Source organism: Homo sapiens, chromosome 6 (assembly GCF_000001405.40).
Source record: "Homo sapiens chromosome 6, GRCh38.p14 Primary Assembly".
NCBI lineage: Eukaryota > Metazoa > Chordata > Mammalia > Primates > Hominidae > Homo > Homo sapiens.
The window spans coordinates 119,442,926-120,019,641 of record NC_000006.12 but is presented as its reverse complement, the minus strand read 5'-3'; the positions used below and the strand labels follow the sequence as shown (position 1 = coordinate 120,019,641).

The 576,716-nt window shown below is 36.5% G+C and overlaps 5 long non-coding RNA genes and 1 other non-coding gene across 6 annotated transcripts, besides 5 other annotated features; 2 read left to right on the top strand and 4 right to left on the bottom strand.

The window, feature by feature from the left end:
• Positions 1 to 4,384: 4,384 nt before the first annotated feature.
• Positions 4,385 to 4,463, bottom strand: MIR3144 (microRNA 3144). Its single transcript, NR_036098.1, has one exon. It is a non-coding gene; the product is annotated as a microRNA 3144 (primary transcript).
• Positions 4,464 to 135,513: 131,050 nt separating this feature from the next.
• On the bottom strand, positions 135,514 to 152,292 carry LOC124901390 (uncharacterized). The gene is made up of 2 exons (XR_007059730.1): positions 140,131 to 152,292; positions 135,514 to 139,070 (listed from the first exon to the last, which is right to left on the bottom strand). It is a non-coding gene; the product is annotated as an uncharacterized LOC124901390 (long non-coding RNA).
• A 22,265-nt stretch (positions 152,293 to 174,557) lies between these two features.
• LOC105377975 (uncharacterized) lies at positions 174,558 to 469,834 on the bottom strand. The gene is made up of 4 exons (NR_134600.1): positions 469,749 to 469,834; positions 469,247 to 469,412; positions 176,535 to 176,576; positions 174,558 to 175,075 (listed from the first exon to the last, which is right to left on the bottom strand). It is a non-coding gene; the product is annotated as an uncharacterized LOC105377975 (long non-coding RNA).
• Positions 188,268 to 188,807: an enhancer, noted in NCBI's record as "H3K27ac-H3K4me1 hESC enhancer chr6:120151981-120152520 (GRCh37/hg19 assembly coordinates)". NCBI's record gives its function as "activates a minimal SCP1, AML or CMV promoter by ChIP-STARR-seq in primed H9 embryonic stem cells {active_cell/tissue: H9 hESC(primed)}" and the evidence as "EXISTENCE:reporter gene assay evidence [ECO:0000049][PMID:30033119]".
• Positions 188,808 to 189,347: an enhancer, noted in NCBI's record as "NANOG-H3K27ac-H3K4me1 hESC enhancer chr6:120151441-120151980 (GRCh37/hg19 assembly coordinates)". NCBI's record gives its function as "activates a minimal SCP1, AML or CMV promoter by ChIP-STARR-seq in naive and primed H9 embryonic stem cells {active_cell/tissue: H9 hESC(naive and primed)}" and the evidence as "EXISTENCE:reporter gene assay evidence [ECO:0000049][PMID:30033119]".
• Positions 291,673 to 292,507: an enhancer, noted in NCBI's record as "H3K27ac hESC enhancer chr6:120048273-120049107 (GRCh37/hg19 assembly coordinates)". NCBI's record gives its function as "activates a minimal SCP1, AML or CMV promoter by ChIP-STARR-seq in primed H9 embryonic stem cells {active_cell/tissue: H9 hESC(primed)}" and the evidence as "EXISTENCE:reporter gene assay evidence [ECO:0000049][PMID:30033119]".
• LOC105377972 (uncharacterized) lies at positions 356,527 to 365,578 on the bottom strand. Its single transcript, XR_001743826.1, has 3 exons — positions 365,452 to 365,578; positions 361,625 to 361,796; positions 356,527 to 358,400 (listed from the first exon to the last, which is right to left on the bottom strand). It is a non-coding gene; the product is annotated as an uncharacterized LOC105377972 (long non-coding RNA).
• Positions 396,607 to 397,108: an enhancer, noted in NCBI's record as "NANOG hESC enhancer chr6:119943697-119944198 (GRCh37/hg19 assembly coordinates)". NCBI's record gives its function as "activates a minimal SCP1, AML or CMV promoter by ChIP-STARR-seq in naive H9 embryonic stem cells {active_cell/tissue: H9 hESC(naive)}" and the evidence as "EXISTENCE:reporter gene assay evidence [ECO:0000049][PMID:30033119]".
• Positions 469,835 to 514,418: 44,584 nt separating the features above from the next.
• Positions 514,419 to 542,423, top strand: LOC107986525 (uncharacterized). Its single transcript, XR_001743825.2, has 3 exons — positions 514,419 to 514,479; positions 524,804 to 524,902; positions 539,335 to 542,423. It is a non-coding gene; the product is annotated as an uncharacterized LOC107986525 (long non-coding RNA).
• Positions 528,340 to 567,095, top strand: LOC285762 (uncharacterized). Its single transcript, NR_046100.1, has 6 exons — positions 528,340 to 528,476; positions 547,186 to 547,219; positions 549,928 to 550,045; positions 562,458 to 562,724; positions 563,267 to 563,532; positions 564,449 to 567,095. It is a non-coding gene; the product is annotated as an uncharacterized LOC285762 (long non-coding RNA).
• Positions 559,950 to 560,009: an enhancer, noted in NCBI's record as "active region_25018". NCBI's record gives its function as "activates an Ori minimal core promoter by ATAC-STARR-seq in GM12878 lymphoblastoid cells {active_cell/tissue: GM12878}" and the evidence as "EXISTENCE:reporter gene assay evidence [ECO:0000049][PMID:35858748]".
• Positions 567,096 to 576,716: the final 9,621 nt, after the last annotated feature.

Here is a 576,716-nt window from a genome sequence, read left to right as displayed (position 1 = left end):
GTAATGTTGGCCTCATAAAATGATTTTAAAATTATTTCCTTTATATGGTCTTGTTCTGTGTCCCCACCCAAATCTCATCTTGAGTTGTACTCCCATAATTCCCATATATTGTGAGAGGGACCAGGTCGGGGGATAATTGAATCATGGTGGGGGGTGGTTCCCCCATACTGTTCTTGTCGTAGTGAATAAGTCTCACAAGATCTGATTGTTTTAAAAAGGGTTTCCTCATTTGCTTCTGTCTCAATCTCTCTTGCTGCTGCCATGTAAGAAGTGCCTTTTACCTTCCACTATGATTGTGAGGCCTTCCCAGCCACATGGAACTGTGAGTCCATTAAACCTATTTTTCTTCCCAGTCTCAGGTATGTCTTTATCAGCAGCATGAAAGTGGACTAATACAGTAAATTGGCACCAGAAATGTGGTGCTGCTGAAAATGTGGAAGCAACTTTGGAATTGGGTAACAGGCAGAGTTTGGAACAGTTTGGAGGGCTCAGAAGTCAGAAAAATGTGGGAAAGTTTGGAACTTCCTAGAGACTTGATAAATGGCTTTCACCAAAATGCTGATAATGATATGGACAATGAAATCAGGCTGAGATGGTCTCAGATGGAGATGAGGAACTTGTTGGGAACTGGAGCAAATGTGACTCTTGCTATGTTTTAGCAAAGAGAATGGCAGCATTTTGCCCCTGCCCTAGAGATTTGTGGAATTTTAAACTTGAGCGAGATGATTTAGGGTGTCTGGTAAAATAAATTTCTAAGCAGCAAAGCATTCAAAATATGACTTGGGTGCTGTTAAAGGCATTCAGTTTTAAAAGGGAAACAGAGCATAAAAGTTCAAAAAAATTTGCAGCCTGACAATGTGATAGAAAAGAAAATCCCATTTTCTGAGAGGAAATTCAACCTGGCTACAGAAATTTACGTAAGTAACAAGGAGCTGCATGTTAATCACCAAGACAATGGGGAAAATTTATCCAGGACATGGGAGACCTTCAGGGCAACCACCCCCATTACAGACCCAGAGGCCTAGGGAAAAAAAATGGTGTCATGGGCCAGGCCCAAGGTCCCACTGCTATGTGCAGTCTAGGGACTTGGTGCCATGTGTCCCAGATGCTCCATCCGTGACTAAAAGGGTCCAAGACACAGCTTAGACCATGACTTCAGAGGGTGCAAGCACCAAGCCTTGGCAGCTTCCATGTGGTGTTGGTCCTGAGCAAGCGCAAAAGTCAAAAATTAAGGTTTGCGAACCTCTGCCTAGATTTCAGAAGATGTACAGAAACGCCTGGATGTCCACGCAGAAGTTTGCTGCAGGGGTGGGACTCTCATAAAGAACCTCTGCTAGCGCAGTGCAGGAGGGAAATATGGGGTGGGCACCCCCACACAGAATCCCCACTGGGGCGCTGTCTAGTGGAGCTGTGAGAAGAGTGCACCATCCTCCAAGCTCCAGAATGGTAGTGCTACCAACAGCTTGCATCATGTGTCTGGAAAAGCCACAGACACTCAACACCTGCCAGTGAAAGCAGCTGGGAAAGAAGCTGTACCCTGCAAAGGCACAGGGGCGAAGCTGCCCAAGACCATGGGAACCCACCTCTTGTTATCAGTGTGACCCAGATGCGAGACATGGAGTCAAAGGAGGTCATTTTGGAGCTTTAAGATTTGACTGCCTTGCTGGATTTTGGACTTGCATGAGGCCTGTAGCCCCTTTGTTTTGGACAATTTCTTCCATTTGGAATTGCTGTATTTACCCAATGCCTGTAACCCCATTGTATCTAGGATGTAATTAACTTCCTTTTGATTTTACAGGCTCATAGGTGGAAGGGACTTGCCTTATTTTGGATAAGACTTTGGACTGTGGACTTTTTGAGTTAATGGTGAAAAGAGTTTTAAGACTTTGGGGCACTTGTTGAGAAAGCATGATTGGTTTTAAAATGTGAGGACATGAGATTTGGCAGGGGCTAGGGGTGGAACAATATGGTTTGTCTCTTTGTCCGCATCCAAATATCATCTTGAATATAGCCCCCATAATTCCCATGTGTTGTGGGAGGAAACTGGTGGGAGATAGTTGAATCACCGGGGTGGTTTCTCCCATCTTGTCTCATGGTAGTGAATAAGTCTCACGAGATCTGATGGTTTTACAAGGGATTTCCACTTTCACTTCTGTCTCATTTTCTCTTGCTGCTGCCATGTAAGAAGTGCCTTTTGCCTTCCACTATGATTCTGATGCCTCCCCAGCCACTTGGAACTGTGACTCCGTTAAAGCTATTTTTCTTCCCAGTCTCAGGTATGTCTTTATCAACAGCGTGAAAATTGACTAATACATTCCTCATCTTTAATGATCAGAAGCATTTGAGAAGGCTTGGCATTAATTCTTCTTTCAATTTTTGGTAGAGTTCATTAACGAAGCCATCATGCCTTAGGGTTTTCTTTGATGGAAAACTTTGTTGATTCAATGTCTTTATGTATTATTGGTCTGTTCAGGTTTACTCTTTCATGATTCCGTCTTGGTAGGATATTTGTGTCTAGAAAGTTACACATTACTTCTAGGTTATACAGTTTGTTGGTATATAATTGTTTCTAACAATCTTAGGATCTTTTGTATTTCTGTGGTATCAATTGTAATGTCTCCACCTTCATTTCTGATTTTTAAGTTTTCTCATTTTTCTTTACATATATATATTTTTATTATACTTTAAGTTCTAGGGTACATGTGCACAACGTGCAGCTTTGTTACATATGTATACATGTGTCATGTTGGTGTGCTGCACCCATTAACTCCTCATTTACATTAGGTATATCTCCTAATGCTATCCCTCCCTGCTCCCTCTATCCCACAACAGGCCCCAATGTGTGATGTTCCCCTTCCTGTGTCCAAGTGTTCTCATTGTTCAATTCCCACCTATGAGTGAGAACATGTGGTGTTTGGTTTTTTGTCCTTGCGATAAGTTTGCTGAGAATGATGGTTTCCAGCTTCATCCATGTCCCTACAAAGGACATGAACTCATCATTTTTTATGGCTGCATAGTATTCCACAGTGTATATGTGCCACATTTTCTTAATCCAGTCTATCATTGTTGGACATTTGGGTTGGTTCCAAGTCTTTGCTGTTGTGAGTAGTGCCACAATAAACATACGTGTGCATGTGTCTTTATAGCAGCATGATTTATAGTCCTTTGAGTATATACCCAGTAATGGGATGGCTGGGTCAAATGGTATTTCTAGTTCTAGATCCCTGAGGAATCGCCACACTGTCTTCCACAATGGTTGAACTAGTTTACAGTCCCACCAACAGTGTAAAAGTGTTCCTATTTCTCCACATCCTCTCCAGCAACTATTGTTTCCTGACTTTTTAATGATCGCCATTCTAACTGGTATGAGATCGTATCTCATTGTGGTTTTGATTTGCATTTCTCTGATGGCCAGTGATGATGAGCATTTTTTCATGTGTCTGTTGGCTGCATAAATGTCTTCTTTTGAGAAGTGTCTGTTCATATCCTTTGCCCACTTTTTGATGGGGTTGTTTGTTTTTTCTTGTAAATTTGAGTTCTTTATAGATTCTGGATATTAGCCCTTTGTCAGATGAGTAGATTGCAAAAATTTTCTCCCATTCTGTAGGTTACCTGTTCGCTCTGTCGGCAATTTCTTTTGCTATGCAGAAGCTCTTTAGTTTTAATAGATCCCATTTGTCAACTTTGGCTTTTGTTGCCATTGCTTTTGGTGTTTTAGACATGAAGTCCTTGCCCATAAGTTTTCTCATTTTTCTTAGTCTAGCTAAAGGTTTGTTGATTTTATTTTTTCAAAATAGCAACTCTTGGTTTCAGCAATCTTTTCTAATGTTTTCAAGTCTATTTTTTTATTTTTGCTCAGATTTTTATTATTTTCTTTCTTTTACTGACTTTGGTCTTAGTGTGCTCATTTTTCTAGTAACTTGAGAAATAATGTTAAGTTGTTAATAATGTTCTTTTTCTGACATAGGTATTTATTGATATAAACTTCTACCTTAAAAGAACTCCTTTTGCTGAATCCCATAAGTTTTGGCATGTTGTGTGTTCACTGTCTCAAGATATTTTTTAATTTCCCTTTTATTTTTCTCTTTGAATCGTTCATTGTTAAAGGTCACGACTTTTAAATTTCCATTTATTTGGAAATTTTATGAAATTTTTAAAATTATTTATAGTATCATACCATTGAGGTCAAAAAAGATATGTAGTATAATTTTAATATTTTTAAATTTGTTAAGGCCTGTTTTGTGGCCTACCCTGCAATCTATCCCAAAGAATGTTTCATGTGCCCTTAAGAACATGTATTCTGCTAATGTTGGATGAAATGTTCTATATCCATAAGTTATATATGTCTCCATTGATATGTATATATCCATTAAAAAATCAGTTAAACTACACTTTAAAGAGACCGAACAGGTATATAGGTAGCTGATATCTATATATCTCTTTGGTCCCCTTAAAGTGTAGTTTCAGTCTGATGTTTTCCTGTAGATTTTCTTTCTGAAGAATAACCATTTTTGGAAGCTGGATAGTGAAGTTTCCTTGTATTTTCTCCATTCATATATATTAATATTTGTTTTATATATTTAGGAGCTGTGATGTTGAGTACATTTGTATTTAGAATTGTTATGTCCTCTTGATAAGTTGACCTCATTATTATATAGTGACCTTCTTTGTCTTTTACAATTTTTGATGTAGTCTACCTTATCTAGTATAGATATTTCTGCTCTTTTGGTTTCCATTTGCATGAAATCTTTTTTCATTCCTTCACTTTCAGTCTATGTGTGTGATTAAAGGTGAGGCGAGAATTTTATAAGTAGTATAGAGTTGGGACTTTTTTGTATCTATTTATCTACTTTTTATTGGAGAATTTAATCCATTTACACTCAAGGTAATTATAGATTTACTACTGTCATTTTTTAATTGTTTTCTAAATGTTGTATAGATCCTTCGTTACTTTTTCTTGATGGCTTCCTTTTGGATTAGGTAATTTTCTCTAGTGATATGCTTCGATTCCTTACCTTTTATTTTTGCGTATTTACTATAGGCTTTTGTTTTGTGGTTAGCATGATGTTTACATAAAATATTGTATATTTAAAACAGGCTAATTTAAATTGATAACTTGACTTTGATTGCATTAAAACTTTTTACCGTCACATCTTATGTTTGACATCACAATTTATATGTTCTTCTATTGTGTATCCCTTAAAAATTATTATAGCCAGCTATTATTTTTAGTAGCTTTGTCTTTTAACATTCATATTAAGAATAAAAGCAGTTTATATACCATTACATTATTATAGTATTTTGAATTTGACTTCTTAGTTTTACCAGTCATTGTTATACTTTCATATTTTTTCATGTTGCTAATTTTCTTTCAGCTTATGGAATTCCCTTTATCATTTCTTGTACAACTGATCTGATGGTGATGAATGTGCTCAGCTTTTCTTTATCTAGAGAGTTACCACAAATGTGCCAATAACATACACTGGGTAAAAGACAGTCTCTTCAATAAACAGTGCTGGGAAAACTGGATATCCATATGCAGAAGAATAAAACTAGACCCCTATCTTTTGCCATGTACAAAAATAAAATCAAAGTTGATTAAAGACTTAAATCTAAAACTTCAAAGTATAAACTACCAGTAAACATTGGCAAAAATCTCCAAGACATTGGTATGGGCAAAAAATTCTTGAACAATGTCCCAGAAGCATAGGCAACCAAAACAGAAATAGACAAATGGGATCACATCAAGTTAAAAAGCTTCTGCACAGCAAAGAATACAATCAACAAAGTGAGTCAACTCACAGAATGGAAGAAAATATTTGCAAACTACCCCTGACAAGGGATTAATAACCGGAATATATAAAGATCTCAAGAAACTCTACAAGAAAAAAATCCAATAATCTGATCAATAAGCAAAGCCTTGAATAGACATTTTTCAAAACACATACAAGTGGCAAACAGGCATATGAAAAGGTGCTGAACATCATTGATCAGAGAAATGCAAATTAAAACTACAATGAGAAATATTTCACCACAGTTAAAATGGCTTATATCCAGAAGACAGGCAATAAATTTTGTCAAGGATGTGGAGAAAAGGGAACCCTTGTACACTATTAGTGGGAATGTAAATTTGCATAACTACTACAGAGAAAAGTCTGGAGGTTCCTCAAGAAACTAAAAATAGAGCTACCATATGATCCAGCAATCCCACTGCTGGGTATATACACAAAAGAAAGGAAATCAGTATATTGAAGAGGTAGCTGCACTCCTATGTTTGTTGCAGCAGTATTTACAATAGCTAAGATTTGGAAGCAACCTAAGTGTCTCTCAACAGATGAATGGATAAAGAAAATGTGGTACATAAACACAACGAGTACTATTCAGTCATAAGAAGAATGAGATCCTGTTATTTTCAACATGGATGGAACCGGAGATCATTGTGTTAAGTGAAATAAGCCAGGCACAGAAAGACAAACATCATATTTTCTCACTTATGTGTGGGAATTAAATATCAAAACAATTGAATTCATGGGCATAGGGAGTAGAAGGATGGTTGCCAGAGGCTGGGAGGCATAGTGGGTGGCTGGGCAAGTGTTGGGGATGGTTAATGGGTAAAAAAATAGTTAGAAAGAATAATACCTACTATTTGATAGCACAACAGGGTGACTATAGTCAGAAATAATTGTACATTTTTAAATAACTAAAAGGATATAATTGAATTGTTCTTAATACAAAGGATAGTAAGCTTGAGGGGATGGATACCCCCATTGTCCGTGATTTAATTATTTTACATTGCATGTCTGCATAAAACATCCATAAATATATACACCTACTATGTACCCACAAAAACAAACTAAAACTAGAAATACAAATGATACATATTAGATGCAGATACAAATTAGATACAGATGATCTAAATAAGATAATCAACAACTTTGGCCTAATTGATATTTATAGACCACTAAACCAGATAACTGCGGAACACACATTTCTTCCAGGTGTACATGCTATGTTAAAGACAGATCATATACCTAAATGATAATGTTATGTCACCAGAAACATTACTAGCTTGGATTGAGATGGAGGCAAAATAAAAAAGTTGTTGGTCTCCCAAAATTTTACAGACAGGAAACAGGCTGATAAAACTACTCAGCTGCAAATATGCACTCTCTTTCCAGAAAAAGGAAGAACACCTTCAAGGGCAGAATCTTGGGCTTAGGCATGGAGTCTCAAACGACAGAGAGTTAATCCTAGGCTTTGAAACATAATGGAATTTTTCTAGTTAGATTTCAAAATTTCTTGAAACTGATTATTCCTTTCTTCCGTTTTCTCCCTTTAGGAACAGTAATTCCTACAATTGTTATCCCATGTCTCTCTAACCACTGTATCTTGGAGGCAGATAACTTGTCTTCTACTTTCGGAAGTCCATAGAAGAGGAATTTTCCCCCAAGATGGATGATACCCAGAGTATTGTTACATATTTGTGTTGTTTTAAGATATCGAGTTTGTCATAATTTGTTACAGTAGTCACAGTAAGGTTATTCAATATGTAATTACATTTAGAAATCAATAATAGTAATATATCCACAAACCACAAAATATTGAAAAATTAAATATGCCTCTAAATAATTTACATGTGAAAGAAAAAACCCAATGGAAATTAGAAAATGTTTCAAACTGAATAATAGACATATAAAAACTTGTGTTATACAGCTAAAGAAATGTTTCAAGGGAAATTTTCAGCTTTAATGCTTGTATTTCAAAACAAGAAAACTCTGAACTCAATGATCTAAGGTTTCACCTTAAGAAGCTAAAAAAGAAAAAGACTAAAGTAAGTGCAAGTTACTTAAAGGAAAGAATAAATAAGTGAGCAGAAAATCAAATATAAAATAAACAATCAAGAAAATTATCAAAGCCAAAATCTGGCTAATAGAAAAGCTGAAGATAATGAAGAAATATTTTGAGATATTGATTAATAAAGGAAAAAAGTACAAGATACCAACATCAGAAATACAACAGGGCTTATCAATGTAGATGTTATCGTTGTGATATAACACAATGTATGCCAATGTATTTAGCAACATAGATAAGATGAACAAATTCCTTGAAAAGTACAACTTACCAAGAAAAAGTAGCACAATATAAAACAGTCTATCAGAATAGCCCTTTATAATTACATGTGTATATGCGTAGATAGATATATACAAAGAATGACAGAGAGACAGACAGACAGGAAGAGATAGAATATGAAGAACCTTTCCACAAAGAAAACCCAAGGCACAGATCACTTCACTTGTAAATGTTATCAGATATTTAAGAAAAAAAAACAGCAATCTGATACATATTATTTTAGAAATTGAGAGGATATAATTCCCATTTATTATAAAGCTTGCATAATCCTACTACAAAACTTGACAAAAATATAAAAATTGTAATATGTACTCATGTCCCTCATGAATAGAAACAAGAAAACTATTACTAAGATACAAGCAAATGAAAGTCAGCAATATATAAACAGATAGATAATGAGGAAAAGTTAGTGGATGTGCCAGGAATGCAAGATTGGTATAGCATTCAAAAATCTATTAATGCAAATCATTATTACAAAGGAATAAAGGAGAAAAACCATATGATTAATTCAAAAGATGCAAAGATTATATATAAAACAATATCGATTTATAATTTTAAAATTATCAGCAAATTGGTAAAGAACATTTAGAGAAAACAGCTGGCATCACATATGAAGGTAAACTATTGAATACTTTCCCACAATAATTGGTAAAAAAACAAGGATGCTCATTCTTACCCCTCCTACTCAATATCACGCTGTAGGTAAAAGCCATTGAAATAAGAAACAGAGACAAAATAAAAGTTAGAAATCTGAAATAAATGAAACCGTCTATTGGCACATAATTTTGTATGTAAAATTCCTGTGTAGTATAAAAACTACTAAGCATACATAAATTAAGTAATGCCACAGGGTACAATATTAATATACAGAAGTCATTGTATTTTTATATATACTGCCAGCAGAAATTGCAGAATAAAATTTTAAAATAAATTGATTTACAATAGGTTCCAAAGAACATGCTTAACAACAAGGGTAACAAATGATGTGCAATACCTATATTCCAAACACTACAAATTTTGATAAATGAGATTTAAAAGCTAAATAGGTGGATTGATTGGAAGTTTCAATATGGTTAAGATATCAATTCTGCAAAAAGTAATCTGCAGATTCAATGCAATCCCCCAAAAAAATTTGAAATAATTGACAAACTTTAACATAAAATGTCATCTGTTATTTTAAATTCAGGGGGTACATATGCAGGTTTGTTACATGGATATATTGCGTAATGCTAGGATTTGTGATACAAATGATCCCATTACGTATGTAGTGAGTATACTAGGCGATAGGTAGTTTTTCATCCCTTGCCTGCCTCCTTCTCTCCTATCTCTACTTGTCCCCAGTGTCTATTATTCCCATCTTTATGTCCATGTGCATCTAATGCTTACTTCCTACTTATGAGTGAAAATATGTGATATTTGGTTTTTTGTTCCTGAATCAAGTCATTTAGAATAATGGCCTCTGGTTGCATCCATGTTGCTGCAAAGGGACATGATTTTTATAGCTGTGTAGTATTCCATGGTAATATATACACACACACATAAATACATATATATGTGTGTGATATATATAGATCACATTTATCACAATGATATATATATCACATATATACACGGTGTATATATTATATATGTGAGATATATACATATATATCACATTTTCCTTATTCAATCAACTAATATTAATGACCAATTAATGGTCAACTGGGTTGATACCTCGTCTTTGCTATTGTGAATAGTGCTGGGTTGAACATACACGTGCAGGTATATCTTCGGTAGAACAATGTTCCTTTTGGTATATACCCACTAATGGGATTTCTGGGTCGAATTGTAGTTCTATTTTAAGCCCTTTGAGAAATCTCCAAACTGCTTCCAACAGTGGCTGAACTAATTTACATTCCCTAAATAACCAGAGAACAACTACAAAAGCATACAGTCCCATCAGAAATAAACGTTCCCTTTACTCTTCATCAACATCTGTTATTTTTGGCTTTTTTTTTTTTTTTTTTTTTTGAGACGAGTCTCCCTCTGTCGCCCAGGCTGTAGCGCACTGTCGCGATCTCGGCTCACTGCAAGCTCCGCCTCCCAGGTTCATGCCATTCTCCTGCCTCAGCCTCCCAAGTAGCTGGGACTACAGGCGCCCACCACCACGACCGGCTAATTTTTTTTTTTTATTTTTAGTAGAGACGGGTTTCACTGTGTTAGCCAGGATGGTCTCGATCTCCTGACCTCGTGATCCGCCCGTCTCAGCCTCCCAAAGTGCTGGGATTACAGGCGTGAGCCACTGTGCCTGGCCTATTTTTGGCTTTTTATCGTTGTGGTTTTGTTTTGCATTCCTCTGATTAATAATGTTAAGTATTTTTTCATATGTTTGTTGGCCATTTATATGTCTTCTTTTAAGTGTCTGTTCATGTGTGTTGCCCACTTTTCAATAGGTATGTTTTGCTTGTTGAATTGTTTAGGTTCCCTGTGGATTCTGGATATTAGACCTTCATAATAAGAGTCATCTATGACAAACCCACAACCAACAGCATACTTAACATAAGCCTGAAGCATTCTCCTTAAGAACTCTAACAAGACAATAATGCCTACTCTTACCACTGCTATTCAACATAGTATTGGAAGTCCTAGCCAGAGCAATCAGGCAAGATAAAGAAATAAAAGGCATCCAAACAGGAAAAGAAGTCAATTTATCTCTCTTCATTGATACTATGATTCTGTACATATTCAAATATTTTTACGAAATATATCAAAATTTAGATACAGAATATCAAAAGCAACATTAAATAACGATATTGGAAAATTTGTATTACCTGATTCCAAGACTTAGAAACTCTAGAAATAGAATATTTCTATTGTCATTTGATTTTTTTAAAGTCACCAAAGTTATCCAACGAGAAAAGAGAATTTCCACAAATGATGCAGAGAAAACAGTATACCCATGTGAAGAAAATGAGCCTTGACTCCTACCTCACATCACACAGAAAATTATTGCAAGATAGACTATAGTTCTAAACCTAATACATAAGGCTTTTAGAATAAAACCTTAAAGAATATTTTCACGAGTCAGAAATATATAAACATTTCTTAGAAATGCACAGAAAACAATAACTATGAAAGTAAAAAATTGATAAACTCATTAAAAATGCCTGGTCATAAAATGATATTAAATGAATAATTAAGTAACAGGGAGAAAATATTCCATAACATACATCCAAAAAAGCAATTGTGTAATATATAAAATATTTCTACAACTGAATAAAAAAGATTAATAATCCAGTAAAAAATTAACAAAATGGATAAAGATATACAAACAACCAATGATCACACGGAAAAAAAAGTACTCAAATTATTACTAGGGAAATGAAAATTATAATCACTACGAAATGCCACTACATTCCCACCAGAATACACAAAGTTAAAAAGACTGATAAAACTACATATTCTGGGGATTCTTGGGCAACTGAAACTCACACACATTGTTAGTGGAAAGATTTTAAAAGACAAATTTTTTGAAAATAAGTCTGCCAGTTTCTTATAAAATTAAACATGTGCCAGTGATGTGACCAACACTCCTACTTATAGATATTTTTCCAATAAAAATTAAAACATACATTCGCAAAAAAAGACTTGTACAAAAATGGTCAAAGAAGCTGTATTTATAGCAGCACAAACTTGAAACATTTCAAGTGTCCATGAATAGGAGTATATATAAATGCTGATATATTCATGCAATGGTCTATTTCTCAACATTAAAAGGAAATAGATTGCAAATGCACATATCAACATGAATTAATCTCAAGAAGATAAAAGAAGCTTGACACAAACAATTTTATATTGTATTATTACATACATATGAAATTATAGAACAAGCAAAATAATCTATTGTGCAAACAAGCCAGAACAATGATTGCCTCTGGGGGTATTGACAGTGCCAATACCAAGAAAGAGCATAAAGAAATTTTCTGTGATAATAGGAATGTTGTATATATTCATGGGAGTTTGGATTACACAGGTGTATTCATTTGTCGAAACTCTGTAAATATAAACAACATTCAGGCATTTCGTTGCATGTAAATATTACTCAAAAGGATAAAAACTAAAGTATTGAACTCTAGTTAATGATATGCATGCTGATTGCTGATGGTACTAAATGGTAATAAATGGTAAACAAATGGTAACTATATTAATATAGTTAATATAGTTACTTTGAGATACACAAAAATAATTGATGCATCAAAGGATGGATAAATTTATGGATAAATGGATACTTTTGCAACAAAAGGATCATAGTAGAATGTTAATGGTAGAATCTTGGGCATGGATATTTACAGTAAAATTCCCTCAGCTTTGCTGTGTATTTGAAAGTTTTCATAATAAAATGTTAGAAAATACTTGGAATATTATCTTCTCTGAAAATTCCCCTTTGCTTTTAAACAGTTAATACTCCCTTCTCTTGCCCCCAAACAGCTAATCTTCTCATTCCTCCCATAATAGGTTAATTTGACCTACTCTAGACCTTTGTATAAATGGAGTCATACAGTATGTATTTTATTGTGTCTAGCTTCTCTTACTCAATATGCTGATTTTCATTGGTGGGTAATAGTCCACTTTATTATATCACAGAATTATTAACTTATTGATAGTAATTTGCATTGTTCCAGTTTCTGATTATTATAAATATAATTCTGGCAGGGTAATGATTCCCCAGTATTTCTAATATACAGGAAGAATTGAAAACCACTGGACTATGTGATTATTAAGATTATTTCTCATTAGAAAACTTGGTATTATGGCTGTCATGGGAAGGATGAAAAAAAGATAATCAGCACTATAGTTATAGTTCTACTTCTGAGATACAGATGTCTCACAATCAATTAATACCTATCTAATTGGTGCTCACTTCCTAATTAGAACCAATTAAATTAAGCAAATAAACGGACTCAAAGTCCCATATGTGTCAGATTTTAATAGATTTTTAAAACATAGTTTGCTTAAAGTAAATGTGAGAAAAAATATGCCTAGTGTAAGGCTAATTACGTAAGTTTAACACTATAAAGGTGTTTCTAATAATTATAACCTTGTTTGTGTGAAGTAGGAATGCAGTCTACATAAACAGAGAGGGGTTTCTGGGCAGCATGATTAAAAGAGTTGGTTGGGAAAATTATTCTTTGTTTTAGTCTCAATTTTAGCCAGCTCTTTTATTTGAATAAAACTAATAATAAGCAAAATAAAGGCTACTCTCATGAGTTTGAGGAAACAAGTAAAATCACTACGACCAAATAAAAAAGCAGTTCTTATTGTGATGACATCCTGTCAGTGATTCTCTGAACTTATAATGATTGCTGTTTTTTTTTAAATCTCAGTATCAAAGTGAGTAACATTTGGAAGAACAGAATACTCTGTCACTATAAAAGACTGATTTTTTAAATTACCTAGACACAAAAAAATTAAATGAATCTTTAAAACAAAAGGTAAGTAAAAAACACATTCCCCTAAGTACTACATATAGTATAACGATAATATTTCATAAAGTTACAAGCAACTGTTAAATCAAATTTGGCCTGAGTCAGCCTACACCCCTTGAGCCCCTATGTAGAAAACTGCAACCTAATTGTATCAGTCCATTCTCACACTGCTGTAAAGATACTACCTGAGACTGGGTAATTTATAAAGGAAAGAGGTTTAATTTACTCACAGTTCCACATGGCTGGGGAGGCCGGAGGAAACTTGCAATCATGGCAGAAAGCGAAGAAGCAGCAAGAATCTCCTTCACAACGCGGTAGGAAACAGAAAAGCCCGTCGGGGACTGCTGTTTATAAAACCATCAGATCTCGTGAGAACTCACTATCACGAGAACAGCTTCGGGGAAACCACTCCCCAGGATCCAATCACCTCCCACAAGGTCCCTCCCTCCACAGGTGGGAATTATGGAGATAACAATTTGAGATGAGATTTGAGTGGGAACACAGCCAAACCATAAAGAAACTGAAACCTAATTTAGAAGTATAACAAACAGCCAAGTTTCATCCAATCACAAGCAGCTATGTTTCATCCAATCACAAGCAACCAGCTCGTTACACCACACTCAAAAGGCCAGATGCCTACTTGCAGCTAATCAGGTGGTTTCTGTAATTTGCGTCTGTATTTGGCCTGTTAAAGCGCACTCCTCATATTGCTGAGCAGAGCTCTCTAAACCTCTTCTGGTTCTCAGTACTGTTCAATTCATGGGTTGTTCTTTGCTCTAATAGATTCTGTTATATTTAATTTGTCTAAAGTTTTTTTTAAACATAACTACAACCAAAGAATATACATTTAAGGATGTATATTGGTAAATGACTATATAAAAACGAGAAGTAGTGTATTTAGAGTGCTGATTGCCTTGAGTAGCCAGAGGCAGGTGAATGGAATGGAGGGAGAAAATTAGAGATAATTGTCAAGTTCTAGTTTTCATTTATAGGAGTGACTTCATCATTGCTCAGTGCATTTTTAACAATAAATAAGTAAATAAATCTCTACTTAAACAAAAACAGAGTATGTGTGAACCAATGATGAGACTCTTTCATTAACCAAAAATTATAAATTATCCACTTGTGTATACCTGCACTTAAAAAAACCAAAAACTAAAAAACAAATCAAAGAATCAAAAACCTGTCACAGTACTTAAAATTCCTGATCAATGAGAGACCATGTAACCATATGTTGCTATGTTGCATATGGGAAAAAAATATTTCAAATGTCTCAAGCCAGAATTTTGAGAATGTTCTTTTGTAAAGAACTCACAACTCTGAAAGAACCTAACCATCACATACCTAGCCAGATCTTTTGCTTTAAAAGTGAAATCCTGCTGAACATGTAATAAGTTATGAAACACAATTACCTATTAAAGTGTAGAAATGGCCTAATAAAAAAGATAGGTAAGAGACTAACACCCCAAAAGAAAAATAGGCAAAAGTTATAAGTAAGGAAATCACAGTGTAAGAAAACTTATTAATGAATAAACATGGTGGTAAATACATAGTCTCATTCATAATATTTGCTTTAAAAACAAATAAATGCAACATTGAGATTTATCGTTTATAACTCAGATTTGAAAAGGTTTTAAAGACTGAGCACACCCACTGCTCAAAAAAATCTGTGGAAACCAGCACAATAAAATCTGCTGGTGAGAGTGTGAATTAAAGCTGCTTTTTGGGAAAGCAAGTTGGGGATATGTATCCAAAAATAAAATATGTATATCATTGGGGGAAAAGGTCAAAGCCTGCTGTTTCAATATAATTCTTTGTATTTTGAGGGTGCTAACATGTCAACCATGCACATTTCTTCCTTCACATTTATTGGTCATGACTTTATATGCATAGATCAGATGAGAATGTTCAATTTTTCCAGATAAGAATTCAAACAATAATGAAAAGTAAAGGCTACATTTTATAACATGATGTTTAGCTTACAAATAATACTCCATAGAATGTTAAAAAAGTGTGAGTGCCGCTGAATAAATAGGTAAATGTGGTTCATGGAAAGACAATGGTTTATTTTTATCCTCAGGTCAGTAGAATTTAATCAAGAGTCTGAACCAGTTTTGTACATTAATAAAGCCATCCACCAAAGGATGTTAGTTGTGAAGTATTTACACAGAGGAAAACAACTAAATAAAAATTTACCATCAATGCTTTTAGCTTAAGTGAGCTTTCAACTTGGAGGTCATGAAATGATTATCCTGTAAGAATAAAGTCTTCCATGATTAGTATATTGCTTATTACTCAAAGATAAATTTTCTAATTACAGCAGGATCCAAAGTAAATTTAAACCTTTTGCTGAGCTTAAAAGAATGGAAGGTCTTCTGAGTTGAAATAAATGAAAATTAATTACCTTAGTAAATATAAATAGGTGAATATGAATAGGTGACTTCATTCAGTTAAGGCAAAACAAACTCTTACCACAGTGATTCTGACATTGCAATTCCAATTGAAAAATAAGTAGTCAGTCCCCAGCTTTTAATTTTTTTCCCCAACACAAGCACACTGCCCTAACAGTGCTTCTAACTCACACTGAAGCTTATAAATACTTCTCAAATAGCTACATAATCTACATTAGAGAGGACAGTTCCCAAGTAAGAGAAGATGTTTGGAGGGTTAAAAACATTCTGCTGGAGTAAATAAAATGTATGTAAAGTAAGGTTAAAAGCAAGAGGGTTCCCAGATATATTAAGAAAAAAACACTTTAGAACATAGAAAATCTTCACAAGATTCTCCTCTGAAGAGACATGTAGAATAAGAATGAACCCTCAAGAGATACAAAGGAATAAAAATAATACAATAACCACAACAAAATTTGTGTTACTATGCTTCAAAATTTGCATCATTTTTAATACATTATCTTTTCTCATACTTACAGCAACCTTGTAAAATACATATTACTAAGCTTGTGTTATATTTGAGATAACAGAGAATTAGAAGGTATATTTCTTACCCAAGGCAACTGGTATACCTGGAGTGAGCAAGCCAATCCAAGATATTCATTTTTCATTTATCCTATTAGGTTCTGAGTTTCATGGACCTCATGGTACAATGTATACCCTTGTGTTCATTAGGCTGAAAACTTCTATATGCTTTAGTGACTTCACAGTCAATAGTATAGCATGATGCTTTTGTATCTGATTTGGCTCTGGTTCCTACTGAGACTTGATCTAGTTAATATCCTAGAAGAGGCTTCCCTATATTCTTATTATTCCTGTTAGGGTCCCGTTAAATTTATGCCCATCCCTGCCAACCACCACTACTACCCTTGGTTATTACGCAAACATTGTTCTGACATGTTCTGCTATAGCCTGAACAACTCTACCATCCTGCCATATCCACTGTTGGAATGCTAACTATTAACATCCAGATAGAATGTGAGTTGCCCATACTCTCTTGAACATTTTTCTTTGGATTTACATTAATCTCCAAATAAGCCATATCCAAATTCAAGCTAATGCATCTGTGTTTCCAAGACTTTTCATGTCCCAGTTTAGATAAAGATTCTATTTGCTTGAATATTTGAGTTGAGTCCCATGTAGTTTTGCAACTGAATAGCAAATAAGCTAATATTTATTGAGTGCTGACAATGTACTAGACATTGTACTTTTCATGTTTCTCTCATTCCATAAATACAAAATTCTATGTCTAGGCATTAAGTAGTATGCCCATTTTATAAATGAGAACACAGAGGCAAAAAGAGGTAAAGATTCTTGCTAAAAGACAATAGTTAAAGTCAGGATTTCAATCCAAGCATTCTGGTTTTTTAAGTCTGACCTGTAAACCCTGCATTATATTCCTTCACAGAGTGAAATTATGTGATTTTGACTAAAGCTATCAACAGTGAGGCTATTTCCTCAAGGGAAGAGTGTTCACCTCTACAATAATCATTGGATATTTCATCATTGGATATCATTGGATATTTTAAGAGTCAAAGGGTTGGATCAGGCAAAAAAAAAAAGAAGAAGAAAAAAAAGAAAAGTATGTTCCCCATTTAATTAACCTTGCCTTCTCCAGTCAATCCAAAGCAAAACCAAACATGGCAGTTTCTATCTGTTCTCTTGTGATTGCCTTGACCTTGCACTCATTATAAGATTAGAAGTGACAACAGCATTGTAGCGTCACTGGATGTCACCTTTCACTTCTTTGATCCAATCCATGTTCTTCTCATCACTACCTACCCATCCCTCAAAACCTAGCTCTGGTGTCACTGTCCCCAGGAAGCCTCACTTGAGCCCATAAACTTTCCTAAGTGCCTTTCTCATAAATGACTATGACTTCTATATTTTGGCATAGTCTGTTCTGCCTTGCCGTAAAATCAATGTGTGCCTCTCTGCTCTGAAACTGAGAGTTCTTTGGAATATTGCTCTGCTTGAGACTGTCACAGCACATAGTGTCTAATACTTTGCAAGAACATGAAAACCTCTAACCTCTGAATTTTTGTAGTTGGGCATTAAGTAGCTATGTTTATTGAGTATAATCCCCTTTATGAAACCAGAAATGTAAAAGCCTACAACTAGTAAATTCACAGTTACAATTATAGCTTTGATCTTGGAAAAATTACAATGTGCTCTAGTCCTCAATTTTCTCATCTGTAAAATGTGATCATTCATGGGACTCTTGTAAGAATTAAATAAGTTCCTTATAAGATATAAGCATTTATATAATAATTTCTATAATGTTATGATTTGTTTTTGAAAATTGAGCAAGAAGGAATATCATTTCTGGCTCTGGTTTGCAACAGCAACACTGGAAAAGATGAAGTAAACTATACTTTCTTTATTATTCTCCTCTATTCATTCTGAAACCAAGCCAGAATAAGTCAGTAGGAATTATGGAATAAAGAAGAAAAAGATGAAGGAGAAAAAATGACACAAAGACCTCTTCTCAGTTAAAGTGAGTAGGTTTTCCTATTTTTCAATAAATATTTTATTTCCTTATTCAAGTTTGATGTAGTGCTATGGTTTCATAATCTTAGGATTCATTTTGAACACTGTGAGAATCTGATTTGCAATACTTCAAAGATATCTTCCCCTTCTGTGACCATTTGCCACAAATTTTGCAATGATTTACAAGACAAGATGTTTTACTATCTTGTTGTGCCATTGAAACACAATTTGAACTACCAGAGGGGATCTCAAACATTCCCTAAGTCATAGAATGGAATTTTGGACACAGAACTTTCCCATAAACAAAAGAAGCCAAGTTATATGATGAGAGACATTTTTCTGAATTGTGAAAGAACCAGAAGTTAGTTGTCATGTCAAATAATTAATTTATTCATTAACTTCCCCTAATTTAAAATTCAATAATCTTGTTATCCCAAATAGGATCAGTTCTCATCAATTCATTTATTACAGAACAATTTAGATTTTCATTAGTTTAGAGCTACTTTTCTTCCCTTCTATCAACTTAAAATATTTTTTAAAATGGTGTGAATTGTTTAACGCTGATTCCATTGGCCAACAACAATATAACTTTCTTGAATAGACTATCAGAGAAAAGGTACAATGTATGGTTCAATGTCATTTTTCAATGAAATAAAGAGCTGAACTGAAAATAAGTAAAATAGATGTCAGACATGGTGGAGGCCAAGCAGATACTCTGGATGAAACGGAGAAGAAGACCCCTGTAGCTGCAGATTTGAGAACAAACCAGAAATGTTCATTTTCTTACATGCAAATCAAAATTTTTGGTTTGCAAACAGTTGGAAGGAGGTAAACAGTGTAAGGACAAAAACTTTCCTGGACTCATTTGGTCTTCCTCCTGAAATGCTAAGATTCTTGAAGGCAAGGAAAGTGTGGCGGTTCACTGTCATATTCCAAGTGCCTGGAACTATACCTGACATTTAATATATTCTCAAAACAATTTTAATAAATGCCAGATGCAAGAAAATGTGATAAACAAAATTACTTCAAATCAATACATAAAAAATAAAGAATTATATGTAAGGACAATATTAAGAGAGATTTATTTGAAAGGCAGTTTTGTGGAGAAGTTAATGTAGCAACCACCTGACTGGGCCTACTGTGAAGTGGGAAGAAATGATAGGGAAATAAGCCAAGTTAGTATTCAGTATTTGATGCCAGTGAATTAATGTATATGAAGTTTCACAGATAATCCCCTAAATCCTATACCGTAAGATAGCAATAATATGAATGATTAAGTACTATTGTATCATTCTGCAGCTACAAAAAATATATAAATCTTGCGATTATGGAAAAATTATAATAAGAAAATGGCTTACTTTAAATTTCTTTGACTAAAATAAACTTATGAATTCCATGCATGAGAATATCCCATGCTCTCTGATTTGCAGCAGCAGTTGAGCGAAAAGGGCTATTTATATGTGTATATAAACTTCAATTGCAAATATTTAAACCACAGATCTAAATAGTGCATAAGTATTTGCTATATTAATTGGATAATCAAGTAATTAATTAAATTACAATTATCTACCCGAGCTCTTCCTAAGTGTCCAGGACTCAAAAAAAAAAAAAAAAAAAAAAAAAAAAGGTATGGTCCTTCCCTTAAATCATAGGAAAATGTAACTCAGTGCTGTGGAAGAAGCCTGCTATTACCTCCCACAGAAGATCCATTTAAAGTAGTTGGGGAATTTATTAATATAATGCTAAAAGCAGAGTATTAAAAGATAAGTGAGAGTTAACCATATGAAAAGGGTAATTCAGACACAGGAAATATAATATGCAAAGTGTGAAGAGCCGGAGAAAGCACAGGAGCCCTGAGAAACTGCAAGAGATTTGATAGGGTCACCATCAAGAAGGGTTTTAACACGGTAAGTTTATCTCGAAACTACTGTTGAAGTCAATTGTGCTATAAGGATCAAAGTCATGGAGAGAAAAGTTAAAATTCAGATTAACTTTGACTTCATAGAAACTCTCTTTAGGATGATGTTGCATACTTCAAATAGATTAGGAGAAAGGAAATACATGTGTTCAAGCCACGTATGTTCTACATACACTCACAAATACAATCCACCAGATAAACACGTTTAAGTTTACTTGTTAAAAAAAAAAGAAGGAAAACTTTCTTAGTCACTAATGCACCCAATATGTTTGATATATTTATATTACATATAATAATATTTATATTTCAAGGTGAGGTGAAAACATTCATTCGAGATTGGAAAATGATGACCACATTGGTGGCTAAGTAATAAAAACAGTTTTGAGTTGACATTAACTGTGCAGATACTGGAGCTGGGATTTAATTGGGAAGTCATGATAACAGGAATAAATTTACCCTCTATACATGTGTTTTCTTCCATGTTTAGAGAAATAAGGTTCCTAGCTTATTAGCATGGACTCAATTGTTTCAAGGCCCCAGTCACTGGCAAAATAAATGATTGCCCCCTTTGTCATTATTAGTAAAGGGCACTAGAAAAGGTACAGGAATCATTTAATGAGCTTGGACTAAAATTTTGAAATTGTTTAATGTTTCTAAAGTTTAGTTTACCTGACTGCAATTGGTAATTCTTCTTAAACTTTATAATATAAATCTATCCATATGGAGCAATCTAGCTTATACAAATTCCTAACATATCTGAAAATTTATTCTTAATATTGACCATATTTTCATCAAAAACTATCTGGTAGAATCCATCTGCCCAGCCAGGAGTCCTACATCATCTGAAATCATTTTTAATATCTTCTTTTAGTGGAACATCTTTTTTTTAAAAAAGTAGCAATTTTTGTAATTCCCTTAAAGAGTATACTATATAATATGTAAAATGTTTCATTAGGCCTCTGAAAAGTGATATAAATACAGAGTATTTTGCAAAGCTGTGATTTTTTTCTCTTTAATGTTTTGGAAGTCCCAATGAGACTGTTTCCTACTTGCGTAACATGCCACATATGTAATATTTCTTACTTTGACTCTATTAACTTTTACTTAAAAACATGCCACAATATAGTTTCTTCTATTGTTGTTTGTTTTACACAGGTTTTTCTAAGTCATAAGTAATAGCTAATCATCAAATTAGAGCTTGAAAGAGAAACAAATCAACACGTTTCCTATTAATATGTCAACACTGAGGCTACAAGTTTACCGAAAGACATCGAATTGAAGTCAGAATATGCACATTACCAATGCCTTGTATCTTATTTACAAAATGACCTTATAACCACCTTGCAATTACTCTTCAATTCAGAAAAGCAGGCCATAACCATATAGGTTGAGTGGCATAACATGGAAGGAGTGAAAATCATACAATTCATACAATGTGTTTTTTCATGTAAATTACCTTACGCCAAATGCTGGTTATTAATATTGCGGAAATTCAAGAAGACAGCTGGAATAGCACAGGGAGAAACTCACAACAGCACAGTGCAATCTATCTAAGATAGGCTATATTTGCAATAGATAAACTAAATATAATCTGCTATAAAATAACATCTATTGTAGATAGGAGCATTATCAGAAAAGCTGTTGCATTCATATTATTCTAGAAAGATTCACAAAAACTAAAGGGATGTCAAATGCCTATAATTCTGCCCAAACCAGATTATCATACATTATAACTTTTAGGTACATAAATGAACATTTCCTTTAAAGTCAGGGAAATTCTTTAGTAACAGTAACTAATTTAGAATTGTCTAAATTTTTTGAATAAGAGTTCTAAAGATTACGAAAAACAAAAAGAGTGAAAAGTGGGAAGAATAAGGAGGATATCTCTATAACTTCTATGTTTTAACAAACTATTCCATCTACAAAACACATGACAATATGCCCAAGTAACTGATTAAAGAATAGTATCATGCCTACTTGACTTTTGTACCAGTAAAAAAAAAAGACAACATCATCTTTGGACGGTTCTCTGTAATAAATCAGTCTCTTCTCTCTTATTTATTCTGATTCACCAAGATAAACATATGAAGAAAACAGTATGAATAAAATGAATAAATGCATGAATAAAATGTTTTATTTAATTGGCCCCTTCAGTAGAGAATTTATAACATATTCAGATATGTTTCTATTCTGCTGAGACACACTAGTACTGTCTATAAGTTTTAAAGATTGTTATATTTTTATTGTGAAATTCAGTAGTTAAGATTTAAAAAAAATAGCAATCAACTAATTATAAGGAAAATAAAAGGCAAGGATTAAGCATACTTTTTTAAACACTCATTTCAAAACAATGATTGTAAACTATTTAAAAATATATTTAAAGTCCCTGTTCATATAACATTAGGAAAGCACATTTTATAACTTGAGTATAATTAAATTATTTCACTAAAAATTATTTTGAATATATGCTATTTCATATTAAAGGCTAGAAAAGGCAGCCAAAATGACAAATCCCTTATTATGGTCTACTTGTTAGCATAAACACATAAATGAAAACCATGTACAGATATCAAAGATTTGCTTTAACATTAGAGTGAGTAGTTTTCATAGCATTCAAAAAAAAAAAAAAAGAATGTGTTGTGAGTTACAAGTTCAGGCAAGGTGAAATGCAATAAAGTTATTTTCAAGATCCAAGGAAATCTGTAACACTTAAAGATTACTTTTTCACAAGGTGAGTAATTTCTGTTTGGTTTTTATAATTTCTCTAACACTTCAGAAGATGTGTAGGTCCATATTCCCTCATGGCCATTCTGATTTAGACACCTTGCAATTTTGAGCTCTCTCGTAGAAACACATATGCAAAGGACATACCTTAAAGCCTTGTTAGAATAAACTCATCTTATTTCAATCTGTAATGTCATCGAAAGGTTAATTTGAAAAGTGACTTCATTTTAATTGCTATAGCTATTAAGTCCAACTAAATGTTTAGGAGAGTTTGTCCTAGAACACCTAATTTATGAAAAATCTAAAATCTCAATTTAAAAATCAAACACAAGTAAAACTCAAACATATCTCTTGTTTTTCTCCACTCCACTTGTCATATTTAAAATTATTACAATTCCATTAACATCAAACAATCTCAGAGTGTATGAGGTAAAGTTTAAATGTCAGCTTCACTATTCCTCAATACATTCTTTTCTGTTCATCAGATAAAATATTTGAATAACCATCCAGGCCTTTTCTCTATGCAGTTTAGTAAATATTCTATACACATCATCATATGGATTTTTTAAACAAAAAAATCATACTATAAATATCTTTTGCAAATTAAAATCTGTATATATATTCCTTCATGGAACAAAAATTCATGAATATACTGCCACATTATCACAAATCTACTTCATTTTTTGTAAAGGGCACAGGATATTCCCTAAAGCAGATGTACCATGGTTCAATCAAACATTCTTCTACGGATGAACATGTTCATGGCTTTTAAAAATTTCTCTTGCCCAGGTGCAGTGGCTCACATCTCTAATCCCAGCATTTGGGAGGCAGAGGCGGGAGGATCACTTGAGATCAGGAGCTGGAGACCAGCCTGGCCAACTTGGTGAAACCCCGTCTCTATTAAAAATACAGAAATTAGCCAGGCGTGGTGACAGGCACCTGTAATCCCAACTACTCAGGAGGCTGAGGCAGGAGTTTCACTTGAAACCAGGAGGCAGAGGTTGCAGTGAGCTGAGATTGTGCCATTGCACTCCAGCCTGGGTGACAATAGTGAGACACTGTCTTTATTGAAAAAAAAAAAATTTCTTAAAATGTGTTACCCTGATACTCTTTTACAGATCATAGTTGGGCACATGTACAAACTTTTCTTTTGTTTGAATACTTTGAAAGGAATTTCTAATAAAAGGTTATGTCTATTTAAAATTTAGTTATGCATAAGTAGACCTCAAAAAATGATTTATTTTCCTGTCTTAATTTCCATTCATGTTCAATACTAAATATCATCCATCCTTTAATTTTTCCAATATAATATGTAACAAATAGTATTGATTGATGTAAAACAATTCCTTTTTCACTCATTTTCAATGAGTCTGAGCATTTTTCAGGTACTTATTGGCCATTTGTGTGGCCTACCATAAATTTTTCATTAAGATGCTCTGCATGCTTTGCTCTTACATTGTTTGGGGATTTTGTATAGAAAGGAATTCATATATAATGGATGATAATTTATTTATTTAATAAATATTCTACAGATATTTATTCCAAATCTGCATCTTATATTCCATCTTTTATATTTTACTATACTGATTTAAAATTTTATATTGCCAAATCCAAAGTTTACAGTTCTAAAAATTAAGTAATAAGCCTATATGTCTATCATTATAAAACTATTTTCTCATATTCCAATCAAGCACTGTCATATCTTTTCTATATTTAAGACACTTGAGCATCTTCAATTTTTGGTATAGGGTTAAGTTGGGGTTTAACATTATTTTTGATACAAATCAATAACTAACTTTTCAAAAAGCACTTATTTAATAGCTTGTATTTTCTCATCTTAGCCACTTTAAAATCTCAATTTTCTTTAGCGTGATTCGACCCCATCTTTATAATGTATTTACATTTCCTTCTCAATTGCATCCTTATTTGCACCTTAATTTATTTTCCAATCTTCCAGAATCAAAAGTTTCTCCCCAATTAAGTAGGACCAGTAGTGAGGGTGAAAAGCAGACACATACAAAATCCACTGTTTTAAATTCAATCTCTGGGATAAAATGTCAATGAATTTACATGTCCATAAAATCACGATGTACATTTACATTCAATTATATAAATGGAAGATATGTGAAATGGAAGATACGTGTAAAGTATGCCCAGTCACTATTGCTCTACAGACGAACTCTGAAAATAGCTATTGATATTTTCCAAAAAGTCAAAATTAATATTTGTCATTACAGGTTTTTAAACAACAAATTTTAAAAGGAAATGGGGAAAGCAAGCCAACAATCAATTCAATATGCTTGTGCATCCCACTGCTGTGAAGAAACAGTCATCATTCTGCAGCATGAGTAAACTCCTCATCCTGCTTCTACCAGAGGGCATTATTGGGCCCCGACAGTGAACATTAAAAGAAAGGCGGATTGCAGGCTAGAAAATTAACAAGAGGAAATGAGAGAGAAGGAAAACATTGTTCTAATCATTCTTTGAGTCCTTATAATTATGAAGTTAAATCATTCCTTGAGGGTTATTATGGTGATAGCTGTATAATGAAGAGGGGGCTGGCAGATTAGGATAAGATATGTTATTTCTAAGATTGTATATAAAGTAAATTTAGAAAAAAGCAGCAAGAAAGTTATTTGTTTTATAGAAAAACATCATTTTGATTTTAGTCAAGCAATTCAACAGTATTTCTTAAAAGGAAAGTGAAAACTTGAAGCCCTTTCCAAAGCAATGTAAAGCAGATACAGAGGATTGAACATGTTATTGTTTTGGTCATTGTTAGTGGAATTGAACTTTTGAAGATGCATTTTCCAGATGTTTGTTATTATTGTTGTTGTTATTATAATTAAAACAAACTGTCTTTGGCATTGCTGTTCATATTTAGAGCAGTTTAACCTTACTTTCAAATCCTACATTTATAGTTCCTATGATTAAGAAATTTAGTTATAAAAGAAATCTATTTACTCTTAAAATTAAGTTTGAGATCTTATCCAAATTCTGTGTGCTACCACCCCACTTCTTAAACTCATTTGCATAAATATATAAATAAATATCTATCATTATTTTTAAAAAATAAATGTTGAGGCAAAATTCACATAAGCACAAAACAAACCATTTTAGAGAGAATAATTCAGTGCATTTAGTACACTCTCAAGGCTCTGCAACCAACTTCAGTTCCAAAGCATTTCTATCACTGTAAAGTAACCCTTACCCACTAAGCAGTTTCTTCTCATTCCCCACTTCCCTTATTCCCTAGAAAACACCAGTCTACAATGTCTATATGGAACGATCTATTGTGAGTATTTTATGAATGGAATCATATACATGGGACATTTTGTGTCTAACTTCCTTCTTTGGCATAATATTTGGGGAGTTCATCCACAGTGTGGGTATATCAGTATTTCATTCACTTTTATATCAAAATAATATTCCATTGTATGTATATGCAGTGCCATAATTTGTTTATGTATTCATCTGTTGATGGAAATTTTGGCCGTTTTCACCTTTTGGCTATTATGGCTTATTCTGCTATGCACAGGCGTGTACATATACTTGTTTGAATACTCGTTTTCAAAATTCTTTTTGGTTTGTACCTAGGGATGGAATTGCAGAGTTATATGGGAATTCTATTTTTAACTTCTCGAAGAACCACAAAACTGTTTTCCACAGAGATTGAACTATTTCCATCAGCAATATATGAGGGTTCTAATTTTTCCACATTTTCATCAACACTTGTTATCCCCCCACCTTTTTTTAATTATATTCTTCCTAGTGGGTATGAAATGGTACCTCATTGTGGCTTTTCTCTCATTTTCTCTTGTTAGTTCTCTAGCCTACAGTTCACTTTAGCAAATTAGTCCTTTGCTCAATCATATAATAGGGGATCATTTATGTATAACTTCCTTTATTAGCATAATATTTAGGAGGTTCATCCACAATGTGGTGTATATCAGTATTTCATTCACTTTTATGTCCAAATAATATTCTGCCATAAAAAGAATAAAATTCTGTCATCCTTGGCAAAACAGATGAGATTGGAAAACATTATGTTAAGGGGAATAAGCCAGGCATGGGAAGATGAATACCACATGTTCTTACTCATATGTGGAAGCTAAAATTTGATCACATAGTGGTAGAGAGTAGAATGGTGGTTGCTAGAGGCTGCAAAGGGTAGGGAGGTAGGGAGAGCTTAGTTAACAGATGTAAAATTAAAGCTAGAAGTAGTAAGTTCTAGTGGTCTACAGCACTACATTCCAACATTTGAATTTTGGAAAGGCACATGCATGAAAACCATAGCAGCTATTAATAAAATGAGTATTCTAAGCATACTTTAAGTGGCATCATGAATCCAAAGTGCTTATTAATATATCAAGGGTGAGCCATTCCCTATATTCTATCTTTCCCCAAAGTTGCATTTCTATTATAATATTATCTGGAAACATTCTGGCTTCCAAGTTGATTCAGCGACTCTTCTGAAGAGTTTTGAAAATAACCTCTAATTTACCTGTTTTATTTTTCTTTATTAAACATTTAGTTACACATGCAAGCCCAAATAGCACAGAAATTGAAAGTTTTCACTTTTAGTTCGTCTATTTATTTATTCATCTAAAAATAGTTTAAATGTCTTATAGGGGCTAGGTACCATTTGAGGCATTTAGATTCAAAAAGAATCCAACACAATCCTATGCCTTAGGGAGCTCACAGTCTAAGGAGATAATCACACAAGTAAAATCACAGTTATGGTATTCTACATTAAGTGCTAAGATCACCATAAACTCAACACATTATAAAAGAAGAGAAAGAATAATAAATTAGATAGGAGGAGTTGTGAAAGTTTTCCAGATAGAAGGGGATCTTTAAATCTTGTAGAACAAATAAAGCAGGGTAGTAAAACTGAAATTCTTTCCATGCATATGATGCCTTTGTTGCCCAAGAATGTTTAATCGACTCTTTCTCATCAGCTACCACAACACATAACCTTTTATCCCAGCTCTTGTCCACCGTCCTGAGACTTCCATTGATGGCAGCCATAGTGCCACATTCTCATCCAGAACACAAGATGATAAAATTTGAACATCATCTAAAGGGTCACAGTTGTTCTTATTAATTAATTAACTGGAAGCTTCAAGAATACGCAGACGTCCACCAAAGTCGATGCTATCTTTTTAAAAAATTATGTAGTGTTTTGGCACTGATAACAAATGACAAATGGATATAAAGTTAAGGCTAACTGTAGATCCCTGGCAGTGATATATTAAGATAAAAAACAGCATGACCTAGACCAATTTCTCAAGGACAAATTTCAATTTAATAAAGCTAGTCAGTATTACCAAGAAAAATTAATTATTGGGTTATAATCTTAAAATTATGTATTTAATAGAAATTCAAATAGAAAATTTTCAGATTTATAGGCCATATTTTTGTCAATAAATTAAACATTGTTACTTTTTCCCATTTGATTCATACTGTGTTTTCATTTTTCTGTGTTATTTTCTAGAATTTGTTGACCTTCGTTTAATCAATGTGAACGGTATATCTATACATTTTCTCTCTGTGAAGAAGCATTTAGTTAAGAGAATAATGGGCATTTGCCTGCTTAAAAATTCACAGTGCTAATATGAGCGCGCACACACACACACACACACACACACACACACACACAAATGATTTCATCTCTTTGCTCCACCTGTCTATTGCAAAATCTAATTGTAACCATTAGCAGCCTTCAGAGTAAAAAAAATTTGTTTCTATACCATTAACTTTTTTGAAAACATTGAGTAACTAATACCTATAACTAGGCTTTGGGAATTCATGTACACTTGTGTTTTGTCTTACCTCAAATTAACGTTAGAAATGTATTCCTATTGCTTGGCCTGCAGCACTTCTAGGGATTATATTTGTTATTTTATATTATATTTGAGGTAGGAAAACTTCAGAGGCTTTCCTAATCACTACTAAAGTACTCTACAGAGTAAATTCAGTTGGAATAGGTATCTTTCTTGAAAGAAAAATTTACTCCACCCAGAAAACTGAAGCAAATTTGTATTAGTTTACATATTCACATTGTTTATTTTACATATTTCAAGCTGCCTCAGGCAATTACAATTGTTTAATAAAATTTAAAAGACTTGAGGTAGAAGATGAAATAAAAGAGAAATAGGACATAATGAATAATGTATATTTGTTTTTCTCATCTTCTTTAGAACCAAAAGGTAATAAATATATTAATTATGGCCTAAAAATTATATAATAGAAGCTTTATGGAGAAAAATTATTCTATTTTAGAAAAGCTGATATTTTACCCACCAATAAAATGGGAAAAAATGATATCTACCTAATAAATTATTTTTTGACCATTAAATGATAAGACGTGGGTAAACCACTTATACAAGGGTGTGTACATAGTATAAGTTCAAAATTAATAAATAATTTTAATTGAATAATTAAACTATAATTTTTTATAAAAATTGTGCCTGTTAATGTAAAAGGATTATTAGAATGATGCATAGACTACCAAGGTTTAAAGATAAAGAATAAAATATGAATGATTAAAATTCTCATTGAAGAAACTCACACTAAAAATCTTACAAAATAGATTGTGAAAAAGACATTAGACAGGCCGGGTGCGGTGGCTCACGCCTGTAATCCCAGCACTTTGGGAGGCCGAGGTGGGTGGATCACAAGGTCAGAAGTTCCAGACCAGCTTGGCCAATATGGTGAAACCTTGTCTCCACTAAAAATACAAAAATTTGCTGGACATGGTGGTGGGCGCCTGCGGTTCCAGCTACTCGGGAGGCTGAGGCAGGAGATGCACTTGAACCTGGGAGGCAGAGGTTGCAGTGAGCCAAGATTGTGCCACTGTACTCTAGCTTGGGTGACAGAGCAAGACTCCGTCTCAAAAAAAAGAAAAAAAAAAAAAGAAGAAAAAGACATTAGACATCTGAAAAAGTGAGCAGAAATGAGGCAAGTGAGTTTTAATAACAGAAAGGAAATAGTAATTTATTTATATTTTATTGGAAATAAAAGCTTGATCTTTGCAGTAAAAAATTAAGAAGGCATCTGTGCCTTTACCTGTGAGGGGATAAATATAATCTTAATGGTGGATGGCTACTGATGGCTTAGAATGCACAATGTAAGTGGATTGTATTTCAAATACATTGCTAAATTAGCCTGAATTAAAGATTATCAAGACTTTAGGCATTTCCTCTAGTAGTTAGGAGAAGAACTAGAAAAAGAATGAGGCATGGATAGAAAAGTCTCTCAAAATAAAGTAAAGCCTGGAAAGTATCAAGTAGAAGGTCTTAGAGCAAGGATATCAATATTTTGGGGGGACAGCAATCAACTTGAGGAAAGAGATGTCTAATGACATTCAAATGTACATTGCTGCCTGAACTATGAGATGCTCCAATGACCCATAACTCAGACCAGCAGGAAAACCTACTGCGCTACATTTTCTTTTTGCTGTTCTAACAAATTACCACAAATTTAGTGGATTAAAAAACACAAATTATTGTCTTACAGTTATGGAAGTTAAATGTCTGATACAAGTGTTGTGGGGCTCAAATGGTGGTTGTCAGCAAGGCTACCTTTTTCTGGAAGTTCTAGGGAAAGATTTCTTCTTGCTTCTACTTTTTCTAGACGCTACTGGCATTCTTTCTTCTCTTTTCTTTTCTTTTCTTTTTTTTTTTTTAGACAGAGTTTCACTCTTGTTGCCCAGTCTGGAGTGCAATGGCGCTATCTCACCTCACTGCAATGTCCACCTCTCAGGTTCAAGCAATTCTCCTGCCTCAGCCTATTGAATAGCTGGGATTACAGGTGTGCGCCACCACGCCCGGCTAATTTTTTGTATTTTTAGTACAGACAGGGTTTCACCTTGTTGGCCAGGCTGGTCTCGAACTCCTGACTGCATGTGATTCCTCCGCCTTGGCCTCCTAAGTGCTGGTATTACAGGTGTGAGCCACCACCTCCGGCTGCATTCTTTCACTTGTAGTTGCATTCTCCCAATCTCTGCTTCCATCGTCATATTGCCTTTCCTACTACTAATTCTAATCATTCCGCCTCTCTTACCAGGACTCTTGTGATTACACTGGACCCACCCTGATAACCTAACATATTTTCCTCATCCCCAGCTTCTTAATTTAATGACTTATGCAAAGTGGCTTTTACCATGTAAGGTAACACATCCATACGTGTCAGTAGTTAGAATGTGGATATCTTGGTGGCAGGAAGGAGACATTTTCTAATGTAACACACACATTAATAGCTTTGGGTTAAAAATAATGTGATGAAAAATAAGAACAATCTCCAAAATAGGAAAAGCAGTGTAAACAATAGACAGAAGAAAAAATTAAAATAAGAAGAAAGAAAATCAGTTGAAGCAAAAAAAAAAAACTGAAATAAAAAATGGAATCTATTAGAAAAGTTTAGATAGACTTCCAGGCATTTCAAGGACATCAGGATGATGGAAGGAAAAGACTATGATTTTTCCAATATGAGGGATTAAGGACAAAGCAATTTAAATTAAATGTTATGGAAAAGAGCAACACAAAAAGACAAGTAAATCCCAAATGATAGAATTTTGAGTTATATAAGGAAAGCAAATACTAGCAATAGCTGAAAAAATAAATGTTTCTCCAATATCATTTACAACACCTGAAAGATATTTGGGAATAGTCATAATTCAGTTCTCCCTAGGCTTTTTCTTAGGACATCCATAGAAACTGATAATATTTGCTTAGACACTGGGATAAAAATAATATGAGCTAGAAACGACAGGTCAAATATCACCACCCACCACATACCTGCCAGGTTGCCCTGAAGCCTAAAGTACCAATATCCTTACATTCTGAAATAGCTGTGTGAGGAGCTCCATAGACCCACTCCTCAGCAAAACAATCGTAACTGTTGAAAAATCATTCAAAATAAAAATAACAACAACAAAAGAGCAATTATAGCAATCATTTAAAGACTAGAAATTGTTCTAAGGGAAAATAGCAAATACAAAATCATTTATTCAAGAAAATTGACTAAATGTGAACAAGAACATCAAGAGTCTGCAGCAGTGAAGCCATGACCTACTCCTTCCTGCCAATACAACCTCAGCATGATGCAAGCTCCACTCTGGGTTGGTATGGCCAAGAAGATGGAGTTCACTCTCTCACCAGCCCTCAGCCAAAACTACTACAGTGCCACCAGAAAGGGGCACACTACCAGCATTGCTTATCTCTCTCCCTGAAACGGGAGGAATTCCTTTATCCCCCCATAGGGCTTGTGACAGGGGTGTGACTCACTTCTTCAGTGCCCCTCTGCTCAAACCCCTAGAGGGAGCATGCAGACTAGCAGGTCATGGGGAGCGTTTTCAGGCTCTGAACCCACAGGAGCACCTAGGGGTGAATGTTCACAGCTCTGGAAGCCCCAGTGGGCATGTGTTACACAGTGCTCTTTCAGTTTTGCCGTCTGCAGGTGGCTTATGTTAATCAGCTCAATTAGACCCTCTGTCTTATCAGAAGGACAGAGGACTTTCTGTATACCAGGTTTTTGCCTTGGTGTACCAGAAAAATCAGATCACATGTGGGCTTGGAGGATGGGTGCAAAGTTTTAATGAATGGCGGTAGCTCTCAGCGAGGTGGATGGGGAGGTCAGAAGGATGGAGTGGGAAGGTGATCTTCCCCTGGAGTCAGGCCGCCCAGCACCGGACTCTCCTCCTACCACCCCCAGCCAAATTTGATGTCCATTCACTGTGAATGGCCTGTTGGCATCTGCTGGTGCCTGTCGGTGTGCTCTTCCACTCTTCTGTTCTTCTTGACATCCAGCCACCTGTGTGTGTCCACTAGGGTCTTGGGGTTTGCATAGAAACAGGATGGAGGGTGTGGTGGGCCAGAGTGGTCTGGGAAAATGCCACATTTGGGTGTGAAAAAAGGAGTGCCTGTCCTCACTTAGGTCTGTGGGCACAGGCCCGAGGGTGGAACCCTGGCTGTGGACTGCGCCTTTCTTTACCCAGCACTTCCTTGCCCTCCCCACCACCCGCCTGCCCCATATTATCCCAACCTCTACTGTTGTGGAGAATAAATTCAGCTAAGTTTATCTGAGAAATTGAGGGTTCCTTTCTTCAACACAGTCCCCACTTGTGGGGTGAGGGGTCTTCTCCAGGCACAGCACACTGAGAATACTGGAGCTCTGACTGTTCTGGCTCAACTTACTTGCAGAATAGAAGACCCACACAGAGAGATGCAGCCAAGAAGACTAGGAACTAATGCCTCTGTCATAAAGCAGAAGTGTCACTCCCAAAGCAGTGAGCCTTTTTCCCCACCCCCAGCTCTGAAATAGTGACTCAGAGATTTTGCCCAGGGGTACAGGCAGGCCATAAAAACAAAGAACTCTAAGTTCTCTCCAAAGTAACTAAGTTTACTTGGAACAAAGTGTGGAGAAGTTTAAGTCTAAGGTGTCCTGTGGAGATTTTGGTGGTAAGCAATTAGGAGAAAGATGGCAGCCACATGAAGGCAATAAACTTAACTGTAGGCCAATAGTTTACTAAAGAAAACCAGGAAAAGAGATAACTAAGAAGAGCCCTCCTTGGATTAGAACAAAACACAAAGACTGACCTCAAAAACTACCCCTGCAAAGGAGCCCAAATTTAATTTGATCAGACTACAAAGCAATCTATGCCCCAAGGCATTATCAGAAAGAATAGAGCAACCAGCCAGCAATTAGAGGAGCCTAATAGCTGGACTTGATACAACCTGGGAATTAACCAAACTACAAGATTAAGGGCACAGTCTGCCAGGCTGTCAAATCTTCCCCAAACCTCTGACCCCTTCTGCAAAGAGTTAGGGTCTAAGCCTAAAGTTAGAAAGAAGAGTTTACACAAGACTATCCTCACTTATGACACTAACACTAAGTTTGGGGTGTTATGTACTGAACTGTGCTCCTCCAAAATTTATATGTTGTAGTCCTAACCACCAATGTGACTGTCTTTGGAGATAGGTCCTTTATGGAGGTAATTAAGGTTAAATGAGGTCATAGGGGTTCCTAATCCAATATGACTGGTGCCCTTATATGAAAAGGAAGAGACACCAGGGAAGTACAATCAGAGAGAAAATGCTGTGTGAGGTCACAGCAAGAAGATGGCCATCTGCAAGCCAAGGAGAGAAGCCTCAGGAGAGAAAACACCTTTGTCACCTTGATCTTGAACTTCCAGGTTCCAGAACTGTGAGAAAATAAATTTCATTTGTTTAAACAACTCAGTCTGTGATATTTTGTTATGGCATCCCTAGCAAACTAATATAGGGGGATTCTCAAAAGTACACTCAGTTTCAATTTTTCACTGTAAAGACTCACAGAACATAAACATATAAATTATATAAAGTAATAGTTATAACAATATCATGCTTTGTGAAAAAATATATATGTAATATATGTAACTATAATAGCGCAAAACAAGGTAAGAAGAAATACAGCTATATAAGAGTAATGTTTCTATATATTACTGGAATTAAATTAGCATATATCTTAAGTAGATTCAATTAAATTAAAAGATATAAGGTAAATCTTAAAGCAACCAATAATAATAATTACTCAAAAATGGCCAGGCGCAGTGGCTCACGCCTGTAATCCAGCACTTTGGGAAGTCGAGGCGGGCAGATCACGAGGTCAGGAGATCAAGACCATCCTGGCTAACAAGGTGAAACCCTGTCTCTACTAGAAATACAAAAAATTAGCCGGGCGAGGTGGCAGGCGCCTGTAGTCCCAGCTACTTGGGAGGGTGACGCAGGAGAATGGCGTGAACCCAGGAGGCGGAGCTTGCAGTGAGCCAAGACTGCGCCACTGCACTCCAGCCTGGGCGACAGAGCGAGACTCCGTCTCAAAAATAATAATAATGATAATAATAATTACTCAAAAATGTTGGGAAAATTCTTAATTAAAACATTACACTAGAAAATATTCACAATGCAAAAAAAATAAAGAATGATTAGTAGAAGAAAAATAAAATGAGATATATAGAAAACAAAGAGTAATGGGTGGAGATAAATTCAACTCTATTGATAATAAAATTACATTTTAGTGGATTAAACAACCCAATCCAAAGCAGAGACTGTCAGACTGGATATTTAAAAAATTGGATTTGGCCGGGCACAGTGGCTCTTGCCTGTTATCCTAGCACTTTGGGAGGTGGAGGTGGGTGGATTGCCTGAGCTCAGGAGTTCGAGACCAGCCTGGGGTACATGGTGAAACCTCGTCTCTACTAAAACAAAAAATTAGCCAGGTGTGGCGGCATGTGCCTGTAATCCCAGCTACTCGGGAGGCTGAGACAGGAGAATCGCTTGAACCTGGTAGGCGGATGTTGCAGTGAGCCGAGATAGCACCACTGCACTCTAGCCTGGGCGTCAAAGCGAGACTGTCTCAAAAAAAAAAAAAAAAAAAGATGGAATTTGACTATTCTATCTTACAGGAGACACACTGTAGAATCAAAGATACAAACAGATTGAACATAAAAGGAAAGAGAAAAATATATCGTGCAACGGAAAACTTTATGAAAGCTAAAATGGCTACTCTAATGTCAGACAAAATAAACTTCAAACAAAAAAGATACTAGAGGAAAAATAGGAATTTATTATTGAAAAATGTTTAATCCATCATGAATATTTAATAATTATAATATATGCACATAGTAAAAGATTATATATCTATTGATATGTCATATCAATAGAATAAAGGACAAAAGCCAAATAATTATCTCAATAGATACAAACAAAAGTATTTTATAAAATCCAACATCATTTAATGATAAAAATCCACATCAAATTAGTCAATAGAAAATAACTTCTTCTATCTGATAAAGGCATCTACAAAAACCCACATGAATGCCATACACAATAGTGAAAAACTGAATGCTGGTCCCCTAAGATCAGAAACAAGGATGCCTGCTCTCGTTAGTTCTACTCAGCACTGTGCTAGAGGTTCTAGCCAGGGCAATTATTCAAGAAAACAAAATAAAAATCATCTAACCAGGAAGGGAAGAAGTAAATCTATTTTTATTCTCAGGTAACATGATCTTATATAGAGAATATCCTAATGAAGCCATTTAAAAGCTATTTTTGGAGATAAATTCAGCAATTTTGCAGGGTATAGAGCAATGTACATTAATTAATTGTACCCACCAAAAATGAAATTCAAGAAACAATACAATTTAAAGTAACATAAAAAAATACTTAAAAATCAATTTAGCAAAAGAAGTACAAGACATATACTTTGAAAACTACAGAATATTGCGGAATAAATTAAAGGAGACCTAAATAAAAAGAAAGAAATCCCATGTTTATGGATCAGGACATATTATTAAGATGACATTACCAATATTATTAAGATGACATTACCTTCCAAATTGATATATAAATTCAATGCAATTCCTATGAAAATCCAAATGGTGATCTTGCAGAAATGAAAAACTGATCATAAAAATTCGTATGAAATTTCAAAGGATCATGAAACGCCAAAGTAATACTGAAAAAAAGGAACAAAGTTTGACAATTTACATTTTCCCCATTTTAAAACTTACTACAAAGCTACACTAAGTAACATGTAAAGACAAACATATAGGTCAATTCAATAGAATTAGAGTTCAGAAGCAAACACTCAAATTTATGGTAAATTCATGTTCAACAAGTCCCCAGAAAATTCAGTGAGGGGTAGCGGAGGAGTGGTAATAGGCTTTTCAACAAATGGTGCTGGGACAACTGCATATTAAGATACCAAAAAAGGCCAGGTGCAGTGGCTGATGCCTGTAATCCCAGCACTTTGGATGCCAAGGCGGGCAGATCACCGGAGGTCAGGAGTTCCAGACCATCCTGGCCAATATGGTGAAACCCCATCTCTACTTAAAATACAAAATTAGCCGGGCGCAGTGGCACACACCTGTAATCCCAGCTACTCCAGAGGATGAGGTAGGAGAATCACTTGAACCTTGGAGGTGGAGGTTGCAGTGAGCTGAGATCACTCCACTGCACTCCAGCCTAGGTGACAGAGCGAAACGCCATCTTAATTAAGAAAAAAAAAAAAGATACAAAAAAAATAAAATTGGACCTCTTCCTCATATCACCTACAAAAATTAACTCAAAATAAATTTTAGACCTAAACACAAGAGCTAAAAGTAAAGAAATCTTAAAATATGTATGTATATGTGAGCAAATCTTTATGGCCTTTAGTTAGTCATAAACCTTAATAAAACACCCAAAAGTGACAAATGAAAAAGTAAATAAATTGGACTTCTCAAAATTAAAAACTGTGTTTCAAAGGATAGCATCAGGAAAATAAAAAGACAATACACAAAATGGAAAAAATGTTTTCAAGTCATGTATCAGATAAGAAACTTGTATTTAGAAAATTTAAGTAAATATTATTATATCTAGAATGTATAAAGAAATCTCAAACTCAATAATAAAAAGACAAATAAACAAATTTTAAAATAGGAAAAGTATTTAAATAGACATTTCCCCAAGGAAGATATACAAATGACCGATAAGCACATGAAAAGATGTTCAACATTATCGGACACTTTCAATGGCAAAAACAGCAATGTCTTTGTACCAATCCAATAAGTCAAAACCATAATAAGATGTCACTGCATACCCACTAGGATGGCTTTTATCAAAACAAAGAGATAATAAAAAATTATGTGTGGACATAAAAAAGTGTGGAAAAGAATGTGGAGAAATTTGAATCCTCATATACTCATTTTTGATGCGAATGTAACGTAGTGCAGCCACTTTGGAAAACAGTCTGACAATTTTTCAAAAGATTATACGCAGAGTTACCATATGACCTCAAGATTTCACTTCTAGGTATATTCCAAAGAGGAATAAAAATTTATGTTCACACAAAAATTGTACATGAATATTCATAAAAGCGGTATTCATAATATCGAAAATGTGGAAACAAACCTAAGGTTTATCAACAGAGAATGGATAAACAAAGTGTGGCATATTCATACAACGAAATTTTATTCAGCAATAACAATGTGTGAAGTATGGTACATACTAAGACATAAATGAAACTTACAAACATTATGTTAATGAAATAAGGTAGTCACAAAAGACTATATATCGTATGATTTCACTTTTAGGAAATGTCTGGAATAGGGAAATAATTAGAGATGCAAGAAGATTTGTGGTTGCCTAGGACTTGGAGTTGGGGGTTAAGAAAAAATGGGGAATGACTTCTGAAGAGTTCTCCATTTTTCTTAAATTTGACTTTGGTGATGGTTGCACAACTCTATGAATATACTAGAAACCATAGAATTGTACATTTTAGGTGGATTAATTATGGTATAGGAAGTATATCTCAAAGAAGCTGATATACATAGCATACGTATATACACACATATATTTATGAATGTATACTTACAAAGCCATGCATTCTTTAATGATGGGGATATGTTCTGATAAATACATTGTTAAATGATGTCATCATTAGGTGAACATCATAGTGTACTTACACAAACCTAGATGAGTTCACTTACTACATACCTGGGCTATATGGTATAGCCTATTGCTCCTAGGCTACAAACCCATACAGCATGTTACTGTATTGAATACTGCAGGCAATTGCCACATAGTAGTATTTATGTATCTAAACATATCTAAACATTAAAGAGGTTCAGTAAAGATATGGTATTATAATCTTATGAGACCACAGTCATATATGTGGTCCATGGTTGGCCAAAACATCATATGAGGAACATGACTGTATATGTGCCATACACAACGTTTTCATCAACATATGTATATGTGTATATATATATATATATATATATATATATATATATGTACACATATATATATATATATAAAATAGAAGAAATTATTGAGGAAGCTTTGTTATATATCTTTCTCCTGGAATCAGCTGGATCCAGTAAAAGTACAAATTGTTAGATATTATTAAAACAATCATACAAACTGAAGGGAAACATATTTTATTTTTTTTTATCATTACAACAAAAGCCTATGCCTGGCAAAGAAACTCTACTACATTCCAAAATGAAAAAAAAAACTTATATAAAGATTAATAAAGACATCTATATGATGAACGAGACTGGAAAATAGTCAGTATATCTTATAAGAAGAAAATGGAAAGATCTGAATCCTTACATTTAGAAAACAAACATTGGGGTAGATGCCACAGAATCCATGAATGCGTGAATGTTATATCTAAGGTCAACATAATACAAAGGAATGGTTTGTAAATCAATGAGATGATTTAAAAATAAATATAATGACATCTATTGAAATAATTAAGTGGAAAGAATTCATTAACCCCAAATATGATACCAGCAGAAAAAATTATTTTCTTCAAAAAGAGACAGTTAGTCCTTGATGTACTTGCAAAAATAGCGACCTCTAGAGTTTACTTTGGAGTGCCAACAAAGCTCTCCTCCACTGATAAAATCCAGCTGGATAAGTCAAGTTTCAGAATCAGAGAGGTAATTCTCATTTTGAAATGGATTAATCAAGCATAATATTAGATGGAATTTAAAGTCATGAAACTGGATGAGATCACCAAGGGAGTGTATATAGACAGATCAGTGTAATTAATAAAGTGTAAGTAGATGTAGGTAGTATATATGGAAAATAATCTGATAGACATAATCTATGATTTACCAAAATAATATATTTGAAGGGATAATTCCTAATATTGAGTTGATCACAAATCAAGTACAGTTCATGGTATTTCAGTTCAGGCTTAAGATATAGTTACTGGCAGCTCACTAGATGGAAAATGGAATGAGAGGCATTATATTAAAATTTAATTTCACAGCAAAGACTGAGAGATAAGATTCAAGATTGATACTTTGCAGGTTGGCCTCCCAAGAAGTTGGAAAACCCAAGCTTCTCTGACAATTGGCTACAGTATATCCCTGTAAAAAGGCAATCTGTTCTGGTTAACTGCAAGTCTTACACAACTCTGTCATGTCAGGGGAGGGTCTCTACTTCCCAATGTTGGTTGTTGAGATAGAAAATCTTGATTCCAGTTTCAAATATCGCACAGCTGAAACCACAAGTCTTGGACCCATGGCCTGGTATCATGCCAGAGGAAGAGCTAAAATGTATTCAACGAGATAGAGCAAAATTAAGACCAGTTTTCCTTTGGGAGGAAATGAGTAGATGGAATTATGAAGAGATATGAATTGCACTGGATACTTTTTAGCACATTTTAAATTTCATACACTGTGCCTGTATTACCTAGACAATTTTTTTCTAAAAGTGGATAAGTATCTACATTTTTGACAATGTAAAGCACTGACACCATCTTATGTTTAGATAAAGCAATGTTCTCATGAGATAAGAGTAACTTGAAACTTCAGTTTTCTCACTAATTAAGTACAAAGCAGTTAGCATACATTATTAATCTGCTTCTCTCCAATATCCTAGCTAGACACTTTCTCAAGTAACTTTATCCACTTCTTCTGATAGTTATAAAATCACAGTTTAAACTCTTCTTAGATTTATCTGGAAGCTTTCAGCCTGATGTGAAAAATGAAACCTTATTATGAAGTTAATTTTGTCCTTGCTGAGGCTGACTTTTCTGCTTGCTTTGGAGGCTCTGCACTTTTTAAAATATATAAATGAAATAAGCAATTATTTTAATTTTTCATATTACTTGTTGTTTTCATTTTATGGTATTTTTAATAGCTTATTTCAGTAATCTGCACAATGCTTTGATTCAACATTATAGTTTGAAAGATTCCATTTTCAAATTAGATGTAGGAAATCCAGTTATATTCACTATTTACAATAACACCTCCTCTATGCCTAGATACATAATGCGTACTAAGTGGTATTGCCCTTTTCTAAGATTCAGAAAGTAATCTTTTTTCTCTTTTCTTTTCAGTCAGTGAATCATTAATGCCTAATTCTAACAATTCTGAAAGGTAAATGGGCCTCAAGGTTTATAAATACAGGGCCACCAGTCTCTTGGCCAACCAACAGAGGGAGCCCACACTAGATATATGCACAGCAAATACTCCCAAATGTAAAAAGAAAGTGATAATATTCTGCCAATGGTATTTAAAACAGGTCTGGATGTATACTATAGTGTAAGGGAAGCCGGAATGTATTGCTCTACTATAGATGTAACATCACTGGCAACAGCAACCATAATCTAGGCACCATCATTCCTCCTTCAATATGTGCCAAATGCATAATACATTTTATCTCTTGAATCACTACAACACTTGTGAGGCAGGTACCATTATCATCCCTGTTCTGTTCTGAAAATAATCCTAAGCTCATATAGCCAGAAAATTTGGCAAAGCCAGTACTTAAATCCTAATAAGCTGTATGACCTCGGAGGATATGTTCTTAAGGACTGTACTAGGCAGCTTCCCAGCAAAGTGTAGGAATGAGGATATTCTTGTTTGGAATAGTTATCTGCACATGCCAATTTTGTAGATATACTTAAGACAGGGAGAGGTAATGGACACTCTTCCCGGTACCAGCAAAATGACAAATAGGTTTACACCACAGTTCTGCTGAGGTCAAAATTATCTCTGCAAGGCCATTATACTTCTTGCTCATCATAAACACAATTGTGGATTAAGAAAAAAACTATTCTGTGCTGTTTTGGTGTATTAGCTATGTGAACAGTCTGCTGAAGAACCCAAATGCATAGGATTTGTTTCCTCTTCAATGATCTTTGGCCTATCTATATCTTCAGCCATGAGCAAACAGCTACATATGAATTTTTATCAGATAATGTATTCGTATCCATAAGACATTTCTGCAACACTTTTATTGACATATTGACATATCTTGGCCTGATCCACATATTTACTCAGGAAAAAATATGTACAAATCTCTAAAATAAAATTGTCTAGGAAATAGCATTATTTATAAGCATAACTTGACAGCTCCATATTCACATCCCATTATGGTATCCATGGTGCAATATATTTTAAGATAGCCTTCATGTTTATCTTTACATTTACAAAACAAATGAAAATTCTGGGAGTTTACTGTGCAGAGAAGCTATGAATGTGTAATATTTCTGTTTCCGTGAAAGTTTCTCACCAGCCATATTTGACTATGGGATCTTATCTCCTTTGTGCCCTGTACTGAGTAAACTCCTCACCAAGACAGTTGATTGCTGAATTAAAATCTGAGGAGAGAAAGAAATAAATTTCTGCACTGTTTGTACAACAGTATATTCAGCAGTGTACTGTAAGACATTATGACTTAAAGTAATGCTGTAGAATGCTAGCAACAAAGAATTTAGAGCAGACTCAGAGGGAACTCATAATCATAAAGCCATCCTTAGACAAGGATAATAAAAATACAGTTACAGTAAACAGACTGAGTCTTCAATCACACTGAATAAATCATAAGGTAAAAAATGGAAAAAGCAAACTATAGACATCATTTGACCAGGGTAGAAAGAAATTATCAAACAATGAGGTAATAGAAATGTCACAACACTGGAGCCAGTGTTTATTACGACTTCTTTCAGTGCCATTCATTTCCCTCAAAGGTCAAAGAAACTTTGGAAATGATGAAACACCACTTTCATTTTCCTTTTTTTCCCTCCTTCCCCGGTTTTAAATTCTCTCTTAGGAGTCTTACCTGAGATATGGCTTCAATGTTACATTGTGTTGATGACAATAGCAGCCCTTGGTTTGGAGAGAAAAGCAAATATATTTTCTCTTGAAACCAAATATGACCCAAATATTCTTAAAAATAATCCTACCGTTGTTAGAAAAGGGAAAGAGGTTTCGATATACTGATAAATGGGTTTATAGAAATACTGAAGAATTGGCATAACAAACAAATAAGTCAAATAATTCTAATAATTCAAAGGCAGAAATTCCTATTGTTTAATCTTCGTGGAAGGTAGAAAATGAATTGCTGGGACACTGGCTTTGTTCAAAAATCATGGATGACATTTCCCAGGAAATCATAAAATCAGATTCCCTGAGCTTTGTGAAATCAAACAAGTGAATGTTTCTTATTTTAAGGAACCCCTATGCATTCAACCACTTCTCTAGGGTCCCATAGTAATAATAACTAATATAACACATGCACAATAATGAGAAAGTCTAGGAAAATTAGGTTTTGGGTCAAGAGTCAAATGTGATCAAACTGAACTGCCGATGTCTTGACTAAAAGGTGAAGGAATTAACTCAAGTTTCTCTTTTATAATTAAAGAATCTAAACTTTGACTTTAAAAAATTATTCATTTTGAGAGTATTTGATTAAATCTGTTTGGGATAATTACTTTATGACCTGGGTTAGACGTCTCAGAGGCCACTAAGAGGCATATAGAGCCAATAAATCTAGTAGGAGAGGTTAGATAAACAGCCAATTGCCAAGACCTACTGATACTAGTCTTGATCATTTGGTAGATTTTATTCACTTAACCAATTTTAAGTCTCACATAACTCTGGAGTCTACATCTGTCTACGTATTTCTTAGGCATAGGCTAAGCTGCTGTAAAAGAAACTCAAAAATACAGAAGCTCAAATTAGATAGTATTTTTTTTTCTTCACTCTCTCACAAAATAATCCGGAGGAAGAGAGCAGTCCAGGTTAGGAAGGCAAGTCTGCTCCATAAGAACGTCCAGAAACTCAGGTCATGGATAAAGACCCTGACATCCTTATTAAGAGCCTTTCTCACCTTTTCTTTCTAGGTCTAATGTCTTTGGCTAGTATAATCTTCATTTTCTAGATAATAAGGAGGCAGAAACAGAGAAGCAAATCAGCATTCATTTTAAGGCTGTGTGTTGACAATAGTACATATTTATTCTACTTGCATTCCATAGTCACAGGGCCATACTTAGGGGAAAAAGAAGCTGGAAACTTAAATTTGAAGTTATGCAACACCATACTTTACTAAAACTGTGTGGTGTGTGTGTGTCTGAGTGTTTGAAGAACTCCATTGCTCTAAAGAAAAAAAAGGGAAAAGTAATGAAAGAAAACAAAAAGCTTGTCTCTTCACATATTAAAATGCAAAGCTAACTCAATCAACATGCCTTAGAAGTGGATCTCATGTAACATTTTCCAATGGAGGACATTTCTAGGTGTCAATTGTGGTAAAAGAACTAAGTAGTACAATGTTTCATTCACGTAGTATTAATGAATCATATAAAAATTACAACAAAGAATATTTCAAGAACCATATTTTGCATCTGTTGATTCTATTGTATGTTCAAAATGTTGCCATGATTTTTTTGTCAATAAATGATTTTTGACAATTTTATTGTACTTTTTATTATTTCAGGTCTTTGCCAAATTAATAAAGTGGATAAAGATTGCTGGCTGTTAAGGTGATTTTATTTTAAATCTGAAAATTATAGGACAGTTTAATCTTAGTCCTTGAAGATAATGTAATGGAATGAATTATAGTTCCCAATTATGCTGTCTCCCTTAGGAAGATTATGCGCACTTATTTTCATGTGACTAGTAGTATATTTCTGTGGTTTAATTCTATTTTCCCACCTATTTACATCAGCGTAGTCACGTGATTTGTTTTAGCAAATAAAATTTGGGAAGAGTAGCCAGTATTCAATTTCTGAGCAAAAGCTTTATCAGCGATGGTATGGTTTTTCTGATTCTCTTGCCTTTTCTCTCTGCCTTAGCAGTAGCAAATCTTGGAAAGGGCCTGCGCCTTTAGCCTGGAACCCAGAATAGAAGGACACACAGAAGCAGAGCTGCTGTGGCTGTGCATAATGTCTAGTTTTATATGTCAATTTAACTGGGCAAAAGGCCATGGGGTGCCCAGACATTCGGTCAAACATTGCTCTGGGTGTGTCTGTGAGGGTGTGTCTGAATGAGATTAACACCTGAATTCATAGACTGAGTAATGCACATTGCCATCCCTAATGAGGGTGGGCCTCATCCTATCAGTTGAACATCTGAATGGAACAAAAAGACTGACTTTCTCAGGAGTAAGAGGGAATTCCTCCTGCTTGACTGCCTTTATGTGGATCACAGGCATTTCCCTGCTGTTAGACATGAACTGAAGCATCAGCTCTTCCTGGGTTTCAAGCCTGCAGGGCTTCAGACTACAACTGCATTATTCACTCTCCTGGGTCTCATACCTTCAGACTCAAACTGGAATTATGCTATTCTTGGGTCTACAGCTTGCCAACTACACATCTTGGGACTTCTCAGCCTTCATCCTTGCATGAGCCAATTCCTTATTTAAAAAATTCATATATATGTATACAAGTTCCTATTGGTTATGTTTCTCTGGAGAATTGACTGTATCTGATACAGTAGATGAGCAAAAAACTAACTTAAAATGTGTTAAACTATTGAAATATGAGCATCATTTATTACAATGGCAAAACTCATTAAAACGGGTTGATTTATAAGAGTTATCTATATGTACCACATACAAAACCTTTGTCAAAAAAATGTTGCAAGTATTTTCTCATACTGTAGCCTAATTTGTTTTTTAACTTTTTTTTTAAGTTATCTTAAAATAAAATATACAGGGGTATCTGTGCAGGTTTGTTACATAGGTAAATGTGTGTCATGGGGTTTTGTTGGACAGATTATTTCATCACCCAGGTATTAAGCCTATTACCTATTAGTTATTTTTCCTGATCCTCTTCCTCCTTTCACCCTCCACCCTCCTATAGGCCCCAGTTTCTGTTGTTCCTACGTGTCCATGTGTTCTCATCATTTAGCTCCCACTTACAAGTGAGAAGATGCAGTATTTGGTTTTCTGTTCCTGTGTTAGTTTGCTAAGTGTAATAGCCTCTAGGTCCATCCATGTCCCAGCAGACATGATCTCATTCTTTTTGTGGCTGCATAGTATTCCACGGTGTATATGTACAACACTTTGTTTATCCAATCTATCATTGATGGGCATTTAGGTTGATTCCATGTCTTTGCTATTGTGAATAGTGCTTCAGTGAACATACACATGCACGTGTCTTTATAATAGAATGATTTATATTCCTTTGGGTATATACCCAGTAATGGGATTGCTGAATCAAATGGTATTTCTATCTTTAGGTGTTTGAGGAATGGCCACATCGTCTTCCACAATAGTTGAACTAATCTCCACTCTTGCCAACAGTATATAAGTGTTTCTTTTTCTCTGCAATCTCACCAGCATCAATTATTTTTGACTTTTTAATAACAGCCATTCTGACTAGTGTGAGATATATCTCATTGTGGTTTTGATTTGCATTTCTCTAATGATCAATGATGTTGAGGATTTTTTCATATGATTGTTGGCCTCGTGTATGTCTTCTTTTGAAAAATGTCTGTTCATGTCCTTTCCTTTTAAAAAATAGAGATTTTAATTTTAATGAAATCTATATTACCTTTTTTATGGTTAGTGTTTTGGGTTCTAAAATATTTTACCTAGCCCTTTATACTTCTGTATATATGCATATATATACACACACACACATACATATGTTAATATGTGTGTTTGTGTGTGTGCATGTGTTTGCATTGAATCTACAATCTTGCCATTTGATCTCAATTTCTGCTGTAGTTTTTTTCTCTTTTCCTCTTTTACTAAGTTTTCATAGATTAACTGCCTATGCTATATATTTCATTTTTTTCTCTACTATTTGGTATTTAAAATACATCTTTAACTATCACAGTCTGCCCTAAAGTAACATTATATTACTTCATACATACTGAAGGACCCTTATGAGGGTACATCTCTCATTTTCATCTCTCACTTTGTATCATTCTTGATATCATTGACATATATTTTACTTCCACAAATATTATAAAGCCTAAGTTACTTTGCTAGTTTTTTTAATCAATTATATATTTTCTTATCTTAATAGACTTTATTTTTAGAGCAGTTTTTATTACATAGAAAAATTAAGTAGACAGTATAGAAAATTCCCATACACTCCCTGTTCCCACACATATTTAACCTCCCTGGCTATCAACATCCACCACCAGAGTGGTACATATGTTACAACTGATGAGCCTACATGAACATGTTGTTACCCAAAATCCATAGTTTACATTAGGGCTTATTTTTGGTGTTATACAATTTATGAGTTTTGAAAAATGCATAATGACATGGATCCATAATTATAATATACAGAATAGTTTCATGGCCATAAAAAAATTATGTGCTCCACCTATTCATCCGTCCATCACCCCTAATCCCTAGTAACCACTGATCTTTTTATTGTATCTGTCGTTTTGCATTTTCCAGAATGTTATATAGTTGGAATCATACAATATGTAGGTATTTCATATTACCTTCTTTTGCTTAGTTATATGCATTTAAGGCTCCTCCATGTCTTTTCATTGCTTCATAGCTCATTGCTTTTTAGTAATATTATTACTGAATACTATTTCCTTTTCAGGATGTAACACAGTGTATTTATTCATTCACCTACTGAAGGACATCTTGGTTGCTTTCAAGCTTTGGCAATTATGAACAAAGCTCCTGTAAATATCCATGTGCAGGTTTTTGTGTGAACACAAATTTTCAACTCCTTTGGGTAAATACCAGGGATCATGATTGCTAGATCATATGTTAAGACTATGTTTAGTCTTGTAAGAAACTGCCGATCTCTCTTCCGAAGTGGCTGTATCATTTTGGATTTCCAACAGCAGTAAATGAGACTTCTTGTTGCCCTACATCCTTGTCAGCATTTGTTCTCCTCAGTGTTTTCAATTTTGATCATTCTAATAGGTAGGCAGTAGCATCTTATTGTTGCTTTAATTTGGAATTTCCTAATAAAATGTGATGTTGAACGTCTATTCATATGCTTATTTGTCATCTCTAAGTCATCTTTGATGAGGTGTCTGTTCAAATTTTTTGCTCATTTTTAAATCAGGTATTAATAGTTTGTTTTGATACTGTTGAGCTTTAAGAGCTCTTTGCCTATTTTGGATAACAGTGTTTTATCAGATATATTTTTTGCAAATATTTTTCCTCAGTCTCTGGCTTGTCTTCTCATTCCTTTGACTGTCTTTTGAAGAGCAGAATTTTTTAATTTTACTGAAGCCCAAATTATCCATTATTTATCTCATAAATCATATCTTTGATATTGCATTCAAAAAGCCATTGCTATACTCAAATCATCTAGATTTTCTAGTTTTTAATTTTTCATTATATATTTAGGTCTATGATTCATTTTAAATTATTTTTTGTGAAAAATGGGAGTTCTATGTGTACATTCAGTTTCTTGCATGTGGGTGTCTCAATTATACTTTAGACAGTTTAAGGAGGTATAGTTTCCATATAATTTACTTACTTGAAGAATCAATTGTAAAAATTTTGACAAATAAAAATATTAAAATGCTCTGACCTCCAGAATATTCCTTACATCTATTTGCATCAATCCCTTACCCATTAACCCTGGACCCTGGCAACAACTGATTTCCTTTCTGTTTTAATGGTTTACCCTTTCTAAAATTTCATATAATTGGACTCATACAGTATATAGTCTATTATTATTGGATTATTTTACTTAGCATAAAGTTTTTGAGATTCATCCATGCTGTCATGTGTATCAGTAATTTGTTCCTTCTGAATACCAGTTTTTTATCATATATATTTTGGTATATTTTTATATAGGGAACAGAAGCACAAACCATAAACAGAAATAGATAAATTGGAACTCATTCAACTTAAAAAAAAACTTTTCTTCTAAAGTCATGGTTAGAATAATGAAATTGTAATACACAGCCTGGCATCTCTATTTACTGTATGCCCACTATACAGTAAATATTTCTGCATTTATCAGTTGATGGGCATTTCAGTTGTGTCCAGGTTTTTGATATTATGGATAAAACTGCTATAAAAATTCATGCAGTTTCAGTCTTTGTGTGGATATGTTTTCTGTCTCCTTGAATATAATAACCAAGAGTAGATTGACTAGATTATATGAAAAGTGTCTGGTTAGCTCTATAGGAACCTGCCAACCTATTTCCAAAGTAGCTGAACCATTTTGCATTTATATGAGGAATATTTCAGAGTTCCACTTGTCCCACTATCTCACTAACACCTATTCTTGTCAGTCTTTTAAACTGGGTTAGTATAGTAGGGATCTATGTTACCTCAGTGTGACTTATTTACATTTCCTCAGTGAATAATGATGCTAAGCACATTTTTATCTACTGATTTTCCACTTGATAATCTCTTACGAAGAGTCTGTTTAAATATACTGACTTTTTAATTGCATTGTCTTTTTCTTAATAAGTTACCATACACTTTATATTTCAGATACAAGTACTTCATAAAATAAATGTGATGCAAGTATATTTTTCCAGTCTGTGATTACAGGTTCATTATTCTAGCCATGACTTTAGAAGAAAAGTTTTTTTTAAGTTCAATGACTTTCAATTTAACTATTTTTGTTTATGGTTTATGTTTCTGTGCCGTATATTAAAAAATCATTCCCTCAAACAAAATCACAACGATTTGCTCGTTTTTTCCCCAAGAAATTTTGTAATATTAGCTCTTATATTTACATCTCTGATTCATTTCAAGATGACTTTTATATATGGAGTGAGGTAAAAGTGAAAAAATTGTTTTTATCATAAACAGAGTTTCAAGTATTATAGCATCATTTCTTGAAAAGACTACTTTTTTTTTTTTTTTTTTTTTTTTTGAGACAGAGTCTCACTCTGTCGCCCAGGTTGGAGTGTAGTGGCATGATCTCAGCTCACCACAAGCTCTGCCTCCTGGGTTCAGGCCATTCTCCTGCCTCAGCCTCCCAAGGAGCTGGGACCACAGGTGCCCACCACCATGCCCAGATAATCCCTTGCACCCCTACTAAAGACGGGATTTCACCGTGTTAGTCAGGATGGTCTCGATCTTGTGACCTTGTGATCCACCCGCCTCGGCCTCCCAAAATGCTGGGATTACAGGCGTGAGCCACTGCGCCCAGCGGAAAAGACTACCTTTTTCCTAGTATATCACCATGGCATTTTGTCCAAAATCAATTACCATTTGTTTGTTGGCCTTTTTCCTGAACTTTATTCTATTTCATTGATGTGTACGTCTATCTTTACACAAAAATCATGCATGTTACAGTTAGTCTTGAAGTCAGGTTGTGAAAGTCTTCCAAACACGTTCTTCTTTTCCAAGTTGGTTTGGCTATGTTAGGTTATTTGCATTTTCATGTAAATTCAGCTTGTCTATTTCTAACAAAATAGTCTGCTGGCATTTTTACTAGGAATGGCTTAAATCTATGGATCAATTTGGAAGACAATTTGCATCTTACTAGTTTTGAGTGTTCCAATCCATAAATATGAAATATCTATTTTGTTTTCTTTAATTTTCTGTTAGCAATATTTTGTAGTTTCAGTGTACAGTATTAAACATGTTTATGTTCATCTCTAAGTATTTCTTTCTTATCAATCTTATTGTAAATGACACAATTTTAATTTCTATTTATATACAGTAAATAATATAGATTTTTATACATTAATCACAAAAATATGATGTAACCAAACTCACATTAGTTCTAGTACCTTTTATTATAGATTGCTTCAGATACTCTTCATTATCATGTTATCTCCAATCTATATTTAATTTATTTATTTTCTTGCCTTACCTTATTGCACTGGCTGGAACTTACAGTAAAATGTTCACTACACCTGATAAGATTGAACATTATTGCCTGGATTTTGAACTTTGGGAAAAAGTATCCAACTTTCAGCATTTAGTATGATGTTGGTTAGGTTAGTTTGATCGAGTTTAAAAAATACATTGTTATTCATATTTTGTTAAGAGGTTTTATTATAGATAAATGTTGAAATCTGTCCAATATATGTTCTGCCTCCATTGAAATGATTATGTTACTTTGTTTAGTCTTTTGATGTGGTGAATTAAATTGACTAGAATTTTGAATTAGAAATTTGAATGTTGAACCAACTTTGCATTCCTGGAATAAACATTACTTGGTCATAATACATTATCCTTTTTTGTATTTTTTTGATATGCTAGTATTTTAATACAAATTATTGCATCTATATTTATGAAGGAAATTGGTTTCAGTAGTTTTTGTATGAAGTATCTTTGCCTGGTTTTGGCAATACAGTGATCCTAGCTATATATAATTTTTGCTTGTTGCTGTGTTGTTACCTACATACTTAGGCATCTACTTAGGTAGATAGAGTGCTTTATTTTAATGGAGCCTAATATCCCTCTTGCAGTCAAACCTCAAATGTACCACACAGATCAATATCATGTCTTTTTTTTGCTCCAGGATTGCATCTGAGATACCTTATTACATTTAGTCATCATTCCTCTTTACACTTCTCTTGGTTGTGGCAGTTTCTCAGACTTTATTGTCGGTGACCTTGACAGCTTTGAGGATTACTGGTCAAGCATTTTATAAAATGTCTCTCAGTTGATATTTGTCTGATATTTTACTCATGATTAGACTGGGGTTACAGGTTTTGTAGGAAAGACTACATTAGCAAATTACTATTTTTATCCCATAGTAACAAGGGTACATACTGTCAGCATGACTTTTCAGCGTGGTTGTTGATCTTAATCACTTGGCTGAAATTGGGTTTGTCAAGTTCCTGCACTGTAAAATTACTCTTATTTTTCTTCATTTTCAAACACTGTACTTTTTGGAAGGAAGTCACAATGTACAGCCCACACTTAAAAATCAAGGAATTATACACTCCCTTCCTGAGAGCAAAGTATCTACATAAACTATTTGAAATTTTTCTGCAAGAGGGATTTGTCTCTTCTCTCTCATTTACTTGTTTATTTAATCATTTATCTATATTCATATGACCTCATGGATATTTATCTTGTATTTGGGCCTTTAACCCAATACTACTCATTTTTTGCTGAAATTGTTCCAGCTTTGGCCATTTGGAGCTCTTTCTGTTAGTTCTTGCATTCTTTTAGCATATCCACCTAATTATTGGTTCGCTGCTTTTTACTTTCTTACTTTCTGACAGTATAAGATGCTCAAGTCTCATCTTGTATATTAACTGCCCAGTCATTCCTCCAAAAAGCCTTGTACTTGTTTTTTGTTTGTTTAGTTTAGTTTTTGAAATAGGGTCTCAATCTGTTACCCAGGCTGGAGAGCAGTGGTGCAATCTCAGCTTACTGCACCCTTTACCTCCTAGGTTCATGCGATCCCTTTACCTCCTAGGTTCATGCAATCCTCTTGCTGAGTAGCTGGGACCACAGCCACGCACCACCAAGCCTGGCTAATTTTTGTATCTTTTGGTAGACATGGGGTTTCATCATGTTGCCCAGGCTGGTCTGGAACTCCTGGCCTCAAGCCATCAGCCCACTTCTGCCTCCCAAAGTTCTGGAATTTCAGGAGTGAGCCACCACAACTCAATTGTATTTGTTTTTAAATGTAGCATTTGGCTGGGCACAGTGGCTCACGTCTGTAGTCCCAGCATGTTGGGAGGCCTAGGTGGGAGAGTTCAAGACTAGCCTGGGCAACATGACAAAACCCTATGTATACAAAAAATTAGCCTAGTGTGGTGGCACATGCCTGTGGTCCCAGCTACATGGGAGGTTGAGGTGGGAGGATCACCTGAGCACAGGAGTTTGAGGCTGCAGTGAGCCAAGATTGGGCACCACGCGCCACCCTGGTGACAGAGTGAGGCCCTGGCTCAAAAAAATAATAATAATAAAATAAATAAATATATAACTGTGGACCTACTATGAAAATCAACGTTTTATTTAATCAATTTGTTTACTTAAATGTTACGAAATGGAAAAAAGTTCCCTTGTCCTTCTTGCAGGGCATGCGACGGGGGTGTGGCTTCTTCAATGCCCCACTGCTCAAACCCCTAGGGGGCGCATGCAGACAAGCAGGGTGTGGGGCTCAGACCCCATGGTAGCATCTAGGGGTGAATGTTTACAGCTCCTGAGCCCCAGAGGGCGTGTGTTACAGGGCGCTCTTTTAGTTTTGCACTTTTTAGGCTGTTTGGGTTAGTCAGCTCAATTAGACCCCCTGCCTTACCACAAGGACAGAGGGCTTTCTGTATCCCAGGGTTTCTTGCGTTGGTATACTGGAAGAATCGAATCACACATGGGCTTGCGGAATGAATGCAAGGTTTTACTGAGCGGAAGTGCCTCTCAGCAGATGAGGGAGCCAGAAAGGAGATGGAATAGGAAGGTGGTTTTTCCCTGGAGTCTGGCTGCTCAAGGGCTGGGCTCTCTTCCCACGGCCCCAGCCAAACTCCACGTTCTTCCGCTAGTCAATTGCCTGCCTGCCAACCAGCATCTGTCGGTGTGCTCTTACGAGGTGCATTTCTCTCAATATCCACCCACTTGTGTCTCCTTCCGCTGGTGTGTTCCTCTTGACGTCCAGCCACTTGTGTGCGTGCCCACTAGGGTCTTGGGGTTCTTATAGGCACACAATGGGGGTGCGTGGTGGGCCAGGGCGGTCTTGGGAAATGCAACATTTGGGCAAGAAAACAGAAATGCCTGTCCTTATGTAGGTCCCTGAGCATAGGCCCGGGGATGGAGCCCTCACCAGGGATCTGCCATTCTCTACCCAGCACTTCCCTTCCCTGCTCCCGTATCATTACCATGTACAAGCTATTTTCCTGTTAGTTGTAAGGATATACAAAAATCAGAAGACACAAGTCCTTACAATAAAGATCCACAGTACAGTAATATAAACTACAGAGCATCATTTCATAATATAATGTTAAGTAAAATAAATTTTAAAAAATTTATTATATAACTTTTAAAATGTTATGTTGTTTCAAAGTTCACATTCATGCAGATTCTCTGCTTGGGTGAACTAAAGGCAGCTAAGGAATTTCAAAAATGACCCCCTTGTGAAAAATTGTTCACTTAGGATGCCAAACACCTTCCGATCTAAACTCTTTTTTGCTCCCCCAATTATTATTTAATATTTATCATCTCCTTATCTATTGCAAGTTTATGGCTTTGCCTCTTATTTTAACAAGTAAACAATTCTTTTACACGTATTATTTTTGAAGCTTTTCAGCATTCTGTACATATAAGAAGAATATTGGTACATCATAAGTGAACTTATAACATTTTCATAACATGATATGATACAGTAGTCATTGATAATTGCATTTAGAAATTTAAAATTCCATATTATGTACTACTCACACCAACAGGAAATTACAGTGTACATATTGAACAATTAATGAAAACACAATGCATTTCAAAATTGGTATCTCTATGGAAATGTTCTCCATGTAATATTTCATAAGCACAGTTCAGCGTCACTACATTTCCAAATTTATTTCACTTTTGGTTTTATTTTCTACTCTCTTCAGCATCTTGGTGTTTACTGAGTGAGACATATTCTGTGAGCTCTTTTGTCAACAAACCCAGTAAGTGTTATATTCACAGTAAGTATGTTCTAAGTATGCCTAACTATATTCTAAGTAAGTATGTCAAATTAAATCTAAGTACCTGAAATTTATCTTAAATAAATGATCTGCTATAGTTTCTTTTACATGCAAGCAATCAATAGATATTAAAGGGCTAAATAAGTCCACGATGATTTCAGAAGTCTAATGTTTATATACATAAAACTTAAAAACTACTCTATATTCCTCAAGTTAGTGTTATGAAAAAGTGAGATGCAACTTCTGTGTCTATTTGCAGAACAATCATAAATATTTTTCTCCCATTTGGGAGAAGTAAAATCCTTGGTTTCTACACCTGGAAGTCTTTTCTCTTACCATCGCTTTTTACCTTGCACGCAAACACTATTTATCCTTAAAAGGTGACTATCACCTCAAAATCATTTAAGAGGAATGTATTGTAGGATTTTTTACCTTGCCAACAAAGATGCTTTACTGGGCCATTTTCAATGTAATTTGGCTCTTGCATGAAAAAGACAGCCTCCTAAATTCAGACATGGCCAGATAAAAACCCTTTTATTCAACTCTACATTATGTATTTGTCATTAAAACTCAAATTCTGCAGCAGGGCTCTTCCACTAGTCCCTGACTAAGCCTTTCATCAAGGGTTTTTATTTATCACATTTTAGAATCTAGGTGAAGCTAGTCTGTCAATCTCTGCTCACACAAAGTACAATTAGACTCATTTTGGATTTCTTTTCTTACTTAGATTGGGATACTTCATACCTTGCCAAAAAAACTGTTATTTTCAGATCTGCATTCCTCACACCATTATAAACATTCAGCCAATGGTTATTCTCTTATTTGCGATATAATTTATACATAAATTTATTTCTGAGTGTCTTATTCTTGATTTGAAACACAAGCTGGCTTCCTGCTACTTTTTAAAAAAATTTTAATGTAGACAGAGCATTGTTTCTTAATGGAACCTAATATCCATCATGCAAACATACTAATAACCATGTAGAGTAATGTCAAAAACCATGCAATGTAGGCTTTTTTTAAAAGAAAATGAATTAGTGAATGTTTCAATTCAGTAGTACCATAAACTATCTGTACATTAGCTACTCTCTGTGAATATATCTCTCAATTTTGGAATCTGCATTAACATTTTCCATAAATCTTTGAGTGCACAAAAGTAATGATGTTTATTAAGTAATCTAGCAGGATCTCATGAAATAAAGAATAATACAGTGACTTGAAGAGATCCCAGAAGACCACTTTAACATCAAGAGTCTCTCACTAATGCAGTGAATAATTCCAAGGTAATTTCTCAGCTACTTCTTCCACAGTATGTGAAATGACCTTCCTACTAGACATGTATTCAATTATATGCCTCGAGATATTTCCAGTGGAAATTCAAAAATGAAAGAGTGAGATTAAGTGGTCATATTCTTATCCAAGGCCTACCTTTTCATTTTTAGATTAACAATAAGAATACATATGTAATCTACAATTCATAATTATCAATGCATTACAAAACTTCCATATGTCTAATAGACTATACCGTAATGCTGACATTCTAATGTTTTAAAGTCATCTAGAAAAACTTAAATTTAGAGGAGAAGAAATGAAAGCTATTAAATAGTTGGACAACAGGCGTTACAGAGGGAGCTTAATTGAATTGGAATTATTTAAACTACAGAATAATGGACTGCAAGGTGACTTACTGTTGAAAGAAGAAAGTATAATTATTAAGTGAATGCCAACTTGCTCTACATACAACAAGAGAAAAAAATCAATTAAATTTGCAAATTCTTCCTTTCATATAGCTCCCACCCCACCTCTGTTCCCATCTTTTCTGTGTAGACAAGTTACTTGAAATACAAATTGGGCAATGTCATTTTTGGGTATGTATGTCTAATCTTTTCAACACTATCATTAAAATGTTTGTCTTCCCTGTGAATACAAGATATCATGTGATAAGTTTATCATGATATGTTTAAAAAGAGAACAAGCTGGTCATTATAGTTATTAATCAAATAATGTCTGATGGTTTAAAATGAAAAAAGTAAAAAGATAACCATTTTAAAATATAGCAGGTTTTTTTATGCCAGGGTAGATTGAATATATTGTTTTAAACAACTCTAGAATATATTTTGTTTGTTTGTTTGATTGATTGCTTTTGCTTCCTATCTAATCCTGAAATTTCTGTCTGTTTTCATGAATTGTACAGTTCTCACTGACAACCTGTCAAAAAATTACTTGGACCCCAAAGCTTTCTTTTTGGTGTTGATTTATTTTAATAAAATCCACTAAATCTGGACATACAGACTCACAGCTCCTTCTCTAGTCTTCCCATCCTAGATTTTTGTGGAGTTTTAAAAACCATGCTATAATAGGCAGAATTCTAAGGTGGCTCCTAAGATTCACATCCCCCTGGTATACACATTCTGTGTAATTTCCTCCTGTTGAGAATGGGCACGATTGCGACATATTATATGGCAAAGAGATTTTGCAGAGTAAGGCAGCAAACCATTTGATTCTGATTTTATCAAAATACTATCATCTAGGTTGGCCTGACTTAATCAGACAGGAACCTTTAAAAATGGAGCCATTGAAAGCATGAATGAGATTTTCCTGTTGGCCTTGAAGACAAGAAGTCCTGTGATGTGGAGAGGCCAAAGATTAGGGAATTGTGTGGCTTCTAGGAGCTGAAAGCAGCCCCTGGCCAACAGCCAACAAGAACAGTGGGAACCTACAACCCTACAACTGCAAGGAACTAAATTCTGCCAAGCCCACGTGAATGTGGAAGAGAACCCTGAGCTCCAAAAAAGAATACGGCTTTACCAGCTGTTTAATTTCAGCCTTGTGAGACTCTGGGCAGAGGATCCAGTCTTGTCATTCCAGGACTACAGACCTACAGAATCGGGACATAATAAACGTGTTTTGTTTTAAGACACTAAGTTTGTTAGACTTTTGTGGGCATTTGTTGTATAAAAATACGCATGCCCAGATGAAATCTAGAAGAATAAAAGTATTTTTGCCCTTCACACTCTTACCTTTGAATTACAAAGCAATCATATATCTATACACACATGTGCACATACACACACATTTAATTAAGAAACAAATAAAATGACAGGAAAGAAGATTCTATTAACATCCCTTTTCTGTACTCCAAAATGACAGCTTTCCATGTCTCTTGTCAGTTGTTTCTTGTACATAAATAGCAGGGCAACTAAATCAAAAAGAGGTGTTTGGATGGAGAATAAAAAGAGGTATTTAAAAAATATGAATTCTAGAAAATCATAATAAAATACTACCTGTAAATTTGCCATGGAATCAACCACACCATATGTGTAGGCATAACTAGAGAAAACCTTAAATTGTAGCCAGTGTCACCTTTCCTGCCTGTTTCATTCCACAATGCTTAGAAGTAGCCTTACAATTTGCAAGCAGGCCTACCAAGTCCTGTGATTTCCATTGGACATAAACTGTGAGTTCTACAGTTAGTCATCTTTCAAGGTCCAAATTCCATTTCTATTATCTTTGCTTCTGAATAGTTGTTAGTGGGAAATAGGAAGAAAGAGTGATGACAAATATACTGCCTATGCTACGCCTGCAACACATTTTCCCTTTTTCCCGTAAGCCCAGTAAACCACCATGCCAATGATTTCACCCTCTGCTCTGCTCAATAAAGCACAGCTAAAACTAAGATTATTTGCTTTCCTCTTGCAAATGCACCCTAAAGTAATATCAAAATGTTTCACTAATAATTTTTCCTCTACACAATGTGAGACAGACATTTTTCTGCCATTTGATGCCAGTAATGGATTTACAAAGGCCACAACATCTAACGCAAAGTAGAACACCACACCGCACAAATGCCCATTCCACTTGAAGGTTTTCCATAAAAACTCTTTGACTCTTTGACTATGACGAATCTGAGCAAAATGTGCTGCCTTCAAATTCCTTTTCAAAATGTATTTTTTAAGATTTCTGCCAGATTCCCCTTAAACTACCCCTTACTTCTCTCTTTCGAATCACTTTTTTTTCTCATTCCAAGCATAAGGATGATGATGATGGGTAACTGGTGCTATTAAGTACCCTGCTGACCCAGTTGACTCTAATTAAATACCATCGTGTCAATCAGCAAGTATTTGGCCTTAGCTATAGTAATTATTGATGCTTGTATAAATGCTTAACCAGGATATTAATGTAGGAAGTTATTATGACAACTTTTGAGCAACAGATTGTTGCACTACTGACTGAAATATGTAAGGTAGGAAAATAGAGGTTCCTGATGACATTGTTACAGAAAAGCATTAGAAAGCACATAATGGTCACATAGAAAGACTATTAACATTCCTAGAGTGAATTCTGTGAAAGTGTGTCATATTCGTTCAATCCAAAAAGTGGAGGAAAGTCTCACAGCAGCTGAATTTCAAAGTAACAGCTTCCACATAAAGCATTTTGGTGTGGAAAAGTCCTGCATATATTCATCACTTACTCGTGTGCTGTAAAATGAATGCTTTCCTATTTCAAAATGGGTGGCAGTCTTACTAGAATTTTGGCAGAAATTCTGCTCTTTATAATAGCAGAAATTGTTTTCTGCTATTATAAACGACCTCTGCCTTATATCAGTTCTCTTAATGAGTAATGCGAAATGTCAAATGCCGAAAGAAAAAAAACCCACATTTATATATTGTTAGCTCAGCAATGAATTCAGACATATATGGCCAAAATATTATATCTTAAAGCTGTCTTACAAAAGCCAAACCAGACCTGCAGAATAGGAATTGAAATACCTGATTGCACATTCACACAGGCAATCAGCAAGCCAAAGAAAGAGAGTAAAAAAGACACTTCCTCATGTTCAGCAGTATTCTGTCTGTTTCCAGGGATGTGTTCCAGGCCTTAGGTCATGACAATCAAGCTGCCTGCCCTGTTCATATCACCTCATCTCTTTTAGTATTTAAGTCAAAAACACACCTGCCTAAGTGCCTAAAGCTTACTACTAAATGCCTGCACAATACGGCTAAATGGGCTGAATGCAACCCAACATAGAACCTTCCAAACACGTGCTTGAAATGCACTGAGAGAAGCATTTTTATGCAAAAATGACAGAAAATGTAATCGAAAAGAAAACCTCTAACAAAGCCATAGCCAGATGGTGTTCTTTATTGGGGGCCAGCTCAGATTTCTGAGCTTCTGAAAATGTCACAGCTATTGCTGCTCAATTCTAGAGTTACATCCTAAATTTGGGAAAAACCTTTCCCATGTGAATGTTATGATCCATTCACATTTGTCTTATAATTTAACATTTTGAAAATCCTTTCAATTTTTTGGTTGTACAAATAATACGTGTTCAAAAAAATGCATATTTCAGTAGAAAAATATGGAAGCAATATGAAAAAATATAAAAGTAAAAATTAAAAGTAAAATCTTACTGAAAATGCTATTGTTTTTACTTTGTAAGTTTTTCTATGCATTTAGACACATATAATACTGTTCAAAAATGAAGTTAAATTTTATAGAGATTTGCACATTTTTTGTTACATTAAAAGTTGTCTTGTAATCATCTTCCCATATCAAAAAACATACATTCAAATTGACATTTTAAATAGTTGGATAATATTTCACTTGAAGGTAATCTCATGGTATATTTAACTAGAACTATAGAACTATATAGATTGCTATCTCTAGCAATGCTACAATAAATATTCTTAAATATGTAACATTGTACTCTTATTAAAATGTTTCCTTAAAGCAAATTCCTGGAATTAGATTCACTGGGCCAAAGTGTACTTGTAAATCTAATAACACTTACTACCAATCATCCAAAAATTTTGTGCTCATTCAAAGATCCAAAGAAAGTATAAAAGTTCATACTGGCAAAAAGCCTCAGAAACATTGGGTACTTCCATATAGGCAGAAAGTGGAAACTATTGTGTTTTTTGTTTGTTTTTTAAAATTATGTATTACATTATAGTTTTAGACATTTAAGGAGTACAAAGTGATGTTATGATTTTTAATACCATGTGGAATGATTTAATCAAACCAATTAATATATGAATCACCTCAAATATTTTACATTTTTTGTGATGAGAACATTTCTAATTTACTCTTAGAGATATTAAAATGTATAGTACTAATTTTAGCTATATTCATCACTCTCTGCAACAGATCTCAAAAAAATAATCAAACTTATCCCTCCTAATTTAGGCTTTGTACTCATACTATCTCTCCATCCCCTCTCTTTCCCCAGCCTCTGATAATATTCCTACCATACCACTCTCTGCTTCTGTGAATTTAAATGTTTTAGATTCCACATATAAGTGAGAACATGTGGTATCTGTCTTTATGTGTTCAGCTTATTTCATTTAGGATAATGCTCCCCAATTCCATCCATGTTGTCCCAAGTAATAGAATTTCTCTATTTTTAAAGGCTGAATAACCTTTCATTGTTAATATACCTCACATTTTCTTTATCCATTCATCTGTTGACAGACACTTAGGTTGAATCTATAACTTAGCTATTGTGAATACTGCTTCAATGAACATGAGAGTGCAGATATCTCTGACATACTGATTTCAAATCTTTTGGTTAAATATCTAGAAGTGGGATTGCAGGATCATATAGAATTTCTTTTTTTAGTTTTTTGAGGAAGCTCCATGCTGTTTTCCATAATTACTGTATTAATTTACATTTCCACTAACAGTGTAAAGTGTTTCCTTTTCTCTACATCCTCACCAACATTTGTTTTCTTATTGTCTTTTTGATAATAGCCATTCTAACAGGTATGAGGCAATATCTTATTGTGGCTTTAATTTGCATCTCTCTAATGATTAGTGATATTGACCATTTTTTCATGTATCTGTTAGCCATTCATATTTCTTCTTTGAGAAATGTCTGTTCAGGTCTCTTCTTATGTCAGGTCATTTCTTAATTGGATTATTGGTTTTCTTTTTCTAGAGATGTTTGAGCTCCTTATTTATTTTGGATTTAATCTCTTATCAGACATATATGGCTTACAATTATATTTTCCTAAATCCATAGGTTATCGCTTCACTCTGTTAATTGTTTCTTTTGCTGTGTAGTGAAGCTTCCAATTTTGATGTAATCTCATTTGTCTATTTTTTAATTTTGTTGCCGGCATTTTTGGGGTCACATCTAAAATTCATTGCCCAGGCCATTGTTGTGTAGATTTTCTCCTAGGTTTCCTTCTAACAGTTTTACAGTTTTAGATATCATATTCCAGTCTTAAATACATTTTGAGTTGATTTTTGCATATGGTGTGAGATAAGGGTCCAATTTTATTATTTTGCATATGAATATCCAGTTTTCCCAACACTATTTATTGAAAAAAAAAAATCCTTTCTCTCTGTATATTCATAGCTCCTCTGTTGAAAATCAATTGACCATAGATGCGTGGGTTCATTTTTAGGTTTTCTGTCCTGTTCCATTGGCCTAGGTGTTCTGCCTTCTTTTTGTGAAAGTTCACTGTGGGGTCTTCTCCTTCCCTGAGCAGGGCTCTAGGTTAGTGTCTGAGGCTGGGCCTGGAAGCTGGTCATCTAGGGATGCAAGGCAATTAACTCTTCCCACCTCTGCTGGAAACAGCTAGCTCAGCTTTGTTGGGGAGGTATGCTGTTAGCTGGTACCTGTGATCATGCATCACCGCTGGCAGGGATAAGGAGCTATCACCAAAATCTGTGCAAGGGTCACTATAGGCTCTGCCTTCTTGCTTTGTTTCTGTCTAACCGCCCCATCCCCACCCCCACTAGGCAGTCTAGCCCTGCATTCCTACATTCTTTGTGAGATGACAACAGAGTAAGCTGTGAAGCATCTTGGAATTCTAGGGAAGCTGGAAGTCCACCTTCCTGTTCCTCTTTTCCCACTGTAGAAACTGTGGGCCCTAAGGAATCTTCTTTGTGGTGCTGTGCCGACTTGAGGTAGGGGAAGGGGCAATATGGTCAAAGCAAGGCCATTTGTCCATCCTTTCAATGTTAATTTTTATTCAGTTCTGTGGAACATGCAGGCCACTCAGACTTCTTCCCACATTTGAGGGTTTTCACCAAAGTATTTTTGTCCGTGGATAGTAGCTAGCTGATCTTTCTATGTGGGGGAGTGAAGCCCAGGGCCTCCTATATCACCATGTTGCTGATGTCAACAAAATCCTAAGCTATAATTTTTAGTTTTATATATTTAGCAATTAGATTGAAATTTGTACATGTTTTGACTTAATATAGGTGTATACTGACTGTTCATATCCTTTCATCTTTCTCTATTAGAGCATTTGTCTTTTACATATTGATTTATATGTAATTTTCATTATTGCCTTTCTGCTTGGCATATGTACTATATTTTTAGTTGTTTCTTTATATTTTCTTTTACCTTCTAGGAAGTTTTACTATATTCAACATAGTAGATTATATAGCTTTTTATAGTTTCTTGTGGAATTATTTGTAACTTCAAATCCTTCCATAATCCAAGTTTACGAAATTATAAATTCTGTTTTCTTCTAGTACTCATTTTGGTTAATCAGTTATTCCGACATCTTTTCTAGGGATTTGAGAGATCATATTTATTGTTTACTAAATGCATGTATTTATGTGAATGGGCTAATAGACTTTGGGGCTGATTTTCTTCCATGATTTTTAAATTACTATAGATTTATAGGAAGTTTTCTTAGCTGGCCAATTTTAATCCCTCTCCTTAATCTCATGTTTCAAAACATCTTCTAATAATGAAGAAGTCTAAAGATAGGGTTTTTCTTCTGCCTTTGTTGGTATCATGTAATATTTGCTTGGTCCACTGTAATGTAAAATCTCCATTTTGGGACTTGACATTGATTTTTCCTAGTATATAGTTGTAAACTTTTCAATTTGCATACATAGCATTTTATTCTTTAGTTTAGAATATTTCCACTCAATATGTATTAAATTATCCCATCTGTTTCATCTGTGCTGGTCTCTCCTTTCAGAAAAAGTTATTGTCAATATAGTATCTCTCTTCTCTGTTTATCATATACCTAATCTTCTTTCCACATTCTTTTTCAGGAACATTTCACAAATGCATCTTCTATATTCACATTCCAACTTTTTGAGAGTCTTAGGTTTCATATTGACTGCCTTTACTACTATGGTTTTTTTGTTTGTTTCCAACTATTTTTTCAAATTGAGCTTCACTTTATATGAGCACTTTACCCTTTCTCCAAGTTATTTTTGTTCTTAGGATTTACGTTCTTAATATCTAAATATCTAAATCTTCTTAAATACCATTAAGGAAGTTAGCTAACTTAATAATGAGCAAAAGCTCATTTTAACAGTTACATAGCTACATTTTTCTAGATATTCTTCTTTTAGTTTCCTGTAGAGATATTTTTCTTTAAAGACTATTCTTCTTGCTACTGAATTAGATATGGGTGCTCAACTACAAAATCACCGGGAAAAAACATCTCAGCAGTTGAAAATTCTGACTTCAAAGTAATCGTTCCCCCAAAAAGAAATAAAATTGGAAATGCTAAAGGTTGTGTTATGGGGTGGTTTATGAAAAAAAAAAAAAAAAGAAGTTAAATTCTACTTTGAAGACCAATACTAAGAAAGGCTTCTTTCCTCCATGAAAAGACTTGAAACACAAAAAAATTACAGCAAATGATAGACGGTTTGAATTTAGGGAGAAAAATCCTTACAATATTTATATACTGAGCATGACAGTGGCCAAATTATCCACTAATAAACCTGTCGCTCAAAATTTATAATATTATTTTAAAATTTTACCAAGAAAATATTGACTTCAGAGCATCTCTGCTATATAAATAAAATAGCTACAAGTTATATTTATAATTTGGTCCCCGCAAAAAGTAGAACATACATAACAAGATAGGAAAAACATTAATGAAAAAACCACACTAGTTGCCTAGGACAATACAACTGAACTTCAAAAGCTGTTGCCTCTTATTATTGGCTATTCAAAAAATTATAAAATGTAATAAGATACAAATTATTCTATACAAGTATATTAAGAGTCATAAAAACTTACATGAATTGACTCTGATTTAAAGTTTCATTTTTCTGAAAATGCATGATAAATAAAAACACAATGGAATTCTTAACTGAAAAAACTTTAAACCTAGATAATATGGCTTCCAGACCAATTTTGAGGATTATAAAGACAGCAAAATAAAGGACTTATTTATAACCCCTCATGCAGTCTAATTGAAGAAATGTTAGAATACTTAAAGAAGTAACTTAGACAGAAGTTTGACTTATGTTTTGGGAAAGATAAATTTAAGACCAATATCTAGATCTGAACGTAATCAAAATTCTTCTCCAGTAAAGACATTGTTTATACTGTGGCATTAGCATAAAATCACTTTTCCAAGAAAAGTTTGGTATATTGATTATTATAATGAAAGCAGAATCAAGTCCAGAATTTTAAAAATTGAATTTTTAGAAGTCGAAGATGTCCTCCACATATTTTATTGTTACATTTAGAAAGGATTAAATCTGCAGTCACTAATATTATGATAAATAAGTGAAGGACCTATGATGTGAAAATCATTTGTCTTTTAAACAAGAGAAAATTTAATCTTATTAAATGTATATTTATGTATATGTTTTATTTTATAATTAATTACAATGAAATACTTAAATTACAATTTATGTCTATGTACCTTTACTGTTTTATGCAAACAAAAAAATTGCAAACTAATTAGTGGGTCCAGTTATATTAGATAAGATCGTTTATGCTGTTATTCAAAATAAGTATTGCTGTGAAATTTTTTGCTGTTCATTTGTAACACTTCACTTGTGAAATTATGGTTTCCTCAATTTATTGAACCCCTGTAAATCTGTTATTTCTTACAGTCTACGGTTTCCTGGGCGCTTCAGTTCCTGCTTAAGTATTAAAATATGATGCAAGCCACTACACACCTATTAGAATAACAAAAATTCAGAACAGTGACACAAAATTCTGGCAAGGATGTGGAGTAACAGGAACCTTTATGCATTGCTGGTGGGAATGCAAAATTGTACGGTGGTGCTGGAAAGCAGTTTGGCAGTTTCTTACAAGACTAAACATACTCTTACCATACAATTCAACACTCGCACTACTTGATATCCACCTTATGTCCACACAGAAACTGCACATGGATGTTTATATCAGCTTTATTCATAATTGCTAACCAAGATGTCCTTTAGTGGGTGAATGGATAAATAAACTGTGTTACTCCATGACAATGGAATATTATTCAGCACTAAAAAGAAATGAGCTATCAAACCCTGAAAAGACTTTTAGAGGAAACTTCAATACATGTTACTAAGCAAAAGAAGCTAATATGAAAAGCCACATATTGTAGGATTCCAACTATAAAACATTCTGGAAAAGGCAAAACTATGGAGACAATAAAAAGATCAGTGGTTGCCAGAGATTATGAGCAATGAAGGAATGAGTAGATGAAGCATAAAAAATGTTTTATGGCAGTGAAATTATTCTGTACATTATAATAATGGATACATGTTATTGTACATTTGTCAGAGCCCATAAATTTATATATTGTGATACAATCCATTTTACATTTGTCCAAAACCATGGAGTGTACAACACCAAGAGTGAACCTTATGTAAATTATGGACTTTGGGTGATCATGATGTGTCAATGTAGGTCCCTAAAATGTAAAAAATGTGCCATTCTGGTGGGGGATATTGATAATAAGGGAGACTGTGCATGTGTGAAGGTAAGGGGGATATGGGAAATGTCTATTTCTTCTTTGCAATTTTGCTATGAAACTAAAACTCATCTAAACTCACTAAAGTCTGTAAAATAAAAATATGATGGAGAATAACAGATAGAAATAGTATGACACCACACAGATCAATATACAAAGGGTCGATAATGACACTTTTTGTCTTCAATTTTGTAGAATTTATGCATCTTTGAATTGGGGGACTGATTTTGTAGGAGACTGAAAGTTTTAGTCTACTTTTTCTGAAATAGGAAGTAAGATTGAACTAAAGTTTGGGAATGATTTTCTCAATCCAAAAATGTATTTCCTAATTATGTTATTTTTTCCTTAGCAATTATATTACCTTTAAATTTTATGCTATTTAGAAATTTTATCGTTTAATACATCTTCAAAAACCATTTTTTGAGAAGTTGGGAATGGTAGTGTATTAAAAACTATATTCCAAAAATTATTTTGAATTGGAAGTCCTGTTGCTTCACTATGAAACCATCAAACATTATTTGGCATATAGAGCAATGAGAGCATCCTCACCACACATGTGCATAACCTGAGGGTGAAAGTGGCTCAGTGGGTTACTCTAGGTCACACAGGTGGAACAATGTTGCGCTATCACTAGAGATCAGACAATATTCTTCATTATAACTGTTTCCAATTTTACAAATACGAAAATTATGATATGATTGAGATCCTCACTTGCAATAGTAATAATACATAGAAAGAAGACTGTAATGGTAAACTAATGTTAAAATTGAGTGATACTCTAAGATTCTCTAATCCTTCATTGTCAAGAAATTGACCAAAACATTCATTGAGTAATTAAGACTGAAATTTGAGATATATAGTCAAAACTTTCCATATGTGCCATGAAAGAAGAAAGAGAGTAAGCAAATGAATAGCTCTGGGAAGTAACATATAATAAATAGATAAAAATTATCCTTTCAGGTAAAAGTGGCAACAAGGTAGGCCGGGCGCGGTGGCTCACGCCTGTAATCCCAGCACTTTGGGAGGCCGAGGCGGGCGGATCACGAGGTCAGGAGATCGAGACCATCCCGGCTAAAACGGTGAAACCCCGTCTCTACTAAAAATACAAAAAATTAGCCGGGCGTAGTGGCGGGCGCCTGTAGTCCCAGCTACTTGGGAGGCTGAGGCAGGAGAATGGCGTGAACCCGGGAGGCGGAGCTTGCAGTGAGCCGAGATCCCGCCACTGCACTCCAGCCTGGGCGACAGAGCGAGACTCCGTATCAAAAAAAAAAAAAAAAACAAAGTGGCAACAAGGTGACACGTGCCAGATTCTGATACATTTTCTCTGAAGATTTAACCAACAAAAGTCAAATGCTGCAATAGCACCTTTGAGTAAGAATACCAGTCAACCTTTTGCCAAAGAAGTAAACTCAACTAACTAGTACTTATAACGTTAGATTAAGTAGCCAAGCCAGGTTGCAGTTTTCCCCTAATAAAAAGGAATGAAATAATCAGGAGGCAAGAAAAAACTAGGACAATCTCCGTCTATCTTAAATGTTTAGGGTATACACCGAAAATAAAGTTTATTCCATAATCATCACCAGGCTAGACTCTAAGAATCACATTTTAAAGCCACCAGTCACATACTAATATGAATTGTGTCCTCTGAAAATGTACATATTTAAGCCCTGACCCCAATATAATGGCATTTGGAGATGGGACCTGTGGGAGGTAATTAGTTTTAGATGAGGTCATGAGGGTGGGGCCCCCATGGTGGGATTAGTGACCTTATAAGAAAAGGAAGAGAAACCAGAGCTTTCTCTCAGCCATGTGAGAACACAGCAAGAAGGCAGCTATCTGTGAGCCAGGAAGAGGGCCCTCAGCAGGAACTGAATCAGCTGGCAAGTTTATGTAGGACTTCTTAGCCTCTATAACTGTAAGAAATAAATGTCTATTGCTTAACAGTCCTTTAAGCCATCTCAGGCCACCCAGTCTGTTATGTTCTTATAGAAGTCCAAACAGACTAATATACGTAGCTACTCTATCAGTTTCCCTTTTATATGATTTTAGATATTTGCTCATGCATCAGGCAGAAACAGAGAAATTAATATAGCATATGGCAGTGCTCACTAAAAGAATGTGTACCTTATGAAAAGAAACCAAGAAAACACTTCATGGAGTTCCTGTAGAAGGACTAAACACTTTGTAGATTCTCAAGAATGAAAATTATTTTATTCAGCCATTCTCAGTGGAGATGGGGTTGGGGTGGGGGTGGGACTGGAGAGAGGAATGGGAAGAAGTGATAGGATCTGCTGGATAGCTTTATTTAAATATTCAGCTGAAGGCAGAACCCAGATATATGTATTAGGAATAAAATTCTTAAGAGTGGAGCTGGAACAAGGGTTAGGTGAATTAGGCACTCACCCTGAGCACAAAATTTAAGGGGGGGCATATAAAGCTCAGTAATAAAGAGAGAATATTTTAGTAATATTTTTTAAATGCAAAAAATTCATGATGAGAAGAATATCAAAATTGTAAATAAAGCCAGGATGTGACCCTCATTTTATGACCCTGACTCACCTGCCACACCCTAATCCCAGTTCTTGTTCAAATAAAATGTTATTTGTAAAAGCAGGAGTCACACATGGCCATTACTTGACAATTTAATTTTTAAAATATTTTAAAATATATCACACCACTTAAACATAATTCAATGTATTCACATATATATGTTATTTACATATTTACATTTACCTATAAAATTTGTCTTGATTCCTGTTTTTTGGCACCCCTTCAATTTTGCACTGCAAAATTTGCTTTAATCTGGTTCCACATCTAGAGAGAAATAAAAAACTCTGCTTGCCTTTCTTGAGAATTAATTCTCAGAAACTTTTTTTAATGTAAGCAAGAAAGAGAAAAAAAATATTACTTCAGCAGAACAATGTAACATGAAAGCCTACAGTTACCAGAAACTGAACTATACACTATACACATCTTTACACTGAACTGTACGCTACACACATCTAAACTCACTTTGCCATGGTAAGAGTCTATCATCACCCAAGTACATGAAGAGGCTCTAAAAACAATTATAGCAACCTATTTTTAACAAATGCTCGATATAACACTTATCTTCTTTCACATATGAATAATTAAACTAGTCTGGAAACTATTAAAGAGCGTAGTGCAAAAAAAAGTAGCATTATTATTCCAGATGAGAACTAATCTCTTGAAAATTAGCATAAGAAATGAATATTTTTCAAATATCTGCCTCAAGTCTTCAAACAAGTCAGAAATAAATGCAATTATAAGCCAATATTAAAATATTATAAGTAGTCCAGATGAAGGCAGTTAGCTAATGTGAAAGGTAAAATAAAATAGCAAGATAAAAAATAATTTTAAGATCATGAAAATCTAGTAGGTTAATTAAAACCTACTGTAAAAATAATTTAAAGATCAGGCATTACCCAGAAAATTAACTTTTAATTTTTTAATGTCGTAAAATGACCAGCATCAATGTTCTTTCAAATTTCAGAAGAAAAAAAATAAAAGAACAAAGATATGGCAATGCTAAGAAGATTTAACAGATATAGAGAAAGGAGAAGAATTTTTTCTTTTTCAAATATAGAGATTCTAGCAGAAAAAAAAAATCCCAATAAATTAAGCTAAATCTATAAGCAAATTTATGGGAAATAAAATCTATCACAATTTAAAAACATGAACTAAACATGCAGCTCGAAAATAGTTCATAAGATCTAAAATAAATGAACACTTGGACACAGGAAGGGGAACATCACACACCAGGGCCTATCGTGGGGTCGGGGGAGGGGGGAGGGAAAGCATTAGGAGATATACCTAATGTAAATGACGAGTTAATGGGTGCAGCACACCAACATGGCACATGTATACATGTGTAACAAACCTGCACATTGTGCGCATGTACCCTAGAACTTAAAGTATAATTAAAAAAGAAAAAGAAAATGGAAGTATCTTGGCAAATTTTTACATTTTACATTTTAAGGAAAATTGTTTGTGTGTGTGTGTGTGTGTGTGTGTGTGTGTGTATATACACACATATATAATTTATATGTATGGAATTAAATCAGGCTAACAATTAGAAATGTGTAAGAGTTGCTTAAAGAATGCCGTGAACTCTTTACTGTGGAATGAAAGAAAATGTAAATAAAAGAAAGGTATATAGTTCTAAAGTGAAATATAAATATTATAATAGCAGAATTTTTTCCTAATATATGGACAATGAAATTTCCAGCAAAATCTCGAAGGAGATATTCTCAAATTGATCAAGTGATTTAAAATACCATAAGGAAGAATGAATACATTAAAATGGCTATGAAACTAATTTAAGAATAAAATAATAAACACCATTGTCAAATATTCCATATATTTAGAAGATTTAATGATATTTTATGTGATAAAAATTCAGATGAATGAAGAAATCAATTATAATAGGAAACAAATGTAAGGTATATGTTAAAGTTTAATATATAAAGGAATGAGAATTTTTATCTTAAGTATCAAATGATTTGTTAAAAGTCACTTAGAAAAATAGTTACTTTAAACAAATATATCAAGTATAATTGTATCTTTCAAGATATCTCCAGATCAATTTATTTAAAAAATTAAGAGTAAAGAGGATGAGAAAAATAGATAAAAATCAAATGACTAGACTTAAAATAGGATAATATAACTGTAAACCTATCAGAAAGGCAGGGAAAAAAATGAAGTCAAAGAACAGTGTCAAGAAGCTAAAAAACAAAGTACAAAAAGAAAAAACTTGCACAAAATAAAAAGGATCCCCTGTGCACAGAATTTCATCTCTTTCAACCATACAGGGAAAATTTTGAAAGCAAAACAAAAGAAAACAAAAAAACAACCAAAAAGAAAACCTGTAGAGTTTTTCTCCAGTGAAATCACGGAATCTTTTTGCGAAGAACTAGAAAGTCTCAGAGTCATTTGTCCCCACAGCAAAAGCTCTCCACGTTATGTAATTTAGGAAGATTCAGTCCAATGCACACTCCCCACACCTCAGCTTAGGGAAGCTAGCCTTAATGCCTTTAGCAATTAGGAAGTAATAAAATAAAATAAAATAAACTGGGCTATCTTATTTGTAAGTATGTTTCATAACAGAAGCATATAGGACTTAAGTTACTAATTAAACCTGTCATTGAAAACACAGACATTAAATATACATTAATATATATTTTTGTACTGTGTTACTCCCTCTGTACAGAACAGGAGAGCCGGAATGTTTTCCTCCGCCCCAAAATTTCGATAATGAATTTTGGTTTTTGGAAAATACATATGTAATAGAGAATTTGGGCTTATACTCTTACCTAGGAGCAATATTTCATATCATTCATTATCAAAAACCTGAACAGAATCTTTGCAATATCTTAAAGTAATTCTAAGATATTGGTAAAATGCTGGTATTCTGTTGTTGTCATATTTGTTTTACATTACCATATGCACTGTAATTCAATAACATCTTTTCCTAAATCTTTGTTGCCACTATCAGGTTTGATGGAGAAAGGCAAACTCAATAATAGTTCCACTACGTAATGGTTTATATCAGAAACACATTTTTGAATTCAGTATTTACAGTACATTACAGGAAAAATATTTTAGGAAATCATGTTCATTTAAGAAAAAAATGTCAGCATAGACAAATGAGCCAAATGAGTTTCCCGTATAAGGGCACATACCACATAACATTATTTCAAGTCAACGACAGATCACACATACAGTGGTATTCCCATAAGATTATAATGGAGCTGAAAAATTCCTATCATCTAGTAATGTAGTAGTTATAACAATGTAGGGCAACACATTATTTGCATGTTCATAGTGATGCTGGTCTAAACAAACCTATGTGCTGCCAGTTGTATAAAAGTATAACACGTATGGTTAAGTACAGTACATAATACTTGATAATGATAACAAATGATTGTTATTGGTTTCCGTATTTACTAAACTTTTTATCATTATTTTGGAGCATACTGCTTCATCTTGCTATAAAAATTTAAGTATAAAACAGCCTCACGCAGGTCCTTCAGGAGACATTTCAGAAGAAGGCACCGTTATCATAGGAGATGACAGCCCCATGCATGTTCTTGTTCCTGGAGACCTTCCAGGGGGACAAGAGGTGGATGTGGAAGACAGTGATATTGATGATCCTGACCCTGTGTAGAATCTAATGTGTGTGTTTTTACCTCAGTTTTTAACAAAAGAAGTGTAAAAAAAAAGTTAAAAATGAAAAAAGCTTATAGAATAAAATATAAGGAATACCTTTTTGTACAACTGTATAAATGTATTTATATTTTAAGCCAAATGGTATTACAAAAGAGTTTAAAAAATAAAAGTTTATAAAGTGAAAGAGTACAATAAGCTAAGATTAATTTATTTTAAAGAAAAAAATATTTTGAATTAATTTAATATAGCCTAAATGTACAGTGTTTATAAAGTCTACACTCATGTATAGTAATGTCCTTGGCCTTCATGTTCACACATCACTCAGTCACCCAAACCAACTTCCTGTCCTGCAAGTACCCTTCATGGTAAGTGCCCTATACAGGTGTATCATTTTTTATCTTTTATACCACATTTTTACTGTTCCTTTTTATGGTTAGATGTTTTTAGATATACAAATACTTACCATTGTGTTACAATTGCCTACAGTATTCAGTACAGTAACATGCTGTACAGGTTTATAGCCTAGAAGCCATGGGCTATACCATATAGTCTAGATGTGTAGTAGGCTACACCTTCTAGGTGTATGTAAGTAACACCCTATAATGTTTGTACAAGGACAAAATCACCTAATGATAGATTTCTCCAAATGTATCTGCACCATAAGTGACACATGACTGTATATTTATTTGCCAGGGCAATCAAATTGATTTATACACTTATATGAATGCATGTGCACACACTTGCAGAGAAATTATATTTGGAAGAATATTTTAACTATGTGGGATAATGTCAACCAAAAGGTCAGTTACGTAATTCAACATTTGCTGGGTGATCTGGGGTAAGAATTTTGCTGTGGATGATATGAATATGTTGATTTCTTTCAACAGCATAAAATTTTCTTTAACTCTATATCCTTGCCAAGCTAAATAATTTCTTATTGTGTGTCTCGTCAGCTCAGCAAAACCTTGAGCAGACTAAGGTTTTAGATCTAAAAACATACCAAATTCTCTTCGTTCATTTAGTCATCCAACAAATAGTTATTGAGAACCTTTGATGTTAGAGACACTTTTCAAAACTCTGGGATTGAAAATAAAACAAACAAACAAATGAAACAGAATACAAAAACAATATGCCCTGTCCTCATGGAATTTACTTTCCAAGCATATATGTGGGTTTGAGTGTGTTGGGAGGATGGGGGCAGAAAATAATTTATATGGACAATAAGATGTATAGCTGTGAAGAAAAAGAAAAGCAGAAAATCAATATAAGGTGTGGTTTAGCAGGTGGCAGGGATGGGGGATTCTGTGTTAAATACGCTGGCTAGAGAAGACACCACTGAGAAATAAACTGGGAAATATCCAAATGGAGTGAAAGATCCAGTCCTTCAACTCTTTGTGAGAGAATTTTGAAAGCAGAGGGAAGAGCAAGTACAATGGCTCTAAGGCACAGAGCTGTTGTACATGTGGCCCGTAAAATGTCCAAAATGGATAAAGCAAAGGGGAGAGCATTAGAAGATGAGGTCAAAGTAGTCTGTTGGGGGTGGGGGCTGAATGGCATTGACTTTGTTGTGTGTAAGTCATGGGAAGGACTTGGATTTACTCTGAAATATAAAGACTTTTAAAATTTTAAGAAGAATTTCAGTTTATTATATGTTCTGTTCTCAAACTTTTTTTGACAAAACTATTTCTGGAAAATAATGTAACGTAAAAACATAAATTCCATATCTGCAAAATGTTATCTTTTTAAAAAGTCTAACATTGATCACCAGTTAAGTATTATCTATAAATACACTAGTTAATTTTGATCAATTTGCTTTAAAGTTTTCTCAACGCTAAAGATTAAGTAATTTGGGGCCTGTCATGGCTACCATCTCCAAATATTATTTAAACATACAAAAAATGTCAGTGATGATAAGTAGATACATTTAAATGGTTGGCATTGGCCAGGCGTGGTGGCTCATGCCTGTAATCCCAGCACTTTGGGAGGCCAAGGCGGGCGGATCATGAGGTCAGGAGTTTGAGACCAGCCTGGCCAACATGGCAAAACCCCGGCTCTACTAAAAATACAAAAATTAGCCAGGTGTGGTGGCATGAGCCTGTAGTCCCAGCTACTTGGGAGACTGAGGCAGGAGAATCACTTGAACCAGGAGGCAGAGGCTGCAGTACGCCAGGACCACGTCATTGCACTCCAGCCTGGGTGACAGAGTGAGACTCCGTCTCGAAAAAATAAATAAATGAATAAATAAATAAAAATAAAAATAAATAAATAAATAGTTGGCATTATTTATAGCTGTGTTATCATCAGCTACAAAACACAATGCCACAAATGACTTATTTTTTTCTCCCAGCACAGCCTGTAAATTCTTAGCCAAATCTCCAGTGTTAGTTACATTTTCAATGTTTGTTTCTGTTGAGGACATATAATTTCTATTGCCTCCAATGGATACTCTTTTATAAAACTACCATCTGTAATAAAAATGCCATCTGGGCAATTTTGTAACGAATTCATAGTAACATATTATAACAACATAACTTATTTTATATGTATTCAAAAATTAAGCCTGTGGAAATTTTAGTTCATATTTTAGTTCATTAAGATTTTTATCACGAATCTTTCCATAGATTCATGATAAGCTTTGTTTTTAGTGTGTGTGTGTGTGTGTGTGTGTATGTGTATAGGCACCTTCCAACATTTTGTTAACAGTATAAATATGTAAAAAAAAATAGTTTAAGAAATAATTGTTCTTTTTGGAAACAAATTGTGCTTTTTCTCTTTCTTGTGAACACGTTGAAAGATACACAATTGAAGGATGTCTGTCTCCAACTGGAAAAAAAAATAGCGCAAGCATGATGATGCATAGCAACCGATACTTGGGTTTAGGGTCAGGAAGACCAAAGGGCACACAAAGGACAGTGGCAATCTGGAGCACGTATATCCCATCTAAAAGCAGAAGCAACTACTTACTTTCTGACAATTGTTTTCATTCATAAATGCAAGTTCAGTTTACCAACTCTTCCACTTTGCAAAAAAAGTAAGCAATCTATATTTTTAGATAAAATCTACCAATTGTAATATATCTGAATAATTATTTTCAAAACATTGTACAGGCTAGGCAAGCTATGTCTGCAAGAGGTGTTTAGGCTGTTAGTAACCACTTTGTGATGCTCTAAAAGTTACAGCATCCACCTGATAAGATTTACAAAAGGAGAGAATACAGATAATATGGGAAAAGGAATGTTCAAGGAAACAAAAAGGAAAATTTCACAGACATCAAAAACATATGATTTATATCCAAAAGGGCCTGCATTTTAGAAGCAAAGTAAGAAAAATAATAGCAAAAACAAATTCTACATTAAAAAACAGAACAAACATGTAGACAAAATACTAAACAGCTTCCAGAGAAAATTGGAGGATAAAAGATTACATGCAAAAAATTATAATCAGATGGACCACAGTGTTGTCATTGACAACACTGGAAACAAGAAGACAAAGAATAAAAGTGTAAAATTTTAACAGAAACAATTTTAAGCAAGAATTCAGAAGAAGCATTATTTTCAGATAAGTGGGTTAACAAACATTACCACAAATTGGCCAGGTGAGGTGGCTCACGCCTGTAATCCCAGCACTTTGGGAGGCTGAGGCAGGCGGATCGTGGTCAGGAGATCAAGACCATCCTGGCCAACATGGTGAAACCCCGTCTCTACTAAAAATACGAAAAATTAGCCAGGCGTAGTGGTGGGCACCTGTAGTCCCAGCTACTCGGGAGGCGGAGGCAGGAGAATTGCTTGCACCCACGAGGCAGAGGTTGCGGTGAGCTGAGATTGTGCCACTGCACTCCAGCCTAGATGACAGAGCAAGGCTCTGTCTCAAAAAACAAAAAAAAAAGAAAAGAAAAAAGAAACGTTACCACAAATTGATTAATTTAAAAGCAAAAAAAAGTGGACATTTTCAAACAAGAAAATAATTTGGATTATACAAAACTGATACAAAAATTAGTAAGGTGTTTTTGTTTTTCGTCTCTTTTGATTTGTTTTGTTTTTCCCGAGATGGCAAATCAGAGTTTTTTAGCATGTCTCAGCCACTTGGAAATAGCAAGACAGCACACAAAGGTCAACTCTCTGAGCTTTAATTCAAGAAGGAAGATGGAAACCTATCAGAATCGTGAAGGACACCCTAGATCCTCCTTTGTATGGTGTGTGGCTCATAAAAGTTAGTAAAGTTCGAGTATGTGAGAGGCAGAGAGCCTCCCTCTGTGACTCACCTTCCCACTGTGGATCCAACAACCCAGGCCAAGAGAGAGCACTTTATTTCTCCCAAACTCCAGACCTAACTTGGGGAAAGGTTTGGAGGCTCTGAGAGAGAAAGAAGTTACAGGCAATTTCCCAGACCTGGGACTGAGAGCAGGATCGCATTTTAAATCCAGGTGCATACAAAGTTATGGCAACTCAGAAGCATAGCTGTGCAGGCATTTTTGCCTTGGAGCAGAGATTGGAGCACTTGTTCTGGAGAAGCATAGAGGCTTCCACAGCCAGAATTATGTAAAGTACGTCAGCAGTAGGTACTGGAACTGTGCTCTCCTCAGTTACAGGCCTGGTGTGGGAGAAGAGTTGCTATGCTTGAAATTTCTTTTGGGAGATGAGACTTGCAGCCAGGACCAGTTTGATGCCTGGAACCGGTCTGCATGTGTCATTGCTAATTGCTGCAGCCTGCTTCCTGAGATTGTGTGGCTTCCTAGCCACACACCTAGGCATACCTCTGGGTGCTGGGTGACCACTCACTGGATTCTCCCCTGGCATTAGTGCTTGTGCCTGCCATCAGGGGAACTATAGGTGGGCCTGCCCAGTCTGTCTCTAACCATTCTGCCCCCTGCTGCCCTAGGATTTAGCAGGGAGCTCAGACCACTGTGAACTCCATGGTCAGCCCATTGCTTGGGACAACAGAGAGCGTCTTCCAGTAAACAAGGATGAATTATATACCCAGCCAGGTTATCCACAGCTGGCTGTTACCCATATGCACCATCTACTGGTTTGTAAGTCAAAGAACACAGCCCAGTATAAAACCTGCTGACAGAAGTGCATAGGGCTGTAGAAGCAAAGCCAAAATACCCAACCTAACATTTGCTACTTTCACACTCACTAGGAAGAAGGGGAAAGGGAAAGGGAAAGAAAAAAATGACATTATAAAGTGGCTCACACCTGTAATCTGAGCACTTTGTGAGGCTGAGGTTGGAGAATCTCTTGAGCCCGGGAGTTCAAGACCAGCCTGGGAAAAAGTAAAACGTTGCCTCTCCCCTGCTCCCCCCACCAAAAAATAGCCAGGTATGGTGGTGTGTACCTGTAGTCTCAGCTACTAGGGAAGCTGGGGTGGGAGGATCAGTTGAGCCAAAGATGTGGAGGATGTAGTAAGGCATAATCACACCACTGCATTCCAGCCTGGGTGACAGAGCAGAACTATGTCTAAAGGAGAGAGAGAGAAAGATTGAATTCTGCCCACATGAAAATAATTACAAAAATTAGAAGTGCCAGGATCTCCAGATAAGAAGGAACCAGGGCAAGAATTCTGGCACCATGAAAAATGAGAATGTAGTGACAACACTGAAGCATCACATTGACTCTCCACAATGGTCCCTAATGAAATTGGAAACTGAGAAATGACAGATAAAGAATTCAAAGCATAGATTGCAAGGAAGCTAAACAAGATCCAAGATAATGTTGAGAATCAACACAAAGAAACCTCTAAATCAATCCAGAAAATTAAGAAAGAGATATACATCTTAAAAAGAAATCAATCAGAGTTTCTGGAATTGAAAAAAAGTTACTTCAGGGATTTCAAAATATAATTGGAAGCTTTATCAAGACACTGGACCAAGAAAAAGAATTTTAGAACTTGAAGACCAGTCTTTTGAACTATTCCAGTCATACAAAAATGAACAAAGTCTTAAAGAAATATGGGATTGCATAAGCAACAAAACCTATGAATTCTTGGCATTTCTGAGAGAGAGAAAAAAGTAACAACCTGAATAACATATTGGAAGGAATAGCTCAAGAAAATCTCCCTAATCTTGCAAAAGAGTAGCTCAAGAAAATCTCCCTAATCTTGCAAAAGAGTAGACATCCACATACAAGAAATCCAGAGCACACCTGTTAGATGTTATGCAAAATAAACATGACCAAGGTATATAGTAGCCAGATATTCAAGGTCAATATTAATGAAAAAAATCTTAAAGGCAGCTAGAGAAAAAGATCAGATCACATAAAAAGGGAACTTCACAAAGCTAACAGCAGGCTCCTCAGCAGCAAACTTACAAGCTAGAAGAGGATAGGAGCCTATTTTAAGCATTCTCAAAGAAAAGAAATTCCAAAAAATAATTACATATCCCACAAAACTGAGCTGCATAAGGCAAAGGAGAAATAATTTTCCAGACAAGCCAACATTCAGGGAATTCATTACCACTAGATCAGCCTTAAAAGAGATTCTTAAGGGAGCTCTAAACATGGGAATGAAAGAATGATGACTGCTACCACAAAATCATACTTAATTTTAGAGCCCACAGACCGTAAAAAGCAACCACAAAGTAGAAACTACAAAGCAATCAGCTAACAACTTCAAAGTACAAAAACCTCATATTTCAATATTAACCTTGAATGTAAATTGTCCAAACACAGAGTTAAAAGGCACAGAGTTGCAAGTTGGATTAAACAAACAAACAAAAAAAACAAGACCCATCCATCTGCTGTCTTCAAGAGACCCTTCTCACAAGCAGCGACAACCATAGGCTCAAAGTAAAGGGTTGGAGAAAGATCTGTCAAGCAAAATGGAAAACAAATAAAGAGCAGTGGTCACTATTCTTACATCAGATAAAACAGACTTTAAACCAACAACAGTAAAAAAAGGACAAAGAAGTATTATTGTATAATAATAAAAGGTTGAATTCAACAGGAATCGTTAACTGTCTTCAATATATATGCACTCAACATTGGAGAACCGATTCATAAACCAATGACTTCTAGACTATGAAAAGACTTAGACAGCAACACAATAATACTGGTAGACTTCAATACTCTACTGGTTGCGTTAGACAGATCACTGAGACAGAAAGCTAAGAAAGAAATTCAGGACTTAAATTCCACTTGAACAATTGGACCTAATAGACATTTACACAATAATCCACCCATCAACCACAGAATAAACATTCTTCTCATTTGCACATGAAACATACTCCATGACTGACCACATGCTTAACCATAAAGCAAATCCTAATAAATTACAAAAAAATAAAATCATACAAACTATACTCTGAAACCACACTGGAATAAAAATACAAGTCAATACCAAGAAGATCTCTAAAAGCCACAAAATTATATGGAAATTGAACAATTTGCTTCTGAATGACTTTTGGGTAAGCAATAAAATTAAGGCAGAAATAAAATTATTTGAAATACATAAAAACAGAGAAACAACATGCCACAAGCTCTGGGATGCAGCAAAAGCAGTAAAGTTAATAGTGCTAAACACCTGCCTCAGAAAGTTAAAAAGATCTCAAATAAATGATCTAACATCACACCCAGAAAATCTAGAGAAATGAGAACAAATTAACCCAAAAGCTAGGAGAAGAAAAGAAATAACTAAAATCAGAGCATAACTGAATGAAATTGAGACCAAAAAAATTAATATAAAGCATCAATGAAACGAACAGTTAGATCTTCAAAAGGATAAACAAAACTGATAGACCATGAGCTAGATTAATAAAGAAGAGAAGAGAGTAGATCCAGATAAGGACAATCAGAAGTGACAAAGGTGACAAGACAACCCAATCCCACAGGAATCCAAAAGATTCTCAGAGACTTCTATGAACACCTCAATGCACACAAACTAGAAATTCTAGAGGAAATGGATACATTCCTGGAAATACACAATCTCCAAATATTGAATCAGGAAGAAATTGAAATCCTGAACAGACTAATATCTAGTTCCAAAATTTAATAAGTAATAAAAAACCTACCAACCAAAAACAAGAAAAAAGCAACAACAAATAAAACCTGGACAAGTTAGAATCACAGCTGAACAAAGAAGGGCTGATACCAATTCTATTGGAATTATTCTAAAAATTGAGGAGGAAGGACTATTCCCTAAGACATTCTATGAAGTCAGCATCACCCTGATACAAAAACCTGGCAAAGACACAATAAAAAAGAAAATTACAGACCAATATCCCTGATGAACATAGATGCAAAACTCCTCAACAAAATACAAAGTTCTTACCAGAGTAAATAGAGAAGAGAAAGAAATAAAAGGCATCCAGATAGAAAAAGAAGAAATGAAACTATCTCTCTTCACTATATATATAATTCTGTGCCTAGAAAACCCTAGAGATTCTGCCAAAAGACTCCTAGAACTGATAAACGACTTCAGTAAAGTTTCAGGATACAAACTCAATGTACAAAGATCACAAGGATATTTATACACCAATAATGTTCAAGCTGACAGCCAAATCAAGAACATAATCTCATTTACAATAGCCACACACAAAAAATAAAACACCTAGCAATACATATAACCAAAGAAGTGAAAGATCTCTACAAGAACTACAAAACACCCACATGAAAGAAATCAGAGATGACGTATATGGAAAAACATTCCATGTTCATGGAAGAATCAGTATCACTAAAATGGCAATACTGCCCAAAGTTCTCTACAGATTCAATGTTATTCCTATAAAACTGCTAACATCCTTTTCCACAGAATTAGGAAAGCTATTCTAAAATTCATATGGAACCAAAAAATCACTTGAATAGTCAAAGTAATCCTAAGCAAAAAGAGGAAAGCTGGAGCCATCACATTACCCAACTTGAAACTATACTGTAAGGCTACAGTAATCAAAACTGCATGATACTGGTACAAAAACAGACACATAGACTAAAGGAACAGAATAGAGAACCCAAAAATAAAGCCACACAACTACAGCCATCTTATCTTTGAAAAAGTCAAGAAAAATAAGGAATGGGGGAAATAGGTCCTATATAATAAATGCCATTGGGATAGCTTGCTATCTACATGCAGAAAAATGGAACTGGACCCCTATCTTTCACCGTACACAAAAATTAACTCAAGATAGATTAAAGATTTAAGCATAAAACTTCTATAAGAATCCTAGAGGAAAACCTAAGAAACACCATTCTGGATATCAACCTCGGGAAATAATTTATGACTTCATTCTCAAAAGCAATTGGAACAAAAATAAAAACTGACAAGTGATAGCTAATTAAACCAAAAAGCTTCTGCACAGCAAAATAAACTAGCAACAGATTAAACAAACAACCTACAGGATGGGAGAAAATATTCACAAACTATGCATCTGAAAAAGGTCTAATATCCAGCATCTATAAGGAACTTAAGTAATTTAAGAAGCAAACAACAACAACAACAACAACAACAAATAGCTCCATTAAAAAGTGGGCAAAAGATATAAACAGACACTCCTCAAAAGAAGACATACCAACAGTTAACAAGCTTATGAAAAAATGTTCAACATTACTAATCATCAGAAAAATACAAGTCAAAACCACAATGAGATGCCATCTCACATCAGTCAGAATGGCTATTACCAGAAAGTCAAAAAACAACGAGTGCTGAAGAGTCTGCAGAGAAAAGGGAATGCTGGTGGGAGTGTAAATTAGTTCAGCCACTGTGGAAAGCAGTCTGGAAATTCCTCAAAGAACTTAAAACAGAACTAACATCTGACCCAGCAATCCCATTACTGGGTATATATCCCCCAAAATAAATCATTCTACCAAAAAGACACACGTATGCCTGTGTTCATCGCAGGACTATTCACAATAGCAAACACATGGAATCAACCTAGGTGCCCATCTCAAATAAAAGTTGAAATGATTTTTTAAAAATAATTTGGTAAGGATTCTTTACTAAGAATTTATTGTGTAAGGGTTGAATGTAAAATGGAAAATTGGCCGGCTGCGGTGGCTCACGCCTGTAATCCCAGCACTTTGGGAGGCCGAGGCAGGTGGATCACGAGTTCAGGAGATCGAGACCATCCTGACCAACATGGTGAAACCCCGTCTCTACTAAAAATACAAAAATTAGCCTGGCATGGTTTCCTGCACCGGTAGTCCCAGCTACTCAAGGCGGCTGAGGCAGGAGAATTCCTTGAACCTGGGAGGCAGAGGTCGCAGTGAGCCAAGATCACGCCACTGCAATCCCCAGCCAGCCTGGGCAACAAAGCAAGACTCTGTCTCAAGGAAAAAAAAAAAAAGGAAAATTATTTTAATCACAATCTGGTGCTTAAATTACAAAGATCAATCTGAAATTGACAGAAACCAAGAGACTGTATAGTTCTTTGAACATTTGGGGAACCATGTAGACTAATTTTTCACAACACTGTCACCAAAACAAAGTTCAGCATGTCCATTAAACATCTGTGATTATCCAAATAGGTGAAGAAAATAGGATAACAGTTTTGAATAAGAAGGGAAAAAGTTGGTAGAGCAGAATAGAACCCTAAACCACAGTATAAGATGGAAATAGAAACAGATTTCGTTTCAGTAGACAAGGACACTGTTCAATAACAAGGTTGAGGTACTTGCCTATTAATTTCTTTAAAAATAAAAATATAATCCCTTTATCATCACACAGGGAAAATAAATTTCAGATTAAAGACGTACATAGAGCAAAACTCTATATACTGTAAGTATACTGGAATATCTTATCTGCCATTATGTTTATGAACCTAGAGTAGGGGAGGACTTCAGTTACAATACAGTGAGCGGAAAACAAGTACTCAAACAGACATTTGTATATGAATGTTCATGGCAGCAATATTCAAAATAGCCAGAAGGTGGAAATGAACCGAATTTCTATCAATAGATGAACAGATAAATAAAATGTGGTACACATAAACAATAGAAAATGAATTCAACCATAAGAGGATATGAAGTACCAATAAATGCTGCAATGTGGATGAACCTTGAAAACATTATGCTAAATGAAAGAAGCCATACACAAAAGGCAGGTATTGTATGATTCCATTTATATGAAATTCCTCTTCTTCTCCACACTTATTTACATGTAATGCAACTCAAATCAAACTTCCAGATTAATGATGTGATTATGTGTGTTTAGATTTTAAAAAATCATTGGTAATTCAGTGAAGGAAATATATTTTTAATGAAAGTAATGAGTAGTAGGAAAATTAGACACTTACCAACATTTTGGTATTCAGTATAAATAACTATAAATATTATAAATAGATACACAAGTCAATGAAAGAGCACAGAAAATCCAGTTATAACAATATAAGCAGTTTAAGCTAACAATTATTTAAAATGTGATAAAATGTGGTATTCAAAATTATTGAGGATTAGTTAACATAACATAAATAATGTTTTAAAGTATACTTTTGATGAATAGGGGGAAATGGGTCAAATTGTTAACTTTTTCTCTCAAAAGTTTTCTAGTAACTTTTAAGAGTTTAAGTACCAAAATAAAATCTATGAGAACCAAAAACAGTTTAGAAAAAAAATTATTTTATCTAAAAGAGGAAAGTTCTTTCTAGTTTGACACCAAAAGTAAGAACCATAAAGATACAGAACAATGAGAATAAAAAATATTGTGTTAGAACTTCTGTACTTCAAAATACCATTACATATTGAAACATACATTCAAAGAGTTACTAAATTTTATATGTGAAGAATTCTTTCAAATGAATAATAAAAACACCAATAAAAAAGTAAACAAAAGATATAACCTGACATTTATAAAAGAAACTCAAATAGCAAATGAACAGAAAAAATATTCAGCTCTATTTCAAAGCAAAAGTAAAAGAAAATCAAAATTAATATATGATGAATTATCTATCAAACTGGAAATATATGTTATGTTGGTATCAGAAAGAGTGACATCCTCAAAGTGTTTTGAACTGTTAGACTTTCTTAACATAAAAAAAATGGCAGTTCACATAAGAAACAAGAGTTGAATAGCACCTCAGGAACATATTTCTAAAAACTACATAAATATATATGATTATATATTCAATTTTACATATATTGCATATATATATGATATTACATATGCAAGGACTTTTCTTCAAGTATATTTAGCACACTCTAATTGATATTAACAAAATCTTGGAAACAAACTTAATGTCCAACATTTGGTAATTATTTAAGCATACTGTGGGATAGCCATATATTGCCATAATAAGCAGTTTAAGCTATTGAGTAAGAGCTTAAAATTAGGAAGTGTTTTTAATAGACTCTGAAATGGGTAGGGGAAGAGATTTCACAAGAGCGTGCACAATCTTTATAACAGAAACTGGTGTCATGATCTTCCAGATTTTTTTCCAGGATTCACTGAATATAAACTTCTCTTCTTTTTGAAGTAGCTTTATCACTTCTTTCTGCTATCTACCCCATTCCTCTAAGTCATTAATCTAGTGGGTTTTTAGAAACGGGATCTTCCTTTTTGTCTTTTCAGGCCTGTCTCTGGTCCTACCCTCCATGAGACATTTCATCTGTGCTCTGCCTGCAATTAGGTTAATAAATTTATGTATAAGATTAAATCATAAATAGTTCGATGCTGGTCAGAAGTCCAGCTACAGTCTACAAAGTTTTCAATAACAGACCTGATAACATAACTTTCATTTTTCAAATTCTTAGATTATTTCGCAATTTGTTCCAAACTCAAAGGGAGATAAGAATGTGATTGATTATTCACAAACATTGATAATATAAAGAATATATATATAAACCAAGAAGGTTAAAATAATTATAAATATTAATAGTTCTAGAGTGAGATTCTGAATGATTATATTTTCTTTTGTGATTTTTCTACATTCCACAAATTTTCTAATTATTATGTATTATGTGTATTAATTTATAAACAAATATTTTTAAAATAGAAGTAAATATTTATTAAATTTCTGAATAGAAGACTTTCTAACATTAAAAAAATGGGAAAGCAAGAAAGGAGAATATATATGCTTTTTAATTTTTATATATCCTTAAATATTCTGCGTGCTCAAAAATATAAGAATTAAAAGTCAAAATGAATTGGCAAAATGTTGTAATACAGGTCAGATTAGAGATTACATGTGTATTAAATGAAAATTCATTAACTCCTCAATATGTTAATTTAGTGTAATGGAACAAACTATCCTACAACAGAGGGTGCATGTGCAAGAAGTGGGCACACTTAGTATTAATCTCTGATATCTGAAGCATCTTAAAAGCACTATTAGGCAGGGGCCAGCCATGATATACTCATTGCCTTATATGTACAAACTTATCACAACTGTTTATATTGTTACCACTTTGAGTATAGGTACTATTTCTAGTTCATGTGTGGAATTTAATTAGTTTCACAGAGATTACATTCTGATTCTGCTTCAAAATGAAATGTCATTTTACACAGAAATGCTCAGAAACAAAACAGTCAGAGCATCAACTTGAAGTAAATACTTCAAGTTTCATACTTCATTGGAGGAATGAAATGCTCTGGTCCACACAGTCTCTCATCTTCCAGCAGGCTAGGCTGGGCTTGTTCACATGACAGGAGATGTTTAAAGTGACTAAAGAAACATGTCCAAGTTCTCTTGAGGACTAGGCTCCAAATTGGTACACTGCTACTTCTACCACATTTTTTTTAGTTCAAGCAAGTGACAAGGCCAATGCAGACACAAGGGGTGGTGAAGCAGGCCCCTTCCCTTGATAGAAGGGGCTGAAATGTCACACTGTAAGTAGTATGCATTTAGAAAGCAATGGAGAATTGGCTTTCTAATTGGCAATTAGAAAGCATGGTGGCTCATGCTTGTAATCCCAGCACTTTGGGAGGCTGAGGTGGGCAGATCACGAGGTCAGGAGTTCGAGACCAGCCTGGCCAACATAGTGAAACCCCGTCTCTACTAAAAATACAAAAATTAGCTGGGCGTGACGGCAGGCACCTGTAATCCCAGCTACTCAGGAGGCTGAGGCAGGAGAATCGCTTGAAGCCAGGAGGCAGAGTTTGTAGTGAGCCGAGATTGCACCACTGCACTCCAGCCTCGGCTACAGAGCTAGACTCCATCTTGGAAAAAAAAAAAAAAAAGAAAGAAAGAAAGAAAAAAGAAAACAATGGAGAATTAAGGCTACTTTTGCAAGAAATCTACTTAGTATCACGTACCACTATTACAAGAAAAATACTGGCAAATCACCCAAATAATTGAAAGCCATCTCAAAGCCCTGAGAATTTGGAGTGACTAAGTCATGTGATTCATGTATTGAACAGTCATGTGATCATTAAGTCATCAAACATTGATTTGTGAGAAACTTCTAAATTTGAACAGGAGCTGCATAACTTCTTCCAGTGGCATGTGATTCAACTGATGCAAATATGAGGCTGAAGTCTTATCAAATAAAAAAATTCTGCTAGAATCGACATGACTCAAAATTATGCTATCAATAATAAAGCTTCTAAAGGATTCAGATCATGAGAACAGGTTGCATGTTTTCTATTTCAAGTCAATAAGAGCTATTTCGATCAATATACAAATTTAAGTGATAAGAAAGCAATTTTTTCTGACTTAATTGGTATGGTTTTTTTTAGTAGTGCATAAAATTATCTTTCAATAAAAGATAAACTTCCTTGGGCATAAAACAGACTAACATCGTTTACATGTTTTAGCTGCTACTAATTATCATTATGGATATACTTATCACATATTCAAACCATAATAAGGGCTTTTAGTTGTAAGTATGAAATTAGATAGCCTACAGTCACATGACTATTTCATCTTAGACCATGAGTTCCTTAAGTTTACTGAATGTGAGAATCACCTGAAGAGCTTCTCTGGCATTAGGTTTTAGGATATGGGCACAGGGAGTAGAGTCTGGAATTCTACATTTAGAACAAGTTATCCAAATAGTGCTCGTGCATTAGTAACCACACTTGGGAAAATTTGTCCTAGATATTTTTTCTGTTAAATTTGCTCTTAAAGTAGGTAGGATATAATGCTTTAATTACAACCATTTGATAATAAGAGTGACAAACACTATTAATAGAAGGATTTCAATTCCTTCTACTCATTATCTTTTTTTAAAAAAAAAAGCATTTTAAAAATGTAAAAATACTATGAGGAAAAATATGCATGAACCTTAGACTTATTTTTCTATTTTTAGGAGGAATAGGGTTAAGGAAAGGTAAAAAGAAGTGCTTCAATTGTATGTTTTATTTCTTTTAAAAATTCTGTAGCAGACATTACAAAGTGTGTCAGCCTGGTGTGCAACTTCAGGGGAGCCACCTCATGGTAGTCTGTACAAATACCACCCTCACAAGTAAATATACCATGACCTATACAGTCATATGCAGAAACCCTAGAAAATGCTCTCTTTTCTGAAGATACCTGTGGTGTATGCAATGGTTTATATCATTCTCTAGATTTTTTAAATCTTACCTAATTTTTAAAAATTAGCAGGAACTACAGATTAGATCTTAAGTATTCTCACTACACACAAACACACAAGTGTTAATGATGTGAGGTGATAGATATGTTCATTAACCTGATTAATCACTTCACGACACACACATATATCACAACATTATGTTTTACACTTTAAATATATATAATTTGTATTTGTCTCACATCACAATAAAGCAGAAAAAAATTAGCCGTTACCAAAAACTCGTATTTATTAGGTAGAAATATAAGAAATAGCTAAGAATTAATCATTTAGGACTTACGACAGCATTTTTTATGCTGTTGTATATTCAACACAGTATATAATACAATGACAGAAAATTCACTCTAGCCAGTTAAGTTTCCTGATATTCCATATAATCAATATCTTCCTAATCTGAAACTTGAAACAAAACAAAAAAATTTTGCTCAAGAATCATCTAGTTGTATCTTATCTTCAACCTTGCACTTAACCTAATATCTAAACAAACATTATAATTGAAAACAAATACATTATTCAATTTGCATTCAGCACTGAAGACACATTTTTTTTACACAGAAAGCTGACAAGTATTGTTTGCCAGGAAATTGTGGGCCAGTATCTCAATGTTTTAGGCTTTATTGTTGTCCTTTAATTTCTTGCATATGTGCTATAGAGAACAGACGGTCAGCGTTTCTTAATGTCTGTGTATTATATTGTTAATGCTTTTGAGTTCTGATTATTTACACATTACAACTCTGTTTTTATATTATTTCCTCACTGTATGTCCTTTTAATATTTTCTTCTATATTTTCCCCCATTTGCTCCTTTTCCTAGCGCCTAGGAACTATGGCCTCTAGTCTCAGAGCACCCACTATAGCAATGTTTTGGAGGAGAACCTGATACTAGATAAAGTTTAGATTCTGGCTGGCCTGAGGCAGAACTGCTAGCTTCAGAGCCATTTCCAAAATGAAAAGTTATGCTGAAACAACAAATATTGAAGAAGGTTTAGACTGAGTCCCAAGATAATAGGAAAAAGCAAAAAGGAGAATCAAGGAATTCAATCCACCAGCGTGGAAATAACTAAACAGTTATTTTAAAATGGGGTAAATAAATCAAGCATGCGTGAGGGCAAAACATAGAGGAAAGAGATAGGGGAGAGTTAAGGAACTCATCCCAGTAGGATGAAAATCTTGAAGCAGTTATTTTTAAATGAGTTGAATAAAGTAGACATTGATGGGGTGAAAACAAAGATCTTAATGCAGCACACTCAGGGGTTGGATTGACCAGTAAGAGCCCCTGTTGGCCCCCACGCTCAGACCAACCACGCTCAGAGGATAGATTGACAAGTGGGAGCCCCTGTTGGTCCACCAAAAAAAAACCTTTTATTCACCTAGTTTGGATGAATTTAAGAAACAAGGACTTTGAATTATCTAGGTGATGATCCCAGAAGAAATCTCATCACTGCAAAGATTGAGTCCCCTACTGGAGACTCAACGCTTTGTGTAGATGAGTGGGTAAAATGCTGAGGGTATAGAGAAAACATGTTTCTGGGACTACTTGACATGGGACCCCCATGCACTGAGATACTAAACCCATTGTTGAAGCACTACCAGGGGCTACAATTGAATTTAGAGGATATAGAAATGCAAGGGTTGAGATATTATGGAGAAAAATTGGATGAATATTGGAATATTTGAGCAGACTTTATGTGAAGTGGTAGCATCTCCTCTACCTGAATATATCATAAGCTTGGGGTGATTACAGAAATAAATATATTATATCTGACAGGGGAACATGTTCCATACCCAGTATCACAAAACAGAATGCACATAAATTCACCCTTCAGGCCATATTAATTGAATATACAGTTATGGGTCACATAACAATGTTTCAGGTAACAATGGACTACCTATATGGCAATAGTCCCATAAGATTTTAGTGAAGCTGAAAAATTCTTATTTCCTAGGATTTACTATAATATACATTTTATCATTATTTTAGAGTATACTTCTTCTACTTATTAAAAAAAAGTAAACTTTCTAACAGCCTCAGGCAGGCTCTTCAGGAGGTATTTTAGAAGAAGGCATTGTTATCATAGGAGATGAGAGCTCCATGTGTGTTACTGCCTCTGAAGACCTTCCAGTGGGACAAGATGTGGAGATGGAAGACAGTGATATCAATGATCCTGACCCTCTGTAGGCCGAGGCTACATGTCTAACTTGTAACAACAACAAAAAAGTGTAAAAAGTAAAAATAAATAAAAATGTAAAAATAGAGAAAAGTTTATAGAATAAAACATAAAGAATATAACTTTTACAGTAGTACAATATGTTTTAAGCTGTTACAAGAGTCATAAAATTCGAAAAATTTAAATTTATTAAGCTAAAAAGTTATAGTAATCTAAGGTTAATGTATTATTGAACAATTAAAATATTTTAAAATAAATTTAGTGTTGCCTACGTATACAGTGTTTATAAAGTCTATAGCAGTGTATGGTAATGTCCTAGGCCTTCCCATCCACTCATTACTCACTCACTAACTCATCCAGAGCACCTCCTTGTCCTGCAAACTCCATTCATGCCACCAAGTGCCCTATACAGTTGTACCATTTTTTATCTTTTATACCACATTTTTATTGGAACTTTTTATGTTTAGATGTAATTAGATACACAAATTATTAGCATTGTATTACAGTTGCCTGCAGTATTCAATAGAGTAACATGCTGTACATGGTCACAACCTTGGAACAATACACTAGACCATATAGCCTAGGTGTGTAGTAGGCTATATCATCTAGTTTTGTGTGAGTACACTCTAAGATGTTTAAATAAGGATAAAATCGCCCAACAAAACATTTTCAAAATATATTTCTGCCTTTGAGTGATGCATGGCTGTACTAAATAAGAGCCAATAAGATTTTCAGAGCCCATACAAGTCATTAATTTTAAACAGCATAGAATAGAAGTTGGAATGCTGATACCAGCAAATTATCTGTACAGTAGTCTAAGGAAAACATAGATGGTGACTACTGCAAAATCCTATTAGCAGCACCTAGCCACAACTACTGGAATTTCAGGCCAGAAAATGTCAATGTAAGAGGCAATTAGTGGCTAAATATTGGCCTTTGATTGACACTGCCCTGTAGATGAAAGGCAAAAAATAATTTTGAAGACTGAATGCCTAAAATATATTGAGTGGTGTCAGATAAATGTTCTAATAAGAAGGGCAAATTCCAGAAGAGTTCTAAAAGACAAATGAAATGAATTATATAAGAAAATGCTACTAGAACAACACAAGAAGGTACTAACAAGCAGAGAGCGTCTTTTTTCCTAAGACTGTGGAACCCACCTGAATGGTAACCAGATCCTATTGCTACTTGACTGGTGACCACAAATAGCTCTTGGCTGACCAAAAAAGGAACTTCTTGGTTTAGAGATGGCAGTCTCAAGGTAAATGGACAACATCCTGTTTGGAAGGTTATAATTCTGACAGAAGAAGGTAGAAAAAATAAGCTTGATGGGATGAATTGAGTGGTTTGCCCCCTACATTTTTGTTTTGTCCAAAGTCTGGCCATAGGGTCAGGTAACAGGCCAATGAAAAAATAGCCTATTAAAGTGATACCAATATGGTGCATGGCCCTGTAGACATCACTATGTAATTTGAGGTGTTCATTACATTAAGCCATGTTGATGCCCATCAAAGGAGCCCCCTTCCAGAATGGAAAGGTGGTCAGAAATGATTAACAGATTTCCTGTTGTGCTTGACTGAGGTGGCCACCTGGGTCCATGAAATGAGGGGGAATAATGGAGGTACCACAACAACGCAGAGATGGACTGAATCTAGACATATTCTTTTTGTAGAATTTGCATTAGAATTGCACTCTAATGCGTAAAATGCCAAGAATAACTGTTCTGTTTAGCAACGAGTGATACAGAGACTGCAGATGGCTATGGGGAAGACTCCCTGGGAGGAATAAGGCCTTGCAATTAACTGGAAAGTTAGACTGATATCATTAGCTCCATGAGGCTACAAATGTGTCCTAATAAGAAGAAACACTTACTCTGGACTAAGATTTGCTTACCTGCTAGTAGATGCAAATATTGAGAGTACTACAAAAGAGCCAGAACAGAAGATATTGCACCAGTTTGGACCACCAAGTCACATTTTTACAGACTACAAAATACACTTTACATTGGCAACAATAATGGGCAGAGAAATGACATCCTTGGAAGAATGGTTTGACAGTGAATTAGAAAGAGCAATTGAAACATGGGTTGTTTCAGGAATGAAGGACTGGTTTACACATCTTCACTAATGTGTGCTTACATTCAACATGGGGAGGGAAGCAAGGGAGGGACCCCATTGGACAGATTCTTCCACTTTTATGTTGGACCCAAGGAACAGGGGGCAAGGGAGAATGCTGACATAACTATAAAATTTTCCCCATATCACCTCAACTTTTTAAATCTCCATATTACCTTATTTTTTTAACCTAATGCAGTGGTCCCAAAGCTTAAACTTCAATGGTAAGTGCCAGAGCTGGAATGATCCTTGCTGGAAGCAAGAAAGTGCAAATATAGCTTTAAACCTTAGTGTCACAGTTCCCAAGGTCCTGATGGGGTGAACCGTACTCACCCCATCTGGAAAAACTAGAGTTGATGGTGAACACAGCTGTATGTCTTAGTGGGTAAGATAGCCCACATATTCTGTACCCAGTCTGCCCTATATGGATGGGAGTGGGCTGACAGAGAGGCACTTACTACACTAGTATTGCTGCCTGCAGTCCAGCACAGTAGCTGATCCTAATGTACCTTCCAATAGGGTAAAATCTGACTTTAAGAGAAGGAGGAATAGTAGTTGAAGGTACATAAATGAACAAATGGATTATGCAATGAAGGAAACTCAATATAACATTAATGCCTTGAAAGAGACTCAGAGTAAGACATGATATGGTCTCTTAGCTCAATTATACCAGAAGCCTGAAAAGGTGAAGCCATATATTGCTGAGACCATTCCTGTTTTGAGAATTTGACAGTATCAAATGGAGGCCTGCAAACTGTAGTGGCCTTATTCTGGGAAATATTTTGGTCATATGATATGATGATGAACTAGACTAATTGCTAAAGACAGAACAGGACCCTACTTAAATGTCAACATCTTCTCAGATTACATCCACCATCCTATGACTTTGGATAACACTGCCGTTGTTAATAAAATTATAGTGCTGATATTGATGGTCCAGTTTAGACTATGGGTATAACATAAATAAAATAAATAAAAATAAAGCAGAGAAGGTAGGCAGTGCTGGTGCTGAGGAAGTACATAAGCATAATGATAAATAAAGTTGTCAGGAAAGGCCACATCAAGAATGTAACTTTGATATAAGAAACTAAAGAAAAAAGAGAAGGAGTTGTGCAGATGTCTTTGAGAAGACCATTTCAAGCCCAGAGTAAAGCAAGTGCACAGGTCCTGAGGTAGGAGCTTGACCTAGGCAGTTCAAGGACAGGGAGCCTGGGGAAGAGTTGTAGGAGATAAAAACAGAGAAAAGAAGAATGAAAAAATTCAAACTGTGTGTGATAATAGGCTGCTGTAATACTCTTGGCTTTTTCTCAGTATGAGAAGGGATTTGAACATGAAAGTGACAGGCTCTCACATCTCTTTAAAACATAATTTTGTTTGCCATCACCAAGAGTAAGAATGGAGGCTAGTTAGGGAGGTATTGCAATAATTCAAATGAGAAATATTGGTATTAGACTAGGGTTTGATAGCAAAGAAGTCTGTCATGAGTGGTTATACGGCAAAGGTGAACTGCCAAGATTTGCTGACAGAGATGATGTAGATGCAGGGAACAGAAAGAGGTCAAGGATGACTCTAAGGTATTTGGCCTAAGGAACTAGAAGGATGAAATTGCCAATCCCGAGGTGGTAGAGAACAGTCCTGTAGGAGAAGAAAAATTAGGGGATGGCAGTCTGGGCCCAGTTTTGGATGTATTAGATTTAAGAAACTTTTAAAGATATCCAAGTAGAGATGTTATTTAAGGAGTTGAATACATGAGACTGGGGTCAGGAAATAAATTCAGGCTTGAAAATGAAATGTGGGTGTATTCAGCATTGTTGCAGGAAGTCGGGGACCCTGATCCGAGAGACCGGCTGGAGCCGCGGCAGAGGAACATAAATTGTGAAGATTGCATGGATATTTATCAGTTTCCAAATAATACTTTTATAATTTCTTACACCTGCCTTTACTTCAATCTCTGAATATAAATTGTGAAGATTTCATTTTAATATGGACATTTATCAGTTCCCAAAATTAATACTTTTATAATTTCTTATGCCTGTCTTTAATCTCTTAATCCTGTTATCTTCCTAAACTGAGGAGGTATATCACCTCAGGACCACTATTGTGTTAACTGTACAAACTGATTATAAAACATGTGCATTTGAACAATATGAAATCAGTGCACCTTGAAAAAGAACAAAATAACAGCATTTTCAGGGAACAAGGGAAGACAACCATAAGGTCTGACTGCCTGTGGGGTTGAGCAAACTAGACCCATGTTTTTCTTCTTTCAGAGATCCTATAAATGGATGTGCAAGTATGAAAGATATTGCTAAATTCTTTTCCCAGCAAGGAATATTAATAATTAATACCCTGGGGAAGGAATCCATTCCTGGGGGGAGGTCTATAAATGGCCGCTCTGGGAGTGTCTGTCTTATGTGGTTGAGATAAGGACTGAAATACACCCTGGTCTCCCGCAGTACCCTCAGGCTTACTAGGATTGGGAAATTCCACCCTCGCAAATTTGAGGTCAGACCAGTTCTCTGCTCTTGAATCCTGTTTTCTGTTGTTTAAGATGTTTATCAAGACAATACCTGCACTGCTGAACATAGACCCTTATCAGTAACTCTTCTTTTGCCCTTTGCCTTGTGATCTTTGCTTTTGCCCTTTGCCTTGTGATCTTTGTTCTCCTTTTTGCCCTTTGAAGCATGTGATCTTGTGACCTCCACCCTCTTCTTGCACCCCCTCCCCTTTTGAAACCCTTAATAAAAACTGTTGGTTTTGTGGCTCAGGGGGGCATCACGGTCCTACCGATATGTGATGTCACCCCCAGAGGCCCAGGTGTAAAATTCCTCTCTTTGTACTCTTTCTCTTTATTTCTCAGCTGGCTGACACTTGTGGAAAATAGAAAGAACCTACATTGAAATATTGGGGGCTGGTTCCCCTGATACAGCATAGAGTTAATTTATAAGCAATGGAACTGGAAGAGATCACCAACAGACTTAGCGTAAATAGAAAAGAGATCCAGGGAGTGATGTCACCAAAATAGCAGAATAAAAGGTGACCCATTCATATCCCCCATGACAAGAATTCTGCATCCATCTGCAGTCAAAATTCTCTCTTTAGGAGCCTTCAGTGTATTGCTGGGAGAAGTGCACTCCTCTTAGCCAATGATCAAGTTCTTCGGCCTCCATTCTACAGCAGATCTCAAGGGAGACCAGCCCCAGTTCTGGTACGTCCTGCTGAAATCAGGGAACTATTCTGGCTCTGCAGGATCTTGTGGGGAGATGTAAAACCCTCTGAGCCAACAAGACCAGGCTTTCCAGACTCAGCCCCACAGTGGATCTTGGGGGTGCAAGTCTCAGCTCCAACCCTTCCCACTACAGTTGGGAAGCTTTCCCATTTGTGCTGAGACCTGCTGGGAGACACATGCCAGCCTGAGCTAACAAGAACAATCTATCCAGCTTCTTTCCCTCAACAAATCCTGAGTGGGCCTGTCTCAGCTCTGGACTCTCCTGCCACAGTTAAGGAACTATCTTATCTGTCCAAGAACATACACCTCTGGACTAAGATCAAGCTCTCCAGCCTCTGTCTCACAGCAGATTCTAGGGGAGTCCAGTCTCAACTTTAGCCACTACTGCTGCAGTTGGGGAACTAACATGTCTGTGTGGAAGTCTGTTGGAAGACACAAGCCCATCTGAAACAATGTGACAGGTCCACCAACCTCCATCCCACAGAATATCCCAATGTAGCTCAGTAACAGCTCTCGTCCCTTTTCTACAGTTTGTAACTATCCTATCTGTGCAGGAACTTTCAGGACAACATGAAATTCACTGAGCTAAGACCAGGCTCTCCAGCCTCTTTCCCACCACATATCCCAAGGGGGCCCAGTCTTAGCTCTAGCCCCTCTCACTGCTGTTGGGAACCCATCCTATCTGTGCAGAGACATTCTGTGAGGCATGTCTATGTGGACCATCAGGATAGATTTCTGAGCTGAAGTTTCTGGCCAGCATTCCCACATAGTACCCTCCTTGGGTTTTCCCCATGTTCATGAAGACAAGGAAGCCATTACAACCTTGGTATCTTCATGAGACTCACAGCAAGCCTGATTAGAACATCCTCTAGTGCTAATATGGCTGCAGTGGTCACCGGCTCAGGGAACACAATGGTCAGTTGCTTTAGAATCTCTGGGAAACCCTTTGAAGAAGAAAAAGTAAAAACAAAGCCAGACTCTGAAGACCAAAATAAATACCTAATCCTTCAATGAGTGGACATTGTTGCACTTTCACAAGCATCAGGAAGATCAGAAATACAACCTCTTCAAGCAAACAAAATAAGATACCAGAGATCAACCCTAAAGTAATGGAGATGTATAATCTCTTAGAAAAATAATTAAAAATATGTGTCTTAAGGAAGCCGAGCAAACTTCAAGAGAGCACAGAGAACCAATTCAAACATTTAACAGAGAAATTTAGCAGAGATAAATGATTTTTAAAAAATAAAACAGAAATTCTGGAGCAGAAAAATACCGTAAATGAAATGAAAAATACAATAGAGATCATCAATGGCAGAATAAATCAAATAGAAGAAAGAATCAGTGAGTTTAAAGGAGACTATTTGAAAATACAGACAGAAGAGAAAAAGTTTTTTTTAAAAAAGAATGCAAAGGAATAAGCAAAGTTTATGGGATCTATGAAACCCTATATGGCTAATATTTGGGTTATTGGAGTTAAAGAAAAAACTGAGTGAGGCAAAAGAGTACAAAGCTTATCCAAAGAAATAATAACCAAAATCTTTCTAAACCTGGAGAGAGATATAGATAATCTTTCCAGGTACAGGAAGTTAAAAGATCACCAATTATATTCAACCCAAATAAAAACATTTAATATTCTTATTAAATATTATAATCAAACTCTCAATGGTCAAAGATAAAGACAGGCTATAGAAAGAAGCAAGAGGAAAGAATTAAATAATATATAAGAAAGAGCAAATACAGCTGGAAGCAGACTTCTCAGCAGAAATCTTACAGGCCAAGAGGGAGTGAGATGATTTACAAAGATTAATGAAGGGAAGAAAATGCCAACCAAGAATAATGGGCTACTCAGAAAAGCTATTCTTCAGAAATGAAGGAGAGAAAAAAACACTCTCCAAGTCAAACAAAAGCTGAGGAAATTTATCACAGCCAGACCTGTCATACAGTAAATGCTAAAGGGAGTTCTTCCAACTGAAAGAAAAAATTACTAACATGATTATCATATGAATATTGTAATCATGGTGTTTCAATCACCTATAAGTTTAGTAAGAAGACTAAAAGACAAAACTATTAGCAATACTAAAAACTAAAACAATTTGATAAGAGATAGGCAATTTAAAAAATGAAAATCATGACATCAAAAATTCAAAATGTGAAGGAAGAAGGGAATTAATTTGTACAAAATTTTGGGGGAGAGGTTATTTGTTTCATTTTTATGCAATAAAAGTTAAGTTTGCTTCAGTTTTAAATGTGTTTTATAACTATATGATGTTTTTTAAGCTCATAGTAACCACAAAGCACAAACCAAGAATAGATACTCTAGAAATACAAATGAAGGAGTTAAAATATACCACCAAGAAAATATCTTAATCCCAGATGAAGACAGTAAGATAGGAAGAAAAGAAGTGAGAAGTTACAAAACAACTAGAAAACAAGTAATAAAATGGCAGTATAAGTCTTTACCTATCAATAATAACACTACATGTAAATGGGCTAAATCTCCACTTGAAAGACAGTGTGGCTAAATAAATAAAAAAGGGACTCACATGTATGCTGCCTACAAGAAACTTACTTTACTTATAAAGTCACACATAAACTGAAAGGGATGGAAAAAGATATTCCATGCAGAGAAACCAAGAAAACAAAATAAACAATAGTAGTTATACTTCTATTAGATAAAATGAATTTTTGGTTAGAAAATGTAAAAGGAGACAAATAAGGTTATTATCTATAATGATGAATGGGTCAATGAGGAAAGACATATAGCAATAGTAAATCTATATGTACCTAACACTGAGGCATTCAAATATATAAAACAAATATGAATAGATCTAAAGAGAGAGCAGGGCTGCAATATAAGAATAGTAGAGGACTTCAATAACTCACTTTCAGCAATCGACAGAACATCCAGGTAGAAAATCAACAAAGAAATAGTGGAGTTAAACTACACTCTAGACAAAATGGACCTAACAGATATTTACAGATTTCATCTAACTGCTGAAGAATAAACATTTATTGTTAGTACATGGAATATTCTTCAGAATAGGCCATAAATGAGGCCACAAAACATGTCTCAACAAATTTTTAAAAGTCAAAACTATATTAAGTATTATTTCTGACCATAATGAAATAATACTAAAAATAAGTAAGAAAATAAACTTTGGAAATTGTACAAATACATGGAAATTAAACAACATGCTGCCGAATGACCAATGGATCAATGAAATAATTAAGAAGAAAATGGAAAATGTCTTGAAACCAATAAAAATGGAAACACACCATAGCAGAATTTATGGCATACAGCAAAAGCAGTACTAAAAGAGAAGTTTATAACAATAAATGCCTACAGTAAAAAAATAGAAACACTCCAAATAAAAACTGAATGATGAACCTAAAGGAACTACAAAAACAAGAACAGACTAAACCCAAACCTAATACAAGGAAAGAAATAATAAAAGGCAGAGAAGAAATTGAAACAAAAAAATACAAAACATCAACAAAAAAAATTTGCTTTTTAAAAAACACAAAATTGACAAACCTTTAGCTACACTAAGAAAAAAAGAGAGAATACCCATATAAATAAAATCAGAGCTAAAAAGAAAACATTACAGCTGATATCACGGAAGTACAAAATATTGTAGAGAATATTATGAACCACTGTGCACCAATAAATTTAAAAATCTAGAAGAAATGGTTACATTCCTGGACATTTACAACCTACCAAGATTGAACCATGAAGAAATAGAAAACTTGAACAAATCAGTAATAAGTAGTGAGATTGAAGCAATAATAAAATGTCTCCCACTAAAGAGAAGCCCAGGACTTGATGGATTCACTGCTGAATTCTATTAAACATTTAAAGAATGAATGTCAATTATAATCGAACTCTTCAAAAGGAAATTGAAGAGGAAGGAATACTTCCAAACTCATTCTATAAGGCCAGCATTACCCTGATAGCAATACCAAAGACACAGAAAAAGAAAACTACTAGCTTACATGCCTGATGAACATAAATGCAAAAATACCCAACAAAATACTAGAAAATACAACTCAAAAACACTTTAAAAAGATAATTCACCAAGATCATGTGGGATTCATCACAGAAATGCAAGGATGGTTCAAAATACCCAATAAACATGATACATCACATCAACATAATCAAGGACAAACACCATACAATCATTCAAATAGATGCTGAAAAAGCATTTAATAAAATTCAACACTGTTTTATAATAAACACCCTCAACAAATTGAGCATTAAAAAAACCAGATACAAGCCAAATATATCAAGATTGCAACTAATATCATACTGAATGGGGAGAAATGGAAAGTCTTCTTACCAAGATCTGGAATAAGACAAGGATGTCAACATTTACCACTTTATTCAATACAGCATCGTAGTTCCTAGCAAGAGCAATTAGACAAGAGAATCTAACTTGGAAAGAGGGGAGAGGGAGGGAAGCAGACCAGGGCTGAAAAACTGCCTATCAGGTATTATCCTCACTACCTGGGTAATGGGATCATTCATATCCCAAATCTCGGCATCACTCAATATCCCCATGTAACAAACCTGCACGTGTACTCACTGTATCTAAAGTAAAGGTTGATTTTAAAAAATGTTTAAATTAAAGACTAAAACTTGAAAATGCCAAGCATTACTATAAAACTGATAGCTTCAAAGCAATTTTCAAAAGCTTAACTTTATGTGCTAATTATTCATTTAAATATTTGACAAAAATTCTCAAATACTGTTCAGATGTTCAGCATCATGCAAACAGAGCCATGATTAATACATCTCTATTTGAAATTTATTTTTTCTCTTTCTTGAGTTACTATTTTTTATTCAATTTCCTTTGAATATATTTAATTTTTTTATATTCTGGTTACATTTCTCCAGTGTTCTGATATCATTATTCTCTTTGAAAATTTTACTTTAAAAACTATTTTTAAGATGACTTTTTAGAGTCTTAAATGGAGACTTTGAGACAAGTACAGGAGAATTTTTTTGATTTTACCATTTTATTACCTCCTGAAACTTTGCTGTTATAAAACAAAGTACATTATTTATTTAAACTATATAAGGGTGACTTATGCCTCTTTATCATTAAAATGAAAAATTTTATTTCAAAATATCACAATGCAAAACACATTTCTGTAAAGTAGTCATTAAAATTTTTCTAAGCCTCAGAGGATGGATACTCTTAAATGTGTTCAGTTATTTCCATTCTAAACATTAAAAGTAATGACGAAAACCAAAATCACTTTTGCACCAATCTAATAACTAAGGACTCTTTCTCCCCAGCTTGCTTGGGCTTTCCCAGTATGCAAGTCCTCCCATACTAATACCAGCACAGTCCTTGGCACACCAGAATAGTTGGTCACTCATTCCCAAAATATCACCTCCTCTGAGTCTCTTTCCCCACTTGAATATACAATAATGGTTAAAAATGCTGGCTCTAGAAATAGAGGACCTGGGCTCAAATACTGGTTTCATCCCTTGTTTGTTAAAGGATTTCAGCTAATTATTTTACCATTAGGATTAAGTGGAAGATTGGTTATAAATGCCAAGCTGCAGGCCTGGCACAGGGTAGGTGATCAAGACATGTTACCTCTCTTTATTGTGGCTTACAGTGACAAAAATTCCTTTTCAAAAGGAAGTTATTGCTACTCCTACTCCTAAGACTTAAGCAAATAATGTTGACCAGCCAGTGAAAAAATAGAACATAAAAAATGTGGAATTAAAGTTAAATATGTGAAAGTATCCCTGTAGTAAAACCTGAATACATTAGTATCAAACGTTTTAAACTCTCCTTGGTAGTGTAAGGGCTGGGAATGAGAGGATATTGTGGGAACAGAAATTCCTTTTTATTTTATTCAAATTTTAGATTTGAGTTGGTCATATCAGGGTGTAATAGCTAATTAAGCCCTGGAATCCTAGAATCAAGTCATCTAATAAGCCATCTCATTTACATATGAGGAAACTGAAGTCGAGAGAGATTAACTTACTTTTTTAAAAGCATCCACACAGTTAGCAATAAAGGCACAACTTTAAGCTTTCCAGGGACAGTGGCCAGTCTTGCCTTCTTTATCTGCCCCCTCAGTGTCTTCAAGAGTTCCTGACACATAGTAGGCACCAAATAAATATCTGTTGACTGACTGACTCACTGACTGACCAGGATGAATGAATTAATGAATGAAAGTAAGAAACAAACTAGGAAAAACCTTGGATTTCTTCATTCTCATTTTATCCTTATTTTTCACTCAAAATTGATCTGGAGACTTTTTCTCAATATGCCTCTGCCTTGCTTCTCTCCAACCTTCTCCTGAAAACACAGAGGATACAGTGAAAATAAACACACTTAACAGAAGACAGGCTTTCTACTACAAACAGAGAGCAACGTTGAAGAATATATTTGAAAAAATGTTGATGGATAAAAGAAAAAATTCTCAAATAAGTTTGAGATCAATTGAGAAGAGGGAATCCCCGCTGTGTTGATTTACTTTACCAAATGTCTCATGTAGCTACTGGTTTCAGTCCATTTATCTAGTCCTTCATAGCTATGCTAGACTCAGACTTTTTCATAAAAAAAAAAAAAAAAAAAAAAACTCTCTCTACAAACCCCCTGCATGGTTTCCATGGTGTGAAAGGACTTATTAATGGAAAAGTAAATTCTGAAAGCAGTTCGGGGCACTGGATAGAAGCCTACGCTATGAGCCAAAAGCAGCTGTATTCCTCAGCATGCCTAAATATACCTATGTGGATTGAAAAAGTTGTCACTGAATTACTGCTCATGCAGAAGAGAGAAAATTAAATGGGAGACTATTTAAAGAAAATCACAGCTAATAGAAACATCAGATTTACAAAATGGCTTCCCTGCTTCAGAAATCCTTTAGTGTCTCTTGAGCCTTAAAGCACAGGCCTCCTAAAGGACTCGAGTATGTTTCAATTTCAATTTCTATACCCTTGCTGCTTTGTTGGAGGGATAGAGGAATAGTTATCTATAAGAGTTGTCACTTTTTCTGCCTATAAATTTTGACTCTAATTCCAGTTGTGTAAAGCTATGTAAACAGTAAAGTAGGATACAGATAGTTCTTGCCAATTGTCATAAAGAAGGAAGGAAAGCTTTATACTAAATCTGATATCTTACAGTAAGAAGATCAATGAGGGCTATTTTTTTTCTTTCAATTTCATAAAGCATCTGAAGACCTAACATGCTGAGCTTTCTCTCAGGATAAGTCATTGCCAAGATGAGTGTAACTAACTTACTTTTTTTTTCTCTGTCATCTTAATAGAATTTTAATAAAGAAATGATATTCTACCAAAAGGCATGCAAGTGCTTATGTCCAAAAATGCCCAAGAGCTTTGTGAATTACTTTAATGGCATACATATTTTCAGTAAGAACTACTGCTGAAGGTCAAGCCAGTCAATTGGAAACACAACTGATTTGCTTTAAAATTATAAAAAATTAGAGAAAGTGCTACTATAGCATACCCAGAAGAGTAGGCAAGGTGGATGAGTGGGGTCTGGTGACATAACATAGTAGTGGTGCATGCAGAATCTTTAGTCAGGTAACATATGTTCCAATTCCACCTCTAACACTTTCTGTCCATGTTAACTGGAACATGTGTTATAATCTCTTGGAGCTTCACTTTTCTTATAGAAATATTGTGAAGAATATACAAGGTAATGAATGTCACACAGTTAATATAGTTTTACCAAACAGAATACATTCAGTAAATGTTAAATATTGAGTTGATGGTAATAATGCTGCTGAGGTTGTCTTTTAGAGTTTAAATACTTAAATATATATCTTCTATTAGCCCTGAAAAATATATTGCCTGAAATTTTTAAATTAATGGGCTAAGTACTACAGATAACTATCAAAATATAAGTATTTGCCAGAATATCTCTGAAAGTCTCTGAATCAAAGATTCAAATAGACACAACCTGAGAAGTCACATCTGAAAAAAAAAAAAAAAAGATGAAGGTCAGTGGGATAGGTAGGAATTGGGAAGTCCCAGATGACTAGATTCTATCACACTATACCTGTTACATAAAAAGTCAGAGTGTGTGATGACAGAAAGAAAAATAGAGGAGCCAACCGAATACTATCCTGCTAAGAGTTTGGCCTAGAGGCTTCTCTGAATGCAGCTATTCATTACTAATGCTGTCAAGATCCAGTGATTCAGTAAACAAACTTCTACTGAGAGCATACTCTGTGCCAGGTACTATACTAAGTACTGAGAATAAGACATGCCTCAGTTCCCCGAGAATTCATCAGATATCAACATGAGTCTCCTCAGCTCCCATAAACTTTGGAAGGCTGAGTATGAAGAAGGCAATAAATAAAAGGAAAAGTTGTCCTAAAAATAAGGCCCAGGGGTGGGTGATGATTGGTCCCAGCATGAGTGCAGCTACGAGGAGGAAACAGGGATGCCCTAGCCCTTCTTACCAGCATACATTTTAATTGCCAATTTACTGGTCTATCTATTCCACTGGATTCTGAGCCCCCAGAGAGCCCAGTCTGTGCTTGATCATCAGGACTCTCAACCTATATGTATGTGGCTGTGAGAAAAGATTTGTAAAACTGAATCATTCTGTAACTTTCTTGGAATAGCTCAAGCTGATAAAACATGTTTAATTTTCTTAATTAGAATTGGAAGGGTCACAGGCTTTAAGATAACAATAGTCAGTAGTAGGATTGTGAAGAATGATATCAATAAAAAGGTGAGAATTAATAAATCTTTTGTCAAAATAAACTGAAAGAAATTTACGGTGAAGAAAGAATCAAGAGACCAATGAAATTTGAAAACGGAACTATTATCCTCTTGTAATTGAAAAATGAGAGTGTCTGTATAGGATGTGTGTTCTTATACAGGATGCAAAGAATTATAAAAGAACATGTTAGAACTTCTTTTGCACTGGTTGTGTAATTAAAACAAATGAGTTTCCATTCACACAAATTCTGCCCAAGTTATTTCAGAAGGTTCTATTTAGAAGAGAAATGGATATGTTAATGTTTTTCAAGCACTAAAAGATGTGAAATGAGCATGCATGCTTTCCCTAGTGATGATTGTTTTCTTAATAAAGAACCAAGGTTAAATTAAACAAAAGACAACAGAAGACACACATAGAAACGAGGAAAAAGAATTGAACAAACGGAAATTCTCATTTTGAAAATCATTTCGGTAGTATACTACCGTTTCAACACCAGCTTGCATACTAGTTAGTTCTTGACCAATACAAAGGAAAGAAAAAACAATCCTTCTCCTCCCCACCAGCTGAGATTACATTATGACTGTGTTCTTTTCTATTAATCTTCTTTCTAGAGACTTAGATTTCTGCAGAGATCTTATCCAAATGCAAAAGGGGACCTGGAAAGATCTGATACTTCTCAAGAAAGAATACCAAAAGAATATGCCAAAAGAAAAAAGCCACAGGATGTAAATTCCAAAAGCACAAACTAGACCTCTAAGGAATTAAAAGACATGGGGAATTTATTTGGATTAATCATACTAAAAGGCAAGTGTGTAGCTCATCTTACTTTTCTTTAACTCACCCAACAAATTAAAAGAAAAAAAATCTAGGCCAGACGCGGTGGCTCACGCCTGTAATCCCAGCACTTTGGGAAGCCAAGGTGGGCGGATCACGAGGTCAGGAGATCGTGACCATCCTGGCTAACAGGATGAAACTCTGTCTCTACTAAAAATACAGAAAAAAAGTTAGCTGGGCGTGGTGGCGAGCACCTGTAGTCCCAGCTACTCGGGAGGCTGAGGCAGGAGAATGGCGTGAACCCGGGAGGCAGAGCTTGCAGTGAGCCGAGATCACGCCACTGCACTCCAGCCTGGGTGAAAGAGTGAGACTCCTACTAAAAAAAAAAAAAAAGAAAAAAAAATCTAAACAACAAGCAACTGCAAGTTTCAATGATGTAGCACCCTAGGATATAGGGATTTTGGAGATACCAAAAATCATGAAATATGAAACATTTTACCATGCCACAAGAAATTTTACAGTATAGAAGGCAAGTTGCTGAAGGAAACTTAGATTAAGGCCTTGACCTGATCCATCATGGGAGCTTACATTATTTTTCATTTACTTCACTTTAGAGGCAAAGACTATATTTATCTATAATGGAGTGCTAACGAATGCAAATGTTGCAAGACCATAAAATAATGTTTTGCTCAGTCATCACAAGATAACTCCTGAAGGAGAAAGCAAATACAGAAGATAAATTAATTCTAGTTCAGGGAAACCTGCACTTTAGTACTTGCTTCATTCTTAAGAAATATGAAGCAAAAGAAATATGGTTGATATTGAAACATAAGGAATACAGGTTAGACAGCAGGAAAAACTCTCAAATCAGTTACCAAATTCTGAATTTGAAGCTGCTCTCCTGAGGAAGTATATTGTTTATTTATATATGATAATCATATTTTAACATGAGAATGATAAGATGCAAGCTGTTCCTTAGAATACTTGTTAAAAAACTATATAAATATTTGTATGAGTTGTGTTTTGGGTTTGTTTGTTTGTTATGAGTGGATATATATATATTTCAGAACATAATATGGAAAAGGGGTGATTTTTTTTAAGAATAGTAGACCTCCTTTCTCCTGGAGACCTATTGTATGGATATCTTATCAATTATTTTTACTTAAATGACATGACTACTATTTATAAGTTTTATTATACCTTAAAAACAGGAAAACCAAGGCTGACAAAATGTAAATAAATGGCTAAAAATTACATAGGAAGTAGCAGAACAGGAAGGTGAATCTGGCTTATGTTTCTCTCAAAAGCATACACTTATTCCCCCTGTGTTTTGCTGGGTTTTCCTTCTATATGATCCTTAAAGATATCTCAAGTCCTAGAATTACGTGTCATTTACTGTAATGGGGAACATGTATTTCTTTATTCCTATGAATCTTATTATTTCCATGCCATCCTTCTATAATCAAAGGAATAAGAACCACCTACTGTGGCAGTGGTCTAGATGAGAGATACCTCAGTCCTGAACTAAGGAAACAAGATGATAGGAGAGAGAATGGTCTAGATTTAGCAATTAATTGGAATATATGGGTCAGGAAAAGGGAATAGGAATAGTTGATGAAGAAACAGAAGCAAAAGCAGGAGGAGGTTCAAAGAAAAGGTAATCTTTGCAGTGCTGGACATGAATACTCGATAATGAGATATTTTGCTATATCAATAACTAAGTCAACAGGGATGGGGGCCAAAACAGTCTTTCCTTTCAGTTGTTCTTAATGACATACTGAGATACTAGTGAATTATTTCTGTGTACCAATATAAATGTTCAAGCCTGGGAAAAATATTTGACACTTAAAATTTGTTCTTTAAAAACAGTAATATATCCCACAATTGTGATTACATATATTAATCATAAAAATATTTCATAGCAGATTCTAAATTAATAAATGTACTGCAGCATTTAAAATGTGCCTCCCCCTTCCAGAAAAAACTGACATCGAATATTGAATACAAGCATACCTTTGAGATATTGGAGGTCCAGTTGCAGACCACCACAATAAAGCGAATATCACAATAAACAAAGTCATACAAATGTTTTTGTTTCCCAGTGCCTATAAAAGTTATATTAACGCCATACTGTAGTACACTGAGTGTGCAATAGCCTTATGTCTAAAAAAACAGTATACATACCTTAATTTCAAATACATTATTGCTAAAAAAAAATACTATAACCTGTGCCCTCAGCAAGTCATAATCTTTTTGCTGGTGGAGGGTTTTGCCTCAGTGTTGATGGCTGCTGACTGATCGGGGTGGTGGTTGCTGAAGGTTGGACTAGCTGTGGCAATTTCTTAAAATAAGACCATGAAGTTTACTGCATCAATTGACCCTTTTTTACAAAAGATTCTTCTGCAGTATGTAATATTGTTTGATAACATTTTAGACAGTACAACTTTTTGTCAAAATTGGAGTCAATTCTCTTAAACTCTGCCACTGCTTTATCAAGTAAGTTTAACGAATATTTTAAATTCTTTGTTATCATTTCAACAATCCACAGAATATTTGTCAGGAGTAGATTCCATCTCAATAAACCACTTTATTTGCTCATTTATAAGAAGCAACCCCCCATCCATTCAAGTTAGATCATGAGATTGCAGCAATTCAGGCTTATCTTCAGCCTCCACTTCTAATTCTAGTTCTCTTGCTATTTCCATTACATCTGCAGTTACTTTCTTCACAGAAGGAAGTACCTTTCAAGGTACCACCAAAGGAAGTACCCTTCAAAGGTACTTCCTTCATTGAAGGAATGACCCCTCAAAGTCATTCATGTGGGTTGGAATCAACTTCTAAACTTCTGTCAATATTGGTATTTTGGTATCCTCTCATGTATCACAAATGTTCTTAATGGCATCTAGAATGGTGAATGCGTTTCAGAAGATTTTCAATTTATTTTGCCTAGATCTATTAGAGGAATCACTATCTGTGACAGACATATACAGCCTTATGAAATGCATTTCTTTTTTTTTTTTTTTTTTTTTTCCAGACAGAGTCTCGCTCTGTCACCCAGGCTGGAGTGCAGTGACGCGGTCTCGGCTCACTGCAAGCTCCGCCTCCTGGGTTCATGCCATTCTCCAGCCTCAGCCTCCCAAGTAGCTGGACTACAGGTGCCTGCCACCAGAAATGCATTTCTTAAATAATACTTGTAAGTTGAAATTACTCCTTGATCCATGGGCTGCAGAATAATATTATGTCAGCAGGCATGATAAAAGCATTAATCTACTTGTACATCTCCATTAGAGCTCTTGGGTGACCAAGAACATTATCAATGAGCAGTAATATTTTGAAAGGAGTATTTTTTCTGAGGAGTAATTCTCAACAGTGGGATTAAAGTATTCATTAAACCATGGTATCAACAGAGGAACAACCATCCAGACTTTGTTCCATTTATAGAGCACAGGCAGAGTGGATTTAGCATAATTCTTGAGGGGCCTAGGATTTTTGGAATGGAAAATGAGCATGGTCTTCAACTTCAAGTTACCAGCTGCATTAACCCCTAACAAAAGAATCAGGCTGTACTTTGAAACTTTGAAGCCAGACATTGACTTCTCTTTAGCTATGAAAATTCTAGATGGCATCTTCTTCCAAAAGAAGTCTCTTTTGTGTACATTGCAAATCTGTTGTTTAGCATAGCCACCTTCATCAATGATCTTAGCCAGATATTCTGGATAACTTGCTGCAGCAACTCCATCAGCATTTGCTGCTTCACTTGAACTTTTATGTTATGAAGATGGCTTCTGTCCTTAAACCTCATGAACCAACCTCTGTTAATTCCCAACTTTTCTTCTGCAGCTTCCTCACCTCCCTCAGTCTTCATAAAATTGAAGAGAGCTACAGCATTGCTATGGATTAGGCTTTAGGTTAAGGGAATATTGTGGCTGTTTTGATTTTCTACTCAGACCACTAAAACTTTCTCCATCTCAGCAGTAAGGCTTAAGTTTTGTTTTCTTATCATTGGAGAAGCACTTTTAATTTTCCTTAAGAACTTTTTCTTTGCATACATAGTGTTGGCTAACTGTTTGCACAAGAGGCCTATCTTTCAGCCTATCTCAACTTTTGACATGCCTTCTTCACTAATCTTAATCATTTCTAGCTTTTGATTTAACATGAAAGATATGTGACTCTTCCTTTCACTTAAACACTTCGAGGCCATTGTAGGATTATTAATTGGCCCAATTTCAATATTGTTGTGTTTTAGGGAGTATTGAGGCCTGAGGAGAGGGAGAGAGACAGGAAAATGGCTGGCAGGTGGAACAGTCAGAACATGCATATTTATCAATTAAGTTCATTGTCTCATATGGGTATAGTTCAAGGTGCCCCAGAACAATTACAATAGTAACATCAAAGATCACTGATCACAGATCACCATAACAGATAAATAATAATAAAAGTTTGAAATATTGCAATACTTACCAAAACATGACACAGAAACAGAAAGTAAACATATGCTGTTGGAAAAATGGCACCGATAGACTTGGCTTTATGCAGGGTTGCCACAAACCTTCAATTTGTAAAAAAACACAGTATCGGCAAAGTGCAATAAAGTGAAGCGCAATTAAATGAGGTATATCTTTACTCCCTCTAAAAGAAAGAAAAAAACCTTGCTATTCACAACAGGGATAAATTACCTTTATTTCTACTAAGAAAGTTCCTGAATTTTAACTTCCCTGCTGCAGTCTGAAACTTCAAGTAACACCTAGTCTAAAAATGTAGTACACACAGTGACTACACTGCAATGCTTGTGAGAACTGAATATCCAACATCTAGACTTGGACGTAATACTTCATTTGTTAAATATAAAATTCTGTGCAATATGAATGTAGCGATATTATACAATGGAAAGCAATTTTAGGAAAATCTAGGACAGGTCACTGGCTTTAAAATTTAGCATAACCTAACTTCCACTCATTGGGAGTAAAATTGATATTATAGACTTTACTCTGTAGCCTCAAAAATATAATTCCCTCACTGCTATGATATTTCGGCTCTTGGCAATACATGCCATTAAAATGTCCAATGTCTGACTCTCTCTTTCCACAATCTTTTCTCTCAAATAAATGGTGTGAAACTTATGAATTAAGTGCTATTGTTTTAGTTGTGTCTGCCATGGGGTGATTTTCATCTGAAATGATTCAAGTAATGATTTCATACTTGACATGCAAAGGAGATATAAGCCTCTTTTTGTCTTACATTTCTTACTTCAATGAAGTGTCATGTAAAGCTAGATTTGACTAAAAATATGTACGCTGGTATTTTAAAATTGACATGTAATTTCCTATATGGTGGAAAAGAAAATATTTCTAGAAATGTGGTGGTAATAGCAGTTTCTAAATTAGCAGAGGTAGAAGGGTCTACTTGACTCTCAAATGATGAGAATTGTCATGAGAATTTACTTCATGGGCACCAATTAAAAAGCTTGATCAGACAATGTAAGGAAATATTTTGTTCTTCTCCAAAAAGGCATCTTTATGAAAGAGGATTGAGTAAACAGAGTGAAGTTTGCCCTAGAATTCCACAAGTTAAAACAGCTCTGTTCAAAAAATTCTGATGTTCACTTTCCAATCAAACACATTTGGATATATGGGAAAGATGGAGTGAGAATTGATAAACATTTTGTTCAAGGCTTCATTTCGAAGAAGGGAAATACCCATAAGATATTTGGGGGACTGCTTTTTCTTTAGAGTATAGCTTTTTTCTTTAGAGTATAGCTTTTTTCCCTCAGGGGCACAAATTACTTAATGATTACTAATTCTTTAAACAGACAGGAATGAATACTAATTTTGGATCAGATAATTCAATTGTAGAATAGTCAATTCTTCTAACTGCAAGGTCTGGTATTCAGACAAATTTCTGTGTATCTTTAGGCTCTAAGTCCAGAAACTGTCAGTGCATTAGAAGTGCCCTAGGAGGTACTGTACTCTTTTAAAATATATTTTAGTTAGAAAATTAAAGCGAGTGGCCGGGTGCAGTGCCTCACACTTGTGGTCCCAGCACTTTCAGAGGCCGAGGCGGGTGGATCACGAGGTCAAGAGATTGAGACCATCCTGGCCAACATGGTGAAACTCCGTCTCTCTAAAAATACAAAAATTAGCTGGGCATGGCGGCGCATGCCTGTAGTCCCAGCTACTCGGGAGGCTAAGACAGGGGAATCACTTGAACCCAGAAGGCGGAGTTTGCAAAAAAAAAAAAAAAAGAGAGAGAAGTAAAGAGAAATTCTATTGTAAGCATGCATTCTATAGCATAGTGATTTAGAGCATAGCCTCTATGATCAAAGGAACTGAATCTTTCCTTTAACTTGGAATGTTGAGCCTTGGGTGATTTACTTAACCACCAAAATACTATACTCGATGGCTTAGTTTCCTCCACTCTAAAATAAAGCTAGTAGCCATTCTTAGATTCTTGAGTTGCCATGAGGACTGACTGAAAACATCTAAAGCATTTCAAATAGTGTCTGGCACATAATACGTTCATCTTTACTTTAGCCTTTAAATAACAATGTGGAATAGAACATGTAACATTTGTTATCGAAAAGGATTTTTTTCTCTCTTTTTCTAGGATTGTCAATTCAAATCCCTGCAAAAGTCAGGCAGACAATTTGAATGAATTGTATTGTCCAGGTGGTATTTTTTAAAAGACACTTTTGCATATTAAACACATAGGGATATCATTCATTTCCACCAAAATATATTTCCCTATATTTCATGTGGCCCTCTCCAACTACCTGGTTTCCCACACTTCACCTCCCCATCTTTTACAGAGTACAAGGGAAAAACAATCAACAGTTACACACACTATGATGAAAGGGCAACAGATACTTGGTCTGAGTTTGAGAGAAGCTGGAGTGAGAAGAGAGAACTGGACTGAAGGGATGCTGAACTGACAACATGTCACTATGTCAAGGTAACAACCACTACACACCCCTAGGCACTTCATCCTCACATGAATATGAGTTTCCAGATCACTGGGCTTTTCAGAAGGCCAAATATGTAAGTTTTAGATAACTTACATGTTTCAAATAGATTTAAAAGAGCTTTGCAGACATTTGGTTAGACTGTGGCCAATACACAACCTTCATTCTGCATTGTGATGAGCATCTACAACAAATGTTATCGGGGGAAATTCAGCCAGATATCGGGTGAAATTCACCCCCGATATTTCACTTGGGTTCTTTTCTATTTTCCCTAAGTGTCGGCCGGTCTGAGAAATAAAGGGACAGAGTTCAAAAAGAGAGAAATTTTAAAGCTGGGTGTCCTGGGAAGACATCACATGTCGGCAGGTTCCATGATGCCCCCTGAGCCGCAAAACCAGCAAGTTTTTGTTAGTGATTTTCAAAAGGGGAGGGAGTGTATGAATAGGGTGTGGACCACAGAGATCACGTGCTTCACAAGGTAATAGAATATCACAAGGCAAATGGAGGCAGGGCGAGATCACAGGACCACAGGACTGGGGCGAAATTAAAATTGCTAATGGAGTTGCGAGCATGCATTGTCATTGATAATGTCTTATCAGGACACAGGGTTTGAGAGCAACAATGGTCTCACCAAAATTTATTAGGCGGGAATTTCCTCGTCCTAATAAGCCTGGGAGCACTACAGGAGACTGGGGCTTATTTCATCCCTACAGCTGTGACCATAAAAGATGGCCGCCCCTGAAGTGGCCATTTCAGAGGCCTACTCTCAGGGACGCATTCTCTTTCTCAGGGATGTTCCTTGCTGAGAAAAAGAATTCAGCAATATTTCTCCCATTTGCTTGTGAAAGAAGAGAAATATGGCTCTGTTCCACCCAGCTCACCGGCGGTCAGAGTTTAAGGTTATCTCTCTTGTTCCCTGAACATTGCTGTTATCCTGTTCTTTTTTCAAGGTGCCCAGATTTCATATTGTTCAAACACACATGCTCTACAAACAATTTGTGCAGTTAATGCAATCATCACAGGGTCCTGAGGCGACATACATCCTCCTCAGCTTACAAAGATGACAGGATTAAGAGATTAAAGACAGGCATAGGAAATCACAACAGTATTGATTGGGGAAGTGATGAGTGTCCATGAAATCTTCACAATTTATGTTCAGAGGTTGCAGTAAAGACAGGCGTTAGAAATTATAAAAGTATTAATTTGGGGAACTAATAAATGTCCATGAAGTCTTCACAATCCACGTTCTTCTGCCATGGCTTCAGCTGGTCCGTCCATTTGGGGTCCCTGACTTCCCACAGCAAAATGTAACATAGAATAATGATTTTTTGATTGCATTTACATATGTTTATTTTAAAAATTCCCTTTGTAACAAAACTCCTTTATGTACTTCACCTGAGTTTTTCTGAGTTTTATTTAACATTCCTTTCCACCACACATACACACATGCGCACATACATGTGCACACACACACCCCAAAACACAAATCTTATGAATATTGCATGTAGGTTTTATCAAATTTGTTGGAGAAAGTTTGTGTACATATGTATGTCTGTGTGTGTGATGTATAAACACACATATATTCATATTTTTCCTTTGTTATATTTTCATATTGTCTCAATTTATTACAGAAATTTCCAAATATGCAGAAAAGTGGAATAACACCATAAACACTCATGAGACCTTTACCTAGATATAATTTTTGTTATTCTACCATATTTGTTATATATTTTCATCTGAATCATTTGAAGTTGCGAACATTATGATTCTTCTTTCTTAAATATTGCAACATACATTTCCTCAAGATTTCTAAAACATTTGAGCATCAACTGTGCAAAGGAGTTCAAAATCATGAATATTTTTGTGTCTTTTTTATATTCCACTCAGCTGTGCATTAATTATGCATAAATTCATGTAATGAACATTATAAACTGTTTTCCATTTGTCTGATACTGTGCTATGTCTAAAGATAAAAGATTTAGCACTGACACTCAAAAAGCTCAGTGTGGGGGCAAAGACAAGCCTTTGTGTAGCAAGACAGGGGTCCTATGATCAAGGCAAGAAGTGGGCAGTGTGGGACACTAGGAGATCCCAGAAATCAGAGGTAAGGGTTAGAGGTCAAAGTCAAAGTTGAGTCTATATTGAGGAGTACTTTAGCTGAGACTTAAAAGATAACATGGAGATGGTCGAGCTAAGAACTTGGAATATCATATTTTAGACCCAGGCAGAACATGTGCCAAGGTTCTGAGGTAAAGATGATGTACCATGATGTAGTCAGGACACAGTTGTGGAAATCTTAGTGTAGCTGAATCATTTATAACATGCCAGGAAGCACCACAACTACTGCCTAGTCATTTTTATTTTGTATTTAGTTATGAATAATCATCATGGTCCAATGCAGAAAACATTCCAGATATGTTCAGCAGGAAAAGATTATAAACAGAATTAAGAACTCTCAAAATATTAGAACAGTTGAAGCAGCAAATCAAAGCCTGAGCCTCCAGGAATAACTCACAAAAATTATACAGAGTTACTAACCCTGGGGATGCTTCTGGAGCTAGATGGAATCATTAGCTGCACTGGCATGCCCCTGCCACAGGACTCCTAGGAGTCCATAGAATGGGCCCTAAATATTGCTGCAGGAAACCCACTGATTCCATAACCATATCGGCCAGGGAAAACAGTTAAATGCAGATCAAAAGATGCCCTTTGCTTCCTTTCCACTCTCTAATAATCACACAGATGAATCTAAGTGGTGAGAATATTTTGCCTCCAGAATCCCTGACACAGTGGAATCTGGGAAATGCAGCCTTCAGCTTTTCAATCTTTCCCACTCTAATGAGGACAGAATTGAATTTAAAGAGTCAATCTAGGGTATCTACTAAAGCTGTTCTGAGACTTTCAGCCTCACCTCATCTATCCAGTCTCTTTCTTAACTGATGCACCATTAAGACCACTGATGAAGTATTCAAAGGTACATATTATTGCCAAAAGTGTTTCCTTTTGCTTTTCTATTTAGTATAAATTACATTATATAATCTTGGCCTTTAAGGTACAGTCATGCAACAAACTTAACAGCTCAAACAGTTAACTTTTTGCCCAATAGCTTTAAATGTGTAATCTTTTATTTTGGAAAATGGTAAAACATAAACAGTGGGAATCAACTTACCATATCAGCCAAAATTTTAAGCTAAAACAAATACGTATCTACTGAAGTAGGTTTATTGACTGCTAGAACCATTACCACATCTACAAATGTGATTAATTGTAAACACCTACAAAACCAAATATTGCTCTTTAGGGTTCGGAGATCAGTGTTATATAACCATCAAGGCATATAACTGATAAGGATCCAATAATTGATAAGGACCTTAGAAGCTATATATTTCAAACCCTATCAAATACAATATTCTTACAACATCTGTTTCAAGTGGACATCCAACTTCTACTTGCATATTTTAAGAAATTATAAACTACTTGCTTACCTAGTTTATTTCAACTTTTACTAACCTATGGTAAAATGTCTCATAAATTCTAGCCTCCAGTCATAGTTCTATACTTTAGAGCCATTAAAATTAAGTCTACTTCCCCTTCTGAATTATGACCTTTTAATATTTAAACTCCACAGTCACATGCTCCCTAAATCTCCTCTTCCATAAGCTAAATAATCAGTTATCGTCAGTCATAGTTTCAGGCCATCATGACATCTTCCACTGACTTTTAGCTTGGTCTAGAAATGGTCAGATAATTGTGGAATGTAAAACGATTACATTTAGTGTAGCGAAAGCATGAACTATGATTTTGTAGGTAAATTCACACCATATGTTGCTTTGAATTAAGTTTACTATCAACTAAAAATTAGGTATTTTCCAGTGTACTTCTCTTAAGCCATACCTCTCCATTGTATACATTTTCAGTTATAGTATCTGAAACTACATCCCAGAGTTTTATTACTATCAGTATAGATTTGTTAAATTACATTCATCCTTAGCTTGATGATTTATAACTGCATGATCAAAGATAGATACTATACCTCCAATTCTTACATCTTATCTCAGCAATAAGAAATAAGAAAGATAAAGGGCAGAAGAGCAGTGGCAACAAATTTTACCTGTATATCATAGGTCAGAAATGTGTCAAATGTCCACCCTGAGTTGTAAAAGAGGCTAAAAATCAAACATTTAACTTCCGACCCTCTGTGATATGGAACAACAAGAAGTGAGATGGTAAAAAAAGGTTGATTATAAGCCAAACTACAATATCTGCCACAATATGCCATATATAAACTCATTTTGGCTCCTCCCATTGATCACAGCAACTTGTACTAAGTACTCATAATTCATCCTTTTAATTATTCATTCTAGAAACTTTTCTATGATTATAGCCATTCTCTAATGTTTATATGTTCTCTAATATTTATATATCTGTTTATATTATAATGTTATATTCTATGATTATAGCCATATATCTAATGTTTATAGATATATATTTTTTACTTCATTTGAAAGTATGAATAAGTTTCTGATGTCCAATCTTCCATTCCTCGTATCTTGCTCTATAATTTTTTCATCTTTTATGTTTGTTTTTCATCTATAAGTTTATAAGTTCCTTCAGGACACTAGAATGCAATTAATCTAGTTAAGAAAAGTCAAAGTCATTTACAGCAGTCATTTGCACATTTGCCTTCTCCTCAATAACTTGACTTCATTTCTCTATTATCAAAAAATTTTCTAGCCTTTTGAGTGTAAGGCTTATTCTCTCCAACAGAGAAATGCTGCAGGCAAATAAATGAGACTTATTTACTGTATTTCATTTTTAAAAAACATTTTTCACATCTAGCCCCAAACATCATGCCTGGGCCTGCCTTTCTCTTCTAAATCTAAACAGAAAAATTAATGTTCAAGACACTTCTAGAAAGAAGACATACAAGTGGCCAAAAAATGTAAAAAAATGCTCAGCATCACTGATCATCAAAGAGATGCAATTCAAAACCACAATGAGATATCAGTCAGAATGGGTATTACTAAGAAGTCAAAAAATAGCAAATGTTGGAGAAGTTGCAGAGAAAAAGGAACACTTATACACTGGTGGAAATGCAAATGAGTTCTGCTTTTGTAGAAAGCAGTTTGGAGATTTCTCAAAAAAACTAAAGACAGAATTACCATTCGACCCAGCAATCCCATTACTGAGTATATACCCAATGGGAAATACATATTTCTACCAAAAACACACCTGCACTCACATGTTTATCACAGCCCTATTCACGATAGCAAACTCGTGGTATCAACCTAGGTGCCTATCGATGATAGATTAGATAAAGCAAGTGTGGTACATACACACCATGGAATACATGCAGCCATAAAAAAGAACAAAATAATGTCCTTTGCAGCAACATGGATGTAGCTGGAGGCCGTTATTCTAAGCATATTAACACAGAAACAGAAAACCAAATACTGCTTGTTCTCACTTATAAGTGGAAGCTAAACACTGGGTACACAGACATAAAGATGGAAACAATTAGTACTGGGGATTCCAAAAGAGGGAAGGGAGAGAGAGAGGCAAGGCTTATAAAACTACTTATCGAGTACTATATTCACTACTGGAGTGACAGGATCCTTAGAAGCACAAACTTCAGCATCACACAATACACCCATGTAACAAACCTGCACAAGTACCCAGGGAATCTACAATTTTTAAAAAATGTTTTAAAAGAACAAACTCTGGAAATAAAAGAAAAAATCCTGTTCAAGTTACTTTCCTTTTGAAACATAAAATCATAATTTTCTCTGAATTTGTAGAAATGCCTTCCTAAAGTCTAAAAATCAAATCAGACTAACACATTTCCACTGCATCACAACTAGCATAGAGTGTAATAGTATTTAATTGCTTTCTCCACCTCCACAACAACATACATACAGAATTATATGCAAAGGACTATCAGTTCACATTATTTTCTAAACTCCCAAGTTAACAAATCATGAACACAGGAGATCATCATTGTAGATGAAGAGGTAATTGGTAGATTTCAGCCAACTGCACTTTTGTCATATTCATTTATTACAAAAGGTCAGTACAGTATATAGAGGTATGGAGATAAAATGGTTACAAAATAACAAAATTCTCTTAAGTCCCAGTGTGTTGACCTCAGGTTGAATGTAGTGGAATGTTCTAAATCTCATAATTTGAAACTGTGTGAAAGTCAATGGATGAAATGTCATGAATATATAAAGGTAAGTGCATTTCCTTTGTGCTCTCACTGTCCAGGGAACAGTCTGGAAAATGACAAAAGTGACTACCCATCCCTCCTGTGGTTAAAATCTTTGCTAAATATCATAATACGCATATTAGAAATAAACAAACAAAAAATCCTACATGAAGAAGGGTCTTTATAATTACCCTATTTAATGTCATTCACCTTGGAAAAAAAACACAAAACACCCCTACATGATTAATGAGCCTGAAAGTTTCAGCTTCATGAAAACAAGTTTGCTAACTCAATTTCTTTACATCAGTCTCAACAATTGGAATAAAAGAGGGCTCTACAATATGATGGTCTAGCAAAACTCAATTCTATAATTATGCAAAAATTTTTCAAAGTGCTGAAATATAAAAGTTTACAATCTATTATAGACACTGTATGAAATTATTCAGGCTCACACATGGGATACTGAAAACAATTTCATGTCTATTGCCTGACAGTTGAGGTCAATATCTCTGCATATATTTAGGGAGATGTTATGTTTATCACTCTTTCTATAACTTGTAAATAGACTGAAACCACATGGTGTAGGTGTACACTGGTACCCATTAAGATGGGGTGATTTATTTTTAAGTAATGAACTTCAGAATATTATGAAAAATTTTATTTATTCATAAGATATTGTGTAAACTATTTCGGAAAAAAAGCCTTGATTCTTGTTTATATATGCTCACCTTGAGAAAAAACACCAAAATCGTGATAGCATAAGATTTATGTATATGGAACACAAAATTAGTCCTAGTGAGTGAAGAATTTTTTTTATACTTACAAGGCTACTTTGTACACATAAGTTTGAGGAAATTGAACTACCTCAATAATATCAAATAACAATTTGGTGTGATCTTACAAATCTGATTTGGTTTTCTAACTCTGCTCAAATATAATTATAACTGCCTCAATATATTTTGTTCCTATACTTTAAGGCACAACATGTCAAATTCACAAGTCTTTTAGGATGGCACTGTTAGCCCCTTCTTAATGACAAAATTCCTGAACCTTAAAAATATAAGGCTCCTGAAAGAGGTCACCCATTTTATAAATGGCAAAACAATGATTCAAATCTCTAATCTGAATTAGGAGGTCACACTATATATATCATAGTACCTCAGCCACAGTGATAACTTAAATGAATGTTAGTACCTCATACGGTTCCATTATATACTTCTTGTATAATTATCTTATTATTTATTTATTTTTGTGTGTATCTATATTGTCGGCTAAGAAGTTAGACCTTTAGTGATACAGACAGTAACAGAATTCTTCTTTATTCTCTTCTGCACCAAGAACAATGCTGTGTACCCACTAGACACCTGATTAATGGATATATCTAAGAAAGTGATTGCTTCATTAAAATATAGCACATTGTGAAAACCCTTATTGTTTTTAATTTACTCTCAATTGGCTTGACTTAAGGAAAATAAGACACTTAGACTATAAAACAAGCTCTATTCTCACTGAGAGCAAATATGTAAGAAAAGTTAAAATCATAATCTCTATACATAGAAAGGTAAAGACAGAGAAATTTTAAATACCAAAGCTGTTATGAATAAAGTACATGGAAATAGAGAGAAGATATGATAAGAATTAAATTTAAGCTTAGTCCACTGGATATACGGCACTAAGAATTTCTGTGAAGTTATAGTATGTTTATTACAGTGTATAATATAATAGAAAAAAAAACAAAAGAAAAAATGACCCAAGTGCAGAACAGGATACTGTACGATAAATTGTGAACTAATTAAAAATGATGTAGTATAATTTTTTTTTATACGGAGTCTCACTCTGTCACCCAAACTGGAGTGCAGTGGTGCAATCTCGGCTCACTGCAACCTCCACTTCCCGGGTTCAGGCGATTTTTCTGCCTCAGCCTCCCATGTAGGAGGGACTACAGGTGCCATGTCCAGCTAATTTTTGTATTTTTAGTAAAGACAGAGTTTCCCCATGTTGGCCAGGCTGGTCTCAAACTCTCAGGTGACCCATCCGCCTTGGCCTCCCAAAGTGCTGGGATTACAGGTGTGAGCCACCGCACCTGGCTGTGTGCAGTATAAATTTTTAATGGCAGAAAATACCCATAACATATTAAATGAAAAGTCAGCTGCAAAACAATCTGTAAACCATGATCTCATTATGTATGTGCATGCACATGTGATTTTTTTGTATGTGTAACAGGATAGAAAATGGGAATCGTTCTGTATCAGTTCTGACTAAAGTTTCAAAACCATAAATAGCAAATAGTCCCACATTCTCAAGGCAGTCACAGAGGTGCAAAAGGAGTGACCAATATCAGTTTTTTGAACCTCAGATGAGTACTCATTTCATCTGAGTCCCAAGAACAACCAGCAGCAGTGTAGGAGTTTTATTGAACTGTCCTCCAGCATAGGGACTGGTAGAAGGTTCTTCCCCTTCTCCTCAAGCCTTTTATGAGGATGTTTTCAGGAAGACCACTCAGAAAGCTTGATGTGTGACTGAGAAATTCAAGGCACAGATTTGCACCTGAATAATTATAATGAGTCTAAAACTGGCCAAAGCAGTTTATCAGCATAGAGTAGAGGGCTGTATTTGAGACATAACAACAATCCCAGAGTGGGGCAAAGGTATATATTTCCTGTAAACCAGATCTGGGTCATATGAGAATGAGTTGGCCTGGGTTGCTGTGGGTCTTGCCATTATCAGGCATCTATTGTTGCATAACAAGTAACTACAAAATCAGTAGCACACAAAATAAGCAATTGTTCTCACACATCTGCAGGCCAGCTAGAGGTCAGTTTGGGGTCAGCTGGACAGTTCTGTCTTAAGCTGTGGACCAGGTGAAGTTGGCTCCTCGGTCAGTTCTGCTCCACCTAATTTCATTGTGAAGCTCAGGCTGAAGGGGAGGAGCTACCCAGTGATAGTATACGGAATTACTTTTCAGAACTATTTACTGTCCCCCCAGCTACCCTTACTTCCATTGAAAGATCTTCTGCCTCATTGGCATTGTTTTCTTTTCCTTTGGCCAGTGGGATGTTAATAGATCTGAAGCATCAGAGATTGAAAAACATTTGTGCCCTTGAGCTTACACCAGGACCTCTGTGACAGCCGTGAAAAGGACATCATATGGATGAGGTTGCTAATCTCAGAGGAGGGTGAGAGGACTGGAGAGCAAAATGAAGAAAGAGATGCAAAATTGCCTTCCTCATCTTTCCCAATGAAGATTTCCCATGGGAACCAAGTCCGAATTACAGAAGGAAAGAGGTTACAGTCAAAAAAGAAAATACGACATGACATTTCAGTTATGAAACTAATTACCTTGAGATAAATTTTCTTGTGAATACTTCTTATTATCTAAGAATTGACAGAAAGTCTGCTAAAGATTTTACTCAGGACCACAGGATTTTGAATAACCTGGTGTGGAAGTACGGGGGAGGGGGGAAGGGTGGGAAGTTTTCTGATTATATTGTAAGAGTCCTGTTTATTCTGTGAAATGTTTTTTTTTTCTCATGTGTGTATATATGTGTGTGTGTATAGGAGAGGAAGGAACTGAAAGTGAAATTTAACAGTAAAATTTAGCAGTTAACAGATTTCATTACATGCTTCATATAAACTAAATCCGTCATTATTTTTATTAACATAAAAAACTATAATTTTAAATTACACAGTTCAATAAAATTCCTATACCTATCTCTTTCTTCCCCCAACCAAAATAATAATAAAACATGTTCTAAGCTGTTTCGATATTTTTTAAGTGTGTAAAATTTTTGGAGAAAGAAAATGGTGCAGCAACATTGGCAATCAAACAATCTTCAGTGTTATCCCCTCATCCAGCAGCAGAAAACGTCTCAGTCCTCACTGTGGGGGCTGGCTTGCCTCCTTCTGATCTCTCTCTGTTGAGTAGTATTTGTAGAAACCAATTAGGCCTATGGGAAAGAAAAATACCTTTCCTACCAGCTCTAATTTCTACATTCCACAGGGGCCTTCTGAGACAAGTGCTTTTTACTGAGTCAAGGCATTAAACGCAGCAGATCACCCAGGAGAGGGGAAAAAATCAGCTTGGTTCTCCATTAACTGAAGTTGCTCTCTTTGATTAAGCCCATTGCTGCCATGCAGCTGTGGACAGGGCCTGGAATCAAGGAAACGGGTCATTTACCGAGAAAGGAGAAGAATCCAGAAGTTCTAGGGAAGAGCATTCCCTGAGAAACTAGCATGTGGTAGGGAGGCTCTCTGGTAGCAGGGGTTATTGGGAGGATGGAATGACCAGTGATAGATAGAATGGTAAAAAGGATAATAGGCCTTACTCAACAATTTCCCTCAGAATGTCCTACCAAAGAGAACGAAATGAGAAATGCTGTAATGTAGTGTGTAAATTAGACTGTACCTGAGAGGTTGGGAGTAGAGAGTTGAATCAATTTAGAATCTTCTGCGGTTAACCCTTAGGAAAGAGGAGATAAGTATATTTTGCAAAAAAGTAAGGTTCACCAATGGTGAAATATGACAACTAAAATTTGAAATGTCACCACGTCTCTCTCTCTCTAATACTTTCAGTGGCTAATGCCACTTGAGAAAAGTTAAAACAGAAAACATTGCTAGGACTGTGGCTAAAAAGACAGCATCAGATCTCAACCCAACACAGTTCCTTTTCAGTACTGTCTCTGCAAATCACATGTCCTATCTGCAAGTGAATGAGGACTGCTCAAGACAAACCCATTCAGAGTCTATTATACACTGCATTAACTTTTACCAGGTTATTAAAACAAATGCCTCATATCAGTACTGTATCCTGGCTAAGGCCATAAAGAGAAAAGAAATAAAACCTCTGACACTTTGACAAGAAACACATTCAAGTGAAGAACAGTATCAGAACAGGATTTCTTTCCTTAATTTGAGATTGAGATGATTATCTGGAAAAGTGGGTCATCATTTTTGAATGCTATAACCATTAGTTAAGTTTCCATACAGATTATAAATGTCTGTTCCTTGCTTTAGACTGACCTCCACGTATGTATCTTATGCCCTTTGTCACAAGGGAGAAATATTTTTTAAATCATATGTGCATAAACAGAAAGAACGGATTTTAAACCTCAATCGTGTGTATGTCATTACATTCATATGGAAAATATATTGCATACGTCATGTGTTGGACAAACAATAAACAATTAACATGGGCCCAGTGACACCTGTAATCCCAACACTTTGGGAGGCCAGCTCAGAAGGAGTGCATGAGCACTTGAGGACAGGAGTTCGAGACCAGCCTGGGCAATAAAGCAAGACCCTCGTGTCTACAAAAAAAAGAGTTACAAATTATAATAATAAGCTGGGTGCTGTTGTGTGCCCTTGTGAGTCCCAGATATTTGGGAAATTGAGATGAGAGGATCACTTGAGCCCAGGAGTTCAAGGCTGCAGTGAGCTATGATCACAGCACTACACTCCAGCCTGGGCAACAGAGCAAGACCTTGTCTCAGAACACACACACACACACACACACACACACACTCAAACTCAACATGTACTAATTGTTTTCTTGACCTTCCAAGTGCTTTCAAACCTAAACTTTCTAGACAGATATAGGAAACCTTTACAAAGATTACCACAAAGAATGATTTCTTTTTAATGGCAACTTAATTGACTATTCTGCATTTCTTCATGGGTTCTTATATCAAGGGAGAAAAGCCTGTTAGTTGTCGCCCTCACAGTGCCAACAGAGAAATAGCAAATGTTCTTGGTGTTAATGAGTGATTACTCATATGTCATCACTAGGATTAAAGGAATGCAGGCATTTTGCTGAGGGCTGAAAAGCACCAGGCTGGATTCTTGGTATACCTGCTGATGAGAAATCTCAGCCCTGGGCCTGAGTGTTTTCACAACTCAGCCTTCCATTCAGAGTTCCTGCAGCTCCTACACGGAGTCTCAGAAATCACAACTATAGACCTAGGTTTTTCCACCAGGAGCTATCTGAATGGCTAAAGCAAAAGGCAACAAATATGCCAGAATTTGGGCCTTCACCTGAATGCCCGCTGACGTTTTGGGCATCCAGTAGGAACCTTATTCACTGACTGAAACCCATCTAAATAATATATAGATAATACCAACTAAAGAATATATAGATAATAATAATACACAATACCAACACAGGAGATGTCCTGGCTTTTTTGTGTGTGTTTATATATGCTATTGCCTGTATCTTCAGAAGTCTCCAACTTCTGAGGATAGAGGCAATAGGACATATAAACAAACACATACTCTGTTTTATTAATAGTGTGTGTTTGCTTCTGGAAAGGAATATCAGAAACTTAATTGCCATTTAGGGGATCCGAGAACTATAAACCAAGTTAGGAAATGTGCCAACTATTTACAAAAATAAATAAATACCTGAAACTTCTGAAATTTCAAAATTTGATAAATAACTTTTAAAAAGTAGATATGTTGCTTATATTAGGAAAGTACCTAAATCTGGAAAAAAGTGCCTCAAAGATTTGTTGATGCCAGATAGGAAGGGAGAAGTAGCAAATCTTAGTATTTTAGGAAAAGAAGAGTCAGAGGCCAGGCCAGCAATGAACATAAACATCAGAGTGGCTTGCTTGTAATGAGAAGCACTCAAGCACATACTCAGTCACAGGAAAGCTACTGGAGTGGACAAGGATGAGTGGCCAGCAACCAAGTGGGCTCCAGTAACAGAAGAAGCTGTCTAAACATCAGCTACATAAAAGGAACTAGGTTTCAAGGCACTTTTATTTGACATTTTGAGTTATTTTCATGTATTAATAAATCTCCATATCTTGGAAGACACACTGTGACTGTGTCTTGCTTGAAGGTTTGAAGATGCATAGTTTAAACAATGAACTGTGCTTGTAGGAAATGGAAAAGTTAGAAGACAGCAGAGTATTTTTGTGACCTATTTCTGATTTCTGTGATGGTAGAATGTGGGTCTCCCCTTTTTCTGTGGCAACACAGAAAGAGGCTTTGCTGTGGACTTAATTGTACACGCTGTCCCCAAATTCAGATGTTGAAGCTCTAAACTTTAATGTGACTATATTTGGAGGTAGGACTTTTAGGAGATAATTGAGGTTAAATATGGTCATAAAGTGAGGTCTCAATCTAATAAAACTGGAGGAGGAGGAGGAAGAGAAGGACGAAGGACGAGGAGGAGGAGGAAGAGGAGGAGGAGGAGGGAGGAGAGACAGAGAGAGATCCCCCTCCACCACAACGAACAGAGAAGAAAGGCTGTGTGAGGACAGAGCAAAAAGGTAGCTATCTGTAATCCAGGAAAAGAGACCTCCCAAGGAACTGAATCATCTGGCACCTTGATCTGGGACTTCTAGCCTCCAAAACTCTGCAAAACTAAATTTCTGCTGCTTAAACCACCCAGTCAACAGTATTTTGTAATGACAGCCTAAGCAGAGTAATACAGGCTTCATTCTCCTTAGGTGGGAAGACAGGAAGTGACGGCAGGACGGAGGAATCCCTAAGCCACAGTGGAATGAGGAAGACATGAATAAGGCTATGCCTAAGGTAGAACTTCTGAGGACATGGACAAGGATTCATGAAAAGGAGAATATCGGCCAGGCACGGTGGCTCATGCCTGTAATCCCAGCACTTTGGGAGGCAGAGGCGGGCTGATCATGAGGTCAGGAGATCGAGACCATCCTGGCTAACACAGTGAAACTCCGTCTCTACTAAAAATACCAAAAATTAGCTGGGTGTGGTGGCGGGCACCTGTAGTCCCAGCTACTCGGGAGGCTGAGGCAGAAGAATGGCGTGAATCTGGGAGGCGGAGCTTGCAGTGAGCCGAGATTGCACCACTGCACTCCAGCCTGGGCGGCACAGCAAGACTCCATCTCAAAAAAAAAAAAAAAAAGAAAAGAAAAGAAAAGGAGAATATCACGATGCCATTTGGAACAGTTTAGGGTCACTGGCCATACCAAACTAGAAAGAAGGGGGAAAGGCTCTGAGTCGTCCCCTTCATCTCTCACTTCTCTAATTACAATCTATCTTCCTGCTCAATGCCCTTTTCATTCTCTCTGTATTCTCTTTCAATCTTTACTTTCTCATTTTTTGTTTTTTTTTCTTTTTTACCTGTTTCCATCATCCTTATCATTCTCTCCTCCATTTATTCGTATATGCCCAAATTAAGTAGACATTTTATATTATTTTGTTTGACCAATCAGGTAGTAACACTGACTTTATGGAATGAACTTTCCAGGACAAATGTAACACTTTTAATGTAAATTGTAGATGATTTACAGAGTAAAAGATGGAGATAGCAAAAGCTAATTTGGTCGTTCACTAGCACTGGTAGTCAATCCTATTTTACCCATTTCAACCAAGCTGAGTGAATTTCTGAGCATACAAATCTAATGACCTTTCCATAGTTAAAGTGCATAGAATATACTATGTGAAAGAGTATACGTATGTGTGAGATGGAGAGAAAGAAAAACAGAGCGAGAACAAAATCAGGTTTATATGAAATGGAATTAATAAAACCTTGTGCATAAATGGCATAACCAAAGCACCTAAGTGCATACTCCCCTTACCTCAGTCCTGCTGACACAGAAAGCATTGCACCTGTGCAATCAGATAAATGCTGAAGCAAATGAGCATGCAGTTCCAAACACAAAGTATTAATACTAGGAAACTTTATGTTCATTTTACCTCACTATTAAGATTTTACTTCACTTACCAAACACAAAGTTACTTTTGCAGCTCTTGGACCTGGCCTAGAAGTGACCTTTAAAGGCCACTGCAACCTTTAAATCCTTCTGCCCACACATATATTTATTTAACTATTCAAAGCTGAGATGGTTAACCAAGTTGACAAAAGGGCTTGGAAGTGTTGCTGCACCATAAAGGTTATCAGAAATATCAGTGTAGCTTGAACCAAATTAGCAGATCAGCATGCAAGCGGTTTTATAGGTATAGTTCAATGTATTCATCACAGCCATTCATACAATGTTATAAGAAGGCTAATGTAATGAGCTTTCAAGCAAATAATGTAGGGCATCAAAGATGCTACCCCAGATAGAAACTTGAAAGTCATGCCCAACTGCTTACTATGTCACATAACAACAATGTGTATGACAATGAGGCCACACTTCAGAATTCACAAAAAACTTTCAGACTTATACTCTCTCAACAACTTTTCACTAGGCAGAGTTGATATTGCTGTCTCTTATTTTATTATTTTATTTTATTTTGTTTTTTGTTTGTTTGTTTGTTTTGAGATGGAGTCTCATTTTGTTGCCCAGGCTGGAGTGCAGTGGTGCAATCTCAGCTCACTGCAACCACCGCCTCCCAGGTTCAAGTGATTCTTCTGCCTCAGCCTCCCAAGTAGCTGGGATTACAGGTGCCTGCCACCACACCTGGCTAATTTTTGTATTTTTAGTAGAGAGAGGGTTTCAGCATGTTGGCCAGGCTGGTCTTGAACTCCTAGCCTCAAATGATCCATCTACCTTGACCTCACAAAGTGCTAGGATTACAGAGGTGAGCCACCACACCCAGCCACTGTCCCTCGTTTTAAAGATTAAGAATGGATATTCAGGAGCATGTATCCAGCAAATACCAGAGAAAGATGCAGAGCCTAGTTGTGTCTTAGTCCATTTGTGCCACAGTAACAAAATAAAAAAAACCTAAAGATTAGGTAGTTAATAAATAATAGGTATTTATTTCTCACAGCTCTGGGGGCTGAGAAGACCAAGATTAAGGCACTGACAGGTTTGGTGTCTGGTGAGGATTACTCTGCTTCCAAAATGACACCTTATTGCTACATCCTCTGGGCTGACAAATGCTGTCCTCACATGGTGAACGGAACAGAAAGGAACACTTCCTCAAGCCCTTTTATAAGAGCTCTAAATCAGTACATAATGACTCCACTCTTTGAACTTAATCACCTCCCAAAGGCGCCACTGCTTAATAATCTATTAGGTTGGTGCAAAGGCGATTGTGATTTTTTAATGGTAAAAACCACAATCGCCTTTGCACCAACCTAATATATTGGTGATTAAGTTTGAACACATGAATTTTGAAGGAGATTCAGATCATAGAATTCTGCCCCCTCATTCCCAAAATTTATGTCTTTTTCACAGGCAAAATACATGTATCCCATCTCAGTAGCCCCAAAAATCTAAACTCTTTCCAACATTAACTTTAAAGTCTAAGTCCAAGTCTTATCTATATATAATCTAAATTAGATATGGGTAACACTCAAGGTATGATTCATCCTGAGGCAAATTGCCCTCCAGCTGTGAGCCTGAAGAAAACAAAAATATGTGCTTTCAAAATACAGTGGTGGGACAAGCATGGGGTAAATATTCCCATTCTAAAAAGGAGAAACAGAAAAGAAAAAAGGAGTAACATGTCCCAAGTCCAAAACCCGACAAGATAAACAACATTAAATCTTGAGGCATGAGAATAATTTTTTCTCCATGTCCTATTTCTGGATACAAAGGGGTCAGTGTTGGGTCCCCAAAGCTCCAGAGAGCTCTGCCCCCATGTCTTCACTGGGCATAAACCACACAACAGTTCTCAGGCATTGGAGTCAGGTGTTTTCAGGCTCTCCCAGACTGGTATTGCATGCTGCTGCCCCTATAGATCTGAGGTCTGGGAGGTGGCCCTGGGTCTACAGTTCCACTAACCATTGCCCTAGCAGGGCCTCTCTGTGGTGGCTCCAACTTCACTGCTCTGCTTGGCAATGACCTAGTAGGGTCTCTCTGTGGCAACCATACATGTGTAGCTATTCTCTGCCTGTGCCCCAAGTCTCTCTATGGAATCATTTGAAGTCTAGGTGGAGATAGCCATACCCTCACAGCTCTTGTACTCTGCACACTTGCAGAATTACTACCACACAGACACTGCCAATGCTTACTACTTATGCCCTTTAGAGGGCCAGTCCAAGCCACACGTGGGCCTGCATGAGCCATAGCTGAGGCAGCCAAGGATCACCCAGCCAGTTTATATGAAACAGAAACTTGAAACAGCCCTGAGCAGTGAGAACCAAGTTTCTACAGGCACCCTGGGCCCATCTCTTGAAACCATTCTGCCCTCAAGGACATAAGCACTCTGGGCCTGCAATGGGAATAACAGCCTTGAAAATCTCCCTAATGCCTTCAGGGTCATTCTTCCATTGTTCTGATGAATAGCATCTGGCTTCCTTCTATCCATACTAATCTTATCAGTCACTTGGCTATACTTTCGGTGTTCTATTCTAAACATAGCATTTCATTCTTTACAACCTGGCCAGGCTGAGAATTTTCCAGCTACTTCAGTTCTGCTTCCTTTTTGGTTATTAATTTCATCTTGAATACATTTCTCCCTTTTCACAGTCTACTATAAGCAGTCAAGAGAATCTGTGCAGCACCCTGAACACTTTGCAGAAATTTCTTCTGCAAAATCTTAGTTCATTGCTCTTAAATTCCACCTTTTACAAAACACAAGTACATAAACACAATTTATCCAAGTTCTTTGTCACTTTATAACAAGGATGGCCTTTCCTCTAGTTCCAATACCTTGTCCCTCACTTCCATTTAAGACCTCATCAGAATTGCCCTTTATCATCCATACTTCTATCAACATTCTGATCACAATCACCTAAGTAATCCCTAAGAAGATTCATGCTTTTCCTACCTCTATGATTCTGAGCCCTCAGCAGAATAACCCTTTGTAGTCTAGCCTCTATCCATTATCCAGTTCCAATGCCACTTCTACCTTTTCAGGTATTTGTTATAGCAACATCCCACTCTTGGTATCAATTTCTTTCACAGTCTAATTGTGCTGCTATAACAAAATACCTCAAACTGAGTAATCTATAAGTAATAGAAATGTATTTTTCACAGTTCTGGAGGCTGGGAAGTCTAAGATCTAGGAACTGAATGAATGGTTCAGTGTCTGGTGTTGTTCTCTGCTTCCAAGATGGTACCCTGTTGTTGCATGCTCTGGAGGGGATGAGTGCTATGTCCTCACATGGTGGAAGTAAGGAAAGGGAATGAACCTGCTCCTTCAAGTCCTTCTATAAGGGCCCTAATCCCCTCTTAATCGAATACCTTCCTGACTTAATCTTATTGCCTCACATCTTAATACTGTTACAGTGGTGATTAAATTTAAGTACCTGAATTTTGGGGAAAAATTCAAATCACAGCACCCAGTATCTTTCCACCTTCTCCAAACTCTGATCTAGATATGAACAAAACTTCACATTAAGTTGTACTCATTTAGACTTCTATGATCTTGAGTACTGATCATCTGAGGTGCTCTGGGATAAACAGAAAGTGGTACTTTCTTATTCAGCAGCAAGAAACCCCTCACTAAGTATTTTTGTTGAACTGAGTGAGCCTCAAACTCTTGGCCAGCTTCTTTGCAATACAGAGGAGAAAATTGATAGTAATGGCTATGGTTCAGTGTTATGTACAGCTGCAATATTTTGACTCACTGTATGTATAGTCCATAAGTACTAATATTCATATTTAACTAGCACTTAATTTTATATTTTATAGAGGAAACCAATTTTTTGAAAAACTGGGACCTGTCATTCAATTTTTTCTTTTCCCTGTATAAGAGAAGCCAGAGTATCTATTTGCTTAAGACTAATTTTAACACAGCATCAACAACATTGGTAGCATGTTACATTTAGAAAACAAAAATTTATTTAAACTATACATTTACATGAATATATCCAGATAAATATAAGAAATAAATTTTACTTTGTAATGATTATGTTTCTAATTTTTACAATTGAAATTGAAATAAACCTCTCTGCATTATGTTTCTCCTGTGGGAATATTATAATTATTAACAAACACTTTATTTTTTGCCCCTATGAAAAAGTATTTTATTCTTACTCAACTAATGTGTAAAAATGTTACTATCAGCAGGGCGCAGTGGCTCACACCTATAATCCTAGCACTTTGGGAGGCTGAGGCAGTTGGATCACGTGAGGTTGGGAATTCGAGACTGGCCTGGCCAACATGGTGAAACCCCATCTCTACTAAAAAGACAAAAAAAAAAATTAGCTGGGTGTGGTGGTGGGTGCCTGTAATCCCAGCTACTCAGGAGGCTGAGGCAGGAGAATTGCTTAAAGCTGGGAGGTGAAGGTTGCAGTGAGCCAAGACCACGCCATTGCACTCCAGCCTGGGCAACAAGAACAAAACTCTGTCTCAAAAAAAAAAAAAAATTACTATCAAAGAAAGCCTAGTGGTGTGTTCTACCTCCACAGATATTCAATGGTGTGGTAATATACAAAAGTGTGTCATCATAGATCATAACTTTCAAAAGGAGAGACTGGGTTCTAGTCTGTGCTATTTGATAAGCATATAGAGTCACTGAGAGCTACAGAAAGAAATTACTATTTGAAACATTCTAGGGAAAAAAATCTTCAGGTATAGTAAGCGTCTTTTAATATTGAGTACACTTCATAATGTACCAGAAAAAAAGCTGATATTTAACAAACATTGTATTTAATATCTGCTTCTGTAGGCCTGAAGCTTGGTCACATGTGTTTTTTATGGCTTACAGCTTCTGTACTAACTAACTCATAGTTGCAAACACATGCTGACCAATTTGATGATGTCCTAATGAAAATTTTGTTAGGAATTTTCTCCAACATTTCCCACTGAGATCAAATCACCATTGGACTTCCTTCCATACAGTATCTTCCATTTCATCCCATAATGTTCAACAGTGCTTTCCATTTTATTTAATTAATCCTACTGGGGACCATATTTATTGCTGCCACCTGAGAGAGGAGGTATGATGAGACAGGCTTTTGCAGTCATTCTTGGCTCAGAATCCTCCTTTCAACATTAGGAACATATGGGCAATGTTGGCTGCTTAAGATCACACCCATCTGCTCAGATGCTGAGAAATCTGCAGGGAAGCTACTTTCTTCCTTGCCTTAGGGTTTAAGTGTCATAAAGTGATAGGTGCATATGAACAAGTTGTAGGGCCTTTGACAACAATGCCTCCATTTCATCTAGATCAAAAAGGGGGCCCAAACTCTTCTTTCCTTGCTGCTCTTCAACACTTGCCAAAATATACTGGGAAAGGGAGCAAAAGTATGAGTGTTTTAGGCTGCCAGGAATAACAATGCTACAGGTACTTTGGAAACTTAGTTAAATCCTAAGGCTGACTGCAGGTGAAAATAAACACCTGATATGGAAAATCTGAAAACAGGCCAAAGATCCACTATGATCATTGTCATACTAAAAGGGCATATCTCTCAGGTGGGAATAACAGTGCATGGTTCATAGTTTTCTGTCCATACTAGGAAATTGTCATATCAAAGAGATAGTAAAGATATATTAATACATTGCCTTCTAAAAAAAATCAACAGCGTACCTAACATCCAGTCAATGAAAAAATAATGCCAAATAATTAGTAAATTTCCCATACATCCAATAAACAATTTAAATATGCAAACATATTTAACCAGAATATAATATGAATTAAACACTGCTAGACACAAAGAATGCATGACTGCACAATGACAGTCCCTTAAGCCAGCCCAAGGTATCACGTCTTGTCAACCCTGCCAGACTCACAAACCATCCAACATTCAAGGCAATCCTTGACACCTCTAACATCTACTCACCAATTCTTTTAACACTGACTTTCTACTATGAGTCCAGCACTGAACACAGATCTCTCTCCATATATGTATAACCTCATTTAACCTTCAGAGAGCTCTTTTTGCTTGATCATCTGTTCTTACTCAGAACTCATGACTACTTTTATTTACCTTTAATACATGCCTCAGTCCTCTCCAGATTTCACATCTGTGCTAATATTCATCCAGCAGAAAGGCAGGCAGAGACCTAAGCATAGACGTGCCTGACCAAAAGGTAAAGACACTCAAATCCATGCCAGAAGACACCAAAATGCAGATAACCCTGCTCTATGAAAATCCCTTCAAAGCATATACAATTATTCTATGCATTCTATATAAAGTTCAGATGAGCCACTGTGGGGGGTAGGGGGTTAGGGAGTAGAGGTGGCATATTGTGGGCAAATAAATAACTAAACTTGGTAGTAGTAGTACTGTTTATAATACGGTATTTTTTATTTTTAGATTCTATCTGGATGAAAAAAAGTGTTCTTAGGTTATCACAAAACAAAGCAATTTAGGTAACAGGTTTTCAACATTCGTATTTTTGTATTCTTGGGTGTCTAAATGTTATGTTGTGATGTTGCAGGGATGGTGGAAGATATTGATTGGATTATGGAGTTGACAAGGGTTATCTTCCACCTTCAACAAAATATATATATACAACAAATCAAATATCTGGATAATAACTCTTTCCTACTAGACTATGAGATCTCCTCTAAGAAAACAGCTAGTAAGGCATTTCAGTAGTCCAACAGTGAAAGCATGGAGCTCTGAACTAAAGCTGCTAACAGTGGGTGCAGAGAGCAGTTGACTGAGAGGAGATACATTACAGAGCAAAGTCAGTGAGACATAGTTATGGACTGGATGTGGAAGAAGAGAGAGAAAAGGATTCCAAAATTTGTACAGCTGGATAAATTGCTGACATTAATTGAGCTAGAGATTTTAAGAAAGAAAGTAGGTATAATAAAAAATATATATTGAGTTTTATTTGACTCAATAAATGTACATGTACATGAAACATGTACATGAAAACATCCACGGACAATACCAGTAAGATGAACTGGGCTGACATTCTGTGGAATATTGCTTTGTTCTGAAAGAGATAAAAGCATTTTCCTACCAGGCATTGGCCTGAGACCCATGTGTCTTCAAAACTGCAGCCTAGGAATAACACATGGGGCCTCCTAATTTGCCAGCAGACAGACCAGTACACCTAATTAGGCAGTTTTAAAGAGAGTCCATAAGCAATTAAGAGCCTATTTCTGTTTGCAGCAGTAACTTCCTGGCTTTCCTGCCAGTGGCCACTACAAAGACAACCACAGACATGAGAGCATTTCCCATTGTTTGCACATGTACACTATCATAGACAATGTGGAAGAATTTTGAAAGTCACAAATATGGTCTCATTTCATAAGAAGATGCCTTGCATGCAAGAAAAATTATGCGGATTTGTGGGGACTGATTACAAGGCAAGGTGAAAACAAATAGTATGAGCCACAAATCTTTCTTATGGGATCCTAGATACCTCTTTTTTAATGCCACTAATGCCCATATTTAACGCCTAATAACCAGAACTAATTTAACCAGTTAAAAATAATCTCCCTAATCTGGGAAGCCAAAAGTGCAAGTGGTGGTTTCATATTAGACAGAAGTGGTGGAGACAGCATGTGCTTCTTGAAGAACTAGTATATTTGATACCAAAATGACAAGCTCTATTTGATCAATATGGTCATGAATTTAAGAAGGAAGGAGTAATCAACAGTGCTCAATGCTATAGTTCTTCCTAACTGGAGATTTAAAATATTTCACTTAGATTTGAAAATTCTCCATGACCTTAACAAAAGTAGATCCAATACCATCACGAGGACTGAATTAGCTTGCAACATAAAGTAAAAAATAGAAGCAGCTCTTTCTTTTATCTTCGTATATTAATCCACTAGGGCTGCCATAACAAAATGCCACAGACTGAGTGACTTGAACAACATAAATTTATTTCTTACAGTCTGGATGCTGGGAGTCCAAGATCAAGATGTCAACAGACTTGGTTTCTCCTGAGGCCTCTCTCCTTGGCTTGCAGAAGGCCACCTTCTCACTGTGCCTTCACATGGCCTTTTTTTCTCTAAATGAACTTCCCTAATGTCTCTTCCTGTTCTATAAGGACACCAGTCCTATTGGATTAGGGCCCACCCTAATGGCGTTATTTAACCTTCATTACCTTTTCAAAGGCCCTATCTCCATACAGTCACATTGAGGGTTAGGGCTTCAACATATGAACTGGGGGGGTGTGTGTGGAAGAGGGGAGAACAACTTTGTCAGTAACAGTTCCCTTCCTTTCCTTTCCCTTTCTGAACAACTTAATCCAAAATCTTCTCATTAGGGTCAAGCAAGAAAGGCATCAGCCTAAGGATTGGGTGGGGTTAGACTGCAATGGGCTAGTGCAGTGTGTCAGAGCCTCTGTGGGGTGAGGATAGTGATGGGAAGATAGCTACAGTACACTAAGGGCATGAGGAACACCGAGGTTCAGAGTGTCAAGGTCAAGAAAGGGAAAGAGAACACCCATGTCAGGAATTAGGGAAGATGGCTGATCATGGGTTTAGTGGGCCCAGGCAAAGAGAAGAAGTGTTCTACCCCAGCACGGAGGCCCAGCACAAAGTGTCAGGGTACAGGCAAAAGAAGGAAAGTATCCACTCAGGAAGGGTGACAGCAGCCAGCACAGGATAAAGGAGGTCAAGCTGAGGTAAGAAGGGGACCCTGCTGGTGGAGGAAGTGCCTTGCATGGGATCTCAGAGCCCTATTGTGGTGAAAAGCACATGGTAGTGGTAGCCTGGCACAGATTTATCAGAGTCACTGTGAGTGGTGTTAAGGAGGTATCTTCATTCATTTTGTGGTGATATAACAGAATGCCACACACTGAGTAATTTATAAACAGTATAAGTTTATTTGGCTTAAAATTCTGAAGACTGGAAAGTCCAAGAGCATGGCACTGGCATATAGGGAGGGCCTTCATGCTGTGTCATCCCATAGCAGAAGATAGAAAGGCAACAGAGGGAAAGAACGAGAGGAAGGAGACCAGACTCATCCTTCTTCTCAAGAACCCATTCTCATTATATCAGCATTAATTCATTCATGAGGGAAGAGCCCTCATGACTTAATCACCTCATAAACATCCCACCTCTCAACACTATTGCATTGGGCATTAAGTTTCCAGCACATAATCTTTGCTATACCTTAGCAGAAGGATATTCTTGGGGGAAGAGGGCAGTGGCAGGAATGAGATCAGTTACATACAGGAAAATTCATCAAATAAGTAAAAATATTTAGAATAATGGGAGCCTGTTTTTCACTGTCAGAGAAGGGAGTTACAAATCTAGAAATAGAGAAAACTAGAATGAACTCTGTGGTGTTAGATTGGAATTGGAAATTTCAGTGTGAACTTATGGTTTCCAGTATATATGGAGAGAGTTATAAATATAGATGCAAGTGAGTGTGTGTGTGTGTGTGTTTGTGAACTTGCATATATTCCCTAGTCCTATCCATTGAGAGAGCCTGGAAGCAGTGTTGCATACATAGTCATGAGTGTAACCAGATTTTGCATACTAAAAAACATTTTCCTTTTAAAAGAACCAAGGTTCCTAGTAGAAATATTTGATTCCAGGCATGGGGCAAAAAAACTAAGAGTTGAGTCTGAATCTTCCGTTATGCCATAAAATAAGTATCAAAGAGTAAAGACATGTCAAGAGGACAAAGAAGCCAGCACAAAGGAGCTGGCCCTGGTCAAATCTTTGCCAATTTGAGTATCAGAATAGACAATAATAGTAATGGATTTTAATTTATTTAATAAAATAGAAAACCAGAGTTTATACAAACAGAAATAAAGAAATATGTAATGATATGGCTTGGATCTGTGTCCCCACCCAAATCTCCTGTCAAACTGTAATCCCCAGTGTTGGAGGTAGGGCCTGGTGGGTCTAGGGGTGGTTTCTCATGGTTTAACATCATTCTCCTTGATGGTGTTGTGGCAAAACAACGAGATTTGGTTGTTTAAAAGTGTGCAGCACCTCCCCACTCTCTCACGATCTTGCTCCAGCCATGTAAGATGCACTTGCTTCCTCTTTGCCTTCTGCCATGATTGTAAGTTTCCTGAGTTCTCCCCAGAAGCTGAGCAGACACCAGCATCATGCTTCCTGTATAGCCTGTGGAACCGTGAGCCAATTAAACTTTTTTTCTTTATAAATTACACAGACTCAGGTATTTCTTCATAGTAGTGCAAGAACAGACAAACACATGTAATCTAAAAATTTGGTAAGAAATGAGATATTTACATAGATTTAAATTACCACCCCCATGAAATATTTACTAATTGCAAAGGGACCAAGAGTAATTTACAGTGGAAAAGCCTGAAAGGTGGCATCTTAATTAAGTGATCATTGTGAGCATTATTAATAAAGGGACAAATTAATGTCATAAGCCACCTGACAGGATGCAATGAGCAGAACACAATATCACTCCTGGGATTGTCTTACCTATAATGTGTAATTTGAATCTACTCATGAGAAAATGCCAAATAAATTTGCAAAACAATTTATAAAATATTTGACCTGTACTTTTCAAAGATGCCACTGTAAGGAAAGTCTGGAAAGACTGAGGACTGGTTCCAGATTAAAGGAGGCTAACAAGACCTATAACTGAATGCAGTGTGTGATTCTGAACTGGTTCCTCTTGCAATGAGGGACATTTACGGGTGAAAATTAATTGGATCCTGAGAATTAGTTGTTAGTGTTGCTTCAGTGCTAATGTCCAGATTCTGATAACTGCTTTGCGGTCCAGTAGGAAAACGTCTTTGCTGGAGGAAAAACACACTAAAATATTCAGATTTGAGGGGGTAACCGGTTGGCAATTTTAAATGATTCGTGAAAACGTTTTTTTGCACTGTGTTTACGAAAAGTTTCTAAGTTTGAGGTTGTTGGAAAAACTTGAAGACAAAAAAAAAGACAGGGAATATATAATGTACCTGTATAGAAATCAGACAAGTGCGGAGAAAAGCAGGCCAAAGATTTACTGAAAAGGGGCATGAAGAAACTTCCAGGGATGATGGAAATGCTTTATATCTTGAATGGAGTAGTGGTTATTTAAGTGTATAAATTAGTCAAATCCCATCAAACTGTATACTTAAGATCTATGCACCATGCTGCATTATAGCTTAATGAAGTTAACAACCATATAAAAATGAGGCAGCATGTTCAGGCAATTCATCCAAACTGCTTGGTTTAGAAAAAGAAAAGAGAAATAAAGTATAGCTAGAGGCAGATCCAGAGTCAAAGAAAAAAGCTTTCCTTTTGTTTTTCTTTTGTTTTGTCTCTGGATGTGGCTCTGGAACATGTGACTGTATCATATGAATCATCTGTGCACGCTGAAGGAGAAAGCCAGTGCAGAAAGAGAGGCTGGAACTAGAGGAGAGAAAGAAGATCCAAAACAGAAAGAGGGCAGATGGCAGAGCAGAGTCCTGGAGGAGGCAGGAGAATAGGATTTGGTTGGAAGTGCACCTCACTATTGAGGCCAAATGAAAGGAGCTTTAGGATATGGTGGCTATAGGTAGCTGAGAATCTTCTCATTGAATATCCCTAATTATTTGTGAAGTAACTTTTGGGGTTATCTTTTGAATATGAAGAGTTAAAATGGCTAAGGGAGTTTTAAAAGGCGAAGCAAGCTTGAAATTGGAATACAGAAACCAGGATAAGGATCTGCCTAGGTATTCTAATAATGTAATGGGAATAGTGTGTCTTTCCTCATTAATCTAGACTTCAGCAAGAAGAAAAGGTAATTTCCTTAAATCTGTCCTTAGTCTGATTATGCAGCTTCAATCATCTTAATTCCTTAAATCCACCTTACAGAGCAGCAATTTGTTCAAATAAAAAGGCTCTGAAGGAAATAAAGCAACAGGCCTAAAAGAAATGCATCATGTCCTGACCCACTCAGCAACCTGCTCAATTTTACATGATTCATCTCTGAGTGAACATGATGATGATATACATTGTGTTCTCTTAGCCTAACAGTGTGAAGAGGTTGAGCAGGTGTAGAAATTACTCCTGAAAGGGCTAAGGGAGATAACTTTCATAATGGTTTATAGACTGTTTATATGTTTTTCTAGCTGGTAACAATTTTTTCTTTCAAAGCATTTTTTTTGTAACAAATGTATCAGGATGCTGTATATCCCATAGCCTTTCATTAACAGATTTACTAGTTTAATCAGGATTCGAAGTTCAAAAACTACATATTAAATAGAGAATCAGAATATTAACAGAGAACGCAGGTTTTTCCAAGACTATATCCTGTATCAGAAAAGGAGCTGGGCAGCCTAAGTTTTTAGCCTTCCTCCGAATGGCTCTCACCTCCTGAGAGGTTATGATATTCTCATTGCTCTTCTGGAACTTGGCTCAAATCCACTGGGCCTTTTGCTCAAGTAGTTCCCCTCCTGTAACAGCCGACAGTGTCAGTTAAATGGCTTGAGGACTCCATTTTGACCAAAATTGAGAATATCCTATGCAACTAGCATAGATTTATGATAATTCTAAACAAAATGATTGCTTCCTTTCTGAAACTGAACTGTAACAGTATTATTCAAAAAATGTATTTTCCCAATAGAAACAAACAAACAAAACTGGTGAGTTTATTTAACTTCATTACTGTTTTGAAGGAAATAATAAGAAAGCAGTGCTTTGTTTCTGATCTGTATTCAAGCAGCCTACTCAGTGATATCAGTGGAAAAGATGTTTATTAAGGTTGCATTAACAGCTAATTTAAGTAAGGAGAATTGAGTCCTTTCCTTTAGGTACAAATTTCCCCATAGGTGCAATTTATGAAATTGTTTTACTTCTGGGCTTTTTCATTTTTGTTGCATGATTTGGTTAAGTTGGAGAACATCAGGCAATCACTTTCTTATAGCCAGCTTGGAAACCAAACATTCTTGTTCTAATCTTTGAAAACACATGGAATTGAGAAAAACAGGTTTTTTTCAATATCACTGGATCCAAAATCTCACAGTGATATTCATCCTACAACCTTCAAACCATATGTGTCTCACAGAATATTTCATGATGCTCTCTGCTAAGTCACATTATGGAGTCAGACAACTTCCTTTGGATTGTGATATAACAGTTGACCTGGAAAATGGGAGATTTAAAACAGTCATCTCAACAGACACAGATGGACTCACACTAAGGCGAGTAGGAGGAATTCATGAAGCCAGCTGTCTGGAAATGAATGACTGACTCTCCTTGACTGATCTCTCCTTCAACCTAAAATAATACTCCTCAGATCATAACCTTTATATGGCTGTTTTGATAAATTTACTTTTAAATTTTACCATAAAAACTGTAATTATACATGACAGTAATTAGGCTGAATTCATCAGTGATGTCTCAGGACCCCTGATGATGAAGGAGGGAAAACTGATCTTCAGCTATTTAGGAGAGGCAATGTGTTATAACAAACAGAACACAAGATTTACAGCCAGACAGGGGTTCCATTCTCACCTTCACCTCTTACAAGCTGTAATATCTCAGGTCACTCATTTGTTCTATAAGGCCAGTGTGACTGGTACAGAGATGCTGTTGAGAATCAGTGACCTAGTACCTACAAAACAATTAGAATGTTGCAGTGCCCAGTAATTGGCAGTTATTATGCATTTATAACAGGCTTGATTCATCTTTTTATCACTTAGTACATGTTGTTGTGCCTTAGATACACAATAAATGAAAGATTAAATTGTTGATTTTTAGTGAGTTCCTGTTAATCAACTAAATTAAGTGATTTCATATTGAAAGCATTTATGGTAAATCCGTATGTTAAAAATAAATGTTTTAACCTGATTCACTCACAAAAAAAGCTGACAGAACTGAAACATTCCAAATACACTGCTACTAGTTGTTCTGATATCCTCAATGCAATTTCCAACCTTATTAAAAGGGTGGGAAGTTATGGAAGATAATCCTCTTTTGATTTTTCACTGGCTTCTATTGTGTTTAAGAGAAGGAATCATGGAGTCATAACATTTTAAAGCTAGGGGTAGGTCTTAGAAATCTCTAATTAACCCCTTCCTTTTATAGATGACTAAACTAAGGGCTAGGGAGACGTAGTGACTTGCACATGATCATATCAGCAGAGCCAAGATTAGAAATCAGGTCACAGAAATCTCAATGCAATTTTCTTTATTCTACATCATCCTGCATAAATCAAACCTATGCTGTAGTGATATGCTTTTGTGCTTTAGAAGAGAACTCTGTGGTGAGTTCTTATGGCACAAAAGGTATCTTAGATCAATGTAACTCAAAGTGAGACAGGAATCATACCTCATTCAGTCACCAGTTTTTAGGGGATTGATAATTTAACATCTCCTTTGTTCAGCTCCTTGGCATACAGTCTATAAATTATTCTAACATAAAATCTAGAGTCTTACAAATTATTGGTATTAAACACATGTTGTTTTTTTCCAAAGTAATGGTAAATGGTTCTCTAGAAAGAATAAACTATTCTTCAAAGCAAGTTTTGCTTTTTGAAGTGGTATGGAAACATTCAAATGCATTCTTCTCCTTCAAAGGCAGAATGATTTAGTCTCAGAACACTTAATAAATGGACGATCTTTGGAGGATACTCAATTGATTTGTGCCTAAGTTTGCTTCTCTGTTCATATTATGACACTAATAGTAGTTATATAGTTATTATATGAATTAGCTGAGATAATACATGTAAAGGACTTACAATGATAACATAAGAACTTAAAAAATATTAACTGCTACTATTATTGTTCTTGTTATCACTATTATTATTACCATCCTTTGTTAAAAACAGATGTTATTCACATTTAACAATATTAGATTTTATCCTTTTTCTTCCGTATACCTCATGAGTGTAGCTCTCCCACCTTAGGTCCTTCTCTTATCCGGTTAAATGGTGCCATGAAATTTTAATCACAGTCAACGCCTATGCTTTTTGCTACTGGGCTTCAAGGCTTCAAAAGAATGTGACAATTAATAAACATTCACATTTGCTTCAATAGAATCTTAATGTTTTGAGAGTCCTCTTACTCTTCTCCTCTTGCAGTTTTCCAAGTCTGCTAACTCCCCTTCATTTGGAAATCAAGGTGAACATAAGAAAGAAAAATTTGTTAGATATTTGAATAAAATCAGAAATAAATTTAATATAGGCTATTCCTAGGTATCTGTAGGAATATTATTTCAAGCTGCTTTAAATGACAGCATATAACTCCTTGATTGGCTGTAAGAAAAATAATAGAATCAGAAAGATCTTTTTTGCATTCTTCATCACCTCAGACAGGGCCTCAAATAAATAGATCTCTATAAATATTTTTGAATTAATAGATAAGAAATACCAAAATACAATGGCAAATTCAAGTGTCAGTCAAATATTTGCAGCTGTAGCATTTCTTCAGTACAGGGTTTTGTTTTCTTCTTTACACATCTTCATTGGTAAAATTTGAATGGATGAGACTTATTTTCTTGCCAAGACTTATAATGTGTATACTATTTGTCAATTGTAAGTGGACAATTAGTGGGTATTCATCATTCACATGCCTCAGTTGATTACACTGGAGGCAATGCTAAAGAAAGATCACCTTTCAATGTATTAACAACAGATTCAGGACACCGAAAAAACAATTCATTTCTCAAACACAGCACCTTCTTTCTCTTGATAAAGTATATTCTCCAAAGTTAGATCATTTTACAAAAAGCCTAAGGTCCTGACTATGATTACATTAAAGAACATGTGGTCACAGGACATATATTACCTGCCATTTTTAACTGTGTATGCTCATTTTATACTCAATTCTGCATTTTTATACCAAAACTGGAGTTAGTTGACTCTGTTCAACAGGCATTGCCTAAATTAGATTGCTAGACTAATATGCTTTTTTAAAAAAGACTAGTGAGTACTGTAAGATTTCAGGGCAAATATTCTCATTCTGAGTATAAAATATATTTGATTTAGGATGGATATAAATTAGGTTTGATTCCAGAAATACCAACAAAAAAATCCCCTAATTTATAAATATGTTTTAGGTGTAAAAATGGAATGAAAGCCATTTTTCAAAATTATAGATCTATAAAGTACATTGAATAAAGCCCATTTTAAAATAATATGTATAAACTAATACTGACTTCTCTTCTTCCCCTGGGACACAGGAAAAGAAATTTTAGACTTTCCTTGAAAGAAAATCATAGAATTTTCACTAACTCAAACTGAAAAAATAAGTCTCTTGGATCATTATTAAAAATGCTTAAAATCCATTGCCACAAAATACTTTCTCTGATAAACTCAGACCAATGTCTTCATTTTCCATTTACCTTAAGGCATCTGCCTTAAGACAATTTCCTAATGTAGTTGGACTGCAAAGTCTCAGAGTCTAAAAGCCTGAGAATCAGTAGCTCCAATGTCCAAGGGCAAGAGAAGATGAATGTCCCAGATCAAGAATAGAGAAAATAAATCTTCCTTTCCTTTCCCTTTTGTTCTATTAGTGTCCTCGATGAATTGTATGATGCGCACACACATTAGAGAAGGAAGATCTTCTTTTCTCAGTCCACTGGTTCAAATGCTAATCTCTTCTGAAAACACCCTCACAGACACACCCAGAAATAATCTTTTACCAGCTATCTGGCCATATCTTAGACAAGTCTAGCTGACACATAAAATTAACCATCACACCTTGGAAGGGAAGGCCAAACGCTAAATGGAATCCAAGAACAGCCAAATGAGGAAGGAGTCAACTATGATACATTATTCACCCTGAATAACAAGCTCTCACTAACTTCACGGCCTTCTCAAAGTTTCAAAATAATAATTAGTGATTGATAGTACCAACCCAGAAACTTTTGTCATACTTCATTACTACGTCTCTACAATCCCCTGAGAATTACAGATCAAATTTAAGAGAGTCAGTTCAGTATCACAGCATGAGGAATCCCAAGAGCAAATATTGTTTGCCAATTAAATAACAGAAGGAAGACGTCATCTTACTGTTTCTATCAGACATTTTCAGAAAACGCATGCGATTTTCAGGAAATCAAAAATAAAAGCAAGCATAAACAGAGTTAAATATGTCACTTCTAAATAAAACTGATCCTTGAAACTGATCCATAGCTGTTTCTTGATTCTTAAAATGATAGCATGACTGCTATTTGTCATGAAGTAGGGACAGATGTTTTTAGTCTAAATAAGGTAGGGAACAAACACATGCTACCTTTTTCAAAAGGTCAACAAAAGGCACAGATGAAATAATCACATTACAAATACCCATAATAAATAATAAAAATGTACATTTCTTGGAGTTAATAATTAAAGTAAAGGGAAATTTCTCTATTGACAACATGTAACTTATGTGAGACATAAGGCTCTTTTGATAGCAAGCTGGTCATGATGCACAAACCTCTGCACTGACTATGGGTACTGCTCTCTGTTATCAAACACTCAGCTCAGAAAAGCCACTGGCTGATGTGCACCTGTGAAATTGAGTCGCACCCAATTCAACCTCTCTGGACAGAATCAAACACTGAGAATGATGAGAAAGTTATGTGAATTTGTAAGAGATACACGTATGCTGTTGAAGTCTAATAGAAATATTTTAACCACTGGCCTGAATCCAATCTGCACAGTAATTTAATAGACTATCAACCACAAATGCAATCCATAAGGCAAGTGAATGGGTATGAAATGCAATTGGCAATTTTCTCGGAAAGGGATTGGTAGAATCAAACTAATCTATGTGAAAAAGGAAGCTGCCTGGCAATATCACATAGTCAGAATTTTGAATAAGAAAGTGTAACCAATCATATCCTTATAATGTATTGCTTTGGAAAAAAATTTGATCAACACCATAGAACCTAACAAATCTGGAAAAAAAATATTATTCTTAGTCATCAAGAATTGCTCTTTGATTCCAGAATATTTTATTTCATTAAATGTATAGAAATTCCATTGAAACAGAACTTGGAACCAGTGTTTTCTAAGAAACATGTAAGCATACATGCGTAAATGATTTTTTTCTTTCAAAGCAATTTATTGCAACTTGTATCATTTAGACACTATTTTAAAATCCCACCCTCAGAAAATATTTTCCGAGTTACTTAAGGAGCCATGCAAGGAAATTAATCTTATGACTTTATCATCATAATTGAGAGAACATAAATTTAGAAACTTGTGATTAGCTCCATTCTAACACTACTAAATAGAAACATGTAGACTAGGTATAAAAGTATTTTATAAGAGAAAAATATAAAAAATCTTTTGTAGAAGAAAGCCATGGGTTATTCTTCATAGAAAGATTTCACAACTACACTGAATTGCATTATTTCAACAACCTGGAATTGTCTAAAGAGACGAGTAAACTTCATGGTCTGAATGTCCTTTTCAGCTGAGGATTAGATTCTTTTGTATCACATATTTATTGTGTCATATATGTAGAACATAACACAAATATTACTCATCAGTTCACGGGTTAAATGCAGTATTCTCTGCCAACCATATTTCATGCATATAAATACTCGCTAGTGTACGTTTCCTCCAAGGATGCTCAGAATTTTTTTTCATGTGAAATAGAATAATGAAGAGATTTTGGTTATAAAAGAAAGCTAATTTTTGCATTAAAGACTAGACCACTAAGAAGACTAAATAAATTTGAAAATAACTCAAAAAATCCAATACCATATTTTATTCACTTATTGAAGCAACAAACAGGTATTGATAAATTATGTGACAGTATTCTAAGTATTCACATGCGGAAGTTAATAAAAGAGACAATGACCTCTGTCCTCATAGAGCCTGCATTATTATGTGGAAGACAAATATTAAACTAAGTTACACAAAGAAACATATAATTAAATGTTATATATTTACACACACATTAGAGAAGGAAGATCTTCTTTGACTTCTAAATTATACTTCTAATTAGATTTTGTTTATACTTATTTAGTTATACTTCTAAATTAGATTTTGGCTTGTTTAAATACTAAGTTAGGTTACAGTTTGCCACACAGCAACTCAAGGTACAGAGGCAACCTCAAGCCAAAGTGAAATTGATTTAACAATATATTAACAATGATGGCTCTTTTTCCTAAATGCAATTAGAAAATATTGAGGAATTTTAAATAAGGGAAGGACACAGCCAAACTTAATTCATAAAAAATTTGCTGTAGCCCTGAGAATAATGGGGATGGGGATGATGGTGTGTGGCATGAGGGGATGGACTATAGGGAGCCAAGAGGGGTTATGACACTATTGCACTTGGACTCTGGTGGTTTCAGTGGAGATGATGAGAAGGTTTGAAATCATCTTATGTGGTATTATAGTGTAAATTTAATGTCAACAATAAATTAATGTCAGTTGCTTTTTCCTGATTCCTGATAAAACTTGGCCATAACTTCACATAAAATAATTTAAACAAAACATTTTATTGTAATCATTTACAGAAAACAGAATAAGGCAGCTGCATTTATAAAACTAATCACATATTTACCTGCCATGAGAGCACACTAATCCCTAGAATATCTTCTGATAAATACAGATTAATGTCAGTTTTCTATTTTTATTAGTTCCCACTAGGTAGGATTAACTTCACAATTTACCAATTCATGATGAATTTACCTTTATGTAGTTAATCTATGTAATTATGTAGTTAATTTATGTAATCTAAAGGCTTAAGGGAATAGCAACAAAGAGAATATGCTTAGTCAGATAAAAGGTAAGTCAAAACAAATTATTTGCTCATAAGCAAATATACATAAATATGACAAAAAAAATCATTAAACAGGATTTCCAACTTGTTCTAAAGTACTTGTCCCTGAATGTGACTAGAGATCTGGACACATTAAACTGAAAACAGTTATGTGCAAATGCCCATATCAATAAAAGTTAAAAAGGTTTGAGCGATGTTAAAAACAGCCCTTGGGGTAAGCTAATTAGTAAACTAGAGGGTCTTAAAACTCTCAAGTGCTGCCTTTGAACTGAAGAAGACACCTACTAATGAAGTCCCCAGTGGAATCAAAGTTTAAATCTGGTAGTATGAGTATTTCTGTATCTGAATTTCAACTATGTTGATGCAGTAAAAGCAGTACGAAACGTTACTCAATAAGGAAAAGTAGGGTAAAAATGTTCACAGTACCATGAGCTGAAAGCATTTCATTTTTAATTCCTTGTTTATATAGAATGCATATTAAACAGTCATGAGCAACTAAAATATCTTACAAACAGGTTAAACACATTTAACAGGGAAGTTAAACAAATTTAACAGAGAAAGGTTAAATTTGGGGTTATAATGTATTTGGTTGGACTTATAATAACTGGTAGAGGCAGGGTAGATATTTGAGGGAGAACATAATGAATTAAATCCAAGTCTTTGACTCACTTACAAATTTAAAAAATAGGGAAGTAAAATTTGCTCTTTTAAGAAGCCTGGTACACTACAAATATCAGCCTTTATAACCAAACAATCTATTACTTCAAATAAAATATTTTAAAGCAGCATAATCAGAGCAGATATTTAATTTGAAAATCCATATGGACTATCTAATTGCCCTAATCTTGACAAGAGGAAAAGGATCGTTCCAATGGCTAACACTTTCTACTTATTACCAAGTGTATGATTTATTATACTTCATAGAAAAGTCATTTGCTATGAGAGTTGTGTTTTCTAATAAGCAGCCCACTATGATGTGTTACAGTGTTTTCCTCTTTCAGCAGGAGACTCTAGAGACACTGAGTAGGTTTCAGAGACAAGAAAACTTTGCAAACACCACTAACCTGAACGGACTCTCCAAAAGGGTCGTGACACACAGGAGCACAGGCATAACTTGCAAACAGCACGCCCTTTTCCTTCCCCGAGGACAGAAGGAAGATAGCATACCTCCATGTGTATAGTTTGGAGAAATCAGAAATAGATTAACAAGGCAGAAACAAATTAAAAGAAAAAAGAATGTTTCCACCAATACTGAACAAACTCAATTAAACTAGCTCAGTATGCTCAGCACAGCCTTATTGTACCCACACCTATCCCAGTCAGAGGATTTCCATGACCCTCTTCCAAACAGATTCAGAATTCTTCATCAAAACCTCACATCCTCCCCTCCACCACCCCTCCTTTTTTAACATTTTTCTTTGTAAAGGCAGAGAAGAGAAGGAAGAAAAAAAGAAAGGGATGGAGGAAATAAAATAACAAAACTTTCTTAGCCTGCTTGAGACCATCACCTCACTTTGGTACAGAACTCACAGGGACAACACTGCAGAGCTGCTAAGAAAGGAAAAAGCCCAGGAGAGCAATGAGTGATCAGTTTTCAGTCAGGCAGGCTTCTGAGAGTTGGGAAACAGCAATCATTACGTTATGTGTGCCTGCTGCTTGGTATACGTGCATCTTACATATTCATCTTGCCTCTATTCTTATCTTTCTGTGCTACCCAAAATAGAACTGTCTTTGTGGGTTTATTTTTGCTTTATTTATAAACTCCCTGTAGTGTTGCACTGGCACTCAACATTTTATTGTTGTTGTCATTTGGGATTTTAATATCCCTGATCTCGCTTATCAGTAGACATGTAGTAGTGTAATTCAGGAGCAGGAAGTTCCCTCTATCTCCTACTAACTAACATGTCTCCTGGCTAGTTATAACTTAAGTCCATAATTCTACCTGAAAATCAGAAAGTTATCTAGGTTCTAATGTTTTCATCGTTTAAAATGAAAATATCCCTAGCACCTTATGCTGAGCTATCCATCATTGACATTTCAATGTAAACTTGTTAAAGTGGATTGCAATCAATTTCTAACACTTTGCCTGTGCCATTTATACTGCAGAGATGAGTTTCATGGAGGTAACCAGAGGGGTCATATATAAACCAGACACACAGACCAGGAAGTGCTGGCATATATGGTGACTCCGGTAAACAAGAATCTTGTGGCGTGGGAACACACACAGACTCTGAGGGCAGAAAATGGTGGAGGGGACAGAAGAAAGGTAAACTTTATATGCTTCGCAATTTTGTCTCCAACTGGCCGTGGGTCCCATTGTATTTATTATTAAAACCTTCCTTTAACTCATCTTGTTCTTTTCCATTATGGCAGGTATTTCTTAAGGTCATAAGTTGGTTCTAACTGCAGATCTCTGATATTTTATCAGTGCTTAGAGAGTTGTTTAATCTTGGGCTGAAATGCAAACATTAATAAAAATAGTAGAATCATAGGGGAGGAAGAAGTTTTCAAACAACACTTTTTTCAGAATTGGTAGAATGAAGAAAAATGTTGACTAATGGTTCAAACACTGAAGGAGGATGAGGGGAAGAGAAGACAAACAAATGGGAGACGAGGGAAATAGCCGATGGGGTTGTATCAATCAAAAAGTAAGATAGTAAAAACAGTGTTTTGTTCTTGGATGAGAAATGATCCTCTAGCCAGGGTGGAGTTTAATGCAGTAGGGGGATACTAATACAGAGACAGACAGCAGAAAATGTAGAAACCACAGGGACAAAGCTATTGGATTTGAGAAAGAAAATAAATTTCTTGTATCTGTTTTCTCGAGTATGAGAAAGCTTTAGGCTATTCTTAAGGAAAGACGATAGGTAGAAAAAGAGAAGACAGGAAAAGAGCAGCCTTTAAATGTTGATTTAATCCTTTCCCTTCAAGAAAATGTTTAAAATTTTTCATTGATCTTGTTCTGAACAATTGCAGGTATTATGTTTGTTTGCTTGCTTTTGTTTTCTTCACATTCTCTAGGTCAGTTGCAAGAGTTAGTTTCAGACAGAGGCAAGGCTGCTGTTAATCTTAAAGCAGTCTATTTTACTTTTAGGAAAAGTAAAAATCTCATTTTCTTTCAGACAGGGTTGATTGTAACAGGAAAAGAAAAAATAGGATTGAAATATGTTTTGTTCTAGATGGTACTATATTGCAGTAGACAAATAAGATGTGAAACTAAAAGTTTGTCAGAAGAGGCATGAGGTAGATAGTCAGCAATTGTTAGTACACATTACCCCAAAGTGAGGAAACTTTACTGCACAAACCACACATTCAGTCCAACATTACTCTATTAGTCTATAGCATATTAAAAAAAATTTAAAGTATCTTCTGAATGTATATTTGTTTTCACTTATTATTTATCTAGCCCAAACCTATTATACAGGTTTGTTTTTCCTTAATAATTCATTATCTATCCATCTTTAGCCTTCAAAATGTAGGATACTTTCATTTCTCCTCTTTTCTCTTCATTTATTTCGCTCTGTCTCATTCTCTTGAGCTCCGTCTCTCTGCTTTTCATTTATTTAGCTCTGTCTCATTCTCTTGAGCTCTGTCTCTCTCCTTTTCATTTATCTAGCTCTGCCTCATTCTCTTGAATGCCAGAGAGCTGGAAAGTACAAGTGTGTTTTTTTCCTGCAAAGACTTTAAATCTAAACCCTTTTCAGCCTCAAGATAAACCATTCTCCTCAAAGTCATCCAACTCACTCTTTCCATCAGTAAATATCTCCAGGTCACTCATGAATGAAAAACTGATTACTCTTTGCCAGTGTTCCATGGAATCCACAATCTTCAGTGTTCGAATAGCACATTCTTCTCCTCCCTTGAGTCCTCGTCTATAATCATTTGTGAGTGAATTTATTACTTCAGGCTTCTTGTTTTGAACTCTTACCATTTTCTTTCCAATGTTGCCCAGCTTTTTTCCAAGATCCCCAAAGACCACTTTTTATTTTATTAATTTTTTTTCACAATGGACCTGTCTCCTAAGAGGATGCCTCAACCAAGTCTTTATTGCCAGGTGATTTTCCCTTCCAACATTTACGTGGATGTTATTTTCACTTCCTCTCAGGTAAATGTTACCTTGACCTTTAGAGTGAAGTGTAAGGTGTATGTGAATATGAGGTTTTCACAGGTTACACATCACCTTAGGACAATTCTGGGAGGGTGTTTTGAAAAAATCAGAGAATGAACTGTAAGAGGAGGAATATATTAGAAAATTACCACAAATCCAACAAAGGAAAAGGCTTACCTACACACTCAGGTGAATGAAGAAAAACATGCAGCTAAGAGAAACAAAGAAATTGATATAGGGAGGAAATGAATATATGCCAGGAAAAAGAGAGAAAATAGAAGAGAGAGAAAGTGAGAGAGAGGGAGAGAGAGAGAGAAAGAGAGAGGGAGAGAGATGCAAAGTTAAATAGACCTTTTTAGGAAAGTAGATTGTTAGAAAAGGGATAGAAACTATTGCTGAGGACCCTAAATAAAAAGATTCATATGAATCAAATACATTCTTCCAATGCCAGTGTATTTTTATTTAATCTGTTTCTGATTGTTCTCCCTTATTCATAAGTATTTTTCTAGGGGCATAATATTATTTTATTATTTACCAGTAGCCATTGTGGTAATTCATTGCTTCAACTAAACTATTTTATACATTGATTAAAATATTCTGGTACAACAAATAATGAAATAGGTAATATTTATTGCATAAAAACTCTCTGCTAGGCACTGCAATAAGCAATTTACATACCTTTTTTCATCTTATCCTTATAACATCCCTATGAAACAGATAGTAGCATTTTTATTCAACAACTGAGTCAACTGAAACTCAGAGAAGTTGAATAATTTATCCAAGGTAAAACAGCAATTAAGGAGAGAAGTGGGATTCAAACCCATGTGTATCTAGCACCAAAGTCCATCCTCCTCACTAAATGCTACTATAGGCTATCAACGAAGTTCTATTAGCTGGTATTAACATAATTTTGTGTAGCAAACCATTATGCTCAGGTTTAAATGGATATTGCAAGATAAATATTTCAAATCATATTACCTTATTTAAAAAATGTCTAATGATATATGTATGTTGTATAAATAATGCAAAATTCAACTTACTAAAATATTTACATATACGTATACATTAAATATATATATATTTACATATTATAATAGAACCTTGCTCATCAGGTTTTAGCCAGTGACCTAGTAAGGCTCTTTCTGATTTAGGTCCTATGTTTTCTGTCATTTATGTAAAATTAAACTTATCTAATTTTAACTGCACAATTGAATGAGTTTTGACAAATGTATACACTTATGTAACTATCACCAAATTCAACATTTTTATCACTGACGTTTTCCTCATGTTCCTTTATCATCAATTCTCACCCTACTCTGGCTCATTGATGTGCTTTCCATCACTATGTCTTTGCCCTTTCTATGGCTCACTACATGCCACTACAAGCTATTGACTAAGTTTCATTAGTTAAGTTTTATAGCTATGGCTTTCCAGCCATACTGTATGATTGATAGAAATATAAATTTACATAAGTGAATCATATAGTATGTAGTCTTCTGTGACTGTGTCATTCCTATAGATCCACATTGCTATCTAGTATTATTTCTCTTCAAATATGAATTAACTTTCTTTAGTCATTGTTCTTCGTAATAGAGATCTAATGGCAATATATTCTCTAACCTTTTTAATCTGAATTTATTATTCCATTTTTATTTTGAAGGATAGCTTCACTGGATATAGGTTGATTTTATTTTCCTTCTGCATTTTAAATACACTTTTCTAATGTCTTTGGGCTTTCATAATCTGATGAGAAGTCAAGCATGAATCTTACCTTTTTCCCTAATAGCTAATGTGTTATTTTTCTCTAGGTGCTTTCAAGATTTTCTACTTATTTTAGCTTTTAGCAATTTTTTTTCTTTTTCAGACAGAGTCACACTCTGTCACCAAGGCTGGAGAGCAGTGGTGCAATATTGGCTCACTGCAAACTCTGCCTTCCATGTTCAAGTGATTCTCTTGCCTGAGCCTCCTGAGTAGCTGGGATTATAGGTGTGTGCCACCACACCCAGCTAACTTTCGTATTTTTAGTAGAGGTGGAGTTTTGCCATGCTGGCCAGGCTGGTAGCGAACTCCCGGCCTCAAGTGATCTTCCCACCTCAGCTTCCAAAGTGCTGGGATTACAGGCATGGGCCACCATGCTTGGCTGCTTGTAGTAATTTGATGATGATGTGTCTGCAGGTTTATTTTTTTGTGTTTAACTTGCATGAAGTTCTTTGAACTTCTTGGATTAGTAGGTCAATGTTTTCCATCAAATTTGAACTGTCTTGCATCTTTTTTTTCCTTTTTTTTTTGCTTTTTTTTTCCTTTCTTGTCTCTCTTTTTAGGATTTAAATGATATATATGTTGTACCATTTCATATGACCACTTCATATTTTCCCACAGATCTTAAGATTCACTTTATTTTTCTTTATTCATTTTTCTATTTCTTCTTTAAATTTTATAGTTTCTATTGATCTATCTTCAAGCTCACCAATTCTTTCTTATGTCATCTGCAATCTGATGTTGAAACCATCAACTCATTTTTAAAATTTCATTAATTCTACTTTTCCACTCTAATTTATATGTTTTAGTTAATTGTCATTTCTCTATCCCATCTGTTTGTTCATTAAGGTCATATTTTTATTTAGTACTTTGAAAATATTTTCTTTTAATTCTTTTAAAATAATTATATGCTTTGAAGGCTCGATCTGCCTAATCCAATATCTAGGTTTTTTGGATTCAGTTTATATTGACTGCTTTTATTTTCCCGGTTATTTTTCACATATAGCTATTTTTTTGACACTTGATTTCTGGTTGAAAACCCAGATTCTGCAGATAATATATTGTAGTGACTCAAAATTTTATCATGTTCTCCTAAGAATTATCCTCTTCTGTTTCAGTAGACAGTTAATTTGTGTGGAATCAAATTGCAAATTCTGTTGCCACCCTCTAGTCTTCCACTCCACTTGCTCCACTCAACCACCCTCCAGATCTGGCAGTATGCAGCTGCTAATACGGATACTTTATTCTAATGCCTTCCCACTGGTGCGTTTTTTTCCTAGCTTTCTGTGGACCACCTCATGCCTGAAAAATTTGTCAGTAAGCTGAAGATTTAAGCAGATATGGGGCTTATGCTTCCTGTTTTCCCTTGCTTCCAGGGTATCTCTTAATTTTCAAGTGCTCTGTTGACTTTGGGCTGTGTACGCTGACACTTCAAACTTTCTGCTGACTGAACTGGGCATGGTTCAGGAATACAGCCAGTTATGAAAATTATCAAATTCAAAGATCTGATTCTGTGACACCCCATGTTTCAAGGATATATTTATCTCTGGTCTCTGGCTGATTTCCCATCATGCCTCCTGAGGGCTCCCCTATACTTAAGTTATTTAGCTTTCTGACAAATATGTGGACAGTTTATGTTCAGAAATTGGGTCTCCTTGCTTCTCATACTGTTCAGGATTTCTCCTATAAATTTTTAGTTGTTTTTCCAGTTTTGAACTTTGATCTCTGGCACATTTAGCCTGTTGCCAATTTAGACAGTTTTGCCCTGGGGGAGGATGACACACTCAAGTCAGGAAGCAACAGACTCAAACTTCTTACCCATTCCAGTTGTAGTTTTATGAGTTTAACTGTCTCCTAGCTTCTGGGGTCTTTTAAAATGCTTTCCACTGTCTTCATATAGTTGTTTTGTTTATTTTAAATGTTATTCAGTGTTATAGCTCTTAACTAGTGGATGTTCACATGACTATTTCACTCCCTTCCTTTCTGAGGTTCTACAATTATGCCTGGTAAAACCAAATCTGACAAGTCTTTCAAAATATTGATTTTAATTATTTGTGATACACCTTAATTTTGGTTAAAATATATTTTATCACATAAATCATCCTTACCATGTTCATCTTTCTTTGTATGACTATTATATGTCTTGGGTGTGATATCTTTTTTATAAATTTTGTCACTAACACGTTCTCTTCTAAATATAAAATCATAAAAATGACAATGTACCTGAAACAACCAATCACTGAAAATTTGTGTCTTGGATATCCTGTGTCAATATGCAACCAATGGTCCTGTACTAACCAAACTAAATGGGGTAGTAAAGTAAGGTAACTTATATCAATATAGGTATAACAGAAGTGTTGACCATAAAGAAGCCAAACTCTGTAAAATGTTTGAAGATATTTATTCTGAGCCAACTGTGAGGGCCATGACCCATGACACAGCCTCAAGAGATCCTGAGAACATGTGCCCAAGGTGGTGGGGTGACATCTTGGTTTTATACATTTTAGGGAAACATATCAATCAATACATGTGAAGTACACATGGGTTTGGACTGGAAAGGTGGGACATCTTTAAGCAGGGAGAGGGGAGTAATTTCAGATCATAGGTGAATTCAGAGATTTCCAAATTACCAAATGGTTAAGAGTTAAGTTTTGCCTAAAGTTGAAGTTAGCAGAAAGAAATTCTTGAGGTGACGATAAAGGGAGTTGTGCAAGCCAAGGTTCTTGTTATATAGAAACTTCCAGGTAGCAGGCTTCAAAGAGAACAGATAGTAAATGTATCTTATCAGACCTTAGAAGGTACCAGGCTCTTAGTTAATCTCTTCAGGATTGGGAGGGTCTGAAAGGGGGAGGATCTAGTTATCTTAATAGAGATTCTTTACATATGCAAAGAGCCATTTCAAAATATGGCAAAGGACTATATTCTAAGTAAAATATTCTGATTTTCTTCTTTATCTGTCATGTGATGTTATACTAGAGTCAGGTTGGAATTTGGCATCTTACTGCTACAAAAAGTCTGGTTTGTCAGTATTAAAATCTCTGTTTTAATGTTAATGTGGGTCAGTTGTGTCTAAAGTCTGAATCAGAGAGGGTATAATGAGGCATGTCTGATCCCTGCTTCCTTTCATGGCCTGAACTTGTTTTTCAGGTTTCTTGGGAATCCTCTTGGCTGAGATAGGGGTCCATTTAGTCAGTTTGGGGGCTTAGAGTTTTATTTCTGGTTTATAAAGGATTAATGAGACAATCTTGATTAAGAAAATATTCTGGAGTTAGAGGGCCAAAGTACTTACATATTGGCTTGTACAAGACGTTTTTCTATCTCTGATGTTATAAAAATGATCATTAGATCATAAGATCTCAGGAATAATACAGAGAAGGAGTTGTATTTATATTGGAGGTGCTTGCTGAGATTGAGTCCTGCTCTTACATAGGATAGTTACCAACTGGACTCAGGTTCACCCTCAAGCCACCTTTAAGACCAGAATGTGACAACCTCACTAACCTGGCCTCTACCATGTGTTACATCCAGTGAACACAGCAGCCTGCTTTGATCTTTTCCTGTGAAGTGTCTCATCCATAAGACCCTGCTGCAGGGCTAAAGGGGAGGGAGACAGGCTACATCTGGGACTTTTTTTTTTCTTATTCTGAGTGAAGTATAAATTGGCTTCTTGTTTTGTTTTAGGAGTTTAAATGTCAAGAGTGTTTAATTTGATCTGCTTTACATATGTTAAGAAGGAAATTAGGAAGTCTATTAAGGGCTGAGTGTCAAGAGTTTTCATTAGTGACTTGAGTGTATCTCAGTATCATTTTTTTAAATATTTGTAAGTTATTTTAGAGTTAAGAAATTTGTATTAATATGATAAAGTCAAAAAAAGATCAAATTGTAAGGATCCACAGCCTAAGGCACTACTGTCTTTGATCCTTTGAAAACACTTCAGCCAGGAGGAGGCTATCGGGCTTGGAAAGGAAATTAGGAAAATCAGAAAATGGTTAAATTGACTGAAGTTAAAAAAAGTTTATGGAGATATGGAAAAGAGATTTTTAGTGGTAACTGAATAAGGGGTATAAGTGACAAGAATCAATATTGGAGGAGCTGAGCTACAGTAAGGAAGGAGTTGTGAGGGAAGAGATTAGTGTGTTTCTGATTTTTATTTGCAAGGTAGAGAGAAGATAAGCAAACAGGGAAGTTGAGATTTGGGCAGCTTTGATGAGAAATGGGACTTTGAGGAAGAAGTATTTAGGTATTATACTACCTAATATACAATATAATTACCTACTCCAACTCTGAGTACCCCCAAAATACAGAATTTCTCTTTAGCTTCTTTAGAACAAACATCTTTTTTTTAATGCCACAACATGTTGCGATGACTTTTAAAGTCATGAAAAAAAAAGACTTAAAGCTGCACCTCTGATGAGCCAAGACTGCCACTTTCATCATGACAGTCAGGTTGCTGAATTTGACAGACAAGCCAGAGCAGGTACAAGTCATAATTGGATTACCCCAGTAAGATAAGAAGCAAACTATAAAAATTACTCTGACACTAGAAGAGTGCCTGATCTGTAACTGGATATATCAAATGGAATAGAGAGCCTTAGAACTATGTGAGATTGCCAGACTGTGAAAGTCTAAGAAAGCTCTCATGAGATTACAGGATAGAAATTAGTATTTAAGCCACATCTACACACACATAATTTATTGAAACATTTGAGTCTTTTCTATAAAAAAGAAGAGGTCTGTGGCAGGCACAATTGAATTGTTTTAGGGTCCTTTCCTGGACCCACAGGCTAAGATCTGATTCACTGGTGCTTGGAGACCTCAGAGGGCTGAAAAAATTCTTCCCTAAAGAAACTGGAGTAGTTTTCATAAATTAAATTCAAGGCTGGAAAAAGGAATGTGTTACTGAAATACTACAACAGTGACAATTCTAAGGTGCTGAAAATTAACAGAGATTAAAAGGGGTAATGATAGATAATGTAGGCTTTGCATTAAGAATAATTTCAGGATTCAGAGCTGTAGGCTTCCATATCCATGACTGAATGCCTGTTCGTCATAAAAAGAATGCAGAGCAAGACAGGGAGTTTACAGGATCAATTTATAAACATGTGTAAGAGAAGGGCAAGAAGTTTTCTGCACAGTGTTGAGATCCAGGGTCTTTAATAGCACATCACACAGTTGTACCAATGTATTAGATAATTCTCATGCTGCTATGAAGAAATACCTGAGATTGGGTAATTCAAAAAGAAAAGAGGTTTAACTGACTCACAGTTTTGCATGGCTGGGGGGTCCTCAAGAAACTTACAATCAGAGGGGAAGATACCTCTTTACTAGGTGGCAGGAGAGAGAGAGTGAGTGTCAGCAGGTGAGATGCCAGACATTTATAAAACAATCAGATCTCATGAGAATTCACCCGCTATCACAAGAACAACATGGGGGAAACCACCCCCATGATTCAATTACCTCCCACCAGTTCTCTTCCACGACACATGGGGATTATGGCGATTACAATTCAAGATGAGATTTGGGTGGGGACACAGCCAAACCATATCACCCAGAGGAGAGTTTGCAAAAGAGGAATGTCTGGATCAAGTCAGTACAAGATATATTTAAAGCCAAAAGTTTCCATTCAAACTTAAGACTTTTTTCCAGAATCGTAAGAGGCCACCTGTACCCTCAAGGCCAGTGAATGTAACTACAGAGGAGGAAAAGTAGGTTCCTGTGGCAGCCCTCAGGGATAAACGCAAATAGAAGGCTTCTGGATAGAGGTGTCAGGGCAGCCATGGGGGCCAGGAAAGCTGATATAGGAAAGAAAACATAAAAAGAAAGAATCCTTAAATGAACAGGTCCTCATGGACACGGATAGAAACATTTATTCACTTGCTATAAAGAGATTTTCAGAACCAACCTGGTGCCAGTGTATGGATTATGTCTCCTAACTTATATTCTATTCATAGGGATTGATGATTGATGGCGTCTCTGGCCATTTAGCACTACTAATTCCCTGAATCACATCAGAACCTAGATGTAGGAAAAGATACTTTAACAAACCTAAGTCATCTAAGAACTTTGGGAGGTAGCAACATCTATGTTTGTTTCACTTAATGGCAAGGTCAAACATTTGTTGGCATATAATACCTCAGAAAAAAAGTAATCAATGAAAACATCAATTATCCTCTCTGATTGCATAGAAACTGAGCACAATCAGTTTGAATCAGAAAGAACAAGGGCAAAAGCAACAGAAACACAAACGCACAAACCCAGTAGAAGGAATAGAACTTCAAAAGATTGAGATTTAGATGAAAAGGGATGCTGGGTGTCAAAGTATACATTATAGTCCTTTTTGATAAAGGGTAAATTATAACACAGTCAAAAACTTTATTAAAATGTAAGTCTTACACCTTTTCCCTCACCGTAACAACTTAGGAAATCTCTTTAGTTTCATACTGAGCTATTCAGCTCTAGGCCCTTTGTCGAGCTGGGCTGAACTGTGGAAAAGATAAAGATAGGGAGGTAGCAGGAGACATTAAGTTGAACTATACCGGAAAGGATATGGCAGTAACTGGAGAATACACCTGGAAAAAGGCAGAAAGGAGTAACCAGAGATTTCTGAAGGAGCTAGAGTTATATATTGAGTAGAGATTCATCATGGGTTGATTGGGAGAGGGATATTTTATTTTAGTTTTATTTATTTTCGCTTGGAGGACAGAAGGAAAACCATAATAGCAAATGAAGGTATTTCAGTTTCCATAAAGAGTAGAAATATGGGGAGATAGATATGACTCCTTCTCATCTTTCAATTCTCAAATGTGACCTGCCTTCACAGGTCTTTCCTGTTCATTCTGTCTAAAGAAACCACACCTCCCTCCAAGTACTCTCAGCCGTATCAATTGTTTATAAACTTCACAGTATTAGTTATCATAATCTATAATTAATCCTATTTATATATTTGCTTACTTATTGTCTGTCTTTCCCATGAAGATTTAAATTCCATAAAGTAAGAAGCCTTTTCTGTCTTGTTGACACTCTTCACAGCCATACTACAATTCTTATTTCACAGATTATATACAATAAATATTTCATAAATGAATGACCAATTGAAAAATTGACTGAATTAATTAGTGAATGGGTAGAAATTTTCTAAAAAATTCTGCTCTGTTATGTACAGTATAACCTTTTAAGTCTTGATTTGCTCCGATTACATTGGTATAAAGAAAACAAATAAATACAATCATGATTTACAATTAATCATACTCCTTCTATTTTGTAAGAAGAATCAGTCAACCCTCCAAGTTTAACAGAATAGGATAAAATCAAAGAGGAATACATCTACACTGACAAGACTGAGGATTACATATTACTGTCATTTTATAAAAGAAATAAATATGTACCTTAATTCATATTTGCTTTTTTGAAGAAAAGCTTTAGTTCCTTGATCAGCTTAGCAACTTGTTGCTCAGCAAAATTTCATCCCTTCAGATACAGTATGTAAGGGCATTTCGCAAATTAACCTTAGCCCATTGTCTCTATTATCATTAAAGGATGTAACTTATCCTCCCTATAGTCTTATACCTAACTCATATGTTAATCATTTTAATTGAGTTATTACCTTTGAATTCATGTAAGAAGGTCAACATTCTACTCTAATCACCTTTTCCACATAGAACTACATCTAAACAGAAAACTAAATACACATGATTGTACTTCCTTACTTTCTTATTTGTCAACTAATTTCATAATCCAATTAGGCAACCTTGCATCAAAGAACTTGAGTTTGTCTTTGAAGTAAATCCCTATTCCCTAGGATTGCCTATCACTGGTGTATTCTCAGTCATTACTTTGCTGATCTCTGACAACTCCCTTTCATATCCTTGACAAACAAAAATATCCATGATGATATTATGGCTTGCAAGCTTCCGATTATGAATTTATTTTACAGTCTTTCAAATGTATCTCCTTTCTTTATTCCAGTGTTAGTAACCAAGATCAAATCTTCAGTAAAATGTATCAGGACTACTGAAACACTATACTAATTGGTTTTCCTATTTCCAGGTCAGAAGCACTCAAACTATTCCAAGACCCTCTGGAGTGGAAGTCTCAAAACATTTTGGGTTGCTTGCTTCTTGGTAAAAAGAATCCAGTGTGTGTACTCACAACATATGTGCATTTATTTATTTATAAGTGATGTGCTTGTTTTATTTTACTAATGCATAATGTACATTTTTAAATATATAAAAAGAAACTTAAAAGGTGAAGTAAAAATAAATAGAAATTCCAATATTTTATTCCTGAAGCCCAGTGACTCATAGATGTCTGCCCCAGGATGGTGATTAGATGACTCAAAAGTCTGTAACTCCTTATATTTTATATGGGCACACACAGTATTCAAGTTATCTATGGCCTCTTAAGATCCAGTGACTATATCACACTGCCCCGATAGATTTTTCTAAAACATAGATCTTATATTGACACCTCCTTTCCAAAATTCTGCAACAGTTTGATAGATTACAGTCTCTCTTCTTTGGTTAGCAAACATAATTCTACAAAATCCAAGGCCAAATTTTGTAGTGTGAAATCTCCTAACAGGCTTGCCGACCAAATGGAAGACACCCTTTTCTCCAGCACACTGTTCACGCCACGCTTTTCTATTCTTTTGTGTCTACTTCTGTATGAAGCAAACTACCACTCATATTTAAGTAGTAATTCCAGCTACCATCTATTACTTAATTTGGGCTACACATGTTCATTATCTCATTAAGTACTCACAACATTGCAAGATAGGTATTTAAGTTTCAATTTAGAGAACAGACAGAAGAGTAAGCTATAAATCATAAATTGTATTTTACCAAATGTGACACATTTGTTGTTGTCGTTTTGTTTTTAGTTTTTGTTTTTGTTTGTGACAGGTCTTGCTCTTTCACCCAGGCTGGAGTGCAGTAAGTGACATGTTCACAGCTTACTGCAGCCTCAATCTCCTGGGCTCAAGCAATCCTCTTGCCTCAGCCTCCTGAGTAACTGAGACTACAGGCACACACCACTACACCCAGATATATTTTTTTATTTTTCATTTTTGGGGGGCAGCTATGTTGCCAAGGCTGATCTCGAACTTCTGGCCTCAAGCGATCCTCCCACTTCACCCTCTTGAAGTGCTGGGATTGCAGACATGAGCCACCATGCCCAGCCCAAATATTACATATTCGAATTCAAACCTAAGCCTGAGTAATTCAAACTTGAGTGTGTTACCACCACACTGACGTGCTTCCATACCTCAAGTTCCATCTCAATCGTAAAGCTTGTCTTGATACTCTAGCCCTACCCCCACTTCATTCCTCTCTAGGCAGCATAAGAAGTTATCTGTCCTGTTTTTTAATCTCTTTATTCATACTTATTTGAGTACTTTGTATGTGTGTCTGTGTCTTTTCTCCCACCTATTATAAACCACTAGAAATAAGTACTTTAAATTTTTCTGGCTTATCTATCTGGCATTTAACAAATATTCATAGATACTTTTAATAATATAATAAATTATTGTTTGATTGTGAATTGATTTACATTTTATTTTTAAACAATGGTCAGTGTCCTGATTTTCATATTTCTGTATCCAAGTTCTTATGACCAAGAGAAGCAGATGTTATCAATACTTGGGATCATTTCTCATCCAAAAGTAGTGACAGAGAATGAACTAAATATTTTCAAAAAACATTTAAAATCTACAAATTTCCTCAAAGTCAATGACAAAAGTAGAGAGTTGACATATGCTCTCATACTAATAATTCTGAAAATCTTCCTACTTCCAACATTTTACATGCTTTGGATAGATTGTAGAAAATGCATACCATAAATCATAGCAGAGGTTGTATTACTGTCTTACCTTTTTTTTTTTTTTTTTTTTTTTCAGACGGAGTCTCGCTCTGTCGCCTGGGCTGGAGTGCAGTGGTGCTATCTCGGCTCACTGCAAGCTCCGCCTCCTGGGTTCACACCATTCTCTTGCCTCAGCCTCCCAAGTAGCTGGGACTACAGGCGCCCGCCACCACGCCTGGCTAATTTTTTTGTATTTTTAGTAGAGATGGGGTTTTACCATGTTAGCCAGGATGGTCTCAATCTCCTGACCTCGTGATCTGCCCGCCTCGGCCTCCTGAAGTGCTGGGATGACAGGCTTGAGCCACCACGCCTGGCCTACTGTCGTACTTTTTTTAGGATTTTATTGGTTTATTTTATTTTAAGTTCCCGGGTACATGTGCAGGATGTGCAGGTTTGTTACACGGGTAAACACGTGCCATGGTGGTTTGCTGCACCTATCAACCCATCATCTAGGTATTAAGCCCAGCATGCATTAGCTATTTTTCCTGATGCTCTCCCTCCCCCAAGTCCCCCCACAACCAGGCCTAAATGTGTGTTGTTCCCCTTCCTGTGTCAATGAGTTCTCATTGTTCAGTTCCCACTCATAAGTGAGAACATGCGGTGTTTTAAGAATAGATAAACAGAAAAATCTGAATTGAAGCATATTCTGCAAAACAACTAACCTGGACTTTTTAAAAATATCAATGCCATGAAAGACACAAAACAGCTGGTAAACAATTCTAAATTAAAGTATACTAAAGAGAAATGGATAAATGTAATATGTGAGGGGAGGGAGCTACATTAATGAAACAATTAGTAAAAATTCCTAAATATCCTGAGGTCATCATTGAACTGTCTGATCAGTGATCTGAAATGTTTGTTCTTAGGTGAAATACACGTTAAAGTATGTTAGTTAATGAGTTTGGTAAGCTTCTGAAACTACTTTGTAAGTGGTTCTAAAAATAAGATAGGATAAATAGAAAAAAATGAGAGAAAGAAATAGTAAAGAAGGAAGGAAGGAAAGAAGAAAGGAAGGGAGGGGGGAAGGAGGAAGGCAACAAGGGAGAAATAAAGGAAAAAATGACATTTTTCGAGAAATATATAAAGCTAGTATGGTAAACTGTCAACAACTGATGAATCAAGGTAAGTGTACATGAGTTGTCACTGTACTATTATGGCAAATTTTATGTACGTGAAGATTTTTCAAAGTGAAACTGAAAGGATCAAAAGAGAAGGTGGTGTTAGTCATCCATATCACCCACAGGAGAAATTCAGTATTATAGTGTGCATTATGTGGTTTGAGCAGCATGGCCCCCCAGTGGGCTCTGTACGGTGAGTTAGCAGCAACATGCACTGGAAACTGAACAAAATCATCAGAGAGACAGGGTTATTTTATATTTAAGAGACAAACCTTGAAAAAGGTCCACCAAAATCAAACTTTTCTGACTTAGCATTGTTAATATTGAACTTAACTTTCCAACTGTAATTATTTAAGTTAATGGTTTTCTGCGCATATTACTGGTGTCCAATAATAAAGCAAAATCATTGGTGAAGAATGTGATGCTCATGCCATGTTTATGGCAGGAAAAACATGATTTAATTTTTTAAACTAGAAAATATTTAGTTTTTTTTTTAACTTTTTAAGTTCAGGGGTACATGTGCAGGTTTGTTACATAGGTAAACTTATGTCATGGGGATTTGTTGTACAGATTATTTCATCACCCAGATATTAAGCCTAGTGTCCATTAGTTGTTTTTCCTAATCCTCTCCTCCAACCTTTCCCTCCTCCAACCCTCCACCCTCTGAAAAGCCCCAGTGTGTGTTGTTCTCCTCCATGTGTCCATGCGGTTACATCATTTAGCTACCACTTCTAGGTGAGAACATGTAGCATTTGGTTTTCTGTTCCTGTGTTAGTTTGCTAAGGATAATAGCCTCCAGCTCCACCCATGTCCCTGGAAAGGGCATGATCTCATTCTTTTTATGGTTGCATAGTATTCTATGGTGTGCATGTACCATATTTTCTTTATCCAGTCTATCACTAATGGACATTTAGGTTGATTCCATATCTTTGCTATTGTGAACAGTGCTGCAATGAACATATGCATGCATACGTCTTTATAATAGAATTATTTATCCTTTGAGGAATTGCTGAGTCGAATGGTATTTCTGTCCTTAGGTCTCTGAGGAGTTGCTATATGTTAAATAAAAGGGATTGGAACAATTCAATTTTATACAAGATTCAAATGTAAGCTAACCTATTGGAAATATTTATTACTTACTTATTTAGAATTGCTTATTTTCTAGGCTTTGTAAAGAAAAAAAAATCCTGAAATCTATGCTGAAGTATTATAATTTGATCCATGCTGATTTTTGTACAATAACAAAAGCTAATAATAATTTAATAAACTTTCCATGCTTCTAGGATATTCTTGGCTATGGTTCCTCTAAATAGCAGACTTGAGTCCAAGAAGCCTACAACTTTCTTTTAAAAAATTATGCTTATTGATATGACCTTGAAAAAAAAAAAACTAACAGAATTAATCTTAACACAAGCTGGATTACACCTGGAGCCAAACTGATAAAACAACTGAGTAATATGGAGTGACTACAATGGATTAATGTTAATATGTTACTATCAGTGCATAATATCTAGGGCACATACTGTATGTACAGTATTTGGTTGTTCTAGCTTTGAGAGTAAAGCCTCCTTGAGAGTGAATAATCCACTGGTATATCATTAACATCTTTAACATCAGCTTGCTTATAGAGTTAGACATCTCCTTATTCTACCTTAGCTTCTTAAAATTCTGATTCAGTACAAATAGACTCTAGATAGCTATACCAAAGAAAAGAAATTAGAAAAGTTATATCTTTCACCAGAATCTAAATCATACATTTAATAAGCACAACTTGTACTAATAGGTAAGTAGCCAATAACACTGCCACCACTGCTTGAGGGAAAATTCAAATTCAGTCTAGACTGGTCCCACAGGTGATTAGCTAACAATATTAAGTGTGCTTATGGGTAAATTTAGTTACAAGTTTTACTCTATAATCTTGGAAACTATTTCTAGAGAAACATTCCATGAGAAATCTATCTTCCAATGATCTTCTAATGATAAAATTCTAGCAAAATATTGTAAATTGTGTCAGTTGAAACCACCTTAAAATAAATGACAAGACAAAGAATCTATTACATTTTTTCAGGATAATGGTTAAGACTAGTGTGGTCCTATAAAATATCTGAATCATCAGCAACACAAATATTATTTTATTATATATGCCTTAAAATTGTGAAACTATTTTTCTAAGATTACAAGTTAAATAGCTTTTTTGACTTCTAATAAAATTTGTATTATCCCCAGTTTAAAAAAAAGGCTTAAATTGAAAAATAATAGGATATTTATTTTGCAACATGCAGTTTTCTTAAAGATAAACATTCAACTGAAGGAAGAGGCCAAAAATACAAGGTTCTTTTTTTTTTCATTGCCATACCTATCAGCAATAAATCACCAGAAAAAAAAAATCTTCACATAAACGTGTATCTCAGCAGCCTACATGGCAAGATAATAAATAGCTATTTACTTACCTTTCAAAATTTGGAGTTTGTTGACCCCAAAAACATACCAATGAAATTACATTTGAATAATTAATTTTAGTAATCATGTGGCAATGCAGTGTAATCAGGATGAACTGATACTAATTTCAATTTTTTAGCAAAAAGGCTACAGGCTTCAGATCCAGACCCACTTGGACTGAAATCATGTCTACTAGCTTTGCAACTTGTAGTGACCTGGTCCCCTCCTGCTTCCGCATATCTTAGAGCTAACAGTGACAAGGATATTTTCACAACTCCCTAATGATGTAGGGGACTATAGCTGAGCTACAGCACACTTCTTCTGAGTAATGTGAGGACATAAAGAGATTTGATAAGACCTCATGCTCAGAAAATCTTTATGAAACTCTGCCCTGCTGAAAGTTAATTCAGCTTGATTATGCTCATTCTGGGACAGTACACTTGGCCTATTAATTTTTAGGTATACAAATAGTATTTTTCAGATATATAAAAGAACAAAGGAAGCTGTATTCATGATGTAGTGTAAGGAGCCAGAGAAGTTTTCCATTTCTCCTTCATTTTTAAATAAGCATGTGCAAGGCTGACTTCTCCATAATGAGATTAGTTTGAGAAATTGTTAAATGTTCTCATTTTCCTGCCAAAGAGCCCTCAGAAATTCACAGCTCATTAGAACCTTCAGAGTAGTTAATAAACAAAGCTTGATATTATTACCTAATTAAAATATATCTCATTTCAACATTTTATTGCTCACTATTAAGATTCTTCTGCTACAGAGGTTACATAAAAAATATTCTTCTTCTTTCTTTTAATTGCAAGTTTCACAGAGTAGTTCTTTTATACCAAAATACATAGAAATTACAGAAGGAAAGTCATGTCACCCAATCTAAGTTCATTTAAATAAGCTCTGAAACGATATTCTGAAAGCAAGTTTATCTAGGAAATCGACATCAGCATTTCTACTTTAATAGTTGTTTCCATCATATGCTACTGAGTCACAAATACCAATAAGAATTTAAATTTAAAATCCATCTATTAGGGCATTTTCTATATCCTTATAAATCTTTCACTAAAATATCTTGACATAGTGGAAGGAGCATTAGAAGGGGGACCTAGATGCTAGTCCTCATTCTGTCAGCTTCTACTAGTGCAACTCAGGAAAATCTACTCATTTACTTTGTAGCCCATTTTCTCTCTTTTAAAAAGTGGTTACAACAATACCTGCCTTGAACACCTCACATGATACTTACAAGGATAAAATGGATTGAACTCATATAAAATTTAATACAATTTTTTTATTTTACAGGCATTTCTTCTCATGGCTGTAAAGTGGTATAATGGGCCCTACTAGGACCCCTAGGAGAAAAGGTCCTAGTGTTTAAGTGAGAGTACATGCTTCAGGGAGGTCAAATAAGTGAAAACAGAAAAGTGTTTATTGAATTTGGTAAGTTTTTACCTTTATAAAAGAAGTTCAGTCTCAAGAATTAAAGTGGAGAGAGAGTCTATGAGCAAATATTCACCATGAATATATGAAAGTGATCTGGACAAGCCAAGTTATAGGATGGATGCTCTAATAGCATAAACATCAAAATAGAAAAAACTCTTCCATTAGAATGCAGGAGGGGGGAAGCATTGGGGAGCAAAGAGAATACTGCTCTTACTTCCAAGATGCATACACGTATGTTAGTAGAGACTACATGAGCAGCCTCAACGCGGGATTGCTCTAGGAGGTGTGTTATAGGTTCCATTTGAAGCAAAGAGGAGGAAAAAGAAGGATTTTCTCAACAGCCTAAGAATAGCGTAGAGATTATTTCTAATGAAAGGAAGAGATGAATGGGCAAATGAATTGGGGGAGAGGAAATAGTGGGTATAAGAGAGAAAAATAGATAACCTGAGTTTTGAGTACTGGTAATAAACAGTGGGCCGAAACAGTCTCAGAATTCTGAAGTGGATACTGTAGCTTTGAGGCTGTGACTGTGAGGCTGCAGATGCTTTCAGAGGCTTCGTGTTAAGAGAAGCCAGAAGCCCTGAAAGGGGAGTCCTTAATGACCCACACAGGATGAGGACCCATGTACTGCTGGGAATGTGTGAAACATGCACACAATTCTGACTCTGAGTTCCTCATTAAATATTAGTCAAAGGTTAAAAGGGTGCCCCTGAAGAACGCCAGTCAAAGGGATAGGGAATGTAGGATCAAGTTTTCTCAACACTCTAACAAAGTGGGCGACGTAGAAGTACTCAGTAGTCAAAAGAAGCCTGGCCTCCCAGTGGGTTAGCTGTGACCCAGAATTATGGAAATTTCTGCTTAGAAGAGCATATTGACCTGAGAAGATCATGGCTGATTTGTTTTTAAATATTGACATTTAATTATTTAAAGATTTTCTGACTTTTCAGTTCTAACAGTGCTCTTCTATAAATAGATAAAAGTGACAAAAGGAAAAAAGTACGAATATAAAATCATAAATTTCTTAGACTATTCATACTCTTTTCATAAGTTGAAACTCATCTTTAAACCAAGGCTTTATGTTATTGTTTTTTTTTACAAGTCCATGATAATATGATATTTGCCTAGAGCAATGTTCTCAATCCTGGGCAGGGAGTTTATATCAGAATTGCCTAGGGAGCTTTTTAAAATTACATCTTTTTTCTCTATCCTGAAAGTGTATTAAAATGGTACATGTCTGGTGGTGGGTGGGGGAAGACATTGCTAATGAGGAGCCTAGATTAAGCAGGCCATTGAAATTTATGTTGAAGAAATTCTCTGGGTGATTCTAATAATCTCCATCCTCATTCTCACCCCATCCCACCCCTAAAAACCACTAGCCTAAATGAAGTCAAATTCCTAAATGACAACCTTGCTCAAAGTCGGGGAAATCTGTGTAGTTAATGCAACCAGCAGAACACTAAGATTGCAGTTAGGAAAACCTACCCATGTCATAGTTCCAATTTCATAACTATTAGCCATACAATCCCAAACAAGTCATTTTTTGCATGTATAGCTTCATGGTACTCGGCTTTAAATTGATTGTTTTTAAGTAAACATTCTTTAAGATTCAACGATAGCATGAGATGGTTCCCTTTACTATTTTTTTCACCAATGATTTCATGTAAGTTCCTTCAGATAATCTCTGCGAAACTTGGTGATTTCTTCAGAACAAAAAATGATAATGTAAAGGACCTTTCTACAAAATAGCTCAAAACTTTCTCAAATATTAAGTAATTATGAGGAAATTTTTATTTAAGGGAGAAGCCAAACAACCCTGAATAATTTCCGAAGTGAAATCAACATCTGGGGCTCAAAGTCATGATTCTGCTTATTGAGCCTTAGATTATCTACCTGAAATTTGCACCCATGATTAAACCGGTACCGGAGTAATTCACATAATACCCTCTGCTTTTTTTTTTTTTTTTTTTAACATTTAAGTAGCCTTCAATTTTTCATGCAAAAGGGAAAGAGAAAATGTGTGAATAATCTAGAATCCTAATTATAACTACTAGCTCTATCTTCCTCCACTTAAAATGTATTGCTAAAAAGTAAAAGACTGCTCTGATCCTTGTTCTCTGTTCAAAATGCTAATGAAAGGTGAGGGTGTGATACACACAGGAGGAAGAAAAGGAATAAGGAATCAAATTCCACATAACAGTGTGTCTTAAGGACCTTCTTTTCTTTTCTTTTCTTTATTTTCTTCTTTTTTTGACATAGTATTGCTCTGTCACCCAGGCTGAAGTGCAATGGCACAATAATAGCTTGCTGCAGCCTCGATTTCTCCATCTCAAGCCATCCTCCCACCTCAGCCCCGTAAGTAGCTAGGACTACAGGCATACACCTCCACACCTGGCTAATTTTTTAAATTTTTTGTAGAGATGGGGTCTCATTATGTTGCCTAGGCTAGTCTCAAACTCTAGAGCTCAAACAATCCTTCCACTTAACCTCCCAAAGTGTTGGAATTACAGGCGTGAGCCACCATAACCAACTTAAAGACCTATTTTTACAACTGAAATTTAATGAATACGTGGTGTGCAAAATGTTTTCATTTGAATGAACCACAAAAGAAGTTTGTGTTTACTTTGATATCTGGAAACTAAAGTACACACTCTTAAAATGGGCAGTAATTCTAAATTCTACCTCAGGTACCTTACTACATGGTCAGAAACTATAGACTTACAGTCATTCAAAATATCTTTAGAACATCTATAACATTGTCTGCCAATTAAAAGACAAACTAAGATATACATTTGGCAATAGAGTGAAGCTTTAAAAAAATCTATTTTTTAATATTTTAAAAAACATTGAAGACTCTACTAAAACATGTCTATTTATATGGTTACTATTCTTAGACGTGAAAAAGAATAAATTTGAAACTGTATATTCATATTTGTATATATTAATATGTATACACACAGATACATTCTACATAAGAGAAAGCAACCATATATACTGTTTTATGTGTGGTTGAAGCTCCCAGGTGAAGGTGGTCTGAGGAGGATCAGAGATCCAGTACAGAACAACATGCCTCTAGTCAAATACTTGAAGGGAGAAGCTCTCAGGTATATCAGAGACATTGTTCTGTATGGCCTGAGAAATAAACCAATGAATGTGTTATACCTATGAGGAAATAAATTTTGACTCAAAAAATTATTTTAATTACAGAAATTAGAGCTCATCAAATGTGAAAAAATGGAATAGGACTGATTTCAAATTATTCTTACTTCTCTACCTATAAGGTTTGTGCTCGGTTTGAATTAATTTTATGATTAACAAAAAATAAATTTTTAAATAAATGTAATAATGGAATGAACTATCATGAAAAATGTTTCCTACTACCATCAGGATTTTACATAATAGGCTGAATGACTAATTGTAAAAAATCTGTAAAAGAAAAATGATTCTTGCTTGTCAAGAGGTAAGGTAAAAATGATTCTTGTTTGTCAGCTGGCCATCCTGCTTTGTCTGCCACTATGCTGATTTTAGCTCTGAAAGTTCCACATCCTTAGAAATCCCTCAGTCCTGGAAAAGCTCGAATTGTTGGCCACCCTACTTGAGTACATGGTTGAACTAGACAGCTAAAAGGCAATGGTCACATACAAATGAAGCTGGCCATGCCAGCTGTCACATAAGAACTGCCAACCAAAGTAGATGCAAAGAGTCATTACTGCCAAAAATTCCTGCTGTGCGGCAGCTAGGGGCCTGAAGGAATCAGAGAGCACTCCCCACACTGTAGCATTTGCCTTTAGATTTTACTGCTGCTTTTTTCCAGACAATTCAGTTCTGTTCAGCATTAATTGACATGGTCTATGAATTTAATCAAGACATTTCCCTGCTAAATCCCTCCAATGACTTCCCATTGCCCTTTGTATACAGTCCAATATCATTAGTAAGGCATCCAAGAAAGGCCTTCTATCATCTGGTCCCTGATTTCCTTTCCAGTCTCACCCACTGTCACATTGTTAGTTTGCTGTAATCCAGTAACCTTGATTATCTCTCCTTTCATCTGATATACTGCACCTTGTTATTCAGCATCTTTAATGATGCTATGTGGCCTCCACCCCCGATCTTTTGGCCTAGATAACTCCTTCCAGTTCTTCCTGTTGGCTCCACTTCATGGACATATCTCCTGACCTGTTCAAACCATAACAATAGTAAGTTCCCCTTTTCTGCTTACCTAGTATCTTGTTCATTCTCTTCGTAACATTTTGTTTTAATGGTAATAATTTTTCATATTAAATATATTTTAATTGTGTGTCTCCTTCGTTATACAGAAGAGTCTATGAAGGCGGGGATAATGTCTGTCTTATTCTTTGCTATATTCTGAGCACAAGCTGGGATGTTGAACCAACATGGTCACTATATTGTGGAGCTCAAGCTATACAGTGGTTGATCTAACATCACATGATACTAGAGCCAATTCAAAAAATCCAAGACATGTGGTTACTGAAGCTATGCGAAGCCTGTGATTTAGAATTAATAATTCTAACTCCTACTGCAACAAAATAAGATGTATTCCTGAAATCCCAGCCAAAATTCTTAATGCATATTCCCGGTGAGGTGGTGGTAATTAAGTGTCATAAGATTTAGTACTCTACTTCCTTTGGAAGTAACTTCTATTTGTTGGTCTGGGAACTCAACCACTCCTTTAATTATTGCATTCCCCAAGTCCCCTTCAATAAATACACAAAAGAACTTTGGGAGAATAACTCATCTGTAATTTGGAAATTGTCTATATAGTGTCCTCTGAATTCATCATGATTTATTATTTAATGTCATTATATAAGCATAAATTATTCCAATTTAAAGTAGAGGTCATTTGAAATATTTTTATGGTTATTAAGACTAGCAACAAATATCTCATTCTAAAAAGTGTAAGAAGCCAAATTGACTTCCTGTAAAATTCTATTTATAAGCTTTGAATGTTTAAAATTTTATGGTTTCAAATGTTTATGAAGTTGTTTCAAAATTTTTTTGCCTTAAACCATTTTTTCAATTTACTGATGATGTAGTTTATTAAAAACCCAATAATTGAATTTCACCAGAAGAGACTGTGAAATACTACAGTATATTTATTGTGAAGGCATAAAATAGTTTAAGTCCTTTCAGATAATACTGCCATATAGAAAATTATTTTTTATTATTGGAGAGTCTTAAAGTTATTTTTTTAAATGTGGTTATTAGGTCAAATATGACCATGGGAAATTCTGCATCTAATAAAGGCTTTAAAACCACATTTACTTAATAGAGATAAAGAATTTTACCTACTGAATTACACAGTCTCTAGTACTTGTTTGCACTTTTATTAATAAGCTATGCACTATGAGAACATTTTGTTGAAAGAAAAACAATACTGGATTATCTAAACAACCTTAACACAAATATGAATTTAAAGTCTCTTTTCAGGCCAGGCACGGTAGGTAGCTCATGCCTATAATCCCAGCACTTTGGGAGGCCGAAACAGGGATCACTGAAGGTCGGGAGTTTGAAACCAGCCTGGCCAACATGGTGAAACACTGACTCTACTAAAAACACAAAAGAAAAAAACAATTACCTGGGCCTGGTGGCATGTGTGTAATCTCAGCTACTCAGGAGGTGAGACAGGAGAATTGCTTGAACCTGGGAGGCAGAGGTTGCAGTGAGCTGAGATGGTGCCACTGCACTCTAGCCTGGGTGACAGAGCAAGACTCTGTCTCAAAAAAAATAAATAAACAAATAAAAAATAAAGTTTCTTTTCATAAAAAGTTAGTTCAAATTTTAGCCACATTTTTCTTCACTACCACTATATTATGTAATGTGGCTATCATTTTATAAATAAAAATGTATTAGGCCATCATAGTCATTTACTTGCCATAGGGACAAAAAAGAGAGAGAATCTATGACCCCACAAAGCTTACAGAATGAAATAAAATTACAGAAATGTCAACATATTAGATATTTGAGATTTGTTCTAAGGAGTTCTTGAGTACAAATAAGTAACCCAGCTATTTACCATAGCCTGAGGAAAGGGCAATTTCAGACCATTAAATACTTTCCACAGCTCAACCCAAATACAAACCTATCCCAGCAATGTCTGAGAATCCCAAACTGCTTTTCTCATATACTTCCCAAGATCCTAGAAAAGCCCTGACAAGAGCTTTTCTCCAAGTTCCACATCACCCTCCTAGCAGTGCAAAATGGAATTCAACTAGGAAGGGAAAGCTTTTGGCCTTCCTTTGTCTATCACTGTGCCTCTCCTCCCACTCATATTTTGTTGTCCATTCATACACTCACTTCTTCTACCAGACATTTATTCAGCAAACATGTACCTATTGTTTCCAAGGCAGCTTATAAGCATTGAAGACATAAGATAACACATGCTGTTTGTCCTTGGAGAACTTTCAATATAAAAGGGTCCACGGATAGGAAAGAGATAATTGCACCATATGAAAAGTGTTAAGACAGACTGTGGACAAGTGCCTAGCAAAGCAGAGAATGAGGTCCCCTCAGTCAAATTCAGGGAATTAGAGGATTTCTTAGGGGCTGTGATACTTTTACAGGGTTTTGAAAAATGAGTAGAAATTAAACAGAGGAAAATGAGGACAAAGGTGTTCTATGAATAGGAGTTAATATACACAACATCCAGGAGAAACAAAAGAGCATGCTGCTTTCAGAAAAATTTAAGTATTTGTTTATGTTAAGAGCAATGAAAATTTGGGGAAGACCGGTAGGAGACAAAACTAAAGAGACAGCAGGAGATTACAACGGGCCTGCATGCCAGGCTAAGGCATCTAAATATTACGATAAAAACTATGAAAATCAATTGGTTTTAAGCAGAGGAATGGCACAATCACAGTTAATTTTTGGAAAGATTACTCTGACAGCAGTGTGGAGAATGAACTAGAAGAGCTCCAAATAAACATTAGGAGACCTGTTAAGACAATTCTGCTATAATCCAGGCAAAAATAACAACAATCACAGTAACTAACATTTATGAAGCACACATTATATGCTGGATTCTATTCTTAATGATTTTATATGCATTAGCTTACTCAGTTCCACTACCACCCTACAAGTCAGGTCGTGTTCTTATTTTTACTTTAAATATTAGTCAACTTAAAAAAGTTCTTATCTTTACTTTAAATATTAGTCAACTTAAAAAAGATAAGTAACTTGTCAAGGCCCACATAATTAGTAAGCAGCTGAACTATGATTTGAACTTAGGTCTATCTAGCCTGGAATTTCATCACCATGCTCTAGGAATTAGTATCTGACCTTGAGGACTTGAGGAGTGAGACTAGAAATGTAATAAAAAAAAATATAGAAATATGAAAGATATATATGAATATGCATAATATATGAAACATATATGAATATATATGAAAGATATATATGTGAATATATATAATGTATGAAAGATACATGAATATATATGAAATATATAATGAAAAGATTTCTATAAAAGATATACAGATATATAATGAAAATATTTTATTACATATATGTAATGAAAGATATAGAAAGAAAGAGAGACAGAGGAAGAGAGATTGTTATATTATGAATAATTTAAATTCAGCTTAAATTTTGTAGCCCTGGAATGATTAAATATATCACAAAAATCAGTGAAATAGACTCCTCAGAAGCCTACTTACACGAAAAAATTGAGGAAATTCCTTAGAAAAAAAAGAGCCCACTTTGGAAATACAGAAATTCAAGGTGTAACTATGGCTGAAAGTGAACAAATCCAACACAGTAAGTGCTAATTGATTGGGAAACCAATTAGGTATTATTGATTGTTTATCTATTACTTAACTTTTCCTCTGGTCTATCCCTTAAGGATACATAGGGAAGCAATGTATCCTCCTCTCTTTCTTCATAGGACATACAAGTGCCAGGTATCCATCCCCTGGCTCCAGTGCAGTGCTGTGAGCAGAAGCATAGATGAGATAAGGGGTGGTGGTACAAATTCGCAGGAAGTGTGCTGGCCATAATGCCTGTGGGAGATGGCAGAAGATTATCAACGTCAGTAATAGGCAGTTATTCCCCAGCTAGAGGAAGATTATTTGGGCTCTGTCCAATTAGTTAGTGTAACATATTACAAAGTGAATCCAACAGAATAATCCCTAGGAACTGTAATCTCCTCATGCCTGGACCAACTGGTGAGTATAAAGGTGAGGAGAAAAGTTCATTTAGGCTCTAAAACTGTGTCTGATCTCTCAGGAAACCTAGCACGGACTGGTGCATAAAATGATTGGAAAATAATGACTGACAGCCTAGCCTGAGCAGCTAAGTCATCCCATATGTATAGGATGCAAGACATGGATAGTATCTTCTGCACATGCTACTTCTTCAAGTAAGTTCTCAGTGGTGAGTGGAGGTCTCACTGCTGGCTACAAGAGGTGTAGGTGATGTAAGTCAAAACTCTCCCTCCTGGAAATAATCTGTCATTACCAGTTGTGGGAGGTACATGAAATACTGCCAGGGTATTGATTTCCTTCTACTTCCCTAGTGTACCAGAAGGTGCCCCACATCTGTAGCCTGTCTCTGTGTCTGAGAGTCTGTCCCAGAAGAAATGGTGGAGCGGCCCAAGTCAAAAAACTTTTATATTTCTATTATTCCAAGTTGGGATTCTCAGGTATGGCACATAAAGAAATTTCAAGTATTTTACTAGAAAAAAAAATATAGCAGAGGTTCAACCTTAAGCCTAAGTTCTGTTTGTCCTAGGATTCAGCTGTATCTGGGCTTATTTGAAAGATAGGTTCTCCTAAGTCTGTCAAAGGTCTAATTAAATAAATAATCAGGAAACATTTTAACGAGAATTAATAACTTGAAAGACTTTGCTTATACAGCAATCATCAGGCATGCAGTGGCAATAATGAACTTTAACAGCAATCATGGTATCTCTAGTGTCCTAGACACCAAGCACCAGCATTCTTAGTACATTTTGTTTTGGGTTTCCACCATCTTAATGCAAATAACATGAACATCAGAAGTAGTAGAACATCAGAACATCAGTAGTAGGACATCAGAAGTAGAACATTTTTATAAGGCAGTAGCAGTGGCTCTGGGGGACTTCTGTAATATGATATTGCTGGCATAATTTACTATTAATGTCAGAAGCAATTGAAGATATAAGGAAAAGACGCCAGCTGACATCAGCAAAATAGCCACTATGGTTTGAATGTTTGTCCTCTCCCAAACTCACCTGAAATTTAATTGCCATTTGTAACAGTATTAAAAGGTAGTACCTTTAAGAGGTGATCAGGCCATGAGGCTTGGCCCTCATAAGTGGATTAATGCCATTATTGCATGGAGTGGATTTATTATCATGGGAATGGCTTTCTTATAAAAGAATGAATTCAGTCCCCTTTTATCTCTCTCTCTCTCTCTCTCACTTTGCCCTTTTGTCATGATGCTTTATGCCATGTTATGATGGAGCAAGAAGGCACTCACCTGATGCTGGCACCTTGATATTGGACTTACTGACCTCCAGAACTGTGGGACAAAAAAAATTCTGTTCATTATAAATCATCCAGTCTGTGGCATTCTGTTATAACAGCTCAAAATATACTAAGGCAACGATGGAACAGAAGTTTTCAGCTCCTATCCTCTCTTGGAAACATCAATTTAAAACAACTATTCATGCAAAAAAAATGCTTTTATAAGAGCTAAAGAATCCAGATGAGAAATTACAGCATCTGGATGGAAGACAGAAATTTTTAAAAATGAAGAATTGAAGAAGGTAGCAAGGATAGCTTTTCATTACCTATGTCACTCCTCCCCTAAGCCTGGGAAACAGAGAGGGAGGAGAGATACACTCTGTAGAGGGAAGGAGGGAGTAGAGTGAGCACACAACTTTGCCTCAGACCCTAGCACCAGACTTGCCCCAGTGGATCCTGGTGCAAGGCTGGCCTCTGTGGCCCCAGGTTCCAGGCTGGCCCCTGTGGACACAGAATCTAGGCCTGCCCTAGCATCGGGCCAACCCACAAGCCCAGCCTTTAAGCCAACCACAGGATAAGGCAGGCTCAAATGGAACCAGGCTCTAAGCCCACCCCATGGACCCAGGATCCACATGTTCCCCCATTGACCCAGATGCCAGGCCCACCCCAGTGAATGCCAGGACCAGGTCAACTGCCACAGACTCAGGACCAGATCCATTTCCAAAGACCCAGAATCCAGGTTCACCCCAACCCCAGGCTGGCAGCCCTAGACTGGGGTTCAAAGCCCACCTATGTGTCAGGTTGGCCCATGTGGACCCAGGCTTCAGGCCTGCTCTCACAGACCCACACACACGAACAACTGATCCGAGGACTACACTGGATGCCCTGCCTAGAATATCTAAGCAGATTGAGTGCTGAAGTGCTTTTCCTGTTAAAGCCAGTATGTAAAGACTGGAAGAGGTGTCTACTTCGAAAGGGCAATTCAAGGATCAAAAATAATCAGGGAAATATGACACCACCAAAGGAACAAAATAAAGCATCAATAACCAATCCCAAAGAAATGAAGATCTACAAATTGCCTGCCAAAGAAATTCAAAATTATTTTCTCAGTGAGCTACAAAAGATAGACAACTAAATAAAATCAGGAAATAAATAAATGAACAAATGAGAAGTTCAAAACAGAAACAGAAACCATTAAGAAGAACCTAACAGAAATTCTGGTGCTAAAGAATACATTGACAGCACTGAAAAATTCCACAGAGGGCTTCGACAGCAGATTCAATTAAACAGAAGAAAGAATCAGCAAGCTCAAATACAGGTTATTTAATGTACCCAGTCAGAGGAACAAAAATAAAAATGAGTGAAAAACATTGAAGAAAGGCTTATGGCTTTGAGACACCATCAAGAAAACTAGCACATGGATTATGGAAATTTCAGAAGGAACAGTGAAGGAGAAAGGCACAGAGAGCTTACTTAAAGACATAATGTCATCTTCCCAAATCTAGAGAGGAAACTGAACTCCTAGATCCATGAAGCCCAAAGAACCCCAAATAGACTGAATGTGTGAAGATCTTTATCAAAAAAAATTGTAATAAAATTCTTGGAAATCAAAGAAAAATAATTTTAAAAGCAGCAAGAGAAAAGCAATTCATCACATAAAAGGGAACTCAGCAGAAACCTTGTACACTAGGAGAGAGTGGGATAATATATCCAAAGTGCTGAAAGAAAAAAAATGGCCAATAAAAATTTATACCCAGTGAGTCTGATTTTCAGAAATACACAAGAAATAAGGACTTTTCCAGATAAACCAGAACCTGAGATAGTTTATTACCCCTAGACCTGCCTTACAGGAAACCTTAAAAGGAGTTTTATAAGTCCATACTACTACGATACTAAGACACTACTACTGGATCATATCATAGCTCTATTCTATTGTTTTCCAGAATCTACATACTGTTTCCCATAATGGTTGCAACAATTTACATTATCACCAATAGTATGCCAGTGTTCACTTCTCTCCACTTCCTTGCCAACAATTATCTTTCATCTTTTTGATAGTAGTCATTCTAACACATGTGAGGTGATAACTCACTGTAATTTTTAATTGCATTCCATGCTGATTAGTGATGTTAAGCATTTTTTCATATATCTGTTGGCTATTCTATATAATGTCTTTTGAGACGTGTCTATTTAGGTCCTTTCCCCATTTTAAAAAACTGGGTTTTTTGTTTTTTTTTTTTTTTGCTATCGAGTTTCTTAATATATTTTAGACGTTAACTCCTTATCCAATGATACTAAGCCCAGTCAGTGTAATCCCTACATAAATTCCAGTGCCTTTATTCACAGAAATAGAAAAATGACTCTAAAACTTATATAGAACCATAAAAGATCCCAAATGCAAACGTGAGCAAGTAGAACATAGCTGAGTGCATCACACTACTTGATTTCAAACTATCCTACAAAGCTATAGTGATCAAAAAAGTATGGTATTGGCATAAAAAATGACCTACAGACCAATGAAACATAACAGAACCCAGAAATAAGTCCATGCATTTATGGTAAATTTATCTTCAACAAAGTTGCCAAGGATATACAATGCAGAAAGGATAGTCTCTTCTATAAGTGTTGTTGGGAAAACCGGATCTTGTCCCTTGGAAGGATGATTTTCAATCATTATCTCACACTATATGCAAAAATCAACTCAAAATGAATCAAAGACCTGAAACTATAAATCTGCTAAAAAGAAAACAGCGTGAAAAACTATGCTACTTAATATGTGCAATGATTTTTTTGAATATGACTTCAAAAACACAGGCAACATAAGCAAAAATAGGCAAATAGGATAGCATCAAACTAAAAAGTTTTTGCATGGCAAAGGAGACAATAGAGTGAAAAAATGGCCTATAGAGTGGGAAAAAATATTTGCAAGATGTTAACATCTAAAATATATTAAGAAGCTCAACTCAATAGCAAGAAAACAAATAACCCAGTTTTTTAAATGGGCAAAGGACCTAAATAGATATTCTCAAAAGACATTATACAGAATAGTCAACAGATATATGGAAAAAAATGCTAACGTCACTAATCAGCACGGAATGCAAATCAAAAGCACAATGAGTTATCAGCTGACACCTGTTAAAATGACTACTATCAAAAAGATGAACAATAACTGTCGGCAAGGAAGTGGAGAAAAGGGAGCACTGGCATAACTATTAGTGGTAAGGTAAATTGGTACAACCATTATGGGAAAGAGTATATAGGTTCTTCAAAAAATTAAAATGGAGCTATGGTGTGATCCAGTAATCCCATTTTTAAGTATATATCCAAAGAAAATAACATTGGTATATTGAAGAGATATCTGCACTCACATGTGCATTGTAGCGTTCTTCACAATAGCCAAAATATGACATCAGCCTGTGTCCATTGACAGATGAATTTGGATAACAACATTATCCAGCCTTAAAGATAGAAGAAATCTTTTCATTTGCGACAATATGGATAAATCTGGAGGACCTTATGCTAAGAGAAATAAGCTAGGCACAAAAAGACAAACATCACATGATCCCACTTATATGTGGAATGTAAAAATCAAATTCATAAAAGCAGAGAGTAGAATGGTGTTTGCCAGGGGCTGGTGGGTGTGGGGATTGGAGAAATGTTGGTCAAAGGGTAGAAAGTTTCAGTTTTTCAGGATGAGTTAGTGCTGGAGATGTAATATAAATCATAGTGACTGTACTTAATAATACTGCATTGTATACTTGGAATTTCCTAAGGGAGTAGATCTTAAATGTTCTCAGCACACACACAAAAAAAAAACAACAACAAACAGTAACTACCTGAGATGATGGATATCTTAGTTAGCTTGTGGTAATCATTTAACAATGTAAATCAAAACATCATTTTATACCATGTAAATATATATAATTTTCATTTATCTATTAAACCTCAATTGCACTGAGGGGAATAAGAAGCTAATAACAGATTGATCTCAAAGGAGTGTCAAGTTCTTGAAATAACTGTGAGACACTCACTGGAAATACCAGGAAAAGTTCAGGAAGAACTTGAAGGAAACCAGAAATTTCCAAGATTAAATAGGTCCAGTGTCAAAGAAATAGTGTTTTATGATTTACTGTGTAGCCTTGAAAGGAGAAAATAACTGTTGGATAATTGTCTGAAATGACTCCAACTTTTTGACTTAGGTTGTAGGTAGATGGTGATGCTAGTCACCAAGGCAAAACACCTAATACAAAGGACAAATTTTGGGCAGGATAAGGAGGTATGGCTAGTTTGGGAGATGATAAACTTAGCTTTTAATTTGAGCACTGCACATTGTACAAATAGAGAATGTTCATTATGTAGCACATAATAGTCTCGATCTCAGAAGAGCAATCAGTAATTCCCAACAGAAAAAAACAAAAAGTGCTGATTAAACTTGGCTTTATGAGTTTATTGAATATGATGAGAACATTCCTTGGGAAGTGGTGGAAATGGAAGCCAGATTTTTATGTGCTGAGGTGTGACTGTTTGGTGAAGAACAGTAAACTACTATTTTTTTTTCCTTCTTTCATTTTTTTTTCAAAAATCTTAACTAAAAGAATAATGATAGGACACAGGAAAGGTCAAAAATATTTCTAGGTTGATTTATTACAAGTAGAATGAGGGAGAACTGGAAAGTGAAAACAAAACGCTATATACATAAATGGGTACTGACATCCGACAACTTGAATTTGGGGTAGAAATAAAGGGAATTTTCAAAGCTATGAGCCAAAATGCCAAGTCAATTTAGGCCACCCTCAGAGTGAGGCTGCTATGGTAGCACATTCCTCTTCCACATTTCAAGCCTCTTTGTGCCTCAATATTTATTCTTTCCAAGGAGAAATACACATTCCAGCAGACCTTCAAAGTAGAATGGCCCACATGCTTTGGTTGCTTAACAGAACTATGACACAGAGATTGAAAAAAGCTTTAGAGGTATTGTCTATCTTATATATCTAGATACTTTGTGATTCCTAGTTGAAAGAAAGCAAAAGAATAACAATCCTAAATATATGGCACATATTCACAAGAACAGTATATTGAAATACAGACATGGTAAACTCAGTGTAGCTGATGCTGCCAATGCTCCATCCCTTACCCCTCATCCCACTTGTGTGCTTTGGTAATGGTCACATAGAATTTTCAGCCCTCTGACAAGTTTACATCTCAAATGTATCACCTCTCTTATCATTCTGCTCAGCCACAAGTAGCCATTTTCTGGAGTTAATAAACCTGAAGCAACCTCCAAAGAAAGGAGATACTAACAAATATATCAATGCCTCAGCTTGCCAATCTTTGTAGACTGATTCTGAGTGTGTTGCATATGGTTTCTCAAAGTGTCCCTAGTAGGTTTCAGTCCCTGTTGCCCATGGGAGTAATCCACTTATTAAAGCACCTTTCATTGGTTTTTCTTTTTTCTCCATTTCAGTTTTTCCAATTCCTCACTTGGGCATGCTGGGATCTTCCAAATAAACTCCTTGCACACAAATACTTGCCTTAGGGTTTGTTTGGGGGGCAAACCCAAATTGAAAAACTGGGTAACTCATCATCTGGGGATCTAGCTTTAAGAAAACAATTAGAAATATTGTGCAGGGGGACAATGATAAACAAAGATTGGTCACTGTGGTTTTAGTCAGGTGACCCAATATTCCTCAAATCTATCAATGAAGTCCCATTAATATTGACATTTCAATCCAAATACCTAAACCATGCTAGCTCTGAGCTCTTCAAAAATACTTGTTTAAGTACAAAAGTAGAGCTTGCATTTGCCTCCCGATTACTCAGAGTTGTCACTGTGAGGTTTTTCTCTGACTTTATTGCTTGGCTGGCCTCCGTTGTCCTGAGCTGTGGGCCCTGCACTTTTTCCATCACCAGTGCTCACCAGTAATACTGCAGCTCCTTCTCAGTCCCCTCTTGAAGCCAGGAAACTAATGTCAATGTGGAGTTACATGGCAGATTTTGAGAGTATTACCTGGATATCAAAGAATTACCAATAGAGTCCTTCAGTTGAAACACACAGCACTTCCTCTCCTTTCCTTCAAAGCACACAGATCACAGAGCATCTGGATTGAAAAAGTTGTTGACACCAGCTCTCCCATTAAATCCAAAAACCATGAGGCCATGTTGCCGAGGCAGCTGAATTGCAAATACATATTAGACATTCAGTTTGATAGAGATACTCATTTCATTTCCAAGCCTAGTTTGTTGAGCAGGCTTTAGACATCCCCACACCTCCAATCTATCACACAAATCACAGATGTATTCATAGATACACACTTGCACACACATACAGATCTACACAACAAAAACCTAAACACACACGTACACACAAATACACACGCATACTCACACACAAACAGGCATGCACATATGCATATACATACATACATATATATAAACACGATTCAAGGGTGGTTTTTTTTTTTTTGGAGGGATGTTGTTGCCATCATGGTTTTCTACCCTTTATGAGATCCCTCAAAATTGAAAATTAGTGGATATAAATATTCCCCTTAAGTAAGGAATGTCACCTATCTTAAAGCTCCAGCCACATCTCAGCTTTGATACAGAGTTCCTGTTAAAATGAGAGGAAAAAAGAATAATAGAGAAAGAAAAGGAAGGGGGCAAAGCAAAAAAAATTTTAGATAAAAGAGAACTAGGAGAAGAGAGAGAAAAATTAAATGCCCCAAATATGGGAAATGGTTAAATAAAAATGGTTAAATAAACTATGAAATTATCCACTTTGCGAACTCTTAGGATATATTTAAATGATACCTATAAAGAGTTTATAGAGGCACATGAAATGGTTGTTATAATTTGAAATTTTAAATAAGAAACAAGATATAAAATATGGGATGATAACTACAATAAATAAAAGTCTGAAAAATAAACAGAAAGATACTAACAGTAATTTTCCCATTGTCTCTCAGTTATAGCAATACTATTCATTTTTCTAACTTTCTGATTTTTCTACAATTGTCAATTTTTAAATAAACTATATATAATTCATTATATAATATAAATATACATATGCAAGTGTGCACATATATACACTTGTGTGTGTATGTATGATGAACAAATGTATATATTAAACTTGGTTTGACAAAAGAGAAGGACTGGGGACTGACACTTTTTGGCTTCTAAGTCCTGGGTCAGCACCTTAATACAGTACACTGTTGGGAATTGTTCCTCTTTTTTTTTATGTATATATATTACTGCTGCTATTCAATCCAGATTTCCATTTCACTTAGAGATTCACTAAGAAAGATATGTAATCATGGCACACATGTAATATAAATGGGCTCCTTTTAATTCCTTTCTTCTTTCCCAGCATCACAGCCCTAGCAAAATAATAAAGCTAGGTCAAGAGCTATATTTTCAGGCTTTTAATGTGTTTCTCATATTTTACACTAAAAATGGTAAGTCAGAGGTGAGCAACAATTATGGGCTTTCTTACTAAGCAATACTGAGCAAAGGTCTCAAGGCACATGTTCAACCTACTTGTTTCTTTTGAAGTGGACAGGAATCTAGAGATAAGAAGTATCTGTACAGGTTAGAGAAGAAATTTTTCTGTAAAACCAGGAACAATTGGTTGTCATTTTGTATATTACCCTACAATCAGACTCTAGAGGACTTTGAGGTACACAGTACTCTCTTGAGATAATTTATACCAAACACAAAGGGTAAATCTCTACAGTACTTACTACAAGCAGCAAAAGGAAGCTCTAGAACAAGGAATTAAACACAGTGTTTGTTTCCAATCGCAGAAGAGGCCATGAGCACCATATGTGTGTCAGGCTTATCATCTGAACCAAAGAAAGGCCAATCCTTCACCTTTCTTATGACTCTTATAGGCTGCAATATTTCACTTGGCCATAAACAACTTAATATCTCGCACCTAGTAGTATTCAGTGACACAGAAAGGGAAAGAGAAAGGATGAAGAAAAGAGGAAAGAGAAATAATTTCCCAAGATACAAATTTAATATTCTTTCCAAAGCATAAGAGCAATTAAAATATATTTCTCTGTTGTAGTTGTAGGATGGATTTTCCTACATCATTGTTCAGACATCCTGGAAATAATATCAGACTTTGTAAAGAACACAGAATATTTTTATTTTTAATTAAGAGAACATTCCTTCTAAGGGGGTTTAAGAGCTATGAACACAGGCATCAGTAAAAGTACTTTGGCCTTCCTTGAGCTCTGATGTGTAGACTGCTCACATTTTCATCTGCTTTTGAGACCTATTTCTGTAACACTGAGGACAGATGGCATTTGTTTTTCCAAAGATCTCTCAATTTTTTCTTCTTATAGTTACTTCTTGATAAAACTTAAATGACAGAACTTTAAAGAAGTGATGTCACTCTTTTAAAGAAAGTAGCTATTTCACAATATAAAAATATTGTCCCCCAATTTACATTCTTCTATGACTCATATTTTGCTGCTTTCACTGTATACATAACTCAAAGCCAAGCTCATTTAAAGTTCACATTAAGGAAAACTTGTTTGCCAGGAAATATTTAATTGAATCACAATGCTGTGATAAATCATTTTAAATGAGTTACTGATAGTCACACCTTTTTTATAGCTTTTATTAGAACACTGAGAAATTCTGGTTACAGAAATGTATTGCATAGCACCTGAAAATATAACATACCCATGGATTAAAGAAAGGAAAATTTGTGAGGAAAAGATTGCTTTCAGTGCTTGCAAAATGAATGCTAGCTCAAGGCTGCCACATAAATTTTAAAAACCAGTATTTTTAAGTGGGCGGAATCCACAGAAGATCCATAAAATGTATTGACACAAAGGAACACAGAACTTATGGTTCAAACGAGAGAGATAAAAACTATAAGGAGGAAAGGGAATCACAGCGGGAAAAAAGAACACATGAGATGTTTAGAAATGCTCAAAATAAAGGAAGCCCATATTGCAAACTAAGAAGCTAGGATGTAATCCTAGGCACACTCCTCATTCAGTATTCGAATGGGTCTTATGACTGTTGCCTCAATTCTCTCTTTCCTAATCTTACTAAATTGCTTTTAATTATAGCCCTTAATAATTGACATGTCTGTCTCTTTAGGGTTAACAATCTCCATGTGATTATAAACACTCGTGAACTCCTAGTTGCTAGGAGTTAAATACCAAGCTATTTAATTCTTTGAATCATCTCTTCTAGAAGCAATTCTGGCAGTTCCTAACCACTATTATTGCACGTCTCTATATTTCTTCCATTTTGACTATAATTTCCTGGTAATAATATTCCTCCAAATAGAAGTATTATTTATGATTCCAACTGTGATCGTGTCTCAGAACTATGAACAGGCACAGCTCCCTTCTCCTTGGTAATGGGATGCTTCCATAGATGGTGCAAACCATAACAGTATTCCTGTGTGCCACCACATTTCAGCCACATTTCCAATTTGTTTTTCTTTATTACCATAGGTATTTTTGATGATATCATTTCCAGGTTATTTTTTTTCCTCTAAACGTCTTGTTTTTAATTATATTTCTGAGATATACGAGCCTCCTTTTATCCATACAGAATTCATCTTCTTGTTCTTTGTCCATATTTCTTTTGTCATGAAAATACCATGTTCAGATATGTTTGCACTTACCAGTGTTTGGGTCACTTTAATTTACAATAATATCCATGAAAGTCTTTATTTATTTTTAATTTCCATCCCTTATCACATCATTGAACCAAATTTTCTAATTCTGGAGGCTGTTTCTGACTATGTAACCCCATTTTGCCATATCTGTTTCATCTTGCACATTATTATAAAGGTTTTAAATGGTCTAAAACCCATCCTAAAACCCATTATAAAGGTTTAAATGGTCTAAACCCCATCCTAATGTCCATTTGAGAATTACTTTTTAAGACTACTTTGATGAATAAATGTAGTTAAACAGCAAATCAAGACATACAAAATACAAGGCTCATGAATTAGCATTTATGCTTTCTACCTGCAGGGAGAGTAATCACTATTTGGTAAGAAAGATGAATCTTTTAACTCAGGAAAAGTTTCACAAAGGAAGTGGAATTGTAAGAAGTCTGAAATAACCGATAACTTTTGGATATATTTATATGACATTGAAGAACTATTTTTAAAAAAATCACAAAGCAGTACAGAGAAAGGTTAATGTTTCTTCAAATGTGAAGTAAACAAACATGAAACTCACACAAATCCAAGTCCCATTCCAACTCTGCAGACAATTGGTTGTGGATCTTTGATGAGTTAACCTCTAAATTGTACTTTCTTCATGAGTAAAATGAGCATAATATACTCACCTTCACCTACAGAAAATAATGTAAATGAAGTAATTTATATAGTCCCTAACATATTTTAGCAAGGTATTATTTGTTCAATTAATACAGAAAAAAACATTCACTGTGTAGGACACCTGTATCATAATTGTTTGCTTTTACCTCTATGGTACACCAGGTCTACTAAGGTGAGTCACAGGTGGTTATTTCTATATTTTTCATTTGACTCATTACTTTATTGTCAAAAGTTGGTCTAATTTCAGCAGCCACAACTCTTAGAAGTAAAATTTTGGGAGAAAATGGCTTTTAGTTATGCTTGTAGTCTCTAATCTATACTATAGCACTTTATATCATATTCTAATTATATCTCATATAACGTCTTATTATATATCATATATTTTTACTGCCAAAATTCCTTAAGGTTCAAGTGTCATGTTTAAATTACTTCATCTACTTCCTATTGCAGAAGATTTTTATGTTACATGTATATCTCACGATAAGTATTTTTAATTGCTCACTTTTTAAATTTCAACTCTATGGCCCATCAAATCTTAATTATAACACCACTTGGTATAATCTTTTCTTATTCTTCTTATAAGAGATTAGCACAGAGGCACTAATTTGGCCTTCGAAATTAGTTGAATTCAAACCTTTGCTATTCTAATTTTATCCATGCCATCTTGGATAAATTAATTCATTTGTCTTAACCTATGGAGCGTGTGTGTGTGTGTGTGTGTGTGTGTGTGTGTGTGTGTGTATTCAGTCATATAACAAATGCTCATTAAATAGCACCTATATATATTCTTTTGTTTAAATTTTCCATCTGGGTTATCTCTGTTTAGAAAACAATTATCATTTGCTGATGACTTCTTATTCTTCACACTCCCTCTCACATCTACATATTTACTTTGATCCCACTGTCATCGCACATCTGGGCCCTCACCCTTAAATGTCCAAGTGCTGATGCCAATGAGCTCTCATCTGTTCTCTGGGCCTCTAGCCTCTTTCTCATCAAATCATATTCCTGCCAAGAGAAGGCCCTATAAAATATTTTGGACCATGTCACCCTCCTTAAAACATTCACTGGCTTCCCCTTGCCCAGGCCAAATTTTCCAAAATATATTTCACATAACACTGGTTCCACAAGACGCTTCTTAGAAATGAGGTTCTGAGGACACACCAGAAAACACAGTACACTCTATCCTCTACTTGAAAATTCACAGGTCATTGCGGGAGAGGATGAATAGGAGGCAAGACTAACTTGTGGCTCCCACTCAGCCAGACAGAGCAGCATGTGGAGACTCACATCATGAACTTCTGCGCCAATAACTACCTCAGGAACATACAAGGAAAGCTGAGAGAATCTACAGACCCTTTGAAAGAAGTGGAGTGCTGCTTCAGGCCCTGGGTGACAGCCAAAAAACCATGAATGCCCAAAGTGTGAAAGTGTGAGGAGGATCATCCACCCCTGAACACATACTCTCACTGGGGAACCTGAAGGTATAGATCACAGGAGGAGGGTTTTGACCTTACCTGGAACTGAGATAACTTCAGAGAGCTGAGCAAAATACAGGGGTAGAAGAAGCATCGAGAAGAGCCCTGTTGTCTCTCTCAGTCCCCAGGGAAGTCATTTCTGACTTTGTCTCACAGGAGTCCTTGGGGAGGGCTGCCAGAGGAATTGGGAAAAAAACACAGGGAGAAGGAAACTTCCAGCTGAACTTTGTAACAATTTTGACCAAGCATGAAGTTTCCTGGACAGAACCCAGAGGAAGGGGTGAATTGGGAGTGCAGACAAAGCACAGAAGCTGTGGCAGGCAGGGAGACATGAAACCTGGAAGCCCTGCTTGCTTTATCAGCTGGAAGGCTGGTAGACTGAGGAAAGCTCTCAGCCCTGCTCAGCCGCTGTCTGGAAACAAACTTGGTGCTGTTTCAGGGAGGGCCACGGTGGGAGTGAGAACAGCCCTTTGGGCTGTGCGGGAGCTGGGTGAGACCTGTAACTGCCAGTTTTCCCTCACTTTTCTGGCTACCTGCATGACGCAGCAGAGGTAGTCATAATCTCCCTGGGAACATAACTCCATTGGCCTAAGAACCACACCCCCATCCACCACAGCAGCCACAGCAAGCCCCACCCAAGGAGAGTCTGAGCTCAGACATGCCTAATCCTGCCCCCACCTGATGGTTTTTCTCTACCCACCCTGTGAGCCAAAGACAAAGGACATAATCTCTTGGGAGCTCTTGAGCCCCACCCACCACCTGATCCTCCCTATACTACCACAGCTAATGATCTCTTGAAAACACCACCTCCTGGTTGGAGGCAATCAACACAAAACTAGTGCAATAAACAAAACTACAACTACAGACCCTCACAGAGTCCACTTCACTTGCTTGCCACCTCCACCAGAGCAGGTGCTAGTATCCATGGCTGAGAGACCTGAAGACAGTTCACATCACAGGACTCTGTGCAGACACTCCCCAGTACCAGCCCAGAGCCTAGTAGCTCTGCAGGGTGGCTAGATCCAGAAGAGAAAAAAGAATCACTGCAGTTTGGCTCTCAGGAAGCCACATCCTGGGGGAAGGGGGAGAGAACCACATCAAGGGAATACCCCATGGGACAAAAGAATCTGAACACCAGCACCTGAGCCCCAGAGCCCCAGATCTTTCCTCTCACACGGTCTACCCAAATGGGAAGAAACTAGAAGAACAATTCTTGTAATATGACAAAACAAGGTTCTTTAACAGCCCCAAAGGATCAAAACTAGTTCACCAGCAATAGATCCAAATCAAGAAGAAATCTCTGAATTTCCAGAAAAACAATTCAGAAGGTTGATTATTAAGCTAATCAAGGAGGCACCAGAGAAAGGTGAAGTCCAACTTAATGAAATAAAAAATAATAATAATACAAGATGGCTGGGTGCATGGTTCAAGCCTGTAATCCCAGCACTTTGAGAGGCCAAGGTGGGCAGATCATGAGGTCAGGTGATCGAGACCATCCTGGCCAACATGGTGAAACTCCATCTCTACTAAAACTACAAAAATTAGCTGGGCATGGTGGTGCACGACTGCAATCCCAGCTACTCAGGAGGCTGAGCCAGGAGAACCCTGGAGGCAGAGGTTGCAGTGAGCGAAGATTGCACCACTGCATTCCAGCCTGGTGACAGAGCAAGAGACTCCATCTAAAAAAAAAAAAAAAGGAAAACAAGACATGAAGGGAAAAATCTTCAGTGAAATAGATAGCATAAAGGAAAAACAATCACAACTCTGGAAATGAAGGACACACTTAGAGAAATGCAAAATATACTGGAAAGCCTTCGCAATAGAATAGAACAAGTGGAAGAAAGAACTTCAGAGCTCAAAGACAAGGCCTTCAAATTAGCCCAGTCCAACAAAGACAAAGAAAAAAGAATATTAAAAAATGAACAAAGCATTCAAGAAGTTTGGGATTATGTTAAACGACCAAACCTAGGAAGAACTGGTATTCCTGGGGAAGAAGAGAAACATAAAAGTTTGGAAAACATATTTGAGGGAATAATCAAGGAAAATTTTCCTGTCCTTACTAGAAATCTAGACAATGAAATACAAGAAGCTCAAAGAACACCTGGGAGATTCATCGCCTAGGTACATAGTCATCAGGTTATCTAAAGTCAAGATGAAGAAAAGAATCTTAAGAGCTATGAGGCAAATGCCTCAGGTGACCTATAAAGGAAAACCTATCAGATTAACAGCAGATTTCTCAGCAGAAACCCTACAGGAGGCTAAAGGCACTATCTTTAGCCTCCTTAAACAAAGGAATTATTAGCCAAGAATTTTGTATCCAGTGAAATTAAGGTTCATAAATGAATGAAAGGTAGTCTTTTTCAGACAAACAAATGCTGAGAGAATTCGCCATTACCAAGTCTTCACTTTAAGAACTGCTAAAAGGAGCTTGAAATCTTGAAGCAAAGCCTTAAAATATACCAAAATAGAATCTCCTTACAGCATAAATCTCACAGGACATATATAACAGTAACACAATGAATAAAACACAAGGTATTCAGGCAACAAACAGCACAATGAATAGAAGAGTACTTCATATCTCAATACTAACATTGAATCTAAATGGCCTAAAAGCTCCGCATAAAAGATATAGAATGGCAGAATGAATAAGAATTTGCCAACCAGGTATCTGCTGTCTTTATGTCTTTATCTGCTGTGTTTCTGAGGACTCACATAAACTTAAAAACATAAAGTGGGGAAAGCACACCATACTCAACAAACGTTGTTGGGATAATTGGCAAGCCACATGCAGAACAATAAAAATGGATCCTCATCTCTCACCTTATACAAATATTAACTCAAGCTGAATCAAAGATAACATTGGAAAAATCCTTCTAGACATTGGGTTAGGCAAAGACTTCATGGCCAAGAACGCAAAAGCCAATGTAACAAAAACAAAGATAAATAGATGGGACTTAAACAAAAAAAAACTTCTACACAGCATAAGAAACAATCAGCAGAGCAAAAAGACAACCCACAGAGTGGGACAAAATCTTTGCAGTCTACACATTTGACAAAGGATTAATATTCAGAGTCTACAAGGAACTGAAACAAATCAGCAAGAAAATAAAAAAAAGTCCCATCAAAAAGTGAGCTAAGGACACGAATAGACAATTCTCAAAAGAAGATATAATAATGGCCAACAAACATATGAAAAAATGCTCAACATCACTAATGATAAGGGAAATGCAAATCAAAACCACAGTGAAATACCACTTTACTCCTGCAAGAATGGCCATAATCAAAAAATCAAAAAATAATAGATGTTGGTGTGAATGTGGTTAAAAGAGAACACTTTTACAGTGCTGGTGGGAATGTGAACTAGTACAACCACTGTGGAAAACAGTGTGGAGATTACTGAAAGAACTAAAAGTAGAACTACCATTTGATCCAGCAATCCCACTACTGGGTATCTACACAAAGGAAAAGAAGCCATTATGCGAAAAAGATACTTGTACACACATGTTTATAGCAGCATAATTCACAATTGCAAAAATATGGAACCAGCCCACATGCCCATCAATCAATGAGTAGATAAAGAAATTGTAGTATATATACCATGGAATACTACTCAGCCATAAAAGGGAATAAAATAATGGCATTTGCCACAACCTGGATGCAATTGGAGGCCATTATTCTAAGTGAAGTAGCTCATAAAAACATTGTATGTTTTTACTAATAAGTGGGAGCTAAGCTGTGAGGATGCAAAGGCATAAGAATAATACAATGGACTGTGGGGACTCAGGAGAAAGGGTGGGAGGGGGTTGAGGGATAAAAGACTACACAATGGATACAGTGTACACTGCTCAGGTGATGAGTGCACCAAACTCTCAGAAATCAAGGCTAAAGAACTTATTCATGTAATCAAACACTACCTGTTCTCAAAAAACCTATCGGAATAAAAAAAATTAATCAAAAAATAATTTTTTTAAAAGAAAGTGAACGACAACCTCAAAAATGGAAGAAAATATTTGCAAATTATATGCCTCATTACAGACTCATATCCAGATTTAAGAACACTCACAACTCAACCACTTAAAAAAAATACAAATACTGGACAAAGAATTTGAATAAACAGTTCTTCAAAGAAAATATAAAAATGGTCAATATGCATGACCATGGAAAGATGCTCAACATTATTAGCCATCAGTAAAATGCAAGTCAATACCACAGTAAGATACTTCTTCACACCCACAGGAATAGCTGTAATCAAATAGATAGATAATAACTATTCGTGAGAATGCAGAGAAATTGGAACCCTCACACATTACTGGTAGGAATGTAAAATAGTGCAGACACTTTGGAAAACACTTTGGCAATTCCTCGAAAAGTTACACATGACATTACCGTGTGACCTGACAATTTCACTCTTAAGTATATACTCAAGAGAACTGAAAACATTTATCCACACAAAAACTTGTACATAAATGTTCACAGCTGCATTACTCATAAGAGTCAAAAAATGAAAATAACCTAATGTTCACCAACCGATGAATGAATAAACAAAATGTGGTATATTCATACAATGGAATGTCAGTCACACATAAAAAGAAATGAAGTTCTGGTCTATGCTTACAACGTGGATGAACCTTGAAAACATTATACTAGTTGAAAGAAGTCAGACACAAAAAGCCACATATTGTATGCAGAGTGACTGCTATTGGATATGGGGTTTCTTTTTGGAATGATAACAATGTTCTGGAATTAGATAGTAGTGATGGTTGTACAACTGTGTGAATAGAATATGCTGAAAATCACTGAATGGTGCACTTTATGAATTTATGGTATGTAAATTGTATCTTAATAAAGCTGTTATTGAAAGAAAATTCACAAAGAATGTCAGTATATCAAAATCTCCAAAACTGTTAAATCCTTATCTTCCAGAAAATTTACTTCTGAATCTAATTTGGATTCCTGACAGGCTTGCTAAAGTTAAATTGTACAAAAAAGTCTTGACTCTCCTGCTCCCTTAAAACATACTCCTATCCTTACATCCCTACTCACCCAGTTGCTCATAACAAAACTTGGAGATCATTCTTGATTTTTCTCTTGATTCCTCTCCTACCACCCCCACCTCATCCAAGTCATCAAAAAAATATCAGTCCCATCTCACAAATACAAACTAAATATAGCCAATCACTTCTTGCAAAATACATCCTAAAATCATCATCACACTCTTGTGAAACTGTAACAGCCTTATAAAAGATCTCTCTACAATCACATTGATCTTCAAAAATCTATTCTCTAGAAAGCAGCTAGAATGACACTTTAAAAATGCAAGATACATCATGTTACTCCGCTGTATAAAATTATCCAATGAACATCTTATTCTGTCCATCATGGACTGGGGCCATACTAAATGGCCCACCATAAATAAAGAAATATAAAGCTTTTCCATAAAGGTAAAAAAGAAAAACATTTTAGACATTGTATGATGTCTTTACGATACAGGATTGAGATTTTTAGGGGAATAAAACAATTGCTTTCTCTCTGGAAGCACTTTATGAACAAGGAGATGAAACAATCATACTGGGTTGAGGAGACAAAGATCAGAGTTTGGAAATATAAAAGAGATTTATATTGTAGGGCAAATTTCCAGAAGACAGGGAGCAATACAGGAAAAAGGATACAAAAATCTGCCTAGGTTCGCTCTTAAGTATATTGATAAATATTAATTTGTGCTCACACATGATGAAATTAAATAAGACTGAGAAAACAATAACTGGAAACTGTAGGTTTAATTTCCAGAGCTCATATAAGGCTGGGAAATATTCACGCTCCCTTCAGCCAGAATAGAGTTCAAGTTAACTCCTAAAGTATGAAGCAGAGATACAGAAGTCCACAGCTTAGCAGTGGGACTGAACAATTCTTAGATAAAAGGCTATTTCAAATATATTCTAAATATCTTCAAAACTAAACTAAATAAATGAAAAAAATTATTTCCATATAACATTGTCTTCCAGAACAAAATTCAACACCCTTTAAAAGAAGAAAACAAAATCCAGCAATAGCAATGAAAAATTCACAGGTACAGCATCTAGTAAAATTACTAGATATAAAAAAGGCAGAAAAATATGAAAAATGAAATTCCTAACTACCAGTCAATAAACTCAGATCCAGCAATAAAAAAGACGATGAAATTAGGTGATGGAATCTAAAGGAAACCATGAATAAAATAAAGAGGGAAATGGAATATATTTTTTAAATCACATAGAATTTCTGGATATGAAACATAACTTCTGAAATGAAAAACTCAGTGAATGGGATTAATAGCCATTAAATATTGCAGAAACAAATATCAGTAAATTCAAATACCTAGTGAAGAAAACTTTTCAAAATAAAACATAAATAATAAATACTCAAAAAAGGAACCGAGTTTTTTGTGACCTGTGGGGGAAATTATAACTAGAAATTTGAAGTCCCAGGAGAGAAGGAAAAGGGAGATGCCAGGAAAAAAGTTTTGAAGAAATAATTGCTGAAATGTTCAAATTTTTACATCCCAGGTTTAAGGGATTAAATAAACCCCAAGCATAATGAACATAAAGAAAAGCACACCAACAGGCATCATAATTAAATTGCTGAAAACCAATAATAAAAAGAAACTCTTAAAAGGCAAAAGGCACAGTACATAAGAGGAACAAGGAAAGAGTGATTACATACTTCATGCACATACGCTCAGAAATGAAAACTAGAAGATAATGGAGTAATATCTTAAAAGGACTCAAAGGAAAAAAAATCTGTCAACCTAGAAGTCTATATCCAGTGAAAATATCATTTTAAAAATCAATTTTAAAAATCTTAAAAATCTTTTAGACAAAGAAATGCTGAGAAAAATTATTACTAGCAGATTTGCACTGTAAGGAATGATAAAGGAAGTTCTTCAGGCAGAAAAAAATATCAAGTAGAAATTTGTAACTATACAAGGGAATAAAAAGCACCAGAAGTGACCGGTATGTTGACTAATATAAAGTCTTTCTCGTTTTACAATTTTTTAAACTGGCAAAATTCTAATAAGGTTTGTCATTTAGTTATAGTATCATATAAATGTTACATACCCAGTCTTGAGAATTGCACCATGTCATGTTGAATGTTAACACTAGGAGAAGCTGGGAAATAAATATATAGGAAATCTCTACACTATTTTTTGCAACATTTCTGTTAGTCTAAAATTAGTTCAAAAACAAAAAGATAAATTTACTCTTTAAATAAAAAAAAATGACAATATATTGTAGGGTTTATAACATATGTAAAAGAAAATTTTTTCATAATACCATTTAAAGGACAGGAGCAGGAAATGGATCTGTGCTCTTTTAAGATTCTTAAGTTATATGTAAGTAGTACAATGTTATTTGAGGTAGACTGTGATAAGTTAAGACGCATATTGGAACCCTAGATCAATCCCTAAAATGTAAAATAAAACAAAAGCAAGAGCTAAAAACCAATAGTAAAGATAAAATAGAATACTAAAAAATAAAAAATAAAAAATTCATCAAAAAGAGAGTGCAAGCAAAGAGAAAAAGAACAGAAGGGACAAATAGAAATCAAATAACAATATAATAGATTTAAACTCAACGAATTCCATTAAATATAAAAGGTTCCAAGACTCCAAATAAAATGTAGAGAATGCCCATTTGGAGACAGAAGGGAGGAGGGAGAGAGGAGAAACAGATAGATCATACAGACATAGTATATAGTACATTAGCATTAATATGTATAGGTGAAGTCTATTACTCTAAATATAAAGACACATTTTAAAAGCTAAATGATGAAAAAAACACCGTGCAAAAACTAATCACAAAACAGCTGAATTAACTATATTACTATCAAACAAAATAGAGTTCAGATCAAGGACTATTACCAGTAATAGACATATTTAGAAATAATAAAGATGTCAATATATATAGTATATAGCCTCTCATCTTTACATTTCTCAGATGTGTTTATAACACTTGTCCTCTGTGGCCCACAAACAGCTTACAGAATCTCCAGGAGAGACAGACAGTCATGTCTGAATGAGACACGGCTTGAATGATACCATCCAGAAGTATGCTCTGTCTCACACCAATATATATATATGATAGGTACTGCTACCACATACTTCAAGAAAGACGTTGGTGTAGGCACTGAGCAAGTGAAGTATGTGGTAGATACTTCACTGCTACCACATACTTCACTTGCTCAATGCCTACACCAACTTTTTTGAATTTCCTTCCTACAGTACCCAGACCAGAACACTAAACAGCTGCATTACCATTAATTTGCATGTAGGATGCTAGACATGCCTTAAGCTCCTTGCTAGCCAGGGAAAAAGCAACAGCAGGTAGCAGCCATGAGTGGAGAGATGGGTTCTTCTCATAAGCAGAGACCTTTGATTCTTCAGGATGGTTCTGGTAGAAGTTCGGGCATTTGGTCCAACATTATAAAATATAAATTATCTCTGCGAGACAGCAACAGTTTTTTCTGATACAAAAATCATTTCTGTGATGAGGTTGGGTATTTGCCCTCACTGCTTTATGGTCCTAGTTTTGTATTATTCAAAATTGGTTTCCTAGAACAATCAAGGGTGTGTAACTAAATCATAACTTATAATTTATTCCTGTCTGCTTAACCTTACAATGAAGAATTCTAACCAATACTTGGAGTGTGCAGCATTCTCCAGAGACCACTCTTCCCATCATCACACAAAAAAAAAATCACCTACATTTGTATTTATGAGGTGAATGCACCTCCTCAAAACGGCTATTTCAGTCTTCCTTTACTCCTGAAAATTTTCCAGTGCATCTTCCACCTGTTTCTGCCTAGGTCTCTTCACCTACCCACGTGGGCTTCTTAGATAGGATCTAAGAGAATGCTAGGCTAGATGTCGCTCATCTAGACCATTATTGGCCCTTGGGAAATACTTACACAAACTTCATACTTAGTAATTCGTGGAAATGCAAGTTAAACAAATACAGTCAATACAATGTTTTTCTACAGTCAGAGAAAGGAACTCTAGACTTAGCCTCTCATCTTTACATTTCTCAGATGTGTTTATAACACTTGTCCTCTGTGGCCCTCAAACAGCTTACAGGATCTCCAGGAGAGACAGACAGTCATGTTTGAATGAGACACAGCTTGGATGATACCATCCAGAGGTATGCTCTGTCTCACACCAAGCTTTCTGATTGAAGCCCCTGGCATTTGAGGAGAGGAGAGGACGCAGCAAGCCCCTGCATCCTCATGAGGGGATACTCTCTAAACTCCAACTTTTTGCTAGCTTTTATAACCTCTTGTAAAGGCTATGTGTGGAGGGAGGATTAAGGTTGTCAAAACCAGTTCTGAGATAACGTATTTGCAAATCGTGCTAAGGTGGCCTAATATTTTAATTTGGGATATGGGAATATCTGCCATGTAATTATTTCATGCTCAGTCTTTGAGTGTAAGCAGAAAATTAGATGAAAGGCCATTCTATTTTACACAGTTCACCACGTTTTTTTTCCTATTCTACCTTTAAAAGTCTGCTTAGAATCCCTAAAATATCACACACATTGCCATATTTTCATCTCTGCTTATCCTCTTTCTATGCGCTTAAATCAACTCTTAGTTAATTTAAGGACCTCCTCTTTCTTCAAGACCCAGCTCACATGTTACCTCTTCCATGTTGACTATTCTAGTGTGTCACTTTGGGCTTCAGTGCCTATACCACTTACAAGGCTCTTAGACAATGACATATCACCCAAACACAGTACGAGTGTTTTATTTCCTCCTGTTGTACCCATGACAGACATCATTAGTCATTCTTGATACTCTTTCTGGCTAAGTCGTTGGGTAGAGTCTTTTTAACACAGCTCTCCAAACAACTATTATCAATCTATCACTGCTGAAGCATTATGTGAAACCTATTTCACATTCTTGAATTTTTAATAGACCTCTTATAGATATATCCCACAAAATTAGATTAAAATAAGCCAGAAGGTATATACAAATTCTTCTTATAGCCCCAGTAACAAAGACAAATTAGGCCTCAGTAATGTCTGATGCTTGTTACTACAATGGTTCTTAGCAGCAGTTGACTTTAGCTCTTGTTTTTCTGTTGTGTTTTCTATTAGTCTTTGAGGGCAAACACAGAAATTTAAATATATTTTTAATGCTCTAACCTTTACATTAGTGACTGATGATATTATAATTTCAAAACATTTTGTATGTTTGAAAAATTTCATAATAAAGAAAATGGCGAAGAATAGAATCCTAAGAAGGAAATAGCAGAAATTACTGTAATGGTGCATGAAACCACATGGAAGATCTACAACACACAGATAAGACACACATTTAAATAAAACAAACAGAAGCTCAGGTGCACTTCTCTAAACAGCACACTAGAAGCAGCATGTATCTAGAAAATGCAGAATGATATTCACAGGGGCAGAATTAAAATCCTATCCTTTCCTGATCCAATATCCCCATGATATAAATGATAAGTCTCCATGGTTAGGTCATCCAAAACTTAACTACCCTTGCTGAGGGTACTTATACTGATAACAAGTATCGAAGCTATAGAAATTCAATTAAAATGTCTTAGGAAACAAACATAAAGACTACCACTTTCTTGTTTAAGAATTATAATATCGCCTGTTTGATAGTGGGTTTCGTGTATGTTTCCTTCATATCCCAGCACCTAGCACAATGCTTTTTTAGGGGGCACCAAAAATGTACTTGTGACTATTTGTTGATCTGAGTTAATAAAAACATCGTTCCCTGATTATGTTAAATTATCATTTTTCATTAGGAACTTAAGGGGGGGCTTGTCATGGATACTTTTATGCATTTCTCCATCACTAGCCCTGAACAAGTCTTTATTAGTAGAATGAAAGGATTTGATGACAGCTTGATCTTCTTCAAGCTCTAATGTTTATGATTCTTTGAAAAATCTCCCTGTAAATAAACACATCAGCAAGCTTAGGTTCTCAATGAGAATTGAATAAGCCTTCTGTTCAGTTATCCTGAATGCTAAACATTCTTCTGCAAATATGGGAAGAATCACTTGATTTACTCATTCATGCATTCACTCAAAAATGTATTGATCACCTACTAAGTAAACTGCTAGTGTTGGGTGCTTTGTGGCAGCAAAAAGTATAAAAACCAAACACTGCATGTTCTCACTCATAGGTGGGAATTGAACAATGAGAACACATGGACACAGGAAGGGGAACATCACACACCGGGGACTGTCGTGGGGTGGGGGGAGGGGAGAGGGATAGCATTAGGAGATATACCTAATGCTAAATGACGAGTTAATGGGTGCAGCACACCAACATGGCACATGTATACATATGTAACAAACCTGCATGTTGTGCACATGTACCCTAAAACTTAAAGTATAATAATAAAAAAATTAATTAATTAATTAATTAAACTAAATTAAATAAAGAGTTAACACTCTTTATTTTCCTACCTCAGCCTCCCAAGTAGCTGGGAATACAGGTGCCCGCCACCACGCCTGGCTAATTTTTGTATTTTTAGTAGAGACGGGGTTTCACCATCTTGGCCAGGCTTGTCTTGAACTCCTGACCTAGTGATCCACCTGCCTAGGCCTCCCAAAGTGCTGGGATTACAGGCGTGAGCGACTGCGCCCTGCAGACAACTTAAACAGATAGTAACACTACAATGTATCATCCTCTTTGAGAAGCAGTCTATAGTACGTTTTTGATAACTTTCTGGGATTATAACTAATGACATTGTCTAAACTGTGCCCAAAAGTTTACATTTATTTTTTTCTTACAGCTTAATTATCCTCTGTGATCCACACTAAAGTATTTTGAAGAATGACAAAGCTCTCCAAGGGTCTTAATACAGGTACAATGCAACAAGTCACACACACACACACACGCACACACACAGAAAAAGTATGAACTATAACTCACTGGAAACTAATTTTTTAAAGCTAATTGAAGAAATGAAAAGCTGAGATTGTCTTAGACAATCTCTCCTTGGACTTTTGATAGCTACACTGACATTCTTCTTTAAATCCTACTGACCTTTTGGTTGTTTATATATACTTTGAACTTTCTCTCTCTCTGTTTTATTTTTGTTTACTTCCCTAGTTTTATCTCTATATTTTATGGATACCCAGTTTCAGTTCTTGGTCCCCAATCTGCTTTCTTAGCCTGCTGCTTCCTAAGACCCAGGTTAATAACTGATGAGTAATCCAGACATTAATTTTATGAGACCAGAGAAAACAGAACAGTCAGTATGGCTGGGGGAAATGGAGGTTACAGAGAAGTTCACAAGGGAGGATACAGATAGTGAGTATTTGAAGGGAGAATAGGATTTTTTAAAGTGCAATTAAAAGCTTAGTATAGTTCAGACATACAAAAGTGCATGAGCTAAGGCAGGCAGACAGTCTGATCAATGAGGTAAGTTAAAGGTTTGGGAGAGAACAATCTGCTGGAAGAATAAATTTGAGTATTTGAAAGATAAGTGATGAAAGCCAGAAGCAGCTTGATCCCAACCTGATTAACATAACCAAAGGTGGGCACATACTGGAAACTGCACAGGATGGCAAAATAGCCTGAGAATCCTTCCACTGTTACATGGGCCTCTCTTCAAATAGTAAAATAAGAGATGGTCAGTTGACTATTCTACCCAGTCCTTTCCAGAGCTCCAAGAAGTAGCAGGAAATCAGAAAAGACACCTCTTGAGAAAAACAGTCCACAAAACTGATATGTGAATTAAATTCAATACAAGGTTTTTGGGTAGCACTTCCTTTTCTTTGCTTAAAGGGCTTATTCAAACTATTTTCGCCTTTTGCCTATTTCTAAAGAACTCTCAATTGCTTAGTAAATGTTTTTGGCACAAACTGCCACCCTTCTTTTCTTTTATCTGTCCCACGCATACTGCACCTATTAATTTTGACATTCATTATAAGAATCATCCCACTACATCTCAGTTATGTGCATTAAAGCACAATGTATTTTCTCTATTACTCTTTCTTATGTTTCTATTTTATTAATGTACAAAACCTTGTTCAAGCTAGATTGTTTTCTTACCTTAATCCATTATTTAATTTTTTAGGTCAAAATTATTATTACTATTGGTGAATTATGCCTTGTAAATAAATTATATATAAATATATTACATGTCTGAATCACAGATGCATATTATAGTTAGTGTATCATATTACATATCTTCATGTTACTTAATGCTTCCTTTAAAATTTTTCTTTAATATTTAAAAGCCACTTAAAACATGCTGTTTGGCTTTTATAACATTAACACCAGTGTTAGTGAAAACTGTTTGTCTGAACTAATAAATAACCCTTCCCTGTTGGGGAAACAAAATATCTTCTTTATGCCTTTGAAAAATCATCAGTTTACTTGCTTCTTAAATCAGACTATTTGTTATGCAGGAAACCCATCGAAACACTAATGATACCTCTATCAATAAGAATTTCAGAAGCTACCAAGGAGCCACAGACCAATGAATCTTACTTTCATACCAGGAAAGCTGATTGAATTCATAATAAATGTAAATTCAGAGTATGCTGGAGCAGGCATAAACTTAAAAAGAGAAGTAACATGGCAAGAAATCAGGTCTGACTATCTCAAGATATAAAATAAGCATGTTAAAAACAAGTAAATGTGATTTATTTAGTTTAGAAAATATTTAACAACTAGACTTTGATCTTATTCTGAGTTCCTTTTTATCTCTGTATACTCAATGGTTATCTAGGCAATTAACATTTGTTGGGTGCCCAAAAGATGGTTGTAAAGTTGAGTAGACCACGTCAATAAAAATGTAATTTCAGCACATCAGGAATTTAGAGACATGATTGTTTGGTCATAGAAAGACAATTGAGTTTTAATGAGATATCAATGAGAAGAAAACAGTAGTTCTTCCAGATAATAGAGTTCAAACTATTGGCTCCGCAAGGGATCAGAATTTCATGAGTACTCACAATAAAACGGTATAAATACATTTCTTTGGTTTGCAGAAGATAGTAAAATATCACCCCAATAAAAACAATTTGCAAAACTATCATGCTCTGTGTGTGTGTGAAAAAATAAAATGGCAAGTGAGTTTCAATATGAGTAAAAAAACCATGTAAACCCATACAGTTAGTAATGAGCTATCCATTATGATCCAGTATTCATTAAATGCGTGACTTGTTGCACTGTACCTGTATTAAGACCCTTGGAGAGCTTTGTTATTCTTCAAAATACTTTAGTGTGGATCACAGAGGATAATTAAGCTGTAAGAAAAAAATAAATGTAAACTTTTGGGCACAGTTTAGACAATGTCATTAGTTACAATCCCAGAAAGTTATCAAAAATGTACTATAGACTGCTTCTCAAAGAGGTTGATACATTGTAGTGTTACTATCTGTTTAAATTGTTGGCCCCGTGAGGTAGCTCACGTCTGTAATCCCAGCACTTTGGGAGGCCTAGGCAGGTGGATCACTAGGTCAGGAGTTCAAGACAAGCCTGGCCAAGATGGTGAAACCCCGTCTCTACTAAAAACACAAATATTAGCCAGGCGTGTTGGCGGGCACCTGTATTCCCAGCTACTCGGGAGACTGAGGTAGGGAATTGCTTGAACCCAGGAGGCGGACGTTGCAGTGAGCCGAGATCGTGCCACTGCACTCCAGCCTGGGTGACAGAGTGAGACTTCGTCTCAAAAAAAAAAAAAAATTTCTTCAATAAAGTTATTAAAAACCAACAGAGAAAACATTTACTTTTATAGACATATGTAATGCATTTATTCCTGAAACAAAAGTCCAAGTGAACATAAGTGCCTAGTAATATCCGCACAAGGGTAGCATAGCAATCAGGGTTCTCTAGAGAAATAAAACCAATTGGCAATTGGATATATGTGTGTGTACACACACACACACACACACCCACACACACATTTATTTATTTTAAGGAATCTGTTCATGCAATTAAGGGGAATGGCATGTCCAAAATACACTAGGAAAGCTAGCAAGCTAGAAACTCAGGCTGAATTTCTATGCTTCAGTCTTGAAGTAGAATTCCTTTTTCTCCAGGAAATCTCAGTTTTTTCTCTTAAGGCCTTCAATTGATCAGAAGAGACCCACACACATTATGGAGGGTAATCTTCGTCATTTAAAGACAATTGATTGTAAATCTTAATGACATCTACAAACATCTTAACAGCAACATCTAGACAAGTGTTTGAAGTGTTTGACTAAACAACTGGGCATTATAGCCAACTGAGTTGACATATGAAATTAACCTTCCTAGGCAGCAAAGACAGTTTAGGTCTACTTTAGGAGAACAAACAAAAGGGGAGGAAGAGTTTTGGAAAGACAAAGTAATATGATCTGCAGTTTTGTGTCAGTTTATACATGATTTTACAGAACTTTATACATGTGATTTTGGGAAATTGCTACTATAAGAGGAATGTATCAAGTGGCCAAGAGATCCTAAAATACTGATTGGTGATGACACTAAAATCAGTAACTGTCAATCATCTTTGGTTTTACTACACAAAAGTAATTACAAAAATAACAGAATAGGTAAGAAACATTACTAGGAAAACTTACCATAAAGATGACATTTGTTCAAAGTGAGAATGAATGCATTGATATTACTAAGACCACTACGTTCTATTTTCTTCTAACAGCTGTGGCCAGAAGGAATAATTTTGTGTCCCTAATATACTTTATTAGGATCTCTTGGCAACAGGGGCTCTATCTGCTTTCCTATGCAAATCAGGGTTCTCACAACAGCCAAACTCCCTCTGCCAAAGGATTGGGGGTCTCAGCTCTATTGTCTATTACTGTTTCCATTATATTCATTTAACTTATTGATATTTGAAATTTTGATTCATTTTATTTTCTAAATCAGCTTTCAGTGGCACCAGAGTTCCTTTCTCCAGAGATTCAAGGAAATCTTAACTCAAACGCTGATTTACTGCTTGGATTTACAAGTTTGTGGGTTGTCCCTGCTTATGATAACTAATTTTCTACTATTAAGTACTTGCCAGAACCTCTTAGGTTCGCTTGCCTCCCAGTACTGTCCCCAAATGGCCTTATCTTTTCTATTGCTATCTACATGACCTCACGGCATAGCCAGTTGTCACTTATCTTATACCACCATCTATCTATCCCTCCCCACCAATTCCTTCATTGGTTGTTTCTTACAGAGCTTGCTACAGCTAAATGATACCCTGCCTAATATAAGCCAGGTGATTTGTCAATGCCCTGCACCATCTCCTATGCTTCATCAAAAGCAGATATTATGTTTTTCTTCATGGTGCTATGTGTCCAAAGGAACGGGTTTTCTGATTTTTGCTCTAGTCATTTATGTCAAACAAATAGTGGATAGTTCTACAAGGTCTTAACATGATTTCCCTCAACCATTCTGGAAATCGTATTATCAAACGCAGCCCAGGGGAAACAGCCTTTCACTCCCTGAAATCTGAGTCAGTCATGATCCAGTAATATATCCTTGGACAAGTGATCTAATTTTGCTGAGTCTAAATTTTTTAAAAAGAGATAATAATACTTCTGTGACGGATGCACAGTGTCATAGATCCACTGAACAAAATAATTGATTTAAAAAATATTTGACAAGCCTCTATCCTAGACACTATCCTAGGAGCTAAGGATAGAAGGTAAACGAAATAATTTCCCCATATTATGAATCTCACACGATGACAGAAGATAAACAAGTAAATAAAAAAGTCTGTGATGTTTGCATTAATAAGAGATTGTGATAAATGCTATGAAGGAAATAGTCACTTTCCTACAGCAGAGAAGCCTGTGAGTAGGAGGGGGTAATTCTTTCTTTTTTGAGACGGAGTCTTGCTCTGTCGCCCAGGCTGGAGTGCAGTGGCGCGATCTCGGCTCACTGCAAGCTCCGCCTCCCGGCTTCACGCCATTCTCCTGCCTCAGCCTCCCAAGTAGCTGGGACTACAGGCGCCTGCCACCACGCCTGGCTAATTTTTTAGATTGGTTGAGCAGGAACTACCTCTCAGAGGCAGTAATTTGTGGGCTCACAATTGAAAAAGAAAAGGCATTTAGGCATGTTGAGAGACCCAGGAAATAATATTGTAGGTAAAGAGAACAGAAGATTTAAAGTGGAAAGGAACTTGGAAAGAGACCCGCAAGGAGACAGTGGTCATGATGAGGTCTGATAGTAGGAGTCAGATCATATGGGAGTTTATAAGGATTCACAAAATCAATTAAACCATTTAATCAAGAATGCAATATGACACACTTTATATTTTTAAGAGATCATGCTGACAATTGCATGTGAAATGAAATGAAGGAAACATAGCAGGTCCAACTGGAAAGCAACATCAGTAGTCCAAGTGAAAAATCATGGTGGCAGTAAACGTAAGGGAGTAATCAATTTTGAGATATATTTTAATGAGTACAACAAGGACCAACCAGCATGATTGCACAGGTTGCATATGCACAAGGGGGCACATCTAGGAGGATACCACCAATATCATAAACATGAAAGTAGTAGATGTTTCCATCAACAAGAATTGCTGACAGGTTGAATGAAGAGGATAAATTAGAGAGTAGAACTAAGGAAGAGTTGCCTGTTTCTGGTGTAAAAACTGTGTAAAACATATTGTCTTTAATTATAACTGGGAAATTCATAAAGAAATTGTTTTTGGAGTGGGGGAAATATGAAATAACATTTGGATAAATTAAGCTTAGGATGACTGACATCCAAGGGAGAATGTCAAAGAGGTAGTTGAATATTTGAATCTACAAGTCAGAATGGAAACCAGGGTTTAAGATACACAAGTCAGAGTTATTAGTTATAGATTGTATTTCAAATTTGACATTAGACTTGGTCACTTAAGGAGAGGACAGAAAGAAGGAAGCCTATGGAGGCCCTGGAGCAACCAAACATTTAGAGATGAAGATAAGTGGAGGATACAATTAAAAAGACTGAAAAAGTGGCCAGATGAGAAGAACTTAGAAAGTAGCTTCAGGTGAAGGTAGTTTCAAGTAAAAGTACAGTTGTCCCTTGAACAACATGGGTTTGAACTGTGTGAATCCACTTATATTTGGATTTTCTTTTGCTTCTGCCACCCCTGAAACAGTAAGACCAACCCCTTCTCTTTCTCCTCCTCCTCAACCACATGAAGATGGTGAGGATGAAGACCTTTATGATGATCCACTTCCACTTCATGAATAGTAAATATATTTTTCTTCCTTAAGATTTTCTTAATAACGTTTTCTGTATTATAGCTTACTTTAAAGAATACAGTATATAAAATGTAAAACACACAGAACTTGTGTTAATCAACTGTGTATATTATGCACAGGCTTTTGGTCTGCAGTAGGGTATAGTAGTTAGGTTTTGGAGGAGTCAGAAGTTACGCATGGATTTTTTACTGCGCAAGGGATTGGTTCCCCTAACCCTTGCATTGTTCAAGGGTCAACTGTAGTTTCGGAGAGGCCCCAAAAGGAAAGTTTTTGCACAACAGTCAGCTGAGTTAAATGTCCCTAATCGAGTAAGATGAAGATAGTAGATTATCCTTTAGGTTTCAAAATATGACAATTTGTGATTGCCACACTACAGCAGTGGAGCAGTATGGGAAGAAGCCAAATTGGAGTGGGTTGAAGAGCAAACACAAAGAGGACTCGGGTATACAGCTTTGCCTTGGAAAACAGCAGAAAAATAGGATAGCAGCAAAGTGGAGGATGTGAAGTCAAAGAAGGGAGTTTGTAATTAAAATGGGAAATACTAGAGCATGAGAGTTCAAGTGAAAGAATTGGACCTTCATAGGAACAAGGACAATTTTTCAAATATAAATGAAGAAAATACGAGAGAGGATGGATGAAGATGCAGATAAGTTTGACTTAGAGATGGGAGAATGAAGCACTTGCCATCTGCATGTATTTAATTGATGAGGTATGAAGAAGGCTATCAGTTTACACTTCGGGGAGTACATAAGGTTCAGGAAGGTTAAGAGGAAAAGAAACATTTTTAAATAATTCTCTCAAAGAATGGAAAAGCAGATTTATCATGGAAACCTGAAAGTATTGCTGGGCATTATTAAGTGTTGTTCAGGTTTATGGTAATTAAAGTAAAACAGTTATTCCAGGTTGCTGATTTTTTTTTCCCCCAGAAGTTTCAGTTGTCCTGTTAAGGGCATGGAGAAGATAGAGTTGGAACAAACTACGTTAGATCTTTTACAAGTGCCTGTGACTGGAGAAGACAGGAGGAGAAAAGTTATTGAGAGTAGTCATAAGAGGCAATCCTAAAAATGAAATATGGAATCTAAATTAGATACAGAAGCAAGTGAGAGCAGGAGGGAGATGATGGTTCTCTGTAACTAGAATTTGCATGCGGCATCTTTCCAACAGATGATATTTTGAATTGGAATAGAAATACATATTAAATGGAGTCCAGACAGAAGGAGAAAAGAATGGAAGGAAACACAAAATCTGACAAAGCAGAGCAGAAGCTCCTGGTCCCCAAGCAGAAAGCAATATTCTGAGAGTAGGGGTGAGGAAGTAGCATGAGTACAGAGAGAAATGGAGGCAGAGCTTATTGTGGACAGTGATAAGAAAATTGGGTAGCACTGAGGGACAACTAAGACTGGAGTTCATCAGTTTAAGGTGGCATAAAATACTCAAAAGTGTGGTATTTTCTCAGGAAATATTCAGTATTCAAGATATTGGAATAAATAGGGCAATTTGATCCATTGTTGGTGATTTGTGGGGCAGATACAATGAAAAATCAAATGCTAAGAAAATATGTATTTCTATCATCATTCTTATTCTCATTACAGATTTTGACCACTTAAGAAGACCTTGACAGGCTACACGAAGGATCTCTTGCTTCCAACCGTATGTCATATTCGCCTCTTCTAGCTCTTCTCTCTGATCCTGCTTCTCCTAGCCATTGGGTTCAGTAAATACATTTCACAGTTGAAACAGCTCTGCCTAATTTTATTTTGGTTTGCAAAACTGGATGTTTTCTGGCAGAAAATAAAAATTTCAAAGTAGTCATACCTTTTTTTCAGCAGTTTAAATATAGACTTATAATGCAATATAATCATATTCTTTGAACAGTCATATGGCAGTTTCCTCACATGGTCGGAATCTAAAAACCATGTTCATCCACTACAATCTTGTTCACCAAATTCTGTAATAGCAGAATTAAAGGGCATCCCAGGTAGCCTAAAAGCTGTAGTTATAAAACAAAGAAAGTAAAGTGCTAATTTACACAGCAGGCAGTAAGCTCATGAAATGTATTCCTTTAACTGGTGGAACAACCCAAAAATACAACTTTCTATAAATTTTTGGATGATAAATTTATAATAGGTTATGAACAAAACTAATATATTTGATATATAACCCTAACTTTTCAGAAGTTGAAATTATGAAGAACAAAATCATTTTCTGCCCCTACAAAAATTTTCATACCTACCAAAGAAAAAGTCCTGAGCTAAAAAAAATCATAGGCCTGAAGAATTGGTTCAGTCCTCTCTCTTCTGATAATACTTTACATTAAAAATACATGCAGATAAATATACAACACAAATATTAGTCATACTATGGAAAATGCCACCACTTGATTTACTTGACACTCTCCTCTTTGAGCTAGCTTAAATTACATATGTAGTGTACTTAGACAAAAGACTCATATTTTAATTTTAATAAATTAAAATAAAATACAAATTCTTGACAACAGAATGCATTTTAGTGAACTTGGCATAGATAGGAACAAAGATTGTAATTGTGAAAGATTTTTTTTCACTCCTGAAAAAAATCATGTTATGTGGACTTTTAAAAAGAAAAAGAGAAGTAATGGGTACAAATATACTCTTAGAAGAAATAAGATCAGATGTTCAATAGATTGGTAAGATGACTATAGTTAACATTAATCAATTGTACATTTCATAATACCTAGAAAAGAATAATTTGAATGTCTCCAGCATAAAGATAAGTATTTAAGGTGATGCATATCCCAGTTACCTTGATTTAATAACAGTGTATCAAATTATCACATGTATCCCAAAATATATACATTTAATATATGTCAATAAAATTAAATAAAAGAAAAGAAAAAGAAAAAAGAAAAGAAAGAAGTGCATACTTGGAGAACACTGCTGGCAACAAATCAGAGTGGATGCGATTCCATATCCTACCTCAAACGAAGGGATCCTAGATATAATGCAACAAACAAAAGTTAATACATAGCCAAGACCAAATGGAATAAAGCACAACAAAAAAGTGTCATAAATTAAGAGGCAACTTCAACCCAGAGCCCTAAGGTATGAACAGGCCCCATAATGGTCTGTTGGCTTCCTGGAACCCTACACATGTGCAGCATACTGCAGCTAGAATCTAATGCCCATGCAGGAACAGAACATCACCTTAGGCTCTGAAAGCAAAAAACAAGAAAGCATATCTTTGCAAAAAAAAAGAATAAATAAAACAAATTTTTAATATAAAACGTAAGTCTCTGTAAAGGCTGTTTTTCTTAGCATCATCTTAAGATTCACCTTAATATATGCAATAACCAGCACCACTTTAAAAATTATTAATGATTGGATGTATAATACTTTGAATTCAATGAATACAAAATCCACATTCTTTTTAACTATATATAAAACATTTACATTTGTATTTTCCATATATATCAAAAAATAGAAAACTAAACTTGTTCACTAGTTTATTGCATTAAAAAACATAAAATTCCAAGTAATAAATTAAAAGATATGCAAAATCTCCACCCACAAAATATAAACTTATCAAGAGAAATTGATAAAAACTAAATAAATTAGAAATTCGTAGTATACATGTTCAGTGATTATATGACTCAACATAATAAACATGTCAAATATTTTCAAATATATCTATAGATTTAACAGAAAACCTATCAAAATATGAAGAGATTTGTTACAGGAAATTACAAGCTGTTTCTAAAATGTGTATGGAGATGCAAAGGCCAAAGAATAGCCAAGACAATCTTAAGAAAGAATAAAGTAAGATAATTTATCCTACTAGTTAATAAGAAAAACAATTTAAAAACTTTAGCAATTTAGAACTTTGGTACTGGAGTAAAGAAAGATAAATATACCAATGAAATAGAACAAAATGCAGAAAAAGTTCCCAATCCAGAGCCTTTCCAGTGTAGATGTGAGTTCTTCATTTATGGCAAAAATAGCTCCTCACTGCAATGTGTAAGGCACATCCTTCAATAAATGATGTTGAGTTGCTGGATTTACATATTAAAAAACTTGGTGGTTCTTTACACCACTAACATTAATTAATTCTGGGTAGGTTGTAGATGTAAATATGACAAGTAATATAGTGACACTTCTAAGTGATGAAGCTAGAGAACATTTTTATGACTTTGCAATAGATAAATATTTCTTAAACAGGACACAAAATGTACTAATTATAAAGGAAAAGACTACATTAAACTTAAAATTAAGAACTCCTAGCCGCTCTATTGAGTAACTATTATTTATTCCTTTACTTTCTTAATAAACTGGCTTTCACTTAAGAAAAAAACTCCTGTTCATCAAATTATAACATTGAGTGCAAAGACAAGCATCAAGATAGGACAGGATATTTGCAATACATATAATCAATAATATGCAATACATACAATAAATGTAGTATACAGGATACTATAAAGAACTTTTACAAATTAATAAGAAAAAATACAAGTAATGCAAACTTTAAAAGTAGGCAGGATACTTTAATAGGCGTATAATAAAAAGAATATTTGACTTGTGACTAAACAAATGTTGAAAAATACTATAAGTCACCAGTGAGTGGGAGAATGCAAGTTAAAGCCCCAATGAGCTAACACTACATATACCAATTCATCCAAAATTATAGACTGGCAATACCAAATGTTGTTAATAATTTGAAATAATGGGAATACCAATCACTGACAGTGGGAATTTAAATTAGTAAAAACACTCTGATAACCATTTAACAATGTCTAATGTATGTATTTTGCAATCACCTTTTTTTTTTTTTTTTTTTTTTTTTTTTTGAGAAGGAGTCTCTCTCTGTCACCCAGGCTGAAGTGCAGTGGTGTGATCTCGGCTCACTGAAACCTCTGCCTCCTGGGTTCAAGTGATTCTCCTGACTCAGCCTCCCGAGTAACTGGGATTACAGGTGTGTGCCACCACGCCCAGCTAATTTTTGTATTTTTAGTAGAGACAGGGTTTCACTGTGTTGGCCATGCTGATCTTGAACTCCAGACCTCAAGTGATCCACCCACCTTAGCTTCCCAAAGTGCTGGTGCAATCAACCATTTTTAGAGAAGCTTTAAGTTTACAGAAATATTGAGTAGAAATACAGGGAGATACTTGAGAAACTAAATTTTTTAGTTTCTTTGCTTGTCTTATATCATTAACTAAGTCCAATGTATATTGAATAGTAGTTATGATAATTGGCATATTTGTTCTGTTCTTAACTTTAATGGAATTATTTCTAACCTCATATCATCATTATATTTTCCATGAGTCTCTGATAGGTATACTTTACCTTAAGCCCATCTCTTATCAGACTAAGTGCATTTATTTTGCTAGAAATTTACATCAAATATTGTGTTCTATTTTCTTTTCAACTTTTTCCAGACTGACCATGAACTTTTCTTCTCAGTAAAATGTAATGCAGTACATCGCTGTCATAAATTTCCTGAATTGAATTATTTTTGCATTTATAAGATGTATATGCTATTAGCCATATGTTCTTTTTCAATATTGCTAAATTCTACTTACTAGTTTTTTTTAAAGTTTTGTATATGATTGTTAATGACATTAGCTTATAGTTTTCTTTTTTATTTTAGAAATCTCCTTCATTGTACCATAACAGCAAGCAATCTTGCTTTGCAAGAAACCGGTTTTCTCTCTGTAAACATCTTTTGGGTTTATTTTTATGCTTAATATTTTGACATTTTGCCACACTTTGTCAGAATCTGATTTTTTTCATTCGTTTTATTGCATGCTCAGTGAATCCTTTCACCAAAAGCAAAAAGTATCTTTCTCAGTCCTTTGAAACAATCTTTCATTACTCTTTTGGTTTTTTCTTTACCTTTGTTCTCTGCACCTTATTTATTAACAATACATGTTTGAACATCTTAATTTATTCTTTCTGTCTCAGTTTTACTCTGTGTTTCTAAACCTTTTGTCCTTCTGCATTGCATCCTGTGAAAATCTTTTTGTTATTTTCTAGTCTATCTTTAACCAAATTCATTCCATTTGGGGGGCATTTTTACATTTCAGCTATCATATTTAATTTCCAAGAATTTTCTGGATGCAAAGTCCTTCCAAATTTATCTAAAATTATTCAGTACACTTAATGTAAAATATTATCCTGTTTGCTACACTAACCCTGTTTCTCATTCCCTCTTTATTGATTTTGATGCCACCATTTCATGCTGTTGGTTTCAATCAAACCTTGGTGATTACTGAGTGCTTGCTCATCTTTGCGTGTAAGATTCCCCATGGACTTGTGTGGATACTGTTCTGCTCATTGTAGCCTGTCTGTGATGATTTTGGGAAAGGGACATGATTTACTGCACTTGAGTTTTGGTATTTTTTTCAGTCTGGGGGATAGTTTCTTTTCACTTATGCGGCTCAGTGGCTGTCCACTCTTGCTCATAACTTTCTGAATCTCATACAAACATTCATTGCTTTAGTCTCAGTGCAAATACCTTTGGTGCCTAAGGTTTAGCACAGGCATGGGAAAAAGGAAGAATCAACAACCCTAACTGTTTTAAACACCGTTCCACAGCTATTTATCATTACGATTCCTCCAGCATCCACTTCTGAGAAGGCCATTCCCCTAAAAGTAATCCTTCCTCTGGAGCAGTTTCCTCCAACAGGGACCTTTAGTCATTTTGTTCTTTTTTGCTATAACTCAGGCTAATTTATGCCTTTTGTGAATCCCTTAGAATATCTAATATAACTATGGAATCTATTTTATTTATTAGTGTATTGAAGTATTGGTATTTGTTTATAGATCTTTCTTTTCAGCTCAAGAAATTTGGAGCAGAAGTAAAAGAAGATAAATATACTCAGTCTCCTAGCTTGTTCCAAGTCTTACTAAATTTTTCATTATTGCATTGGTATGGACCTGATAGTTTTTCATTTTTCATTGACATCCAAGATGTATCCATATAATCTGTGTAATTAGCATTTGCTTATTACTGCCATTTCTTTTATTCTTTGATCTCATAGTCTGTCATCTGACTACTACGAATTAAGTGTACTTTAATAATCACGTACAATCTATCATTTGTAAGACTCTTATAAAGTATAAATAAAACTCATATTACTAAAAAAAAAGAAAAGCAGCTGTTGTTATTTTATTGTTACAGTTTCTTTCTAATTTGATCTTGAAGTCTCTCTGTCAAGAGTAGCCATAAGCCAAGATATTCACTCTCTAAGAGACCCCTGACAGGAGTAAAGTTAGGTTTGGCTCTATCAGTCAGATGACAAACAACGAGGAGAGAAAATCAAAATGTATATAAAAAAATATTACTTACATGTCCCAGAGATAAGAGTGCCAACAGGAGGCCTATGGGAAGTTCAGGTGACAGGGAGCTCAGCCAGCGAGTGGGGGTCAAGAGACAGAGAAAGAGAGAGACTCTGTGGGACTATGCCTTTATTACAGTCCTCCATGGGCATTATTCCTTAGGCTTTCCTGCGGGAGTTGTGGATTTGCTACTTTAAAGAAAACACGTGTGAGAGGGAACTTATTTACGTGACTCTGTTGTTGATCATTGGATTTTTATCGCGGTCAGCAGCTGTAGGTGTGCTGTGTTTTGAGTTAGTGGGAAGAGGAACAAGAGGGCTGTATCACAAACAACCCACAAAGGGAGGGGAGGTTTTAACTAGGCCAAAGGTGATGGGGTATGATTGGATTTCAAAAACTTATGTTAGGCCCAGAAATGGATGGGGAGGCAGCAACTATATTAAAAATACTTATGACAATAGCTTTCAAATCATTGAAAGAAGTAAAACATAAAATACCTAACTCTAATCAACATTAAAATGATCTGGCCAGGCGTGGTGGCTCTCACCTGTAATCCTAACACTTTGGGAGGCCTAGGCGGGTGCATTGCCTGAGCTCAGGAGTGCGAAACCAGCCTGGGCAACACGGTGAAACCCCATCTCTACTAAAAATACAAAAAAAAATGGCCGGGCGTGGCAGCGTGCGCCTGTAATCCCAGCTAGTTGGGAGGCTGAGGCAGAAGAATTGCTTGAACCTGGGAAGCAGAGGTTGCAGTGAGCCGAGATCGCACCACTGCACTCCAGCCTGGGCGGCAGAGCAAGACTCAGTCTCCAAAACAAACAAACAAAAAAAACACAAAATGATGCTTCTGTCAAAGAAGGTCACTTTAGAAGAACTATGTCACAGCCTTTGGAAAAGTTTCAGAATACTCTTGCTGGAATCTTGAGAACTGGAAATTCTCAAATACACACCTTTGTAGAGAGTTTACAATACATGGCGTGAAGTCATGCAGAATATGTGTTCTCAACATGTATGAGGAAAGTCATATTTCTCCATTTCAAATAACTTTAATAAAGAAGTTATATTTCCACGAAAACTACATTTTATTAAAATGTCATGGCAAATATTAAACCTATTACTTTTATGCTCTTTACCATCAAATACTGATACTCTGCTGAGTTATATAAAACTACACCATCATTCCAAAAGTTCAAGTTGAGTTTGTGGGTCTCCATTCTATTAAGAATATTAAGCAATGTGTAATAAATATACAAAACATGACATTGTAGATTATGCATGCTTTCCTAAGACAATAGATTATTTGTCATATGTAAATGTCTACATCAGGGTTCTAACGAGTTTATAAAATAAAATTGTGCATATAGTACAGATAATAGCAAATTATTAATATTTTTAGATTGATAATTATTTTAAATTTAAATTAAAAGTAGAGATCATTTGGAGGTGTCAAAACCAAACAAGTTTTAATTAAATGTAGATTTTCTTCTGAAAAAAATAATTTTCTCTCTCATTTGCAATACTTGAATGTATACCTAGGTAGTGGTTCTCTAACTTTTGTGCCTACAACACAGTTTTACATACTAGCTGTATCACCTGAGGAACATTACTTATCTTAAATAGTATAAGCTTCATATATCATTTCATGATAATTAAATGAGATAAAACATGCTGGCACATGGTAAGCATTCAATAAATGTTGGCTATATTTATTTCTATTTATTGTGATCATTAGTCCCCATTATTCTATCAAAGAATTCCATATTATAGAAAGGCCATTTCTTCTGAGATAAACATTACGAGTTGAGAATCATCATTGTTTAGTAAGATTTAAGGAGACAGTTAAAAACATGGAACACGATTGCTGAAGTACATCTTATGGCAATGGCATTAAAACACACACACACACACAATATTAACTCCTTTGGGTCATGAGTTGTGCTGAAGTAGTTCCAAGGACCCACCTGAAGATCTGTAAAGTTATGCCATCAGCAGCTTTATAATAAAGATATTGCCTCAGTCAGACACAGAACATTAAATTCTACCAGAGTTAACTAGTAATATGACTTTAAATTGGGGTCAGTAGGAGATGATCTGTCAAAGCTAAGAAAACTACAATAAGGGAAAGGTAAATGCACAATGCATAATTCAGACCAGAAGTAAACCATGCAGACACTGGGGTGGCAGGGTGGAGATGGGCAGAGATGTAGAGGTATCAGTACAAATGCTAAATATGCAAGATTACCAAAGGCCAAAATAAAACTCAGAGACAACTATAGCTGGTAGGAGAATGCATATCATACTCCTAGACCTGCATAAAGACTAAGGGAGGAGGATCACCTGACACACAGACTACTCTACACCAACATATATACTTTGACATTCATTAAAAACTAACAGATCATAGATAATGATTGGATTGAAAAAATAAAAGAGTAGATAATCTGAATATTCAAGTCAATATATTGCTTCTAATTTTAAAAAAGGAGGATGGGAAGTTCCAAAGCCTAGAATAGGGATAAATCAGTGCCTTGAACATAGTAGGTGCTCAAAATGAATGAATAATCAAAACAAGCAGTGGCAAAAGTGCTATAATCATTTCATAAGTATCTAATATATTACTATAGGAGTCTATACATTTCTACTATTTGAAATACAAATGTCAATTCTTTTTTCATTTTTTTTTTTAACAGAGTCTGGCCCTATTTGAGCTGTCGCTCTTTAACTCTGAATTTAAGCTGCCTCTTTTTTTTCTGTTTGGATCACACCATCATTGACTGTTTACTCTCTGGTATCTACAATATTTTGAAACTGCCTCTTTGTTACATTTCTTGAAGCATTTTTAACTATTTAATGTGCAGGCTCATCAGAATCTTCCTGTAATCTCTGTTCTGACAGCTGAGAACTGACATCCTAATTTCACTTAACTGCTTGCATCTAAATAACTATACTGATACTTTCTATAGCATTATTACTTACTATTGCTGCTACATTTCTAAGCACTTACTGCTTAATCTCACAGACTCCCTGGATGCTTACATAGTTTAGCTTTCCATTTGTTTTTCTTCCTTCAGTCATGATGGCCCTGCTTTGTTCCTGGTCAACTCCCTGATTCCCCGGTTTTAGAAGCAACACTGTGATACACTGTGTATTCAGCTGGGTGAGGATGCCTTTCGCACTCTCTTCCACGTCTGCCCAGTTGAATGTAACCCACTTTCCCAGACTCCTGGTCTCTCTCTAATTCAGTCTTCTGAGTGCTAAGTCCCAGAAACTTTTTGCCTTATTCTTTGCTTTATCTTCCTACCAATAGTCCATTTTTATGGAGACTGAAGAAATAGCTACTTTTTTTGCAAAATAGAGTATAATTACATGTAACTCCCTACCAGTTATAAGATTTCAACTTAATAATTTAACCAGATTAAAAAGCTCCAGTGTATATTTTCTTATTTCTTTGGGAAAAAAGAAGTCTACTTCTTAGTTTGCCTATCCACACATCATCCTACAAAGATCTGGAACAGCATCAGGATTAGTTTTTACTTGAAGTGTGTGTCTGTGTGTGTGAGTGTGTGTGTGTATGTGTGTGTGTGTACGTTAAGGACTTGCTTTTATTCCCTTAATTTTATGAACCTGGGCTTCGCATCATATATGAAAAAGATCTACTAGGGACCCTTACTCTTAGTTTACATTAATTTTTAGTCTTGCCTGTGCTTTGGAATAATCTAGAAAGATTTGGAGAAATAGCAATGCCCAAGCTTCATCCAGACCTATTATATCTGAATCTCTGATTATATCTGAATCTCTGAATGTGGGGCACCAGCTTCCGTGTTTTTCCAAAGGACCATATGTGCTGTAATATACAGCCAGAGTTAAGAACCACTACTTTAGTCTTTGTTTTCTGGCTTCTCTTCCTTCCCCCATTATATTCCCGATTACTGGCTCCAAAATCTTCCCTGTCTTCACACCACTTGACCTGACAGTTATCTTGGGTATATCTAATATCCAATGCATTGGGTAAGTGTAACTTCTTCTAGCACCCCTACGAGCAAGACCAACTTGCCACACTCTGATTTTTTCCAAAGAACATCAGACAGAAAGAAAAAATTAAGACGAAGGGAATAAATAGCCCAAGTAGAGGTGGATTGAAAATCATCACCAATCTTACTTTACTACTCTGTGTACTAGTGTTATCTGCTATTCTCTTAATTCCTCATTTTTATCCAGATAGCTGATGCCACACCCCTGCCCCCTACACCTGACCTCTAAAATGGCCTCACTCTCTTGTTCTGACGACAAATTATTTTTCTCTTTAGTTCAGCTAAGAACATTTTCCCCACTTTTTAAATTGTAACATCATTTAGAAAGTAATGGCAATAGAAAAGAAGGTCAACATATGAAAAATCAAAAATCTTAAAATGCAAAATACTAAAACACAAACCCTTAGCGAAAGATTGGCTTTAAGAATAGGCTCTACAACACACACGACCCAGTTCCCTTACCTGAGCTACAGCATGCATTATAGCCACCACTTAGCCTCCTCTGTGTGCCTGGCATCCTATCAGGAGCTCTAATCTTTATGACTTTACTGCAAAGTAGTTATTTCTCCAGTTTCACAGCTGAGAAAACACAGGTCATGGTCACATAGCTAAGAAGTAGCTGAGCCATGATACAAACTCAGGTCTCTAAAGCCAATTTGGTGTATGCTCCTTCCACTCCCGCACTTATGATAGACGGAGCAAGCTGCCCTTAAAGGTGAGATGAACTTGATTTGGATCTATTCCCAGGGTCATGAGTGCCATCCAGGATATACTATCTAATCTTCTCTTGTAGAACCTCCACCCGCACTCCACCCTCTCATCTCTATTTTTGTCTCTCCTGCTTTTCAGCTTCATAGTCACTTTAGTTCCTAGGACCAGTTCTAGTCCCAAGCTTTTTCTGATTATGAACTTATAATTATCTCCTTTTCTCCTCCTACAGGCCATCTGAAATTTATAATCATTATAGTTTCATAAGATCAAAATTGCATAACTATAGTCTCACTTATCACATGAGGGCAGAGCTAATCTTACACAATGCATTTAGCACATGTGAGGTCACTCCTGTATCATGCCTTTTTAAAAATAGAGCCTCACTGGTATTTTTAGATTTTAAAAAATCCTTATATTTATTCACCCAACTAGATTGCAAGATCCCTTGTAGGCAAGGGTTTGGGTCATATGCTTATGCTTCAGGTCTTTAATGCTAGCTGTATATAGAGACATAATAAAATGTGTTGTGTGAACTTAATCTACATTTTAGTAAAACGTCAGTCTCCAAGATATATCACAGCAAAAGGCAACATAACTCAAAATAAATAGCCCTGAATTAACTTTCAAAACCATAGTTTTTGAGTTCTCCTACTGAAGACAAAACTAGATAGCTACTAGATACGATGCAATTAGAAAACAACTCATCTGCCACACAGAACTCAGTTGCCAAGTGTAGTACAGCAAAAATGCCCTGCTGTGGCCACTCTCAAGAGAAAATAAAGAAAAATAAGTGTGAGGCCACCTCCTCTTTACAAGGTTGAGAATTCAATCTCAGAAATAAAACAAAGCTTAACAAAAGAAGATGAAGCAGAAGAAAGGTTGGCACGGACAAGTGAAGGAAATGCAGAGAGAAAATACACTGAGACTCCTTAATGTAGCACAACAATAGACACAAAATATGGGTGCTTTGAACAGAGCAAAGAAGGAAACTTACCGGAATGTTTGAGATGCAAGACACTGTAATGCTTGAATTCATCACTTTGTTTTCAAAGACAATGCCAGATCTAAATAGAGGGTTGGCTGTAGCTACGGAAATTCAAGGGAGCCTTTCTCATTCCCTTTGCTTATTGATAGCCAATCAAAAAGGTTGAAGAGAGACCAAGAAATGTGGAGTTTGTCAGCATAATGTACACAGTGATATATTGTGATGACAAGAAAATTGTGCACTTAGATGTCCAGGGAATGTATGCCTTATATCTCTCCAGCTCCTTATTCCCATTTGGGGCTTTCAATTACTTGAGAGTGAAAGACAGAGCAGCATCTCATTTTTTTTCCCAGGAACTTTCTCCTACAAAGGTCAAGTCGATAGAACCCAAGTCAGCTGGAGAAGTGCACAGGCTCTCCTCTGATTATAAGGCCTTAAATCCAACTCTAATTTTCCTTTGGCTCAAGAAGGAGCTGTTAACATAGAGCCCTTTGACAGGCAAAAACTCACTCTTTGTAAAAGTGCAGGCATGTAAGAATGCAAACAGACACAGACAAACACACACGCTGGGACTGTGCAATTAAGAGCAAGAGCTATCTTGTAGAAATACAACAGGAAGACTTGAGAGATACCGTGACAAAAATAGAAGACAAAATTGTGGGGGAAACAAGAATATAATTAATAAAACACAAAAATATATCGCAAATTCACCCTAATGTTCATTTTGAAAAATGTGAGGTTACCAGAGGTCTCTCCCCAGGTGACCGAGATGCTGGACATGGAATCAAGTAACTGAAATGACAATATATCCTTATTTGGTGGTGGTTGTTTCCTGTTGGGCGTGAAAACCTCTCACTCGGAAAAAAGCTGCTAAGAGCTTCAAAACAGAATTCAGGGTGGGAAAATAATAGCACAGGAAATTAAAGAAAAAAAAAGAATGCCTCTAAATCTGGTAGTTGCTTTTAAAAGTGGAAAATCATGGTATTTTGGATCTTATCAAGAACTTACATTACAAAAAATCAAGAATCTTATTTTAATAATTATCTTATACATTTATTGATTACCAAGATAGGAGACTCCATTAAAGAGGGAAAGTACTGTCCATGGTTTGCCTCTATAAAAGTACAATTTTGCAGGCTTGAGTACCTACGAGTGATCTTCAAGTGATCTTTCCTAAAAATATTTTACCTATACAGAGTGAGCTCATCATGATAACTTATTTTCCAGAGTTAACAAATTAGTTTGACCCATGTCAGGTGCCCTGGATGACCTACGAAACTGGGCTTGACTAAGATTTTAGGAAAAACCTATATATTTATTGTTTATTTTATTCATATTAACTGACTTACTCAACTATGTTACCTGGCTACAGAAATAAATGCAAATGGGTCAGTTGCATTGGCTCATGCCTGTAATTCCAGCAGTTTGGGAGGTCGAGGTGGGTGGATCACTTGAGCCTAAGAGTTCAAGACCAACCTGGGCAAAATGGGAAAACCTCATCTCTATGAAAAATACAAAAAATTAGCCAGGCATGGTGGAATGTACCTGTAGTCTGAGATACTCTGGAGGCTGAGATGGGAGGATTATGTAAGCTCAGGGTCGTCGAGGTTGCAGTGAGCCATGATCACACAACTGCAATCCAGCCTGGGAGAGAGAGTGAGACCCTGTCTTGGAAAGAAAAGAAAAGAAAAGAAAAGAAAAGAAAAGAAAAGAAAAGAAAAGAAAAGAAAAGAAAAGAAAAGAAAGAGAGAGAGAGAAAGAAAGAGAGAGAGAAAGAAAGAAAGAGAAAGAGAGAAAGAAGGAAGGAAGGAAGAAAGGAAGGAAAGAAAGAAGGAAGGAAGGAAAGAAAGAAAGAAAGAAAGAAAGAAAGAAAGAAAGAGAAAGAAAGAAAGAAAGAAAAAGAAAGAAAGAAAAGAAAGAAAGAGAGAGAGAGAGAGAAAGAAAGGAGGGAGGGAAGGAAGGAAGGAAGGAAGGAAGGAAGGAATGAAGGAAGGAAGGAAGGAAGGAAGGCAGGCAGGCAACTGTATTATGCCACAGACTGCAGGTGTATAGTTGTAACACTGCTTAATGTGAAATAAAAATAATGTTATTATTTATCAAAATAATAAGACCAAAAGTAGAAGATAATTTCCATTGCCATGCACAAAACCATAAAGGGTAGGTATATATCATCTTTAATATCAGGTCCATCTGTATATTTCTAAGCACTTGGCTGTTCAGATGATAAGATAATATTTAAAAAAATTAGTAAGCAGCCACTAAGAGGTTATTGTGATGATATGAGTAAAGGTAAAACTGGAATTAATATATTTAGATAATAAATTACTGATTCAAGTTATATTTAGTTAATAAATTAGTGACTCAAATGGGTTTCTGTTCATAATACAAACTTGAAATATTCAGAGTAATAGGGAAGGTTAGAAATAATCAAATGTAGCTCGTATCATTATGATACCAAGCTGCAAACATATAAAATGGTAGACAAAGAGGACATTGGGTAGTATACCAATTTTTATTTCAATTTAAACTCATAAACAATCTAGACCTTGAAATATTTAATTACTACTGCTGTCCTATTATTAGTGACTGGACTATATTCTATATATTATATGCATTGATGGAAGAAGATGGAGTTTAGGAGAACATGTTAATGACAAATTCTCAATATCCAATATAAAACTGCTAAAAACTTTTCTGACAAGTTGTGAAATCAAGCTCATATTTGCATTAATTTAACAGCTAACTGAAAGTGGTTAAGACATGAATGATGCATAAAAACATAAAAATGCTATAATTTTCTATTGATCATTGTATCATTTATTTGTCTAGAGAAAAATTATCAAATACAGTCAAAATCTTGAGGTTACTCTATTATATTCTTATTTTAGATTCGGGGGGTACATGTGCAGGTTTGTTATATGGGTATATTGCGTGATGCCGAGTTGTGGGCTTCTAATGATTCCACTGTCTAAATAGTGAACATAGTACCTGATTGGTAGTTTTCCAACCCTTTACTTCCTTCCCTTCTCTTGGAGTCCCTAGTGTCCATCGTTCCTATCTTTGTGTCTGCATTTAGCTCTTACTTATAAGTAAAAACATGGAATATTTAGTTTTCTGTTTCTGTGCTAATGTATTATACTTAGGATAATGGCTTCCAGCTGCATCCATGTTGCTACATAGGACATGATTCCATTGTTTTTTATGGCTACATATTCTTCCAAGGTGTATATGTACCACATTTTCTTTATCCAATCTACAGCTGATGGTCACCTGGGTTGATTCTGTCTTTTCTATTGCAAATAGTGCTGCAATGAACCTATGACTGCAGGTGTCTTTTGGTAGAATAATTTATTTTCCTTTGGGCACATACCCAGTAATGGTGTTGTTGAGTCAAATGGTAATTCTGTTTTTAGTTCTTTGAGAAATCTCCAAACTGCTTTCCACAGGGGCTAAACCAATTTCCATTCTCACCAACAGTGTGTAAGCATTCCCTTTTCTCCACAACCTCACCACCTGTTATTTTCTGACTTTCAGTCCTTTGTCAGATCCATAGTTTGCAAATATTTTCTCCCATTCTGTAAGTTGTCTGTTTACTCTGTTGATAGTTTCTTTTGCTGTGCAGTAGCTCCTTAGTTTAAGTCCCATTACTCTATTTTTTATTTTGTTGTATTTGTTTTGGGGGTCATCATCATAAACTGTTTGCCTAGGCCAACAGTTTATGAAGAAGAATATTTCCTAGGTTTTCTTAAAGCAAACTACAGCCTCAACATTATTCCTGTCAAATTACCAACTTCATTTTTCACAGAATTAGAAAAAAAAACTATTCCAAGATTCATATGAACTAAAAAGAAGCTAGAATAGCCAAGGGAATCCTAAGTAAAAAGAATAATGCCAGAGGTATCATATTACTTGACTTCAAACTATACTGCAAGGCTACAGTAACCAAAACAACATCATACTCATTCAAAAATAGACACATAGCCAATGGAATAGAATAGAGGCCACTGAAATAAAGCTGCACACCTACAATCAATTAATTACTGGCACAACTGCACAACAAGGAAATGATTTTCTGTGCAATAAATGGTGCAGGGAAAACTGGCTAAGCATATGCAGAAGAAGGAAACTGACCCTTACCTCTTACCATGTGCAAAAATTAACTCAAGATAGATTAAAGACATAAACGAGCTTATTTTTCTCTAATTTGGGTCTTTCACTTCTATTAGAGCCTGAAAGAATTAAAATAAGCACATTTAGTCATCTGGAATCTGCTACCAAATAATACATGTGCCCTCATTAGTGTTTGTGTTCACAGTCCAAGTGGCAGCAAGAAGCACTACTTGGGTTGAAGGCCAGTGATAAAATAGGTGCATCAATGCAAAAATTAGCATTTGCACCATTTGATGTCATAGCACAAGGTGGGAGAACATGATTAAATTGAATTTAACACTGACAATCTGCACCATGCACTTCTACAACCACAGCAATATTTTCAACAAAGTGACATCTTTAGGCTTCAGTCACCTTAAAATGAAGCGTTAGTGTTTATTGGTTTGGTACTCATATTAGGATTCTTTACTTATGATTTTCAAATTTCTTTAGTTTTATAGTTATATGAAAGTATAACCATAGGAGTTTATTAGGTTTGGTATGTCTCTACAAATTTAATATAATTGTAAATACAGTTTAAGGCAAAATCTTATTCAGCAATGGTGATTCATGAGAAATCCTTTCTTTGAGTGAAATTGTTTCATTTTTGAAGATTGAAACTCAAATCTGTGACTTCAGCAATGACGTGGGGAAAGCTGCTATGCAGTCATATCTGGAGCTTCAGAGCCAAGATAGAGTAGACAGGATGGGACCCCTCTGTTGCTGATGTCTTTCTGACTGTTTCAACTCAATCACAAAGTGTTTTTAATCTCAATGGTCTCTATATAGTGCAATGTTTGTGTGTTTGTGTGTGTGAGTGAATACACACGCTTGTGTTTCTGTAGTTTTTATAGTACCAAAATAAACCATATGAGAATTAAAGCATTTGTTCAACTTGTTGCTGGTATCAGGAAGACTAAAACAATATGACATCTATGTGTAAGGTTATAATTTTATATTTTAGAGCTAATTTATTTATTTCTGGATGATTTTTTTTTTGATAAAGAATGGCCAGGTGCACTAGGAATGAATCTTTTCTCTCTTAGTTTTCAGGGCAAGAGATTTTGAAAGAAGATGTGCCATCAGTGTGTTTTTAAACATCAGACTAAAAATAGCACTCATATGACCATAGGAATTTGGTAAAACTGGAAAAGAAAGATACTGAGCTCAACCGATCATGATGACAATGTTGGCCAACAGAAGTGTCAGCTGCTAAGGCCACTCTCAACTTTTACCGATTAATCGGAATCTGGCACAGTTCTCTAGGCCCTACTTTCATATGTAAATTTTTATTTTATATCACATACATCACATATCACATCACTTGACCTTCCAAATTTCTCAAATGACCATGTAACTTCCAAAGTAACTTCTTTCTTTCAATATCTACAAGCTCTTCAGCTCTTCATCCTTTGTGCAGGTACAGCAGTGTCTTCTGGGTTGTATTTTCTTCTTTATTTACAAAAGGAGCTCTACTGAAACATATGACTAGACATAATATCTCCTTAAATAGACATTAGCTAGACATCAAAACTGAAGTTCAAAGAAGGAAGAGAGACAGTAGGGGACCATGCACCCTGAAATTTTAAGTTCTACCTAACCAAGGTTCCAGTCCTTACTCAGCCATTAACCTGAATAATTTTAGGCTGCTCACTCAACCTCAATTTCAGTGGGAGCCATTGGAAATTGGACTAGGTAACCTCCAAGAGCCAAAAATCTATTGGATCTATTAGTTCTAAAGTCATAAGTAAAAAAAAAAAAAAAGGAAGAATCAATTAATGAAGTATACAATATATTTTATTGTGGTTCTTACTTTTTATAAGCTTCATGTTATGTTTTTTAAGTTTCTTATAATTTACAAAGATATGCCTACACAAGGTAAAAAATAAAATCACAGAAGTAAGCCTCCTGCATAGACTGCAGATTCAGTTCTCTCTATAGAGAGAAACAAGTTTTATATGTACTTCCACATATTTTTAATGCCTAATTTTAAACAAATTGGAAAATACTGTATATAGTATTCCAAAATTTATTATTTTCACTTCACAATCTATAATGGCCACTTTTCCATGTTATGGCACAAGGATAAATCTCATTTTTTGAAGGTTGAGTAATAATTCCATTTTATTAATAAAATACCACATTTGCCTTGTAATTTATTTGTACCTTCAACACAAATCAGGAAAAAAAAATTAACCAAGCTTTCACACTGAAGTACATAATAACATAAAACTAGCAACCACTAACAAATGATGTTGAATAGCCAATATCTGTCCAATATTTTATGCTTAAGATCCCAGCCCAAAAATCATTTGAAATTTTTGACTATACTCCTTATACAGATTATCCCAAAGATCATAAGATACATAATATTTGTATAAATCTTCAAAGGAGTGAAAGTATTTTAGTAATTTGAAAAAATTAAAAGATGTGCTAAATGATAAGGAATCTGAGTAGTTAACAATGGAAAAATAAATCTCCAAAGTTACAGGAGCACTTAAAGTAAAAGTTATACAATTGAAGATCTACTAAATAAGAACAGCAAGTTAAAGAAATAAAATTAAAACTTCTAAAGTGTTTTTTTTTTTCTGTTCTTTCAGTTAGATTTGCATGTGCATTTGACAACATGCTCATTTACTGTTGGTCCTGATATGGTGCAGGTTTTGAAGATGCATGAAGCACTGAGTTAATGCATTGAATTAAAACCTACAGGTATCTTGTATTTCAAGAAGCATAGGTATGTATAATTACCATGCCTGTCTGAAAAAAATTAAAGCCTAAGGCAAGAATTCACTTAAATTGTAAATGGCTCTGAGTGAAATCCCTTTAATAGCAAATTAAAATGTACACATAATATAATCTGAAATTATATGGTGTACCTATGCTATGCACTGCCACATAAATCATATGATTTAATTCCATAAAAAGCTGTATAAAGTGTTGTTATTTCTATTAATAGTGTTTTTGTTATATTCATTATTATTATCTAATGATTGTGTTATGGCTGGTATATATAAAACACTCTACAAATATTTATTGAAGAAAAATGAATAAATGCATGCATCTTTATTTTGTAAGTAAAGAAGCAGTCTTAGAGTGATTAAGCCAAGGAAATTTTGAGCAATTACACATTAACGAAATTAATAGGACACTATCCTCTCTTTATAATAACTCTCAGAAAATATGCTATTGCCCGTACTATTAACCTTTTTGAGAGAAAATTTGCACTTATTTCTGGAGCTTTTTTTATGGTCAATGATCTCAAAAACATTCAACAAACCCATTAAGTCCATCAGAATTTCAAGATTTGTCTCCAGTAGTTGCCAAAGATTGAAAGATGACACTCTAGCGAAGGTTGGTGACATTTCATAGATAAACCTGAAAAAGCTAGAATAAAGTTTAAATAAAGTTTTAAAGAGTTTAGTAACTTGATGACCAAGTATAAAAACAATGAAAGCAAACTATCTGAGTACTATATCAACAAAATTAATTATGGAAGGTATATTAGTGTTTTGAGAGCTCCCAGTAAAATTGGGGTTCCAGAACCAGGGAGACTAGCAACCCTCCCCTAATGGAAAATGGAGGGGAGCTGGGCATGGGTGTTTACAGTATGCCTCTCTTGGGATACTTTTTTCACCTGGCAAATGGCCTAACGGCTAGTTGTCCAACCACTACCATGGGGGCTTCCTTACACAGGAAACTTTATACTGACAGATGCCCTTGTGGCTCTTGTCTGACCCATGTCCAGTTTATGCCTGGCTCTGGGTGCTAGGGGTCTGGCCTTTTGTTCTCCCTGTTGTCAGGTTGGGAAATGGCCTGAAACAGTTCCTCATTCTTCAGATGGAAGGCGCAGATTTACTACACCACCACAATAGGAAACAACTTCAAAGATTTTTACTTAGAGATCCTGAGCATGGAGGGCATAATGAGATAATGAGTCAGAAGGGCAGTCCTCTGTCCCCAGGTCATGCAAGGCAAGAATAAAGAGTCAGGCAGAGAGAGAGACAGACAGAGAGAGAAGCCCATGGCAACTAACAGCATATAAAGAGGAATAGGGTGTGAGTCACTGTAAGTTCACAGGCAAATGCCTGAATGGTCTGTTTAAAAAAAGAGGAGGGAAAACTGAAGGCCTCCTAGGGAGAGATGTCTTTTAAGTTCTTATGTCTGGTCACAGGCTTGAATCACTTAGGTGTGGTGTAAAACTGGAAACTGCATCAAGAGTGGCTGAGCATTTCTTCCGGTATGAGCTCTGCTTCCAGTATGAGGCTGCCTCCTGTATTCAAAATAGATGCTGAAGCATCACAGTATTGCAAAAATTAACTACAACCAATTACTATAAATGTTAAGTTCAGAACATAATAAAGGCAAGACACGTATGAGGAATTAGAAATGCTCTTTTAACAATTTAGATTTCGATTTTCAATGTAAGCAATGATCAAATGGAACCATTGATACTTAAGTTTGATCAGATAGGGAAAGAAAAATATAGATAGCATGATAAAGAAAAATAAAGCTTTACCCAAGTGGAACTATTACAGAATTCTAAACCATATCTTGAGAGAGAAGATTGCTTTTGTTTTGAGAGATGCTGTTGATGTTAGTCATCATGTAATAAAAATGTAGCATGGTATAATAATGCTTGAGAAGAAAACATTCGTTCAATATATGTTTTGTGATAACGTGCTTTACTTTGATTATTCCCATAAGAGAGCAATGTAGGTATTATTATCCCCAGATCACAAATGAAGAAACCAATTGAATCAGAAGCATGAGAGTATGATTCTTGTGCAAGCCCTTCTAGTTATGAGCTCTGTGTCCCTGCGGAAATCTCATCTCTGAGCTTTTGTTTCTTCTCCAATAATACATAGATGATACTTGCCCTGATGAACTTCCAGAGTTGTTTGTGATGGCAATTAAATATGTCAAGCCTCTTAGGGAAACCGTTTAATCTCCTTATATCTCAGTTTCCATATTGGTAAAATTAGGATAATAATAATGCTTATCTCACAGAATCATTGTGAGTATTAAATGATGTAACACATAAAAAGTTCTTAGGACATGCTGGTCATATTAACTTCTTCTAGAGAGAGAAAACAGTATCTGCACATCTTTGCCAAATTTAACAGATGACTAAATAATGTGTGTATTTAATTCTGTCACTATCAGCAAACATTTCTTGAAAATCAACGCTTTGAAAAATACTATGCTAAATATTTCAGGGGATGCAAAGACGAATAGGTTAGAATCTCTGCACTTGGAGGATTCAGACTGCTGAGCGAAATAGACACATACATAACTGTAATGAAAGACAGGGTATGATATATTGAAAGTATCAAAGAGAAATTTCTACTACAATCTAGGTATGAAATAAATATTTTCTTGTCTTCATTTATTTGAGTCTGCTCAGCTCCTTGGTCCATGGTAACTGAAGGACAACATATATGGAGGTATTTTCACAATTGATGAACACAATAAAAATTTATACTGATATTCTGGGTCCTGTGACCCAATATGAAATGAAGATGTAGTATTTCTACTGAGAGTTCTAGTCACCAGGATGTCCTCTGGAAATTAATAGAACACAACTGGTCCATGAACTTGGAATTATTTTTCCCAGAGTGCAAATGGATTTGTGCTGATGCTTTTATGTTCTCTTACTTTTGCTACCCACGTTAATGACAGGTGCCTGTGCTTGGGAATCAGTCTTTAAGCATGGAACCAATCAAAGATAAAAGACATGTAAAGAGATTGAACTTGAAACCTCATTTCTCTAGGTTGTTACTATGCAATCAGTCTGTTGAATTCAGATGCCCAGACACCACACTTTTTCCTTTTTATATGTATGTTCAGGAGGAATTCATTCTAGGTCATTAAAGCTCAGATTGTATACTTCAGCTCTTCACCAAAAATTCAATTAAATCATCAGTAGCACCACTTTGATACCATCCCATTGACACTGCAAAAATCACTTTTTCCTAGATCTTTGTTGGAATTTTTCATTGATGGCTACTTGAAAAATAATTTGAGAATCTTCCCTAGACTTTTGCAATAACCTCTTCACTGGTCTCAGTTCTACAGTTTCTCTTAGTTTCAAATCCATTCTGGAAAATTTTTACTGTGTTCCTCAGCTATCAAAATACTTCCATTATGTTATCATTCAGTTACCAAAGGGCTAGGCAGGGTCAAATAAATGAAAGCAAGAAAATAGTTTATTCACACTGGAACGAGAGTAAGGATTTCTCTCTGATATTCCCATATATCACACTGTCTTTAATTATCATTATTTATATGTTTATTTCCCTTGGGAGACTGTAAGTCTTCAGAGTCTATTGATTCTCTCCTATTGATCTTTGCATATCCTAATGTGCAAGTATATTACAACCAAGATAAACAATTTTTAGTGATTATTACTGCTTTATTGAAAACACTCAAATTCCACAATATTTGTCCCACCTACATAAATTCCAATCTTAACTCCTAATATTCTCTCATATGTACCTTATGCTCAAGTGAATTCCAAACCTGAAGAGTTAGAAAGACAGAGACAAATTGTTTCATCTCCCAACATTCCACATTATTACTTTGTAGGCAGTGTTCAGAAGTCCTTAGTTTTGTTTGTTTGTTTGCTTGTTTTAAGACCGAGTCTCACCCTATCGCCCAGGCTAGAGTGTGCACTGGCACAATCTTGGCTCACTCCAACCTCTGCCGCCTGGGTTCAAGTGATTCTCCTGCCTCAGCCTCCTGAGTAGCTGGGATTACAGGCACCTGCCACCCAGCCCGGCTAATTTTTGTATTTTTAGTAGAGACGAGGTTTCACCATCTTGGCCAGGCTGGTCTTGTACTCCTCACCTTGTGATCCACCTGCCTCAGCCTCCCAAAGTGCTGTGATCACAGGCGTGAGCCACCACGCTCAGCCTGGAAGTATTTACTTTTAAACATGTAACATACATAATAATGTAATATAATATATATCATAAGTGGCCCATGTATTTCGAATTATTTTTCCCAGAGTGCAGATGGATTTGCACTGATTCTTTTGTTCTCCTCTTACCATTCTACCCAAGTTAAAGGCAGGCCTAAGCTTGCCTAAGGCCTAAGTCTTTAAGCATGGAAGCAAACAAAGATAAAAGACATGTAAAGAGATTAAGCCTCAAACTTCATTTGGTAAATACATATACACAAAGCTGATATTTCCAACTCTAGAATAAGTAAACTATTTTCTTCTCTTCTAGGCCACTCTGCCATTTCCTACACCCAAGTTTTTTAAAATTATTATCAACTTATAATGGTAAGTTCCTTCTCAGATCACTGCTTCTCAATGCTCGTCTGAAATAATATCACCTGCCTGAAGTTTTTCCTGATTTATTGCTTTTCTAATCATTTCCATGACATTTTGCTTGCATCTTCCTTTCGATACTTACTAGTCTGCCTTATAATATGGGCATCTATACACTTGTCATCTCCATCAACAAATATAACCTGCTTAAGCTTATATTGTCTTCAACTTTCTAAAAAACTGATACACTATTTTATATAGAGATGAGTAGCTCTAAGTAGATCATTTTTAAAGAAATTAGGTATTATGCCAACCTATACTTTTTAGTTACTTCAACTGTCCCTGTAATTCCCAAATTGGAGTTGGTTATCAAGTGCAAATGTGACCAGAATTGGTTCCTTCTGGTGGGCGCTTGGTCTGGCTGACTTCAAGAACAAAGCCGCGGACACTCACAGTGAGTGTTACAATTCTTAAAGATGGTGTGTCCGGAGTTTGTTCCTTCAGATGTTCAGATGTGCCTGGAATTTCTTCCTTCTTGCTGACTTCAGGAGTGAAGCCACAGACCTTTGCAGTGAGTGTTACAGCTCTTAAAGGTGGCGTGTCCGGAGTTGTTCGCTCCTCCCGGTGGGTTTGTGGTCTTGCTGGCTTCAGGAGTGAAGCTGCAGACCTTTGCAGTGAGCATTACTGCTCATAAAGGTAGTGCAGACCCAAATAGTAATCACCAGCAAGATTTATTGCAAAGAGTGAAGAGCAAAAGAACTAAGCTACCACGGTGAGGAAGGGGACCCAAACGGGTTAACACTGCTGGCTCAGGTGGCCAGCTTTTATTCCCTTATTTGGCCCCGCCCACATCCTGCTGATTTGGTTCATTTTACATAGTGCTGATTGGTCCATTTTACAGAGTGCTATTGGTCCATTTTTACAGAGTGCTGATTGGTGCATTTACAAACCTTTATCTAGACACAGAGCACTGATTGGTGTGTTTACAATCCTTTAGCTAGACAGAAGAGTTCTCCAAGTCCCCACCTGACCCAGAAGCCCAGCCGGCTTCACCTCTCACAAAGACACAGTTAACGTATCACATAAGAAACTTACCTGTCAAAAGATATTAGCCAGCACCCAAATTCACCTTAAATGTGCCTTTTTTCTAAAGCAAATGTATCTCACCACTAAATGCCAGCAAGCCTACTTGGTTACACTAGGCCACATAAAGTTGGGGATTCCTAATTATCAGCACAGCAGCATAAGGCTTTTACATAATAACTTAGTTTAACACAGCATCATTCCCCTGAACAGGGGAGTGATGGTAGCAGATAATGATAGAAAACAGTAGCTTTCAGCACTTCTGCTACTTGAGGAGGAGGTACTCATGGTCCCATGCACAAAGTCCAGGAGAAAAGATTCCTGGGCCAGCCCAAGCGGTAGTGCTTCAGGGCCTACAGAAAAGGGCAGCTTGCTTAATCACTGTTGATTATGACATCCATTCCTCATTCACTGCAACAGGAGAGATGAGTACTGAGGCCAAAGGGAGGCTATTCATGAACCTCTACTCCAACCCCTGATGTTGTAAACCAATCTCCCTGCTGCCCTGAATTCCTTATCACATTGGGTTCATCCTCCTCCTTACAGAATCCTGCTTTATACACCATTGTAGTTTTACACCTTTCTAAAATACAAACTATTGAAATCCCTTTTTCTTCCTTCCTGAAACCTAATTATCCCTTTTCCCCATCTTCCCAAATGTCTGTTTCCTGTGGCACAAATGACTTTTGTACAGCCATTAAGAACCCTATATTGTTCCAACTTAAGACTATCAGGAAACATACTGATGTCTTGAGGTACTCTAGAATCATGGGAGCATGCAATAAAATCTTCCAAACCTACGTCAAGAAAACAGACTTTTCCAAGGTTGAGAAAGTCTTTTCTTCACCCCCTAAAATAAAAACAGAACAAATCCTTCTTATATTATTGCAAAAATTTTTGTAGTTAACCCCTTCTCCCTCTTTACTGTTAACATTACTCCCACTCCTGGGAAGTGTCAGGAGCCTTTAGAGTCCATCAGAGCAGGTCTCTGAATCTTCATCCCCATACAGAGTTATTTGTCTGCTTGGGAATTTTTTGTATTAGGAGACCTAAATTAATTTTAAATTACGTTAAAGAACAGTGTTATATATTATAGGTTTATAAACAGGGGCATAGGTTTCTAATGTTTGAAAAACAGGACAATTTGACAATAGAGAAGAGCAATACAACAAGGTTAAAAACTGCAATCCAAATCTAGTTCAAAACTCATCGTGGTTGAAAGAGCATGAATGAAGAAAACGTACTGGCCACATGAGGCAAATCAAAGTTTTCTGGGAATTCATCAAGGAAATGTCTAATATTTTTCTAAATTACATCGTCTATTCTATACACTCCTACCTCCCATCTATCCTATATAAGCTTAATTTTGTTTAACTGGGCACAAGTGAACAATTTTATTTATAATATCAACTTGTCTTTAGATGTTTCTTAGAAATGATAGCATATAGTTGATCATTTTCAGGCTAAAATTTTGTGACGTAGCCAACTGTTTGCAGAAGAAAGCACACCCTTCCTCCAAAATTTTTTCACATAAAGAATGGACACTTAAACCCTATTTCCAAAAGTAAACAGAAGAAACCTAAACTTCAAAAATCTCATAGGTCAAGAACTGAGAATGTGGCTTAGGATTTAGATGATTTAAGGAATAATATGAGCTTTTCCTCTGCATCAATCTGTTCCATTAAATATTACCCTGGTAAAATCACTAAATGTAGGGCTCAGTTTCTACTTTGTAACATGGAGATTATATCATAATATATGCTAGACAGATTATAAAAAGTACATAAATAAAATATGGAAAGTAGTTTGTAAGTTGTAAGAGACTATACAGATAAGACAAATAGAGTCCCCCACCCCTCTAGACCTGGAGCAGTTGCCTCCTTTGACCTTGTGTTTCAGCTAGATATTAATTGTGATTGGAAAAAGGGCTTTCCCCTATTTTTGTTCCTGAAGGTACTCTGTTCGGTGTTACTTTCCTGAAAGTAAAATGTGTTAAATACATGTTGCAAGTAGGCATTGCTGTCTCTTTCTTCTTTAATTTTGTTTGCTTTAAACATTTGGTTTATGTCCTAAACTGTAAAATTATTTAGATAGAGACTCCAAAATCTATACAATGAAACCCACATAGCTCCACTAACTCCAACTTATGACCTAGACAAGTCTCATTGGTACTTTTTCTTTCTAAATTCAACACCACTAACACACACACACACACACACACACACGAAGCCAGTTAAGTCATGGTAGAGGGAACATAAATCAAGTAGTGCTTCTTTGCAAATGTACATAAGTACTTTAAGAGTGATAAATTTAAAACATCATATATATTAAAACCCAGGTTGGATTCCTAAGTCTACCATTTATTAACTTATACTATCTTGATTGAGTAGGATACCTACTTCTCAAATTTTGTTTTTATAGCCTGTAGGATAAAGAAAATAATATATTTTTTTCATGTAATCACAGTGCTTTAGAAGGATATTTGGGAAAGTACTTTATAAATTATAAAGCAGTCTAAAAATAGAAAGTATTGTTGCTACTATAACAATAATAAGTATTAATATCACTTATCAAAGGAACAAAGCCTGATTGATGCTGCAGTTCCATGCACCTGGTGTCCTGGATTCTGGGTGCTGTCCTGGATTCTGCATTAGGTCAACACTAGAACCAGCTCCTCCAGTCGAGACTGCAGTTACTAGCTGAGGAGCAGTTAACAGAATCAGCATTAGGCAAATAGTCCAAAGTCTCCGTTCACTGCAACCTCTTCCTCCTGGGTTCCAGTGATTCTCATGCCTCAGCCTCCGAGTAACCGGGACTACAGAACTGCACCACCACACCTGGCTAATTTTTGTATTTTTAGTAGAGACAGGGTTTCACCATGTTGGTCAGTCTGGTCTCAAACTCCTGACCTCAGGTGATTTGCCCTCCTCAGCCTCCCAAAGTTCTGCGATTATAGGCATGAGCCACCATGCCTGGCCTGGAAGATGGGATGTTATTGAAGGTAATGGCAGTTAAAGTGAACAGAAAGGAAAAGGATGGAAGAATTTCAGAAGCTAGAATTTCTGGAGTCCATGCCAGTTATTTACAAGACTCTACCAATGGCATGACATCCTGGGAAAGTCATACATTAAATGGCATATTGGGAATGTCAAATCACAGAATTAAAGGCTGTACAAGTTAGTCACTTAGCCCAACCTGAGTTACACAAAATGAAATCTCGGAATAGAGATGTGGAGATGGCTGGTCCGGAAACACAAAGCTGTGGTGGATCATACATTTGATCTTGAATTATTTTGAATTAAAATTGGAAATATTTAAATTGGAAATTACTTTAAAATGGAATGTTATATAAGTGAATTAGGCTTTCAGTGATACCATGATATGATTTGCTTTCTTTCTAGGTTTGTTTGTAGATGGTATCTCAGAATCCAGTTCCCCTCTCTTATCTCTCCAAATTATTCTTAAATACAGCAAGTTTCCAAATTTCCAAGCAGCATCAGAAGTATTACCACTTAGAAGGAGGAAATTCAAGATGTTTCTCTTATTTTACTATGGCATGAACCACTTAAAAAACTAAATAAAAATCCTATAACCTTTACCTCCAGTCTTACTATCAAAATATTTACTTATTATATTATCAAGATGACTCCTAAGAATTATGACATAATTATTAAGAGTGTTATTGAAAATATGTATACTCATCCTCTACATAATAAATATATGCAGATGCATTTAATGTAGATATTATTAACACAATGTAAATCAATAAAGGGTTTTTAGTATTTTTTAAATATAAATTTTTTATGATTTCAAAAATTTTGAAACTTCTGCACTACCACATGGATTTTAATAGTTTATTAAATGTTAACTGAGCAGTGGCACAGGAAGTAAGATAGCCATAAATATTAAGTTTTTACCCTAAATATATTCATACCTATAATACTAATAATATTGATGATAAACTTTTTATCATTTACTAACTACTTACTTTGTGTGTAAAGTGTTTTCACTTATTGTCATTTCTGTCCATTTGGGATTCTATTACAAATTTTTTTTTATCAACTTGGTAGCTTACACAATAAACATTTATTTCTCACAGTTCTGTGGTTGGGAGGTCCAAGATCAACATGCTGGCAAATTTGGTGCCTGGGGCACCAAAAAAGAATGGACACTTAAACCTTATTTTCTGCTTCCTTGTTCAAAGATGGTGACTTCTCACTGTGTCCTCACTTTGGGGGAAGGGGTGAGGGAGCTCCCTGTAATGTCTTTATCAGGGCAATAACCCTACTCATGAGCACTTCAATCTTATGATTCATTTACCTCCCAAATGTTTCATCCCCAATGCCATTATCTTAAGGGTTCGAATTTTAACGTGTGCCTGGAAGTGGAGACACACACATTCAATTTATAATAACTGAATTATTTATTCTTCATAAGAATATAAAAGAATTACCACTTTGGGAGGCTGAGGCGGGCAGGTCACCTAAGGTCTGGAGTTTGAGACCAGCCTGGCCAACATGGCGAAACCCCATCTCTACTAAAAATACAAAAATTAGCCAGGCATGCTGGCATACGCCTGTAATCCCAGCTACTCAGGAGGCCGAGGCAGGAGAATTGCATGAACCCGGGAGGCAGAGATTGCAGTGAGCCGAGATCCAGCCACTGAACTCCAGCCTGGGCAACAGAGTGAGACTCCATCTCAAAAAAAAAAAAGAATTAAGAATTACAAGAAAGTGTAGGCAGAGCCCCTATCAAGTTATGCCTGCAAGCCATTTCTTCTACCACTGGATTTTTCAGTTACATGAGTGAAAAAAAAAATTATCTTCTTCAAGTCCATCTGACTTAACTCCCATGTTACTGCCATTGAATAATCTAATGGAGGAAAAAAAACGTCACTGATGCTCCTGATGATTTTTTTGTCTAAACTCCAATAGACCCTTTGTATGGCAGTTTATACCCCAGAATACTATCAATCATATACTTTTTATTTCCACTAGAAGATTGTAAGTTCCTTAAGCAAAGAATTTATATCTTATTCTTTTCATATCTTTCAGTAGAGCTTTATCTTGTGTATGTTAGGTTAGTATGGTTGGCTCTGTGTTCCCACCCAAATCTCACCTTGAACTGTAACAATCCCCATATGTCAAGGGTGGGACCAGGTGGAGGTAACTGAATCATGGGAACAGTTTCCCCCATGCTGTTCTCGTGATAGTGAGTGAGTCTCATGAGATCTGATGGCTTTATAGGCATCTGGCATTTCCTCTGCTTGCACTCACTCCGTCCTGCTGCCCTGTGGAGAAGGTGCCTGCTTCTCCTTTGCCTTCTGCCATGATTGTAAGTTTCCTGAGGCCCCCCAGCACTGCGGAACTGTGAGTCAATTAAACCTCTTTCCTTTATAAATTCCACAGTCTCAGGCAGTTCTTTATAGCAGCATGAGTACGGACTCATATATGGGTGCTCAAGAAATGTTTCACCAATTACTAATTCATACAGTCACGTAAATGCTCCTTAGGTGAGAAGCTAAAAGAGTTATTTATTGTCGGCTGGGCATGGTGGCTTACGCCTGTAATCCCAGAACTTTGGGAGGCCGTGGTGGGTGGATCACGAGGTCAGGAGTTCCAGACCAGCATGGCCAACATGGTGAAGCCTGTCTCTACTAAAAAAATATTAAAAAATTAGCCGGGCGTGGTGGTGGGCGCCTGTGGTCCCAGCTACTCGGGAGGCTGAGGCAGAAGAATCCCTTGAATCTGGGTGGCGGAGGTTGCAGTGAGCCGAGATCACGCCACTGCACTCCAGCCTGGACGACAGAATGAGACTCCATCTCAAAAAAAAAATAAAAAAGAGTTATTTATTGTCTATTTATTTTTGTCTCTGATGCATTAAATCCTCTGATGATTCATGTTTGTCTACCAACTTCTCACCCCAAAAAAGTTCCAGTGTTGCACAGTTCCTTCTGAATCTGCATCCCTAGACAGGGTAACCAGGAAACGTGACAGCACCCAGGCAATCCAGTCACAAATCTCTGACAGGAGCTGCCCCTCTCTGCACAGCCAGAGACCCGAAAGGGAAACAAATACATCTAGTGCAACAAGTGTCCCGGAAACTCCAGGGTGCCATGACAGAGCCGCGGGAGCCACGTCTGACTAATGCTGATGGGAGAGCAGTCTCAGGGGTCAGGAAACCTCAACTTCAAACACCAAGAAAATGACAGCAGAAAACCTTGTATTAAAAGTAGAGAGGTCTCTAAAAAAAAAAAAAAAGAGAGAGAGAGGTGAAAGAAGTCAAACTTAAATGAACTCAAGTGTTACCTCTAAACTTAAAAAAAAAAAAACAACTCATCATTGACTTTTTAAAATAAATACGCATTGGTTTTTTTTCCATCCTTTCACCAACATAGACCAAGAATCACTTGTGATTTATCAATGAGGACGCATAGGAAAGGCACAGAAGGAAGCCATACATAGTCATGGTGTGCTTGCTCACCCGAGCACAGCTATTCGTTTTGGTGGCTGCCTTTCCCTTTGTTGTCAAAAAAGATTTAAAGGTCTAAAGAGCATATTGTAAACATTCTTTCTCTCTTTATAATGTCTAAATTTTTAGAGTGTAAACAAAACATATCAACTATCTCTCCCCACCCCCTGCAGATATGAACTATCTTTGGGTAAGTTGGCAGACTGACAAATTATAATACATAATTGAAAAAAATAGTAAGTTCCTACTATTTGTCCCCAACCACTCAGACATATAGTTGTTTTTAAAACACTCTTCCTGTCTTCAAGGATTTTATTCTAGTTAGAGTGATCCTCCCTGAAATAAGGGGACTCAAAGCTTGATAACTTTCATTCCCCACTTCACCCCTTCCCACTTCCAACACATACAATATTTAAAATCACAAATTATAACAAAACATATTTTGACCCTCATATTTATAATGGGTCAACATTTCAAGTAGGATTCTCCTTTTCCTTAGAGACCAGTAAAGCAGGAAATCAACATCCTGCCTCAGAACAGTCTTTTGCTGCAGCTTTTTGTCTAGTAGCATTCTTCTAAGTACTATTTAAGGGAGATCTTAATTAATAGATACATATACTGGATTAAATGGAACTGATGCCAGTGGAAAGTCTAGTCAATGATTGCCCATGTAACACTTACACAAACATTTCTACTTGAATGAATGAATGAATGAATGTAAGTTCAATGGAATCTTTAGAAATGAAAGTTAATGTGCTCCACTAAAAGAATCTGATGCAAATTAAGTGAGGTATTATGGAAGCTTACCTGTGAACACAAACAATTTCCTGTGACTCCATAGATATAGGAGGCAAACATTTTACTTCAGGAAGACAAAAGTGTTTGTTTTTTTTTAGACCTGTATAGACAATATCGAAAACTCCTTACAATAAGGAATGAAGTCAAATTAGAGAGACTAAAGAAAATGAGACAGTGGCAATTGGTGAAAGACCCAACATTTAAGGAAACTCACTAAAATTAGTTGCTGCATTTATCCAAACCCACTATTCAATAAATCCAAAACTTCTGATTCATTGACAGAACTAAAAAAAAGTTAAGAATAAATCCCTCTCCAATATTTCAGAGTATGTATTCATGGTACAGATGCAAAATATTACATTTCTGATATTTGACTTTCTTATTAATCCTCCTCTCCTATTTTCTTCCCTTAATTTGAGGGGAGAAGTTAATTTGGAGCATCTCAGTCATGACTTTTTTTTCATAGAGTTTATAAAGTTATAGCTTTTACTTTTGAAAAATACAGGCCCTTCTTCAGATTATGAAACTGATACACTGCCTACTCCACTAAGCAGACAATAACTACAGGACTTTATAATTGCTGGTGAACATTTTTTCTATAAGAGTTTTTTTTTTAATTCTTGTACCTTAAAGCTACAGAGTAAAGCAAATACTTCAGGTATCACAAACTGTTCTTACAAGTATTAATATGAGATACCATCCCACACAAGTCAGAATGGTTATTATTTATTTTTATTTATTTTACATTCAGTGGCACATGTGAAGGGTAGTTATATAGGTAAACTAGTGTCACAGGGGTTTGGTATACAGATTATTTCATCACCCAGCTAATAAACATAGTACCTGATAGGTATTTTTCTGATCCTCTCCTTCCCTCCCATCCTCCACCTTTAAGAAGGCTCCAGTGTCTGTTATTCTCCTCTTTGTGTCCATGTGTTCTCATTATTTAGCTTCCACTTATAACTAAGAACATGTAGTATTTGGTTTTCTGTTCCTGCATTAGTTTGCTAAGGATAATGCCTCCAATTCCATCCTTGTTGCTGCGAAGAACATAATCTTGCTCTTTTTTATGGCTACATAGTATTCCATGTTATATATGTACCACATTTTTTTAATACAGTCTATCATTGTTGGGTATTTAGGTTAATTCCATGTCTTTGCTATTTTGAATAGTGCTGCAGTGAACATACGTGTTTATGTGTCTTTATGTGTCTTCATGGTAAATTATGGTAGAACTATTTATATTCCTCTAGGTATATAATCAATAATGGGATTGATGGATCAAATGGTAATTCTGTTTTTAGTTCTTTGAGAAATTGCCACTGCTTTCCACAGTGGCTGAACTAATTTACAGTGAAATTTAAATTTAATTTACACTACAAAATCTGTAACTCTGATGGAATCTCCTTGTCAAATCATCAGGGGATGAGTGCCAATCATTTCTTCTCTCACATAAAAGAGATAAAATGAAAAGACTAATAATTTCTCCTTTAAACATATGCTTGAGTGTATTGTTTTATTTAAATTAACACTGAGGAACTTCAATTTCAAGATACAGGTATTAGATGAGGCTGGTCATTTTTTCTTCTGCTGCAGCAATTTTTTAAAAAGATAAATTATTTTAAAAATCATATTCTTATAGTCATTCCAGAACTGATGAAGCAAAAAGGACCAAACATACTAAAATCTCAGACAGAAAAACCTTCATCTGCCATTTCTTCCCTGAAGGCACTTGCCAAGATTAACATAAACAGATAATCAGGCTTTACATAGGCAGACAGACTCTAGTAGGGGAAGGAAATCAGCTAAGCTTTTCAGGCTATTTTTTTTTAAAACTTTATGCCCATAAATTTGATAAGTTTGCTTCAATGGTCAAAACTAATAGAAAAACAAATAGAGAATTTGAAGGCTATAAACCATTCTACCAAAATAAAACAAAAAAAAAAATCCAGTCTAAATGGCTTTATTGATGAATTCTACCAAACAGAAAAAAAAAATAGAGCTAAACTTATTAAATTATTTCAGAGAATATGGAAAGACAACAATTCCTAATAAGTTTTATGAGGCCAGCATAACTCTAAACACCAAAACACAAAAAGGGCTCTATAAGAAAGAATTATTGGCTACCATGTCTCCTAAACATTACTGCAAAAATCCTCAGCAAAATGTTGGCAAATAGAATTCAGTGATATATATATATATATTATTTTTTAAAAAAGACATTATGACCTAGAATACATTATAACATGGGAGTTTATTCTAGGAATAGAAGGTCAGTTTAACATTTAAGAAATCTATCAATGTAATTTGCCACATTAACTAAATGAATGAAAAACTCAGGATATTTTAAATAGGTGCAAAAAGTATTTGATAAAAATTTAAGTGCTATTTATAGCAAAAAAAATTTTACCCAACTGAGTATAAAAATTGTTTTAATCTGATAGAATATCTATAAAAAGTATTATACTAACAGAATATTTAATGGTGATCTATTCAACATTTATCCCCTGAGTTTAGGAATGAGAAAAACATGTTTACTATCACTAATTCCATTCAGTGTTGTACTGGAAGTACTAGTCAGTGGAAGAAGACAAGAAAATAAATGATAGAAATATTAGAAAGGAAGAAGAAAACATCTTTAATCCCAGATGACATAATTATACATTTAAAAACCCCAAAGGAAACTACAAAGAATTAAAATTGATAAGTGAATTTAGAAATGTCTCTGTGGTCAAATCAATACACAAAAAATAATCACTATTATAGTGGTAACAAAACATTCTTTCTTGAGAAAAAAATGTTAAATATCGTTTATATTACATTAAAAACATCTAATACCAACAAGTAAACTTAACAAAGATGTACCAAAATTATACACTTCAAACTACAAATAGTACTGAGATAAATTCTTGAAAAACTAGAGGTATGTGATGTTCATGGATAAGAAAACTAAATAAAGATATCAGTTTTCCCCAGATTGAATTACAGATTCAGTGCAATCCCAACTGTAACCTCAAACAAAATTCTGGCAGGATTTTTTCCTAAGGAAATTGAGAAGTTGATTTTTAAATTTATATGAAAAATATAGAATCTATCCAAGATATTCTTGAAAATAAGAACAATATTAAAGGAGGTTACCAAATTTTAAGAATTACCATAAATTACTATAAAGCTAATTATTACAATGTGTTATTGGTACTTAGACAAATAGACCAATATGATTTGTCATAAAGATGCTGCTGACATTTAACAAAGAAATAACCATCTTTTCAAAAATGCTGGAGACACTGTAAATCCATGTTCAAACAATGAGTACTGATCTGTATCTCATGCCATACGCAAAAACAAATTCTAGATTATTAATCTAAAAGACTTAATGACTTAAATATAAAAGAGAAAACAATAAAGCTTTTGGAATTAAAGGATTTGTTAAACAGAAAACTAAAGACTCTAATCATTTAAAAATTATACAGGGACTTCATTAAAATTAAGAATTGTTCATCAAAAGATCTATATTGAGGGCAAAAAGACAAGCACACAGTGGAAGAATATATTCACAAAGCATGTAAGTGACAAATGGTTTATGTCTACAGTATACTTAAAAACTTAAAAATTAATAAGAAAAGTTAAATAACCCAACTCTTAAAAGGAAAGGCTTCAAAAACTACCTCACAAATAAGGATATCCAAATAATCAGTAAAAGCATTAAAAGATGCTCAACATCATTATCCATTCATGAAATGAAAATTAATTAAAATCTAGACAAAACACATACCCAACAGAAAGACTAGAATTTTAAAAAATTCGTCAATACTAAGCTTTGGCCAAAATCTAGAGCAATGGCAATTCTCTGACATTGCCACTAATTATGTAAACTAGTAAAATTTGTACAAATACACTTTGGAAAAGTTTTGTCTATACCTACTAAAGTTAATCATATGCCTACTGCATAGCCCAGGCAACACACCTTTATGTATATATCCAATAAAAATGAATGCATACATCCTTCAAGAGACATGTACAAAAAGTACCTAAGAGCATTATTCATAAGAGCCAAAAACTGGAAACAACCTAAATGCCCATTAACAGGAGAATGAACAAATAATTATTGGATCAGCATGCAACGGAATACTACACTGTGATAAAAATAATAAATTCTTGATAGGCTTCATTTTGAACAATAGAAGCCATATCCAACAGTATACATACTCTTGAGAGAGGAGGAGGTAAATTGATTGGAAAGGTACAAAATATACACTTCTTGATATCTGAAAATATTTTGTATCTTTACCTCAGAGGTAAACATATGTATATATGTATATGCTATCTATACATACGTACATATTTAATTTCATAGAGCAGCATATTTAAAATGAGAGTACTACAGATATCTTATGTCTCCTTTTTTAAAAAATTAAGGAAATTTGGAGTAGTAATATACACATATATGATAGGTTAATTTAAGAATCTACATTTATTAAGAAAAAAATTAACACCAAAGATATTACTTAGGTCTACTTAAAAATGTAACTATGAATTCCTTTTTCTGGCTTTTTCTTTTATTGCCTAGTTCTATCTCATCACTATTCACAGCCATTTCACTAAATCTCTCCAGTTTTATCTGGACATAGTCCTCATTTTCTTCTCCTAAAATACTCATGAAGCTGGATGCCTACAGAGGTAGCGTACAAAACCAAACAGCAATCAATTTAAAACTCACTTTCGTCCGTCTCTCATCTTAAAGTAGTATTAGTGCCTGTTGTGCTCTGACTCTCCCATCCAGACTCTCCTTGAGACTCATTTTGGCTTAATCCAACTTTTGATTTTCTCTGATTCTACTCATTTCTCTGTCTTCTCTATGTCAGTAAATGACAACTCTCTTCTTTAGTTTGATAAGAAAAAACGTGAAGCCAAACCTAAATTTATCTTTTTCTTTCACATTCCACATCTAATGAGTAAACAAATAAATCATAACACTAATAATAGTAAATCCTGCAACTCTACCTTCAAAATGAGCAGAATCTGATCCCCTCTTACCATGTCCATCTCTACCACCTGGTCTAAGCTTCCACTCTCTCTCACTTGGATGATTGCAGTAGCCAACTAACTAGTACACCCTAACTAGTTTCCATTATTGCCTTCTCTAGTTTGCTAGCAACACAGAATCCTGACTGATCTTTCTAAAATATAAGTCAAATCATGACTTTCCTCTGCTCACATACTTCCAAGTACTTTCCATCTCCTTCTTGGAGTAAAAGTCAAGCCCTTTCAAGACCTTGCATAGTCTGTGCCCTTCCTTGATACTTTCTGACCTAACCTCCTATTGTTTCCTTCTGGAGGCTTTTCGTGCTGCCTCCTCACAATTATTCCCTCGGCCAGATGCACTTTTTTCTCCAGGTATCTGCAGGTCTTCACTTCACAGCTTTCAAGTCTCTACTCAAATTTCACCTTATCAAAGAGGGTTTCCTTGTTCATACTATGTAAAAGATCAAATAGTCCCCTTTTCCCTAAACAATTTTATTCCTTCTCACCTTGATTTCTTTTTCTGTATAGCACTTATCACTCTCTGATGACTTGCATATTTATTAGTGATTATTTATTTCCTGTCTTCCCATTGGAATGAAGGCTCTTTGAAGGTATGGGGGCATTTTGACTAGTTTATTTCTATATCAAACTGGCATGTTATGCTCAATACATGTATTTGTTAACCAAATTGACTAAATGGACAAACCAAAAAGCCCATTAAGAAATCCCCCCAAGAGAACATTTTTCTCCATAAGAGAAACTCTGGACTAAATTGGGTAAAACTATAGTGTATTATAGTAATTGAAAAGTGTGGTTCCCACAGGCATATTCGCTGACTCATTTTCAGTAGTTGTGTAGCCTTGCAAAGTTACTTTATCCACCTGTGCCTCATAGTACTCATCCACAAAATGAGAGATTAATGTGTATAACCATGTTTTGAAATAGCCCACGTAACAGGCTTTACGTAGTGCTTGACATATAGCAAGTTTTAGGTAAATGTTCTTTATTGATATTTTTAGTAGTAATATTTATAAGTGGCCATGAAAAATGGTGAATGTCAATCAGAGGGAAAATCTAGAAAAGAAGATATGGTTTGTGCTGACAATATGTTAAGCATTATAGAGGACAAAGAAGAATAAGACACAAATTCTACCCTCAAGATTCTTGAAGTTAAGTATTAGAAGTAAAATTTAAAATATAATGAGAACTATATAACTTTTGCCAGAATAAAAAGGTTCTTAATTCAGTCAAGACAGCTTACTGCTACTTGTGAGCACATAAGATCTTATTGTCTTCATCATTATAAACTGTAAATAATCCATTTACCAAAACATATAAAATTATAGTGAAGAAATATCAGAATCCCAAACAAAATCACAAGTCAAAGTAGCAACAACACAAATCCAGGGTATGTGCTATTATTATTTAAAAATTATAAGGCCTTTACACATATAAGATAGAGTTTAGTCCCAGATATCTTTAATACCTATAGATTTTTATTTTTGTCTCTGTTGTAACCCAAACATGAAAATAAAATTCTACAAAAATTGAGGTGAATTCATTCCAATAAACTTATACAGAAAAATGTGTTATATGCAGGCAAGTCTATGACATGCATAGATTGATCCCAGACCTCAGCATGACTGAAGGACTGAAGTCTGGGTCTGTTAGGAGCAATGTAGTTGGAAAAATGACCTTCCATTCACCCGGTCTTTGTATTAGGAATTATGTCCAACTGGTCAGTGGCAGTCACATAACCAGTTTCTACATTGTAGACAGTAAGGACTGAAGGGTTTCAGATTCTCTTACATTAGAAGAGCTGAACATCTCAAAGAATCCAGAAGGGGACCTCATCTTGATCAGTAATTGAAGTTGTTCAGAGAGAGCTGAAGGTAAGGCATGTTTGTCCCTCAAATTTGAGTATAGTAGTGTTTCCTCTTTTGCGTAGCTACCTCCATGCAATTAAATTCTTAAGCTCTTTGCTTACAATTTATAAAGAATTTTCTGTCCTTTACCTGCGTCAGAGCAATCACCTGAACTCTCCTAATAGCCGTGTATGTGGATGTGGAAGTGAAAATGTGCACAAAGGCTCCAAATCCTAATAGGCACAGATGAGAAAAACATTTGACCACCCAACTGAGGGAGCTGATTGTGGATGCCAAATATCCTTGGTAAGAGATATTTGAGATAGAAAAGACTTTGATGCCGGACATGAGAAAAGAGTTAACTCAAAAAAGCACTTCCTCTACCCTCACCAAGGGATTAAGAGACTTAGATTAAGGGTGAACACAGAACAAAGGAGAAAAATTACACACACAGTTTTCCTTCACTCCCTTGTAGCCAAATGTCAGAAGTACCTGCTTAGACCAGCCATGATCAAATTGAAAACGTATTTAATTGGGACATGAAACTGATAATCCCATTGGAAAGGAAATGTAAAAACTTTTTCCACTTGGTGTATTCCCTGTAAATGTTTCTATTAAATGAGTCAAGTGATATTAAAACGGAGTTTCATCATTCCAGAATAGTATATGGTTTCCAGTAGTACCTAACTGAAATGGTCTTGAGATCATTCCATGGTCCATAACAGGCTTCTGTGGGTTTGGCCCTTAATTTAGGGGAAGATGATCTTCTTACCAATGGCAATTCTTGGAAAGAAAAGGACTGACAGGATGGCTGGAGCCTCTCTAAAGACTATAAATCCTAGAGAAGGAATAATATTTTTTTAAACTTCCTCCTAGATTGCCTTAAAGTTTTGTCTTAGGCCATCATTTTAGAAACTGAGAAAAGGAGACTATCACCCCACCTCTACCACCAACTTGCCATTAAAAGAATTTTATTAAAATTTTAGGAAAAGTTCTACCTAAAATGGGTCAAGTCAAATTGGTCTTGATGAAAACAAAGTGGCACATCCTGAATGTTAATGAAAAAAACAGAGAATTGCAGGGTACAAGGTTGGAGGTGGTCTTAAACTCAAACATGCAGAGAGAGCCCTGAATGAAAAATTAGACAGAGCCCTCACCCAAAGCACATTGCTGCTGAACACAAAGTATCCTGTCCTCTGCTCCCTAGGAAGTCAGTAGCCCTTCAGGGCAGTGACACTAAAATGCAACCAGTTAATTTAAATCGACAATCTTAATTTTAAAATTAAGATTGTAAAACAAGTTTTTTGAAACAAAAAGTTGACAGACTTGTAGGAAAATATTTAAAGTAATCTGTTACTTAAAAGCAAATTGTCTTCTGTGTATTAGGTATACACATATAGAAATGAAAAATGGGAAAAACTGTGTGGGATATGATGAAGTTTCTCCTCCAATAGCCTGAACGATCCTTTATTCTTTAATTCATAGTACTGCCCCTTTTTCCCTTTTTCTCCTCTTTCTTTCTTTCTACCTTTGTTACATGCCCAGATATGCAACAGTACCAGGCATTATCAGCACCAGCTCACATTCCTTTCCCTATTTGGAAAGAAGACTAGCTCTCTAGCTCCTTGCAGACACCCCTTCCCCTTTCCCCTCTCTCCTTTACCTGCCCACCTTATCTAAAGAAAGTTCAAATGTTTAGCCAACCGGGACTAGTTTACATTGTGTGGCCTGACCCCAGCCAATGGGGAAAGGGCACAGGGGCAGGACTTGTGCCAGGAATAAAGGCTTTCATACCCCTTTGTTCAGGTGTGCTCTCATGGCGACTGGCCAAGGAGAAGCACCCTTCTGTGCAGAAGTAAAATTGCTTTGCTAAGAATCTTTTGTTTGAGTGTTCAATTTCCTTAGGATTTTGAGTGTTATTTCCAACAATTCTGGCGCCCAGTGTGGGGCAAATATTCTCCTTTGGGAAGGAGGTCTTTGGTCACCTTACCTAAGAGGGATTCATCCCACTGTCTAGTTATGGTGGCCCGGGGGTGAGGGGGATCAGGGCCCACCCGTTGTGATGAATAAATCTGGGTTCTCAGCAAAGCAGGGAAGAGAGGCTTGCAAGACCATAGCAATAAGAAACCAGGTAATTCTTGTGCAGAGAATAAGGTAGGAGACTTCACAAAGACGACAAAGTATTTCCCTGGTGGTCGGGATAATTTGATGGTTGACAGTGTGTAAATGGGACTAAGCATTATGGTTGTGTGGAGTGAGTGAATCTTCTCTGCAGTTTCATGCTGCCACCCATCAACTAGGGGCAGGAACAGTCAGAGTAGACAAAAAAAAAAGAAGAGTGCAAGGAGCCTCCAGAGGGGTGAGCTATAGGATATGCAGGAAACCCCTAACGGGAGGGGCTGAGCCTCTAGAAAGAGGAGTGGGGTAAGATACCTCTAACACAAGAGGTTGAACCCCCTCTTAAAGCCTCAGTAAGCCTCCAGAAAGGGGAGGTAAGACACCTCTAACACAAGAGGTTGAACCCCCTCTTAAAGCCTCAGTGAGCCTCCAGAAAGAGAGGGGGTAAGATACCTCTAACACAAGAGGTTGAACCCCCTCTTAAAGCCTCAGTGAGCCTCTAGAAAGAGGGGTGTAGACACCTCTAACAGGAGAGGTTGAAGCCCCCCCTAACCCCTAAGATGAGGAACATTCAAGTAAGACAGGAAAACTTTAAAGAGTCAAGAGAGTGATGAAAGTCCCTCTGATAGTCCACTGGGGCCTATGCTAAAGTATTGGAAAGATAATGAGAGAACCAGGTATCAACAAAAACAGCAGATGATAAAATATTGTTGTTTTATTTGGGTTTGAGAATCCATCTTAAACCCTCACTTTTCTGGCCAAAATTTAGGTCTAATGAGGAGCAGATTTGTCAGCTCTTAATCGAGCGTGTTAATGATAAGAGCCCTGTCTCCAAGGAAGAAATCGATTATGCCCTCTGTTGGCAGCAGGGACCTGTCCTTCTTCACCCTTTAGACTCCAGGAGGAGAAAGCCAGAAGCCAACCCCTCTGGAAGGAAAGAGTCCCCATGTCTAGACAACCCATACCCACTAACACCTGGGACCCTCTAGATCATCTTTCCCTGTTCAGTGCCCCCAGTCGCACCCCTCCGGCTCCCATTTCCGTTTCAGGTCCCTCCCCTGCTTGCGTCACTCTTCTGGTTGTCCCTGATCCCACTCCTCCGGTTTCTGTCCCTCCAGCTGCAGTTTCAGTTTACTCCCCAGCCATTTCAGGCCACCCCCTCACCTGTGTCACTTGCCCTCCAATGCTTATCAAACTAAAAACTCCTGAGGAAATTGTAAGGAGAAAGCAATACCCCATTCCTTTAGAGAGCAGAGTAGGGCTAAAAGCCTGTAATTGAAGGTCTCATTAAAGATAGGCTTCTTGAACCCTGCATGTCTCCTTACAATACCCCAATTCTGCCTGTCACAAAATCAGATAGGTCATATCGATTAGTGCAAGACCTTAAAGCTATTAATCAAATAGTCCAGACCTCTCACCCCATTGTTCCTAACCCTTACACCATTCTTAGCAAAATTCTGTGGTTTACAGTGATAGATTTAAAGGATGCCTTCTGGGCATGCCCCTTGGCTGAGGATAGCCAAGATGTATTTGCTTTTGAGTAAGAAGTCCCCCATTCAGGGTGGAGACAACAATATCGATGAACAGTCTTGCCCCAAAGGTTCACAGAATCCCCCAAACTCTATGGTCAGATTCTAGAACAAGTACTAGAGAAAGTCACAGTCCCTAAGCAAATATTCCTGCTTCAGTACATGGATGATCTTCTTATATTTAGTAAAGATGTAAAGGAAGTAGGTGACTTCTCTACACACATTCTCAATCACTTGCAATGTGAGGGGTTTCAGGTCTCAAAAAGGAAACTTCAGTATGTAGAACCTGAAGTTAAATTCTTAGGTTACCTAATCAGTGCATGTAAATGAAGAATAGGACCTGAAAGAGTGGAGGGAATTGTTTCCCTACCCCTGCCTCAAATTAAACAAGAACTCAGGAAATTTTTAGGACTAGTTAGATATTGCCATTTATGGATTGACTCATATGCATTAAAAAGTAAACTTTTTTATGAGGAACTTGCCCAGTGGAAGCCTGATCGTCTCTTGTGGACTTCTGAGGATATCCAGCAAATTGAGGAATTAAAAGAGATGCTCGTAACTGCCCCTGTTCTAACTCTACCCTCCATAGAAAAGCCATTTCACCTTTTTGTTAATGTAAATAACAAGGTAACTCTAGGAGTGCTTATCCAGGAGCATGGAGGCCGTCAACAGCCATGGCCTTCTCGTCAAAGGTCTTAGACCCAGTCACTCTATCCTACTGAAGAAAGATGATTTAATATTAACTACTGATAATTCACTTAATCCAGCAGGCTTCTTAACAGAGGATCCAAACCTAAAAAAAAGAGCACGCATGCTTAGATTTGATTGATTACCATATAAAAGTTAGGAGACTTAGGAGAAACTCCCTTCAAGACAGGGCAGCACTTATTCATAGATAGGTCCTCCCAGCTAATTGAAAGGAAAAGACATAATAGTTTTTCAGAAATTGATGGAGAAACGCTTGAAGAAGTAGAATCAGGAAGACTGCCTAATAGTTGGTCTGTCCAGACATGTGAATTGTTTGCACTCAGCCAAGCTTTAGAACATTTATAAAACCAAGAAGGAATTATCTATACTGACTCTAGTATGCCTTTAAGGTGGCAAACACATTTAGGAAAATTTGGACGGAGAGAGGTCTTATCATTAGTAGAAGCCAAGATTTAGTTCATAGAGAATTAATTGTTCGTGTCCTCAACAATCTCCAATTGCCAGAAGAGATAGCGAATGTACATGTCCCAAGGCATCAAAAGGACTTGTCTTTCACAAGTAAAGAAAATAATCTCACAGATCAGATAGCAAAGCAAGTTTCCATTTCTTCCAAAATGCTTGTTTTTCATTTAACCCCATGCCTTCCTTCTCTTACCGCAACCCCCATTTTCTCTCCCATTGAAAAAGGGAAGTTAATAAGAATAGGAGCTAAAAAAAACACAGAAAGGAAATAGATATTACTAGATCAAAAGGAGATGTTGTCAAAACCTCTCATTAAGGAGGTCTTGTCTGAATTACATCAAAGGACCCACTGGGGACCCCAAGCAATGTGCGATGCAGTTCTCCAGGTTTACGGGTGTATAGGAATTTACACCCTGGCCAAACAAGTTACGGATAGTCACCTCATATGTAAAAAGGCTAATAAGCAGATTCTGAGGAAATCACCCTTTGGAGGAAGGAATCCAGGGATGAGACCATCTCAAAGTGTTCAGATTGTTTATACTGAAATGCCCCCAATTAGTCATTTAAAATACTTATTAGTAATAATAGACCACTTTACCACTAGGTAGAGGCTATCCCATTCTCAAGTGCAACTGCCAATAATGTAGTTAAGGCATTAATTGAAAATATCGTACCCAGATTTGGACTAATAGAAAATATTGATTCAGATAATAGAACCCATTTCACTGCAAATGTCATTAAGAAGTTAGCCTAAGTATTAGATATAAATTAGGAGTACCACATCCCTTGGCATCCATCCTCCTCAGGAAGAGTAGAGCAGATGAATCAGACTCTAAAAAACTACTTAACTAAGTTAGTTGTAGAAACTTGATTGCCATGGACTAAATGTCTTCCCTTTTGCTTTGTTAAGAATCTGGACTGCCCCTCGGAGAGACATTGGCCTTTCCCCTTATGATATGCTCTACAGATTGCCCTACTTATATTCCACTGCTGACATCCCTACATTTTAAACAAAAGATCAGTTCCTCAAAAATTATGTACTTCGTCTATCCTCTACCTCCTCTTCCTTAAGACTAAAGGTCTCCTAGCACAGGCACCACCCCTGGAGTTTCCAGCACATTAGCATCAGCCTGGAGACCATGTCCTCCTCATCAAACGGTGAAAGGAAAGGAAACCCGAACCAGATTGGGAAGGACCCTACCTAGTGCTCCTAACTACTGAGACTGCAGTCCAGACAGCTGAAAGAGGACGGATTCATCACACCCGAGTCAAAAAGATGCCGCCACCTCCAGAATCATAGACTGTCACTGCAAGGCTCACCCCCACCAAACTAACTCTAAAAAGAGCCTAATAATCACTGTTTATTTTCTTTTTTCTTCTCAACAGAAGTTCTTCTTGTCGTCAATGTAGTTCAGGCCAGCCATCATTTAACCCTTCAGTTCAATGCCTGTCCAGTCATCCCGTGTGGAGATGAGCAAGCTTAAAGGAAGCTATCCCATGTTGATAACTATCTATGTCCATACCACAAAGAGTCAACTAAGTATGGAGCTTTAAAAAGTTCCTGTAGTGACTATGCAGATGTTTGGTGGACCACTAAGTACAAAGGGTGGGCAGCTAGGCCCCCTGTTTCAAATAAGTTACAAGGACTAAAACAAAAACTCCAACTAGTCCGTGGTCCCACCCCACCAAATTGTAAGCCATTGCACTGTAACCCCTTATTGCTGATTATAGATAATCCCAGACAATGGCCCAAGAGCCCTCTATATTTGAACGGTATAGGTTAGGAGCAGACGTTGCCAGACAATACCCTATAGGCACCTTCTCTCTAAAGTTAGTTAAACCACTAGTTAATAATAAAGAAATTCAGACCCAGAGTCTGAGAGACACATGGAACCCAACGCTCTCCCCAAGTATAGTGAGTCCAAAGTCCTCCTCCCATCTACAAAATGACCCAACCAAGGTAATGGTTGTGGAGGTAGAAAACTGAAGGCAAACCATAGCTGTAAAGACAGGATATCAAGATGCAAATGTTTGGCTGGAATAGATTAAATATTCCGTCTGCACTTTAAACAAAAGTGAATGCTACGTTTGTGCGCACAGTAGACCAGAGACCCAGACTGTCCCCTTTCCACTTGGATGGTCTTCCAGCCGACCAGGCATGAACCATATGGTAGCTCTCTTCCAAAACCCCTCAGCCTGAGGGAACAAATCATGCCAAGCTCTTTTTCTGCTGTTCCCTGAAGTTCAACACCCTGCAGGTCAGCCCCCGAGGGCCATCCAGCGTCCATCTCCCAATGCCAATTTACTTCGTGTCTCTCATGACAAGGAGAACTTGGCGTTCCTAGGACTTAACGGGATGCACTGAGCTTAGGCCCTTCCAAGCGCTTACCCATCAGTCTGCCCTTAGCCATCCTCGAGTGGATGTGTGGTGATATTGTGGTGGACCAATACTGGACACTCTGCCAAGTAACTGGAGCGGAATTTGTGCTCTGATTCAATTGGCCATCCCTTTCACCCTGGCATTTCACCAACCAGAAAGGATAAGAATCAAACATCGTCAAACAAGAGAGGCCTTCGTTGAGTCCTTTGATTCTCATGTTTATATAAATGCCATTGAAGTCCCACAAGGAGTGCCAAATGAATTTAAGGCTCAAAGTTGAATAACTGCCGGATTTGAATCCACATTCTTCTAGTGGTTAACTATAAATAAAAATGTGAATTAGATAAATTACATTTATTACAATCGGCAACAATGTATTAATTATACTAGAGTTGCTATTAAAAGGATAGGTAAACAATTAGGGCCTACCATTCAAATGGCCTAGGAAAATACCATAGCATTAGACATGATATTAGCAAAGGAAGGTAGAGTTTGTGTCATGATCAGGACCCAATGCTGTACCTATATCCCTAATAATACTGCTCCCGGCAGGACCATAACTAAAGCATTACAAGGTCTTACCGCCTTATCAAATGAGCTATCCAAAAATTCTGGACTAAACGATCCCTTCACAAATTTAATAGGAAATTGGTTCGGTAGATGGAAAAGACTTATGTCCTCAATCCTCATCTCTCTTGCCATGGGAATAAGGCTGCTTATTCTCGTAGGATGTTGCATCATACCCTGTGCCCAAGGACTAATACAAAAGCTCATTGAAACAGCTCTCACTAAAACCTCTTACCACCCTCCTTCCCCTTATCCAAATGAGCTTTTCCTGCTAGAAGACCAAGTAGAACAACGGAGCCAAATTATGCTAAAAAGGTTTGAAGAGAAAGAGCTATAAAAACAAAGAAGAAGGAGAAAGCTGTGAGATATGATAAGGTTTCTCTTCAAATAGCTGGATCAATCCTTTATTCTTTAATTCATAGTACCCCACTTTTTCTCTTTTTCTTCTCTTTGTTTCTTTCTACCTTTGTTACATGCCTAGACATGCCACAATACCAGGTGTTATCAGCACCAGCTCACATTCCTTTCCTTATTTGGAAAGAAGACGCTCTCTAGCTCCTTGCAAACATGGCTTCTCCTTTCTCCTCTCTCCTTTATGTGCCCACCTTATCTAAAGAAAGTTCAAATGTTTAGCCAACTGGGACTAGTTTAGATTGTGCAGCCTGACCCAATGGGGAAAGAGCACAGGGACAGGACTTGCATCAGGAATAAAGGTTCTTGTACCCCTTTGTACAGGTGTGCTCTCATGGCAACTGGCCAAGGAGAAGCACCCCTCTGCACAGAAGTAAAATTGCTTTGCTAAAATCCTTTGTTTGAGTGTCCAATTTCCTTAGGATTTTGAGTGTTATTTCCAACAACTGAAATTCTCTAATCAAATGAGGTAGGCAAAAGTTTTGTTGCCATTGCTGTTAGCTGTTAAATAAGAAAAGCAAAATAACTCACTGCAACATTAGGATAAAAATTGAATGAACAGGCCACTAAAAGATAAAGGGATATTTTCATAAAATCATTTTCCCACATTCAATCCCTACTGGATATTGATCAAAACACACCACTGACCATTAGTTTCCTAAAGATGCAATATTCCTGGATTCATTCACTAATTCTATTAAGATATACAAAAGAGGGGTGCAATTAAAATAACATAAAATATAATTCTATATTCAGGATGTGTAGGCACCAATACATTAAAGTATGTATTAGTCTGTGGGAATGCATTTTTGAAATAAAGCAGCAGGTTTTCTTTTCAGTAGATGCCTCTATCTACTGCTGAGTATATGATTTGAATCATCTTTCTCTATTTCTAACTGTGCAGATGTTGCAGAGTTACGCTGATTATCTTCCCTTCGAACTGGAATCTGAGCCACTTCATTGGCAAACCCTGTCATTCACAATAGTCTTTCATTTGTTACTAAGTGGTATGTGCCATCCAATCTTACATTTCACTAGAGAATCATGTAGCCCAGCCACCTTGTAATGTGCCCAGCCAATCCCTGTTTGTCAATCTTAGCTGTGACATTACTGAGGTTAAATATAATTTTTATTCATCCCTTTTGCTATGATTGCTACCATTTATTTTACCTAAAGAGGATATTCTAAACCTTTGCCACATTCCTCAACCATTTAATTCACCTTACCCTTTTCATTTTCTCAACATATTGTTTCAGCTTGTTCTTTCTTCTCTACCAGTTAACAGTATCACCATTAACCAGGTACCCACGCTAGACACTTCAGAATTTTCTTCAACTTCTCCAATTTCTCACTCCCTAACAATCACTCAAGTAGTATACACTCTACATCAAATCCTCATTGCTCTAATTCAATTCTTCAACAACCTTTTCTTGACATCTAACTTGTCCTCATAGCTCTAGTCTCTGTTTTTCCATCATCTTCCATTTTGCTTCCTTGAATTTTTTTCTAATCATGGATTATATAAAGACTTTTATTTACATAATACATGTAAGATTTAAAAGCCTCTTACTTCACCTTAGACTTCTCAACCTGTGAAATTCAACAGTCCAAATGTGAGTACAAATGATCACCAGGGCCAGATTCTAGTCTCCAAGGTAGACAGTAAGGCTGTTGTGAGGGAGGGGAATGGAGTTGAAATCATTATATCACATCTAGCTCCAAAATATTCATCTTAAATATAGTAGAAAGCATAGAGGAACTAAATATAATAAAGTTTATGAGGCTGAACCCCAAGTTGGGTTGGCTATAGGTCTAAAATTTATCCTACTATCAATCAACTCTACCAGGTTTTTATAAATATATTTTAGAGGAATTTTATGTTCAAATATGTATCGCCCAGTTTTCCCAGTTTTAATACTTCATCATAATCTTTGCTAGCATTTGTGTTTGTGTATGCAAAGATTATCTCTATGGGGTCAAATAATTAATAAATAAAACAAAATATCATCATGATATTTTTATTATGAATCAAGAATCTCAGAGTAATTAAAAAAAAATTCTGACCCTGATACTTCGGATTTAACCCAGCTTTGAACACCCAAAACATACCTTTTACAATCTGATCCTTTTAAGCTATTTTCTTATTCTTTTCCTCTTTTTATAAAGAATATTATTATTTATATTAAATTTATAAAATATACTTAAATTCATAAAAATTTAAAAATTGGACTTCTTACCATTTCTCAAACACTTCATAGAAATTTTCCATCTCTATTTGCTTATACTATTCTTTCTTCTTAGAATCTATGTTTACCCCAGCTGTGACTGACTAACATAATCTTACTTAACTACTAGAGCTTGCTATAATGTGGAACCTTTGCTGACAGGCTAGACATAATTAATTTCCCCATTCTAGGGCTACTAGGATATTTTGGTCATCCAGTAGTATGACATTTAGATTTAGACTGCAGACTCTATTAAACACAATGACTAGAGACTGTCCTTGAAATATTTTGAACCTGAAACAAACACTTCCTAGGTCTAGGGAGCCTCCTAAGTATTGGGAATTGGTACACATTACAATCCATGTTCTCTAAGATCAACCAGTATGCTAGGGTGAGCAACTATTTAAACAAGAGACTGCTGAAGTCCCCTGCCATGCTTTGAGAGCAAAAAAGAAGTAATGTCTGAAACTAAAAAAGACAAAGGAGTGAATACACTGATTCATCTGGGATAAAGCACATCATTTTGAAATAAAACCAAAAGGAAAAACATATATTTGCATACATAGCATATAACACATACTGTAATGTGTAATGTGTAATGTGTAAAATGTAACATATAATTTATAATATATAATTAAAACTATATTTACATATAATTATATATAACCTTATAAATATGTAATAAAACTCATCATATACAAATATAAGCTTAAATTGTGAAAATCCTTAAATTTTTAAAATTGTTGTTTTAATAAACCACATTTTATCATTGAAGCTTCTGAAACTCAACTGCTCAGGATCAGCAATGTGCCCAACATCAAATGTTTAATGATTGGTAGAGCCAGCACTGAAATCAGACCTTCTGACACTGAATTTTTAATGTTTCCTTCATCACACTACACTATCGCCAATGCAAAATATATGCCCATGAATCAGGCAATAAAACCGAAGAGATGTGGATCTATTTTCAAGAGTAGTCGAAGTATGATAGGCAGTTGTGGCAATTCAGTGCAAAGCCAGAAACAGCTTGGGCATTACATGACACCATGATTAAAGCACATGACTGATCCCTGACTAGGGAAATGTGCAAGGCTGAGATAATTGGTTTTCCCAGTTCTTCATCCACAACCAAGTAAAATTTACCAGTGGGCACTAAGCAGTAAAGAGATAGATCCTTTTCAGAAGGAGAAGCCGTTACTGAAGAATAGCTTATAATATAATGGAGGTTACCTCTAATATACAGAACACTAGAGTTCTGAAGTAAAAAATGATTTAGCTTGACACTTATGCTGAAAACTTGTTAAAAAAAAGAGGCTTGGAAGGCAACGACTGTTGGATAAAAATATATACACTTTTTCTGCTTCTTAGAAAAATCAGATATTATTGTAACATAAAACATAAATAAAATTTAAAACAGCACAAAAGCTGAAATTGTTCTGCAAAATATGGCTGATTTCAATCTTATTAGAGTTAGAATGGTTTTGCATCTATGCAAAATTTGACTAAGAAAAGATAAGATAAAAATTTCAGAGTGATTTTAAAAACAACAATATTCTGACACTTGTCACAATAATCATAACACATGTATGCAACTAATTTGTAAACTAAAATAATGAAAATAAGAGAATAAAGGCAAGATTACAACAATAAACTTCCAATTTAGGGAGCATTAATTGTACAGGAATAAATATAACAAAATATATAAATTAGGTGAAAAAATAGAAGGGAATAATTTTGGTGAATGTCAAATCTGCTGGAGTATTTCCAGACTATAAAAGCAGAAATGTCATACAAGTTTGGGGATACTTGTTTAGGTATTCTAAAATAAAGAGCTTGATCCCTACTTGGCTAGAAACAAACTAAAAATAAAGAATTCTGATAATTACTTTATCGACCTTTTTTTGTAAGGAAAATGGCATTATTCTATTTATCTGCATAGCAGCTCTAAATATTTTTAACCTATGAGAAATAATTTTAGCGTATAAGAAATAATTCAAGGTATATACCTCCTGGCTGAAAAGCATGGTCTTTAACTTCTGGAAGTCATATAATACCTCTGTTGAAGAAAACTCTGGGAGTTTTCAAGTTATGCATTTGGGAAATCTACTCCCTGCTCCAGGTAGACAATAGAGCAAGCCTCTGCTGCATCTTGAAATGAGCCCTGTGCTACCTCTTGGCCCTAGAATAGAATTTCTCTGTTCTCGAAAACCAAACACCACATGTTCTCACTTATAAGCGAGAAATGAACAATGAGAACACATGTACACATGGTGGGAAAAAACACACACTGGGGTCTGTCAAGGGGTTGGGGAAAGGAAGAGCATCAGGAAGAATAGCTAATGGATGCTGGGCTTAATAGCTAGGTGATGGGTTGATGTATGCAGCAAACCACCATGGCACACGTTTACCTATGTAACAAACCTGCACATCCTGCACATGTATCCTGGAACTTAAAATAAAAGTTGAAGGAAAAAAAAAAAGAATTGCCCTGTTCTGCAATAGGCTTCTAAGAACTATTCGTATTCAGTTTTATAAAGAAGAGACAGAATATGAAAGATAATGAGTCTAAGCATATACATTTATATATTTTAATATTTTACATGTCATGTACATTATGGCTAAATAAACTTATCTGCCCTCTCACACTTGTCACTTCTTGGCATACTCCATTCATTTTTGTGGCATAAAACATGTAGACAGCAACTCACTTACTACATAGCTATTTCGTTAAGGCACATTGCCAGCTGCAGGAGACAAACAATTATCAGGGTCAGTCACAGAGTAGATGGAGATAACAAGTACATTGAGACCCAAGAGGAAGTTGGCTAATTAAACTGGTATCTAACAAGCCATCTTCTATAAAAATCAAGACTTCCTGTTACCATACCAAATTGGTCCAAAAGTGTGTACTTTCTATGATAGACTTCTTTACTGAATTCAGTGCTTCCCTTAAATTACCTCTTGGATGGTTATTAGCACAACTTTGGAGCATCACATGGCAAAGGCAGAATAATGTAGTGGTTGGTTAAGAGGAGAAACTCTAGGGTAAAAATATCTTGCTTCAAAGCAGGACTCAAGCAGTCCAGTTTCTAACTAAAATATTGGTCAATACCTCTAACTCTGTTTCTTCTTTTTTTCATTTTAGTTTGTTTCCATCTCTGAGATAGGGAAAATAATATCTGTCTCCTAGGGTTAGTTTAACAATGCCTTTTTTTAAATCCATACAGAATGTTTAGCATCTTGCCTAAAATAAATGTTTAATAATTTGTTCTTTTTATTACTCTTGTTCACAAAAAGACTCTAGCTCTCAAGATATATTTGACCTAAAATCCATCATCATCACCAAATAGTAACTGAATGTCTATCATATGATAAGCACGCTATCAGCCTCCAGGTTTTATCAGACACTTCCACAACAAAGAAAAATCTGAATTTGGAAGGGATCAAAGTGGCTGACTAGACACAAGTGGTGTGTGTCTCCTCCACAGAGAAGAGCTAGAATAGTAAGTAGAAACATTCAGAACAGATCATCTAGGAGAGAATGCCTTGAATTCATCAAAGAGAAGGGAAGTACCAGAAGTAACTAAGTAGAGGATTCAAGGCATCTTGCCCAGGTGGGGACTGAATAGGAGCCAGGAGAGGCTCCTAGATGGGGGAAAACAATAAGAGAGAAATCCCTAAAGCTCTAAAACAGGCTTTAATGATCTAGGTCATGGGAGAAACCCTCTATCCACTGGATCCTCATCCCTGTTGTACAGAGCTGCCTGAAGTTTGCACAGAGCTGTTGCTCCAGAAAGGGAACCCACACAAAATCTCACAGGCATCCAAGCCTGGAGCAGCCTCAGCTGGGAGCCATTTTGAGAGCCCAGATACTGGGTACCTACACATAGGGCTACAACCACTGCACTGCTCCAAGGAGGGAGAGGGAGGGAGGGAGGCACACCCCCGGGAGGGTAATTGCTACCTTCTTACAAGCTGCCGTTCAGGCTGAGATACAAGTGGCCTGCACTCCTTACAGTTTCTTGCTCACACTTCTTGCCTAGATGATTCCCCACACCCTCTGGTTCCAGTCCTAAGGCATCATTTCAAGAGTTTAACAATGGAATGCACCCCACCTTCAGCCTGAGCTTAGACTGATGTGCTGCAGCCACTGCCCAGCCAAAAAAGGGTCGGGGAAACCAGGCCATCATACACATATTTAACATAAGCAATACCCACTGATTTGCAACAGACTGCTGTGAGACTGAGATGCCAGTGAACTGCACTCTCTACAGCTTCTTGTCCGTGCTGCTTGCCTGGGCAGTGCTCCACCCTCCCTGGATGCAGGCCCAAGGCATCATTTTGAGAGTACAATGCCAGGCTGTGCCCCACCCTCAGCCTGAATTTGGGCTGACACAGCTGTAGCCCCCACCTAGCCAGAGGGACAGGGAATCCAGGGCCTTCTATGCATACCCAGGACAATACCCAATGCCCTATTATGGGCTGCAGTGAGACCAAGACTTGAGTAGACCATACTCCCGACAGCTTCTTGCCCATGATACTATGTCAACCTGATAGAAGCCCTGCCCTCTCTGGTCACAAGCCCACAGTTGGCACCATTTTGAGAGTTTAGAGACACTGTCTGGCAACGTGGCAGTGGTAGCCACAGCAGGCACTTTGTTCTCAAGCCAGAGACTGAAGCACTTGCTCTGGAATGGAAGAAGAGCACCCACAGCCAGAATTGAGTGGTAAATGTGGAGAGTGTCCCAGCAGTAGGTGTCAGAATTAGGCTCTCTCCCACCACAAGACCAGAGCAGGAGGAAAGTAGCTGAGGCTGAGGTGTCTCCTGAGGGGCAAGAGTCGCAGCCAGGGATAACTTTGCAACCTGGAACCACTCTGGTTATGCCACTGCTGAGTGCCTCAGCCTGCTCCCTTGGTCAGTTGCAGGAGAGTGCCCCATCAGCCCTGATGAGTGGAAGGGAGGCGAACCCACTCCCCTGGAGATCTAACACTCAGTACAGTCAGCCCCTAAGGGAGAGGAAAGCATAACCCATCAAAGCCCACTTTGAGTCAAAGGAAACATGAACATATCTCCAGCCACTGAAGGCAGCAGCACCAAACCCTGGGAATAGACATAGAGAGGGTTAGCTCTTGCCCCCCACCCCAACCTTAGTACACTGTCATAGACTTAGCAGTGACTCTTCTTGTCGGGCCCAGAGAGGATGGGCCCACAACTGAGGCTTCTCCAGCTGTTCCATCCCAATTGAAGGCAAATGAATGCTGCAGTAGAGTGGTTTCTGCAATACTCTATTGCCTCTGCCCATGGTCCTACCTGCTAGCTCTTACTTATAAGCCACACCTACTGGACTGAAGCCTGAATGATATTGCCAAACAAAATTACATCACCACAACAAGCAACATCTGAGAGAGCCACTGTACAAAACTATTTGCAATCAAGTAGCCTTGGCACCTTAAAAGCACCCAGAATCTAAGCCACTTAATTGTACACAATATACATTGCAGTCATACCCCCAAAGGAAAAAAGAATAAAAACATCAAGAAGCCGCATCTAAACAATAACAAATTCAAAGAAGAAGACAAGAAGAAGAACAACAACAACAACAGCTACAGATGTCAGCTGTCTCAGATGAAAAGGAACCAGCACAAGAACTCCAGCAATACAAAAAGCCAGAGTGACTCATCACCTGCAAAGGATCCCACTAGCTCCCAAGCAATGAATCCTAACAAGAATGAAATATCTGAAAGGACAGTTGTAGAATTCAGAATATGGATTCAAAAGTAACTCAATGAGATCCAAGAGGAAGCTGAAATCCAACACAAGCCAGAAAAACAATCCAAGATTTGAAAGAAGACATATATTGAGAAAGAACCTAACAGAACTTTAAGAATGGAAATGGTCTAATTCTGTGAAGAAAGTCAATGGTAGCTTGAGGAGAATAGCATTGAATCTATAAATTACTTTGGGCAGTATGGCCATTTTCACGATATTATTAACACGAAATGTTAACATAGAATTCTTCCTATCCATGAGCATGAAATGTTTTTCCATTTGTTCATGTCCTCTCTTATTTCCCTGAGCAGTGGTTGGTAGTTCTTGTTGAAGAGGTCCTTCACATCCCTTGTAAGTTGGATTCCTAGGTATTTTATTCTCTTTATAGCAATTGTGAATGGAAGTTCACTCATGATTTGACTCTTTGTTTATTATTGGTGTACAGGAATGCTTGTGATTTTTGCACATTGATTTTGTATCCTGAAACTTTGCTGAAGCTGCTTATCAGCTTAAGGAGATTTGGGGCTGAGATGATGGGGTTTTCTAAATATACAATCATGTCATCTGCAAACAGAGACAATTTGACTTCCTCTCTTCCTATTTGAATGCCCTTTATTTCTTTCTCTTGCCTGATTGCCCTGGCCAGAACTTCTAATACTATGTTGAATAGGAGTGGTGAGAGAGGGCATCCTTGTCTTGTGCCGGTTTTCAAAGGGAATGCTTCCAGCTTTTGCCCATTCAGTATGATATTGGCTGTGGGTTTGTCATAAACAGCTCTTACTATTTTGAGATATGTTCCATCATTACCTAGTTTATTGAGAGTTTTTAGCATGAAGGGCTGTTGAATTTTGTCGAAGGCCTTTTCTGCATCTATTGAGATAATCATGTGGTTTTTGTTGTTGGTTCTGTTTATGTGATGGATTACGTTTTTTGATTTGCGTATGTTGAACCAGCCTTGCATCGCAGGGATGAAGCTGACTTCATCATGGGGATAAACTTTCTGATGTGCGGCTGGATTCAGTCTGCCAGTATTTTATTCAGGATTTTCACATTGATTTTCATCAGGGATATTGGCCTGAAATGTTCCTTTTTTGTTGTGTCTCTGCCAGGTTTTGGTATCAGGATGATGCTGGCCTCATAAAACGAGTTAGGAAGAATTCCCTCTTTTTCTATTGTTTGGAATAGTTTCCGAAGGAATAGTACCAGCTCCTCTTTTTACCTCTCGTAGAATTTGGCTATGAATCTGTCTGGTTCTGGGCTTTTTATGGTTGGTAGGCTATTAACTACTGCCTAAATTTCAGAACTTGTTATTGGTCTATTCAGGGATTCAAATTATTTATGGTTTAGACTTGGGAGGGTGTATGTGTCCAGGAATTTATCCATTTCATCTAGATTTTCTAGTTTATTTGCGTAGAGGTGTTTATAGTATTCTCTGATGGTAGTTTGTATTTCTGTGGGATCAGTGGTGATATCCCCTTTATCATTTTTTATTGTGTCTATTTGATTCTTCTATCTTTTCTTCTTTATTAGTCTGGCTAGAGGTCTATTGTGTTAATCTTTCCAAAAAATCAGCTCCTGGATTCATTGAGTTTTTGAAGGGTTTTTCATGTCTCTATCTCCTTCAGTTCTGCTCTGATCTTAGTTACTTCTTGTCTTCTGCTAGCTTTTGAATTTGTTTCCTCTTGCTTCTCTTTTAATTGTGATGTTAGCATGTCTATTTTAGATCTTTCCCACTTTCTCCTGTGGGCATTTAGCGCTATAAATTTTCCTATAAACACTGCTTTTTTTTTTTTTTTTTTCTAAACCATGCAGGACATAGGCATGGGCAAAGACTTCATAACTAAAACACCAAAAGCAAAGGCAACAAAAGCCAAAATTGACAAATGGGATCTAATTAAACTAAAGAGCTTGTGCACAGCAAAAGAAACTATCATCAGAGTGAATAGACAACCTACAGAATGGGAGATAATTTTTGCATTCTATCCATCTGACAAAGGGCTAATATCCAGAATCTACAAGAAACTTAAACAAATTTACAAGAAAAAAACAACCCCATCAAAAAGTGAATGAAGGATATGAACAGACACTTCTCGAAATAAGACATTTATGCAGCCAATAAACATATGAAAAAAAGCTCATCATCACTGGTCATTACAGAAATGCAAATCAAAATTACAATGAGATACCATCTCATTGTGCCAGTTAGAATGGCAATCATTAAAAAGTCAGGAAACTGGTCTGGGCACGGTGGCTCATGCCTGTAATCCCAGAACTTTGGGAGGCCGAGGCGGGCGGATCATGAGGTCAGGAGATCAAGACCATCCTGGCTAACACGGTGAAACCTCGTCTCTACTAAAAATGCAAAAAAAATTAGCTGGGTGTGGTGGCGGGCCCCTGTAGTCCCAGCTACTCGGAAGGCTGAGGCAGGAGAATGGCATGAACCTGGGAAGCGGAGCTTGCTGTGAGCCGAGATCGTGCTACTGCACTTCAGCCTGGGTGACAGAGCGAGACTCCATCTCAAATAAATAAATAAATAAATAAATAAATAAATAAATAAATAGTCAGGAAACAGCAGATGCTGGAGAGGATGTGGAGAAATAGGAATGCTTTTATACTGTTGGTGGGAGTGTAATTAGTTCAACCATTGTGGAAGACAGTGTGGTGATTCCTCAAGGATCTAGAACCAGAAATACAATTTGACCCAGCAATCTCATTACTGGGTATATACCCAAAGGATTATAAATCATTCTACTGGAAGACACATGCACATGTATATTTATTGCAGCCCTATTCACAAAAGCAGACTTGGAACCAACCCAAATGCCCATCAGTAATAGACTGGATAAAGAAAATGTGGCACATATACACCATGGAATACTATCCAGCCATAAAAATGGATGAGTTCATGTCCTTTGCAGGACACAGATAAAGCTGGAAACTATCATTCTCAGCAAACTAACACAGGAACAGAAAACCAAACACTGCATGTTCTCACTCAAAAGAGGGAGTTGAACAATGAGAACACATGGACACAGGGAGGGGAACATCACACACCAGGTTCTGTTGAGGGGTGGGAGGCTAAGGGAGGGATAGCATTAGGAGAAGTATCTAATGTAGATGACGGGTTGACGGGTGCAGCAAGCCACCATGGCACATTTATACCTATGTAACAAATCTGCACATTCTGCACATGTATCCCAGAACTTAAAGTATAATAATAAATAAATAAATAATAAAATAAAATAAAGAATTGAAACACCCACTGCAGACATTTCAAAATACAGTTGAAAGCATTAATAACACACTAGACCAAGCAGAATAAAGAATCTCAGAGCTCAAAGAAACAGTCCTTTGAATCAACCCAGACAGACAAAAATACAGAAAAAAGTATTTTATAAATGAACAGACTTCTAGAATATCAGATTATGTAAAGCCACCAAATCTGTGACTTATTGGAATTGCCAAGAAAGAAGAGAAAGTAAGCAACTTGGAAAACATATTTGAGGATATAATTCTGGAACATTTCCCCAAACTTGCTAGAGAAGTCAATATACAGATACAAGAAATCCAGAAAACTCATGGGAGATACTATGCAAGAAGACGATCCCCAGGGCAGATAATCATCAGACTATCCAAGGTCAACGCAAAAGGGAAAAATCTTAAAGGCAACTAGAGAAAAGGGTAATATTATCTACAAAGGGAAACCCATTAGACAAACAACAGACTTCTCAGCAGAAACCTTAGAAGGTAGAAGAGTCTGGGACCCATTTGCAGCATCACTGATGAAAAGAAATGCCGGCCAATAATTTCATATCCCACCAATCTAAACTTCATAAATGAAGGAGAAATAAAGTCTTTCGCAGACAAACAATTGCTGAAGAAATTCATCGTCACTAGACCAGTCCTACAAGAGAGGCTTAAGAGAATTCTAAACACCGAAATAAAAGAATGATACTTGCTACCACAAAAGCACATGCAAGCACATAGCCCACTGACCTTATAAAGAAACTACATAATTGAGACTACAGAGCAACTACCTAACAACATTATGACAGCAATAAAACCTCACATACCAATTTTAACCTTGAATGTAAATGGTCTAAATGCTCCACTAAGAAGAAATAGAGTGGCAAATTGGATAAAGAAAACAAGATCATTCCTTTTGCTGTCTTCAAGAGACACATCTAACACATAATGACACCCATAGGCTCAAAGTAAAGGGATGGAGAAAGATATGTCATGCAAAGGGAAAACAAAAAACAGCAGGGATGGCTATTCTTATATCAGGTAAAACATACTTTAAACCAACAACAGTAAAAAAGGGACAAATGGACATTACATAATGATGAAGGATTTCATTCAAAAAAAGATTTAACTATCCTAAATATTATGCTGGTGCAAAAGTAACTGTGGTTTTTGTCATTCCTTTAAAATGCATTGTTTAAAATACTGGGTACCTAGATATAGGGCTGCAGCCACTGCACTGCTCCAAGGAGGGAGAGGAAGGGAGAAAGGCACACTCCCAGGAGGGTAATTGCTGCCCTCTTGCAAGCTGCTATTGAGGCTGAGATGCAAGTGGCCTGCACTCCTCACAGTTTTCTGCTCATGCTGCTTGCCTAGGTGATGCCCCACCCTCTCTGGTCCCAGTCCCAAGGCATCATTTCAAGAGTTTAACACTGGAATGCAACTCACCTTCAGCCTGAGGTTGGACTGATGTGTTGCAGCCACTACTCAGCCAAAAAAGGGACAAGGAAACCACAAAGGGAAACATTGGAGCATCCAGATTTATGAAACAATTACTTCTAGATCTAAAATAAGACTTTGACAGCCACACAATAATAGTGTAGGACTTCAACATCCCACTGACAGCTTTAAATAGATCATCAAAGCAGAAAACTAAAAAATAAATTCTGGGCTTAAATTCAACATTCTACCAATCAGACCTAATCACATCTACAGAATACTTTATCCAACAACCACAGAATATACATTTTTCTCATATGCATGTGGCATGTACTTTAAGATTGACCATATGCTCAGTCATAAAGCAAGTCTCGATAAATTCATAATAATCAAAATCATACCAAGCATCTTCTCAAACTGCAATGAGGAACTCACAATACCAAACAAACATACAGAAACTAAACAACTTGCTTCTGAATGGCTTTTGTTGGGTAAATAACGAAATTAAGACAGAAATAAAAAAATTCTTTGAAACATATGGAAATGGAGATACAACATAGCAAAACCTGTGGGATATAGAAAAGAAGTGTTAAGAGGAAAGTTTACAGCACTAAACACCTAAATCAAGAAGACAGAAAGATCTCAAACTAACAACCTAACCTTACATCTGAAAGAACTAGAAAAAACAAACAACCCAAAGCTAGCAGGATAAAAGAAATAAGTAAAATCAGACCAGAGCTAAATAAAATTAAGACCTCCAAAAAACACATAAAGGAACAGAAAAATAAAAAGTTACTTTTTTGAAAGGATAAACGTGATTGATAAACCACTAGTTAGATTAGCAAAGGAAAAAAAGAGAAGATCCAAATGAGTACAAACAGAAAGGACAAAGGTGACATCACAACTGATCCCACAGAAGCACAAAAGTTCCTCAGAGACATCTCTATGCACACAAACTAGAAAATCTCAAGGAAATCAATACATTCCTGGAAACATACAACCTTCCAAGACTGAACCAAGAAGAAACAGAAATCCTGAACAAACCAATAATAAATAATAAAATTGAATCAGTAATTAAAAACCTACCAATCAAAAGAGCCTAGGACCAGATAGATTCATGGCTGAATTCTAGTAGACTTACAAAGCTGGTACCAATCCCACTGGAACGACTCCAAAAAATCAAGGAGGAGAAACTGTTTCCTAACTCATTCTCCAAAACCAGTATGATCCTCTTAACAAAATCTGGCAAAGACATACACCAAAAAAGTTAACTACAAGTCAATATCCCTGATAAATACAGACACAAAATCCTCAATAAAATACTAGCAAACTGAATCCAGTAGTTCATCAAAAATTTGATTCACCGCAATCACATGGGCTTTCTTTTGGGATGCAAGGATGGTTCAACTTACACATCAATAAATGTTATTCACTACATAAACCGAATTAGAAACAAAAACCATAGGATTGTCTCAATAGATGCAGAAAATGTGTTTGATAATATTCAATATCTCTTCATGATAAAAACTCTCAACAAGTTAGGCATCAAAGAAATATACCTCAAAATAAGGAATCATCTATGACAAAACCATAGCCATCATCAAATAATATATGGAATGGAAGTTGAAAACATTCCCCTGAAGAACTGGAACAATACAAGGATGTCCACTGTCACCACTCTCATCAGTCCTATGCAACATAGTACTGGAAGTCCTAGCACTGGAACAATACAAGGATGTCCACTGTCACCACTCTCATCAGTCCTATGCAACATAGTACTGGAAGTCCTAGCCAGAGCAATCAAGCAAGAGAAAGAAAGAAAAAGCATCCAAATAGGCAAAGAGGAAGGCAAATTATCTTTTTGCTGATTCTATACCTAGAAAACCCTAAAGAGTCTGCCAAAATCTCCTAGACCTAACAAACAACTTCAGCAAAGTCTCAGGATATAAAATCAATGTACAAAAATCAGTTTACCAATAACAATCAAGTTGAGAGTCAAATCAAGAACACAATCCCATTATAATGGCAACAAAAAATAAAATACCTAGGAATACATCCAACAAGGGAGATAAAATCTTGCTACAAGGAGAGCTATAGAACACTGCTGAAAAATATCATAAACAACACAAATAAGTGGAAAAGCATTCCATGCTCATGGATGGGAAGAAAAGCATCATTAAATTGTCCATACTGACAAAGAAAATCTATAGATACAATGCTACCAATATCGTATTTCACAGAACTAGAAAAAGCTATTCTAAAATTCATATTGAACCAACAAAGAGCCCAAATATCCAACCAATTCTGAAAAAAAAAGAATACAGTTGGAAGCATCATATTATTCAACTTCAATATACTACAAGGCCATAGTAACCAAAAACAGCATGTTACTGGTACAAAAATAGAGACATCAACCAATGGAACAGAATAGAGTCCCCAAAATAAAGCTGCACATCTACAATCAATTGATCATCAACAAAAGTAAACAATGGGAAGATAATAGCCTATTCAATAAATGGTGCTGAGAAAACTGGCTAACCATATGGGGAAGAGTAAATCTAGATGCCCACCTCTCACCTTATAAAAAAATTAACTGAAGATGGATTAAAGATTTAAATGTAAGACCTCAAGATATTAAAATCCGAGAAGAAAACCTAGAAAATACTCTTCCAGACATTGGCCTAGGCCAATAATTTATGACTAAGCTCTCAGAAGCAAATGCAACAGAACCAAAAATTGACAATTGAGACATAATTAAACTAAGGAGCTCCTGCACAGCAAAAGAAACTATTAACAGAGTAAACAGATGACCTACAGAATGGGAAAAAATATTCACAAACTATGCATCCAATATAGGACTAATATCCAGAATCTATAAGGAATTTAAATAAATAATCAACAACAAAACAAATAACTCCATTTTTTAAAATGGGCAAATAACATAAACAGACACTTCTCAAAGGAAGACATAAAAATGCCAACAAACGTGAAAAAAATGCTCAACGTCACTGATCATCAGAGAGATGCAAATCAAAACCACAAGGACTTACCATTTACAGCAGTTGGAATTGCTATTATTAACAGTCAGAAAATAACAGATGTTGGCAAGCTTGTGGAGAAAAGGGAACACTTGTACACTGTTGGTGCGAGTGCAAATTAGTTAAACCCTCGGGGAAAGCAGTTGGGAGATTCATCAAAGAAATACAAGCAAAATTACTATTTGACTCGGCATTCCCATTACTGGATATATATCCAAAGAAATTTATATTATGCTATCAAAAAGTCATCTGCACTTGTATGTTTATTGCAGCATGATTCACAATAACAAATACATGGAATCAACCCAGTTGCCCATGCCAGCAGCTAGTTGGATAAAGAAAATGTGGTACATATACACCATGGAATGCTACATAGCCATAAGAAGAATGAAATCATGTTCTTTGCTGCAACATAGATGCAACTGGAGGCGACTATTCTAAGCAAATTAACACAAGAGCAGAAAACCAAATGCCTCTTTTCCTCATTGAATAACTTTTATTTCCTTCTCCTGCCTGATTGCCCTGGCCAGAACTTCCAACAATATGTTGAATAGGAGTGGTGAGAGAGGGCATCCCTGTCTTGTGCCAGTCTTCAAAGGGAATGCTTCCAGTTTTTGCCCATTCAGTATGATATTGGCTGTGGGTTTGTCATAAATAGCTCTTATTATTTTGAGATACGTCCCATCAATACCTAATTTATTGAAACTTTTTAGCATGAAGGGCTGTTGAATTTTGTCAAAGGCCTTTTCTGCATCTATTGAGATAATCATGTGGTTTTTGTCGTTAGTTCTGTTTATATGCTGGATTACATTGAAAGAGGAAGTCAAATTGTCCCTGTTTGCAGATGACATGATTGCATATCTAGAAAACCCCATCGTCTCAGCCCAAAATCTCCTTAAGCTGATAAGCAACTTCAGCAAAGTCTCAGGATACAAAATCAATGTGCAAAAATCACAAGCATTCTTATACACCAATAATAGACAAACAGAGAGCCAAATCATGAGTGAACTCCCATTCACAATTGCTTCAAAGAGAATAAAATACCTAGGAATCCAACTGACAAGGGATGTGAAGGACCTCTTCAAGGAGAACTACAAGCCACTGCTCAACGAAATAGAAGAGGATACAAAGAAATGGAAGAAAATTCCATGCTCATGGGTAGGAAGAATCAATATCGCGAAAATGGCCATACTGCCGAAGGTAATTTATAGATTCAATGCCATCCCCATCAAGCTACCAATGATGTTCTTCACAGAATTGGAAAAAACTACTTTAAAGTTCATATGGAACCAAAGAAGAGCTTGCATTGCCAAGTCAATCCTAAGCCAAAAGAACAAAGCTGGAGGCATCATGCTACCTGACTTCAACCTATACTACAAGGCTACAGTAACCAAAACAGCATGGTACTGGTACCAAAACAGAGATATAGACCAATGGAACAGAACAGAGCCCTCAGAAACAATGCCACACATCTACAACCATCTGACCTTTGACAAACCTGAGAAAAACAAGAAATGGGGAAAGGATTCCCTATTTAATAAATGGTGCTGGGAAAACTGGCTAGCCATATGTAGAAAGCTAAAACTGGATCCCTTTCCTATACCTTATACAAAAATAAATTCAAGATGGATTAAAGACTTAAATGTTAGACCTAAAACCATAAAAGCCCTAGAAGAAAACCTAGGCAATACCATTCAGGACATAGGCATGGGCAAGGACTTCATGTCTAAAACAACAAAAGCAATGGCAACAAAAGACAAAATTGACAAATGGGATCTAATTAAACTAAAGAGCTTCTGCACAGCAAAAGAAACTACCATCAGAGTGAACAGGCAACCTACAGAATGGGAGAAAATTTTTGCAATCTACTCATCTGACAAAGGGCTAATATCCAGAATCTACAAAGAACTCAAACAAATTTACAAGAAAAAAACAACCCCATCAACACGTGGGTGAAGGATATGAACAGACACTTCTCAAAAGAAGACATTTATGCAGCCAAAAGACACATGAAAAAATGCTCATCATCACTGGTCATCAGAGAAATGCAAATCAAAACCACAATGAGATACCATCTCACACCAGTTAGAATGGCGATCATTAAAAAGTCAGGAAACAACAGGTGCTGGAGAGAATGTGGAGAAATAGGAACACTTTTACACTGTTGGTGGGACTGTAATCTAGTTCAAACATTGTGAAAGTCAGTGTGGCGATTCCTCAGGGATCTAGAACAAGAAATACCATTTGACCCAGCCATCCCATTACTGGGTATATACCCAAAGGAATATAAATCATGCTGCTATAAAGACACATGCACACATATGTTTATTGCGGCACTATTCACAATAGCAAAGACTTGGAACCAACCCAAATGTCCAACAATGATAGACTGGATTAAGAAAATGTGGCACATGTACACCATGGAATACTATGCAGCCATAAAAAATGATGAGTTCATGTCCTTTGTGGGTATGTGGATGAAGCTGGAAACCACCATTCTCAGCAAACTATCACAAGGACAAAAAACCAAACACCACATGTTCTCACTCATAGGTGGGAATTAAACAATAAGAACACTTGGACACAGGAAGGGGAACAACACACACCGGGGCCTGTTGTGGGATGGGGGGATGGGGGAGGGATAGCATTAGGAGATATACCTAATGTAAATAATGAGTTAATGGGTGCAGTACACCAACATGGCACATGTATACATATGTAACAAACCTGCACGTTGTGCACATGTACCCTGAAACTTAAAGTATAATTAAAAAAAAAAAAAGAAAACCAAATGCCATCTTCTCACTTATAAGGGGGTTGAACATCAGGTACATGTGAACATAAAGATGGGAACAATAGACACTGGAGACTACTAGAGTAGAAAGGGAAAGAGGGGAGCAAGGGCTGAAAAACTGCCTATTGGGTATTATGCTCAGGACCTTGGTGACGGAATCATTCATACCGTAAACCTCAGAATTATGCAATATACCCAAGTAACAAACCTGCACATGTATCCCCAAATCTCAAATTTAAATATTAATTAATTTATTTATTTATATTAAATTTTAAAAAAAGAAAAATCTACACTTTGGGGATATTTAGAGTCTGGTACATTACCTGTCCAGTGTCTGTCTAATGTCTTTAAAAACAAATGAATAGTCTGAGCATGGTGTCTCACACCTCTAATCCTAGCGCTTTGAGAGGTTGACGCAGGAAAATTGCTTTTGGCCAAAAGTTAAGACCAGACTGGGCAACATAGTGAGATCCTTTCTCTACAAAAATTAAATATATGAATAAACAAACAAGTAAACTAAATAAAAATACAAAGAGAAATAAAACCAACAAAGAATTTCCAAAAATATCAGCCGAGTTATTATTGCACATGAAAATAGACATTATATATTCACCCAGTGGGGGGAAAAGTTGTGCTTAAAATATGACATGAATTGATTCAAACATCCCACAAGAATTCCTCTCTTCTTGCTGATTTTCCTATGACTTGTAGCCATGGTACAAAGCACACAAACACTCTGTCTATGATATGAGATATGACCCAAGCCATAGAATTTTAATATTTGTCTCCTCTCCTGAGTTATTTGAGTTGTCTGTTTGAAAAAGTTATTCAAATCTGTTTTTATATTTAACATGATCTTGACAGTTCTGCTAGTCTAAGGATTTCATGTGTTACTGAGCTACAAGTTTTTCTCGTTGTCTTTCTCCTTTAACCATCCATATAGAGTGCAGGTCAACACTTGATATAAAAATTCTAATTACTACTAAGTAACTTGATACTCTATGCATCCAACCACAGTATATTGTATTATCCAATTTTATCTTGGAGGAAATAAGTTGAAATAAATTGGTCTTTCTCTTTCTCTTACTTTGTTTGATTACCCAGGTGATTATGTACATTCATTTCTTTGAGCAGAGAAAAATCATTCCAGCCATTCAACCCCTATAGTAATCACTTAGCTTTTATTGTCTGTTAATTATATGGAGAAAGAACACACATTCACAAGAAAGATGAATGGAAAAATTAGGATGAATGGAAAAATAATAAAAATTCAAAATGGGATGTAAGGCAATAAATCCTACAGACATTTCCAGGATGGCAAAGTTTCAAGTAATGTCTGAAAGGGAAAAAACTCTTATGTCAAGAGGTAAACACAACTTCTTCTTACCTGTTTGGTCAGCAAGTTTATCAAGTATCATAGACACTCTCTGAATTAGTATGATTCAAGAAAACCCATAGAAATGTTTTCTGGCATTTAACTCCCTAACAGATGGTGTACCTATCTATATGCGCATTAATATGAGCTGATATATGCTTGTGGGAAATCAGTATTATAAAGTGGTATACCCACAGGAGGCCTTCCAATATTGTAATGCTCACTTAGACTCTTATTTCTTTTATAAATTAACATTGTTCTCTATATTCTTTATGAAGCAGCAACATCCTTTCCTTAAGAGTTAAAATAAGGACTTCACAAGCTTTCAGAGTCAAAAATATATAAAGTGACTTAGCAACAAATTAAAATAGTATATCTTAGAAATTTATTTTTCTGCTCAAATATTTTCCTATACCTAGTTCTGCATTCTGCCATTCCTCAATTGATCATTCACAAAAAGGAAATCTTCTTTCCTAAAAGTAGTTTGACATTCCCTTAAGGATCCAGATCTGTTTGCAGGCATCTCATTTAAGAAGCATTCTGATGTGATATGGAAGGAATTAAGAAGGAAGGAAATTGATCTGATCTAATTTGATGTAACATAAGCCAAGTGGTTTATTATAGACAAATTCCCTCAACTGTGAGTTGTTGCCCACTGAAGGAAGTTTCATATAAATGATTACATGAATGGGGAGATGTAAAAATCTGCCAGATACAGTCACCACAATATTAATTTTCCTTCTCCATAAACAGTATTTCATGGCCCTCCAACGAGCTGCATCCAAGAAAAGTCACTCAAATGCAAATTTAAAAACAGCCCTATATAAAGGTGATGAAGTTCACTACCCAGATCTAGAGATTTGAGGGAGTATAAGAAGTCAAAAAGATGTCAATCACAGGAAACCATCAATCTCCAATCCTTTACAGATCAAAATCTCCTCTATCACAAATATTGAGTCATCTCCAAAATATCACAGTTAAATTTTACAAGAGATAAGAAAAATGAAGATAGTCCCAGCCAAAGACATGGCTTCTCTAGTTCTCACTTTGAATTATTTGCAAGGCACATGTATATATTTATTTATTCCAATAGGGAATTATGGCAACATGGCAGTGAGGAGTTCAGAGTAAATGGGAGAAGCTCAAGACATTGGGTTAGACCAGAGATATTTCAAGTGGGAGCCTTAACCTAGTACTGTCCAGGAAAAGTAAGTTTAGAAAGTGAGAGTAAACTTAAAAGTAAGAGTATATGTTTAATAATATTACAAGATATCCATCCTCAACAGAGTGTAAATATAAAAGTATGATGATGATTATGATGTTCAAAATTGTGCCATGATCTTGATCAGTCACATTTGACAGTACGAAATACTAACATTGCAAAAGTGTGTTACTATTCATTTCATAGTAGATACTTTTATTATTCTCATTATGTAGATGAGGCAACTAATTCTTCAAGAAGGTAGTTGCTTTGCTCAAAATCACTCAGGTAGGAATTAGTGGAGGACAGATTAAAATCCAGATCTTCTGACAGAAGATCTCACAGCTCAGAAACTAGGTTGTGTGCAATTAAGCCCCTCATCCCCATAAAAGTTACTTTCTTCAATCTACTCTGGCCTTTTGAGTTAGAGAGTACAATAAAGCCTATTGCAACAATATCAGGTCTAGTTGAACCTGGCCTGGAACCTCGCTTCTACAGATCTACAGAGCCAGCAACATGGACATCATCTATCTTATTAGACACGCAGAATCTCAGGCCTCATCTAATGCTTATTAGACACACAGAATCTCAACCCTCATCCAATGCCTCCTAAGTCAGAATCTTTATTCCTACATGGGGATTCAGATGCACTTTAAATCTTAAAAAGCACTGGCCCACAACTCTAATAGTACCTTATTGCCAACCTGTGGTTGATTACCAAGCCTCGATTTACCAATTCTCCCACCTACTTTAGAGACTTGGAGTTAGAGCTAGATAGGCCTGAGTTCTGTGTGAACTTGCATAAGGAGATACAGTTTTTTCATGTGCAAATGAGGAAAATAACTCATTCTTCCCAAGGGTTGTCATTAGAATTAAGAGAAGATATATATATATGTTATATATATATATGTTATATAGATATGTCATATATGTTATAGATATGTTATGTATGTTATATATATGTGTGTGTATATATATAGTACTATATATGTGTGTATATATATACACTATATATACACATATACACATATATACACTATATATACACATATATAGTACTATATATACACATATATAGTACTATATATACACATATATAGTACTATATATATACACACATATATATATAATATCATCAAACATATATGTATTTGATGATACACACAGTAGGTACCCAATAAGTAGTAATTCCATCACTTCTTCCTCAGCCCTCACATCACTATTGACCACCATCCTTACTTACTCCCCTATAATTGACCTCAGCTAAATCCTCATTTCCATCTTTTTCGAGTCCTGATTCTAGTTCTCACTCAGCTGACATTTCCTGCCCCCTTTCCATCTTCAAAAGGGGTTCCTTTCTGGCTTGGTATGGTCTGCCATTCCCACCCTCTTCAGATAGCATCCCAGAGCAACCAACTCACAGCACATGTGCAGAGATATCACATGTGGATTGCCTAGCAAAGCTCTGTTTCATTTGCATGCTTTTGAATTCACTTGCATGCCTCCAGGTAGAGCATGTACTCTCAACTTGGCCACAGACCTTCATCACCTTTTGTCTTTCATTGGTCACATTCACAGAAGTATGTTTCTTGTCACATCTCTATAGGCACTTGTGTTTGTGAGTTTTTACACCTCAACTCCTTTAGCTTTTATCCTTATTAACTACGGAGGATAAAAGGGCAAAGGGTTTAACCCCCTGGCTAATTACAGAGGTCCCTGCACAAGCACTTGCCCCCGCCGATGACTTTCGTTGTATGTGGTCCTCTGCTGCCCCCTACGGGCCTCTTCCCACTTTGCCCACTGGCCTTGATTAATGTCTGTTCAAAACCGTTAAGAATCCTTGTCCTGATTTCATAGTGCAGTATATAGAGTGTACCCAGGTAAAACTGCAAGGTTTCACATTGGAAAGAATAACTTGAAACATAAAATACACTCCCCAACTAACAGTACTTCCTTTATAAGGTTCTATCCATAGTACTTATCTCACTTTCTTAAAAATACATAATTACTTGTCTATGTATGCCCCCACTAAATGGAAAGCACTGTCAGGGCCACATAATCCAGCCTTGGGCATAGGGGAAATACCCCAGAGGAAAGGATGCCTAGCTAGACTCACAACAAGTGAGTAGACTATAGCTTGACCAAGGACATGAAACTAAGAAAAAGCTAGAGTCTTTGAAGAAATAATCAAAGTTCAGCATGGTTAAAAAGTTGAACATTGTAAGCAGAGGTACATTAGAGGGAGAAAGTAGGAAAAGAGGAAATTGGAAGTGTAAGTTAGGTCCAGATCATTAAGGACTATATTTAAAAGTTTATAATTTGTTCTAAGAACAAAGATGATCAACTGCTGGGTTTTAAGCAGAAAGTATAGTCATCAGGTTAATATTTCTGAATGATCACCCAAGAGCATTATTACAGCAAACCAGGCAATAGAAGATGATTGTCTAGACTAGATGAATTGAGGTGAGGGGGGAGAGAAGTAGACGGAGAGAAGTAGATGGAGCCTGGAGAGATTTAGAAGATGCAATCAACATAGACTACAAAGAGAAGAGATAAATGAAGAATGACCACGTTTCTATTTTGGATCACTGGGAACATATGGTGCTAGAATTAACTGAGATCAGTATCTCAACACAAAATACCATCAAAGAAAAAACAACAACAATAAATTGAACCTGATCAAAATTTAAAATTTCTGCTCTTCAAAAAACACTATTAAGAAAATTAAAGGGCAAGGCTCAGACTCAGAGAAAATATTCACAATACATATATCTGAAAAATGACTTGTTTCAAAAATACAAAAAGAACTTTCACAATTCAATGAGACAAAAAAGCCAATAAGAAAACGGGAGAAGATCTGTACAGACACTCCACAAAAAAAGATATACATATGTGTGTGTGTGTATACATATATATATGTATGTGCATACATATACATATATATATGTATACACACACACACATATATACAATGACATATGAAAATATGCTTACCATATTTAGTCATCAGTGTGATGCAAATTAAAACCATAAGATAATATTATATAGCCATTACAATGGCAACATTTTTAAAAACTGTTAATACCATGTCTTGGCAAGAGTATAGAACAACTGGAAATCTCATACATATATTTCCAGAGGGAATGTAAAATGGTATACCTGCTTTAGAAAACAGTTTCCCAGTTTTTATAAATTTAAATTTACATTTACCATATAACTCAACAATTCCCCTTCAAGGTTTTCAACCAAGAGAAATGAAAATATATGCCCATATGAAGACCTATAAGCAAACGTTCAATACGACTTTATTCAAAATGGCCAAACAACGCAAATGTATTTCGATAGGTGAATTGTGACATATTCATACAATGAAATACTATGCATCAATAAAAAGGAATGAACTATTGAAACACACAACCACCAAGTGCATCTTTAAAAAGACTTTGTTAAGCAAAAGAAGCTACACACAAAAGTGTACATTCTATATGATTTCCTTTAATATGAAACTCTAAAAAAATGACAAGTCTAATATATAGGTATAGGAAACTGATCAGTGATCCCTTGGGGCTCCAGTGGGATTGATTAAATAGAAAGGAACATAAACATTTGAAGGTGATGGAAACATTCTATATCTTGATTGTGGTGGTGTTTACATGGGAGCGGAGTTCAGGGGTGGCTGAATTTGTCAAAACCCATTGACACACACTTAATATGGTGCATTTTATCATTTATGTCAATAAGGTTGACTTAAACAAATAAATTAAAAACTAGATACTTGGTAATTTGAAAGGTCATAAATGACAATTCATGAACTCTACATGATGAAGTTCTTCTCTTACTTCTCTGGAGCCTCTTTTAATTGAATTCTAATAGCAAGACACAATGACATGCTCTCAACATTATAATGAAGTACAACAAAAATCCATTTTCAAAATTTTTTAAATTAATGTGTGATACAAATCATTCATGCTCCCCCATCAAAAAGAAAATATTTAGTTCAGTATAATAGTTTTAGAATATTTGTACTCAGTGAACCTTGCTGCACATATCATCCTTTCTAACAAAAGGCATAGTTGAGTCATCACAAAAGTGAAAATAATAACAAATTAATGTGGCGGAATGAAAAAGAGGCTATGCTAATGATCGGTGATAGCACAACCACTAAACAGCTGCTCAGTTCTCTCCAGAATCAGCCTTATCCTCAGCTACATTTTCTGGAGCATTTCTCTTCTGGCTTTGAACCATCTGTCATTTGGCAGATAAGCTGTATTCCGAGACATCTATATTCAACTGCCACTTTTCAAACCCTGTGAGTATGGACTAATTCAAGACGAGACTATGATGGTCTATTTTAACATTTTGTTTTCCTTAGTTTCATTCAAAATCCTATCACGTAAGGGAAAAATTTAGAAAACTTCAATGGCAAAATGTAGCATAATTGCTTCTAGGAAGTTTCCCTTACCTTCTGTAAGCTTTTAGTGGCAATTCAATAAATTTTCAAGCCTTGCAAAGAAGGAGAATACCATACTATTACCTCTAGTCAATAATGAAGATTCGCTGGGGATTCAGCTAATTCAGAAGCCTTACAGGTTTCCAGCATCTGTAGTATTTTTCTCCTTAGCTACATTTAATCCCAGTCCTGAATACAATATTTTAATTAGTTATGACCATATTCAGTTATCATCTTCCTGCTTCCAAACTGTATATATCACATGAGAAATGGAAACAAAATTCTTTCTTGATCTTTGAAATAACCCAGAGTACCCAGTTAATTTCCAAATCTATATTCTTAGTTGAATAGAAGAAAATGAAATGGAACCAGCTTTCTGAGCTAAATAGAAAAAGTTCAGAACTGAGATGAAGAGCTAAATTATTATTTCCAATACATCAAATCAACAAGTTCATAGACAGCCTAAAAAATTCCACATTTTAAACCTCTCCACTGAATTCACCCTGAATATACCATTCAAGGTGGAGTGAGAAACATGGAGGCAGTGTTATCTTTGTATACGACAATTCCTATGAATAAAGGAATACCATACAAATATTCCTATGAATAAAGGAATATAACAAAGTATACCAGGTTATTACTATCTCGACAAACTGTCCAGTTCATACTTAGAACGTTCAAAATACTTGATTTAAAAATTGAAAAGAGCTTTTCCATGTGATAAAAATCCATACAGTTTTAATTCAGAAATAAAAATAGGCCCTAGTGCAAGTCACTGTTTACTCTTCTCCTTGTCCATATTTTTACATCCCAAAAGAGAAAGCCCACTTTACCCAGTGCTAAATGCTGACATTTGGAATTACCACAGAGCAGCATGCAGGAGGTTCTCAAAGATGGAAAATTACCTTGTTTCTTTTACAATTTAAAGCGACTGGTAACTTGCCCTTATGCCTAAGAATCAGTAGATATAGATTTCTAAAGTGATAAGGAGGTCTCTATAAAAATGATCACATAAAGAGGCAGTGTGCTGGTGCTCCCATCACAGGAAACCAGACACAGTTTTGATTTATTCACAGCCCCTGACACATTAACCACTCACATAGCTAGTAAACACATCAGCTAGCCAAAGATCAAGATGCTTTACATATTTGAATACTTTGCTTACCAGAAAAGCACCTACTATATTTGAAAGCACCTTTACACTAAAAACAAATACTGGAGAACCCATGGCAATGCATATTTTAAATACACATCCTCTGCAGAAAAACACTATTTTCAATAAACATACAGGTTCATATTACTGCCAATCCCTTGGGAGAGCTGTAGTGATGAGCACTGGTGCCCTCCCACCCATCAGAAAACCAAGAAGCTAACACAGCCTAACCCTATCACCTCCTGCTATTCATTCTTTTGCTCCTTTCTCACCTGAAGACTAAGTAAGAAAAATAGAAATAAGGTTAATATTTTTCTTTGCTGAAATAAATAGGATTTTATAAATGTGCAATTTCACACCATCTCCTAAAAATCTGTATTTAGGATCCTCATATTAAATTAAACAAGTCCCCATTTCAATTTCCAACATTGCCAGAATTAAGCGCATGCACACACACACACACACACACACACACACACCCCTAATGTATATACAATTTTAGGAATCTCAGCACACATTCAATGGAAATCCATGCACAAACATGTATTTTGCTTGTCAAGATATGTTCATTTTCAAAAACAGTTTTCAGAAGCCTGAGTTATATGTATTTATCTTTGAGCATTTGACCCTGCTTAATTGCAAACTAATGACAAATGAGACACAGAGGACTGCCACCTTTCTTACTGTTCACAATAAGTACTAAATATTTAGAATGAAAGTGGAGAATCCCTGGCCCTAATGTTAGCAAACCAACAAACCAATTAAAAATGAAAAACAAACTTGGCTGACTCTAATTCTACAATTCACTGTTGATTTCTAGTGCCATTTTCAACATATAGGGACAGTGCCCTGAGAGAAATGCCACACAAAAATTGGTGTTATTCGTTCTCTTTGGTAAAGCTATTTTCTGTGACAATGAGTTTTAACAAACAGAATTTGATAAAGAACCCAAAATTAGAATCAAATAAGTTTGATAGACAAAGTTCCTAGGTACATTTTTTCTGTAAGAGTGTGAGTGTGTGTGTGTGTGTGTGTGTGTGTGCAATTTTGTACCTGTTTTCTTAACCTATGACTAAAAGAACAATAAATATATTTTGAAGGAATTATTACAACTAATAGCATCCTTTCTTTCACTGAGTAGAAACAGCAGACAAAATTACAAAGTCATTGCTGGTACTGTAATTGTTGGATTTGGCTTTCTGCTTAAGGTTTCCATTATTGTATAACATTATTAAGTATAAAGGAAAGGAATTAAGAAGTAGCAGAAGATAAAAATCTTAATTCATGACACCTTTTTCAAGTGTTTTAGTCAAGAAAAAGTGTAATGCTCTCTTCATTTTCCACTGCTATCCATAGATCCCACCCCTATTACCCAGCCTACTCCTCTGGAGTGTGAGCCTCCCCTGGAGTCCCTGTCCCACCACCCTCATTTTACCACCTAAAGGACCACTTCATTATTCAGTCTCATTTCTTCCATTCTATATGCTCTAAATTTGCAGGTCCTCCACTTTCAAAGCTTTTCCAACTGTTCAAAGCTTTTAATCTACGTTTGGAGAGAAGCAGCCTCTGCCTCTGTTAGTCCTTGTGCAGTCACAGCTTTCAACAGTGACATGCCTATGTGCTTAGCTGCACCTGAATTGAAAAGTGCCCTGTCAGTAGCATCTTTGCACAGGCAGGACAATTATACATCCATTCTCTCTCAGGCACACAGAGAGAGGAGACCACCCACCCCAAACCAGCGCACCAGCTAGCTCTCCCTCTGCTTCATTTCAGCCCCCACACAGCTGTTGCAGCACTTAAAAGGAAAGCACAGCTGCCTCAGTTTGATTCACACCTACATGGTTTTTCTTCATTTCCACTCTCATTTCCATGAGCTCCAGTTGCTTGCATCTCTCCTCCCTTTTTATTTGTATTAGAGGAAGTACAAGGCTGTGAGCAGAATCCCTTTTGTCTTCCCGTTTAGATCAGACATATAAACAAATACATCTGCTTGGCTAGGGCAGAAGCAAAGCCTTAAATAGTAGCATTGCCTAAAAGGCACCACTAAGTTCTGCCAAAGAATTATTACAATTAAGACTTCTCATGAGAAGGCAGCTTTCATACAGCTAATCAAACAACAACAACACACAGAACAACACATCATTTCACAAATCCAATTGCCTCCTTTTTGCGTATATGAAAAATGTTGTTGCCTAGAAAGCCACAGAAGGCAGCAATTGTATATAACAGCCAAGTAAATCCATGTTCTCAGGCCACCATAAAGAAAATCACAGTCCTCTGCAATAAGAACCCTCTCTAACGCAGATCCCTTTTTTAAAAAGTCTGCCTTAAAGAATTCAACTCGTTGCTATGAATCTCTCTCATCTCAATTTTTTCTGTATTTGTGTAAAACCGGATGTCATAATACATACACATTTTTTGATTTGTGGGGAAAAAAATCCCCTGAAGATTATCTAGCTTCTTCAGCAGTCCAGAACAGATTATTAACCATCTTCATAAATATCTTTCTTAAAGGGAAAATTAACGGCCCCCGTTTATTTCTTATGCTTTTAAAAAACACAACCTAATCTACACTTTTATACACCAATGTAATCTACATTTATGTAACATAGTTTGTTCATTTCCCAAACATTTTGGAAACCTATTAGCCCCACTTCTCTGTTTCATGTCCAGAGCCAAGGACAGCGTTGTGTAAAGCAATAAAGCCCATTTCTCTATCCTGCAACTGTGTGCATTTTTCAGCCAGCATGGCATCCAAGCAAGAGCAAATCCCTGGTCTGCAGCACTGCACTTTGTCATGCTATGAGTTCGCCTTAGGCAGCTCTTGGGACAGATCAGCGGGCCAAACACTGTCTTGTACTCTTCCCAAGTGTTAATCATCTTTCTAAATGTCACAGTCTCTGACATGCAGATAGGAAAGCAAAAGTCCACCAGCCAGGCTCCCTAGATCCGTTCACACCCCCAGTCCACTTTGTGTGAGGCTAAGTCACACCACTTGTTCACTTTCTCCTCCAGTATTAGCATCTTCATCTGGTGCACATGCTCTTCCCTCCAACTGCTAATTTACTCCCTTATCCTTCTGGAAAATCCATACTCCTGCAACCGAAGTATCTTCTCTTGGGTAAAGCTTTGCTGATGCCAAAGAGTAATGTTTATCTTGCCTTTTTCATTGCAACCATCAGATTCTATACTCACTTCCTTACTTGTACTAAAGCCCTTAACTGCACTGTACTATGGGGATTTGTTTGCATGCCCATTCCTCTCCCCTTCCCTCACCTTTGCCCAGATTTACACTTGGAGTCTAATCTCAATGTCACTCCTCGGGCAGGCTTTCCCTGAAGGTTCAAATTTGTCATCTTCTGTTAAATGCACTCATTCTGTTCTATTCTTTCTCTTTATGTAAAATCACATTTGTTGACATTTGCACCATATCTATTTCCCAAACCTTAAGTACTGTGACTGTGGGGACCTTGACAGCCTTCTTCACAATTACATTCCTAATGTCTGGGACAGCGTTGGGAATCTGTTAATTCTCAATTGTTTAAAAACATCAGATGAATTAATCAGTACAATGTAAGCTTCTTGAGAGCTGGGACTGCATCTTATTTACATTTTTAACCCCAGCCTACCCAAATCAATGAGCAACAGTTTTTTAAATCAATAACCAACTCAATAAATTGTATGTTCTTCATCTACGTCCTAAGAATATAGTCAATTTATAACAAAGTTGATTCTCAAGGAAACTGTGTAACCTAGTTTCCTAAAATTTATAAGAATCACAGACATGGAAGTGTAAAGCATTGGGAATTGAAACTTTAAATAAATTTATGTTTAGCTATTAGTGTCTTAAAAAGATGGTACCATGCCATAAAAAAACACTGGTTTGATGAATGTCCAACAGCTAAACAAAAGCCAATACATATTCATCCTTGTTTGTGACTAAGTATGGAAAAATTAAATCACAGGTAATTGAAGCTATTTCAAGCCTTCACTTCAGTTTTGTTTTCAATATTATTTTTTTACTTGTACTTGCATACTTTAAAAAATAATCAATTAGTCATAGTCAACATTTATGTGCAGAGACCATATTAGGCATTACGGAGAAATGCAAAAGAAACAGGAGGGAGACAGATGGCCCATGTAATATACATAATAAAATGTCCTGCTTTGCTCTGCCTTACTCAGGTATTATGCATTCAATCTGCAGTCCTTCATATTATTTTACATTGGTGTCTTTTTTTTTCCCTCTGATTAGACCTGAAGTTCCTTGACAACACATATTTTGACTTTTGCTTAACTCCTTTTTATCACCACATATTCTTCTTTCTTACCAAATCAATGCACACACTCACTCATCAAATATTTCTTGAGTGCCTGCTCTGTGGCAGTTACTCTGCTAGATTTAAGAAATATAGTAGAGAATCAGAGAGATAAGTCTCCTGCCCCCATGGAGCTATATTGAATATGTATGTGGAGAGTAGAGCTGGAGTAAAGATAAAACAAGTAAACAACTATGAAAATTTTAGCTAGCAAAAAGTGTTATAAAAACATATTAGCAGATTAAGGAGTTAGAAACAAATAACGATGATGGCTATTTAAGAAGAAATTACCAATAACATTTAAGCAAATACCTGATTGTATTGAAGAAAGTATTGGCAGATCTGGGTGGAGGAATGTTGTAAGCAGAGAAAACAAAAGGTACAATGGCTGTGAGGTGGTGATGAGCCCTGTGAGCTCGAAGACCTCAGAAGAATGGTGTGGCTGGAGCTAAGTGAATGAGGGACAGATGCGTATAAGATAGAGTTCAAAAGGGCCAGATCCTGTACAGCCAATATAGACTGTGGTAAGATATTTAAATTTTATATTTATGGAATAAGAAGTTTACAGACAGTTAGAGCAAGGGTGTCATGTAATCCATCTTGTATTTCAAGACTATTACTTTGGCTGCTTTGAGGGAAATGGGCATTGTAAAAGTGGAGGCTGACAGACAAGTTGGGAGGTATTGCAATGGACCAGGCAGGAGGTAGTAGTGCCTTGGATTGAGGTAGTAACTGTGAAGGTGATTAAAAATGGTAAGATTTTGAATATATTTTGAAAGTAGAGCCAGAAGGTAGGACTCATTCATGGTTTGCATGAAAGCCATGAGAAAATAAGAAGAATCAAAGAATCTAGGTTATTGGTCAGAAAAAAGGTGGATGATGAGGCAGTTGTAAGATGTGGATGACTAGGGGAGAAGTCTAGAATAGGGCTCCCAAGAGCAGATGCTCCATAAATGCTAACTTATAAGTTCTGAAACCGTCTATTATTCTCAGTAGCCATTTGTGACACCTGGTCAAAAAGTTTTATATTCCAGTGTAAGTATACTTTCAGTTTGTTATATTTTTATATTTATTTCTTATTTTGCGTGATCGCTCTGTGGAGCATGGAGTGGTTACAGTGGCCTGGAAACTATACATTCTATTTTAGTTAATTTATTGTTCTATAACTAAGTCTAAGAATAATTCAATATCTTTTGATATTGAATCCATAAGAATAGAAGTCAAAGAATGGTCCAGTATTGTTTAGATCCTGCCCATGTAGGATTAGACAATAATTCCTTCAGAACATGGAAGCTGTCTTTTTCATCTCAGCCCCATCAGTGCCCAGCTCAGTACCTGGCATGATTTGCGTATTGAGAAAGTGATGTTATAGTGAACTAAAAGACAACTGGTGACATATCTTCCAATTTTGCCTCCAACACTTCTACTAAATTTGAATTTAGATCAATTTATCTTATTCTTTGTTTTAATGTATACTTCATTCAAAAATAATTTAATTTTTTTCTAAACAACTAAATTTACAGCAATTTTTAGTCAACCATATGGTGACTTTTTTCAAGCTGTGCAGTTAATTATTTTTTTAACTAATTCACCTTATCCACTAAAATTTTAATTTGAACTCTCTCTTAACTGGTTAGAGTTTCTTCCATATCATAGCTAAAAATTTAAAAGGCTGTATTAGTTCGCTTTCATGCTGCTGATAAAGACATACCCCAAAGTGGGAACAAAAAGAGGTTTAATTGGACTTATAGTTCCATATGGCTGGGGAGGCCTCAGAACCAGGACAGGAGGCAAAAGGTACTTCTTACATGGCAGTGGCAAGAGAAAAATGAGGAAGAAGCAACAGCGGAAACCCCTGATAAACCCATCAGATCTCATGAGATTTATTCACTATCATGAGAACACCACGGGAAAGACCAGCCCCCATGATTCAATTATCTCCCGTTGGGTCCCTCCCACAACACGTGGGAATTCTAGGAGATACAATTCAAGTTGAGATTTAGGTGCAGACACAGCCAAACCATATCAGATGCATATATGAATGCTATAGTTTCTGTCACATTAAATATCTGAAAATAACTACTATTTGCATTCAGAAAAAAAATTTAGGTGAGTATAAAATTGGTAAAAATATAATATTATGGATAGACTAACATATACACATCAGGTATAAATATAAAAACATAAGTTTATATTTAAAGAGTTATGATAGTATTACTGATAAGTAATTTAACAGATACAGGTTTCGCCAAATCAAAAATGTCACTATTTATAAATGTACATTTACTATGTTCTACTAGGAGAGGTAAACATGCTGCCAATTAAACTATCATTTGTAAGGCAAATCTTTATTGAAGAGATTAAAATGTGAAAACAAAATATGTATTAGAATCAAAATATGGTATACGTATATACATCAACATTCGTATTCTATATGTAAAACAAATTATACACTGTGCTCTACAGTCTGCATTCTCTTCCCAGGTATGGAGGATACATTTACTATTCTGAGTAAAGTAAGGTAATAAATTATTAAGAAAAAGAAAAACTAATAAGTGAGGAACAGAAAATAGTAGAATTAACACTAAATACAGGAAATGCTTCTTTGTAAAGACTTGTATAATAAGCAAAATGCTGATAAGACTAGGCAAAAGAGAGAAAGATGAGCATATGATATTGTATATGAAAAGAGTATAACATCTAAAATATGAGATATGTACAAAACTGAATTAAAAAATATATTTTAATGATTAATTCAAACATGAATAGATCCCCCAAAAATGAAATAAAGTGAGAACTTGTCAAAGAAATAAATTGAAACTGAAATAAAAAATGAAATAAATTGAGAACATTGTCAAAGAAATATTCTATCCACCACTTTCCCATCACTTTCCAACCCCAGAGGTCCTAGATTTAAAAAAAGAAATTTCCAAAGCTTCTGTTTCAAGTTTTCTACAAACAAATCAGCATTTAAATTCAATTAATATTCAATTAAATTGTTACAGAGATTAAAGATATAAATTATAGTCCAGCATCCTTGCTTCAATGGGGAACTGCTCTTCTTCCAATTCACAAGCATATAACGAACCACAGTGAGTTGGTCTCAAAGTGACCAACGAGAATCTTTCTTCAAGGGTTTTGCAGAGGAATTAAAAAAAAAAAGAAAGTCAGTTCGTTTTTAACAATAGAGAAATGAGTCTAAAGAGCTGATGGTGGCCATGCTTTCAACTAGACTATGTCTAAATACTAAAACATTATATGGATATTTATATATTTATATGTATTATTTTTATATCTGTGCCTATATCTGTATCTATCTATCCTAATGTGAATAGTGAATATAAGGAATCAAAACTCTAAATAAAACATTAACTAATCAAATCCAGCTGTACATTTTTAAATTAATATTCTTTGTATTTATACCAGGAATACATAGGTAACATATGGGAATTTATTAATCAAATAAATATCATGACTAAGTTAAATAAGAAAATCTCAAATAATTTTAATACATTGAAAAAAAAACATTAAATAAATTTAACACCCACTCCCAATGGCAAATCTCTTAAAAACATGAATAGAAAGACTTGATATATTAAAATCAATCACAACCCTTCTAGCCAACTTCCTATTTAAACATTGCATACATGACCATTAATACCAGGTAGTGGCATCAATGCCAAAAATAATAATCATGTTTCCCACAAATAATGCACACATGATTATTCTGAATCAGATAGCCAATGCAATTAGAGAAGAAAATACAATATGAACAATGAAAAATACAAAAATATAGGAAAAATCTAAATATTTACATACCTACAAAAAAGATGAAGAAACCAACTAAGAAGCTATTAAAAATAGAAAATAAAATAATTGAAATGGACATATAAGCCAAAAAATTAATGTTTTCAAAATTAGAAAACTTAAAGCAACATACAATAGTAACAAGAAACATAAAAATAAGGAATTAACTTCACAGAAAATTAGATCACCTATATGAAGAAAATTATAATATTTTACTCAGAAGCATATAAGCAAAATGAATATGTAGAAAACACACAGATTATGAGAGAGAAAGGCACATCTTTATAAAGACAAATTCTTCCAAAAATTAAGCTATGAATGTATTCATTTTCTGTCAGAATACTAATATTTTTTCAGTGAATTGATGAAAATTATCTTAAAGTTCTCTAGGTACCCAGGAAAACCATGAAAAGGAAGGCTAATGAGGAAGGACTTATCCTTCCAGGTTCTAAAGCATAGTCTCAATTTATCATAATCAAGAAAGTATGGCACCTTCAAAAGAGAGAACAGCAACACAAATATATAAAAATTCGGTACAAGATAAAAATGGCTTCTTAAATTGACACAGGAAAAGAATAATTTAATGATGGAGTTGGGACAATTGTTGAGCAATATAGAATATAATCAGATAGGTTCCGCTCTATTCTACCCAAAAATAAATTTAAAAAGAATCACAAATTAAATTTAAAAGTAAAGCCATGTAAGTGCTATAGGCATATAGAGATAAATATTTACATAGTGTAACACATTATACAACTTTATATTACACACCATTATATTATAGATGCAAAAATGTAAACATGACATGAAAAGCAGTAATTATAAAAGAAAAATGTTTGAGTTCTCATAAGTTAGAACAAGTATTGGATGTATATTAAATATGACAATGTTAATGTATGTGCAAAGATTACGTGCATCTATAGCATGCTCTCATTTTGAAAAAATCAGTACATATATTTGAATGATATAACTATTTTATAGTTACAAAGCCTAATTTCTAAAAATAATTAATGTCTAATTCTGGATCTCCTCCAGCAAACCTTATGTCAAGCAATTTAATTTAGCACTTAGATACCCAGACAGTTGGTCTGATAAACAAGATGGCTACTAAGCGACTATGGTATTCTGTAGACAAACGGAAGATTCATGTCCCAGGTGAGAACTGCTAAATGTCATCACCCTACTCAGAATGACATCCAATTTAAAACTTAAGAACTGTTTATTTCTAAAACATTCCACTTAATGTTTTCAGGCTACAGTTGACCACAGGTAACTGAAACTGCAGAAAACGAAAGTGAGGAAAGCAAAACTGAGAATAAGAGAGGACTACTGCACACACACTTATAAAATTGTTAATATAAAAATAGATGTATATACAGTTATAGATATATAGTGATAAAAATTAGCCTGGAGATGATAATTATTTAAGTATTAATAGAGGTTAAATGTTTCAAACTTGCCCAACATTTATTACATTCATAGATAAATTCTAAAAACATTTTAAAACATGATTTTCTAAATTTACAGCTGTCCAGGCAATCTTCTAATTCACATGGGTAACAATGTACGTTTCAAAAGGGTTGAGAAGATTGTTCAATGACGTAGGTTTATCTTATTCATACATGGCTTAAGCCTGGCTTTGAAAAACTTTTTAGAAGTAAAAACAGACTATATCTGAATTTGTGCAATTATGTGTTTGATTTAGCAAAGTAGAAAGAATTCATATAGCTAAATCCTGCTCACTTCTCCAAATATTAAAGCCACTGGGGCCCAAAATAGCACAAAGACATGGAGGAAGAAATAATTCACGCTCTCTTTGTGACTGACAGTTAAGCTGGGACATCAGTTTTCTCCTACTCTCTGAGACTGCCACCAACTCTCCTGGTTCTCAGGACTTTGAACTCAGACTGGAATTTACATCTCTGGCTCTCACAGGTCTCCAGCTTGCTGTCTGCAGATCCTAGGAACTTCTCAACCTCCATAATTGTGGGTCCCCAACCCCCAAGCCACAGATCTGTACCAGTCTGTGTCCTGTTAGGAACTGAGCTGCATAGCGGGAGGTGAGCAGCAGCAATTAAGGAGATCATCACGGTGGATGAGAGGCAGGACTAGATTGCAGCTCCTACTCAGACAGAGCGGCATGCGGAGGCTCGCATCGTGAATTTTAGCTCCAGAATGACTGCAAGAACAAACCATGAATCCCCAGAGGACCCACAGACCCTCTGAAGGAAGCAGAGTGATCCTGCACGACCTGGGAGACACCCCAGATACTGTGAGTGCCCAAACTGTGGAAGTAGAAAAGGGAGATCCTCTGCTCCTGAACACACACCCCTACTGGGGAAACGGAAGGTTTGCAGAAGTTTCTGACCTTACCTGGAGCTGAGTCAATTTAGACAGCCAAGCAAAATACAAGGGTAGAAGAAGCAGCAGGAAGGGTCCTGGGAACTCATTGGGTCCCCAAGCAGGCCATTCATGCCTGGCACCACAGGGATCCTTCAGGAGGGTGTCCAGAGGTATGGGGAAAATGCCACAGGGAGAAGGAAGTCTCCAGCTGAACTTTGTAACAATTTGAACCAGGTGAGAAGCCTCCTGGCCAGAACTTGCTGGAGGGCATGAATCCAGCCAGCAGATTCCACAGGTGGGGGAAGAACTAAAGTCCTTTTCTTTCACAGCTGGGAGGCGGGTAGCCTGGGGAAAGTTCTCAAGCCCTGCTTGCCTGCTGCCTGGAAACAGACTCTGTGCTGTTGGAGGTGGCACAGTGGGAGTGAGACCAGCTCTTCAGATTGTGTGGGAGCTGGGTGAAGCCTGTGACTGCCAGCTTTCCCCTACTCCCCTGACAACCTGCATGACTCAGCAAAGGCAGCAATAATCCTCCTAGGTACACAACTCTGTTGACCTGGAAAACTCACCCCCAACTCTGACAGCAGCCACAGCAAGACCCACCAAAGCAGAGCCTGAGCTCAGACACGCCTAGCCCCACCCCCACCTGACGGCCCTTCCCTACCCACCCTGGAAGCTGAACACAAAGGGCATATACTCTTGGGAGTTCTAGGACCCTGCTCAACCCCAGTTCCTCTCCATATTAGCAAAGCTGATGCTCTCTGGAAAGCGCTACCTCCTAGCAGGAGGTCAACTAGCACAAAAATAGAACATTAAACCACCAAAGCTAAGAACCCTTACAGAGTCCATTTCACCCCACTGCCACCTTCACTGGATCAGGTGCTGGTATCCATGGCTGAGAGACCAATAGACAGTTCACATCACAGGACTCTGTGCAGACAACTCCCAGTACCAGCACAGAGCCTGGCAGACTTGCTGGCTGGCCAACCCAGAAGAGAGATAACAATCACTGCAGCTCAGCTCCCAGGAAGCTACATCCATAGGAAAAGTGGGAGAGCACTACATCAAGGGAACACATCATGGAGCAAAAGAATCTGAAAAACAGCCTTCAGCCCTAGACCTTCCCTCTGACAGAGTCAAGCCAAATGTGAAAAAAAAAAAAAAACACACACACACACACAGAAAGCCAACTCTGGTAATATGACAAAACACCCCCAAAAAATCACACTAGCTCACCAGCAATGGATCCAAACCAAGAAGAAATCCCTGATTTACCTGAAAAAGAATTCAGAAGGTTAGTAATTAAGATAATCGGGGAGGCACCAGAGAAAAACAAAGTCCAATGCCAGGAAATTCAAAAAATGATACAAGAAGTAAAGGGAGAAATATTCAAGTAAATAATAGCATAAAGAAAAAACAATCAAAACTTCAGGAAACATTGGACAGACTTATAGAAATGCAAAATGCTCTGGAAAGTCTCAGCAATAGAACTGAACAAGTAGAAGAAAGAAATTCAGAGCTTGAAGACTAGGCCTTCAAATTTACCCAATCTAACACAGACAAAGAAAAAAGAATAAGAAAATCTGAACAAAGCCTCCAAGAAGTCTGGGATTATGTTAAATGACCAAACCTAAGAATAATCGGTGTTCCTGAGGATGAAGAGAAATCTAAAATTTTGGAAAACATATTTGGGGGAATAATCGAGGAAAAGTTCCCCGGCCTTGCTAGAGACCTACACATCCAAATACAAGAAGCACAAAGAACACCTGTGAAATGAATCACAAAGAGATCGTTGTCTAGGCATATTGTCATCAAGTTATTTAAAGTTACAACAAAGGAGAGAATCTGAAGAGCTCTGAGACAAAAGCACAAGGTAACCTACAAAGGAAAGCCTATCAGATTAACAGCAGAATTCTCAGCAGAAACCCTATAAGCTAGAAATGATTGGGGCTCTATTTTTAGCCTCCTCAAACAAAATAATTATCAGCCAAGAATTTTGTGTCCAGTAAAACTAAGCATTATGTATGAAGGAAAGATACAGTCTTTTTCAGAAAAACAAATGGCTAAGAGAATTTGCCACTACCAAGCCACCAAGACAAGAACTGCTAAAAGGAGCTCTATCTAAATCTTGAAACAAATCCTGGGAACACATCAAAACAGAACGTCTTTAAAGCATAAATCACACAGGACCTATAAAACAAAAATACAAGTTAATTAGCAAAAACAACAACAACAACAACAAAAAGAGGTACACAGGTAACAAATAGCACGATAAATGGAATGGTACCTCACATCTCAGTACTGACATTGAATGTAAATGGCTTAAATGCTTCAATTAAAAGATACAGAACTGCAGAATGGATAAGAACTCACCAACCAACTATCTGCTGTCTTCAGGAGACTCACCTAGCACACGAAACCTCACATAAACCTAAAGCAAAGGGGTAAAGGGATTTCACACAAATAGACACCAAAAGTGAGCAGGGTTAGCTATTCTTATGTCAGACAAAGCAAACTTTAAAGCAACAGCAGTTAAAAGAGACAAAGAGGGACATTATATAATGGTAAAAGGCCTTGTCCAACAGGAAGATATCACAATCGTAAATATATACGCACCTAACACTGGATCTCCCAAATTTATAAAATAATTACGAATAGACCTAAAATTGAGATAGACAGCAACAAAGTAATAGTGGCAGACTTCAATATTCCACTGACAGCACTAAACAGGTCATCAAGACAGAAAGTCAACAAAGAAACAATGGGTTTAATCTATACCTTGGAACAAATGGACTTAACAGGTATGTACAGAACATTTTATCCAACAACCACAGAATACACACTTTATTCAACAGTGCATGGAAGTTTCTTCAAGATAGACCATATGATTGGCCACAAAGTTTGCCTCAATAAATTTTAAAAAATTGAAATTATATCAAGCACTCTCACAGAACACAGTGGAATAAAACTGTAAATCAACTCCAAAAGGAATCCTCAAAACCATGCAAATGCATGGAAATTAAATAACCTGCTGCTGAAAGATCATTAGGGAAAAAACAAAAATCAAGATGGAAATTAAAAAATTCTTCGAACTGAATGACAATAATGATGCAATCTATCAAAACCTCTGGGATACAGCAAAGGTGGTGCTAAGAGGAAAGCTCATAGCCCTAAGTACCTAAGTACCTAAACTGACCTTCTAAGGTCACATCTCAAGAAACTAGAGAAACAAGAACAAACCAAACCCAAACCCAGCAGATGAAAGGAAATAACCAAGATCAGAGCAGCACTAAATAAAACTGAAACAAACAAAAATACAAAAGATGAATGAAACAAAAAGCTCATTCTTTGAAAAGATAAATAAAATTGATAGTGCATTAGCAAGATTAACCAAGAAAAGAAGAGAGAAAATCCAAATAACCTCATTAAGAAATGAAACAGGAGATTTACATCTGTCATCACTGAAATACAAAGGATCATTCAAGGCTACTATGAACACCTTTAGACATAAACTAGAAAACCTAAAAGAGATAGATAAATTCCTGGAAGAATACAGCCCTCCTAGCTTAAATCAGGAAGAACTGGATACCCTGAACAGACCAATTACAAGCAGTGAGATTGAAATGGTAATTTAAAAATTACAAACAGAAAAGGCCAGGACCAGACGGATTCACAGCAGAAGTCCACAAGACATTCAAAGAAGAATTGGTAACAAATCTTTTGACACTATTCCACAAGATAAAGAGGAAACCCTCCCTAATTCATTCTACGAAGCCAGCATACCCTAATACCAAAACCATGAAAAGACACAGTCAAAAAAGAAAACTACAGACCAATATCTCTGATGGACATAGACACTAAAATCCTTAACAAAATACTAGCTAACTAAATCCAACAACATATCAAAAGATAACCCACCATGAACAAGTGAGTTTCATACCAGGGATGCAGGGATGGTTTAACATATGCAAGTCAATAAAACACCACATAAACCAGAATTAAAAACAAAAATCACATCATCATCTCAATAGATGCAGAAAAAGCATTTGACAAAATCCAGCATCACTTTACGATAAAACTCTCAGCAAAATCGGCATACAGGGGACATATCTTAATGCAATAAAAGCCATCTATGACAAACCCACAGCGAAAATAACACTGAATGGGGAAAAGTTGAAAGCATTCCTTCTGAGAACCGGAACAAGTCAAGGATGCTCACTCTCACTCCTCTTCAACATAGTACTGGAAGTCCTAGCCAGAGCAATCAGGAAAGAGAAATAAATAAAGGGCATCCAAATTGGTAAAGAGGAAGTCAAACTGTCACTGTTCGCTGACAATATGATCATTTATTTAGAAAACCCTAAAGACTCTTCCAGAAAGCTCCTAGAAGTAACAAAAGAATTCGGCAAAGTTTCTAGACACAAGATTAATGTACACAAATCAGTAGCTCTTCTATACACCAACAGCAACCATGCAGAGAATCAAATCAAGAAGTCAACCCCTTTTACAATAACTGAAAATAAAAAACTTAAGAATACTTAACCAAGGAGGCAAAAGACCTATACAAGGAAAACTAAAAAACCCTCCTAAAACCCTCCTGAAAGAACTCATAGATGACACAAACAAATGGAAACACATCCCATGCTCATGGATAGGTAGAATCAATATCGTGAAAATGACCATACTGCCAAAAGCAATCTACAAATTCAATGCAGTCCCCATCAGAATACCACCATAATTCTTCACAGAATTAGAAAAAACAATTCTAAACTTCATATGGAACCAAAAAAGAGCCCACATACCCAAAGCAAGACTAAGCAAAAAAACAAATCTGGAGGCATCACACTACCTGATTGCAAACTATACTATAAGACCATAGTCACCAAAACAGCATGGTACTGGTATAAATATAGGCACATAGACCAATGGAGCAGAATAGAGAACCCAGAAATGAACCCAAATACTCACAGCCAACTGATCTTCGACAAAGCAAACAAAAACATAAAGTGAGGAAAGGACACCCTTCTCAACAAATGGTGCTAGGATAATTGGCTAGCCACATGTAGGAAAATGAAACTGGATCCTCATCTCTCAGCTTATACAAAAATCGACTCAAGATTGATTAAGGACTTAAATCTAAGACCTGAAACTGTAAAAATTCTAGACAAAAACATTGGAAAAACCATTCTAGACATTGACTTAGGCAAGGATTTCATGATCAAGAACCCAAAAGCAATGATAAATAGCTAGGACTTAAACTAAAGAGCTTTTGCACGGCAAAAGGAACAGTCCACAGAGTAAACAGATGACCCACAGAGTGGGAGAAAATCTTCACAATCTATACATCTGACCAAGGACTAATATCCAGAATCTACAACGAACTCAAACAAATCAGTAAGAATAAAACAAACAATCCCATCAAAAAGTGGGCTAAGGACATGAATAGACAATTCTCAAAAGAAGATATACAAACGGCCAACAAACATATGAAAAAATGCTCAACATCACTAATGATCAGGGAAATGCAAATCAAAACCACAGTGCGATACCACCTCACTCCTGCAAGAATGGTCATAATCAAAAACTCAAAAAACAGTAGATATTGGTATGGATGTGGTGATCAGGGAACACCTCTGGTGGGAATGTCAACTAGTACAGCCACTATGGAAAACAGTGTGGAGATTCCTTAAAGAACTAAAAGTAGAACTACCATTTGATCCAGCAATCCCACTACTGGGTATCTACCCAGAGGAAAAGTCATTATACGAAAAAGATACTTGCACACACGTTTATAGCAGCACAATTTGCAATTGCAAAGTTGTGGAACCAACCCAAATGCCCATGAATCAATGAGTGAATAAAGAAACTGTAGTATACATATATATATAGTATATTATATATAGTATATACTATAGTAGGTATATATATGGTAGGTATATATATAAATATATATATGGTGTATATATATATAGTAGGTATATATATGGTAGGTGTGTGTGTATGTATGTATATATATATATATATATATATATATATATATATATATATATATATATATATAATGGATTACTACTCAGCCATAAAAAGGAATTAACAGTGACCTGGATGAGATTGGAGACTATTATTCTAAGTGAAGTAACTCAGGAATGGAAAACCAAACATCGTATGTTCTCCCTGATATGTGGGAGCTAAGCTATGAGGATGCAAAGGCATAAGAATGATACAATAGACTTTGGGGACTTGGGGGAAAGGTTGAAAGGGGAATGACGGATGAAATACTACAAATAGGGTGCAGTGTATACTGCTTAGGTGATGGGTGCACCAAAATCTGACAAATCACCACTAAAGAACTTACTTATGTAACCAAACACCAATAACCTATAGAAAAATAAAGAATAAAAAGAAATTAACAAAAAAATAAAAAAATAAAGCCACCAGGCAGTTAAGGCAGTTACCAGGTATTATTTAATTCCTACCATATGTTGCAGTCAAAACCCTCTTTTGCATCATTTTGATATAAGGAAGTATAAAATATGCATACATTACTAATGTAAAACTAACATTTGGTTTTTGGTAAGTGCTTATCAATTCAGAATAGTACTAGGAACACTTTTCCTTTAAAATTGATTGTGTTTGATCAGAGCAGAGCAGTCCACTGATTAAAAATCTTAAGTTCCCCAAGGTTAAGGAAAAAAATCACGATTTACTTACCATACCCACCACAAATCCAAAGTTGCAAATATTATAGGTGGCTTTATTAAATGAGTGGTAATAATGAGATTAGCTAACCATAACTCAGAAATTTTGAGACCCCAGAGTGCTGATTTAGCACATACAGCTTTCCTGTTATGTTTTAAGAATCATCATATTTTCAAACTGAATAATTTGATTTCTTGCAGGAAATATACCAGGATTGCATCGCAGAATAACCAATGATGTTAAGAATTGGCGCAATCCTTTACAATTTCAAACTTCTAACCTTAGTTTCCCAAAGGACATTGCTTATAAGAAAAAAAGGGAAAGCAAGAAATAACCCAGTACCCTGACTTTGAGATTCTTGAAATTCACAAGAGCTGCAGAAAATTCTAATCAAAGGCAGTTGATATGAAGAATAGAGCCCAGGAGCAAGGAAATTACTCAAGACCAAGTACCCCTACATAGCCAGACCTTAAGTTGCTTGAGAAGCATAAGGCCACCCTCTTGTACCACAATTCACTCTGCCCTGACCCCATTACCAGGGTGTAAGCAGAAAACATTACAAGGTATGTTCCAGTTAAATGCCACTAGTCACGATAAGAGGCTGAAGTAGGGGGATCGCTTGAGACCAGGAGTTTGAGGCTACAGTGAGCTGTGATCGCCACGATGTGCCACTGCACTCCAGCCTGGGTGACAGTGACACTATCACAAAAAAAGAAAAGAAAAGAAAGATCTACTAGACAAAGAATGTCGCAAATCTTGTTGTGTGTGTGTGTGTGTGTGTGTGTGTGTGTGTAATTCCTATGTCCATATAGCATTTTAACAAAGCATCTTAAAATAAGACCAAGTATTAACATTCAAAAGCATAAATATACACACTTATGTATGTTAAGAAAAATGGGTTTAATTCAATAAAATATATGTTTACAAAATAATTAGAAGTTTGGGAAGAGCACATTCTAAGCTGGGTCTCCAGGAACAAGCCCCAAACACTGCACAACTGAACCACTAGGAGGACTGCAGATTTTGCCAAAATTGGAAGATAAAAAGCAAGAGGCCATCACCGGTATTGTCAAGCCAAGAACATTTTGCTATAGCTGTGGCCTGGAAATGCGAAAGCTGCCACTGCTTCTGCTGCCACCTTTACTAACTAGAGATGAATGCTGGAACACTATTGAAGGAAAACCCCATAGCTTTGCAACCTATTTTCTAGAAGAAAAAAACAAAAGCTGCAGGAATATGACTTCCATATTAGCCCCACTTTCTGAAGCTTGAATAAATACTTCTAAATGATAGGACGCAATTTGCTTCCAAACCTTAGCATTGAGGAACCCTGGGAAGTATGGATTTTTTTTTTGGCTCCCCAGTCTCTGTAGAATAAGAAGGTCAGACCAAAGAAGCTGGAAATGGATGCTAAGGCCAAACAAATTTACTACATTCATCATAGGCAGGAGTTGGTATTTCCATTTCACAGATAGAGACACTGAGGTTCAGAAAAATCTAAGTGACTTGTGCAAGACACAGTGTCAAATAAATTGAATTACCAGGAATAGAATCTAGGAGTTTTTATGCCAAGTCTGGCATATTTCTCAGTTTACCATTCTGTATTAACTGATTATAAAATATTATAAAACTGGAAAAGGAAATAAATGATCACATCTACCAAGGAGAGCTAACATTTCCTAACATTTATTTGCTCATCTATTAGGCTATTATTATGTTTCAGAGAAAAGGTCAACTTAGGAAGGATCTCTAGATAGGTAGCAATCCTTCTCAATGGTTGTTAAGCAGATAGGGAGTAGAAATAAAGCAAGTGTGCAAACTGTGAGCTTTTTTCTTCCTTCAAAAATTCAAAATGCGCTCAGAGCCTACAGACAGAAAAAGGCAGCTGAAAAGGCAAATTTAATGTTCTTCATTTTTATCCCCACCCCATCCCCCAGAAAAAATTAACATTATTTGCAAAGATTTATAAAATGTCAAAGAATAAAAGCAAAACTTATTTATGTTATCTGAATTAAACTCAGAATTGCTATTTCAGCCGAATGTAATATATAAAGTAATTTAAATAAATACTGATGAAATTATCTCTTAAAGAGATACTGGCCTTAAAGATGTAACTGTACAGCTACCTAATATAATTTGGCTTGCTTCTCAGCTTTCTAATATATCTCCTTTTTATAATTGGTTCTTTTTATTAAAAATGAATTGTTATCCATGTCTTCAGATGTGGATCTTAATTTAATCAAATGTGAAGTTTTAGGTTAATTTTGAGCATATTCAAACTCATCCCCAATTCAGTAAGAGACATGCAGAAAATGGTTTTGCTGTTGATTTTTAAATCTCCAAGGCAGCATTCAGTGCTCATTTTTGTGACTACCACTTTAAGGGGAAGCATTTTGGAAAAGGCCTCCTGAGAGCATTTATAATAAATCTTTCCTGACTTTCTTTAAAGCAGGAAAGAAAAATCCATTTAAGACAATGCTTTAAGGCAAAATGTTACCTGACTTCAGATTCAAACTTTTCATTTATTAGGGAAGAAGTTAAAGTCTCCAGGGGGTGCTGAATCAGTCTATTCTGAGAAGTAGAAATGGAGAAGCTACTTTAGGTAAATGGTGTCTAACTCTGGCAACAGAGACAAGTCTCTGCCCTACCAACATTCCCTATCCTGGAAGTACCACAACTCTACTCCACAGGGAAAGCATATTGATTCCTTAATTGAGAAATAAGAAGACAATGAAGAAGAATTTCAGCAGCTTCTATTTATTGAGTCTCCCTAAATGCCAGCCATGTTGGATGTTTTATATATATTATCCCCCTTAATCCTAAAAACATAACTATAAGTGTTAATCATCCCCTGTTACAGAAAAGAAAGCCAAAGCTTACAGGAGCTAAAAATGTGCCCAATGTCACACAGCTAGTAAGTGAAGAAAGCAAGATCAACTAACTTCAAAGTTTGCAACTTCGTTCAACTAGCTTCGAAGTTTGCATGCCCTCCCCCTCAGCATAGCAATGTGAAATCCAGTAACTCAAGTAAAGGCCATTTTCTATTTAAAAGAGCTTCTCAAATAGAGATAGTCTGAGGCAAGCAATGTAGATTGACACAATGACCAAAAACCTACACTGTGTAAAACTGCAACACCACAGAGAATGCTTTGCAATCATATCTAGATGTCTATAGCAATCAATGTAAAGGTTATTCAAGTTCAGCAAACTTGCCTCTAGCAAAATACAGCTAAATTTGTTCTACTTATGGGAAATAGAAAGTAAAATTTCCTGTTTCCTCATTTTGCAGGTCTACGCCCAGTTTGAATTTTCACATTCACAGAGTTAAGGAATACATCATAGAAAGGAATGCACACCTGTGACTAAACAAGTTACAGTTTACAATCAACATCCCGTCCACACATCTATGTATTACAAGGTTTTCTTCTGTGCATTATTGATTTTCTGTGTATTACCAAAAAGATTGTATTACTGATACCCGAGTGTCAGTAGTCATTCTCATGCCCAAGTTATATTTTCCCTGTAGTCTCTATCATACCATTTAATATGTGTCTTAAACACATTACACCTTTTATAATTTGGGGCATAGAGATCAATCTATTTCGCTCTGTTTTGGAGGCAGGTATTTCTTCACCAGTAACGCTTTTTTCGTTTATTTAATTGCACACTTTTCCTTTCTACTAATCCACCAAACGTCTGCAACTTATTGTTACTCAGACATTCAAAGTCAGATGTGATATCTGAAGCATTGTAACTGAATTGTGTGGGAAGAAATATTTAGGGCTGTGATTCTTCTTCATAAAGATCTTCAAAAAACATTCAGCTTTTCTGCTGCCACATCATATTATAAATTAATTTTGCTTCCAAGTAATGCTCACCTTAATTTTCTTTTACTTCACCTTCTAACAGGATCTCTTGGCTTGAACTCAGGTGCACTAGCAACGATCTCTCTGGAGGCTTTCATATGCTACAACCATATATAATCACCTTCACCGTCAGAATACTTAAAGACACCCAAGCGGTTTCTAGTCATATATCCCGATTTGCCTGGGGACCATGAGGCCCACAGGAAAGAATTTCTGGCATACCAAGGTAGGATATGGCATGGAAAGGGATTTCTTATTGAGATACAATGAGCCTGAAAGAATACATTCTCCACAAGGAGCAATACTAAAAGGATTCCCGAATGCAATAGGACTCTCTCCTTGAATTCACCACTACTGCATAGACAGCTCCTACCATCACTACAACATGCAAATTATTCTCTTTGCCACCCTCCACTCTCCACTGACCCAGATCCATTCTCTCTGTGTTCTGTGTATGCCTGAAAGGCTGAACCCTACAGAGTGCATGGCATGGGCTAATGAAAAGCCTAACAAGGAATCAGAAGGAAGGAAGAGAGAGGTCAGGCCAGTTATTGGCTTGCTCATGCCTGCTTTAATGCTAGGATTCTTACATTGGATGTGACTCTCTCTGATTTCAGCTCCTGCCAGGCAGCGCCTCCTCCAAGGCTTTGGCTCACAGGGCTTTGGTGAACTGTTCCCCACCCCTTCAGGTTTAGGAATGGTAACACCTTGATGTTGCCAGTCAGGGGGTCCCTCTGCTTCTCTTGTTTGTTTTCTAATCCAAATGCCACATATCTCTAGCTAGTACACTCATTAAATTCTCCTCAGAATTCCATTAGTGTGCCTTCTGTCTCCTGCTGGGCCCCTGGCAATGCGCGAATTGGTACCAGGAGTAGCCTCAAGAAACAGCCCCTCACGTTAAAATTCTAGTGTGGATTCCACACATATTATTTTATAATATACAGACGATTTCCTTGCTGGGGTTTGGGGAGAGGGCGTATAGAGTAATCAGTGGAGAGCAATGCTTTGGAAGATTATGTGTGTGCCATTTGATCACTATAGTAATAAAGATTACAGGCTGCTTCTCACTCTGTTAAAGAGCTTACAAAAATAAAAATATCAGCTTAGTGCCTTTAATACTCAACTCAAAGCATGAGGGAGAACTAATCAGCTTTAAATGTATCCCTTGTCTTGTATATCTGCAGAACAAACATAATTGATGATCAGGACCAAGATGTGATGGTATGAGCAGAGTTTCAATGTTGGTAAATATATCAATTCAGTGGGCTTCAAAAGTTCATGAAAAAATTAGGGTTACTAGCCCATGTCAAGTCTCAGGGTCCTAGTACATTGTAAACAGGGACCCAGTTGTAACCTTAGAAACTTGTTATAATGAGCCACTAGTTGGAAAAAGAGGACCCCAGAGACTTGAGATGGGGTCCTTAACTTAAATTCTTAGAGGCCCGTGAATCTTTTTTGGGAGTTGAAGCAATCCTCCAACCTGTCTGCAAAAACTACTTTCAGTGACTTCATCAGCAGCACTTACCTTGCAAGGAGATTCTCATTCTCAAGGTTAACCCCAATCATCACTCATTGCTTACATAGCAAGAAGGAGAAGTGCAAGGTATCCTCAAGGATGCGATACATTCTAAACCAGAGATGTGTTAGGACATTGACAACTGGAAAAGTGTGTTTAGAAATTTATTCTGAAGGGGTTAAATCAAGGAGAGAAAAATATGAGATTAGTTCAGGAAGAATTTATTAATATGAGAAAACTCACCTGAAATTCTAGATATAATTTGTCAGTGGAAGAATCTGGGATGGGCTCTAACACTTTGGTGAAACCTGTGCTCAGTGGTGACCTACAATAATGAGGTTGAGATGCTGGGACTACTCTGGCACAAAGAGGAACATCCAAAGGCATAGGGAGGTGAACATTCTGGAGTGAATCCATTCTATGTAACTTATTCCAACACACCATCACTATAGCTACAAAAAGGTTGAAGAATACTTCCTTCTCCAAAGCAATAAGAATACTTTGGTATTAAGCAATCACATCTCCTAAGAGTTCTGTGATGACTACTTTCTGTAGACCAGAGATGCTGCGAAAATTTGGGCTCTCTAATCTTAATGAGAATTATGGGGTCTTGAAGTGTTAGAGGCCAGGTGGCAGTGCTCAGTTTTGGGCATGAGACTGGAACAATTACCCCCAACAAACCACAAGGACAGAATGGTAATACAAGTGTTTTGACCCACATGGATTTTTTTATTGTGGCTAACATTTTTAGGAGGACCTTACAAATGAAACAGATTGTCAGCCTTCTAAAATACTACTTGGTCTATGTTATCAGACCATTTCTTCTTCTAGTAGGCAATACATCAAATCAAAGTGCTATAGTAGGAGTTCATGACCTCATACCCCGTTCATAAACCCAGAGCCTTCTGAGATGGAGGCTAGCTTCTGTTAAGGAATCACCCTGAAATGTAGACACAAGGATACACTGTAATTCTTCCTCCGAGCCTTCCCCGAGAGAACCCATGGCCATTTAACAAGGTGAGAGTGAACTAGGAAAGAAAAGTAATGATACTACCTAGGAGCCATTAGTTATTGCCCCAATTTAGCACTAATTAGTATGGGCACAAAGTCATAAAATAAATGAATGGAGTCTTGGCCTATATCTGTCTTAGAGTGGTTGATGGGCTACCTCCCTTCCTAGTCATTATTTTCTGTGTTCATGGCTGACTACCTGAAATAATCATACTTAGCAACTAGAAACATCCTCACATCGGTTTCCTGACTGATGCCATTGATGTCATTATGTTGAGAAGAGCCCACTGGAGCCCCTGGAATTTTCCCTGTCAAATAATAAACAGAAAGCAATATCATATCCCTGGGGGAAAAATTGCAGAAACTAGTGCTACTATCAAGGATTGAAAGAAACAGGAATGGTGATTTGATTTCTATCCCATCCTCATTTAGCTCTTTAGTTTGGCTGATACAAAAGCCAAATGGATACTTTAGAATGACCCTGAAATATCGGTACCACCAACACGGCTGCTGGCTGCTGAGATGAGTTATTGACCTAGAAAATGATTTCATTTTATTTTGTTTTGTTCCCTATCTGAATTAGGGACAAATAAGAAGTAATTCATCTTTATCTAAATAGTAGGAACAAAAGTATACCTTCAGTGTCTTATCTCATGACTATATCAACTCTCCTGATCTCTATCATAATATAGTCCAGAGAAATCTTGATTACATTGAAATCTCAGAAAACATCTCATCCATTACAGTGAAGACATTATATTAATTAGACCTGATAAGCAGGAGGTTGCAAACACCTAGATGCCTTAGTAAGACACTTGTGATTTAGTGTGTAGAAAATAAAACCCACAGAGCTTTGGAATTCTGCCCAAATACCATGAAGATTTGGGATTCTGCCAAATTCAAAGATTCTGGGAATCCTTTGTTATAGATCATGTGGGATATCCCCTCTGAAATGCAGTTAACTGCACCTTGAACTTCCTACCATAAAGAATGAGGCACCTCATTTAACATGTCTTTTGACTTTAGAGGAAGCATATGCTACATTTGGGAACACTGCTGTTATCCATTTCCTGAGTAATCCACAAGGATACCAGTTTTGAATGTTGCCCAGAGCAAAAGAGGGATAGCAATAGGTCCAGGTTGTGGTAAAAGCTGTCCCATCAATTAGACATCATAAGCTAGCATATCTAAATGGTATTTGAATTCTGTCACAAATAGAGGCACCCTTTGGAGCCCCCAATATGCCTCTATAGGAAAAACATAATGTAGACCCTAATATTTTGGAGTAAATTCAAACTCTGTTCTGCAAACAACTATTTCCACTTTAAAGCTGTTCCTAATTTGCTACTGGATCTTGGTACAACCAAATAATAACCCCTGAGCACAGCAACCAGGAGACTATATGACCTGAGCTGCTCATCATGAATTGGATATCATCTGATCAAAAGAAAACCTAAAAGTAGATGTGTGCAGCAGCATCAAATTATTAAATAGGAATGGAATATACCTAACAGGGACAAAGGGTATCCAGAAAACTCAAATAACTCCTCTGAACAGAATCAGACTTCAAAGTATCTACTCCTACTGCTGTGTAGGCAGTTCCTCAAACCATGGCTACGAAGTTACCTATGACTATTAGCAAGGAGGAAAAATTGCCTGTTTGACAGATGTTAACTCCATCCAGAAATGAACAGCTGCTACACTCTAGACCCACTTGTAGCAGTCTGAAATTTAGTCTGAAATGGAAATATTCCCAGTGGACAGAATTTCAGGCAGTATATTTGTTTTTCCACTTCCTGTGGAGGGATAGATGGTCTACTATATGGATCCACAATGACTCCAGGGAAAAGCTAATGGGATGTCCATTTCATTAGTGACTTGGAAAAGCAAGAATTGGTGGCAAGGTGTTCTGGGGACAAGACATGTGGACAGATTTCTCCAAATGGTTATGGAATTGCATTAGTCTGTTTTCACACTTCTATAAAGAAATACCCAAGACTGGGTAATTTATAAAGGAAAGAGATTTAATTGACTCACAGTTCAGCATGGCTGGGGAAGCCTCAGGAAACTTACAATCATGGCTGAAGGGGAAGTAGGCACATCTTACATGGCAGCCAGAGAGAGATCGTGGGAAGGAGGAACTGTCAAACACTTATAAAACCATCAGATCTTGTGAGAACTCACTCACTATTACAAGAACAGCATAGGGTAAATTGCCCTCATCCAATCACCTCCCACCAGGTTCCTCCCTCAACATGTGGGGATTATAGGGAATACAATTCGAGAGGAGATTTGGGTGAGGACACACAGCCAAACCGTATCAGGAATATTAGAATATTCATATCATATATAAAAGCCTACCAGAGGGCATCTACTGCAGAACAGTCTCTTAATATTGATAGAGGTGATCCTTAGTGTAGATGCCATTCAGCCTCCTTGCTCAGCAAATGCTGTGCTCATTCTAAGTGGCTGTGGTAGTAAACCTGCAGGTTATACATCAGTGTCTTAGTTCATTTAGGCTGCTATAACAAAATATCATAAAGCAAGTGGTTTATAAACAACAGAAATTTATTTCTTACAGTTCTGGAGGCTGAGTAGTTTAAGATTAATTGGCCAGCAGATTTGGTGTCTGGTGAGAGCCTCTTTCCTGATGGTGGTGCCTTCTTGTGTGTCCTCACATGTTGAAGAGAAAACAAGCTCCCTCAAGCCTCTTTTATAAGGGAACTAATCTCATTTGTGAGAGTTCCACCCTCCTGACCTCATCATCTCCCAAAGGCCTACCCCTTAATACTTTCACATTGGGGATTAGGTTTCAAGATATGCATTTGGAAGTAACACAAACATTTAAATAATAGCAACATAGATTTTTCTCTCCCCAATGCTGCTTTGGCTATCACAATTGCTAGGTGCTAAGTCTGTCAATTATGGAGGCCAATGATGAGTCTGCTATGGAACCATTCCCCAAAGGTACCAGCCAGCTCCCTGCTGGATCCCTTCTATCTGGGAATAGAGATTTTGTCCTCAGGAATCCTAGATATGGATTGGCCTCCCAGTCCACAATGTTTCTTCTAACATTCATTCTGTCATGGTTTGAATTATGTCTCTCAAAACATATGTTAAAGTCCTAATCCTCAATATCTCAGAGTGTGACCTTATTTGGAAATACAGTCATTGCAGATATAATTAGTTAAAGTCATACTGGAGTAAGGTGGGCCCTTAATTCAATTTGACTGGTGTCCTTATAAGAAGATGGTATGAAGACATGGGGGGTGAGTGTCAAGTGACATCAGAGGCAGAGATTTTAGTTCTGTAGCTGCAAATCAAGAACTCCAAAGATTGCCACTGAAATCAGAAGCTAGAAGTATGGAAGAGATTCTCTCCTAAACCCTTGAGAGATCATGGTCTTACCAACACTTGAACTTCAGACTACTAGCCTCCAGAACTGTGTGAGAATAAATTTCTGTTCTTTTAAACCATCCCATTTATAGTACTTTGTTACAGTGTCTCTGGGAAACTAATACATGTCCTTATTAAGGGACTAAATGAATGCTTTATCTACTGACATATTATACCACAAAATATCACCCTCAACCAAGAAAGTCGCTTTGTAATGAAACAAATGCAGCAATAGTCATGCTCATGGAATTCATTAGTCTTATCACATGTCCCATCATTTGGAAGCAGATGGCCTATTGAAGGCTCAGCTCTGGCACAAGCTGAGGAGGAGGGGTTTGGGGTATTTAAACAAGTGACCAATATATAATAATGTCCCCCCACTTCAACCATAACCAGGTCCAGGAACCAAAGAGTGGAAGTGGGAGTGTCCCCTCAATTTTAAGCCTAAAATCTCTATGCTGTAGAATTTGCGTCTTGTTCCTTTACCCTTGGGTTTCAAAAATTTGGAATTATGAGTTCCTAAGAAAATAATACTTCTAACTGAGAACAAAGTCACAATTCCATTACTTTGGAAGCTAAATCTACCTCCTACTAATTTGGAGCTCTTATGCCACTGAATTGACGGGCAGAAAGGTGGCTATTAGTACTATTGGGGTGACCTATTCCTATAGCCAAGGGTGCTTGTGTTGCTGCTACAGGTTAGGGACAAGGAGGTTATATGGGGAATCCACTGGATTCACTGGCGTGCCTCTTATTACATCCATAATTATGTTTGATGGGAGTCTACACGACCTCAATTAAAAGCCAGAAAGAGTTCAAATTCTATGGGAATAAAGGTTACAGTCACCACATGAGGTAAAAAGTATAACTTGCCAAAGTTCTAGCAGAGGTAAGAGAGTGCAGAATAGGTTGTGTGGAAAGGAGATTTCATAGAACAAGGAGTCATCAGCACCACTGGAAGAATATCTTTATCAGAGGGTCAGGAATTTCAGGAGAGCACCTGAGATCTAAAGACAACTACAGCATGGAGGCTAAGAGCCACTGAGTGATGAGAAGAATGTTTGGGTACAGAAGTTGAAGCAAATATAAATTCCTTTCTTGGGGAATATGAGAGCATATAAGAGGAAAACTGAGCTACTACCTGTGGGCATGTGGAAGATTCTGATCAGATTTAGGAACTATGATGGTTAGTTTTGTGTGTCGACTTGGCTAGGCTATAGCGTCCAGTTATTCAAACAAATAGTGATCTAGATGTTGCTATGGAGGTCTATTGTAGATCTGGTTAACATCTACAATCTATTGACTTTAGGTAAAGGAGAGTATCCTCCATAATGTGAGTAGGCCTCATTCAATCACTGGAAAGGCTTTAAGAACAAAACTAAGATGTTTCTAAAGAAGAAGAAATTCTGATTCAAGACTGCAGCATGAATTCTTGCCCCAGAGTTTCCAGCCTGAGGGCCTGCCCTCAGATTTGCCAACCCACAATCACATAGCCAATTCCTTGAAATATATACAGTTGATCTTTGAACAATGTGAGAATTAGAGGTAGCAACCCCTCTGTGCAGTCAAAACTCTGCATAAAACTTTTGACTCCCCAAACACCTAACCTGACCAGAAGCCTTATCGATACTCTTGACTAGAAGTCTTATTGAGAACATAAACAATTGATTAACACATATTTTGTAGGTTATATGTATTAAATCTGTATTCTTAAAGTATTAATCTTAAAGTGTTAATCTGTATTCTTAAACTAGAGAAAAGAAAATCAGAAAGAGAAAATATGTTTACTATTCATTAAGCGGAAGTAGATCATCAATCATAAAGATCTTCATCTTCATTATCTTCACATTGAATAGGCTAAGGAGGAGGAAGAGGAGAGGTTGGTTTTGTTGAGGGGTGGCAGAGGCAAAAGAAAATCTACATTATAAGTGAACCCATACAGTTCAAACCTGTGTTGCTCAAGGGTCAACTCTGTGTGTGTGTGCGTGTGTGTGTGTGTGTGTGTGTACCGGGACAAACTGTTAAGGTAAATTTATCTAGGATCCACAGGGAAGTGGGTCTATTTTTGAGTCTCCTCAAACTTTTTTTCAGAGCTTGTAGATATTTTTCCCCAGAAGTTAATTTACACCTTAAGTGAAAAATTATATGGGGGCTTGGGGAGGATTTAAAAGTAAGTATTGCCTCTTTCTAAATTATGTATGATGATTTCGCATTCTGCTTTTGCTATTTGTATCCATTTTCTGTTTAGTCCAGTGATGTACTCAGCTGTAAAGGCAAAAATGATGTTTTTGGTTTAACAACGTGAGTTGTATTACATGAGGCTAAGATGGATTATTTGCATCCAGTGTTCCTATGAATCTTAGTGCAGCATCCACAGGAGTTCTGGCCAGCAGCCGTGGGCAGTGAGAAACCATAGAGAAATGACGTAGTTCCCTATCTTCACACCACAAGCTTGGCCTCACCGATACAGCGTTCGAACTAAAATTGACCAACTACCTCTTGCTTTTTGGAGAAGAGATTGAAATCTACTGAGAAAAAAAATGCAGACAGAAAATTTATAACTGCTCAAAATAAAACTCATCTAAATTTATTTGACCCTTAAAAAAGCCTACCATAAGATAAGAAAACATTAAGTATACATGGATAAATCTGGGAATATTACCAAAAATTGAAAAAGTATAGTGAATTAAAAATAATAAACTTTCATTTAGAAAAACAACTTCTTAATTCAATGTTTCTCAAATTCGAATAATGTATGGAACTTCTTTGAGGGAAAATATTAGAAAAACAAATATTAAATTCTTTTACTAATATTACTTATATATGTACTGACATAAAAATGGGTATAAAGTCCTTCTATATATAGCTCTTATACAGTGAAAGTACCTAAGCAATTTTTTAAGTTAAATTATAGCAAAATGACAAAACCAATGAAATTATATTTTAAAATATTAAATTAGTGTGACAATGTAAGTAATTATTTGTTTAATTTGCTTATTTGCTTAGGTTTAAAGCAAATTAGTAAGGTTAGTTTAATGAAAAACACACCAACATAGATGCTTTGGAACCTGATGGACCACCATTTGGGTCTTTGTCATTGTTAATGTTACTTATTTTTAGACAATTCTCTTTACACACTGGTGAATTATTTTGATTAACCAATACATTTAATAAAGCACTACAAGTTACTTTTATTTTTTATTTATTTATTTATTTTGGAGACAGGGTATCACTCTGTTGCCCAAGCTGGAGTGCAGTGACACTATCTTGGCTCACTGCAACCTCTGCCTCCCGGGTCCAAGTGATTCTTATGCCTCAGCCTCCCAAGTAGCTGAGATTACAGGTATGCACTACCACTCCCAGCTAATTTTTGTGTTTTTTGTAGAGACGTGTTTCACCATTTTGGCCAGGCTGATCTCGAACTCCTGACCCCAACTGATCCACCTGCCTCGGCCTCCCAAAGTGCTGGGATTACAGGCGTGAGCGCCCAGCCAACAAGTTACAAAAATTGATGACAATGTTTCAATATCATTTAACAAAAAAGTCTTCATTGCTGATTTAATATGATACTGACTGCCAACTTTGACAACTTGTTAACTGCAGAAACAGAACCTATGAAACCATAATTGACAGTAGGAACATGGAACAGTTATGATGCAAGCTATTCTGAGTTAGACATGCATAGATTAGGGGTAGGCTTTATCTTATGGTAGAATCATTTGGATACAAGGAATAGAACCAATTCAACCTGGCTTCAGCACAAGGAAGGGGCTCTACCTCTGTTGTCTTAGTAGGGGAAGGGATTTTGGAATCAAGAACTGCGAAGTTGTTAGGATTTGAGGCAACTATTCTATCTCTCTTTCTCCTCTCTCTCTCTCCATCTCTCCTCTCTCTCTCCTTCTCCCTAAGTCTGTCTCTATATGTCTCTCCCATTTCTGTGTGTATCTGTCTCTCTTTGCCTCTCTTGCTCTTTGCCTATTCTTGTCTCTACCTATCACACCACAAGGTCTTATCTCTGCTTCTAGCTTTGTATCTCTATTGTTTTCCTTCCATGTTGTCCAAATTTATCTATCCATTTACACATGAGTCAATGGCTCGCTTCCAGTTCTGGCTTAACATCCTTTATAAATTCAAATACTGACAAGGGAGAATCCCTGCGTCCCAATTTCAAATTTTAGGAGAGGGAATCTGGTTGGCCAAATGTAGATGGCTGATCTCAAGCTGTGGCTAGTTTTCAGTGAGTGTCACATGGGTAGCTGCACACTTAGCAGTGGCTGTTCAGTCTCTATGAGAAGGACATAGAAGTTACAGAAAACATATCTATTTATGTGTGTAATAAGGGCCCAAAACCTCAGCTTTTCCTAAAAACTATTAATTAGGGTACTTGAAATATCCCATTGATTTTGACTTTAAAGAGAGTGTCCAAAAACTGAGCCAGGAAATTATAGTACAGAACAAAAACAAAAGACATTTAAACACATGAAAAGAGCCCCTGACATCTCCTAGAGAGAGGCAAGTGGTCTAAACCTCAAGGACTATTGTACCATTCCACCAAGAGAACACTCCTGAAGATACTCCCTTGAGGCATTTAAAAGTAGGACTGGAAAATAAGACTTTGGATGTAAGCCTAGCCAAAGAATAATGTGATTATTCCCAACACTTTTTATGAAAAAGGAGCATGAGTAGGAAGAATATTAATTCCTTAAAAATTAAACGTGATATTATAAAATTCTTTTAAGATCATTGTCTTCTGTAGTACTGTTATTTACACACAGAAGTACTACAATTGTTTCAATCATAAAAAAATTTTAAAGTGAAGTTATGTCCTCCTTAAAAGGTAATGTTTATTAGACATAGGCAAAATCGGTGTAGAGTTTATGCACACAGCTTATATACTAAAGAGAAAAAATGGGATTAAAATGTGTAAGAAAAACATAAGCTTGAAGCTAAGCTTTAACAAGGACATTGAAAACCTGGGGATAATGAGTGGGGCTGTACAAATGAGGTACATCCTGCTGGAAAAGCTGGACTGAGTCTCTCTAAAAATAAGGAGAGTCTGGGAGAAAATGTTAAATAAATATATGCAAAGAGTGGGAGTGGGAGAAGGAAGAAAAGTTGAAATGGGGGCACAGAGAGAGGTCAGGGCTTTCATTTAGTGTTGACTAAGATGCTTGAGGCTTTCATTTAGCGTTGACTAAGATGCTTGAGGAGTTGAGGGTTGCGTGGCACAGTAACTGGAGTTTCTGAAGAAGTTTCAAGAGACGAGAGATTGCGATTAAGGCAGCAAATCTGGTGAATTAGTTTGACAACAATATATAGCATAAATTGAATGATGGAGTGGACAGGGATTATAACTTTGCCCTGTTATAATCAGCGTCTTGTTCATCAGCATTAAAACCCATCTATAGGGCCCAAGACCTACAAATCCGCACAGTGTCCACTCCTTCAGCATCACCCAACCTACCAAAGCAGACCTCATATATCACCATGACCTTTACACTCGAAACTCCCCTCTCATGAACTCTGACTGATTCCGGGTTCTCTCTGACTGATTCCTGGTTCTCGCAAGAGGCCAGATCTCGGCTAAACAGTCGATGAGAGGCATTCACTGCACCTCATGTCCCATGCCCTAAATAAAACTCTCCTCTGCTGCCAATGTGAGACAAACCCCAATGAGTCTCAAATTCACACAGGGATAAAAGTGTCAAAATGATTACTTGGAGGTCAGAAAGAAGAGAGATGGTGGGGGATACTAGGCACTGCAAGGAGGAGATAATGGGAAAACAGCACCTTGAGGTGTTGAAGTCGGGGAATGAGAATCATCATGGGAAAAAGCAGTAGGGAGAATAAGATGTACACATGAGGGACACTTGAGAAAATAAAAAGAAATGGATCGAAGAGTCAGAGGAGAACAAAAATCCATCAAAGAAAGACAGAAAAGCAGATACAAAGAAAGCAACAGAAAAACAAAGCAAGTAAGCTGAGGAAAAGAACAAGAAGAGAATATGGACCATGCTTGCTTTTGGCCTTCTCAATAGTAACTTGCATCACTACTGAAAATCCATTTCCAACTGGCTCATCAGCAAAACATTAATAAAAATTAAAAGAGAATGAGAAGGGTAGAAACTTCTGCAAAGAAACCTAAGACAAGATTTTCAATGATTTTGGATTTATACTTCCTCTTTGCTAATCAATAAAAAGTCATCAAAATATTTGTTATATTAAAATTATACAATCATATAATTTGCTTACATTTGGAAACGACCTACATTCTGAGATACGTGGCTTTATGTCAGTTAATCAGCTATCCTATGCATGTGACCAATAATTAGCCTACTACCCCTAAAGCTTCATAACAATGTAACATAAATGATTTATCAATTTTCTAAATGCAGCAAATCACAAGGATATTAAAGGAATTAATAATCTCACAGTGATATAAACCCAAGAGTCTTCCTCTACCTTCTCATTAATATAAACACAATGGCTGACTGCAGAGTGCTCCATAGGAGCTATGAGAAAAAAACTTGAAGTCTGCGATCTTGTTTTCTCTGAAAAAAGAAAGTGCGAATAAAGGAGAATGATAAAAGTTTCTCAAGAACCATATGCATTCTTGGTTATGTCATTTATCTCTTACCTGGAGTTAAGTGCTGTCTCAGGCGGATTATATTCCTGGGTTATGCTCTCACTTGTGTGAGTGTCTCACAGGTAATATCTGATGAGTACTTCTTGTACTTTTCAAGATTTATCTATAAGAAACGTAATGCTGAGAGCACTTTATATCCCTATCATTGTCACTGATAGTACCACATGGATACTGAATAATCATTAAAAAGCTTAGAGTTACGTTTGCTTGAAGAGCCCAGATGAAAGACTTCGTCCACAAAACTGTTGACAGCTTTCACAAGGTTATTTCTTATTCTCTTTTTATTTTATTTATTTTGTTTGACTGCTTATCATAAGAGTTGGAAACTTCTAGAAGAGTCCTGTGGGGATGGGAAGATTAATGTTCCCATTTTTGTTCAGATTTTTGTTCCCATCTTTTAGAAAATTCATCCAGGTAAGAATTTGATTGATTTGAGGTGCAATAGTCCATCATCTCCTCAAAGATACTGTGATACTCAGGGCAGCCAGGTAGGCAGAGGGTTAGAGAGGCATCCAGGCAGCAAGAGGACACACACTATTGCTCCTGAGTGACTTTTATGTGATAGATCCCATTTGTTCTTCTCAATTGTGTTCATCAGAAACATCAGAATGAAGATTTTGTTTTATTTTTGGTTATGTTGGTATGGAATACTCCATATTGATATGAAATGCTCATTGTAGAAAAATTGAAACATAGAGATGAGCAAATACAATAAAATAAAAACAAGCCATAAACTCACCACCCAGATTAATCATCACACTAATTTTTTGGTAAATTCTTTTTATGCCAGATATTTTTCTTTGCATACATATTTTTAAACAAACATGTTATTGTATTATTTGGTAAACTACTTTTAAAACTCAGTAAGATATATTCCATGACAAATATGTTCCATGTGAATAAAAATTATTTCTACACTTTAATTGCAAATAGTTATATATCATATAACATACATAAATATCTAGAAAAACAATCAGACAGTAAGTTGACAGTAAAATTTTAAAAAATAAAAGAGCACAACATTAGTAATCTAGGGCTTTCAGGGAAAGAGTTACTTCAGATAAATAAATCAGCAATCACCTAATACAGGAAATTGCATTAAGCAGAAAGTTACAGAGATCTCACTATAAGTATATCCTGATCTCAGTACAAGAGGCAGATATTCATATATGGATAACAAAGAGATCCACATTTGTGGTTTTCTCCTTAAAATATTATACCTTATCCCCTTTTATTTTATTTTAAAGAGATAGGGCCTTGCCATATTGCTCAGGCTGGTCTCAAACTCCTGAGCTGAAATGATCCGCCCACCTTGGCCTCCCAAAGTGCTGAGATTACAGGCATGAGCCACTGTGCCCAGCCCCCTATTCCCTTTTAAATAATCATTTAACCTTTTCTCTATGAACTATAACCATTGACTATTATCCCATGTATCAATAGTCAGTCTGCTTTGTTATTTTGGGTTCACCACTCATTGTCACTGCTCATTGTCACTCAGCTTTCGATGATGTGTACAACTACTTTGCTAAATTATATGAGTTTTCAAATACTAGAAGAATATTTTCTTACATTTATATGCTACTTCCAATGTAACAGCTACAAACACAATACAATTTTAAGATTAATCCATATTGTTAATATTTTGTCCATAATTTTAAAGTCTAGATAATGAAGAAAACAATAATTTATAGCATTCATGACTTTTATAGTATTAATATTTCCATCATGATCCATTTCAAACTACCCACACCACACTGAGAAGAGCAGCACACCATTATAAGACATACATATAATACATACAGACACAATAGATGTAAATAACACCAATAGCATAGATAAGCGTAAAATGTAGTATGAAAGGACAAGCCTTGAGTATTTATTACCTTTGTTTTTAACATAATGTTCAATTGTTTATATAATTTAAGTTTAACAGCAAAATTGCTGAAACTTTGTCAGTTCTTGCGAGCCTGTGTGAGCTGACTCCAGCATGTCAACGCCTCTGTCCCTCCTAGTTGCCAGAAGAGTACACTTCCCCGTATTAGTCTTTCTAGATGTGTTTCCTCGGTTGCAGTATTATTTTAGAAATTCCCTACTACAATTTGTTTGGTTTTATGATTCTCATTATTATTTCCTGAAATGAAATGCAATTTAATAGATAACCAATGAAGTAAAGAAGGGTGGTCAATTATCCATTAAAGAGCAAACTACGAGGCAGTGAAAGGAACACAGGATTTTGAGTCAGAAGACCAAGACCTGGGCATGACACTTAGTCCTATTATCTTAAATGTATCTTTTAAATTTTGACCTTCAGGATTCTTATCTGTAAAACACAGCTAATAGCCACTTACTTTGCAAGTTTTTTTAATGAAAAATACATGAGAATAGCTGTGAACGTTTTTACAATTAAAAATTACAATACAAAATAAATCATCTTATAATATGCTATTCTTTTATATGAGTTTAATCTTTCAGAACTTTTTTTGATAGAGAAAAATAGTCATGTATTAGATTTTAGTTGCTACCTCATTACGACTGACAATTTGTGATTAAAGACATTTTTTGGTTTGAAAAAAATCTTATATCTATTACAAAATAGGTAGATTTGGGTATGAACAGTTACATTACAGGAGATATCAAGTATACTCAAGAAAGTCCAGCAATGACATTCAAGAGACCAGGATTTTACTTGTTCAACAAAACTTGTGACACAATTTGCAATTTCTCTGATGTTCATTTTGTTTATCTTTAAACTGCAATGATTGAGCAAAATAATCTGATGTTCTTTCTAAGTCTAAATTCGATGATTGTTTCTTTACCACCTCATTAAAATTTCCTTTTAAATGCTAGTACTCATTTAAGTGGTGTTTATAAAGCTACCATTCCTAGCTTTTAGATTCTCATTCTCATAGTCAGCTATTACATAGTGTGTTAGTCTGTTCATGCTGCTGTAACAAAATACTATAAGCTGAATAGCTTATAAACAACAGAACTTTATTTCTCATAGCTCTGGAAGCTGGGAAGTATAAGATCAAGGCACCAGCAGATTCTATGTCTAATGAGAGCCTGCTTTGTGGTTTATAGACAGTGCCTTCTCACTGTGTGTTCATATAATGGAAGGGTAGTGAGTTCTCTCTCGGGCCTCTATTATAAAGGCACTAATCCCAATCATGAGGGCTTTGCCCCTGTGACCTAATCCCTCCCAAAGGCCCCACCACCTACTTCTATCACTTTGAAGGTTAGGATTTTAACACTGAATCTGGATAGGACACTGCACTCAGACCATCGTCTATAGGAACATGGTTGAAAAAGGTCATTTCTTTACAGAGGAACATTCCACAGTTCCTTTGCTATTCTAGCTACACAGTGGCACATATTCTGCTTTTTAGTCACAGGGATGTATAGAGAAGGGACCTGGAAGTAAACAGAAAATTTTAAAACCAAAATTTGAGAAGCCACTTTCTGAGATAAAAACATAAAACTTTTCTGAAGGTATAACACAAACGAAACATGAATTCTGATTTTTCTATGCCTTAGTGTTTTGCCCTTAAGAAGATACCAAATCCAAGAAGTTAAGAATGTTTAGAAACACTGTCTTTTCTTTTTTTTCCTTTTAATACCTACCTCCAAGTGTAAGTTCTGATGCCTCACCTCTAATTGGTCCCTAGACTTGCTGCTTCTTCCTAATAAGCCTGTGCCCTAACCCCTGAGCTTCCATACTCCAACTCCCTGGCCCATAACAGAATATGTGCTTCCAATTTAGGTAAAAATAAAACTACAGAAAATAAATATATAACCTTCAATACAAGTAAGAATCATTTTACATATAAGTGAATGTGACAACTGCCTGCCTGTTACAGGGTCAGGTGAAGAAGTAAAAATGCCCCCTGGGTAATTCCTGCAATGATGTGAGTCCTTCCTGGAACTTATTTATTACACAGTAAAGAAGAGTAGGAAGTTCTTTCTGGAATATTTTTCTTGGGAACTTAAAATATAAACCTCAATCACTAACAAGGTGGCATTTTTAGATTGTCATGGGAAATCTAGCATGATTTACAAATACAACAGTCTAAGAATAACAGCCTTCCTGCCATCTGTGATTGGCATCATTATTATAGACTCTATTATAATCTTATCTCATTGTCCAACAAAGCTATTCATTCAGTGACTAAGCTCACATCAAAGACCAGGCAGAGTTTACTTACTTGCAGAAAAAAACGCTTTTGAAAAACACAATCTCATTGCATAGACAGAACCAACAGTGTCTATGACATGGTGCAGGGTGCTTATGATATAAGGTGGCAGCAAATGAAGTCAAAACAGAAATACCAGCTGAGAAGGTGTTTAATCTTCAAGGTGTGAGGTATTATATTCTAGCACTCTCTCTGACTGATATCAGACATGCAGGGAAAAACTAACTAAAACATATGGGAAAAGTGCACTTGTGTCCCTTTGATGTCTTTGTTGGCAAAGCACCTCAGCGTTCACATCCAGTCTTTAATAAAACAGCTGAAGTTCCTGGCTTGTAAATAAAGGAAGCTAAGAGATTGCTCTGTGACGTCTGTAGCACACACAAAAATGTAACTTCAATGGATGCCTGAAACCACTCATCTCAACATGCACATGCACACACACACACACACACACACACACACACACACACCTCTTAGAATTATCTTGTAAGGAACTCCATACCTGCTTCTACCACGGCCTGCAATTTTCAAACAATTTTTATTCTGGAAAACTAATGAATTCCTACAAACCCTTCAGCACCCCTTTTTTTCACCATGAAGGAGAGAGAGAATACAGCAGAACGTCCATATATTTAAATGTTGAGAGAAGTTGGAGTCCCTCTTTCCCATAAGGAAGAAACTGAAGGCCATAAACACATTGTTAATAAAGCCAATACAGGTATCCACACAAGGAATGATCAATGAAATGCATAACTAGCTTTTCAGCAGAAGTCAGGGACAGACATAGTAGCATCAAGCAAAAACAAGAAAAAAAGGACAGATTTTGTCAATGATTCAGGCACTTCCGAAAGTGTCCTGGCCTCCAAATCCATAAAGGGAATAGGGGCCTGCCAGAGACCCAAAGTGAAGAGGTTACTCTGGACACCAGAAAATCCAATCTTCATGTACTTGGATCGACCTTCCAGGTGGCTCATTCTGAGAACCACACAGCCCAGGGTGTGCAGACAGCAAGTCCTCTCCCCTCAGTAAGGATGCTCACATGAGCTTCCATACTCCTCTAGACCTCATCCCATCTCATACCAATAATGGGTGAAACCTAGAAGACAGTGAAATGGATCTGTGTTTTGTAAGCTGGTCTATTCCATTCACCCAAGACAGATGTGTAGAATTTTAGGAACTCAGGATTAAAACAGAAATTTGAGATCACTTAATCCCAACCCCGCCCAATAAGAGAATTTCTTAAAGGACTCTTCAGGCTGTGGTGGTGGTTCTGCTTTGGCCTCAGTCCACTACATACACTGAGAACATGCAGTTATTACTGATGGTCCAAATTTGGGCCACTGTAAATTTTAAGAAAACTCGTCCTTCCTTGAGCTGATATCTGGTTCCCTGTGTTTTATACCCGGAGATTCTGGCTGATCTAAGAGAGAGAAAAAGAGAGAGATAAGAAGCATTTTTAAGAGGTCATAAGTCAACTATTATAGTTTTTAGTTCTAAAAAGTTTCTAATATTGTCATCAAGTATATCAACACCCAATTTTTTGGACATGATACATTTTTTAGAAAATTGTCAGTCTCTTAGTGTGGTACCATTCATATTAACTATTATTTCTTAAATATTACTGATGGAAATTCTGCAATTGTGTTTGTAAATCCTTTCAGTAAACTATAGGATAATTTAATTAAAATTAAGATGATTTCATGTAAAAGAGATTAGCATATTTTAGACTTCAATTCTACTTTTTCGGCTGGAAAAGTAACTTTCCTGCTTTTGAACATGGAAGAAAAAAGGTCAAATTGAGTTGTATCTTTCATCCAAGAGATGAAGCATCTAGTGAAACGTGTTCATCTTGTGCCTCTGTAGCAGTCTTTTTCACAATTCTCTGCTCACTTTCATCTGTTTTGATGTTCTTCCAGACTTCTGCCACTTTTTCAATGCATGTAACAAGGCCCTCCTCATTCCAACTTTTGAGTCCTTTAAAACCTGAATTAATCACATTTCCTGTAAAGTGTCATTGATTTCTTTGTTTCTCTTTCCTTTATTTTTTTCCTTAAAATAATTAGTGATTTTACTCTCAGATTGTCACATGCTTATTTCTAAGACCTAATCTCCCTTCAAGAGTATCTGATTTTATGATGTGCCTATCTCTTTTTTGTCAGCCTTGGGAGCCCAGCCTCTAGGAAATCTAGAGGTATCCTCGACTAGGACTAATATCTCTTTACTTTTGTTTTACGCATCCTAAGACATTTTCACCCAAGATGCTTATCTTTTACACAACTCCAAAATTGCTTTATTTCATCCTACCAATAAAGTCTTATCAGGTCTCTATGTCATGACTCTCTCTCTTAGAACTCTCATGTGAGAGGGTTTCATGAAGATGCATATTAATACCTGTATTTGAATTAAGAAATGAAGTCAGAATTTTTCTGACAGACAGTAAATCTATTTGGCTGATTGGTTTGAAATGATGATGGGCTTTGCCAAATAGGCAAATGATAAATATTTTCCATAAATTAATCCTGTAGTCCTGAGATTTTGACAATAGTGTATCTAAAGTGCATGAAAAGAAAGCATTTAATCAAAACTATTGCATTTGTTAGTAGATGTGTACCAAAATTAATAAAAGTTATTGGATACATCTCAACAAAGCCTTTTTAATATACTTTCTATAAATTGAGCAAGAAAATAACCCTAATAACAGGGTGACAAATCATTTCACAAATCAGGATCCAAATGGAAGAGAACTTAATTGAATTGTCAGCTGACAGATAATTAAAAATATTTTTGATGATATATTACTAGAAGGATTTTTGGCACATAACTTGGAAGGAGTTCAAAGAATTGAATGACATTGCTCTACTAAAACTCCTTCTATTTCTATCTACTTATTTATGATAACAAGCTTTCTCAATGCTTACATATATATAAAATATAAAAATATGAATATAATTGATGTTGAATCTCACCTCAACCTGATAATAATTAATATTTATCCAGGAATAGGCTATTCTTTTTATTAAGGGATTCATTTTCAGTATGGTTTACTTTTTACCTTTAATAAGTATTTATCAAAATTTATATTATGTTGTTTTGATCAATTATGTACTACTAATAATTTTCATAAAACTAAATATGGAAGAAACTTAGAACCTTATTGTCAGAAAACTAAAAATAACTAAATTTTAATTTCTACATATATTTTTGTTGCAGAGATATATGATAGGTGACCAATAAAATACTTTCAGAAATACAAAAGTATATTGCATTAGGGTAAAAGTTTACAAGAGAAGTATGGAAATATGAGTTCAAAGAAGAAAACAAAGACAAATTTCCCAACTCCTAAGAATTTCTTTGTGTATTTTTAAATAAATGCTAACACAGGTGTCTTGAATCACAGGATTTCAAAACTGGAAAAAAAAATTAAAGGTTAACTATTTAAACTGCTCTTCATGCTTATTTGCCTTATGACTCCGAATAATTCTGAACAATTTTGTACATCTTCAAACACTCGATTGACTTCTGATTTTTTTTCTATATTAAGTTTAAATGGTTACCAAAGATACAATTTCTGGTGCAATATAAATATTGACATTTAAAATTCAAAAAAAAAATTATATTACTTTTTAAAATATAGCCCATGGGAATCTAAACACCAAGATAATTTGACACTACCATCATCTCTGTCCTTCATATCTTAGGTGTACTCCTGCAATACCACTTCTCTTCCATTATCCTCTTCTGAATGCTTCCCTCATTCTGCAGCTATCAACGGATTTTCATAAAGTCAAAATTTTTTCCAAACTTATTTTTTAAACTCTATTTCTTTTTTTTGACAGAACCTTTTGGGTAGACATATCATAGTTGCACATATTTGGGGGGAATATGTGATTTTTATATGTATACAAGAGGTAATGATCAAATCAGGGTAACTGGGATATTCATCACCTCAAACATGGATGTATCTTCAGTCCCATCCCTTCACAAAGACTAGATTCTTACAGTCCTCATTCCAGAATAAACATATGTATAAAGCACATCTACTGCAGGCATTAAATGTATAGGAAAGACACTTGGCACTAAATCATATATAAGTAAACATCAAAATAATAGAGAAACTGTATAGTGTCTTGATGCTTGATTTTTTTTAAAAGTTCCTCCTGACATGGTTCAACAGCAGATCAAATATTTAAAACCTGGTATATTGACTGTCCTTGAACAGTATAATCTATTCCTCAGTTACCATTAGATCAGTACACTCTTAATATTTTGTTTGGTTCTTTAGCTAATACATGTTGACATTTACTGGAATTAAAGAAGAACAAGGTTGCCAAAGACTCTTATATATTGTCCAACCCTTTATCCCAAATCTTTCCTGGTTAACATTCTCAACTGACTCATGGTAGCCCTAAATTGAAAGGGTAATGTTGCTGGAACTAGATTATGGGCCCCTTTACAGTGGTCTGCAGGTGAGAATGTAAACAAGTCAAACTCTGGTGGTACAGCTAAAAATGGAGATAGCTGCAAATGGAATGGAACAATAAGATAACTTATCTTCCTCGTCCATCAAGAATATTTACTTGCTGCAATTCCACCATTTTTCTTCTCTTTGCTGAAAATCTCCTTCATTTAGGAATGAAGAGTGTGAGTAGTAAAAAACAATGATTGGAAATACCATACCTGTGCTCTAGGTCTGCTTCTGCCTCTAACCAGCTGTGAGTCCATAAAAAGCCATACCTTCCATGGATTGTAACACAATGATGGCTAAAGCCCTATCTCTCCTAAAATTTTGTAATATTAGGAATTTAAGCATTCATAAATGATCTTTTTCTCCTCGGCATATATAATAACCAAATCACATGCTAAGCCTATAGAAATCACACATAAATGTATGTAACACACTTATATACAGGCACTGTATTTAGTGTTAAAGCCGATCTTCCTTCTCTCTAGTGTTAAGGAGATTGGTCTCCACATAATATCCTACATGACCCACTGATGAGTGAATACACAGAACTCAGAGAAATACTTGAATTAAAGTGGTATAATTTATTTAATCAACTATACGAAACTAAAATATGGTTATTTTCAAATGCAACACCCATTTCCATAGACATCTCTTGCGTTTTTCTTCCTAAACAAACTTTACATCACTCCTACTCAGCAAACTCACCTTGAACATCTTCGTGATTCAATCGTATCTATGTTCTCAAGGAGTTCTGCCAGCTTTCATGGTTTTGGCTACTACCTAACCCTGTTGTCACAGATGTCATCTTTCTTACCTTACATCAAATCACTCCTCCTCTTTTTGATAAAACTGCAAAGTGTCTTTCACATTCAATCATAAAAACAGATTTAATCTTCATAACTAACAAATATGTATATTACAGACAAGAATGAGGAGATTTTTGTCATTCTTCCAATTTTTTCACATAATCTGGTTTTATACACTATAACCAGATTATTTAATATACATTTCTTGGTGATTTAATAGAACATTTTCTTTTCTTTTCTTTTTTTTTTTTTTTTTTTTTTTTGAGATAGAGTTTTGTTCTTTCACCCAGGCTGGAGTGCAATGGCAAACAGTGGAGTGATCTCAGCTCACTGCAGCCTCCGCCTTCCAGTTTCAACCAATCCTCCTGCCTCAGCTTCCCGAGTACCTGGGACTACAGGCATGCACCACAATGCCTGGCTAATTTTTGTATTTTTAGTAGAGACAGGGTTTCACTGTGTTGGCCACGATGGTCTCAAACTCCTGACCTTGTGATCCATCTGCCTCAGCCTCCCAAAGTGCTGGGATTACAGGCATGAGCCAATATGCCTGGCCAATAGAACACTTTCTAATAACTTGTTTGAAAACCTTATTCAAATACATTACTAATTTGAGTCTTTTAATTAGTCTGGGACATAAAAAGGCAAATGTAATCCTCATTTTATAGATGAGGAAGGAGAGGCAAGAAGGTGCAGAAAGATAAGCAACAGTATATCCCAGGATGCCAGAAATATTAACCCCATTAACATTTGCTGCATCCTCCCACTACTAAATACTGTGCTTGTTGTATTTTCATCTTCTTTCTAAAATCAGCTCAACTTCAGCACCTATTTTCTGTAAATCTTTTTATTCCAAACTTATTTGATTTGTTAAGTAAACATTAATCAGCTTCTACTACCATATGTGAGACTCTAGGGCTACAATGGTGTACAAAAGTGACGTGGTCCCTGATCTCATGGAGCCTGGACCAGAGAAAAAAAACATTGCTTGAATAATTCAAAAAGCAAATGGATATTACAACTCTGGCAGTGCTGGACAGTAGAAGTAATCGGTGCTATCAGACCCTGTACTTGGAAGATTGGAGATACTCAGAGGAGTTAGGGGAGGCTATTCTGAAAACAGGACACTTGAGCTTTGGTTGAACAATGAGGCAGAGTTTACTAGATGATAAGAGAGGGAGAGAGGAAACAACATGTGCAAAAGCTGTTACTCAGAGGAAGCCTGGAAAGTGGGGAATGAGGAAAGAAGCCCAATATGAAGGGAATCCAGACACTACGGAAGAGCATAATTTGAGATAAGACCTGAGCAGAATTAGGGGCCAGGCTTTGTACAGTTTTAGAGCCAAAGTTAAGGAGTTTTGCCTTTATACAAAAAGCAATGGAATTGTATCATTTCATTTATAAGAAATGTACTGAGTAGGCAAATACATAGAGACAAAAAGTAGATGTCCAGGGCTGAGGGGAGCTGAGAGAATGGAGAGTGACTATTAATGGGTAGGAGGATTCTTTGGGGATGATGAAAATAATCTAAAATTAGATACTAGTGATGATTACAAAATTTTGTGACTATTCTATAAAGCACTGAATTATATACTTTAGAAGGGTCAATTTTATATTACATAAACTTATCTTAATAAAGTTCTTATTATAAATTAGAAATGGGAGTGCATAAAAGATTTTAAGAAGGGGATTCTCCAAATAGACACAATAAAAAATGATAAAGGGGGCCAGGCACAGTGGCTCATGCCTGTAATCCCAGCACTTTGTGAGGCTGAGGCAGGTGGATCACCTGAGGTCAGGAATTCGAGACCAGCCTGACCAACATGGTGAAACCTAGTCTCTACTAGAAATACAAAATTAGCCAGGCATAGTGGCACATGCCTGTAATCCCAGCTACTTGAGAGGCTGAGGCAGGAGAATCACTTGAACCCAGGAGGTGGAGTTTGCAGTGAGCCAAGATCACACCATTGCACTCCACCTGGGGCAACAAGAATGAAACTCCATCTCAAAAGAAAAAAAAAATGAAAAAGGGGATATCACCACTGACCCTACAGAAATACAACCAACCATCAGAGAATACTATAAACAGCTCTGCAAATAAACTAGAAAATCTAGACAAAATGGATAAATTCCTGGACACATAAACCCTCCCAAGACTCAACCAAGAACAAGTTGAATCCCTGAACAGACAAATAACAAGTTCTGAAATTGAGGCAGTAATAAATAGTCTACCAACCAAAAAAAGCCCAGGAAAAGATGGATTTATAGCTGAATTCTACCAGAAGTACAAGAAGAGCTGATACCCTTTCTTCCCTGATGAACATTGATGCAAATGTTCTCAATAAAATACTGGAAAACCAGATACAACAACACATCAAAAAGCTTATCCACCATGATCAAGTTGGCTTCATCCCTGGGATGCAAGGCTAGTTCAACATACACAAATCAATAAACATAATTCATCACATAAACAGATCTAAAGACAAAAACCACAGGATTATCTCAATAGATGCAGAAAGGCCTTTGATAAAATTCAACATCCCTTTATGTTAAAAACTTTCAGTAAACTAGGTATTGAAGGAACACACCTCAAAATACTAAGAGCCATTTTTGACAAACCCAAAGCCAATATCATACTGAAAGTGGAAAAGTTAGAAGCATTCCCCTTGAAAACTGGTATAAGACAAGGATGCCCTCTCTCACCACTCCTATTCAACATAGTATTGGAAGTTCTGGCCAGGGCAATCCATCAAGATAAAGAAATAAAGAGCATTCAAATAGGAAGAGAGGAAGTCAAATTGTCTTTGTTTGCAGATGACATAATTCTATATCTAGAAAACCCCTTCATCTCAGCCCAAAAGCTTATTAAGCTGATAAGCAACTTCAGCAAAGTCTCAGGATACAAAATCAATGTGCAAAAGTCACAAGCATTCCTATACACCAACAACAGGCAAGCAGGGGCCAAATCATGAATGAACACCCATTCTCAATTGTTACAAAGAGAATAAAATTCCTAGGAATACAGCCAACAAGGGAAGTGAAAGACCTCTTCAAGGAGAACCACAAACCACTATTCAAGGAAATCAGAGGGGACACAAACAAACGGAAAAACATTCTATGCCCATAAATAGGAAGAATTAACATTAAGAAAATGGCCATACTGCCCAACATAATTTATAGATTCAATGCTATTCCCATTAAACTACCATTTACATTCTTCATGGAATTAGAAGAAACTATTTAAAAATTCATATGGAACCAAAAAAGATCTCATATGGACAAGACAAAAGCTGGAGGCATCACACTACTGGACTTCAAACTATACTACAAGGCTACAGTAACCAAAACATCATGGTACTGATAAAAAAGCAAACACATAGACAAATGGAACAGAATAGGGAACTCAGAAATAAGACTGCACATCTACAATCATCTGATCTTCAACATACCTGACAAAAACAAGCAATAGGGAAAGGATCCCCTATTTAAATAAAAGCGAAGTAGCTATTATTGGATTTCCTAACTACCCCAGTTTGTAAGGAAAAATAAATGTCTATATAAAATTTAAAATAAAAATGTAATTGCCTATATCCTTATTACCTTAACCTATTTTACTTTTCTATATTTCCTACATATATAAGTATCATTCATTGTTCTAAGCAATGAACATAATATATTTTCTCCAAATAGCAATTTTTTATATTCATAATTATTCAGCTTTGTTGCTAAACATGTAGTTCCACTTAGTTTTTTTTTCTTCTTGCTACTCTAGTCATTACAATAAATACTGTATTTTTCAAGCAAACAAAAAATGATGCTGGGAGAACTGGCCAGCCATATGCAGAAAATTGAAACTGGACCCCTTCCTTACATCTCATACAAAAATTAACTCAAGATGGATCAAAGACATAAATGTAAAACCCCAAACTATAAAAATCCCAGAAGAAAGTCTAGGCAATACCATTCAGGACATAGGCACAGGCAAAGATTTCATGACGGAAACATCAAAAGCAATTACAACAAAAGCAAAAATTGACAAATGGGATCTAATTAAACTAAAGAGCTTCTGCATAGCAAAAGAGACATCATCAGAATGAACAGACACCCTACTGAATGGGAGAAAATCTTTGCAATCTATCCATCTGATAAAGGTCTAATATCCAGAATCTATAAGGAACTTAAACAAATTCACAAGAAGAAAATCAAACAAACCCATTAAAAAACGGCAAAGGACATGAACAGACACTTCTCAAAAGAAGACATTTATGTGGCCAACAAACATATGAAAAAAAGCTCAACATCACTAATCATTAGAGGAATGCAAATCAAAACCACAGTGAGATACCATCTCACGCTAGTCAGAACAGTGATTATTAAAAAGTCAAGAAACAACAGATGCTGGCAAGGCTGTGGAGAAATAAGAGTGCTTTTACACTGTTGGTGAGAATGTAAATTAGTTCAACCATTGGGGAAGACAGTGTGGCAGTTCCTCAAAGACCTAGACAGAAATACCATTTGACTCAGCAATCTCATTATTGGGTATATACCCAAAGGAATATAAATCATTCTATTATAAAAATACATGCACATGTATGTTCATTGCAGCACTATTCAACAGCAAAGACGTGGAATCAACCCAAACACCCATCAATGATAGGCTGGATAAAGAAAATGTGGTACATATACACCATGGAATGGAGATGTCAAAGTATGGCCCTTAGAACTCAGGCTTGAACAAGGGAATGGAAGTTGGTACCATTCATTGTGTTGGTGTTGTGAGAAAACGATCAGATTTTGAGAAGGGGGTAAATATTGAATTCAATTTTTTATTACGTTGAGTTTGAGGCTCCCTGGAGGGATGTCAAATGAGAATTGGATATATGCATCTGGAATTGACAGTAATGTTTTTAGTAAAGAGAAAATTTATGAGTCTTCTGCATATAGGTTAAAATAACAGTCGTGGATATAAGTGAAACAGCCTGGAAAAAGAATATAAGGTGAAAAGATGTCATAGTCCATTTGGACTGCTATAACAAAATACCATGAACTGAGTAGCTTATAAATAAAAGATATTTATTTCTCACGTTCTAGAGGTTGGAGAAAAATCAAGATTAAGGCACTGGCAGATTAATGTCTGTGTAAGGTCCATGTTCCAGTTCACACACAAGGCCATCTGGCTGTTTCCTCACATAGTTGAAGGGGCAAAGGAGCTCCCTTCAGCCTATTTTATTAGGCACAAATAAAATAGTATCCTGTGAGTTAATCACTTCCCAAAAGACCCTACTTCCTAAGACAATCACCTTGGGGTTTAGGATTTTAACATATGAATTTGTGGGGAAGCAAACATTTAGAATATAGCAGGAAAGAAGCTGTCTAGGACTAACCATTGAAGAACTCCAGATTCTGTCAACTAAAGAAAGAATATAAGTCTGTGATGAGAAAATAAACAAAAGCCAGAGAGTTAGGGAAAGAACCAGGAGAATGCTGTGTCATAGAGGCCAAGGAGAGCATTTCTAAAGGAAAGATTTGTCAGGTGGATAGAATATTTCTGAGAAGTTACATGAGATAAGGACCAAAAAAAAAATCTATTGCAATAAGTTGGTAACATTACCAAAAGCTGTTTCACTATGGAGTGATTGGGCCAGATCCAGATTAGGGTAGTATATTAGTCTGTTCTCACATTGCTATAAAGAACTACCTGAGACTGGGTAATTTATAAAGAAAAGAGGTTTCATTGGCTCAAGGTTCCACAGGCCTTATAGGAAGCATAGCTGGAGAAGCCTCAGCTAACTTATAATTGTGGCAGAAGGGCGAAAGGGAAGCAAGCACATCTTCACATGGTGGCAGGAGAGAAAGAGAGCAAAGGGGTAAGTGCCACTCACTTTTAAACCATCAGATTTCAGGAGAACTCACTCACTATCATGAGAACAGCAAGGGGGGGAAATCTGCCCCCATGATCCAATCACCTCCTACCAGGTCCCTCCCCCAACATTGGGAATTACAATTCAACATTAGATTTGGGTGGGGACACAGAGCCAAAGTTTATCAGGTAGGTTAATGAGTGGGAAATGAGGGAATGAGCAAAAACTAGTATAAATAAGTTTGCTGCTGCTGCTGTTGTGTTGTTGTTGTTGTTGTTGTTGTTGTTGTTGTTGTTGTTTGAGACGGAGTCTCACTCTGTCGCCCAGGCTGGAGTGCAGTGGCGGGATCTCTGCTCACTGCAACCTCCGCCTCCCGGGTTCAAGCGATTCTCTTACCTCAGCCTCCCGAGTAGCTGGGACTACAGGAACGCGCCACCACGCCCAGCTAATTTTTTGTATTTTTAGTAGAGACAGGGTTTCACTTGTGTGAGCCAGGATGATCTCGATCTCCTGACCTCGTGATCCGCCCGCTTCGGCCTCCCAAAGTGCTGGGATTACAGGTGAGAGCCGTTGCGCCCAGCCTGCTGTTGTTGTTTTAACAGTTTGTCTGAGAACAGAAGAGAGATAGGGCAATAGCTACAAGCAGGGGAGAGTAATTGTTATGACATATTTTTATTGAGGTATTCTGAGTATATTATAAAAACAATGGGACACATTCGGTTGAGTGATAAAGGGTTGAAACAATTCAAGAAACAAACGATAATTCATGGTATAAGTTTCCTGAAAATGTGGGAATGATAGATTCCAAAGCCATGGTGCAAGGATTAAATAGATCCTCTAAAACAAGAAAGCCAGAGGCTAGAGGAACTGTAGCGGACAGCTCAGATGTGTAGGATCTGATATGAGGCCAGTCCCATCTGATCATTCAGTTTTATCTGTGAGGTAGATATAATCTGCTTAGGATATGCGAAGCCAAAGGAGAGCAAGGTAAAAGCTATTGGAGATGTGAAAATAAATGAGAATACATTTTTATGTAAGAGTAAGAGAATGAGGCAACCAGAAAAACAGACTGTTAAGCATTGATGTAGATGCTTCCCTCTACACACTTTCTCCAACACTGCTAAGCTGCTCTGGTGAAGTTATGGTGTGGAGAATGCCAATAGCTGGGGTTTTCTAAAGTGAAAGTTTGATCAGTTGCTTAACTTAAAAAAAAAAAAAAAAACCCAGACAAGATAGTTTAGGGTAATGAAAAGAGAGTTAATGGACCATAAAATATCAACTAGAAAATGAACAAGAATATTTTTATTTTTCCATTTATCTTTTCTTATACTGGAAAATAAAAGGAAATAAATGACAGAATTTGAAAAACCCTACTACTACAAATATATGACCTCCCTTTTTTGTGCAGGCTTCATGTCTTTAAACTTAAGTCTTTTGTATTTAACATATTACAAAATAAAAAATATAACCGATATAGCTAAAAGATCACAGCTATCAGGAGAGCTGAAGTCTAAACAGAACCTTTCTAATAATTTATAACTTCAAGACTCAACTAAAACCTCATCTTCATTATACAGCGTTCCCTGACTTCTTTTTGCTTTGCCATTTTCATCTAGGCTCACATAGTACCAAATAGAAACCTCTATGATAGCCCTCAACCTATAGTCCTACATAGCTGCCTACCTCTAGTTCCTCCACTAGATTATGAGTTGTTTGAAAGGGAAGATATTTTCTTCTTGCACTTTACTAAATACTTGGCCCATATTAAGCAGCCAAAGAATATGTGTGGTTTGCAATCAAATACTGAAATTTTTTGGGGGAAAATTATTAAATTGGTAACCTAATTAAAACTGCAAATTGGTGCCCCAAAAAAGTAGCACATAATTCTATGCTAGAAAAAAATTAACGAAAGAGGTAAAAGAAAAACTTGTAACTTTTCCTGACTTAATTGAGGTATCTCTAACTCCACAGTATAATGAAAGTGCATGCATAAACAGAAGTAAATGAAAAGGACTAGCAGTAGCAAAAGGCTAGCAGTGGCAAAAGGCTAGCACAGGCAGCAATAGTAGGAAAGACAGACACACTTGCACAATAATACTAAAGCTTAAATCAAATGAAGAAGGAGCTTGCAGGGCCACGGAGCCAAGATATTTTCAGATCTTGAATGGAAAGATATTACTAGACCTTTTATGGAAAAAGCAAAGCCAGAAATACAATTCAAGGAGGATGAGGAAGAAACACATTGTGAAGCATGCTGCAATTTGGCTCCCATTTACCTAGAATTCAGAAAGATTTGACCAATCCTAGGTGAATAGGATTGTTAATAAACAAGGTTTTCTGTGTAAAGAGTATGTAAAAATCAACAGTATGCTCATAATGACACACATATAGACATCCAAGATTAATTTATTACTTTATAAGTTATTTACAGGGTTATTTTAATTTCATTCCTTTATTTCCTTCATTTCAGGGGCTCTGCAGGAAAACTTACTTACCATGACCCTGATGCTCAAGCAGGGACTTCCTAAGATTGTATGAACTCAACTGCGAGACAGCTGCCATGAAGAATTCAGGAATAGCAGAGTAACCGAGTTTTATCCAATCCCAGCTAATATTGCTTTGGAATAATACTGAATGTTGAGGGGAACATCAGAAAATGTTGGAGCAGTTTTCACTGCTATTCATTTGCATAGTACAAAGAATATTTTCTTTTGGTAGAAGCCACTCCATAAAAGTTTGCACTGATCTATACTTCTGTATATGACAGTGTTTGAAATCTATTTATAGCTGAACTGAAAATTTCACCCTAACCAGACTGGCTTGAGAAACCCTTGTCAGTTGTGACTTTGCAAATTAAAAGAACCTGTGATCTACCATTTAGAAAATCCATTATGTCCTTTTCCCTCACTTTAACCTTGTCTCAAAAGTTTGACAAATCACACATCACAATAAGGAGTTTGAAATCTGCACTAAGTCTAATCTTGTTATCTTCCATTGCTCCCTTATCATTTCATATATTTCTTTGACTTATCTCTTTTGTCCTAGAGGTCTGTAACATATACCTACTCCTAGCAGCTTTATTTTTAAACCTTTCATAAAACCTAACTTTCTCTCTTAAATGTATTCTTCTTATGTGAAAATTAGTCAATAATCCTCCCATTTATACTCCTTCATCACTCTATTTGCAAACACATTGCACAATAATGTTTAAAATTTTTCTGTTATCCTGCAGCAATAAGACCTTTTTTATATATCAAATCTTTATATCTCATAATTTTTTCCATCACCCATGCTGTGTGTTTTATTTATAATACTACCAGCCTACAGGTACAGACACTCAATAATTTTCATTTCCTTTTCTTGTCTAACTTTGTCCAGATTTATTTGGATTATTATTCCTTCTCTTATTTGTCTCAATGCAGAAATATAAAAGTAAAGGTGTCACCTTCCAGTTCATTTTCCATATATATGAAAAGTCTAGATTCCTAACCCACAAAAGTAAGCATTTTTATGTTTTTATTCACATCAGTTCTCTTGGCTATCAGGACCATCACTGTAATGTGGCAGAGCAGTGTGGATCAGTCTTTCCTTCCTTTGCTAGAGGCCCAAGTGCTTGTCTGATGCTGGAACCATTAATTTCAGCTACTGTGGCTCAGACAGAGCAGCCATCAGACTGCTTGCCTCTACTTTCTCCAGTGGAAAAGTCTGCAGGAAAGGGGCATTTAATCATTACTTCCACAATGTGCTCCACAAAAAACAGGTCAGTCAGCAAGTAGTTTGGGGAAATTCTGCCTATTACTCCATAGACATCCAAATAGGTAAATCTAAGACTCTGAGAAGTTCAGCAATGAAGAATACTATTTCACTTAGTTTAACCTTGAATTTCCTACTCTTCTTATTTTTGAGAACATTTTTTGTATTGTTCACATGGGTAAAAACTATTAGCATTTGATGAACCAAGCTTTAAGAAACAATTCTCTGGAAGCCTTTAGATTAAGAACCAGGGCCAATTTGTATGCACCTAAGATTAATAACCTTTATACCACCAGACAGATCTTTCCAGGACAAAATTTTCTCAAGTTTCTTTTCTCCTAAGACTTCTGCAAGAAGTTTTATTTATTAAATAAGGTTAAAAGGCATTAAATCAATTGTCCAATGGCTGACAAATGACAGAGCTTGAATCTGAACATTGATCTATGCTGACTCTATAATCTGAAATTTTGGGTAGGGTCGAGGCAGTTTAAATGAATATCAGTCTCTAAAAAAACTACAAGACTTTTTAATGGTTTTTGGAACATAAAAAAATTTGAAAACCAGTCTAAGTGTTATTTTACTGTTCAGTCATTTCAACACATTCAGACATAATAGCATTGTTTTAGACTCCACTTGAAAGATGATCTGTTTTCTCATATATTTGAGCATAACTAGATAACCCAACTCTTTGAGGGGAGACACTGAGGGTTCTGACTTCAATTCACTGCCTGTTTTAATGGAGTAGGGAGGACAGACCTTTATAACCTGTCTTAGAAATGATTGGAAGAGATGGTTATCCAATCAACCTTGATTATTTAATATGAATTGTTTTTAAGGGACAGGTTCTTCCCAGATCTTTCATAGCCACATTAATGAAACTGCAGGCTGGCCCAATTTCTGGATAAAGAGTTTGCAAGAGACTTTATAACTATCATGTGATATAGTTGTGATGATAATACAAAAATCTGTCTTTCTGAGAAACAAACACCCAGATCTTGATGGGACTGACTTTAGGTACAATTTATTAATCTCATATAAGAGAAGAAAAGCTAACTGTATTATGAGTATTGCAGGACTTCAGGCTTTCGAAAAGGAACTTGACCAATGATATCCTGTGTAAGTGTATAACACCTCATATGATATATATGCTATATATTAGCTATACATATTGCTATAAGTATTGCTATTTGTATTACTACATAGCTTATATTTTATATGTACTGCTGTTTATCTTATCTATTGGTATTCTCTCACATAGTCTTCAGTTCAATCAGGCCATCTTCCCACTGACTACTCCATGTCTGTGGCCACCACCAAGCCCTTGAAATTCTTCTGCATGCTTGGCTATGTCCTCCCATCCAATTGTCCTTCACAGAAAGTTTGTCCTAATGGTCTGCACTACAATGTCCACCACTTCTTTAGTCCTTAAATTTTTTAATGTCACATGTGTACATTTTGCCTTTCTATTGAGATTATAAATTACTTGAGAATACAGAACAGAAACCAAATAATTTTATATCCCCCCCAACACTGAGTGCTTAGCATAGGGCTAATGGCTTCACTCTACTGCAAAAGAGTTAGATATTATTTGGTGGACCTCAAAGGCAAATATCCAACCTTATTCCTGTTTTAATTACCCAGGTTAGGTCAGACAATTTAACAGGCTGTTTGAGCACTGCTTTGTCCAACATGTTGTCAGACACCCTGCAAATATGGAGATATGAACTATGTAATGTGAACCCTCAACTAATTAAGGGGTTTAGTGTGTATGTGTTTCTATAATGAATAATTAACAGAAGCAATTTGAAAGCCTCGCCCATGCTAATGTGGTAGAAGATGGGGTTGGATTTGATTTCTCTTCTGTGTTTCCTTTGAAAGCATTCACAACCCAGTCACCATCCTTTATACTACATTTATAGGTATGTCATGTCTGGAACCTCTGAGGTGGAAATTATGACAGTTACTCTAGAAGCAGTGATAGAAAGATAATTAAAAAATAATTAGCAAGAATAATTAGCATGGGGCCAAGGGAGGAGAGCTTTTATTTCATCAGCTAGTTGGATGTGATTAAATGTGTAGAGACCACAGCTAGAAAAGTACCTTAATATGGCAATACGAAAAAAACTATTTTTCATTTTCATTTCATTTTCCTTCTTTTCCCTTCCCCTGATAGTCAGCAAGAAGTGGCTGCTGTGATCTTCACTCCCTTTTGAAAAATGCCATCCAGCATCTCTCACAGCTTATCTCCATTTGACCAAAGATGTAACTACACAGCTTCAATGAAAACACAGTAGTGGAACATCAGGACCTGTCAGCATAATTCTCCTGGGGGTTGTGTATTAGGTGATTACCTTGGCACCAACTAAGGAGAAAAGAACGAAGAAGGCAAAGACAGTGAACAGCAGTAGGATTTTTATTTGTTGTTGCTTATCATGTTTTACTTTCCTAAGAACAGGACTAAACTATACTGGTAAAAGAACAGAAGTGTTAACATTCACTTTTAGCCTGTAAGGTGTTCTCAACACTGATTGTCTTATAATTGGACAAGACAGCATACAATTTCATCCAGTAATTTCTCTGTTACAGGGAAGCTGTACAAACTCAAGAACAGTCCCCTGCTGAGAGAAAAGCCCTTAGTTAAACAAGTCAGTCAGCCTGGAAGAGCACGCACGTTGAAGTCAGACTGACCCAGGCTGAAAAACTTGCCTCTGTCACATCTAGTACTAGTTGAATGGCCTTGGGCAAAATACTTTGTCTCTGAACTGAAACTAGCTCATCTGTAAAATGGTGATAATACTACCTACCTAGCCTGGTGTTTCTATTATCATCTATTTTAATGCTACTCTGATAATAATAACAACCATTGCTATTATCAATTTACTTAATCTCTCTGAACCTCTTCCTTACCTGCAAAATGAAGATAATACTTATAGGTTTATTATGAGAACCAAATGAGGCTCTCAAGAAAAATTACCTCCCCAGGCTATGACATTTATCAATACCCACTTAGTGAAAAACTATGGAAAGTTAGAAGGTAAATGAATTCTAGACTTACATTTATTGAGAGAAAAAAAAAAACAAAAACTCTAGGCTAGGCGCGATGGCTCATACCTGTAATCCCAGCACTTTGGGAGGCCGAGGTAGGCAGATTACTTGAGGCCAAGAGTTCAAGACCAGCCTGGCCAACATGGTGAAACCCCATCTCTACTAAAAAATACAAAAATTACAGTGGTGCATGCCTGTAATCCCAGCTACTCCGGAGGCTAGGGCATAAGAATTGCCTGAATCTGGGAAGCAGAAATTGCAGTGAGCTGAGATTGCACCACTGCACTCCAGCCTGGGCAACAGTATGGGCTATGTCTCAAAAAGATAATTTTAAAAATCTAAAGACATGATATAGCTACAGATATAGGCATCAGACAGTGACTTTTATGTATTCTAAGAACCTGCACATAGAAGCATTTGGTTATTTTTGTTTGTTTATTATTTGTTTTGTTTGTTTTCTTATTTCAGCAGATACAAGAAACCACGCTATCAGGTCCCAGATATTTGTCAAGGCATAAAAATATAATTAACACATTATCGGGCAATGCTGTTTCTCCCAGAACTTGATAGCACTGTGGAATGAGGAGACAGAAAACATGAAGAAATGGGTGAAGCCTTTGGCAGTGATTGTAATGGTCGGCAGGAAATAACTTGTGACAATTTGTATTCTTTAGATTAGTTTTTCAGATGCAACTTGCCTGGAAGATATTTCAGACAGAAAGTAGAGAAGGCAGTAACCAATCACATGAGAGGTTGCAAAATGATTGACCTGTCTGAAATAAACCTCATAGAAAAAGAGTTTATGGAAATTTATGTTAATCATATCAGTAGCCAGGGTTCACTGGGTTCTCTGGATTATAACATAACCCAGTCTTGGCTTGCAGATTAGAAAACTTTACTAGGCTCATGATGTCTGTCAGCATGATTCATTCATTCATTCAACACACACATTTGAGCATGTACCCTATGTCAGTCATTACCTTCCTGGACTAGTCTGGTAGGAGAAGAGGCAAGAAAATGCCATCACAAGTCAAGCACAAATAAATAAACATAAAGAAAGCTTTATATAGATTAAAACTCCTATCTCCTTAGCCACCAATATCTTATAATACACAGTAGAGATAGTATCAGAGAAGGAGAGACTGAAAGTGCAAATGAGTCTTTTCCCACTAAGTAAGAGATGTTTGCCTTTGCTGGTTTCATGCAGTTACCTTATTTTTTCTGTGAGTTTTTGGCCCCTTATCATATAGCACTACCCATTAGCTCTGAAAAAGTCCCAGCTAGACCTGCTAGCACCCAACACGTTAGAATCAAGCATACTTCTAAAATTCTTTCCTGTCCAAAAATACTAAGACTAAACATTCCAGCTCAGATGATGTCACTAAACTTTAATTACTGTGTTTTATACATAATACTCAGATATTTATTGGCTGAATAAATGAACAACAAAAGGTTCTGAGATAGAAGAGGACAAAGGAAGCTTGAGAATGAGAAAATATTTTCAAAGGAACAAAACGAGGAATACAGACTTAGGCAAGCTGGCTGCCTCCATAAACTGGGTGTTCTTCATAGTTCATTTCAATTCTGCCTGAGATTCTCCCTTTTAAAACATCCACAACTGCTAGGAAAAAGAGAGCTAACAGTTGGAGGACATTAAAGCTGATTACTGATAGATTGCATTAACATGCAAAGCAATTAGGAACCACTGAAGAGTATTAACATGATGGGCTGATGCTTTGTGTACCAATCATAATTCTGAATCTGTGAAAGTAAACTCCATCTGCAGCCAGCCTTAGACTCTGAGATGCAGGACTTCAAAAATGGTATTTGTCAATATGCTTCACCTCTGTGACCTCTTCACATAACAAAACTTCAGGCCTGTACCTGTCTAACCAAACAGCCACCTCCCACTCTCCTAGTCCACTATGATTGGCTGATTACTTTAGCAGAAGACTTTTCTACTGAGGTCACCATAAATTTATGACTCCCCATCTTATAAGATCTTTAACATTGCCAAATAATCTTTTTGCCCATCTACATTTATCGCTAGCTCCCATTTTCCTCAACTGTTAGTCCAAACACCTCATTTATACACCATCTGCCACCATTTCTCTCATCATTCTCAGATGGTCATATGGTTTCCAGTTCATAAGTTAAGTAAGGCCCGTGAGAAATGCCTCAATTTTATTTACCCTTCCTGATGTCACAGATATTCCCACTCTTCTTTTTTCCTTTATTGAGATAGCTCTTGTTCCATCCACACTAATCCTTCAACCTTTGTCCCCCTGGTAAATCACTCCACCAATTATCCCATCTTTCTCCTGTATTTCAGCCTTTTCCTGTTTAGTAGCTGTATAAAAATATGTTCAAATCTCTCCTACTTAAAAAAAAAAATAAGACACAGACCTATAATCCACTCATTATCTTAACATATATTACAAAAATTGCTTTCTGGAAATATTGTGCCATTTTAAGAATGGATTTTCTTAAATATAAAACTGACAATGCTAATTGGCTTATAATTACTCAATGGATACCTATTGAATAATACAAATTCTCTAGTACAGCATACTAGTTTTCTTATGATCTGTCCACAACTCAGAGTTCTTCCATACTTTCTACCCCCATCACCCTTAGGCACCCTGTGAAATACTGAACTACTTCACTTGACATTCTCTATCCCACTCTGTATTCACAATGTGTTTTGCTCTTCCTATCATATAATCCAGGTTATAAAATAGTAGTCTCGGACAATTCTCCTCAGAAGGAGATGGTGGGTAAGGCAGCAGCCTAAGGCCTGGCTTGTTCATTGCCGCTGTGAAAGAGCTTTAAAGTTTTCTTATAAACAATAGTAATTACTGAAACTTTGTAAACAGGGTAGTATTGTTAGGTTTCAAGTAGGTCACTTTATATGAGAACAGATTTTAAAGAGGACAGGAAGGTAAAACTAGTTAGAAGTTGGCTAAGTTGTCCAAGCAAGACCTGATGGGTGCTGAAATCGTCATAGCAGTTGAGATGTGGCCTCAAAGAAGCACAAGGTGGAATATCACAGAAGTCATAGGCGAAACAGGAGAATACATTAACAGAGAGTTTCTCCTTAACCAAACTTTACTGGGGCTCCTCTGAGTCCTCTTTTGGAGGAGGCCCCAACTTTGAGCTCTATCCTAGACCTGCTTCGTCCAGTTTTAGCAAAAATCCTGCTGGTATGTGATCATCCTCAGTTTAGCCAGAATCCTTTTAGCTTTGGTTTTCCTCTTAGTAATTTTCCATCCACTGACACCCATCCTGCTCTTGCTTCTTGGCTATAAATTCCCACTTTTCCTTATCATATTTGGAGTCCCATCACTCTGTCCTGCTACAAAACCCCATTGTAGCCATCCCCCTGAATAGTCAGCCTTAGCCAATTTTAACACTTGTCTTTAATGAGTGGCATAAAAACTTTTTTCTTTAACAACACTGTCACAGAAACCAAGAGCATAGGGAGTCCTACATGAGAATCCATGATCCTGGCATCAAATACTATGAAGAAGGGATCAAAAAATGTGGCTATTGGAGTTGATAATCAAGGAATCACTTTTAATCTAAACAACAGTAGTTACAATAGAGTAGGAGCAGAAGCAAGAGTTTAGAGTTGAAGAGTGAGTGGGAGACAGATCAGTGGGTGGCGAGTACTTTTCGAGAAATTTGAATAGAAGGGAGGTAAAACAGGCTAGATAGGTGTAGAAGCTCTATACAGAGTCACGGGTTGGTGTGGATGAGAAAGATATTTGTATATTTATAGACTGAAGGAGGGCTTAGAAAACTTTTTCTTAAAGGACCAGATAGTAAATATTTTAGACTCAGACCACAAGGTTTCTATCACAACTGTTCAACCAAAAAAGCAGCCAAAAACAGTATGTAAACGAATGGGTATAGCTGTGTTCCTATAAAACTTTACTGACAAAAAAATGTGCCAGCAGGCTCTCTGGCCAGAGTTTGCTGGCCCCTAAGTGACCCCAGGCAGACAGAGGGGATGAGATCCAGGGCCAAATAATGACCTTAAATAAAAAAGAGACTAGAGACACACACCTGTCAACAGAAGATGGATTAACATTAACTAAAAACTTGAGCACTTAGTTAAAATATCAATTAAATCTTTTAGAATTTTGAAGTCACATTTCTTCTAAAATGGAACCCAATTGTTTCTAAGATGGTTTTTTATAACACCCTAAAGCAAAAAAAAAACTTACTTAGCTGTGCTAAAATGATTTGGATATTTTAAATTCTCAATCACAATCAATCTGATATTAACTCTTAGAAATTCAGAAATACCACTAATGATCACAGCAAGGACCTCACCATTTCATGCTGCCTAAACCTGCTAAAACACAGACTCTCCACTGCCTGTTCGAAAAGGAAGGTCTTATTTAAAAAGAAGGATCACATTGTCTTTTTTCAATCCCAGATCTACAAATATTTTGCTTGAAAAGCTGATTGTGGAAACCTGGATTATTTCCATAACTAAAGCAATGTGATTAAGTTCCTACAGGCTTTAGATAATCATCCAAACTTTTTGATTGTTATAATCAGGTCAGAGTTTCAATCAATGAGGCTATCCTAACGCTATTGACTAAATAAAGAATCTGGACAAGATGGCACCTAAAAACAAGAACTCCGTTATTCTGAGCAAAAGCCTTAAGACAGTTCTTTTGCTATGGTTCAAACAATGTGACAACAAGGGACTAGCATGATGTAGATATTTACATACTAATGCATAATGGGCAGGGGCATTTTGGGGGGGCAAATCAGGGTGATTCTGTACATTATTTCATTTTCTAATACATGCAATGGTCTTTCACTGAGACAGATGCACCCTTATTATAGTTAGGCTATTTGGGCTTCAATAGCATTTCTGAACCAGTTAAAATTTGCTAGGTAAGTTATTTTGCCAACTTAAATCATGTGAGTAGCATTATTTATTCCTCCTAAAAACATGTGCAGCAAGGCAACTTTCTCCTCTGTGAAAAAAAAAAAGAAAAGAAAAAGTGAAAACAGGCTTCGTAACAGTGGTAACAGTTCCCTTGGCCCACCCACCATCACATTGATAAGAATATCTTATTTGGGGCAGAGGAGAAGGGTGGTGGCTATTTGGTGCCAGAGATCAGTGATGCTAGAGTTTAAAAAAAAAAAAATCTAGTGCCTGTCAGGGGAGACATTGAAGACATTAACTCCTCTCTAAGACTGTTCTGCTGAATGGCTGTGGGGAAAAGCTGTAGGCAGCCTTTCTCTGCTGCAGAGAGAAGAAAAACGGAAATGGAAGAAAAATGTGTTAGGAAGCAAAGAGGTGAGAGAGGTGGGAGGAGCAGGCAGGCAACAAATAAATCTTTTGGTAGTGTTTTGGATTGATAGATAGCACTTCACTCTAAAGCATTTCTCAAAATCCCACACACGCTGTTTCACCAAAGAAATTATACCCTTTAGGAATAGGGGAAAAGCAGGGGGGAAAAAAACAGAAAAGAGCCTAATGGCAAAAAAGGAAAGGGGGCACTTTGGACCAATTTCTGTTAGTCATAACAACATTATGCCTGCAAAGTCCAGGTAAAGGTTTATTTTTTTACAGTCTTGTTCTTCCCGCACTCCATTTGGTTGGTTGAAAGGTTGAGTCACAGCCCTGCTGGGAAGAGAATATGTCCCAGGAAACCACACTATAATAAACTTTACAGCCAGTCCACTAAATCACATCCTAGGGAAACCTTGACTCCACTAAAGCTATACTTCCTAGTGCTCCGAATCCAAATCTGGCTTCAAGCATCCATTTTATGGTGAATTATCTCCCAAAAATTCAGTGCAAAACCAGGTGCCCCGAAGCCGTTGAGACATTTTAAAAGTTCATGTTCCAAAGGGAAGAGATACCAAAATCACAGCTCAAAATGAAAACCTCCACTGCAACCAAAATTGCTTGTTCACTCCCACCCACAAAACTTCATATAACATCTCTAGATGCCACTCCATAATTTTTTATACCTAATAGCTTTCATTTTTAAGCCATTTATATTATACCCAAATGCTTTTATATAGCATCACATTTATATACTTTATCTCTTTCAAGAGTTGCTACACTTGTGTGTGATCTATATTTTGCAGGCTATTCAAGTACATAACTACAAAACAAAATGTTTCTATTCCTCTCCCACTAGTTCTTTGAGAACTCAAGCATCCTATAAATCCTTTGGAAAATGTTCTAGGAAACAGCATAGAATTTTTCACATGTAAACCAAGAAGTAATTATTTCTCTTGGCTACCATCATTTTCTTGCCTTCCTGCTTTAGGTTTCTATTGTTTATGCGTTTTGTAACCAACATCAAAAGTGGTAGCTATGCTGCCTTGTGACCACTGTCATAGCTTATGTCAGCCATAAACACTGCTCTTTCAGTTACTCTTGCAGGCATCAAAAATGATGTCAATGTTCATATGATTTCTGATGTCTAACACTAGAGCTCCTCCAGTGACTCTGCCACTGTTAGAATCCACACTACTGTCCCAGTGTCACAAATACCTTTGTTAACTGCCACCAATTCAGTAACCATTTGCAGCCAAAACTGCTGCCAGTGAAGGAATTAATACTACCACTCCTCTGAGGTCAGATGTTGATTTTATTACAGTTCTGGTGATAGCACCAATGAAAAGCTTCTTTTTAACCTTGATCAGTTTTTCATTGTAACTCTGTTGTGGTAGAAGCAAAACCAGTCTCCTCAGTGGTGGACTGATGGACGGTAGCAACATCAACCTAGTTGTTCCAGCAAAATTCTAGGACACATCCTTGAGAACATTTTTCCTCACCTCCACATCAAAGCATCATTAAGGTTACTGACTACTTCCAAATTATATCCAGAATCCAACTACTTCCCTCTATTTCTATCCCTATTACTCTCATCCAAGTCATGGTTATCTTCAGTCTGGACTTTGCAATCTTTTTGAATTGGTCTCCTTGTTTCCACTCTTGCTTTCCTTCAATCCATTCTCTACATCAGTGAGATAATTTCATAAATATTTCTTCCTTGTTTAGAACCCTTAGATGTTTCCCTGCCTTACTCTAGCTTATGAAGCCCTACGTGATGTGCCCCTACTAACCTCTCTCACCCCACCTCACACCATTCTTAACTTCCCCAATATGTCTTCAATCACTTTGGCCTTTACTCTGTTTCCCAGATACACCTAAAATATCTCTGCCCAATTTAGGCTTGCTGCAGGCAGGAATCCTACAACAGGAAAGGGAGGCACGGGCAGGCTGTTTCTTTGTTCATTAACTCCTCATCCCCCATAACCATTCCTTCCATTCTCCCCCCATAGCTGTAGCTTCCAGATATTTCTATGGATGTGGAGGAAAGGAAACAAAAATGAATAAATAAAGAGAACAAATCTTCCAAGACTGGTACCAATGTCATGTGGCATTGTCTTCTACTGGCCCTACTTAAGTTACCTTAAGTTCTCTCTCTCCTGGACATTTCTAGGGAGTCTTCAGAATCACAGCCACCTCTATTCCTGGAAATATCTCCCCTACAGTTCCCTGACGTAAGTATTCATCCTCCCTCTAGACAGGAAGGAGTTCCCCTTTAGTCCATAGTTTTGGGCAGTAGACCTCCACTCAAACTCCTTCTAACTGGGGTGTCATATATCCCTCAAAAGTCCCTTTCCTCCCCTAGATGGATCAGGGATCAGACTCTGGGTAGCCATCTTGTGTCTCAAGATGCGTGCTCTCTAACTGTCTCTGTATGTGTATGTGTATGTGTATGTGTATGTGTATGTGTATGTGTACGTGTATGTGTATGTGTGTCTGTCATATACATACACACATACACACACACACACACACATGCACCCAGATGAGGCTAGCCATGGTTCTTACCACTTTATAAGCCCTATTCTGGGGGTCTAGCGCCTCACTTTGAAATGTGAGGGTACTTGGAACTTCTTCTTACGGGCTCAGCCAAAACTAATTTTACATGTTTTTGCACTCTTATCAAACTATACAGATTCTATTAGTGTCAGTTCTTCTTCCACAAAACATTTTCCTCATAGGATTAGTATGTCACTCTTGATAGCATCAGTTTAGTCAATGAGAAGAATAGACAATATTCAGAGTAAGTCTGTATTGAGCCTTATGTACATAGTCCAGAATACATAATCCAGACAGGAATAGTCACCCACATGGCAAGTCTAAATAAATGAAGTGGCAGAAAGGAATGTTGATTTGGTTCTTTCGGCAAATAATGTTAATCTATTTGTCCATAAAGAAAAGTATAAACCTATACTTTTCATAAAAATTTCAACATTCTTGTTTTCAGGATTTATTATACACCTGAGTGGAGCAGAGACTTGATATCAGCATTAAGAAAAAATGAAGGATGAACTGTTAAAGACACTCAATGCACCATTTTCCTAGCCCCTGGATTACTCATTGATGGCATTTGTAATCATACATAAACCTAACAAAACCCATCTGCAGAGGGACTCTCCAAATTCCCAAATACGCACCTCCAGAAGGACTCAGAGTGCCCCAGTAACATTGTCCCATATTGCCCTTCAACATTTCTGAGGGTTAGCCAGGAAAGCATTAAGTTTTTAGTGTCCAAATTAATACCAGATTATAGTCGCACAGACATTATTCTTGCTGATTTATGATGCCATATAACACAGTAAATGAGACTGTTCCTTCTCCTTGGGCCAGTTGAAAACTCTTAATTCTTTACTTCTCATGACACATCTTTCTGGGATGGAAAAGGTGGTAAAAGCAAAAAAAAAAAAAAAAAAAAAAAGAGCACCTGATAAGTGTTCTTGATGGAAATCCCAGGTCTTCTCCTTCTTCCCCAAACCAGCCTTGATTGCTATTATGAAGAAAAGCCAGAATTGCAAATACAACAAAAATCTTCACAAAGAGGAACTAGCTCACAAATTAGAATCAAGCCACAAGGTCATCTACTCCCTACAAGAAAGAGAAAATCTGCAGAAAAAAAAATTATATCTGCCATTAAAGAAAAAACTGATAGAACATAAATCAATAAAATTTCAAAATAATCACTTATTGTTGATAGAATAACTTCCTTGCTTATGGCTATGTAGTCTTACTAGCTATGCAGCTAGGCCTCCTCAAATGTGAAGTAAGCTAAGTATCATTTACCATTTATGATTTTTTTTTAAATTTGAATGATTCCAGATAGAATAATTTGAGATTAGATTTTAGAATGCATATGGATCTTATAGGCCAGAAAATTTTACTTATTTGGTCAGAAGATTTTTTAACCTACTTTCAAGCAGGGTTTAACCTATCCTTCTAGTTCAGAGACACTACATGAATGTCTCTTATTTAGAATAGTGACAAAGGGAGCTTTATAACTTCACTTTATAATTCCTATAGTTATTTTACATCTGAGCCATGGGCTCTAAATATAGACCTATATATTAGACTTTAGAGGCTATAAGATCCTATTGTGTAAGACTTTGTTGATTCAGTTTATATCTTAAGAAAATGGACAGAAGCATGCTTAGTGCTTCTTGCTTTTGGCCACAGAAATGACAACCTTATCTATATATATATAATTTTTATATAAAACACTAATATCATTCCTCATGGGTAAAAGACATTTGTTTTTTGGGGTCTGATATCTTTTCTAGAATAAGATAAGAGGAAAAAAGAGAACTCAATGCTTCAGATTAATTTGTTGAATAACTTTTAGCTGTGTACAGCCCTGGAAGCTGACCCCTTCACCTGACATGTTCAGAATGTCATTGCAAATTACTGTGCCTGTGAATCGGAATCTGGTTGCTGAGCATGTTCTAGTCTGCAGGCTGTGGAGCTCTAAAGAGATCAGCCACAAAGCCATTGATTAGGAAGAAGTTCCTGGAGGACAGACAGCTAAGCCTTTGTTATCTTGTTAATGAGCATTTTCATGTGGAGTGACTGCAGAGCCTGCAACAATGAGTGTAAGCCCCAGTAAGTTGTCAAACAGTGAGCCCACATGGGTGAATTCACCCTGTTTACCTTTCTTAATATAAAGCCAGAGGAGGGCCAGGCAACAGTCATAAATTCAAATAAGCTTTTAAAGCCTTCTCAATTGATCACTACATAAAAAGACATAGAGCAATTGTATAATCACCTCACATACAGGTAACTAAATATATTGCCCTTTGCAAATTCACTGATGTAAAACTCATAGCTTTTTCTCCCCCAGCTAATGGTTGAGAGCAGCTTTATATTGCTTTCTTGCAAACTTAATACCTAGCAAATAAATGACAGTCCTGGAAGCAGCAACTTGGGTCAGACAGTAATATATATACAATGCAATCTGTTTGTGGAAAAATAACTGTTACAAGTGAAGCAGAATTAAAGCCTTGGTTACACTTCAGTCTTTAAATGTATATAAAATTTTTCTGTGAAGGTCAAAAAAGATAAGATTTTCCCCTTAATTACTTGTCCTCTTATGTTGTATTATAACATATAAACTTGAACCACAAGGTGGTATAAATTGGGGCAATGATATGGAATATTTGTGAATTCATGAAATATTAATTAACAAACATCTGAATCTACATAGAAACTACCTTATTACAGTATGGCAATTTGGAACAAAAATAGTCATCCTATCTAAATGAGAAAGTAAGTGGACACCGGGCACTCCAAAGCCTAGCATTGTCTGTGATAACTTGAGCTGATATAAAGTTGACTCCAAAATCAATGAATACAACTTTTACAGTCCCAGAAACAATATTATTATTTCTTTCTTTCACTGAAGTAATTTTGAAAAACAAAAACATGATTCCAACTTCAATGACATTTCCAAATGCATGCATTTCCTCCTATGACCGTCAACAGGGAAACAGGTATCCTCAGAAATCTCATGAGCATTACAGGTTTCTTTTGGTTCAGATGCTCAATCTTTTCAATGACTGTGGGCTTGCAACAGCTGCGATTCCATCTTGACTATATTATTCAGGTCTAATAGAATGGCTAGGAACAAAATTTTAGTCCTTCTATCTTAGCATATTTCAAATGAATAGTAATATATTTGATTTCTAAGATATATGGCCAGTTGCTAAAGAACTGTAGTTATATTTGCATAAAAGTCATAAAAGCTGTAACTTTTAATGATCTGATAGTTCCACAGTAGACTAAGACTTCAAAGATTGTCCTTCTTCTGCCCCCTTGAAAGTCATATAAGGTGGATTCAGTTTGATTTTTATAGACATCAGATGCACATTCAATAGATTATCCCATAAGCAGAAGCACAGTTTGTGACTAGTCAGCATGGCTACAATTAGGGGCTAAGACTGGGTTGCAGTGGATGGTGAGGACCAATACACTAGCTGAAGTGAGCCTTGCTAGTGGAAGTGTGGTCCCAGAACCAATGGCATCAGGAGCTCCTGGAAACTTGTTAGAAATACAGAATCTTGGGCTCTAATCCAGACCTACTGAATCAGAATCTAATTTTAACAAGACGGCAAGGTGATTTGTGTGCCTAAGGTTTGAGAAGCCCTGGGCTAGTGCTGAAAAAACCCATGCTGTGTATTCAATTGAGGATCACATAGTGAAAAAGGAGGGAGGGAAGCCAAAGACAAGGACAGGGACACCAGCTGCAAAAACAAACAAACCAAAGGCCAAAGAAGCATGTGTGAGGTCATACACAGGATAGGATGCAGGGTATAAAACAAGATGAGTAGCAGATTAAAAAAGGTTGGGGTAGAATCAGGCGTATGTTTCAAGTGGACAATCTGAAAATACCAGAAGGATTCCACAATTACTGTTTCAGGTAGATAGTTCAACCTATTTCTTGTTTTGGAAACCAGCAGAATTGATATAATGGGTGATAACTATAACTTGTTACCATCTATATATCCAAGACCTTCATTCTTTACCACTTTGGAATCCCTGAACAGAAATCATTTGGTTGGCTGGTTTTTCACTGAACCTTAAAATTTTCCTTCTGTTAAATACAATATTTTTTTAAAAAAATATTCTGTGTTAACGAAGTTAGATTGTGCAGGGAAGAGCGGTTTTGACCACAGATTTTTCTGCTGATGAAACAGCTCCTGAGCTGGTAAGTTCAGAGGCTAAGTAATCTGGTAAGCAGCACAAGAAATATCAGAATACCAGAACAACAAGGGTCATCACTGATAAATTCTCACAATCTTATGAGTTAAATCTTAGTACCCCCCCATTTTACCCATTTTAGAGGTGAAGAAGCTAAGGCTCCAAAGGGCTACTTTGTTCAAAATTTGACAGAACTAGGACAGTGTCCAATACTTGTGTTCTTAGCCACTATACTGAACTAAAAGTAGAAAACAAGAAAAGCCCCCACTGTCACCTTAGATATCTCCTATGTGTCACACAGGGTAGGAAAATTAGTAATCTTTTGAGTGACCAGAAAACTCACAACACAACACTGGACACCACAGCAGTAACATAATGAAGAACCTTAGCAAATTTCTAAACTTCAGGTTCAAAACGTTATATTTCAAGTAAGATGCTAAAAGCTTTTGAAATATAGAAATCCTGTGTGTATGTATGTATGGATGTAGGAAATGGTATCATTGATTATAAAATGTAAACTCATGAGATCCACAGCCCTGTTGACCACGCTCCACAATGTATCCATAAAGTCTGCTCATCCTTGTGCCTGACACACAGCAGAACAGCAGGCTCCCAATAGCCCTTTATTGAATAATTATGATACTGATGATTGTTAGCACTGAAAGCTGAACTCAGAGACTTCTAGCAAAGACATTTGCTTTTATGTTTGCCGTTAATTTTTCTAAAACCTAGATGTTAATTCCTGGCTATGAAAATATCAAAGGATTTTGTTATTTCTTCACATAAAAAATAAATGTGATTCATGTACCCCAGAACTTAAAATAAAAGTTGAAGAAAAAAATATTGTGATAAACACATGAAAACTGCAAGCTCACCAGAAAAGTGAATATCAAATTCAAGAAAGAACTGGCAGCCAAATTTGTCCATATTTGGGGACCAATACACAATTGAAATTCTCCCCCAAGGAGAAATTAGACACAGCTTGTAAGCTATTACAGGAAATTGCTGCCATAGCTTCTCCAATTACCTATTAAGCATCAGTCATTTAACAATCCAAAAATGCCACCAAATTTACACTAATACCAAATGATGTAAATTATGTTTTAGACACAATTAAATATTTTAACTTCATTATTTTGTTCTTGTCTAAAAAGTGAATATTTCACCTCCTCAAATTAATGCAAATAACTTTATTCCCAATACATGGATGTCCTATCTCTATTAACCATTATTTGCATGCCATTACATTCTCTGTTCTACAAGTCTAAAGGACAAAGTGAAATTACAAGAGACACACTAATATCACACAATTTGAGGAAATTATTTCCCCTGAGTTCAGTTTTCTAAACAACACAGGAAACTCTGGTGCTCTGAATGACCACTATGAATCATTTATTGTAAGTGTCACAGTCAAAAGAGGAAATTCAATTATGTTCAGTTTATTTTACTAAGTTAGTCAAGTGGATGCAATTTTTTTATTTCCATCAACATAAAAATATTATAAGCTTGAGCACCAATTAATCAGAAAATTCAGTGAACCCTAAACCCCTATTCCCTAAGATTTTTATTAAGCTTCTATAAAAACTCAGAAATTACACAAGAAAGAAGAAAATTAGATTAAATGGCTCAATACTTTGGTAACAATTTTACTATACTATACTAGTAAAGAGCTTTTTTAACTAACTTATCAAAATCTATTTTAAGAATTTAACTATTAGTGCCCAAGATCAGAATTTATTTTGCCTTCTAAATCTCAATATGCATATTTTGAATGATAGGAAGTCACTTCCTTCTTACTTTCATATATTAAAGACAGAATGCCAAGATGTTTCTTCATAAAGATGCATGTGTTTACAAATGGTCTAATGTGGTTGGCTTCCAAAGCTGATTAGGATAGAGTTTCTCACACAATTTTCAGTTTACAGGCTCATTTCTTCAAGATGTTTTTGCTACCCAATATTCCAACTGTTTGTCTGCAAAAGCTGTGGTAAGATTTTAAAACTTAAGTGAGGAAACCACATTCTCTTTACTAATTAAAATGAAACACACTAGGCTCTTGACATTTAGATTAGTTCCTGGAATTTTCACTATCCTTACACTTCAAAATATCATTATAGAGAAGCACAAGTCTGCATAGTATATCTAAGTAAGAGGAGAGTTCTAAGTAGCCAGCTTGCCCAGTCACGGGCTAACAGCTGACTTTCCCCAAGCACTACACCAGCCTCAAAGAGCACATGAGTCAAGTTCATGTCTCAGCAAAATAAAATTATGTTCTGTTATATATTAAGAGCTTAATTATGAAAAAATTAAAATTAAATTTTAATGTCCCAATGTCAAGATTATAATATACATAGAATGATCTCCAAAGGAAATACAGCAGATGCAAATTCAATGATCAACTACTATCCCCAAAGTGACTGGGTAGTAATTAAAAGGATGTCAACCAATCTGTCTAGAGTTCTTCTTAATGCAATACTCTAAAAAAGGAAGTCAAGACTACAGCTTTAGGTAGCTCACAAGTTCTACTGGTGGGGTAAACAACATAGTTTATTTTAGTTTGGCAGAGAGATCATCTCAAAAATAATATTTTTCTAGGGAAAACCAATTCAAAAATTCTCACTTAAGAAGGGACTAATCTGATACTCAACTCAAAAACATATATCAACATGTATCCTGCTATTCAAAAAAAAGTTTTTCTCATGATCACTGATTTTAATAAGATATAAACAATAAACTAAAAGCTTTGAAAACATCTAATTCTGGTAATGATAAGTAATTTGAGCCAACTCTCCAGTTGGGAATACCTAAAGAAACCGGACAAAATTTTTTAAGGCTGCTTGAAGGCATTAAAGACAACGAAAACTTTTTGGGTTTTGTTTGTTTGTTTGTTTGTTTGTTTTTGAGAGGAAGTCTCGCTCTATCGCCCAGGCTAGAGTGCAGTGGCGCGATCTCGGCTCACTGCAAGCTCCACCTCACCGGTTCATGCCATTCTCCTGCCTCAGCCTCCCAAGTAGCTGGGACTACAGGCGCCTGCCACCACGCCTGGCTAATTTTTTGTATTTTTTAGTAGAGACGGGGTTTCATCGTGTTAGCCAGGATGGTCTCAATCTCCTGACCTCGTGATCCGCCCGCCTCGGCCTCCCAAAGTGCTGGGACTACAGGTGTGAGCCACCGCACCTGGTCCAACGAAAACTTTTTAAAACACAAACTGAAGAAGTACAGGGACCCAGGAAGGTGAGTCTATGTTTGGTGCTAATTTCCCCCTGAGGGCACTGAATGATTGTAGAAGGAGTAGCTGAGAGACCAAGGGACTGAGCAAAGCTTTGGATGGTCTCTTGGGAATAAGTCAGCAGTGATTGAAGTCCAGGATCAGATCCATGAAGTGGGATCTCTTAGTGAACTCACCTCACTATGGATTTTGACTCTAAAGGGCTAGAATCTAGGAATAAAGGTAAATTAGTAATGGAAATAGGTCTCATAAGAACTGTAGCCTAACTTTGAATCTTACCAGTTCCTGAAACTGTATTAAGGTGATCTCTGAGAGCAAGTGGTTCCAAACCTTCAGAGTGTTAGATCTCCAGGCAGAAATAAATACAAATTCTCTCAAAAGGAAGATGTCATCATTCTAAGCATTGAATTATTTCTTCATACAATATTACAAACATAATGTCAGCCTCAAAATAAAAATTATCTTGTACATATGTGGAGCCATGTGTATGGTAGAAAATCAGCAGGAATAAAATACAAGAGAAACACAACTTTACAGTCTACAGATTAAGGCACTGTCCTCCATAGGCTTTAAAACACGTGTCTTCACATAAAGAGATAAAAGATAAGACTGAGAATTTCAGTAAAGAACTAGAAAACATAAAAAACAAGTGGAAATTCTAGACAAGAAATAATACAATAAAATAGCCACAATTAACTTAACAGATCAATGTGCCTGCAGATTAGAAAGAACTGAAGAATCAGTGAACTTAAATATAAGACAAATAATATATTTAAAGCTAAACGCAAAGAGACAACATAGAGAAAGGATAAAAGACATAAAAGACAATGAAAAGATCTACCCGTGCAACTGAAATTTAAGGGGAAAAAACACATGAATGAATGGAGCAAAGCAATATTTGAAAAGATAGTATCACAGGGCCAGGCGTGGTGGCTCATGCCTGTAATCCCAGCACTTTGGGAGGCCGAGACAGGCGGATCATGAGGTCAGTAGTTCAAGACCAACCTGGCCAACATAGTGAAACCCCATCTCTACGAAAAATACAAAAATTAGCGGGGCATGGTGGCAGGCGCCTGTAGTCCCAGCTACTTGGGAGTCTGAGGCAAGAGAATCACTTGAACCTAGGAGGCGGAGGTTGCAGTGAGCCGAGATTGCGCCACTGCACTCCAGCCTGGACACGGTGAGACTCTGTCTCAAAAAAAAAAAAAAGAAAAAAGAAAAGATAATATCACAATAGACAATGGAGCAGGGACCCACTAACACACACTTATTTATTTACAGTCAATTTATAATAAAATAGCTTTGCAGACAGTGGGAATAGATGCAGGCAGTGCTCAGCCAATCAGATATTTTGTTTTTGTTTTTGTTTTTTATTATTATACTTTAAGTTCTAGTGTGTCCGGAATTGGTAGGTTCTTGGTCTCACTGACTTCAAGAATGAAGCCGCGGACCCTCGCAGTGAGTGTTACAGCTCATAAAGGCAGTGCAGACCCAAAGAGTGAGCAGAGCAAGATTTATTGCAAAGAGCCAAAGAACAAAGCTTCCACAGTCAGGAATGGGACCCAAGCAGGTTGCCACTGCTGGCTCCGGCAGTGTGCTTTTATTCCCTTATCTGGCCCCACCCACATCCTGCTGATTGGTCCATTTTACAGAGAGCTGATTGGTCTGTTTTACAGGGAGCTGATTGGTCCGTTTTGACAGGGTGCTGACTGGTGCCTTTACAATCCCTGAGCTAGACACAAAAGTTCTCCAAGTCCCCACTAGATTAGCTAGACACAGAGCACTGGGCCCACAGTGCCCACGCCCACCCAAAACTCTGCAAGCGTGGCGCACAGCCCCGGTTCCCACCCATGCCACTGCATCCACACCTCCTCGCAAGCAGAGGGAGCCGGCTCCGGCCTCAGCCAGCCCAGAGAGGGGCTCCCACAGTACAGCGGTGGGCTGAAGGGCTCCTCAAGCACAGCCAGAGTGGGCATTGAGGCCGAGGAGGCACCAAGAGTGAGCGAGGGCTGCCAGCATGCTGTCACCTCTCACTAGGGTACATGTGCACAACATGCAGATTTGTTACATATGTATACATGTGCCATGTTGGTGTGCTGCACCCATTAACTCGTCATTTACATTAGGTATTTCTCTTAATGCTATCCTTCCCCCCTCTCCCCACCCCATGACAGGCCCCAGTGTGTGATGTTACCCGCCCTGTGTCCAAGTGTTCTCAATGTTCAATTCCCACCTAAGAGTGAGAACATGCGGTGTTTGGTTTTCTGTCCTTGTGATAGTTTGCTCAGAATGATGGTTTCCAGCTTCATCCATGTCCCTACAAAGGACATGAACTCATCCTTTTTTATGGCTAAATAGTATTCCATGGTGTATATGTGCCACATTTTCTTAATCCAGTCTATCAATGATGGACATTGGGTTGGTTCCAAGTCTTTGCTATTGTGAATAGTGCCGCAATAAACATACGTGTGCATGTGTCTTTATAGTAGCATGATTTACAATCCTTTGGGTATATACCCAGTAATGGGATGGCTGGGTCAAATGGTATTTCTAGTTCTAGATCCTTGAGAAATCGCCACACTGTCTTTCACAATGGTTGAACTAGTTTACACTCCCACCAACAGTGTAAAAGTGTTCCTATTTCTCCACATCCTCTCCAGCACCTGTTGTTTCCTGACTTTTAATGATCACCATTCTAACTGGTGTGAGATGGTATCTCATTGCGGTTTTGATTTGCATTTCTCTAATGACCAGAGATGATGAGCATTTTTTCATGTGTCTGTTGTCAGCAAATCAGATATTTATACCATAAGGAAAAAAAAGAGATGACCTCCATTATATACTTGACACAAAATAAACTATGGTTACATTATGAATATAAATTATATGCTAAAATAACAAAACTCATAAATATAGAATAATATATTCATTATTTCAGGGAAGATGAAAACACACAAAGCAACAACTATAAGGGGAAAAGGGGAAAAGATTAATAGATTTGAAACATCATTCATCGAAAAACATACTTATTTTCTTACAGATTGAGGTTTCCTTTTATTGCTAGCTGTCAGCTAGAGATCACTTGAGAGTTCATAGAGGCTGCCCAAAGTTCCTTACCACATGACGATGTCTATAGGCCCTCTTGAAACATGACACCATACTTCTTGAAAGCCAACAAGAGTGCCTTGTTCCAGTCTATTCAGATAGAATCTGATATAACAATCATGAAGGTGACATCCTCTCACCTTTGCTATATAAAGTAATCTAATCAAGAGAGTGACTTTTCCTCACATTTGCCACATTCCATTGATAAGAAGTCACAGGTTCTGCTCACACTGAAAGGAAGAAAATCACACAAAGGCATGGACCCCAGGAAGTGGAATTTATTGGGGCTCATTCTAGAATCTGTTGATTAAACTAGTGGGGAAAATATGTTTATAATTGCAACTAAAGCTGAACTCATGCCATCTGACCAGCAATTCTACTCCCGCGCAAATAACAAAAATGCATGCACACAAACACACAAAAGGCAGGTATAAGAATGTTCATACAGCAAAACAGGAAACAACCCAAAGGCCTAGCAAATGAAATTGACAAGTAAATTGTGATATTCACATAAATGCTACACAGCAGTGAAAATGAACACAGTAACATAGATAAATCTCACAAACTTTTCATGTTGAGATGACCCAGATACAAAAGAATACATACTATATGGTCTATTTTTATAAAGTTTTTAAAAAATTACATTTAGGAATGCCAGCTTGGAAGGTAAGATAATAAAACCAAGAAGAGTTTGCCATAAAATTCAAGAAAAGGGTGACCATCAGGGATATGATTGCTAGTGTTTGTGACTGGGTCTATGAAGGGCCCTGGAGTATTATCTATCATGTTTTGCTGTATTTGATGTTTACTCAAGGTTTTCTTTGCTATAGAGCATTAAGCTGTACATCCTTAGTTTGTGCACTATTATATATATTATATTATATATTATATTATATTGCATATTATATATTGTATTATATATTATATAATATATTATATATTACATATTATATAATGAGTAGACTATATATTATTTATATATAATATTTATACATATTATATAAATTATATATGTATATATAATTATATAAAAACATTATATATAATAATTATATATAACATATATATGATAATTACATATATATTATATTATAATTACATATATATGATAATTACATATATAATATATTATATTATAATTACATATATTATATATTATATTATAATTATATATTATGTAATAATTATATATATTATATAGTAATTATATATTATATATCATATTATAATTATATATTATATATACACGTACATAAATATACATACATGTTATATTTCACAAGTTTTAAAAAAGCTTGAAAGAACCATATTATAGAAAATATTTTATAATGTCCAAACATGAATATAAGCCTCATTAGAGAAGTGCTTTTTCTGTTTTGACCACCACAATATTCTGTGGACCTAGAACAATGTTTCTTATGATAAATAGTATTGAGTAAGTGTATGCATCAAAGAATAAATTAATCCAATATCTGTGATCTAGCCAGTTCCAACATTTTGTAGGTTTGCCACATTAAGCAAGTTTCTACTCTTTATGTATTTCATCTTCACGTATAAACTCAGGCCAGTATCTAGTGTATAAATTTGCCATTTAAATCTTCTGAGGCATGTTTTTTAAATGGAAAAAATTATTATTGACAGAAATATTCACAAAGCAACCCCTCAATTAAGCAGAATGATTGAAGAATAAAGAAAATCTTCCTTGTTTAATACTGGTCTTTATAATATTCAATAATGTATTCAATACTTTCTTGCCTTGTAGGGAGAATGTGCTAAACAGAATGTTTTACGATCAAGAATGACAAAGTACTTTTGTCAGTATATTAATTTTCTATTGCTTCAAAACAAACTACCACAAACTTGTAGCATATACCACCATAAATGTACTAGCTCACAGTTCTGTAGGTCAGAAGTCTGATGTAGCCCGACTGGATTCTCAGCTAAGGACTCACAAGGTTAAAACCAATGTGTTAGACAAGGTTTTTTGCCTGAAGTTATACGACAAAGTCTATTTTTAAGCTTATTCTCATTTTTTGACAGAATTTAATTCCTTGGCTTTGTAAGACTGAGGTCCCTGTTTCCTTGCTGGCTATCAGTCAGAGCTGCTCTCAGAGAAGGCCCATGTTCCTTGCCTTGTGGTACCCACCATCTTCAAGTCAGTAATGGAGCATCAAATTCTTCTCATGCTTTGAATCTCTGACTTTTTCTTCTGCCACTAGCCAGAGAAAACTCTCTGCTTTTAAATGTGTTATGTGATTCCCTTCGGTTCTTATTTCCTTTCTTGTTCAGGCCACTAGATAAATCTCCTTATCTTAGCATCAACTATTCCATTAACATAATCTTTTATTTTTACCACCAAAGTAAAAATCCAATTCATCATTCCAGAGATTTTTGCAAAGTATGAACATCAGTCAGGGGAGGGGATGGGAAATCTTGGGGGTCATCTTAGAATCCTGCCTCCCACAGGTGTGCTTATCAATGATTACCACATATTAACTAAATAAGCCAAGGAAGACTGAATGACTAAGTACTCTCAAGGTGTTTAGTAAGCACTGCTTTAAGGAAAAAATAAACAAAACCAAACATTTGTATCAACTTAGTTTCTTATGCTTTTGGTGGCTCTACTACAGTGATTTTCAAACTTATGAAAGTTATGACTCACTAACAGGTTTTTACAACCTATTAGTGAGTCATAAAATCAATTTAATGGATTGAAACCAACCTATTTTTAAGTTAAAATAGTAAAAGAGAAGGAAAAATAACTATCACAGAGCAACTGGATGAGTGTGATCATGAGTTTATTTGAAATGTTGAAATCAATCTAAAAAATGTCTCCACTTGGGAGAAACCCTCTATAATCATGTTCTTTTCACTTATATGTATATGCATCTATCTAAGGGGACATACCTAGTGTTCAGAAAACTTTGAAAGCCACTAATCTAGATCATAACTCTATCACTGATGTGCAAAGCCTTTAATCAGTATTATCCTTAGTGTCATGTCTAACATTCATTTGCACTATGCTAGAACGTACATTCAAGAGCTCTAAAATTCTGTGTTCTTCCAGCATTAATTTATCCTAGAAAAAGAAAACGAGCAATTCATTATTCTTTCTTACATAATTTTTGTATCTTCAGTTTCCAGTTGTTTTTGCATCAGTCAGCAGTTTTCAAGGCTTGCCTCTATCTGGGTCTCTGAAAATACACTGAGTTCAACTGGTCTTTAAGTTAACAAGCATATTTTATTACAGCAACGGTAACATGTTTCCATATCATTTTTACATTGTCTGAAGGACATTTGTTATTAGTGGTAGGTCCTTGGGAGACAAGCATTCCCACGGGGCCTGTCTGTCCCTAGAAATCTTAGTAGCAGCCTAATTCCCCACACCACCATATTCAAGGTATTGACAGTTACTGAGTGCTTCCCCATAGATCAGCACGGGGCTCAGCCCTGGAGATTCACAGATGAATAAAACTAGTCTCCGTGTTCAAGGTATTTATACATCTCCAACCTTGGAATGTACTTTAAAAAAATTCTGTTTCTTACTGTGCAAACTATTTGCTTTCCTCTGAGATTTACTCATGTCTCATGGAATATGCTGTCTTCGGCTTTATTCCCCTGTAGGGTAAATTTGGGTTTTAAGCAAATGATCAAGATATTTTCATCTACAAAGTCTCCCAATTTGCATTGCCAGTCATCCTACAGTACATATTGTAAAACTCAATAAATACCACCATTGTTTTCCAAAATATAATATTAACAAGTAACTAATCAAATTTCTAATGTGTGAGGGTATACTTTATCTTATCATCTTCAGGTTTTGGTGTTATTTGAAATCTTGAAATCAGACCAGAAAATGTCTAAATGGGAGGGGTAACTTCTATAATCATGTTAGTTTTTGTAAAGAAGTATTACGTATAAGCACTCTTTAAAAGAGATGACAATAAGATTAGGATGCTTTCATACTCACTGTATGTGTTTATGTGTTTCTAAGATAAAAAGAAAGGGCAATTAACACTCCTTCCTCATCCATACATTAAGGATCATGTTGGTCAATGTCTGGTTGAACAGAATGTTAAAAATTCAACTAAAAACTAAAAAATAAGAATAATGTGGTACAGGCAATAAATTGGAATCAGTTTAACACTGGGTCGCCATCAGAACTGGAATTTCAATACCGATATGCCTAACCCTAATTTATTCCACTCACTGAACCAGAGCAGCAAGTTGGAGTTTTGCTACTTGGTAAGTCAAAGAAAAATAAGACTGTTAGGAGAGTTTCCTTCCCCATAGAGCAGCTTGCCTAAGGTGTTCACACATATATCCACTGAAATTTAATCATTAAATGTAACACATTGCCAGAGAGATGAAAGGCAGCAAAGTGACACAGGTTAGTTAGATCTCAAGAGAAAGACCAACATATCAGAGCACTGTTAGAATACAAGACAGAAACGCAAAGGACAACATGAATACTGTTTTACACCAAGTAAATATTCCTATTTCCTAACTTCTACTTATTTAGCTAATCTTATATTACACAAAGAAGAATGTCAGTATACCAATTTCTTCTTATTTAATCTTCTCACATTCTCCACCACCACCCACCACACCAATATGACAGATAATGTAAATTTTTAAAATAAAGAATGGTCAAGATGGCAAAGTCTGACACAGTTGCTGGTGAGGGAAATAAGGATTGATTTTTTTTCATCTGTTCTAGTATTTTATTTTTCAAATATATAGGAAATTGATGTTACTGGCAAGATAGACAAAAAGGTCTACAGGAGACAATCTGAAGATAGACCAGGCAGTCGTGAGCGCTACATTGTCAAAAGCATGGTCACAAATTCAAATATCTACAAGGCCACTCAGGTAAAGTAAGTAAGGCAGCTGGTCTAACACATGGGACCACATGGTAGGGAGTGGTATCACCCAGGAAAGTAGCTTCTCTGCTAGGATGTGCAACACAACTCAACTTCATCAAGCCATTGCCATGAGGGAAGTGGCAAGAGTGGTGCCACGGCTTCTCATTTTTCAAAAGAATCTGAAGGTCTGGAGAACTTTTTAAACATTCTCAATGTTTGTCAAACTGAAAAGGACAAACAAAACCTATATATAAGCTATTTGAACTCCAAGGATGCTATATGTGACCTCTGTCCTGAAAGGAAATAATTACATGCATAAGGAAATGTTTGCTCTGTAATTTGGCTAATATTAACAAAAATATGACAAAGTTTTGGAACCACTATTGTTTGTCATCATCAGCTCTGAGATATGACTCAGTTTCAGCTTACCCTTTTGGTTAATGTTGATACAAGGTTACACAAAACTGCCCTGAGAGGGCTTTATCATCATTAAAGAGGATCTGAAAGCCCTCAGGTCCTGGGGTCAACTTGGATATCAGTCTTAATGCCCAAGAAGCCCCTGGAACAAAACTAGACATTATAAATTAAAAAATCCTTAGAAAAGGCCATTATTTAATTCCCTAACCTTGGTGCATATCCTTGAGAGGGGAAAATATGGTTTTAATGTCTTTCTCCCATGTAAATGTCACTCAATTGTATCAGCATTTGAAGGGTATATTTGTGTTACTTCCAGTACCTTTATGACCCAAAATGTCAACACACAGTCAATAGCTCTTTTCCTGTTGATATTTTAGCACTAATATTTTAAATGAAACCAAAGATTAATTTTTAAAACTCTCTTGCTCCCCATTAAGACAGATACGGCTTTAGGCTCTGCATTCACCTCTCAATCAATTGGATATTTTTCTTGATCACCCACTTATCCTCACATCAACCTGATCTAAGTTGCTTCTCAAATGTTTGAAGCTAATACAGACTGGAACTGAGGTCAGCTTAGCAGAGGTCCTCTGTTACCCTGCACTAAGTTGCCTTTCTTCAGCCCATCACAGAGCAATTTACTTGACATCCTCTCAACACAGTTGATTGGCAGTGAACTTTGCCTCAGTCTTTAATTGACTTTAGTCCTTGTCCTTGAAGCTGTGTAATGCCAGTGTTGCAGTTAAAACTTGCTGAGTAGTTTAATTTGACCTCATAGATGATCTGAATTTCAAGACCTTATAAACAAGATTCCTCCAACACTGGTAAATTTGGTCTGACTTTCGGCATCCTAGAAACAATTCCTATCACTTCATACTGCTTTGCCAAATGAGGCACTGACCATTTTCTAAATTTTTGTAAAATCTCTCCTTTTCTAACAGTATGGCTCCAAAAGAAAGAAATTTCAAATGTTGCTTTTCACTATACTCCAAGTGAAGACTTATAGGATATAAAATATCAAAAGTTGTAGTCAGAAGAAGGTGCAACAGATAAAGAAAAAAATGACTCCACTGAAGCTCATCAAACTCTTAGTAGCACGTATTTTCTTCTCAAAAAAATCAAATTTGCAACTATACCTCAACACCGAGCACTGCAGTCTAGCAAATTGCAATGGGCTCTCCATTTGTATTATTGACTTCCCTCTTCAAAGGTTGGGGGTGAAGTGAGGTAGGCTGTCAGTTTCTCTAGGCTGTCAGTTTCAGTAACTCTTCTCCGTTGAGTCTAAAGAGTAATAGCAGGTATATATCTCTACAGAAATAGAGATATACATGGCAAAGTGGGTGAGTTATTCACTGCAAATCACTCATTATTTTCTATAGTACAAAACATAAGAATAATGTATACTATACAGAGATACAGATACATGTGTGTATGTTATATGCAAGGGTGGAGATCTGAGGGAAGAAATATAGAAATGTATGAGAAAGGCAGAGAGACAAAGAGAGAGAAACTCCAATGAGAACACAGTTTTAGGGGAAGGAGAGAAACATGGACATAGAACTAAATAAAAATTAAATGGTGAGCTTCTTTTCAGGAAGAAGCTTGCAGGTGTGAGATAGCCAGGATTCTGTGCAATACTGGATGTACAAGGTTGACAGATTCCCAAGAGAGAGAGAAGGCTCAGCATAGACTTTCAGAAGGTAGGAAATGAAGGATCTCATTATACAGAACCAGATAGGGACTGCAGCACCAAGAAGGTGTCCTAGTGTGAAGTCTCTTCATATATAACCAGCCTCAGAGGCTCACTCACTCAAGAGTTCACTAATATAATTGATTGAAAAGGGGGAAAATGGGAGTTTACTTCTCCCTATATTTTTAAGCTAATTTTAAGATATAATATTTTTGTGAGTTATGATTTTGTTGGTCTATGCCAGGAGCATTAGTTGAGATATCTGAGTAGGGCCCTCGTTTTTGCCAAATTGAAAACTTAGATAGGGAAGAAAGATAGATCAAAATATACATTTATTACCCATGAGACTAAGTTAGAGGACACAGGTTGTTTCAAGAACCATGACTAACCTGCAAACTAAACCCAAGAATTAGGCAGATTTTACCACCTTGTTACGGGCAACACTAAACAATAGAAGCTCTCCTCTCTCCGGCTGGCATGGTGGAGAATCCTTTTTTCCTGGGCCAGCTAGCCCCGAAGAGAAAAAAAAGGTGGAACTGATGCAGAAATGAGCTTATTTTTCCCAAATTCTCAAATCAGATAAACTACCCTTATTCGTCCTAAGTAAAATGAATAAAGAGTTGGAGAAATAATGGGAACTATATTAATCAAGTTCTCCTAACATAGACATATATTGCAATGGAGTAGGGAGTCAGCATAGGCAAGTTATACTGAAAAATAACTGTCGCTCATTTTATTGTAATAGGCATTCCCACATATCACAAATAATGGAATAAAAAGATTTTGATAATATTCTTTATCCAAGCCTTTTGTTCAGTAAATGGACAAAAAGACATTACACATAGAAACAAAAGATGAGTTAATCCAGATAAAAAGAACTTCAGAAAATCACACCTGTCTTTGGACAATTAAATATTAATTTCCACCAATTCTCTCTGAAACTACAAATTTTAGAATGTAGTTCAAGGACAATCACCATTTTGCTGGGTCATAATGCCAACCAATACTCATCTGATCTGACAAGAAAAAGAAACACTGATTGTGCCCTGATATTTTCCTAATAAATTTACTAAGTTATCATTTTTTAAGAACCTAAGGAGTCATTTTCAAGTGGAAGAGCATTATTAATTAGTCATTGAGTCCTTTATTCAAACCTCAAATCTGTCACTCCCTTGCACTGTGGCATTGGATGCATCTGGGTCATTTTCCCTCATCTCTCATATTTAGGAGATGAACAAAGTAATTTCCGAGGACTCTCAGATCTAAAGGTTTATACTCTGTTACACACAATCATTTCTAATGTTACTATATATTCTAAATTATTTATGAATCAAGTTAAAATCATTTTGAAATATCTTCATATTTGATTATCTTTTTCTCAATATTTTCTCAGACTCCTATACTAGATTAAATACTGGATATCTCTTATGATATCCTATATGAATATACCCTTTACTAAATATATATATATACTACATCCTACATCCTATAGCAACATCAGACTATCAGTTTCTTAGTTAATAATCTCTTAATGGTGCTTTTCAATGGTAAGTACTTAAACTTTCTTCAACACACACCTATGAAAAATTGTAGTCTTCCTTAACAATGGTCTTATTTACACAGCAAGGGATATCAACATTGAAAATGAGCACAAAAATAAATAAAGTCTTAGCCATGCCATTGTGCAAGAAATTACTCAAGTGAATGATCAATAGAAATTTGTTTCCAACACATAAGCTGATTGTTAAAACTGAATAAGCACTTAGAGAAAGCTAGGTATTGAATAAATATGAACAAGAATATTAAATTATCCCTGTTACACTGCAGGAAGATTTGACAATAAGGATTTACCTTCCCCAAATATTTGGAGAGCAGAAACTGATTAAAATGAAAATAAAGCACAAATATAAATAAACAGCAAAACAAGGAAGTATGCAACATATAATATTAGAGGTTTGGGGGCCATATTTGGAAATTTCCGTGAGTTTTATCAGCACTTCTATTGGCAATATTCAGAAAACAAAGACATAGACTTTTCAAATAATACACTATTCATGCTAGAAATAGCCCTTATTTTCTATTTTCATAAAGGAAGTCACCTATTTTAAAATATTTTCATTGCAGTACTTCAGTGGTCTGACTCCCAGAATACTTAGCTTTCTCACCACTCAGATCTCCCAGTTTGAGTTATTACAAATGATCACATTACACTTAGTAGTCCTGGGCACCAAAGTAATAAATTGGAATCATTCTGTGTTGATAACAAAACCATCTTAATTTTCTTTTTCTTACATTATATAAACTTTAAGCAAATATTTGTATTTTATATCTACAAACTTAAGTATTTGCATTGAGATCTCATTCTGCATTCACTTGATAACAGAGGGTATATGACTTTAGAATTATTGAAGACTAAAAAACAGTCTTGTTAATTAGCTTGAGCCCTCATGCCCACAAATTATTCTGGGTCTTAATGTAGGCAGACAGAATGTCTTTATAATTATAGCTCATTCTGTTGGTATCTTACTTACTAAGCTGCTGCTGTTCACTGATTTCAGACGTCTCCACATAAAGATATGGGTAAGTATGAGAAGAGCTGATCAAGTATTTGCTGCCTGGAAGATCAATTGATCCTATCTGCAATGCTGAGTAAGTTCATTACATTTCCCTCCTTCAACACTATGCCCAGCACCAAAAATTGGTTGGAGAAACCTACTAATGAGCACTCAAGTCCTTTTGAGTGATTGAAGACAAGATGTGACTAAAAGAATTTTAGTTGAGGTAACTTTCAAAAGAATATTGATGATCATGGAATGCTTGGGTGACTCTTTCCTTTACAACACAAAAAATCTTTTTTTCTCCATTCCTAATGCTAGTCAAAATGCAGACTCTTGAGTCAGTAAAATGATATATATACAAAGAACAGTTATTCTAATCAGCTAATTAGTACACTTGGGCAATTAATATTATATGTAATGGTGTAAATGTCCAAAATGTAATGCTTTTGCCATAGTTTAACAGGCTCTTAATGAAGACCAGATAAGCTAGAGATCTCAGACTGGAGCGTCAATTGAATTTAAATTAGGAAAGAGCAGATTTAGCCTCTTAATAGCTTTGGCCAGTTCATAGAAAATGTTGCTGAAGTCATCTTAAATTTATTACAATAAAATGGGACTGGGTGCATCAGCATGTTTGTCATCTCTGGAAGCCAAAATAGTGCACTATACCCCAACACGATAAAGTAAAGGAGCTGGAGAGTCATGGCATACTCACCGGAAGAACTAATTATTTTCCAAAATCTCTGCTCTTCATTTTAAGATGTTATTCCAAATTTAGGAGGCCAAGGTGGGTGGACCACCTGAGGTCAGGAGTTCAAGACCAGCCGGGCTAACATGGCAAAACTCCGTCTCTACTAAAAATACAAAAATTAGCCAAGGTCATCCCACTGCACTCCGGCCCGGGCGACAGAGCAAGACTCCATCACAAAAAAAAAAAAAAGAAAGAAAGAAAAAAGAAAAAAAATACGTTATTCCAAACTTGTGTTAAAACAGTTTAATGGATCTTATAATACTAACACTGAAGCAAAATAAGTTATTTACCTCTGCTTTGGGCTACTTCTCAATATGAAAATGTGGTTTTCTGTAGTTTAATTTTACCCTCAAGATCCTACCAAATTAAATAAAATAGTATCTATTTAATCCTTTGATCATTTCGCATGAATTAAATATAATATACACCTAATGTAAATTAATTCCTTATATGCATACAGGATGCTATCAGCTTGCCAAGCCTGGGTTATAATGTGCTAATAAACAATCTGAAAATCTCAGTGGCTCACAACAAAAGCTTTGTTTCATTGTACTTTTACTCTCTATCCCACATCCGTCCCACAAGCCTATTATGGTTCTGCTCAGCGTTATCTTAACAGCATTCAGACTGACAAAGTAACCTTTATCTACAATGCTGTTCACCTCCCAGTGAAGCACACTCTAGCTTAAAGTTGCCACTTGAAAGTGACAAACATCACTTTTGTTCACATTTTCTTGGCCACACAAAACAAGCCTTATTGCCAAATCTGACATCAATGGGATTAGAATATATAATCTTTCCACAGGCAGACACACAAGAAGGGGCACAGCAGGGAGGACAGAAAACACATTGTGTCATGTCATATCATAGTTCTACTCTCTTGTTCACGAATATTTAACATCTTCTGTCCATGTACAAAACACAATAATTCCCCTCCTATCTCCATAAGGAGGCAATTCAAAGATTCATCATCTGGTCAAAGCATGAGACTCAAACTCTTATGAGAGTTTCAACATTAGGTCTATGTGTGGCTTCCCTTGGTCCAAAGATCCAAAACAAAAAAGTCAAGTTATCAGCCCTTCCTTCCCCACTCCCCATCATAATAAGCACTCCTATTCAGAAACAAGAAGAATGAAAGATGCATCCAGCCATTGTTTCACAGCAATTCTAAAACCCCGCTCTCAAGCATTGTAAGTAGCCAACCTTGAAGGTAGGTATTATGAAGTGAATGTTTGTATCCCTCCAAAATTCATATCATGAAGTCCTGCCCCCGCCCAGTGTAGTTGTATTTTATTCCTATCAGATCAAGGCCCCACCATTATGGCCTCATTTAACCTTACCTCCTTCCTTAGAGATATCATCTTTAGTGTACTTGTAAGAAGAGACACAAGAGAACTTGCCTCTTACCACCCCACCGACCCCCACACCCTGCCACACATACACACACACACACACACACACACACACACATATCACATACATGCACCAAGGAAAGGCCAGGTGAATACACAGTGAGAAGGTGGCTGCCTACAAGCCAGGAAGAGAGCCCTCAGCAGAAAATCACCGTGCTAGCACCCTAATCTCAGACTTCCAGCTTCCAAAACTGTGAAAAATATATATTTCTGTTGTTTAAGCCATCTAGTCCATGGTATTTTGTTATGGTAGCCCTAGCAGACCAATCAGTAGGAAATGTTTCTTATTAGGCTCTGTTTCTACCTGGGGGAGAAGCTCTCTATTCCATTATTCTCAATAGCCATGAGTTCTGCCCTATGGGAGCTCTTTTTCCCTCATCCTCCTTTATCTCTAAGGAGGATATTAGATCATAAGACCTTCTTGGAACCTGAGCAAATTTGACATCCTGTTGTCTGCCCATAAAAGATGATAGGCCCAGTAGTCATATTAAGTTTTGAAAATTGAGTCTCTTTTACTTAGGATTAATTGGGTTTGGGGTCACACTAGCCTATAAAAACACAACATCAGCTGGGCACAGTGGCTCACGCCTGTAATCCCAGCACTTTGGGAGGCTGAGGTGGGTGGATCACGAAGTCAGGAGATCGAGACCATCCTGACTAAACAGTAAAACCCCCGTCTCTACTAAAAATACAAAAAATTAGCCTGGCGTGGTGGCACACACCTGTAGTCCCAGCTGAGGCTGAGGGAGGATGAGGCAGGAGAATCGCTTGAACCCGGGAGGCAGAGGTTACAGTGAACAGAGATCGTGCCACTGCACTCCAGCCTGTGCAACAGAGCAGGACTCCATCTCAAAATAATAATAATAAATAATAATAATAATAATGTCTTGACTATTTGATTCAAGTCACACTATGTGACAAAAGCCACAGCAGCAATTCCTTTTAGAACACACCTCCACACTAGATTTAGCATATCAGGCTTCTGTCAGAGAGTTATGATCTTTTCTCCCTGGGAAATTTTATCCAGCTGAAATAATTTAGTAGGTGTCATCTCAGTCAATTTGAAGATTTTTAACAATGGAATTTAGGGCCATACTCTTGCTTTTGTCTCATTTTGTCTGTTTTAATTAGCTCATGTGGCTTCAAGGCCTTTAAAGTTTTGTCTTTTAACAGTTGGCGCTTTTTAATACTGTATATGGGCTACTCTTGGCTATGTTTAGCAACTAATTACAAAAAAGAGATGAGCTCAGAAAAGAATTGCCTGGTTTGCAAGCAGAAATAAAAGAAAATAGAGTCAGGGAAAAGAAATCAAAAGTCTCTGCTTATAACAAAGCATAGCAATTCTGCTCATGTTTTATTTGCCAAAGCAAAGCACATGCCCAATCACACATCAGTGGAAAGAGGAAGTATAAATCCTGCCATAGGGAGGCACGGTGAAAATTTTGAACAATAATAGTTTCTCAGAAAGCTTCACAATACATAAAATTTGTATTGTGTGCATACATCATTCCTGCAAAGTAGGTAAGAAAAGTAGATATTATTATCAGCCTCATTCTCCAGAAAGTTCAGGAAAATTTACATCAAAGCCTAAGATCACAGAACTAATAAGATAAAAATGTTGACCCAGAACTCCAGATTTCTGATTTTTAGTGCAGCATTCTTTTTACTATACCAGCTAGTACTCATGAAATACACAGGTTATACAACATTGATACATGAGAAAAAATGCCCAAGGAGGCAGGGAAGATTAGGTGAGGACAATGTTTGGGTACAGAAGAGCTCTGGGTTCCAGGCCCAGCTCCTTCCCTACTAGATGTACACTCTTCAGAAAGTCACTTAAACTCACAGGGATTCCATTTTACCATCTGTAAAGCAGAAATTGTTTTTATTTTGAAGTGTTTAATGTCAACTCTCAGATATTGGTTTAATACATATACTTGACACAGCATTAAAAATCAGACTGGGAATGTGGAAAAGAAGAATGTAAGGCAAAATGAAAATACAAAATAGGAGGAATTTTTTTTCCTGAACTTTTTGTTCCCCAGTGATGTCCATGTTTCTCCCTTTAGAGGGTGATCTCTTTTTGAAGTTGGACACATAAACTATGTACTTGGATTACTTAGACAATTAGTATGAAGCATCAAGAACAGCCACATAAAATTCTTGACATTTTACATAAGCAGCAAAAACAGGATTTAGGTAATAACAAGGATTAGAAAATGGATGCATATTTTCTTTCTTGTCAAATACAGATTTATTATATTATAAATACATTGTTTTATATGTGGGACGGGAATGATATTATCCTCATTTTCCAGATTAAATAACCCTTGTTCTAAGAAGAAAATTACTTAATGTTATGATCTTAAATTTACAAACCACTGTGTGATTAAAAACTCAAAAATTCACATTCTAGATAATCATATTCTCATGGTCTTAGGTATAACTGATATGAAAAAATTTATTCACAGTTCCATTTCTCATCAATTCCTTTCATGCACATATATAATATCAGTCTCACGTAAAGCCAGAGAAAGTGCCATTTTTACTACCCCAATACATGTTATTATAACATTGAAATGATATGACACAAGGCTTTAAATCTTAAACACATTCTTTTTACTATATTCATAAGATTCAATGTGATTTCTTAAATATAACATGCAGAAAAAGTCTTCTGTTAAACTGTGAAATCCATGCTTGAGCACACAGAGAAATAATGTGTCTGGTAGAAGTTTTAACAACTATCAATGTCTAATGGCTATTGAGTTTGACCATTTATGCTCTGATCCAGCTGAAATTCACACAATCAGAAATCATATAATCATATATGCTGCTGTACAAAGGAAATTGTTCACGGGGGAAAAAATCCTAAGTCACAGGCAAATATTAAATAGAATTTATTTTCAAAGCTGCAAAAATCACCACCATTAAGTTAGAAAGAAATAGGTTCCACTCAGTGAGTCATGTCAGGATTAGCATCAATCTCATCAGATGACAGAGAACCTCTCCTTCTCGGTTAATCCCACAAAGGGATGTGCATTCTTTCCGAAAGGGAAGAGTCCACACGGATTATAATAAGGATCAGTAACTCTGGTCACAACATTAAAGGAAGAACACTGGCAAACACGAGGGTTCATAAAGTGGCACGAGAGAGAGAAAAATGATACCATTTAACATCTGCCCCAAATAATGAGGAAAATGAGTGTACTCTAGGAAAACAGAAAAAAGAAAATCCACCCCCCCTTTTTCTTTTTTTGTTAACTGCTTGGATTTTAACTTTTAAAAAGTAAAATTTTTTTTTTGAGATGGAGTCTCACTCTGTTGCCCAGGCTAGAGTACAGTGGTACAATCTCGGCTCACTGCACCCTCCGCCTCTTGGGTTCAAGCAATTCTCCTGCCTCAGCCTCCCGAGTAGCTGGGATTACAGACGCTGGCCACCACACCCAGCTAATTTTTTTGTATTTTTAGTAGAGACCGAGTTTCACCATGTTGGCCAGGCTGCTCTCGAACTCCTGACCTCAGGTGATCTTTCTGCCTTGGCTTCCCAAAGTGCTGGGATTACAGGCATGAGCCACCGCGCCTGGCCTAAAAAGTAAAATTTTAATCAACCTTTCTAATGGCAATGTTGCAAAGCACACCAACAATCTAAATGTATGTAGTCTCAGTAATTCCACATTTTGGATTTATCCTATGGAATAAATAAAAATGCAAATGTATGTGTCATTGTGAGGTTCATAAAGTCGTTATTTCATTACTAATATCTGAAACAACCTAGAATTCACCAATCATTTTAAAAATAAATTGGAGTGGGTCCATACAACAGAATACCATGCAGCCACTTGAAAGGATCAGATAATTTTTAGGTACTGACTTACCACATATTACATGAGTAAAAGCAGATTACAGTTCGGTATGCATAATATAGAACATATACACATTTAAATGTGCATCTAGTAAGACTGGAAAGATAAATACTAATCACAGAGTTTGCCTCTGGAGAGTGGGATTATTGGGCCCCTGAGAACCTCCAATACTTATGCAGATCTGAAGACTGAACCAAAAACATCCAAAAGGATACACTGGGCAAGGCAAAATGTACACACATATGCTGTTGGTCTTTTGATTGGTGTATTTTGTATGAGATATCTGTAGATGTTGTAGGGTACTTTCAAGATAAAATGACCGAGACAGGGAAGTAGCATATAAATTCAAGACTGCCTCATGGCTGGTCTCATACTAACATTAGTGGGTTAGCATTTAGGGTAAGTGAGTGGGAAATTATAGTATAATGCAAGTTTGTGTTATACTATATATTAACAAATATATCACACATGTATCTGACAGGACTATCTCCCGTAAGTATTACTTTCCTGAATGTGTAGAGGACACTCAGCTAAATTTGAAAGTACTCTTCAATACACAAGCAAGTAAAAAGATTAAACAGGCAAACATACTCCATGTCTGACCAATTAAAAATGCTTTTTAAGTTTTAGGTCACAACTTATATTAGCAAATCTCTCCTCTCTTCTCCTCCCCTTCTTTGCCCTCCCCTCCTTTGCCCTCCCCTCCTCTCCTCTCCTCTTTCTCTCTCTGATACAAGCAATAGTTTTGCTGTGAAATTAATATTTTAGCTAAGCCATAGGTTATCTTTATTCTTAAGAGTTAAAAATGTCATATTATACCTTTCAACTTCCCTTTATCAAGCTCTAAATAGAAGGGAAGTACAGTGAACACATTTCAAACACACAGAGATAAAATTAGGCAAAAGAAGAGCAACAGATATATGCAGAGTCGCAACAGATCCCTTCATTTTTGCCAAAGATGTTTCTGCAGGGTACCTCTATTCTCTACTTCTGTTAACTTAATAAATGTCTTAACTATGTCATTCACATAATGATATTGGGAGAAAGATTCTGGCAGACCCACTCGAAGATGTTAATAGAGTGCCTCAGAAAATAAATATTATTTTCATTTATCTCATTAATCCTGGCTATTCCTTCCTTCCCTTCAGCCAGGCTGCGTCAGAAAGGCATGTACTTTATCCATATGACAGAGTTATAGGAAAATTGCCACTCACACTTATAAAATGAGCCATTTTCATTTTCTGACAACCATTTATCTCTCTGCCATCAGGCAATATCTAAACTTTTTATGTGGGCCTTATCTTAAAGATGAGTTCCTGTTGAATCTCAGAGGTTGTCAATATATTTTTAACCTTTGAAGGAAATGCTGTCTTTCCAAAACAGCCACATTTTATTTGCCAAGAGTGATACTGTACTATGACCACTAAAACAATTATCCAAAAACTTTGGCAAGCTACTGTATTCTGCTTTTTGTAACATGACCACATTACTAAGTAATTCACGAAAAATGTGTTTCAAATGAATGCAGTATCATTGAACATTAACACTCGATAAAGCAGACAGGGAGATTGCAAAACTTGTTATTAAATTTAGATTTAAATAATCACAAATAACAAAACCATAATAGATTTTTAACTTCAAACTTCACCTCCCAAACTTCCACTTTTGTTCTTTTTTACATAAAGATACCAAAATGTATGCAATTTACATACACTTCTGCTACATTCCAGTTTTTCAAATTACCATCATTTTCACCTCACCAGTTTCTGTATCCTCTTTACTACAATTTGTCCTAACCTTCTTAGTTCTTTCCCTGATTCAAACACATATTTATCTGTAAGCTACAGCATTTTTGCTATTCCAGGAAATTTTTACCCCTAAATTGGTGAGTCTTTGCCATTCTGCTTTCATTTTAATGAGAGTTTATAAATTGTTTGTTACTATAGCCTGTTTTATTTCCCCCACAATATTAGCTGTATCCAAAAATCTTTTGCTATGTGTAGCATATGCAACAAACCTTATTGATCAGGCTTCTTCTTCCATTGGAAGATCTTCAATTAATCAATTCCCCAACTCATATTGACTTTAACCAACAATTTGTTTGTAAAGAATGCATTATGAGATCCTTCATGACAAGCTTTTCTTTTTTTCCCACAGCATCTGTGCCGTATTTTCATTTATCATTCTGATCTCCTCTCTTCCCTCCACTCTGCTACGTGCCTTGGGAAGCTGATCTGCACCAACAGGCCCCCTTGGTCCCTAACTTCCAGTTGGGGTCACCCAATGGAGAGCATCTGCAGGAGCTTGGCAAGTAGGAGGCAAGTGAAATTGAGGTCATTATGCCCCTTGCTCCCCCTTCTGATCTCTGCATACTGGTTGACCCTGCTAGGCAAACTTCTCCATACAGCTACCCTCTTCTGATTCTTGTCACCACTCTATCTCATTGCCACCTCAGCTCTAGGGGTGGAAACAGCTTCTCATTTTGGTAGCCCTTGGATTATGAACTATCTCTTCTACTTTCATAAGTGATCCCTCTATTAAAATTACTTCAATCTATGCAAACTGAATGTTCTTCTAAATGCCATACCTTCTTAAAGGCCTTTGAAAATACTCTGAAATTCAAATTCTATTTTGTACATGTAGGTCCTTTATCATCTTACTTTCCCAGTTTTGTATTGAAGTCATTAGTCTTAAAAATTTGTATATTTTGCTTACAGTTTTCTGTCTAAAAATCTTTGCATGATTATTGAGAAAATCTGAAAATTATGAAAGAGAAAAATACATGTATTATGCCAACACCAGCACAAATGTTTTGAAAAACTTTTCTTTGTATGAAATTTTACACAGGTATACTATATCTTATGTTCTTGTTCAATATCATATCATAAGAAATTATTCACATCGTTCAAAACTCTTTATAAAAATTATTTTCAGAGACTACATACAATTTTCTCTCTAAATATGTTATAATTTACTAATTTTCCTCATGCTGAATATATACTGTAGATTGTTGCTCATATTCACCATTCTTAATAACACTTTTATAAACATCATTATGTGCAAAATTTCTTTAGGTATTGATTCTTAAAAGTGGAATTAATCAGTAAGTAGTTATGAATATTTTAGTCTATTGATACATATTATTAAATTGCTTTCTAGAACATTCTCACTTCCATTAGTATTATATAAATGAATGACTCACTGACCCACATTAAAATTCAGTACATTAAATCTTTAATATTTTCTATAGGTCAAAAATTGGTGCTCATTGTTCTTTTAATTTGCATTTCTTTAATGGGTTGAACATTTTATTTTCTCTTTATCAATTATCAGTTTAAGTACTGTTGTAGTCCTATTGTTCATCTAATTTATGTAAGCTCTTTATACTTTAGGGTTATAAATTCTGTTTTTAATGATATTCCTTGCAAATATTTTCCCCCACCCCCGAGTTGAAGCTTGTCTTTAAATTATGGTTTGTATTGTTTGTTTTTAAGTACCAAAGTTGTTTGAACTTGTTTTTAAAGTCTGTTATAATTTTTTTCTTTATGATTTCTTCCAGTGCTTTTAAGGCTATAAGTCCTTCCAAATCTAGACACAGAATAGATGTTAATCTTTTCTATATTTTCTGGCTTGATTATTTTATTGTTATTTCTGTATTTCTCTCTGGAATTTGTTTTGGTAGAGTATAAGATAAGATCTAAACCAATTTTGTTTCTTTTTCCTATTTTTTAAACAAATATCAAAGTAACTATCCCACCATCATTAATTTATAATATTTCATTATTTGTGTCACCTTATATTTACTAAGAACTGTTTGGCTACCAATTTTTCCCTTCATCTCACTTCATTTTTTATAACACTATTCTGCTAATTTATCATATTTAATATGTCTTCATGCCTAGTAATGCCAAAAGAAATTAGTCTTTTTATTCTTCAATTATCTTCAATTGAATTAAACATTTATGTATCACACACTAAGACCAGAAATTCTGATTTGTACTACGTGGCATACAAAAAAATAAATTCAACATGATCTCAAGAAGTTTACAAAATAGTTGGAGAGAAAAGACATAAATACAAATAACTACAGTACAAGTAGAAGGAAAGTGGTATCAGAAAGTTATGTGGTTCTATGAGAGAATTGAGGAAGAAAATGATAGACTAGAATCAACAGGAAATCCTTTGTGTAGAAGATGGCATTTGATCTAGGCCTTGAAAAAGAGCTGGGATTTCATCAGGAAAAAGTGAGAAAGAAGAGCATGTCCATCAGGGAAACCAAGATAAGTGAAGCCATTAAACTAGGAGAATGGAAGATTCATTTGGGCAACAGGAAACAATCCAGTATGGTAAACATGTATGGGGCTTTAGGGAGAAGACAGAGGACCCATTACAATTTTTAGCAGGGGCCAGGAAAGATCAGAGCAGGTAACTGACTGTATCAGGCCTCCAATGCACAGCTATCTACCTTTTCTGTATTACCCACTCTCTATTTTCTACAATAATTTCTCTTCAGGAAAACCTTCCCTATTCACTAATTTTTAAACAATAGGAAACAGAATCTCAACCAGAACCCAACAGCACCAGCAATTGGTCTCAGATGCTGCCTCAGTGTTGCTATCGATGGTATATCGGGTCTGATTTTCTTTCTTTTCCGATAGCCTTGAAAGGCTTGCTTGAATTCATCTGGGCAGTTATCATTCTTTGGGCTCTGCTTTAAACAAATTTTGAAACCTTGAAATGACTCCAGCAACATCTGCTTCCCTCTTAATCTGCTTTTCAACAGAAGGCATTCTTGCGGCCCTGTATGTGCCCCTTTAACCACGCTGGCTTACCAAATGTAACATTCAAATATTTTCCTGAGCTCCGCGTGTAGCAAGTCATTGACCATGGCTTCATGCCTGCAGAATCTCTGCTGGTCACTATAGGCTAGCCTCTGTTAAAGTAGCAAATAAACCACAAAATATTATTGGTTTAGTCTAATTTCAATTTATTTCTCATTTGGACATAGCATGGCATTGATAGGGCTGCCCTCCTTCAACTTGTAGCTATTCCAACTGCAATGCTTGACCTTCAAGATCACTGCAGAAGTAGAGAGTAGTGGAGAGAGAGGTCAAGAGGAATGTTTTAAGGGACATTTCTGCCTTCATCTCACTAGCTAAAACTCAGAGGTATTGCCCCAACTTAAGTGCCCAGAAAAAGGAAATGGTGTAATTAAGCACAACAGGCATCTGCTTCAGAGTTAATACCATTTAGACCCTCGCTTTGGTTTGGTTTCATACTTATATCCTCTAGTCTAAAACCACACCCTATGTTCCTTCCCCTATGACATTTAATAGAGAACAAAGATTCCTACATCCTGATACATTTTCCTGGAGGGAATGAACAGAACTGTTCTGTACAGTGTTCTATTAAGTGCTCTAAATCCCTTTTTCTTCTAATGGCTGTCATTAAAATAGCATCAATTTTCTGAAAGCTAACATTGACATCAAATCTGAATTATTAAGAATATGTTCCTTGAGTTTATTATAATTGACTTTAATCAGGGTTCCATTACATACTGCTCTCTTCCCAGAGAGCTACTTTTATGCAGTGAAAAATATGACTTCTGGACAATTACTCCTTTCAATCAAATTTTAGGTTGTCTACTCCACTCCCAGAGGTTGGATATTTTTATTTCTATATTTTCTCAACCATTTTGTTATGTAAAAATAAAATAAAATAACATAACAGCCTCTACTTCTCTCCCTTTTCTTGCCCTTCTCATTGTCTCCTTGCCTTTCTTTCTCCATCCATTCTTATTCTCTACTTCCGCCCTGCCTTTCCTCTTATTCAAAGTTCTCATGCATGGCTGGCTTATGGAAGTTTTGGAAGGAAGGGCTTCTGATAATTTCACTTTTTCTGTTTCTATGATTTTTCTCTCTTCATCAGAGATTACCTGCCTTAGATCCACATATTTTCATTGGCACCCCCTCCACTTCCTGAATTTCTACCACATCTCAGTCTCCTTCTTCAGACTCCAAGGCCAGATTGAAATTATTCACTGCCACTGATAAAGCTAAAAGAAAGTCCCTGCGAGCTTAGTGGGCAGATCTAGCTTTATTTTATAGTTAGTAAAATTGAAACATGGAGAAAATAAGCAAATACTTTTAAAATTAAATGCCTTATACCCTATATCAGGAGTAGGCAAACTATTGCCAGTTTTTTACAGCCCACAAGTTAAAAATGGCTTTTACAGTTTTAGAGGTTGTAAGAAAAAATAAAGAATAACATATGACTGAGACCATGTGTGGCCCACCAGGCCTAAAATATTTACTAGCTACCCCTTTATGAAAAAGTTTGCTGACCTCTATTCTCAACTATAGCTCTATTTATTTGATTTATATAATCACAAAGATGCTGGGTAAGTTTGGGTCCTCTAGCAAACAGATATCAAGAAAGAATTCAAGGGCAAGAGATTGATTGGGGGGATAGGAAGTAGAAGTAATCAGGGAAAGCCTTCAGGCCAAGATGCAAAGCTGATACCTGCAAAAGGAGAGAGGGGAGGAAGGGGGACTCATTAGGAAGCATCTCAGATACAGTAGGGCTTTGAGAAAGTTTGAGCCAACCCAATGGGAAACACCAGTGCAAAGATCACACATATAGAAGCCCCATATTGGGCAGAAATTTCCAGGCCCTATGCTCAAGCATCAGCTGGGAGCAGCTCATGGGAGTATGGTCTCAAAGTGAAAGCTGAAGCAGATCCCAACAGTGTGGCAGATGGAGGTTGTCAGCTCCTAACACTCCTCATAACAGATTCTTAACCTAAGTCAGTTTTGTCTCTCTGCTGTCTCTCCTACTCCACTACTTTTGTATGCCAGAATTCAAATATCATTATCACTAGTGATCTAATTTAAATTTTCATTCAAGTGTATTAGAGACCGTGTGAATGAATAATGATGAAAAAGTAATGTAAGCTGATACCGACTTCTCCAGTATGTTTAGATTTTGCACATAACAATATTATTTTTTCTCTATTAAAAAAATGAAGATAGCCTTTAAAAATAAACAACTTGTATTGCCATGGACTATTTTTCCTAATCTTATTTAAAGATGAAGATGTTAACAAGATTACACTCAGCCAGCAGCACTCACATGATGGATGCATAAGCTGCGATCACTCAGGGCTATATAACCTTCTCCAGGACCTGTCATTACTTTGTAGTCTACAGAACACTGCACTAGGTCACCCATCTCTACTTGTTAACATGTTGTCATACTGCCTGCTGGCATCACTTACCCAGCTTCTGGTCTGTCACAGTTATTCTTTAGCCATCACCTGTGTGTACCCACCTAAACATACACACACAAACACACACTACTGTGTGTCTGCTCACTATGCCATCAACACCCTCATGCACTCTTACCTGACTGTACCTGGGACCCTCCCCTTGCCTGCACTGCCCCTCTTCTCATGTAAAACTACTGCCTATCTTTCAAGGTTTCAAAGTTCAACTCAGGCTCTGCTCCCTGTGTAGACCTTCCCTGGCTACTCTGGCTCTCAAATATTTATCTGTCTCTGACCTTCTACAGCTCTTTAACACTATGCTGGGCACTTTCATGCCACATATGTAAGTCTTGCCTCATCAGGTAGCATTTATGTCCTCATGATGACAGATTATTTCTTGGACTGCCTCTGTGCCTCTCACAGCACCTAGCTGGCTCTCATCCATAACTATCTGGATGGAATACCCTACCTTCAAACTCCCTACCCTTCCTTCAAGGCTCATTTCAAATTCCACATCATCCGAATACTTTTTCCAAGTCCAACTTAAGACTGCTTGGATTTTTAATATACTGTATAATTCTTTCTGCTTTGAAGCATAATTAGCTGCTTATATAGTTTTTTTCTCTATCATAATTAGTTTATAATATCTTAGAGGACATATTCATCTATGTATTCTCTATTATACTTTATTCTCTGCATAAACCTAACCTTCAGTTTTGGATTAGTTGAAAGAATGATTGAAGAAGATGGTAATAGTTGAAGCTTTGTTGAAAAAGCAAAGTGGCGTGAAAGAAAATGTGACCAGTAATGGGAAAAATCTTCAACTAAAAGCCAGTGGTAGACACTGATATGGTTTGGCTACATGTCCTCACCCAAATCTCATGTTGAATTATAATTCCCAATGTTGGGGAAGGGACCTGGTGGGAGGTGATTGGATCATGGGGGACTGATTTCCCCCATGCTGTTCTCATGATAGTGAGTTCTCACAAGATCTGATGGTTTAAAAGTGTATGGCACTTTCCCCCTTGCTCTCTCTCTCCCTCCCACCACCGTGTGAAGAAGGTGCTTGCTTCCCCATCACCTTTTGCCATGATTGTAAGTTTCCTGAGTCCTCCCAGTCATGCTCCCTGTTAAGCCTGAAGAACTGTGCATTGATTAAACCTCTTTTCTTTCTAAATTATCCAGTCTCAGGCAGTTCTTTATCGCAGTGTGAAAACAGACTGATGCAGATGCTGACTAGCTTTAGGGTCTGCAAAAGCCAAGTAACTTCTCTAAACATCAACTTTAGCATTTGTGAAAATTTGTGGGTATAATAAACTGTAACAAATAACAATGTTTAAGAGCACAAGCTCTGCAGTATTTGAATCTCAGCTTGGCCAATTATCACTTAGGAAGTTATCTAACTATAACAAGTCTATTTTCTCACTGGTAAAATCATCATAGTGCAAAATGATAGCCTACTTCATAGTGTCATTCTAAGAATTTAATGAAACAATGTATATAATGATCATCACAAAAGACCCAGAATATAGAAAACTTGGTATGCCTGGCAGGTATTATTATCATTACTATTACTATTACTATTATTATTATTATTATCATCATCATTATCTAATATTCTTTTCAGGTGTAAAAGTCAATGATTTTATGACAGCACATTCAATAGCATCATCAATCTCTGAATACATTCTTACTTGAAGACTCAAGTAAACACTGAACTGATAATTTGTTTGCCTATTAACATAAGTAGGTTTCCTAATAGCGATCTCTAATTTTTAGACTATTGGTATACTACAATGAGAAATCCACAGGGAAATTAAAATATACTTGATTACCAGAACTCACTGTTGACTATTTTAGCAAAGCCTTATAAAAGAGAACAATCAAGATGGCCACCATCATAATACACTTAGAACTAGTGTTGATGGTGGCAGACCCAAAATATATTTAATCAAACTGACTTATGTTCAAATCCCAGCTCTACAATTACTGCTGTGAGAACTCTGACCCTTTATAAATTGCTAAATTCCTTGTGTTTGTTTCCTTGTCTGCAATCTATGATAATAATTACTGTAAATTCAAAAAGTTATAAACATTAAATAAATACACGTAATGAGTGTCTGGCATACAATAAATGCCCAATATGTGTTGGCTATTATCATTATCCATTTGTTAAACATCATTATCCATTTATTTGTTAAATATTGTATACACAAGTACTGTACTCTGTGCCTGCAAAGTTCACAAATAGAAAGTATTATTGTTATTATTATTATTATAGCTGCTGCTGTAACACATGTAAGACTGTTGTGTGGAAATATTGATCAGAGAAGAAAAATATATATTAGAGCAAGAAAGACAAAGCATCAAGGTTCAAGTATAGAAGTTAACTTAGTAAATTCAGGGGAAAAAATTCAAATTATGCTGACCTTGAGGTAGCATAGAGAGAGAAACAGAGAAAGAAGATCTGTAAGCAGGCCGTAACAAGGGAATAAGACCAAACAAAGAGAGGACAAGGAGAGAATAGTGAAATTACTTTCATTTTTTAAATCACAGAGTAAGAGAAGCAAAATCATCATGGAAAATGATCACATAGACATAAAGGCTCAGGCAAAGCTGCTCTGTGTGTGTGCTGTTGCTGCTTTCCCTGCCTATAGCATCCACACCTATGCTACCCACATTAGAATTATAAATATAGATGCAAATGAAATGTAGTTATGGATGATGTCTTCAAGAGCCATCTGGGAAGAATTTGTGTCTAGACAAAGAATGATGCCATAAAAAAAAGGAATATGACATACTATAAAAGGCTAACTTGAGCCTGTTGCTCGAGAAAGCATCCTGAGACTGGTGATCTATAGCTCCTTCTGATAATTTTGGATGACATCAGTATTAAGCAATAAATTTTAAAGTTATATTTCCAAGCTGTCTCAACCAGCTCACTTGCCAGCACTGATGAGTGGAAGGAAAACATGGATGTCAGGGACACACAACTGGAAGAAGTTGGGTCTCACTCTCTATTGCTTGCCTGCCCTCCAACCTTTACCACTACCACACCCACCTCCCAACCATCACCCCCACCTGTCCAAGGTTGGGCACATTAGGGAAATAGTAGAAAAAGAAACAACATGGACTTCTTATGGTCCTCTTAAAGCATGGGAAAGCTTAGCAGGAAAATGAAGACCATTGATAATACATTCATCCAGTTTTCTAATCTAAGATACCAAAAAATAATCCACATGACAAATGTAACAAGTTAACTTTGAGAATAATTTAAAGCATTATCTAATAATAATCGGATTATATTAAATGTGTTGCTATTTATGTAACTTTTTAAAGATAAACAGGATTTCAAGAAACTTTCCCACTGGCATAGGATCATTGTAGACTCTATCCTTTCCCTCCACCACTTCTTATGCTCTCCTCTGTCCCTCTGTTACCCTCACCTTAGATTCCTGAATAAATGTGTGATTTCACGTACTGTTGAGGCCTTTGGTAGAAAATTTTAAGAATCACAGGATTTTGCTTCCTTTGCATCACAAAGACAAATACCCTTAGATGAATGTGTTGGTGCAGAATGAAAAGTTTCTCACTTCCCACACAGTATTTTAATAAGCAACGGTTAAAAACCTCCCTCTACCCTGCGGTTCTTTGATTCTGCATCTGTCACTACCTTTGTGTTACTACATTTGTAAATTTCCCTCTTTTGAAAGTCATAATCTGTCCCTCATCAACCACACCACCCAACAGCTTTCCTGATGAGAATACATAACTTTTCCTGTTTTGGTCTCCTGATTAGGCACAGGAGAATGTAATACCACTTGCCTGTTTCCCCCCTCAGTGAGATGGGAAATTGCTATTTTCCTCTATGTATCCAGAAGCCATTCGTGTGGAGCTGGCTGCGAGGCTTCTATCTTGCTGCTCAGCTATAATCTCTTTCTTTTATTTAGTGATTTCCTAAAACTTGGCTTCTAGAGAAATCACCCCAACAAGCTGTAGTCCATTTCGAAAGCATGCAGTCATTTTGGAATTTTCTACAAATATAGCAGTAAAGGCAGTCTTTTCTTTTTACTAGATATTTAGGTTGTACAAATTTGGTGCTATTTGGTGTTAAAGAGCATGAACTAAGTCATTATTATTAATAAACAATAAAAGTTTATATTCGAAATGTCTATAGATAGTCACATAATTTTTTTCTTTTCTTTTTTTTTTTTGAGACAGAGTCTCACTCTGTCGCCCAGGCTGGAGTACAGCGGCGCGATCTTGGCTCACTGCAAGCTCCGCCTCCCGGGTTTACACCATTCTCCTGACTCAGCCTTCCGAGGAGCTGGGACTACGAGCGCCCACCACCACGCCCGGCTAATTTTTTTGTATTTTTCGTAGAAACGGGGTTTCACTGTGTTAGCCAGGATGATCTTGATCTCCTGACCTCGTGATCCGCCCACCTCGGCCTCCCAAAGTGCTGGGATTACAGGCGTGAGCCACCGCACCCGGCATCATGTAATTTTTCATCCCACCATTGAAAGCCATTGTTTCCGTATTCCTCAACACACACATTCAGTAAGGATGCATTTCTGCCTCATTAAAAACAGAAAAGGTGAGGCAGAGCAAGATGAAGTGATTTGGACAGTAGAAAGTCAGCATTCAATTGAGAAAGCCCCTTAAATAAGGAGTTTGACATTCCTTGTTATTGAACTGATAAGGAAAACAAATTTTGTCTGATTGGCCCTCAGCGGACTTTAGAATTAGAGTGAACCAAGTAAAACCAGTGCAAGAAATAGGATCAGGTGATAGAGGCCAAGTCAGGCAACAGGTGTGGACAGTCAGATGGAAAAAGCTCCTACAACACCTACTTCATGAGGCCATGATGATTAAACCACACAGTGCATATAAAAGCCCTCAGCAAAGTGCTAAGTGTGATCTATAAACATCAGACAGGACACAGACAAATAAGGATTGGATAGCTAGTTAATCAAATGCAGGTCTAGAGCTGGTTCTAGCATACAGGAAACTAAGAGTTTCTTTTTAAAATTTATATATCGTAAAATTCATGAATCTTCAGTGTACAAAAAATTAGTTTTGATAAATGCACACAGCTGTGTAACTAACACCTGCATCAAGACTATAAAGCATTTTCATCACTCCAAAAAATTCTCATGCACTCCCTACCAGTTAATCCCCACAACCAACCATTTGTTCTAATTTGTATTATATCTCAGTTTTGCTACTTCTTGAACTTCATTTGAGTGGAATTATATCATATGTACCCTTTCATATAATACTGACGTTTTCACTTAACATAAAGTTTTTTGTGATGTCATTGCATATATAGCAGTTAGCGTTTTTTATTGCTGAGTAGTACTCTATTTTATTACTGTGACATTTGTTTATGCATACTCAAAGGGACACTGGGTTGTTTCTATTTTGAGACTATTATGAATAAAGCCACTAAATATTTTTGTACAATTCTTTTTTTGGACATAGGCTTTTATTTATCTTAGGTAAATACCTAGCATTGGAATTGCTGGGTCATATATTTATTTCAGAGACTGGCACAGAAGTTGTACAGAGTGGTCGTACTATTTTACACTCCCTCCCACATTGAATGACTATTCAAGTTAATTTATATACTTGCCGACATTTTCAATTATTAGTCTTCTTTATTTTAGCCATCCTGGTGGGCATGAAATTATTTAATTTGCATCTCTCTGTCACCTGATGATGTTGGGTATCTATGCATGCCCTCATTGACCATTGGTATATCTTCTTTTGTAAATTATCCCAGTCTCTTACCCATTTTTAATTTTTTTTATATATTATGGAGTTTTAGGAGTTCTTTATATATTCTGGATACAAGTCCAGATGGTAGATATATGTGTTAAGACTATTTCTCCCAATTGTACTAGCTTGTCATTACTTTCTTAGCATGTATTTTGACAAGCAAACATTTTTAAAATTTGGTAAAATTTATTAGTTTTTAATTTCATCTTCAGTACCTTCTATTTTGTCTATGAAACTTTGTCTGGCACAAGATGTTGAAGATATTTGTCTATGTATTCTTCTACAACCGTCATAGTTTTAGTTTTACCTTTAAGCCTTGATCCAATTTAAATCAATTATTGTGTGGGTTATGAAGCAGTAATCAAGGATTATTTGTTTTGATACATGTATCCAGTTGCTCCAGCCCCACAGCTATAAAAGCATGGCCCATCCCCATTAAACTACATTGGTACTTTTGTTGAAAATCACTTGAATGTATAATTATGGACCTATTTCTGGACTCCCTGTTCTGTTACATTGATCATTTATCTATCTTTATTCCAGTACTATATTGTCTTAATTACAATAGCTTATATTAAGAGTTAATATCCGGTATTTTGAGTCCTCCAACTTTGTTATTTTTCATAATTGTTTTGGCTATTCTTAGTTCTTGTCATTTCCATATAAATTGTGGAATCAACTTGTCCATTTCTATTTAAAAAGTTGGCTGAGATTTTCAGAGAGATAATATTAAATCTATTAGTCTTCCAATCCATGAATATGGTAAGGCTCCTTTATTTATTTGAAGTGTCTTAAGTTTCACTCAGCAAAGTTTTATAAATTTCAGTGTAAAGAGGCCTTAGATATCCCGTTGTTACATTCATTCCTAACATGTTTATTTTTATTGATTCTTTAGAAAATAAAATTTTTTAAATTGAATTTTTAAATTGTTTGCAGTTAATATATAGAAATACAATTTATTATTTATATTGACCATGTATCCTGAGAATTTGCTAAACATATTTGTAAGTTGTAATCATATTTTGTTTTTGCTGATATTTTGTTTGCTTGTATGTTTGGGGCTTGGCTTTTTTTTTTTCTGGTAGATTTCGTGGTAAGGTGTTCTATGTGGACAATTGGTGAATAGATTCATTTTTACATCTTCCTTTAAAATCTGTATACTGTTAATTTTTTTCTTTACTTATTGCACTGGCTACACCTTCCAGTACAATGTTAAGCAAAAAAGGTGAGAGCAGAAAAACTACACTTGTTCCCAATTTTTAAAATCAAATGTTTCACGTTTTTCCATTAAGTATGGAGTTAGCTGTAGTTGTAGTTTTGTGTAGATGTCTTTTATTTGATTAAGGGAATTCCCTTCTATTCCTAACTCCTGAATTGATGTTTAATTTGATCAAATACTTTGTTCTGTGTATTTTGAGATACTCAATTTTATTTTTTTATGTGGTCAAGATGTAAATTACGTTAATTGATTTTTAAATGTTAAACTAATCTTATATTCCTGGGATAAATCTCATTGATCATCATGTATGATCTTCTTTATACATCATTTGAGTCAAGTTGCTATATTTCGTCAAGGGCTTTTGTGGAATTTCCATACACAATATTAGTTCCATAATTTTTTGGTAATATCTTTATCATGTTTTAGTCTCAAGGTTGTGGTATCCTCATAAAATGAGTTGTGAAGTGTCCTCATCTCAGTTTTCCAAAAGAGTTTGGTAAGTTTGATATTACTTTTTTCTTAAATGTTTTATAAAACTCAGCAGTGAAAATATCTGGGCCTGTACAGTTGACTCTTAAACAATTTGGGGGTTAGGAGTGCCACCTGCCTCATGCAGTAGAAAATCCACATATAACTTTTGACTCCCCAAAACTTAACTACTAATAGCCTACCATTGACTGGAAGGCTTACCAACAACATGAACAGCTAATTAACATTTTTTATATGGTATATGTATTACCTACTGTATTCTTACAATAAAATAATATAAAGAAAAGAAAGTGTTGTTAAGAAAATCATAAGGAATAAAAATATATATACTATTCATTAAGCGGAAGTGGATCATCATCAAAGTCTTTGTTGTCTTCATGTTGAGTAGCCTGAGGAAGAGGGGGAAGAGGAACGGTTGTTATTGCTATCTCATTGGTAACAGAAGCAAAAGAAAATATTTGTACAAGTGGACTGACACAATTCAAACCTGTATTGTTCAAGAGTCAACCGCATTTTTCTTTGTGGGAATTTTATTATCCATTGTTTTTCTTTAACATTAAAGGGCTATCAGATTTTTTTTTCTTGTGTTGGTTTTGGCATGTTGTGCTTTTAAAGAATTTGTCTACTTCACTTAAGTTGTTAAATTTATTGGCATAACTTTATAATATTCCCTTATTATATTTTAATATCTATGCTATCTGTAGTGACATCCTGTTTTTTATTACTTCCGTTGGTAATATGTGTTTCTTTCCTTAATACATTGATTTAGAGGTTTACAGGTTGAGAATTCCTAATTTGAAAATCTGAACTCTGAAATGCTCCAAAATCCAAACCTTTTTGAGTGCATGATGCCACAAGTGGAAATTCCACACCTGACCTAAGGTGATGAATCTCAGTCAAAATGCAGGTACAAAACACACAGTTTATTCAACATCCCCAGGGGAAAAAGACTTTCCCAGCCCCTTCAGCTGCAATAAATTTGGGTCTCATCCCCAATACATCTCATTATGTATATGCAAATATTTAAAAATCCAAAATAGTTCTGGTCCCAAGCATTTCAGATAAGGGATATTTAACCTGTAATAAATATTAATGTTTTCAAATAAGCAACTTTTTACTTTCTTGATTTTTCTCTATTATTTGTCCATTTTCTATTTCATTGATTTTACTCTTACCTCTATTGTTTCCTTCTTGAACTTTGTGTTTAACCTGCTCTTCTTTTTATATTTTTCAAGAGGAAATTTGAAGCATTGATTTTAAGCCTTTTTTCTTTTCTTTTATAAGCTTTGAAAGCTATAAGTTCCCCTTTAATAACTTCTTTAGCTCCATTCAAAATTTTGATGTATTGTATTTTTCTTATCATCTGGTTAAAATATTTTATAATTACCCTTGTGATTTCTATTTTGACTCATGTTTTATTTAGAAGTGATTTTTTCCAAGTCTTTAGGGTTTTTCTAGCTATCTATTGTTATGAAATGCTAATTTAATTTTTCTGTGGACAGAGAACATATTCTATAATTTTTTATCTTTCAAAATATATTAAGGCTTGTTTTATGACCTAGAAGATGGTCTATTTTAGTGAACATTCGATTGAATGTTGCAACTGTAAAGAATGACTATTTTGCATTGTTGTATATAATGCTCTATAAGTGTCAAATAGGTTGAGTTGGTTGATAATGTTATTTATCATTTTACAATTTGTCTATTTGTTTTATCAGTTACTTAGATACATTAAAATCTCTAGTTATAATTTGACATTTTCAATTTCACTCTTTAGTTCTGTCCATTCTTGCTTTATGCATTTTTAAGCTGTATTGGACTCATACACATTAAGGGTTCCTATGTCTTCCTGATGAATTAATCTGTTATTGTAAAATGTTTTTCTCTATTTCTGGTAACATTTCTTATCTTGAAGTCTACTCTGTCTGATATACTTAAATAGCCACTCTCATCTTAATATGTTTAATGTGACATGGCATATCTTTTCTTATCCTTTGACTAAACTTATTTATGCTTCTAGATGTAAAGTATGTCTCTTGTATAGAACATATTATTAGGTTTTGTTTTTTGTCCATTCTGATAATCTCTGACTTTTAATCCAAATATTTAATCAATTTATATTTAATGTAATTATTTACATGGTTGGTTTTAACTGTACTGTTTTTCTATTTGCTTTCTTTTTGTCTTATTTGTTTTTTCTCTGTTCCTTCTTTTCTGCCCTTCTGGGTTAACAGAATTTTTTAAATAGTACCCTTTATCTTATCCGTGAGATTTTTAGCCCTAACGCTCTGTATTATTTTTAATGGTTGCTTGAGGGATTACAATATGTATCCCCAGTTCCCCATAGTCTACCTAGAGTTATTATACCACATCATGGAAAATGAAAAAAAAAAACTTTAAACCTTATAATTCCCCCTCCCAACCCTGATTCCCTGGTTTTGTTATCATACATAAGATATACGTAACTCCACAAAACAATGTAATGGGTTTTGCTCTACACAGTCAGTTTTATTGTAAAAAGAGAATAACAGCCTTTTGTATTTTTGTTGCATATACTATTAAGTTGTGCTGTTTCTTCCTGTAGATCAGTTGCATCTTGTATCCTGTCGTGAAATTCCTTTAGCATTTCTCGTAGTGCAGATCTGCTGGCAATGCATTTTCCCAGCTTCCATATATCTGAAAATATCTTGATTTCATCTTCATTTTTGACAAGTGTTTCTACTGGATATAGAATTCTGAATTGACATTTTTAGGTACATTAAAAATGCCATTCCACGTCTACTATTAAAAAGTCAAAAACAACAGATGCTGGCAAGGCTGCAGAGGAAAGGGAACACTTATACACTTTGGGTGGAACTGTAAATGAGTTCAGCCACTGTAGAAAGCAGTTTGGAGATTTCTCAAAGAACTTAAAATATAATTACCATTCAACCCAGCAATCCCATTACTGGGTATATATCCAAAGGAAAATAAATCATTCTGTCAAAAAGACACATGCACTTGTATGTTCATCACAGCACTATTTACAATAGCAAATACATGGAATCAACCTAGGTGCCCATCAACGGTGGATTGGATAAAGAAAATGTGGTACATATGCACCATGGAATACTATGCAGTCATAAAAAAGAATGAAGTCATGTCTTTGCAGCAACGTGGATGCAGCTGGAGGCCATTATCCTAAGTGAATTAATGCAGGAAAAGATAATGAAATACTGCATGTTCTCATATATAAGTGGAAGCTAAACACTGAGCACACGTAGACGTAAAGATGGGAACAACAAACACTGGGGACTACTAGAGGGGGTAGAGGGTGTTGAAAAACTAACTCTTAGGTACTCTGCTTATTACTTGAGTGATGAGATCAATTGTACCACAAACCTCAGCATTACGCAATATACCCATGTAGCAAACCTTCCCATGTGCCCCCTAAATCTAAAATAAAAGTTGAAATTATTAAAAAATTAAAAATAAAAATACTATTTGATCAAGGTTCTAAAAAATGTCATTCCATTGGCTTCTAGTCCCCATTGTTTCTAATAAGAATCCAATCATAATCATACAGTTGTTTACCCATAGGCAATGTGTCTTTTATCTCTCATTGCTTTGAAGAGTTTTTCTTTTTCATTTATTTTCAGTAATATTCCACATGTGCCTCTATATAGTTTTATTTGTATTTATTCTATGTAAATTATTGCTGAGATTCTTGTTTCTAAACTGATATTTTTCAACAAATTTTTAAAGTTTTTGGCCAAACTTGGACTACAGCAGTTTGGGTTCTGCCTTATTGATAACCAGAAAAGGGAGTGTCCTTTAGGGAAAAGCCTCTGTTTTTTTTCCGGAAATTGAATTACAAGTATGTGAGACTGTTTAATATTGTCTCACAGATTAGAAGAGCCTTGGATTGTTTTTCAATAATTTTTCTCTCTGTTTTTCACATTTGATAATTTTCGTTGATCTATCTCCAAGTGTGGTGACCCTTTCTTTATCTCTCTCCACTCTGCAATTAAGCCCATCCAGTAAATTTTTTATTTCAGATATTGTGGGTTTTGTGTTTTTAATTTTCTATTTGGTTAGTTTTGTCAATTATGCTTTTCTACTTGAATTTCCTTGTCTCTTAAACCATTATGACCTTCTCTTTAGATCCTTATCGTATTTAAAATAGCAACTTCAAAGTCCCTGTCTTCTAATTCCAAATTCTTGGTCATGATTGAGCCTGTTTCTATGGACTGCTTTTTTTTCCCCTCAACAATGAATCATATATGTCTTTGCATATCTTATCGTTGCTATTATATATTGGAGATTTTAGATAAAACATTTCAGACACTGAATTCTATTTTCTTCTTGTAAAGAGTATTGACTTGTATTCAAACAGGCAGTGGGATTACTGGCTTATCACTTTGAACTTGCGGAGGCTTGGTTTACTTTACCAAGGTGCTCTAATTTGGTGGGATTCAAACATCAACCTTTTCTCATCTGTGACATCTAGCTGCTAAAATCCCTCATAAATCCTTTTTGCTCTCTATCTGTGGTTTTCTGCTGAGTTCCTTGGAGCTTGGAGTCCTCTAAAAGCATTCTGTAGGGTTCAGCCAAGTATTTTAGGGAAATTATATTCAGATTTGAGGGCTCCATTTACTCCAGGAGTTTCCTCTTTAATTACCAGTCTCTCTTGCACTTCCAAACTCTGCCACTGACACTTCAAGCTGAGAAAAATGCAGCTTTCTCCTTGAGTTCTGGCTTCTTTGCAGGCCACACTCAATGGGATGTCCTCAGGAGAAAGATGCTTGTAAATATGGACTGCACTCTAAGCACTTGCCCTCTTTTAAGGCAGAAATACCTTCAGTTGCTGCCTGCTTAGGGTTGCCCTCCATGCCTTTAAATAGGTGTGTGTGTGTGTGTGTGCGCGCGCGTGTGTGGTGTGTTCATTTTGTTCAGTGTTTATAATTGTTATCTACTGAAGAGTTTTTCTAACAATCTATTCACCATTGTTGACCAGCAATTTCCTTTTAATATTATTCATATTATGGCAATAAATTGGTGAAACAAATGTACAGTATTGCGTTCTCTTGTATCTAACATACAGTAACCTTTATATTCTCGCAAAAGCTTGGAGTGGGTGAGATCAAGGGGCAGTGGTAATAAACATATTATGACTTTCAAAATAAGGAGATTTATGAATGTAGTAACACAAGTCGGGTATAGTTTGTTCTGCTGGCTTGTTTTTCAAATAAGAATATTTGAACATTACTGTGTTCAAACACTTTCTCCTGCCAAGCCAACATAATCAAACAAATAGATTAAGAAGGTGAAAGAGAACTCAGGGGTATTCTAAGGGAAACTATTATAAATAACACTCCTATGCATAAACACTGTTAAACAAATAAAAATCATCTCTCAGGGAAATAGTGCTGGTCCCCAATATTAATTTAGTCCCCTCTGCCTGCATATAAGGTTATTTCCTTCTCTTTAAGGTATTCAAATTATTGCTCCCTCTGCTACCTTTGGTAATATATTCTACTTGTCAGAAGTAGGCTGATGCAGCAATGAGACAGAGAGATAGGGAAAGCCTGGGGTTTGAGCTTAGGAACAAGGTCCCAGGCTAATTACTCTTAGAAAGGAGTTGCAGGAATTTGAGTCATAAGGTGAGATCATCACCAGAGGGCCATCATCCCACAGCACAGGAAAGGTAGAAGGCAGAAAATACCCACAATCTCTTCAAGATGAAGAGACGTATCAAACACAAATAGCTAATGAAGTTTTTTTTTTGCTGGCAGTAAGGGGCACAAATGAGAGTATGATCATGGAGGAATTTCATATCAAAATAGAGACGGTATAACGCAGGACACATATCCCAAATGCATTTTTTACAGTGAAAGTAAAATTGTTTCAGATCTCCTGCTTTTGAATCCCAAGTCCATCATCCTTCAATCATATGATCTGGGGAAAATGCCTTAATGTCCCTGTGTTCCATTGCAACATCTGGGAAAATAAGTGCAGTGACTGAGTCAGATCTCGTCAGCCCCAGATGTCTCAATTCACTGATAGGTGCCCAAGTCTCCCCACAATTTGGCCTTTTCAGTTCCACTCTGCTCATTTCAGATTCTCCTTTATCTGTTACTGCTTCCTTTTATTTCACTCCTTCCAGCTTCAGCTCCTACTCTCTCCTGAATTGTACTTCAATATTTCCAATTCCTTATTAAAATCTGTCTTAGATCGACGTTCACCCCAATCTACATGCCTTCACTCCAAACACTGCCCTCAAAAAGCCTTTGGTCCAGGTGAAACTTCCTAGATTCCAACAAATGTTTCATATCTATTTGTGTAAGAAACCACGTACTCCTGCTATAAGCCCTTTGGCAGCAGTATACATAAGCATTCCATATTACTACTTTGCTAAAGGCAATATAAAAAAAAAAGACCTTAAAAACACAAATTAAGGAAAATAAACACAAAAGTGTCTTTTGAAAACTTACAAAACCTGTTCAGTAGAGCAGGCACTTTTAATTGGAAATGCTGCAAGACTGCAGGAGCAGCAAAATGTGATTCCTTCAAACATAATAGAATGTGCTGATTCACAGGCAGGAGGAATAACACCCAGAATCTGCCTATCTGCCACAGCAGTTCTGACCCTTCCAGCTCTGTTTAAGAAAGATTAACCTTAATGGGAGCCTTATACCCACGCTTGGACTCTTCCAGAGGAAAAATATGAGCATATGACTTTTCAGTTTGCAAAATAATCATGTGATTCTCCTTTAGTGGCAAATAACGTAGTGTCCTCTGTCCCTAAAAATTCTTCTTGTCCTTCTAGGATCATGGGGATCTCTGAGGGTTCTACCTTTACTTAAAATCCTTCAGACCTGCAATAAATAATTTGAAATGTTTAAAACACCATCATAAAAAATATACATTTGGGTTTGTTTTGCCCACGAGAAAATAAAGGGGGAGTGACTGTTATCAAGTAAAATCAAAGAAAATGTCTTGTCCCTCAGGCCTAGGTCTAAATTGCTCAGGTGTCCTGTGGCCTACATGAGCTTGTTTCTGGGAATGACATTTGAGCACAGATAGACAAAGTCACTGCCTATTCATAACAGGTGTAGAACCCACAAGTGCAGCTTTTACAAGGCAAGTCATCCTCAGGTCATCCTTAGGATTTTCACAAGGTGAGCTAACCTCCTGGCATAAACAGCCATTTTTAATTTAAATTTTTTATTGCACGCTTTTCATCTAATGAGTCACATGGAAAATGAGAAGGCCCACTATGCATCTGTGACCTAAAAGACTATATAAATAGTAAATGTATTATTTTCATGTTTCCAATAAAAAGGAAACCCATTTTCTTTTGTTAATATGCAATACGTTTTAATTAACTATAGTCATTTTGTTGTGCAATAGAACCCCAGAACTTATTGCTCCTAACTATAAATTTGTACTTGTTGACCAGCATCTCCTCTTTCTACATATTCCATATTCCACGCAACTCCCCAATCCCCTGCCCCTACCACCCCTGGAACCACTGTTCTACTCTCTGCTTCTATCAGTTTGACTTTTTTTTAGCTTCCACACGTAAGTGAGAACATACAGTATTCATGTCTCTGTGCCTGGCTTGTTTCACTTAACATAATGTCCTCTAGGTTCATCCATGTTGTTGCAAATGACAGAATTTCCTGATTTTTAAAGGCCGAATAGGATTCCATTGTGTATACAAATCACATTTGCAAAATCTGTTCATCCATTGTTGCATACTTAGGCTGAGGAAACCCATTTTCTATGGGGCAAGTATTTGTTCTTGCCTCTGAAACCTGCCTTTGTGGATCCAGATACAAATATCAGACAAAACGTACTTCAGTTTTGGTAGTTGCTAACAGTGGTTTAAGAATATTCCTGGATATTGGCCAGGCACGGTGGCTCACGCCTGTAATCCCAGCACTTTGGGAGGCCGAAGTGGGCGGATCACAAGGTCAGGAGATCGAGAACATCCTGGCTAACACGGTGAAACCCTGTGTCCACTAAAAATACAAAAATAAAATTAGCCGGGCGTGGTGGCGGGCGCTTGTAGTCCCAGCTACTCGGGAGGCTGAGGCAGGAGAATGGCGTGAAGCCGGGAGGCGGAGCTTGCAGTGAGCCGAGATCACGCCACTGCACTCCAGCCTGGGCGACAGAGGGAGACTCCTTCTCAAAAAGACAAAAAAGAATATTCCTGGATATAATCAAAATAACAAACATAATGTCTTATCCCAAACAACTCTCCTTGCCCTGCCATATAAATCCATTAAAAGTGAGAATTTTACAAAGTTCTCACACTTTAGTAAGGTAAAAAAAAAAAAAAAATCAAATTTTTAAAAATTGTTTACTGGCTGTCTATAAAGTAAAAGACACTAGGATAGGCATGGTGAGACATAACACAAGGAAGATATAGCCTTTTCTCTTAAGGGATTTATCAACATTTCACCAATATCAAAATATAAGTCATCTTCAAAAGATGAGAATTTTTCATCAAGACTGGTACATTTTTTTAAATGTGTTGTTGGCTTTAGATAAAATCCTCTAAGACTATTCCAAACAACAATGAAGCAAGTAATCATAATTTAGAAGCAGTAACACCTATTTGGATGCTCAAACTATATAACTGTATATTTGAAACTGAATAAATGTTTATTAAAAACCTATCACATTATATTGTATCGTTGATTTATGTTGAATTAATTACACTATTTCCTGCAATCCCTAAACTTCAGATCAAATTCATGGGATTTTAATGGGTATTTCAATACATCTTTAGTTTACATTCATATTTATTTCCCATTTCAGTATTTCAAATTCAACAGAGTCATTGGGATGTATCTATTGATTTTGTGAAAAAGACTTAGCTCTGGGTCCTTATCCCAATTCTGATGCTGTAACTGGCAAGGTGAACATGGGTTCAGTTATCTAGCCGCTCTGAGCTGTTTTCTCTGTAAAAAGGATGATGTATGCAATTTCCCTGGCACATGATACATTATAACTATTGTGAATCAAAAAAATCACTCATCTTTGTTGAGAATCTGGCAGTGCCGTGGGGTGACCGTTCTGAAGATCAGTGCTTACCAGATTCAAAAAATCATTTTAGTGTTTGAAAGGGATAGGATCAACCTTATTCTACAGACGAGGACTTTGATAGATACAGGAGGGAAGTCACTTGCCCAGTGCCACTTAGATAGTGGTAGACCTTCAATCCAGTCTTGGCACCTTGTCTAGTCCCTTTTGTACAGTATGGCAGATATATCTGTAAAATTATAGATAAGTAGACTGACTTTATAATGATCTTTGATATCTTCAAATTAGGAGTTTTCCTGTTCTAACACATCTCTAATAAGAGATAGTTGCTAGAACTTTGAATTTAGGCAGAAAAATGGGTAGTAATCATTAGGCCATAGGCCTTATTTTCCTCCACTATAACAAAAGAAAGGATTTTTAACTTTATAAGTTTGTTTAATCATCACTTAGCTATTCTTCTAAAAGAGAAAAAGCAGACTAAAAAATGGATAATTGAAAGTTCCAGTTAACTGGGTCTCAGTTAATCTAGATTTTTATTATTTCTAAACCATTCCACTACAAACTCTGATTGGTATAATTGATTTAGAGCCTGTTCCATATGATGCCTTCTATTCTCTAAGCTGAGTTGACCCCAAAAAGAAGAACCCTTTGAATTCAATCTGAGAACTATACTCAGTTCTGAGAATGAAGATGGCATTTTAGACTCCTGTGTTTGTGAGCTGGTGCCTTTTCCTATATTTTTATTTTTAAAAATCCAATTTGAGTTTTTTGCCTCATGTCCTCATCTTAGGCACCATAAAAAAAAGTGAGTGAAAGAAAATCTTTCCCATAGAAATTCTCACACATAATGATGCCAACAGGCCTTTCATTTTACTGGTTGCCTGGCTGACTAGTATATTGGAAATAAGTGAAGATGGGAAAATAACAAGGAACTAGTTTCTGCTGAGGGGAACAAATTCTACAGTTATGAAGTTGTAAGGAAAAGCACAATGAAAAATAATCTCAGTATCGCAGAATAAAGCAATTCTCAGCAGTAAAGTAGTAACAAAAGAAATGGAAATCTTAGGAAACACTCAAAATGGGCAGTAATAGCACAAAAGCATTACAATGTTTCAAATTGCAAGGTGAATCGAATGACTGAGAGACTGTCTTGAGCACACTTGAGATTAGTTCTCAGATGTATTTTATTCGGTTTTCCTTTTTTCTTTTCTGAGAGATTATCTCATCTATTTAGGCCTTCTTCCTTTAGGTCACAGAAACAGGGAAAGGCACTTAAGATATTCATTAATTAAGACACCATTTGTAGCTCTACTGTGAAGGATAATCACTTGTTGGCTTAAGATGGTAACTTACAACTTAAAGTATTTACATGGCAATTTCTCTACTGTGAAGTTAAAGGCTCTAATTCAAACTGATGACAGGAACTAGTTAGGGATTTTAAAAGAAGCAAATACTTTTCAAATTTAAGCAGAAGGATAAGAAAAATATTTGATTAATTAATGGACTGCCACAAGGGGCAATTCTTCCTGACTTCATATATTCTACATTAGTTGTTCTTTATAAAACAAAGAGTATATTGTAGTTCATGTGATTTTCAAAGAATTATAGAGTCAAGTATAGACCTAACATAAATTCTTCCTATATACACAAAAACTCAATAGCAACAACATAACAGTAATAGAGACTTTTTCCTAGATTTTTAAGATATCAAAAACGTTCTTCAATAACACATTAATCAAAGGTACTCTAATGGCATCTCATGAGCTAAGTAGGTGTCAAGGATCATCTTTCTTTTATCATGAGAAAATAAAGCAGAACTGGTTCTGTGATTTAGCCAAGAACAAATGTCAGTAAGCAAACAATCTCAAAATCAGAGCCTTTCAAGTCTCAATTGACCGTCTCAACCCAGAGGGTGAATTCTCCGAGTATTATGTGAGAAAACATCATGAAAACACTAAGGCTCAAGATTTGTGAGCTCTCAGTTTAGTTCTGTTGTTTGTTTTTTTGTTTTGTTTTGTTTTGTTTTTCGTTGTTTTATTTATTTATTTATTTTTGGTCACGGCACCTTTTGTTCTCACATACAAAATTGAATATTCATCTTAGAACATCATCTGAAAGGCCTAATTAAAAGTTGATGATTTGCAAGATAACCTAAATGTGACTTACTTATACCTTACATTAGTCTTACAATTGATTTCTTTCTCCACTATTAGTACATATTTATCTGTTGTAAGCAAATGTAAGGAAGGCGTTTTTGAAGTAAGCCTGTGAAAAGAATTGCATACCTCCTGGAAAGCAATCCACATGCATCAACTCTTTCCTCTTTGCAGATTGCTGTGCTCTAAAATCCCATTCAGAGGAATCATTTGTGCTTCTGACATTAATGGTAAGACAGGCTCAAGCCTTTATAAATGAAGAAAATAGCTATGAGGATTTTGTCCGTGTAGTATTGTAGCTATTACAGATTTTCAATTAACCTTTGTGTCTGCTTGGCAAATACTATAATGGTCAGACTCCAGTGCCATAGACTATGTCACAGTGCACAAGATACAGCTAAAGATTTAGCTAAGGCTTGAAGGCAATTTCTGCAAAGAAAAGATAGAAAAATCATCCTAATTATTAACTTGTGTAGAAATGGTGATCAAACAAAGAGACATGGTCTGCATTTGACAGGTAAATACCCATTATTATTCAATGCAGTATTAAATATCATTAATGTATACAAGCATAATGTCATCACTAAGTTATATTTTAATTCAAGTAGAGGTAAAATACGATGCTTAGGTATTTTACAAATCGCATGAAGGAGACATAATCCTTTCCTTCCAGAGCTCAAATGAATGACAACATTGCTATATGCATTGAAAGACACACTTCTGTGTAATACACAAATAGTTAATACTATGAAAGATTTTAAAAGATTGTTTTTTTCTATTTTCAGGGTCAGTTATTTGTGTTCTGAATATATTGGTAACTGAATTTGTGCATAAAAAGAAGAGAAATGGCTCTGTCCTTTTGTAAAATGATGTTAGTTCTTAAATGTATTATTCCCTAGGGGCAAAAAGGTCAAAATAAGGCATGGAGGAAATACAAAGGATTGCACAGGCAGGGAATGCTTTTGATAGTTACTAGTTTTGCCTTATCAGTGAGCCAGCAAAGGGCATTCTGTTCTCTAGAAGTCAACTTTTCATAAGCGTCAGAATCCATTTGATTACCTTTAAGGCTTCTGATGCATCCACTTGAGCCATTGGGCTCAAGAACTCTTTCATTCAGATAAAATGTTCCTCCATAATATACTAGAAAATGGCGTGACTTCTAATCCTCATTTATTTTCTAAATAGTCTATCTTATTTTTTAAATATTGCATTCAGATATTGAATCAATAGATTTAGTAATAATTTGTTAGCATGTGCTCTTTATATGTAGAATTCAAACGTACCTAAACAAGAAGTTACTACAAGGGAAAAAGAATGAGAAACATTATCTGTCTTAACTAAATCAAGTTTATTCTAGAAGCAGAAAATTCATTAAGAATGGGAGATCCTTTTTTGAGATGTGTTTAGGAAACTTCATGACGAGAAACAGTTCAAGAAGCAGAGCTGTAAAAATGTCCGGAAACGGTAGCATGAGACAATTCCAGTATATAGAAAGACTGAGGTATTCATCGTTTGGACTTGAATTATGAGAGGCCTCTCCTAAAGCCACAAAAAATTCTACCAGTGACTCATGGAGAAGGCAGGCAGCAAACAGAAAGATTGATCTGCCAAGAGCAGATACTGAATCAGACCTGGGGGTTTTATATAGACAAAATCAGCCCACAAATCCATGTATTTTCATGGAAAACCAGCAAAGTGTGTTTGGGGCTGGGGTAGGGAGGACTGGCAACATTTTTCCATTTTTTTCTCCTCCTATGTATAAAATGGCTTCTTTTCAAGTAATAAAGATTACACCAGAAAGTGTTAGAGTGTGGGGGTTGTTGGGTGAGTATGTCCCTCAGGGGACTCCTGGTTTTCCTGTTACCTCACTGATTGCTCTTCCTCCATCCTCTTTACTGGATCCTTTTCTTCCATACACCTCAGAATTTTGGAATGTCCCATGATGTGTTTCTTTGTTCTTCTTTGTTTTCTATTTACATTCACTTTCTTGGCTACCTTACCCAGTCTCAGGGCTTTACCCCCTACCTATATGACAGTGACTCTCAAATTTTTATGTTGACTCCTGGCCTACTGCCTACTCAACAACTCCCTTTGGATACCTAATGACCACCTCATTTTTATTTTTATTTTTATTTTTATTTTGAGACAGAGTCTCACTCTGTGGCCCAGGCTGGAGTGCAGTGGTGCAATCTTGGCTCACTGCAAGCTCCGCCTCCCGAGTTCACGCCATTCTCCTGCCTCAGCCTCCCAAGTAGCTGGGACTACAGGCACCCACCACCACGCCTGGCTAATTTTTTTGTATTTTTTTTAGTAGAGACGGGGGGTTTCACCGCGTTAGCCAGGATGGTCTCGATCACCTGACCTCGTGATCCGCCCACCTTGGCTTCCCAAAGTGCTGGGATTACAGGCATGAGCCACCGCGCCCGGCCATGACCACCTCATTTTTAACTTGCCTAGAACTAAATCATTGATCTTCACTCCCTCACCAAAAAAATAAAACAACAGCAACAAAAAATCTGCTTCTGCCTGCAGCCTTCTGTGGCACAAATGTTAGCAATTCCTTGCTAAAACTCAAGTCAAAAACCTTAGGGTCATCCTTGACTCCTTTCTTTTTTTTTTTTTAACACCACTTGCTCAATCCGTATGCAAATTTCGTTGTCTATTTTGTTAAAACATGTCCATATACGACCCTTTTCCACCACTGTTCAAGCCACTGTCATCATATTATATATCTCATGCACAGGACTGTTTAAGATAGGCCAACACGATGCCCCTTCACAAGGACCCAATAAAATCTACATTGTCTTATGGCCCTACAGATACCTTTGCCTCTTACCCTTGCCTCTCATTTGGAAAAATGTATCTAGATTTTAGGTTGGGAAAAACAGTTCTTATTAATAAAATGCATATTCTTCTGAATCTGTTGTTTGGTCAGGACCTACTATGCAGTCTTGACTTTTGACATTCAATAGCCTAGATTTTAAAAATCCCAAGTTTCCTTTCTGTGTTTTGGTGCTTTGTCCTGTGGCAGTGAATGCTTTACAAATTCTATTTTAAGTGGAGGAAGAACACGTTTAAAAATAATTTCTGGAAATGAAAAAACATATCATAAAATGAATGCCTCTCCCCATATATGCAGGCTGGTATGCTTACAGCAGATTCAATGGGCGGCGAGGAGCAGTTTAGCTGACACTGCTAGAAGGATTCTTCTTTTGCCAGGAAGAGATTTAGCTATTTTAGAAATTCAGAGTCCATGATAGCCTTAAAAATCACCTTCTACATTCCTTCTTTTTGCCAGTTCTCCTATATCTACGAATTCCTTTGAAAGGGAAATCTAGGACATTTCATACTAAAATTTTCACTGAAATCTGTAGTGACCCCCTAAGTCCCCCTCATCTGTCACACATGAAATCCCTCACGGAATAACATCCATTGCCTCTAGGTGACTTTGGACTCAGGTTTATAATAAGTCTATGGTTCAGAGATGGGTGACAATGAGGATTCTTAGAAATTCTGGACAGGCTACCACTTGTAACAAGTATGGTTAATCTTAAGTCAACAATCTTAGGTGTTCAAGAGAAATAATTTTCTTTTATGGCTTAATTTACTTTATATTTTGAGTGCCCATTCTGCTAGGTGATGGAAATGGGATCTTTGTCAATTAAGGCTCTCTGCCACCTTCTTTCCCCATATTTTCATTCCATATTCTAGTCAAAGGATAAAGAGAAATTACTGAGAGGAACAACATCAACAAAATTGGGCAACATATCTATGGGGAGATGGACTTTCCAGTTCACTGAGAGAGCAGAATATATGCAGAGTTACCTGGGCCCTGGCAAGGAAGGGGACTTGTTGACATTAGATTGGTTCAAGAACTGAAAATGACTGGCTAATGTTTTTAGACATTTTTTAAATGGAAGTGCCAACATTGTTAGTGTAATTCTTCTAAAATAGTTTTATAAGCCCCAGTAAAAAGAACAGTGGCTTATAAAAAACCCACCTTCATTTTCACTTTGGCAAGATCTTAGCTGAGAAGAAATTATCACCAGCTGCAGCATACCTCATGTAAAAAAAGGGGCAAGGCAAAAGCTATGCAAAATATGTTGCTTCTGCTGCTGCTCCATATAGTAACCCCACTCCATGAGGTTATGTTATGTAGCCTTGGTTAAACAAATTGGGAATTTTAGCAGATGTGTATTCTCTTCTGTCATTCAAAATTTTATCTGCAGAGATGCAATATCAAAATATCTTATCTGGTGATTCTAGGTAAGTCACCTCCAACATGAAGCCTGGGAGGTACAATATGTTTATTTGTTTCATTAATCAATTTGTTAATAAACAATACTGATTGCCGGGTTGCCTACCAGCTAGCTTCACAGACCTGACAGTACAGTGTAGCAGGCTAGTTAGAAATTAGGGGTTAACACCATTCTGAGCCTTAGTATTTCTGGGGTGAAAGGCAAGCCCCTTTTCTCTGTGGCTTCTTTGCCACTGCCTCACCCCACCCTGGACCCTGACCTCCGAGGTTTTGACCCAGGCCCCACACCTAATATAGATTTCGCTTTGTTGTTGCTGACTATGAGCTCTGACTCTGATTAGCCTGAAAATAGCAAATCTAGAACAAGTGGCTGCCTCTATGCTCCTGCCAAAATTAGACATAGAACTTTTAGACTTGAGGACAAGATCACCATAAAAATTGCTGCATGACTTGTCATATACTTGATATAAATTATGCAATTTTATATAAGTTATATTAAGTTTGCCAAGTCATTATCAAAACATTAGTCTAAACATCTTTTGTATGTACTAAATAAGGTTTTGTTTCTCAGATCTAACACTGGCTCAGAGCTATAATGTTCAATAAAGGAGCCTCTAGCTCAGGGGGCTCTTGAATGCTTCAAATGTGGCTAGTATAATTTTGATCTTATTTAATTTTAATTTTAATTGAGATTTAAATTAAAAACTGGTATTGCTTTCAGTTTTGGGGAAATTTTAAGTAATTTTGGAACAACTCAGGTATGTAAATCTACTTTTTCTGCTGTATGTTTTATGAAATCTAAATGCAGAAAAATATTTGTGATATTAGTATTAAGATGTGCTGTAAGGGTAAAATACACATTGCGTTTTGAAGACTCAGTACAAAAAAAAAGAATGTAAAATATCTCACTAATAGTTTATGTTGTTCACATCCTGAAATAATATTTTGTGTACATTGGGCAAAAATTATATAGTACAAAAGTCAGTTTTATCTGTTTATTTTCACCTTTTTTAATGTGACTATTTGATAATTTAAAATTTCCTATGTGGTTTGAATTATATTCTAATGGGCATGCTAGTTTAGATGAACTATGCTCATTCAATTGCCTTACTATATTTTGAGCTATATCGTTTTCTATAAGAGTTTGTCCCCAAACACTCTAAATTAGTATTTTAACCTGAGACTTCCACTGCAAAAAATAAAACCCCTGTTTTGTTTTTTCCTATAGAAAATATTATGAGAAAACCTCTCTCCCTTTCTGATAGGAACATAGACCTAGCCATGCAGAGCAAAACAGGAAGAAATATTTAGGCTCCTCTCTCTTCTCTAAAATTTGCATCCAATAATGCATTCTGGACATTATTTTTGCAGCTTCCACCATCACTGAAGCTCTTCTGTTGAAAATCTCCTGAGTGACATAAAGAGAGCAGATGAATGAATGAAACAGATTAGGATGTTATTTCCTTCTTCTTTTGTTAGTTGCAAAATGCACCATATGGACATATCACAATGTGCCTTGCAGAAATTTGAATCTCTGATAAAGTTATTTTTTCTTTTTAAGAATTACATAAAGTACTCATGATGAATGAACTTTAGGCATTAAGTGATGAATGAGTTTTTGAATAACCATCCTTTCAGAAGTTATATCAAGTTTCTAGTAACATAAGCATCTAAGTTATGTTTAAGTGGCTCATACTTCAGGTTGTTGAACAAATCTCATGCCTCTGTAAACTCTTATAGTGAAGTAAAACCTACATATTTCTAGTGTTTGCATATGAACAGATTTTATAGATTTACAAATTAAGATTTTAATCGACTCTTTCAGAGTTCCTTGAGTGAGGAGACTAAATCAACTTACTTTGATCTTTTAAAATGCTGTATTACTTTTTTAAGTAAATGCTATCACGGCTTAGCAATATTATTTAAACAATACTATTATAACCTTCTGGAAGACACTCCTTAGCCAAATATATTTTGAATCAAAGATTTTTTGGGAATCAAAGAGACAAAAATAACTGTCTTGGCTCTTCAGGTACTATGACATAGTCCCAGACATAAGAAATACCTACATAGAACATTTATGTATTAGAATTGGTGGGCTTTAAGTAGACAAATAAAAAGAAAAAGAAAAATAACTGAAGGGATCAACATAAGCTAAGACGGAAAAAATAAAGAAAAATCCAAACCAATGAAAAGAACAATACAAATATACTTCAAATACGGCCAATATAATTCCTATAGTTCAGATTCAAATATGGTTTTGCTGCTGTTTTTGTAATACATTGAGTTAAGCATCTGGAACAATCTTTTGTTGAAAATAACCAATCATCCTAGCTATAATAAATATTTTTAAACATTCTAAAAGGAACAATGAGCTGGCTAGAATGAAAAAAAAAATCTCAAGCAGAAAAAAAAAATCCTAATTAAGAACGAGAACTCAAAGAAGTAAGCAGAATACTGAAGCCTTATTTTATGCTGAGGTCATCTGCCTAAGTATATTTAAGCTTCAATTTTAGACTTGTGAGATTTTAGGAGCTGTAACCCCAGAGAGGCAAAACTTAAGTGTAATAGGCAACCAAAAAGAATGCTCTGCCCCTCAACCCCAGAGGCCTTCAAGAAAATTTGCCTATCTCAAAATAGAGGGGGAAAAATCTTCATGGAGAATTTAGAACCTCAAGCCAAACCCTCGCAAATGTCCACAGAACAAACGCACACTGCCTCAGTGTTTGGAAAAGCTTCAAATTAATAATTAAAATTAGTTAACCTGGAATGGAATTGCCCCTAGCTGTCAGACAAAAGCAAATAAAAATCTTCTCAAAAGAAATTGCCCTTATTTCACAGAAATCATCAGCTCACAAATATTAACTAAAAACAAAAGGAAAAGAGGCACCATGCTTGAGAGCCGGCAGAAAGAACATGAAATCCAAAAGGACTTCATTCAGACAACAGACACAGACCATGAAATGATGATGTTTAATATGTTTTAAAATTTTTTAAGCCAGAACAAATATATGCATGATAGGAAAATCATATGTAAAACCAACCAAATATAATTTCTAGAAACCAAATAAAATGAGTGAAATTTCAAAACACAGTGGATAGGTTTAACAGCAAATAAATGATAAAGAGACAACTTGTAACTGGCAGACAGATGTGAAGAATTTACCCAGGCTAAAGGTAGCACAGAAAGATAAAGTGGTAGAAAACAAAACTTAAGAGACATAAACAATTAAAATGAGAAAGTATTACTTATGTCTACTTGGAGTCCAGAGTGAGACATAGATGGATGCATTTCAGGAAGAAGGCAAGTGATCCTAGAGGGATGGCCTGATCACTAAGAAGAAATGAGGTACACAGAAACTGATGAACACAGTCAAATAAACATTAATTATTTGAAACTACAATAACAATGTGTTATACGGTAAATAAGACAATTAAAATAGACAATCACCAAAAAAAAATTAACAAAGAGAAGGGTGAATAGGATTAACACATCTAAGGTCTTTTTTTGTTAAGTTAAGCATGTATATTGTCATTACAAAAAATAATAGAAGTGAAGTATATAATTTCTAAACAGGTAGATGAAAAAACAAAGGAGAAAAATTAATCTTAGGAAATACAAAGAGGAAGAGAAACACATAAGAGAGGCAACAAACAGAAAGCCCAAAATAAGACAGTACAGTATATACAGTTGCATCAGTAATTACATTAAATGTAAAAGGACTAAATGCTTCATTTACAACACACATCTTCAAAATGGATTTTGAAAAAACAAAAGCTAAATGCGTTTATAAAAGGCAGGTTGGAGACTTTCTCTTCCAGGAAGATGGAGTAGACTTACTTTCCCTTCCTTGTCCTACTAAGTGCAACTAAAAAGTTTGGGCATTAAATATAAAACAAGCATAAGATGATCCTATACAGTGGAAAGAAAAAGGCAGAACAACTAGGGACCTCAAGACCCCAGGACAACACAATAGAGAGCTCCCTAGGTTTTCTTTTTCTTTCATATATCTCAGATTTCTTGCCAAAGAAGCTAGCAATTGGAAAACACTAAAAGTGCAAATAACAACAACAAAAATACCGCTTGCTCTAGCCAAAGGACAAAGAAAGGAGCAGCCTAGCAGGGCGAAAACTTTTAGAGAGTAACTGTTCAAGTCCAGACAAACACTACAGAAAACACTGTGGCCCTACCCATGCCAGCAAAGGACTTGTGGGGAGCCTAGAATTCCACCCTTATTGGGCTATAATAAAGGTAATATGGCACTCCAGCCTCCCACTCTGCAAGAGTGGTGTCAGATAACAACAAACAGGGAATCACCCACTCTGTGGTGTCATCAGAAACCACACGGGGAGCCTGGAATTCCATCCCCAACCTACAGTACCAAAGCACCCTTTCCCACCCCCACTGGGATGGTGTAAGTGAGTCTTAGCAGACAGTCAAGATTTTCACCATCACCCATTTCCCTAGATGTGGGGAGTAGTAAAGAGGCACTCCTATACCCCCCAGCCATGGAGGTACCAGTGTAGGGTAACAGGGAGCCAGAACCCTCACTCTTGCCCAGCAATAACAAGGAACACCCATCCTTGAGTGTTAAACAAAAGCCAAATGGGGAACCTGAAATTCCACTCTCACTCCCCACTCTGCAGTAACAAGGCTGTCTCAACCTCACCCCCACTTCTGTTGTCAGAACACTGCCAGAAAAGACCTGTTAAAACAGAAGTTTTAAATAATACCCAGAATCTCATAATACCCAAAATGTACAGGTTTCAGTCAAAGATCACTCACCTTACCAAGAATCAGGAAGATCTTAAACTGAATGAAAGACACAGCTAAAACACAAATGAAGAAAGTTTGAATGTTAAACGACAAAGGAAAACATCACAAAAGATAAGAGAAAGATGCATCTAATAAGAACTAATCAAAAGAAAGATGGTTTGGCTATATAAACTACAAATACAAATAGAAAATAGATTCTAAGACACAAAGCTCTTCTTGAGATAAAGTGGGTCATTTCACCTAAAAATTTCAATTGATCAAAGAGACAAAATTTTAATGTACCTAACAATAAGAGCCTCAAAACTTTCACAAAGAAAGAGAAATAGAGAACAGAAATCTATTTGTTACTACAGCCTTGCCTACTCTAACTGAAATCTCTGGGCAACAGATTTAATTCACTCAGAAGCCTTGTTGAATTCTGGAGAAAATCAGTTATTAAGTATTAAAGAAGCTTTTTTTTCCAGAAGGACATATGTGTATTGTCACATCAGCCTCATCTACATCTCTTCTACTCCTCTGGTGTTCTAAGTGGGTGTTTTGAGGTGTCAAATTGACTGCAGCATTTCTGCCAGGGAGTCAGGGGTGGGAGGACTGGAAATGAAGAATTGCAGCATGAGAAGCCAGCTATGCCCTGTGCTCACCTGCTGACTTCACTGTTACAGAGTGTGGGGCTTAGTGAAACTCAAAGAAAGCATTAGACATTTCCATAAATATGAATTGCATCTGTTAAGATTATGGCATTTCCTACAGAAAGCACAACAGTAATGATTACAGAATGCTCCCATTAGAGTACCACATGAGTCAGTCACTCAAGCAAAACAAACCTTGAACACCCAAAGTTAATCTGAAGCATAATCCCTTATTACTGGTTCTTGGCATTATGCTTTCCTAGGGTTGCCTAGACTCTCCTGTGAGCACTAATAAAAATGTCCCCTGGGGAATCATAATTTCTTCCCCTGAAAAAAGTTAACAATGACTGTGTTAGAGAAATGAAGGCAAGTGTCTTCTTACCACCAGTCACTAAGGACGGGAGCAAGTCAAGGGTCTCCCTTTGTCTGTTTTGCACTAGTCTCAGAGGCAAAAGCTGAACAGAACAGCCTTTTACCTACCCAGTATTATGAACACAGACAATACTTCTAAGCAGGACATCACAAAATTCCACAGATTTTTCTCTATGCTCCCACTGGCCTTGTGATGTAACTTTCAGAGGACAGTGTGAGCAGATAGAATTGCATGTTGCAGCTCTCAACCCTGACACCAAGAGGGAGCACCGAAGAAGAGGCAGTTGGTCAGAATCCTGAAACTCAAGCACAAGACCCTCAGAGCTAAATTCTTCTCCCAAGGGCAGTCTTCCATGGTCTAACTTTCCCTTTTCATCATGACTGTAAATCATAAAGGAAATTTAGGAAACACCAGATCATAAGTGAAGAATAGAGGGAATCTTCCCTTGCCGTCATTATTCCAATAGCAGGCAAAGTTGAAACCAAGCCTGGGAGACATATTGTTTCCTCTCAGTATCACTGCCAGGAAACCACAGGAGAAACAGCTGTATTGTTAAAAGATTTTAAGTCTAAAACAATCCATCACATGCAATGTACATAGTCTTCCTTACTGGAAGATCTTTTATCCCAGTCTATAATCTAAAACACCTAAAACTTCACTGCCTGCACTGCTGGAAACTTTTCCATTGAACAACACTCTTTAAAAAAAAAATCTCTACATTTTGATTTTCATCTTCTTAGCAGAGCAAATTATCCCATCAGCCTGTGGAGAAGTGGGAGGTTATTGTTCATGAAACTATGAAAGAACATAGCACAACAATGCAAATGAGAAGCTTGAAGTCTGTTTCACCATTAAGGCATATTCTAGAAAATATTCATTCTCAGAGAAAAGAGGGAAGAAAAATATACCATAGCCTTTATATAGAAAGTTTTGAGAAGAATATTAGCACTGTATTTAAGGGAAGCAAGAAATAGCTATTCAATTCAACGCCTCCCTCCATCATTCCAAGGCCACCTTTTAAGGATGTTTTGTTATTATGAGATAGAATGAATGTTTTCTGCCTGTCTGACCTAGAGAGGAATGTTTGTCCACAGTTCTACAGCCTCTGCCTGGAACGTACTGACTGAAGGCTATAAAAATCACTGAAGGACGTTAGCTATCCAGCATTCAGGCAAAATCACATTTCCCGCTCCAGCTTACTCTCAAAAAGCCATCACATAGCATTTACTTTAGGCAGCAGAGGACTCCTGTTAAGGAGCAAAATACCCAGAGGAGAGTGGAGGGAAATGTGTTCCAGTTTCCTGGGTTACCCTGGGGTATTCAGTGAATTCTCCCTCTTTCCTAAACACAGTGAGTGCTTTATTTAATTTTAGCCCTCCACATCATAAGTTAGGTCTTACCTGGTCTATTTCATACTTTCTAGTGAACACTAAATGCAGGTCTCTAAGCTAGGAGTCAATGAAGGGAGAGTCTTCACCTTTTTAAGGCCAAGTGTACTTAGGAAGAGCCTTGCATGTTTGGGCTGGTTAAGGAACGGCCAGAAACCAATAGTTCACTTGGAACTCTTTGATTGTTGCAGGACAAAGGAGAAAGTCATCCAAGATAATAATTAAGTCAAGTAGGCCTAGAAATAAGAGATTCTTAGAATGCTTTCAAGGCCCACCTTAAATAATTGCCTCTCTGAGGACTTTCCCTACTTCCCAGACAGCTTCTTCCACTGCAATGTTGTTTAACACAATCCTTAAAGCTTGATATTGTAACTTTAAAGTCAACTTTCCTTCACAGGCAGTGTTCTAACAAAAGACCTTTGACTCATGTGTGCATATATCCCTAGCATTTAACACAGGTTCTAGTACTCAACAAGTGTCTGATGAATGAATTAGGAGTATTTCCTAAAGGAACTAAAATATCTATTCTTGCTTGCATCTGACAGAGCTGATGAATAATCACATGCACATGCTAATAAGACCTATTCTAAACATGTTTCAACTTCAGGGCCTTTGGTGATAGCCTGCAGTTCTATCACTTTTCCCACTCTGTGGCCTGTCCCCGTGCCCCATGCAGCTGTTTCAAACTTTTAATCTTATCCCAAATCCCCTGAAATCACTTCCAAAATCTATCAACAGATGTCATAATATCCTACTAAAAAATAGAGGCCATCAAATTACAAATTTCTTCGATTTCTTTCTTCTGAACTTTCTTTCCTCCTTATTTAACTCTATCTTTATTTTTTTTCTCTCCTGCTGTTTTCTCACAAGGTAATGTCATATATGGATTCCCTCCCTTTCAACATCTTCCAGGGTTTCTCTCCATCAATCAGCCACCTTATTCTTAGACTTTCATTTTCTCTGTATCCACTGAGAGAAGTATGAAGCCAATAGATCTTTCTAGCTATGATATTAATTTCTAGAAATGTGACCATGTTTAGCCACCTTATTCTTAAACTTTCATTTTCTCTGTATCCACTGAGAGAGGTATGAAGCCAACAGATCTTTCTAGCTATCATATTAATTTCTAGATATGTGACCATGGGCAACCTCTCTAACCTCAATTTTCTCTTCTACAAAATGGGAGTAATAATCCATGCCTCACAAGATTTTAGGGGATAATTAAATGAGATGCTGTACATAAAGCATTCAGCCCAATGCCTGGTACATATGCTCACTCTAAGAAATATACATCCTTCTCCTTTCCTTCTTCCCATCCAAAATCAAATCACTTTCAAGGTTCTGCTTCCCATTTTTGACTACAACATTCTCTCTTTCCTCCCTTTCCTTCCAAACCCTAAATTCTGTACCCACGGTTCCTCTTTTCTCATTTGCTTCTCAGCCCACTACAATCTGGCTTCTCTCTGCTCACTCCACTGAAACATCTCTCAGAAATGAAACTAAGACTTCTAAATGCTCTGCATTTCACAGATTTAAATTTTTTTCTGCAAAAGCCAAAGAATGAATCATGGAATAAAAGACAAGATGAATGCATGAATAGATGTTATTCTCCATCATTGATCTAATTTATTTTCATGGCTTTAACTTTTCACCATATTCCATGACTTCCAAAAGTACTTCTGGTACTATCTTTCTCCTAACTCAACTCACTATGTTCCAAGGCCTTTCTCTTACCCTCTATCTGGACATATCATGGAAGCACAGAAAAGATTTAGGCAAGAATGTACCCAGTTGCTCAAACTAGAAACTCCAGCATGGCCAGTCCTGCGAAGCTGCCTTTTCTTACCTGTTGGGGCCAATCAGTCACTAAATCTTGTCAATCCGCATTTAAAATATCTCTCAATATTAACTTGATCTGAATTGTGGAAGGTTTTCTAAATGTTAATAATGTTCTGGGATTCACCCACCTGTAGGTGCAATCACCCAAGTTCCTTTTCTCTTTACAATCTCTGAACATAGATCTCCCAGTATCCATAATTTTCTAACGGAGAGCCTCGCATGTGCTCACAAACCAACTTCAAGGTTTGCTCTTCCCTGCATTAGTGTCTCCTTATGAACGTGAGGCCTGCCCATGGTGCCACCTTTAAGTGCTTCATAATTGCCACTGTGGATGGTGCCCAATCACGGAAAATGAATGATGCTGCCTAGAATCCTCTCCCACAGGTTTCCTAAAGCCATACACTTTGAGACAGCAGAGAATGTCAGGTTTCATATGCATGTGAAGACAGGGCCCTCCTCCCCCCTCAGGCTGCATGCTGTTTCCTGAACTAGAAGCAGCATTACAGGCACTCCGTTCTCACAGTGCCTCTCAGAAATCTACCCCATCCTCTTTCTCACCCTTCACTCCCTAGAACTACCACTCGGGCTCAAGATCAGGGAGGAAACCAGTGGTGTTCCATTCTCTCTATTAGACTAGTCAATGAGCTTGCAAAGATAACCTTCTCATTCTTTGTCTAGCCAATTCCCCAAACTAAAATAAATATCAGTTTTAATAAACACATGCTCCATAAATGAGATGGCACCATTCACAAGATCCACAAACAGTGAAACAGAATCCCAGTTTAGGTTACCTAGGAGACCCTACTACATTTCTTTGAGACATGAATACATGGAAAAAAACAGAAAATAATTTTTTTCTAAAATTCATTAACTCCTTTGTGTAAAAAAAAAAAGAAAGAATTAAAGGGAAATTGTGTGTGTATGTGCAACAATATTACGAAGGGTTGATATCTTTTTTTTTTTTTTTTTTTGAGACGGAGTCTCGCTCTGTCGCCCAGGCTGGAGTGCAGTGGCACAATCTCGGCTCACTGCAAGCTCCACCTTCCGGGTTCACGCCATTCTCCTGCCTCAGCCTCCTGAGTAGCTGGGACTACAGGTGCCCGCCACCACGCCCGGCTAATTTTTTTATTTTTAGTAGAGATGGGGTTTCACCGTGGTCTCCATCTCCTGACCTCGTGATCCGCCCGCCTCGGCCTCCCAAAGTGCTGGGATTACAGGCTTGAGCCACCGCACCCGGCCGGGTTGATATCTTAAATGTATAATAAAGTCAAACAAACTGACAAGAAAAAGATTAAAATTGCAGTACAAAGAATGTAAACAAATTAAAAAGTGAAAATGAAAATATCTAAATAAGATACAGGAAAATATTCAGACTTACCATTAATGAAAGGATTGTTACTTAAAAGAGCAATAATATACAGTCGTTTTTTCCTGTCAAATTAGCCAAGTTTTTTTTTTAATGAAAGCATCTAATGATATTGGACGAGATAGATTCCCTCATATAGTGCTTGTGAGAGAACAAATTGGTACAATACCAGAAAACAGTAAGTGGCAATAGGTATCAAGAGTCTTATCATTGTTCATTTTCTTTTCACCAGGTAATCACTCTTCTGTGAAATGTCCCAAGTAGATAACCAGAAATGTAGATCATTTCTGTAAAGTAAAAGGGTATTTATTATAGGAACAACATGAATGCTCCCCATTAAGTAATTGCTTAATATGTCATGGTACATCTATTAACAGAATATTCTAATAGATGATAGAATAGCAAGTTTCTGAAGTCTCCATGACATGGGAAAGTAAATATAATTTAATATTTCCTTTTAAAAGTAAAATTCAATTTATTTAAATATAACAAACTCAGTTGTGAAAATATTTACATGAAACTGAAAGAAAGTGTTAAAATATTGAGATTAATTGACACAAAAGCATGGAATTATGAATGACTGGTATGAGAAGTGGGATCTTCATCCTCTGTAATACTTTGACATTTTTTATACAAAAGGCCCCGGTTGGAAAGGGCATAAATTACTTTTACCTATAAAATCAGCAAAATAAACACAAAATATGATGATCAGTGCTAGACAGAATGTGGCAAATCGAGCACTTTCATTTACTCCTGGTAGAGGCTTGAAAAAGATTTGAAGGAAATGTAGCAAAAAGTTAATAGCAATTATTTCAGTGAGTTAGTATTAAGGTTTTTTTCCCTAATTTCACATACTATTGTATATGTATTAGTTTCCTAGGGCTCCTGTAACAAAGTACCGAAAACTGAGGGGCTTAAAACAACAAAAATTTATTGTCTTACAGCCTGGAGGCTAGAAGTCCAAGAGCAAGGTTTCAGCAGGGCCATGCTCTCTCCGATGGCTTTAGGGGAGAATCCTTCCTTGCCTCTTGTAACTTCTGGTGTTTGTGGCAATCCTTGACATCCCTTGTCAAGGGATGTGCCCTTGACACATCACTCCAGTCCAATAGCCATCTTCTCCCTATGTGTCTTCACATCATCTTCCCTTGGGCATATCTTTCTCTGTGTTCAAATTTTCCTTTTTTATAAACACCAGTCATACTGTATTGGGACCCATTTTAATGACATCATTTTAACTTGATTACCTCTTAAAGACCCTGTTTCCACATAAGGTCACATTGGGAGGTACTGGGAATTAAGACTTAAGTATATCTTTGGGAGCAGGGGTAGGGTAGGGGACACAATTCAACCCATAACACAGTGTGAACCAAATTTGCTTCAATAGGCATGTATGATGACGATCAAGAGGAAGTATTACAGAAATTAACCAGCTTCATCCTGAAATGGCTGTCAAATCTATGCTTTCTTCTCCCTTCCTATTTCTTCAGAGCTGTTACTGCTATCATTCAAACACTCATCATCCCATCATCTTTCCCAGGGCCACTGGAATAGTATCCTGACTGGTTTCTTCACCTCTAGTTTTTCTCCCTTCCATCCATCTTCCTCATTGTCAGACTTTTCTGATCTTGTTACTCTCCTACTTAATAACTCTTATAGATTCTAAGGTTCATAAAATTAAACCTCAACTCCTTAAACATAAATTTTTAATCTGATCCATCTTCCCGTTTTAACCTGATTGCCCACGAGTTCCTATTCGTAACTCTGTTTTCCCCAACCCAAGTAGCCTACAAACTAGACTTGCTGCACTACAGTTTCATGAATATGCTAGCTTCACATCTTGTGTTCTAGGCTCCCATGCCTTTGACCTCATTTATGAATTTATTCAAGAAATAAATATTGGACACTCACCACATGCCAGGCATTATACTAGAAATGAGCCATTTAAAAATAAATCACACTCTGCAACTTTCAGGATCTCAATTGAGTAGAGCACCTCAGACATGTAAATAGTACGTTTTAAAATATGGTATAAGTTCTGTTATAAAAATCTCACACAGGGTACACATGGGACAGAGAAGTAGGAGGGGTCAGTTTTACTAAAGGCTTGAGAAATTGTTCATAGCAGGAAGCACCCCAAGCTTTTAGAAATATGAACAGGTGCTCCAGTGCCCTTCCCCTTCTCACCTCCTCTAGATATCTGGTAAAATTATATTCATTCTTCAACGATCAGTCCCTCCAGACTTCAGGAAACCATTCACCTATTGATTAGTGAATGGATCCAGCATGTTGTTATTCATGACTCTTTGTCTTTGCTATGGGCTGAGAATGGAAACAAACATCCATCACCCATTCTCATATTGCCTCACCCCATTTCAGATGGGCACATTCAAGGTAATGTACACATTACAGATCTTCAAACTCAGGTCACTGCTGTGGTCTGAATATTTGTGTCTCTCCAAAATTCATATATTGAAACCTAATCACCAAGGTGATGGTATCAGGAAGGTGGGGACTTTGGGAGGCACTTAAGTCAAGAGGACTCTCCCTCATGAAGGGGATTACTGCCCTTATAAGAAAGGTCCAAGAAAGCTTTCTTGCCCTTAGCCATGTGGGGACACAGAGAAGGTGCCATTTATGAGGAACAGGCCCTCACCAGACACTGAATATTTGGGAGACTTGATCTTGGACTTTGGGAGCCTCCAGAATTGAGAGCAATAAATTACCATTGCTTATAAATTACCTAGTCTAAGATATTTTTGTCATAGTGGCCAAAAGGACTAAGGCAGTCCCTGTTATTTATAGGAGGCTCTATAATTTTTCAAAGGCATTTTCTCCTATTACCTCACCTGAACTGCATAATTACCCTAAGAGTTAGGCAAATGTGGTTATTTCCATTCTACAGATGAGGAAATCAACTATGAGATGAACTGCCTCATGTTCCACCATGAGAGAGTGAACTATAGCACATGAGCAAGAAAGAACAGAGGCCTATTCGTGGAGAGAAATTTCTCCTGAGGCATAGCTCTCCCTAGTAGCAAATGCATTATATCATCATTTTGCCATCTTCCTTCAGAGTATGCTTCAGCCTCTAGATTCTCTTTTATTCACTGTACCACAGTACAGACTTCTGTGTATCATATAAATGTCTTCATACTTCTATGTCAAAGCACCAAATTTCCATAACAAAAGCCACATAGTAAAGAAAGGTCACCAAGAAAGATTAAGATGATTCCAAACTTGCCGGTACCCCATCTGGGATCACTAATAGTTGTAATCCACTGGCCATTGCTCTTTGCCTGCCCACCTTCTATCAGCTGCTGTTGATATCATAGGATAATCACCAATTTATTACCGTAACACCCTCTAGTTATAATGATCTTTCTCCATCAATGTTTATTGCATTTCATTGCAGCTATTTTCCATTAGGAAACACAAACAGAAATCAATATTGAGATCATTCACTAGTAGGACTGTCTCCTCCCCACAGCTACTCTTTGTTAAGTGATTTTTAGTAAATCTAATATAATTTGCTGTTTCATAAGAACTCAGTCATAAACTCAGTCTTGGAGAATGCTTAAAATTTAGAAGTAAGTCAATGTACTTCTCAGGGCTGTGTTTACAGTGTGAAGCATTACTTTGTGCGTCCCAACTGTGCCTACTGAACTTGCTAAAAGAAGATATTCTCACCTCTCCCTTTCTGAATGAGGCAAACCCATTTAACTACTTTCCCATGAGTTATTTCCTTCATGAGAATGTAGCCAAAAGCTGCCTGGGACTAAAACAAAGCACATCTTTTCCCCAGCACCTGTGTTTCAGGACATTTTACACCTTGAAATCTACCAAATTGTGTCAAATCTGAACGAATCACCAGGATCCCAATTTGGAAGTGACATGAGGGTACCTGTGCTGACAGCTTTGCCCTAGACACCTGCAAAAGGTGTGGGATGGCTCCTGCTAGTCAGGCCTGTGTGCAGAATAGGAAGCAGCTCCAGGGCATGGCACATGGCAGGGCTGAGCACACAGCATTTGATAACACACCAGGTGAGCCAGGGCAGCTGTTACAACATTAATATCAATTATCAATAAGCTGGGGTCTGTAGAGTATTTCATAAAGCTGTGAAAAAAAAATGAGATAGAGCCACCAGTTGTCAAAGCATATTAACCTGCCAGGATCTTTCAGATGGGTGGCTAAATAGGCATCAGTAGAGCTGTAAATTCCTCAAAGGGTTGCTGCTTTCAGGAATTTCTCCTGATTTCATGTGGCTTCTCTCTTTTTTAATCTCTTTTTTAATCTTTAATCTCTTTCTGCCCTCTTCCTTACCTCCTCCCAACCACCATATTATTTTTTTTTTCAGTTTCAAATTAGTACTGAAATTACCACATCGTGGAAGGTTTCTCCAGCAACAAACAAGGAAAATTTCTGCTCTGAGTCTTAGCTTTCATGAGAGAGGTAACACCAACTAGGAAGAAGAGGAAAGGGGCGAGAGAGAAATGCCGCGTTTGGGTACATGAGTGGGAGAGCAGCACCCAGCAGGCACAAATTTCTAGATAAGGTTTTCCTCTGCACAAATTTAGTGTCCCCCCTGGGGCTCCAGTTACCAATGGGGCAGAATGGAGCTGCCCACTCTGACCTGCACACCCACTCCTCTTCCTCCTGGGGCTGGCATCCATCCTAGTCCAAGGCACATAGCCTTAGGCTGTTGGAGCTGGGCTTCCAGGATGAGGGAAAGCTTCCAGCTGACTTATATTCTGTTCGCCACCGAAGCCCAGTGGGACACACTACAAAAGTTGTGCCCATGAGCTCCCCAAACAGAGGCTGAAACGCTTGGTGCTATCAGATGCTCCCTAACTCCTTTCCAGGGCACCTAAACAGACCCTTCCTGCAGCAATCACATCAATTGCATTGAATTCCCAGCCGCTGCCCTTCATCAGCCTATTACAGGATCAATATCTAGTCATACTGCATGAAACCATCCTATTCCTCTCACAGGAAATTAGTGCATTTTGATTTTTTTCTTCTGTTTTTAAATCTGTGCAATAGAATAAGAATATGGCTTAGGAATAATGATTCATTACCTCCCTAAGTGCATGTCCAGGATGGAAAACCTTTCCTAAAACCCCTAAAAAGCAATTTGGAGTAGGAAGACGAGAAAGATGATCTAGAGAACTGACTATGTTGTTATTATGCTGCTTGACTTCCTAACAAAAATAGAAGCTTTGCCTGATGCAGTGCTGGCAGTTGAGGTAGAAGCTTCATGTCCTTTACATTTGGGAACCTGGATTTAAGCAGACTTCAGAGTCATAAGTAAAAGCTATTTGCCAAACACAACTGATGCACATCACAAGCTCCTTGTCCTCCTGAGGTCATTGTGGCTCCATGTTTATTGATGAGTGTGTGTTATCCTAATCAGTATTCAAATCAGAGCATTTGACTTATTTTAAACCCAATTTTACCTATACTGTGGTTTTAGAAGTTGTTTAAAAAATGAAACCTTTACTAACAGCACAAAAAATAAGAAGCATGAAGTAACAGAAGGTTTTGCAAAGACTATAGAAAAAAGGGGGGAAATGCCAGTGATTACTCAGGAAAAAATCTTTGGAAAACATTCTGTACAGAAACAATTTCTGCTGATGTGTCATGTCTTGCAAGTTTTCTATGAGGCATCAGTGTCTCTTTAAAGAAACACTTGTCAGGAAGGGTGAGTTTGAAATGTGTCATCTTAATTATTACATGAGTAACCTTCAGATTCAAAATAATTTTTTGATTCACCCACTGAGTGAAATACTTGAAAGCTAACGGAACTTTTTTTCAACATTACCAAGAGTTTCTGCTCCTATGACTTCCAATCCAAATAGCCTAGCAACACAAAGACAGAGATAAGTCTAACAGTTAAACTCTACTCTCTGAACCATGAAAAAAAATCAATAAAAAGTTGTTGCTGGTGTGATAAGAGTGAGGATATGACTGTCGCCTGTGCTGGTGTCACAGATGGGCAGGTTAAGTCTCTTGCAGGTATCTGTAATCATGGAAGAACTTCAGTGCCCTTCAAGTCCTCTCTAAACTTAGCAGTTTCCAGAGAAGGAATATCTGAAGAAATGCTGCCAGCTTCCTCTATTGGTTTCTCCAACTGCTACAACCCCTATCTCTTTAAGTTGCTCTTTAGCATCCATGAAACAAGAATGGGAAGATAATGTGAGTTGGGTACCTATGTTCACATTAGTTCATTTGAATTATATGAATTACTTTAATCAAAGCTGGAGGACACCAGCCATGCAGACAATGTCTGCCTTGAAAACTCAGCAAAGCCCCTAAGCAAGCATGAAAACACACTTCACATGGGGGATCAGCACTACCATGAACAGATCTGACAGGTGAATCTTAAGGAAGCTCTGTGGCTATGAGAAGGTATCAGGGAGTAAGTCCATGTGTGCCTATACATCAACATGGGCGGGCTGGCCAAGTATAAGGGAAAGGAATCCAACAGCAAGCTGGATAGTGTAACACTCTAGAAAGCAGAAAACAGGCCTCCAACCCAATACGTTTCTAAAGCTTCCATGAACTCCCTAATGGCACAGAAGAGTGAAAACATGAACCTACTATAGTCTCAGTTGGGATGGGTTGATTAGGAATTGTGAAAGATCCCTAAGTTCTATTAGCAACAATTTCAAAATATCTTTGAATTCTCCTGGTTTACCATAAAACCCAAAAGAAATATGTAATACACTCTGTAATGAATGATTATTGGTTGTAATATAAACCAATTCGACTATCATTTTTCATAGAATAAAGCTTTGCATGTTTATCCCATGTGCACCGAGGGCACCAAACTACCAATCTAAGAAGCAGGCCTCTAACCTACTTGGACTCAGTCTTTAAAGACAAAATATGAGGTAGATAATACATCAGTGGTCGAATCTTCTCCTTAATAAGATGATTTGGTGGAGAAAAAGGGTCCACTATAAGTATAGAAAAAGTCTGCTCAAGGGACTTAGAGATCACTGTCTCTTCAGTGTCAGGCCAGGACAAAAGGGGGCTAAAAAAGATATGATCAATCTTGGGAGAACACATAGTACATATTCAGTTTAGAATTTAAAACATTTATAAGGATAAAATTCCTAGCTTAAAAGAGGCCAGTGTAGTATGATTAACTGACTTTGGAGGCTTTTGAGGGGTCTAGGCCTGCAAATAAGGCAAAGTATGGTAAAACTTATATTAGCAAAATTGGATCCTAGAAAGTATTGGATAATTTGGAATTGATCAATAACACCAATGATCTCTACAAGCATTTCCTTCCAAAAACCACCCTAAATAAGCAACAATCAAGGTTAAAATATATTGTTCTTTGAAGTCCTCACCATTCACTTTCAACTAGTTTGCTCCTTTAAACTTCCCAGTGTAAAAGTTCAGCAGCCAGCCCTGGATTTTACCTGGAAATGTTAATAACCACAGGCAAACTCTATTTCATTATAATAAAGGTATATGTTATAATGTAAGTTGCCTGTCAGAATGGCTCTTTGGTATACATGTGCCTTATGAACTGGCATTAAAGTTTGCTCCAATTTTTTTCCATTAAAACATCACTTCAGCCAGGCATGGTGGCTTGCGCCTGTAATCCCAGCACTTTGGCAGGTCGAGGCAGGTGGATCATGAGGTCAAGAGATCGAGACCATCCTGGCCAATATGGTGAAACCCCATATCTACTACAAATACAAAAAATTAGCTACAGTCCCAGTTACTTGGGAGGCTGAGGCAGGAGGATCACTTGACCCCAGGAGGTGGAGGTTGCAGTGAGCCGAGATGGCGCCACTGCACTCTAGCATGGCGACAGAGCAAGATTCCATCTCAAAAAAAAAAAAAAATCACTTCATCGAGTTCAAGTTTGTGTCATTATCTCTTTAAAGTAAAAAAAAAATTAATGAGATGAAATTGTTGAATCAAATCCATGAATATTTCACATTTTGAAGCACTCCTTCGAAGAGTTTTTCCAATTTACCACTAACAGTACATAGTCTCAAAGTTTTTCCCATACTTTTATTGATTTAAAGTTTTGCCATTATTTTTATCTTCGGTAACCTGGTGAGAGAAATTTTTTTTTTTTCCTGTATCCCTTCTTTTCCACAGGCAGGCATCTTTATCTTTTTAACAAGCACTCCAAGTGATACTTATGATCAGGAAAGTTTGGAAAACAATTAGAAGAAAGATATGAAACTAATTTGTGCCTTTAAAAAAACACTCAAAAGTAAATTTCTAAATTAATATTTTTTCTTCTGTTTTAGAAAATCCACGTTATGGACTATGCTAAACATAAAGATTTAAGGCTACTGCAATGTAGCTCTAAAAGAAAACTTAAATACTACCTGGAATTTAAAGGGAGCTGTGATGAGCTGAAACTGGCTCACATTGGCTCATGAGAGTCAATTGTTAGTTATGTAGGAATTTTGCAAACCACTTGTTAAACACAGCTATTATTAAAAATTATACAAACTTGCAAGTTAATAATGTTAAAAACAAAGGTAAATACTTAAAGTTATCAATTTCCAATTATTTTAGAACACATTAGTATTACGTGCTTTTGAAGTTATTTATATCTATTTTAACTATGGTGGAAACACTACTACTGCACATCTCATCCCAACTCTGTTCAGTGATATTACATGGACAGCTTGAAATCTGCCATAGAGTGAATATTTACACCAAGGAAATCAGCAAATGCTACTTACAAGTCTTGATTGCCTACACCAGGGTTGGCAAATGTTTTCTGTAAAAGGCCACATAGCAAATACTTTAGGTGTTTAAGGCCATGTAATATCTGTCACAACTCGTCAATTCTGCCATTGTTTCACAAAAGTTATCAGATATATATGTAAATATCACATATATGTAATATATATCAAATATATCCCATATATCAAATATATATATCAAATATCATATATATGTACATATCATATATATGTAAATAAATTAGTATGGCAGAATTTCACCCTTGGTGAGCCAGGTTTGTCCTGAGGATCATAATTTGCCAAAACCTGAACTAGACTTAAGAATGTGTATTAATTAATCTACTTACATAAAGTAATGATAAAGAAAGGACCATAGACTGGGTGGCTTAAAAAACAGAAATTTATTTTCTCACATTTCCAGAGGCTAGAAAACCCAAGATCAAAGTCCAGGAGGGTTTGGTTTCTGGTAAGGGCTCTCTTCCTGGCTTGCAGATGGCACGTTCTCACGGTAGTCTTGTATGATAGAGAGAGAGAGACACAGAGAGAGAGAGAGCAAGCTCTCATGTGTCTTGTAATACAGCCCCACTCATAACTTAATCTCAGTTACCTCTGTATAGCCCCTATCTCCAAATGCATTTACATCAGGGGTTAGGGCTTCAACATATAAATATTCAGGGGGAACAATTCAGTCTACAGCACAAAGTGATACAGAAAATGTTACTAAAGCAGATTAAACTTTAAAGTATGTCATTCTGTAGCCATCACATTATAAGAATACATTTTTCCAGTACAAGCATGATTAATTTTATTGTACTACACTTTATTGTGCTTCATAGATATTGGATTTTTTACAAATTAAAGGTTTGTAGCAACACTGCATCAAGCATCTATGAGCACCATTTCTCCAAAATGTACTCATTTTGTGTCTCTGTATCACATTTTGGTAATTCTTGCACTATTTCAAAATTTTAATTGTTATTAAACAATAACAATGGTAATCTGTAATCAGTGATCTTTGTTATAATGATCTGTGATCAGTGATCTTTGATGTTGCTGTTGTAATTGTTTGGGGGCACCATGAACCACACCCATATTAGATGGTGAACTTAATTGATAAATGTTGTGTGTGTTCTGACTGGCCCACCAATGGGCCATTCCCCTTCTCCTTCTCCTTGTGCCTCCTTACTCCCTTAGACACGACAATACTGAAATTATGCCAGTTGATAACCCTATAATGGCCTCTAAGCGTTTGAGTGAAAGGAAGAGTTGTGCATCTCTCAATTTATATTAAAAGCTGGAAATCATTGAGCTCAGTGAGAAATGCATATCAAAAACTGAGACAGACTGAAAGCTAGACTTCTTGTGCCAAACTGTTAGCCAAATTGTGACTGCAAATACAAATTTCTTGAAGGGTATTAACAGTGTGAATGTATAAGGGACTTAAACAACTCAATCGCAAAAAAATTAAATAATCTCATTAAAAATGGGCAAAAGATCTGAATAGAATTTCTCAAAAGAAGACTTATGAATGGCCAACAGGTATATTAAAAAATGTTCAATGTTACTAACCATCAGGGAAATATGAATTGAAATCACAATGAGCTATCATCTCACCCCAGTTGAAATGGCTATTATCAAAAAGACAGAAAAATGACAAACGTTGGTGAGGATGCAGAGAAAGGGGAATGCACACACGCTGCCAGTGAAAAGGTAAATTAGTATAACCGCTGTGGAGAACAGTATGGAAGTTCCTCAAAAAAACTAAAAATAGAGCTATCACATGATCCAGCAATCCCCCTACTGAGTATATACCCAAAAGAAAAGAAATCATTATATCAAAGAGATATATGCACTCCCAGGTTTATTGCAGCACTATTCATAATAGTCAAGAAATGGAATCAACCTAAGTACCCATCAATGAATGAATGAATGATATATACACACAATGGAATATTACTCTGCCATTAAAAGAATAAAATCTTGTCATTTCAACAACATGGATGTAAATGGAGAATGAGAACATTATGTTAAATGAAATAAGCCAGGCAGAGAGAGACAAATGTCACATGTTCCCACTCATATGTGGGAGCCAAAAAAAATTGATCTCATGGAGGTAGTGAATAGGATGGTGGTTATGAGACATTGGGAAGGGTAGTAAGGAGAGGGGATTTAAGAGGGGCTGGTTAATGGATTAAAAAATACAGTTAGAAAAAAATTGACCTAGTGCTCCAATGAACAATAGAGTGACTATAACTAGAAATAAATGTATTGTATATTTTAGAATAGCTAGAAAAGTAGATTTGGGATGTTCTCATCACAAATGTTTAAGATAATGGATGTCCCAATTACCCAGATTTGATTACTACACAATGTATGCTTGTAGCAAAATATCACATGTATCCCATAAGTACAACTATTATGTATCCATAACATTTTTTAATGGAAAAAAACTGCTACTCTAGTGAATATGTGAATGATAAGAAAACAAAACAGCCTTACTGATGATACGGAGAAAGTTTTAATGGTCTGGAAAGAAGATTAAACCAGCTACAACAGTTTCTTATGCCAAAGTCTAATTCAGAGCAAAGTCCTAGATCTCTTTAATTTTATGAAGGCTGAGAGAAGTGAGGAAGTGGCAGAAGAAAAGTATGAAGCTAGCAGAGGATGGTTCATAAAGTTGAAGGAAAGAAGCTGTCTCCATAACTTAAAAGCACAAGGTGAAGCAGCAAGTGCTAGTGTAGAAGCTGCAGCAAGTCATCCAGAAGATCTAGGTAAGATGATTGATGAAGGTAGCTATACTCAACAATAGATTTTCAACACAGACAAAGCCTTCTATTGGAAGAAGAAGTTATCTAGGACTTGCATAGCTAGAGAGAAAATGGCTGGCTTCAAAGCTTCAAAGAAAAGGCTGACTTTCTTGTTAGGGGATAGTGCAACTGGTGACTTTAAGTTAAAGCTAATGTTCTTTTACCATTCTGAAAATCGTAGGTCTTTAAGAATTATGCTAAATCTATTATACTCTGCTTGTGTTCTGTAAATGGAACAACGAAGCCTGGATAACAATTTGTTGACAGCATAACTTACTGAATCTTTTAAGCCCACTGTTGAGAACTACTGCTCAGAAAAAACATTCCTTTCAAAATATTACTGCTCATTGACAATGCACATAGTCACCCAAGAGCTCTGATGCAGATGTATAAGACAATTGTTTTCATGCCTGCTAAAACAACATCCATTCTGCAGCCAATGGATCAAGGAGTCATTTTAACTTTTAAATTTTATTATTTAAAAATACATTTCATTATACTATAGCTGCCAGAGGTGGTGATTCCTCCAATGGATCTGGGTAAAGTAAATTGAAAACCTTCTAGAAAGGATTAATCATTCTAGATTAAGAACATTCATGATTCATGGAAGGAAGTTAAAATATCAACATTAATAGGACGCAGAAAGAAGTTGATTTTAATCCTCCTGGATGACTTTGAGTAGTTGAAGGCTTCAGAGGAGGAAGTAATTGCAAATGTGGTGAATTAACAACAGAACTAGAGTTAGGAGTGAGGCCTGAATATGTGACTGAATTGCTACAATCTCATGATAAAAAACTTGAACAGATAAGTTTCTTCTTGTGGATGAGCAAAGAAAGTGGTTTCTTGAGATGGAATATACTCCTGGTGCAGATGCTATGAATATCATTGAAATGACAACAAAGGATTTAGAATATTACATAAACTTAGTTGATGGAGAGCAGTAGCAGGGTATGACAGGATAGACTCCAATTTTGAAAGAAGTTATACTGTGGGTGAAATGCTATGGAACAGCATCGCATACTACAGAGAAATATTCTGTGAAAGGAAAAGTCAGTCAATGTGGCAAACTTCATTGTTATCTTAAGAAATTGCCACAATGACTTCAACCATCGCCCTGATCAGTCAGCGCCCTTCAGCATCAAGGCAAGACCCTCCCCCAGCAAAAAAGATTATGACTAGGCTGAGTGCGGTGGCTCACACCTGTAATACCAGCACTTTGGGAGGCCAAGGTGGGTGGATCACTTGAGGTCAGGAGTTCAAGACCAGCCTGCCAACATGGTGAAACACTGTCTCTACTACAAATACAAAATTAGACAGATGTGGTGGCAAACGCCTGTAATCCCAGCTACTCAGGAGGCTGAGGCAGGAGAATCGCTTGAACCCAGGAGGCAGAGGTTGCAGTGAGCCGAGATTGCGCCACTGCACTCCAGCCTGGGCAACAAAGTGAGACTCCATCTCAAAAAACAAAAAAAAATTATGACTAGCTGAAGTCTCAGATAATCACTAGCATTTTTTAGCAATAAAGTATTTTTAAATTAGGGTACAGACATTGTTAATTATACATAATGCTAATGCATCCTTAATAGGCTACTAGTATAAACACAACTTTTATGTTCTCTGGGAAACCAGAAATTTGTGTGACTCACTTTATTGTAGTGGTCTGGAACAGAGCCCATAATATCTCTGAGGTATACCTGTATTTGAAGGCTGTTATCTTTATTTGAAGGCTAATTTGGCAAAGAACTCACTCATATCTTTAAAAGACAAATGAAGTTCAAGCATACAAGCTTTTTGTTTTGCTTTCATCTTAATCATTAACATAAATATAAATGTGAACCAACATACCTGTTGGAACTACATTCATTCATCAATTGCAGTCATAAGTTGGCTACGGATAAAAAATTTGACAAAAATCAATGAAAGCATTTTATGGGAATCACTTGGCCACTTGAGATTTCCAATAAAGAGTATTATATTTTGTATTATTATTTGTAAATTTGGGGCTACATATCCTTTATATTATAAATATATAATTATATAATTGTATGTGAGTGTATGTATTTAGGGAGGAGGGGAACCAGTTTTTGAACACTTGCTAACCCACTGCTTTCATTATTATTTTATTAATAAGGAAAATCTAACAAAGAGATCCCTACTGTCCTCTCCACTAGTGAACACCTTTTGTTTTTGCTTGCACAGTATCTTTTCCCAATTCTACTGGTAAGACGCCCTCGTTTTCCTTTGGGATCTATCCCATTTTATATTTCAAGTGGTCTTGGTAAACAAGTGTGGATTGCATTATTTCTTCTGATTTTGAGACCATCTTCATGATAAGAAGCAAAGATACCGATATCCTTTTGTATTTCTTTTCAAGGAAATTGAGGTTTATTACACACAAAAGGACTTGCTTGAGTCCATATGGGAAACGAGCTGTGGGGGCTGAGCCTTGAACCCAGGTGTTCTAACTTTTATCTGTCTCTGTTGCTGTGTCCTCTTGGCTTTCATGTGACACGTCTGATTGTCCTGCCTGCCTAACTTTGACACACCTCTTTGTGCTTTCTGCTCTATACAACACTCTCACCTGTCTCCTGTCCAACTCCCAGCCATAGCGTTGGGCCTTCCAGTCCCCCCTATCATCACTTCCTCCCTCCCCGTGCCTCACATGGAGACAACATGATGATGCTGAAGGACCAACCTACAAGGTCACTTTTACCAGGCCATGAGCTATGAGACCATCCTACCATCCAACACATGTACAGCATCAGCCTCTGCCTTCCAGACTCCACAACACAATGAAGCATATGGCAGAGGGAAGGAGCAAGATCAAAAATGACAATTTTCTGATTATACAGATGTTGCCCTAATTTTATGACTTCCCACAACTAAAACATATAAGAAACTCAGTTCTAAATTAGAGGCTTTGTGAAAGCTGTCTTTGAGTAAATGGCTCATTAAGGGACAAAGTAAATGAGATCTTCACTAGACAGTGACTAGGCATGCATTAAGAGACGGGAGGAGGCCAGAAAGTCTTCCAGATGCCCACACTATTACTTCTCTTGAGCTGACAAGCTCTCAATTTGCCTAGATTTCTCCACTGCTCTAATTGGTTGATGTACTCATTCATTCACCATACATTCCCTCATTAATTTTCATCACAAACTTATATTTGCTAAGGATTATATATATATGTGTGTGTATATACATATATAGTATATATACACATATATATAACTATGTATATATGTGTATATATACACATATATATAACTATGTATATGTGTATATATACACATATATACATACATATATGTACATATGTATATACGTATATATACATACATACATATATGTATATATGTATGTATACATACATATATACATATATGTATGTATGTATATATATCTATGTATATATATGTACACACACACACTTATTTTTTCACACACAGTTTTATTGACAAATTATTATTAAAAATTTATGTGATACTACCGATATTACACATTTATATGGTTTTTATTTCATATAAATCATAGGGAGGGAGAATTGATGAGTTGACGGTTCAAAGAAGAAAGGAAGGGAACAATGAATGGGGGCAAGAAGGCAGAAAGCAAGTGAGAAATAAGAAAGAAAATCAATATTTACTTAGCTACCGTGTCCCAAGAACCGTAAGAGGCTGTGACAATGGTTCAAGCTCTCAGTTTGCAGATGACTTGAGACTGGCTCAGATTCTTTCTAAAGCTTAGTGTCATTGTCTATAAAGTGGAAATAATGAAATCAGATGATGCATATAAAAAGTGTTTTCTGCAAACTGTGACACATTAAACAAGTGTTAATTGTAATTTTTATTATCTTTAGTTCCTTTATCTCACATTAGTTTGAAATTAAAGGACATGAACCATTGCTATGATCTCCTTTGTATACACTGGACATTTGAATGTGGTTGACTAATTTGACTAGTGAAGAATTAGCTAAAGAGACGGGGCCAGCTCCACATATAGACAAATATTGCTGTGCTTTTTAGAAGGACCAGAAGGCCCCATGAGCATAAATAACTACCTTTATTTCCTGGTTCCTGCCTAAAATTTGTTATATATTCATCCTTTTAGGTAAAATCTCTATTTCTTTAAAACAAAAATATCATTGGAAGGGTATCTTACCCTTTCAATACCCTTATTTTCAATCATTTGGAAGCCAGATCTACAAAGAATCAGGAAGACAATCTTAGTGGATGTGAGGCCCAAAGACACTTGCTGTCCCAGACAAAAAGGAGAGAGTGCGCACTGGGAAAGCTGACAACCAAGAGAGCAAGCTGCCTACTTCACAATTTTCCTTCCAACTAGTTTCCATCCCTAATGTCCCTGAATTTTAGTGATATTCTCTACTTTCTGAGTTTGAATACTTCAGGAAATTTTTTGAATTAAGCCATATTTCTCACATGTGTAAGATATAACCTACAATTCAAGTTTTTGAATAAAAATGGATATTTGCAATTCCCCCAGTCAGAAGACACCTACTTTTAAAACAATTTTATGCACTACCAATTGAAGTGAAAAAGTGCCTGAGGTTTTCAACAGAGCTGTGGTTATAGGTTGAAAACATCAGACTTGTCACTGTTAAAAGGTTCTCACTAAGTTGAATGCACATTTTAGAACTCTTCTGCCCAAACCCTGTAAAAGTTAAAACTTTAATCTATTTATCTAAGGAAAACCCTACCTGTTTGTCACATGTATATTCATTTGTTACTGTTTTCAACCAATAGAATTTTACCTTAAGCAAATCAATGATGCTATAAAATTACACACCTAGCTAGAAACACGAGAAACAAAGTGCAAGATGAAGTTATCTGATGGCCAGTCTTGAATATGTTTATTTCTAAGATTATGTATATATATACCCACATTTAAGAAAAAATATAGAGAGTCTGATACAGTAAAGTGATTAAGATCCTAGAGTCGGACAGACTGGTTTCAAATCCCAGCTCTGTTTGTATTAGCTATTTAGCATTAAAGAAATTTCTCAAACTTTCTATGCCTCAGTTTCTTCATCTGTAAATGACTATAATAACATTAACTCATAGTCTTATTGTGAAGCTTATATGAGATAAATCATATAAAACATAAATTTATGTAGCACCAAAATATACCTATATTTCAATAAACTTTAGCTAGCATTATTATTGTTATTATTATTATTATTGGAATGAGTAAGAGTTGAATATTCTGAGTGGAATGTCTCACAAAATGGGAACAAAAATATCATCCAAAATAGCTACTTAACTCTTGCAGTCATGTGAAGAAAAGAGGAAAAAATATCTCTACCATATCCTGAAATCTAAAAACCATATTTCAAATTGACAGGCTCAATCATGCACTCCTCCAACTATTCAGGATGGAACAAAAGGAGAATGTTAAACACAAGTTAAAAACAGGAATCACGCCAACTACAGCATTTTCTCAAAAAAAAATTATTTTAAAACTGCCAAAAAGTTTTGTGTTAATAATTACAGGAATCTCATAGATCTAATTGTTTCAAATCGGAATATCTGACAATTAACCAATATGTTTTCTAATCTTGCCAGAGGTAACATACATCTTTATGGTATGCTGAAAAGACCACAAGAACTCAGAGGCTTCCTGGAGTGTTTGCTCTGACAAATCAGATATTTTTAAAAGAGTTTACATGCTTATAAATAAGACTACCTCAAAAGGTTTAAGAGTGCTAGCTGGAGACCACCCACCTGATGGGCAAAACTTGTAAAAAGCAAGTCATCTCAGCGCAGTCTACCAGGAATACAGACCTATGAGGTACTCCAGAGACCTCTGAAAGAAAATCTCTCACTCCAAATCTAAACTATTGGAAATTTAGTGGAAGTCCATGTATGATTTGATGGTAGAGCTCAAAATAAAACTTTTTCAACTAATGCACATAGGTTATTCTGGTCAATAGATTATTTGAGAGCATATGAAATGCCAAAGTTCAATGTTTAATAAAACAATTCAAATGAGAAATATACAGAATGCAGTAAGGGCTAAAAAGAACTATACAGTCTCTCTTGCTTTCCCCCTTATCCAATCACTGACTTAGGTTAACTTTATTTCCTAAGCAACTCTTTAACTTTCCCTGCTTTCCATCTCATTACCACTGCCCTTATTCAGTCCCTCAAACATGTCTTACCTGGAGTGAGATAATATAATGATGTATAAGGATATAAGGAGAAAGGCCAACTTTACTTTCCTGTACCTTTCCTCCAGTCTTGCCCTGCCATCCATCTAAAATGCTAATCTGAGTTTATCATTCCCTGCTTAAAATCTTCCAAGGGCTCCCTGAGCCTTTGGGATAAAGAACAAACTGCTTAGCATGACATCCAAGGTCACCATCTCCACATCCCATCCCCCATGCCTCCTACACAATTTGCCTCATAGGCAATACTGAATGTCTCTAATACTTCGAACATGCCCTGTTGACTCACACCCCTCCTCTATATCTTGGCATATATAATTCACTCTGCCTGAAATGTCTGTATAAAAACTCCTACTCACTCATCTTTCAAATTTCAACTCAAATGTTATCTCTTTTTCGTGCCTGCTTTTTTTCCTCTGTTCTCATTTTACCTTGAAGATAACCATGAGAGCTGCTTATCTTATTGTTTTGTAAAATGGCTTGTTTTCCAGTTTGCATCATGGCTATGCTGTAAAGTCCTCCAAACTTGATATTATTAAGGTTTTTATTTCCTTTGTATACAGTACCTGGCCAAAAGTAGGAACTCAAGGACAGAAAAATTGAATGAAAGAAGGAAGAGAGGCGAGGAAGGAGGAACAAGGAAGGAAAGGAGGAAGACTATGCTTGCAAAATTTGAGGATTATTTGGTTATCTAAGGCAGCTTCTTGGACTAAGAATGCACAAAAATTGAAGGATGGATAGATACGTAGGTAGATGGATTGATGGATGGATGGATGGATGGATGGATGGATAGACAGATGATTGATGAGAGAGAGAGAGAACTCCTGATACAACTTAATTGTCAGGATCTCTAATGTAAGTGTCACTTTATTGACCTTTCAGAATTTATCAGCCAAAACTTCTAAAACTTCATACATTGATCTTTTCTGGAGCGAGAGGAAAAGGACATATTCCAAACAACAAATAACAGGATAAATAACTCCAAAGTGCTTTGGAATGACAATAAGACTAATCATCTCTGATTGAGTCAAAGTAAATAAAGTTTAAAATTTTAAACAACATATATATTCTAATAAAGTGATGGTCTCACTTTGCTTGAAGTATGTTATTTATCCTGTATGTCTTTATCCTTTTAGGGACTGAATTTGAGACAGAAATGATAACTGCATCTTTCATAAGCCTAGAATGGCTGTAGGTACACCATTCTGTGCACCAGAATAAGAAAGTATCCTGGCTTTGTGGAGTGAGATTATCTGTCAGTAGAAAAAGAAATATGCCTTTCTTTTCTATTTCACAGAATTGCTCCTGCTGTTAGGATCTGACCTGGCTGAGTGGTAAGAACATGTTATATATCTTAATAATCTTCTTTCCTAAAATTCTGTTTACTATAAAGAAATAATTCAAAGTATCTTAGCCAACCTTGAATTCTAAGTTAAAGTCATTATTCTGAACTTTAAAACTTAACTTTAGATGTTTCACAGATATATGATAGAAGCATATCATAAATATTTAAGCTATCTTTCTAAAGATTTAAATATTCAGTTTAGGTTTATAAATATGGTACCTGGCCTTAAGAAATTTACAGTCCAGAAGGAGAGATAAGGCAAATACATAAATCATGGTCATGCAAGAAAAAAGTAGGATCCATATTATAATAGAGTTATAAATAAATATAGTATAAGACTACAGAAGAGAAAGCAATTAATCCTATGTGGAAAGATCATAATTATGCATAAAAATTTATGTGGGAGAAGACCGTGATGTATTCCCTAAACTTTCATGGCCTGATTTAGATGTCAAAACAACAAACTCTTTGTGTCCAGGACTCAGCTGAGATATTTCCTCCATAAATTTGATTTGGGTGGAAGGTGGCATTTTGGCTGGCTAAAATAAATGCAGACAGCTTCACACACCATTCTCCCTTTCCCATCAGGGAAGGACCTAGAAATGCATGGGAGCTTGGGTTTTGTAACTAGAGAATGGAGGAATGTGTTTGCCTTAGGGTAGAAGGGGCAGATGAGAGAAGGATGACCATCATAGTTTATTTACAACCTGTCTGGCCTGTGGACTGGTTTTAAATCGTATTTGGCAAAAAAAAAAAAAAACAAAAAAAATGGCCAGGTGCGGTTCCTCATGCCTGTGGTCCCAGCAGTTTGGGAGGCCAAGGCAGGCAGATCACTTGAAGTCAGCAGTTAAAGCCCAGCCTGGTAAAGATGGCAAAACCCTCTCTCTACTAAAAACACAAAAATTAGCTGCACATGGTGACGCACACCTGTAATCCCAGCCACTCAGGACGCAGAGGTTGCAGTGAGCCGAGATCACGTCACTGCACGCCAGCCTGGTGACAGGGCAGGATTCTGTTTATATATATATACACATACACACACACACATATATACACATATGTGTGTGTATATATATATACACAAACACACACACGTACATGCATATATATACATACATATATAAAATATATACCTACATATATATATGTATATATTTCACACCCTCAGACCCTCAGAACTGTTTTTCCTGATACGTACTGTGATTCTGGGCAAATCATAATAGGGAAACCCTAATAATATCTTTCAAGAGTAGTAATGGACACAAGCAAAATGCTTTAACCCTGAAGTTTAAAAAAAAAAAGTCTGACATTTTTAAGAATGCCCTTCTGCACCTCTGTACATAGAACCCAGGAGTTGCTGGGTGCTAACCTTGCACAGAACACTGGAAGCTGTAGGCACACCTTGAATATGGATAGTGATTTTTTCGAGGAGGAAGGAAACAGCAGCCGGTCTTGACTCAGCGAATGCTACAGTGCTAGAGAAGGTTAACCTGGATGCCACAATGGGGCTCCAGGTGACTCAGTAACAGTTCCATGAGAAACCCTGTTCTGGGAATTGCTGGGAAATTCCCATGATGCTGGTCAGCCTGACCTCTGACTCAGGCAGACCTGTTTCAAATCTCACTTCTTGTACCAATTAGCTAAAACCTTCTGGTCTCAGCTAATTTAAATTTCCTAAGTCTCCATTCCTCAACTATAAAATGAGGATAACAACCTCCACCTTGTAAGACTATTGTCAAAATTAAATGAGACATACTTAAATAATACATAGATAATTTCTGATTAGAAAAAAGGACTCATTGAGGGATAATGTTTTATTATTGAAATTATTGTTTTATAAGCATGCTAACAGCCATTAACAATACAATAATTGCATTTGCTCATGCTGACATTTTTAACTTAAGGAGCACAAGCTTTCAGAGCTGAGAGTTAACCTTTCAATTACCTCATGTGATCTTTTCTTTTACAAATTAAGAAAACGTGGTCCAGAACTGTTTAAAACTCCCCAAAGTAAGTCCTACAGGCATGTGGTGGAAGACTCAGAGCTAGAACTCAAGGAGTCTGTTGTTCTTTCTATTCTCAGTTTTGAACCTCTTATTCTAAAAGATAAGTCAGCTTTTAATGTATCTTTTTCACACTTAGAAACCAGGAATTTTGTGAATAAAATAAATCTAGGACCCCACGTGGCTCAGGCTTAACTCAAAGTCACATTCAAAGCAGCACAGCACAGCAACGAAAAGTAATTTTGAAATAATCACAGTCTTTCCTTGCATATCAAATAAAATTTGAGACTTAATTTACAACCCACAGCAATGTTATAAAAATCATTTTTTTCTCTTCCATTCTCTTGCACTGCAATTATTCTCTATTGCCTCATCCACCAATCCAGAAAAATTTTTAATGTTATTACCAAGATTTTCCAGCACTCTGCCCTTCTGTGTTTTACCTCTCCATCTCACTTCCTCATTTTCCCTAATTCACTGCGCATCACTTCCAGAACAGGAAGAGACCAAGATGATTTCAGCTCCCACCCACTCTCCACCTGCCAGCTGCTGCAGGGCCGCTAGATGTGCCCTTTACTTTGTGCTCTTCCGATACATCATCCCTTCTCACTTCCCCTTAGTATCACTCCTATCTCATGAGACATTCTTGTGAGGACTTTCTGGAGAATTCTTCACCTCATTACAATTTCAAATTTTAACTGTTACATAAAACTAGAAGTTTCACCTATGTATCTAAAAAAAAACCACTTCAAATTTAGTAGCTAGAAAACCAAACATTTTGTGCTGTCTTTGAGAGTGTAGCAATAGAGTGCAATTACCCACATACCATTCATGAAAGAAAATCTCTGAAAGGGTAGCCCTCTTCACACAAATGTACTGCTTTGAAAGAAATCCACAAGGACTTTTGAGGCAGGAAGGCAACCACTTAGGTAAATGGATCAAATTGTAAATTAATGGGTTTAGCACTGCTGCAGCTACATCATTCCAACATCTTGGTCCTTATGTTATTTATAGTACTCTAAAAATGATACATACCACAATTTTATATGTACACATCAATATAAAAAAGTATAATAGTAATTCACAATAGATAAAGCAATGATAAGAAATCAAATATATTCAGATACAAATAAAATTATCTGAGGAAGCATTTTGTCTTTTAGTCCAAATCTAACTTAAGTTTATTTCATTGCCAGGCAGCTAGAGGATAAGATACAGAGAAACAGGTGAAGGATCTATCCTATAGACTCTTTGGTGGTACTCTTTTTATTTGGATATATAGATATTCATGTCTATTATTGAGTCTATAATTCTAGGTTTGGGTTAGAGTTTTGTCTTCCACTTATACTCTCTCTTTAGGCCAAAATTCATGGTTTAAAACTTTTGGCCAGGTCCATGTGACTATCTAGCTTTCTTTTATCCTAACAAAGTTTTCAAAGTCCTATTTATATTTATTAAAAGATGAGAAATATTAGATAGGAAACTTTGTAAGGAGATTAATAAAGGATCTGCCTTATAAGTTTTACAAACAATGAAATGCAGCGTTTCTCCTTAAGAACACTTAAATACTGTTCCGTTTTTCAAGTAAATAAAAACACTGCTCATTAGTATTAAACTGAATAAGTTATAATGGCCAGTCTTACATACATTAACTTTTCAACACACCTACTGAAAATTACAAGCCTGATGAAAGAGTGGTGGTTTGAAAATTTGAATTTCCTGCAAATATTTTCCTCCACCTAAAATATTTATATTTAGATTTATACTAGCAATGCCCCAGATTACTTAGAAAAATCTATATGTTAGTTATTAACAATGTTCTTTTTACCTTACAAACAACCATTTTACTAAATGATAATAATGTCATTACTAAGTACCATAAGCACCTAATTACTAATACTCTGGATTCTAACTTCAAGGAAAAAATTATATCCTGGAGATATTTTACAGTCTCTAAAAGGAGGAAGAAAAACAGAATCAAAGCAAGGGAGGAAAAAAAGCCATGGGAGGAAAAAGAATAATAGAGAATGAAACTGATGTTAGGCCTTCTGACCTGCTAATGGATTCTTGAAGAAAGACTTTGAGGAGATTAATTTGAAAAGAACATGAAGTGGAGCTGTGAGCAGTTAATATGTTGGACACTCTCATTGTAGAGTAATAGGAGCTATTTTCTCAGTAAATGTGTTGCCAAAAGTCAAGAGTACTGATATATATATCCAACCATTCCCCATGAACAGTTCATAATTGTTCAAGAATAGACTCCCTCCTCCATGGCCTCTTCATTTATCCCCTCATTCTTCTGCCATTGTTCTGCTTCTTTATGAACACAGCTCATTGAAGCTTGAAGACAAAAAGGCCCTAATCATGACTAGCAATGGGATTATGAAGCCAAAGTGAGAAGGCAAAAAAAAAAAAAATGAAAGCCCATATCATCTGTCATGCTGACATCTTCATGTCCAGCTTCTTGATCATGGTGGGCAATATTTATAAGTACTGTTAATAGTATTTAACAGTCATCAAGTTACTGGTGTGAATTAATAGACATAGGAATTAAATGCTTGTGAGTTCTGGGATTCTTATTTTTGGTGGTTTCTTTTTTTATCTTACCCATGGATTAACTTTTAGTAAGGAAAAAAATGAATGGATAAAATACCTCTAATAAATCTGCATCCAGTTTGCAACCATGTAAGAATGATGCCAAAACACTTCTATTAATAAAAGCACAACAATTCCATTTTCTAAAGACAAAATTAAAATGAAGAAATGGAAGTGAAATTGTTGATAATAATGTTTACAATAATAATAAGATAAAAATCAGTAAATTCTCTAGTGTAATTTTAACCATAAATGAAGTTTACTATGTCCTCACTAAGGGTAATGGTGGAACAGCTTGTTATCAGAGTGATCCTCTTGCCCAGAAAATCATAAGCTATAAAAGAAGGACAAAGTACAACTGTGTAAAGGCAGCACATCAGCAGATTACAGTAGATTAATCTGCTGTAATTAAAGGCAGCAGCCAACAGCAGATTAAGACTGGAAGGGATTCAATTCTTGAGAGAAAGGGACAGGTTAGGTAAGATAATATTTGTTCAGCTTTTCCTAGGGGCATTTCCCAGCCCAAGACAGAAATATAAATAAAAAAATAAAGCTGCCCTGGGAAGTCAGAAGACACATTTAGGGGAAGATAGAGACTGGAAATTGAGGGACCCATGGCAGTGAATACCAAAAACCGTGTAGAAACTTCTCTCAAATACTTGGTTGACTCCAGAACACATGGTGAGACAAGACTCCAAAGAGCCCAGGGAGGTTATCAACAGCTGAGAGTTTTAAAAAGCTGAGCAGAAATTTCTGCAGCTTCCCACGAAAGAGAGAGATACACTTTAGAGTTCATATTTTGCCAAGTTAGAGTGACTTTCCATTGAAACAAAAATGAAGCATGTCTTAAGAATCAAGAGCAAATCAAATAAAGACCTATCTAACAATGCCTAAAACCAAGCTTCCACCATTCTTGATGAACTATATTAAATTTTTAAGGAAGAAACAACAAGAGCCTTACATAATTTCTAAAAAGAGAAGGAAAGGGAAGGGAAGAAATCAAATCATTTTGCGAGACTAGGCCAATCTTGATACAAAAATTGAAAAAAAAAAATCCATGAAAGTGTGAGGTTCATGTTAAGGGTTTGTTATTTATTTTGTTTTCTTTTGTGTTTATTTTTGTGGGTGTCCACTTACTGCGGCACCATTTGTTGAAAAATCTTTTCTCCGTTTAATTGCTTTGTACCTTTATCAAAAAATCAGCTGGGTGTATTTGTGTAGATCCAGTTCTGGATTCTCTATTTTTTCCCATATTTTCCAATGATGTCTATCCCTTCACAAAAACCATGTGGTCTTGATTGCAGTAGCTATATAGTAGGCCTTAATATTGGGTAGAATAATTTCTCCCATTTATTCTTCTATTTCAAGATTGATTTAGCTATACTAGGGACTGTACTTTTCCACGTAACTTTTGGAAAAATCTTATCTGTATCTACAGAAAGACTTGCTTGGATTTTGATAGGAATCTCATTAATCCTATGATAAATTTGGGAAAAATTAACATCTTTACTACGTGAAGTCTTCCAATCCATGAACATGATATATATAATCTCTACCTTTATTTAGGTGTCCTTTTATTCTTTCATCAGCATTTTGTAATTTTCAGTATACAGATATTATACATGCTTTGTTAAGTTTATACCTAATATGTCATATTCTCTTGGGTGATTATAAATGGTATTATATTTTTAATTTTGGTTTCACGTGACCATTATTAGTATGTATAAATATAGTTGATCTCTTGTATCCAGTGAACTTACTGAACAAACTTACTAACAGGAGATTTTATGTTGATTCCATCGCTACATACATAATCATATCATTTACAAATATAAACTAATTTATTTGTTCATTTCCAATCTGTATGCCTTTCATTTCTTCTTCTTGTCATATTGAGGTGAAGGTGGGCTTTTATTGAAGTGAAGGTGGGCTTCCTTGCTTTCATCTTGATCTTAGAAGGAAATCATTCCATTATTCATCATTAAGTATGATGTTAGTTATAAGTGTTTTGTAGAAACCATTTATGAATACAAGGAAGTTCCCCATCCATTCCTTGTATGCTGAAAGTTTTTAATATGAGGGCTTATCAAATATTGTCAAGTACATTTTCTGCATTAACTAATGTATTCATGTGATTTTTCTTTTTTTAGCTTATTGATAGGGTAGATTATACTGATTGATTTTCAAATATTCACCTAGCCTTGTACTGCTGGAATACATCCCACTTGTTCATAATACATAGTCAGTTTTATCCATTATTAGATTGGAGTTTTTTATTTTTTGTCATTTTGGTTTTACCTTATTAATTTCAGTTTATTGTGGAAAGAGCATTTAACATGAAATCAACCCTCTTCAATTTTTAAGTGTGCAATGCAGTATTATTGACTATAGGTATAATGTTGTATAGAAGAGCTCTAGAACTTATTCATCTTGATTAACTGAAATTTTATGCTCCTTGATTAGTAACTGCCCAGACCCTGACAACTACCACTCTACTCACATATAAGAGGAATCATGCATTATTTGTCTTTCTGTGACTGGCTTATTTCACTTAGCATAGTAACCTCAAAATTTATTCATATAGTGTCATATTGCAGAATTTCTATTCTTTCTAAAGATTGAATAATACTTTATTATATGTACAGATACCACATTTTCTTTATCCATTAATCCATTCATGAACACGTAGGTCGTTTCCACATCTTGGCAGTTGTGAATAATGCTGCCATAAGCATGGAAGTATGCTACTGTCTCTTCAAGATCTTGATTTCAACTCTTTTATTTTTATATTTCAAATTTTTATTTCAATAGCCTTGGGGGTACAAGTGGTTTTTGCCCAGAAGTGGAATCACTGGATTATATAGTAGTTCTATTTCTAATATTTTAGGAATCACTACTGTTTTTCATATTGGCTGCACCATTTTGCATTCCCAAACGTAAAAGAGTTTCAATTTTCACACCTTTGTTAACACTTATCTTTTTCTTTTTGATGATATACGTCTTGAGAGGTATGAGGTAATATCTCATTGTGGTTTTGATTTGCCTTCACTGATAATTAGTGACAGTATTTTTTTTCATATACCTGCTGACTGTTTGCATGTCTTCTTTGGAGAAATGTCTTTTTAAGTCCTTAGCCCATTTTTAAATCAAGTTACCAGGGGTTTTTTTTTGGCTGTCGAGTTCTAGGAGTTTCTCATATATTTTGGATATTACTTGTTAATCGGGTATAGTCAGCAAATATTTTCTCCCATTCCATACATTACTATTTCATTCTGTTGATTATTTCCTTTGTTCTGCAAAAGGTTTTTTAGTTTGATGTAATCCCACTCGTCAATTTTTACTTTTGTTGCCTATGCTTTTGATGTCATATTCATGAAATCAGTGCCAAGACCAATGCATAAAGCTTTTCCCCTGTTTTGTTCTATGTCTTTTACAATTTCAGACCTTACTTTTAAGTCTTTAGTTTGAGTTGATTTTTGTTTATGGTGTAAAATAAAGGTCTAATTTCATTCTTTTGCAAGTGGATATTCAGTTTTCCCAAAACCGTTTTTTGAATAGACTCTCTTTTCCTTGTTGTGTTTTTTTATTGTTTGTTTTTATTTTTTTTTATTTTATTTTATTTAGTTAGTTATTTTGAGGCAGGGTCTCGCTCTGTTGCTTAGGCTGGAGTGCAGTGTCATGAACTCAGCTCACTGAAGCCTCAACCTCCTGGGCTCAAGTGATCATCCCACCTCAGCTTCCCCAGTAGCTGGGACCACAGACACATTCAACCACACCTGGCTAATTATTTTTATTTTTTTGTAGAAAGGTTTCACTATGTTTCCCAGGTTGGTCTCAAACTCCTGGGCTCAAGCAGTCCTCTCACCTCAGTCTCCCAAAGTGCTGGAATTCTAGGCATGAGCCACCATGCCTGACCCTCATAATGTATTCTTGACATCCTTGTCAAAGATCACTTGGTCTTATATGCATTTATGTATTTCTACGCTCTCTATTCTGTTCCTTTGGTCCAGAAGTCTGTCTTATGCCCATATTATCCTGTTTTGATTATTGGAGCTTCATAATATAGTTTGAAACCAAGAAATGTGATGCCTCCAGTTTTGTCCTTCTTTCTACAGAGTAATTTGGCTTTTTGTAATCTTTTGTAATTCCATATGAATTTCAGAACTTTGTCTCTATTTCTGTATAAAATGCCTTTGGGATTTTGATAGGGATTGCATTGCATCTGTAGATCACTTTTAGTAGTGTGAACGTTTTAACCACACCAAGTCTTCCAATCTATGAATACAAGATGCCTTTCTCTTTGTGTCTTCTTTAATTTTTTCACCAATGTTTTGTAGTTTTCAGTACAAAAGTCTTCTGCCTACTTAGTTTAGTTTATTACTATGTAATTTATTATTTTTGGTGCTATTGTAAATGAAAGTCTTATTCTAATTTTCTTTTCCGATCACTCATCCTTAGTGTACAGAAACACAACTGATTTTTGATGGTGAGTGACTTTGTATCCTGCAATTTACTAAATTTATTAGTTCTAACAGTTCTTTTGGTGGAAGCTTTAAAGTTTTCTACATATAACATTATGTCATCTGCAAACAAGACAGGGACAATTTTACTTTTTCCTCTCCAATTTGGATGCCCTTTCTTTCTTTTTCTTGCCTATTTTCTCTGGCTAAGACTTCCAGTACCATGTTGAATAGAAGGAGTGAGATTGGCCATATTTGTCTTGTTATTTATCTTGGGGGGAAAAGCTTTCAGTTTGTCACAACTGAGTATGATGTTATCTTTGACTTTTTCTTACATAGCCTTGTAATGTCTAGAAACTTCCCTTTGATTCCTAGTTTGTTTAGAGTTTTTCATCCTGAAAGGATGTTGAACTTTGTGGAGTGTTTTTTTCTGCATCTAAGACAGTCATGTGATTTTTTATACAACATTCTATTAACATGGTATATTATATTAATTGATTTTTACATGTTGAACAATCCTTGCATCCCAGGGGTAAATTCCACTTGGTCCTGGTGTATGAGCCTTTTAATGTGCTGTTAGATTTTATTTGCTAGTATTTTGTTGAGAATTTTTGTATCTATACTCATCAAGAATATGGCTTATTGCTTCTTTTCTTGTGGTATCTTTGTCTTACTTTGGTATCTGGATAACACTGGCTTCATAAAATGAGATTCCCTTTACTTGAATTTTAGAAGAGTTTGAGAATTAATTCTTTAAACATTTGGTAGAATTTACCATTAAAGCTACCTGGTCTGAAGATTTTCTTTGTTGGGAGGTTTTTAATTACTGATTCAATCTCCATATTAGTTACAGGTTGGTCACACTTTCTATGTATTCATGATTCAGTTTTGGCAGGTTGTATGTTTTTTCAAATGTATCCATTTTTTCCAATTTATCCAATTTGTTAGTATGCAATTTTTCTTAATTTTCTCTATGGTCTTTTTTATTTTTGTGGCATCAATTGTAATGTTTTTTCTTTCATTTTTTATTTTTTATTTATGTGAGTCTTTTACCTTTTTCAGTTATTCTAGCTATTAATAAAAGTTTGTCAGTTTTGTTTAATTTTTTGAAAAATCAACACTTATTTGTTGTTTTTCTATTATTCTCTATTTTCTATTTTATTAATATCTGCTGTAATTTTTGTTATTTTTTTCCTTCTGCTAACTTTGGGCTTAGTTTATTTTTCTGTTTGTACCTTCTTGAGGCATAAAGTTAGGTTGGTTGTTTGAGATCTTCCTTCCTGTTTAATGCAGGCTTTTATCACTATAAATTTTCCTCTTAGTGCTGCCTTTGTTGTATTCCTTAAGTTTTAGTATTTTGTGTTTTTGTTTTCATTTGTCTTATGGTATTTTCTAAACTCTTTTTTTATTTCTTCTTTGACCCAATGATTGTACAAGAGTGTGTTGTTTAATTTTCACATATTTGTGAATTTTCCAATTTTCTTTCTGCTATTGATTTCTTATTACATTCTATTGTGGTCAGAAAAGATACTTGATCTGATCTCAGTCTTCTTAAATTTGTTATGCTTTGTTTTGTGACCTAATGTGTGATTTATCCTGGGAAAAGTTCTCTGTGCATTCGAGAAGAATGTGTATTCTTCAGCTTTTGGGTAGAATGTTCTGTATAATCTGTTAGGTCTATTTGTTTTATAGTGTTCAGTTACACTGTTTCCTTATTGATCTTCTGTCTGAATGTTCTATCAATTACGGAAGGTAGGTTATTGAAGTCTACTATTATTATATTGATGTCTATTTTCCATTGAGTGCTGTCAATGTCTGCTTTATATATTTAGATGTTCTGATATTGGGTGCATATATAATTGTTATATCTTCCTGGCAGATTGGCCCTTTTATCATTATATAATGTCATTTTTTAATCTCTTGTGGCAGTTTTTGTCTTAAAGTCCATTTCATCTGATGTCAATATAGCCACCCCTGCTCTCTTTTGGTTACCATTTCTATGAAATATCCTTTTCCATCTCTTTACTTTCAGCCTATGTATGTCCTTAAATCTAAGGTGCGTTTCTTATAAACAGCACATAGTTAGGCCTTGTTTTTTCATCCATTCAGCCATTCTATGTCTTGTTATTATAGAGTTTAATTCATTTTTATTAAAAGTAATTATTTATATGGAAGAATGTACTATTGTCATATTGTTGTTTTCTGTTAGCACTCTCTGTAGGATTTCTTGTGAGGGAGGTCTAATAGTGATGAACTCCCTCAGCTTTTCTTTGCCTGGGAAAGTGTTTAACTCTCTTTTATTTTTTAAGACAGTTTTGTGGGATATAGCATTCTTAATTGACAATTTCTTGTAATTCTTTTGTCTTTTCCTCTCTTGCTGTCTCTCTTTGTATTTTGTTGAGTTTTTTCTATTGGTATGTTTTGGTTCTTTTATGTTTTCTGTGTGTGTAACTGTGTGCATGGGTTTTTGTGTATGTATGTGGTTACCTTGAGGTTTACATAAAATATCTTAGACATAAATCCATTTAAAGCTGATAACGACTTGATTTATGGCACACACAATAACACTACACTTTAGCTTGTCCCCCTCCACACATATACTTTATGCTATAGTTGTCATAATTCACATCTATTTATATTGTATATCTTTAACAAATTTTAGTTATAGGTATTTTAATACTTTTGTCTTTTAACTTTTATGTTAGAATTAAAAGTGATTTCCTCAACACCATTACAGTAATACAGTGTCCTGTATTTGTCTAATACTTACAATTGTTTACCTTTACAATTTTTATGCTTATGATATTGTGTTACCACTTAGTGTTTTTGTCTTTCAACTTTAAGAACTCTCTGTAGCATTTCTTGTAAAGCAGTTCTAATAATGATGAAATCCCTCAGCTTTTCTTTGCCTGGGAAAGTATTTAACTCTCCTTTATTTTTTAAGACAGTTTTGTAGGATACAGTATTCTTGGTTGGCAGTTTGTTCTTTCTGTGCTTTGAATATATCATCCTTCTTACTTCCAGACTACAAGGTTTCTGCTGGAAAACCCACTGATAGTTTTTTAAAGGTTCTTTTGTACCTTTATAAAGGTACAAAATTGTTTTCAAAATTCTGTCTTTGTCTGACTTTAACAATTTGATTATGTGTCCTGGTATAGATTTATTTTATTTAGTGTCCTTTAGAATTCTTGGATCTGGATGTCTGTGTATTTTCCCCAGATTTGGAAGCTTATCTGTAGAACTTAAGACATTATTTTTTTTGGATAAGCTTTCTGGTCCTTTATCTCTTCTCCTGATACTTCTATAATATGTATATTGGTCCACTTGATGGTGTCCCATATTCCCTTAGGTTTTCTTCACAATTTTTCATTGCTTTTTTCTTTTTGCTCCTTTGATTGAATTATTTACAGTGGCCTGTTTTTTGAGTTCCCTGATTCTCTTGCTTCATATAGTCTGCTGTTGAACACTTATAGTGAATTTTTTAGTTCAGTTATATGTTCTTCAGCTCTATGATTTCTTGTTAGTACTTTTTTATATTTCCTATCTCTTTGTTGAAATGCTTGCTTTGTCATGCATTGTTCTCTTGACCTCCATGAGCACCTTTATGACTGTTATTTTGAATTCTCTGACAAGCAAATCATATACCTCTGTTTTGTTAGTGTCTGTTTCTGGAGTTCTATCATGTTACTTTGTTGGATACATCTTTGCCTGACTTTTATTTTCTTTAACACTCTGTGTTGGTGTCTGTACATTAGGTAAAGCAACCTTTTCTCCTAAACTGTACAGATTGGCCTCATAGAGAACAAGACCCCCACCAGTCAGAGATTCTGGGAGCCTCTCAATCCTTCATGCTGGTCTGACCCGCTTCATTGTTCTCCTAACACCCCAGGTGTCTAGGGTATTCTGGGTCCTCACAGTGCACCAGGCCAAGTGAGACTAAAGCTAGTTCTTTTGGCAGCCCCCAGAAAAGTTGGATCATTGGATGCTATGCCTAACTCTTTTCCTCCCCAGGGAGAAGCTATATGCTGGGGATTTTTGCCCACTTGCTATGTGCTAAGCCAGGAAGTGGGTCTATGGTGACTGCCAGCACAAATCTCCATTTCTCCTCTAACTTTCCCCTGCATGGCTAGACTACTTCAGGTCCCTGCAACACTTCAAGTCAGGCAAGTCAGAGGCCAATCCTTTGAGAAGCCCTTGGAAATGTTGTGTCATCATTCACTGAGACCAATTATTTTCCTCCACAGAGAGAGGCAGATAACTGTGGTTTTTGTCTGCTCACTCTGTGCTGAGTCAGGGGAAGGCACTATGGCATCTACCAACCCAAGCCACTGTCTCTGTTCTCCCCCAGGCAGTTAGACTGCACAACACCCGTTAGAGGTCTAAGGCTGACAAAACAGATACCAGTTCTCTGGGGCAGCCCCAGAGAAGTTAGAACGCTGGACACAAGGATCAACTCTTTCTCTCCCAGGAGGGAGTTGAGAGCTGAGATTTTTCATCTGATCTCTCTGTGCTGATGGGAAAGGAGGAACTGTAGAATCTACAAGGCCAAACAGCCATCTCTATTCTCCCCCCATGTGGCTGGCAAGACAAGCTACTCTGAGCTCCTGAATGTGCTAGAGGCATGAACCAATTCTTTCTCCGCGGAAAAGCTGAGGGTTTGGCAGTCTCTTTCTAATCATATGGTGTTGTGCCTGGGGTAAGGATTCCGGTAAGAGGGTGTCCCAAATTTCCCTATCAGCTTTGGTGAGTATAGTTTCACATTTGACAAGGGTGCAGGAGACTTTCAATTACTTTCTGAATTGCCTATACAGGGAATTTGTCCATGAATTGTTGTTGAATTGATGTGTTTGTGGAGGAAAAGAGAGTCTAGGACTTCCCACTCTGCAACATTTGATGACCTTAATGACATTACTCCTATACATTACATGATTTAATTTGCTAATACTTTGTTGAAGATTTTGTGTCTAAGTTCATGGAAGATATTGTGTCTGTAGTTTTTTTCTTTCTTTTTGAAGGGTGGGGTTGATACTTTCTTTATCTGCTTTTAATATTCAGGTAATAGTAGCCTCATAAAATGAGTGAGAAGATTTTTCTTTCATTTCATCTTCTGAAATAAATTGTGTAAAAAATTAGTGTTTTGTTTTGTTTTGTTTTGTCTGAGACGGAGTCTCACTCTGTCGCCCAAGCTGGAGTGCAGTGGCACGATCTTGGCTCACTGCAACCTCTGCCACCTGGGTTCAAGCAATTCTCCTGCCTCAGTCTCCCGAGTAGCTGAGACTACAGGCACTTGCCACCACGCCCAGCTAATTTTTGTAGTTTTAGTAGAGACGGGGTTTCACCATTTTGGCCAGGCTGGTCTTTAACTCCTGACCTCGTGATCCACTCACCTCAGCCTCCCAAAGTGCTGGGATTACAGCCGTGAGCCACCACACCTGGCCAAATTAGTGTTAATTTTTAAAAGCCAGATAGAATTCACCAGTGAAACTATTTTTGGTGAATTATTTTTCAGGAGTTCTTAGTTACAAATTTAATTTCTTTGATGGTGATAGTATCATTTAGGTTGCTTATTTCATCTTGGTTGAAGTTTCATAGTTTGTGTTTTTGAGATTTTTTTCATCCATTTCTTCCATGTTGTCAAAGTTATGAGTATTACATTATTCATAATATTTTGTTATCCTTTTAGTGTCTGTGTGACATGTCATTATATCACCTATTCATTCCTGATATGGATTTTTGTCAGTCTTGCTAGAAATTATTGACTTTATTGGAGTCTTTCTTGTCATTTAGAAATATCTTCATTGGTTTTCTCTATGGTTTTCCTGTTTTTTATTTCACTGATTTCTTCTCTTTGTTATTTCATCTTTCTGTTTGCTTTGGGTTTATTTTGCTCTTCTTTTTCTAATTTTCAGATTTATCTACTTAGATTATTCATTTCAGACCTTCCTTTTTTCTAATGTAAGCATTTAGAACTATAAATTTTTTCATCAGCACTGCCTTAGTTACATCCCACATATTTTGATATATTTTATTTTACTTTCATTCAATTTTACCTATTTTTCTATTTACTTTGCAATTTCCTCTTTGATTCATGGATTATTTAGAATTCTGTTGTTTAATTTATTCACGTGTAGAGACTTTCCTGTTATCTGTTACTGATTTCTAGTTTGCTTTTACTATAACCAGAGAACAAACTGTATAATTTCATTTCTTTTAAATATGTGAAATTTTGTTTTATGGCATAGTATATGGTCTATCTTAGTAAATGTTCCAAGAGCATTTGAAGAAAATGTTTATTGTGCTATTATTGCATGATGTATTCTATATAAGTTAAATAAATCCTTTTGGTTGATTTTATTGTACAATTCTATATCCTTGCTGAGTTTCTGTGTAGTATTTCTATCAATTGCTGAGTAAAGTCTTGAAGTTCCCGATTATTTTGTATTTTCACTTGACAGAGAGAGAGAAAGAACTAGCTCCCTTCCTTTTCTTATGAGGACATTAATCCCATCAGAGGGCTCTATATTCATGACCTCATCACCTCCCAACATCTTCACCTCCAAATACCATAACATTAAAGCTTCAACATATGAATGTGCAGGGGACACAACCTCAGTCAATATTTGTCATTATTAACATGTTAGGGCTTACATTCTACCATTATATCATTTGTTTTCTGTTTGTTTCCTCTGTTTCTCTTCTCTTACCTTCCAGTGAATTATTTGAATATATTTTAAGATTTCATCCTGATTTATTTATAGTTTTTGAGAATATCACTTTGTAGAGCTTTCTCAGTAGTTGCTCTAGGTATTACAATACACATACATAAATTTTCACATTTTACCATTTCAAGTGAAGTGTAGAAAACTTCTATTTAGGTCCTTTTTCCTCTCTATTTTTCAAATATGATTGTCCTAAGTAGTTCCCTTTACATATATTGAATACCAGATCAGTTGCTGTTATAACTTTTTCTTCAACTATCAAATATAATTTTAAAAACTTATGAGAAGTAGGACAGTCCATTATATCAGGGGTCCCTAACCCCCAGGCTGCAGACCAGTACCAGTTCCATCACCTGTTAGGAACCAGGCCTCACAGCAGGAGGTGAGTGGCAAGCGAGAAAGCTTTACCTCCTGAGCTCTGCCTCATGTCAGATCAGCGGCAGCATTAGGTTCTCACAGGAGCATGAAGTCTACTGTGAACTGCACATGCAAGGGATGTAGGCTGTGCACTCCTTATGAGAATCAAATGCCTGATGAGCTGAGGCAGAACAGTTTCATCCTGAAACCATCCCCCACTAACCCAGTCTATGGAAAATTTGTCTTCCACAAAACCGGTCCCTGGTGCCAAAAAGGTTGGGGATCACTGCATTATATTCATCTCTATTTTTACACATTCTGATACTCTTCCTTCCTTTTAAAACCTTCAAATCTTACTCTGTTACCATCTTCTTTCTATTTAAAGAACTTTATTCAGTCATTTTTTAAGTTAGATTTGTTGGCAACAAATTTTCTTAGGTTGCCTTCAACTGAGAATGTCTTTGCTTCTCCTCCATTTCTGACAATATTTTTCCTGAATATGGGATTCATGGATTATATTTATTTTCTTTTAGTACTTGAAAAAAATTATGCCACTTACTTCTGGCCTCCATGGTATCAGATGAAAAATCCACTGTCATTCAAATTGATACTCCCATATAAGTAGTGTGTTGCTTGTCTCAGGCTGTTTTCAAGTTTCTTTTTCTTTTTGTCTTCAGTTTTCAGAAGTACAAATATGATGTAGCTTGGCATAGATTTCTTGGGATTTATCTAATTTGGTATTTTCTTAGCTTCTTTTTTCATAGGTTTATGTCTTTTGCCAAATTTGGGGGATTTCCAGCCTTTATTTCTTCAATAAATTTTTCAGGTTCACTCTCTCATCTCCTTCTGGAAATGTGCTTAGAATGAATGCTTGCTTTATTGCTATTGTCCCACTAGCTTCCGAAATTCTGGGGGCTTTGGGGGGGTTGGGGGAGTGAGTTGTTATTCTGTTTTCTTTCTGTTTTTTAGATTGAGTAATTTCTATTGATCTGTATTTTACTGATTCTGTCCTTTTCATCTCCACTGTATTACTGTGGCTATCAAGAGAGCTTTTACGCTAGTTCTTATATTTGTCAGTTCTAAAATTTCTGTTTGGTTCTTTCTTACAATTTCTATTTCTATGCTGAGATTTTCTATCTTTTCATTTGTTTCAAAAATTAATAACTGGTTGTTTAAATATTTTTATTATGAACCACTTAAAATCCTTGCTGGATAATTTTAATATATGATTAATCTCAGTGTTGGTGTCTATAGATTTTTCTTTCATTCATGTTGTTATTTTTCTAGTTCTTGGTATGATAACAATTTTCTATAATACTCTGGACTTTCTGTATATTATGTTATGACACTCTGGATGCTATTGAATCATTTTTTTCAGCAGGCAGTCCCTCTTTTTAGGTGTAACATAATGGATGGGTAGGTGTGTATGATCAGCTTCCCTCTGGGCCCTGACAGCAAAAGTGTACCGCTGACTTGCACTGCCTTGTTGTCTCTGAGTGGATTTGTAAGATCACCTCTAATCTGAGTTCCACTGCCACTAGAATAGAGGACTGACTCACACCTCTTTGTTCCTACATTATGGAGTCAGAAGCAGCTCTCCACTGAATCAAAGGAGATGATGGAAAATCAAGGTGCCAACTAACCTTACTTGCCTCCACCTCCTTCCACCTCATGGATGTAGGATCAGTTCCCCACCGGGTTCTGTTAACATGGGATAGTAGGTGTTTAAAGCCTAGTGTTGTCAACTAGCCTTGCCTCACTAGCCTTGCCTTACACTGCCTTAAGTCTTGTCACTGCTGAGTGGGAGTATATGTTCAGCATGCCACTGGACCCTGTTGACACTACCCTGACAAGGTGAATCTTAGCATCATGTGCTTCTACCAGGTGAGAATACAAGATCCACTTCCCACAGCCTCACCAATGCTACCCCGGCAGGAGAATCAGAGGGCTGCCTGCTTCTGCCTGGTGGAGGATAGAAGATCAGCTGCCCCCCTTCATTCTGCCAATAATCCATCAGTAGGGGAATCAGATAACTGCTGACTGCTTCTGCTGGGCAGAAGATGGAAAAACAGCTCCCAGCTTGGTCCCACTAACACCACACCATGGGGGAATCAGAATTGCTGCCTTCTTCTTCAGGGTGGAGGGGCGGAAGGGATGGTGGAAAATCAACTCCCAATATGGCAAAGTTGAAACTGTAGAAGGCACAGGATGTTTTTTCCACTGATGTTTGGCTGGAGTAGGGTGGGAATTGCCGAATTGGTTTTCTGCTGTTAGACCACTTTTTTCTATCCCTTACCTAAAAGGAAAAGCTGTTTTTGGAGCCAATTTTGTCTCCTGCCATTTCTGGATTGGAGGCTTCCGTGATGCTCTGTCTGTGATGTATGGGAGGCAATAAGTAAACCCAGCTATATCACTGCCATGTCATTCCTAAAGTCCTGAGGTACCTCAGTTGCTCACCTTCTTATTTCCACTCTTCAGAGTATTTCTATGCTTTTTGAATTATGTCTAGAGTACATTTAGTTGTAAGGAGAACAAGAGAGGAATAATGGACCTATCAATTTTTGGTGGAACTAGAAATCCTCCTTTTCAGCAGAACCAGAAGTATTTGCTTCAATTTTTAATAGAGATACAATTTAATAATTTTCTTGAGATATAGTTCACATACCATGCAATTTACTTACTAAAAGTGTATAATTTGGCAGGGCACGATGGCTCACACCTATAATCCCAGCACTTTGGGAATCCAAGGTGGATGGATCACTTGAGGCCAGGAATTCAAGACCAGCCTGGCCAACATGGTAAAACCCCGTCTCTACTAAAAATACAAAAATAAGCCTGGCATGGTGGCATGCACCTGTAATCCCAGCTACCTGGGAGGCTTAGGCAGAGAATCGGTTGAACCTGGGAGGTGGAGGTTGCAGTGAGCTGAGATCGCGCCACTGCACTCCAGCCTGGGTGACAGAGTGAGACTCTGTCAAAAAAAAAAAAAAAAAAAAGCATAATTCTATGGTTTTAGTATATTCACAGAAGTAGGCACACCACAATCAGTCTTAAAACATTTCATCATGCCCCCCAAAAAACTCCATATAGATTAGCAGTCACTCTCTGTTTCCCTTGAACTCCCTAGCCCTAGGCAATCACTAATCTACTTTCTAACTCAATAGATTTGTCTATTTTAGTCATTTCATATAAATGGGATTATATAAAGCCAGTATTTAATGAATGGCTTCTTCACTTAGCATAATGTTTTCAAGGTTCATCCACAGTGTAGCATTTATCAATACTTCATTCCCTTTTATGGCTAAATAATATTCCATTGTATAGAGATACTAATTCTATTTATCCATTCATCAGTTGAAGGACACTTGGGCTGCTTCCATTTTGGGGCCATAATGAATAAGGCGCTATAAACAATTGTGTACAGGTTTTCTTTGTAGACTTTTTTATTTCTTTGAGTACATACCTAAGGGAAGAATTAGTGGGTCTTATAACAACTCTTTTTCTTCTTTTGAAGAGCTGCCAGACTGTTTTCCAAAGTGCCTATACCATTTTACATTCCCACCAGTGGTGTATGAAGGTTCCAATTTCTTCACATCCTTGCCATCACTTGTTATTATGTCGTTTCGATTACAGCCATTGTAGTGCATGTTGTTTTGATTTTCATTTATTTGGTGACTAATAACACTGAACATCTTTCCATGTGTTTATTGGTAATTTGTATATCTTTTTGGAGAAATGTCCATTCGGATCCTTTGCCCATTTTGTAATTGGGTTGTTTGTCCTTTTATAATTGAGTTGTGAAATTCTTTATATATTCCACATACCAGTAACTTATCAGATATATGATTTGCAAATATTTCCTCCAATTTTGTAAGTTCTTTTCCCCTTGTTAATAAACTCCTTTGAATTACAAAAGTTTTAATTTTAATAAAGTTCAACATCTCTTTAATTTCTAAGAAACAAGTAACATAATGTGCATTCGTGATTTTTCTTCAATAGTGTATGTAGAAATATGTTCTGGTCTAAATTTATGTTATTTGTTGAGTAGGCATCTAGAAAAAGATAAAATATCCTTTAGAATTTTTCTAATAAAGAGAGTAACCATTTTTCCTTGTTCTATGCCATCTTTTGAGGTCCTGTTTCAGACAAAATTTGTATAAACATTATACCAATATGTGATCTGTGTGATTTTTTTTATTATTTTATTTGTCGTTTTTACTTCCTCTCAACTGTTTTAGAATGGTTTTACTTGCTCTACAAATATTTTTTAATTGGACCATGAATGTAAAATTCAATAGACATGTATGCAGAATAAAGGTTGAGAAACTTGTATAGTCATCAAAATTGTTTGTATTTAGGAATGAATAAAAATTTTGACAAAAGTCATACTCTATCTGAGCTCGAACTGGGGTTCAGAGAGGAGTCCAAGAAGTTCCCTGTAAGTGCCCTGGATGCCATCCTGTGCATTGCATGAGGCCTCTGCTAAAATCTTTCTATGAATCTTGGTGAGCTACCAAACCATGCAGTGTTAACAGTTCCCTGTCACAACGGAGACAATGGATTCTGAAAATAGTAAATGGAGGTGATCAATATTCTATCATGTTTCATGGTGTTTGATCTTTAAGAAAAATAAATGCCAACTAAACTGCTTTTCAAATGAGATGTGCTGGAAGAAAAAGGGCCTGAAGCTTGGACCCAAAAATCATTTCCTAAAACAATTTTATGGGAGCATAAAATTCCAGCATTATAGCATAATATGTAATACTATTTTATAGTGTAGAGTATTAGTTTAGACATTACACTTTGTTCAGTAATAGCTTATTGAATATATAGTATGTGAGAAGACAATAATAAAAGGGTGAACATTGTGAAACACAGATTTGAAGGTGCGTGGAGTCCCTCACCCTGATATTTTACAAGCATAGTTAATCAGACATTATTTTAGAATGGCTTATCTAGCGTTTTGAAATTTATTAATCAGGGATTAAACAAACTACAAAACAAAGTAATTAACTGAGCTGAAAGAAAGTAAATCCTATTAGAGGTGCAATATGCTTAGTATTCTGAGATTGCAATTACTAAATATTACAGAGCAAATTATGTAAAAATATTTCGATGACCAGTATATTTTCTAGAGGGTATGATTTGCAATTTCTTCAAAATTCCCACATACAATGTTTAGCTGACCAATTAACTAGCATTACTAACTACTTTAGCGTTATTAAAGAAGAAGAAAATAAGAAGTGTTGTTGGCATGTCAGCCTCATTAAAACCAATAGTTCATGGAATGCTAAGGGTATGTACATTGCAGAGGGTGTGCACTCCTTTGTTTGTGGCCTATGAAGTAAAGAGATGAAGGGAGCAGTAGTGGCTGGGAAATTGTCCATAAGGTCCATTGTAATTTTAAAAAAATCATCTTTTACAATTTTTTAAAGAACATAGCAATTATGAAAATTTTGAAATGATAGGATTATTAAAATGAAAATTAAAATTACTCATAACTCTACTATCCAGCATACATTACTATCAAAATATATTTGCAAACTGTTTTCAGTGTATAGAATACATATAATATATAGTGCAAAATATATTTCACAAAATTTAGTCACGTTATATATACTGTAAGAATATTTACCTTTATTAAAAACGCTGCAAAATAATGTTGTTAATGGTGCCAAGTATTTTATTATGTAAATAATAATAGTTTACAAAAACTGCTTCACCCATACAGTGTTCCTTGAAACAGTACCATCTGGTGTGATGTTAGAGGATATTACACAAAAAAAGAGAGCAGTCTTAATAAATCTGACAAACACTGTTAATAAGTGTTTTACGAAGAAATTCTCAGAGTTATAATACGTTAATGTGCATGACCAGACTGAAAGAGAGTAGTGCAGCCGCATCTTTGTCTGGGGTAAATACCCGAGGTTCGTTATCTCGCGCCAAGAAAATTAGGGAAGGAGCACACGCAGGTAGTGAGTTTCAGAGCAGATATATAATAGTCAAAAGAAAGAGAAAGGAGAACGACTCTCTCTCTTGCGAGAGAGAGGGACGCCGGACTGGGAATTCCGGCCTGCAGCAGAGTGCACCGGATTTTATAGACAGGCTTGAGGAGGCGGTGTCTGAGTTACATAGGGCCCAGAGATTGGCTGGACCAGGTGTGACGTTTACATAGCGTGTGGGGAAGGCTGGACACCCCACCCTAATCTTATTATGCAAATGGACTTTCCACTTGGCAGCACTACGTTTTCTGTTCCTTACTGTACATGTGGCCTGCAAAAAGAAGGGAAAATGGAGCCACCATTGTGAACATGCCTAGTCCCAAGTGGCTTTTTCCTATTGGTACAACTGCCAGCATTCACCCACGCAAGCTTTGAACTTGTTTGTCTATGTCTGCAGCTCGATTTTACAAGCTACTCCTTGTTATAAAAGAAAATGACTTGGGGGCTGCTTTTCATAAAAAGGAAAACCTTACCAAGGACTTATTTATCCTCACTGTCTGCCTAAATAATTTCTCCTTAACCCCTATATCAGTAGTAAATTTAAAGTTTTCCCATGCTTATTTGACTACCAATGGTATCCTTTTTCATGATTTTATTATTATTATATAATCTATTCTTACACATTATTATATCTCTACATTAGATAATGCATATCTATTATATTAGTCTTATATAATCCATTTTAAGATTTCTATTAATATCTTATAAGATACTAGTGGACTATACAACATAATGTGGGAAACACTGAACTAAAATATTCTTCTGCATATCAGTTAGTCTTTGCTGCGCAACAACCTACCCTAAGACTTAGTAGCTTTAAAATGATAATTATTTATTTGCTCACAATTCTGTGGATCAGCGATTTGGGCTGAGCACACCTGAGATGTCTCAGTAGCTCCGTGTAATGTTAGCTGGGCTTACTCCCATGCCAGGGCCCTGCTGAGCCAGCTCAAATGGCTGGGCCTCACTTGCCCTGAAGTCTCTCACCCTCAAGGAGGCTAGCCCTGGCTTGTTCATGTCGTAGCAGGGTTCTGAGAGACAGAGCAGAAGCTGCAAAGTCTCTTCAGGCCTGTGCTTGGAATTTATATGTCATTCTTGCCTCATTCTATTGGTCAAACCAAGTCACAAGGTCAGTTAAGATTCAAGGGGGTGAGGAAATGGATTCCACTTCTTTATGGGAGACAACTGCAAAGAATTTGTGACCATCTGCAATCTACCATACCTCTTGTCAAACATGTATGTTGTTTCTAGATTTTAGCTGCTATAAATAATACAGTGAGGAATATCCTTATATGTAAAACTTTGTGTGTACTTTTAATGGTTTCTTTAGGATAAATTCTCATAAGGTAAGAATTGCTGTGTCAAGAGCTATGGCTATATTTAAGGATTTAATATGCATTGCCAAATTTGGTAGAAATACTATAGCAATCCCCTTTCACCAGCAATATGCATCCCAGAACTTTTTTCTTCCATTTTATTTGAGACAAATATTGCTTACTTTCAGCTAACATAGCCTCTAAATTTTACTGTAATATGGCCAGGAGTGGTGGTTCATGCCTGTCATCCCAGCACTTTGGGAGGCCAAGGCAGGCAGATCACTTGAGGTCAGGAGTTCGAGACTAGCCTGGTCAACATGGTTAAACCCTGCCTCTACCAAAAATATAAAATTAAGCTAGGCATGGTGGTCCACTCCTGTAGTCCCAGCTACTCAGGAGGCGGAGACACAAGAATCACTTGAATCCAGGAGGCAAAGGTTGCAGTGAGCCAAGATTGCACCACTGCACTCCAGCCTGGTGCCAGAGTGAAACTCTGTCTTAAAAAAATAAGAAGAAATAAATTTTACTGTAATATTATCCTTGAAGTCCATGCTACAAGACCACACTTTATAGGTGAAGTAGTTTTATAAGAACAAGATACTTTGGGTTTCTCAGTAGCTAAGTCTCTTTTATGAGGTCCAAAATAAAATACATTTATGCAAAATTCAACTATGTGGAGAAACAGCATTATTTTCAAACTCACTAAATTTTTTTGCACTCTTGTAATAGGAAAATGCCATAGCTAATTTTCTATAGCTTGGATAATTTATGATATAATCCCAATGACCTAATCAAACATATTTACTTTGGAGACATCAATGAAGAAAAAGTACAAGTTACAAAGGAAAGGTAACTTATAAGACTTGGAAACTTTTTTTCTGAGGAAGGGGGAAACTATAATTATCATAAAGAAAATGAAACTAATTTTTCTAGAATAGAATTTTCTTTTCTCATCACCCTTTTCTGAACACATCCTTCTTGTCATGTTGAGGAGGTTTGGGAAGCTCTTTGGTAAAACATAGTAAAGATACTGAGACTGCTAGCCTAAGAGCCCATTGAGTTATGTGAAGATAAAGTCAACATTTTCCAATACAGATTTTTTTTTTTTTTGCATATTCTTCACTTAAACTTGAAGGGTTTAAAACTTCTGGCTGGGCATGGTGGCTCACACCTGTAATCCCGGCACTTTGGGAGGCCAAGGTGGGCTGATCATGGGTCAGGGGTTCGAGACCAGCCTGACCAACATGGTGAAACCCCATCTCCATTAAAAATACAAAAATTAGCCGGGCGTGATGGTGTATGCCTGTAATCCCAGCTACTCAGGAGGCTGGGGCAGGAGAATCGCTTGAACCCAGGAGGCAGAGCTTGCAGTGAGCCGAGATCGCACATTGCACTCCAGCCTGGGTAACAGAGTGAGACTCTATCACAAAAAAAAAAAAAAGGGAAAGAAAAGAAAAGAAAATCTTCTTCCAGCTCTTCATGGTAAGGCTCTTATATTAACTTTCTAGAGTGGCACTGAGAGAAACCCTGAGAAGTTCAAGAACCTGGTGCCATGCTCCCACAAACAAAGGAAGCTTAGGCATCTATCTGAGGTAGAGTCTCTGGATTTGAAGATGACTTGATGGGAAAAGTAATGTCTTGCATCATACTCAGGCTTCCTGTGTATTTATAATTACCTAATGGTATAATTTTATTTTTCTGCCAATGGATATACCTGCATTCTCTTTGAGATGTTGTGGGTATGATAAAGGGGTTATATTTGGGAGAACCAATATCTTGGATTATTGAGATACAAGCAGTGTCTGACCAGGCCCAAATAAAGTGACAGCATAGAACAGATCCAGGAACACTTCACTATAGAAGTTGCACTATTAGAAGGTGGTGTCAAGGAATGGGGTAGATTCAGCTTGGGTAGTCATGGGAATAGGAATGCTTCTTCAATGGGAGAATAATGTAGTGGAGAAAAATATGATCAAAGCACCATGGACACTCTAGGAGAATAAAGTTCAGAACCAGAAAGCTGAGCTTTGCAATATGGAATGGATTTATGAGGTTAATCTCTAAAGGAAATTTCATGCAGAGGGTATGAGAAAATGGACTCATGGAGAATTACCTACACTTTTGCATCCTTGAATGCAGAACTGTGGAGAAAGATAGATTATTTCTGGAAAAGCTTATTTCTGGTGTTATTGGAAAAGATTATTTCTAGGGATATTACCAGAGAGAAATGATGGAATTAAGAAGAGAATCCAAGCCAGTGTTAATCAGGCACTGCCCATGTTAAGATCATGACACTAGGTGCCAAAGTTCTGAAATATGTATGTAGAGTAAATGCCATGAAAAAAAATGAATTGTATGTTTACTTTACAATGGAATTGTTACAGCAGTGGTCTATGCCAGAGAATAGTCCATTCATTCTAAAGAATGAAAAGGCTGTCAGATTATTTAGTCTTGGAGGGCCCTGTCTTTAAAGATGGTGCATGGTGAAAGTTAAGAAGATTTCATTCCACTCCCACACCCCACAGGATGCTGGCTTTCAGGCAGATTTTCACGGGATTGTTCAAGGATCTGAGCATCCTGGGATTCCTCATAGTGGTGAAGGGGAGGCTCCATGGCAATTACCAATGTGGGGAAGAACTGCATGTGCAGGTGAATCTCAGAGGGTCCCTCAATAAAGTTTGACAACATGCAAAAATGTTAAAGATAGATCAGAAGTAGGCCTGTGACCCCTATGCCATTGCTGCCCTAGCCCCAAGTGGCATTCAGCTCCAAGCAGCTGTGACCAGCTCCTTCGATCTTAGGTGCCCCCACAACCTTAAGCTGTCATTCCCTAGGCTTGTGGGACTAAAAGTAAAGGTGTCACTGTGAATAAAAGAAGAGTTAGGAATGCCAAGAATAGCTGAGCTACAGGTCTTGAATTACTAGCATTTTCACTGGCAAAAAGTGAGATTTACAAATCCCAAGTATGCAAAGATACAAATTCCATTATACTGTATTTCATAGAATTTAAGACACCATCATTTGTAAGATGCAGTGTTATTTTGTGTACTATTAAGAAAGAGAAATCACTGCCAACTAAACTATGATACACCATGGATTTTTGAGCCGTATCTCAATTTCAGATATGTTAAGATGTGAAAAAACGTGCATCTTGGAATCAGTGAACTAAAGTATTTCTATAAGTATACTTAACTCTCAAACTCCTTTTTTACTGATGATAACAGACACATTCATCTTTCCAGTTCAAAGTAAACTCTGTCTTTTCTGGATTTTACTCAGTCTCATCTGGGTAAACAGAATTCTCCTAGAGATAGTTCAGAGAGAGGGGCTGTTTTCTTAATTTCACAAGGGAGAGTGCCATAGTTCTGCTCAGACCACAGGATCTCAGCTGACATGTAATGCAATCTGCTGTGGTCATCTGGAACCCTTTCAAGGTCTCTATTCTCCCAGTCCAGGTGTTCTGTGTCTGGCATGAGCAACACTGCAAGATGCCTGCAAGTCAGTCAGCTTTTTTGTCCATCACTAGGGAACCTCAGACACTCCCAGCTGCCTTTCCCACCCTACAGTGAGATATAGGACCCATCAGATTACACATCTCTGTCAACTAGGGCCATACTCCTGTCCTGACCCCATGCTACACCGAGGGTTTTTCAGAGAGACCTGTAATTTCTCCTGATTGCAACCTGGAGAGGAAGGTATAGATCCCTCTTCTTGGAGAACCCCAAACTTGTTTCACATTTCTATTGCCCCGCTAACACAAAGGGCTTCAACCCCAAAGACAAGCCAGGTGTATTTTCCTTTCCCAGGAACTCACAATAACCAATTTTATTCTTCTCTTCTCTCAACTTCACTCCCACCCTAGGTCAACTGATTTATCTTTATTCCCAAAGGCACAACAATCTGCCTAACTATTCAGACTAACCTCTTGTTTATGCCAGAATCATGGCTTTTGATGATGTACAAATGTCTCCCCAGAAATTCAAATGCTAACGATTTTATCCTTTTCTTGCTCTGAATAATCACTCACCCTGAAGCCAGCTCATACAGAAAGCTGAGGAGAAAGGAATAAGAAAGGTGAGTAGTAGAAACAAGAGAAAAAAGTCTTAAGTTAACATGCCAAAATACAATACAGTAATAGTAACCCTTTATCCACGGGAATGCTTCCTAAGACCCCCACAGTGGATGCCTAAAACCACAGATAGTACCAAACTCCATATATACTATGCTTTTTCCTATATCCATACATGCCTATGATACATTTTAATTTAAAATTAGGCATAGTAAGAGATTAATAACAATAACAAATAATAAACTAGAAAAATTATAACAATATATTATAATAAAAGTCACACAAATGTAGTCTCTCCTTCTCTCTCTCTCAATTATTGTACCATACCTATTTTCAGAGAGCAGTTGCCCATAGGTGGGTGAAATCACAGAAAGTGAAATCACAGATAAGGAGGTAGTACTGTACCACTAAAACAGTAATCCTATGAAATCTGGCCCACATTCTCCCTAAAACACCTGAAGGGGTTGTGCCTAACCATATCTTGGGTTAAATTTGCTAGGTGCATAATTTTTTGGAGTAAGTTGTAGGGTTGGCAAAGCACTTCAAAGATGTCCTCCAATCCCAAAGATCTGAGCTGTTAGCTATAACAATGGAGATAAATTGTATTTTAGGAGTTATCCACTACTGTCAGTAGCAGGCAAGGAACCCATATGCGGCCACACTCCAATGCATTCATTGAGCATTGCTGTACTCCCTCCAAGAGAAGATAGGAAGAGCCAGGAATCAGCCAACAACTTATAGAATTGACTCCATAGATCCCCAAGAGCCAGAATTGATGTCAAAAACGGCCCAAATTCTTCACCCTTTCCTTTATTCATGCCTCTGCAATGTGACTTTTAAGTTTCTTTCATCAAGCAGTAAAATCTATTTCCCCACCTGAATCTAGTTTGGCCCTATGATTCGATGTGGCTCTTGGAATGGACCAAAGTGGCTGTGTGCCACTTCCAAGCCTGGACATCCAAAAGCCTTTCATGTTTCTACTTTCTCTCTCCTGAAACTCTGTCCAGCATCATGAGAATAATTCCAGACTCATCTGCTGGATAATAAGTCACCCCTATCAGCCAACAGCAACCAACCTCCAGACATCCTTTTTCACTCAGCCATTGCACTGAATGATGCACATGTGAGCAAGGCCAGCCAAGATCAAAACTGCCGAGCAGACCCATAGACTTGTGACCAATAATAAAATGCCAGGGCTTTTCATACTATTTTTTGGAGTGATTTATTATGCAGCAATATCTAAAGAATACAGAAAATTGATACCTGAAATGGGATGCTGCCTTAAAAACACATAAGACACCATTGGTTTGGGGACTGGGTAAGAAGCAGAGGCTGGAAAATAGTGGGCAGACTGTTAGCAAAAGTCAGAAAAATGGTGAGAAAATAATACTAGAGGATGAAAATGTGGTGGCCTGTATTATGGGGTAGTGAAGCAGGTGACAGAACAGTTGCCTGCCTTACTTGAAAGATGAAAAGTGTATGCAGTGAACTTTTGGATTTGACTAAAGAAATCTCCAGGAAAAATGTTAAAAGTGTTCTAGCTGTGTGTGATATTATACAGAGGTGGAAAAAAAAAGATAACATAAAGAAATCACTGACAAATTTGAAAGCAGAATTTGGAGAGAATATAATGAGCCATAATTTGGCGAGTTGGAAAATAGAACTTCTCATTACCAGTGTCCCCAGCCTGAGGACAAAGACTAAACCAAGAGTCAAAACCTAAAAAAGAATGAAGGCGGTTTACAGGTTTTCTCATTTAGGCAAAAGGACATCAGGAATCTTAAGACTGTGGTCCCACAGAAGTCATCCCAAAGTAGCAGTAACTCAAAAGAGGCATGCTTATCTTTTGTCAGAAGGAATGGATTTTGATTCAATTCATAGGAAGATTTTTTAGGAAGTACACATGTGGAAATACCACCAGCTTGGACTAAAAGGAACTGAAATTGTTCAAATTGCAAAAGGGTTTTAGCCTTCAACTTTCTATGGGAAAGAATCAGTTTCAAAAATCATATTAGCTGGCAAAGGTGAACTGTTTCTTCAGAAGCAGCCAAAGAGGTGATGGACAAGGAAGGATGACAGGGTAAAGAGTGAGAAAAACCAGTGGACTGCAACCCACCACTTCTAAGAAGCAGTAGAGACAAGTGGGCTGAGAAGATATTCCCAGGGAAAAAAACCCACGTCCAATTAAGGGGCATTCTCAGCTCCTAGTACAGGAGGACCTGCAAAAGTTTCCAGCTCGATTTCATAGCTGCTACAAACCAGTGACTCCCATGCTTCCTGTTTTTGATGGAAGTGTCATTTGCAGTTATCTGTCCCTATCTCACAACTGTATGTTGGCTGAGGGAAAGAGAGCTAACTTGCTTTTTAGTTCATACATCTCTGAATCAAAAGGAGCTATATCTAAGGAGCCATATCTGAACCTGATTAAGATCATTCATCTCTGGAATTCAAGTTTGATGTCATGACTGATGGAAGCTTCTGGGGATCCTGGAATTAGGGAACTAAAGGTGGGCTTAAATAGAATGTTCCCAGTTCTTTCCCTGTCGCCCTCATCTTTATCCATTCAATTCTCAATGTAGCTTTGAGCCCCTCCCAGCAAGAGGTAGACTTTATTTTCTCCATTGACTTAATTTGGCCAAGTGGCGGAAGTGATGGTATGCCAATCTTGAACCTCGATCTCAAGAGTTAATATACATGTGTATGTGTGTGACTGTGTATGTGTGTGTGTATACACACTAGTCTTACAGTAGCTACATACATATAGATGTATACACCTACCATAAGAACTACATATGTATATGGCTACTATAAGAAAAAGCTTAAGTTAGCTAACTGGAAAGACATATGGCTGAGTTATCACCATCACTACAGACATTAGCCGGTTAGCCCCTAAACATGTCAGATGCCCCTGCTGACAAAAGATGCATGAGTGAGCCTAGCCAAGGTCAGCCAAGTTTGGAGCAGATCAGAAAGTCATCCATCTGACTTATAAACTCATGATCAATTGCAAAACTCCTATTTTTTAAATCATTAAGTTTTAGATGGCTTTTGCACAGCAATAGTTAACTGATACAGGATAATGCTCTATCAAGAGGATCATAGGAGTAATATCAAGATTTTTCTATCAATTCTGTGACCTACATTATACCTTTAGAAAAACAAAATTTATATCTACTAACCATAGTCAGTTTCTGTTGTTTGTATCCAAACTCCTAAACTACTAATTTATAAACTAATTTCTTCATCTTTGGAATATGCAGCATAATGTCATACTTTTTTCACTTCCTGCAGAACCAACAAATTTTAGTCCACTCGTACTTCATGAGCATCATCTAATAAAGGTGATCCCAAAGAGAATATAGAGCAACACTAATTGTAGGTGACTTATAATTCCCTTTCTCCCTCTAAAACTAGGGATTATGACAATCAGATTTTTATTCAGTAATTCTAGTAGGAATTTTATAATTGATTCCACAGAACAAAATGAGAAATTTAGTTTTTAAAAACTCTGAAATATTAATCTTGTTTTCTTCCAAAGCAATTTTTGTTCAGGGATGATAATCATGCACTTTCTTTGTACCCACAGAAATTTATATAACACTGAATATTTAACAAGTCAAGATCATCTAAAGGTTTTCTTAACCACAATTTACATTGACTTATTTCCTCTCAAAGTGGACCATACGTCACAGTCTACAGGCAAAATCTAAGGGCACACTAAAAATCTCAAAACTCTATTTTATTTGAATTTACTTACAATCATGCAGGAACTTTAATTTTTCCTCAACTTTTTCACAAATTTCACAAAACTTGTTAGGTGCCATTCCTAACAAGTTCCTAGTATTAATACATCTGAACTAGTGTTCTTGGTTACCATGTGGCTGGCAACCCACATTTCCTACTTTTGTTGCACCATATCACTGTCATGATAATACTTGGGTCATCAGTGCCACTGGTGATACACAAATAAGAGTGGCCATGCTGACGGTGCTGCTGGGGAGGCTGAAGATATCTCCACTGAGGTTGCTATTTCAGACTGGCCAGGCATCCTGTGTTCTGATGGTACCATTTCCCCAAGTCATACCCTTCTCTGCAGCTGCAGACACTGCTAGGACCAATGATGCTGAAGGTGTCTTATGTTTTAAAAGACTAATGGAGATTTTGCTGAGAAATCGATAGCGTTTTTAATGTTTGCTTTTGGCTTTTAGTAGTATTTGCTCACTCTTATTTAAGAGTTTTAATCTAGCACTCAATCTTGAGCTGGCTGAGCAACTGGAAAACCATACTCTAATCTTTTGCCTTTGACTTTGACCAAGGCAATATGCCTCAAATTTCACTTCCGCTATAATGGCCTTTTCCAAGAAGCACTTCTGTGCTTTGTACAGTATACATAATCCCCAGACAAGACCCTGACTCAGTTCTCCAGACATACACGGAGAAGTATTAATTCAAGAATAAAATACAGTTTAAGCTCAGGCGGGGACTGCCGATTTTTATGTAACAGAATAAGTAAGAAAAAAAGAAAAAAACTCTCACTTTATTTAGATACTTTTTATTTAGTTGAAGTAGATTTTCATATGCATAAATACAAGCAAATGTCCTGTAAAATCTACTACTCATAATAAAGCCCATCTATCATGAATTTATTGTGTGCCAAATACTTCGGAGCACTTCACATACACAACCCCATTTTTCACCTTTTCAGAAGAAGAGATTGAGGTTTAAAGGAATATTTAGTAACTTAACCAAAGTCAACAATTAATCCAGGCCTGCTTGATGCCAAAACTCTTATTCTTAATCTCTGTGATTTAGTGAAGTAATTAAGAATGAGATTATGAACATAAAGAATCTCCTGTATAAAGAATGAAATTATGAACCTGAAAACCACTGATCTTCGTTCATTCAATAAGCATTTATTAAATTCCTATTTATGCTTCAAGCTATGCTAGACACTTGGAAAATGATGAACAAAACAGCGTGTACCCTCTTGGAGCTTGCATTTTAATTTTCCTTCCCATCCTTCTTGACAGATAATCTAAGACCAATAAATGCAACTTCAGTAAAAGAGAAGAACATGAACTTGAAGTCAACCTATTCTCCAAGAGCAATGAGGCATGTGACCTTCAGAGAAACATATACTTCTTGAGATTTCCTGGAAGATACAGAATAACTCAGCATCACCATCCTTATGCTCTTTCTGGAGGAGTTTTATTTTATGGCAGGTGCCTCATAGAAAGGCATTTATGTTACAAGTTAGCATAATTCTGAAGAAACACAATCCTTTTTATAGTAAAAATATGGAACTTGGATTGATTAATAAAGAGAGCCATCTACAGAATAAGAAGCTCACAGTGCAACTCCAAAATGAATCCATTTTTATAATATCTTCTCTGCCAGCTAATTTAGAATATACTATGTGCAAAAACAAAAATACTACCCTTAAAATAAAACAGGCCTCAAGGAATATCTGTTTTAGGGTTGATTAAATTCCCAAATACTGAAATTTCTTAAGCTTCTACTTGAAGGGACTAACAAAAAATGTCAATGTTGTTTCTCCTCTGCAGAAATACTAGATATTGCCTTAGATATCACTAACAGAAATATTAGAGATTGCCTTAGATATCACTAACAGAAATATTAGATATTGCCTATTAGATATCACTAACAATGCATATAGTATCTTAACGGGTACGTGACAAATGGGGCTTGGAGAAAAGAGGGAAGTATGTTTATGTGATCTATAAAATAAAGTGAAAAATTTTAACCACATTGATTCAGTAAGATTTTCAAAATGAATACCTAAAGGGAGATTTTCCTCGACTTTTCTTTTACTTCAATGAACGATTTATCTTATTAGAAATAGGAGAGTATTCTCCACTGGCCCCAAACACATAGAACCTGTATTTCACATTCTTCCAATGAGAAAAAGCTGCTCTGCTATAATATTATATCTAACATTTGAATGAAGGAAAGAGTAAAATATTAAATTTGCTTATATAGAGGAGCAAAATCCATCACACAACCATCTAATAAGGTTGGCTGAGTGACTTACTGTGAGTAAAACAATAGAGCAAGCAAGGATACAGAAAAGACTCCATAGATTGCTCTACATTTTTATAGTTTAATCATAAGTCCCTTTATCTGAAGAAATTACTTCCAATCATGTAAGGAAATGATGGCATAATTGGTTGTCTTCTTACCAGCCTAGAATATGAGTAGACACTTATCATTCATGGTATGATTTGAAAGGCTGAACAAATCTTATCATGAAATCCACCCTTTTTCTCCTCTGTGCCTGAAATTCCACTATTAGCAATTCAATCTTTTGGATCTTATAGGATTTTTATTTTAAATGTACTATGGTCTCTTGTGGCCAAGCTTCTTGTAGTTGTAATAGCCTTTGGTATTTCTGAATTTCCATTTGCTATAGAACTTCACATGCATGTTTAGGTTAGCATGCTTGAAATTATTAAGGCAGAGTACAAATATCATTTTAAAATTAGACATTTACTAAATTTTGGATGTAAAATGAAGTAAGTTGTAAGGTCATGATATCCATTCTTCCCCCTTCAAAGATATGAACTTATTCCATTTTTAATTACATACTCTTCAAAAAATAAATTACACATCATATTACCTAAACCAATGATTAACAACCATCACAGTCAGGCAATGTCTTACCTAAGTAAAAAAAAAAGTTTTCAACTACATCAATAGCTCCTTCAGTACAATGTAGAAATTGTTTTTGAGCCTTCACTAAGGACCAGCTACTGCACTAGGCCTGTTAGAGAATACAAGATCAGACTTGGCTCTTGCCCTCAAGAGGGTCCCACATAAATTCAGGTAGTTCCAAGGCAGCACAGACTATGACAAATGCAGCAGGAGAAATACAAACACAATGTTAGTGGAGACATGGATTACTTTAAAATTGGGAGAGTGACCTGTAGAAAGCAGTTTGGAGATTTCTTAAAGAACTGAAAATAGAACTACCTTACCACCAAGAAATCCACTATTGGGCATATACCTAAAGGAAAATAAAACATTTTACCAAAAAGACACATGCTCTTGTATATTTATCACAGCATTATTCATAATAGCAAAGACATGGAATCTATAGGGCGAAATTCACCCCCGATATTTCACGTCGGTTCTTTTCTAGTTTCCCTAAGTGTCGGCCAGTCTGAGAAATAAAGGGACAGAATACAAAAGAGAGAAATTTTAAAGCTGGGTGTCCAGGGGAGACATCACATGTTGGCAGTTTCTGTGATGCCCCCTAAGCCGTAAAACCAGCAAGTTTTTATTAGTGATTTTCAAAAGGGGAGGGAGTGTACGAATAGGGTGTGGGTCACAGAGATCACATGGTTCACAAAGTAATAAGATATCACAAGGTAAATGGAGGCAGGGCGAAATGACAGGACCACAGGACTGGGGTGAAATTAAAATTGCTAATGAAGTTTCAGGCATGCATTGTCATTGATAACATCTTATCAGGAGACAGGGCTTGAGAGCAGACAACTGGTCTGACCAAAATTTATTAGGCGAGAATTTCCTAGTCCTAATAAGCCTGGGAGCGCTACGGGAGACCAGGGCTTATTTCATCCCTCCGCTACAACCGTAAAAGACAGCTGTCCCCGAAGCGGCCATTTCAGAGGCCTCCCCACAGGGACGCATTCTCTTTCTCAGGGATGTTCCTCACTGCGAAAAAGAATTCAGCAATATTTCTCCCATTTGCTTTTGAAAGAAGAGAAATATGGCTCTGTTCCGCCCGGCTCACCGGCAGTCAGAGTTTAAGGTTATCTCCCTCGTTCCCTGAACATTGCTGTTATCCTGTTCTTTTTTCAAGGTGCCCAGATTTCATATTGTTCAAACACACATGCTCTACAAACAATTTGTGCAGTTAATGCAAACATCAGAGGGTCTTGAGGTGACATACATCCTCCTCAGCTTACAAAGATGATGGGATTAAGAGATTAAAGTAAAGACAGGCATAGGAAATCACAAGGGTATTGATTGGGGAAGTGATAAGTGTCCATGAAATCTTCACAATTTATGTTCAGAGATTACAGTAAAGACAGGCAAAAGAAATTATAAAACTATTAATTTGGGGAACTAATAAATGTCCATGAAATCCTCACAATTTATGTTCTTCTGCCATGGCTTCAGCTGGTCCCTCCGTTCAGGGTCTCTGACTTCCCGCAACAGAATGGTGCCCATCAATGATGGATTGGAAAGAAAATGTGGTATATATACACCAGGGACTACTACACAGGCATAAAAAAGAACAAAATTATGTCCTTTGTAGCAACATGGATGCAGCCGAAGGCCATCATTCTAAGTGAATTCAGGCAGAAACAGAAAACCAAATACCACATGTTCTCACTTGTAAGTGGGAGCTAAACATTGAGTACACATGGACACAAAAATGGGAATGATAGACACTGGAGACTCCAAAAAGGAGGATGGAGAGAGGCAGCAAGCGTTGAAAAACTATCTATCAGGTACTATATTCACTACTTGGGTGATGGCATCAATAGAAGTCTAAACTTCAGCATTATACAATATATCCCATATAACAAACCTGCACATGTACCCCTTGAATCTAAAATTTAAAAATAAATATATAAATAAATAATAAGAGAAAACTGAAGCAATGAAAATACTGGTAGAGAAGGTGAAATCCACTAACAATTCTACTCTGTGCCAAACTAAGACAAATGAATAAGGCAATACTGCCTTGATGAAAAATCACAGGCTATCGGGGAGCAGGTCTTGAAAGCACTACTGTGGGCCAATGTGGCACAGTGATGGTGTAAACAAGTTACAACGCCATGGAAGAAAAGAACACAGAGCATTTGTTTTTATAGAAGGGTTGGGGAGGTGCCTACCTTGAAATCTAAATAACAGATAACAAAAGGAGATGAAGGACATTCCAGGCTGCAAAGTTCAACCATCACATAGTCGAGGAACTGCTCTGAAAGTTGGGTATGAGTTTCACAGGAATAGATTGTCATGGGGACTTCAAAAACAAGGCAGTAAAAACAGCAGTTCCATATTTTCTGCAAAAGACCCCTTTATAAATAAGTAAACAGCTACTGGCTCAAATTTCAATTGTATTCTTCCTGGATTGTGTTTTTTTAATTATTTTTTCGCTGTTGTCACTGAGCCCTTCCATGTCTCCGAAATTCACACCTTCCATGCTTTCACAATAAGAGTCTGGCCAGTCATGGCCCCACAAATTCTATACACCATACCCTTGTTGGTTCATTTTATCAACTTATTGGTCTATTTCAAGTCTGTCTTTTACTTGAGAAAGAAGAGAAACTTCTCTGTTTACAAGGATCATATAGTTTTACCTTATACAAGTACGTAATTTGTCTATATTGTCTATTGTTAATGTATTCATACCATTGTACCAAGTAGCCAAGACTGGAAGCAGTCCCCATAGGCCACCCCCACAGTTTGGGAGGGTTGTCAGACAAAGTTATGGGATACTTAGTCACCACAAAACTCTGGCTTGAAACTTTTCTCCTTCCTCCCCCAAGTTCCTCAGGAATGTATAGTCACTGTCACTGCTGGGTTTACTTCTGTTATTTTTAAGTGTTTGTGATGTGAGTTTCCTTAGAAAAGCACCTGACAGTAATCTAGTTCATAAAAAAAAACAAAACTGTGGTTCAAGAAGTTGAAAAAGACCTTCCCTAGATTTATTGTCATCTCCTTCTGCATGGGGACGGGTTTCCCCAGGGAGGCACCAGGATATAGTTTCTTACCTCTGACCCACCAGATGGTAACACCTCCACTTGGTGGCCAAGGAAAGCAGGCAGCACCTAGGGTTAAAAAGTAAGTGGCTTCCACACCTAGCACCCTGAAAATTATGTAGTTGCCTGCTATTTACCCTTGCCTGAACCATAAAGTCATTTTAATGTACATAGTTCTAGATTATGGCTACTTTCCAAAAACATCACCTCTTGTTCATTTACTTATTCATTCAACAAATCTTGAGACTACAAAAGAGAAACAAATAACAGATATGAAAAACTGATATAACACCTTTTAGTGGGAGAGACACAATTGATCAATACATCAATACATGTATAAATACATAACATCATGGCATGTAATACTATGTTATGTCAGGTAATAGTAAATGCTATAATGAAAAAAAGGCAAAATAAACAGAGAGTAATGGGAAGTGCTAATTAAGATACAGTAGCCAGGGAAGACTTCTGTAATATGCTATGTGGGCAGAGACCTGATTAGAGTGAACCAGAGGGATATCCAGGAAAAGAGTAACACAGAGAGAAGTGCATGTGCAAAGGCCTTGAGGTGGAGCACATATCTGCCAAGAACAGCAGAAAGTCCATGGCATTGGAGTGTGGTGAGCAAGGGGAGGATGGAAGGAGACAAAGTCAGGGATTAACCAGGAGCCAGACCCTGAAGGGCCCATCAGCTATGGAAACAAAGTTGCATTTTATGCTGACCCCATAATCTGAAGGAAAGAGAGGAATCACGATGACTACAAAGTTTTCAGCCTGAGTCTTGGAATAAAAGAAGTGCCATTTAATGACATGAGAAAAACCAGGGGAAAAGCAAGTTGGCACTGAGAGGGAGACGTGAATTAAGAATCAGTGGGTACCTGTATCGCATTGTAGAGTGATGATTAGCATTTACACACTTTTGTCTTTAGGGATTTCCACCTAAATTTTCATGTCTCATCAACTTCCAATTATTAATATTTTGGCCAGGGGAGGCATGTAACCAGAATGGCAATCCAAAACTTATTGTAAGTTTTATGCAGAGCTGATTTCAGGGGCTATTTTGAGGTAGGTAAAATTTATGAAGTTTCCCAGTCTCCAGGTTTGCCTCTTCCCCAACCCATCCCAAATTTTTTTCTCCACATTATCCCAGATTTCCTCTGAACACATTCATTTCCCTTGTTACCTGTCTGTTTCTGCCTCCACTCATCACCACCCATATGACTAGGGAAAAGATCAGGTATCAGTCACTTACACCTAGGATGAATTCAACCCCATATTTAGTATCTCTCTGAAATATTTGCCCTTTAGAGTTTGTCCCTAATTATGTGATAGATATTCCTGTTCTCCATTTAATTCTCCTCTTAAGGGAGCATCAAACATGAAAAGAAGCACTGGTAGGTTTAGACACCTATAGATTTTGCCTACATTTGAGATATGTTATGAAGATAAGAATGACCCAACACAATGTATGCGAGGAATGCTTCCAAGCATCCTCTGCTTGTCCAAGAAAGACCCCATCTGAAAAATGGTTTTAAAATAAGGCAGTCTATGAGGGAAGAAATAAGTACTTACTTACCGCTATGATGATTACAGGATGTTGAATATTGTCTGAGGTGGAGGAATAAAGGTTGGTTGTCCAAACTGATCATTAGAACAAATGGCCATAAAGCAAGTTCCTGGAACAAACAGGTAAAGTCAGGGACTACCAGGAGCCAGTAACATGATTCCAGTGAGCCACAGATCTGGAAAGAGGACATGACATAGACGTCAGAAAGAATTTCTAAGAGAAACAGCCACCAACATCGCAGGTGTGATTAGCTTTTCAGAGCTGTGTGTTCCCATTTGTGAGCACAGTGGCATTCTCCAGGACCAAGGAAATACCCATTGCTAAGTCATATTTACCCCAAGCCAAATACTTCTAGAAGTCTAAGTACTTTGATTCATTACTTTATGGCTGATTATCTTTATCAAATTCTTCATAAATATTATTTTAAAATGAAAGAACTGTAGGCAGAATACTACTGATTTTTATCTCTATGTATTAGCTGATACTCCTTTCAGTATTAATATTCTATTACCTTTTGGAGGAATGTGAATGGGTCTTTCCTCATTTGCTTCATTTTCACGTATCCCTGAACTCTCATGAATGGATGTTTTTCTTTTTCTAGAAAGAATATATGCGTGCACAGATTAAAATGTTTTCTAACGGAAAATCAGTCCTACTAATGGCTTTTTACTTAATTATTGGAAGAAAAATAAGAATAAACAAAAAAATTCCCATTTAGGTATTTATATCTTCTAATATAGCAAGCAGAAAATAATTTTAAAGTTGCTAAGATTAACTTGTCACTCTTAACCCAAAGAAAGCCTATTCAGTTATGTCACTAACCCTGAATAGAAAATATATCCACACATCTTCATTACAGCAGCCAGTCTGGCTGCCAGGATTGACCTGAAGTATAAAATCTACACTAAAAAGGTAATACACTAAAAGACCAATGACAAATAACTACTAACAATGATCTGTGCCAAACCAACCCTCAAGCCCAGGTGACTTCACCAGAGGGTAATCTCATAACCTGAGAAGTTACTGAATTATTTGTACAGCTCCGGGACTAGACATGTCCTGAAACCCCTAGACACTGTACTGGAGAAGGGCATCATGGGAATGTGCTTCCTACTTGGTGAGAAGCATTCTGCTTCCTGCAGAGAAAATCATGGCTCCAAGGGTAGTGTTGGTGGTGTGATCTGAGGAGATAAGGAACAATGCACACCACCTAAATATCCTTTCACACTCCTTTTGGGCTCGATAATTATTCCCTAATAAAATTTTAAAAATTATAGTCATATATATACCTTCTATAAATATGTATATTCATACATATACACTATGTATAGTCTATGTATATATTTCATAAACATTCAGTAATGTGTAATATATATTCATAACCCTTACATAAGAGGATTTGTGAGTTTAAATTTTTCTCATAGTATAGAGATTATAGATATTTTATCATTTTATCTCTCCTTTAAACGTATGTGTTTCCTTTGATCAAGGACAAAATAAGATCTATGAACCCAATCATACCATAATTTTGCCCTCAGATATCAGAAAGCTCAGAGAGAACATTAATTCTCAATTACATTAGTATTCTTAAACTATGTTTTCAGTCAAATTTTCTCACCCAACTTCAAATTTCCTCATCCTCACTATTTGGGTTTTGATTTGTTAACTTCATTCAAATCATTGTTTTACTTATGCACCTAGCATTAAAAATAATTCATGTCTTTTTTGTTCATAAGTACAATACATATAGATAATATCATATTTGATATACACATTTATACATATGTACATATCTAATAAAAATAAGACAATAGCTAGCTATTATTTATTTACACTTTACAATGAAAGTGTACTACTTTTTCCCAAATGGAACCTGAAAATGGGTCTTGACATGAAACAAGGAACCTGGAGGGTATAGGGAACAAAAAAACCAGGGCCCGGAGGGGAGATGGTGGATGCTGAAAGGACCCTTCTTTGTTACATTTACTACCAGGCAGCTTTGTCCAGGGAAAATCTCTGTTTCTGAGCAGGCTCAGAATGGAGAAGAGAGAGATAAAGGAGAGTAGTAGGTCCTTAGTAGTCAGGGGATTGCCTAATGGGAGTTGAAATTCAGTTCCCCCTGAGTGTTCTGGAGCAAGCTCTGGAGCCAATTCTTAGTCAGGGAGCCACCAAAGAAAAGAACAGAAGCCCATGTCAACTCTAGAACTTCTTAGTCTCTTGGAGCCACTAAACCAGAGAGGATCGTGGATCATCAGCCTCTGTGGCTAAAAGAAAAGCAGGCACACTTTGATTTTTACCCCACAGGAGGGGTGAAGGTAGGCTAAGTGCTCATATAATGGTACTTTCTTTTCTTTGTTACTTCACAAGAATTGTTCTGCAAATAGATGGAATATTTTTTATATTTTGTCAATAGAGGAGATCAATTCAGTTACAACCACTCAACTCAGATCACATCCAAGGCACTTTGATAAGCCACTGCAACTAATGATTAATCTCAATCAATTTCCTGGTTGCTGTTATAGTTGCCCAAGCCCTGGTAACAATCTGGAGCCTTTAAGAGCAGCATAGAGTAGGAGCTGAGAGAAATCTACAAATAAGGTGAGGCCACTATGGGAAGAGATCAGCAATCTCACTGGAGCATTGCAAATGCTTGCATGTGTCTGGTCAGGCTACAACATTACCAACATCTAATTCCAAGGGGCAGGGGAACGAGCACAGAAGAATGTCCAGTCAATGGAAGAGTTGTCCAGTCAACTGGCAGGCAGAGTCAGATTAGACTTGATAGATATTCAAGTCTCTCTAATAAATGCTTGAAGCAGAGAGAAGAACCTGACAGGAACTTGGAAATAGGTTGAGTACCAGGCAACCCCATGGCCTAGGATCCAGTCCCAGGAAAAAACTAGAGTAGGAACCAGAAGGCAGGAGCCCATCAAGCAGATCTATACAGCAGATTGGCCATACTTCCAATGGGATTGCAAGAATAAGGGAAGATGCAGACCTCTGCTTAGCCAGAGCTGAATCTTTCTCATGTACCAGACAATGAGCTCAAATTAACAGACTATTTACAGATCGTTCTCAATGGTAGGAAAGGGACTCTCAGTGTATTGTTTCTCAAGTTCCCACCACTTCGGGAACCAAGCAGGGTGAAACAAGCCTGTGGATGGCAGGCTGGAATATCCAGAGTTTCAGTTTCTGCCTGCATCTAATGTGGAGCCTTTCCTTGCCCCTGAAACGATGGCATCTGCAAATGGGAGAATGAGACAGTCCTGCAGAGAGCAGAGCCCAGGTCCACAGGAGCATCACAGCAGGATAAAGAATACATAAGGGAAGATAGATCAGTTCAGAAGTCCAGCCTTGAAAAATAAAATGACCTTCACAATATGATTATGTATTAAATTTCAGGCCAAATATTGATGCTACAAAGGATAATTTTATTGTAATTTTTATGAATAATTCCCAAGACACTTTATTCTCGCTTTAGAAACTTTTTCATCTAAATATTTTACATAAGCCCTTCTTTCTTAAAAAAATTCAGAATTTTTATAATACATCAACCTGATGTGTTTTATAATACATGCTGCTTGAGTTAATGAAAATCCTGAGATGAAACTTATTACTTAAATTATTTTAAGGTACATTATATAGCTTGTAGAAATCTGCCATTTTCCCCTCAGAATAAACCACTTCCCTCTGGTTTAGCATAATAAAGACTTGAAATTCACACATTCAGGCATTATAAATCACTGTATCCCTTTGAAACACAACTGGTCAATTGTCTTTCTCAGCTAAAATGTATTGAGTTGCTATTTTGTAGACTATTATAATCCAGGATACAAACTAAACCAAAATTAACTGTATGTAAAATCTATTACAGAGGAGCTTATAAACATACCACCTGAAAGTTTTACACAATAACAAGAAAAAGGGAGATTTAACATGAAAACTGCTATAGGGAATACATATTTATAATTAACTAATGACTACTCATTATTCCATATTGTAACTAAATTATGATAGATTATAATTAAAAGCAATGAGTTTTACTGTTTAAAATAATTACAAACTGTGAAGTTACTGTTGTTGTTGTTGTTCTTTGCCTATGGTGCAAACAGTCTGAAGAAGGAGAGGAATAATTGGGGCTACCTCATATATCTACTCCATAGGAAGGAAATAAAGTGTCCCCTATTTTCTTCATGGCATGGTGAGGAACATAGTTAAAGTACGCCCATGCTCATACAGCCAGGGATGGTTTTGTGCACATGCAAGTTGCACAACGCACAGGGTCTCACACTCAGAAAGGCCCTGCCCTTAATCTAATGCTCTATCACCAACTTGAAGAGTCTTCATAATTTTCGAAGGAGGAACCTTGCATTTTCATTTAATTCTGGGCCCCTCAAATTGTGTAGCCCATCCTGCATACAGAGAGGCCCATTACAAATCAAGGAACATCATCTCTATTGGCATAGGACTTCACACAGTGTCTGATGCATGGAACGGCAAATGTTCATTGAATGAATTAAATAAAATTTACTCCCTAATTTTCAAGACAGATTTTGGTCTGCTCCAAAGAGTTGACTTTCTTTCAAGCCTATGGGGGAAGAAACAATCAAAGAAGGGAATTTTCTGCCACTGAAAATATTTTCCCATATCAACTTAGCCATATTAATCTCTTCCCCTTTTTTAACAACATGCAATTTATTAAACTGTATGTGACCAGGGTTACGCTGATATCCAATGCAGGCTGAGCACATCCAGAGAACCTTGGGATATCCAGGTGGCAGGCCACCAGAACTCCTTATACATGAGGACCCATATCCATAAATATTCTTTAAGAAAATAAAAAAAGGTAACTTGGAAATTTGGCAGTTAGACCCCTGAACCCCTTGAACAAAGAGAGAACTCTCAAACTCTGGATCTAGAAAGGCAGTGAGTCATCCTGTTTCAGGAAGAGCTAGCAAGGTGACTTGACTTGGGCAAGAAGGATTGCTCCAAGGCTGGATCTCACTCCTATGCACTTCTGTAGGTAGGTCTGGGGATTCTTGCACAGCTGGTATCATATTATTTGTTATAGCACAACATCGGCTGTAGGGATGAGCTTGGTGGCCACATATTTACCATATGACTCTGCTCCTATGGCCACAGTGATTGAGCAGTATGTGGGCACATGTCTCCAGGAAAGCTCCTTCTCTGACATTTTGAACTAAGACTTACAAAGCTAGAGTCAGATAGCAGGAACTTCCACTGACAGGTCACATAGAGGTGGAGCTGGGGTGACCTGCCTGACCATTGTATGAACTAATGTTTAAGTTAGAAAAAGCCAAAGTGCACAGTGAAACAAGGGATTAAAGCAGATGTGCTGAGAGAAGCAAAAGCCAGAAACGCAGAGAGAAGCAGAGGGATTATCTGTCTCCATTCCTAAAGCTTTCCAGTTTCCAACTTCATTCTCACAAGACCCAGCTTATTTCCATGTTTATATATTAAGTAAATATCTTTTCACTCAGCTAGCTTTGTTTCTTGCAATCAAAGGTCTAGTACACCATTCCTAAAAAGTGTATTCTAAGTTCTTCGATGACATTTACTGAGAAATTAAAACACCAACAGCTGGGATCACCCAAGATAAGATCATCTGGGGTTGGCCATAAGAGCTGACGTCAGAGCAGAAAAAGATGTGTTTTCTCAACCTCCAAAGAAACAGAGTCAATTATAACCACCTAATATAAGCTGAAAAAAACATTTGCTTCTTAATGGTGCCCATTACAGCTGTTTCAAAGGCATCCACCCAGTGCTTACAGACTGCTCTGTTACTTTCCTACTGCCAGTTAGAAGGTAGGAAGCCCAGCCATCCCTAGGACTGTCTCACAGGCCCAGCAATGGGGGAGACATAGCCAGATTACCAGCACAGAAGCCATGACAATGATATCAAATTACCCAGCACTGTCCAGGAACTCAAGAGAAAGAAAGGAAGCTGGAGAACAGAAGCAAAATCAAGCAGGGAACTCAATTCAAAAGTCATCGCAATGGTCATCCAAGTCCTTGACTAACCCTGCAACAGATAATCTGAGAAAGCAAGAAGTAGCTTTGTATACTGGTGCTCTTCATGGCTTTTCATTAAATTCATTCAAGATCTTTGTGATAAGCCTTCTTGTTATTTCATACTGCTTCATTTGTCCTCTGCCAATAAATTTTCAAAAGCAAGATGATGCCAATAATTCTCTTTTCTCCTCCACATTTGCCACAACACTGGACACATGAAGGTATTTGAAAATATTTATTTAACTGAATTGATTGAATGACTAGTTTCCCAAATGGGGTTAGTAAATTTCTATTTATCATATGGTAGAATCTAGCCCAATGTCTTGATGGATAAAAGAAAACAGTGTAAAGCACAAGGGAAAAATGCTTCACCTACGCTAACCTCTAAACCTTCATTGATTTTCAAGTCTTTGTTGCATTTTCTCTCCCAATATAATTTAAGACTTTTTCACAACATGAATTTCTACCAGGCCAAGCTTGAAACACATTATTTCAGCCTAGCTGAATTCACACACACACACCTCATATTATTTTTCCCTAAAGCACATGCTTTGTCTGTTGAGCTTTTGCTTAGCACAGCTCCTAGCATCTTGCATAGCTGTCTGCTCACATTGGACATTTAATACATACTTTGCTGTTTTAAGCAGACTCCTGAGAGACTCTTTCAAATAACCCAAGTCTAGGGATGAAATAAAATCTCCAAAGCTGTTTTTAAAGAAGGTATCAAAGAAGGGATGCCAACAGCCATCGCACCTTCTCCTCAACCACTGTGTCAGAATATGCCCCTGAAAGCAGAGTTTCTTCACATTTATGGTTTCCTGTGGTAAGTATCTGGCTCGCCTTGAACTCTAACCACCTGGACCTCATGGCATGTCATGGTGGATTCTCTCTTTGCTTGCCTTGCCTCTCTTGTTGATTGGATGAATGCTTTACCTCCTAACCCAGAGCAAACACAAACTGGCTTCCTCTTGCCATGTCATAGGACCCTGGGCTCTAGATTTCCAAATTGTACTTTTTACCACTCACTTGAATTATATTTGGCTGTTCCATGCCTGGCTCCTTTGGACCATAATAACCCTGGTGCTATCCATGATCTTTCCTTCTTTTCATCCTTCCTTCTCTACTTTTCATTCTCCTTTTGGACAGACATTAAATGAGGATTTACTGTTACTCTAAAGAAGCAAAATTGAGGAAGACAGAGTTTTTTACTTCAAAGAAGTCATAATCCAATGAAAGAAACTGCCAATTAAACAAGCTGTTAGCACACAATATGATAAATATTTTCTTGATATATACACAGTGAATTGCTTCATTCTTCTGAGCAAAGGCAGGGAAAAAGCTACAAAGCAGATGATGATGTCTGACCTAAATTTTAAGGACTATCAATTATTTTGCCTAAATGCTATGCTATTGGCCAATGTTTTCATACATTACTTCCAGGCAATATGAAAAAGAGAACTTGTAACATTAGATTTACATCCTAGAAATTTCACTCAGGTAGGTTTGGGTGACTTGAGGAGAAGGTAGAAAAATCTGTTGTTTTTAGAATTTTTAAAACATAATTAAGCCTTTTATCTGTTTTTCACAGTTCATTATATTTACCATTTTCCTTTTATTTAGTAAAAGTATTTAATGATGTCTTAAAGGGTGTCATGATAGTAATAACAAAACAATAATCCCAGATGTTCCTGAGAGAATTTCTATATTTTATTGCTGAATTTTAAAAATTACTAAATATAACTAAATTACCAAAAAATTATTAGTTAAAAGTTTAAACCATTACTAAAATATATATTCACTTTTATTACTAACATGGTTTTTAAAAATTATCATACATGTTTTTATTATAAAATATAAATATAAGAATTGTCACATATAAATAATCAACCATGATTGCCCTTATATATGGGTAAAATTTTACTACTGATTTACTTTGTATGAAGGTATGTCTATAATTATCTGATACTGAAATTTAAAATTCTAGTATCAGAGATGAGGCTTTAGATTTGATACAAAGTCATTTTCCAAAAATACCCTAAAGTATTTCAGTGGAACACTGACTGCAGCGATAACCATTATCAGACAACAGCACCTTCAAGAGAATTAGATTACCAAATGTGCTTCACCTGATAACTAAGTTCAAGTAGATTACTCAGAAAATGGGATTCTTAACAGAGTGGTGAAAATACTAAGAAAGAGATGAGAACTGGCCTAGGTAAGATTTTTAATCACAGGCACTAGAAAGCATAAAACATAAGGGTATTGTGTGTTTTAGGGAAAGATGGGATAATATAAGATAAGACAAGAAATCAGAAAAGAGAAGAAAAGCAAAGATATAATCACCATTTTTTCTATAACTGACCAAAAACTCTTCTCAGGATGAAGCTTACAGAGAAAATTATTATGCACATTAAAATAGTTAAGGGGTGGGAGTTGTTTCAGAACCAGCACCAGATATAAACACCAAAGTTCACTCCTCTAGTGAACTAGAACTAGAAATTTGTTGTCAATTAACTGAGAATGCTGAAAAAAACTACTGAAGGTTCTGAAAAGCAAACAAATCAGGCAGATGCCAGAGATAAAAGAAAACTGGGCAATATTTTCTTTTGTTGTTGTTCATTCTCACAACTTTGTATCCAGGGTGAACTCCAGTCATAGAGTGGTTTGGCAGTGGCAGCAGCCACAAAACTTCTAGGGGAACCCCATATTTCTGCCTGGAAGTAGGTCCTGCATGCTGGAGAGTGTAAGGGAATCCCAGGATATTGAGACCTAGAAAAGGAGATCTACTAAATCTGTAAATCTATATAAGGCTCAGGCTTACTCCTCATCTGTGCATGTGTGGGGCAGACCCAAACCAGCACAGTAAGGCTTTGAGAAATAAACTGAGATTTAAACCACTGCCCATATCTCAGACTAGCATCTGAGTTTTTCATGTCAGGCACACACTCAAACTAGCATTGAAAATGCTTTGAGAACTGAACTGAGATATAAACCACAGCCATAAAAGATCGGACAGAACACTTGATCTTAACCAACGCAAGTTGTTTGCCTTCTCCAGAGGATTATTCATCAACATTCCCCAGAGGATTATAACCAGATCCAGAGACTGTACATTATAACATTCACATCATCCAGGATAAAAGCCAAGATTACTCAACATGGCAAGAACCAGGAAAGTCTGACCAATTCTCAAGGGAAGATACAATAAACAGATGCCATTCCCAAGATGACTCGATGTTGGAACTATTAGGCAAAGGCTTTAAAGCAGCTGTGATAGTTATGCTCTGTGAGTTAAAGAATAACACATTTAAAAAGAACGAAAGGTAAGAGTTCTTAGAGGAGTGCATACTACAAAAAATAACCGAATGGACATTTTGGAACTGAAAAAACAATATCTGAAATTTAAAAAATTACCAGATGGGCTCAGCAGAAGTTTGGAAACAAGAGAGGAAAGAAATCAGTGCATTCAAAGATGAATCAATAGAAGTTATTGTTAAAGGATCTTTGGGGTGTCACTTTTCTGGCCTGAAACCTCTGGCCAGTGGCACCTTAGCACAAGCTTTGCTAGGGTCCACTGGGCGCATTCCACCCATTCAGCCTGGCAGATTGTGCTCAGCTCACACTACCGGTCTGGCTTCCACACCTGCCAAGGGTGAGTGAGGTGTGCAGCAGCGAGGGGTGTGTGAGCAAGCGCAGGGTCCAGCCACTGCACAGACACACTGGCTGCTGCAGCTGGTCAGGTGCCCCAGGTGCCAGCATGGACACCAGCTCTCTGCGAGGCTGTGGCTGGACCAGGTACACTGCAAGCAGCTTCCCAGCTGGCACCGGGGAATGCAGTGGTGCCTGGAAGCTTGTACATGCCAGGTACCACAGGATCCCAAAGAGGGAGTCACAGCCCTGGCTTGGAAAGCTCCTAGGTCTGGTATCCATGAGGGGCCACAGCTCTTCTCTTCTTCTCTTCACCTACAATGTGGCAAGCAAGGGGCATGTGTCAGCTCTGTTTGTGTTATAGCTCTTTTAGCTCCACCATTCAGCAGGTCCTGAGTTCTTGTCCTGCAACCGGGAAGAATGAAGTATGCCGACAAGTGGGGGGTGAGCAAATTGAAGAAGAGCTTCATTGAGCAACAGAATAGCTCAAAGGAGGTCCACAGCGTGTAGCTCCTTTCCACAGCCAGGTGTCCTGACAAGTGTTCAACTCCTAGCAGAGAGGAGGCCCTGGAGTGGGTTGCTCCTCTCTGCAGGCAGGTCATCCTATTGTCTTCCCAGCTCCTAGCTAAGAGGAGGCCCTGGAATGGGTTGCTCCTCTCTGCAGGCAGGTGATCCCATTGTCTTCCTAGCTCCTAGCAGAGAGGACGCCCTGTAGTGAGTTGCTCCTCTCTGCAGTTGGTAGTCCAGACATCTCTGCAAGTCTCTGAAGACCTCAGCAGAGAGGAGGCCCTAGTGTGGGTAGTTCCTCTCTGTAGTTGGTCATCCCAACATTTCCTGCTATCAGCAGAGAGAGTAGCTCCTCTCTGCCACTGGTCCTCCTGTTGTCCATTCAGCTCTGGCTGAGACTTAGGCTTTTATGGACATCAGTGGCGAGGAAGTACACACTGATTGGTCCATTGACAGCCATGGGAAGCCCAGAAAAGACACTACAAATTCCCACTCTGGTCTGTAGGACAGGTAGCCCAGCTCCCAGCCTTCAGGCTCCCCCTGGCCTGAAGGTGGGTCCTCAACAGGGACCTGCCCCCTTCTGCTCAGGAATCTATCTCCTCCTGCTGCCATTCATGGTGCCCTGGCCTGGCCCCAACTTTGCTCCAAGATCAGAGCCAGGGATGACAGCAGGGAGAAGCCAGGCAGTGGGAGCAGGCATTTCCAAGCCTGCAAGGTCAGGGGTGCCTTCCCCGGCCCCCAAGAGCAATTTGGGAGGCTGCAGTTGTGCTCTGGTGGGTGGAGCTTCTTCCTGCTCCATGTAGTGGGAGGCCTAAGTCTGTAGCCACAATTTGGGTGGCTGCTGTGGCACCTGGGGAGCTCCCACCCCAATTCAGAAGAGGCAGGGATGTTGCTTTTCCCTTCCAGCTCCATGGATTCCTCAACCCTGGTGGTGCTTCCCTGCCGCAGCTCGCATGATGGCAGCAGCAGGCCATCTGGAGCTGCAGCTGCCATCATTATCTAATCTGAAGAAAAGAGATAAAACTATATTTTTTAATTAGCAGGCCTTAGAGACCCATGAGACATTATCAAAAGGTCTCCATACAGGACATTAGAATCCCAAAAGGAAAGGAGAAAAAGATTCAGGTAGATTACTTGAAAACACTCATGGTCAAAAATTTAGTAAGTATTGGAAAAAGATATATGTTAACAGATTCAAGAAGTCCAGCATGTCCTTATTGGAAAACAATTCTCTATGGCATTTATGCACATTTTATATCAGCTTTCATTTCAGATTATATTTTCAAGCATGTCTGTATAGCAAATAACCTTGAGTAATAGAGACAGTATCTCCCTCTGAGGCACAGGGTAGATTTGTTTCATGACCATTATAATAAAAGATAATGTCTTTTTTCAGGCAAAAGTTGGGTATATCTGTTATCAGTACCCTCTCAAATTTCAGGCTTTCCTCAGCTATAATTCAACTCTATTACGCATACAGCATTTTCCTGGGCTACTCCATATCACACTATGGGACTTTGGAGGCAGGTAAACCAATGAGTATATGAAGCTCATGCTGCCTGCAGTGCCATGAATAATAAAGTCCTTTGTCTCTTACCCAGGAGTATTGTATCTTCTACCAGCATCCATGAAATTGTTAGCTTGCAGGTAAGGTAAAAATCTCAGACCCTTCACAGTTATTAACTACTGCGAAACAAGATAACCTCAAAAATAAAAATCATTCCTGGATTCATTATAATCTAAATTTTGAAACCAAACATAAAGAAAAAACCTTGAAAGTAGCTAGAGAAAAAAAACGATGACACACAGTGGAACAATGATTTTAATTACCCTGGGTTTCCCATCAGAAATAATTGGGGGCCAGAATGCAGTGGGAAAACATCTTTAAACTGCTGAATAAAAGTCAACCCAGAATTCCATATTCTGCAAAAATGTCCATCAAAAATGGAGAAAGGATGACATTCTCAAATGAAAAAAAAAAATCTAACAAAATCTATCCACAGCAGATATTATCTACAAGAAATGATAGAACAAGATTCTTCAAATTGAAGGGGAATAATACCACAAGATTATTGGACTCTTTAGAAATAAAGAACAACAGAAATGATAAATATATGTATAATTTAAAACACTATTTTTCTCTTTTAAGTTCTGCTGAAAGCAAAAATTATAACATTCTACTCTGGATTTTCAATGTATGGAGATGTTATATGATATTTTACCATGAAGGACAAACAGGTTAAAGAGCTATATGGTTGCAAGTTTTCTACATTTAACATAAAGTGGTATAATATTAGCCATATTAGACAATGAAAAGTTAGGTATTTATGTTGTAATACCTAAAGCAATTACTGAGAAATAATACAAAGATGTATAGCCAAAAATTCAAGGTTCAAATAATGCAAAAGATGGTAGAAAGAAGTGGAGTGGGGGAAAATAGCTGAGAAACAGAAAATTCAGGGGATAGAGAACAAATAATAAAATGGTAGACTTAAATCCAGTCATTTCAATAATTTTATTAAAAGCTAATGGTCTACTTCCAAAAAATAGCATAGGAGGAATCACTTCCCAACTCATTCTATGAGGGCAGTATTACACCGATACCAAAACCAGACAGTGAAATGAGACTTAAAGCTACAGGAAATAAAATAAATTTCAATTTACATATTTGATTAGAAATAAAATATGTTATCATAGAAGTATATGCCCATAATAACATATATTAATAATATTATAACAATAGGATGTTTTACCCTAAACATTAGGCATTTTTATCCTAAAGAGTATGGTAGAATCTTAGGAGAGAAACTAAATGAAAATAAAAATTTTAGAAGAAAAAGAAACAATGTAAAATTATTGTTAAGGAAGAACTTGCTCATATTTTATAATTGGATAATAGCAGGTCAAATTACAATCATATTTAGATTCTATTGGACACATTTTAAAAAGCGTTTTAACGGTTTCTTTAAAAATATCAATACTTACCATGCTCCAGAAATTACATTCTTTGTAACTATTAAAGTTAAAGTGATAAATTTTAGACAATAACTTGAAAATGTATGATGAGGTTTACAGATTTTGAAAATCATTTTGAGGTTATTCAAATAAAAGAAGTTGAAGACTACCAGAAGAGAGAAGATTATGACAGCTAAGCTATGAAGCATAGAGCTCTGTGGTAGAAGGATACGATAGGAGGAAAAAAAGAAGTCTTCCTCTTTTGAACATGCAAAGAATGTGAAACAGCCAGCCATATCCCGACTTCCCTGTCTCTGGCACTGTTGGTACTATTCAGAGGAAAGTAGGTTAGATATCTGCAGTGGGTCGGGCTCTCTCTTCTCCTCTCACCAACTGGTCCTCTGGGAAGTGACTCCTCCCCTCTGCCAGGAGGTTGAGTGAATCCTCTCCCTCCTACACACACATAACCCACCCAGCAACATCTCAGCAAGGGCGTGGGCAGAGGAGCACAGAAATTTGATAAACCCGAGATTTTGAGTATTATCTGAAACCATTTGATAATTCCATAGAATTGTTCTAAATTTATACCTTTTTTCTACTTTTGATTCTTTTGGATATATTTGAGTGATGTAACCGTTTTCTTTTAAAATATCAGTAATTATAACCAAAAGTACATCTTTTGCAACAATATATAATTATGATTTTTAAAAATGTAGATATTAACATCAAAATGTATGAGGGAGTACTTAAGATTTCTCCCCATGGGCAAGGGTTCAGAAAACAAAACAAAGAATATACATGTTTTTCTGCACATTTAAACATATTTCAGGTAACACCTGCAACCTTAGTACCTAAGAATTTTCCAGGAAGAAAAGAAGTAGAAACTATATAAAATGAGAAACTGACTGGTTACATCAGAAACACCCCTCCCTTTACTAAAACATCACAGCTGGCTGGGCGCAGTGGCTCACGCCTGTAATCCCAGCACTTTGGGAGACCAAGGCTGGTGGATCATCTGAGGTCAGGACTTCCAGACCAGCCTGGCCAAGATGGCGGAACCCTGTCTCTACTAAAAATGCAAAAATTAGCCGGGCATGGTGGTACACGCCTGTAATCCCAGCTACATAGGAGGCTGAGGCAGCAGAATCACTTGAACCCGGGAGCGGAGGTTGCAGCGAGCCGAGATCGCGCCACTGCACTCCCGCCTGTGTGACAGAGTGAGACTCTGTCTTAAAAAATAATACTAAAAATAGTGAAATAACAGCTCGTGAGTGGCTCTGTTTCCATGACCTGGGTCAGAACACATTCTCTTTGGACAACAGCATCTACAGTATTATTCAAGAGGAGTATAGCATTTGGGGTAGAAGACTAATTCCTATAAAGGAAAAATATACACTTGGCCCTACACTTTCTATAACTCTCCCTAAAAGTAACACAATATCAAAATATTTTCTTCCAGAAAAATGAGGAAAATGTAATTAATCATTTAGCTGCATACACTGTAAAACATAAAATTTAGTTATTTTTGTTTTTTGTCTATGTTTTGCATGGAGAATTTTCCTTCAAGAAAAAATACAACAAAAAGTGACAGACAAGGAACATCATCTCCGGTAGTTATCTGGCCCACAGCAGGCATGTCCCTCCAAACACACAATGCTTCTTGTGCTGGGTGTGGTGAACAGGCACATGACCCATGCAACCTCCTTTTGGTGCACTTTTCTGCAGTCAGAGTACATGCCTTGGGCTAGGACTCCAGATATGATTAAGTTCCCCCAACACTTGTACAATAACTGAAAGGTGGAACTGAAAATGAGGCTGTACCTCCATGGCTTCTCTTGGTCTTCCAGATCATGGCTGTTCCCTGATCATGACAACTTTACTGATCATAGGAAAGGCAATAGCTCTTTTGATAACCTAGTTCCATGATATGAATTCAAAGTGGTCTCTGAAAGCTTAATTTTCTGTTTCCACTATTTTCTCACTGATTCTATAATCAATTTAGTGATTATAATTACTGTAATTAATCCTTTCTCTTAACTAGCTGGAGTGGTTTCTGACTGATACACCTCTGTTGGCCTGGACCACCTGGCACAAGCTGCTAATCACAAAGTACTTTCCAGATTCCATTCTCCAGAAGGTAGGTTAATAGTGTAGGCTGCATCTGAACTCTACATACTCAGCCTCAGCCTTTCTCATAAACAGCCCAAGGACCTCAGCATTCTTTTCTCAAGAGTAGCAAGTAACTGACTTTCCCATTTATACCTGGTGCTAACTCAGAGCCCCCTAATGTTCCTGTCTGACTCTGCCAAGCTAGTTTGGAGCTCCAAACAGGAGTCATCTTTGGTCTACATTGTCTTACATTCCTATACCCATCTGTCTGAATCACCTTGCTATGCACATCCCAATTAAATGTCTCTTTTATTCCTGGAAACTAGACTATACGGAAATTATTTAGTTAATTCATTACATTTCCTGTTCTGTTCATTTAGACTACAGCAGTAACATCTCACATCTCTTTTTTAAAAAAATTTAAAAACCAAGTTTTTACGTAGCTCATTCCCTTTCTGAATTTCAAACAAGGATTCTGCGCAGGTGTCACAGCTTACCGATTTTCTATCTCTAATTCCCTCCTCTTCTGAAAAACTGAAGGTGCCTGTTTGCTTTAAATAGTAATTTTATCAACACACACAGGCCACTAAAATTATTTTAATTTAGGCTGTTTGATACAGTGCACAAGGCTCCCAAGAGGAAACAAAATACATTTTGCCTCCCCAAAACTCAATTCCATCCATAAGTAATCAAATGTAAATTATTTTAAACCTGCATGCACTTGAAACTACATCCATCAGAAGGTATTACGCCTGTAATAAGGTCCTTAAGCCACGTCTGTAATTTTCCTAGATCTGCCTATTTACCTGGTAGAATCTGGACTTCTTTCCAACCTACTAAATTCTTCTGTGTTATTATTTCCAGATAGCTTCGTCCCCATACACGTCTATCAAATATTTTCACCTATTTGTTATGTAATAGTACTAAAAATAGATCCTACTGCATATATTTACTTCATGTCTTCTATTTCCTGGCCATATAATCACTACCTTCTGTGAGCTCATGGCCACGTGCCTTTCGTGTTCTGTGCACCTTTAAATACCATGCCTGCCTTCCTGCAAGGGCTACAGGAGGATGGCAAGGACATTGGAGGACGTTGGAGTTGAGCAGATCACCTGTCAAATCCCAGTGTGAGTTGAGTGACACTGAGCAACTGTTGAACTGTTTGAGCTTTCATTCCCTCATCTATAAAATGGGATTTATAATACTTACCTTATTATGTTGTCAGAAAAAACAAATGAGATAATTTATGTAGAACACCTGGCTCAGCACCTGGTAACATAAAAGGTAAAAGGATGAGTCTTTTGAAATGTAATTCTCCAGATGTGGTTTTATAACTCAGCCTATTGCTCATGACTAATAGAGGATTTGTTTAAAACCCCTAGAGGCACTTCCCCAGATGCCGTATGATTCATTTCTGAAAACAGTCATCAAAAACTTTGTTTTAATTTTAGGAAATGTGCTGTAGACTGACTGAAATTTAATGTCATAATTATACAGATAGCAGAGGTGCCACTGGGCCTTCCTCTGTCCTCCCTCTCCCTCCTTCATCTGCTTTCTTACAGATCATTCCTCTAGCAATATTTCTCTCCAGGCCCATTCAGGACAGAAAGTAATTATTCTATGTCTTGGCCTTTGTGCTAAAGACTTTCTTCCCAATTCCAACCTCAAAGTGCCCAATTCTGCTAATATATTGTTTTCCATAGTAGTATTCTTCAAACAAATCTTGTGTTTGTGCTAAACTCTCAAAAGCAAGTGACCTACCCAAAATCACTAAATGAAAGTAAAATGTAAGCAGAAATTCAGTCAATTCAGCCGGTTTGGGAATTTGGGATGTTTCCCTATAACTGTGTTCTGTAACTCAGGCTGGGGATCCAGGACAAGGGGTGGCAATGCTTCTAACTCACACAGGAAATCTGAAAGTTTTGTCTGCTTTCATCAATCACTAGGGTTTAAAGCAAGACCCATCATCTGCAGGACTTGGTGAGGTAAATTTACATGTATAATTGATACAGGGTAGAATTCAGCTTTTGTCTCTCAACAAGAGATTGCACTTTCTATTTGGTCAGCTGTAGATCAAATGTTATTAAAGTGCAGAGAGGTTACATACCAAATTTAATTTGCTTCCACAAGGAGATCCTCACAGGAAGAATTATACTTAACTACTAAACATACTGTACTGACAAATTTAAATAACTTGCTTTTTTGGTATACTTAGGAGAGTATTAACGGTAAATATTTTTAAAAATTTGTTCTCAACAACTGCATTTTTGTGAGAAATTTATATCAAAGCAAATATAAAACGGAAAACTCAACACTGATCTTCACATTATTAAGACAAAATGTAATGATATGGAAAATTCTGAATAAAATTAAAATTGTCCATAACCCAACCATTCGAATATTTTTATTATTCATTAACATTTTGATGTATTTTCTTCCATCCTTTTTTCTCTGCTCAATTTTGAAAACATTTGCAACAAAATAACCATTTAATTTTATATCCTGGATTTCTTCCAATTTATCATTATAATCTGAACACTCTTCATATTATTAAAAACGTTCTATAAATATCATTTCAATAATTCCAAAATATTATATGAATGTACATAGTTTATTTAACCATGATCAGTTAGAATACTTTAAACATTTTAATTTGTATGTAATATTTTGTATGTTCAAATTTACCAAAATTTCTGATTACTCCCGCAGTATAGAAAAGTTAAATTGCTAGGTCAAAGTGCTTTAACATTTTACCATTCTTGATATTATAGCTTCATGATTAAGTGCATGAATTTTTAAAGTCAGATATACCCTATATGGAATCCCGAATCCACCAAAATTATGAGATTTCTGCTTTTAGGTATATTACTTATCCTCTCTGAGGCTCTATTTCTTCATCTGCAAATCAGGGAATAATAATTCATGTGGCACAGTCCTAGGAGTATTAAATGATATAATAATGTGCATTTGGCATAGTGTTTAAAAGCTTGAATCTACCTGGTTTGAATTCTAGTCTGATCATAGACTAGTTGTGTAATCTGGGCTAATCTTTTTATGCTTCAGCTTCCTCATCTCTAGAATAGAAGAAATACTGCCTAATTCCCAGGATTATTGCAAGGCAAAAATAAGTTAATAAATGTAAACTAAGACAGAGCCTGGCAGATAGAAAGCCCTTGATAAATATTACTGCTGCTGTTGCTAAAGAGAGGATTCTGTCCAGTCCTCTCAAGTGGTAAGCTCTCCACTACTACAATAAATATTTACTATAAATTACTTTCTAGAAAGATTGAACATATTTCCTTGCAACAAATATTAAAATGTACACATGCTTTATCCATTCAGTATAACAACAAAACAAAAGAAATTAGCAATTTGAGGGATCATATAATCGAACTTGCCAGTTATGCTTAGCATAATAGGATCGTTTGATTTTAGAAAAGAGTACCTGAGAGTTCTTCCTATCCAACCCAATCATTTTACTGTATTTGATCATCCTCCTTAAAGAATGATGAGACAGCTGAGTTTCTTAAATTCAAACACACAAATTGTACATTTTTCAAAGCTATTTTCCTCTTTCCCCAGCTTTATTCTTCTCACCTCAATAGTGGCACTGTCTATTGGGCACAATACTACCTACACAGCTGAGCTCCTATGGATGTCTAGGTCATTGGGATCAGTCACTGAACAGTCATTTATTGTTTATCTAGTGTGTACAGTTTCTTAAGTGTGATAGAATAAAATATCTTTCATGGCTATATATCGTAAGAACATTTTTGAAACATTCACTGATGTCTCCTCTCCTCAATATTTCACGTCACCCTTTATCCTCCTTAACTCACCCACTGTATTAGTCTGTTTTCACACTGCTATAAAGATACTACCTAAGACTGGTTAATTTATAAAGGAAAGAGGTTTAATTGACTCACAGTTTTGCATGGCTGTGGAGACCTCAGGAAACTTACAATTTTGGCAGAAGGTGAAGGGGAAGCAAGGCATGGTGGAAGGCAAGAGAGAGCGCAGATATGTCACACTTTAAAACCATCAGCTCTCATGAGAACTCTCTCACTATTACGAGAATAGCATGGAGGAAACTGCCCCCATGATTCAATCACTTCCCATCAGGTCCCTCCCTCAACATCTGGGAATGACAATTCAATATGAGATTTGGGTTGGGACACAAAGCCAAACCATATCATCCACCCTTCAATCAGTCAAGCAAGCAGCTGAAACATGGTGTATGATTGCCTCAGAGAAATGATCTAAGAGTAGAAGGAAAAAAATAAATAGTATTTTTCTGACTTCTGTGTTTCTATAACCTAGGCTTTTACAGTATACATCACAGAGTTGAGAGAAAACATAATGAATAAAACCAAGGCTTCCTCTTTTTATGCCCCCCTCAAGTTTTCCTACTCTTGAGCAAGGAGGTATAGTCAGAGGAAAACCAAGGAGAGATAAAAATGGTGTTTCCCAAAGAGAGGGCCCCATACAGGCTTTTCAGGCTAGTTCAAATAAAGGAGATTTCTGAGATCCAAAGGAAGGAAGGAAAAGAGGACATATTGAGGGAGTACAAAAGAGCACAAGAAAACCTTTGTGGGTGATGGATATGTTCATTCTCCTTATTGTAGTGATGGTTGCAAGGGTATAGACATACATCAGAAAATATCAAATTGTACCTTTAAATATATGTAGTTTATTAGACATTTCTCAAAAGAAGACATACATGTGGCAAATAAATATATTATTTAAATGCTCAACATCACGAATCACTAGAGAAATGCAAATCAAAACACAATGAGATACCATCTCACATGAGTATGAGTGACTATTACTAAAAAGTCAGAAAATAACAGATGTTGGTGAGGTTGCAGAGAAAGGGCAACATTTATACACTGTTTTCAGGAATGTAAATTAGTTCAGCCACTGTGGGAAGCAGTTTAGAGATGTCTAAAAGAACTTAAAGAAGAACTACCATTCAACCCAATAATCTCAATATTATGTATATAACGAAAGAAAAATAAATTGTTCTACCAAAACACACTTGCACTCGTATGCTCATCACAGCATTATTCACAAAAGCGAAGACATGGAATCAACGCAGATGTCCATCAATGGTGGACTGGATAAAGAAAGTGTGGTACATATATATCATGGAATACTATGCAGCCATAAGATAGGAGAAAATCATGTCCTTTGCAGCAACATCGATGCAGCTGGAGGCCATTACCCTAAGCAAATTAATGTAGGAACAGAAAACCAAACACTGCATATTCTCACTTATAAGTGGCTGCTAAACATTGCGTACACATGGACATAAAGATGGGAACAATAGACACTGGGACTACTCGAGGAGGTGGGAGAAGGGGGAGAATGTTGAAAAAATACCTCTTGGATACTATGCTCGCTACCTGGGTGATGGAATCATTCGTAGCCCAAACCTCAGTGACACGCAATTCACCCATGTAAATAAACTTCCTATGTACCCCCTGAATCTAAAATAAAAGTTGAAAAATACACTATATATAGTTTATTGCTTATCAATAATACTTCAATAACATTGATGAGAGAGAAAGAGATAGAGAGACAAAAAGAAAGAGAGAAAGTGAGATCTGTTCACCAAGTTCCAGATAGAATCCCAGGGAGGATGCAGAGAAAAAAAAATGGCTGCCTGGTGCGTCTAGGCAGATAGGGTCATAGGCAGCCTGTGAGTTTCAAATCTCTCTTGGTAGTAGAAGAGACACAGAATGAGCATTTTGTATCCAGAAGTGATGCAGAAGCAGCAAAGAAAGGTACCTGATTTTCTGGGGTCATGTGGCCAAGAACAAAGATGTTTCCAGCCCAGCATGAGGTCAACTGACCAAGCAGCTGATTGGGAAAAGGCTATTTTAGCAGATGCCCATGCAGCCAGATGACAGCAGGGACCTGAAGTACACCCCTTTCCCACCCTACTCCCCAGTTTTAGCTCTAGTTAAACTCTTTGGAACTTTGACACAACCCCACAGAATGGAGGAAGGGGGAGAAGGAGAAATCTCTTAATTCACTGACATTTAGTTTCTGCCACCCTGGCAGAATAAGGCTTGAAATAGAAATTGGGTACACATAGATGAAGAAGATGACATTTCTTGTTTATCTTGATTCCAAATTCTATGATTCAGTAATGAGACACAGCCCCTATTTTCACAGAGCAATATTCTAATTTAGGAGACTATAAGTTAGAATCTAAGATCCACATGGGTATATACCATGACTGCATTGCACATCTATCATCTAGTTTGATATCTGGCACATAATTGTGCTTAAATATGTATTTGTGGATGCATGGGTGGATGGATGGAGCAAACTCAAGCACACAATAAATTGTTACTAATCACTCAAGGAGCACCTGATAAGTGCAAAATGAGAGGTTTTATAAGTGTAATAAGGAGAGACTGCTAAGGGCTGGAGTCACCATTGATTACTTCGCTGGAGGACAAAGAGCTTGAGGTGGTCCTGGAAGGCAAAGAATTGGTTCAATAAAGAGACAGGGAGAGTGGGAAAAGTGGGCAGGAAAGGGAGGGTACAGGGAGAACAAAGGATTTGAAACTCAGACTGAAGTACTTTTGCTGCCAATTCAATGTACTTTCTCCTATACTCTTTTCTAAACATAGTATCTGGCACAGGATCTGCTGACAATATTTGGTGGATGGAGAGGAGGAAGAAGAGGACTAAACATATATTTTTAAAAGAATTTTTAAAACTGGGCCTGAATCTTGAAATTTCATCTCTACCTAAAGTTTAGTTTTAATGAAAAAGATGGCTTTTAGCTTTTATCCTAAAAGCAAAGTAGATATTTATCACTGTGGGGAGGGGCGTTTACAATATTTGGAATTGTGTTTAAGCACTCTTAGATGGTTTTTTCATCCCTGGAATCTATGCCATTCAAGGATTTATTTTGTAAACTGTTTCTAACTCTGCCCACCTAAAAAGAACTAAGTTTACATCATTATTTCGATTTCCTGCCCTGCAATAATAATTAACTTGCATTTATAGTTTATCAACCTCTCTTACATAACGTTATCTCATTTATTCCTCACAAAAGAGACCTCTGAAGTAAACATCGTTATCTCCATTTTTAGACGTGCAGAACTGAGACTCAAGAGGTTTGCTCCCTCGCGTTAATTCACCAGCCAATAAATGCCAAAATCTAGACCTGCGCCCAGTCCTTTCCTCAACACCACGTTGCCTCACTATTGTCACCTGTGGTTTTTAAAGAATGAGAAAAGATGCAGACACTGCTGAATTGTGTATATATGCCTATGAAAGACAGGGTATGGTGATGAGTTAGCACAATAAAGGATTTTAACCATGGCATATCATTAGTTGTTCGTTTAAGTAAAAAGAAAATCTTTACTTTTTAGCTGCGAGGGAAAAGGGTGTTCTTTGCTCAGCTATTCCATATTCATTACATATATTTGAGGGAACTTCTATATGATCTTCCACAAAGTCTCCCTCCTTTTTTAAGATGTCTCCCTGGAGCCAGAATGCTAGAGAGAATTTTTTACAGAAAAAATAATTAAGCTTTCTCACAGAGCAAATCCCCTAAAGTAATTTATCATAAAGAAAAACTCTAACCCAACCTTTTTCCTACCCAAAAGTACTAATTTAATTTTACAGCAGAACAGCTTCAGGGATCCCAAGAGCCAGATCAGGAAGGAGAGGAAGCCCAACCATTTGATCTTCTTACTCACCCCCTACTGGCACAGGTTTGCTTCATACTGAGAATTGTTTTGCACTTTGACGAGTCTGGCTCTAAATGTTTCAAATAATAAAGCCTAGGCCACTTAGAGTGGAGGAGTCTGTTTTGCTAATTGGTTTTATTCCTTTCTTCCTCGGTTAATGAAAGTTGGAATAATTTTTCAGAGTAGGATTACATGTTAGTTGTCATAAGGCTGTCACGAATGGCCAGGATTTAATACTTCTTGAACTCGAGTTACTTACAAACTGCAAATGCTTCTATCCTTTCCCCTTCTTTCACTCTTCCCTCTCTCTCTACTCATGCTGACATGGTAACCATGTTCACCCACAATGGTTGACAGATAAAAATGTTAATTTGAGAGATTGTGTTGACATCACTCTGGCAAAAAAAAAAAAATGTGAAAAGGTGCTGATACATTGTGCTATGTATTTTGATGCCTTTGCCACAAAGCAGAACTGCATATTCTCAAATATATATAATCTGATTAGCAGGTTTGTTTATTCATCTGATTCAGTTTTATTAAAGGAGATCACCATTGAACAACAGACCCACATTTCGGATGGGGCAGGTTCAGCCCTTTTGCATTCCCACAGCAATCTCCCGATGCTGAGATTCTGACATTTATTTTTGATGCAGTCATGTTAATGCTGCCACAGTGAAACAATCTGTCAAAATGTAAAATCACTGTCTTATGTCGTCAAGTAATTTCATGTGCCCTATCTCTCTGACCGTCCCTCTACACATAACCCCTCCCCTGATTACAGGGCGTTTTCACTTTCTCATGTATTCATTATTTATGTTTGTAAAACTCATCTTTATTTTATTCTTAGAAGAAACCATCAGTTGCTTTAATTTTAATCTGAGAAACAATTTAGCCCCTAAAGGTTATATCATCTATCTGTCAATCATAATAAAAGAGTTTTATAATATTAACCATGATATATGTCCTTTACTTAGTTCTGAGAGGATTGTTGGAGACATCATTGATGATTTCCTGGGTGCTTTGGAGCTAATAAGAGAACATATTTTGGAAAGCTGCCAAAAGAAAAGGTGTCCATGCTAGAGATTTTCAAATGTAAAACAAAGACCCATCATGAAGCAGACAAATCCATTTATTAATTGAAAGTAAATGAATATGGCCATTGAAACTTAATATTATATGCAGACTATTCAAGATTCACATGAATTCTCAACATTAAGTGAATAGTGCACTTAATATTTTGCTTAGGATGATAGATGACCCTAAGATGAGTAAGCTTGGCAGACACAAAACTTCCATTTTATGTGATTTGCTTTTGTAGCAGGTTTGAATTTTACTCAGTCACAAAAATCAAATGTGCCTAAAATGTTAATTTCTTTGCATTTTTGCAATTAAGCTTTTCATAACTCATAACTTTTTTTGCTACCTCTTCCCAAGCCTTGGTACTGCAGTCATTTCTGGCCCTCAGTTGTCCAGTTATTACTTCTATCACTTCTGTCTTCATCCCAGTTGTGTGTCCCTGCTCTGGTCCACCCACTCCCTCAGTCACATCTGCACTCACCTCAGTGCTGCAATATGCCAGGTTGTTTTCACACAACTGTGAGGCTGTGTAGACACCTCCATGTATAAACCAATGTTACGCAGGTATAGAAATCAGGAGGGAGAGATCATAATAGGATATGGGGTTAAGAAACCAGGTGGTAAAGAGAAAAGCAAGCCATTGTCCACATAACCTGCCAAAATTATTCTCAAAGAACAACCTGCAGGTTCACCGAGACAAATGTGTGTATGTGTGTGTATAGTCTATCATTTATGGAGAAATTTCAAATATTTGTCCTAATCAAGAAATATCCCTTATCCAATTCAGATAAAATTCCTCTCATCTTTGGCGGTACTTTTAAAACCAATTTGTCACTATTCAGCCTCACTAAGCCATCATGCTTGATAATAAAAAGAAAAATGCGGTCCTTACTTTGCAATTGTTCAACTACATATATATTTGTTATTGTCATTTTGCCTCAGTCCTGTCCTTGAGAAACACATATGCACACACACAGAAAAAACCTTAATTCCTAAGGTTATTCTAAAATCAGGAAAAATATATATATAAATGTTTTAAATCTTGTAAAAAATGTAGGCAAAATTGCAAGACCTGCTTGAAAATGCTGGAAAAACTATAAGAAACGTATACACTTAAACTTGTTAATTCCTGTTAGTAAATAAAAATGAATGCAATAAATATTTCAATACAACATGGTATTTGCTCTAAGTAATTTGGATTTTATATTAATAAAAATATTAAGATGATATAGCATTGCTTAAGCTAAGCTCAAAGTATTTCCGTTAGCTTCTATGCATTTTTCGGGTGGTATGTTACATATTATCATAACATATGTATATGCCACTATATTTTCTCTTTCTCCTAGTGAGTTCCCAGTTAAAGGGATACAGATAGCTTGTACTTTAGACACACTTTAGGACTCACTATGTAATATTATTAGTATTTCAGTAACATTTCCATATTCCACTTATATTTTTTAAGTAGCTTGCATTTCCATACTTTTAAGGATTTATATTTATACCAAGTTGAGAAATAACACCCACTGGACGCTAACAATAGGGCCCTGTATGAATATAATCATTATTACTAAAATGTCAGTTTTATCATACAATTTTATCTACAATAATACAAATTAACACACTTCCTTAGATATTTATAAATATCTTAATGACTTTTAAATTGAGAAGTATTTCTGAAACCTCTGGAGGGAAAAAGATAAGTGTGTATTAGGTGACAAAATGATTAGAATTCTTGCATCATCCTCATTATGTGAATGTCTGGTTTAAGCATCTCTATACCTGACACACTAATTTAGCTACAATGCAACAAAACCAGCATTGTAGTAATAGAATATTGATTGTACAGTGTTCAAAGACAAAGAACTTATGTTGTTGTACTTTTTATACATGTGTGATATTGCAGCACAATACCATGTCGATAATTTTCACCAAATGAAACCCACTACCACTGTGCTCAGTGGTGATTTAATTATGAAATAGTCAATCCTCCAATGAAATACTTTATCTTACACAAACCTAAAATATACTCAAAAGACTTTAGTGTAAAAGTATAGTGGGAAAACCCTCCCAAAGTTCACTTAAGTACATTATTTTTCTAATTTTTATGTCCATATTTTTATTCTCATAGTGCACATTTGAGAATGCTTTCTCAAGGAGACTCTAATCTCACAGGGATCAAGTATTAACACTGTATATTTCATTTCCCAATACAAAAAGAAAAGAGTGGTTTTACCAAGGATCCAAAATATGATTTTTAAATGAGTTTCTCACATGAGACTATTCTTATGGGTACAGTGCTGATGCCCTTTTAGAAAGAGTTTAGTCATGAATAAAATAATAAAGAGATGTCAGTTTATTTACTTGGAAATGCAAACATTGGACCTAATGAGAATTGTAAATAGCAAACAGAAGGTAATCTTGACATTAAGATCAACAAGTCTTTATTAAAATGTTGTTCTAAGAGAATTAAGCAATGAGGAATGAGGAATAGGAAATAGTATTTTTACAAATTTGAGAGTAGAAAAGGTCATTAAAATTTATAAACCAACTGCCACCCAGTGTGAGTTCCCCTTTCCAGCATCCTTGACAGATGTTCACTCAACACCTGCCTGAATATCTTCAGGACAGCTATTTTGTGAAAACGTTATTTCCTGTATCAAAACAAAACCTACTTCTTTGCCTTAAGCTGGTCTCCTATAGTACTGGTGAGAGTCTACAAGGGTACAACTTTTCTGAAGTTTATTCTGACAAAACAAACCATACAACTCTAAAATGTATCTATTCCTTGGTCTTATAGTTCTAGTTCCAAAGCTCTATACTAAGGAAATAATCAAAGTTATGTATAAAGAATTTATTTGATTTGTCACTTAGAAAAGTGAAAATTTGGAAACAAACCAATGTTCAAGAATAGAAGATTATTAAAATAAATTATGATAAATTTGCGCAAAGAAATACATTCAATCATCATAAATTGTGTTACAATAATTGTGTGCACAATATATGTTTTTCATGAAATAAGGTCTATGAAGTGCTTAGTAGAACTTTCTGACACAGAGAAAACGAAAAATAAATATTAAGTATTATTTTTTAAAGTAGGCAGTAAAAAAGCATATTCAATATACCGTTTATAAAAGACTCTTACATTGAGTGTGCATTCCTCTTGCAATCTAAAAACTGTTACCTTAAATACATTTATTTCACTAATATTTCATGAATACTGACTATATGCCAGATGTCAATGAACAAGGCTTACATTTCTTTTCTTTCAAAAGGAAAGACAAATATCTAAAGCAAATGACAGGGTGCTGTCACTTTTCAATTCTGGACGGTAAGTATGATCATCCTGGATTCTTGTCTTTGTCTTTTAAAGATGAATACTACAATACAAATGTAAAACTTTTAGTAATCAATAAAATACTGCATTACAATAAGTTTATAAAAAGTAATGAACTTTGAGCAAACAATCTTACTCCAACTTAAATGAGTGCATATGTTCACCAAAAGACACACTGAAGTACGTTTATTGCACCTTCATTCATAATAGCACAAAGCCGGAACCAATTCAAGTGTTCCTTAACTGTAGAATGGATAAATAAATTGTGGCATTTTTAAAAAGCTTTAGTGAAATATAATTTATATGCCATACCATTCACCCAGTTTAAAATGTGCAACTCAATGATTTTTAGAAAATTTACTAAGTTGTGCAACCATCACTGTAGCCTAGTTTCAGAAAACTTTCATTACCCTGATAAGATCCCTCATGTTCCTTTACAGTTAATCCCTTTTCTCACCCTGAGCCCCAGGCAACAACTAATTTATTTTCTGTTTCTATAGATTTGCTTAATTGTGTTATATTCTTACAAAAAGTAAATTGTGTTATATTTTTATAAAGCAAAAATTACAGCTACATTCAATAACAATGATGAATATCTCAGACAAAATATTGAATATAAGTAGCCAAGCCAAAAAAATGCATAGGCTATATGATTCCATTTATGGAAATTTAAGAACAGGCCAACACGAATCCATTATGATAAACATCACAACAGTGGTTATCACTGCGGTGGATACCGTCCAGAGGGGAAAAGAGGTAGACTTCTGAAGGTCTAGAAATATTCTGTATGTTCACCTGTGTGGTGCTTACTTGGACACATACACATGTAAAAATTAATAAATTGGTTCTGCTGAAATTTTTGTATTTTATGGTTCAATAAAAATTTTTAAATAAAGCCACACTTATATCGATTGCTTTATATCCTTGCTTATGTCATCATTCTTCTCCTCCTCTTTCACTTCTGTTTCTAACATCATCTTGCCAAGTTGAGTGTGAATTTTCTGAAAAATGTTACTAAAGTCATACTGTTATTTTGTTAAAAGCTGTGGGAAAATGAAAAATCAAACATCAAACTCATCTTCTTACCTCTCTATTGTCTACATTTCTGAAGGATATAATGGATATCTATGATAATGGATATCTCGTGAGAAGAGGAAATGGGTTTATGTGGAGAAAAAGCCGTACCAAAAACTAGAATAAAACTGAAAATAGGAATACAGACAGCACCCCAACCAAACTGTTTCTTAAGGAAAGAAGGAGGAAAGAATGAATGTCATTCGAGCCATTCAATTACTTAAATTTTTGTATGACTTTTTAAAAGTGTGCAATGTATCATGTACTAAGATAACAAAATGGAAGGATTTTTCTTTTTGAGAGCTACATTTAACATCTTAAAGTGGTAACACCTACTTAGTTCTTAAAAGACTGTTGTTTGAATATTATCACCTATCTGGTATTCCCAAGTCAGCAATGCAATGAGGAGTGACACCTGTGTTTATTGTGCCCTATATAGAATGCTGCAATAGCAAGTCAATCATGATAACAGCAGTAAAAACCCACCTCTAAACACGCTGTTTAAACACAGGCAATGACACCATCTATTACATAGCCATATTCTCTGGGGAATTCCAGCCATTTGAAACCATTTAATCAATCCCTATCACACACCTTTGTTTGACAGTGTGCAGCTTAAATAGCCACTGTTCATTTGCAGGGACTATGGGAGAGTGCTGTTTAGTGACTTACCAAAATTAACTAGTATCACTCCAATATCATTCTTTAATAATGCAGTCATTTTCAGAATTAGGTAGTCAGCCAGTGACAAATCTAAAAATAATTCTCAGGACCCATTTACTAGGAAACCAGAGGATTGTCTTACTGTTCAACCTTATGTTCTTTCACATTCCATACCTGTTTCCAGATTTATAGCAAGAGTAAAATCTAGCAATCAATCTCTACCCAACAGTAATAATCTTACCATTTCTAAGGCTGTGGCTCTATTGAGGTATTAATCAACAATCGTTTAGTTTCAAGTTACAAGAAATAATAATTCAACCTAGCTTTTTAAGAAAGAGAAAGAGTTAGTTCATTAGATAAATACCAAATAGTTGAGAGTTTAGTGCTGATTTTAGGGCTGACTAGGTTCAGGTCTCCACTCCTCATCTCTTTCTCTGCTTCTTTCCATGTTAACCTCAATTTCTTTTATAAAAGAAAAAAGGAACACAACTTCATAATTCCAACTAATGATTTCAATACAATTTGTCATCCAAAAAAATACGTGACTCTCTCTTCCTCTACCCCAAGGAGTGATGTACCAAATTTTAGGAAACTCATCAACCCAGTTTTGGATCACAGGACTGTCCTTGAAAAAATCACAAAGACCAAAAGGAGGAAGATGTGATCGAATTGGCCATTCTGATCATAAAACATGGAGCAGAGAAAAGAGTGCCTAATAACATATAGCCCCACAGGACTACATGAAGTTCAGGAGAGGATATTTCCCAGAAGAAAATCAGTGTGTTGGTTCTAAGAGACAAAGAAATAGTGATCAAGCGAAAGCAATAGATGTCCACTATTGTCGTCACATGTATGAGCTAATTCCATGTACTCAGCAGACATTTCCTAGCAAATAGAATGTATATTTCTAGTGTTCTTCAGAATAGCAGTGCAAAATATTATTGTTGTGGGCTTTCAAGAAAACAGAAAGTCATTTGAAAAATTCAAATGTGGGGTGGTGGGGCAGGCAGAAGATTACACTTATTGCTTCACAAACTCAATGCTAAAGATTATAAAATTCCCTTAGGAAGAAGGTATTTCTCCATTCGTTCTGACCTAACAATACATCTTGGCAATTGAATTGACCTATCCTTTTAAACATGAGTACTTTGACTTGGCTACACCAAAATGATGACCAAGAGATGTAAAAATGTGATTTTGCTTTTCTTTTAACCAAGTATTAAGTGAAATGAATGTCTCAGTTACCAACTTTGCCCTGGTGAAGCTGAAGGATGACCTGAGAATGTACATTCTATCTATTTTGATTGGTCAAAATATGAGAGATGAAAATCTAGAAAGAAATTTGTGTAAATATTTCTATAAATATAAACTTGGGATGTCAATATAAGGCAAAATATTAATGCCAAAGATTATAAAGGAAAGATGAATAGATTCAACTATCACAATGAAAATAATCAAAAAAAGTTACAATAAAAAGGAAAACTGTAAAAATATTTGGAGCATATACAATGGAAAGAGGATTAATATTTTTAATATAAGAAGAGCTTTTACAAATCAATAAGAAAAAGACAAATACAGTAATAGAAAGCTGATTAAGAAATATGTACAGGTAATTTCAAAAGAAGTAAATGAAAAAATATTGTTTATTGACATGTGAAAAGATGTTCAAATTTATTATTAATCAAATAAATAAAAATCAAACAATATTTGATTTTACTTAGATTGGCAAATATTAAAACACTTAATAACATCCATGCTGTTAGACGGTTAGATTAGTACAGGCTTTCAGGAAGCCATTTGACATTACGTATGATTTTAAATTTTAAGTTTACATTTTCATTGACCCATCAATCCTGCTTCTGAAACTTAACACCAAGGGGAAAAATAATAATAAACCATGTGAAAAGATTGTGAGTGTGTGTAGGTGTGCATGCGAGTGTATGTGTTTGAGTGTATGTTGTATGAAAAGATTTGGGTGTTGTACTATGAATAGTAATGATAAATTATAACACCCTAAATGCCTCATAACTAGGAATTGATTAAATTAAAAATTGTTCTCTAAAATGGATCTAGAAATTTTAAATGATGGTTTCTGTGTGGACACTTTAAAAGATGCTTATGTGTTTTAGGTAATGCTGGCCTTTTCTTTGCCGGCCTAAACTAGTTTTCAAATATACACGACAGTAAGATCAAGATTCAGAGCAAATATTTATTGTGTTTCTCATTCTTCTGTTGGGGAGATTTTTTTTAATCAAAATTCTTAGTAGGGGGAATACACTTCTCTCCACCAGCAGAGTTTCATCCCATAGACAAACTCCATGAACAGCCAGGTCACTGCCATTCTCTAAATAAAAATGTTACAAAATAGCAAGTATTGTAACGCAATTGTCCTGGACAGAGTACAGAGGACATTCATATTTTGCAGAATATGTTATGCTTCTGATCCGTCCTGGTTGTAACTTGTATAAATTACCTCATAAAATAAAACAGTAAAGGCCAAGCTCTATAAACCGAAGAATCAGGTTATCAACCAAACCTTTCCAAAGAAAGGGGTAATGATGGCATGGCTAACAACCCGGAAGTCTCCCCAGTAGGCAAGTCTGGCATCTCCAAGTGTCCCCTGGCACATGGGGTCAGAGTTAAAAGGGTGAGGGATCCAGATCACCAAACAAAATGAATGGTGTGTTCTCATTTTTATTTTTTAAGTGTATATATGTGAAATGTGTTAGCAATTATTATAACGGGGTGGTAGGATTATAGTTAATTTTTATTTTCTCTTCAAATAATTCACAATATTATTTAAGCTAAAAGGCTACGTCAGTGTTACCTGTATTTTTTTTTTTTAATGAGATGGAGTCTCACTATGTTGCCTAGGTGGGTCTCGAACCCCTGAGCTCAAGTGAGCTGCCCATCTCAGCCTCCCAAAGTGCTGGGATTACAGGTGGGAGCCATGGCGCCCGACCTAGTATTGTCTGGATTTCTTAAAACAAATATGTTCAATTTTTTTGCATCAACGGACTTATTTGCTCTAGCCCAGAATTTCTCCAACTGTGTTCCATGACATTATGTGTGCACGTGTGTGTGTGTGTATGTGTGTATAATGTATCTTTATAAACTATACATATACATTATATTTACACTCAACACTAGGATAAGTAAGATTAGGTGAATTTCATTGCTTCAAAACTTCTCAGAATATTAAATATGCTAACACAATATGTATTATTTCCCAAATTTCTTTTGCTCTAAATGTTTTCAAGGAAGCTTCTCACTGTATTAATGCTCCAAGAAATACAGTTAGACAAGTGTTGTGGTCTATTCTGATCTTCCTAAACTCATAACTCTGTTTACAAATGGGCCCCACCTGTAGGTACAGATCACTTCATTTTCTGTAGGTACACTTCACCTTATTTCCTGAGCCAGTCCTCATTAAGCCAAAGATCAATAACAACTTTTGTTGTATAGTTGAAGATGGAACTTGTTTTTTAAGTTCTCATCTTACTGTAGCTGTCCTCAGCTTTTGACAAACTGGACCTCTGGATCTTTGAACAGGTCTTATTCATTGGTTTTTCTCTATTTTCTAGGCATTGTTGTTTAGTTTCTCTTGCAGCTTTTCTTGCACTGTTGTTAACTTCCTCTGTTAGATTGGCTTCTTAAGTGTGGATTTCCCCTGGGGATTCTGTCTGGCAGCCAGTCTTCTGACTCCAAACACTCCCTGGGTGATCTTGTTCTCACCTATTATTTCAATAACCAGCTCTAAAAACTCATCATTCATAAATCATGAAGAATCTTCAGCCCACATCTCCCTTCAAGGTTTGATGTTTATAAAAACTGCCCTCCTTAATATCTCCCCTTGGAAGCCCCACAGGCACATCAAACAGTATATCCTAAATTGAAAAGTATTTTCATCCCTTCCCCATGTGGGATTTTTTTCCTATATCAGCAAACAATGTCACTCATTCATTCAGCTTCCAGTGGCTTCACTTATTTCTTCCTCCTCACACGCCAAGCCCTGTTAATAATCAATTTCTGTTGATTCACTTCCTAGTATCTCTCCAGAGATCCACTTCTCCCCATCCCTACAGCCATTATCTTAGTTTTCAATACGTTCAGTTGTCACTGGAATTACTACAGGTCTCCCAAATTGTACCTAGTTCACAGTTAGCACTAAATAAAAATTTGTTGAATAAATAAACGATCTTTCTTTAGCCTTTCCCCTTTCAGTCCATTCTTCAAACAGCAACACAATAGTCACACTAAAACTCAAATTAGATAGTTTCATCTCATCTTGAAGCGTACTTGGTGCCCTGAGGAAAATGAACAATTGCATTATGCATGTCATTTCTTGAGTTCCTTCTCACTCACCTCTTCAACCTCACTTGTCAAAGTATATCCTCCAGCCTGTCATACTGAACAATGTACAGTTCCTTAAGTAATACCATAATAACTTTTCTCCTATTTCTTTCTTCATTACCCAGTCTTGTCTGTACTTAAGTCTTATTCAGTATTCCGGATTCAACATAGATGTCGCCCTTACAAAGCCTTCTGATTTGCCAATATTGGATTAGGTGTCTTGTCTATAAGATTCTATAGGACCGTATTCTTTCCCCTATTACTACATGGAACACACTGAAGTGGTTTTCTGATGACTGGGCTGTAGTATCCTTAAGATATGCATAATGTATGCATCATGCTGTATTCAAGAATAGCCCAGGACCTGACACATAGGGGGATACTCAGATTCATCTGTATAATGGGGACATTGTCCTACCAACTTTACAGCATTGTCAGAAGGATCAAATACAGGGTGGTCAAATAAAATACAGGATGGCCAGTTAAATTTGACTGCCAAATACACAATGAAAACTTTTTCCAATGTCTTATGCAATATTTGAAACACACTTACACTAAAACAATTATTCATTGTGTACCTAGAATTCAAATTCAACTGGGTATTGTTTTTTTGTAAATCTGACAACTCTGATTAAACAAGACCGTATATGTATGAAAGTGTTTTACCATCTATAAAAGACTACAAAAAATGTAAGCAAATGTAAGCTCTGTTTTTCTAAAAATCCATTACAACTTTGAAATAAATAATGAGAAGTTTCCATGTCAGGCTTCTGTGATTTTCATCTATTATTGACAAATCTTGCTGTGTGAGTTTATTTGTTCTTCCTAAATTAAACAATATCCTTCTTGAAAATAAAAGTACATTTCTTGGGGACATATGTTTAATTCCAAGCAACTGGACACCAAGATGCATACTGACCATTTAAAATGATCATTACACTAGAAGAAGAATGGAAGGGAGAGAAGAAGGGGGAAAGAAGAAGATTTAAAACTGTGTTTGCAATCAAGTAATTTCAAGAGGAAAAAACCCTGGGGCAACTCCTCCTTTAATACTGTTTCTATATTAACCACCCTAAATTTGGAACCCAGTGATCTAGACTTCTCCACATGGACTAATATTTAAAAATTGATGAAATATAACTTTTCTAATTACTTTCCAATTACTTGATTTAAGACTTAAGAGCCATAGATATAAACTAGAAAAATCTCTGGCATAGAGGGAGTCAAGATACCTACTTTTTCAACTAACTCTTGTGTCTTCATGCTGGACATTTGCATTCTCATCTCTAGAAAAAGACAGTATTGATTCAGGTGATTTCTAAATGTCTACATACCTCTAACACTCTGAAATTTTATGAAATATTCACTTCATATTGTAGACATTAGCAGAAATAAAACATAAAAACTATTTGATTTACATGTGTATTTGAAGTAAACCCTACCAAATGAAGTTCATAACTCCATTTTTGAATCTATTATAATTATACAAATCTAATCCACTCACAGATATCAGGTAAGCTAACAAAATGCTAGTGGTAGCAGAATCAGTATGCTCAAAATTTCAGTTAAATGACAGACACACATTGGCAATGTTCATCAGATGGAGGAAAAGACACAGAAGCATCATTCCTCCTCCCCCATCTCCTCTTCATTCTCCCTGAAGAGGACAGAAAAAACTAATTTGGAACTAGCTTAAATGTCACAAGTACTAGGACTCAGACATAAGGACAATTACCAGAATCACTGGACTGGAAGAGATTTAAGAAATCATCCCAGACAGACACAAATCACCCCTGATAAACTGATTCCTTTACAAGCAATAAAGTTAAGGGACAGATGTTCCTGTTTTATACACCAACACCATGGGAGAGACTCCCCAAAACATAACTAACTTTTAGTATGTTAATGAAGAAAACATTGCTTGCTCTGTTATCCTTCCTATGTCCTTTCTTTCCCCTTCACCCACCAAAAGCTCTCAGGTTCTCGGACAGCTTGGCTGGGGGTAGTGAGAGGCTGGGAAAAGCTTCTAGGGCCCTAGTACCCTGAGGTGAGATCTGGGAAAGTGATGGAGTTAACCAGGAAAGAAAAAGGGACATTCAAAGGGGCTGTTTAATATTTGAGGAATTATTCACATTCCAGAGCTATACCCTGTGTCTTATAGAGCATTGCTTTTTTCCTCTCTGTAGTGAGGGATGCTCTAACAAGAAACTGCCATCTTCCTAAATGGTGCTACCCTTGGGGCCACAGTGACTGATCCAGGTGGCAAGTGATCCAGGATGGGCTGGTCAGCATCTTCCTTCTTGGTTTTCTAAATTAGAAGAAAGAAAATAGAGCCTTCAGCTCTCTGGTGGTAAAGCAAGGAAAATGTCAGGCAATAAGCTGTTGGCAGCCATATTCAAGGCCATGTGGAAAAGCAGAACTGCAGAGAAAAAAATGCAGCCAACAGGCAGACAAAAGCAGAGAAAAGGAGCAACTCGGGGGAAGAGTCTTTTCTCTATTCAAGGGCTGGTTCGAGTTATATTCCTGCCCTTCCCTGGTTTCCTCAGTTTGTGTGAGCCAGTAACTCTTCCTTTTCTTTTCCTAGGTTTTTTCACATATGAGTCTCTGCTAAGAACCCTGAATCATAACATTAAAGACTAAGGGAACATTTGCAAAGGCAAGGAGCAGTGACCTAACTAATAAAATGTCTAAGAAGGGCCCCCAATTTCTGCCTCTCCCTAAAACAATGAAAAAAATAAGCCACATTACAATAATCCAGGCAGAGTGTGCTTTTCTTTGTTTTCTCTGATGATTTACATTGTTAATTTGGGAGAACTTTTTCTTTCTTTTTTTTTTTTTTTTTTGAGACAGGCTCTCATGCTCTCTCCCAGGCTGGAGTGTAGTGACCATGATCACAGCACACTGCAGCTTCGATCTCCCAGGCTCAAGCAATCCTCCCACCTCAGCCTCCCAAGTAGCTGGGACTACGAGCACAGGCCACCACACCTGGCTAATTTTTGTATTTTTTGTAGAGGTGGGGTTTCGCCACGTTGTCCAAGTTGGTCTCAAATTCCTGGGCTCAAGCGATCCTCCTGCCTCGGCCTCCCAGAGTACTAGAATTAGAGTCATGTGCCACCACACGGGGCCAGGAGGAGCTTTTTATTAGCGGAACAGAAAAGTCCACATTATACCAGGAAAACTTCGATAAGCACAATGATGTATTTTAGTATTGATTATATGCTCACAGATACTTGATCTGACGTTTATAATTTGGCTATTCAACATTTAAGCCAATTAAAGATCGGGAAGGCAGGGCTTAAATTTCACTGCACAGTAGGCAGAATTATGAACTCCTCCACACGTCATTTGGTAGAGCAGCCTCTCACAGACTGTGTCCTGAGAAGAGATAGGCATGCTCTCATAAGCATAGGAAACACTGCCTGATGAAGTCTTCCTCTTGGAGGTTCACAATGCATATTAACACATAAGAAAAGCGTCAGTAAATATATCTGCTTAATTTTGTTTAACAGCTAAACAAATTTACTTATATAGGAATAGATTTATTTTATTTCTCTCACACTTATTCATAAAAAACCAAAGCAATTTGCCCTTGATACCAGCAAGGGCTGTAAACAGTGTAGATATGGACTAAAGATTTCATCTCTTGTCATGGAGACTCAATGGCAAATTAAATCATGTGCTCCATTACCATAAAAATCATAGGCATATTTTGAAGAAGTCCAGACAGATTTCTTTTCTGGTCAAGTACATTGCTGTTTGTATGCTAATTATAACTTATTGGTAGTGGTCAACTGGAAATTTTATCTCACCAGACTTTTTAAAGGCCAGGTGATCAGATGGAATGCATGAGTTGCACTGGCATTAGTTTTCTTTCTGGAAATGAAGACGGAAATAATACAACTCATTCAGGGAAGCGCAAGTAGCTCTATTTGACAAGAAAGTAAGGTGCAGAGCTAGGTCAGGGAGTGAGGAGGAGGAGGGTCTCAATTTTTGGTATAAGGATGAAGATAAAGCATGAACACCAAAGATTAGGTAAGTACCAGCTGGTTGTAGGAGGGAGTAATGGAGAACTGTGGATGATGATGGAGTTTCTGGCTGGGCCCCTGGAGGTGTGGTAGACTAGAGACCAAATGAGCAACTTCTCATTCGTGTCAGAAAGAAATTCAGGATCCTCACCTTCTTGTTGCACCAGCTTCTTTTTCTAATGCCCTTCTCCTGCAATATGATTCTAGAGCACCAAGGGCATTTAAATCAGCACAAGGTGACAGAAACAAGTGCACACAAGAAACCTGCTTGTTCCTAGATAAGCACATCTATCCAACTGTGAAGAATCATTCAGAGCCATTCGAAAGCAAATGAACTGTCAATACACACTGGAGATAGCTAGGACAGGTAAAAATTGTAAAGTTAGTCTTGCTTAACCTAGGCAGAATAAATACAAAATTAAATCCACTAGAAGTCACTTAAGATGGCTTTAAGTGACGAGTTTGCTTTGATAATGTGGAGGATGAAAGATTAATTTTCCTCTCAAAAAGGTTTTGTCATGTAATAGCCAGTAGTACCAATCATCAGAAATAATTACAAATAGCACACAAATAGATTCAAACAACCGTATAAATAAGGATTTAAAAAATTCATGAGCTGCCACCTCTTACTAAACTGTACATAATTTGGCAATATTTTAATAATTTGACAGTACTATAATACAATCAGGTCTTCTAGAATAAATCATTTTCATTTTTCACTACTGAAGACATAACCCAAACCTTTTCACTAATCCCACTCAAACTATAGGAAATGCTGCATTCAACCATATCCAGAATGTAATAGAATAACTCTAGAATTAACTCTAGGATAAGGATATTTTCTTTATTCTTTCTAAATGAGTCTTATGGATGTGTCTGATAATTATGTCTTTTCTTAAAAGTATATTAATCATTTAATGCTGGTCTCAAAATTGCTTATGTACTACCATGTTTTATCTCTTTTAGCATTATTTTGAATTCCTAGGATATGAATGAATGAAGTAAAAGCAGGTTCTTACATTAATGCCTTCTTCTAAATTAGGCACATGTGTATCTTTTGTTGGAGTTTCAGTTGCTTTTGACTTGTCACTATTGACAATTTATCAGAATAATAAATTCTTTATAAAATAATTCTACTTACTTTGCTAGTAACGCATATTTAGGAATAATCTATTCTTTACCAGTTCCCAGTAAAATAAAACACATAATGACATTAAAGAGTAATTTGGATATTTTACTGACTTTATATTTTGGCAATGTTTCATGCCTCATTTGCCCTAAAACTCATTAGATTAGTGCAACACCATGTTTTAATGCAATAAGTTCAGACTTATTTTTCCAACTAAGTTGAGCCCTGCTTATTTTCTGTGCTTTCATGCTTGAGTTAATAAATTGCAAAGTTTCTCTATTTTGTTTGCTCTGTTTTCCTTTATATACCATTTGCTGGAGGTTCTCTATTTTGAAAGACAGGGATGAGATGAAAAGTAAATTATCCCTTTGGGTTTGTGAAATAAAGTTTACCTCTCTACAATCTGCAATAGCAATCATTTCTTTTATATTATTGAGCCTTCAATTTGTGACAAGTACATGCACCTAAAACCAACATATCAATGGGAACGAACCAGAAAACAGTGATTGGAAGAGTGCCAGGTGAAGACAGCAACGGAGATCACATGATCTCAGGAAGTGTAATCTTTGTAGCAGTGAGGGTTTGGAAGACTGGTAAGGTAGGTGACTTTATCATGTCCCAGCACGGCCTTGAAGAACTCCACAACCCTATGGAGGGTCTAGTTTACCAAGCAGAGATGTTTTTTGACCTTCCTCCTGATCATCTAGCTTCATCCTGTTTATAATTAAGTTTCACTTCCATGTAACTAAAACATATATTTTCTTAAGGATAAATTATTCAATCCTGATAGATCAAAGCTTCATCTCAATGAGGTCAGTCATCTGGCAAATGGTCTCACTCTCCTGCATTTTGGAGCCATTTGAGAGTCATTTTTGTTATGAAAGTTTACATGAACACACAGATAAATTATGTCTCCTCCCACCTTCTTGCCATATTGTAATCATGACATATAAGTCATTTGTAATACTACAACACAAGATGAAACTTGAGGACATTATGTTAAGTGAAATAAGCCAATCACAAAAGGACAATACTGTATCTTACTATTTAATGGGTATAGAGCTTCATTTTTACCAACTGAAATGAGCTGTGCTGATGGTTGCCCACCATTATGAATGTATTTAATACCACTGAACTCTACGATCAACAACAGTTAAGGTGATAAATTTTATGTCCTGTGTATTTTACCACCAGGAAATTTTTTTAAGTCAATCACATACCTTCTTAAGTATCTGATCTACTCTCTCATCTTTGTTGACTTTCCAAACCCTATACCATCTCTCTGGCCCTTATCTGTCCCAGCTCTCACTAGAGGCTCTACCATTGCACTCCCAGTTCAATGCTCTCACCTTATCCTGACCACAGTAGGAAGTATCGCCTGACCCTTCTGTTAGCCAGTAATCACATCCCACATCTTTTATTCCTTTTTGCATTGCCTGGCTTTCCATGTGGTGTGCTTTAGCTCTCCAATAAGATAGCAAGTACCTACAATATTGCTGTCATATTTTTATACCCAACCATGCCCTAAAAAGATTGTGTGTGCAATAAATTATTGTTAATTTGTTTACTTCTCATTTTAGAGACACCATACAGACAAAAATAGAGAATGAAGTTTTGTACTTTTTGTCACCACTCTATCTTAAACTCACATCTGTTATCCACATTCATAGTCTTTCTCCAAATACATTTTTTCATGAAAATATCAAGAATCAAAATTTCAGTTTCACCATATCTCTAAAAACTGAAATTTGACTGTAACTTGACCAGTCTCTAAAGAAAACTTAGAAAATTTCTCTCCTTTTAAATGTTTCAATGACACAGAGAATTCTCTTTTTTCTCTCCGTAGGATTGTCTTCACTAAACTTATAGAAATCTCCAGTCATTTTTATGATATTTTGGTCATTTACAGTTATTTATGCTCCCCCCCCACCCGCGTTGAAAAACCACTATAGTATGGTAAAACAAAATTTCACTCAAAAGTTTATTATTATCAATTTAATATTGTCCTGTCCTGCCTGCTGTAGTTCAGCAGCACAGCACACCAGCAATTAAGATGGGCAGTAGTCAGTCTAGAGCTCAAGGACACAGTCTCTGGATTCAGATGACCTGGCTTAAATGGCAGCTTATAATCTATGGGATGTTGGGCAAGTTACTTAATCTCTCTGTGCTTCATCTTCATCCATACAATTAAGCAAAACCTGTAGAGTTGTCATAAGGATTAAATGAGATGATGTATACAAAGCACTCAGCCCAATACCTATACCAAGCAGACAGTGAATTTTTAAAAAATTAAAATTGATGTTTTGAAGAAGAATGAAAATTGACCCAGAAGTTTAAAGGAGAGATTGACACAGAAACCAGAGGAAGAAAGTAGCCTCATATGAAAGAATTCTTTAGGATCAAGCATAAAGCCTCCAGTCAAGGTTCCCCCAAAGAATTACTCCAACTATTTTAACATGTCTTAAACAATTTTAGCCCAAAAAGTACCTTGTACTAATCAGCTCTTCACAGTTATTTTTTAAGTACTTTTATATGCCTACTTACACATGGTACTACACTAGATGGAGTTTATTACAGTATTTCTATTTTCTAGATAAGGAAATTACACGCAGTGAGGTTAGCTCAAATAGTCCCTGTCACTAGTAAATGACCCTGACAAACTACAGTAGTCTGAACACTTGTCCCAGGATTGTCTCCACCACACCAATCGCATTCAGATAAACCTCTTTCTTTCTATCCGGATCACAGCTAATGAAAAAGAGAGAGAGAGAGAGAGCTAGAACTACCAATGAAAGGCAAAATACGATATTTACAATGCCTAAATAATATTTCAATATGTTCCACATGAACACAAGATTTGGGTTAGAGAATAGGCTTTGCATTTGGCAACTCAAATAGCTCGAAGATCCTGAGAGCTATGCTGGCCAATAGAATAATGACTAGCCACAGGCAGCTACTGAGCACTGGAAAAGTGACTAATGCCAAATGTCAAAATGATAATATTTTGGATATACTGAGTCCAATAAAATACATTATAAAAATGTATTCCCCGTGTCTAATTTTCATGTGGCTACTAAAAGTCCTTTTGAATCCAGTAAGCATTATATTTCTATTAGGCTGAGCTGTAAGGTCATGATAATCTGAAAACTAGGTTCCCTCTCCATACCTGTGTGCCAATGCTCTTCACTGCAGTAACACTGAAGTTAATATGACTGAGACGTAACTCTCTAAGGCCAATTAATCAGCAGTGCATTTGTAAGAAGTAATTGTCTCTCACTATATATCACTTCAGCAAAACAGATTGGTATTTCTTTGTACCTCTACAGCTTAGTTATTGTAGCCCCAGGGAGTAGAGTTTTCTCAATATGTGACGGACCGATGTGCATCTGTTGCTAAAGTAATTTCTTTCCAGTTAACACATGCAATATAAGACAATGAATTTTAATTTTTTTCTAACTATCATCATGAAAGAAAGTATCTGAGAAAATTGAGTATTTTAGAGAAAGGTCAAGTACTGTTAACAAAGTTAATTTTACTTGGTATCTGCATGTCACAGTAGTCTTCCTTCTGACTCAAGAACAATTGCTAAGAACCCTTTGAAGTTCATGAGTAGATATAAGAGAAATAGATTGTGACATTTTTACCTGCTAACTTAGCATTGAAATGTTCACAATGTCAAGTGGGAAATTAATAATTATGCTACTTTTTGCCACTGAATGTCTGTCAAAGAGAACAAAACCATGTCAAGCAGAAGCAAAGTAGAGATGGAAGCATTTGTGACACCATCTCTCATCCCTGCATGAAACAGGAAATCAAAGACAAGTTCAATATATGCCCCCCACACTAAGTTAATAGACACATAGAACTGGTAAAATAAGACAAATTAATTAACTTAGTATTCAGCCTGCCTTGAACTACGTGTCAAGAAATACATTCTGTCACCTTAAAATTTAGAGAAATTTAATAAGGGGAAAAAATCTCAAGTGGGAAATCAAACTTCTGTAACATAGATTCATCCTTACCTGTATAATATCCATATTCACACTAATAAGAATAAGACAAGTCAAATTTCTTAGTAGACACATTAATAAAAGCACTTAAAACATAGATTTCTTCAGGTAATCTATTTGCACCTGAGTGTTGGGGTCACTTTTGGGTTTCTCTAGCAGTGGATCAAGCCAACAGCCAAATTAAAGTGTATAACTATAAAACATCTTATTCTCTGGGGTTTTGTGAAAATATAGATCTGATTTGTGAGCCACCGGAAATATCCCTTCAATGAAACATACTTTACCAACAGATTCTGAAAGCTCCTCACTTGTAAGAGTCATCCGTAAAACCCTTGCCCCTATCAGAGGTATTTTGGCTATCAAACAAAATTATTTCCTTATTAGGGTATTTGGATCGGGCATCCTTTTTCCTAGGCTGGAGGAGAGAAGGGAAGGAGGTAGATGTTCAAATCTAAAGGGAGTGGGGTACCACTTCAGAGGATGAGAGATAGGAAGCAGAGAGTGCTAAAAACCAGCAGCATACTTGAATATTTGCCTTAGGAAAAGAGGTGAGCAATAGTCTTGAAAAAATGGCTAGGGTCTCAGATTCACCCAGATGAATCATGTTAAAGTCAAATGTGCACTTTGCATTCATAATGAACTTAAATTCCAATGGATCATCTCTTAAGTTTCTGATGCTAAATAATTTTTAAAAAATACTAAAGAGCTTGGTGTTGTAAAGGAAACTCACCTGAGTAACAATTTCAAGATGGCAAGAGTCTCAGAGTCCTGCTTTTTCTCACCAGCTGAAAAGCCAGTAAGTCTTAATTGTCTCTAAACAATCTCCAGCTGTGTAACCTTCTTTTCATGCAGGATCCTTATAAAAGAAAGGCTCATAAAATAGTTTTCTAAGCACTATATTTATGCTGGAATTTAAACTTCAATTACAAAGAGAAATTATATCTACCATTTGATGCAAATGCATTTGAACACATTATGACTATAAAAGTAAAACCTGCCTAATCCTCTCATAAACTTTGTAGTTTTATAAAACTCTTATTGTTTTACATGCATAAAATGTGAATGACAATCAGCATTCTAAACAGAATCCTAAGTCAAAAACACAAAACTTCATGATATTCTCAATGTTTTCTCCTCCAATCTATTCTATATAACAAGCAGAGTGAAATGTCTCCCATATTTTAAAAGTAAAAATGGGTTTATTATTCTATTATTTCTGAATCTTATTGATCTACTGTTCTACTGTCCTACACTAAAGACATTCAGAACTATATTTTATACTTTTCCAACACACCAATATTTCCCTAAGTCCATCCTAATTTGCAACATGAATCTGAAAATTTTTAAAACTAAAAATCTTTTCACTACTTAAAACTCTCAAGGCCGGGCACAGTGGCTCACACCTGTAATCCCAGCACTTTGGGTGGCTGAGATAGGTGGATCACGAGGTCAGGAGTTCGAGACCAGCCTGACCAACATGATGAAACCCTGTCTCTACTAAAAATACAAATATTAGCCGGGCGTGGTGGTGCACTCCTGTAATCCCAGCTACTCAGGAGGCTGAGGCAGGAGAATCGCTTGAACCCTGGAATCGAAGTTTGCAGTGAACCGAGATTGTGCCACTGTACTTCAGCCTGGGCAATAGAGTGAGACTCCATCTCAAAAAAAAAAAAAAAAAAACTCTGAAATTGTTAAGGATGTTATGGAAATCCAATAACTCCTCGATTGTCCCTCTGATCTCAAATCAAAATGAAGATTTGGAGCAATTTGGTTGGAAACAATTTGCCACTACTCCTAGGTCCTAATAGTCAATAAACATTTTCCAAATAAACATTTTCTAAATAGCTAATATAGAAAGATTACAATTCAAGGGAAGAAAGGAAGAATTTGCATAGGAGGTGGGAGGAAAACTTTTCCTTCATAAGAATGAGATTGCCAAAAGAAAGAATTTTGCCCTACGCAAATTTTAAGTCACCATTATCAACTAATTAGTAAGAACAAATCCCTATGTCCCACAGCCATAATTCAAATCAATCCCTGTGTTAGAGACAAATTTTCTTTCCTCAGCACTCACTCCCGTTCCCCAGTACAGGAAGCTTTGGGAATCTCAAAAAGTTTGTCTCCTTGGTCACATCCATTGACCCTGTCTTTCTGAGTCATCGGGAACAGGGTCTAGGCGAAGTTGTAAGTTTATAGATGTCGGGAGTGTGGGGCCAGGAAGATTGAGAATGAAGGCCATAGAACCTTATGCCTCCTTTCTTCCTCCACGCATTTTTCTAGAAATATTAGGTTGATGGTAAAGGATTAAATTATTTATTCATGTTCATGTTTTAGGAAAGTTTTCCGAATAATGTACATGTGGCATATAATAAAACAAGAGATCAACAAGAAATCTAAAAATAGTATCTCTTTTACTGCCTTGCTCACTGTTCCTAAGGAGAATGCAAGCTTACATTCTTAGAACTCACAGTTATCTTAGCCTGAAAATTGGAATGCATGAGGGAAAAGCTGCCATTCACTAACTACATAACAAAGAAAATTCTGCATATCATGCCAAGACATTATACAGTAGGTGGTGTTAACATAGGAAGCCTTTATCATGAGAAGGTAGAAACCCTATTACCTCCTAATAACTGCAACCTGTAATACGAAGTTCTATTTTAGTAGAGCTTTGTATATCTTTAAAAAATAAGAAAAGATCATTTGTCTCCCTTTCTATGAACCGGGCCACACAATGAGTTGCCAATGCCTTTTCTTTTTTTATTCTATTCTCTCAAAAAAGAGAAGGCAATAATAGTCCTATAAGGTTGACTCCACATGAATAGACTAAATTCACAAGAATGGAATTTTTCATGAGGAAAAGCGCCTCGCAGCACTGCAGGCAGAGATTAATATCTGGGAGTAAGTAGACCACAGAGCATTTGATAAGTGTTGTTTCAAACATTGTCTGTAAAATATAATTTCAACAAGCCAGAATAAAATCCATCTTTTTAATTTGTAGTCACACCATGTAAATCAGGCTTCTTACAGAAATGCATCAGTCTCTCAGGAATTATTAGGGAATTGATGATACACAGCTGTTTCCAATAGTGCTGCTGAGAGCCAGGTAGGAATGAGGCCTGTGCTCTCACTTTGGGCCAGGTGAGAAAGGTGAAGCAAACACTACCAGCAAACTTCAGGCCACAGCAGGCCACTGGTGCTGCCAGCTTTCCACATTCTTGCTCAGAAAAAAAACAGCAAAGCCCTCTGAAAACATAAATTGACCACCCCAACCTGAGCAGCTCTTCAAACTCTCTAATAGCATTTCTGGAACACTGGGTGCCCTGTGGGGTGTGGCATGACATTACCATGACATGACCTTATCTGGTTTTGCTGTAAAGGGTATACAGTAGTCTTGTGACTCTTACTTCATGGGCACCTCCAGAGTCAGACCCCAAAGGGAAGAGGGTTTACTGATCTGGACATCAGCAGAGCCACTGAAACAATCAACTGGGCACACTCTGTTAAAGCACTTCTCTGTAACAATACTTGACAAGCTTTTACTTGCAAGAGCTCTATAAGAACAGGAACAGGACGGGCTGAAAGGAATTTCCCCCTTGCAATGGAATAAACCATGTACATTTACAATGCTTAACTCAACTATAAGTTCACAAAACGAAATGCAAGTAACACCCATAGTAACTATACTTTGGGCCTACTGTTAGCTGCCAATCATTTTTGAGGAAGATAGTGCTAAAATCCTATTATTATACAAGCCTAGGATGATATTTCTGCCCTGATTGTGAACAAAATCTTTTTTATCTCTCTTATTACGCTTTTGTAAATTTAAATTATCATTAAGTATTCAAAAAAGTTGTCCTAAGCACTGGAGAATATAATGATGTAAAAGATGCATATAGATGTGTCTACCTACTCTGGCTGACTCATATTAAAATGCACTGACAATATTTAAAAAGAAGGAGACAGAGAAAGAGAGAGAAATGAATTAATTAATTAATTAATTGGCCTAGGGGCCTGCATTTCATCAAGTCTGCCTCCCATTCTCTGCTGCCCTAACTCTCCTGGTTCTTTAACCCCTTCCTTTCACCCTGTGCCCTGGCTACCATTGCTCAGCTGACCCCTCTTGATAGGCTCCTAGGTTTGGATCCACTTTCTGTGTTTTGACTTCAGCACTTCCCACCCCAGGACCTGACTTGGTATCCATCCACTTGCTTACCATCTGCAGTGTGACCAGGGGATAAAGGCATCCAGGACCTCACACCCCACTGAGTCCCTGTGGGATGAACTAGAAGAGGAGACCCTTTTCTCAATTCCCACATGGGGAAAGGACCAAGCAGGAGGCTGTGGAGAGAGAAGTTCAGCGAGACTAGAAAGCCAGAGGGTGTTGGTCTTGCCCTTCCTAGCCCCATCCAGCTAGAGGAATTAGATGTTTAGATAGCACACTTAGCCTGATGTAGTCACTGGGTCTAGACTACAAGCCCAGAAGATTATTAGAGACTTTGTCCTTCCAGCACATGGGATCTAAAATAATCTTGCTGTCTGAAGCCCAGCCTCCATATTCACCTTAGCCACAGTCTTCCCCCAACTCCTCCAGTGGCTGCCCAGTTCTATACCCCAATTCCTGATTCCTCAGAAGCTCCAAAGTGAGAGTGGAGACCTGCCATAATGCTAAACAATTGCCTGCAATGCTAACAATACACCTAATCCCGGACAGCCTTCACACCCAACATGGAACTTAGTCGCTAAGCTGTCACCTGCTGGGTTGGGATCCAGCTTCAATCCGGAGTGACCTTCAGTCCCAAAACATGACCACTCGACTTATTTCAGCATCACTGAAGCCAAAAACTCCAGCTTTTGTGCGCTAGCCATGCAAGCGAACTCTTAGGTATCAACACTAAGCCTTGTCTCTTGAACACAGCGAATGACCTGCTACTTCTCTGCGGAACTAAACCATCCAAACCTCCTGGAATTCAAAGTCAATCCCCATATCACTGGCTGCACCCATTGCTAACTTTCTGCCTTTCCTTTATGCTACACCTCATGATAAAATCAATATGGATTATAATTTAAAAATTAGGAGACAATTCTCCAAGAGTAGAAAACAAGTTTTCAGACTTCAGATATACAGTATTTCTCAATGATGATAACAAGGTCTAGAGATTAATATCATTTAAGCAAAGTGAAGGAATTTGGAGGCTGATGCTCAAGTGGTTAGCTGATATGGGGACATGGCCTGGAGGTTGGTGGGCAAGGTAGGCAGAATTCAAAGATGGTCCTCATACCTCAAAGACGGTATTATTCCTGTGATTAGGTTGCACTACCTAGCATAATGCAATTATAGATGTATTTAAGCTTACTAATCGGTTGACCTACAAACAGGGAGATTATCTAAATGGGTCAAACCTAATGACATGAACCGTTTCAAAACTGAAACTCTTGTCCAGCTGGTTGCAAAGAGGAAGTCAGAGAGTAGAAGCACAGGGAGGTTTTGGTACATGAGAAGCTCTCCAATGCTAGCTCAAAGAAGGAGGCAGGCACATGGGAAGGACCTGAGTACAGACTGTAGAAGATGAGGTCAACTCACTTTCAACAGCCAGCAAGAAGATGGGGATCTCAGTCCTACAAGCAGAGAATTAAATTCTGCTAATTACAAAATCAGATTGGAAGGTTATCCTCCCCAACCCCCATCATCAATCCTCCAGGAAAAAGCCCAGCCCAGCCACACTTTCATTCTGGCCTTGTGAGACCCTGAGCAGGGAAGCTAATCAAGCCTACCTGGACTGTGACCTACAAATCTGTGAGCTAATAAGTGATTGTTGCTTTAAGCCACTCACTTTGTGGTGATCTGTTATGTAGCAATAGCACACTAATACAGCGGTGCCAGTGACCAGGATGGAGAAAACTTGATATGGACAAATGACATGAATCTCACAGGGAAGAAGGAAGTGTCACTTAGACATCAAGATATTTAGAAGCACCACAGATGAGTCTCATGTGACATCCATGACAAAAACCTTTGCCCTAAAGGTTATGTGTTGCATATCCAGTGCTACAGATCCTCACATATTTAGGACCATCAATTAATTGAAAATAAATACTAGATTTTAACATACAGAATGCATTTTTCCCTTGCACAAATTTTTCATTGTCACCCATTAATTTTTAAGAACTAAAATTAATTGTATTTAAAGGTTGAGTCTTGGTGTATTTATATAACATAAATTTTATTTCAAATATGAACTATCATAGATAAGCAAGTGGATGGATAAGCACATAGATTCAGAAAAGTAATAATCTGATAAGATTTCAGCATTTTATCAGTATTTTCTTCTTATGAAATAGATTTCCATTTATTTCATGAACTATATATTGGTAAAGCAATTTCAATTTATCATTTGATGGTCTTATTGTTTCTAGGAGAAATCTCAGTTAATTTAGAGAAAATAGTACTTCACATATGAATTGATTAATTAAATCAATTGTAAGTTTTTAAGGTAAAATTATGATTAGAACTTGTATGCAATGATCCATTTTGTAACTTGTAGGGGGAATGAAGAGGTCTTCTTTATAATTGCTGTAATATGAGGGAGCATCTGCTGCCATGAACAAATTTTTTCTATCAATTTATCATTTTAAATGAACGAAATAAAACTGTTATATCAATGACTTGCAATTTATAGGACTTTTACATCTCCACAATTAGGCAATGTCAAGATGCCCTTAGAAAGAGTCTGGCACTTCTGAGTAGTAAATAGTCACTTCTGGATTTATTTGCAATTCACTTATTCAGGTAATTTTGCACTAAATTCCCTGCCTTGGAATTTACTATCCACTTAGAATTTTGCTATTTCCTGACTGTAAAGGATAGCCCTCCCCAAAAATGTGTATTTTAATTTTCTCTTATTAATCATAGATGAAAATGCTCTGCATTGAGCCTCCCTAACATGAATACTTTAAAATGCTATGGATTATCAATGCAAATATGACTAATCTACAAGCAGAAATGGAAATATGGACATCTTAAGAGAGTTTTAGAGCTACAAGAATAACATGGATAAGGTAATATGATACAATCCATGAAAAAGAAAAATTACCTGAAGCAAATATAATGGAATGTTACCATTTTTACAGTAAACAAAATAAAAGAAACAAAAGACAGAAAAAGATTGAAAGGGATTTTATAAAATTATCTTTAATTTCAGATGAAATAATTGTAATAAAGTAAATCCTAAGAAATCTACAAAGCTACTACTGAAACTACTAAGTGAATTTAGCAGTATCATAAAATACAAGGTCAATATGAAAAATTCAGTTGTATTTCTGTACATTGGCACCAAACAATTAGATGTAAAATTTAAACAATAATTCCATTTATTATAGCATCAAAAACATAACATCTACACTGATTTTAAAAATTGAGAAAATATTTCAAAGATCTAAATAAAGAGATATACTATGATAGTAGGTTGGAAGAATCAATATTATTAAAGTGTCAATTTTTTCAAAATTAATTTGTTGATTCGATTTTAATTATAATCCCAAGAAGCTGTCTTATATTATAGAATATTATAAGCCAGTTCTAAAATTTACTTAGAAATACAATAATCCTTGATAACCAAATCAGTCTTTAAAAAACAAGGTGTAGGACTTAGACCACCTAACCTCAAGACTTAAAGAAAAGCTACAGTAATCAAGATAGAATTGTATTGGCATAAGGACAGACAAATAGGTCAATATAGCAGAATAGAGAATTCAGAAATAGACCACACTAAACCAATCTATTGATTTTTCAATGAAGACGTCAAAGAAAATATTTGAACAGGAAAAGAAAATCTTCTCAATGAATGGTTCTGTGATCACTAGTCATCCAGATGAGAGAAGAAAATGAGAACCCTGAAACCATAGAGAAAATTAATTCAAGCTGAAAAAAGCTAAAACTTTAAAGTTTCTTTTTTGAAAAAAAAAATTGGAGAACATCTTTACAAATTGGTATAGACAAAAATGAAAATGTCAAGTACCTGACTGGGGAAAAATATTTGCAATATGTATGTTTGACAAAGGACTTGTTTCCAGAATATAAAAAACTCCTACAACTTAGTAATAAAAAGACAATGAAATGAAAAACAGCAATAAAAAACACTTGAACAGTCACTTAGAAAGAGAAGACATACGAATGTCCAATAAGTACATGAAAAGGCACTCAACATCTTTAGTCATCAGAAAAATGCAAATTAAAAATGCTAGAATGGCTAAAATTGAAAAGACTGACAATACCAAATGTTGAGGAGGATGTGAATCAACTAGGACTCCCACATATTACTGGTGAAACTGTAAAATGCCATAGCCACTTTAAAAAATAGTTTGGCATTTTCCTATAAAGTTAAACATACACCTACCCTCTGACCCAGCAATCCCACTCCTAAGTATTTATACCACCATCACCATCCCACCCAAAAAAAAACACGAAAACATAGTTCCACAAAAAGACTTATTTGTACAAGAATCTTCACAGTAGCCTTAACTAGAAACAAACTAAATGTCACACATCAACAAGGAAAATGGACAAATGCAATGAAATACTAATTAGCAATGAAAATAAGTAAATTATAATATGCACCAACATGAGTAGATCTCAAAAATATTATGCTAACTGAAAGAACATGGACACAAAAGAATATCCTTTGGATGATTTCCCTTATTATGAAGTCCCAAAACAGAAAAATATAATCTGTTATGACAGAAAAGTCAAGAAGTGGTTGCCCCTGGAGGGGCAGGGAATAGACTGAAAAGTGGAATGAAGAAACTTTTTGGACTAATGAGACTGTCATATATTTTAGTTTGGGTGGTTGTTAAATGGGTTCATACAATTGTCAAAATCCCTCACACCACACACTTAAGATTTATATATCTTATTGTACGTAAATTATAATTCAACTCTTCTTCTCCCAACAAAAAGATGGAAGAAAATATGACAGAAAGTCACCCTTTGTTAATGCTGATTGGTGGATATATGGTAAAGAATAATTCTCTACACTTTTTGTATTTACCAAAAAAAAACTTTAAAATATTTGAAAGTTAAAATTTAAAAATATATGTCTAAGTCAAATAAATACTTTGTGCTTCCAGGAAACTTGCAAAGTGATACAGAGCCAAACAGTAAATAAACCTTTGCAATTCATAAAAATCAATATACCAGCAAGGACTTTGATTCTCAGGTTTCTGAGATACGAGTGTGGCTAGGATACAAGAGATCAGATCTGAAACAGGAGACATTCACAAAGCTCTGAGGCGCTTACTTTGGGATGTGACTACAGTGGACTAGAGTACCTAGGCATTTGTCTTGGGCCATCACAATTTAGAATTTAGAATCAAGTAATAATTTTATATATATTACATATATATTTAAATTTGTTCCTTTTAAAATATGTGGCATTTACTTGTTTACAGTATATGTCCCCTTTCAGCAACACAGAAACAAGTGAGCTCAGCACTTAGCTGCAAAAATAACCAGTAAAAATAGACAGTGACCAGATGGTACCCTCTGATAATAGCACTAACTGAAAGCGACATAATAAATTACATAGGTGACAAATTTGCTTTTCATTCTACTTGTCCTGGGCTCCAAGACTGCTTTGCTCTCAACTCTAAGGTCATAATGTAATGTTTTTTACTCTAAACTAAGTGTGTCAGCAACTAGATTCCAATTAGTGGTACAGGAGCTCCTAAATACCAACATTATGCTGGGATGTGTTCTTGTTGGATGGACACCCCTGACCTCCATTCAATCAAAATCGAAGTGTTCAGTTCAACTGAATGCTGACTTGACTTCTACTCCTCTGGATGTCTTAAAAAAACCATTCCTGGTTCAAGCCACACCAGCAAAGAACTCAGGACTTGAAAAACATGGCTTTGGCCCCTTAGAAAATCACCTTTCATGAACTGCACTTGATAGTATTAGATAATTTTTAGAAATTCCACTAAGGATATTGCCCATAAAAATCTTAAGGTCCCATATATGAAGAAGTGCCAGAGACCTCTCTGTGAGGCCCCAATGGTGGGGAAATTGTGCTACCTCTGAACAGTACTGTGTTGACACATGAATCCCTCAGTAGAACGTGATCTCCTCTTTGCTTTGACTACTAAAAATCTCAGAAGCAAATTGGCAACCCAGTTCTGGCAATTTTCCATAAACTTACTTATGAATTTTTTAATGATATATTACTGTATTAATTTCTGTTAGCTTCCTAAAATTCTCCTGGAGGAAATAAAATTATAAATAATGTAATTTACAAATTCATCAGTCATATGATTTATTTATTTATTTATATCTATATCTGTTTGCATAAAGGATTTAAGATGGCTCCATCAGGTATATCTAAAAATAACTGAAACTCAGATTATATTTACCGCAGTTTCATTCTTTTTTCATAGAGATATTACATACCTACAGAACAGTTGGGTGAATACTTAACGAGATACCTAAAAGAATGAACTGCAGTAAAATAATACATTATTTAATGCCTTGGGATATTTTAAGATGGTAATTGGTTTTTATCTTAGGATCATTCAAAACACAAATAAAAGATATCTTTTCTGATGTCTCTATGAAAGGACAGATAGCATTTGGAACTAGACAAGCTACTTTCCAACATCTTGACAGAGTGGAGACCCCTACATCTCAGTCATCAGTCTGAGGGATATGGGAGGAACGCTTGTATTTATAAGTATAAATTAACCCCACTTGAAATAGAAATTATGGTTTTAGAAAAATAAAGTTATATTTCCTGCAGACCTCATTCTATACACTGGGGTCCATATTGAGACTCAAAACATGAAACAGGATGATATGATTTTTCTATATACATGTATATGGGAGTTCCAGTGGCACAACAGGCTAGCAGGTGATGCTTATATACATGCATATGTCCAGCTACATGAATTCATATATGTACAGCATTTCTCAGAGCAAACATTGGTAGGAAAAATGTGAACCAGCTGCTATTAACTACATTTTACAAAGAAAATCTTCCTGTACATTTTCTGTGGGGTTAAAATTGTCATTAGGTTGTTGTCGTTGTTTTTATCAAAAAGATAAGGTGGATTGTTTTGATAATACAGTTATTTAAAAATAAGCTCTAGGAATATCAGTTGGAGCATTTAAGTAATTCATATAGTGTACTTCCGAAAAGTCTTTTTCCATAACTTCAAAATACTTTCAAGAGTTTTTCTGATCAATCTTGGCCACATATAATGAGTAAAGAACAGACATTTTTGTTTTCAAGTGAAAAACTTATAGCCTAAAATGGTTAAATGACAAATGGCTTATTGAAGTTGGCCCAGTGGGTCCCTGACAATGGAATGATTAAAATAGTCTACATACTGTTTGACCTTCAACATTAACATTCATTGATTAATATATATCAGTTTTACCGTAATGAGCTATTTCTTCTTTGCCCTTTTTACATTGTTTCCTCCTCTTCTATAATTACGACTGACTTTTGAATTCCATCTACAGAGTAGATAAATTCTTTATTATGGTGATTCTATCTAAAGCTGAAATGACTGCTAAACTATTCAAAACAATTAGCAGGGACAACTGCCATGAATGTGGTTCTCAAGGCCCACAAACAGCCATCAAAACTAAAGCTACAACCTACAGTCTTCCATGTATCCTTCACCTGGTCAAGTTTATGGCTTCATCCTTGTGCTTCCTGAGGCTTGATTTGGATGTCTGCCACAGGACTTTACCCATCTTGACTTATAATTTGCTGCCTATATGGGCATCTCCCTCCTTGGACTGTAAGCTCCTTGAGGGCAGTAACAATGTCATGTCATCTTTGTATTGTGTCATCCCTCACAGTACCCAGCGCAGCTTTGTGTACAACTGGTCCTGAAAGCTTCCTCAGCTCATTCCAGCCCTCAGGTATCTTGTTCTCCTCTGAACTGCTGTGGTACTTAAGCATGCACTGAATTAAAATAATTTGTAGTATAACCCAAAGGGAGATTCTGTTTACGCAAAGTCTCATTTACAGTGATTCATTCAGGTGGGCAACAAACAGTCCAGCCAAGAATTGGCACTGTACCGGAGCCGTGGAAAGCATCATGCTGCCTATTCATGTTTTCCCCTCTGCTGCCTGTCACGCGTCTTCAGTGACGGCACAGCCAAGGCTCTGATGGAGTGCCCTTGCCATTAGCCTATGGCCATCTGTCATGCCAGGTTGTAAATGACAGCAGGTCAAGGGAAACAGGCAGGCAGCCAGAACCAGGAAACTGGGATACAGATAAAACATGAGGGTCACAACAGCAATGGAGTTAGTCAGAAGTCATTAACCAAAAAAAAAAAAAAAAGTCAAAAGGACACTGACAGCAGAGGACAGAGAATGATAAAAGGCCAACAATGAACAACCGGAAAATCAGCAAGAGTTGAAGGTTAGCCCAAAGTAGAGGGTTATTACACTCAGATGAGGTTACACACACAGCTGCAGAGACATGCTGACAGGATTGAAAGAAGGCACTTGTCACACAACTTTAAATAACAGTCCCGTGACTGAACCTACTATCAAAAGTGCACTTTGAACTAACTTTTCTAAAATAAATCTTGTAACATCTTATGAAAAGCACAATTATATTACATTGTGTTCATACCTAAGGAAAGCCTTCATTTATGAAATTTACACATTTTAAATAGTCCACAATTTTTTGCTATCCCGTTTCATGTTTTCTTCTGTTTTATAACACATCAGGAATTTTACAAATTGTAAGATACTTAAGGAATACTTGATTCATTGTACACACTGCTTTTATCATGCTGACAAACTGACATACAAACCAACAAGACTTGAACCATCTTCTAGTTCACTGAGGCCACACCTAATCTCCTCACTCTGATTTTGAAGGCCCTCTGTAACCTGGCTCCAACCTCTTTTTCCAGCCATAACTCCTACGGTGCATAAGAGTAAGACACTCCCTTTCAACTTTTCCTCTCCATGGCAGAAGTATGGAAGAACCTCAAAAGTTTCATGAGCTCTGGGTAAGTCTGAGCCTTCTCTAGGCTCTCCCTCGCCATTGGCAGGAATAAAGAGGGGGCCTTGATCTCTGCATACTCCTGGCAAGACCCCCACCCTATCTTCTCCTCTACAGCCTTGCCCCCATCATCTGCCTTGAAACCTTTGAGGCCAATCTGACCCTGCTCTGTATCTTTGCATACATGTGTCAGAAAAGCCAGTTCAGACCCCCAGGTCTAGATATCCCCAGAATCACAATGCCTTCTGTATCATACTGCCTCTCCCTTTTCATTATTTTCCCAGTTATATTTGACATTAGATATATTTTCCTTATTTATGTGGCTATCTTCCTCTACTAAAACACAGCCTGTATGAGGACAGGAATTTTTACCTGTCTGGTTTCCTACAGTATCCCTGTTTCCCATAACAGTTGCCTAAGACATAATAAGCCACAAAAAATATTAAGCTAATGAGTGGGTGAAAAAAAAAACCGTATTTGAACAGTCTGCCCTACTTCCTGGATACAAGCAAATATTTTACTGCTCCATGACTTTGTTCAAATAGTTCCTGATGCTGCAGCTGGGGCCCTCCCTTGCTCCTGTTTGTCTCTGCAAATCCTATCTGTCAAGATCCATCTATAATCCCTCCTCTTCTGGAAAGCTTTCTCAGCTTGTTCCAGCCTGCAGGTATCTTGTCCTCCTCTGAACTGCTGTGGTACTTACTGTCATTTAACCATTAATCATAACCTCACCTGTGCCAGCTTTGCAGAGTTATGTAGAACCACTGTTTCTATCTTCTGTGGTTATTTAACTTATCACTTTTTATTTGTCTTCCAAACTAGATTGTAAAGTAATAAGAACAAGAATCTTAATTTTATTCCCTCTCAGTTGCCCTGAAAAGCCTCCCACAGAATAGAGGTTCAGCAGATTATTGTTGAATAAATGATTGAAACAATTTAGAACTGAGTCTTGAAGGGGGAATAAATACAAGTTTCATTTATCTATTCTAAAAGATGAGATTGGAGCTTCATTTTGTTTTGGTTAGACTCTTAGTACAAATGGAATAATAGATGTGCAAGTATTTTGAAGAGTGTGTCATAAGTCAGGAACAATCTAATCAGTGTAAAAGTGGCATGGAGCAGATTTATTCTTTCTCCAGGCAAATGCCTACTTTGTTCAGGTGTCCACTTTCATCTGCACAGTTCTGTGCTTTAGGGGAAATTATACATGCCTCATCCCCAGAAAATGGGTTCTTTTTTCCATAAGTTATTGGGGTACAGATGGTATTTGGTTACATGAGTAGTTCTTTAGTTGTGATTTGTGGGATTTTGGTGCACTCATCACCTGAGAAGTACACAGTGCACCGAATTTGTAGTCTTTTATCCCTCACTCCTTCCCATTCTTTCCCCCAAGTCCCCAAAGTCCATTGTATCATTCTTATGCCTTTGCATACTCATAGGCTAGCTCCCACATATCAGTGAGAACATACAATGTTTGGTTTTCAATTCCTGAGTTACATCACTTAGAATAATAGTCTCCAGTCTCATCCAGGTCACTGAAAATGCTGTTAATGCATTACTTTTTATATCTGTGTAGTATTCCATCACATATATAAATATATAAAATATAAATATATATGATACATAAATATCATATAAATATATATGATATTTATATAACATATATGATATTTATATAACATATATATGGTGAGATATATATATATAACTGTGAGATAGATAGATAGATAGATAGATAGATAGATAGATAGATAGATAGATCAATTGATCTCACAGTTTCTTTATCCACTTGTTGGTTGGTGGGCATTTGGGATAGTTCCATGATTTTGCAATTGTGAATAGTGCTGCTATAAACATGTGTATGCAAGTATCTTATTCAAATAATGACTTCTTTTCCTCTGGGTAGATACCCAGTAGTGGGATTGCTGGATCAAATGGTAGCTCTAATTTTGGTTCTTTAAGGAGTCGCCCCACTGTTTTCCATAGTGGCTGTACTAGTTTACATTCCCACCAGCAGTGTAGAAATGTTCCCTCTTCACCTCATCCACATCAACATCTACTGTTTTTTTATTTTTTGATTATAGCCATTCTTGCAGGAGTAAGGTGGTATTGCATTGTGGTTTTGTTTTGCATTTCCCTGATCATTAGTGATGTTGAGCATTTTGTCATGTTTGTTGGCCATTTGTATATCTTCTTTTGAGAATTGCCTATTCATGTCCTTAGCCCACTTATTTACGGGATTGTTTGATTTTTTTCTTACTGACTTGTTTGAGTTCATTGTAGATTCTGGATATAGTCCTTTGTCAGATGTATAGATTGTGAAGATTTTTCTCCCACTCAGTGTGTTATCTGTTTACTCTGCTGACTGTTCCTTTTGCCATGCAAAAGCTCTTTAGTTTAATTAGGTCCCAGCTATTTATCTTTGTTTTTATTGCATCTGCTTTTGGGTTCTTGCTCATGAAATCTTTGCATAAGCCAATGTCTAGAAGGGTTTTTCCAATGTTATCTTCTAGAATTTTTACAGTTTCAGGTCTTAGGTTTAAGTCGTTAATCCATCTTGAGTTGATTTTTGTAAAAGGTAAGAGATGAGGAACCAGTTTTGTTCTCCTATATTCCAGCACCATTTGTTGCCAATTATCCCAGCACCATTTGTTGAAAATGGTGTCTTCTCCCCACTTTATGTTTTTGTTTGCTTTGTCAAAGACCTGTTGGCTGTAAGTATTTGGGTTTATTTCTGGGTTCTCTATTCTGTTCCATTGGTCTACATGACTATTTTTATACCAATACCACACTGTTTTGGTTACTATGGCCTTATAGTATAGTTTGAAATTAGGTAGTTTGATGCCTCCAGATTTGATCTTTTTGCTTAGTCTTGCTTTGCCTATCTATGCAGGCTCTTTTTTGGTTCCATATTAATTTTAGAATTGTTTTTTCTAATTCTGTGAGGAATGATGGTGGTATTCTTATGGGGATTGCGTTCAATTTGTAGACTGCTTTTGGCAGTATGGTCATTTTCACAATATTGATTCTACCCATCCATGAGCATGGGATGTGTTTCCATTGTTTGTGTCATCTATGATTTCTTTCAGCAGTGTTTTGTAGTTTTCCTTGTAGAGGTCTTTCGACTCCTTTATTAGGTATATTCTGAAGTTTTTTTTGTTTTTTTTTTCTGCAGCTGTTGTAAAAGGGATTGAGTTCTTTATTTGATTCTCTGCTTCATCGCTGTTGGTGTGGAGAAGAGCTACTGATTTGTGTGCATTAATCTTGTATTCGGAGACTTTGCTGAATTCTTTTATCAGTTCTAGGATCTTTCTAGAGGAGTCCTTAGGGTTTTCAAGGTAAACTATCATATCATCAGCAAACAGGGACAGTTTGACTTCCTCTTTACCAATTTGGATGTCCTTTATTTTTTTCTCATCTCTGATTGCTCTGGCTAGGACACCCAGTACTATGTTGAAGAGGAACGGTGAGAGTAGGCATCCTGGTCTTGTTCCCGTTCTCAGAGGGAATGCTTTCAACTTTTCCCCATTCGGTATTATATTGGCTGTGGGTTTGTCACAGATGGCTTTTATTACATTAAGGTATGTCCCTCATATGCTGATTTTGCTGAGAGTTTTAATCATAAGGGAATGCTGGATTTTGTCTAATGCTTTTTCTGCAGCTACTAAGATGATCATGTGATTTTTGCTTTTAATTCTGTTTATGTGATGTATCTCATTTATTGACTTGCATATTTTAAACCAGCCCTGCGTCCCTGGTATGAAACCCACTTGATCATGGTGGCTTATCTTCTTGATATGTTGCTTGAATCATTTATCTAGTATGTTGTTAAGAATTTTAGCATCTATGTTCATCAAGGATATCTGTCTGTAGTTTTCTTTTTTGGTTATGTCCTTTCCTGATTTTGGTGTTAGGGTAATGCTGGATTCATAGAATGAATTAGGGAGGGTTCCTTCTTTCTCTATCCTGTGGAATAGTGTCAAAAGGATTGGCACCAATTCTTCTTTGAATGTCTGGTAGAATTTTGCTGTAAATCCATCTGATCCTGGACTTTTTTTGTTGTTGGTAATTTTTAATTACCATTTCAATCTCACTGCTTGTTATTGGTCTGTTTGGGGTATCTAATTCTTCTGGATTTAAGCTAGGAGGGCTGTATTTTTCCAGGAATTTATCCATCTCTTCTAGGTTTCTAGGTTTTCTAGTTTGTGTGCATAAAGTTGTTCATAGTAGTTTTGAATGATCTTTTGTATTTCAGTGGTATCAGTTGTAATATCTCCTGTTTCATTTCTTAGTGAAGTTATTTGGATTTTCTCTCTTCTTTTCATGGTTAATCTTGCTAATGGTGTATCAATTTCATTTATCTTTTCAAGACACCAGCTTTTTGTTTCATTTATCTTTTGTATTTTTTTGTTTCAATTTCATTTAGTTTTGCTCTGATCTTGGTTATTTCCTTTCTTCCGCTGGGTTTGGGTTTGGTTTGTTCTTGTTTCTCTAGTTCCTTGAAGTGTGACCTTATATTGTCTGTTTGTGCTTTTTCAGACTTTTTAATATAGGTATTCAGGGTAATGAACTTTCCTCTTAGCACTGCCTTTGCTGTATCCCAGAGGTTTTGATAGGTTGTGTCATTACTGTCATTCAGTTCAAATATTTTTTTAATTTCTATCTTGATTTCATTTTTGACCCAATGCTCATATTCAGGAGCAGGTTATTTAATTTTCATTATTTGAATGGTTTTGCAGGTTCCTTTTGGAGTTGATTTCCAGGTTTTTTTCCACTGTCTCCTGAGAGAGGGCTTGATATAATTTCAATTTTCTTAAATTTATTGAGGCTCATTTTGAGGCCTATCATATGGAATATCTTGGAGAAAGTTCCATGTGCTGTTGAATAGAATGTGTATTCTGCAGTTGTTGGATGAAATGTCCTGTATACATGTGTTTAGTCCATTTGTTCCAACATATAGTTTAAATCCATTGTTTCTTTGTTGACTTTCTGTCTAGTGCTGTCAGTGGAGCATTGAAGTCCCCCACTATTATTGTGTTGCTGTCTATCTCATTTCTTAGGTCTATTACCAATTGTTTTATAAATTTGGGAGCTCCAGTGTTAGGTGCATATATGTTTAGGATTGTGATATTTTCCTGTTGGACAAGGCCTTTTATCATTATACACAGTCCCTCTTTGTCTCTTTTAACCACTGTTGCTTTAAAGTTTGTTTTCTCTGAGAATAGCTACCACTGCTCAATTTTGGTGTCCATTTGCGTGAAATGCCTTTTTCCGCCCCTTTACTTTAAGTTTATGTGACTCCTTCTGTGTTAGGTGAGTCTCCTGAGGGCAGCAAATAGTTGGTTGGTGAGTTACTATCCATTCTGGGGTTCTGTGTCTTTTAAGTGGAGCATTTAGGCCATTTACATTCAATGTTAGCATTGAAATGTGTGGTACCTTTGTTTTGCTGTTTTCATCCTGCTTTTTGTTGCCTGTGTACTTTGGGATTTTTGTTTGTTTTTTGTTTTTGCTTTTTAACTTGTATTTTTGTTTTATAGGTCTTATGTGATTTATGCTTTTTTTATTATACTTTAAGTTTTAGGGTACATGTGCACAACGTGCAGGTTAGTTATATGTGCCATGTTGGTGTGCTGCACCCAGTAACTCGTCATTTAACATTAGGTATATCTCCAAATGCTATCCCTACCCCCTCCCCCCACCCCACGACAGGCCCCAGTGTGTGATGTTCCCCTTCCTGTGTCCATGTGTTCCCATTGTTCAATTCCCACCTATGAGTGAGAACATGTAGTGTTTGGTTTTTCGTCCTTGTGATAGTTTGCTGAGAATGATGGTTTCCAGCTTCCTCTATGTCCCTACAAAGGACATGAACTCATCATTTTTTATGGTTGCATAGTATTCCATGGTGTATATGGTGTATATGTGCCACATTTTCTTAATCCAGTCTATCATTGTTGGACATTTGGGTTGGTTCCAAGTCTTTGCTATTGTGAATAGTGCCACAATAAACATACGTGTGCATGTGTCTTTATAGCAGCATGATTTACAATCCTTTGGGTATATACCCAGTAATAGGATGGCTGGGTCAAATGGTATTTCTAGTTCTAGATCCCTGAGGAATTGCCACACTGACTTGAGGTGCTGTTTTGATGTGTTTCCAAGATTTGCTTCGAGATTTAGAGCTTCTTTTAGCAGTTCTTGTAGTGGTAGTTTGGTAATGGTGAATTCTCTAAGCATTTGTTTGTCTGAACATGACTGTATCTTTCCATCATATATGATGCTTAGTTTCTCTGGACACAAAATTCTTGGCTGATAATTGTTTTGTTTGAGGAGGCTGAAGATAGGTCCCCAATCCCTTCTAGCTTGTCAGGTTTCTGCTGAGAAACCTGCTGTTAATCTGATAGGTTTTCTTTTATAGGTTACCTGGTGCTTCTGTCTTACAACTCTTAAGATTCTTTCCTTCATCTTAACTTTGAATAACCTGATGTGCCCAGGCAAAATCTTTTTGCGATGAATTTCCCAGGTGTTCTTTGTGCTTCTTGTATTCGAAAGTCTAGGTCTGTAGCAAGGCCAGGGAAGTTTTCCTCCATTATTCCCCCAAATATGTTTTCCAGGCTTTTAGAATTCTCTTCTTCCTCAGGTACACCAATTTTTCTTAGGTTTGGTTGTTTAACATAATCTCAGACCTCTTGGAGGCTTTGTTCATATTTTCTTATTTTTTTCTTTTTGTTGAACTGGGTTAATTCGAAGACCTTGTCTTTGAGCTCTGAATTGCTTTCTTCTACTTGTTCAATTCTATCGCTGAGACTTTCCAGAGCATTTTGCATTTCTAAAAGTGTGTCCAAAGTTTCCTGAATTTTTAGTTGTTTTTTTTTAAGCTGTCTATTTCCATGAATATTTCTCCCTTCGCTTCTTGTATCATTTTTTGGATTTCCTTGCATTAGGTTTCACCTTTCTCTGGTCCCTCCCTGATTAGCTTAGTAACTAACCTCCTGAATTCTTTTTCAGGTAAGTCAGGGATTTCTTCTTGGTTTGGATCCATTGCTGGTGAACTAGTGTGATTTTGGGGTGGGTAGAAGAGCCTCGTTTTGTCATATTATCAAGGTTGGTTTTCTGTTTCCTTCTCATTTGCGTAGGCTATGTCAGAGGGAAGGTCTAGGTCTGAAGGCTGTTGTTCAGATTCTTTTGTCCCACAGGGTGTTCCCTTGATGCAGTACTCTCCTCCTTTTCCTATGGATGTGGCTTCCTGTGAGCCAAACTGCAGTGATTATTGTCTCTTTTCTGGGTCTAGCCACCCAGCGAGTCTACCCAGCTCTGGGCTAGTACTGGGGGTTGTCTGCACAGAGTCCTGTGATGTGAACCATCTATGGATCTCTCAGCTGTGGATACCAGCACCTATTCCAGTGGAGGTGGCAGAGGGTGCAATGGACTCCATGAGGGTCCTTAGCTTTGGTGGTTTAATGCTCTATTTTTGTGCTGTTTGGCCTCCTGCCAGGAGGTGTGCTTTCCAGAAAGCATCAGCTGTAGTAGTGTGGAGAGGGACTGGCAGTGGGCAGGGCCCTAGAACTCCCAAGATTATATGCCCTTTGTCTTCCACTACCAGCATGGATAAGGAAGGACCATCAGGTGGGGGTGGGGTTAGCCATGCTTCTTTGGATTTTGTTAATAAAATAATACATTTCTTTATTTTTATTCTATCTGAGGCGGCTTTTCTGCTACTTGTTGCCACAAGCATTCTACATGATACAATGATGCTCAAAATGAACTAGAACAAAGATCTACAAGGGAATGCTCATAGCAGCCTTAATGACACCTCAAAACTGGAAACAACCCAGGTGTCCACCAACTGGTATATGGATAAGGAAACTATAGTATATCCATACAATGGAATATTCCTCAGTAATAAAAATGAATAAACTCCTGATACCTCCAACAACATAGAAAAATCTCAAAAGCATTAGGTTAAGTGAAAGAAGCCAGCCACCGAGGGCTACTTATTGTATAATTCCATTTGTCTAATATTCTAGAAAAGAGAAAACTTACAGTATGATGGTTAATTTTGTGTGCCTGCTTAGCTAAGCCATGGTACCCAGTTTTTTGTTGTAATTTTTTTTTAGAGAGAAAGATCTTGCTATGTTGCCCAGGTTGGTCTCAAACTCCTGGGCTCAAGTGATTCTCCCATCTTAGCCTCCCAAAATGCTTGGATGACAGACATGAGCCCCCACGCCTGTCCTGGTACCTAGTTTTTCATGAAATATCAGTACAGATGTGCTTTGAAGGTGTTTTTTGTTGTGGTGGTGGTAAAATACATGTAACATAAAATTTGTTATCTTAAATATTTTTGACAGTACAATTTAGTAGTTTTAAGTTCATTCACATTGTTGTACAACCTATCTCCAGAAATCTTTTCGTCTTACAGAACGGCAGGTCTATACCCATTAAACAATAACTCTCCACTCCCCTTCCCCCAGACCCTGGAAATCAACCTTCTACCTTCTGTCTCTGTGAATTTGACTACTCTAGTTACCGCATATAAGTAAAATCATACACTATTGCCTTTTTGTGGCTAGCATATTTCACTTAGCATGATGTCTCAAGGTTCACCTGTGTTATAGTACATGTCAGAATTTCCTTTTGTTAAGGCTGAATAACAGTATACGCTGCATTTTGTTTATCCATTCATCTCTTGATGAACACTTGAGTTGCTTCCATCTTTTGGCTATTGTGAATAATGCTGCTATAAAGTTGGGTGTATAAATATCTCTTTAAGACCCTGCTTTTCAATTCCTTTGGGTATATACCCAGAAGTGGAGTTGCTAAATGAAAAGGATGGGAAGGTGTTTTTCAGATGTGATTAAAATTTAAATAAGTAAACTTTGAGTAAAGCAGATTGCCCCCGACAATATGAGTGGGCCTTATAAAGGCCTTCAGAAAAAAAATTAAGGTTCCCATAAAAAAGAAATTCTGCCTTCAGACTGCCTTCTGACTTGAGCTACAGCATCAACTCTTCCTTGAGCCTCCAACCTGCTGGCCTGCCCTGCAGATTTCAGATTTGCCAGCCTTTACAACCACAGGAACAAATTCCTTAAAAATCTCTCTCTCTCTCTTTCTCTCTCTCTCAGGTCTGTTTTTCCAACTCTGATAAATATGTACAGGGACAGAAACAGATCAGTAGTTGCCAGGAGTCAAGCAGGATTGGGGAAAACAGATTGACTGCAAAGGGATACAAGAGAACGTTTTGGTGTGATGGGAATAATCTGTATCTTTACTGTCTATTACAGTACACACTGGACACATGTGGCTATTAAACACTTGAAATGTGACTAGTCTGAATTGAGATGTGCTGTAAGTATAAAAGACACATCAGACTTCAAAGATTTGAAAAAAATGTAAAATGTCAATAACTTTTATATTGATTACTAGTGAATATTTTTATATATTTGGTTAAATAAACCATATTATTAAATTTCACTTGTTTCTTTTTACTTTGTTAATGTGGCCACTAGAAATGTAAAGTTACATATGTGGTTTATTTCTACTGGACAATGTGGTTTATTGGACAATGCAGTTCTGTATCTTGATTGTGATACTGAATGCGTAACTCCTCAAATTATACACTAAAAAGGGCAAATTTTATTATATGTAAGGTATACCTTAATAAACCTAATTTTAAAATATGGGCTAGGAAATTAGAAATGTTACAAAATACAATTTAATGATACAAAAAGAATTATTATAATATTCATATTACGCTCATCCTCACTGTTATGTCTTTGCTCACTCACGTTATTCCCAGTGTCCGTCAAGTAAACTTATTCATCTCTTAAGAGCTGATTCAGTCAATCTCATGCATCATCCCCATTCCAGCTCTTCCCTGCTACTCTGATGTGTTTTCTCTAAATCCTTGCTGCACTGTGAGTCAGTCTGGTGCCTCCTTGATGACATGGAATTTCAGCATGTTGTGTCGGATAGCAGCCAAGAAAGTAGAAGGGACTCAGCGGCAGGGATTGCCTTCAAAGGGTGATAAGTTCAAAAGCTTAGATCCAGCTGAACTGGTTTTATAAGCGAAGCCTGACAGCCAACTGCAATGGCTCAACATCAAAATGTTTTCTATGTTTTTTATGTATGGTAGGTATGCTTCCTACCTGGAAGAAGTTACCTAAAGCCAGGAACGATGTCTCATTCTTCTTGGGCAGTTTTCCACAAGAATAACTAACCTAAGCTACACATGAAAGTCCACAATCCCTGGGATAGCCACTGCCACTTGACCTGGAGGTGTAAGACTATTATGATCTAATACCAACAACACCTCCTGCCTTAACTGAAACCTGGCTCTCCCAGTACTCCATATCCCCCTATGACACTCTATGGGGTACCCATTTGTTCTCTCACATCTCGTGGACCTCAGGATCTATAGATGTGCTGAGTGTTTTGTTCCCCAATGCTGCTTTTAGAACCAAACTCCCTCACTCACTTCAAAAAAAAAGTCACATTCTTTTAAAGAACATGAGTCTTTGCTGTTTCACTCTCTCTCTCTGCTCCCTGTCATGTCTAAGAAGCACATCACACATACCTCATTTTGTCAATATCTTTGACCTCTGGCTCACATCTTCCTCTTCACTGCAAGTCCTGCTATCAGTGTCCCAAAAGGACAACTCATCCAGCCCAAACATCAACTTCTAGTGGTTACATTCAGCAGCTAATCTTGGAGAGTATGGATACAATGAATTCATGTCCTACACCTTCTGTTCCTTAATTCCATCCTCTTTTTCTTCACCAGCCTATAGTATTCTAGAAATCCACTGAAAGAGGAAGGCTTTTGAAAGAATATGGAGAATGTTAAAAGCGATGGGCCTTTCTAGAAGCCTTCAAGAGGATTATATGTTTTCTCTTGTAATTTAAAGATGATTATCCAATCAATACATTTTAATGTGAGAATGTTGAACAACTATAGGCAAAGATAAAAATTTAAACGACACATAATTTCAACAGCTAGGGGAAATTTCTATTAGCATTTTCATGTATATCTCTTCCCAGACTTCTCCTTCTTAGTATCTAAATTCTTTTTCTTTTTAATAAAATGGCAACTTAGTGAATATACAATTTTGTAACCTGCTTTTTACATTTGCTGTAACATGAATATCATTCCAAATTAGTAAATACATTTTACATCATCGCTTTAATTTTATACTATAATTTATTTAACTAATACACAATTGTTGGCTACGTAGCACATTTACAGTGTTTTGGTATTATAAACAGAATAAAATGATCATCTTTATAGCTAGGTCTTTATGCACATTCTTAATTACCTTAAGATAAATTTCTATAAGTAGCCTTTCTGGGTTAAGGAATTTCTAATGTTAGGTACCTATTAATATCTAAGCATGTTTTGATAGAAACCTCTAAGATCTGTGAGTAACTACCTCCTTTTACACATTGTTAGACTATTTGACAGGATTCCCCTTCTGAGAGACAGAAGTAACTAAACTTCCATCAGGATTAGAACGAAGTTTTTTGTTTATTTATTTATTCTTAAAGCTGCCAGACTTTTATATTCATTCAACAAACATTTATTTAGGACCTGTTATGTGCTGGGCACCATGCCAGATGCTAAGGATAAGAAATGAGTTGACACAGTACAGTCCTCAGGCTGTCACAGTATCAGGTGTGAGATAAACACATTGAATGACGGACACAGTGTAATTCAATACACTTTTCTTGCCTGCATGGCACTACAGAGGAAGGTTGATAAAGGCTTCATCCTGTCTGAACTGTGATGTCTGAACCAAGTCTTGCAGGAAGTCTTCTGGTGGCTGAGATGGCGGCCGAGGTGATCAAGATGAGGAAGAACAGTCCAGGCAAAGGGAAAAACCATGTGCAAAAGCATAGAAGGGCTGGTTGAGGTGGCTCATGCCTGTAATCCCAGCACTTTGGGAGGCCAAGGCAGGTGGATAACTTGAGGTCAGGAGTTCAAGACCACCCTGGCCAACATGGTGAAACCCCGTCTCTACTAAAAATACAAAAATTAGCTGGGCGTGGTGGCAGGCACATGCTACCCGGGAGGGTGAGGCACGAGAATCGCTTGAACCCAGGAGGCAGAGGCTGCATTAAGCCAAGATCGTGCCACTGCACTCCAGCCTGGGTGACAGAGTGAGACTCCATCTAAATAAATAAATAGATTGTTTAAAAGTACAGAAGTATAAAGGAGCAGGTCATTTTGTGTGCCTGAACAAAGGCTACTAAAGAGAGCCTTGCCTGAAATCTAATAAATGCTAAAGATGCCTGTTAGTAGTGAGGATGCTCCATACGGAGACTATATTACTGGATTGCTAATATTTTTAATTAATGACTACTCTTTGTTTATTTTTCATTAACCTTCCTCAGTACTATTAATTCAGAATAAACTCTTAATTCAATTTTTGTTTGTGTCAAGGAATTGATGTTTCCCCTAGCCAGAAGAAAGTCCCTTCCCACTGTCTCTATGTATATTTTGGATACACTATATAAGAACACAAATGATTGAAGTCCAGACTGCACAAACCCCAAGAGAATGCATTTTCCAACTCCAGCAGACACTCTATTTGACCAACATACCAGACCTATTTTTCAGATGTTACACCCTTCTGCAATAAGTAGGAGGAAAAACTTCTTTCAGTTCTGTGTTTAATCAAAACAAAGAATCCATACTAGATATTTTTTCTTACTAAACACTGCTAAAATGCATTATTATGCCAAAGAACACATCTTTTCTATAATTTAACTGTCGCTGAAAAAGTATAAGTTTTCCATTCATATTCAGTTTTTGAGTATTCAAATCACTCTTACTTTTACATATATTTGAGCTTCAAAACAATCTTGGAAGGTCCTGAAGCTCAAAACAGCCTCGTAATACTATCCCTATTTTTATAGACAAGAAAATCAAAGCTGAACATATGTGGCTTACCCAAATTCGCACAATCTTTATGACCAAAACGTGCTGCTCACAAGCCAGTTTAGCTGCCATCTAGTCTAGGGAGCCTTCTGGAAACTTTCAAGTCTAAGTGTCCTTTCTTTGAGTCCTCATTGCCCCCTGCCTGTCCCTACAATACCACTCATTTTACCAGGGCTTCTCAAACTTTAATGTGCCCACAAATCACCTTAGAATCTTGTCAAAAATGCAGTCTATGATTCTGTTGATTTGAGAGTGGGGCCTGAGATTCTGCATTTCTAACAAGCTCCTGAGTGACGCTGATGCTGCTGGTCTGAGGACCACACTTTGGGAAATAAGACATTGCAGTGTATCCTCACAGCCTGGTTATATTTCATTCTCTTCCACTCCACCGTATGTTCCATAGGGCCATGAACTATGCATTGTTAATCATAACATGTCCAGCATTCAGATTTGACAGTCTGTAAAATCTCAATAAATATGAAATGAATGAATGAGTGAATGAATGAGCAAATGAATGAATGAATGAGCAAATGAATGAATGAACAAATAAATAAGTGAAATCCATGTTTTCTAGACTACAGTTTTTTCTACTATATCATGCTGAGTTGTAAAAACATAGGCCAAGTCTATCCTTCCCTTTTAACTGCCACATTAAAGGTAAACAACAGCTGCCTTAAGAAAACTCAATATCTCAGTGGCTTAACACACTGAAGGGATTTTTTTTTCCTTTTCCTACTCAAGGTAGGAAAGGAAAGGTAGGGAGTGCTCTGCTCCACTCAGTCATTCAGCATCCAAGCTGACAGAAGCTATATCAACTTCAATATGAGGCTTTCAAGGTTATCCCATAATTTAATATCTAACTGGCACATGAGGCCTGGAAATAACCCATCATTTCTGCCTCCATTCCAAAGTAATATGGGAAACGTAGTCTTTGATTGGGTTATAACTCATATACACTAGAGAGGGGAGTAGGAGGCTTAGATGGGCAAAGATCTGTCTATTCCTCTATAAGCCCCCAAGGCCTCAGCCATGACTACCCATTCTTCTTCAATTGTACTTCACACTTTCCCAGATTTTATAGCTGAATTCATGATGTTCCTTTTTCCTGGAATTCCTTTACCCTGAACAAGCTCTGTCTTTTCAAATCCTACTCATCTTTCAGTGCACATCTCAAAAGATATTTTTTCATGCAATTTTTCCACATCTTCTAAACAAATGTTTCTCCCTTCTTTTTGAATCTATTTCTTTGTACTCCTCTGAGAATCTCTAGCACATTCTGCCATGCCTTTCAGTTATGGGTGTACTTACAAGCTCCCTCCTCCACCAAAAAAAAAAAAAAACAGGAGCTATGTCATAATCAGCTTGGTAGGCCTCTTGGCATCTAGCCATAAACCTTACTTACAGCAGTAACTCAGTAGATATAGGCATTTTTGAGTTGAATTGAAAATATATCTAATAAATACAGAAAGCTTATCTGGTAACAACCTTGCTCTATGTTTTTCCAACAGAGAAGACAGCTATAACTCCAAAAGTGAGAGAAAGTAGAAGACATGCCAGTGCTCAAAAGCTACAAATGTAACCAGAGCCGTGGCATAAAATGAAATACTTCTGGTTCATATACTTCCACTGAGCAGCATTGCATTTTATACACTTCTTCTTTAATGGTTCAGACATATAGTTCTTAACATCACATGGAGACTCATAACCTTCAGAATACAGCATGAATCAGCTGGCTGCACTGCAAAGAGAATACAAAATACCATCAAGAATGTCCTAACTGGAACAGTAAACTTTTAAAGTACAAACAACTCATCTGTTAGCAGCCTGGCATTTTGCTTTCTGGAAAGTAAATACATTAGAGAGATATCTTTAAAGAGAGTCTATTACCTGTGTAAGTCAGCAATTTTCAATCATGACTGTAGCAGATCCAGGTGAGAGACACTGCGACCTGGCCTTATAGCAGGACCAATAAGCATAAGCAATCCCTTGGTCCTAAGATGAAGACTTACTAATCATTAGTTCTTGAATCTATAACTTCCTTAGGTTAGGTCAGATTTGTCCTCGCTTACTCAGCTTATGGGGCGTGGATTCTTATATAGCCAGTCTATAGAGAGAGTATCAATAAAGTCATAAATCTGGGGGAAAAAAAAGTCCTCATTATCGCACCTGTCTGGTTTTTCAAAATCTTGCCTAAGGTGGTCTGGTTTGCTGAAGGGTGCTCCAGGAAGTGCAGTCTCCAGGTGTAACAGCCTCCCAAAGAAACAGTCTCTGTTTTGGCTGGAGGAAATTGTTGATTTTCCTCTGAAGCCTGGAATCAGCAGTTCTCTGCTGCTAAAACTCCTGCAGGGTTTTAGGGGCAAGTAGCTACTTTAGAATTGAGCAGATGGGGTAAAGGAGATAAGGAAATGTAGTTTAGAGAGACTTCCCACGAGAAGGCATCCTTTTCATTCCTTAAACTTCCCACCACCACCTCACACACAAGTGAAAAACGGGTGCAGAAGAATATACGGGGGAAAAACGGTAAGCTTGGGCAAAGTTCCCTGCAGAGGGAGAAGAAAAAATAGGATGAGACTTAAGAATTTTATAGTCCTAAACACTGGAAAAATTATGGCGAATTCTTCCCTGCCCCCAATAATTATCATGTGAATCATTTTGATCTTTATTTGTTAACAGTAATATATAAAACATAATACTTTTTCCAAACAATTTTGGATACCATCATTTTATGGTTGTACTAAGGACAGCTAGTCCCCTACAGGAGTCAGAGACTTTAGGAAGTATTTAAGACCTAATTCTATGGTTATCTTCTCAAAATATAGGATTCCTGGGAGCTATGACAGGTAATCTAGCAAAGTGAACTTATCAGTTAAACTTAATAGTTAATTGGCCAGGCACAGTGGCTCACGCCTGTAATCCTAGCACTTTTGGAGGCCGAGGCAGGAAGATTACTTGAAGTTAGCAGTTTGAAACCAGACTGGCCAACATGGTGAAACCCTGTCTCTACTAAAAATACAAAAAAAAAATTAGCCAGGCGTGGTGGTACATGCCTGTAATCCCAGCTACTCGGGAGGCTGAGGCAGGAGAATCGGTTGAGCCTGGGAGGTGGAGGTTGCAGTGAGCTGAGACCACCCCAGAGCACTCCAGCCTGGATGGCGACAGAGCAAGACTCCGTCTAAAACAGAAAAAAAAAAAAAAAAAAAAAAGCTTAATAGTTAATTTATCCATTAAACTTAAATTATCAACTAAGGACACTATAAGTGCTTTTCATATGGCTGCACAAGATATTGCAACTGATACCAAGGTGAGTAAAGCAGCAGTCCCTACCTTCGAAGGGTTAGTTGCCTGTTTAGAAATTTTTATTATGGTTTTAAAGTGAGGATAAGCTGCAGAAAGGCATTTTAAGTACAAAAATAATTGTAGGTCACACAGGAATCTAATTTATAAAAGAAAAGGGAGCATCTGGAGGATTCAGAAGAGGGAAAGCAGACACCTGGTTGGATGGAGTAAGAAAAGACTATAAATGGGAAGGATTTCTGAAAAGACTTAAGACTTGAAGGATGGCATGTGTTTTGTCAAAAGAAAACAGAAATGAGGGAAGTTGTATGTAAAAGAACAGCATAACCAAGAGCATTCATGTCATCATTATCATCATCATAACTGACATTTACTGAATACTTAATTTGTATGAGGCTTTGTGCTAAATCTTTAACGTGTTAAATCCTGTAATCTTCATAATCACACTACAAAGTCAAGTCTATTATTATTCCCAGTTTACAGAAGAGAAAACTGATACTCTGGTTAATTGCCCAGGGCCATATAGCTAAAAGCAGTGCAATCTGAAATTGACCAAGATTCAGGTAACCATGAGAAATCTAGTGTGAATAGAACATTTAGCATACACATCAATAAATAAAAAGACTAAGTCTAGAAATGCAGATCAGGATTTCCCAAGGCTCCATATGCTGGATTAAAGGTTTCATGCTTAGTTGACAGGCAATGGGCAGCCATTGCAGGGTTATGAGCAGGTTTTTACGTTACCCAATCTGTCAACACATGGAGTGGAGACATCATGGAGGGGAGAGGTCTAGGGATACAGTGAGACCAAGAAGTCCTCTCAAGTTTTTCAGGTAAGAAGCAAACTTAGAGTGAAATTTTTGTTAATGAAATGAGGTAAGAGATAGGAGAAACACAAAAGGTCAAATCTACAGAACTCGTCAACTAATGGATTGAGTGCTGGAAGTGTTACAGAAAATAAGAAGTCTGCAACAACTTGGAGAGCTGGGGTCTTGCCGCTGAACTGATGGTTTCATAAACAGAAATTTGTAAGTTAAGATTGTTGAAAAGAAGATAATGCCTATGCAGTGCTCTTTTTGCTGCTCTTCCTCTTTGCTCTTCCTCTTCCTCCTCCTCATCATCATCATCACCATTACCATAGTCACAGTTTACAAGTAGATGGCATTTCATCTATGCCAGGCATCATTCCAAGCCTTTTACACATAGTAACTAACACTAAATGAAAGCCCATAAGGTACATACTAATAATATTGTCATTTTATAAATGAGAAAATATTTAGAGATAGAGGTTAAGTGACTTGTCCAAGGTCACATCATTAATAAATAAGTAATAGAGTCTGAGTAGTCTGACTCCAAAGTCCACCTTGAAAATTTTTAAAATTGAGTGAGGGACAGACATCAAAACGTTGTTTTTGTTGGAAGAACTTTTCTTCTTGGTGTTCCTCAGTAGTGTACATAGGGGAAATTAGGATCAATAAGCAATCACCTACTTGTAGGGAGACCTTTAGCCCTCATATTGCAGGATATCTGTACAAAAGCCTTTCCTCTTTTCTCTAACCCAATTCACAGGTGGCCAGGATTTTTTTCTGCTTGCACCTTCCAGTGCTCCATTAATTTTCCAGGGGCAGCCTGTCTGTATCTCTCTCCTTCATGCGCGTAATCCTCATTCTGCCCTTTATAAATAATAGAGATATTCTCTCCTCTTCAGAATAGAGTCTCTGACCTTTTGCACTTTCATTCTTCTGATCCGATACATCTGGGCAATGTATGACTCTGCCTGGGTTTCCTCTTTTCTTTAACAAGGCAATTTAAAAATATTTACACACAGAAAGAGTGTTTCACATGTGTCAGAGAGCCCAGCTCCTGCTGTGGTGCTGGCTACAGAGAAATTGTTTTAATTTTGCTCAATTCCAGACTCCTCCAGTGAATTGGGGCGATATATTTATTTTTCTTGTTTCTCTTTCCCTTGTTCCAAAACAATGGAGTTGAACCACTTGGTGCCATGAGAAGGGGCTGAAGAAAAGGAAGGCAGTGTCCAAGGTGAGGAGAAAAGGAAAAGGAAGAGGTTGGCAAGTGAGAAGTCCGCAAAGGGCAGCCTGACATCTGGTAGTCCGAGGGGGCAGCTGGCCTGGGCCTTGTGTTCTGACTCCAGGGAATGTGAAATGAGCTGATCAAGATTTGGAGGAAACAGGCAAAACAACGTTACATATCACTCTGGCTAATATACATAGCCATAGGACCTCAGGCACATAAGCCACATGGAGACAAACACTAACTCTAAAGCCTCAGAATGTTCTTTCCTAATTGACTATGATAAATATTTGTAAACATACAAAAAGTCAAAAGATTGGCACATTGATCATAAGTATCCTAAATTTGACAGTTGTAAATATTTGTTAGCATTTGACTGTGTTTGCTTTCCCTGTGTGTATACACATATATATATGTATTTATATATGCATATGTTTCACTGAACCATTTCAAAGTATGTTGCCAACATCTTGACACTTAACTCATAATCCCTTCAGTTTACCTCTGCTAAAAATGAGAACACTCTCCTTAATAACCATAATACCATGATACATCAAAAAACTAAAAGATATTTTAATGTCATCTCTTATCTAGATAATATTCAAATTCCCATATTGTGCCAAAAACATATTAGCAGTGTCTAATCTAAGTTCAACTTTGCACTTGAGTGTTCTATCACCTCATTTTTTAAATTTTCTTTTTATTGAAGTGTAACAAGTGTACAGAAAAATGCAACAAATCCTGTGTCTAACTCAATTTTCACAAAGTGAACACATGTAACTATCACCCAGACTGAGAAATAAAATATTACCCACACTTCTCTCTCCCCAGTAGTTTGGCTCCCCAAAGGTAACCACTGTTCTGATGTCAATTACTATCCATTATTTTTGCCCATTTTTGAAGAGTATGTAAATAGACTCATACAATATGTATTTTATTTTGTCTGACTTCTTCTGAGCAACGTTTGTGAAATTCGTCAGTGTTATTGCATGTAGTAGTGATTTCTTTATTCTCATGTTATATACTACTACATTTTGTGAATATTCTACAATTGATTTGTTCACTCTTGATTGGCCATTTGGATATCCTTTTCTCAAATGCGTGTTCAAGTCTATGCATATTTCTAACTATGTTGTCTATCATTTTCTTATTGTGAATTGGTTTTATACTGAGAATGTGTCTTTATTAAATATGTATCCCAAGTATGTTTACCCATGGTGGCTCGCCTTCTCATTCTCTTAACCGTGTATTTTTCAGAGGCGCTGTTTAGTTTAATGAATTCCAATTTATCAATATTTCCCTTTATGACTAATGCCTTTTGTGTCCTCTTTAAGATAAACTCTCTGCCTACTCCAAAGTCACAAATATATTCTCCTATGTTGTCTTCTGTGAGCTTTATTGATTTACCTTTTACATTTAGAAATATAATCCATCTGCATTTGATTTTTGTGTGTAAAGTGACATACAGGTGAGATTCACTTTTTTCCACATGGATATCCAATTGAAACATTCCATTCATTGAAATGACCATTCTTTTCTCTCTTCACTGCTGTCAATGTCATCATATATCCGGTGATCAGGTGACCACATACTAGTAGGTTTATTTCTGGACTTAATGTGTTACATTACCCTATTTATTTATCCTCCAGCTGATACAACATTGTCTTAATTACTATAATGTTGTAGCAAATATTAAAATCTTGTAGTGTGTATCTTAGCTTTTTTTCTTCTTCAATTAGAAAAACTGACTAATACTTTGAGTATTTTCGGCCCTCTGAATTTCCATACATAATTAAGATTTTAACTTGTCCATTTCCAGGAAAAATATTGTGCTGGGATTTTGATTGTTTTTTCACTGAATCCATAGACCAATTATAAAAAATTGAAATAGTTACAATATTGAAATTTCTAATCCACAAACATAGAATGACTCTCCATTTGTCTGCTTTCATTTCTCTCAATAATGTTTTTGTAGATTTATGTATAAAATCCTCATATAGCTTTTGTTAGATTTAATTATAGGTATTTGATGATTGCTGATGCTGATGTCAATATTTTTATTATTTTCTTTGCAATTATTTGTTGCTAGTATAAAGAAATACAATTGAATTTGTACATTCACTTTGTATCTAGAGTCCCACTTAAGTTGTCTTATTTGAATAGTTTGACCATAGACTCTTTTCTATTTTCTATAATGTTTAGATTTCTATGCCATCTAAGAATAAAGACAGTTGTATTTCATGCTTTCCAATCCTAACACCTTTTTCGTGCTTTATTGCTCTGGCTAAAACCTCTGTACAGTGTTGAAAAGAAGAGGTGGTAAGGCAATCCTTGCATTGTCTTAATCTCAGGAGAGTTTTAAATAACTCACCACAAAATAGAATATTTACTATATATTTTTTGCAGATATCATTTATCAGGTTAAAGAAATTCCTCTTTAGTCCTAGTTTTCCATGAGGGGCGGGGGTGGTGGTGTTAGTTTTATTTTAAATCATGAAATGACTGTTGAATTTAGTCAAATATATTTTACTGCATCTATTGAGATGAGTATGTGATTTGTTATTATTCTATTAATGTGATTTATTACATTGACTGATTTTTTTCATGTGAAGCCAACTTGCATACCTGGAATACCTGGAATATACCCAGTTTACTGTTAATACCCAGTTTACTGTTTATGTATTATCCTCTGCATATACATTACTGGTTCAAATTGCTAGCATTTTGAGTAGAATTTTGCATCTACATCCTTGAGAGAAATTGGCCTGTATTTTTACATCTTTCTCACATTTTAGTATCAAAGTTACGCTGGCTTTGAAAGGTAAGTTGGAAGGTGTTGCTTGCCATTCTATTCTCTAGAAGAGCTTCTTAAAATTGATGTTATTTCTTTAAGCATTTCAATTTCACTGATGAAGGCTCTGGACCTGGAGATTTTGGGGATGGGGGGAAGGTGTTTGTGTATAAATACATGTAGGACTATTTATATTTAATTACCTTTTGTATAATTTTTGGTAAATTATAAGCTTTAATTTTATCTATACTACCAAATATATTGACAATATATCATTATTTTAATATATGTCTGTGGAAAATTTAGTTATTTCCTCTAATGCCTAATTGTAGTCATTTGTACTCTCTTTTTTCCTTGATCAATCTTTCTTGGGGTTTATCAATTTTACTAATTTTTCAAAGAACTAAATTTTGACTTTGGTAATTTTTCTCTTATTTTATTTTATTAATTCCTATTTTACATTAATTATCTTAATCTTTCTGCTTTTCATGTTTAATTTCCTGTTATCTTGTAACTTTTGTAATGGATACTTATATCATTGATTTTCAGCTTTTTTTCTTTTATAGTAAAGCATTTAGAGCTATAAATTTTCCTCTTAACACAGGTTTGGTTGCATTCCACAATTTTTAATATGTCTAATTTTCAAAATTATTCAATTCAAAATATTTTCATTGCCATTGTTATTTCCTCCTTGACCCATGGGTTGTTTCCAAAACATTTGGGGTGTTCTAGTTATCTTTATATTATTGAATTTGAGTTTAATTACAATGTGTTCAGACACAAAGATTGTACTCTCAATGATTTTAATCTTTCAAAATGTGGAGACTTACTCTATGACATATTATATGCTCAATTTTGATAAATGTTTCACATGCATTTAAACGAAGTATGTGTGGTGCCATTGTTGAGAACAGTGTTTCATATAAGCCAGTTAGGAGCATCAGAGAAAGAAATATGATGAGAAAAGCAGAGGTGAGAGTGATATGATTGCTGGAATAGGGTCACAAGACAAAGAATGCAGGCTGCAAAAGGCAAGGAACAGATTCTCTCCTCTACCCTCTAGAACGAATGCAACTCTACTGATACCTTAATTTCAGCCCCATAAGATCAATTTCAGATTTTTGCCTGAAAAAACTGTAAGATAATACATTCATATTGTTTTAAGTAATGTTTTTGGTGGTTCGTTACAGTATCAATAGCAAACTGATACACTTAATATATTTTTTTGATTCACTTTTTTCAGGTTTGTGCATACTTATATATACATGATGTCTCTTGTAAGTATCACAGAGAATTTTTTAAATATAATCTGACAATCTCTGTCTTTTGATTGGAGTATTTAGATCCCTTTTATTTACTGTGGTTACTGATATATTTAAGTTTGGATCTATTATTTTACTATTTTTTTATTTAGTCCACCTGTTTTCCCTCCCTTCTCTCATTTCTTGCTTTTCTTTGGATTTAACCCGTATTTATTTTATAATTCTACTTATTGTCCTCTGTTAGTTTCTTAGGTATACTTTTTATATCCCTAGAAATTACTACATGCCTTTTGAGTTATTAGGACTAAATTAGTACTATTTCCACTTCCCAAACCATATTATGATCATAAAAAAAATTTAACATCATTTCCCCCTTGCAAACTTTTGTGCCAATATTGTCATAAATGTTAATTATGCACATATCTCTTATTGCTTTGTACAACCAATATTTATTTAGGTTTTCTTTCATACAGTCAGTGCTTCTATAATGCTTGCTTTGAAAACATGAATTTGTTTTAATGCAATTGATATACTAGAAAATCACTTTAGTATAATGTAAATTTTGCATTTGCTTTTGCTCAATTTTATCCATGAGAAACACAGGTGAATGCAAAAAAAGAAAAACTGTGCTCAGCTTAACTGAGCAAAATAAAATATAAAAATGTACACAGGTATTCATCTCAAACATCTGTCAGCTGCCTCAGTTCACCATGTGTGTTATGAGCTATATCCATTACAACTTTTTGTCAAATTTCAGATAACCTTACTTTCACCACTTCACAAGCTGCAAACTTTCTGATACCCACGTTCACACACACACAAAGTTTTTTTCAAGATAAAACGCCATATTTATTGTAGAACTGATATGTTTCTTAACCACTTAATGTGTAAAACTTTGCTAGTTTTCATTAGGTTTCTGTCTATATTTTCGTGTCAACTATGAAATTTTTAAATGCTGTAAATGTAAACTCATTTTCCCTCTAAGCCTGCGGTTTTCATTATTAATTTTGTATAGTTTTGTGATTTTTAGAAATGTGCTGTAACAGAACTGACTGTATTGACCATTTCTGTTGCTTTTCCTTTCCTTTTGCTGTTGCTGTTGTTGCTATTGTTATTGCTTTCACTTTGTTTCTGCTGAGATTCTTTCTGCCTGGAAAGCTCTCTTTAGTTACTGAGTATTTCTTTTGCATATTTTCTGCTGGTGATAATTTCCTTCATTTTGTCTGGAAATATTTCTTATTTCATCATAATTATGAAGGATATTTCTGCTGTATATAAAATTCTAAGTTGGCAGACATTTTCGTTCAGCTTCTGGTATTTCTTTTAAGAAGCCAGCTGTCAGTCATGTTATTACTCTTTTGAAGGTATTGTGCTTTTGTTTTTTCTAGATGCTAATATCTAATCTATCACTTTGGTTCTTGGCAGTTTTTCTGTTAAGTATTTATCCATGATTTCTTTGTACTTACCTTGCTTTGGGTTGCAAGTGCATTTTGATTTTGTGATGTTGTCTTTCATTGGTTTTGAACATTCTCAGCCATTAATGCTTCTTCTGTTGAAGTATCTACTTCAATCTCTTCTACTCCAATCTCTCTCCTACCCTTCTGTGACTCCAATTATACATATTAGTCCATGCCCCATAAATCTCTTACACAATTTTCTCTACTTTTTATAATTTTTACTTTTAACTCTTCAATCTAGATATTTTGTACTGATTATTTTCCAGCTTATTAATTCCCTTTTCGAGTATGTTCAGTTTCCACTTAAACCCATCTGAGTTAATTAATTCAAGTAATTTTGTTATTATATTTTCTTATCCAGAATTTCCACTTGCTTTTTAACAATTTCAATTCTGTAGTGAAAGTCTTCATTTTTGTCATCTATTAATCAAATATATTAATCTCAATTATTTTTAAGTCTGTATCTAATAAGCCCAATATCTACAGTTCTTTCTTAGCGCCCTTCCTCCTTACCAATTCCTGAACTCCAGTTTTTGTCTCTCCAGCACACGAGGCTGCATAAAATTCCTTTTTACATTCAGTTACTTTTTGCTTAGTTTTTTAGCCTCTTGCCTTGCATATCTTCATCAGTAAATGTCTCAAGTGTTGGGCTCACTTCTCTGTACTTCATTTCTCTCTAGGATCTTGGCTTTTTAAGCTCTGCCTATTATGGCAAAGTAGAATTCTAATTATTTTTGTTTGTTTGTTTTTTATAAACAGAGTCTTGCTGTTGTCCAGATTGATCTCAAATTTCTGGCCTCAAGTGATCCTCCTACCTCGACCTCCCAAAGCAGTGGGATTATAGGTGTGAGCAACCATGCCTGGCCAGAATTCTAATTTTTTATTCACATGGCTATGCAATTGCTTAAAGTTCTGCTGGCCTCATTTTCTCTTGGCTGTCACCTTCTGCCCAGCTTCTAATATTGTGCTCACCTTAGTTAGTTTCCCTTCTTTCTGTTATTCGCTTTTCAAGTCTTGACTGCCCGGACAATTAGCCAAGACTTTAAAACATACGATTTTTCTATTTTAGCTGGATGTTTTAAGCTGTTCCCATCAGGAGCATTTGTCTGCAACAAGTTGTTCATTTATAACCAGTCTTAAGATTGGTTTTCCCACAACTTTTTTTGATATAGTGGCATTGCCACTGGCCTTGTTTCAGCCCAGTATATAAAATTCACCTGGTTTCTTGCTCTTCTTTTCCTACAAATAACTACTTTTCTTGCATAGGGAGCAGAAGAAGAAGCAGAAATGCTGCACTAAGAGAGATTTAAGGCCTAGATTTCATTTTCCATATGCCAGCTTTGTTATATTTCTCCGAGCTTCAGATCCTGTTTTCTAAACTGTGGTAAGTGCATTTAAATCACACACAAAAATTAAAGTAATTGAATCCAATACTCCCTTGGAGACTCATCCATCTCATTTTTTTTCTCTAATGAACAAAAGCATTTAGCCACACTGAGTGAAATGGGGACAGTGATCATATTCACTGCTACCTCCCAGTATCTGATAATGTCCAACCAGCTAGTGACTCCTTAAACCTGGGGAGAAATATTGGGAGACATCCAAACTTCCTTGAGTGTAAGATCACAGGCTGCCATCAGACATGGAATACCGACTAAATAAGAATATGAACTGCAGGAGCCCCAGCTGGGTTCCAGACCATCCATCGCAAATTTAGGTGATCTTGAGCAAGTCAGTCAGACTCTTTAACTCTCTGTTTCTCCTTCCATAAAGTAGTCAAAATAATAGTGCTTGCCTCTTTTGTTTGTTGTGAAGCCTAAATGAAATAAAACAGGTGAAATGCTTCCTCTAGTGCCTGGCCCATTCGGTACATAATAAATGTTAGCAATTTTTATTTCAATCTCAACCCATTAACACTCTAGTAGGACTCTCACAGGGGCACTAAAGACTTAGAGGGACACTAAATCAGTAGGTGGGTGGAGACCCAAATAAACTTTAAATTCTGGACACCTTTGCCCTGAGAGTGGTGAAGAGACTGCAAAGTTACTTCATGACATTTTCTTGCTTCTGTTCCCCAACCACCCAGTCTAAAAGCCAGATGGTAGCAAAGGAAGAAAATATCTGCTGCGTTGGAATAAGGAAACACAATGTATTTGTAAATGTGCTCCTAAGTCATGTTCTGTGGGGGCACTCCAGGTTCCTCCCTCTATGCCTGTCATTGTCTATATTCACTTACAAATATCATTGATCATCTCCTCTGTGTCAGTCACTGGGCAAGGCAGCAAGCATACCAATAAAGAGTCTATGTCAAGTGCCTGTGTTCTATTTTCTGGCATATATATGTCATTTAGTCTTCACTAAGGCCTCTGAAGTACCTACTACTGTTATCCTCATTTTAAAGATTAGGACACAGGCACAAAAAGATTAAGTAACTTGTTGAAGTCACACAGATAAAAATTACCTCATTTTCATGGTGCTCACAGTCTATAAAATAGAAAGTTTTTTAGTACAACATTTTAAAATTCCATTAAATGTAATACTCCCCAAAAGTCAGCAAGTATCCAAGTAATTGGAAGTTAACTTGATGTTGAATTTTTATTTAGGCATTTGGAGTTACGTATTCACAGCCTGTGACTGTGTCTGTAAGTGTTCCTGGTGTCTCTATTTGTCTACGTAAGAAATATAATCAGTTTCCTTGTCTAAGTACTATGACCTTTTAGTGGGCAAAACTGGAATTTTTTTAATGCTATGAGAAATACTAATATAATTCTGGTCTAAAAGAAAAAAAATACTGTGAAGTGTGTTGATGACAAGTGTAAGTACAACATTATTAGAAGTGCTGTTAAGGAAGCTGGAATATTTTGTATTCTGTTAGCAAGATGCCAGCATAACCAAAATTTGTTAAGAATGGCTAAGATATAAAACATAACATGTGAAAGGATATTTAATCACTATAGAAAACTTAAAATTAAGTATAATGCTTAGGAACATATGATTCAGAATATTACTAATTGATTTGCAATCTGGTTAAGAATTTTATTTTTACCAAGCCTGTGTGTGGCACGATTTCCACAGGGTGAATTTAATCAGTGTTGATAATATGGATGAGTCCATGTAGGCTACATCTATCTTTGTACCTTAAATGCCATGCTACATTTTTAAGAAGTAACATAAATATTGTTTTAAAGGAGATCATTCTTAAGAAACCACAATAATCCATCAAGGAAATGTTAGGAAACTGGAGCTGTGTAATGCAGCTTGCCAGAGTCAAAAATGATCTTGGAGTTTCCTTAGGAGCTTTAGGGAAGAAAAGAACTGAAAGCGAAAGTAGTAAACCAACATCTGAGCACCTTCTCTATGTAAGCAACTGTGCTGATGACTCTTCTCCCTATTTTTAAGATTTGTTTTTGTTGTTTCCTGGCCTTTCTCATACTCCCACCACTCCCTCTCCCAATACATACATTAACATATACTATAATTTAAAAATATATTTTATTATATCTTTAATAGCTAGAAGAGTGCCCATCATTTGTGATCAATACATAATTGATAGATGAATATATGAAACATGTGTAAGATACTGCCTGATATGGTTTGGCTGTGTACCCACCCAAATGTCATCTTGAATTGTAGCTCCCATAATTCCCAAGTGTAGTGGGAGGGACCTGGTGGGAGTAAATTGAACCATGGGGGTGGGTCTTTCCCATGCTGTTGTCATGATAGTAAGTCTCAGGAGATCTGATGGTTTTATAAAGGAGAGTTCTCCTGAACAAGCTCTTTCTTTGTCTGCCACCATATTAATATGTGACTTTGCTCCCCATTTGCCTTCTGCCATGATTGTGAGGCCTCCCCAGCCATGTGGAACTGTGAGTCAATTAAACCTCTTTCCTTTATAAATTACCCAGTCTCAGGTATATCTTTATTAGCAGCATGAAAACAGATGAACACACAGCCTATGTTCTTACAACGAGGTAGCACAGGGTAGGAGAAAGAGCACTGAACTGGGAGGGCAGATACGTGGCTCTCATCTTTGTTTGGCCAGTACTTCATTTGCCAACCACAAGCAAAGGACCTCAATGCAAGACAATTAGACTGTCTCTAAGATCTCCTTTTATTTTGAATTTCTGCCATTTTATGTCAGTCTTCAAGTATGTAAAGTGTTCACTTTAATTTATAGAAAAGAGTGTTTGCTCAGAATTGTTCTGGGAGACAGATCTCTAGCAAGATGAATTTGAACACTATTAGCTTCCCTGTGGCTGCTGTAACAAATTAATACAAACTTGGTGGCTTAAAACAAGAAAAACTTAGTCCTTCACGATTCTGGAGGCCTGAAGTCTGAAATCAAGGTGTCAGCAGGGCCACACTCCCTGCAGTGGGTCCAGGAGAGATTTTGTTCCTTGCCTCCTCTAGCCTCTGGTCACTATCAGGATTCCTTGACTTGTGCCTCCATCTGCACATCCTTTACGCTTCTGTGTCTCTCTTCTGTGTGCCTCCCATAAGAACACTTGTCATTGAATTTAGGGCCTACCCAGATAATCCAGGATGATCTCCTTATCTCAAGATCCTTAACTTAATTACATCTGCAAAGACTCTTTCTCCAAGTAAGTTAATATCCACAGGTTCCAGGATTAGGATGTGGACATCTGTTTTGGGCAGGGGTGGTGGAGGGGGCACGATTCAGCCTAGTACAGGCACAGAATAAGGTAACTGTATAACCATGCTTACTTTCCATATAGTGGGACCAAATTCTCAGACACTAAATTCTCATACAAATAAATATACCTTCCTTTTTTTTTTCTGTAACTTTATCTCTATTTTGAATTCCCCCATTCTTCTGAGCAATGAACTTCAAGTTTCAGTCAATACAGGATCTGTCCCCTTGGGATACTGTCTATCCATGGCAGCATCAGTGAGATGCCCTCGGGCCCTGTGGTCTTTTCTCAGCAGTCCTCACAGGTCACTGTCACCCAGATGACAATCACATCCTCATTAGCCCGTCTCTTCAGGCCCACTCCTCTCCTCACTGCTTCGGTATCCTGCCAGGCACATAGAACTCATCTTGTAGGCAACTCTGCTGGGGGTTTAGAAGACTCTTTCTCCCTTGTTTTTGTTGTTTTCTGGGCTTTCTCATACTCCTACCATTCCCCTCCGCTCCATACATACATTCATTTTGTAGTCTCAGTCCCCATTTCCTTGCCTGGTATGGAGTTACAGAGATAACCAGGAAAGTCTTCTCAGCTACCATATTGAAATTAAATGTTTCTACATAGATATCTCCCCCTGGCCCATCCCCTCCACTCTTTCTTATCCTCTCTCCCTCTTTTCCATGCATTTGTTATTTCTCCTTTTACTCCTTCTTTATTCCCAGGCATTGCTTTTCCCATCGCCTTCTCTCCCTTGGTTTCTCCCCTTCTTTTTTCCTAATTTTTTTCTTCCTCAATTATTTCATTCTTCCTCAAAAGGCCATAATACACATCATTTAGTTACTTTTTTTTGTTAGATCAAAGAGTACATCTATTTTCCTCTTTTTGGGAAGAGCCAAGCAATTTAAAATTTCCAAATTTTCGCTCCCTAGAGGGAAAAAGGCCCAAAGTTTGTTTCAAATTGTTCTTTATGTGTTCAGGACCCCATGTTATTATTTTTAACCTATAGTCCAATGACTGCCTAAAGATAAATAGATTCCACATGAGACCTTTTGACATCCTGTTTTCTAAAGTACTGTCCCCAAGAAGGGCCAGTTCTCTCTGTTTTGTATTCAAATAAAAAATATACAATTTGAGTCTGTGGAAGAAAGTTCATATCAGTAAGATTTTGGGACGCTGGATGCTAGACCAGGCAAGGAGATGCACGGTCTCCTGCTCTTGCGTACTTCATGTCAGCCCATGACGGAGTGCACTGAGAGTGAAAGGGTGATGTCTACAGGAGGTGAAGGGTTTGCCCACACTGAGGCACATGCCTCTTTCTTTGGTCTCTTCCTTAGTGTCTGAGAGAAAGAACTTACAGCTCTCCAGGGAAGGCCAGGACATTGAGTTGGAGGACAATTGCCTTATGTGCATCTGTTTGGGGTTGTTTATTTTGCATGGGTATCTCCTAAAAAATAAGACAGGATTAGGATACTCTGGATCTGAGTTTCCCACCAAACACTATAACATCCAAATTAACATTTATTTTATGTAATAGTAGCTCCTTTATTAAGCACCACACTATGTGGTAAGTACTGTACACACTTATGTACGTCACTTCACTCATTTGTTTTTTCAGCAACCATATATCTAGGTAAGTATCATTATCATATTACAGATGGAGGAAAATGAGGCCTGAGGAGGTAAAATGTTGGTCAAAGTTAACAAATTGGTAAATGTTAGAGATGAGATGTTAACACCAAACCTCTTATTCTTCCTACTACACTATATTTATCATCTAAAAGTAACCTCTCATGCTCTTTCCATATCTGAAACAAAGAGATTTCATGACCTCTGTAAAGTCACAATTTTCACAGATTTCAAACAATATCTTCCTCAGGATCAAGCTTTTTTTTTTATTAGGGTTGGTTTTAAACTCCCAATCTGTGTTCTCTTCAAGGAAATTTTCTCAGTCATGCTTGGAAACCTGGCTTTCCACTACAATTACTTGTTTTAGGTGGCAAATGCTTTCTCTAGCTAAATCAGTCACTATAATAATATTCCCACAAGTATGCAAGGCTGAGCACAGTGTACTGCCTATGGTAGATAACTAAAATGTGTGAAGAAGTGAATTCCTTCTGAGAAGTTCAGAAAACATGAAGACTAACCAGCATGGATAAAATAGAGAGGAGATTGGTCTTTCCTAAGGAATAGGTTTGTGCCAGATAATATACGATCAAATTATGAAGGGCACTGAAAGCCAGGCAAGGAGTTTAAACTTGATGCCGCAGGCAAGAGGAAGCCAATAAAAGTATTTGATCCAAGGTGAGGCAATAATAAAAGCAATGTTTAAGAAAGAGTCACCTCACAGTGTGATGCAGAATGAACTGGTGCTAAAGAGAATGGAACCAGGTGCATCAGTGAACCATTGGTACAGAAATCCAAACATAAACTAATGAGGGCCTAGACAAGAACCAGAGAAACATGAATGATGTCTCACCACTGAACTAAGCTGCATTGCTTATGTTTCCTTAAGACAATTATCTATTTTAGTTACTGAGAGTTTAAGTGTGATGTGGTTGCTGATGTGTTAAATAATAATTTTAAAAAACCCTCTGATATGTCATACTTGGTAATCCCTTCTCAAGGCCTTGCAGTACTTGAACGCACTGGAGTCATTATCTACTTGACACTCTCACAATATATGTGTCTTTAGAAAAAGCTAATACTTGGGAGAAAAACCAAGTTTTCAAACAGTTGATTAACAGGTGCAGATGTGAGGCGGTAGCTGGCATCAGAAGGCCTGGGTTTCCATCCCAGTTCTACCAATTAGTAGCTGTGTGGCTTTAGGCAAGTCATTTCACCATACTGAGCTCCAATTTCCTCAGCTGTAAAATGAAGATTCCAAAACCTATCTACAGGATTACAGTCAAATTTAAATGAAAAAAAAATACATGAAAGTACTTCATAAATTTTACAGCGCAATATGAGTACAAGATTTTATTTTTGTGAGCAATTACACATAAGTTGAAACTAAAGCTCCCACTCATTCAAAATGAAACTTCATTAGAAATCTCTACAGTTATGTATTTCCTGTAGCTTTGGGTGGACCCAACAGCAGAAAACAAGAGCAAGTGGCAGGCAAGCAGGTGATGTCAGAAATACTGCCAAGTAGCAATAGGACCCACACAGTTTTGGCAACAGCTACGATGCATCACAGACAGATAACACACTAAGACGTGAAGAGATGTGATAGGTATCTGGGAGGTCAGGCATCCCCAGGGGCTGAAATCCTAGAGAGATGTGGGCACTTGAGTTCAGGCCAAGACTGTGGGCTCTGGAAAGAATGGCAAGAGTAAAGGCCAACTCTGATTCCAGAAAAACTTAGGAACAGAAAAACCAGGTCAGGAGTGTGGAACACGTGGAGACACAGGAACAAAAGGTGGTTAAATGTTACCAGAGGTAGGTGACAAGGAAAGAATTTGGCATAAGGAATAAGTCAATAATTTTGGTATAGAACCCAGATTTAAGGCTAAACCAGGCAGCCATAAGGCTAATACAATTCTGAGCTGCCTGAGCTACTGGCCTCAGGTTCCTAAAATTTCCCCTCTAATGGTAAGGTTGATTTTTTTAAAAACTTAAGTGCCGGAAGTTACATTTATACCTATTAAATTTCATCTTGTTTCATTTGGCCCATCAGTCCAGCCAGTCAGTATCTTTTTGAATCCTGACTCTGCTGTCCAGTAATTAGTTATTGCTCCCAGCTTCATGTCATCTTCAGATTTGAAGAGTGTACTTTCTGTGCTTTGCCACTGGTTGATTAAAAGTTCGACAGAACGTAGTGGCACATCCCTGAAAGTTTCTTCTAGGAGACAGCCAGCTTCAAAGCCACTTAATACACTCTCAGTGAGTTCTCATTTCCTCACCTTCCAAAACAAATATCAAAAGAGGTACTGTCAAGTGTCTTGCTAAAATCCTGAAACACTGAAAGCCATAGCACTGCTCTCCATTTTCCAGTCCCCAGTCTTCTCTCAGGCATTTGCAAATCCTCATCCCCTCTTTCCACCTCATCCCACTTCAGAACTAGTTCACTCTTTTTGCCAGGTCCACCTGTGTCATGAATCCCAGCACTTCCCATCCCCTCCAGGTCCTCTATGCATCACTTTTTCTTCTCCTTTATTTTCCACATCCTTCTTTCCACCAACTTCTTCTTTACCTTAGGAAAGTGGTTCTCAAACTTTAGCATGCATCAGAATCATCTGGAAAACTTGGTAAAATACAGACTGCTAGGACCCAAGAGTTTGCATTTCTAGTGTTTCTCAAAGTGTGGTCCTGAGACAAGAATCATACCTGGAACTGGTTAGACATGCACAATTATCAGGCCCCACTTCAGACCTACTGAATCAGAAATTCCAGAGCTAGGGCCCATCAGTCTGTGTTTCAACAGGTATTTATCTCCAGGTAATTCTCATACATGCTAAAGTTTGAGAACCACTGCTCTGCATATTGAGTACAAACAGAGATTTGCAACCAGAGAAATCTGAGTTTGGAGCCCTGCTTTGCCCCTTCCAATCTGTGTACTGAGGTCATATGACTTACCATCTCTAAGCCTCAATATTTTAATCTATAAACTGAGAATGATAGTACCTACCTCCACAGATGGTATGAAGATTAAATGGTATAATGTAGGTAAAATGCTCAGTACAATGCCTAAATATTCAATAAACAGAAGCTGTATTTGCATTATCTATTAGAAAATGACTACATCTGTATCATCATTTGAAAGAAAAAAATCTCTCCATCTACCTCATGCCCTACTCTAACCTTCATAACCAAGACCATAAAAATCTTCATTCACTCTCTCCAGATCTTGGTCCATTTATTTGGGGCTATAACAGAATACATGAGACTAGGTAATTTACATATTTTTAAAAAGAGGTTTATTTGGCTCATGATTCTGCAGGCTGGGAAGTCCAAGATGCATGGCATCAGCATCTGCTTGGCTTCTGGTGAGGGCTTCATGCTGTATCACATCATGGCAAAGAAGAGGAAGAGGAAATGGACACATGCAGAGAGCAAAACGTGAGAGGCAACTTCACTTTATAACAACCCACTCCTGCAGAAATTAATCCAGTCTCTCAAGAAAGACTTAATCTATCTCAACAACCTAATCATCTTTCAATGGCCCCACCTCCCAAAACCACCACATTGACAATTAAATTTAACCATGAGTTTTGGTGGGGACAAACCACATCCAAACCATGGCACTTTAGTTTCTCACATCCATCGCTCTTTAGGTTACTGCTATTGGCTGCTGTCCTCACCACTCCACTAAGCTGTCCTACCTAAGACCATCAATGATCTAATTCTGGAAGTAGTAGACTCTGCAGAATTCATCTTTCTAACCTCCATATCCTTTCCTTTGTGATGGTCTCACTTCCCTTGGTTTCCACCTGGCAGCCTTTCATGGTCCTTCTAACTTTCTGCTGATTCTGTCTCAGTCACAGTAACGGGCTCCTCTCCTGATACCTATATTTTGAGCCCTTTCCATAATTCACTCTCATTTCTTCTCAACATGACCACAGCTTTACCTACCTCCTACCTATATTCCCAGACAAGAGCTCTGTCCAGAGCTCCAGACATCTCCAAATGACTACTAGATATCCCAACCTGGAGATCCATGGCACCTCAAAATCACCACACCCAAAGACCAAAGTCATCATCTACTGACCCAGATCTGTTCTGTTCTTCACAATTCCTTATGTTCTCAAATAGACTGGGAGGTCTCAAGGTCAAAGTCAGGGTCTGATTATCTCTGTCCTCCCATACTTGGACTCAGAGCCAGGTAAGTACTTCATATGTATGTATTTATCAAATGCCTGAATCAGTAAAGTAAATAATGGCATAGTGTGCAGCAATTTTTATAAAAAGAAATTAAATACTCACATAGAAAAAAGGAAACAAAATACTTTCTAAATCCATGCTGATACTAGGAGTCATTATGTCCCTTTCTAGATCTTGATTTCAAATTAATCTGTCTTTAGTGTCTAAAATCCACTTTCTCCCCTCATTAACCATTAAGATGGGGCAACATGATGAGCACTGTGCTCAGATGATGGACAAGCAGACACGAATTCAACATGAGGTCTCTGCAACACCGTCGCCAGGACAACTGCTCCACATGACCAGTGCCCTCTCATCTTTTGGAGCTAGTCTTTTCATAACATGTTTCAGGGTGCCTAATATACATTATATTAGATATAATATATATTTCTATCATCTATTTTTGCAATTTGCTGTATATATAACAGACACCAAATATAATATCAAGTACAATATCAAAAAAAACAAAAAAAATTAAGATGTTTATCCATCTAGTCTTTCTGTATCTCTCTTCATAAATTCTCCACAATTACCAAGAGTAGTTTTGTAAACACTGTAATTCTACTAGAACGCAGTTTATCCACAGACTTGAATGCTTTGTCAGCTAAGTGTTTTCTCACTATCACTTTCCTTATCTGGGGTTTCTGTTCCTTCTTAACTATGTTTGCTTTGTTCTTTCCAGTTTGAAGATCATTCTCCTTGCTACAGTAGACGAAGGTGAATTCAAAGTTGAGTGGTTCTGTTTTCTCAATCATTTTGCCTTACCCCACCCATCTCTACTCCATCAAGCCTTTATTTCTTCCTCATTCTTTGGTTCAAGGTACAGTTCTGGACATCCTTTTATATTATCTTTAGCACTTTTATGATGCGGATTAGACTTGCTGATTATATTCTTGTATTTTTAGCCACGTTAGCAATATTCATCCTTGGAAACTAGCTCATCCTTCAATCGTTTGTATCTTGGCCAAGGGTGAAGACACAAAAGCGGGTAGGGAGCAGGGCTAAGAATGGAGCAGGCACCCTCTGCCCTGGAGAGATGCAGTACAGGTTTCAGAATGACCCAAAAGCTCAACATCAGGTCTCAGTTGCCAGAAAAGGCAAGACCTGGGCTTGCCAGATGTCCCCTGTTGAACCAGACAGTCAAGTATTTTAACTTCTTGTCTAATAACATGAAAATTTCAAATTGGTTGTTATTTCAATTTCAGATTTGCCTTATCTTAATTCCAGTTTTCTATTTAATCAACAGTGGTTTGGAACATTTTCAGCTTTTAGTTTCTTACTAAGTTAAATATTTAATGATCTGTAAACAAACACTTGAGAAGATGCTACTTAAAGGGACTCTCATCCCTCTTTACTTTGTAAAGTGAATGAATTCACTCTTGAATTTATCTTTAAATTTTCAGGTAAGTGTTTGAATGTAAAAAGTGGAGCTGGCATGGTAGGGTTGATGAGAAGGAAGCATCACTGTAGAAAGCTTCCGAATCTTTCAGTCCCCCACCCCTACTGAGGACACAGTCTTTCTGCAGAGTCTTTCTGGCCATCACAACAGGGAGCAAGGGTTAGGGAAGGGGAAGAAGAAACCAATAAAGTGTAAGTATGGTACCAGGAGTATACCAAGACCATGAAGGAGAAAGAGATCACATGCAAATATAGGTTGAAGTAGGTTTGAAATCCAAGGAGAGATATTCCAAGAAACAAATATAGAGATGAGAGAGAGTGAGAGACAGAGAGAGAGAAAGAGAGAGAAATTTAAATACATAGGTAAATTCACAAGCAGAAGGAAATCAAAAGCCAGAGGAACCATTAAAGGGCAAACAAAGTAAACTGAACAAGGGTGAGTAGGAAAGACATGGCTTGATAAAACAGCTACTCATTATCTACACTCACTTTAGATTCCAAGAACAGGTTTATGTTCTGTATTAGTCTGTTCTCACACTGCCAATAAAAACATACCTGAGACTGGGTAATTTATAAAGGAAAGAGGTTTAATTGACTCACAGTTCCACAGAGCTGGGGAGGCCTCAGGAAACACAATCATGGCAGAAGGGGAAGCAAACACGTCCTTCTTCACATGGTAGCAGCAAAGAGAAGTGCCGAGTAAAAGGGCGAAAAGCCCCTTATAAAACCATTAGATCTCGTGAGAACTCACTATTATGAGAACAGCATGGAGGTAACTGCCCCCATGATTCAATTATGTCCCACCAGGTCCCTCCCACGACACATGGGATTATAAGAACTACAGTTCAAGATGAGAGCTCACCTGAGAGCTCCCTACTTCTTTAGATGACTAACTTTTATCCCTTATAAGAACTATTTCTTGCAGGACTATCAGAATTTTATTTTATCTTATTTTTTAAATTTTATTTTTAAGAGCCACTCATGCCTCTTGGATCCCTTCTGGAATATTAGGTTTTAGAATTTTGCTTTTTGAAAAATCCGCCTCTCCCCAGAAGTTGAGGGCTCTTTCCTCTGGTTAGTACATATAGGATAACATAGTCACTTCCACTTCAGCAACAGCTTCTTCCCTTATTCATCAGAATTAGATCCAAGATGGCAGCTCCCCTTTTTATTTATAAGAAATGAAACTATCAGGAGGGCAAATCAAACAATTCTCAGAAGTTTTTCTTCCAATTTATTGTCATCCTTGCATTATTGTCTCATATTTGAATATCTGTCATGGTGGGGTTTCAGCTACAGTCCCCCAAATTTCTCCATGTAATTTCCCAGCTGCAATCATGGAAGTAGAGACAGATCCACATCACTTCCAAGGGGACTCTGTGGTCACAGAAACCATCACCATGCAGGCGCCAAGATTTCTGGGTGTCAGGGCATGGGGAGGTAGAAACGGGTAGGTCTTTTAGGGCCAGGGTCACCTGCAGTAAGTCCTAGCCTGAAGCAATGTGGGAAGCAGAAGTCAAAGAGAAGTGCAAAACTGAAAGTGGTAAATTGTGCAAAGATCCTTAATGCCCAGAGGTGAGTGGCAAAGCTTCAAATATGGTATGGCTCCCAAATGGTGGGAGCCAATGCTTGGGTCTAGAGCCAGGAGTTCATTAGAGGGGGGAAAAGGCAAGGACAAAAACATCTGGAGAAAACCAGTAGGGTTTATTTGATTCTTGGCTTTGAGTCGTCTAAGTATGTTGTTTCACAACTTTATGAGAGCAGGCTCTTGTCTTTTTGTTCACTGCTCTATCCCTGGGGCCCAGCACAGTCCCTGACATATATAGCAAATGTTCCAAAAATTAGTATCGAATCACTCAAACAACAGTGCTTTCAACTTTTTTTTTTTAACAGATCAGCGTAAGTGTGGCTAACAGTGATTGGAATGGATTTAAAGCGTCAATTCCAAAGTAGAGATTATGAGTCAACTTTTTTTGCAGGGGGCTATCCTCTGTCAGAGTTATATCAACTTATAATTTTCCTGTAGTCTCAATACCACTAAGCCATCTCTACTAATAGAGATAAGAGAAAGAACCTGCATTATTTATCAGTATGCATCTCACATTGAAAACCTAACCTTACCAACATTGCCTGGGAATGCTAATGTCTTCTGTGCCATGGGTAAGTGGTAAAAAATGATAACTCCTTTGAAATTATAATAAAATAAATTTTAAATCAACTAGAAGCTTCAAACAATTCTTCTTTTGAGAGATCTTTCCAAAGCAAACTTAATCTAAAACTTTAGATAACACAAATATATTTTCACCTTATTTAAAACTGTTACTAGTGGGAGTCTTTAGGAAGGCATTAAAAGACTTTTTTTTGGCTCTGGTGCTGCAAAAATAAATGGATTCAATACCACTCTGAACTGTATAATAATTTAATGATTCTCAGATTCCAAGATAAAACTTCTAACAGGGGAATGAGACCACTATCATCATTTATGTTGAAGTCTGCCCAATATGTTCAAAAGATCCATGCTTATTATAACAGTGCAGAAGAAGACTTTCATTTTATAATCTTTGAAGCAATAGAACGCTAAAATCTAACTCTTTGTAATATTAAAATGTTGTGAGGCTTTGAACCCCACTTTTGTAATAACCATGAGTGCTTTCTGTGCTGGTTTGCCTGGCTCCTGATTTCCACATGCCCGTGTCCCTCAGGAGAGCACAACAGGGCACTGTGTAAGCACTGTGTAAGAAGATGTGGTGAAGAGTGACCACCTATGAACACATTCCCAGTGGACAGACCTTTTCAAGTTCTCCTCTTGACGTTGGCTTGCTTTGGGGATGACTGTCTGGTGTTCCTGCCCTTGCTATGGTGAAAACAGAGCACAAGGAAAGCCACGGAAGGCAAACAGGGAATGCAACCTTAGATCAATCCTTCCCAAACTGTCACTGAGACACAGAAGCCACAGAGACACACTCACGTGAGTAAAAGATAAATTCATGGATATCATGAGAGAGTGGTCTACTTTATCGAGTGAAAGGAAAGAGGCTTAAAATGAGTCTTAGGTAAATGAGTAAGAAAGCTCCTCCTTATAACTCTCTATCTCTCCAGGCATGCACAACTTGCTAGAATTCTGCACATAGCTTACAGATACTCATGGCCATGATTCGAACAAAGGAGGATGAAGAAAAAGCATTTTCTTTTCTCTACAGCCTCCCCTTCCTTTAACTCTGACCCTGGCCACAGTCCCTTGAGGCTGTTGCTGGTGATGAGCACCAGTAAGGAGCAGGGAGAAATCTGAAGCCACACAGAGGTAAAGATTACCCATGGAAGCAGGACATAAAATCAGAGAGGAGCAGTCATCCTAGACATGAGTATGCCGGAAGGCAAGGGAAAGTCTAAAGCATCAAGGCCAAGGCCAGGTAGAAAAATGGGATCTGAAGCTAGAAGTCTGAAAGAATGAGAATAGGCAAGACCAAGAGAATGAGTTCAGGAGACTGAGCTTAAAAATGTTCCTTGACACAACACTACAGATAAAGGGTATGAGCGTCTCTGTATCTGTTTTCTTGGGCAGGAGGTTAGGTGGGAGTAGTTAGGGCATTGTGCTTCTCAAGAAATTCTCAGGATTGTACCCCCATTCTTCTCCTCACATATAGTACTGTCATTTGGGGAGGTGGGGTGGTGCTGAAGATGTTTCTACCCTACCCCTTGAAGATCCAGAATGGCAGCTAACAGTCTCCCTAAGTAAGCAAGTCATTCACTCTATAACTTGAGCATAGGGAAGCCTAAGGTTGGGCTGGAATAAATGTTATTCTTTATAACTATAATCCATGCTCAGAGAACGCGTTTTGTTCAGCAAGAAAAGTGAGCTAAATGGAGGCTTTTTTTTTTTACAGACGTTATGACACTTGAAGAATTATGTAGGTTATTGCTGACACCATGTAAGCACCCTCTAAAATAACCCAGAAAAAATGCTCTGAGAAGACCTGAATTACAAGTGTGTGGAATACCTCCATCTTCTGCTTAACTGATGTGAACCACAGGGAAGGGATAATTGTGGAAATGAAACAGGAAACAAGCAAAACCATTTATAACACATGAAAATGAGTAAGCAAGCAAGTTGGCATGCATGAGATATAGAAAAAAGAGCGAATTTGTATCTAGTGCTTCCAGTGAATTGTTCAAGAACACTTCATCCTTGGAGAAGAATTTCCTCTAATTCTGTCAAGGGTGGTGTCTGCATGGGTTACGTGCCAAGTAATTGCCTGGTCACAAGCTAACAGTGTCAAGAGGCTATTTTAAAGATGAATGGGAACACAAAACATATTTTGTCCTATTCACCACTTTGAATATATCTCAGGAACAAAACTTGCACCTGAAATGAAATGGAGAAATGCGATTTTTATGAGTTACTGGCTTTTTCCCCCCTTCACACCACTGACAGAACAAAAACATTTAGAGGAAGACAGCCCAATGTCATGTAAGTATTTGTATATTTGTTCTCACCATGGTACACAAGGGACATATCGAACCCTTTCCCTGACTAAAAACAGGACATTATTTAAGCTCTGCCATCACACTCCAATGCTTTTCAATAGCTAGAAGAATTCTGCATTCCTTCCCATAGGAACTGTAAGCTCAAAAAGAAAAATTCTTCTGCAACACACTCTATCAATAACTTGTATTCATTTTGCTTTCTGAAATAGTTACTTTTTAAAATGTATATGCTAAGAAAAAGTGAAAGAAGAAAAAAGAGGCCCTCCATCTATGAATTGTGCTCTTTTTTTATTCATATGATTTCCAAGACCAAGCAAATTATCATAATCTTCCTAACAGAGATACACAATTCCACCTAAGAATTACCATTTACTTAAACCAGTGAAAAGCAGTTTCTATTAGATGCTGAGACAAGTCATCTGTATGTGTTCATATGTGCTCCCTAGAAATTATTTTTGAATTTCAAGGTTATAAATAATTCCCAAACTCAAGTTCATGCTGATATTCTAATATGGGTTATTTGTTCTCCTCTGCTGGTGTCATTTCTTTTGATTTAATCATTATCCCTTACAGGCTGGCACTGGTCTATTCAGTATACTGACAGGACCAAGCCATCATCCCACCTAAGAATATCAATTATGCTTTCAAAGCATACAATTTGATTCATGCAGAAGCTACTGTATATGCATCATGGTGTTTTCATAAAGACTCCCTTATTTACTCTAAACAGTGTTATGCCTTTTACCATAAGATTCTGTAGTAACTGTTTAACCTTTCTAAATCTTTTCAAGAAATCTTAAAAGAAAGGAAAGCTTGCCCTCAAGAATACACTTTCTGTTCTTATAAAAATCAGCTCCTCTATAAATAGCTGCAGTGAGGCAAAGCTTCAAAGCTTCAGCCTAAAATGCCATGAGTACTGTCCTGTAGAGACAGCTTTCAACCATGTCTGAGTCGGCACAAAAAAGGAACTTCCTGCCAGCTGAATGTGTGTCTCCCAACTTTCTCTCCTCATGCATATCTAAAAAGGATACTGAGCTAGAATTGCTAGTAGTTTTCCTATTTAAGGCCTGTATGGAAGTCGTTCCCACAGTAGAAGCTGGAAACACACACACAGCCCACTCCTTCACTCACTCATAACCTAGCAGGACCAGCTCCGGGCCCGCTCAGCTCCCTGTGCTGCCTGATTTCTCATTTCTCGAAGCACACAGAGGCTGGAATGAGCCCACCATCTGCCCCAACCACCAGAAACAAAAACATGCCTTTTTCTATCCCTGTGTGTGCAGGCAACGTCCACCCATGCTGCTCAAGCCCTTTGATCCTACAGACCAAGCCACCACATCCTCTTCATACCCCCTCATGCACCCATGAACACAAGCACGCACACACACACACACACACACGCACAAACACACATGCCCACACAATGCTCACAGTGATGTCAGGAGTGGTTACCCTTCCTTCCATATGCCTATGTACCATATGACAGAGACAGCAACAAGGAAAAACATTACTTCGCCTCCCCAAACCAATCCTAATGTCTTTCTTCAGTGAAAATGGTTCATCTGCACTGGGGTCCTCCATGTAAGAGCCAGAAGTTCTGGGCTTCTCCAGATATGTGCACATCGAGAAATAATGAGCACAACTGTATGGTAGTGAAGACAAACAATTGCAGTACAGTTGAAAACTGCTCTGTGTGAACTGATTACCCACAGAGTACCATGCTCTGCCAGGGTCGGTGTGGTAGAGGGCCATCTCCTCCCGTGCCATTCTTCTAGGATCAGCTATGTCAGCTCTTGTTAAAAACTCCTCACCAAAAAGAATCAAAAACAGAAACCAAGATAGCACTTGAGAGAAGATGGAGGAGATGTTCATTCCTGTACCCATCTCTGGAGGGCCACATGTTTGGAGACTACAGTACAGTTTGCCTCTATCTGCTTACTATAATCCTGAGGATGGATTTTGAAGCATAGTTAAATGGTGTTGGCCATTTCCCCTCACTTTAATTATTCAAAATAAACAAACAAATAAAATGCCTTTCCAAATGCTTCATCAATGTTTTTATAGGCATATATATGCATCTTTAAAAATTAAGATCGTACTATATATGCTTTTGTTAAGCTTTTTCATTTAAATATTTTGTTTTTCATGAAATATACATTGATAAGAATTTTCTTAATTACATGTTCTTCGACACAACTTTTTTTGACATTTATCAATTTAATTAGATATTAAACATCTAGGTGTAATTGGGGATGAACTTATCTGTGGCACGGATCAGGTACAGTCTGCAGAAGCCTGGATTCTTACTAGCACCTAGGAGACTTATTTTTCTCTGTTTTATAAACCATATCCAGAAAATGAATTTGTTTGTTCTCACTGATGGCTCTCAATTCTTGAGAATTAATTGGTCTTTATTACATCTAGGTGTGATATTTGCTAGCTAGGTATGAAATATCAGTTGTCTCATTTGTAAAAATAAACAATCCTTTGCTTATTCAAACTACAGTCACGTTTGTAGGTAACCCATATGTCCATTTAGTTCTAAATTTTTAGGCTAAAAAAGCATGAGTCGAGCTGGCAATTTTCAGTGTTCCCTATCTCAATGTAGACCCTGTTAAACTTTAATCACCTTGTGAAGACATTTGTCAAGACAAAAGTATAACAAGTATTGGCCACACAGGCAGTCATTTTGGTATAAATGAAAGATTGTTGACTGTCCTCAGCTTTCAACTCTGCAAACCAAGAGCTTTAGTTTAAGCTGGATGCCCCCCAGCTGGCAATTCTTATACAGAACCTTCTCTTTAGCATCACTGTGAGAAGTGGGATCCGTAGAAAGCTTCCTAAAAGATCAAATTATAATTTAAACCTCTTAAACATATTTTAATGAAGCAAAACCCCCTCAGGATATTTAAACGCACAGTCTTCAACTATAGAGAGAAAGAAAAATATCCCTTTCCTATGCTGATGACAAAGTTTTATTGTCATGAACTAATAACAGTAATAGAAAATTAATTGGTTCAGCTGTCTGAGTGTTAGAAAGAATAGGTTATGACCAATAATTCTAAAGATAAAAATCATTATTTTTGGCAGCTATTCCCTGGTTTAATTAGTTTATATTCAATAATTCCATCTAACAATCATTCATGTGGTTACATAGGAACTTGGCAGTTTCACTGGGAAGCTCTGTTGCTCAGTTTCACTAAACCAGACGTTTCTTGAACAAACTACTAAGAACTCCCTCTGACTGTTACAGGCAACTGACAAGTCTTCCTTTGAAAATATTCCAGGATATGTTATATCCACCACCATCTACACGCACACACATACACGTGCCCATGCATTCTATAGTATAGCTTTGGGACATTGATCATATATATATGTTTTGTTGATAGTATAGATGTAGAAGGGCTTTCTACAGAAAAGTCTACACTCCACCCATAAATAATCTTTTGAGCCACCTCAGTGTAGAGCTGCAATGGCCATCTATTGAGCCATGAGTTTTAGTTAGATTTCAATAGGAGCATCAAAAATGAGACTGGTTGCTGGTGAGGAGATAATGGGGTCGGGGGAACATCTGCAGAGGGTGAGTCCTCACATAAGCCTGAAGGGTAGGTGGGCTGGAGTTTGCTGGGGGAGAGAGACAAGTGGCACTCCAGGTAGAGGAAGCAGTGTGTGTGGAAATGGCACTGGGGCATAGAGCAGCGTAACACACTCTTGAACTCTCAGGTTGTTGAGAATGGGAGGAAGGATGGTGCAAGAGGCAGGGACGTGGCAGGACATGTGGCTAAAGCATAGTCAGGGAACAAGCCATGAAACACATTCCATATTAAACCAAACATCTGATCCATATTCTGAAGAATATGAGCGGTTATGGAGGATTTAGAAAGTAGGGCATGACGTGGTATGATTTGCCATTTAGAAAGGGTCCTCTGGCAACAGTGTGGACAATGGGGCCAGCCAGGACTGGAGGCGGACAGAACAATTCAGAAGCTGCTGAAGCAATGCCAAAAGGAAAGGGCACAGAAAAGTAGCGACAATGAGAACAAAGAGCAAGAGAAGGTTGTAAAAGATATTTAGGAAGTGGGGTTAACAGGACCTATTAAAGATGGAGAAAGAAAAAGAGAGGAGAACTATAAAGAGTAATCAGATTTCTGACTTAAAAGACTATGTGAATAGTGGTTGCAGTCTCCAATATAGGTAATACTGGAGTAAAATCAAAATCTTATACCAAGATAATGAATTTGATTTGGAACATGTTGAATTTAAGGTGCAAGTATGATATCTGGATAGAGCTCTCTTGCAAACAAGTGGATTATGTGAATATGAAGCCTAGAAGAGAGGTCAGGAACATGAGTATAGGTTTGAGAATCATCAATACATAGGTGATAGATAAAGCCATTGGTTTGAAGGAGGCACAGAAGAGTAAGTGAATAGAGATAAGGCGGAGGAGTCACAGATGAAGATCATCATTTAGTGAAAGTCATCAGTAAGCTTAGTGGTAGCATTTGCTCTGAAGTGTTGGGGACCAGGAGCCTCATAGCCGTGAGCTGAGAAGGGAATAGCAGAAACAGAGATTATCAAATCTTTGGACTTTGATACAAGCAATCAATGCACACATGTGGGGAGAAATGTGTGCCTTATCAGGGATGTCAGTTATCAGTAAGAAAACTGAATCTACAATAAAGTCAGTACGAAACTGATTTGGTCACAGGCTGGATTAAAGAAGTGCTAGAACTGGAGCAAATAAAGTTGAGTGTGGCACTCAGTGTTGTACTCAGTGCTACTCCACATCTTACAGGCCAGGTTAATGAACTTTAAAGTTCAGAGATTCACTTCTCCTTTCCATCACTACTGCAAGCAAGGAAGAAAAAAGTGTGGGAAATTAAACCAAAAGAGGAATCAAAGAATTAGACTTGTTATGACAAGTGTACCTTTCAATGTGCTGGGCGCTCTAGAAAAACAGGAGAAAGTGGGGGGCCTCCTCCTTCCCACCCACTCTAAACGAAAAACAACCAAGCTTACAGGGCATAGCTGACCTAAGCATTCACCCAGGAAGTAGGGAAATTGGAAATTACAGCAAAAACATGAAACTTCCTTCTAGGCTGCCTCTCTACATTGAATGTGTTCACTGCTTAGAGGCAGAAAAGAGGAAGGAGGAGAGCCAGGTTCTTTCTGTGAATCCATGAGGCCAAGGCAGGCAGTGGAAGAGGCAGTACAGAGCCTGTTTGTCACCTCTGAGGTCGAGGAATCCTGGCCACTGTGAGACCCTTGGCCCAAAGGATGTGGGATTCTCAAAAACCAGGTTTACTGTAACTCTTCCTCTCAGAGGGATGAAAGAGAATGTGGAGGATGAAACCAGTGTTCACACCCACCCTCCCCAGGGAGAGGGAAGAGAAATTCCCCTTCTCTATGGAAACGTGGATTGGAACAGAAAGCTCCTCCTGGAACAGGGGATAGTGCACTCTGAGCATATATAGTGGAAAGTAAACAATCTAAAGCTGTGTCAGGTAAGAATGATTGGAGCTAGAGGAATGTGCCTTAAATGTGTCAAAATGGATGTTGTTTGGAAGAAAAAATAGCATTCTTCGCATAGCCCAAGATGGAGAATAAGGCCAACAGATGGCAATTAGAGGCAGAGTGACCAACTGTCCTGGTTTGCCCAGGACTGACGGATGCCCTGGGATGCAGAATTTTCAGTGTTAAAACAGGACAGCTCCAGACAAACCAGAACAGTTGGTCACCTGGGATGACAGATTTCAGTTCAATTAAAGAAAGACATAGAGTCAGAGCTTTCTTACCACAAAGAAATGATCCATGTTTGAGGGTACACTAAATACTTTGATTTGATGATTATACAATGTATACATGTATTGAAACGTCACACTGAACCCCATAAATATGCACAATTTTTATGTGCATATTTATTTTTATTTTAAAATGAAATAAAACAACAAAAAGACAGCTGTTCAAAGGCAGATAACAATTTTACTACCACTGGAAATGCTCAAATATAGTTTAGCCTTTAGCTCAAGGCTGCCAACAAGAGGGAGGTGGGAGTTGATGACCCCAAAGGAGAGAAGAAGAGTAATCTGGTACCATGAACTTTTTAAAAAATTTATTGGAATATAAGCATTTTCCAATTGATTATTTGTTTGCTTTTGGCAGTCATTTAAGAAACTTTCTCTAAGAAACTCATTGGTTCATATGTTTCTTCCATTAAGTGTGTGTGTACACAAACACACACACACACACACACACACACATGCACACATATATATGTATATATGTACCTCACAGTTTGGGCAGAGAAGCAAATTTAGCTCTAATTCCAATCCCAGTACTTTTCTACTCTGTTTTCCCACCCGCTCCACCATGCCCAACACACAAACACACACAAACTTACCATAACAGCCTATGGGTTGAATTAGACAGTCATTGTGTTAGGAAAATGGAAGCTTGTTCCGTCAAGCCTCCCTCTCAGTTCCTTCTTTCTAAAAGTGAATTTTTGAGGGCCTACTTTATTTTGTGGGAAGTGGGGTGGGAAACCTTTTTTTTTTTTTTGAGATGGAGTCTTGCACTTGTTGCCCAGGGTGGAGTGCGGTGGTGCAATCTCAGCTCACTGCAACCTCCACCTCCCAGGTTCAAGTGATTCTCCTACCTCAACCTCCTGAGTAGCTGGGATTACAGGTGCCCACCACCAGGCCTGGCTAATTTTTGTATTTTTAGTAGAGACAGGATTTCACCATGTTGGCCAGGCTAGTCTCAAAGTCCTGACCTCAGGTGATCTGTGCACCTCAGCCTCCCAAAGTGCTGGGATTACAGGCGTGAGCCACCAAGCCCAGTGGTAAATCTTAATATGGTCCCTGTTATCATGAATTTGTGAAAAGATAACTAAAATGCACTTATAGCAATTAAAGAAGGCTCTAGTTAGTGACTAATTGTGCCTCTGTACACCTTCAAGCCTGTGGACCAAGGGCAGTACTGAGTTACAGCTGCAAAGGCCAGAGCCTTTGTTTGCTTGGGGAAGGCTGGAGAGTTCCACACTTATTATACAAAGTTAGGGTAAGAATGACCATACGTTTCCATTTTCTCAGAACAGCCCATGTCTACTCATACTATTCCAGCATAATTATTAATAGTATCCCAGTTTGGATGATAAATTAAATGACCACCCTAGATACAGCTATTGGACATAGTCAGAATAAGGGCTGAAGTTGAACAACCAATGGCACTGGGTCATGCTCTGGGCATTTTTTTAGTATTAGATTTCTAGCATATACCCATGCTGAGTCCAGGTCTCAAGAAAATGTTTACGCTTCTGTGCATATAGGAATATTTGTGTTAACATTAAATCATGGTTAAAAGAAACAAATTCAAAGAAAACATACAGTGAAGTTATCATTAAAAATTTCTCAATGATAACTTTGTGGGTTTTGTTTTCATGTTTGTTTAACAATAGAAGAATGGAAAATAACATTGTCTGGCTGGCAGTTGGTGATATTTATTAATTGGATATTCTTTCTGGTACTTTTGCTGGTTTTCCCTGTCATGCTGGTCAAACACACCCTAGAAAAACATACAGGTTGGACTTATCATTGGAACACGCCTAATTTTCACTGTCAGTATGCTGCGCAGGATGGCCACAATAGTTTTGTGGCTAAATAACCAAAGTCAAGTCTGCAAATAACTTTGACCCAGATACTTAAGATTTCAGAAGACTGGAGACAAGATCTGGAGCTTAGCCAGCTGGCCCTAAAACAAGGAAGTTTTCCAGACTATGGGGCAAATGTAAGACTGCTACATTCCCAAACTGGTTCTGAGATGCCTGTTCATTACCATCAACAGAGAAGCCTGTAGTTAGTGTTTAGAAAGAAGGAGGTTTTATAACTGAGGCTCATATTGAAAAAGAAAATAAAAGACTAGAAACCTGTGGCCAGAATAATGTGAGTGAGTCAGAATAAAAGAAGGAATAAAGGGAGGGAAAGCCCAGATCCAAAATGAGGCCGATCATACATGGGGCTTAGATATGTCCAAAAATGAGAGGGCCCACCAGGAAATCTCCTTGATTGACGGGCAAGGCAGCTTGTCAGCAGTGAACTCATCCTGATGTTAGAGAGAGTCAGGCAGACAAACTCCATCCAGTTAACAAAAGCTGAGTTGTTGAAGGGGAGAGATGATTCTAAATAAAGCATTGTCTGTCACTCCAGAGATCCTTATTGAGCATCTGTGATGTGCCAGGCACTGTTCTAGGTGGAGGCATGAGACATACAGTGAACAAATGAACAAATAAGCACAAGATAAATTCAGATAATAAGTGCTATGAAGAAAATGAAGCAGAGTGATGTAATAACACCACAGGGGGGGAAGGGAGAGAATATTTCAGGCTGAGTCATTAGGTAAGGCCTCTCTAAGGAGATGTGATTCTGAAAGAAAAGATGGAGCCATACTGTGAGCAAGTTAACTAAAGACTGGAGAGCATCCATTGGTTTGACAGCATCAAGCTCATCGGAGACCTTCACAAAGGCAGTTTCAGTGGAACAGTGGTGTAGATGCCAAATAGGAGAGGGCTGATGAGGTGGGGATAAAGTGAATGTGGGGTAAGGAAGCAGAGACAGAGACTGCAGACAGCGGTCCACTTCAGATCTAAGCTACCCGGAAATTGAAAAGTATATGCAGCTGCAGGAGAGCTTTTAAGAGGGGCCAGCCTGGAACACTGCGGAATGCTAAGAGAAGAATCCCCACTGAGAGGGAGAGTTAGACATGCAGAAAAGTCCTTGCGAAAACAGTAGGGAGTCAGATCCAGAACACATGTAGAGGCTGGTCTTTGACAAGAAGAGGGACACTTCCTCTACATTAACAAGAAGCAAGGAAAGGAGGGAACTAATGCAGGGGTGGTTTTATGGACCTGTCAAGCTGGATCCCTATTAACTTCATTAGGGATGGTATCAGGTTCAAGAGGCTCAAGAAGAGACCCAGAGCGAGCAAACAAGACATAGGGTTTACTAAGGGGACTTAGATACAGAGTGGCCCAGTGGCAATGGGTTGGATGACAGAACTGCTACCACTTGCAAAAAACATGCAATTTATATAGCATTTTTGCATAGCATCCTCCTCCAGCAACCTCCACCTCACAGCCTTCATTTAACCCAAAACAAAGGGCCTCAACCCCCTGCACAGCCCGTGTTCCATGGGACAGGTGGAGGTTCATATGTTCTTCATAGATAAGAAATGAATTTCTGAGTTGGCCACTCCCAGTTTCCTTAACTTGTAACTCTGAACACATATTCAGGTGCATCTGCCATACAGGATCATTCTCAGTGTATGCTTAAGTTACGGCTATCAGGCGTGTCTGCCATACAGAGCCTGACAATGGGAAGTTTAAAGAGTTCCTATCTCATTACTTTTATTTTGTTAATGAAATAAGAAATGAGGTCATCAGTGAGAGTGAGTAAGATGTAAGGGGGAGGGGAGAAAGTATAAAACAGTTCTCTTGAGAATGATTAAGTTTATTAGGGAAACACTGTCAGGCAGTGCAGAGTACCTATTTAAGGCACCTAAATATGATGATGAATTTATTTAATGAAACAGGCAGCCTCCTTATTGATTTTTCTCCAGCCATACACATTTGTTCAGATCTAAATACAAAGAAGGTAGATAGGTCCAACCAGTGCTAAAGTTGTGGCAGATGAGTGTGCTCATCGCAGAACTGAATAAGGGAGGTGAGAGTGTCTGTAGGGACATGATTATGACTTCTACCATAAAATCTAAGCTGGACAAAAAGGGAAGTGAGGGATAGTTGATAGATAATGAAACTGTGGTGGCATTAATGGAGTGGAGTTCTCAGTGAAATGATACTAGCCTGCAGCTGGAAAGTGGAATACAGTACCTGAGTCAGAAATTTCAGAGGCAGGATGCAGGATGTTTTGGCAGTTAAGGTAGAGAAGCTAAAAGAAGAACATTGTCACAGAAAAGGTATAATAGTCCATTCTCACATTGCTATAAAGAAATACCTGAGACTGGGTAATTAATAAGAAGTTCAATTGGCTCACAGTTCCACAGGACGTACAGGAAGCATGACAAGATCTGCTTCTGGGGAGGCCTCAGGAAATGTACGATCATGGCAGAAAGCAAAGAGAAATCAGGCACGTTTTACATGGCTGGAACAGGAGTGGGGGCAGGGGGATTAACCACACATTTTTAAACAAATAGATCTCGTGAGAACTCTATCACAAGAACAGCACCAAAGGAGGAAATCCACCCCCATGATCCAATCACATCCCACCAGGCCCCATCTCCAACACTGGGATTACAATTCAACATGAGATTTAGGTGGGGACACAGATCCAAACCATATCAGAAGGCAAAGGAAATAAGAGCAATGGTGGAGAATGAGTCAGCCTAGGCATTATGAAACAGCCTATGAGAACTACAGCAGAGTTGGCTTCGAAAGCTGTAAGCCAGGGATATCTCCCCTGAATGAAGAGAGGTTGGTAAAACATCACCTGGCCATGCATAATGACTAAGGATACGTGCTCTAAAGTCAGACTGCTAGAGTTTGAATCCCAGCTTAACCACCTTCTCACAGAGACCCTGGCGGCAACAAAAATAACACCAAACACTCAGATGGTATCTACTAAGTACTTTACATATATTTATACCTCACAATAAGCCAATGAGTTAGACACTTCTGAATTCACATTACACAAATGAGAATAAGTTTTTTGTCCTCTTTAAACCTCACAATGATATGATAAGGTTTGTTCCTATCTTATGGGGTTTTTGTGAGTTTTCAGCGAAATAATTTATGCAAAATGATTAGTACACTGTCTAGCTCCTAGAAGTGTTCAATAAACGTTAACCGATATTATGAGGAGAAAGGACAAGGAGCAGGGTTTTAATAAGGAGCGATGGTCTGGAAGCAACCCTGGGAAGCCAGGAAGAAACTCACCCACTGCTGGCCTTGAAGAACATGGAAGGTTTTGCCTTTTTTTGGTAGGAAAAAAAAAGAGAAAAAGAAAAAAAAAAATGGAGCATGGAACAAACCAAAAAGTACATCAGATTTATACAATTAAAAAAAAAAATCTCTGCTGGGCATGGTGGCTCACGCCTGTAATCCCAACACTTGGGGAGGCCAAGGCAGTGGATCGCTTGTAACCAGGAGCTCAAGACCAGCCTGGGCAACAAGGCGAAACCCTGTCTCTACAAAAAATACAAAAATTATCCAGGTGTAGTGACCTGTGCCTGTAATCCCAGCTACTCAGGAGGCTGAGGTGGGAGAATCGCTTGAGCCCGGGAGGTTGAGGCTGCAGTGGGCCAAGATTGCACCACTGCACTCCAGCCTGGGTGACATAGCAAGACCCTGTCTCAGAGAAAACAAAAAACAAAAAAAACGCCTGGCTGAGTGCCCATATGGGTGTCAGGTAAGGAAAGGAATTGGAGAAGTCAGATAAAAGTCTAGCAATACTGGACAGTTTGTTACTCAAGAAAGAGGGGTTTTAGAGGATGGAGCAACAGGGAGGATAACGCAGGTCTGTTGAGTCGGAAGAGACATGTACAAAGAAGTGCGCGGTTGGGCTGAGAGTTTAGTGACCCTCATGACATGCACGTTTACCAGACAGGCTGACTTTAGATCTTCCTAACCCTGTGACTCCACTTCAACGGCCGTGA